General features: G+C 30.2%; 31 protein-coding genes and 1 pseudogene across 48 annotated transcripts; 20 read left to right on the top strand and 12 right to left on the bottom strand.

Moving 5' to 3' along the window:
• Nucleotides 1-22,287: 22,287 nt before the first annotated feature.
• Nucleotides 22,288-24,744, top strand: LOC109609338 (beta-hexosaminidase subunit beta-like). Its single transcript, XM_020025990.2, has 8 exons — nucleotides 22,288-22,479; nucleotides 22,780-23,035; nucleotides 23,143-23,258; nucleotides 23,313-23,518; nucleotides 23,576-23,691; nucleotides 23,744-23,948; nucleotides 24,002-24,421; nucleotides 24,474-24,744. The coding sequence occupies exons 1-8, from the start codon at nucleotides 22,312-22,314 to the stop codon at nucleotides 24,697-24,699; spliced, it is 1,713 nt and encodes a 570-aa protein (XP_019881549.2). The 5' UTR covers nucleotides 22,288-22,311; the 3' UTR covers nucleotides 24,700-24,744.
• Nucleotides 24,745-25,233: 489 nt separating this feature from the next.
• On the bottom strand, nucleotides 25,234-27,325 carry LOC126266448 (homeobox protein MSX-1-like). Its single transcript, XM_049970432.1, has 4 exons — nucleotides 27,133-27,325; nucleotides 26,855-27,021; nucleotides 26,570-26,761; nucleotides 25,234-25,296 (listed from the first exon to the last, which is right to left on the bottom strand). Exons 1-4 carry the CDS (start codon nucleotides 27,323-27,325, stop codon nucleotides 25,234-25,236), a joined length of 615 nt encoding a protein of 204 aa, XP_049826389.1.
• A 3,929-nt stretch (nucleotides 27,326-31,254) lies between these two features.
• Nucleotides 31,255-35,750, bottom strand: LOC126264839 (transient receptor potential cation channel protein painless-like). Its single transcript, XM_049964340.1, has 2 exons — nucleotides 35,565-35,750; nucleotides 31,255-33,780 (listed from the first exon to the last, which is right to left on the bottom strand). The coding sequence occupies exons 1-2, from the start codon at nucleotides 35,677-35,679 to the stop codon at nucleotides 31,283-31,285; spliced, it is 2,613 nt and encodes an 870-aa protein (XP_049820297.1). The 5' UTR covers nucleotides 35,680-35,750; the 3' UTR covers nucleotides 31,255-31,282.
• A 4,556-nt stretch (nucleotides 35,751-40,306) lies between these two features.
• On the top strand, nucleotides 40,307-43,891 carry LOC109609343 (1,5-anhydro-D-fructose reductase). Its single transcript, XM_020025997.2, has 6 exons — nucleotides 40,307-40,455; nucleotides 42,160-42,384; nucleotides 42,744-42,885; nucleotides 42,937-43,411; nucleotides 43,465-43,716; nucleotides 43,771-43,891. Exons 2-6 carry the CDS (start codon nucleotides 42,235-42,237, stop codon nucleotides 43,814-43,816), a joined length of 1,065 nt encoding a protein of 354 aa, XP_019881556.2. The 5' UTR covers nucleotides 40,307-40,455; nucleotides 42,160-42,234; the 3' UTR covers nucleotides 43,817-43,891.
• Nucleotides 43,892-44,532: 641 nt separating this feature from the next.
• Nucleotides 44,533-45,974, top strand: LOC109609344 (1,5-anhydro-D-fructose reductase). The gene is made up of 6 exons (XM_020025998.2): nucleotides 44,533-44,712; nucleotides 44,772-44,913; nucleotides 44,965-45,179; nucleotides 45,239-45,483; nucleotides 45,538-45,786; nucleotides 45,842-45,974. Exons 1-6 carry the CDS (start codon nucleotides 44,584-44,586, stop codon nucleotides 45,870-45,872), a joined length of 1,011 nt encoding a protein of 336 aa, XP_019881557.1. The 5' UTR covers nucleotides 44,533-44,583; the 3' UTR covers nucleotides 45,873-45,974.
• A 2,905-nt stretch (nucleotides 45,975-48,879) lies between these two features.
• On the top strand, nucleotides 48,880-50,999 carry LOC109609345 (1,5-anhydro-D-fructose reductase). The gene is made up of 6 exons (XM_020025999.2): nucleotides 48,880-49,050; nucleotides 49,805-49,946; nucleotides 50,000-50,226; nucleotides 50,285-50,532; nucleotides 50,589-50,840; nucleotides 50,903-50,999. Exons 1-6 carry the CDS (start codon nucleotides 48,919-48,921, stop codon nucleotides 50,940-50,942), a joined length of 1,041 nt encoding a protein of 346 aa, XP_019881558.1. The 5' UTR covers nucleotides 48,880-48,918; the 3' UTR covers nucleotides 50,943-50,999.
• Nucleotides 51,000-51,404: 405 nt separating this feature from the next.
• On the top strand, nucleotides 51,405-52,874 carry LOC109609318 (1,5-anhydro-D-fructose reductase-like). Its single transcript, XM_049961300.1, has 6 exons — nucleotides 51,405-51,592; nucleotides 51,642-51,783; nucleotides 51,837-52,063; nucleotides 52,115-52,359; nucleotides 52,415-52,663; nucleotides 52,716-52,874. The coding sequence occupies exons 1-6, from the start codon at nucleotides 51,455-51,457 to the stop codon at nucleotides 52,756-52,758; spliced, it is 1,044 nt and encodes a 347-aa protein (XP_049817257.1). The 5' UTR covers nucleotides 51,405-51,454; the 3' UTR covers nucleotides 52,759-52,874.
• Nucleotides 52,875-54,694: 1,820 nt separating this feature from the next.
• Nucleotides 54,695-60,271, top strand: LOC109609326 (1,5-anhydro-D-fructose reductase). Of its 2 annotated transcripts, none has more exons than XM_020025978.2 (6): nucleotides 54,695-54,918; nucleotides 56,503-56,644; nucleotides 58,421-58,647; nucleotides 59,575-59,822; nucleotides 59,877-60,128; nucleotides 60,188-60,271. In XM_020025978.2, the coding sequence occupies exons 1-6, from the start codon at nucleotides 54,745-54,747 to the stop codon at nucleotides 60,228-60,230; spliced, it is 1,086 nt and encodes a 361-aa protein (XP_019881537.2). In that variant the 5' UTR covers nucleotides 54,695-54,744; the 3' UTR covers nucleotides 60,231-60,271. The 2 variants fall into 2 exon arrangements, with proteins under 2 accessions (XP_019881537.2, XP_019881538.2); XM_020025979.2 differs by lacking the exon at nucleotides 54,695-54,918 and adding an exon at nucleotides 55,288-55,463.
• A 3,660-nt stretch (nucleotides 60,272-63,931) lies between these two features.
• Nucleotides 63,932-94,799, bottom strand: LOC109609339 (uncharacterized). The gene is made up of 3 exons (XM_020025991.2): nucleotides 94,408-94,799; nucleotides 74,345-74,545; nucleotides 63,932-64,906 (listed from the first exon to the last, which is right to left on the bottom strand). Exons 1-3 carry the CDS (start codon nucleotides 94,442-94,444, stop codon nucleotides 64,338-64,340), a joined length of 807 nt encoding a protein of 268 aa, XP_019881550.2. The 5' UTR covers nucleotides 94,445-94,799; the 3' UTR covers nucleotides 63,932-64,337.
• A 4,964-nt stretch (nucleotides 94,800-99,763) lies between these two features.
• Nucleotides 99,764-102,950, bottom strand: LOC126266569 (uncharacterized). The gene is made up of 2 exons (XM_049970816.1): nucleotides 102,900-102,950; nucleotides 99,764-101,105 (listed from the first exon to the last, which is right to left on the bottom strand). The coding sequence occupies exon 2, from the start codon at nucleotides 101,101-101,103 to the stop codon at nucleotides 99,778-99,780; it is 1,326 nt and encodes a 441-aa protein (XP_049826773.1). The 5' UTR covers nucleotides 101,104-101,105; nucleotides 102,900-102,950; the 3' UTR covers nucleotides 99,764-99,777.
• Nucleotides 102,951-106,565: 3,615 nt separating this feature from the next.
• Nucleotides 106,566-111,996, bottom strand: LOC109609342 (uncharacterized). The gene is made up of 3 exons (XM_049963298.1): nucleotides 111,604-111,996; nucleotides 111,206-111,551; nucleotides 106,566-108,597 (listed from the first exon to the last, which is right to left on the bottom strand). The coding sequence occupies exons 1-3, from the start codon at nucleotides 111,817-111,819 to the stop codon at nucleotides 108,302-108,304; spliced, it is 858 nt and encodes a 285-aa protein (XP_049819255.1). The 5' UTR covers nucleotides 111,820-111,996; the 3' UTR covers nucleotides 106,566-108,301.
• Nucleotides 111,997-112,369: 373 nt separating this feature from the next.
• Nucleotides 112,370-120,102, top strand: LOC109609374 (tafazzin). Its single transcript, XM_049963301.1, has 5 exons — nucleotides 112,370-112,807; nucleotides 112,861-112,989; nucleotides 118,692-118,904; nucleotides 118,966-119,237; nucleotides 119,551-120,102. Exons 1-5 carry the CDS (start codon nucleotides 112,678-112,680, stop codon nucleotides 119,617-119,619), a joined length of 813 nt encoding a protein of 270 aa, XP_049819258.1. The 5' UTR covers nucleotides 112,370-112,677; the 3' UTR covers nucleotides 119,620-120,102.
• Nucleotides 120,103-123,510: 3,408 nt separating this feature from the next.
• LOC109609317 (uncharacterized) lies at nucleotides 123,511-125,349 on the top strand. The gene is made up of 6 exons (XM_020025968.2): nucleotides 123,511-123,589; nucleotides 123,651-123,773; nucleotides 123,831-124,142; nucleotides 124,196-124,318; nucleotides 124,916-125,012; nucleotides 125,073-125,349. The coding sequence occupies exons 2-6, from the start codon at nucleotides 123,667-123,669 to the stop codon at nucleotides 125,103-125,105; spliced, it is 672 nt and encodes a 223-aa protein (XP_019881527.2). The 5' UTR covers nucleotides 123,511-123,589; nucleotides 123,651-123,666; the 3' UTR covers nucleotides 125,106-125,349.
• Nucleotides 125,350-125,698: 349 nt separating this feature from the next.
• Nucleotides 125,699-129,172, top strand: LOC109609351 (E3 ubiquitin-protein ligase trul-1). The gene is made up of 6 exons (XM_020026004.2): nucleotides 125,699-125,814; nucleotides 125,878-126,000; nucleotides 126,058-126,369; nucleotides 126,424-126,546; nucleotides 128,584-128,701; nucleotides 128,756-129,172. Exons 2-6 carry the CDS (start codon nucleotides 125,894-125,896, stop codon nucleotides 128,864-128,866), a joined length of 771 nt encoding a protein of 256 aa, XP_019881563.2. The 5' UTR covers nucleotides 125,699-125,814; nucleotides 125,878-125,893; the 3' UTR covers nucleotides 128,867-129,172.
• Nucleotides 129,173-130,362: 1,190 nt separating this feature from the next.
• Nucleotides 130,363-131,652, top strand: LOC126264631 (uncharacterized). 4 transcript variants are annotated; one of them, XM_049963267.1, is made up of 2 exons: nucleotides 130,363-130,751; nucleotides 130,968-131,652. In XM_049963267.1, the coding sequence occupies exons 1-2, from the start codon at nucleotides 130,421-130,423 to the stop codon at nucleotides 131,507-131,509; spliced, it is 873 nt and encodes a 290-aa protein (XP_049819224.1). In that variant the 5' UTR covers nucleotides 130,363-130,420; the 3' UTR covers nucleotides 131,510-131,652. The 4 variants fall into 4 exon arrangements, with proteins under 4 accessions (XP_049819224.1, XP_049819214.1, XP_049819217.1 ...); XM_049963257.1 differs by having other exon boundaries at nucleotides 130,363-130,895; XM_049963260.1 differs by having other exon boundaries at nucleotides 130,363-131,183; nucleotides 131,328-131,652.
• Nucleotides 131,653-137,823: 6,171 nt separating this feature from the next.
• Nucleotides 137,824-139,814, bottom strand: LOC109609349 (uncharacterized). Its single transcript, XM_020026003.2, has 2 exons — nucleotides 139,612-139,814; nucleotides 137,824-138,555 (listed from the first exon to the last, which is right to left on the bottom strand). Exons 1-2 carry the CDS (start codon nucleotides 139,798-139,800, stop codon nucleotides 138,085-138,087), a joined length of 660 nt encoding a protein of 219 aa, XP_019881562.2. The 5' UTR covers nucleotides 139,801-139,814; the 3' UTR covers nucleotides 137,824-138,084.
• A 3,049-nt stretch (nucleotides 139,815-142,863) lies between these two features.
• On the top strand, nucleotides 142,864-145,047 carry LOC109609346 (uncharacterized protein DDB_G0287625). The gene is made up of 5 exons (XM_020026000.2): nucleotides 142,864-143,706; nucleotides 143,758-143,888; nucleotides 143,947-143,982; nucleotides 144,040-144,172; nucleotides 144,870-145,047. Exons 1-5 carry the CDS (start codon nucleotides 142,887-142,889, stop codon nucleotides 144,935-144,937), a joined length of 1,188 nt encoding a protein of 395 aa, XP_019881559.2. The 5' UTR covers nucleotides 142,864-142,886; the 3' UTR covers nucleotides 144,938-145,047.
• Nucleotides 145,048-158,621: 13,574 nt separating this feature from the next.
• Nucleotides 158,622-395,447, top strand: LOC109609363 (protein prickle). 5 transcript variants are annotated; one of them, XM_049963698.1, is made up of 7 exons: nucleotides 322,510-322,714; nucleotides 334,278-334,735; nucleotides 375,215-375,479; nucleotides 386,081-386,323; nucleotides 393,275-393,478; nucleotides 393,534-393,870; nucleotides 393,927-395,447. In XM_049963698.1, the coding sequence occupies exons 2-7, from the start codon at nucleotides 334,311-334,313 to the stop codon at nucleotides 395,108-395,110; spliced, it is 2,658 nt and encodes an 885-aa protein (XP_049819655.1). In that variant the 5' UTR covers nucleotides 322,510-322,714; nucleotides 334,278-334,310; the 3' UTR covers nucleotides 395,111-395,447. The 5 variants fall into 5 exon arrangements, with proteins under 5 accessions (XP_019881579.2, XP_019881577.2, XP_049819655.1 ...); XM_020026019.2 differs by having other exon boundaries at nucleotides 322,510-322,718; XM_049963703.1 differs by lacking the exon at nucleotides 322,510-322,714 and adding an exon at nucleotides 334,155-334,215.
• Nucleotides 171,264-172,914, top strand: LOC126264709 (uncharacterized). Of its 2 annotated transcripts, none has more exons than XR_007547375.1 (2): nucleotides 171,264-172,136; nucleotides 172,246-172,569. XR_007547375.1 is itself a non-coding variant. In XM_049963742.1 (2 exons), exon 1 carries the CDS (start codon nucleotides 171,377-171,379, stop codon nucleotides 172,040-172,042), a length of 666 nt encoding a protein of 221 aa, XP_049819699.1. In that variant the 5' UTR covers nucleotides 171,264-171,376; the 3' UTR covers nucleotide 172,043; nucleotides 172,600-172,914. The 2 variants fall into 2 exon arrangements, 1 of the variants encoding a protein (XP_049819699.1); XM_049963742.1 differs by lacking the exon at nucleotides 172,246-172,569 and adding an exon at nucleotides 172,600-172,914 and having other exon boundaries at nucleotides 171,264-172,043.
• On the bottom strand, nucleotides 365,500-368,525 carry LOC126264706 (neprilysin-2-like). Its single transcript, XM_049963723.1, has 10 exons — nucleotides 368,474-368,525; nucleotides 368,302-368,420; nucleotides 367,512-367,984; nucleotides 367,306-367,461; nucleotides 366,963-367,183; nucleotides 366,754-366,906; nucleotides 366,454-366,700; nucleotides 366,231-366,396; nucleotides 365,930-366,177; nucleotides 365,500-365,876 (listed from the first exon to the last, which is right to left on the bottom strand). The coding sequence occupies exons 1-10, from the start codon at nucleotides 368,482-368,484 to the stop codon at nucleotides 365,538-365,540; spliced, it is 2,133 nt and encodes a 710-aa protein (XP_049819680.1). The 5' UTR covers nucleotides 368,485-368,525; the 3' UTR covers nucleotides 365,500-365,537.
• On the bottom strand, nucleotides 369,974-371,819 carry LOC126264707 (endothelin-converting enzyme-like 1). The gene is made up of 7 exons (XM_049963729.1): nucleotides 371,657-371,819; nucleotides 371,398-371,603; nucleotides 371,175-371,345; nucleotides 370,883-371,123; nucleotides 370,663-370,831; nucleotides 370,374-370,609; nucleotides 369,974-370,321 (listed from the first exon to the last, which is right to left on the bottom strand). Exons 1-7 carry the CDS (start codon nucleotides 371,693-371,695, stop codon nucleotides 369,998-370,000), a joined length of 1,386 nt encoding a protein of 461 aa, XP_049819686.1. The 5' UTR covers nucleotides 371,696-371,819; the 3' UTR covers nucleotides 369,974-369,997.
• Nucleotides 395,448-396,543: 1,096 nt separating the features above from the next.
• Nucleotides 396,544-398,076, bottom strand: LOC109609316 (WD repeat-containing protein 74). The gene is made up of 5 exons (XM_020025967.2): nucleotides 397,838-398,076; nucleotides 397,358-397,785; nucleotides 397,100-397,302; nucleotides 396,838-397,036; nucleotides 396,544-396,786 (listed from the first exon to the last, which is right to left on the bottom strand). Exons 1-5 carry the CDS (start codon nucleotides 397,896-397,898, stop codon nucleotides 396,559-396,561), a joined length of 1,119 nt encoding a protein of 372 aa, XP_019881526.2. The 5' UTR covers nucleotides 397,899-398,076; the 3' UTR covers nucleotides 396,544-396,558.
• A 151-nt stretch (nucleotides 398,077-398,227) lies between these two features.
• On the top strand, nucleotides 398,228-403,643 carry LOC109609330 (endoplasmic reticulum metallopeptidase 1-like). Of its 2 annotated transcripts, XM_049970609.1 has the most exons (11): nucleotides 398,228-398,652; nucleotides 398,702-399,303; nucleotides 399,354-399,472; nucleotides 399,570-399,869; nucleotides 399,923-400,137; nucleotides 400,266-400,337; nucleotides 401,503-401,680; nucleotides 402,004-402,188; nucleotides 402,246-402,398; nucleotides 402,453-402,774; nucleotides 402,986-403,643. In XM_049970609.1, exons 1-11 carry the CDS (start codon nucleotides 398,446-398,448, stop codon nucleotides 403,321-403,323), a joined length of 2,691 nt encoding a protein of 896 aa, XP_049826566.1. In that variant the 5' UTR covers nucleotides 398,228-398,445; the 3' UTR covers nucleotides 403,324-403,643. The 2 variants fall into 2 exon arrangements, with proteins under 2 accessions (XP_049826566.1, XP_049826567.1); XM_049970610.1 differs by lacking the exon at nucleotides 400,266-400,337.
• A 1,503-nt stretch (nucleotides 403,644-405,146) lies between these two features.
• LOC109609371 (ATP synthase subunit gamma, mitochondrial) lies at nucleotides 405,147-406,945 on the bottom strand. 2 transcript variants are annotated; one of them, XM_049967772.1, is made up of 4 exons: nucleotides 406,807-406,945; nucleotides 406,216-406,522; nucleotides 405,776-406,095; nucleotides 405,147-405,722 (listed from the first exon to the last, which is right to left on the bottom strand). In XM_049967772.1, the coding sequence occupies exons 2-4, from the start codon at nucleotides 406,511-406,513 to the stop codon at nucleotides 405,459-405,461; spliced, it is 882 nt and encodes a 293-aa protein (XP_049823729.1). In that variant the 5' UTR covers nucleotides 406,514-406,522; nucleotides 406,807-406,945; the 3' UTR covers nucleotides 405,147-405,458. The 2 variants fall into 2 exon arrangements, with proteins under 2 accessions (XP_049823729.1, XP_049823739.1); XM_049967782.1 differs by lacking the exon at nucleotides 406,807-406,945 and adding an exon at nucleotides 406,674-406,806.
• A 62-nt stretch (nucleotides 406,946-407,007) lies between these two features.
• LOC109609370 (elongation factor Tu) lies at nucleotides 407,008-409,010 on the top strand. The gene is made up of 5 exons (XM_020026030.2): nucleotides 407,008-407,348; nucleotides 407,410-407,663; nucleotides 407,982-408,356; nucleotides 408,406-408,634; nucleotides 408,750-409,010. Exons 1-5 carry the CDS (start codon nucleotides 407,015-407,017, stop codon nucleotides 408,941-408,943), a joined length of 1,386 nt encoding a protein of 461 aa, XP_019881589.2. The 5' UTR covers nucleotides 407,008-407,014; the 3' UTR covers nucleotides 408,944-409,010.
• A 254-nt stretch (nucleotides 409,011-409,264) lies between these two features.
• Nucleotides 409,265-411,107, top strand: LOC109609315 (uncharacterized; annotated as a pseudogene).
• A 487-nt stretch (nucleotides 411,108-411,594) lies between these two features.
• LOC109609354 (adipocyte plasma membrane-associated protein Hemomucin) lies at nucleotides 411,595-412,343 on the top strand. The gene is made up of 4 exons (XM_020026008.2): nucleotides 411,595-411,712; nucleotides 411,781-411,961; nucleotides 412,012-412,203; nucleotides 412,261-412,343. Exons 1-4 carry the CDS (start codon nucleotides 411,664-411,666, stop codon nucleotides 412,271-412,273), a joined length of 435 nt encoding a protein of 144 aa, XP_019881567.2. The 5' UTR covers nucleotides 411,595-411,663; the 3' UTR covers nucleotides 412,274-412,343.
• Nucleotides 412,344-415,219: 2,876 nt separating this feature from the next.
• Nucleotides 415,220-422,249, top strand: LOC109609364 (vitellogenin receptor). The gene is made up of 21 exons (XM_020026022.2): nucleotides 415,220-415,295; nucleotides 415,351-415,540; nucleotides 415,653-415,783; nucleotides 415,842-416,088; nucleotides 416,146-416,427; nucleotides 416,481-416,782; nucleotides 416,842-417,029; nucleotides 417,085-417,286; nucleotides 417,340-417,652; nucleotides 417,710-417,970; nucleotides 418,022-418,166; nucleotides 418,225-418,421; nucleotides 418,475-418,627; nucleotides 418,733-419,077; nucleotides 419,133-419,361; nucleotides 419,448-419,536; nucleotides 419,876-420,296; nucleotides 420,352-420,660; nucleotides 420,717-421,249; nucleotides 421,307-421,722; nucleotides 421,776-422,249. The coding sequence occupies exons 2-21, from the start codon at nucleotides 415,351-415,353 to the stop codon at nucleotides 422,079-422,081; spliced, it is 5,259 nt and encodes a 1,752-aa protein (XP_019881581.2). The 5' UTR covers nucleotides 415,220-415,295; the 3' UTR covers nucleotides 422,082-422,249.
• Nucleotides 422,250-423,784: 1,535 nt separating this feature from the next.
• Nucleotides 423,785-429,090, bottom strand: LOC109609334 (uncharacterized). 3 transcript variants are annotated; one of them, XM_049962130.1, is made up of 8 exons: nucleotides 428,882-429,090; nucleotides 428,472-428,829; nucleotides 427,464-427,559; nucleotides 426,609-426,854; nucleotides 426,339-426,554; nucleotides 425,944-426,278; nucleotides 424,549-424,809; nucleotides 423,785-424,492 (listed from the first exon to the last, which is right to left on the bottom strand). In XM_049962130.1, the coding sequence occupies exons 2-8, from the start codon at nucleotides 428,808-428,810 to the stop codon at nucleotides 424,354-424,356; spliced, it is 1,632 nt and encodes a 543-aa protein (XP_049818087.1). In that variant the 5' UTR covers nucleotides 428,811-428,829; nucleotides 428,882-429,090; the 3' UTR covers nucleotides 423,785-424,353. The 3 variants fall into 3 exon arrangements, with proteins under 3 accessions (XP_049818087.1, XP_019881544.2, XP_049818086.1); XM_020025985.2 differs by having other exon boundaries at nucleotides 428,472-428,848; nucleotides 428,900-429,090; XM_049962129.1 differs by having other exon boundaries at nucleotides 428,900-429,090.
• A 315-nt stretch (nucleotides 429,091-429,405) lies between these two features.
• Nucleotides 429,406-438,203, top strand: LOC109609367 (sister chromatid cohesion protein PDS5 homolog B). 2 transcript variants are annotated; one of them, XM_049962128.1, is made up of 8 exons: nucleotides 429,406-429,629; nucleotides 430,250-432,337; nucleotides 432,837-433,114; nucleotides 433,174-433,637; nucleotides 433,720-434,107; nucleotides 434,171-434,437; nucleotides 436,318-436,347; nucleotides 436,916-438,203. In XM_049962128.1, the coding sequence occupies exons 2-8, from the start codon at nucleotides 430,258-430,260 to the stop codon at nucleotides 437,024-437,026; spliced, it is 3,618 nt and encodes a 1,205-aa protein (XP_049818085.1). In that variant the 5' UTR covers nucleotides 429,406-429,629; nucleotides 430,250-430,257; the 3' UTR covers nucleotides 437,027-438,203. The 2 variants fall into 2 exon arrangements, with proteins under 2 accessions (XP_049818085.1, XP_019881586.2); XM_020026027.2 differs by lacking the exon at nucleotides 436,318-436,347 and having other exon boundaries at nucleotides 429,407-429,629.
• A 186-nt stretch (nucleotides 438,204-438,389) lies between these two features.
• Nucleotides 438,390-440,121, top strand: LOC126266512 (uncharacterized). 4 transcript variants are annotated; one of them, XR_007548846.1, is made up of 6 exons: nucleotides 438,392-438,452; nucleotides 438,534-438,922; nucleotides 439,285-439,368; nucleotides 439,445-439,476; nucleotides 439,538-439,693; nucleotides 439,830-440,121. XR_007548846.1 is itself a non-coding variant. In XM_049970643.1 (5 exons), the coding sequence occupies exons 1-5, from the start codon at nucleotides 438,435-438,437 to the stop codon at nucleotides 440,021-440,023; spliced, it is 597 nt and encodes a 198-aa protein (XP_049826600.1). In that variant the 5' UTR covers nucleotides 438,390-438,434; the 3' UTR covers nucleotides 440,024-440,121. The 4 variants fall into 4 exon arrangements, 2 of the variants coding, with proteins under 2 accessions (XP_049826600.1, XP_049826599.1); XR_007548845.1 differs by having other exon boundaries at nucleotides 439,163-439,368; XM_049970643.1 differs by lacking the exon at nucleotides 438,534-438,922 and having other exon boundaries at nucleotides 438,390-438,452; nucleotides 439,163-439,368; nucleotides 439,547-439,693.
• A 144-nt stretch (nucleotides 440,122-440,265) lies between these two features.
• Nucleotides 440,266-440,793, bottom strand: LOC109609352 (coiled-coil-helix-coiled-coil-helix domain-containing protein 1). Its single transcript, XM_020026005.2, has one exon. The coding sequence runs from the start codon at nucleotides 440,677-440,679 to the stop codon at nucleotides 440,317-440,319; it is 363 nt and encodes a 120-aa protein (XP_019881564.1). The 5' UTR covers nucleotides 440,680-440,793; the 3' UTR covers nucleotides 440,266-440,316.
• Nucleotides 440,794-452,927: the final 12,134 nt, after the last annotated feature.

Here is a 452,927-nt window from a genome sequence, read left to right as displayed (position 1 = left end):
TACTTCACGTAATTTCATGGATTCTATTCTTCTGCATAGTGATGATAATTTTACGCAAATTTTAACCAATACTGAAATCACATAACTTTACATAAAATATCTATATGTGCGTGTAATTGACAATAGGAACAATAACATTAAACCAAATTAAATTATTTTAAGACAAATGTCACGTATTATTTTATCACTTTCTATTAAAACAAACACGTGAAAAGTATACATCTGTTTGAATAAAATAGAAGTATTTTTTTTGTGTTTGAAGTGTTCACAGAGAGAATTATCGATATTTTCTAGTTAATTACAATTAATTAATTCACTTCTGACCGGAGTCATTAAAATTTCGAGAATTGTTTTCTTTAACAATAATTACCTGAAATATTTAAGTCGAAACAATGAGATAATTAATGATATTCTAGACAAAGGGTATTGAAAAGATATACATATTCAAATTTCACTTTTTCATAGTAGACTATTTTCCCACTTTACAATCAGCGAAAACGAACTATTAGCTCAATAAAGACAATATTTTGGAATCCACTTAAAATGCATTTAAATTTATGAAATACTATCGTTAAATTACGGTCTCCTTTTACGGGCCTTAACCATTAGTCTTTTTATTGGAACTACTGTAATGACTGGATGTTGACGTAGTAGATCAGCCCGTAGAGGCATTCAAAGCAACGAAACGATTATATTATGGGAATTAAGCGATGTGGAACAAACAGCAGCTTAAAATGGCATACACATTTTTATACTATAATTCATAAATAAATTTAGGCTAAAGATTATATATACTGTACCAGTCAAAAGTAAAACAACAAACGTAATTTTAATAAAAACAAAAAGTATGTTATCAAGGAACGATATTTTCGTCAGATAGTGTACCTTATAACTTGATTGATATCACACTTGAATTTGAACATAATACGTTTTTATAAAGTTTTTATTAGTTTTTTTATTTATTTATAACAGTCAAAAATAAAGCAACACCGTTATAAATCATTTAATTTTAGTTTGTCTATAGCAGTTTATGCATATGGTGGTTAATGAAGTTAGTTAAAAATGGCTAAAAGGACGAGCTTTGTCGAATAATCTTAAAAATCTTATTATTTCTAGGTACAGATCAATATTTAAACAAATTTAAATCGAAGTATTGTGTCAAGAACAATTCGAGTCTCTAACACCAGAGAAACTGTAGCAGCCCTACTTAAATGTGGACAACTGAGAAAATCGAACAATACCACGACTGGTACTGACAATCTCAGGATAGTAAGAGCATCCAAAATTTATATTCAAGTAGCCAGCCCGAAGTCCCTATCTAAATCCTATAGAAAATTTATGGTACATGACAAATTTTAAAATGAGGAAAGCTCACTCAGGCAAATTTCAACATTCAGCTAAATTATTTGAAGCTATTAATATAATTTGGAATTGTATTTCTAAACAGAAGATTGACAACCTTCTTTATTCCATAAAAAGAAGTTGTCAAGAAGTAATAAAAAATAACGGATATGCTATTAAATACTAATAAAAAATATTAAAAACCAAGTTATTTTATTTTGTTGCTTTACTTTTGACTTTTTGATTTTTTTATTTGTAATACTACAGTTCTCATCCTTTTTATTTTAAATCAATTATATGTAGCTGATGGAAGGTATAAATATTGTTTGTAATTTCATGTACTAATTTAAATGTACTTGTAAATGAGATATTCCACAAAATCGTCGAAGAGTTGAAGGAATTGTACAGATGTCAAGAAATGATGACCGGACAGATATTGTTAATAGCTTCAAGCTATTATTACACCGACATGGACCAATACACCCCAAGATAAATAATCTAACAGAGAATACAAAGGAGGTGTCAAGTGTGTATAAATTTAATCAAAAATAAAAATTGCTGACTTAAGTTAAATTTATTGATATATAAATATTTGTATAGTTTAAAAATTCAGCCTAAGCTAACTAATGAAAATTCCGTATTCCAGATTCCTCTAACAGCCACGTTGATCGTTTGTCAAATTACAAAATGACGGATGGTTGCGTCACAAACGAAGAAAAAATTTTAAAGATGGACAATTTAATGTAATATGTAAATAAAACTCATTAAATCACCGTAAAAGTGAAGTGAAATAAAACTGTGACTTGACCGCCAGGGATCGAAGGAGCCAAAGTAAACTTGTTTGAGTTAGGCTTGCCATATGACGCCCGGTCACAAAACATCAGCCAGATTTGACGCGCCATCGAAAAAGTTCCGATATTTAATGGCCGAAATCGCTTGTGTCGTTAAAACGAAACGGGAGATATGATCTCGATAAACGATATGTTGGCATTATCCACTATTCACGGAATCGTATGAATACGGGTTCTCGTTTTGCGATCATTGCCGGAATTATGCGTAAAAATCGTCCAAATTACAATTGTGTCGCGTACAACTTAAAGTACAGTTTCCCGGTCCGAAACTTCTTCCATTTACGGAGTCTCGTAGGTTGAATGTAAAAAAAAAATTAAATACACAAAGTTTCAAGTTACTGCACTCGCATATCTCGTAATACATCAATTCAAATTTATGCTGTCAATCCGGAATTTCAAGTGCACTTCTTTATTTAATTAGAGCCGAGGAATCGAATAATTATATTTTATTTTCAATATTATGCTACATCCTTATGAAGACTAATTGAATAAAAAGCATTTCGTATTTAATAAGTCCACGATCTTATGAGTTTTATTAGTAGTTTCTTTTCTAATTAATAAGAATGTTAATGTATATTTAATGTCGCGACTTTCTGTTTATTTTCATTATTTCGATTCAGTGTATAACACACATGTTTGTGTGTGTCACATTTTTAATGTTACTATTAGTTATTAAAATTGTTTTGTAACGCTAAGGAAATGTCTTAAATATTTATGCATGTATAGTTTATCAATTTTGCTTCATAAACTAGCATTGGTTAGATATTACTTCATTAATTCAAACAACATTAATTTATGATGTATGATGTATGATTAATATTTTATGCATAGATAAGTACAGATTAGGACTTTATTTTCATAAAAGATAAAATGAAAAAGAGAAAAATAATATAAAATATGCATATTAAAAAAGAGAGAAATCATTGAATAAATAATTTTGTATTAGGTTGTCTGCAGTTATTTAAATTGTAAGCAAATATCATCAGACATTTTGTTACATACCAAATAAGTATGATAAATCATAATTTATTTTAAAACTCTCGTCAATATATGAAGAATTTTTGAGCATTGTTTTCACATTAATTTTTATCTTTTGCTGATACCACCCACCCATCTAGCTTTGTTTTCATTTTAACAGCTCATATTTCGTGCCCTGTATAAATTATAATTTAAGGCATTCCCAAATGTTTATTATTGTTTATAGTAACATTATATTTGACATTGACTCTGATTGTACTACGTGCTAAATATGGAAATCATCGGTGTCAAGTGTTAGTAAACATTAATGTATTGTTTAATTAATTAAAATATAAATGTAGAACAGTTGACTAGTTCAGGAGACATAACAGGAGGAAGATAGTGAGATAGAAGGTGGAGCATAATCATGTAGGAGTTAGTGTCCTTAAAGATGTTCCTTAGCGTAAATTAGAATAAGTATATTGTTTGTTTCCTATCGTTAGTATTTGTTAATAAAGTATTTAGTGTATATTTGGATTCTGTGATTATCTGAGCAACTCCCTAACCCCCAATAAGTCACAGGTGTGACATTATATTCATAAAATTCGTATCAACAATTTTGAGCACGGTATAAATTATAATTTGTTACATTGACAACACTCGTTGACTTATGAACAATTTTTGAGTATTGTTTTTCATATTAACAGCTTATATGTTTCTCATACCTCGTGCCCTGTATAAATTATAATTTATTATATTAATAAAACTCAACATATGAACAATTTTGAACACTGCTTTCATTTTAACCCATTCCACATTTCCTGTATAAATTATAATTTGTTACATTGATAAAACTCGTCGACTTACGAACAATTTTTGAACATTGTTTTCATTTTAACAAGCTATTATGCTTCTCATACCTCGTGCCCTGTATAAAATATAATTTATTATATTAATAAAACTCTTGTCTTCAATTAAAAAATGACTCAATTTTGTCCAAAATTAAAAAAATCAATTAATTTTTATGCCTTGAAAATTATTGAGTGTATTATATTTATTTATTAGAATAATCATAACACAAAATAAATTTCTTAAATATTTATGTATGAATAGTTCATTAATTTTCCTTCATAAAGCTTCACAATTCTTAGATAATATTTATCATCAACTTAAACAAAAGTTATTGTTATATTATAATTTAAATATGTAATGTATTATCAATTTAATAATTAATGAATAATGCTAGATTAAGTAAGTATTGTACAAATTATGGCTTCAATTTTTCAGTTAGATTTTTTTATTTATGTCTTGGAAATTATCGAGTGAAACAAATTCTTAATTTTCAGGATTCCTGCAACGAATAAAACTAATTGAAAAACAAATTCATATAAACTTTCAACAATTTTTTGCCGCCATATCAAGAAACGGATTCCTTATAATTATTCACTGGATACGTCTCACATTAATTAACAATCCTGACATTAATTAACCGAGTTAATGATTCTTAATCTTAATTAAACGCAGAAATTCGAATGTCAATTTCGCCGCGACCGTGCAACGCAAAATCAAAACAAACCGAATTGGGATATGCAAATTTCACTTTTTTTTAATGGTTAAGGATTTATACCCGCGAGATCGATCATCGGCTAGCCTTTAAAGCTGTCACGTGAAAAATGATCGTCAGCCGACTAAGCCGATGTCAATCATTAGCCAAAATCCAATTTTAATTAACACTTAACGCGAATATAGAATGCGTATCATTACGAACTGAATAAGTCATAACAGTCCGAAAGCATCCGAGCAATTCAGCTAGGCAAAAACCCAACAATACAATGTGCGATAAAAATTTTTACGTCTGGCCATTATAAATTTAATGGTAGACACTTCAAGTGACACGTGCCATAATTTACATTTGAATTAGATGTCTGGAATTGTAATGAGTGTTTGCGCAGAGCGTGTAACTTGCTGTTAACGATCATCTGGACCGTTCGTCAGATAATGAGGAGGTTAATATATCTGCTCGCATATTCCACTGATACCTGAAAATGTGTGTTTCTATTTTTTATGGCGACGGCTTTAGAGCTAGTTACATTCGATTTAATGAGTTAATTCTCTGTTCCGAGATAACTGCATAATCCTATGTAATTTCATACGTTTGTGCTTCGGTTTTTCTTATTCGAGTTTCGATGAAATTTTGCTGTTTATCTGATTCGTGAAAGTAGCTGATCTCTAATTCATTTTCTAAGGTTTGTATTAATATTTATTTAGCAAATGTTTGTAAATGTCACTCAAATTTAATAATGGAAAAGAAAGTAAGCAAACAAGATTCAGCCATTAAATATTCAAAAATAGAATCACTTATTCACCGATAATCTAATATACATGAAGGGTTATTCACCTAAATGACTCAATTCAAAGGCAAAGGATATTTATTTTTTCCTTAAAAATATTGTTTCTTTTTTTTTTAAATTTTACGTGTAATTATAGACATGGAAAGGGTTTAAGAATTTTACTCATTTCCATGGTCTTCCATGTGTGGCCCACATAGAGTGTGGCCCATTTGAAAGCAGAACACTCCCATAAAATTTGTATTTTTTGTTCGATTCTAACACTTTTTTCATTTGTAATTGAAAATTTGTCACGTTTTTTGACCCAAAATACAAATCTAGATAATTTTTTAGACATAAAAATTGAAGAAATCATACTAGAATAGTTTTTATTTATAGCAAATCATAAGTACACCATAGGATAAGCATCTTATGAAATGGGTATATACCCAATTTCAATAAAAATATACATATTCATAATTCTGTGTAAAAATTAAAAATCATCTTATGAATTTGTTTTTTTTTAATACATTAAGCTATGGAATAAACTGAGGCTTTAGGACCGTCAACACCGATCTAATTCTCTTCCAGACCTTCGAGAAGAATTGAATAAGTAGCCATCAATGACCATGATATACAATGTAATTTTTTTGTATAAATGTATAAATTTGATCAAAAATAAATATAGGTGGTTTATGTCTCATTTAAGTCGGCCATGTTATTACTAATTAATTTTCATTTTTTTATTTTATCACAAAAACATACGTTCAATTAAAAAATTGTAAAAGATAAAATAACAAAAAATCAATAATAACGGGATTTTTATATATTTTTTTTTTTTTTTTTCAATATCTTTAACTTTTGAATATTTATTAAACAGGGCATTTGTTATTTCCATTGACATTTTTTACACTTCAAATGCCAATAAATACCATAAAATTTTTATACCATTCGATGCAGGTGTCATAATATTTTCTATAAAAAACAACAAAAAAATAAATTACATAATAAATTAAATCAACTGGAATTTGTGGTTCACGTCATACAAATAGTTCCGTAGATTTATGTGTGCAGCTCTTTAAAAATTCAACACGTACTTTGCATTTAAATATAATAGACGGCGAACGACATAACTTTGAGAACATTTTAAACAAATTTGTGTGAATTTAATTTTTTAAATATCAAACAAAGAAAAGGAAAAGTTTCCGGGCGAAGGGAATTTATTTCCGTATATTGTTAACGATGACTGCTGATGACTTAATTAGCCACAATGATAATTAATTATTTTCGGTCCAAACAGTTTTGTAATCCGATGGTAAACCTAGATACAATCATGGACAGAAGCGGCCGATTGTTTCGTGGTTCTTTTGCATAACACAATAAGATTTATGCGATCAAGTCCGGGCTGTTAATGTAGGTTATGTATTCCATGTATTCCAACAAAAATAGTTGGACGTGCATTATGTCTAGACCGATTTCACAACATGTGCTTGTGAAGATCAATGACAGAAATTGATTAACGTTTAAAGCACCTCTCAATAAAAACTGTTCTTTGAGTCATATGGCTAGCATTCTTGTAGCTTCTAACAGTTCCCACATACTTCCAGTCATTGTCGAAATAAAAATAACTTTAGAATTTAATTATCAATAGCATTTACATCTTTTTATACGGATAAATGTGCAAGTTGTCACTGGAGCGACGACGAATAAACAATCCAATCACATGGTCTCTACATTTGTCTCCCCGACTCGTAGGCACCGTCCGTTTCTCTCACGCTTTTTTCCTAAACTGGTTGATAAATTAACCATGCCTACATAACATTTCAACGAGGAAATCTGACAGAGTACTAAATTGCGACGAGCAAATCGTCCAACTTGAAAAACAATGCCGAGTTAATCTGATGATATTTTCGAAATTTCGATGCCGCTAATTAAAGAACGGGTTCCCCGAAGAATTATTCCGATTTAATTGTGCGTTTTTTAAGTTTTTATAAGCGAGGGATTTTAATTAGGCTCGGGGACCTGATCGGGCACTAAATTCGAGTTTATTTGGCCCAATAAACGTGAAACTTTTACGACTGACAATTTATTGCGTCTGATATTGTTTAATAAGTGAGACTTTGTAGATTACCGATACGACGACATTCGTTGTCCTGTTACTGTTCGATAGTCCGCAGAACCAAGACGACGACGAGAAAAACAAGGAAGAGGATCTCGGGGATGCGTTCGACGATACGGATCGAGTGATGTAACTTAAAGACATAAATCTCGGAAATCATTCACACACAATTCCAAGAGGTACAATTAGTACCTTCTGGTGAGCCATTGATTCGGTTGCCATATGGCGCCTGGAACCTCTACCAACTCCGCGACCTGTATCGGTCACTCACCCTTTCTGTTGTACGATTCGAGAAAAAATTGTGGAATTAATGCATTTTTGAGTAACATGTGTTCGTAGGCTTTCGCTTAATTGAAATTTTGATTGGTAGTACCGTTGTGGACTATGGATTTGCGCACTGCCAATCTGACGGTCGTTAACAGTTAATAAAAAGTGCACGTATAATGTTTGAGGATTGTTTAATTAAAAACGATGTAGACTGGATCTCTCGATGATTATGTACTGGAAATTGGACAACGTCGAGTGCATTTTTTGATGGGTTAATTGTTACAGATCATAATTATTTTTCAGAGAATTTATTTGAATGATAAAATATAACAGGATTGGAAAGATGTAAAACAAACCAGGTGGTTATTATAATACAGTTAACACCATTGTCGTAAATAAAAAAGAGAAACAGTAATATGCAAAAATAATAATGAATATAATCACAATTATTATATGAACAACCTCATAAATATTTTAATGAGAGTTCTTCACTTAATTTGATGTTTGCTAATTGCGCACGTTTCTACTTTTGCGATTAATGACATTTTTTAATTTAATATAAATCTAAAATAATTTATATGTAAGAATATGTTTCAGTTAATTAGAAGAAATGCTTACTACTAAAATTGCTCGAATGAGTAATGGTGAATTGCCCTATTGAAATTTCAAGACTACTTGTAAAATTACAGAAGTTATTTAATTTTTAAAGCCGGCAATATAAAGTTCCTTTCACGTTTATAATCTAAGAATTAATAATTATATTCATAATTCATTATAAAATAATTAAATTGTCAACACTTCATCGGAAGAAATTTTTATATTAAACAGTCAATAAACTAACTCTGTAATGTTTTTTTTTGTAAAATTCCACATAAAATTTACCTATAAAAAACGTCTAAACAGTGTTATTAACATTATAATGAGCTTTTATTGTAAGTTGTTTTCTTTTTTAAGCGGCATAAACTAGACACTATTTCAAATAATTTTATACCATTATGTTTTATGGTGCTTCAGAATAAAAGTGTGCTGAATATTTTAAAATATTTATAATGATTTAAATATATATTAACTCTTCAAAATGGTTACTAATATGCTAACATAATTACTATTATTAGGTACTATTAAGTACTGGAAAATAAATAGAAAGAATATGATAAAGCTTTCAAATAATATACAAATTTAATCAAATAAATCATTAAACAAAAACATAAAACATTTAATGCTCTAGTGTGCAAATTTAGTTCATAAATTCTAAAATCAATTTAAAGCAACAGAAGTGTATTTAGAGAGATTTAGAGAAGATGTTGTAAGTGATAATTTTGGTTTAGTCGGTTTAAAATTGGCAATGAAAGCATTGAAGATGAACAACGTCAAGGTCGTCCTGAAACCTGTACCAACGAAAAAATTAAGCAATATATCCTGCAAAATTCTGGTGCAATATGTTTGGAAATACATGTCATTAAATTGTAGGAGGATAACAAGATTAGACTTTTAATAAATGCCAGTTCTCTCTTTGTACCCAACCAAATAAACATTTATTGACCATATTTTTACATGCGACGAAATATGGGTTGATTTCTGAACAATGGGTTGAAATTGGTGGCTTTTATTACTGACAAAATGACCACGTTCGTGAGAGACAAATAATATCTCATTCCAGCATTTAGTTTGAATTTGTTTACATAATATTGGCAAAAATTTAATTGGTATTGTATTTCTATCACAGTTAATTTATATTTCCAATTACAAAACTTGGATATGTCTAATATTTAAATTTATTTAAGGACACAGAATAAAACTAACATCTGATAAAACCTGTGGTACAAAATGAATAATTCATTTTCGATGAATTTTTGCAAGCAAATTTATTTCATAATAATTTAACAATTTGCTACAATAATAAAAGTATTTATTTTTTAAATAAAATAAACTGATAAATGCCTCATTAATAATTTTACTCTACGTATTACATAAAAGTAATGGAATTCATGCTAATTATCATAATCAATAGATTTTAACAAATTTAATCATCTGATCGCTAACTGTAAATCAGGAGAAGTCATTAAAATTTTAATATCAACCATATGCCCACAACACCGTAAGGTCTACATAAATTTGTAAAAAAATCTCTGCCTATTATCAGGCCTAAATAAATATGCATGAGATGGAATTGCTCGTATTCATTTAAAAACATTGAATTATTTATAAAAAGTATACAGATATAAAATTCTAATTTAATGAAATGTTCTTATACTCCACGCTTAGGACTTTCCATACACTTCAATTATCATTTTCTGCTTTTCATTAACATTAATTTCTCAAGGAATTATAATATTTCGTATAACAAACGCGAATTATTATGTATGCGAGACCATTTTTAATGAACTCGATAAATATAATTAAAAACGTTGGTGCGGTGCAATAATAACAATATCAATATATTTGCCTAGTTTAATTGGTAAAATAAAACATATTAACTGATTTCAACCACGGGTCTTTTATTGGAGTCATCACAAAAATGGGCAATTAGCCCGTTCGTCAAGATCACAGGTTAATTGGGCGTTAAAATAGTGATATACAATTTTAGAGGCGGTTAAATCATTTTGACACCTCGCTGGATAGAGTTCCTTAGAACAACGATAAATCATCATTGACATTATAAACTTGCGATAGATCATTTAACACGGTTGAATATGTTTAAACTGTACATTAAAACTGTCAGTTGGAAAAAAACCAGTCTTAAGAAATATCAAACAAATGCGCTCATCAAGTTTGTACATGATACAGGTTAGATATTACACGTAATTAAAATGTTTACGGTGCAGTAGGTAACTGGATTCACCATTAAATTGAGGTGTAATATTCGACAGGTGGACGACCTTCTGCCGCTGTCGTAAAAAATTAGAGGGGATTTAATTTTTTTCGATGTACGCAACGTGGGTAATTTCAATTTCTACCTTATTGAATAGTTTAATAGCTTTCCAATTTATATTTATAAAATTATTTTTTTTTTTTTCATTTAATTACATAAATTTTATTTACTTTTAGTAATTTGTTTTTAAGAGACTCACGAAGTCGTAAAATGGATTCTAAAATTATTTTCTTTGACTGGCAACCGGAAGTGACATTATCTTTGTTTTTTTTTTTCTTCAAATGGAACCATACACTGCATTTGGTATTTCTTTTTTCACACTGTAAATGTCAATAACTTTCTCATTTCAAATGGAACCACGATAAAAGAATTTTATATTATTGAATATTCTATACATGAAATGAATATTTAAAGATATTACTAAAAATCTGTTGTCGAAAATATGATTTGATTCACAAATTGACTAATCTGATTATTTTTATGCACAACATGTTTAACAATAACTATAATAATAATAACAATAAGAAATTATAATAATTTTAATCACACTTGTGAGAATACACAAAAGTCTAATGAACATTTTTTTCACATTTCACAGGGTGAAAATTTCATGGTCGTTCTATTTTAAAATTTAAATTCAATTCAATTTTTTAAATATAAATTTTGGAATATTATAGTCATTTAAAAAAGACTTTTTTGATAACATCAATGTTTATTTTTTTAATTATCTCAATAACAAATAGAAATGTAATATGGAATAATATTTAGAGGGTTGCATTTAAAAGAACAAAGTTTTAATAGTAACTTTTAGATATTTTAGAAAAATAGATAAGCTCAGATGTATTCAAAATTTAAAATTGATTGATTTCGTTCTCTAATAATCTCTAACGATGGATGAATCACCTAATGATTTCCTTAAATAATCCTAAAAATTGTATTCTGTTTTTAATAAATATATGGAAAGAAAGTAACTTGAAAATTAAAAGTATTTAAGTATAAGTTTTATAAACAAATGTAAATTCAAAATTTTCTTTTTTCTTCTTGAAAATATTAGATAACAATTAAATAATTCCTTTTAATTCTCACAAAATATACAAATATTTACTGCTCTTTTCATAAATAATTATAACGTAATTATTTCTTTTAAATTTTACCAGAAGATAATTATTTCATTTTCGTGAAAATTTAGAAATAGCATACTTATATTTTGTAAATGTATAGGAAAAAGAAATTCACTTGGAAATAAAAATAATTTCACTTATCTGTTCTTTAAATAAAAATTAATTCATTAAACAAAATTTAAGGAAAAAACATAACTATTTTTTATAACTGAATAGAAAGAATAAAATCTACTTAACATAAGAAATATTCACTTATCTGTTTTAAAAATAAATTCATATTTTATTTCTTTTTTTTTAATAGGTAAGAAAACTTTTATCTACAATTACATAAAAGGTAAGTATTTCTTTTAAATAACCTCGAAATTTAAAAAAGCATTTCTGTGTTATATAAGTGAAATTTACTTAAAAATAATAAATGTTTACTTATTTTTTTTTATAAATTAAAATAAATTCATCAGTTTCTTTCTTTTTTGAAAAGGTTTACAAGGAATTTAAAAATAGAAAAAATAAATTCAAAGTAATTATTTAATTGAAATGGGGAGTGGGAGAGTAAAAAGGATATAATTTGTCATACAGAATAAGGGATATTAAAAAAAAGTATTTAATAACAAAATCTACTCTGTACAAATTATAATTGTTCGAAATTGTTATATTTCTTAAGGAATTTAACTGTATTTTTTATATGGATTTAAAAAAAAATGATAATAAATATTGACGCTATAATTTTGTGACAGGAAGTTTAAATTAATATAAAAAAAAAACGTCGAATTGTTTCCGCCTTAGCGGTTCGATTTTTAATAAAATTATTTATCTAGAAGCTGTTAACTGCCGACTTCAAATCAATTTGATCAATTACGTTCAGTTAGTTCGCTCTCCAACAGATGAAATATACCAGTACAGATTGCTGGCCACGATAAAGCGTAAACTTAATTCCAGTTATACGGATAATGATACGTTTAAAGCTCTTAATCATACATGACACACAATTCCGACCAGAATAAATTTATGTAAACAATTTCAATTATGCATTATAAATCGCGGTGGGAGGAGAACGTGCAGATTTTAATTGTGAAATTTGCGATGTCTTGAACACTGAGAGATGCGATCACATTTAAACGTCTAATGCAACAGTTTATTCCAAATTGCCGTACTCGTACCGGGCACGTAATATGTAGTGACAGACGGTTTTTTATCAAATCAAGTTTTAGTTCATGACTACTTTGAATTTTAACAATATATATTTCAGTGCTAATTGTATACATTTGCTCGTTACCAAATTAGACTGTATCATGCAGAGTGACGTGTGTTATTTAAATTTTAAAACGAGTCGTAAAATTCACCGCTGACTTTTGGGGACAAACGGATGTAAATAAAAGAAATCTATTATAATTAGGAAGGAAATCGATACTAACAATAATTATCCAAAAATATCTAAATCCTGTCGAAAAAAATTTCTCTTTTAATGTATCGCCGTTCTCGACCGTACTAACAATGCAATTTTTCTGAGCGTAGTAATTGAACATTTCTCAAAATATTCTGACTATATGCTCTCCTTATTGTGTAACTAATAAAAACGCATTAAATAATTTCCATGGTGCCTTACAGTGTAACCTTGTTAGATTTATGTGGCATAATTACGGTACTTTATACACCATTATTTTGGTAATTTTTTGCTCCAGTTATTTGATATTAAATTAAACAAACGAGTAATTTTCTACCGGTAAATTATAGTTATGACGGTTGAATGTGTGTCATGTGTGCAAAATACTTAAATACGAACACCTCTGTGGAAGTGTCTATGAATCTTCCTTTTTACTGAATTGCTTTTCAATTTTATTGTAACAGTGAGAGAGAGAGAAAATGGAGTGTTTTGTTTAATAGTGATTTAAATAAAAATTAAATAAAAGCGGCAACGGTTAAATTTACAAATGAGTCGACATTCAAATTTGTGCCAAGAATATGAACTACAATTTGATTTTAATATTAAAAATAATGATAAAATATAAACTAATTTTATATTTTAATATATATTATTATATTATATTAATATAATATTAAACAATTTTAATAATTTTAAAAATTAAATTTCTAACTTAATTAAATTTATTAATTAAACCAAATAATTTATAATGTAGATAAAAATACATTTTCTTAAAATCTCAATCATTTTACATTAAATAAAGTATATAACATTTAATTACAAATTATTATTTTATGTTATTCAATTTTCTTATTTAATTTCAAAATATATATTATATACATACTAATAAAATATGAATTTCAGTATATTTTATTATACAGATTCCTGGAATTTAGTTTAGTTTAATAAAATCAAGTAAAAAATTAAATGTAAAATAAAAACTACAACGGTTAAATTTATAAATAAATAGAAATTCAAATTTGTGCCAATAATATGAAACTACAATTTGATTATAATATTAAAAATAATGATAAAATGATATTTTTAAATATATTTTATTGTTATATTAATATAATGTAAAATATTAATTAAAATATATTTAAAAATAAAAACATGCAGCCACGGTTAAATTTACGATTGAATAGAATTTCAAGAATATAAAACGAAAATTTGATTCTCTTATTATTAATTATAATAAAACATAAACAAATAATTTTATTTCTTAATACATTTTATTATTATATTAATATACTATACATTAATTTAAAAAATTTAAGTATCAACAGAATTTTATTAAACAAAGTAATTTGCACTTACTCTTCAATAATTTTTACATTAAAAAAGTACATAAATTATTATTTTATGTTGTTCAATTTTCTTATTTATTATTAACAATATATTATAGACATACTAATATAACATGAGCTTATTAAAATAGATTATGTAAAATTTCAGTGTATTTTTGTAGATTCCTAAAATTTAGATTAGTTAAATAAAGCCAAATAAAAAATATTTTGTTTAAGATTAACATTGTGCATTAAATGTAAATTAGATAATTCCATCACATTTAAGCAAATTTACAAATTTCCTATTACAAAAATAGAAATTTGTGCCAAGACAATTAAAATACACATTTTGGTATTATACTGTTTTATATTATTTTAATTAAATTTATTGGTTACTGACCTAATTAAACACAATAAATCATAGAGTATGCAAACGTAATGCAGTAAATTTTCTTAAATTTGCTATAATATATTTTTATTTATTCAGCTTAATTCTGTTTTAATTTTTGACATTTTTTTATATACTTATATTTATAAATATAAACATTACATATATTATAAAATATTAAAGTAATAATTATATTTTTATGATAATTTTAACTTTTATTTGCATTTTAGAATAGTTAATTATATAGACATTTGGAAGTGAAATATATGTATATTCATAATTTTGTAACATATTAGAATGCTGTACTTATTTTTCTTGTAGATAAGACAAGACAAGAGCAGATTTATTTTTCTAATTATGTGCTTACACGTTACTAAAAATACATAAAAAATTAATAATATCAAAACTAATAATAAAAAAACATAAATTTATCAATTTCCAAAAAAATATATATAAAATATGTCATATAATAAAATATTTTACAATAAAAATTACTATGACAAAATAAATAAATAAATTCATAATTTTTAAAATTATTATTAATACATTGATAAACAAATGATAAAAAAAATCTTTAATTTATATACGAATTAAAAATTATTAATAGTACTCACCCTAAATAATTGGGACACTCCGATAGCACAAACTCACTGAAACAAATATAGTGCGTCACCACTTAAAAAACCATCGTCGCGACGACAAATCACCCGTGCGAAGAAGAACTGTAGGAAAAGAAGAAGAATACAATGGTCAAACCGACACACGACAAATCATCGGTGGAGACATCAGCGAATAGCGAAAGGACCAGATAGAAAAACCGTCGTCCGAGGCGTCCCAGTCACTCGCATCGGAGTTGCGGCTTGGTTGTGGTCGCGTTTTGTCGTCGTGGTCGTGGTCTTGGTCTTGGGCACCGCGTAGAGAGAGATCGTCTCGTTGTTTGTGGAAAAGAAGCACGCGAAGCACTGCGGAAGCAAAGAAAGCTCACCTGACCACGCGCCCGACAAACGTGGTTCTGATAGTACTCCTGTTTAACAGTTTTCTTTTGGGACGCGGCACGTCGATGCGGCCGGATCGCGGTCGACCTGCCCATCCTCCGCCGAAATTTTTCTTTTTTGGTCCACTTTCCAGATTCTGTGGTCATTAATCTTAATTTACTATTTTAAAGTTAAAACCCGCTTGGTGTAACTGAGTGTGTAATTCAAATATTTAGCAATGGTTTTTCACAAAATCTTTAACAACTCTTTGATATTTGAGGACGAATTGAACTGCGATTTGTGATTGAAAGAAAGACTCACTATATGTACAAGTGTTAAAAAAATTAAAACTCAATGAAGCTGAATATATATGTGTTTCACAACAACAACATTATATATTATATATTATATATTATATATTATATATTATATATTATATATTATATATTATATATTATATATTATATATTATATATTATATATTATATATTATATATTATATATTATATATTATATATTATATATTATATATTATATATTATATATTATATATTATATATTATATATTATATATTATATATTATATATTATATATTATATATTATATATTATATATTATATATTATATATTATATATTATATATTATATATTATATATTATATATTATATATTATATATTATATATTATATATTATATATTATATATTATATATTATATATTATATATTATATATTATATATTATATATTATATATTATATATTATATATTATATATTATATATTATATATTATATATTATATATTATATATTATATATTATATATTATATATTATATATTATATATTATATATTATATATTATATATTATATATTATATATTATATATTATATATTATATATTATATATTATATATTATATATTATATATTATATATTATATATTATATATTATATATTATATATTATATATTATATATTATATATTATATATTATATATTATATATTATATATTATATATTATATATTATATATTATATATTATATATTATATATTATATATTATATATTATATATTATATATTATATATTATATATTATATATTATATATTATATATTATATATTATATATTATATATTATATATTATATATTATATATTATATATTATATATTATATATTATATATTATATATTATATATTATATATTATATATTATATATTATATATTATATATTATATATTATATATTATATATTATAAGTTAGCAAAAGCAAATAAATAATCGATTTATATTCACACAGAAGAATACCATAAAGTAAAAAGTGCGCAATTTTTTAAAGAATATAATTAAATTGACCAGTTGCATAGTAGAAACAACAATAACAGAAAAAGCAATAAACATTACATTACAACAGTTACTCATATTTTTAATATATTTTTACAAGCAGCTATAATTATGGCAACTACTGTATATTATTATTTAATCAATTGCAAAATGAGGAAATCTAACTATATGAATTTTATGATTGAACATTTTAATAATTTTATTAATATAATAATTATATTTCCAATTGTATTCGAATGTTTGCGAATTCGCAAACTTCCATCTGAATAAAATTACTAAAGTTGTTAGTGTCGAAAAAGTAGTAAAAACTTCAGCATGGGAATGTCTTCGATTAAAACTATTGTACTTATAAAGAAAGAAATGAAACTGCCCAAATGCCATTATATATTTTCCAATTAAATATATTTTATTGTGAAAATGAGAAAACAATTATTTATGCCTGAATTGGAAAATTATTAAAGATGATATTTATTGGACAGACCATGAGAAAATATTATTTAATAAAAAGAAATTATTATTAAGATATAAATGATTGCAGTACTGTAAATACCTACTTTGTTTATAATTAAAGAAACTGTTTATTTTATATTCAGTTAAATGTATAACACCTGCTTTATTATGAATTTTTTTACGAAGAAACTCATAACGGATCTAGGTAGTATCGTAGCTGTGATTCGAATTTGTTGATATACCCTACATAAAAATTTAATAAATTTTTTACCCCTATTAACTTCAATGATTTCTTAAACTCTGAGTAACTCATGAGAAAACGTAGCTGATGATTGTATAAATATTATTTATTAATTTTTGTATGCCGGAAATAAATATAATTAATAATTAACTATTTCTAATCCCATCATCGAATTATTACCAGACCAAAATTACATATTAACACTTTCACTATCACCCAAATTAATTCTGAACAATAATGGAAAAGTTAAATGTGTTTAATTTTTTACCATCTGTCATTCGTATATAATCTCTATATGTAAATAATAAAATATCCAACCTTATGTCGATATTACTCAATAATAAAAGAAACGATCTCCCGCAAACATTTAGCATTTCTGCTCGTCGAACATGCACAAACCGGATCGTAAAACCGCATGAATTTTTCCGAACAATACCGAGCCTAATCCATTGATAACATCTAACAAATATGTTTTAATAATTAAGGCATATCGTTGGGCCCGTTATGGTGGCACAGCTTTACCGCTAGCCGTTGATCGTAGAAAGAAAGTTTTATTAGCAGAATGATAAATTGCGGAATGCCAAGGCGAATTTTTGCTATTTCCGATAAAAACTAATGCGAAAGAGAACACTTTTCGCTAAAACATACGCACATACCTCTTAGAACAGTTAAATCATTAATTGTAATGGGTTAATGACGGTGATTTAAATCAATGTACCAACATTGTTGCTTTAATTGGATAATCATATTTCTTTCTAATTAATAATTTACTATCAGTTTATTGTAAGCACCACTATATAGAAAATATAATGAATAAGATTTGTAAATGTTATTTAAATAATTTTAGCAATTATACTTAAAATATGTAATAACATCAATATGCAAGATTAAGTTACGTGATAGATCATTCCGATCAATTTGTTATAGTTAATATAATGATGAATGAATCACTGTTCAATATGATATTTTTGTATTCTTACTTTCGGTTGGTATTCACATGTTGCATGTAAATGAGGAGAACGATACTATTAATAATATAATTTATATTTGTAATCTGATGAGTATTTAAAATCTCTAAACATTTTTTATGATATAAATTAACCTAATCAATTAGTCAAGAATTCAGTGGTTGTGTTAAATTTCGAAATGTGTGTGTGTATATAATTAAAAGTTTGGTAATAGAACGAACATATTTAAATTTTTTATTTATGTGACTTTATGATTTATTTTTTGAATTATATAGAACTGTTTATAATTGCAGATGTTCAGAAATCGTCAATCTTCATTAAGTCGGTCGTTGAAATGTTATTTTGAAACCTTTAATTAATTATTATTTCATTTAAAAATTAATTCTAACAAATTTATAAAATTATTATGCAAGTTTATAAAGTTTTAATTCTGACATTGAAGTGAATTACAAAATAATAGAAAAAATAAGTAAAAAAAATCAATTCTATAATAAAGAAGAAACAAACCATAATTAAAATTATTGTCATATGTTACTTAAGATTTCGTAAAAAATATTTTAATATATTTTGAAAATACATATACACGGAATGTCTAAAGATACACCTATGAATTTTGTTTCATACTATTATTTAACAAAAAAAAACGCAATGTAATATCATATATTTGTTTATTTAAAACAAGCTCATGTAAAAAAATAATTAAATTAAAAATATATACATTAATAATCAATTCTTTCGTTACTCATTCATTTTGTCATCAGACACGCGACACCAATAGCACCAACAAACCAAATGTTTTAAATTTCCAGATCCACTCCCACCTCTCGATCGACAAGAAACTGAAATTTGATGAAATTCAAATCGAAATTCTTCGATGAATAAAACTGTCCCCTAATTATTTTCGACCCAGTTGTAAGAACCTTCGTACCATTCCATTCTTGCCCCGCTATTGCCTCTAGCAAGCGGTGGGCATCTTATTGGTTTAGAATGTAGATTGGTTTCATGTAAACTGTTTCTTAAAGCATTCCGACTAACAACTACATTATGAGCTTGCTTTAGCTTCGTTACCAACCCAGGTGTTGTAAGAAAAGGGTGTATTCGAGCAATTAATGTCAAATATCGATCCTGAATTGCCATTGTACAACGTCCACGACCTGGATGGATGGATGCTGTTCAGCCGGACTGCCAGTTTCTCTAAAGCGCTTCTACAATCGACTAATATCATTTTAGGAAACATTAAATCTCTTAGCTACCTCAATTTGCCTTAAGTCGTCTCGATGTTGTATCACTCCTTGATTTATTTCTTCCAAAGTCAATTGACGTTCGTAAAACATAATAATTTAATAAAAAGTTCAGTATAATGAAATAAACCATAAATGTTTTGATACCTTTCATATGTGTATGTATGAATCATCCAAGAATATTTTTTCTTTATAAACCGATGAAGATATGACTACAATTAATAAAATTTGTGGATAATGATCAATTCATGATAAAACAATTATATCGTAAATAAACTAATTCGATTTGAATGACATTAATTTAGTTATGCAATAAACTAAAAATAAAAGAAAAATTGAAATAGGCCTACAAAAATTAATGTGACATTTTCTAATGACATATGATTAATTTCTCATTTGTAATTCTAAAATTTTTTTGAAACATTTTAAAAACTAGGGAGGCTTTATAACAGATATGTTGTAAACATGTAATTATTTCTGTTGGTTTGTTATGTATTGCAGTATACATCTAATCTAATCGTTTTAATTCTAACTCGTCAGAAGACTTTATCTCCTCGATGTATCTGGAAATTAATATAAAAAACATTGTTTTTAATGATTTTACCTGTATTGTCGAGATATGTTTTTCTAAAACTTATTTGATCGAATCGAAATAAACTGTAGATCGCTGCTCAAATATATTAATTACCTAACTAACAGTATATTTCATATTTCATTAACGAGTTAATAATGTGGAATAGATATTTTACGAAATAGAGCTGTTCATATTTCACACATCTGTTCAAATAAAAAATGTGAACCAGATTACTATTACATTATTACATTATGGATCCACTTAAAAAAATCTGCAATAAAATTATAATTAGTATAGCGAAACTTTTTATTAAAATTGATTGTACTGATATCTGAACATACATTTTAAACAAAATACACTTCCCTGTTAATAGATTACAGATATTACAAACTCAACAAATGTTTATAATATAAATGTAGTTTAAGTTTTTTAATCGTTATTTATTACATATAAATGAATTACCATAACGCATAAATTAATATTTTCTTGTAGCTCGCAGTGAGAATTTCTCACGGGTAGTAGGCTCGAAAGAACTGTATTTAATACATATTTAACTGTGACTAAACTACAGTATGGTTGTTCAAAGTTTTTTAGGTTTTAAAAAGAGGGCATAATACCTGTAAAAAATATTCAAGTTTTATGGGAGAATAACTTGACTTAAAGCACAATATATTAATAATTAATACAGTAAAAATACAAATCTGCTTAAAATAAATTGAAGAAAAAATATTACTTTACTTACATACAAGTATATAGTTAAAGATATTACAAGTAATAACATAACGTTGATGGATAGAAGTATAGGCAACTAGATGACACGTTAATGTAAAACTGGTTGTATATAACATGTGGCGTTATTCGAAATATATACATAAATTTTAAAAAATAATTAGGTTTTAGATATAATCTGTTAATCTTTGTTTACTTATAATATTGTGCATCTAATTATCTTAATTTTGAGATTTACTTATTTTTTACTTATCAAGGAATCACATCAATAAACAAAAGATAAACTTATCATGGAAATTTTAGTTCTCTTTTCTTTCTCTTCAATAAGGAATAAAATAAATGGTAAATAAAACCCCTCTTAATAATTATATTTTATTGGTTTGAGATTGTATACTTTTAAAATTGTGAGGCTCCAAATTTTATATGAATCCCAAAAATTACGTTTGTCTTTCTATGTTCCAAAATAATATAGATTACATCATCACAATTACAAAATTTACATTCCCACTACTATTGAACAAAACAATATTGTATTCTACAACATAAAATCACAATTTGTAGACAATAGAATGTTTTATTGAAAGAATTAGTAATTTCCACAATTAAAAAAAGAACATTTTTCGCATTTTATATTACTGTAAAAACACAATGATCAATTGCCTGTCATTTATAGATGAGTTAATAAATTGTCAGATTTTTAAACCTGAACATCTGTAAGGTAAGTGCTCACAATCAGATACGCGAGCCCTCGAAATCGACGCGTATAAATAAACAGCTCTGTACAGTAGGAAATAACAATCAGTCGAAAAGTTGTCGCTGTTATTAAACGTTCATCATGTTCCGCCCAGCTATTTTCTTATCGTTGTTGTTGTGCATAAACTGTTACATAGTCGATCCTGGCCCATTATTTCCACCTACCAAAGGCGAAGTGTGGCCACTGGTCGCGAACAGAACGAAAAACACAAATTATTTTATTGTGCGGCCCTTATTATTTGAGTTTCAGGTAAGAAGAATGTGGGCATGTAACATTCTCATTGGCTCATTGGCATATAGGTTTCGTTAGGGTTGTAGATTCTACAGTAGAAGCTATAGACATATCAGTAGATCTGAAGGTCCAATTATTAAAACAGTGACAACATTTATTAATTTTATTTATGTGGTTTAATTGAGATAAATAATTTCATCGAATTTATACTTTAGCCCACGCTATATTCAATAATCACAAACAATGCGTCATAATAAATATGATATTTTCATTTCATCTTTGTCATCATATTATAAAACGATTTTCATTTAATTTCAGGCTGTAGGTGGCGATTGTACTATACTTCAGCAAGCGTTTTCCAGATACTGGAATATTCTAAATTCAGTGGCACTGAGCCATTTTGGCCCCGTACAAAAACTTGAAAATGACATTTTTAAAAAACGCAAATATTTAAAAAAGCTGAATTACAAACGAAATGATTATAATTTAATAGATTTCTTAGATATTTTAAATGTAAATCTGGTTGGCAAATGTGAAGATAACGATATGCCCTACTATAATATGGATGAGAGTTGTAAGTAAAAAATGGGGTCAAAAACTCAAGTGTATTTACTAATTATCTAATGAATATTGATTATCAATATGCACATAAATACATTAATCGTTTATTGACTCTTTTAGATACGCTAAATCTTGAAAAGGGTACCACTGAACTCAAATCAAATTCTATATGGGGAATTCTTCGTGGTCTTGAAACATTTTCCCAACTGGTGTATGTGGACGACGACACGATTACAGTAATTTATTTTACACTCTCTCCAAGACTATTATTAACCAATTAGTTATTTAAGCTTAAAATTAATGCCACCTACATTGAAGATTATCCCCGATATTCGCACAGAGGCCTGCTTCTGGATACCGCCAGACATTTCATATCGGTGAAACGAATTTACGAAACTTTAGATGCCATGGCTTACAACAAACTAAACGTTTTCCATTGGCATATCACCGACGACCAGAGCTTTCCCTACAAAAGCATCAAGTTTCCAAATATGAGGTGAACATCAGTCCAAAATAAAGAAAAACAATAAATTCAATACTACAAATGTTGCAGTCAACTGGGAGCTTACCATCCAATCTCCAAAGTTTATGAACAAGTAGATATCAAAGGTGTGATCGAGTATGCAAGACTGAGGGGAATTAGGGTCATACCAGAGTTTGATACACCAGGTAATTGTGAAACATTATAAATAATAAATTTGTATTACAATTTATCAAATAGGACACACTCGATCTTGGGGTGAAGCCATTGATAATCTACTGACTGAATGTTACAATGATGGTGTACCTACTGGACAATTCGGCCCCATCGATCCAACAAGAGATGCAACCTATTCATTTCTGAAAGATTTTTTCGAAGAGGTTGTCGAAGTTTTTCCAGATAAATATTTACATTTGGGAGGTGACGAGGTCGAATTTGAATGCTGGTATGTCTTTCTATGAATGCTACTTTTTATATTTATATGTGTCTGATTCTTAGGATGAGTAACGAACGCATTAACGAGTTTATGGAAAAACACAACATTACCAACGATTATGCAGCTCTGGAAAGCTATTACATACAAAAACTGCTGAATATTGTAAAATATTTAAATACAAGTTACGTCGTGTGGGAGGAAGTGTTTAATAACGGCATTCAACTTCCCGATGAAGCAATAGTACATGTATGGATTGAATCCAATTACAAGAAAAAACTACAAGAAGTGACAGAAAATGGCAAGCAAACGATTTTATCAGCTTGCTATTATTTGGATCATCTATCAACAGGCGGAGACTGGTTGGCGTTTTATATACCCGATCCTGCCAATTTCACGGGCACAGACGAACAGAAAAAACTAATCATGGGAGGTGAAGCCGCGATGTGGACGGAAGTAGTTGATGATAACAATATAATTAGCAGGTTTGTCTTTTAGATTTAAATTTTTATGTCGAATTACGAGAATATTTTTTAGAATTTGGCCAAGGGCATCCGCTGTAGCAGAAAGGTTGTGGTCTGTAAACGCACCTAATCTGAACCTGGATGAGAATGGCGACCTTAATATAATTAACCTGTCCATTACAGGGAAATTAACTTCAGCTACAGATGAAGTCGCACGTAGACTTGAAGAACATACATGCAGAATGAATAAAAGAGGCATTGAAGCACAACCTCCTTCAGGTCCGGGAGTCTGTTTATAAAATTGTAGTATATTGTAATATTTTAATATAATTTTACTTACCCTATTTTAGTTTTAATTTTAAATTTTCCATATAAAAATAATTCTCATTAATAGTATTTTAATAAAACAGAATTGTTCGTTGAAAATTTTTAATATTACGATTAAGAATTAGTGAAAATAAATGATTATTTCAGTATTGTCAAATAAGAAAAACTTGAAGGAGGAATCTCCTTGAAAACCAGCAATATACTTATAAACATTTATATAAGTGGAGTGTTATATTTTTATATAACTATACCAGTTTTTAATTCCAAAAAATGTTTCTTTCGTTTGCCTATTAAAAAAAATCAAATCATATTTTTTGTAAATACTCGTTGCTTTGATATAGAATATTGGATATTGAAATAGTGTTGTTGTACATTACGCGAGGTAAATAAAAATTGAGTTAGTTGATGCGTTACATCCACAGTTTCTGGTGAATTACTCTGTATCTTTTGCTTAACTACTGAACTTTTTGTTGGTTGGATCCATCTCTTCAGAAATCCCAGTTTTGTCAGGACTTGGTACTAATGACTTTGTCGAACTTGTAACTGAATAGTTCTTTCTTTCTTTTGCCCTACGAAATTTGAAATCAAATTTTACAATAAATCTTGATAAAGTTCTTTCATCTTTTAAAATCTTGCTTGATATATTAACACTCGAATACTTACTCAAAAGTCAACTAAATTCAAAAAGAGTGATGTACTATACCTACCCTTAGTTCAGTTTTAAATTGTACTTCTAAAAAATTATTTCCATTAAAAATAGTTTTAATAAAACATAATTTTATTTTTAAGATTTTCAATATACTTTTTGCTATAAAAAATTAGTGAAATTTATATAATTATTTTATTCAAATAGTAGAAACGATAACAAAACTTGAAGAATGTATTGGGCCTATTCTTAATTCCAAAAAGTTTTAATTTCAATGTTTATAAAACTAATTTTAATTAAACACCATATTTATATACTTATTTATATATTTACAGATTAAATGTTTATATTATTTACTGCCTATTTTCTAACTCCTCTTTGAAGAAGATTGGAATAATTGGTTGACATAGGTTCAAAACTGTAAAATGCTGGAGATAGACAAAACTGAATTGGTTGGTGTGTTACATCCAAAGCTTTTGGTGATTGTGGTGGTGAATTAATTTCTACCATTGGGTTTTTCTTCTGAAACTTCATTTTTGTCAGTGCTTAGAACTATTCACTCAGTTGAGCTTGTAGCTGAACGTTTCATTCTTTCTCTGATGATAGAATTCTGAAACCAAATTTCTATCTATCTTGATACATTTTTTAAATATTATATAATTATATAATATATTAACATTGTTGCTCACTAATATCAGCTAGATTCAGTTTTTTTAAGTAATTAGTAAGTAAAATTATACTCACTCTTAGTTCAGTTTTAGTTCTCCAGATTTTTAATATATTTATTGCTATTAGAAATTAGTGATAAGTATATAGTTTTTTGGTATTGACAAACAATATAAACAATAACAAAACAAATTGAGACAATATCCTTCAAAACCAGGAATCATTTATATAACCGGAATATTATATAATTATATTTATAATTAATTATAAGGATATATCATAATTCCAAAAAGTTCAATTAAAAATAAAAACAATAACATTAGTTTTAATAAAATACCATAATTACTTATAAAATATATTTATTTACATATTTACAAATTAAATATTTGTTTTATTAACTACCTATGTTCTAACTCGTTGGTATGAAGAATATTGGAATAACTGGTTGACATGGGTACAAAATTGTTAGCCACAAAAGGGTTATTATAAAACACAGGAGATAAACAAAATTGAACTGGTTGATGCGTTACATCCAAAGTTTTTGGCGATTGCGGTGGTGAGTTACTTTCCACCTCTTGCTTAACTATTGGACTTTTCGTTGTTCGATCCATGTCTTCTGAAACTCCACTTTTGCCAGGGCTTGGAACTAACGAGTCGGTCGAGTTTGATGCTGAACGTTCCCTTCTTTCTCTCGCTCTACGATTTTGAAACCAAATTTTCACCTATAATAAAAATATTTGCAATAAATAATCTTGAACCTAATTTTCATGTATTTCGTAAAATCTTGATTAATATGTCAACATCTCTGTACTTACTCGAATGTCAGCTAGATCCAGTTTTTTTGAAAGAGTAATTACTTCCTCACTGCTTAGATACGGGCTTGTCTTAAACTTTTCTTCTAGGATGGATAATTGATGACTTGTAAAGGGTATTCTAGGATGTCTTCCTAATTGTCTCTTTTGAGGACCTTCTCTTTTCTGAACTCCTAAAATAATTCATTTACACTTTAGTCTCGATTACCCAAAATTTAGAAAAATTAGAAGATCAGATCAGTCCGAATTATTAATTAATAAGTATTTAACATAAAACTCACTTGGTATTTTTGGTGGGCAGTATCTGGTGCACTGTAACCACGAATAAGGATCTAACGGATAATTAACACTAGTCCTGGTTTCTTCGCTGCTGATTCTACTATTTCCAGCCCTATTAAGGATGTGATCGATGCTGAAGTCCGAATGGAACTGCTTGGGACTTTCTTCATTTTGGTTATCCATTTGCGATATCATATTATCACCACACTACCAGTCACGAAAACTGACTAAACTGTTTCGAAATTCGTTGGTTTTCAAAATGTAAATGTTTGACGAACAAGTTTGGGCCCTTATTTTATACGACCCCACTCTTTTCAGAACAGATTAGACGGCAGATAGTATCTTTTTGGGCAATTAGGCGTAAAGTAGCAGTCTATTATGTTTGTTTACCATTTAGGAGTATTGGGTTACTTCTGGGCTTGTTGTGGTTCGCCTTTATTAAACAGCCCATCAGATTATTGTTACAAACTGATTAAATTATCATGGAGATATTCAAGGGGGTCAAATTAAAAAAATAAATAATTTTATCGCGAATGATCTACCCTATGCATCGTAGATGTATGTAACTGAAACTTGTTTTTTATCAATTGAGAATTGGTGAGGTATCAAATTTTCAAATAAACATTACAGGGTGGAAATTAAGGATACGTAATATTAGGGATGTAATTATTTACATAAACCAAAAAATGAAAATTAAAAATATATATACAGTGGTTCATTTGAAACGACAAATTATAATAAATCTAAAAAAATATGTTTGTTTATATTTCTATGGAAAAATTAAAAATTATATTCTTCTTATAAATTTATTAAATAAGTATACTATGGAATAAACTATCTCGACATTACTTCATCGCACAGAAAAGGTGTCTTACAATTTTTTCATAACTTTTACCGTTTAGAAGGTATCTGAGGTCAAAGTTTTAAGAATTTAACAAAAATTTTTATTACTTCTAAATTAAAAATTCTTAGATAACTAAACATTATAAAGGGTGCAACATATAACTTTATAGTAAATTAAACGCTCCACAAAAAATCTTTTGTGGCTAACTGATTACACCAACCATTTGATGCATACTGATTTTAATAGTTCCTTAATAAATATTTTAAATTTGGCAATTTTTTTGGTCCATCCATATTTATAGTAAAACACTTAATACTCAAATTGTATTTGCTTCCATCAATCTACCGTTCAATCCAATGTATTTATCAAAATATCTTTTTCATTTGTGGTTACCTTTCTCAATTGTTTTGCGACAATTTTCTTCGGACATCATTAACTTCACACTACATTACTAAATAATCATTAACTACTACGAACTTACGAAAACGATATGATAAAGGCATTTAATTGGATTGGTAGAAGCAAATAAAGTATTGCGAGTATTGGGATTAGCATTATTAGTATACTTATTCAAATTTTATTGAAAAATGAGATAAGTTAAGTTGTCAATTTATTTCCTACCTTACTTGATTAAAAAATAAATTTATAAGATAATTAATTATTTTTCCAGAGAATTATGAATATTTTTTTATGAAATTTGGTATATAACCATTGTTATATAGTATTGTAGATAGTTTTGATAGTCTTAAACCAAATGCAAAGTTTGACAAAACACAGACGAAAAATACAGAATGTATAGGAGTGACACGCTTTCAAATGGGCCACACTATATATAGTCAATATTGGTTGTTTAATTTAATTACACCATAAAATTTAATTTCACATGTAATCGAAACTAAAAATTAACAATTAAAATTTAGAGATTAAAAATTAATTTAGCATTGTGGAAATTTAAGGATTTCAAATTAATTAATTTAATTAATTTATGTGCAGCTAAACAATTAATGAAAATTAAATTTTTATCTTGAATTTAAATTTGCCATAAAATTTCATGTATCTAACTGTAATTTCCATAAGTTTACACTATAAACAATGTAAATAGATTGACAATATAATATTCTCAATTTAACAACAACGTTAATGGAAAATCCAAATAAATTAGGTTCCCAGAAAAAACAATTTTCGGCTTACCACAGAAACAAAGTTTTTTACATGGATTAACCAATTTCCGAGAGGTTTGTTAGAGATTAAAAAGGCAGCATTGTTTGCGCCTTGTAAAACATAAACAGAAGCGCCAGAAGCGCCAGGGGTACGGTGGAAAAGCATTCGTGCGAAAAATCCGAAATTGGCAAATATAACATTACAAGAACCCTTTCTTCGGATTTACACAGAATCACCTGCCTCTGATGATTTAATCGATAACAGGCAGTTTTGCCAACAAATTTTCAACGTCATTAGTTCGAAAGTAACTGGATACTTTCTTGGATTGACGGGTTTAAGAATAAGCATTTGGCGAACCTGTGGTTTCCTATGTCGGATTAAAATTTTTATTTAGATGTTTTTTAATATCTTTATTATAAATATATTTTTTTCGTATCGTCAAAGGTATAGTGAGGGTAAAATGCCTTTTTATTACGCTATATTTATTGCAATGGTTATTTTGTTTTTTATTTTATTCATATTTAAAACATAATTTTGTATATGTATATTTTGTTTATACTAGTTTATCAGTTTCATGATATTTTTTATTAACATTCATCAAGTCGATATTATCGATAAATAGTACGATGTATGTATAAAATATAAATCAGGTTTTTAAGTGTTTTATTTGTAAAACTAATATTTTAATATAGATTTAAATCAATTGTTTATTATAATCGCAATTAAAAACATACATTATCTGATATACATATATCAAATTAATATAACAAAAAAAAATATATACATACATTAAGTGATGTATCACAATAAAAGCACCTTAATTAAATATTTGCAGAAGCTATTAATAGATTAATATAAGAATGTTCCCCTATCCGTATTTAGTGGTGACCGCCCCATCTAAATAATCTCCTCTTCCTGGTAAATCAGATGGTTGAACTCTAATCTTTTCCTTGTATAAGGAAAGGTCGGCGGCACTACAAATTTGCGCAATAATTTCGAGGCACGAGCCTCAACATCGGTTTCCTTTGTACTTTACCCCTGCTCAAAGAAGTGCCGACATCTTTATAAAGGCCGCCTCCTGGGGTGTCGCATTACGTAAGCAGATCATACCGCAATTGTTGCCAACTGTTCATCTAGCCGCAATATTTACGTATAGATTACACTTATTAAGGGATTCCATTGGGATAAGGGATGGTGTATTAATTTTAAATGCTTGTTTTGTTGTTATCAAATGGTCTTTTGGCTGCCGACAGGTATCGCTTACGCAATGAGAAAGCGTTCGGGGATGGTTCTTGTGAGAATATGGCTTGCTGAATGAACTGCTCACTTAAATGGTTTTTAAATAGATCGAATTTCAAACAGTAGTACAGATCTTGTGAATTAACTAATTTTATAAATTCTATTTAATCTGATGAATCAACAAAACGTCGTATGGTTTAATGAGTTTAGAAAAGGTTTTGTGAATGACACATCATTAAAAAAATCTGACCACTAGATTTTGTGACTTGGAGTCTTCAGCAGGTTTGATCTGATTATATTTATCGAGTTCGAGAGCATCTTTTAAAAAATTCCATGCCAATCGCGTCGAAATCATTTATGTATATCATATTATGACACTGCATGTGTTTTGAAGTGGATAATTTGTATTTCCTAGATTAAATAAATTTAAAAATATTTTCAATATGTTTTAATTTAATCAGTAACATTATTGACTCAATTGGTTCATTCTCAATTTATCTATTGTTTAGCACCGAAAAATGTCTCAATGAAGACTTTCTTCTGAAGATTTTGCCGCTATAATAGCTATTTTGGAACATGACAATCCTAGTCAAAAACAAGTAGCCCAAATGTATTTGTCTTATAGTGTGTAGTAAGTCGCAAGTGAAGTCGATTGCAACAAAATGAATTACACATAACATATTATATGGTGGTGGTGGTCAACAATGAATTACGACCAGAAGACGGGTTTTCGTTAGACGAAATCCACTTGGACTTGGACTTGGCATGAACGTGATTAGAAGATATTATTTTGCTAATATAATGTCACTGATATTTTGCTTTTTAAAATAATTCAAATTATCCACTTCAAAATGTGTATTTAATAAATTAAACAAAAATACACATGTGGAAAATTGTTTTATTTTACATCATACTTTCTTTAGAAGTTCGTCCAAACTGTTAATTTTTTTGACCATTTCTTCTAAAATATACATTTTCTTTGATATATCCTCCACTTGGCTCAATCTCTTTGTTATGTCGTCAATTTTCTCTTCCCTCTCTTTTTCTTGTTGTTGTGTCTTCTTTCGGTTTGTCACCATATCATACAAGTTTTGAATCTTGCATCTTATGTCAAGATTTAATTTTAAACCATCAAACTCCTCGAATGAGTAAAGATTATTTATATAGCAGTTCATTTTGTATTTGCCTTTTTTGTTGATAAGTTGATCTTCCTCCTCTAGCACTAAATCTTCTTTGGATACAAATGTGTTTTTGTTATGAAATATAAAGGGGCTATTCACAAAGTGTTTTAGAAAAAGCAATCTTCTAGGTATCTTCAAAAAAGCTCTTTCAGAGTACTGAATGAATTTTATGGTATTATTAATAGCTATCACTTCACTGTTTCGCTCTATTTTACCTATATCTGAAATCGTCACAGCCAGTAAAAAATTCATCAATATCACAGTCATGCAGATTGCAAACAGTATAAATAGTAACTGTTTTATTATACTATCTTCCATGTTAAGTAAGTTATCTTTAGCATTTAATTCACCGGTGAGCATAGCGAGAACTGTAAAAATTGAAAGATCAATATTTTTAAAAGATTCACTGTGGCTGAATAATTGATAAAATCCAAGAGAAAAAGATATTATTGGCCAAATAAAAAAACAGAATAAGAGAAAGAATGTTTTATAGATTTTTTGTAACATGGCAGACCATTTAGAAAAGGAAGGATGGTAACCCAATAGTAACAGAAACGAAAGAGACATTGTGATGTAAGCTATTGAAGATACAATATTAAATTTGGATTTATCAATTGTAAAATAAAGCACATAAAGAATTGTATTAAAAGTTTCTAATACTGAATGGACATTATAATCCCTTCGGTGTCTGTACAGGAACTGGAAATTTAAACCTATCTGTATAATAAAAGATAATATCAACCAATGAGTGTATGGATAAAGTAACAAAATAAAAGTGGCATATATAAAATGCAATACACGAATGCCTACGCAAATATAGAAAAATCTGTTCACCATTCGCCACTTCAGAGTTACTAACATTTGAATCAGCACATGATTAAGTAAATATTGAAGTCGTTTACGAGCACCTAACTTTCTTACTATATCCGTTTCTATATGATCCTTGAATCCCCTTACTGCCCTTTTATTTTTCACAAGAATTCTAAAATCAAACTGCAATTTGTAATCGGGATTTTGTATGTCGTCCGTATAATTATCGAAAATTACACAAGAATCAAAGTATTCCTCCAAATCTTGAGGATTGATAATATTCAAGCAACTTTGACCGAGATTATTTTTATAAGTGAGTGATGCTCCTCGTTTAAGTAAACTCTGAATGGCACGTTTATTGTGAAATCGAATGGCAAAATGCAGTGGTGTGTTGTTATCGCCCGTTCTCAAGTCAACATTCAATCGTTTGTATTCCAGAAGGTTTTTAAAAAACTTTATTTTAATGGCGTTGCCTCGGAACTTAACAAACGACGAGAACATGTTGCTGTCAATCTCCAAATCCTTCCTCTCCAGAATCGAGTTGAAAATTACCCATCTGTTCAAAATGGCTGCCAACAGTAGTGGATGCTTATTGTTCCTTGCTGTTGTGAAGTTGACGTTTACTTTGAAATTTTGTTCCAGCAATATTTTGGCAATTTTCGGTTTGTCGAAGATGATGCAGTATTGTAACAGCGTATTCTCCCCATCGTCGTAGTCCTTCAAGTGCTGAAATTGGGTCAGCAACTCCTTAAACTTGGTCGGCCTCTCCTGGATGGCGTATTCGAACAGTAAGATTTCCGGTGGTTTTTCAGGGACTTGAACGTCAACGACGTCGTTATATCTTTCTTCGCGATAAAGTTTACATTTACTTCGATCCGCACCTTTCAGCAGTAGCATCCGTATGATTTCTTCGCTCGCATGGTTGTCCGAAGCCACTTTCAAGGGGGTTTTGTTGTAGTAGTCCACTTGGTTGATGTTATTTTGAGTAATCAATAATTCCATACACTGCAGGAAGTTTTCGTGTTTGTAGTCCCCGAATCTTAACAAAAACGACAGCGGTGTGCTTCCCTCTTTGGTCTTGTGCAAAATATTCGGATCGTTCGTGTTCTTTAATATCGATTTGACGGCGTCCACGTTACAGGCAGCGCTCGCAAAAAATATACAGTTTGGATACTTCACGGTCGCAATTGAAATGATTTGTTTATAAAGATATTTCTTAACGTCGCGAGGTATTCGTTTTAAATTTAGTATTGTCGGAAGGATCGACTCTGAGTGCGTAAATTTTCTAAAATCTTTGAAGTCAATTAGTGATGGAGTTGAGCGCAGTACTGCTATTAAAGCGTCACCAGTTGTCGTTTTTTCTGAATTCTTGTAGAACCACAAGGACTTTTTTATATCCCGGAATTTTTGTTTATCTGAAAAAAAATAATAATAAGCAAAAGTTGATGATAAACAGTCGATAATATTAATTTATATATGCACACATTGTTACAGTTCCCTCCTAGAAACGTTATCTTTGTAATGTTGACAAAATTAATTAAATTAGACAAGTAAATATTATGACATCGTCGTCTGACACCAAAAGTGTACGGTACAATAAAATAAGGCCTGAACTAAAACACATGTATTATATGAAGTTTGTCAGTAACATAACTAATAATAGCAATATTTCTTATTATTATTCTTGAAAATATACAAAATATGTTAATATTTTAATGATTTTTTTATCATATTTTCCAAAATTGTTGTTGTTGTCTAAAATTAATTATTGGTAAAATAACCAAAAATAGTCGTATTTTATTTGTTCTCAACAAAAAAAATAATTATTATCACTAACTTAATTAATTAAGAATCAATTTAAATTTATTTAAAATTCGTTAATTGTTTAATAAAAAATGTATAATTGATAACTTTCAAAATGGATAATAAAAAAGTAATAAACATTTTCTTTAGAAATTGTCATTTTACTTTAATTAATAATTCAGATTCATTAAATATTTAATAAAAAATAAAAAATTGGATTTATTTATTTTTATTAACCTATATATTGTTTTTTAAGATTATTATATTATTATATATAAAATTAATTATTATTTTCATAAATTTAATAATAATCTATTTATATTTTAATTGTTAATTTATTTAGTAATTAAATTAATTTAAAATTTATATAATGTGACCTTTTATTTTGACTGCTCAATTTTCAAAATTTATGGATGTTAACAAAGTAATAAAAAATATCTTTAGAAACTATTGAAATTGGCACTACAATATGTGTTATTTAATTTATTTTCTATAAAAAATTATAGGTAATACTAATAACGTATTTCGTATTATTGCTCCTAAAAATATATAAAAACTATATCTTAAAACTTAAAAAATGATTTTTTTTAATTTTGATCAGTGATTATAAAAAAATTACTACTGTTTGTCTTTTAAAACTGTTATTATTAGTACAAATAATCAACAATAATCGTTATTTACTAAATAAAAAGTACATAATACAATAAAAATTAAGAAAAACTATATTTGTTTGTCTTTGTTGTTACTTATTCAATTTATTTTTGTATAAAAATTATAGTTAATACTAATCTATTTCTTATCATTATCCTTAAAAATATTATATATTAATACTATAAATTGTTATTATTTGTCGCCTATAAAAATGATAATTATTACATTCTATTTTTAATTTATATTTAATTAATTTAAAATTATATAAAATGCATTACTTCTTTAATAAAAACACATAATAAAATTTATTTGTTTTGATTAATTAATTCAATATTTGTGGATGATAAAAATTAATAAAAAATAACTAATTATTGTTTTTATTTTATTTTGTAATTTGCATTTGCATTTCATTTTCATTCAATATTTTATTAAGTGTCCATTTAAGAGTAAAAATCGATCTCCCAATGAACTTTTCATATTAATAATATGATATAATAAAAATTAATTGAAAGTCAGTCAATTTGAATCTTGCCTGTACCTTAAAAATTGTTATACTTTCTCAATCCTCATGTATATTTTTTTATTATATACTTTATTTTTAGATTTATTTATTTGGAATATAAAAGTTGCATAAAATAAAATAAAATTATATAATTGAAATCAAAATGACAAATTATATGTTTAATAATCCTAAATTCTTTCTTATTTACCTTACCTACAAATTAAAACTATTATTAGTACATACCTAATTCGGTGAAATCATCATGTTTCGCATCCATACTAATAAAAGTAGTACTTTTTAATTTGTATATTTGTTTCATGTTGATTATTTCAATTTTACACGTGTTAAACCATGGCATGAACACATTTCAGGTGACAGGGACGCGACGAAAATCTTTTTAATCTTATCATGTTAGAATTGGTTTTTAAACTGTTCAAATATGTTGTATAAATAACGTTCAAGCAATGAGTAATATGATAGACTGGCCAATATTACCTTGAAACAAATATAACTGTAATAAAAGTTAACAACAAACTTCAAACAATACAGATGCCTAATGCGCAGCCGCTACAAATAAAATAAATATTTAACCGAGACAATTTTAATTCGACATCCAATTTTATCAATGAGTAAAAATAACCAATCAAATGTTGTTTCCTTGTTAAAAGATACACGATGAAACTTAGTCCACATTCCCAATATTTTAATTTACTAATGTCCTTTTAAATACTAAGCTTTTTTATTGTTACATTACATAACTGAATAATCCCGTCGTCCTGTCTAGGAGAGACATCCCAACGCAACAATATGCCAACCACTAAATACATTTTGTCATTTTTTCAATCAGATAACGCCAAGTGCCAAGCTGCGGTTCGTCCCGAGTCTATTGAAACCGACAATTCGACAACTGCCCATAACAATGCACTAATGGCCGAACAATTTTAATCGGACACTTCGATCTGTACCGAAAATTGTCAACCAGTTCATTATTTGCAAACAATTTGTATAACAGAGTGGTTTAAACGGTTCACAATGGTATGATTTTTATCTGCCCTGGGAAATGCCTGCTACTGTACATCCTCTACAATAGTCACTATCATTTTAAAGCGATGAATATAGTTTTGGTAAATTTAGTTTAATAATTACTTACGAATATAAATGTTGTAAATTTGTTTTGCTAATTATAACTACAAATTTTAAACTTTAATTGTTCATTCAAGTAATATCTGATAAACAAAGTACTAATGATACCGTATTTTTCAATTTTTCTTTTGATGATCAAAAAAGCATCAATCTGAAAAATCTTTTCAGTGCCGTTGAAATGACTACTAACCCAAAAATACATTATTAAAAATATACTTTTATTTACTTTAAATGAACACTAACTACACTGTAGAAATTTAAAATATAACAAAGTCTACAGAATTAAGAAATTATTTGATGTAAAAAATTGACAATAAATAAATAATAAACGGAATATTATTAATATTTTTGTTCAATTAAAATAAAAGTAATTATAACAATACCGCACTTCATTAAAAAAAAATGTGTTCCAAATAAATCTAAACAAAAATTGTTTTTAGTACATAGATTTTTTTAAATAAAATACTGGATTGAAGGGATTATTAAAAAAATTACGAAATTTAAATACAAATTAATATTTCATAAAAGTATTTAATACAAATTTTGTCCCGTCACTACAAAAAACATATTTTGCGACGACGAAGGTATTACTTTAAACACACATATTATTCTAATTTTTTTTCGCAAAAAAATGGCACATTTAAATATATTTACGTTTTTTGGCACTATTTAATAAAACTCTTAATAATAAGAATTTATTTTTAGTAGAATTTATATTATTATATTGAATAATTAATTTTCAATGGAAAAAAAGAAACACTGCATTCCAGAGAAGAGCGAAATAATAATTAACATGAAACATCAAAGTTTAAATATTGCTGACTGGTAAAAACTTAATATGTTTCAGAAAAATAGTTTACTATGTCATTATCAAGTATGAAATGTTTAATTGAGAATATTATATAAAAATGTGCTAACAAAGAAACAACTCCTTTTACTGACAGACAAATTGAAAAAATCAGGACTATACTGTCTTACCCTCTTAGTAAAAAATGAATTAATTGAGACATACAATATCAGACTATCTATTAGAACAATCAGACATCGACGGAATGAACAAATCTTATATAGTATATAGCATATATAGCCTAAAACATGTATCAATTATCCTCCAAAATTTTGGCGAGGGGTAGTTTAAAGTAATGAATTAATTTTCAATACAAACTCAAAGTTGGTTAAAGGATAAAACTAACTGTTGAGATTCTCGATTGGTCTGAGTAAAGTCCGGGTCTAAATATACTGTAAAACTAAAAAAAACGTAATACTACTACAAATAGGTACCTATTGAAATAAGACATAATTAAAATTTGAAGTCAATCGGAAAACGTATTGTCAGTTTTTTGTCCCTTTTCTTCGCATTTTTAAGGTATCTCAAACAAGCGTGTACTTAGCCAATTAAGTAAGTTTGATAGAGGAGAATAGTGGACCTGGATAGAGATGTATTTTCGATTCAATAAATAGCGAAGCGTTTTAACAGAAATGTGAGTATTGTAATACGATGTTGGGAGTCATGGAGTGAAGAAGTAGAGCAAGAGGTTTCGGAAGACCCGAAGCTATCACAGAGTCACAAGACCGTCGTCTTAGATTATTGGCCCTAAGGGATAGCATGAGTTCAATGCTGATGATTGCTGATGAATATTTAGCAGATGAAGGTAGGCCAATAGGTATTCGATCTGTTTACCTCCGTCTTTTGGCCTACGGAGTTATCGCCCTTTTTTGGTCTTACTTCTAACATCAAACCATAGGTGCCAACGTGGTGGTGTATGGAACGTCAACAGTAGGCTGAGGAATTGAACTACATTGTGTTTAGTGCTGAATCACCCTTTTGCTTGGACATGTACGATGGTCATGCGTTAGTAAGACGGGGACGTGGAGAAAGAGGCAGCAGGTCACCTTCAGTTCTCATTAGTGGTAATATAACATCCCGCCGACATGTGGATGATTTGGAGTCTTATTTTCATCCCTACATAAGGAGGAATATATTCAAGTTCCTAGAAGTCTCCCATGTGAATTTACTGCCGTGGCCACCCAGATCTTCAGACCTTTCCGAATTGAACATGTGTGTGGTATGATGGGGCAACCCATAAAGAATTTACAGCGCCTCCACGGATTCTTAATGAACTAAGACGTCAAATTCAGTTCGTGTGGGATGATATACCACAAAAAATATCGATGCCACGACGAATCAGTAAGAGTCCTAATCAAAAAGGGGGTCCGACCCTTTATTAGCTTAGCTAGTATGGCTTCTGACAATTTATGCTTTGAGATTTTTGTTTAATTTTTTAATCAATTATTATTCTGTAACATTTTAATATTTTTATGAGAAATGGATAAATTAATTATATCTAAGTGTTGCGTTTTTTTTGCACGCAGTATATAATTGAGTTTTCAATTCAAACTTGCCGAACGACATATAATCTCTATAAAACATCAAAAACCATCAATGTTGATGAGTCGTGAAATTTAATTTCAAACGAGCATTGTCTACATTATACATTTGATTGCATTGCGGTGTGCATTTCCTATTTAATAATAATCCTAATAAATAGTATTGTGTGTCATTTCTCTGTATAAGTACAATTAAAAATTCATATTGCGGAAACCATAGGCAAAAAATTAATTAAAAACATTCATCCCAATATTCCGGCGAGTCGCCATTAATAAGTGAACATCAATAACATTTCGAGAGCGATCCTGGCCGGAAAATCAGCAGGATCCCACAGGTAAAACTAAGTCGTGCCCCGGGTCTGTGGATTTTAATTACAGTGCTCAAGGGATCGTGAATAATGGCTATGAACAGCGTAGCCGTCGACCCGTCAGCCCATCTCGGTGGTCCGCGATCTAAACCCTCTTTTCTCGCTACTGATGTGCCCCCGGTTTTTGTTATTATCCGACGCTACCAACTGCCGCTACCAACACCGGTTTAATATTCATGGGCGTTTATTAAAAGTGAAACTGATACTGTTTTTTCTGGTCCGGGAAGCCGCGGTGCAACGAATTAATCATATCTATTGTGTTCCCTCAACCAGGACGTCAAATCATAGAATATACCACATATAAAGTGGCGAAAGAAGCATCTGACAAGTAATAAATTATTAACATATCAGACGGACAGATGTTTCATCCTACTACGTTTGTTGATGGTTAAACTATGCACTTTGTTGTATTTAATTATGCATAACTTGATACTGTTTTAATATGAAACTGCCCGTAGATAATATATTCATAAATAGATTAATATGGAAATCTGTTTCTGTTTTATAACAGGTAAGCAATAAATGTTCTCAAACTAGCTTTCTGTAACACAATATTGGTATGTCATAAAGGCGGGTTATAAGGAGCCTCACCAATATGTCAAATAATATTATCCTTTTGTATAAATATTGTTCCCTAAATATCCAAAAACAATTATTAACACCAAAGGTTTAATTCAATGTATCTGTAATTAAGATTTATTTGTGATTAAATTATTGGTGAGAAAGTGTTGTAATGGCAAATTATTTCCCTTAAGTGTACAAATATGTCTTAAAAGGAAAAGGTAAAATACGTGATATTAGGATGAAGTATAAAAAATGTATATAAAAAATTGTATCTTCCTTAGCAGAAGAGCTAGAGTCGAAGTTCATCAATATCCAATGGATAATAGTGAAGTAGGCCTTGTTATCTAATGTAAGATTTTTGTGGTGGTACAATTGTCAACATGTTCGTCATCATTGACAGTTATTTAACAGTAATTTTGTACTGACAAATTATAGAGTAAGTTTAAAATGAACTAACTGTCAACAAGACAAATATACATGTATTTAACTATTGCCAGGTGGTGGTATGATACAAATTAATCCACATCTAGTTTATTCATATCGTCAGTTTCTTTGATTTTTGGAAGATCCAGATCCAGAAGATCAAATCATCTACTCTTAGAACAGAGGATGAAATTCTAGTATGGATAGAGTAAAATCCGGAAACGAATGTGTGGAGGAAGTCAACAAAGGTAGGAATTAGTGCCACTCTTGTTTGAACAACTATCCACAAGCAACTGCTTTATTTGTATTTTAGTACAAGCCTTAAATCCACTTGATCATCAAGTACCATTAAATTTTTGAAGCAGGTTTAATTCTTAGTTGTTATTTAACTATATGTATGTTTGGACAACAGAAAATGCTCATGGTGTAACAAAATCAGGTACATTTTTCATTAAACATGGATGTTGATGTAAGCGATGTAATTAGTCTTATTACATATGGTGCTTACCTAAATTTTCTGCAGAACGAATTGGGTGACACTTCTTTGGACCAAAAGCAACTATATGATTCTAGCATAAGTTTTTCGAGACAGGTTTAACTGTTAGTTATTTTCGTTATATGCATGTTTGGACAACAGAAAATACTCATGGAATAACAAAATCTGGACATTAGGTAATTTAAAAACCACGTTCAATTATTCACATTTAGTTATAAGAAGTCTTAGTTGCCTACGCTTTCGTTACCACTCCATCCTTGATATCCTTGATGGTCTAGAAGTGCTCAATGAGCATTTACTTCAGTTTAACATACAACATTTTAAATATACACCTAATTCTCTATTTACATAAATAAAAATTGTACAGAAAGAGAATATTGATAATCGTGTTAAAACAAAGCAATTCTTATAAAAAGATATTTTTTCCTTTTAGCTCGTGTTAAATCAAATTTGTGTAAAAAAAGAATAAGGCTATTATTAGCTATTTTTTATAAAAGGAAATTGTTACATATTAGAGGCATCAATATAACATTGTTTGAGGTTTTTGATGGCACGATAATATATTGGCAAAATATATACAATTATAATAATAATAATAATAATGATTATAATGTTAGAGTTTATCATGCGTAACAAGAAATATAATACATAAATAACTTATACACAAATGAGAAAGAGTTCAGCGTAATCGATCTCCTACTCTTTCAGAAAATGAAAAAAATTACCATTATTAAAACTGATTTTATCTTGTATTAAAATTAAAATATATTTTTCAATATGGGTATTATAATTATAAATAATGTTTTTCCAAAAATCTTCTTATGTTTCCGTTTCTATGCCTTTTTCTTACACTCTTTACAATTAACCGTTTTCTAAACACCTTGAACGGATTACAAATTCGTGAACAGTCCACAAACGAAATGTTGTATAACTTGTCAACTCTAGTTATTATGGTTTAATGCATAATAAACATGAAAGTGATACTTTCGGCAGTCAAAAGGGCACAATATCATTTTGAATTAATACACCGTACATAATCCCACCGTAATCTATGCGCTTATATGTAAATATAAGAACCGACAGACGGTCGGCTAATTCAACAAAAGGGTCAGGCTTTATGTGAAGTACTCTTTATTCGTGCAGTGAATATTAAATGGACGTTTGGGAAAGCGGGAATGGATCTAATAATTATAAAATAATTAATGAGACAAGTCAATTGACCACCTTTAATTTAAATTCACTTTATTAAAATGTTTAATAAAATCATGAGTAAACGCAAATGTTGATGCAGAATTAACATGTCTTACTCTCCTTGAGACATGGAAGACTTCTACGAACGTTTTTCGTTACATACAATTTAATTATCTTCAATTAATTATTTATAATTATAAACATTAAAACATTGATAGTATTAAATTTTAATAAATACATATCTTTATTTATCTGTTTGTTCTAGATCAATACTATTGACCGTTACAAGGTTAAGGCTCAGTCTTCTCTCGATCGTTACAAGCCCATCAAAGATTTAATAATGTTAAAACCTACCAATCTATTTACGAAAACATTATTTCCTGTTTTTTGTATATTGTTAAATAGTTCCTTTATTTGTGCAACTGTTTCAAAATATGTTATTCTTAATGACAATGCAAAAATGCCAAACATTGGTCTCGGAACCTGGCAGGTAAGAATTTATATATAAAAAAACATTCCAATAAATCTGAATCAGAAAAATCGTTTATTTGCTCTTATATATTGAATCGATTACTTAAAAACAATATTATTGAAGTGGTAATAGAGATTTGGGAAATGAAAACCACGAATTAAAAATGTTTTCAATGGACTCGACTCTACTGTCTATGACTTCTATTCTCAATTTTTTGGGAGATTACATCCCTGCTTACGAGAACAAAGTTATTATTACATTACAATTTGTTAAAAGTTGTCCCTTGGCAAGTAAATTTTTTGTGATGCAATTTTTTTCTACAAGACCTTTCCTAAATATTATGTAGTATATCAATAATTCGCAATAATATCTAATAGGCAAACAGTGATTTGTTGGAAAAAGCTTTGGATATAGCCCTCGATGCTGGATACCGACATTTCGACACTGCAACAGTCTATGGCAACGAAAAATCTATTGGAAAAGTGTTAAACAAATGGCTGACCACCGGAAAAGTGAATAGTAAGACCAATACATTTTATTAAATCAAAATATTATCTCCTAACTTTTTAGGAAGTGATCTTTTTATTGTCACAAAGCTCCCTAATATTGGAATGAGGCCCGAACATGTGGAATACTTTCTGAATAAATCATTAACCGACCTACAAATAGACTATGTGGATCTTTATTTAATACACGGACCATTCGGAATGAAATACCTCGAAGGTGAACTGCATTCGTACAAACCTGATGGCAGCATCGATATAGACCCCACAACCGACCACATAGCCATTTGGAAGAAAATGGAGGAACAAGTGGACAAAGGGCGCGCCAGGAGCATAGGACTTTCAAACTTTAACATATCGCAAATCACGAGAATTTTGAACAATTCCAGAATTAAACCGAGCAACCTTCAAATAGAAATTCACGCGTACCATCAACAGAACGAACTTGTTGACTTTTGCAAGAGTCACAATATTTCGGTTACGGCCTATTCGCCATTTGGAAATCCGTCGATCGGAAAGTATTTCCAATCCCTCGGCGTGGAGTAATTGTTTTATAATATTTGTTTGGTATTGTTATTAAGGTGGTAAATTTTAGTGTTGTTTTACCAGACATTTTGGGAAACCCGGTGATTCTGGAAATCGCTCAGAAGCATAACAAAACCGCCGCCCAAGTGGTTTTGAGGCAACACCTACAAAGAGGTCTGATAATAATACCAAAAAGCACAAATGAGAAGAGGATACGCGAAAATATAAACGTTTATGACTTCGAACTAGATGAACAGGATTTATCTAAGCTCGCCAAACTGGATAAAAAAATTAGGATAATAAACTTTAAGCACAGAAAAGGGTAAGAACGCCACGGTCTGAATTTAGAAAAAGATCAACAATATTTTGATTTTAGACTTGAAAATCATCCTGAATACCCGTTTGCCGATGAATTGCTGTAAACGTAGTGGAACATGTATGCAACGAATGTTGTTTATGTAGTTTTAAATAACGATTAATAAACAGATTTATTTTAATCATAGTTTTTTATATATTCCTCGAATTTATTTTATCGCTTGGCAAAGTGTGTTTATACCACTTGTTTCACTGATCGGTAACCTTGAACACAAACTGATAAAAATCAAACACTGAAAGATGTTTGAAGATTTCCGCACCAGAATTAAACATTTTCATAAGAACCAGATGTATTCGCAATCATACATAATATTAATCAAGGACACTGGGGTCAACAACATACTAACGATATGTTATATAATTTACAAACACTAAACCGTGAAACACAACAAACATGATAATAGCAAATTTTAAAGCATCTAGAAAAATTATGTGCACAAGCATATTTAAACAAGTATTTCAGATTTAATTAATTTACTTATTTATAAACTGATTACAGTCAAGTGTATACATAAAGAGTTTTTAATTACACAACAACTTGAGATGTATTATAAATCCATTAACTCCTAGTACAATTTTGCATGTAAATCAGTTTATATAATACAGTACTTCAAAGGTCAGGCGTCAGAAAAAAAGACGTACTTTCTTCATGCAAATAAATCTACTGCATAACCAGTTAGTACACAGAAAAATTCTTAATTTTCTTGAGCAAACACTCGGATGGGTTAGGTCAAGGATACTATAAATACCCCGTATAAGCCACGGCGAAGCAACTTTAAGTCGAGACTACGGAGCGTGCGTTACATTGTTTATCATGTTTTTGAAAATTATTCCTGTTTGTGCGATATTATTATGCATAATTGAAGTCCAAGGAAATGAAGTCACCTATGTCACACTTAATGTTGGTACTAAAATGCCTACTTTGGGTCTAGGAACCGCTCTAGTAAGTCATAAATTGTCAGTTTTTAGTTTTTTTTTTAATTAATATTACTTTCCTATAAGGCTTTTGACAAAGAAGTGGAAAATGCTATAGATGTAGCCCTAGAAGCAGGTTACAGACACATCGACACTGCCACCGTTTATCAAAATGAAGAGGCTATTGGCAGAGCTCTAAACCGATGGATATCTTCCGGCAAAGTTAACAGTATGTTTATAAATTGTTAATTGACCTTCAATTATACGATTTATTTTACAGGAAGTGAATTGTTCATTGTGACGAAATTACCTCCATACGCACTGAGGCCCGAAAATGTGGAGGATTTGCTTAAACAGTCGTTGAAGAAACTGCAACTGGACTATGTAGATCTTTACCTCATCCACCATCCTTTTGGACTGAAGTATCCTACCGGAAATTTCAGCTTCTCCAGCGCCGAGCTGGACCCGACCACCGATCATGTGGCTGTTTGGAAGGTACTTCCTTCTTCCTGTTTAATTTTACGGAAGCTGAACAAAGCGGGTTTTTTTTTCAGAAATTGGAGGAGCAAGTTGACAAAGGACTTACTAAAGCGATTGGAGTTTCTAACTTCAACATTTCACAGATCACCAAAATTTTGGACAATTCGAGAATCAAGCCTAGTAACTTGCAAATCGAATGTCATTTATATTTGCAGCAAAATGAATTGGTTGACTTTTGCAAAAAGAACGACATTGCTGTTACCGCATACTCTCCATTGGGTTCGCCGGGTTTGGACAGGAACCCCGCGTTTGTGAAGATGTAAGTAATTTTAAAAATAAAATACTAGTTTAATTTATGCATACTTAATTGCAGTAAAGTTCCTGAAATTTTGAATAACCCGGTTGTAATTAAAATTGCTGAAAAACACAAGAAGTCTCCAGCTCAAGTTTTGTTAAGATTTACAATACAAAGAGGTCTGATCGCCATTCCTAAGAGTACTAATCCAAAGAGGATAAAGGAAAATATCGACATTTTTGATTTTGCTTTAGATGAAGAGGATGTTAAAGCACTTAGCGAACTCAACAAAGACACAAGAATTATTGATTTCACTCATAACAAAAAGTATGTGTTATATAACTAATATAAGGAAACATTTAATCATTTTTTTATATTTCAGCGTTAAATCACATCCAGAATATCCGTTTTAGGAGGATCATAATTATATCAAAACCATCAATCACAATTTTATACGTAATACAAGTTATCAAAAAAGACATTTTGAGATGAATAAAGAAGTCTACAGATAAAAAGTTTCTTATTTACACTACAAAACCCAACTATATAATTGTTTTTATCAAATATTTTATTGTGAATGAGTTTCTTAAATAATATACAATCTATATATCTATCTATAAATAATCGTTTAACTAATTAGATATTATTGCACAATTGTCAGCCAGATAATTTAATAATTATAATCCACAATATAGATAGTCATATGATTTTTTCATATAAAATTACATAGGACGTTAATGTTTTCTAAATTTCTAGTTTATTGAAATGCTTCCGGTAATCACATTACGTATTCTACTGTCAATGAGACAACAAACAACACCGCCGACTTTAATAAAGCACAAGAAGGTACGAAATGATTATTGGGAAAATTTAAAAAAAGTGGCTGTTATCAGATAAATTAAAAGTAGCTTATTTACAAATATATATGTATATTTACGAATATCCATTAATATTAATAACCATATTTCTGACATATTTCCCTTTGAGATTGACGAAAAATACTTGATAGATATAACTTGAAACTTGATTTTGAGTTATTTCAATTGTAAAGCTTTGCCAGTTGTTTAGTATAGATCAGAGTATCCATTTCATCATGAAAACTATATATTATTTTATGGCAACTTAACATTTTTAATAACTAACAAAAAGATATGATTAAAAATTTCTTATTACTCATTTTGAACATTAAATTGATTTGAAAAATACTATTTTCTGTCGCGGAACCGGGGAGCAAAATACGTACTTTCCACCGAGGTAGTAAGAAAAATAGTATACACTACACGGGAAGAAAGTTTGAGAGCCCTGCCCTGCGCGCCATCTATCTTGCCCTCGGCTACGCCTCGGGCAATATGTCGCGCAGTGCAGGAATCTCAAACTTTCTTCCCTTGTAGTGTAAAATACTATTCTGAATTACTAGGACTAATCAGGCACAAAATGATATACTAATCCAAATGTTTTGAAGATGCTTAAACACATTTTTATACTTCATATACTTTATGGTAATGAAATAATTATTGGGAGCCTTTTAAAAAAGTGGTTGTCATCTGATAAACTAAAAAGTATGTATTTTCAAATATATGGTATATTTGTCCATTTGAATGTTTATTAATTGTTGTTTATTAATTGTTTTGTTGTTTTATCTATAGTATCAAAGTTACTTCTTGGAGGAATGAGACCTATGCACGTAGAATAGATTATCTAAGAAGTCTTAAGAATGGATATCGATTTGATGAGAAAGATCCTTTTCCATTTATGTCAGACGACTCGGTTAATATGGACTTCAGTGGTACAAAATTTTCTTATTAAATGTAATATTTCAGAAATTGGTTGAAGTTGAACATGATAGTCATATAATACTTATATAATATGTCTTAGAAAAGACACTTGTAAATATCAGGATTAGGTTTCTTAGTTTTCAAGTAGTCTACCATCAACAAAATGAACTATATTTTTGTAAGAAATGGGCAACACTGGATTAAAAACTTTTGAAAACAACTTTGATCAAGAGTGAGTGATACATATATCTTCGAGCTTCATAAAGAAGGCATGATGGATCTAAATTGTTTGAAAAAAGATTTCCTAATTTTAAAGTATTTAAAGAGTAAAACTTTCAAAATGTAGTATTAACCTTATTCATATTTTCAGCTTAGAAGTAAAAATCATCCAGAATTCATGAAAACTAGTCATTGTTTTAATAATTAACAAACAAAGATTTGTTAGGCAATTTTAGTTACGCTTCTTAAAAATGTTATGAATGTAAACAATAATTATTTGAAAAAACATATACAAAACTATTTTTATAGTCAACAGTTACTAATGAGTAAGTAGCAATAATGATTCAATTATTTATTAAAAAATAATGAATTAATTACTTATTAAAAAATAAAAATTAAAAAAAGAAACTTATTATTATAATATTTTTTTAGTATAATTATTATATAATATTTATATAATACACACCTCTTAAAATAATAGATAATTATTGGTATATAATAACAATGCATAAATGTAGAAGGACGAAAATATGAAAACCTATTGAATCATAGTGAAACTGAAATACAAATCTTGTCATGTCTTAACCAAACTACGAAATTATAATCAAAAATGATTTTTTTTTGTTTAATTTTATTGCACTTAGTATCTAAGAAGAAACGATGACATAGTAAAAATATTTAGAAAAGAAATAGTAAAATTGTGATAATAATTTGAATATATGTAAAAATATTAAAATATATTGTTCTTGGAAACCTATTATATATTACATTGCTCCGAGTTAGTAATTGAATGAGTGGAATTTGGATTCTACAATGTGGTTGACACAAGGTGTTGTTATTCAATCACATTTAACAAGAAATAAAATGTATATTAAATTATCTCTGGGTATAAATTAGGCACACCTTACATTATGTTTTTCAAATTTAATACTAATAAGTATATTTCGTAAGACAGATATATTATAATGCCCTAATTTATAACAAAAGAGAAATTACAAACGTTGAAGATGATCTGTAATCAACATGTCAACAGATAAGATATTTGTTCTTTTAATAAATATGTCTCGCAATAATTATTAATATAAAAAAAATTAAAATATATATTTCTTTACATGAGTTGCAATAGTTATTATTTTTACAATATGTTTTCATTATAATGAAATTAAACTGAAATGGAATATTTTATGATAAAATGATTAATGGATTCACAGTAAACAGATTAAACTTCTTAAAAAATAATTATACAGTCATAATACATCATTTATACAAATCGAATCTTACTACAGATGAATTATGAACGATCATCGTATTTTTTAGCCAGATAATTACAATAAAAAATCAGTGGTGATGGGCAAGGCCAAGGATACTTGAACTATTAAAATATTCTTATATAAACACCTCCAACTCCAAACAGAACTTTAGTTCAGCTTTGGGCAGTCTATGGTTCGGCATCAGATCCTTAACGATGGAGCTTTTGTATTTTGCAGCACTGTTTGTGTCCGGTTTTGTATGCAAAATCCACGCCACCACACCACCAACCTCGGTTACACTCAACGGAGGTATTCAAATGCCTTCCATTGGCCTCGGAACATTTTTAGTAAGTTATATGACCATTTATATGTAATTTAATTGTAATTAACATTTTGAATTAGTTCAAAAATTGACAGCATTGTTTTCTTATTTAGTACTATTTTTATTGTTCAGGATTTTATTTAATTTATTAAAAACTTTTGTTTTTTCACACATTTATATTAAAAAAAAGTAAAAAAGTAAAAATATATAAAAAATTGTTTTTAATTATCATTATGAAAAAAATTAATATTATAGTCTGCGAATAAAGTTTTTGGATAAGACTATTTATTAATTTCTTCTTTCACTTTCTTAAAAAAGAAAAATAAAAAATATATATGCAATGTGAGTCCCCTAATGTTGTAGGGATACCCTGTGTACTAATTAACACATATATCATACATCCAATATAATTTTTATTCTATTTATGAATTAAGAAAAATAAACATGTAAGATATGAATTTCGTAAAACTTTGTTAAAAAAATATAAATATCATGATGATAAATATAGTTAAATAATAACAACGTTTGTTCATTGTTTTTACAATTCCTACAAGTAATCATCTAGTAATTATTTGAATTGACAATGCCATTATTTCATTTGCTCTGCAGATTTAAATAATCACTGAGGTATTATTAAACATTACATAACATTGTAATCAAACACTATTTTTTTATTTCCCGTGCTATTAAACTTGTAGACACAGTTTGTCGTAATTTGTAGTAATAATCATGAATTTTGAATTACTGTGTATTTGTTAATTTAATAACTTAATCTGCAGTCAAAAGACGATTCCTTAGAAAAAGCTGTGGAAGAAGCCCTCGAAGCAGGCTATCGTCATTTTGATACTGCCACCCTCTACGAAAACGAACACGTCATAGGAAAGGTATTAAAGAAATGGATTTCCGAGGGAAAGGTCAAACGTACGTAAAACACAATTCAAATTTTAATGCAGTTTATACAATATAATTTTAAGGTTCTGATTTATTTATCGTAACAAAATTGCCCATAAACGGCATGAGACCAGACCTCGTGGAAGTGTTCCTCAACAAATCCCTTCATGATCTCCAGCTTGACTACATAGACTTGTATTTGATTCATTCGCCAATAGGCATTAAATACAAGGAAGGAGAAACGGCAACATTAAATACAAACGTTACTGTAGACATTGACCCGACAACTGACCATATAGCCATATGGAAGGTGAAAAAATAATATCAAATTATCTGCTACGTTAGGCATTAATGTCGATTAATTTTAGAAAATGGAGGAGCAGGTGGACAAAGGCAAAGCAAGAACGATCGGATTATCCAATTTTAACATCTCACAGATCACCAGAATTATAAACAATTCAAAGATCAAACCCAGCAATCTGCAGGTAGAATGCAATGCGTATTTCCAACAGGACGAACTTGTTGATTTCTGTAAAAATAATAACATTGTCGTGACCGCCTACTCGCCAATTGGAGCTCCTGGTTTCAAGAAATTCGCCGACGCCGTTGGACTCAAGTTAGTCGTCCGTGATTGCCATCGAAATTTTAATTAATTGAGATTGGATTTTTTAGGGTAAAGACCGTTAACCTCTTGGAAGATCCGGTGGTGGAGAAAATCGCAAAGAAACACAATAAATCACCGGCCCAAGTTTTATTGCGGCAGCACATTCAGAGGGGACTTGTTGCCATACCGAAGAGCACCACACCCAAGAGAATTAGGGAGAACATTGATATTTTCGATTTCACTTTAGACGATGAGGACATGGCCGAACTGAAGAAGTTAAACAAGAACGCTCGTCGCGTGGACTTCAAGGTTTTCAAAGGGTAAATAAATATTTACTTACATTTAGGCGACTAATCTTAAAAGAATATTTTATTTTTTGTAGCATCGAAAATCACCCAGAATATCCATTCAATGATGCTTAAGTGTAAATTATGGAAATGTGATAATTAATTAAATATATTGAAAATTGTGTTTAAACATTTTTGGTGTTTTATTTAAACTCGTACATATTTAACTGCTTATGAGTGGTTTTATTAAAAATAAGTACTGTATTAAAAAATTAATAATTAACAAACAATAATAATTTAAAAAATAAACTAAGACATATTTTGTTTAGTAATTTTTGGTTTTGTAAATCAAATGATTTCATATATACAGTAGTTTACAACAAGCCTAATGTCTTTGTCATTAATGAAGATTTTTATATAATGCGTCAAACTGGTTTATTTTTTATAATTAAATCCATACAATTCCACCTTCCTCGTTAATAAACTATCATATAAATAATAAACCTGAGGCTACATGCAAATGCTTCTAAGACACTGGTAGAAGGTCATTCTGTTTATTTATATTCATGTAAGACAAACTTACTGGTTCAGTTTCTGCTAAGAAACCAGTATAAAGTGACTTTTGCATTAACAATTAATTACACGAGATGCATGTTAATTTAGTTTTTGTTTGTGTCTTTAGTGCACACTTTTTTCTTTATGTACCATCAACTCAAGCTACCATACCAGAGATGTCTCTTAGTGAAAATGTTAAAATTCCAGTTATAGGTTTTGGAACCTGGAATGTATGTATAACGTTTTTTAATTACTATTTATTGTTAATTGTGGTTTTAGGCTAAAGGTGATGAAATAGAAAATGCTGTGGAGGCTGCTTTGAAGGTAGGCTACCGCCACATTGATACGGCTCCAGTTTATCAAAATGAAAAAAACATAGGAAAAGTGTTAAACCGTTGGCTATCATCTGGGAAACTAAATCGTAAATAACAAAACAATTTCCATCGCAATTACTTGACCAAGTTTAAATTTTAGGAAGTGATTTATTTGTCGTAACAAAACTGCCACCTCCTGGCATGCGACCAGAACACGTCGAGGTTTTCCTCAACAAGTCACTAGCGGATCTTCAACTCGACTATGTAGATCTCTACCTGGTACACACACCATTTGGGTTGAAGTACATTGACGGTAACTTACATCCACTCACCAAAGATGGCTCCTTAGATCTGGATTTGAAAACTGACCATGTAGCCATTTGGAAGGTAATTTAATAACATGTAATTTATTTAAATGTCTCATTACCTGTGGTTTAGGCAATGGAAGAAGCCCAGCGAAAAGGTTTGGCTAGATCTATAGGATTGTCCAACTTTAACATAACACAACTTAAAAGGGTTGTTGAGAATGCTAAAATTAAACCCAGTAACTTACAAATTGAGTGTCACGCTTACTTCCAACAAAACGAATTGGTAGATTTCTGCAAGAAACACGATATTGTTGTGACTGCTTACTCACCCTTGGGATCACCCGGTTTAGCCAAAGATCCCGAGTTCGCCAATAAGTAAGGGTAATTAAACGATTAAATCGTGGTTGAAATAATTGGTCTGTGATTTTAGAACTATTCCCAAACTTTTGGAAGACGAAACCGTCGTAAAAATTGCTAAGAAACACGATAAGTCACCTGCCCAAGTACTACTGAGGTTCTTAATACAAAGAGACCTTGTGGTTATTCCTAAAAGTGTAAATCCCAAGAGAATTGCTGAGAATTTTGATATATTTGACTTTAAACTTGACGACCAAGATATGAAAGATTTGAAAGCCTTAAATAAAGATGAAAGAGTACTTGACTTTTCAACATTTAAAGGGTAATTGTTTAATATCATTTACTATATATTTTACTACTGTTTTGTTTTTCAGGTTTACTAAACATCCAGAATATCCATTCATTAAAACGTCTTAAAAATTGTTACATTTATATTTTGTAATTCATTAGATATATTCATATAAGTGTATGTATTTATATGTATTATAAATAAAATTAACCTGAGAATTTAATAAAAAAGAGAAATAAATCAATTTACTTTGTGTTTTATCTGTAGTTCAATTACGAAATAAATTAAATAGAAATCAGAAAATTCTAAATCGTAAAATTTTAAAGAATGATTATTTTTAACATTATTAGTTATATCTATTATTTTATTTCTAAAAATTTAAATTCCATCAAAAGAGTACATTGGTGTTAATTTACATCCACTCACCAAATATGGCTTCTTAGATCTGGATTTGAAAACTGACCATGTAGCCATTTGGATGGTAGTCAATTTAATAATATGTAATTTATTTAAATGTCTGATTAACTGTGGTTTGGACAATTGTAGAAGCCCAACGAAAAGGTTTAGCAAGATCTACAGGATTGTCCAACTGTAACATAACGTAATTTAAAAGAGTTGTTGAGAATGCTAAAATTAAACCCAGTAACTTACAAATTGAGTGTCACGCTTACTTCCAATAAAACGAATTGGTAGAATTCTGCAAGAAACACGATATTGTTGTGACTGTTTATTCTCCCCTGGGATTACCTGGTTTAGACAAAGCCCCCTAGTTCGCCAATAAGTAAGGGTAATTAAACGATTAAATCGTGGTTGTAATAATTGGATTATTCCCAAACTTTTGGAAGACGACATCGTTGTAAAAATTGCTAAGAAACACGATAAGTCACCTGCCCAAGTACTACTGAGGTTCTTAATACAAAGAGACCTTGTGGTTATTCCTAAAAGTGTAAATCCCAAGAGAATTGCTGAGAATTTTGATATATTTGACTTTAAACAAGATATGAAAGATTTGAAAGCCTTAAATAAAGATGAAAGAGTACTTGACTTTTCAACATTTAAAGGATAATTGTTTAATATCGTTTACTATATATTTTACTACTAATTTTTTTCAGGTTTACAGAACATCCAGAATATCCATTTATTAAAACGTCTTAAAAATTATTACATTTATATTTTGTAATTAGATATGTTCATATAAGTGTATGTATTTATATGTATAATAAATAAAATTAACTTGAGAATTTAATAAAAAAGAGAACTAGGTCAATTTACTTTGTGCTTTATCTGTAGTTAAATTATGAAATAAATTAAATAGAAATCAGAAAATTGTAAATTGTAAAATTTTAAATGGTGTTTTTAACGTTATTAGTTATACCTATTGTTTTATTTTTAAAAATTCCATCAAAAGAGGTATAATTTTAAAGGTTTCTGTTAGATTTGAATGAGTAATTGGTTAATTCTTTGACTTTCTAGTATTAAAAGAGTCATTTCATCAATAGATTTTTAATTGAGTAATCGGGATTTCCATTAAATTTAAGTATACCATAAGTTTCCGGTAAATTATGAATAAGTATTAATATAGATATTCTTTTTTAAAAATATTACCTTAGTGCACTAATTCTATCTTCCACAGATATAATTTTTTAGAAATACATTACAATTATTTGAAAATGGAACACATATGTTTAAAACTGAATTTTCTCTTCTATATTTTAACCATTCCTTCAAATGAATTTCAACCATAGCCAAGACCACAGTTCAGTTTATTTATAAAAGAACCAAGTCTACTTGTTCACAATTATTTTTAAAATTACCTTAACTTTCATGGTACGAATCGAATCTGGTTATTGATACGAATCGAACGTAATAATTTTATAATGAAAAACAACAAATGGTAACATTCATGCACCGATGACGATGCTTAAGCCAGACCGCAGTATTTTCCGGGGAACCCAAGGTTAAGTGAGGGAATTGAAGGTCAAGGGTACCAACTCCAGCTTTCTCTTCACTGTTATCTAGACTTTGCCGCTATCGCTGCACCGCAGTGTGTCAACCAACGAACAACCGTCTCATTGTACGTAAACTTATTTACACGATAAATTGCACACCGTGTAATGTTTAAATCGATCACATTATTGTCTAAAGTTGTTTCGTATTGTGCGCATAGTGTTGCAAATCGATCGGTTGTTAATAGTAAACGGTTCGTCAGTGCTAGAGCTACGATGGCAGGATTTTTTAACTTGGATGGAGACGTTAAAATACCCGCAATAGGTTATGGAACCTGGCAGGTAAGTTGTAGATAACGTAGTTTTAGTAATACACAGTAATTTATAGCAGTACTGGTTACAGTTGTTTACAAACAAACGAATTATAGTTTGTGGACAAACATTCCGTTTTTCGAGTGTACAATCTTTCGAAAACTTCGCCAGCATCACTGACCTCCACGGTACGAATGCTGATTATGCTAGTCTGATAATTAAATTGGCAATAATTCTTTGTTTGCTTAATTATTTATTTTTACACGCTTATGAATATTCATCAATAACAAAGAAATTACGTTGCGCAACATTCAAACAAGGTTAAGAATAATGCTTTGATATTTTTCCTCGACTCTTGTATAAATATTAACCCAGAAGTTGTTAATAACTCAGTCCTGTTCTATTGACGAGCACGAAGAACTCGTCCATTAGACAGAATGAATTTGCCTTTAGTTTTGGGCTTGTGTTTGGTTCTTAACGTGTGTTTCAATAAGGCCGATGAACCACCACAGGTTCCCAAGTTTACTTTAAATGGGGACATAAAAATTCCTTCTCTTGGTTACGGTACTTGGCAGGTCTGTATACATTATATCTAATTTTGTATTTTATTAATTATGTTAATTAATATTCGCCTTGGACACATTTTTAGAATTAAGAATTAAGAAATGTATCTACTGTAGTCTATTTTCATTTACAATGGTAATGTGTCAAAATAAATATTTAATAATTTAATTATATTTACTTTTCTAAATTTGTAAGTAATAATATCTTCCACGTATGTTCAAAAAATGTTAAGATATATCGATATCATAATAAAACATTTTTTAGTTTTATTTATATCTATTATTATTATTTATTATATTGTATAATAAGTGTTGTATAATTTTTCATAAATGAAATAAACATTAATTCGACATTTAAACTTTCCTAATAAATATTTAATTTTTCTGTGTAAATAAACTGGAGAAAAAAATCATTCAAACATAAATATTTATTTAAATATTTGACCTACTGTGTAATCACGTATGATGAATGAAATGAATTACATGTACTTATAAATACTGCATTATGAACCTCACAAGGAACAAGTTTCCGTTAGTTTCCGACTATATATTTATCTCTTTGGAAATCAATTTTAGTTATTGAAAATGGCAGTGTAAATATTCCTGCTATTGGATCTGGAACTTGGCAAGTAAGACAAATCACTCAATCATTTATCTTCAAAAGGTCAGTGACTCATGAAATTAAATAAATAAACAAACCGCAGGCCATCAATTCACCTAATCAATTATTCATTGATAATGAAATTATTTTTTTAATGAACTTTAATTAGTAAATTTTAATTATGTTTTGATGTTGGCCCATTGTGGTTATTATTAGAGACAAATACATTTTCCAAGTGCAGAATACTTAATAATTTTAATGTTGCCAATTAAATAATCGAGCCCAAATCGACGTAGTCATCGTGGATAAACTTGAGTAATGTTATTTTCATTTAATGTAAGGGGCAATTGTAGCTATAATTAGGCAATTATCTGTAGCAATTAATAATGATTGAAATTAAAAAGTTCGTCTGCACATTAACGAGGTGAAAACGTAATTTTCGTGTTTCAGGCTAACGACGATGAGCTAGAAAAGGCGGTGGAATTAGCTCTGGAGGCTGGATACAGACACATAGACACAGCGGCAGCTTACGAAAACGAAAAGGTTATCGGAAGAGTGTTAAACCGGTGGATCAGCTCCGGCAAAGTTAACAGTACGTACTGACATTCCTGACTTGAAAATCTTAACGCACAATATAGGTTCATATTATTTTAACGTAGCCAAAACCTTAATTAATATATAAGATATTTCTAAAATAGGTGGTCAAAATTCGAATTCAGTCAACAGTTATAACAATCAAGAAAATCTAAATAATTTTTGTTTACAAATTTTTTTCATGAAGTAAAATTCTATAATTATTTGTTTCTGATACTTTTGAATAATTTTTAAAAATATTAAGCTTTTCATATTCTTTACACAATTTAATTTTGATTATTTCAACAGATTTCAGTTTTAATATTTAAGAAAGTTAAAGCATATCATTTACCATTTCTTTTTATTAATTTAGTAAAATAAATTTCGTTCACATTTCAAAAACTCTCCAAATTTTAGTTTTTTATATGATTGTTCTCTCATTTACTGGAATAGATCCTCTCTTTCACTGTAAAATCTACAGATTCAGGTCTGGGGACCTTGTAAGTCAATTTATGGTAACGTCACAGCCAAACCGATTTGGAAAATTGGAGACCTATTGACGATATTGTCGTCGAAAATGGGAAAGGGCACCTTCATGTATACACCAAAGATCAAGTCTTCTGTCCACTAAGATATCTTTCTCCAGTAAAATTACGAGGAAGAAAAGTATAGCCTACTATTTATTTTAAATGAAATTTGGTAATATGTAATTTTTCTTGGATAACGGAGCCATTGACAAAATTGCAAGCTTAACAGTAGATATCTTTCTAAAAGATCTTGGGCTTGTCGATAATGATAATGTTAAAGATGTAATTCTTTTACAATTCTCCAAACTACCGAATGCGATATATTCGTTTGTAGTGACAAATTAATAGTTGAACTTACGTCAACTAAATGCGAGATATTTTCTTCATTTGCAATTATTCTTGGTCTTCATTTATCTGTATTTTAGTTCCTAATGTGCCTGTTTCACGTAAATGTCACTCAGTGAAAATGTATATGGTTATATATTCTCTTAAGATATTTTTCTACATATTATCTTACAGAAGCACATGTGCTATCATAATATTCGTCCAGAATTAATAATATATCAAGATATACAGAATTGTGTACACTGTTTTAGTGTTATCTACCTGCTTCTTATACATACAATTGCAAACAGCAAATACAAATATAAATACAATGCTAAATATAATCTTATCATACCTACTTAATGTTTCATTGTATGGAATTCACTTTTTTCAAACATTCTCAAAGAACAGGTGTCATAATGAACATTAATCAAGAATACCTTTATTCTTCTAAATTGTGCAATGTTTTGGAAATATGAGAAAAGAACAATATTGAAAAATATAAATTTGACCTTTATTTTCTTCAGAAAAGACTTAATTTAATTAGAATTTCTTCATTATTAGACGTGTTCTACCTGCTCCCAAAATTTGACCATCTATTTTAAAAACATATTGTATATTTAATAAAAATTATCCATAATTAATTTCTAAATAAAAGTTAATTTTTATATAATTATGTTAATCATTAAAATTTTGATGACGATTTCTTAATTTTAAATACGTACTTTCACATTTTAGAAAACTACAAATTATTAATTTAATATCACAATGTCCCTATATTTAAGAAAATATATGTAACTTATGATTAAATAAAATATAGGTCACGATAAATCTTCCTCATCATCATCACAAAGCTGATGTCAGCTGCTATTCATTACTTTTGAAAGAGCTGATTTTCCATTAAACGTGGAACCTTAATAATTAAACCTACGTACTTATTTCAGGAAGCGACTTATTTATCGTGACTAAGCTTCCGCCCCCGGGGATGCGTCCGGAACACGTTGAGCTCTTCTTAAACAAATCCCTGTCGGATCTTCAGCTCGATTACGTCGACCTGTACTTGGTGCACACACCGTTCGCCTTTAAATATGTGGAAGGCAATTTGCATCCTCATACAGCTGACGGTTCTATAGATCTGGACCTGAACACCGATCATGTGGCCATATGGAAGGTAATACCTGGTTTATTGCGTCGTTAAAAATGTATTAGGGCATATCTCGGGTTAAATATGGGCAATAAAGTGCTGAAATTGCTTGCATGTAGACTCACTGTATAGGGTGCGAACAACGTTACTATGGTTGTTATCTCGGAAATACGACGGCGAAACGGAATTTACTTCGTTAGTTTAAGGGAGATAAGTTCCTAACAGATTATGTTTTTTCTAGCATTTATGTTCTTTTATTGGAATAATATTTAGATCTATTATTTGCTTATATTACAGTGCGTTTCAGCCAGAAAAATAGAAAGCTTTCCCTTTTATTTTTTTTACATCACAACTACTTTCATTTTGGTTTAAGTATGTCATAACTTGAAAAACATAAATATACCGCTATCTAAATGAGAAAAAACATATTATCGTGTTCAGCATACACAAATTATCTAATTTAAATTGGACAGGTATCAAATCCTGAAATATTGGTAGACAAAAATAAATAATAAATTCATACTTTTTATGTCTTTTAAATGCTATTTTTTATACATATGTAAGAAAGATAGTGTTTTTTTTATTATATTATTTGTAGGATTACATTGGTTACTTCTAGTAATTAAGTTTCTTAATAATGGTCTCTCAATGTGATTTATCCCTTTAAATTAAATAAATACTAGATCATAAATTGCTCTTCGTTTATATTACTTTAAGATGCATCAATTTGAAATTGAATAAAATTGCAGTTTTAATCATTCCCTAGAATTTATTACATCCAACATCGTAATAACATTCTTGCCAAACTTGTCCGCATTCTGTGACCCAAATACTGAAATATTGATCAACTTTCAGCCTTAGCGTTGTGTTTAAAAACTAGCTTGTGTGACGGAAAAAAAGTAATATCGGCGGGGTTGAAACTATATAATAACTAATCAATTTCGTTGCGTATAGAAAATGGAAGAGCAACAGGACAAAGGTCGTACCAGATCAATTGGCATCTCCAATTTCAACAAAACCCAGATTCAAAGAATCCTGAACAATTCGAGGATTAAACCCAGTAATTTGCAAATCGAGTGTCACGCCTACAACCAGCAAAACGAACTGGTTGATTTTTGCAAGAAGAACAATATCGTTGTCACCGCTTACTCGCCGTTGGGATCGCCTGGTTTGGGCAAGTTCCTGTCACAATTCGGACATGAGTATGTAAACTTAGCTTTGTATCAACTGTATGTGAAATTTCTGTTGATTTTTAGAGCAAATGTACCCGACGTCTTAGGCAATCCGGTTGTTAGCAAGATCGCCAAAAAGCACAACAGGTCCGAAGCTCAGGTTCTGCTGAGACATTTGCACCAGAGAGGAATTGTAGCTATTCCAAAGAGCACAAATCCTAAAAGATTGAAACAGAATATCGACATATTTGATTTCACTTTGGATGACCAAGACATGTCCGAACTGAATGCTTTGGACAAGAAGGCCAGAATTTTAGATTTCACAGCTTTCAAAGGGTAAGCTGGGAATATTTTTATATTTGTACGTTTATAACTTATTTTAATGCGTTTTTCAGAATTAAGAACCATCCGGAGTACCCTTTCGCCGGTGAAAAATGAAAATGTTAACGTGTGAATTACGAATAAATATATTTCTTTTATACTGGTTTTTATTCAGTTCCAGTTTTACTTATAGGGAAGGTCCGTTCGATAGTTACTGGACAGAGAGAAATTGGTGTGATTGAAATTGGTTTTCCATTAAAGCGGAAAATTGAATTATACCTCCCTTGATATTATTACATCTAATCTAATTAATGACCGATGCAAGAATGCAATTGGATATTGTGAATTGAAATAATGAACCAATTATTTTTTTATACCCCCATTGCATCCATTACACCTTCGGTGTTGAACTCGTGTCTTAATTAATTAGTCCAGTAATTTATGCTACTAAATTACATTTTGTCATTTGTTAAGGGTATTTTTTTCTAATTAACGAAATTGAGACTGATAATTAAGAATTAGAAACACGTATAACAGAATTAGTTAATTTAACTCCAAATACAAATACTACTGCTGTTATCCTGATGATTAAAAAGCTCATGTTCATAAATTAAGGACTTGGTTATTTTATCTTTTAGAATTTTTAATTAAAAGTTGTTGTGAAAAAAGAAATATAAAATTTATTTAGTAAAAATATACGAGATTTAAATCAACAATTTTTATTTTTGATCAAATTTCTACCTACATAATATTTAGTATGTCCTTCATGGCCATGGATGACTGCTTAACACCTCTTTCGCGTGCCTCCTATTGCCGTTATTCAATTCTTCTATATATTGACCCATGTCATAGGTCGAAGCTCTGAAAGAGTATTAGGTTGATGGTTCGAAAGTCGCTTTATGCATGCTCGATAGGATTTAGGTCAAGGGGCCTCGGTGGAAGTCTCAACAGCCAACGTTCCGAACTGTTCGAACACAATTCTTGAGAGATGTGGTCAGTCATTATCATCAACAAAGTCGAAGTTCTTGCCGATAGCAGCTTGAAAATTTGGTAGTATACCATTAACAATGTTTATTACGTATATCGGATCAGTCAACGTACCTTGACATATGTACAATTCTGTGCGGCCATTAACATATAATATATATGTGGGTGAGCCAAAAAAATTCACTATTTTTTTGAGTTGCAACACTGAAAAATTGGTTCCCAGATACCTTCAAAAATGAGTTTTTAATTTTAGCAGAAAGGTCCTCCTCAAATCAGGTTTCCATTTTTTCTTCAGTCCTATTTGGCAAAATCCATGTCTCTTCATTACTTGATGGTACAGAAAATTTCTATTTATATTTTCTTTTAGAATTTAACGTTCTACAAAAAAGGTACCATACAACTTTTTCATAACTCTTTTCGTTTAGAAGACATCGGAGATCAATGTTTTAAGAATTTTACAAACATTTCTTTTTTACTTCTAAATTTTGTAACACATAGAAAAGTGAATATTATAAAATGCGCAACATATATCTTTGTAGGAAATTAAACGCTGTACAAAAAAAGTCTGTTGTGGTTAACCGATTACTCTAACAATTTAGAAGATATTCCCATTTGAATTCCAATTTGTATTTTAATAGTTTTTTTAACAAATATTTTAAATTTATCCTTGTATGTCATGAATTTTGAAATTATTAATAAATTTTTTAACAATATTTGCGTTTCATAATTTTTCTTATATAACAATTTAGTATTGTGATTTAATATTTTCAACGGATTTATTTAAAATGTAACTCAATTTTTTTTCCACAAAATTTATAAATGAAAGAATAAATTTATCTGGGGAATTTGAGAATTTAGTTTGAAATATTGCTAGTTCTATATTCATAACTTTTCATACTAACGACATGTGTTTTATTTTTTATTTCTACGTTTCTTCGTATTTCTACAATGCATACGTAGTTTTTGGAGGTCGTGACTTGTATCTTCTTGTATATAACTATAACCAAATAATTGACAGCTGAGTTTTAATATATTTACTTCTTTTCTTTTCTTTTGATATATTGATATGATATTACTTAAATAAAAAACTTTTTCTGAAATAGATGAATTATCCCAAAATTCATGACTTAAATGAATAAATATTTATTAAAAAACTATTAAAATCGATATGCATTGGGATTCGAATGCGAATATCTTCTACATGGTTAGAGTAATCGATTAACCACAACAGACCTTTTTGTACAGCGTTTAACTTTCTACAAAGATATATGTCGTACATTTTATAATATTTATTTATCTACGAGTTATAAATTTTAGAAATATAAAATAATTTTTTGTTAAATTCTTTAATCTCCGATGTCTTCTAAAGGTTAAGAGAGTTATGAAAAAAATTTAACATACTTTTTTTGTAGAGCGTTCAATTTTCAATGTAGAAATTTTTTGTACGAAATATGGATTTTGCTATATGGAACTGAAGAAAAAATGAAAAACTGAAATGAAGGAGATCTTCCTATTAAAATTAAGAACTCATCTTTGGAGAGCATTTTTAAGGATGTCTAGGAACTAATTTTTCAGGGTCAGAAATAGCCCTACCTTTTGCCCACCATATATCCCCATATCATAGTGGAACTGAAATTGATAAAATTCTCGAACTCTTCGACTATGGAACCTCATCTCGCCCAGATGCGAACTCGACAATTATTATTGAGTGGTCCAATTCTACTTTCATTTGTGAAAAGTCTCATTATTTCGTCCAGAGAACATGGAATCTTGATTATTCTAATCATTTATGCTAATACTCATGGGTCAAATATAAGAGTTGTCATGGTCTTCATGAACGAAAACCTTTCATCTAAAATAATTAATTTATGTACACATGTCGACATAATTATTCGAACAAATTTTGACAAATTCTCGTGAAAGCACGGCTGTAATCAATTAACTACATACAGACATCTTTTCGTATCGAATTTCACAAAAATTAATAAAATAATCACTGCCTATACAGTTAAAAAAGCATTTGATCCGTCTGAATCTTAAGGGAGACATCATGCATAATGGAAACTATTAGTAATAATAATTCAGGCGGTTCAAAGACTTTTTGATCCGCATATATAAGTACAATTAAATTTTAATTCATAGTTTAATATCCTTAGCTTAACTTTTGAACATGCAATAAACGATTTATTGCTTACTTACCTGTTCTAGCAAAGAATTTAAACAAACATCAGCCATGTCCAAGTATTCAGTTATGTTGTTCACAATAAGGAAATAATTATTTCCGTACCTAAATTTTACTTTGATGTATATTCTGAAACTATTATGTATTTCTAAATTAGATTTATGTAAATAAAAAGCATTTTATATAAAATTGTTTTATTCACTTATTTAAAGTATCACTTATATTACAAGACAAAATATTCATTGTATATTGGTGTTCGATAATATATTAATGTTATTTAATATAACCATATTATTGTTCTTAATATTCTAATTGACGTAATTAGCATGTTTTTTTTTTTATTTAATTTTAATTTATTAAAATAGGAGATTTATAGAGTCTATGATATGCGATTCAATAGGAGATTTAAGCGTGGTCAAATGACCAGTTTAATAACAAATATAAAAAATTCTACAAAAGAATTCTATAAGACACGTTCGAATGAAGGACGATTTCTTCTAAATAACATATATCTACTAATAGTTTATGAAATATTGTAACAAGATCGTGAATGCATGTAAAATTGTTTCTTTATCCAATGGTAAAAACTACAGATATGCAATTTCATGTAAACTTGGATTAAAAAACAGTTTTACACGTTTCAGTCCAACAGTTTTAAAGCATTATGATTCTTACTGACTTTGCGAAAAAATAGAATTACTATTGCAAAGTAAGAATGATAATTTTAAAACTACACTGAAAATGTTAGGTCACTTGGAGTTCGTACATTGCTATGATAAAATTTAAGGAATCGAAAAACTAATTTTATTTACAATGCATATTGAAAGTGCATTTCAGAAATACAACAATACTTTTTAGTAGCTTGGAATAGTTCTTTACAGTTCAACAGAGATTAAAATTAAATTAGAACATTAGACGGATTGCGTCCAGCAATAGGTCATGTTTTTTTTTTAATTTAGTGAAACCTCACCTATCCCAAATTAAAGCGTTTTTTTGTTATCTTTATGTATAAACAATGAGACTTACACCTTACTAAATAACAAGTTGATAACAGCTTACATAATGCTCTCTTTATTGTATTGATTCTCTCGACTGGATCTGTCCTCCGGACATTCCAGATTCGATGTGGATGGACTGCTCTCGATGTCTATACCCACTCCGCCACCTTCATCCAATTCTTTATTAATATTATTATCATTATTTACATCCGTATCACTAATTTCATCACTGTTGCCAACCAAACCTCGTTCGTTCAAACTACACATCTCGATGCTCTCACAATGGATCTGTCTATTGTAATTCCTGAACATGAGACTCAGCTCACTGTAGGAGGGCGGAAGATCGGACCTGGACTTGTCGCCGAATATGTCCTCGTAGGCAGGCGGCGACAGTCCGAGGGAAATCGGCGACAGACCTTTGCTGGTCGTGTCCGAGTCCAGGATGCTGGGAGTGCTGCCGGTCTGGTGACGTTGGGCGCGGATCAAGTCGGCACTCAATTCGAAGAAATCCAGGCCCGGTTGGTCCGTGTGCAGTTGAGCGAACACGGATCTGTCGACCAACAGCATTCTTCCGTATGGCAGGAGAATTATTGTTGGCGTGGCTGACTCTGCGGCTGGCGTGCCAACTGCAAAAGAAAAGAGGCATGCAAATTTTATTCTTTTGTTTCAGATTTTACAATTATTCGGTAAAAACAATGTAGGTGTATGTGTATAAATCAATGTTTGAGGATATGTGTAATATATATTTTTTTCTAAGTGAAACAATATAATTTGCTTTAAACTATTGTTTATTTATTTCAATTTCCTATACAGGGCGTTTCATAACTTACACGAAATTTTTTAACCAGATATGCACTTCTGAATAAGTCGATTTTTAAAAAAATTCTAAGTCCGACAGAAAACGAGATAAAAATGTTACAGTTTGTAACTAACCTTGTTTTCATACTTTTTTATGCAGTGTTTACTTCTTAATATTTTCAATTATTGTAACCCAAACAATTTTTATCTGGTTTTTTGTTGTTTGAAACCGAAGTAAACCGTACGATATACAAAATATCGATGAATTATGCGAACAGATCACAACGGCTGCCTATAATCTGCGTGTCCGGGAACAGCAGCAAGAAGGAACCTTGGAACTAGTGCAACAAAATTGAATAAGACGGGCCCAAATTTGCTTGCAGGTCAATAGAAAAAACTATGAACAGTTTTTGTAGAGTAAGGTTTGTTACAAACTTTAACATTTTTTTATCTCGTTTTCTATTGTTATTTTATTATTATTATTTAGAAGTGCATATCTCGTTAAAAAATTTCGGATAAATTATGAAACACTCTGTATATTGTCTTAAACTATAAAATAAAAATTGTGTTCTCCAAACAAAATATGATATGACATATATTGATAAATAACTATGATTTATTACCAAATATGCCAGTAAGCTTTCACCTTCAAGCTTTGCACTTTAAAAGTATCACAGGAAACAATAATTCTTGATGGAGTTTAAACAATAAATTTTATTGTGTATAGAAAATAGGGAATCGTATTAGGATAAAAGTAGTTTATCTCCAATTCCAACAAAACTCAGATTGATTGAATTTTAGAAAATTTCAGTTAAATACAGCATAACAAATTTCAAAATTACCAAACAGATTATGAATTTTAGAAAAAACGTACCTAAAATCTCAGAAAATTCAATTGTTAGCAAAATCATCAAAAAATTCAAATTCAATCAAGTTCAAATTCCTTGGAAAAATTGACTTATAAAATAAAATCTATTTAGATATATCCAGTAACCAGATTTCATTGATTTAGTACAGAGTTTATATAATAATTGTTTAAAAATTCGGACAAAAATATTGAATAATATCATTTTTTAGACTAATAACGTGTGGGACTTCCACTCATTGATTTGCTTTACTATTGATCTAATGAGGTGGTCCATCGGTACCTCATTGATCTCACACTTACTTGATGCTGGAAATTCTATAATGTATATGAAGAGAGAGCAGAATTTCGAATACTCCTGTTTATGATGCCTCACACGTGTGCAATCGGTGATAAGTCCGGAGATCTTGTTGGCTATGGCTACATATTTACATCGGAATGTTGGAAACACTCCAATGTAACACTCACAATATGAGGTCGGACTTTGTCCTGTTAAAAAACTAGATTTTGGAGGGTTCTAAAGCAAGGCTGTTTTTTTCCACAATAACCTGAGTGTATTGCTGGATCAAATTTGTATTTAAAGTAATACTCCTAACTATAACATCAATTAGGATACCCAGGCTTCCCAACAAAATATTTTGATTTTCATCTTTTTTACAAAGTCGTATGATACACCCAACTGAGAGCATGGCCTAACAAAATCAGAGGTCATCACTGAAAACGGGCACATTCCATCCAACATCCCAAAGCTGATGTTCTCTACACAACAACAAAATTTGAGGACGACGTTGCAAGGAAGCACAAACTGGGTAAGAAAAAAGTTTGAAGACCAGATTTTGTAGTAAAAACTGCATGATAAGATGCCTTCCTTCTCCTGTAAATCTCTGGTTGGAAATTGCACGGAAATTCCGTAAATCTAAAGTTTTAAGACAGCGGTTTATTACTAGAGGTCTCCCTGAACATTTCGACCATGTTGTCCAACAAAACCAGACAGACTAAGGTTTAACAGAGGCAATAATTTGACATGTATCAAATGATTATTAAAATTTGCACGCCTTCACGGAAATCAATGAAACGTTCTTCCAAACACGTTAAAAGTGAAGCACAAATTGTACAAAAAAGGCATATAAAAACTGATCGACAAGCATACATCAAAATCATGTTTTGTCCTTATAAAGAGAGTACCCAACAAATATTAAAATTGAACCACTGAATATGAACTTCTCTTGGTCTAATCAAGAACAAATCTGAATTTAATGCTCTTAACAGATTTTCAAAGAGTACAATAATAATCTCATTTTTAGTTATTATTTCCGACTGATCAATGTATTTTATAGGATCAGAAACTTGATAGTGTTATTCTTTCTTCCATGAAAAATACGTAGATTTCTTTGTCGAGTAAATTAAGAACATACATTAAATGTTTTTGCTCTTTTCTAGTTCCAGTTCCTAAATGGAACTGTGACTGAAAATGGGCTTTTTTACATAGGAAAACTGAATTAAAATGATAAATTAGACACTGTATCTTTATAAAGCAGCTAGGAGTAAGACCAAAAGAACAAAATTTTACCAGAAGTCTTAAATAAAAGGAAAAGTGATATTAATGTAATAAATACCACAAAACATTACCAATAAATTAAATAACATGTGAAAATGGGTTTTTATTAAATAGAATAACTGAATCAAAATGGTAAATTAGAAACTCTATATTTATGGAGCAGCCAAGAGTAAAACCAAAAGAATAAATGTTTACAAAAAGCCATAAACAAGAGGAAAAATGAAAACTTCAATGAAAATGAAATACTATAACCAACTCCACAAAACATTAACAGTAAATTAAATAACATGTGTAACACTTTTAAAATACTTTTTTAATGTTTTCGTGTATAAATACACCAATTTTAAAAATCAAACATCTTAATTAAGGTTTTAAAATGTTTGTAATGTGAATAATTAAAAGTATATTGAAAAATATATGTAAAATAAAGGTAATATCACAGATATAAACATGTTAGTACCAACCACAAGTGTTAGTTTAAAATAAGTTTAAAACATTCCCCAGCACGAAAATAGATATTTAAATAGTTGCGGTGTAATTAAGTCATGGTTAATTGTTATTTAATTTCAAAACAAATAGTTCTTGCCATGCGTATCAGCAAGAAAAATAAAAATAGAAGTTTATTGAAATTAGTTCCCATGCCAAAACACATTACGAGGCATCAGGACTGTTAACATTTAAAATAACAAAACAGATTAATGATTAGTTTCAAAATAACTGACCCAAAATGCAATGATGTTTTATTAAAAAAAAACTTCCTTCAAAAACAAATCACACAAAGCAAGTCTATCTAGAAAAATTTTGCGTTAAGTTTCAGCGCGAATCATGTCATTCATGCCAAACAAATGTTGTCAACAGCAGTTGATTTTTTATTTTTATTTATATGTACAACAGTGCATTTTTGGTCTGGCTTTTTGGTTTTATTACATCGAACATCAAACTGTATACCTTCTTTGTCTTATCGTTTTCGGATATTACATCAAATCCGTACATACCATATCCCCTTGTATAAACTGAAATACATCAAAACACAATAGTACAAAAATAACTAATTAAGCGACTAATTATAAAACAAAATATAATCTAAATATACGCCACCAACATAAACGTACTTTATTTTAAACCCAGATTCCGAAGAAAATCAACACGGTCTGTTTTAAACACATCGAGTAATTAAAAAAAAGGTTTTAGTACATAGTAAAGCAAAGAAAATAATCACCGATGGCATACACAACGGTTTTCGTTTATTTGTGTTGGAACAAAAGAAACCGCAGACTAATGCGCAATTGTTATTTGACATTGGGTATGTTACAAATTTATGTGTTACCTCACGTGTGATGAACTTCAATGAGAATTCATCACGGGAGAACGAATCCTTGTTTAATCGTTCGAACCGTCCAGAACTTTTGTGCGAGCGTTATATATTTATCTTGCAGGAAAAGCTTCGTTTTATTTTTTTTTTTTTTAAATAATAAGTCGAAATGACGATGTGTTATCTCCGTCGGGGGAATCACTGTGCGAAGTTCTGGCTGAATTAATTAAAATTGTCAAAATAATTCATTCTTGGATAGAAACACATTTATTAGCGTATAAAGTTCGCGATTGTGTCCATGCCAACAAAAACCGAAATTCCCAACATTATTCGGCTAAATTTAACATATTTACTTTAATTTTAGACGAAAAGAAAATTCGCAAAAAATAGTTATGTAAATATAACACGCTTGAAATTAGTAAATATTTACACGATATATATTTCATTAATAAATTAGTTTTTGAGACGTGTCTAATTTTATTAGCTATAAATTTTTGAGGAGCACACCAGATTATTACAAATACCAGATATTTAACGTACCAATATTAATTTTAATTTATCACGTTTAGGTAAATCGCCCGTGTTCTACAATAATATTTATAATATATAATCTACCTGTATAAACACGCCCTCACATAAGTAACTAAAATATATTATATATCAGACAGAAATATTTATGATTGATTTTAGATTACAGTACATAAACAAAAGCGTTTAATATTAACGGTAAATTCAACATGGTAAATATAGGTATAATATAGAAATATTATTTTTTATTCATTAAAAGTTTATGGAGAAAGACAAAATTTTAATTGTTGCTCTAGCAAAATGTTATCTATATTTCCGATATGCTGTCACTTCCGGTTCCAGTTACTTTTTTCCTACTTTACATGCCAACTTTCTTATTTCAAATATAACCACCATTCGATGCAGAATTTTATTCTATACTGATATTCTTGAAGCAAATCACTTTTCTGAGAAGCAAAATTTAACAACAATAATTATATTTAAAATTAATTTAGAAAAATTTAAAAGCACACTTATAACACACAGCTCTTTCTCACATCTTCTTTCATTTTTTTCCATATAAAATGAGAAGGTTTTAAGACATTTAAAACACTTAAAAAATGACGAAAAAAGTAAGAGGAAATTATAAACACCCTCTTCGATGTTTTGGAATTACTATTTCTTGATAGGATATTCGTTTTTAACGTGATAATTATTATAAAACTTAATAAAATTACTATTGTTGTTTTATATAATATTATAAAAACTATTCTTATTATATAAAATGCTCTTTAATAAATGCTCTCCAAAGATGAGCTCTTAATTTTAATAAGAAGGTCCTCCTCATCCCAGTTCTTTATTTTTTCTTCACTCCCTTATGACAAAATCCAAATATTGTTATTATTTGATCGTATAGAAAATTTTTATTTACTTGAACGCTCTGCAAAAAATATATATTACAAGTTTTTCATAACTTTTACCGTTTAGGATATATCTGAGGTCAAAGTTTGAAGAATTTAACAAAAATTTCTTTTTTACTTCTAAATTTTACAACTCGTAGATAAGTAAATATTATGTTAATTAAAAAACTATTAAAATCAATACGCATTGGGATTCGAATGCCTTTTTTGTGGAGCGTTTAATTTCCTACAAAAATATAATATGTTGGACATTTTATAATGTTTACTTATCTACAAGCTGTAAAATTTAGTAAGAAAAAAAGAAATTTTTGTTAAATTCTTCAAATTTTGACCTCCAATACCTTTTAAACGGTGAAAAAAGTGTAAGATACCATAAAAAGATAGTTATGTCCCTGTGGGATGATTAACATAAGCAGGACCATCTTTTTTTTATAAATTGAATTTAGACTTGTCACTTAAATAAAACTACTCTCTTTCCCATTCTTCCATATTCCAGTGAATATAATCCTAAATAAGCCAAAATGGATTTTTACATTTTTAGGACAAACCAGGGTTTTTCGTGTATGTCTGGGGTGAAACGAACCCCCATCAACTAACCATTTACTCACCGTTCTTGAACTAAGTCTCATTTCCTCCAGGTTGACTTTAATTTCAGCTCACGATAAGGATTGTTTTTTGTTTTGATATTCAAATTATCCAGTTATTGATTTTCTTTCAAGTTTTTCGAACTCAGACAAATTTTTTCGTAGCTACCACATGGCCAGTTTCTCTTTTTTGGTAATATGGGAAACGATTGACTTATCTAACAGTAAACTCCCACTCACTTACAATTTCATTTCGATCGATTTAAGTTAAAATCTTTAAAAGAATGAAGTTAGATTGACTAAAGTAGACAAAAATAATAGAAAAAAAACAATTTATTATTAAACATTGCCATTCAATTCAATTAATATATTTTAATAAATTGCATTCATTATGGCTAATTACTCAAAACGTAAATTTGCTGGGACACATTTTCTCAAAATGAAAATGGTACTGAATTTGACATAGAACTCCAAAATGTGGTAATATTTATAGGGTTCCACCATAAAAACATCTACCTGAAGTGAAAACTGAAAATATTTTAGAAAAATAGATAAGTCCTATAAAGGAATATATGAAGTCCGACGATAAAATTTTATATGAAGCATATTGAGATTAAAATTATAAAAAATTTACTTTCAAATTTAAATTTTCTAATAAATTTGTTAACTTTTATTTATTTCATTAAATTATTTTATAAAAATGGTTCCATATACTAGTACTTAAATAAATAGTAAATATTGACATGAAAACATTAAATACTTGTGTAAATAAAAAATAATAATTAAGAATTTGGTTTTTATTATTTTGATTGCATCGTTCCAAACATTCAATTTTCTTACTAAATTACAAACAATGAAGCAAACTATTATTTCAATTTCCGAATAAATTGATTTTGATAAATGATGAAAAATTTATGAGCTGTCTTATTTCTGGAAGTAAATTGTCAATGCTCTTCGATTTTCTATTAAACAAACTGGGTCACATTGTCCATCTGCATAGTTCTCGCACAAAACCGTTATTTAAATATATCACATTGTATTTCTACATAACAATTACATTCAATTAATTTATTCAAATTTAATGAACCATTATTAACATCATTCAATTTAAACGACAAAAACTGGAGGTTTCCTGGAATATTTTAAAAACGAATAAATCGTTCGTTGTCCAGTTCATAACCCCTCCTGTTTTATTTTTTTTGTAATTTGGCATGGACTCGTATAATAAAAGATAAAAGCGTTCGTTGAAAATGAGCAATTCAAATGATGTATGTACTACACCGAACATTTTATATTGGCGTGTAAATTTTTGGGTTTCACGTTAATATAATCGTTACCGTGGATCACAAGGATTCTAGGTATAAATAGAGATGTAATGACCAAATCAATTTCGTTAATTGGAACAATGTAAGTCCAGTGCAAAATATTTTTGGATTTAAATAAGCAGAAACCCGGTAAAAATAAATAAATTATAGTTCAGGCTAAAAATGTTTTGGCATTTTTTTTTTTCTCTCAGTTTTACGTATTTTTATAGGTAATTTATTGTCACGGTTAGTATAATATGTTTTCAGCACGTACGATCATGAAATTATTATTTTGTAATATTTTTAAGTTTGTCTTAACATGCGGTATTCAAGCTTATTTATTTTGATATATATTTTAATATTTTTAACGTAGTAAATATGATTTGCATTTTTTAATCGATTTGTTGTTTAAATTTTTAGCAAAATACTTATTTTTTATGTACATGGTACCACACCTAAGTCCAACTAACATTCGAGTGGATATGAAATTTTGGTTGTTATTGCATGTTATTTGTTTTTGTGAAATGTTCCTTCCGGATTAACCGGAGTAATCTGAACTTTATTTTCCTAAATCGAATCTTAAAAATATATTTGCTTTTTCAATACATTTTCACTGCTGGAGTGAGTAATTGAAATACCAGTATCACCAAAAATTGTGAATTTGAATATGTACATTATTCTTAGTATGCACGTTAACAGAAAAGTTTTCAATCAATTAATAGAATTCTAAAATTTTAAACAAGGTATTTGATATATACTTTTATTTTTTTCTGTACACTATTCTCTATTGAGACAGTCGTGGTCAGAGAAATAGCACAAATTTAAAATCAAAATAGACATTTTATAAGAAAATTTGATTAAAATTTTATCCAATTTAATCAGTATATAAAATATATTTTATTATTTACACAAAATCTTTTCCTAATTTGAAGTGAAAAGTAACCGTGTTTAGGCGTTACGTTGAAACCAACCAAATTTACACTATGGGCGGAAAGTAGAGCAACTTTAAAAATATATAAATTGTATATGCAAATCCAATATAATTGATACCAATTATGAGAATACTGTTTACAAACATACCGGTGAATATTTCTTGTATTAAAAATAATTCTGTTAGCTAAATATTCAGCTGGCAAAAGTAGAGCAACTTTTTACTAAATGTCACTAATCTGTACAAAATACATAATAATTTTTAGTCTTACAGTATACACCAAAGTAAACTGAGTTAATATATTTATTTTTCGAATTAAAATCACGGATTGGCTCCTCTCTTTTGAATAAAAGCTATTATGGTTCGTTTTATATATAAAGAAATATTGAGGAACAACAGGTTACCGCATTCAGATAAAAATATGCCACTAAAACTTTAAATTCAACAAGATAATGACCCGAAGCACACTTCATAATATTTTAAGGGAAAAAATTAAAGTTATGATTTGGACATGTTAATTTCCCGATTTAAACGTCACTGATAACTTATGGGAGATAGTGAATAACAATATAGTAATCAACAATATTTATTCACGGTTCTGCAAGATACCTGGCAAAATATGGATCCAAATTTTATTGACCACCTGTTGCTTTCTGTGAAGAAAGGTGGGAATTGTACAATATATTAATGTATAATTAATTATAATACTAATTATTTGTAGTAATAAAAGTAGTTACTCTACTTTTTGCTAGTCTAAAAGAAATAATCATTAGTAAAATTAAACTTATTTATTTTTATTTTTTAACTATGTAATTGTTAAATTTCTAAAGGGAAGTTAAATTTCGATATACATTTTTTGAACATAATAACCAGGACAAACATTATTTTTAAATTTTAAAAAGCTCTACTTTCTGCCAATACTGTAGGTACAAGTGGCCAGAAATAAAATAATATTCCATACTTATTCCATCACTGTAATAGTATAATTATTTTAAATAAAATATAAAATCTTTTGATGACATTTAATAAGAGATGTGCAATGTCTAATTAAAAATAAATGGTAATCTGTGCATTTCTCTGACCACCTTTGTATATTGATACACACACATATCCATAGGAAAAGTAAAAAAATACTGAGAAATTTTTTTTAAAAATCTCCAAAACAAATCACCACAGAAAATAGATTGAATTTGCAGTAGTCTTTTTAATTTCTAGGTTAAGTGAATTACCTCGCATATGCCAATAAGTTAACAATCTTAAAAGAAGTAGAGAATAATTCTCTTACCATTATCTGTGTCTGGATCATCGATGGTGCATGTACGGAATATATATCGCTTGCAAAGGTTCCTCACGCCTGGCGCGGCAAAACAACAGAACATTATTATTATCATCAAAACTGCCAACATAACAATGAGGGTGGCCATCCCCTGATTCGAGCCCTGATGCTGCTGGGTCGGCGATGGTTTTACCGGCGACGGGTTCATTTCTGAAACAAAACGAAATAAATCGTGACTAACGTTCCAGGAAAATTACTCATGTAACACGAAAGCCCGTAAAATTCAGTTGTCTCACTGCTCGAAATAAATTAATAAAAAATACTATTAGCTGAAAATAATAGACGCATTAACGGGAGTAATAAAACCGAACACAAAACATGTGAATGTGTTTTGACATCTCACACCGTAAAACTCAATTTGTAAACATCGGGCTTTGGAGGCTTTTTAAGCTTAGAAAAATATGCAGGTTTTGCGTTAAGAAATGATGGAATTTTAGTGGAAAAAATAGAATTAATTGATTCGCAGGCTGTTAACATCGAAGCAGTTTTGTCCGATTCGTTTTGAAACTGAATGATGGTCTATAAGAAACCGGATTTTCTTAGATTCGACGTTATTTGATCACAGTCCAATAAATCTGACAATATCTGGTTCACTACACAAAACAAACAATCACGGGATCCAGTGTTTTTCATGAAAAGACAAAGTTTTTAAATACTTTCTTCTTCAGTATTTAAGTTTGGAGAATGATGCTACTTCTTTTATGTTGAACAAGTGTAGATTGTATCTAGACATTATATAGTAAACATCGCAAACTAAAATCAATTAAAGACTATCGAATATACACTCTACGGCTTTTAAAGTAGATAAGTTTTTGATGACTTCCTTCTTCAGTATTTAAGCGTAAATTAAATGAAAAATAATACAACTAGACGTCATGAATAACATTGAAATTCTAAATTTCTATATTACAAATAATTGAATCCTTTGTTACTAAAAGGAACTAAGTGATTCTATGGTGTTTTAAGAAGAAAGGAACCAATTTAAAATTTCTTAACAAAAATTTTGTTTGGTAAAGTATTATTTAGACTCTGTTAATAATAAACCACAACTAAATCTTTAACTCTCAATTTTTTATTTTGGCCAAATGAAATGTTTTCTTCATTCGTCCATTTAATTAACTAATTAAGTATAATAAATAAGCTAATTGTGGTGACCAATAACCATTAACTTCAGTTCCATACGTGGTATAATTATTCACCCTGCGTCTTTTGAAGTAGACTGAAATTTTTGATGACTTCCTTCTTCAGTATACAAGCTTAAAAAATAAATATCACTTTCTTTATGTTCACCAGGTGTATCTTCAAAAAATTGAATCTTTTGTTTCTAAAAGTAATTAAGTGATTTTAGGAAGTTTTAATAAAAAAGTAACCACTTTAAAATTTCTTACTAAATTTTCTTTATAAAAGTATTATTTAAACTCATCTTAACTCTATTTTTTTATTTTACTCAAATGAAATGTTGTCTTCATCCACCCATTTAATTAAATATATAATTATAATAGGTTAATTGTGATGACAGGTGAGATAATTTAACTCTGATATAATTTGTGAATCTTTTGTTTTTCATGTGGTAAGAGTAGAGTGAAGGTATTACCAATCGAAATATCGCAAATTAACTATTAATTTCAATTCCTTACGTGGTATAATTACACACTACGTTTTTTGAAGTATATAATTTGAATTTCTGTACAAATTAGATGTTTTATTATGACCAGTAATATTATTTGAATATTTGCGGCTCTATACGGTCAGTATATTAAATTTGTTATAATTTTCAAAAAAATTCATTTTATTCGGTTCATTCTTAATTTATCTGTTTTTTAGCAATGTAAAATGTCATAAAGAAGACATCGATGTCACAATAAGTCGCGCTTGAAATCGTTATCGCCAAAATGGTAATGTCAATACAATGAGCTACAACCTGAAAACAAAACCGTTTTCTGATTATTATTACTAGACGGTATCGCATAAATCTCCACATCCAGGTTCTGTGCAGACGTCGGAATCACTTAAGTCCTCATAGCACTAGAAAAAGATTACCTATATGAAGCTAGTCATAGAGCCAGAAGATGTTTTTTATTCTAAACAGGAAGGATGGCGTGGAATAAGGATCACCGCTTATAGACAGTCGAGTGGCTTAATTGTTTTTCCACAAGTGACTCTAAGTACACATTCTATCTCTTGGACATAGTATATACGTGGTAAGAGGTTGTGAGCAAGACATGGCTCCAACTGTTGCTTTTGGAGGTTATTCAAATAATTATTATTCCAAAGATTTGGACAAGATTCCAACTGAATAATCTTCAAAGACAAAATTACACTCGAGACCACCAACCTAAAAATGTAAACTAGCTCTTAGAAAAAAATGGAAACAACAATTAATATTAATATTCCTTTTTGTTTCATTAATTTCTTAAGAAATTTGGTGATATTAGTTTTATTACATAGTTTATTATTATTATTATTATTCATAATCACAGTATCCACAGTATTCTGATTTTTAAAATAATTAAAATTAAGTATAGGTATTCATATCACTGTCTTGTTATAGTATGTTGGCCATTACTTTTTCGAATCAAATCATTTCAGTCATGCCAGCTTAAGAAAGATCAATGTAATCCTTAAATATGCAAGAAATGTGTTACAAGGAGCCCACCGAACATGGAATACCCGGATTCGAATTATTCTGAAATACGTTATCTTGTTATTTTGTCGTTTTAAAAAATAAACCATCACATCTCAACATTTTGTTTGTTCCGTTCCTAAATTAAAGTATTTCCGCGACTGTAGATAAGAAAGGGAACAGTCGAAATTGAGTCACGATAAAAACAAAGACGGAATTAAAGGAGCGTAAGATGCGAGGGTTCGCTAGGGGCGGTCGTCGAAAATGGGTCATCGAGGGAAGTGTGTCATCCGCAACTCGGGAAACTCGGCCAAGGATCAATGCCAGAGGGAGAGATCCTCGTAGAAATCCTCGAAAGTGAAATCCGAATGATCATTCCGAGTTCCCGGGTGCCGTCCTTCGCTCGCGACGATTAAAGCACGTGAATTAATACTGAAATTTTAAGTCGGCTCATTTAATGTCTGCGTAATTGTCGTTCTGAAAAATATTTAATTAATTAATTACTCGTGTACCGACCTATGGAATGTAATTAAACCGAAAGCTGTGGCGGCGGCCAAATTAGATTCTGAGCATATTTCTGAAAACAATAGTTAGTTAATGAGACCGTACGTTTGGGCCAAGTCGACTTAACGTTGCGCCAAGATTTTTGGAATACTAATAATGAAAAACTTCAAACTCCATTGACACAGTTCTTGTGTTTCAAGTAGCTATAGGTGGATTATTAACCTAGTTCCACCACACTATTTTAAAATATCAGAGATAAAACAACAGGATATAATGCATTATTCTAAAAATATTTCTAAACTTTTAAGTCGCACATTTGCACATTCAGCTTTGTGGTTTCAAATAATACACATGTTCTTTTTATCTGACAATCTACATTAACTGGGTGATATAATGCAGTTGTCAGTTTAATGTTCTCAGTTTAATGTGTTTTTATTTACTCGGCTAAAAAGCATGTAACAGTTAGGTATCCGTAACTGTCCAATTATCAAAACAATGTAGCTACTATTAATAAACGTTATAAATGTTTTGCATTTTCATAATTTAAACTTTTAATTTACCCTTTTTATTTTGTTTATGTGGGTAAAAAAATCAAATTTATTTGGAATACAAAGGCAAATGGAGGTTAAATTTTGGAAACCTTTTGTAATAACAATTTAAAGCAATTTCTTAAAGAAAATTGAAATTCAAATTCAACGAGAATAAAACGTCGTTGTTACTTTTTGTGTTTTGTTTTGTTTTATTTAATATGCAAATTATTTTTGCATTTATTTAAAAATTTACTCTTATAGCAAAACAACATAGACCTAAAAAAGAATCCTAAAAATAAAATAATAAACATATTTGAATAATTTATTATATGAAAAATTATAATAGACATTTTCAAATTACTTGAAATCACAACAAAAGTTGAAAAAACGATTAAAATATTAGACAACAATTTGTGACACGACTAACTTGAAACATATTTTTATTTTTATAACAACGATTTGAAATAAAACTAATTAAGCTTTTGTTTATGCCAAATTAAAACTTTATAAATTTATACTAGCATTTAAAATCTTTTCTTAGAACTATGTTATGCATTTATAATTAGATTTTACTATTAACTTTTGTTTTAATTATTTGTATTACTAAGTGTGTGCTAAACATAAACTGTTATTTTATCAATTAGAAAATACACATTTAAATAAGTTTTAGTAGTGATTTTACAACTAAATAGACGTATTTATATTTATTATTGTTATATACTATTTATTATATCATTGCATAGTAAGTTAAATTAAATACACTGCGTATCTTCTGAAGTGTATAATTTGAATTTCCTAGATTAAAATGAAAAATATTTTCATTATGTTTCATTTTGACATGTAATATTTATGATATGAATATTTGCAACTCTCAGCGAACAGGATATTAAATTTATATTACTTTTTACATACCGTGTTGGAAAAAAGTATAGAATATTTTTAAAAATTGGATTTTTATCCCTTGGGATTTCTCATAAACAAAGCGTTAACGAATCCATTAGACAAGACATAACTTCCAGGACACTCGGTATTTCAAAATAAGATCTGGTATAGGTAAACGGTATAGGGAGAGGAGAGTTTTTGCATATTTTTCACTTTTCGGTCACTTCCGGTTTCAACAGAAATGGTTCCGTTTCCAAATTTTTATAGATTTTTTAAAGGTCATGACGTTTAAAAGCAAATTACGACTAACTGATTTCTAAACGTTATTGTTACCATTTTAAATAAATACCAAATTCCTACAGTTAAAATGGTGGCGAAAGCATTATGGTTTGGGGATGCTTTTCTCGATTCAAACATGACCCTTTAATGTAAGTGGGGGTTGTTAAATGGATCGTTTTCAATTCAGGGACATACTAGAAAACGCCATGTTTCCATTTGCCGAGGAAGAGATGTCACTTCGTTGGATATTTCAACAAGATAACGATCCCACACACAACTCTAAAATTATTAAAGAGGGGTTTCTAATCAAAAACATAACTGTGCTTGAATGGCTGCCTCGGTCCTCCGGTCCAAATTCTATTGAGCACCTTTTGGAGGTATTAAATCGTCGTATTCGAACAAAAAACGTCAAAAGCAAACAAGAACCTCTTCAAACTATACAAGAGCAGTAGCAACAAATTCCTTACAGAGACAGACGCCACAAAATATTAAAATATTGAATTATTGTTTATTTTTTATTAATATTAATAAAAAAAAAAAGTATTTGCTTAACAAACCTAATTACATGGGAATATAACTAAAACCAATTAAATTTTGAGATAATACATACTTACATAAATAACAAGAAGTCTTAAAATTCTTAAAAAAATTATTTTGACGATTCTCTCTATTTTAACAAAATATGAAAATGCAACTTGCACATTACCTTGAACCAATTTTAAATAACAGGTGATTTGTTTCTAAAATTTATTATCTCGTAAATGTCCTTTGGGTTTAAAAATTTTAAATAATATTTTTACGACCAATAAAATTTTATTTCTATCGGTGCATAACCCAATTTCTAATGTATGAACATGACACTATGTTGTCGATATGAATTGTATTTTGTGTATTTAAGATAATACACAGATTTTTCACGACACCAACTGTCGGTTTAAACTTAAATGTCGCATTTTACATCTATATTACTGTACGTGACGATGAGAACTTACTAAGAATAAATAAATATACCACAAAAACTTTAAGCTTTGTAATAGTGAATAAAATTTAAATTTAATCATCATCTATCGTGAAAAATTGTCAACTCCAACCGAAATGCTAGTGAAAAAAAAAAATATACAAAAACCATTAATATAGCTCAATTAAAACAATTCACGATTATTTACCGTCCCATAAACGTCAATCGGCAACAAAAATGCGCCCGTAAAATTTTAATAGCACAATAAACTCCACCGACTGACAACGATTTTATATATAATCGTGTGTCTCGCTGGGCGTCAATTAACTTTAATACAATATTTAGATTGGAATCCGCACGAACGGAGGCACCGCCATAGGTTATGTCACGGATTCGAGCCTGGTACGTCATATGTGATGCTGCAAATTTAAATATAACCACCGAGAGATCTATGACTGGGCTTATCTTGGATATGAGGTTTGATGTTGTGCCAAACGTATTTATACAAGGAGTTCATATCGAAATTGAATCCTACAGATTGAAATTTGGGATACGCGATGTTTAATTTGAAACTTGATTAATTGATGTAGTAGTAATAACGGACAGAACATGTAATATACGTATGTATTAGAAAATTGATTAGTTTCGATACATAGACAAAATATCTTTCAATGGTAACCAGCTAGAAATCTGTAAAGGACTAAAAGGGCATTTGAAATTTTTGTTTAAATATTTTCTAAAATAGTTTTAATGCTTGGTCACTTATGGTTCTACCGGAACTTTATTTTTTCAAGTGAAATTCTTTTAAATATTATTGACACCAGTCAATGTAAAATTTCATTATCTATTAATGTTTTAGCAATTTCCTGTAGTTAAAATTAATAATTGGGGAGATGTGAAGAGTGTATAATATACAGCATCGGTAAAATTAGAGCGACTATCTTAAGTATTAAATAAAATGTTTAAAAACTAAATTACAAAACATTTATTTATAGCGGCTACTTAGTTTCTTTTAGTTCATTTAAGTCACACACATTTCTTACGTTCACTAGGATAGAAACGAAGTAGGCAAGACAGAAAAACCTCCAGAGCATTAGAACATAAATCAATTAGTTCGAGGACAATTCAGCGTCGGTTAGTGGAGTAAGAGATGCCGGCAAAAAACCCTGTCTTTCAAAAAAAAATCGAAAAGCAAGACTTCTTTTCGTTCTTAGGCATCGGAACTGAACAGCAAATGATTGCCAAAAAGTACTATTTTCGAACGAATCAAAGTTTAATATTTTCGAAAGTGATGGTGGATAGTCTGTTCATCGCTCTCAAAACAGTAGACTTCTTTCAAAATATGTTACAACTATTAAACATGGACTGCTATGGTTTGGGTTTTTTCCACTTACAGTATGGGCCCTATTCACAAAATAGAAAGCAAAGTAGTTTTGTGTGTAGAAGATGTCATGCTACCGTATTGTGAATGGGAAATGCTATTAAAATTTATATTTTAGCATGACAATGTCCCCAAACACACTGTCAAGTTTGTTAAAGAATGGTTTGTTCAACAAAAAATCAATGTCATAAAGTGGCCAGCTCCATCTCCCGATTTTAATTCAATAGAAAACTTGTGGGAGCAAATTGTATCACAAATAAAGAAAAATTGTTTGAACAAAACAAAAATGTTTGGAACAATATAGATGAGGAAATAATTTCCAATCTAATCTCGAATATGCCAAAAGATGTGAGGATATTGTAAACATTAAGGGATTCTGGACGAAATATTGAAAATTGTCGCGAAAAAAAATGTGGTTTTATTTTTTTTATGTCAGCGTTAACATGGCATGTTTCCTCAATAAATAACTTAACTTATATGTGTTTTATTTTTTAATTTAACAAAAAACAGTCTCGTAAGTATATATTGTTTAGTCTATAAACAAAAAAAAGTCTCTCTAATTTTGTCCGATAATGTATTTATTTCTTCACCATTTTTTGTGTCAAGAATTTTTTATTTTAAACGAAAAATCATGAAATTTTCATACCATTCGGCTCAGATTTTTACTGGTATATTATGGAAATCTTATATTTAAAGTGAATGGACAAAAAAATGCTTCGCGTCACTCCATGTGTGAAAACTTTTTTAAAATATTTAAAAAAATGAAGATAGAGAAACGATTTAGTATATTATAACACACAATAAATAATTTACAGTAGTAATAACACATTTAACTCTTTTTCAATAAATTTATGATATAAAAATTGATAAAATGATCACAATTTGTTTAAAGAACCTCAACATTAACTTTACTAATTATAAAATTTTATTTTGGTATACCATTAATAATTTTCAAAGAATTCCTTTGTTAACATGTATTTTAGAATATATGTGTTAAATATTTTTAGAAAAAATCTCAAAAAATTTAAAGATAGGGAGGAAACAATTCGAAATGCCATATTTCTAAAATTTTATGAAGAATTCAAAAATGCAAAAAAATTTAAATGGTTTCATTAAAAAAAAAGTTATTTATGGTTGAATGGAACCTTTGATTTTTTATAAACCTACAATAGATCACTTAAGTGAATCGTCCTGTATATTAAAATAATGTATGTAGATGTATATATATAAACCCAAAATTTTATGTAGAATTCAGAATTTCAATAATATTTAGATGATTCCATTAAAAAGAGGTAATATCACTTATGGTGGAACGGTACTGTTTTTTAAAAACCTAAAAAATGGATCGTCCTATATATTATACTATATTATGTAGATATCTATGGACACAAATTATTTGTTGTTATTATTAAAATTTGACATTGGGAAATAATTAAAAAAATATATTAATATAAGACACTAAATTTTAAACACTAAAAAATATTTTTTAATTAAAATATAATGTAAAAATACATGGTTAATGTTCAAAATCCTAAAATATTTATAAGAAACTATAATTGTATTATAATGAAGTAATTTAATAAAAAATTTATGTTGTTATATCAAATAATTAACAGTAAAAATATACATTTCAATAAACTTATGATATAAAATATAAATATATAAGGTTGTTTGCAACATAATAAATTTTCCAAAAAACTGACTGTTTAATGAACCTCGCAGTAACTTCACCGGGTCATCAAAATAATTAGAAAATTTCCCAGAAACCGGCGAAGAAACTCTAAACATATCCTTTTATTTTGAAAGGTGCCAGAAGTATCATGTGTTTAACGAATATTTTTTCACAATATAAATATTTACTCACTTAATTACACAAATATTTTTCGAGCACACAAACATTGTGAGTTTGTTGAACAGATGAAATTAAAATCTTTATGACGTGCTGATTATTTGGAAAAATAAGCGGTGCGAAGGCAATTAACGAAATTATATTTTCGCGGTTTGAAAAATGCACGGAACAAATCCCGTGTGCGCGGAACACCCGGATGCGGCGACCGTTCCAAAATTTAACGGGCCCATTAATCAAAATTACCAATCAAACAATTAACAACCGTTCAAAGCCAATATCATTAATTAGGTTTTTAATAGTTGGCGCGACAAGTGACGAATTAATCGTGCGTAGAAATATTTGTCGACTATGATTTACAAATAATATATATCGGAATAATTAATGAATGACTTTGAATCGTTAAAAATACCTCATTAATCAGACAGCTGAATCGAAGCCAAGAAACCGAAACCTCTAAAATGTTTTAAATCGCTGACACTGGACAGCTGAGCTCTGCCATGTATTTGTTAAATGTTAAACAGGTAAATATATCGGTGTGTTACAAAAAATAAAATAATAAACTAAATACGACATAAATATTATTCGGTTTCCTAGTAGCAAAAAATATATAAATAACAAATTCAACGCAATGGGTGAACTAGTGGTTTGGTATCAAACGCTGTGAACTGCGATGATCATTTTATAGTCAAGTTTACACCTCCAACCAAATATTTATGTTAAACTAAGAGAAAATTCTGCGTCCAGTCCATAGTCAATTTGCAAGTAAATTACAAGCTTTAATCTATTTTTCTAAAAAATATCGTCGACGTCAGATCTGTTTTTAGTCCCATGTTTATTTTCTATACTAACTGTTTGAATTCGAGTAAACCGATCTTTGTTTACAGAGGGTTGTTCCATTTAGCAGAATTACACAATTATTGAGTTAATTAAAACGTGCTGAAAATGTAACTGAATGATTATTCTACTGTCATAACTGAAAAGTATACAATCTGGATAAGAAATGTGTACGTGAAAGCCTTTCAATATTCGACCGTTTCGTTTATAGAACAGTGTTAACACTATTTAGATTGACATTCAAACTTTGATTGAATTGTATTTTTAGATTTAGATATTTGTTTTATGTTGCAATTATCTACGGTTGTTTAATTTAATGTTAATTTTAAGAAATACATGTATCTAGATACAAGCAGAATAACTTTAACCCGAAAAATTTCAGTCGTATATTATATACTATAGAAACACGTAAAAAATCAATTTAATTTTAAAATAGCAACAACGATCAAAAGATATGAGGGGAATATAATATTTACAATCATATCCTTTACTTTCATTACTTTGATCCGATCGAATTTTCACAAAAATAAAAACTATGACAGGTTAAAATTGTATTTATATGATAATTTTAATGCGGAATTTTGTTGTGAATGAGTCACGACTTCGTTTACTACATTCATTAAATCACATTGAGATTTTGCCAGTGGCATTAAATATGACATTAATTTATGTGATGATTTAGCTTCCTTTTATCAAAAAATATTTACTTACACGGCGTAGTCTTGCAAATGTTAAAATTTTTAAAAAAAATAACGAAACATATTATTTTACATTCTGTAGAATAATTAGCAGAATACATGTGCAAAACATAATCTATTTATATATAAATAAAAATATCACAAAAATATTATAAGGAGACATTCGAAAGTCAAAGATTTTAGAATATTTAAATGCACATAAAAAATAATCACAAAATTAAATGGAATATCGGACAAAATTAATGCGACTCTCTTAAATATTAAATAAAATGAGTAAAACTAAATTATAAAACATTTATTTATGCCAGTTACTTTATTTTTATTAGTTCATGCCCCACATATTTTTCGAGTTCAGTAGGAGAGAAATTATTCCTAAAAACCAAAAAAAAAATTACTTGACAAAATTAAAGCGATTCGAGTATTTTTCAGTCGTATTTAAATCTTTCAAATATGAATATTGTGTTGGCGGATTTGAAAAATAAAATTATACTGGGCTATATTTCAAAAAGATCGCAAAAAGTTATAAGCAAACAAGTTTTTGTATCAAAACAAGTGGTAACAAAAGGTTTCGACTTCATTGAAGTATGGAGAATCGAAAAAGAGGAGGGCGAAAAAGAAAGACCTCCAGAACATTATATCATTGCATAAAAATACTTATTAGTTCGAGGACAACTCAGCGACGGTTAGTAGAGACAGGGCGTCAGGAAAACGTCCAGCAAGAACCTGTCTTTCAAAAAAGAATCGAGAAGAAAGACTTCTTTTAGCTCATAGGCATCGGAACTGGACAGCAAGAGATTAAAAAAAAGTACTATTTTAATCACAGTTTAATATTTTCCGAAGCTTTTGTGTGGAGTGGTTTTTCCACTTACGGTATGGATCCGATTCACAAAATAGAAGGTAAAATGTAAAAAAATTATATTTCAGCACAAACACACTGTCAAATTTATAAAAGACTGGTTTGTTCAAGAAAAAATCTATGTCATAAAGTGGCCAACTCAATCTCCTAATCTCAATCCAATAGAAAACTTGTGGGAGATTGTGGATATGAAGATTATAGCAAATTGCATCACAAATAAAGAAAATTTATTTGAATTTGGAATGTTTGGAACAATATAAACGAGCATATAATTTCCAATCTAATATCGTCTATACCAAATAGATGCGAGGTTTATAGCCAATAAGGGTTACTGGACTAAATATTAAATATTAGGCCATTTACGTTGGATTTACATTTTTTTTTAAATTTTTTTGAAGAGTCGCTCTAATTTTGTCGTGATAAAAACAGTTAATTTTCTGGGTTTATTTTTTTATGTCATCGTTAACGTTAAGCTACTAATATTGTTAAATATTTTAGCTCTTCTATCCATTGTGAATTGTTAAAATAACATTAATTTATTGTTGTTGTTTTGTACTGTATTAAAAAAACTACTGTATCCTTATTCTATAAAATGTATTTTTATGAATTAATCTAGACATAAATAGAGGAACATTAATTTTGAAAATAATTTTTATTGATTAAATTTTTGTTCTTCGATTTACCATTAAATTATATACAATTTTGGCGTATCTCCGTAGCATAGACTTCATCAATTTCCAAATATTCTTAAATTGATGTGGATGAAGAGTTCATTTCAATTTATATAATTTTTATGTTGGATTTGTGTCTGGGAATGTTTTCATGATGAAATATATTTATTATGAATATCATGGAAGCAAATTTTTATTTAATATATCCTCGAATATAAATCAGTCTATATATCCTATGTGCCAGAAACATTGAATCATCTCCATAGCATAATTGTTTTATTGTGGGTATAACCAATTTTTTGTATAGTTTTGTAAGATATCTATGTGTTTATAAGCAGAACCATATTTTCTTTTTATAAATTAAATTGAGGCTCATCACTAAAAAGTAGTCGTCCTCGCTGTTATGTTGTTCAATGAATAAGATCCGGAACAAGTCAAAATTGTATCTTCACATTTTTAGTAGAAAACATGGTTTTTCTTGTAGGTATGGGGTCAAACGAACCCCATCTCCTAACCATCTCCTCACAGTCCTTGACCTAATTTCAGTAAGTCCCATTTCCTCCAGGTTGACTTTAATTTCAGTTGACGATTGGATTGTTTTTTGACACTCGTGTAACATAGATTTCTTTGTCATAGTTTTTTGTACACAGACAAATTTTTTATTAGCTACCACTTTATCAGTTTCTATATTTTTTTAATAATACGAGGAACGATTGATTTATTTAGCCGTGAACTCTTAGGCATCTGTTCTTGTTTTACTTGGTAACGCTGAATTATCATTTTTCTTACAGTTTCACTTCAGCCAATGATTAAATCATTATAAATAAACAAACGATCGCCACTAAATAATTGACTTAAATTCACAGAGAGCAAGCAAAGACCACAAAGTAAAAAACTTGTGTTACTCGTCTTTGAACTTTTGATGAGTATCCACAATAACGCAAGTAAAAACTATGGCAAAATAAAAATTGGATTGCATAACAATGTTAGGTGAAATTTTGTTATGTAAGGATCGTTAAGTCATTTAATAGATTCATTAAATCACAATCAAATTTTGCTAGAGACAAATATGGTACTAACTGATGTGATGGTTTATCTATAATACTATCTTTAAAAAAATGTCTATATATTCTTGGTAACCTTGAAAATGTTAACACACTATAAGCGGGTCGGGTAAAAATACCCGTCTCGAGAACTGTTGATTATTAGCGGGCCGGGTAATTTTTACCTTTTTGAATGTACTTACTTTAAAAGCAGGGTAAGATAATTTTACTCTATTGATTTACATACGGAACTGAAAGAATTATCTCTTATTTTTTGTTATCTTTCAACAACTTAGTTTGGACTGTTTTGCTACCCGCCTATAGTGTGTTAATACAACAGTAAACGAGAGTATTTATATTAAATCTTACTAAATAATTAATTGAATTAACATATTCCATAAATCAACTTAAAAAAGAGGAAATCAAATGAATTGTGAAATGGCATTGATGATAAATTTTTCATAATAATAACAACACAATGAATATACATTTTTATAAAAATCTATTCTTCTCAGTCTTAAAAATGTTAATATAATGAAGAAGCAATTTGGTATTAAATTTCATTAAATGATCAACCAATTATGTATGATGAATGAATGAAAGTAAAATATGATATGTCACCATTTGAAAATACTACTGTTTAAAAACATAAATAAATATATATTAGTTTCCTAATGACATAATTATAATTATGATCATGAAGTGTAATCAATAATAAACAAAACCATACTAACACATAAATTGAATTTCTATTAATATCAATTCTCATAAACATATAATATACAACTACTTCATACCAAAGTACATTTTGCAAGTAGCAAATTTGCCAAAAAGATAATTTATTACTCCATCGCTTCCACACAGCGGTTTATTTATTTGCTTTATACATATATCAAAAGCTACAACCATTGGAATTTATTAATTACCATAAATTAAACGGATAATTAATATATTGTCAATGACAGTGTTCCAATATTATTAATAATAATTTTTAAGAGCACATCACGAGCACTCTTCCTGTAAATTTGTAACAACACATCCATGACTAAAATAGTTGACCTAGAATAATTAATCTATTTCGATGGTACAAAGCATGAACCTATTTTTAAACCGATTTACTATTCGAAAAAATATAAAAAAACGGAGGAAAATTATGCGAGTGTGACATAAAAGATCGATGCACACCCGATCTAGATCGGAAAGATCCCGTTTTTTGTTATTACCGTTTGACACGTGATAGAAAGTTTGATTTAAACCGATCCATTTCCGTTTTTAATAACTTCCAGGGTGGCGAAAAATAAAAAATCACTCACCGCAACATTGTTTCGCAATTTGTGCTGTGTATCTATTTTTACAATCCCATTTTCGTTTACCATTAAACATTTCCCGTTTTCCCTCCTCCGCAGAATTAGTATGCATGGAAGGCGACCGGTCACGCATCTCCTAAATATTTTTATTATTCAAGGTTCGTATTTTGTGTTCGTAAATCTGATGCATGTAAATCGCAATCGATGCGCCGTTTCCGCCGTTAGTTTTTGCTTAGACATGTCGGCGAAACACCATTTTGAATATGTGTTTGTTGGTGTTATGATGGCAGTTTCAGCTAAAGTTTATATATATTTTTTTCTAACATAAATATAAAGGTTACAGCTCCGGGAACGTATCCCATGAATAATTGAATAAAATTGAATGCCCGGAATTGGTAAGCCATATTTGTTCCCGAAGCTCCCCATCCCCTATTCGATTTCATTTTATCCCTACGTGTTTCATATATCAGAATATAAAAGTACTTTTTTACTATCGCAATAAACCTTCATATCGTAAAGTTTTCCTGATATAGCAGAAACGTAATCAATATTAATATCAGTGTATCCCTCGCTTCTACTACAGCATCTTCCAAGGACCGTCAAAGTTTGACGTCAAACGCATCCAGGGGGCTGCTTCATAAATAATTCCTACTTGATACTCGTAACACTAACGTATTACATCCTGTGTTAGATACTGATCGTGCAAACTGAAAAATTTAGATTCCCAGTCCACCAATTGTTATTACACTGATACCACAGGATTAAATAAAATATTTAAGTTATTGTTGATAAGTAAAAACAAAAATTCTATAAACTCAATATTTTTTTACCTTATAACAAAATACAATAAGCAAAAACAACAGTTGGAAATCTTATTATATTATGTATTAGATATTGATAGTATAAACTGAAAATTTTAGATTTCTAGTAACATAATTTGTCAAATCACAGGGTTAAATAAATGATTTAAGATTATGTTGGTAAATAAAAGCAAAAAGTGTATAAATCCATATAAATTGCCTTATAACAAAATACAACACTTGATAATCGTATTACATCATGATAAAATTGAAAATTTTAGATTTCTAGTCTACAAATTGTTTGACAAAGAGCAAGAACAGGACTACTATTAATAATCACTTATTACAATGTAAACTATACTTCACGTACTTTTTCAATTTTAGGTTGATCAAAAGTGAAAGCCATTATACATTGTTCAGTGGATTGTTTACCTAACAATTAATAATCACTTATTATAATGTAAACTATTCAGTACTTTTTTAGTCCTTGGTTAGCATAGTGGAATTGTCAAATCACAGCTTTAAATAAAAGACTTAAGAGTATGTTAGTAAATGAGAACAAAAATTAGATAAACTCAATAAATACATGTTTTAAAAACTAAAGTACAAATTGCAAAATTTACTCCCCCAAATAATTATCCATCAAAAAATAATTGATTATTTTCCACAAACTTCTTTAGTTCTTAGTCATTACTTTGATACCAATCTGGAAAACCATTTAATATTGGAACACAGGTTAAATAAGGGATTCAAGAACACGACAGGTAAGTGAAAGTAAAAATTGGATAAACCCAATATTTTTCTTGCCTTATAACAAACACAAAGAGGAAAAACAACAGTTGGAAATTTGTTTCCTTTCTTTTCGCATAACGTGCCATTCATCATCGTGTCGCCGCATTGTAATACCCATTTCCTTGAACATGCGCCATCGCCTTAAAGAAAATAATAATGCCATCGTGTGACGGATTATAATGTTCCATATGGATTTTAAAATTAAATTCACCCGCTGTTTTACAAGTTTACCCCAGTGATAAATCACAGTCGGGTCAAGGCCGTAAAACACTGCTCAATATTTATAAACGAGCGAACCGTTTAAGTCTCACCGCCTGCTTAAATGTATTCGGTCCTTCGTACCGAACCGGCAGTCAAGTTCGTGTCTTGCAAAACTAGTAAATTATATTAATTTTTTGAAACACAAATTTATTTAGTACTTCAATGGTGATCAACGTCGTTTGCAATTAAACAATTAAATTTTGCAATGTATGTGTAACAATATTACATTATTAACGTTGATTTATGAAATTTGTCGTTCTGTTTAAGCAAAACCATATGGTCCAATACAATAAAAATTTAACACGACAAAACAAATTAGAATCAACCGTAAAACATTTATATTTATAGTTAAAACAGTTTTTTTAACCTGTCAACTGTAGCAACACGACAGATATTTTAAAATTCTATCTGTTTAAAAAGAAAAATAGCTGTTTAGAACAATACCAGTATTAACCTTCAAATAAAAATATTTAATGTTTTGATTTAAATAAACATCGATTTTTTTAGATCGTTATGCACACTAGGCATTTCCGATTTTAAAATACAACAGTTATTGATACGTAATTTAAAAATAACAAAAGACTTAGAAACTGTAAAATATTTCCATTAAAAAGTATTTTAAATTTTAACATTTTTTATTTGAAAGAAATCGATTTAGTTAAACGATTTTTGAATGATTATTTATTTTTACGGATTCTTTCTTTTAATATACTTTTTTATAATTTGATTTAACAATTTTAATAATAAAGACTTTACTGATAATATAAATTAATATAAACTTGTGGTTAATATAATTTTAAATGTTTTATTCAGTTTTAAATGAAAAGTATTTGCATCTAAAATATAAAATACATTTGGAGTTTTTCAAAAATGATCAAAAAATAATAGACAATTATAGGTAGTTTTTGACTATTAATACTTATTTAGAACGATAACAGTAATAACATTCAATAAAAATATTTGGTTGAATTATAAACATTTATTAAAAAATATTTTCAAATTTATTTCAATTAAATAAAAAATAATTGGCATCGATTAATTAATTAGGCAGTTTCTTTGATATTCTATTATATGACATTTTTGAATGCTATAGATTTAATTAAGCAATTTATTGGATTTTATCTATATTTAAGTTGTGTATAAATACTGAAAATTACTCTAAAAACCACTACTTTTTAAAATATATTTTAGTAACAATTTATTGAAAAATATTCTCAAATTTAGTATTTTTTATTTAATTGACGTCGATTAATTAATTAGACAATTTCTTTGATATTATATTATATGACATTTTTGAATGCTACAGATTTGATTAAGCAATTTATTGGATTTTATCTATATTTAAGATGTGTATAAATACTGAAAATTACAAACCTGAATTTTTTAAAATATATTTTAGTAACTATTTTATTAGAATATAAAATTAAGCCTAATAAAATTATAATAGCCCTATTGATATATATACATATAAATAATCACAAAATAGTATAAAGTAATTGATTTTTTGAGGGACAGTCAAAAGGCTTTAGGCAATGATAAGTAATTATCTAAAGATAATATTTTCTAGTACACTTTTGACGAATTTTAAAATATTTTTATAGTCACATTACCTAGTTATTTAAAACAAAATAATAACAGTGAATAAAATTTTTTAAATATATATGCAACAATAACAACAAAATTTTTCCAAATTACAAATGTTATTAATATGAATATTTTGTAAAAAAAGAATTGAACCATTAGAGACATATGTATGTATGTATACTGAAAATAAATTTTCAAACCAGTGTATTTTCCAATATATTTTTTGTCTTTCAATAACAATTATATTAGAAGAAGATTTAAGGCTAATAATATGAAAAAAAAATAATATGAAAAAAATATATGAATATAAAAAAAATATAAAAAATAATCTTGAATAGACAATAATAGGTAATTTGTCTTGGAAGAATATTGTCTATTACATGGTTATTGAATATTAAACATTTTTAAAGTTATATTACATAATAATTTGAAACAACACTAGTAATAACACTGATTAAGTAATTTATTGGATCTTATCTATATTTAGGTTATGTATAAACACTGAAAATTACTCTACATCCTGGGTCTTTTTTCATACATTTTAATAATGATTATATTAGAATATAACTTCTATAGCTCTATTGAGGTTCAAAGTATTTACATATAAATAATCATAAAATAGAATAGAGTAATTGAAGAAAGATAAAATATTTGGTCGTTGAACATCGCAAAAAATATAATCACAATAAATCGTTATTTAAAACAATACAAGTAATAATAATAAAAATACTTTCCATATTACAAATGTTATTGATATGTTATAACGATCTTTTGTGTAATAAAAGAGTATTGAGTAATAAACTTAAATATATTAATTAATAAATTAATTAAATTAATTAATATTTTTTACAATATTTAATCATGATTAATTAATTTAATTTTAGTATTCTTTGTTGAATGTCATCGTTTTGATTAAGAAATTTATAGGATTTTCTCTGGATAAATACTAAAAATTACCCTTTAAATCTATGCCTTAATATAATATAAATAATATAAAGAAAGTGGTGAGGTGTTTGAGGGCTGTTTTTGAATATTAAAACATTGTTAATTGTATAAAGAATATCAGAGGAATTATTAAATAACTTTTTGTTACAATAATACTGATTTTTAATGTATTTAATATTAAATATAGTTATACTACTACTTAAACGCCTCATACAAGTAATAAAAGTAATGAAATTATTAAAATAAAAATATATGCATACATGTAAAAAAATATAAAAATTATCAAATAAGAGACTTCCCTTATGTATGTCCCAAAAGATTTTTAAAAGGGAGAAATTCCAGCACAGGATGATAAGCATGTGTTACAAAAATATTATTAAATCAGATTGAAACATACATTTAAAATTCACAGAATGGTTTATATGGTATATTTTATTGAAAAAAAAAATTGAATAGGAAACATTAATAGAGTAGAAATATAAGAGGTATACATATACATACAAAAAACTGGAGGATAATGGAGAGGTGGAATTTTTGGACAATCGGCGCCGATGTCGATGTATCGGTCAAGCCCTATTATTTATGTTAAAAATAATGTATTTAAATTTTTGAATATATTCCATGGGTATTTAAAGTAATAAGTTATAATTATAATTTTTGATTTAATGAGCATTCATAATTAGAGAAGATAAAGATGATTTGTCCATAATTTATGTTCTATTTATTTATTTTTTTAATATATATTCTAATTAGTAGTAATTGATTGATAGCAATAATAAAATAAAAGAGTAGAATAAAATTGGAATTAAATAGTATGTTGTTGTATAGGTTTCTTTTTTGAACACTATTGAAATTCTTCCTTAAAATTAGTAAGTTCACGTATCTTTTGCCTCATTTGAAACTTATATTTTCAACTTTGTAGCTACAGTGGTTAAATGGAGTTTAACACAAATGCCAGTTAATAAACCGGCATATGTAGGTCAGGGTTAGAACTAGTAGGAAGTTTAACTGAAAGTTTGATGTGCGTTTCAGCACACCGGAATGAACAACGTTGAGTGTACCCAATAAAATGCATTACACCAACCAATTTTAACATACCTGTTGAAGTTAAAACATACACATTGGGTATGTGGATAATATGCAAAAATTTAAAAATAACATTCCGAACAAGAAATGATGAAGCAACGGACAAAAAAAATTATAAATAGTACTTACTATTGGCAAGATTTCTTATTTTTCGTTGCAAATCCATTATTATTTTTAACGTACAATTTCATAGCATCAAATCATCATCTCGTTAAAAAAACGGAACATGGCTTGCGTCCAAACCATCCTAAACCATCGCAACCCGAAACTGCATCGGTTCAAATAGAAGGCCCATTTGTTTATTTACCGCACGATTCGCATCCGAAATTGACTATTAATAATAATAAAATAATAATAACAATAATAAAGACTGATCACTATTTATTTTCGGCAGTAACGGGCACCGGCCACGAAATACGAATTATCGTGTAGCCGTTCCGAGACGAAAAAAATCCTTTTTAATTGATGACCCCTCGAAACGTTCGAGACGTTCGTTTGTTCGGCCGCGCAGCACACCTCAATTCCGACGTCCAATTGTACACTGCAGCCGTGCGGCGCGGCTCGTCTTTTTTTTCCCTCGATATAGCACGCGACGACGTGGTGACGTCACCGATCCCTGCGCCTGTTCGCCGTGCGCCGCGACGCCCGCGGGTTCGCTGCCACCACTCGACGAAAGAAACTTGCCTGAAATCACTCACACCGAGTTTTCCGCGTTTAAAACTTTCGACAACTGGAGATTCTTCGTAAATTCTAACTTGCCGCTCATAAGTGAACTGATTTGCTTATTATTTTTAATTTCAATTACATTTTGTTACCGTTCACGGAATAATTTCTATTCATCTGGACAAAATTTTGTGTTATATACTCCTTGTAAAAAAACCCAGAACGTATTAAGATATTTTTATAAAATTTGGTATTGGCAAAAAGTAGAGCAACTTCAAAAATGTGTATGCAAATCTGATATAATTTATACCAATTATGAACACACTGTATACAAACATATCGGTGAATATTTCTTGTATTAAAAATAATTAGCTACAAAACAAAAAACTAAATATTCGGCTGACAAAAACCAACTTTTTGCTAAATGTCACTAATCTCTACAAAATCGACAATAATTTTTAGTTTTACAGTATAAACCAACGTAAACTGAGTTAATATAATGCCTCTTGTAAAGAAATTATGTTTCAAATTAAATCACGGATTGTATCGTTCTTTCAATTCGGTAAGAGAAAAGTCAATATCGTTCGATTGTAACGTTTTACAACAATTTTCAAAATTCGGCCATGTGGAAGGAAAAAGTAAAGCTGGAAGACCAAGAAAAACCAATAGGTTTCAAGATAAACAAATTTTATCCTACACCAAAAGAAATCCCTTCCTGAGTTCCAGCAAAATAAAAGGTCTACTTGAGACACAACTTGAAATTAATATTTCATCAAGACCAACCAAAAAAACACTACTATCAGTGCAGAACAGACGAGCCAGAGTTGAGTTTACCAGTTCCCTTTTACACTGAACTTTAAATGATTGGAAACGAACGATCTGGAGTGACGAGGCCAAATTTAATCTGGTTTGCAGTGATGGGATTTTATATGTAAGGTAATTCATAAAAAATTAAATCGACAGTTTACCATACTCCCTGTTAAACACGGCGACAGATCGGTAATGGTATGGGGCTGCTTTTCGGGATTTGAAATGGGTATGAATAGAGAGTATCATGGATCGTTTTATGTAGAAAGAATATTGAGGAACAATATAGTACCATATTCAGATAAAAATATGCCACTAAAACTTTATTTTCAACAAGATAATATCTCGAAACAGAATATTTGAATCAGTGGCTTTTAAGGGAAAAAATTAAAGTTATGAACTGGCCATGTCAATTTCCCGATCTAAATTCCATTGAAAACTTATGTGAGATAGTGAACAACAAAATAAGACACAAAGATTATACTAATCACCAATATTTTATTCACGGTTCTGCAAGGGGCCTGGCAAAATATGGATTCAAATATTATTGACCAACTGTTGCTTTCCATGAGAAAAAGGTGTTTGGAAGTTATTCATAATAATGGGAATTTTACAATATATTAATGTATAATTAATTAAAATATTAATTAGAAATTATTTGTAGTAATTAAATTTTAAATAGCATTTGCTCTACTTTTTGCCAGTCTAAAACAAATAATTATCAGAAAAATTAATCTTTTCTTAAATTTATAAATGGAAGGGAACATAATAAAAAGAACAAAAATTAATTGAATTTTAAAAAAGTTGCTCCTCCACTTTCTGCCATTATTGTACTTATTGAAATAAGAAATGAATTTGAAAATTAGAAGACAATCCGAAAACGTATTGTCACTTTTTTATTTTTCTTTTCTTCATTTCCTTAAGGTATCGTACAAAAGCGCACCAGCGTGTATTTAGTTTTTGTCACAATTTGATTTATTCAGTAATTTAAACGTTTGACATGCCTAGAGTACGAGAAAGAAATAATTTTAGCCAATTAAGCGAGTTTGATAGAGATAGAATTCGAGGAATAGCGCGGCATTTGAACAGAAATGTGAGTATTGTGATGTGCTGTTGGCAGTCATGAAGTGAAGAGAGCAGATGAGATAGGCAAGAGGTTCCGGAAGAACCGAAACTGCCACGGATCCACGAGACATTCGTCTTAAATTATTGGCCGAAAGGGACAGGTTGAGTTCAACGCGGCTGTTTGCTGATGAATTTTTTTGCGATGAAGGTAGACCAATTGGTCATATTTCTAGCATCAAATCATACGTGCCAACGTGGTGGTTGGTGCATGGTACGTCAATAGTAGGATGAGGAATTGAATTACATTGTGTTTAGTGATGAATCACGCTTTTGCTTGGGCATGTACGATGGTCATGTTCACAATACTTTAATGGTATTGGATGCTATTGCTTATCTTCTTCTCTATATAAGAAGACATCTCGGACTAATTTTTTAGCAAGATAATACCCTTTCACATGTTGGCAGGAATACATTAAACGTCCTAGAAACCTCCCATGTGAATTTACTGCCTCGTTCACCCATATATCCAGACCTTTCCCCAATCGTGTGTGGCATATGATAGAGCGACGCTTAACGAATTTACATCGCCCTCCATGGACTGAATAAAAATGTCGATAATATTATATTATAGTAATCAAAGAGAGGGTCACCAGTTACCCATTATCATATGAAATTTTATCAAACAAGACAAAAATATATTTTTCTCGTGTAACTTCCACTAAATTACTCTAAAATATGTAAAAAATAGTTTTTAATGATATTGAAAAACACTAGGTGATAAAAGAAAGTTGCACTAAAAGAAAAATCATTTATTTATTTATTATTTTTTTTTTTTTTTTTTTTGATAAACAAAAATCTATCCATAATTATATGATACATAAAATCAATATTTTTTAAGTAGTTTTTTGTAATGGTCATTAAAAAATGATCAACTTGAATTTATTTATTAATGTATTTGTTCATTTTTTGACAGGATTGCAATTATTAAACTAAAAAATAACTATTTCTAAAAAAGTCCACTGCAATCCAAAGGATGGAATGTCCCTGATCACCCTGATCCCTTGTCGTGCTGGAAGGTTCACCTTAAACTCATGTTATCTTCGGCAAATGGAAGCATATGATTTTACAGAATGTCACGAAAAACATCCCCAAACCATAGCGCCTCCACAAGTGGGTCTAGTGTATTTGGGATTACACCTTTCATACATATGAACAATAGTGTATATATACAGGGTATTTCATTTTAATCACTGTTGCAATTCCATAAAAATGATACAACAGTGAGTTTGTGTTTAAAATTTGTCGGATAAGTTGCCAAACACCCTGTATAGGTTAAAAAGAACGGCGTGCTAAAATTGGATTAGGCGGGCCAAAGCTTGCATTCAAATCAATGGAAACAACTTTTATAGATGGATTGAATTATTTTTCTTTAGAAAAATCCTAGAAAGTTTTCTTATAATTGTTTACTGTAAGGTTAGCAGTTAATGAAAATACCATCGTCTCTTTCGACAGGAAATCTATATTTGTAGAATGTGTACAGCTCATACATATTTGCATATTTTATTAAAATACATAAAATATATATTTTTGTTTGCAGGTACGGTCGGCGTCAGATCTGCAGTTACACCTTAAGGGCTATATTCACTTGCAGCGAATGTGTGAGGGGATAGTGGTAAAAACTGTGCGAGTGTTCAATTGTGACATAGTAAATACATGTTTTCAGATGTGTTATTGCAACAGATTCGCATCATTAATTTTTGACAAATTAAGAATATTGCTTGTTCACGTTATGTATTTTGAATCGAATGTTAATGTATACAACTTTTTTATAGTTACAATTCTTATTGTTTAATTCGTATAATAATTGTTGTCCTAATTCTAATATATTTATTTTAAAAGGTATTTTATTCAATTATCCTATAATATGTTGGTAATTAAATATTATACTCTATCATACGAAAGTGTATAATTAAAGTAAACAAATAAATTCAAAAATAAGAATATATTTAACAAAACAAAATATTAGTAATAAATGTCTATTTGAACAGACATTATTGTAAAATAATTCTATAAATAACAACTAAAATGAAACTTAATATATAAATACAAAATTATAAAATATAATTGGTATTGTATAATATTAAAAAGGAGGAATCTTACATTTTAGTGAGGTTGAATATTGGATATACTAAATAAAATGTCCCATTAAGACAACCTATTTTGAATTAAAAAAACTACAATCTGACAAGCCATAGAAGTTTTGAAAATATTTTGAAATAAGTAATGTTGATTTTTCATTATTGGTTTAGTTCTATTTCTTTTATATTTTTTATTTTATATCGTTTATTTTTGTTGATCAAGTCTCATGAAATATATTGTAAATAAATTAATTTAATAAATAATTCAAATCTACTATTGTTTAAAAGTTTAAATACCCACCCAAAAATTCATGTTATAAATATTATGATCCATATTAAAATTATAACTAAAATTGAATTCGATCAAATAATTATGATTATGGTTTCTCACATACAAGTTTCTCAAAAAATGAAAAGCATTCACGTTTCATCAGAAATGTTTCGAGGCATCTTTACCTTTCGACAATGCAAGGTAGATTAATTGTTTTTAATCAGTTATCATAAACACGCGGAGTGAGCGGGGAGTATGTGGAGTGGGGGGGGCAACAATGCACCGCAAGCGATTCTGAATTCGAGGTGGAATTGATAATTTTGGCGAATGCGCAACATATAAAAATATATCGCAAAAGAAATCAAATATGATTAAAATAAATAAGGACTATCAGTATCTTAATAGTATATATCACATTACTTATGTTATTATCATTATGTATATATATATATATATATATATATATATATATATATATATATCATATATATGAAGGAATCATTTACACTGCACAAAAATATTAATAAAAACTAAACTAACCTACTTTGATGTAAACTAAATAAAGAAACGTTTTAAACTATCAGTAAGTTTTTTAATATTGTCCTTGACGAATTTTTCAAATTCATCATCATTATTCTTCTTATCATCTGGTATTTCATTTTCATATAAATATTGGGCCATCAAAATTGGATCCTTTCTATTTGAAGTATCTGACATTACTGTCAAATTATATTTTTTAATATGTTGAATTAATAAGCACAGACTTCTAGTTTTGTAGGAGGTGATGTCATTTTGAAAAATGAATTTTTGAATCTTCCAGAATTGAATTTTATGAGTAATGTTCTTCGAGTGTTCTTCAAAATTTAATTTGTCGTCAACTTTCACTCCAAGGAACTGTGTAAAATCTTTTTTTACAATATTTTCATTTCTCAAATCAAGATGTATATCTTGATTCGTTGAATTGCAGTTGAAAGAATTATGCAGTAAATATTCCATTTCAATTAAGTTACCTAGCTCATTGTCTACAATCCACTTGTGAATGTTTTTTAAATCTTCGTTAACTTTTTTTTCTAGAGTTTTTATATCCGAATCACTGTAAACTAACATAGTATCAGTAATGTATGCAAATTTTTTAGCAACTGTCTTCATGTCACTAACATATAAAGCAAAAAGCATATCTTTTATACACTCTGGGTATGGTATAAGCGTTTCAGTTATTTTTTTAACCCTCTCATCACGCATATCTGTAATATACGTCCAATCATTGAAATATGAAAATATTATTTTAAGCAAACATTTTGGAACTCTATTAAAATTGATAAGTTTTTTGAAAAACAGCTTTGCGTCACATACAACGGGCTCCTTGATTTTAATTTTCAAACTGATTACATACTTTTCTTTTTGTTCATTTTTTACAAACGTAATGTAATCTATTAAACAAATACTCATATTAATCCAAACTGATACATGAGGTTTTCTAAAATATTGTTGATCATCATTAATATATTTCATCAGCTTGTGGGTAATTACATAATTATAAATATAAGTATTAATTTTATATTTATATTGGTGTCTTTCTTTGTTTATTTCCAAAATTTTGATGTATTTTAGTTCCGATGGATATTTACTGTTAGTCAGATTATTATTTATAACTCGAAAAATTTCGTCGAAATATTCCCAATTTAAGTCAGATATTCTTACACCTTCACAACATGTACGATAATTTAACTTCATTTCCTCTATAAGAACCTTAAAATCCTCTTCATTAATGTTGTTAATAATGTTAACTTGTCCTTCGATTATTTTCTCAATTTCATCGCGGTCTTCTAAAGATATTCCAACAACGTTAATCGTTAGCTCATTGTTTGATGTATTAGCCATTTCTAAAAATTAAAAAAACTATAATCAAGATATATAAGTTTGTACGTACATCAATGTATTAATTATTTCAATTTTTATTGTACTGGACAGGAGAACAAATTAAAAATGGCTGTACTATTGAATTTACTGCGAAGAAAATACAAAAATCATTGGAAAATATTATTTTATATGAGTTTTAATTTTTGAATTTTCGGAAATAATCCTATTTCTGATTTTAAACTATATGTTCGAGTCGACAATTCTTTTTCGTTCATAAGATATTAGTTTCTATCGACTCCATGTGAAAAATAAATTAACAAAGATTCTGTTTACACATTCAAAATATCGCAGTTTCTGAGATAACTTACGAAATATTTCTATCATTTTAAAATTAAACTATTTAGATCAAGGGATTTGAAATATTATGGAATAGGAATATAAATAAAGAATAAATAGTTAGAGTTGTAATTTTAAATAAATTATTCAATTAGAATTACACTAATTGAACGAGAGTGGTCTGAAAAGTTTCCGATCTCAACCCCAAAAAGGCGGGATTCGTCAATAAAAGCTAGTGAACGTAGTTGTGCATAGTGAGTCGATGTGAGTGTTTTTGTGAAAATGGAAAAAATTGACTATCGAGCTGTTATTAAATTTTTGTTTTTGAAAGGCAATACGCTTACGCAAATCAAAGATGAGTTGGACTCTATGTATGGGGACTCTACATCATCATTTACCACAGTAAAATTTTGGGCAGCTGAATTTAAACGTAGCCATAATAGCTTGGGATACGATGAACGTTCGGCACGTTGAAAAACTACTGACGATAACATTGCACCAAATAGTGTTGAACGACCGCCGAATTAAAGTGAGAGAAATAGCAGAGGTAATGAAAATGTCCAAAGAACGTGTCTGTCACATATTAAATTGAGATTTAGACATGAGAAAGCCGTCCGCGCATTAGGTGCCGCATTTGCTCACGTTAGACCAAAAACGTGTTCGAATAAACATTTTCAATGCTCTGTTGCAGCAGTTTAGGCGCAATAAATCCAAGTTTTGGCGCCGATTAATTGCTGTATGTAGATGAAACTTGGACACACCATTATACGTCCGAATCAAAAATATAATCGAAACAGTGGACTACAAAGGGGGAACCGGCTCTAAAAAAAAGCAAAAACTGTTTTTTTTTTTCGGCTGGGAAAGTTATGGCGACTGTTTTTTGAGATAGTCATGAAGTATCTTAATTGATTATCTTCAAAAAGGAAAAACCATTACAGGAGTACCTATATTACGCATCATTACTTGATAAGCTGAAGGCAGAAATTGGGGAAAAAACGGCCACATTTCACCGACAACCGCCGTCTCACACCTCAGCGGTTGCCATGGCAAAAATCCACGAATTACGGTTTGAACTGCTTGACCATCCGCCTACTAGCCCCAAGCGACTTCCTTTTGTTCCCTCAAAAAAAAAAACGACACTCGGAAGACAGAGATTTTCGTCAAATGAGGAAGTAATCACCTTTGTGAACAATTATTTTGCAGAGAAAAACGCCGAATACTATTTGGACGGGTTAGGGAGATGGGAGCATCACTGGGAGAAGTGTGTAGTTACAAGGAGACTATGTAGAAAAATAATTAAAAAATTTAAAAAAAATATTATTGTATCATTGTTAGGTCGGAAACTTTTCAGACCACCCTCATATTTAATTTTGATAACTTTCAAATAAACTATTAATAAACAAAATTCTATAAATATTCAAAAATATACAAATTTAAAGCATATTTAACAACTGTTCTAATTAAGTAAGTGTACATATTACCTTAACTTTGACTGTGAAGAGGTAAATATATTAACTAACACATAATGTATGAACTAACTATTCATACAATTGATGCATATATATATATATATATATATATATATGACGTTGAGCAATTTATATCACTTAGATCTACAATTTCATTGAATTTTTATATTGTACAGTTGACAATCATATCATCTTATTGACAAAGTATTTCAGAGAACAATTTATTTGAATGATTTTGTTACTTTGATTAAAAATTTTATTTAGAACAAACAATATACTCATATATACTCAGTGACATTGAAAACTAAGATCCAGTGATTGGATGAATTATTATCTATCATCATTTTTTTTCAAACTAATAATGAGTTGGACTACGATGAATCAGACATTTATAGACTCCCTGATCTAATGAAGTGGTGAATCTCGTCCTGAGGTACCTCATTGTACTAATGCTGAACGTCCAACAAAGTATGTGGAGGACTTGATGTTGAAATCTCTCATCTATACATGTTGATCCGAAAATCTTGCAACAAATTTACATATTAAGGTTGGAAACACTTGGAAATAACTCTCTCAACATGAAGTTTCGCATTATCCTGTTGAATTTAAAGGGTTCTGATATAAAGCTGAAAATGGCATTCCACAATATCATGGATGTATTTTTTAACCTTCTAGTTACCTATAATGAAAATTAACAATTAATGCAATTGTACTCCCAACCATCACTACAGTTATGCGATGTATAATCTTTTCCATAAAAAATTGCGAATTTCAATTTTCTCCTCGCTACATTCTGACACGAGCCCGTCTAACGAGTCCATACCCCTAAGCTGTCGTTCACTATACCACTCTTATCTTTGATACAATAACAAGAAATTGGGAACGGCTGTAAAAAAGTCTAAGCAACTGAATTTTTCAGGGAACACTTAGAGCTAAATTCTAAAGCTGTCTTGACGTTCATTCCTCGCTCATGAATCTTGTGCAAACTCTTCAACATTTTCAGAAAAGACTTCGACTGCAGTTCTTTCATTCGGCAATTTCCGCACACGAAATAACCTTTATCATTGAATCAACGTGTTGTATTTTTTTATATTACTGAGCATATTTCTTGATAACAGAGATTATATTCACTATTGTAAAAAATTCACAATCAAATAATGTACTTGCTCACTTTTTTATCACTTTGTAGTTGAAAATTACAAATAAAAAAATTGATAAGCGCAAACAAAAGTATTACAATAAATTTATTTATCTTTAACTATTAAATACTATCAACTTTAAATAAATTAAAAGACAGATAACAGACATTCGGTAATGGCCCATTGTTCATACTATTAGACCATTGTTCAAACCTTTTTAATTCCAAAGTGAATTATTTATACATTAATAATATGTTACTTCTTTGCTGTGTCAAACAATATCCATGCTAACAACTGGTCAGCTTGTATCACATCTAAAGCCAGTTTATGTTTATTATAGAAGACGTTGATCCGTTTGTTATTTGTTAACAGTTCCATATTTTTTAGGTATACCTGTGTATTCTTTGAAAACAAACTTGGTAATATAGCCCTATATAAACTTTGATTCATTTGTCTTTTAGAGATTCCATCAATATGTCAATATTAAAGTAAAGAAAAACAGTCCGAATCTGAAATTTCAAATAAATCTTCACATACCCAAGCGAACTCTTATTTTATATAACCTTTTATTAACTCTCTTATAACATTTGTATGCGAAATATTCAACATGTATAAGAATTTACTGAAAGATTTTAATTAAAAATTTTAATTAAAAAACTTTTAGGCCTCGTGTTCTATCTCACGTATCCACTATATATTTTAAATATAGTGATGTGAGTGTATATGTATGGTGCGTAAAATACTAGCAGTATTTGTTTGCATTTTTAACTTTAATGTTGCTAGGAGAATCATAACACATCAATCTGACCCGTGAATTTACTGAATTAATGGTAAAAGCAACAGTTCTCGTTCTATCAATATTTTTCTTACTAGAATAGTACATAATCAGTATAAACCACCATCGTTTCTCCTAATGGGTCCCTACTATTAATATGTATGTCATCATTAGTGATGACACCCCCAGCATAGGTCCACCTTGTCGTGGTCCTGGGGCACAGTACCACACCACAAGCCAGTGACAGTGAGAAGCTAACGGATCCAACTGCAATTCCAATCCTTTCCCAGGAAGACCTCCGATCTTCCTCGATTGGTCTTGTTCTTTTCGAACCAGTTGACAGGGGGCTGGTACCTTTGCCTGTCTTGCGTCTTCTGGTTCAGTAAACCCATGTATGCCTCGCATATATATCTAGTCATTCCTACATGAATTTTCATGTGTCTGACATATTTGGTCATAATCTTCGGATCGGTACCCCCCTCTGTTCCAAAAAAAAATAGTGATGACCCCTCAGGATGGATCCACCTTGGCGTGGTCCTGGGACTCAGTACCACTCCACAAACCAGTGAGAGTAGGAAGCTTCCATTCCCAGGAAGATCACCGATCTTCCTCGATTGGTCTTGTTCTTTCTCGAACCCAGTTGACAGAGGGCTGGTATATTTGCCTGCGTTTTCCATACTTTCCTCATATGTCACCCATTTGGTTAGGATTCATTGAAGTCGGTACCATGGAGGGGTGTTTCTAGTCGGTAAAAATCCGAAACTATCTCTGATCCCACCAGGAGATGCCTTAGGTCGTACTTCAATAGCTCCATAATATTAAAAATTATATATAGTCACTTATTAAGAAGTATTTAACTTTTGTAAGAAAGAGTAGCTTGAACCATATGTGAATTTGTATATTTAAAGATACAGACAATGTTATTCGAAAAATAAAAATAGAAAACATAAAGAAGCAATAAATATATTTATTGAAAAAATTCGTATATGATAAATTAAAACAACCAAGTGTCACAATAATAAAAATTAAAAAAAAATGAAACAAGTGGAGAAAAACGCAAAGCACTGCACATTAATAAATATATACTACTCAAAATAAAAAAATAGTCTTGTTTTTTTCTGAAAAAATATTTTAAAGCTATTAAAATAATACATAGAAACTTGTTGTTTTGTACAAAAGTGATTGTGTGTCAGTAAATAATGTAAGCCTTGTTCAAAGAAACGATTGAAAACCCCCGAAAACCGTCAGACGCATGAGCATTGGTGTTCTAAGTTTGTATTTTCATAAGTACGCCTATGACTGAAGGTTTCTTATGGTTTCCATTCGTTCTTCAAGCATACTTTAATATCAAACAGCTGGTTTTACATATTACTTTCTGGTTATATTTGCGCAGTCAGTAACATACTAATAGATTATTAACACAATTAGATTTTGAAATTATATTAAAACAAAAAAGAAGTTTAGCTTGTTAATTTGAGTAGAAGAGAAATATAATATTTAAGATTGACAACAGTTGAAAACATATTTACAATTTTACAGTTATTGTATGTATTCACAAATATAAACATAGTGGGAACAAATATTAAGTTTTATTTTTTATTTATTTAGTGAAATAGTAATGTAAATTAACTAATATCGATGTTTGAATCAGTCAATATATGCATTTTTGTTTGCCTTAAAAATGATAAATGTAGTTTAAACACTCAAAAAAAGCAAGACTAGGAGCAATGTAACGCATAACTTGATTTTTTAAATATTCTCTCCCAGATAATTATTTAATTACCACATTTTAATTAGATCACTAACAACATATATAACCCTTTCTATGAACTGAAAAACCAATTTATGGCGACAAAATAATACTTCAATAAATATTGTTATGATCTAGTCAGTGTTTTTATTCCTAACATCGATGGTCATATATACTTCTTTTTTAATGAACGGTTTATAAAGTTCACAATCAATTTGCAGCTTAAATTTTACATAAATAAATGTTTCGTAAACAAGGTTGTGGCCAATTTAAAAAGACCTTAACTGCGAAAGTTATACGTATCATACTGTGGTATAAAAACTAAGAATCTATTATTAAGAACTTGATTACATTCTCTGCTTTCACCAATCGTCTAACTTGATATTTGTTCCTTACTGATAGTTAGTTAGTTAGTTTAGTTTAACAGAAAGAAAACACAATATTCAACAGTAGTCATTGCAAATAACAAAAATAACAATTATTCAGTATAATTATAATTATTATTTGAAAAAAAAAATAATAAAAAAACATAAGGAAGCAATAAATATATTTATTGATAAAATACGCATAAAATTAAATCAACCAAATATCACATTAAACAAAATTAAAAAAAAAAAAATGAAGTAAATGCTTAAAATCTGAACCATAGTAAATATATACTACTCAAAATAAAAGCAATTTCGTTTTTTTTGAAAACATATTCTAAATCTATTAAAATACTATATATAAAAACATAACTACAAAATTATCCTGCAAAGTGTTTTGTACGAAAGCGAAGTACGCCTGTGACTGACGATTTGAGATGGTTTCCATTCGTTTTCGAACATATCTATTATTGTATTTATGAACAAACAGTTAATTCTGCATATTAGTTTCTGATTCTATTTGCCCAGTCTGTAACATACTAATAGTTTATTAACACAATTTGAAAGTTGTATTAAAATAAAAAAGAAATTTCTGAAGCCTTTTAATTTGAGTAGTAGAGTAATTAGGAAGAGAAATATAATATTTAAGATGGACAACAGTTGAAAACATATTTACAATTTTACATTTATTGTATGTATTCACAAATATAAACATAGTGGGAACAAATATTAAGTTTTATTTTTTTAATTTATTTGTCGAAATAGTCCTGTAAATGAATGAATTTTGAGGTTTAAATTCATAGTATTTGTATTTAACTTAAAAAATGATAAATTTGGTCCTTGCTGTACAGTTTAAATACTCTCCCCTAGATAGTCGATTATTTACTATTTTTAAATAGATCACTAACACGTTTACTCTAAATAACCCTAGTAGACGTAGGAACTTCACAGTTGACCTCGAATTTCGTGTTTAAACTTTAAATATATTAACAATGTTTCGTAAAGGGGGTCGTGGCCAGTTTACAAATAGCTGCCAAAATTATGCGAATAATACTATTGTATAAAAATAAAGAATGTAATACTACTAAGAACATGATTAGATTATCTGCCTTCATTTATCAACTAACTTGATATTCGTTCCTCACTGATATTTAATTATACATAGTTGTAACTTTCTATATAAAACTGAGCACAATTATTTTCATTCATTTTGTTCCTCAAACTCAAAAAATAAACACACAATATTCAACATTCTAACAAACAAAAATAACAATTTCAATTCTCATCAATTTACACATCACACAAAATCATTAGAGGAAACATACAAGTATTAAATTGCGCTACTTTATCGTCATAAAAATAGAATTAGACGGAACAACAACTATTCAGTCAGGTATTGTGTAAATGACGGAAGTACTGCAACACACACTGTCGTTCAGTTTACGTCTCTTGTTAGCGCCAGAGGTCGAACTTACAAAATCATCCTCTGTGTCGGAGATTACAAGCACGTCCGTGTCGTTACTACGTTTGTGTATTGTATCCGGACGTACTACCGCGATTCCGTCCTTGGTGCTAGCTCGAACCGCGTCCATGAAAGATTTCCACAATTTGAGCTTCGTTTGGAATTCCTGTGATGGTTGGATTATATTTTCCATAATTGTTTTTATGGTGGAGGGGTTATCTGAAAATAAGTTTATATAAAATTATTAAAAGCACTTTGAATTTAATAATTTTAATAACTTTTAGCTCTTTTGACAAAATTCTTGTGTAACAGGAAAAAGTGGGTTGTAATTTTCAGAAATTATTCTATATCGTAAATTTAGTAACATGTTGCTGTTAATCAGTTTTTATTTTTAAAATTTCTGCCAATATGAAAATATTGCAAATATTGGTAGGTAGTTCTTGGAAGAAAAAACACCCGAAGAATCTTAGAAGAAAGTCGAAAAGATAGACTCAGATCCACAACCAGAGGTAGATCAATGCCTGAAAGAAAGAGAAACAGACGAAGCACGAACTTTGAGGAGTAAAACGATCGAGAAAGTAATACGAAGGATTATTGTAGACGATTTGTTTTTAGAAACTATAAGAGGGTCCACAACAAAGATAATCAAATAATAAAATAAATGAGAAGTATCACTCTCTGATAAAAAAAAAAACTGGTAACTACAACCAGAGGTTCACAAAGTAATTGACGACAAGTAGACACTTAAACTGAAGTAGAATGTGAAAGGGGAACCCATTCAGAACCAAGCAAGTCGAGAAGCAAGTGGATTTAATCAAAGAAAAAGCGTGGACTACAACGAAACCTCTGGCTCCACAGCACGTTTAAATTCCATCAAAGCGGTGCTTAGCATAACAGCACATGAGAACTCGACCATTCTACAGATCGACATCTAAACAACATTCCCGGACAGTGAAATAAGTGAAACCATTTACATGCAACAATCCAAGTGGTACGAGAGATCAGGAGGGATTATATGGAATGAAGCAATCATCTCAATGTTGAAATCAGCTATTTTCAAGTTTTCAGAAGGAATAAGGCATACAGCTGACCCTGTATCTTCATTAGCTGCAAACCTGATTATAAGTTAAATTTATATTTTTACATTGACGGCAGTTATTAAACTGAGCCAATATTATTAGATCTTTTATAACTGATCTGGTTGGGACCACAGAATACATATCGGAGTCGCCGTATTGGGAAGCAAAGGGGAGTCTTATGAACGAGATCTGACGTCAACCAAAGTGCTATTTAAATAGTAGAGAACCTAGTAATTCATAAAAGAACAAAATACAACGTCAGGGGTTTCCACTACTAAGAAAGTTTATCCTAGGACACAAGATCAGTGGATCAACATCTTTATTAAGTTAATGCCCAGATAATCATTCCAAATGCCTTTAGACAGTCCATTAGAGATATGTGAAAGTGATGTGTCCCAAACTACAAAAAAATCTAAATGAAAATGTTAATATGTAATGTGTATACATTTAAGATTTACAAAGACCTTCAGTGAATAATTTCGTTCTGTGTGTTTGCAACCGTTGTTCTATATGCAGTTAGCAAAATGACATAACCATCTATTTAATAAATGAATGCACATATATCAAAACATTCTAAAATTATAAATAAGAATTATTAGTGCAGAATAAGATTAATATATGGAATTCATCTTAAAGACAGAATCTCAGTCCTATTGGAAATATTTGGATAACAACACATTCAAACTGACAATGGCTAACAAATAAATGAAAAACAAATACATACAAGTTATTATTTCGTCGTTTAAGTGGTTGCTACGATTTTATTAGTTAAAACAAAATTTTATTAATATTTATATATTATAATTGGATGTTTATTTAATTTTTTTTTTAATTGAATTATAATTGAAATTTGATCTTATACTATCGCAAAAATATGTTAAGGGTACAACTAATGTGATTGTCTAAAAAAAGGTAATTTTTGGGATTTTTTTAAAGAAAACCAATGTATCAAATGTTTTAAAATTTGAAGGATACATTTGTGTATAAATCATTAATATACAGTGTAAATGAAAAAAAAAATAATTTTGCATACTGCTGTGATTGCGGCCTTCACCGTTGCTGAATTCAAAAGATATACATATATTATTAAACTAAAAGGTATTTTTTATACCTTTACCCATGATTGTCGAGAAAATCTCGTTTAAAGATAAAATTATTGATTTCATTGTTGTGAATTGATAAATGTCATATTTAGAGCTAATCTGCTATTCCAGGTCCATAATAATTCACCTTCCTCTTCTTCAAAAAGCATTTATTAAGCTGTTAAAACTCTTCTTAAATAAATGGCTTAACTCCATTAATTCCATATATTCACACATGATAGCAATTTTGAAGTTTCAGGAACTTGCTTGGTCACATTGTTTACAAATTTTACACATCACTAAATCGCTAATTATTTAAAAAAATCGAAACAAAATGAATAATGACTTGGATCAATCACAATATTCATAACATTACAGCCCGAACAATAAAACTGGTAGGACCTATAGTAAATATAACTCTCTGTTGAGTGCCTACTCTTTAGAAGGCTGTAACCCAAAAGATACTCAGAGATATTCATTTGAAATGTAAGTACATTATTTTTGAAAGTTTAGACACTAGTACACTCTGTATTATAATACAGGCACTAGGTGTGCTTCTTAAATCATTTCCACAATATTTTAATAAGTACTGACTCATATCTATAAATTACAGCTCCTACATTGTTCAAATACATCTGATATGAAATAACTATTAAAATGACTTACCAAAATTTGTATAGTAAAATTCTATAAAGTCTTTAATAGAATAGTCTTTCAAATTCCATTCTATCCTCCAATATGTTGCAAAATAAATTTTTGAAAACATATCAAGACACTTGATTTTCAAGCCACCCTGTTCATCTTTTGTTAATGTGACTCTGGGTTCCTTCATAAATACAACATCACAGATGAGACGTCTGGCTTCAATATATTTTGCAAATTCTGTTAAAATGGAGAATGTTAGGTTGAGATTCCTGTTACGCTGTAAGAAGTTACGACAGCTAGCCAATTCCTTCTCTATCCACTTATCGTGGATGTTTATATCTAATTTTAAAACTTCATTTGATTTATCCTAAAATTTTTTTTGTGTTAATGATGGTATTAAATAATGTATTTATACTCACATAATTGAAAGTAAGTATTTTCATAGAGAATTGCATGTTGAAAACTGTACAGTCTGCTATATATAGTAAACATAGCTTTTCTCCAAACGAAGTCGATCGATTTTCATTATTATTATATAAATCTATATTTGTTTTTGTAAAAATAACATCAGACAAGTTAACATTTATGTTAAAATCCTGTTTCAACTTATTAACAAATAATGATGTTGAATTCATTGTCAAAAGTAATTATGTTGTGTGCATGTAAAATTTCAATAATCTGATTATTTTTAAACTTGACCAACTGAATATTTTGGACATCTTCGTGTGTTTTCATCAAAGTTAGCTATGGCTCTGCTATCACTATCAATTTGACAGATCGAACACATGTTCAAGCAATTTTGCTTCAAACGGTTGTCAACACATACCGACAACATCCGCTACCACCCAGTTACCGACCACAGTATGAATTGTTACAGTATCATTTTCAGCACTGATTTTAAATAAGCAAATGGATCGTGAAACACTTAATAACTTTTTTATTTTTTTTATCAAAACAACAAAAATATTATTTTTAATTATAAGTCAACCCAATTTATAAAATAATATCACACGGTATGGATCTGAAGTGGAAAATCGAACGGACAATTTTAATTATAAATACAAATTGATAGTCAATCAATAAAGGTGCGTTGAACGAAAATAGCAAAGTTCAATCGATTTGTGTGTGACGTAAGCACGACCGAGGCGGTAGGTAATAAAAACAACCGCGGCTTGTCAGTGAGGAGTATGTAGTGGTCATAATTTTTTAATTTTCAAGCTGACTTGCTACTGTATCGAGTGCTTTCTCTTGAATGAGTGGATCGCGACTTAGTGTACTAGGGCTTTTCCGAAATAGTTATGTAACATGAAGACGTTTCAATGATCGGACGGAGTCATTGAGCAGTGATAGCCCCAATATGCACGTTTTCAGTGATAACTATCCAGATATATTTTAACTAGTTAAACTGAAGTTTAGTTTAAGTGTTAAAGTGAAAATCTCCCAAGTAAACGAAACAAACACCACTGGAGTCATGATTGCAAGAAATCACTGAAATGTCTTTGAATAAGATGGCATATAATATTGATTGGATTATTCCTAACCTTAGAAATCCAACTAAACTATGGAGCATAGCGAGTACCATAACTGTGGCCGCAGTTGGGCTGTTTAGTAAAATAATAATACGTATTAATTGCCAGCATTTTGCGAGGCTCGTCGACTAACAGAGTCTTTTTCAGAGTGGTTGAATAAAACGAAGGTCCACAATGGCAATGTTATTTCCAATTTGTTGGAATCCAGACCAACCAATGTACCACTAATAACAGTCTCTAACCACCATTCATGTTTCGATGATCCAGGAATATGGGGTAAGATTCATGTCCACATGTTAATATTCATTAGTGTTAATAGTCAAAGTTTTCTTCCACAATTTTACAGATATTATTAAATTATCATGCAATTATAGTGTACATTTTGTAAGTAAAATGATAACAAAATTATGTAAACTAATAATTTTTTCACCTACACCTCATTAGTCGTAGGTATAATTTACAAGTTAAACAATATTCTGTATTGTATTTTAATAAATTGCACTCTGTTCAATATGTTGTTAACACATGAATTTATTCAAAGCTAAAAAATGATGTTAAATAAATTACTTCACACTAATTTTGGATACAATCTGCGTTTGTCTATGCAATTTTAAATATATATTTTATAAACCTATTCAGACCAAATAATTCAGGTATTCATTATTTTATGTAATCTCAACTATTAAATTTTATTTGATTAAACGGTATAAAATTTATATTTACTGTAACATTTGATAAACTAAACATATAGATAAAATTTTATATAATTCTGTTAAAAATTCTGTATCGGTATCTATTTGAAATAGTAGATAATTTGAATGACACTGATATAATGTGTCCAATAATAATTATACAAGAATAAAAATGAACTAAAATGTGGGACTGTAAAATTATTCTTGATCGATTGTTTAGAATATTATTATTATTTTATTGTTGTATTGTATTTCTATTAATATTAAATCTTTCATAATTTTTTACTGAAGTTATATCACCTTCATCACGAGAACTAGTTTTTCCAAGATGAAATTTGATAATTCCATTACTTGACTGACAACTCTTAACTATTTTATCTAAATTTTCTTTTGTCTTAACCAATATATTTAATAATATTAAAAATCTATAAACAAAAACTAATAAAAAAAATCCATGACAATGATGGTTCAATAAAACACATTTTAATGCTTATAAATAACTTAAGTAATTTTTAAATACGTCGTATTTATGTTACTAATAAAACTTATCTATATCAGATTATTTCTTAGATAAAACTTTCTGTATTTATATTTAGATACATAAATGTACATGTTTCTGTATTTAAAATGATTGGCCTCTAAAGTGGTCGTTTGATCTGGCTCAGTTTATGGTAGGGTTCTTCGACCGAATAATATTTGCCTTGCCGGATACAATCAATTGTGCATTTCAACTCTTGAAAATTAAAAAACTGTCACGCTTCCAAATCCAGTGATCATTGGTGATAATCATTCGCGAGACCAGTGTACACCATACAACCTTGAACGATAATGTTAGATAATTAATGGGGTCAGTTCGCGTAATTTTTTTATTGCAAATTGTAGTTTCCTTTAAAATGTTGAATTATAAAACCGCGGTGGATTTTCTGATTTAATCATTCCGAACGTCATGGATTTGTGCACACACTATGGTGTACTTTAAAGTACTTAATATTCAGAGATGATAATTGAGAATTAAATGACACGCTGAAGTCACCATTAGACATGGCAATCCGATACGTAATAGTTTGTGTTACTACGAATTGTTTGTAAATAAATTACGTGTTAGAATAGCATTTGCAGTAGGCAACAGGTTAGGCCAAGGTTACAAGGAAGCAATATCTGTGCAATATTTTATTATAACATTGGCCCAGTTTACACGACTAATTTTGTACAAAGTTGTGGATTATTGTTTTCGGGCCGTTTTGATGCCATTTATTTCTGGAGCGTTCTTCACCAACGTAATTGAATTATGTGTACATACCAGACGATACCAATTACCCAATTTGCTAGCTTACAAAATCCATTATAAGATAATTTGTTCAATTGGTCGTGCACTATAATTTGGGCGGAGGTGGCACTTTTATTTTTGATTCGACAAATCATATTTTAATCAGTAATCTATTTTGGTTTTGGTATATGTATATTCTCGCTAAAAAAGTTTTATGGATTATTGTCTTACTCTCAGACTGACAATAGACATAACACATTTTTCAACATAATTTTATCTAATGTGAACTGTTAAAATAAATTAATATTACTGTATTTTAAAAACTAATATTTAATGTATAAAATGTTACAAATATTTTTTGAATTAAACTGGATATAAATATAACAACTTTAATTTTGGAAGGAATTTTATTGACTAAATGTGTCATGTCTCGTGTCTATATTCCTCCAAGCGTCTTGAATTGCTTTAAGTTGTATAATTTTCCTTTAAGTTGTATAATTTTTATGTCGAGCTTATTTATTAACGTGATCTCACATGTTTTCTATTGATATTGAGAATTGATGTTTGGAGACAAAGAAACTAACTTTCATTTGATAATTCTTAAACTAATTTTATAGTTACATTTCTCCCATGTTGACTTTAATTTCAGTTGACGATAAGACGTTTTTTTTTTCACATTCGAATTGTTTATGAATTTTCTTTGATGTTTGTCGAACTGGCTCAGTATTTTTCGCAGCTGCCACTTACCCGGTTTCTCTAAATTATTTAATAATACAGGAAACAATTGACTTATTTAGCAGCAATCTCTACTTATTTCTCTTGGTCTTGGTAACGTTGAATTATAATTTTTCTTACAGCTTATGATACAGTTTCACTATGACCCATTATTAATTAATTATAATAAGCAAAAGACCGCTAGTAAATTGATTGAAATTCACAAAGAACGATCAAATACTATAAAGTAAAAAGTTGTGTAATAAAAAAATATATAAGCAGTTCTTTTAAAAAAATAATATCACTCATTTTTTATATATGTTAATAAGTTGCTATTCTCTTATTTTGATAATAATTTTTTAATAATATGCAATACTTATTTCACGACGAAACATTGATCTTATGACAGTCTCATGTTTTTTTTTTTGTGTCCTTTTCATTATAATCCGTTATTCAGTAATTTTAATAAAACGTAGACTCCCAGTTAGATATACCTACCTGTATTATTTCTGTAACTATATATTATCAAGGCTAAGATTAGCTCTTCCATCATCTTTATTGCAAAACACTTAAATTAAGAAAATCAAAATGATGTACACTGAAATATAAAGCATATTGATGGCAATATTACAGAATAAATAAGTAGGTATTACATTATACTCTGTGGCAATATCACTGCTTTAGTAATATTTAAAAAAGAGAAACAACGTCAATTCAACTATAATCTTATTCTTATATAACATTTCAAAAAGGCTACTTAACTATAACTATTACAATTAGTTGTGTCCCTCCCCTAGTTCATTTTGATGTCTGTGTTTAATTAATTATGTAACTGCCCTATTTACAAATATTGTTGTAAAATAAAATCGTTTTTCGTTTAGAAATAATTAATACCGTACTGCTATACAATGAGCATTTGAAATTGATTTTAGTTTGCCCAATTCGCCGTTTTCCTTGAGTAAATGCGGGAAATGGCATAATCTCAACAATTAGTTTAAATGTTAAATAAAACATTGTCACAAGTGAAAGTTTGTTTCGGGGATTGCTTACGTTCATGCGATGTAATAATTGGAACTTATTTATTGAAGAACCTAATTAATATAATTTTTCTACGTTCCATGAAAATACTATAATAATAAATTAGAATTTGAACTCTATCGATACGTCAACGTCGCTTATTAAACAGTAATCTATTTGAAACCCATAATTATTTCCTGTTGAATAATTTTTTTATGAATACTAGGTCGTGACATTCGTTCGTTACTCATCAAATCTTTTGTTAAAAAAAGTTGAATAGTATTATCTACACTTTTATTTAAAATAGTTTATATTAAATTCATACATTTATCAAATGTAAATTCATTTTTATTAATATGTTAATAAATGTGTGTCATTCCGAAAAAAACAAACTTTGATTAATCCTTAATTAATTTACCTTAAATTAAATTTTCACGAAAAGGTCATAGATGATAGTTAATATATGCTTATCAAGCTGCGTGTCCAGATATTAAATTTATTTTACTTTTAATATATTTAAGTATAAAAATTAGGCATAAAACTAAATAAAATTTCATTCCTCGTCATATTTCCAAACGCATTTTGCGGATTTGAACACATTTTACTGTGTTTATTCTTAATTTATCTGTTGTTGTATAGCACCGAAAAATGCCTTAAAGAAGATTTTCTTCTGAAGATTTTGCCGGAATAATTGCAATTTTGGAACATGAAAATCTGGGTCGACAACAAGTGCTCAAATGTCTCAAAATAGGCAAACTGGTATCAATATTATGGTAGTGATCGACAATGAACTGCGGCCAGAAGACGGGATCATTTTCTGATTATTTCTGCTAGACAAAATCGCATATTATCTACATCCAGGCAGATATTGGTATCACTGTAAGTCTGTCTACCATCAGAAGAAGGTTACAGGAAGCTGGTCTTAGAGCCAGAATACACCCTCTGTTAACCAGGGAGCATCGAGTTGGCTGCAGAACATGGAACGATCACCGTCAAGGTACTGCAACCGAATGGCGTAATTGTTTTTTCACAGATGAGTCTTGGCATTGTATCACTGGGATAGCTGTATTTGGACATAACGTGGTGAGAGGTGTCATAAGCAAATATGACTCAACTGTTGCTTTCGGAGGTGTTCTGTAATAGTGTAGAGACACGCACGGAGTTGCTCATATTAAACAGAGATTAGGAATGCTCGAGGATATCTTAAACTGGTTATTCAACCAATTATTACTCCATTTCCTCAAGAAGTTGGACCAGATTTCGTTTTCGTAGACCACAATATCTGACCTCAACGTGCGAGACTTGTAAATTTGGCGTTTCAAAATCATGACATTACTTGGATGCAATCTAATTGAACACGTATGGGACTGTCTTCAAAGACAGTCATATAGAATAATGGTGAGCTATGGATAAAGAATTTATTCGTTCACTAATGTAGAGTTTTCAAAGAGGGTGGAAACTGTTCGTTGAGTAAGGGAAGACCGACCAAGTACTGATTGGAAAACGGTAGCGGTTAATATTCTGATTTTTTAAATTTTAATCAATTTTGTTTTATTAATTTCCCAAGGAATTTGGTAATTTCAGCTTTATTACTGATTTAAAAATTTTATTGTTGATGCAGTTTTGTTTAATTGAAGCAGGATATTAAATTGTTTATTAAAACTTAAATAACAATATATTTGTTGCTATATAATGCCATAGGTATTCTGATATTTGAATTAATTCAAATTATCGACTTCAAAAGTTAAAAGTCTGTATAACCATGTAGGTGATTGTGAAACACATTTTACAATAATTTTTTACTCTCTGTATTTTCTAAATAAATTATCAGTTAGTTACGTTCCTCATATTCCGTAAAATCAAAATGTTAACATAGGAAAACATGCAAGTAGTATTTTATTATGATTCTTAAACCAAAGTCATGTAAGAAAATACAATTGTTTTTTGAAGATAACCCAATTATTTATTTTTGTTTTAATATACGGTTCTAAGTGAGTACATTTTTAAGGTGTTGAACGGGTTTATAAACGTCTCTGACAAATGACTTTAATTTTGTTTTTCATATAGAGGGTCTCTGTAATATTCTATTTTTTGACTTATTAAATTAATTTTTCATTATTACTTTGATTCGATTTTCCCCATCATCCTCACGTTCATTGATGAATTCATTGATTTGAGACATGTACACATTTGTTATTTTGTCATTTTCAAGCTAAAGCATACGTTGATTTGTCAATTTTTCGTTGCAATGAAGAGACATTGTATAGTTTATGTTCTGTTATTTTCAGGAACATTGAATATAAAGAACCTGTTCAGGCCGAGCAAGATGCGCTGGTCGCTGGCGGCCCACGACATCTGCTTCACCTGTTGGCAACACTCGTACCTGTTCAGTTTAGGGAAATGTATACCTGTGATAAGAGGCGCTGGCGTCTACCAGACCGCTGTCGATTTCTGCATCGAACAGCTTGCCAGGGGTGGTTGGGTACATGTTTTTCCTGAAGGTGAGTACCCACCCAAGAATCATATTTTACACTTCTATTAACATATACAACGATTTTGCAGGTAAGGTGAACATGACGAAAGAGAACATGCGCCTGAAGTGGGGCGTCGGACGTATGATATTTGAGTCTCCGGTAACACCGATCGTGGTACCGATTTGGCACATTGGTATGGATGATGTGTTGCCGAACGAACCGCCCTACGTCCTGCAGCTGCGAAAAAATCTCACATTTAATTACGGCGATCCCATAGACCTGACGAACATGGTCAAAATGTTAAGGGCACGTAACGCCAGCGACGAGGAGGCACGTAAACAGATCACTGACTTCCTACAGGTATAATTTCACTAATGCTTATATCCGATTATCTTATTGCTAATTGAATTGCTCAAACGCTTCTGCTGGAATTTACGGTGTGGAAGAACTCGAAGACATACATTTCATTATTTTGAATAAATAAAGTGTTTTTTGACTATTGAATCGTTTTCTTCATATTAATATTAGTATTATTGAATAGTCCCAATAAGTTTAAATATGAATGTAAACTACAAGTACGATGATACTTGAAACATTCAGTAAAATGAATAATATAATAATACGCTCTGGCTATTTGTACAAAATTGAAGATTGTTTCTATTGTCTTTTTCAGGACCGATTGTTACAGCTGAAAGCGGAAACTGAAGTCCTCCACAAAACCAACTTTAAACCGAAATCATGATACTTTTTCGGAAAAAAATAGGCGTAATTTATTTATTGTTTTTTATTATTTTTTAATTACGACTGCTGACAAGAAAGAATAATAGAATCTTTTATTATTATTAATATTAAGTTTTAAAACTAGCGGTTTTAAATTATATATGCTAGTCATGTAGAATATTGCCATTTCGTGTCTAACTATATTATACACATATATAACGTAAAAGTGAACTTTGAATTAATAAAGTGAGCACTGTATTTTAATATCTGTGTCTTTTCTGTTCGTGAAATGGGCGATATAAGTGCAAAAAATGGAATATTATTTCATTCATAATTAATTTGTCTTCCGCATATTAAAAAAACCAATTAGGTAATGTGTATTTGAGGATTTGAATAGGTTATTATTTGGAATAAATCAAATCAAACTGTATTAAGTTTTTGTTATTATTTGTAATATAGTTTAAATTTGATAATAATAAATACACAATATGCATATAAAATCTAATTACTGTATTTTTTAAATCATACTCATCGGACAGAAAACATAGTGTGAATCGTTTCCTTAATTTTATGTTATTGACGTTAACACATATTTTACTTAACGTGGTCCAAATATAATAAAATGATTAAATTGCTTAAAACTAGAGTTAAACGTCCCTTTAGGAATAGGACATATTGTAGCTTGACGACAAGATATGTCTGTATATTTATTATTTATGTCTTAAGTTGTTGGGTCGTTTCATATGATTTTTCAAGAAATATTTTGAAGGGTTTATTTTACATACGATATAATTTTTAGTGTTTTCTACACAAGTTTTCAAAAATCATAACTACATAATAGATACATGTTGTCAGAAGAAAATTAGGTGACTATACTAACCTGTATAAAATGTGTACTAAATATATAATATAAACATGTAATGGATTTTAAATATACGAATTTCGCAATATATTTAATTTTTAATATTTCTTAAAGTTAAATATATTACATAAATTTGTATATAATAATTCAAAATTGTTTATTCAATACTAAGGCATATTTATACGCTTTTCATTCTCATAATACGTTGTGTGTATCTGGTCGCATTATATAAACTGGAGTGCATATTGTACAATAATTTTCATTCATAATAGCTGATTGCATTACATAATTTGGTTTGTCTAATGTTCGGAACAAGGTGAAATTAATGAAAGAAAAATATTTTACAACTTCAAAATATAAATGTGCAGTACAATCAATATCTGGTAACATCGTGTCACTAGTAATTCAACCCGAGTTGTATTTATTAATATTCTATTGTCGACTCAATACACAGAACTGAGAAATGCATCATCTGGTACATTTAACATGGACCAATATTAATAACAAAGCTTCATAGACGCATCCATATAGAGTTAGCGATAAAATGGGACAAATTAATGTTCTTATACATATGTAGTATAACACGATTCCATATTTCATCACATGGTATTATAGGTCACGAAATAGGTGTAATACTGTTTTTTGAATCTAGTTCAAATTGCAACGAAATCTTATTATCGCCTAACATTTATGCCACTAATTTTGGCTTTACATTATATGCATATGGTTCCTAAAATATCAAATCTTGTTAGATTCAAAAGACATTATAATATATAAATGCATATTATCTGCACTTCAATATTCAATAATTGAAATATAAATATCAGCAATTCCCTCCTTATTATTAAATTCATTCCTTAGGAACAATTTAAATTAGATTTTTTATTATTTCTGATATAAAATTGTTTTGTTTTATATTAAGGAATTGTAATTTGTTATATTTTGCATTTTCTATTTATGTGGTTTATTAGTTATATTTTTCCATATTTCATTCCTATCCTGTTTTCCACAAGTAACGTTAAATACCTCTTTTAATATAAATACGTTGTTATTAACTGATTCATTATAATTTATCAGGTTGTTGTGAATGTTTTCTTAATAAACTATAATGAGTATAATACTGTATTTTTAATATCAATTGTTCACAGATTAACACGGTCTAGGGATATTATAAATAAAGTAGAATAAAATATTAATTTTTCTTAATTTTAACTTTTATCTTGCCAAATTAAACTCCTTTTTTACTGTCAGTCTTCCAGTAAAAATGTATGTAGATATAGAATACAATTTCCAATAAACTAAAAATATTCAAACATCGAAATTATAGCAATAATTAATTATTTTATCTCTTAAGTTATATCACCCCCTCGGACATTACTAACAGCCCTGCGTTTTCTGCTCATACTGAAAATACTGAACCTCGATAGTTGTGATCTTCCTGTGCCGTTTGCAGACGAGCTGTCTGTCCAGGAGCTCTCCAAACTTGTTCTTCGACTCTCAGATTTATCGATAAATAAAACTGTTACCCATCGTTCTCAGGCCCAATTTTCGTGTTCTTGAGCCCAAGTGATTCTTGCATCGCGATTGCCCCGACGCAGTGGTGGAACTCTCAGTGGTCTTCGAACATGTAAATTGGCTTCATGTAAGCTAGTCTTACTGCTTGAACATTTACAGTAAAATTATGAGTTAACTGTAGCTCAGAAACCAACTCGGATGCTGTTGCCATTTTTGTATTTACATTAAGTGTACTCTGATTGGTGACTAACAAGCTCGATACCTCATTTTGAGTTGCACCAGGTTCTAACATTCCAACTTCTCTTAACATTTACTCCTCGGTTTTTCTTCGTTTAAACTAAATAATTTTAGTCAAACTTGAATAAATTACATATAAAATCAATAAAAATAAAACACGTGTTATTGATATTTCATATAGCATTCAATTTATGTATAAAAACAAAAATAATAAACATTTAAAGCTAAAACTTAATAAAGACATAATTTTAAATTATTCTTCCATATTGATATGATACTATTCAACAAAAATGTATTATTTTTACAGTATCATGATACCGAAAACAAAACAACAATTGGTTAAAACAAAATATATAGTAACTAATTTGATACATTCAGTTTTACGTTGCCATATGTTCCTAAGATTAATTGTACTTTACATTGACCATCGAATAGATGAAAACAGTTTTTGTGAATTCCTGCGAGTGAGAATCACATTTACTCACACGAGATTATTGGTACTAGTTCCAGATGACACAGAAAAAGTATGATAATTTTATAAAAGAGAACAACGTCAAGAAAAACAACAAATTAATGTTAAATCCATCCACAGCATAATTTAATTGCAACAGCTACGGAACAAGAACTTAGAAGCAGTACTCCATCTTTATTGATTTCAATTATGAATAGTGAACTACCATAGAGAATCATCCTCAAGGACCAACATTTGAATTGTTTATTAATTTTCGTCATCTACAGCTGGTTATTGTACTATTCTATAATATTCTAATCCCATTAATAAAAAATAATAATAATAATAACATATGAAAAAGTTTTCTTGCAGAACTTTTACATACGTCAATAAGTTGAATATATGTTTATTAATTTTTTAAATATAGATCCTTTTATTTATTTTCATTACATTCAAACCGAAATTAGCTTTAATTAAAGTTGGTTCAGAACTAAAAAAAGGAGGACTTAAAATTTCAAACTAGAAAATTTTGAAGTCTTGTTGTTATTTCATGTTAAAGTTTAAGTTAAAGTTTGATAGGCTCTAGTCGTGTAAGAAACTGGAAAACAGCGTTAGTGAAACGGAACATCAAAATGAAGTTTCAGAATCACTGAAGATAATACAAAAGCAACAGAGACTGACTTGTCCCTTGTACAAAGACTGGAGTTTAAAGACAACTTAAGTTGTGGTGAATGGATTTAATTTACAGCCAACCAGTAATTGCTTTGAACTGACAAGTTCACGTAAATTCTTTTGTCTACCGTGTATAAAGTTGTTAATTTTTGATATTTCTAGTTGTCATAGAAACTTTACATTTTTACTTTATACGCATTTGCATCGTCGAAAAAATTTCTTATGCGATACTGAATTTTGTGACACACGTTTCAAGTGAGTAAACAATATAATATAAATAAATTTTCGGTTTTATATTTTTTGTAATAATTTATAGGTACCGTAAAATCAGAATGAAGTGTGTGATATGCCAAATACAATTTACGAATAACTCGGATGTTTTCGTTACATTGTGCGGTCACATTTTTGACCGCGTCTGCATCATACAGAGTTTAGAAAGGTATACTATGCAACGTACTAAAGTATTTTGTTTATTTAATAATTATTTTTATGATAGATCTCCGGTCTGTCCAGTGTGCGGGGAGGGATGTTCTATTGACTCTATACACAAAGTGTTTGTTACTTTTGACAGAGCTTTTACGACGAATCATTTTCAAGAACAGATTGAGTCTTTGAACCACAAACTCACATCTAAAATTAATCACATTAAGACGTTCAAAGAGGGGAACAGAATTCAGAAAGATAATTGTTTGTACTTGATGAGTGATATTCATGAAAATGAACTACGCAAAAATCGTATTTACACTAGAATTAATCAAATCAGAAATGGAATAAATGATTTAAATGGGATGGTGCCTTCACTAAGAAAGTATATTAATTATAAAATCTTACGGTAGAATATTTCTAAAATCAATGTTTTAGGTCAATTATGATTAAAGAAAGAAGAAAATTATCACTGAGAAATTTATTATCAAACAAGCATAATTCTGTTGATGAGCATAAAAAGTATATAAAAAGTATTAAAGCTCAAATTATTAACGAGAAGTAAGTATTAATTATTAACGAAAAGTGAGTAGTAGTAGACAACAAATCCATACCCGATTTCAATTCAAATTTCATCCAGTCGGTAGCTATGAAATTTTCTGCGAGTGAGAATCACATTTACTCACATGAGATTATTGGTACTAGTTCCAGTTGACACAGAATTTGTCAGTGGTTTAATTTATTTGCATGTATTTTAATTGAATTTTACACACCATTATCACAGTATCATCATCACCTTTTCTTTTGGTGGAGGAGAAATCCATCACGGTCACCTGACACTGGTGTCAGTGTATCGGGTAGTGCTAGACTTTAACCAGCTAATACCCCTCCCTTCATCACTATTCCACCCTGGCACTGCCTCACAGCATTACTTCGGGGTAATGTCATCACCACCTAGTTTTTTCAGCAACACTTAGCTGTAGCCTATTGTGAGATTTAGCGCACCTTTCTTAATAACAATTCTAAAAACCACATATTGAAGATTGAAAATAGTTAAGTTGAGACGATACCGATTGGATGCGGATATAAACATGACTTTTGATCGTTGAAAGTTGAAATATACCAAATTCTGTTATATACATTATTTTTAATTTTCAGTATCAAGTATGATACCCTTGTAAATGAACAACATCAAGAAAAACAACAAATTAAAAATAAACTACAGAAGTATAAAATGAAATTGGAACAAGTTCAGGTAAAAGTATATTTATTACAGGGTTGGTGGAGTAAAAATGTATGTTAAATTCATCCACAGGTTAATTTAACTGAAACAGCCACAGAACAATGACTTAGAAGAAGAATCATCCTCAAGAACTTCTAAATATAACATCTACTGAAATGTTTGTTAAATTTAGTTATCTGCAGCTGGTTATTGTACTATTCTATACCCATTAATGAAAAAATTTCAAAAAAAAACTTTACTTCATCTATATATTAATAACATATGAAAAGGTTCTCTTGCAGAGTTATTACATATGTCAATAATTTGAATGTATGTTTATTAATTTTTTGAATATAGATTTTTTTCTTTAGATTTTTTTATTTATTTTCATTACATCCATATCGAAATTAGCTTTAATTAAAGTTGATACAGAACTCCCTTAAATCAAAAAAAAAAACAAGGAAGATTTAAAATTTCAAACTAGGAAGAAACTGAAAAACAACGTTAGTGAAACTGAACAGTAAAATGAAGTTTTAGAATCACTGAAGATAATACAAAAGCAACAGAGACTGACTTGTCTCTTGAACGACGACTAGAGTTTAAAGACAACTTAAGTTGTGGTGAATAGTTTTAATTTATAGCCAAGCAGTAATTGTTTAGAACTGACAAGTTCACGTAAACTTTTTTTGTCTACCGCGTATAAAGTTGTCAATTTTTGACAGTTTCTAGTTGTCATAGAATCTTTACATTTTTATTTTATACGCATTTGTATTATTACATGTATCGTCGAAAAAATTTCTTATGCGATATTTGAATTTTGTGACACACGTGTCAAGTAAGTAAAGAGTATAATATAAATAAATTTTCGGTTTTATATATTTTTTTTAATAATTTATAGGTACCGTAAAATCACAATGAAGTGTGTAATATGTCAAAGACAATTTACAAACAACTCCGATATTTCCGCTGCATTGTGCGGTCACATTTTTCACCGCGCCTGCATCACGCACAGGTTAAAAATGTATACTATGCAACGTATTAAAGTATATTGTTTGTTTAATAATTCTTTTTACGATAGATCGCAGGTCTGTCCAGTGTGCGGGGAAACATGTTCTATTAACTCTATACACAAAGTGTTTGTTACTTTTGACAAGGTTTTTACGGCGAAACATTTTCAAGAGCAGATCGAGTCTTTGAACAACAACCTCACATCTAAAATTAATCATATTAAGATGTTCGAAGAGAGAAACAAAAAACAACAAGATACTTGTATGAACTTGGTAAATGGAATTTATCAAAATGAACGGCACAGTAAACGTATTTCCGATAGAATTTATCGAATAAAAAATGGAATAAATGTTTTAAATGGGATGGTTCCTTCACTAAGAAGGTATATTAATTATATAGCTTACAGTAGAATATTTCTAATTTAATCATGTTCTAGGTCAATGACAATTAATGAAAGAAGAAAATTATCGCTGACAAATTTATTATCAGACAAGAATAATTCTGTAGCTGTTCATAAAATGTATATAACAAGTATTAAAGCTCGAATTATCAAAAAGAAGTAAGTATGAGGTCGGAATATGTGGTAAACTCATGTTCAAAAGTTGGGTGTATTGAAGAAAGAATTTCTTAACAAATTTAACATAAATGAACTTTTTTGATTTTTAATCAAATTTATACGTACATTGCATTGTCATCCATAGGCATCGATGGCTGCATATCTCTCTTGCATGCCTTTTATGAGTTACTCAATTCTTTTTGGGGTAGATTGGCCTATGTTCGTAGATTATTACTTCGAGAACCGCCGTTTTGGCATATTCCATGCGTGACTCAGAAGATGTCACAATTCCTGAGCAATGCAGTTCTTGTCGATGGCAGCTCAAAAATTTGGTAATATGTAATTTATCTTATTTATAACAAAATCCTACACATACTGAACCCACTTGAAAACTTGACTCTGTCAGGTCAAGATGAGATCTTGCTGGTGGTCGTGGGTCAAATGGAACCGTCGCAATGGTTTTCGTGTGTTAAAAGCTCCATTCGGCCATAACTCGAGCAATAGCGAGCTTCTCTAGCTTTTGCTTGCTGAGTAGACCACATGGGCTCCTACTAGATCTCAGTAGCAAAGATCGGCCTTCATTAGCGGTAACTGTCCTTGGTCTACCACCTCTTGGTTCTTCTAAAGTAAAGCCAGTTTGATAACATTGAGTGCACAACGGTGGTATGTACTAAGTCGATGTTGAGATAGTGATGGGAACATCACAAAGACACGCATAATATACGTAAAAGACTTGAACAGGGTAGAGCAAAGTGCACAACCGTCAATCAAGACTATGGCATCACCCAAAATGCAAGAAGAGACACCATAATATCGGCTAACTTGATACTTCGCCCATTCCACGTGGCCACTGGTAGAAAAGTATCTGTTGGAACCATTTGAAATCGACTTCACTAAGTCGGTTTAGTGTCTATAATAGAAGACTGCTCACTGAACGCAACCGTGTCCAGGTATGGTTTGCATAATGACTCGAGGCGAGTTTGGACGTGGAGGCCAAGAAACTTTTCAATGCATCGCGGATTTGTCCATTAAGTTCACACTTTTAGAGGTGGTTAGATAATCGTTTGAGGCGGCATCGCTGTAGGTCGCCGGATGCCATTGAATATTTGAGACGGCACATGAACAGTGAAATGTATAGAAAAGACATCATCAGAAACATTGTTAACTCGATTTTCGAGGTTCTTAAATAAACTTCCTCTTCCTTTGACATCGATGTTACCCGACCTGAATCCCATCGAACACATGTGGGATGTTGTTCAAAGGGCGTTAGATACTCACGAACCGGCTCCTACCACACTTCTGCAGTCATGGAATGCCTTACTTCAAATCTGGGACAATATTTCTCAAGATACAATTGACAAGCATGCCTTATCATATTCAAGCTGTTGTGGAAGCTAGAGGTGGTCTTACAAGATATTGAACCATTTTTGAAAATCTTTCATTTTGCAATTAAATTTATTTTAATTTTTTGTGACACATTTAAAAGGCGCTGGATACTTTGATAATACACATTTGACAATTTTCTTTCTTTTCACAGAACTTGCAATATCTCTTATTTTTTGCCGACAGATTGTTTGCAATCAATTACAATTAAAGTGGACCCATTTTAATCCAAAAAAGTCCTTTCCCAATTTTTTTTTGGAACAAAATGGGGAAAATCTTATAAAAGATGCACTCCTGACGTAATTCGAAGGCAGTGTCGGATTCACATCGACTAAAAACCCCTCTCCGGGCTAGCCCCCTGTTAACTGGATTCTGAAGAGCAAGACCAATCTGAGGAAGATCCGAGATCTTCCTGGGGAAGGATTGGAGTTACGGGGTTGGATCCGTTAGCTTCCCACTGCCACTGGTTTGTGGAGTGGTACTGAGCCCCAGCGCCACGACTAGGTGAATCTATCCTGGGGGCTTCCCCAATTTTTGAATATGAGTTTATATGGAAAAGATGGAACAAAATGCCAGTGGGGTGTGCCAAATTCATCTCACTTTAATTATACCGCCACCACATTCCACTGGCACATAAAAAAAATTTTAAATTTTCAGGAAAACCTATAGAAATCTTAAAGAACTACAAGCTCAAGAAAAGCGATATCTAAAAAATAAATTAGACGAGTATAAAAAAAGGTTAAAAATGGCTAAGAAAACTACACACGTATACAAGGTAAAAATTTAACAAATTTTAATAATTTCTAAATAGTAAGTCCATTAATTTCAGTCTTTGACTCGTGTACATGATCTTTCATCCAAATATGCTACAAAACAAGGACATAAAAGAAACAATTCATCACTTCAACATGAAATAAGAAAGAAAATAAATAAAAAATAAACCTAAAGAAATATTCATGTAGAAACATTTGCTGAGGTAAACAAAATTACTGTATTAAAATTAAGTACGTAGTGTACATAAAATGTGTTAATTATGGTCTCTTGGAGCTTCTAAAAATGTTGTCCTGTAATATTCGGAGCAATTCGAGGTATATCTCTACGCCAAAGTAACAACTTTATCTAAAATTTAAAATAAAAATTGGAAAACGCTTATGGACTCTTAGAGGCAAATTCACAGTACGTAATTATTTATAATGAATTTTTATATGTATACTAATGATTTTTAAAATATACCTTTTATTCTTTAGATTGTTGTATTTTTTACGCCTTTAATTGTATTTTATATACATAAGAAATGTATGCCGAATATAAGGCAGATCAATATAAATAGAATTGGACTTTGTTTACTACCAACTACCAAACGAATGGGTTTTTTCCCAAATATTTCTCGATTTAGTCATCAACAGTTTTAGATAAGACATACCTATACCTATATCTATTAATTATTAACAGTGATGATGTATTTCTATATATCAATATATCTAGAATTTGAGCAATTCAGTTTTTAAATTCTAAAACTCTTACTTAAAACTCAAATTTTAATTTTAAAAGGATCCCTCAAATTTTAAATGTACCTGTACTTATATCTATTAATTATTAACAGTGATCATTATCTCTATTTCTATATATCTAGTATTTGAACAATTCATTTTTTAAATATAAAACGTGTACTTAACTCAAATTTTAATTTTAAAAGAATCCCACATTTTCATTTAGAATTTACAGGGGCTTATTTTTTATATAAATAATTAAAATAATGTATAAAATTTTATTATATTATATTATTTATTTTATTTTTAAATTTCGTGAGCGTCTCCCAGAGTTATTTAATTAGTATTATATTATAATTATATTAGTAATTTTTAGTAAGGTTCTGAAAATATGATAAACCAATATAGTAGAGAATGAGAAAAAAGTTTTACACATTTAATTATAAATTTTAAGTATTATTATATATTTATTTGAAATATTTTGATATATTATATTTTAAATAGACAATAATCTATTTTTAAATTTCAAAAATTTACAAACACAAATAGAATACTAATAATAAGTTAAACAATTTTTAACATTTTTATTACTTAATATTTATCATATAATGTATGAATTAATTATAACTATATGCATAAATAATTTTTAATTATCAAAGTAATAAACCAGTGTGAATTGGTAACTATAATCATACTTTTTAAAGTCATAATTGAATTTAGCGTTAAAATAACGCGTGTGTATGAAGACGTATAGCTTCTGTCTCTTTGCAGAGAAAGTATTGACGCTTGTTTTTTTAACAATGTTTTATTTAAAAATTATCACCTGTTATGCTGAGGCAAAAACAATGTATTTACCGACCTAATAGCGTCAATACCATTTAGTGTTTATTATCATCTGCTTACTCACAAGTATAAATTTAGTAAGGTCCATTCAATTGATATTAGATTATTGAGAGTATCGTATCAATCAAGTTACTTCTAACAGCGGCAGCATCCGAGTTAAAATGAAGAAAATTTTCATTTTACTCATTGTAGTCGGTGCCATTACCAATTCTCAAAGTCAACCCTTGGAGGAGGAAGATGTGTTGGACATATCCAAGAGGTCCATCATCAAAGACGTGGAATCACCACTAGCAGATACAGAAAAGATAGTCAAGAGGTCAATCTTCAGGGAACCAGGTGTTTCTCTAACCGGCAGGGAAAGAATCGTCAGATCGTTGAAGACAGACAGAAGTTCTTTTCTAACAGGAAATGAGTTCATCAGCAAACGTTCTGTGGATGACATGGATGAAGCCGAGAGCGGAGCAATTTTCCTTCCACGTAACTTCAGAAGAGGCAAACGTTCTGCGGATGATATGGAAGAAGCTGAAAGTGGAGCAATTTTCCTACCAAGAAATTTTAGAAGAGGCAAGCGTTCCGTAGATGATATGGAAGAGGCTGAAAGTGGAGCAATCTTCCTGCCACGTAACTTCAGAAGAGGCAAACGTTCTGCGGATGATATGGAGGAAGCTGAGAGTGGTGCAATATTCCTGCCCCGTAACTTTAGAAGAGGCAAACGTTCCGCGGATGATATGGAGGAAGCTGAAAGTGGTGCAATATTCCTGCCACGTAACTTCAGAAGAGGCAAACGGTCGGCAGATGATATGGAAGAAGCCGAAAGCGGAGCAATCTTCTTGCCACGTAACTTTAGAAGAGGCAAACGTTCTACAGATGATATGGAAGAGGCTGAAAGTGGTGCAATCTTCCTTCCACGTAACTTCAGAAGAGGCAAACGTTCTACGGATGATATGGAGGAAGCTGAAAGTGGTGCAATATTCCTGCCACGTAACTTCAGAAGAGGCAAACGTTCTGTGGATGATATGGAGGAAGCCGAAAGTGGAGCAATTTTTTTACCAAGAAATTTTAGAAGAGGCAAACGTTCAGCCAATTTAGAAGATATGGACACCGCTGAGAGTGGAGCCATCTTTTTACCAAGAAATTTCCATAGGGGAAAAAGATCATTGGATTTAAGTAAGGATGAAGATTCAGGAAGATCTAAACGTGCTACTATTGCTCTTCCCATTTTGGCCTTCAAGAAGAAGACAAAGAAGTAAAATTGTTATAATTAGTGTGTAGAAATTGTTGTTTAAATATTTTATAGTAGTACAAATATCGATTTAATCAAAGTTGAGCTGTGGTGGTATATTTATTATATTGTTTGTATTTTTATATAAATAAATACTCATTGTTATTGTAACATTTTGGTATTTATTTAATTGTTAATATACATAGTAAAAAAGAATAAAATTTGTTTGCATAACATATCACTACTATTTTAAGTATACCCTTATTTGAATAATGATCTATAATAATATTTGTCAAATTTAAATATTGTTCTACTTATAATTAATTAGCTATTAATAATATATATAACAAGGTTCAACTAAACCAACTTAAAATCATTTATTTTTGATAAATCTAATATTATTTGGTTCTTCAAATTTATATTGAATAGAATTTATGTTCTTGAAAAACTATTATTCAAACAAATGAAGAAACATTCACCCACAAATATCACCTTTAGATTTGTGAGTGATTACAAAAATTTAAGTTTACAAGTCTCTCAAAAATATTTTCTGTATTCTTTCCACCTAATGTTTGGCGGAGCTATACGTGGAAGTTTAATATAAATATAAATAATAATCACTTCTTTAAGACATCATTTTTATTTAAAATTACATCATAAACGTATCAATAACTTTAAAAAACTACATTTGCACAACTATGAGAACGAAAACAATTCCAATATTAATCAATAAATTTAGCAAATATAATTTATAGTGTTATTTATCCAGGAATGCGTTGTCTTCTAATGTTATATCGGCTGACTTTGAAATATGGGCGAAAAACAGTTTGTGAGGCTAACAAATCACCGCGAATTTCACTTAATTCACTTTTGTCATCTTCAAAGAACTCTTCGGATCTTTTCTCTCTTTCATTAGTGATACTTTTTTCCACATCACTGTCGTCACTCGGAACAAGGGAAGTTGCCTGCCAGTTATAACCTTGAAATTTTCCCATAGAACTGCAATAACACATCACTAAGCATATGATATAAAATAGTAAATAATTCGACATGGTTTCACCGGTGAAGGGAATATTCGCAAATGGAGGTCGACAATGTCTGCAATTTATATAAAGTTATTTTGTTAATTAATATCTATTAGTCAAAATTAACACTAAGGCATCAATTAAGTTCTTAAAAGGTTTTTGTCTATAGTTATAAATAGTTGAGTAAATAGCTTTGCTCTTGTGTTACTTGTGTATTGTGTCAAAATACGTACCAGAAAAACTATAGCTGAAAAAAGAGTTATTGGGGTTGCTTGAATGTTTAATGTCTTCTTCTGCCTTTTCTAAATTTAATAAGAAACGTTCCACATTCTGCAGTTTCCAAATCATCCTCCTCTTTTTCTTTCGCACTTCTTTTTACCACATTGGACTTTGCTTGGAGAAATATATTTTCAATTACTGAGTTATCATCCTTTGGGTTGTTCTTTCCCACAAGCTGAATATTGGATACTGAACGATCAAATTCTTTACCAGTTTCTTTTGGCCAAAGTGTACTTCGCAATAATCGACTTTTTAATGCGTTTAATTGCGTTTCGCGTCCCAAACGAACAGGTTTTGTCAATTCGTTTCGTGCACCAATTGGTTTATTTACAACATTCAGATCTTGTGTTGGGTTTTCAATGGAAAAACTAAATTCACTAGCCACCAAAACAATTAAAAATACTGACAATTGCTGCAACATATCAACACAGTGAAGTTGCTCTTACAAAGAGAGATAAATAAACACTGAAAACTAAAATTTACTTCTCTTCGCTATTCTTTATACATAGTGACATGGGTACGTAAATTATATTAATTACGTTTAAACAAGGCTTGGGTTACTATTTTTAACTCATGAATTATATTTCGTAAAAATAAAACTTTTAGCACTAAGTCAAGGATAAATCAAACAATGTTTAGGAAGGTATCCTGGATTGAATGTAGCTACTCAAAAATAAAAAGTGGAGGTGTTACTTTTAATATGAATTCTATCTTATATTCCTTATTAAATTATACGTGCACATACACATATACGATTTTTGAATTGAATATTAGATATAAATTTGAACTGTCGGCGTTAATGCATAGAGGCTCTTAAATCAACATTGACGCAACCTTCGAAGACGTCAATTCGATTATATCGAATTAGCAACATTATCGCTTGTTAAATATAAAAGCGGTAAACATTTCAACAACGATCATTGTTCTCGAAGCCTTCTAATCATCTCGACACAATGTCTAAATACATGTACATTATTGGTTTTTGTGTGTTCTTAGTTTGTGAGTGTCGACCACAAAATGGGCAGGATCAGATACAAAAAGTGAATGAGCAAGGGGTGCGAGTCCGGTTGGCAGGAGCTGATGAAAATTACAGTGCCGAGGTGAAGGAAGACGTATTCGGAAAGTTGACCGACTCAAATCAGAAGCAACGCTCTAAAAGAACCATAGACGATGATGAGCTACCGACGGGAGAAATGTTACCGGAGGATATTAGGAATAGGGATTACTTTACCTATGTTTATATTCCGTTTTACAAAGTTCGGCGATATTATATAGAGAAAAAACCTTTAGTGTAATGTTTTATGGTAGATAACCGTTTGTTTTATTTATTTTGTGTTTGTTTATTGTTGTAAGACTGATTAGATTTAGATTTGTTTGTGTATAAATAAAAAAGTTGTAGAAAAATGTTTGGTTTGATTAAAAAACCCTATAAAAATAACACCCTTGAACAAATTGATAAAATGGTGTTAAGAGTTGAAATATACACTTTATTTTTGTAAGTACATTATTTTATTTGTTAAACAATATTTCATATTGTTTCAATTGTGTTGTAGGTAGGTATTTAAAGAAAAATAAACTAGAGAAACAATTCAAAATTAAATTAAAAAAATAGTGCTTATTTATAATAATATGTGACGTAAATCTTTTTAAATATATTCAAATATTCAGAGAAATGCAATCTAAAACGAAGAACAAATAAAACAGATATTTCTAGAACATTCTTAATGCATATTAAATAAATACCAAGAATATAGATGACAAGTTAAACTAAAATTCGATTTTAGACCGTTTGTCACATACTCTCACAGAAATTTTCTTAAACACATTCATAAACATTGCCGACTCGAGAACCTTTCAGTTTCGCTTTTTCGAGTATCATTCTTGAACAAGGATGGTACCCAAATAAGAAACTTAATTTATTGTCGTCTTCTTCAAAATAAATTTATGCTTCATTCATATATCGGTTTCAGTCTCAATTATAGCCGACAAAGTGATTGTCGATAATTAGTACTAATTTGTCACTTATTTCTTCATGCTACTTCCACACAATTCCCTTATCGTAAATGGAGCTATAATGGCGGGAAAAAAATTAATTTAATTTTGATTTCATTAGATTGTGAATTTAATTTGTGAATTAATATTAATTATTAATAATTTGGTAGCATAACCATTTTGTTTAATTAATACGAGTCAAGTTTGGATGTTTGTTTTCGATAGTTATTATGTTGAAACTTCCAAACTTCAGGCAGATTATTTTCTACAGGAGGGCAGCATATGATTTGCCAAATTATCTCATAAACAAAACGATCCATTTTCTCTTCAATTCATACCATTGAATCACCACCGTGTTTCACCGTGTTAGTTATTGGTACTTAAAATCGTGTCTGGTTCCAACTGGCCTGTTTACGTATTGTCTACCATCTAATCGAACTTATACTTGGTACACATCGCTTCATGGTACTAAATTCCACAACGTGGGATTCAGTCTATATGATTTCTGTCTAACTTCTGGAAAAAAGGTAAAAGTCCGGGTCGTTCAAAATTAGTTTCTAAAAGAAATCAAAGATTATTTATAAAAATATGCAAAAATGATCGAAGAAATACGTTACGGCAAATTACAATTGAATGGAATAATGAAACCGGATTAAATTTATCAAGGGAATGTTGTCGCAAGTATATTCATAAATGTAGACTTTATGAGTTTTATGAAATAAAATATAAAATAACAAGTTAGCCACTGTTAAAGTCATAATAAAAGCAAAACAGGCTTACGTTGGCAAAGTCAATGCTGTCTTGGTCTGTAGAAGATTGGTCTAGGGCAATTTATAGCGACGAATCGAAATGAAATTCGACGTTTGTGTTGGTGATTATCGAAAACGAATTATTCGCAAAAACCTTGAGACTTTTCACAAGGATTGCCTAAAACACACGCTTAAGTTTTCCAAAGGAGTTATGATTTGGGGCTGTATAGCTACTACAGGATTAGGATCCTTTGAATTTGTTCATGGCACTGTGAACGCCGCATAATATCAACAAATACTGCAAAATAGTCTGCTGCCAACTATTGAAAAACTGGATGTTGACGAAAATTACATTTTTCAACAAGATGGAGCAGCCTTCATACAGCCAAAATCGCAAAAAATTGTTTGACGTTCAACAGTATTAATGTTCTTTATTGGCATGATCTGAATGTCATTGAAACTGTGTAGTATAAAATGGAATAAACATTAAGAAACAACTCGCAACGGGCATTACCTCAACTTAAGGCCAAAATAGAGGAGATTTGCATGAATTTATCCCAGAAAAGTGCGGATCCCTAGTGGAGTTAATGCCTAAACGAATTCAAGTGACTCTATATTAAACATAAAATATCATACCTTGTCCCAATATTTATTTGCCATGCCATTGATATTTTTGTTCTTTATAAGTTACAGTGCAAAGAGTATTCTATTTTTTGTGTTGTTAATTGTCTTCATTAATTGTTAGTAATCTAAGGCTATAGAATTAAATTAATAAAACATATATTAGTATAAATAAAATGTGAAACTATTTATTTTGTCCCAATATACAGTTGTTGGGGCTCGTATCTTGAAATTCACTGTCAGACAAAAATATTGATGAGTTTCTAAACCTTAGTTCCATTACGATATCTTAAAGGGTATAACGAATTTAAAAATAAAGAGTGTTTAACAAAAATATTCAATTACTTAAAATTGTTCCATACTTTCGATTACTACTGTACATGAACTCCTGTAGCATTGTCTATCTAATCAACCAGTTGCGAAGAGAACGTTGTAGAGTCCCTACTCTACTCTGGCTCCCAAACGCAAATATCGGTCTTCATTTGCAGTAGTTTTCGTTGGTCTACTATTTCTTGGTATTTATGTAGTTAGTTTGATAAAATCGAGTACACAAATGAGAAATAACACTTTGAGCAACATTGACTCAACCTGCGATATCAATCTGATTGAGCCCAGTTATTTTACTACTATATTTATCCGAATAAAATTCGACAAATACCCGTGCAAACACTGCCCGTAATCGAATGCTCCTGTCTTATTCAAGCTTAGGACTTACCAAAATCTATATCCAATTTCATATGTTGACAGTTAATTAAGACTAAAAGGAACAGAAACAAGAAATGGTGAATTCCTCACTTTGTTACACTGAATGTTAACTACCTTTAGTAATAGTTTTAGTGACAAAGACGAATTTAAATTTTGTTATTAATAGAAATTTAAGATGATATTTCTTAACTGTATTTTTTAGTGATATGTCGTCGCCTGGTGTTTTAAATTTCCTTGAATGTTGTTTTATATGTTGTGATAGCTTTAATGTAAACGTTTCCAAAACACGGCCCTTGAAACATAATGTTACGGCAAACAATTATATTTAACAGGAACATTAACACCTTCTGAAAAACAACTTGTATTACATATATATAGCAGATTACAAAAACAAATTCCAATGTTATTATTTGTAGTTCCTGATACCAGTAAACATGCTGTTTAAAAAAGTAAGTATATTAATATTATTTTATAGCTTAAATATTTTTAATCTATTTTACATTTTTTGTCAAATTAATTTGTTGAAATTGTTCTTTTAGATATTTTTATTTCTGGTTTTATTTCTGGGATTTCACTCAAATACTGCATATCCAAAAAATCACATTAGAAGGAGATCATCTGAGGTGTTAGAGGAAAATCTGGAGACTGCGGAAATGAATGTATTCAGGCCTATTTTCCATTATCGTGCCAGACAAGAGAGAGTTTCTAGAAGAAATAGTGGATAATGAAAGTCAGTAATATTGATTTGTCTAGTTAGCATTTGGTACTTTTTTAATAAAATTATTTTAAAAAATACATTTTGTTTTATTTATATTTGTTGCTGAGAAAATTCTCAAGTTTGAACAAACTGAGTAATTTTGCATCGTAAATAGATAAATGAATTGGTTTTCTGAACAAAAATGTTAATAGAGACAAAATTAAAGTTTATAAACTGTCTTTTGGACGCATAAAAATAAAATAAAATAAAAAAGAAATCTTAAAATATTTATTGTGGTTAGAAATTTGTCCTGACTTAAATTAACGCTACATAAATAAAACAGTGCAATTCCAACATTAATATACCCTACTGGCATAGTAAGTTTTACATTACGAGCAGAGAAGTCCGTATTGTATGCCGGAAATACTTCGCAAATTTCTACAGCTCAATTCGCACTTCCCTGCTTGGCACCACCGTGGGTATCGCCTACTAAATGCTAATCTAATTCGTTGTTGATGTCCTCAAAGTCTTCGGTTTACCAGTACCAACTTCTCCAGCCTCCGCCGAGTCCTCTACCGTATCCGTAACCGCCCCATCCGCCGCCCCAGCCTCCGTAACCTCCGTATCCTCCGTATCCGCCGTATCCACCCCAACCTCGCCTCCAACCGCCTCCGTAACCGTAGTAAGGTCTCCTGTAATATCCGCCCCAGTACGTGTTGGCAGTGTCCAAGTCCGATGGTTTCTCGGGATTCACTTCGGGATTAGCTCCGGGAACCAAGTCCTGATTTACGGGCTGGTCCACATCCTTTCGGTCGATGGTGTCCGATTGAAATTTGGGAACGGGCTGGGGCTTCGGTTCCTCGGGCTCCGTTTGAATGGGGTTTGGCAACGGCGGAGATTCTGGCAGAAGGGGCTGTGTTTGGGGCAGGGGTTGGGCTGTCGACGCTTCGTCTTTCGATTCAAGTGTTGCCGCCCTGGCAATCCAGATGGCGCAACTAAATATAAGCTGTAACATTTTTTTTTGTTTTGTTACAATATACTAAGGTGATTTTACTTCATTTTACATATATAATGAGTGTGAATTCAAATAAAGGTCAGACGAATTAAAATTTCCCTGGACTGATTTTTGAATAATTAATTATTTATAATTATAACATCTGGGTTTTTTGATATTATTCTTGGAATATTTATTTCTAGTTAAATTGTACATTTTTTATTAAAATTGTCTAAGAGATTGTGGCTTGTAAATTAATTTAGAAAAAAATCGGGCAAAACCCGGAACACCTCGGTATACTGAAAAATATATGTTTTACAAATAAATTTTATTTTTTTATAAATATTTCATGTGAAATAAATTAGAAATGTGCTGCAATACTATTGATTTTTATATTTAGCACCGATATTTTTAACATTTGTGTCAATTATTGTGTTATTGTAAATATTGTTCAAAAAATATGAAAATATATGATCAATGAACTTATTCAAAAATATTTAAAAATTATGATTATATTGATATCAGTTTATTTAATCTTAATCTGTGTTATTAATTAATGGAATTAATGGAAATTAATTAATATTTTGATACGAAATATCTTCCTAGTTATATTAATTATTTATTTAATTTATTATCAATATAGTTAATCTTCTTCATCAAAATATTTAAAATTATACCGAGTTAAATGAAGAAAAATCTGTATTTTTAACTATCTTAGAAAATACAAATAAAAAATAAATATATTAATTTTAATTAAGAATCTATATATTTAAAGATTCTTAATTAAAGTTAATATTATAATATTTATTTTTTTTTAAGTATAAAAGTATAAATAACTAAAAATATTTCTTTCTCAAAATAAAAAAAAAAATAAAAATAATGTAGGTTTTCTAAATTTCAAAATTTCTTGAACTAATTAATGAAACCAAAAAACTAAACACAAATAATAAATTGAAAAGAAGAAATAACACTGCGCACCAAAACACACAACACCGAATACAAAGAACCCGCACCACTACGAGAACCATAAGAATAAAAATGAAAAAATGGTAGAGATATTTCACTCACCGTTTTGTAGATCATCTTAAACCGATGTCTTCGATTGCGTGTGAGTGAGCTCTCGGTCGCATCGCTTTTATAGATCGTCTCCGAGCCGGGATCCCTTGGAAAAAAAGCCACATGGGGCTGATGACCGTCAGTATTCGCGGTTCTGCCCCTGTCCGTGGTCAAGGCTAGAACCGGTGCACCGAGCAACATCTAACCATTTTGCTTTGCTCCTCGCTTTGCTGCTAGTTACAAATGCTGTTTTTGCATCGTTTTAGTTGTTTGTTTCTTGTTAGTCGTTGCCGATGACATCGGGTAATGATTATCAGAACTGGTTGCTCATAGAGGCAAAGATGTTCATGTGAAAAATGGACAAAAATATTGGTATTTTTACATTTATTTCATTTATTTCATTCCGTGGTTCTTTTAAATGAAACGTATTCGTTATGAAAGATGTCTAACAGGATTTAGTTTATAACTGATGTGATGTTCAGTCTAAATATCTTTTATTTAATTAAAATATCATTTAATAGTTTATATATTTCCACAATTTGCATACAAATATGGTTTTAAATAAATGTTTTAAAATAATGAATATTTTAATTAAGTATGAATTAAAATGATAAGAAAATATTTCAAAACTGGTAAATAATTATCTGAACTGATTGGTCATAGAGGCATGTAAAAAATAGACAAAGATATTGGTGTTTTATTACATTTTTTTCATTTATTTTATTTCGTGATTCTCTTAAATGAAACATATTCATTATGAAAGATATCTAACAGGATTTATTTTGTAAATTATGTGATGTTCAGCCTAATCATTTTTTATTTTATTTAAATCTCATTTAATTACTTTAAAATAAAATAAATACGTCAACAATTTGCAAAAAATATTGTTTCAAATGAATATTTTTATTTAACGAAAATTTCTATTAAATATGAATTAAAATAATAATAAAAATATTACAAAACTGACAAATGTTTATCAGAACTGATTGCTCATAGAAGCAAAGATGTCCATGTGAAAATTAGACATAAATATTGATATTTTTATATTTTATTTTATTCCGTAATGCTTTGAAATGGAAGTCAATTTATTTTATGAAAAATGTTAACAGGATTTTGTATATACATATTATATTAATAATAATAATAATTACTATTATTACTATTTTGACAAATAAAATAAATAAACATAATAAACAATCAGCAAATATAATTAATTTGTATAAAATTGTTGTTTAAATATGAATTAAAATAACACGAAACTAATAAATAATTATCAGAACTGATTCCCCATAGAAAGAAACATGTTTAGACAAAAATTTGTTCCATATTTTGTTTATTTTATAAAAAAAACATTTATTATGGAAAATATTTGGCAAAATTTAGTTAATAAATGTTTTCATGTTTAGTTGTGAAAATGTAAAATTTGTTTATTCTATTTGAATATCATTTAACTACTTTAAAACATATTTTTTATTTGTTTACATCACATTATTCTTAAGGAAACAAGCAACATTTAAATTACATCACATTTTTTATAACTGTGTAATAATTAATTTGCATTAAAAATATTGTTTCAACAAAATATATATATCTAAAATTTCAGAAATTTGAATTAAAATAACAATAATATGGACAAAACAGGAAAAGTTCATAAAAATCAACTTAATTAGCAGATTAATAGAAATAATCAAATTTATTTCTTATTAAATAACAAATTTATAATTCAAATTGCAAAATATGGAACAATTATTGTCAATGCAAAGTACAATTAACATCACATTTTGTGGATTATGATTACAAGGACTCTGAGGATTTGAATATTGAATGTGGATGAAAACAATGTTACATTTCATAAATATTTTCCTCATAAATATAAGGTCAACAAAAGTGTTACTCCGATAATGAGAACTGGACTAAGGATGATAATTATAGATAATTAATGAATTTCATCAGATTATTTTTTAATTAGATTTACAATTTAAATGATTGTCAGATTGAAAAATGTATAATTGTTCTCAGTACTCAATTTTAAGATAATAAATGATTTAAATGTAAATTGTTTCTGTTAAATAGAAGGAAAACAAATTGGATAATGAGAAATTATTTACAAAAATGTATTTGCACAAGCTTGAATCATTGTTTTGGTGATTAGTGTTAAAGTAAACATGCCAAAATATGGATTTTACAATATTGCACAACATCTTATTCATCTATAGATGAATTTCACCGTCGAATATTTGGAGACTTCAATGATGGATGCATCGAAGTTTATAATATGTATTAATATTCCAATTTATTAAGTAAATATATAAATAGGAAATTATTATTTCTATTTAAAGCTATTGATTTATATAAATGTTATTTATGTTAGTTAAACAATAAAAACAATTAATAGTTCAATTCACGTTTAATTAAAACATTAACTTTTAATGCACACTTCTAACAAGTGTGGAAGTGTTTATCTGTGTTTCACCTTGACAATTCCATTGTCGAATTTAACCGTATTTTCCTTAAATTCTTGCTCGACTGATTGTGGACAAATTTTGGTGTACTTCATTACGGCCGTGCTATCAGAAAAACACGATCAAATCCGTCATTGAACTCAGCGATGCGTGTGCAAACAAACAAAAAAAAAATAGCTGATTCTCATGGCTTTACGTGTAATATGCAAATTATTAGTTCAATTAAATTTAATAAGTTGTGATGTACTGAGTAGATTAATTGCGCTTTTTCAATGAATCAGAGGTCGTAATAAACCAAAGTCTGAACAATAAGAAAAATGTCATTCATACGATGAGAATTCGTACACTGGAATTGTCATAGACGGTGATAATTTTAGAATTACAATTTTTACTCATAAATATGTACACGGAGGTGTCGGCAAACAAGCAATAAATTACTGGTGTACTTTCCGTCAACTGACCAATCCACCTTTGGCATAATATTATTGTCCATAAAAGAACAATTTCATGCGTGCTTTGCAATAGCAGTAAAAAATTTACGGTCATTCATATATGCACAAACAAAACATATCTGGGAAATCCCACTCCATGATTTGTTAATTAAATAGTCTGCAATAAATAAAAATATTCGCGTGTTTACCTTAAAAAATTGCGACTCGTCACAAATTGAAAGTACGTCAGTTTGATGGACTGCATAATTGATCAATTGCCCCAAATATCATCTAATGTGACACAACAATTGGCCCTGTTACAATCATTTTTGTCATGTATTGTTGCACACTCTTTATAAGGTCTAATTCCTTAAAACTAGATTTCATTTTCAAAATGAGACAAATTACATTTGTACTGTTGTGCACTTCCATTTTATACTTAAATTTTGGTTCCTGCTATGACAACAGAGCGAACAAGCTTGGGGACGCCTTGAAGAACAGTACGAGCACCAACATATTCAACAGCAACAACAACAACAATGACACAAAGAACATGGACGAGGAAGACAATATTTTAAAGATAGAAGCACGAAAGAAATTGAAGGAATGCGGCGTGGACGTTTCGGATGAAGACGACAGAGGCAATAGGCACAATGAAGATCGTCAAATTAACAAGAACAGGAACAACAGACGAAGAAACAAAAAGTCTCGCAACAAACACAATTACGATAACTTCGGAAATAACGAGAAAGATAACTCCGACAACGACTACGACTTCTCCGGTTATGGCGACTCATCCAGGAACCGCAATAGGAAAAACAGGCTCAGCAACTCGAACAGGGACGAGGACTACAATCCTTATAAGTCCTACAGCAACGAAGATGATAATGAAGACAACAGAAATCGGAACGACAAAAAGAACAACCGTCAGCGTTTCGGACAGAATCGTTACAAGGGTAGACACGATGACGACAATGAATCTTCTGAGGAGGAAAGCGAAGAGGGATCAAGTGAGGAGGGCTCGAGGAACAATCGACATAATGACAAACATGAGCGACGACACGACAGCAGATATGGAAGAAACAGAAGTAACAAACACGAATACAGCAACGACGAGGATTGTGAAGAAAATAGTCGTGGTGGTGGTAGGAAAGGTGGTGACTCCCGTTATGGTGGACGAATGAATGATAGAAATGAAGGCACTGGAAGAAATGGTAGGAAGTGTTAATCAAGGTTAAGGGTTGGCTAAATAGATGTTCTTGCAGACAATCCGTATGGTTACGGCCAAACAAATTACCGCGGAAATGGTTACGACTATGGAACAAGCAATGACAGGTTTGGCATTAGTTACATGAGGCAAAAACGATCAAACAATGATAACAACAATGATCATGAGGTAAAATAAAACAAGAATGTAAGTAAAGTATATTAGTGTTAAATGGGTTATTTTTCAGTGTGTTAGTCAGTGTGTTTTTGGGTACTTGGAAGTTGTAAGTACAAAGTCTAACAACTTGATTATATTTTTGTATGTATTTATTTATTGTTAGTTAGATGATTCAAGATCACCTTCTGAAACAATGGTAATAAAATGGTTGCAAGATAATATACCAAACAATGACTTAAAACGGATTAAAGCACTTAGAGAAGCTCGAAGATGTTTTGCCAGAATTTCTACAACAGGTATGTTTATTTTCCAAATATGAAACACACAAAAATTGAGATCTTGGCCAATTTTTGTTGTATTTACGCATGAAATAACTCTGATTTGTTAATTTGCTGTTGTTTTATGGTACAATATAATCGCGTCGTTAAATGATTTGCAAAATTCTAAATGTAATTAAAATATTTTTAAGTGGAAAGTGACTAACAATTTTCTTGTTAAACTACGTAAATAATACTTATATATTAGCCATTTTCATTATTTTATGACAATATAAATAGTTTCAGTCTAAAAATAAAATTTTATTGTATTTTAAAGGTTTAAAAAATTCTTTTAGTATGAATTTCCTAAACAAACATGTAATATTATATAATTGGTCAAATCCAATCATGTATTTGATTTATATTTTACTAACTATTAATTAGCATCAATTCAATTCAAATAAAAATATTTCATTAAGTACAGACATAACATTAAAAAACAATCTGTTTAATTGTGTTTTCAATATCTGTTCCTCCAAAATTGTTTAATCTTATTGTTTGCGTAAACCATTTTGTATTATTTGCCGTGAGTCATAAAACAACCATTTCACGCTTTATGTGTATTAAAATAAACATGAATAATAAGACGAATCCTACGAAATTAAAATTATATCTTAATAACATGAAATTATAATGAAATTACAATCCCAAATTAATAAACTATTTTGATTTCCAGAAACCGAAGATGGATGCGAGTTTTCTACTGCGCTCTCCAAATGCCTCGAACTAGATTTAGAAAAATAAATACTGTTATTAACGATTTAATGAGCATATAATTTTATTTAATATCCTGAATTTATAATGATTTGTGTATTAATTAAAGGAACAACACACAATAAATCATATGAAATCTATTTAAATTTGCGCATACTTTTATTTAACCAGAATAATTATGTGGATACATAATTGAAATCTGAATAATTTCAATATAGGTAATGTAATATTTATTATTTTCTGTGTTATTGTTTTGTCTCCTATGCAGCTAGGCAATTTAATTTTAGTCTTTAGTGAACTGTACAATTCTGATTTTTAGTTGAAACAATTATACCATAACTATAGTTTTTAAATTATTGTATTTAATCCGAGTCTGTTCAGTCGATTTACCAGTGATCTTTCGGTTATTATAATTATTTAATAATAGGTCCTAGTTAAATTGTACCATGTGTTATAGGAAAAATTATAATTTGGCCTTACCAAAATTGCTAAGAGTTTACAATTAAATAAGTCAGTCGTTTTCTATGTTAATAAAAAATTTAAAGAAACAGAACAAGAATTAGAAAAATTTGAAACAGTCGATAAATGGATAACTGCAATGTTAAAAAACAATCCATTCTTCAACATGGAGGAAATGGGAGTTGCTCAAATTTAGTATAAGGATTGTGAAAAGAAGGTTTGTGGATTGGAGTTTGTTTGGCTAAAGACCTGTAAAGGCCCCTCTGCTGTAGCCCTTCTTCATCGTATAGAAGAACACATGGACCGATTTATATACAGGGATATATTAAACAATTTTTTTCCAGACTTTGAAGAAACAATGCCGTTAAGTAATATGTTTCAACACGATAACAATCCCAAAATATTGTTGGATGTGATAAGAGTTCTCTCCTCATGATATTCATGAAAATGTTTGCTTATCATGAAATAAATTCAGAAATTTCATGTTTGGAATGGTTGGGCCAACTTCACTGAGACAGGGTTCATATATTCGAGTCTATACTTTGGAGATGTGCTGAAAATATAAAGCAAAAAGTATTAATGTTAAATTAATACATAAAGTATTGATGTTAAATTACTAAATTAAACAATTCACATTAAGAAAATTAGTTATGGCTATAATATTTAACATTACTTGACCACTTTCAACAAAGTAAAACCAAAATTGCTCATTCTGATCAACATTCAAATAGTTTGAACTTGTGTAGGACAAGCTTTACACCGTTAATTTATTATTATCCAACATAATGCATATGTCCTTTGATTACCATAAATCACGGCAATGTTAATTTGTGGGTGTTTACATACATACAAGAGTCTGGAATTAATTAAACCGCGTCCCAATTGACTTTAATGCGTGCTCCAATTTTGGATGCATACCACGGGAAAATCCAAAAGTACACACATGCACTTAAAAGATAATTTTATGCGGAGATTATCCATTATTCATGTGACGTGATACGCAAATCAGCCGATATAATTGAGTCTGATGTCTCATCCTGCGAGAACCTTGGGCGTGTATTTCGATTCTACGTTTGTGTGGATGAAAAATTAAAAATTTTCAATTGACGCATTGTTTTCGAGCCGTTTTAATGCTTGAAATTTAAAATATCGTTCTGTCGGTTGGCAGTCGGTTCACTCAACCGTGTTGCGTGAAATCAAAAGTAACAAGCACAACTTGTTGTGTCATCGAATTATTACGAAAACCCAAAAGAATAATATAAAAAGCTTGTCAAATTGAATAATAAAAAAGGAACCAAATAAACGGGAGGACGGTGATTTGCATTAAATATTCCATGCAACGCTAAAGAAGATTCTATAACCTTGATATTGTCGCATTGTTTTATTGCATCCGATTAAACGAAGGCCAACATCTCGATGCATTGCAAGTTTTCGCACTTCAAAAGCCTAAAAGAATATTAAGAAACCCGCATTAAAGCATTAATTAACGTGTACTACGATAACGAACGAGGGAAGCTTGTGATAAGACATGCTTTATTATACAATTTTAATTATCGCCATATCTGGATAGAGTTTTTAAATAAGTATAATTAATTATACATTATACTTTTATTGGGCACTGTTAATTACCAAATTCTAATAACTAAGCCCCAAATTTATATTGATATAAATGTCTCAGCGACAAGACCAATATTCTACGACCACATTTTTAATTACAATAACATTTACAAAGTTAATTCAAAGTTAAACTGGAATTACGGAACTCATTATTAAAATAGTGAAGGGATTTAATGAAGTAATTTAAAATTATAATTGTGAACACAATAAAGCTCTATCATCACGTGTTATCCCAATAGAGATGGACTTCGGGATCTACCATATATAAGATGGGGAAATCAAGAATGTGCGACAGTCGTTTTTCAGTGAAAAATTGTGCCAAGTAAACATGCGAGTTTTGGTAAGAACTAAAATCATATCTATTATTGTACCAGTTTTAACGTACCTTTGAAGAGTGCATCAACTAAATTGTTATGATTTACTTAAACTATAATCATAACGAAATTTGCATGTGGTGACACATGCTTGTCAAATAAACATCCAAGCAAATGTACAAAACATCTAACGCCTTGCACTTGGAATTTTTAGAATTAAAAATATTATTTTATCTTTTCAGTTGGTTGCTGTTTTGGTAGTGGCAGTGGTTGCAGTTTCTGCAATACCAGCTCCGTTTCCTCAACCAATCTCTGAGTCTCTACTGCAGCAGATGCCTCTGCATAGAATAGCCAGAGCGTCAGTATATTTTACAACATTACAGTTTTACAAAATTTACTCAAAATTACTTCTAACTAGTACTAGTAACCATACATAAAATATTTATAACACTACTTGGTCAATGGATTTGGTTAGGAAATATAATAAGTGTAATGTAATATATCAATACTAACTATCGTTTGTTGATTTTAGAAACCCGGAACCAAAGAAGGATGGTGATTTAGAGGGATCTGAAAGTGCCTATATTGCTTATCCATATGTCTATCCGTATTATGCCCATTATTATCCCTATGTTTGGGTTGGAAAGTAATTCGACAACCGGAATTTTCCTTTTATTTTGAATTGTTTATTTGCTGTTTAAAAAAAACTAATAAATATTGCATTGTAGAATTATGTTTATTTACAATTAAAGTGTATTATTATTTTTATAATGTGGGTAAAACTATTATGGTTTTAAGAAAATAATTATTTATTGTAATACAAAATATTTTTGTAGCGTTCCTTCAAACATGAATAAATTAAACTAATTCAATTTCTATCTTCAAAAGTAAGAGATATTAAACTTTTATTAACAATGGGTCCACTTTAATTATACTTGATTTTATATATAAAGGTAGTTGATTAATGTTTATGAACTAAATAACAAAGAAAAAATCATTATACTTATCTTTTATGAGACAATATTTAGTTTATAATTGATTACAGTAGTGTTCACTGGTCAGAAAAATGGAAATTTGTTCATTTCACAGATGAAAAAAGTAGAATTGAGTTGTACAATGATGATCCTTGAGTTCAGGCCTGGTCCAGAAAAGATATTCTAGGATATCGTCGAAGAGTTCAAGAATTTTAGATATTTCAAGAGAATTTCATTGTGGTATGGGAAAAAATTTGTTATAATGGCCATACAGAATTGTACATATACCAAGGCACGGTATGATATACGTAAGAGACATCACTAATGGTGAACTAACAAATTTTCAAGCTGCATCTGACCTAAATCCTATCGACCATGTATGAGATATGCTAAAACGGCAACACTTTTAAAACTTCGAGCTATAATTTGGCCAACATGGGTCAAAAAATCTCAAGAAGAATTGAATAACCCCGCAAATAAGGTGTCAAATAGTCATCGATGCCCGTGGAGGATATATCATATAATGTACTTGTAAATATTTTATGTACAGTGGTGAATTGGATTTTTATCCCCTGGAATTTTTCATATCTGTCGTCCGGTATACTAGTATCGCCGCTCATTGTTTTTTGGTTAGGTCTTTTCATCGGATATGTTTTTTGACTTGAAAAAAGCATGGAATATTATTTTATTTGTAGTAAGTTGTACTTAAATTCCTAACATTTTCGATCAGTTTCAACTGAGTAATCCCTAAATACGTTTAATTTTCACTTCAATTTAGTACTTGAACTTTGTGAAAGTGGCCGAATGCAATATGATTGGCAAAAACATTAAATATTACTGCTGTTTCGAAGATTTTGTATAAATTCCACACTCAAGGTGGTGTTGAAAATCGACGCAAGCCAGGATGACTACGAAAAAGCACTCCCAAGATAGTCAAAATTATAAAACTGCTCTCCCTCAAAGATGGTAACAATACATCAAGAGAAATGACGGAGGAAATTTCGACACAATTTAATCAAGATGTTAGTAACAGTGAGAAACCGCCTTATTGATGCGGGACTATATAGTCGAGCTGCAATTAAAGAAAAACAATCCGTCCTGTATGGCATTTGTAAAAACACATTTGTCATGGACTCAGGAAAAATGGAACACTGTCATTTGGAGTGACGAAAGTAAATTAATTTGGTTTAGGTTGGATGGTATAATATTTGTGACACTGCCAGTGGGGTAACAATACTATTTTAAATACCAAATTCCTACGGTTATACAGGGTGGCAAAGTTGGACCCTTGATTCAAGTGTAGACTAAAAGGGATCGTTTTCAATACAAGGACATACTGTAAAACACCACCAACATTTGCTGAGGAAGGGATGCCACTAAAATTATTAAGGAGTACTTGAATGGTCGTCTCAGTCTCCTGATCAAAATCTTATTGAGATCGTTGTATCTGAAGAAAAGCATTAACAAGAACTTCTTCAAGTCATACAGGAGCAGTTGCAACAAATTCCTGTTGACACATTGCAGAACTGATTCTACGCCTAAAAGATACCAAGCAGTGATAGAAGCCAAAGGTTATGTCACAAAATATTGAGATATTGTTAATTTTTTATGAGAATTAATAAAATATTCCATACTTTTTTCCAGACCAAATTGATTTATTATTAAAATAAAAAGTAAAAATTTTTGTGAATGCCATTAATTATCATTGTGATTATGGACTGACCTTGCAATACATTAAATTTATCCAGATGTGCAACAGCTTTGAGCAAACATTAATGTATGTATAAATTTGAAAAATAGAAATTTTGTTAACCATATATATATTTATAAAATAAATTTAATTTTATTATTTTTTTTTTAATTTTACTTTTAATGAAAAAATTCTAAAATAGCAACAAGTCTCATACTTTTTTCAATATATTTAACTTTCGAACATGAGTTTATTTCTATACCCAATATAGGCAGCCCATAATACATCTAAGAACAACTAGCATATTGCCTATATCTTAGTGTAGATAACTGTCTTACAATTAGGTTATACACCACCTACTTGATCCAAGGTAACTGTAAGAAATTTTGCAATACTGAACTTCTAATTTTGGTTGGTTATTAACGTATTTTCGTTACTACATAGATTAAAAAAAGGTAACACTTTATTTAATATTTTTTACAATTATATATTTGATTCGATAATGAATTTCGAATTATAAATTATAAAACTAACAAGAAATTAACAATGGAATGATAAAATCTATTTTATTTAATATTTCTTGTTCTTTCGGATAAACTTACGGAATTAAAATTTTTACACAACCATTTATAATTCAACTTTAAGATATAAAAGATAATTAAACGTATGAGACTCTTCCAACTTTCCATTTATTTTTATAGTATAATATGATAATGACGATTTTCGAATATATATTCGAATAATAATGTATCATCTTAACAAATAAAAAATTAATATGATTTAAGTAATTGTTATAAAATTAGTTCTTGTTGTATGCCACTATTTATTCATAGGTGGAACACCTGCATTGTTTTACAAATTGAATGAATAAAATTAGTTATATTTATATAAGAAATCTAACATAGAGGAATCGAATCCGCCGCGAAATAAATAACTGGTTGTAAAGCTGTACGAACGGAACCTAAACGACCCTCCACCAGAACCAGACGGACGTGTAAACCTGATAATCTGAAAAAAACGATCGGAACACCCGTGACTCGTTAATTCAGCAATTACTCGGCAAATTTCGGATTCGTTAACGCGCCCTGATTTATAAGCTAGAAAGGCAGATGCCAACACCACTAATAAATATTGCTAATTAGTTGTCAATTATCGATAATTGTGGGTAATTATTCAATATATCTGTCATGACTTGCGTTTCGGGTCAATATAGGCTTACAATAAGCTGGATTATGGTTTTAAGAGGGGCTTGTTTTGTATGGAACACGGGACACTCATTAACGAACCTGTTCGATTTTATTTTGTTGCTGGATTTTTTCATATTTGCGGACGTTCTAAACCTTTGCGGCTGCGGATAAAGCTGGCGACTTTTAAGTCTTTTAAAATTTAATTAACGCATATAACACACAACTCAACACTTCGTAACTAACGTAAACGTTTAATTAATACTAGCATCAGTCATCATAAATAGCAGAAGATTTGCATCTTCATATTAGTTAAAGTAACGATGGAGATTAACATTAGGTACCGAAAAAAATAATTTACTTTTTTGGTTCATGATTAATTTGAATAAATTTTATATTATGTTGTACTGCACATTTTATTTTATATTTTTTTGTTAATAATAATAAAATGTTACGTCAGCAATAAAATACAATGCATAAAATTACATACATTATTAATTTCATTTATCAATAAATATAAATGTAAATAAAATACATTTACTAATGGCCATAATTATAGCAACTTAAAACATATTGAATATTTGAGCTTGACTATTTGAATTGGAGCCAGCGTATTCAATGTTTATTGTTTTTCCTGTTATTGTTGTGTTACGATACAACTGATTAATCTAATTTTATTCTTTGAAAAATTGCGTTCTTTTTTATTTTTCAGTAAAAAAAATTATAGCTACTTTTTACTTTATGGTCTTTCGTTGCTGTCTGTGAATTTAAATCGATTATTTACTAGCGGTCTTTTGCTTATTATAATTATTTTGATCGAAGTAAAACTATAAAAAAATATAATTCAGTGTTATCAAGACTGAGAGAGAGTTTACGACTAAATAAGTCAATCATTTCCCGTTTTATTAAAAAATCGGCCAACTGGTTGCTACTAAAAATTTTGGCTGAGTTCGAAAAACTGGGTACCAACGAAAAAAGGCCTGAACAGGGGTGAAAAAGAATGTCTTCACCACAACAAGACTGATATTTAAGAATCCAAGTCCTGAGACAAAAGTTTGTTACAAGTACTTTACTGCAGCAACAGTTTTCATTGAATTATAATATAAGAATAAGCCAGGACACCATAAGGAAAAGACCGTGCTGTAGTAGGTCCCTTATTGACTGCACTGGATTTTGCTCGAAAGTATTTTTATTGGAGAGAAGCTGAGAGGAGTAGTGTGTTTTTTAGTGATGAGTCTAGGTTTTCTTTAAATAGCGATGATCGTTGTAATAGTGTATATTGACGACCAGGAGAGCGTTACACTCAATGTAATATAACTGAAACCTTTGGTGGAGGATGGGTAATGCTTTGGGGAGGCATTAGTTTGCAGGCACATACGGAATTGGTTGTCATAGAACTATAGAAGTATAAAAGGGAAATCCTAGAATCTCATGTTGTAATTTTGCTTCATTTATTGGCGAAGAGTTTATTTTTATACATGACAATACTCGACTAGCTATTCAGCTAATGAACCGGCCCTCCATATTGTTGTAAATAAACTTAACTTGAAAAATGTTAAAATTAAAGCATTGTATTTTTTCCTTAAAACATAACACTTAATTTATTTTAAAAAGATAATTAAGAAGAATAACATATATATTTCATTTTGGTTCATTTTCAAAAAAATTCCATATTTTTGTGACGCAGTGTATTTTACTTTTTAAAAGTAAAAGCTATAATAATAAGTACTACTATACCTCTGTATAGAAGGGGAGAGCAATTTTAAAGCAATGAATTTATTTTCATATTTTCATTTATTTCTTATAGAGCCAATAAGGTTATGGATGTATTGTTTTGGAACTGAATTCCAAGCTACGGGAATTGTACTATGTAATTCTTCAGAATTTTTAATTTTTTTATATGGGTTGATCAAATTTCCTCGTCCACCAACTCCTAACGGTTCTCAAAGGGGTTAAAATCTAGACTCTGCGCTGGTCATTTAAAAGCTGTCACATTATTGTCTTGGAGTTATTGTTTCACAACTTCTGCCTTATGTTTGGGATCATTATCATGCTAAAAGTGTCACATAATTGGCAATTTTTCATTTGAGTAGGGCAGCATTGTGTTGCTGAGGGTGTCCATATACTAATATCTAACCATTATTCCATTATTTTTATTTAACAAATCCACTTCAGTACCAGAAAAACATCTCCAAACCATTAATTACATTTCCAGCATTGTTACCCTCAGTGTACTTTGGATCGAAACTCTTGTTCTTAGCACACCTCACAGAACGAATACCATCTTAATTATGCAAGTTAAACTTGCTTTCATCAGAAAACAGTAATGTTGGTAATTGTCCAGTTTACATGCTCATGGTCGAACTCATCTGTTTTTTCATAGAAATGGACGGTTTCTTCGCAGGTTTTCGAGCGTGCAAGATGTTTCCCTCACAGGTTTTGGAGCATGCAAGTTGTTTCCCTCAGACGACAACGAAATGTATCTACAGAAATGGAAACGTCTCTTAGATCCCTCTTAATTTCAATTGCGGAGAGTTAATTTTTATATTGACATTGCTGCTTTTTTTCTAGATCCACTTTCTCTAAAGGCATTAATTGCAGATCCTCTCTGTAGTAAGTTTAATGGTTTTGGAAATGAACTTAATTAATTTCATTTGTCTAGAACTGTCAGCTTGTTGGCTGTATACTCAAGTGATCACCATGAATCAGACATATGTAAATTAAAACAACGTATAGTCAGAAGATTACGAATAGACTGATTTAAAGTGAGATACATTTTTATGGTACTAGTTGCATTTAAAAAGCAATGTTCTTTTTTTCTGAAATACAGAGTTAAAAACGTAAATTACTTTTAATTATCATAATTAATCCATTTTGTCAAAGTATTACTTTGTTGATACTCTATAAATTTGTTCTATTAGAATTAATTCTATGTAGGAGCATTGCTTTAATCTTTAATTAGAATTTGCTTTGAAAAACACAATAAATTTGAAGTAACGTTATGTTACCGGACAAACAAAGAAACGCCGCCTTGGATAAAGTCATCGCGGCACTTAAGTTAATTTATTCTATTGGTTGCATGTAAAACATATTAAACAAATAAAAGATCAGACAAAAAGTTGTACTATCCTTTATTTTAGCAGCCATAAACATTAAACATAAACGATCGAAACAACTTAATCGTTTCTTTGGAAAAAGCCGGATTCGGTCTTCCATTAATTTATATTCATATCGCATCCGTGGTTAGAAATTCTCCTTTGCTCCTGCGAAAATCAATAAAGCGAAAATGTTATTGAACTGTTTTGTTCAGATGTTGGTTCATGAAATCGATAAAATAAGGAATAATTATAGACTAAGAAAACTAGAGAAATTATTTCCCTTGCCACTATTCTATATTTCATAAACCTTAGTTGATTGTTAATATTTTTTGCAAATATTTGCAGATTTGATCAGCTATCTCCTATTATTATTTAACTATAACAACTATACAGGTTGTCAAAATAAAAGTTTTTTTTTTCATTGTTATTGAGATTGAGAATTATTTCCTTTGATCGCATCATATATTTTGTGATACTATTTTATTTTTTATTTTTATTCATGGTAATCGGAGTCTTTATTAAGGCTCTGCTTTATATTTTAGGCTTTACCAACTACTACTAAATCACGACATTCTTACTAAATATATAATTGTAACAAAAAGCATATATGTTTATAAAGAGAACTTTATTGGTAACTAAATATTACAACATTGAAAATGATATGAAATTAAGTGAATTCTATAAGTTCAGGAAACTCAGGTTGAAGTTTTGCCAATCTTCGGCTCCTCCTTAGCTGCCCTCCTCGTGGAACATTTGCAATGTTTCGAGGATTTGCAACATTTTGAGCGTTTAAAACGCCTGGTGCATCTGGAATATCAGGAGCATCTAGGACATCAGATGCAGTTTAAATATTTGGGGCATTCGCAACATTTGAAATTTCCTCCTTCTTACCGATTTTAAACTTTCTCCTAATCAACGCTGAAACCAGAATGAAAAATGGTGTCAACATCAGAATAATTAATAAGTACATTTTTCACATGTAGAGTCAGCCATAGATCTGCGGTGATTTGAAAAATATAAATTTACAATATATACATGACAAAAACATCATCCTTTGAATTGTATGTTGTTAATTACGTTAATGTTTTTTTTTTTGTTCTGTATATAATGTGCTACACCAGACACAAGCTGTAGGAGTATCCACTAACATGAAGCTAATCTATATCTATATTTTAGAAGATTAATATGATGCCCACCTATTACTAGAGGCAATCGCGGAACAAGTTTTGGAAGTGATAAAATAATGGTTAGGGGTGGTATCATTATTTGTGGTAGAACTGATCTCGTTTTTGCAAATGGCTTTTTAAGAGCATGGCAGTATTAAACAACATCCTGAAACCAATTGTCCTTCCATTTGCTGATACTATTGATGGAATAATGCTCTTTAACATATCGCACATGTTATGACAAATTGAATGAAGAATGGTTTTACCATGGCCAGCACAATCATCAAACTTAACTTTAATGTAATGTAATAATATATTTAAAGATCTCCTTCCATACCGAATGGACTCACATACCTCAAAATGATATTGACCCTATCATTTTGTCTATGCCCAACAGATGTGTAACGTTTATAAATACTCGGGGTGGACATACTCCTTTTTAAAATTATTTTTGGTTAATTTCAATTACATTTCACGTTATGCTAAAAACTAATTATATGTGCATTAATTTTCATTTGTTTTTTTAATCGACGTAACATACGTATTGATCACAACTAATAAATTCATTATATTTACATAAATTGATGACAAAAATTGTTATATATTTTAAAACACAAATAGACTTAGCGACAAATCAGACCTTTTTTGCAAAGCGTTAAATTCTCTATAAAAATATTTATATCTTATTATTTTAAATTTATTAGTCTCCGAGTAACGAAATTCTAAACAGCTAAAGAAATTTTGGTTGGAATGACGGCTATCTCAGAGTTAATAGAGCTCACATTTTCAGAGAATTTTTTTTATTACTTTGGAACCATTTGAGCTCCTGAGAGCAAAGAAATTCGACATTGAAACACTGGTTCCTAGACACCTTTAAAAAATGGTCTCCAAAGATGAAATCTTAATTTCAACAGTTCCATATGGCAAAATTTGTATTTATATTTCTTTAGAAAATTGAACTCTCTACAAAAAAGGTATGTACAATTTTTTCATACCTCATACCATTTAAGACAGGCCAAAGTTTGAAGCGTTTAATTTCCTCTAAAAATATATATTGCGATTTTATAATATTTATTTATCTGCGAGTTATAAAATTTAGAACTAAAAAATTGTTAAATTCTTCAAACTTTAACCTCAGATATCTTCTAAACGGTAAGAGTAAATGAAAAAATTGTAAGATATCTTTTTTGTAGACCGTTCAATTTTCTACAAAAAATGTAAATAGGCACTTTCTGTAGGACCAAGTAATGGCGAGATATGGACTGAATAAAAATGGAAAACTCAAATGAGGAGGACCTACCTATTAAAATTAGAGTTCACTTTTGGAGAGATTTTTAATGGTGTCTAGAAAGAGTCGATAATTTTTTTGATATATATTAGGGTGCTCCAAAAATCATCATTCACGATGATGAAAAAAAAATCTGGAAAAGTTTGTGCTCTTAATATTAATATTAAGACGTGGCTCATCGTGATTTTATGTTTGTGTTCTAAACAAATTGGCGTATTGCAAAAATTAGTACATATCTAGGAAATTGAATGATCTTTAAAAAAGGTTTCGACTCGTTTAAGTTATTGTTAAAGTACAACTTCAAGTAGTATATTATCACTACAACAAAATTTTTTATATTTGATTTCCAAACAGGGGCTCAAAAAGATAAAATAGTTTATTGGTTAAAAAGTTAATCGTTTCTCATATTATACAAAATTTAAAGAAAGTGGCCATGTGGTAGCTACGAAAAAAATTGTTCGAGTTCGAAAAAATTTAAAGAAAATTGATAACTAGATAATTCGATAATGTCAATAAATAATCCAGTCTTATCGTTGTGGTAAGTAGATGGAAGTTCTTTTGACCCACACCTCCAAAGAATTCCTGGATTCTATTAAAAATGTCCTATTTTGACTTACTTAGGATCACACTCACTGGACTACAGAACAGTGGGAACGGGTGGTTTTTAGTGACGAGTCTAAATTTAATTGATAAAAAATGATTTGCTTAAGTTAAACATCCCACAAGAACAAAACTATGCAAAAAGTTTGTTATACCCACAATGAAACATGGTGCTGGTTCAATTATGCTATGGGAATGCTTCAATTCTTTTGGTATAGGCTCTCTTAAACTGATTTATGTTCAGGGAAATATTAAACAATTTGCTTCCATATATTGAAGAAATAATGTTCTTAATAAAAGTGTTTGAACATGAAAACGATCTCAAACACAAATCCAAAATTGTGACGGATTGGTTAGAAGACTAAAAAAACATCCATGTTTTGTCTTACCCGTTCCACTCTTCAGACATCAACTCTAAAGAAAATATGGGGGATCACGTATATAACCAAATTCGACATAATAATCTTACAAATTTGAAGGAACTCATTACATCAATTCCAGAAGCTTGAAAGAATCTTGTCGTATATTCAGAAAATGGGCCATAATTATAAAACAAAAACGATATTAAACAAAGTGTATAATTAAAGTTATTATATTTATCCAATTCAATTCAGAAAAATATATGTAATATTTTATAGAATAAGAATGTAGTAGTTTTTAAAATACTGTATAAAAAACGATTGTATATTAATTCTATTCTAACAGCCCACATAAAAGAGTTATGACTAAAATATTTAATATTTTAAAAATAAATAATAATGACGAATATATAATTTCTAAAACAAAAAATACAAATGGAAAATTTCGGTTATTTATTTAAAGACGAATACAAATGACAATTTCATATTAATTAATCAAACAATTATCTGTTTCTTTTATTTATTTTAACAAAATTATGAACAGTGCTCTAATATTAATTATTAAATAAACTCAACGTATATGTAAAAAATTTAATCAATAATCTAAATGTATTGGTTAAGGAATTGTCCTTTATAACAATGAATTTTGTAAATTGCACCGCCGTCAAATAAAAGTGGACGAAATGGCCGTGATTAAACTCTCCATAAAAATAACGGGAACAGTCCCGACGTTGCACATACCGACGGTACGGCCGTAAATCACAATCGCGGTGCTCGTCGAAGTGCTGATTAGCGAGCCGGCACTGAAACACTCCTGAAAGCGGACTGAAAGCTCGGCATGCGTCATGCGCACGGCCGACGTCTCCACGTGGTGATCAGCAAAAGCACTCGCACCATCCATCGGCATCCGAAGACGGGAGAGAGTCAGTCAATCCGCCGAGGTGCTTGTAGAAGGTGTGCGGCGATTCATTTACGGACACGACGCGGACGTAAAGGACACGATCGCTGCGAATTTTCTTCTCTTTCACGTTCAATTTGGATCTCGCACAATTGGGACGAGTCGTTTTTATTTTATTTTCATTTTTAATTCGTTTCCACTGGCTTGTTTCAGTTTTGGTTTGTTCTCATAATTATTTTGGTTGTTATATATATTTTTTGTGGGTTGTTTTGTGCGGCTTTTGTGCAGTGGCTCATGTGAATTTGTTTGGTTCTTATTATTTTGTTTTTGTGGTTTTGTGTTTGCAAATTTTTTTTCGCCGTCCTTTCGGTTGGCCGTCAGGGCTGATCAGTGCTGACGGTTGGTGGAGCCGTCCGTCGACCGGATTACGCTGTGGATTAAAGCTCAATTAAAAGGTGAGGAATTTGCAAAGTAATGACTAACTGCAAGTGCGCTAACAGGTGGATTCAGCGTCAATACGGGGATTAATGTCAGGTTTTATAATACTGAAGTTGGCATAATTTGACAGGATTTATCTTATATTTTATATAATTATACAAACAGTAATTAGACAAAAATTACCTACTCATTAACTAACAGTACTAATAATCATTTTTCAGAGAATAGTCCGTATTTCAGTTTAAATAGATTCGTATATTGCACGGACATTCTATAGAAAAACTAATATACATATACACTTAACTTAAAGTTTTCATTTTCTTTCATTCAGGAGCTTGACTAATAATATTTTATAGAATTGACCAAAATTTATGCAATAAAAAGAATTTAATAATATAAAACTAAGATTCATATTATTGAATTTCATGATAAAAATGTTATAAATATGAAAATGTCTATAAAGATCTAAAGGAGAAAAATTTTATTTAACACGCACATATTTTAGAATTTTTGCGTGATTATTTTTTAAATGGATCGTAAATATTAAAAATAGTGTTATTATTGATAAAATTGTTTTATATATGGAAAAGTCTATAATATAAAATTTTTAATTTTAAGAAATTATTTTTGTATCGTAAATTGTCTTAAAAACAATGTAAATGTTTATTTTATAATACAATTTACAACATTAAATTAAAGACTCCAAATTAAGATCCAATAACAATTTGACTTGATTTAAACTTTTTAAATAGTCAGCTTGACAAACTTAAATTATTGCATTTTTATAATAAAATTATTCTGAGGTCTAAATAATAAAGCAAAGAAAATAATTTACAATAAACACATACATAATTTAGAATAATAGAAAATTATTTTTAAAATATATCTTAAATTATCTTTAAAATAACATAAATTTGTATTTTATATCATAAATTGCCCCAGAAAAATTAAAGGATTCTCAAATTGGAGTTGTAAAAGGTGTAATAACAATTTGGCATTATTTTAATGTTTCAAGTGATGTGCTTGCCAAACTCAAATTATTATGTTTTTTAATAAAATTGTTTTAAATATGAAAAAAGCCTCTGTAAAAACTTAAAGAGAAAACTTTAATTTAACTCATACATATTTTAGAATTTATGGAGACTATTTTTTAAATGGATCGTAAATATTAAAAATAATGTTAATTTATAATTTATATCGTAAAATAAATTGAAAATATGTAGATTTTATTATTCTTATAAGTAAGTAAGAACATAGTGCAATAACAATTAATCATTTTGATGTTTGACCTGGTCTGCTTGTGAAACTCATTTTATTGCATTCTTTATTGAAAAAATTGTTTCAAATATGAAAAATGTCTCTAAAAGAATCTAAACGTGAAAAAATAATTAGAACATATAATTTATAATGTTAGGAAATTATTTTTAAAATGTGTCGTAAGTTGTCTTAAAAATAATGTAAATATAATGTATATTTTATAATACTGCTTATTACAACATTAAATTAAAAACATTCCAAATTATGGTTGTAAATTTTCAATAACAATAACAATTTTACACAATCCACGTGACAAACTTAACTTATTTAATATTTTTAATAAAATTATTTACAAATAAAAAGCCTTCAAAAATAAAATAAAGAAAAAAATTTACAAATAACATACACATAATTTAGAATTATAGAAAATTATTTTTTAAATGTATTTCAATTTTATTTTTAAAATAATATTAATTTATATTTTACGATATACTTTACCTCATTAAATTAAAGGTTTGTCACATTCAAATTTTGAATAATGCATCTATAAGAATCTAATGAGAAAAAATTAGGTTAGGTAGAATCTTTGGAAATTATTTTTAAAATATGCTTTAAATTTTCTTAAAATATTAATTTATATTTTATAACATAAATTACCTTATTAAATAAAATGTTTATCAAATGTTCCTCTAACAATCTGAAGAGAAAAAATTAATTAACATACATAATACAGAATTTTTAGAAATCAATTTTTAAAATGGATTGTTAATATTAAAAATAATGTTAATTTATAATTTATATAATAAGCAACTTTATTAAATTAGTCGTGTCGAGTTTTTTTTCTCAATTTGTCCTCATTTCAACGTTTAAATATTGTCGTTAACCAATTAAAATTATAGCAATTTTAAATAAAACTGCTTTAAATATGAAGAATGTCCCCCTAAGAACCTAAAAGGAACCTAAAAGTAAAACGCATCGTAAATTGTATTAAGTTAATTTATGATTTCAGATATAAATTACGTTATTACATTAAAGGCGTGTCGTGTTGTTAATTTTTTATTTCCCTTATTCGCAGTTTAATTAGAAATATAGTGCAAATTGCAATTATGATTGCTGCAATAACAATTTGACATCGTTTTAACGTTTTAAGCGATGTGCTTAATTTACCGTTGGCTCGACTCTTATTTTGCAATACAATAAGTGTTTTTTATTTGCAGGCAACAGATGACATTAACATAGGTGCAGAGCCATAAAAAGTTCCATCATTATAATCCATGCAAATTATAAGAAAAATTCTTCATCAATCAATTCTGTTGTCTTGAATGTATTTTAAACATAATGGCACTTTATGTATGTAACTGTAAATTTGTATTAATGGAGTCAAAGGTGTATTTTCAGTCGAAACATTAAAAATTAAACTAATTACATTTTGTACGTATGTTTTAATTAATACGTAATACCGCATAGCAATATAATAAATTTTATTTGAGCAATCGAAATAATTAAAAAATGAAATAACTTAATTGAAAACTAAATTCAATTAATTATTAAAATACTAAAATTGTAACAGCTCTCATTTGAAACGTAAATTGGTAATCGACAAAAAATAATTAATAAACGAAATTGACTAGGAAAGACTTTCAGTAATTCGCATTCAATCCGGTGCGCAATTAAATCTTAATTAAATCGATTTAAATTGGAACGGACCGCTCAACTGAAATTAGTTTTGATGTGACCAATGCACGAAAAAAATAATAAAATGTGAACATATGCGGACTAATTAAATCCAGCCTTGGCATTAAATTTTATACTTTTAAGAAACGCCAATTAGATGTAATATCAAATCAGTAATAAAATGTTCGATTACAGTCTTGGGAGGTTCTCAAATTAAAAATAAAAAACCAGTTACGGTATTTTATTTTTTTTTATTCAATGGGAAAATATTTAAGTTTGTTAGAGACAATACATGTCAATTCTATATAACAGTTATTCTTTTAATAACAGCAATAATTAAAAGCAATTAAAGAGTTTTAATTGATTAACGGACAAAAGAACACTGGCAATGAGTATTAACCGAAATATACAGTTAGATAATATTAATAATAATAACAAGCAAAGCACAACTTTGATCGATACGACTATCACAGAAATAATCCCCGAGGGTAAAATAAATCCAACACTTCAGCATAAAACGTTGTAAAATCCCGCATTATCATAACCAGGGTTCATATTTAAACAGCTCGAAGCTCTCGAACCATCCATTAGGATTTAGTTAATAAATATGAAATTTTTACATTTACATATTCTCCGACCGACAGAAACTCATTACACTTAAAACAGCGACTGATTTACGCTTCAGCTGAAACGTGGATGCGGCCGAACGCTGAAAATACATCACCGCCGTCGCGACCGATCTCTCCGATTTCAATTGTCTAAGCGTCTAGCACAAAGGAACATTTTAATGGGCTCAATACACCGACGTGCAAAGCAAAACCAAATACTTGCACACAAGAGAATACAGTTTTACGCCTTTAAAGATGTGTTATGAAATGTTATTTTTAGAGTTAGAGAGAGAGAGAGATCATTAAACCACTTCTTTCAGCCGTGCATTGGTGTATTCTATGTTTTATTGGGGCTTATTGGTATTATGGCCGCGCTAAACAGCAGGTGCAGTTGGGAAATCTATTTCGAACTCGATTCGCGGCGCGAATTAATGAGCTAACGTGGATTTGTGTTCTGCTCCTGGACGATTTTATTTGTTTTTCCTTTTTGTCTAATAAAAGGTCGACGTCGCCGTCGTGGGAAAAGATGAATAGGACTTTTGAAAATTAGGACTCAGCTCATCAAGAAGCGTTTGACAACCTTTATTTTTAATTTATTCCAGTGGCGCTTGTGTAGGATTTAAACTAAATATTTTTATAGAAAAATACGGTAAGCCCCTCCTTCATTTCGTAATAAAAATTATTTTTATAACTCTTATTCACTTCTGAGCAAATTTGATCTCTGGTGATCATATCCAGTGATAACCTCATTACTATTTATCGTTAATTAGAAAATACACATCTCTAAGTAAATGCAATCATAATATTTTATAATTTATTTATCTTCTATAATTATCTATTTTGTAAATCAAAACAATTTCTACTTAAATTAAACCCTACACAAAGTAAACGGACAATGTGGCTGGTTACAGAAATAACTCATTTAAAATATATGGTATATATTGGGCCAAAAAAATTGACTATTTTTTTTTTTTTAACTTCCGACACCGAAAAAATGGTTCCGAGGTACCTTTAAAAATGCTCTCCAAAGTTGAGCTCTTAATTTTGATAGGAATAGGTCCTTCTCATCTCAGTTTTCCATTTTTTCTTCAGTCCCATATGGCAAAGTCCATATCTCGCCATTACATGATATTACATTTCTTGTAAGATTGAACACTCTACAAAAAAGGTATATTACAATTTTTTCATAACTCTTACCGTTTAGAAGATATTGGAGGTCAAAAAATTTCACAAAAATTTCTTTTTTATTTCTAAAGTTTATAAATAGATAAATATATATTACAAAATATCTTCCATATATCATTGTTGGAAGTTAAATGTTCTATAAAAAAGTCTCTTAAGTTTTTAACGATGTCAGCCATATTTAGACCTCAATTTTGCAGGTTAATTGTTATTTCCATTTTCTCTGGGAGACAATATTTATTTTTTCCCTAAGTTGTTCAATAAAATAATATAAATCTAGGGATAAATTCTTATTATTAAGAGTATTTATAAATAGTGCCACAACATGTAAATATACCATATTTGAATGTGCTATTTCTTTGGCCAACCAATTCAGACTAATATGTGTGCTTAAAGTAATAACTCCATCGTTTTAAGATATGTGACAGAAAAAAAAAAAAAATAAAAAAAAACGTATAGAATATTGAATTATATTTTTTATACTGACTGGACAAAATTTGAATTAGAAATTGATACAAACATGCTTGTTTCCAGTTTTAAAGACTTCTGTAAAAAGTGTTTCATAACTAAGAAACAGATTTGAATGTAGTATCCAAATAATGCATTTTTCTGAGAATTTTCTGTTAAAGGTATTAAAATGTGAAATAAAGAAATAACACTACGAAAGTAGTGTCGAGTTAAATTATGAAGAGAAATAAACATTTTTCCCATTTTTTATGAATTTTTAGATCAATTAAACATTTAAATTTCACAGAAAAAACAACTAAAAAAGTGGTAATTTAGTCAATAAACATCGATAAAATGCAAACAAGCATAAGTTTTGGCTATGGCAGATAGTGAGACCGATGATGTAATTCTTGGACCATCGACGCCGATGTCGATGTATCGGTCGAGCCCTATTGAAAATTTTAAGGGTACCCTAATTAAATTAAGTATTATTATAGGTATTAATAAAGCCATATATGTGGGCAATCTGGAATTAGCCGATAACACCGTACGGGTAAGATCGGGAAGATACTCTAGGCATTAACATCTAATTGATGGGACAGTTGTAATTAATTATCCGGCGCAGTAAAACAAAAGGTCCGATCCATTATTAATCCGTCAAATATTTGACTTTATAATTAAAAATTAATCTATGGCTCGCTTTTTCGGACACCGTGTACAGTATCAGGACCCAACATCGATAATTTTAAACCAGTTTCCTTCTTGCGGTTGTCATGGTTATAACCATCGTTGTACAAATATTACGATATTGGATGTGGTGTCTTTTTAACGATTTTTACTCCCCTTAAAATTAATCTGAGCTCATTGTCTTAAAGGTTTATTAATTAATTGATTGAATATTTTGACATGCTATAAATTTTGATAATGAACTGGTAGTTTTACTGCTTTTGAATGAAAAAATGCACAATAAAAATTTGCATAATTGTATATTTAATCGTGGTTTAATGACCTCATTAGGTTTTAAAATATCTTTCGATTCTAATCATCTGGTCTAAAAATATAGATATATCTAATTTATTCGTGTCAAAAATATGTGTTAAGAGTGAACGACGGTACCTATTACAACTGATTTTTTCAAAAAATGTATTTGTAGTATACTACTTTTTTATTTAAATGACGAAAGCGATTATAAAGACGACGAATTTATTTATCATTTTACGTAAATTCATCCTTACCTAAAAAATTAACAAAATTCATACGTAGCTAAAATTTTTAATTAGAACCAGTATCGCTTTAGGAGAGAAAAATGTACATTAATAATTTTTAATAATTATTAATCGTGGTTTAATGACCCTATTAATTTTTAAAATATCTTTAGTTTCTAATCACCAAATCTAGATATATGCATATGTCTAATGTTTTTAATATGTATATGGTTAACGGATTTTTTTCAAAAAAGTGTTTGTAGTATATTCATTATTTTATTTTTAAGGAAGTTTAATCAAGATTATAAAGATGACGTATCAGTTTATCATTTTGAACATAATACACCTTTGCTTTGAAAATTAATAAAAAGTTATTTGTAGCACAAATATTTGTATACCACAAGTACTACTTTTGAATAGAAAAAGTTATATAATTGTAATTTTGGGTGTATCTGTGCCTTAAAAATTTACAAAAAAAATATATGAAGCAAAAATTTTTGTACACCTTCTTTGGAAGAAAAAGAAGTACAATAAAAATTGTTCATAAATATTTATTTATTCGTGGTTTAATGATCCCATTAAATAAAATATATTTTGATTCACAAAATCTAAAAAATACGTCTTTTTCAAAAAAATCAATTTTTTACTTAGGGAAAGTTTAATCAAGATTATAAATAAGACACATCTATTTCTTATTGTGAATGTCTCCACCTTTAACTAATAAAAAGTAGGAACAATTCTTGATGTTGCGATGGAAGCTGTGCTAAAGAGTATTAATAGTTAATTGATAGATAGTTGTCCCTTGTCGTCCACCAACAATAAGTACGTCCTTGTCTTATCAAATGTCGGCAATTTAAATCTTGACGTGCCAGTATTGAATCCCGATTGAACATTTAACTTATAAATAACGTCGGTGGACTTTTTTTTTGTCCGGCGGAATTGTCGGACCTTATCTCAACAAGATGCTTATCTGCGTGTAACTCGCGAAAAATAATTATGTTCATTAATTCCCCGCATGCACGTTAATTTGTTTAACTTTGCGAAACGAGCAGATAACGGCCCTAATTGCAAATATTGTCATTAAAATACGATGTACCATTCGCATTGGAGCACCGTGACAGTTGTCGTTTATACTTAAAGGACTGCACAAGATCAGCGCAAAGAGATAAATAGTATAGAATACGGATTAAACTCCATTTTATTTTTGCGTTGAGTTATCGACGATCATGATGGTTTGTGTTATGAATTTATGCGGCTATAGAAATTAATTAGGAAAAATGCACAGCGGGAAGATACCAGATAACCAGTCCGTACAATGCGAACGGACTCGAAAAGGATGCAGTTGAAGGAAGAACAAAATCGACTACCACAACTAGAATTAGACACTGTAAAGACCGTCGCCTTTTTTTCTTTATCGTTCGCGTTCTGATACGCCCGTTATGACTTTTTAATTGAATTCGGAGACGAACAGGGATAAAAGTAATAATAAAAAAAATAAAAAAACGCAGGCGAATTATATATTCGTTAAATTGATGGAATAAAAGGAATATTTAATTAGCGGCTTAATTGGTCGACATTCCACGGGATATTTTTTTTTACCGCATCATAAAAGTCTCGTGATGTCACCGGTACTAATCCGTGAAACGGGTGCTGTATCTGGTGGTCCTTTAACATACATTCTGCATTTTAACAATATGAAATTTAATCAGCAGGTGGATACATAAATTTTATTGGCCTGCCATAAGGATAAAACTAATGGATTTCCGAAAACATAAAAATTGTATTAACATAATGATAAATTATAAACGGCGGAATGTTTAACCTCTTATGTTTTTTAATGTTCGACGATTAAACGAAACAGTATAAAACTAAAAATCTTTTCAGTTACAATTACACATGGGAGCCTTTTAAAACAAACATGCACCTTTATTTCTGCCACGTTTTAATAATTGAAGACCTGGTTGAGTGAATGAAGGCAGTAAGAAACATGTATGATTACATATCAAATATTTATATGAATAGAAGTGGGAATGAAATATTTGTGTATATACATCTGGTGGTCAGAGAAATAGCATACATTATTATTTAATTTTTAGGTTAATTAGGAAGTGCATACCTCTTATTAAATATAACAAAAATATTTAAAATAATTACACTACATGTGATATATATATATATATATATATATATATATATATATATATATATATATATGTTAGCTTACGTCATCACCTTCACCGATGGACCGATGCGACGTGCTCACATCTATTTAGACTAGTTTTGTTTTATAAGCAAATCTGAAGTATTTGTTTACATTTAATATTCGGGGCAGTTCTTAAGAAAGAACCAGGCAGTCAAGCTTTAGATGTCGAGGGTTAAACTACGTTTGTTGTAATAAAGCGTATTATTGTGAATTTAGTGTTTTAATCAAACTAAAAAGACAGATTAACAGTCGCTAATCTATCATCAGAAGTGGGATAAAGGATATCTTCTCGTGAATTATTTCCGGAAGAAAGGACCTAAAAAAAAAAATAAATTTTTTTTTGTGTTTCTTTGTGAACGAACAATGGCAGACAATAGTGAAAAACGCGACCGCGCAGTGAGTCCGAACGTTGTGAACATTACCGAAAGTGTATCGGAGACGGACAATAATATGGCGTTGTTATTTAAAATGCAGCAAGAAAATAACAACAGTTTCCAAAAACAAATCATGGAAATTTTGTCGACAATGGCCAACGCCCAAACTACTCAAGCAACATTGAGGGTGACTGCGCAGACGCAACCTGTTTCCGCTTCAGTATCAGAAGGTGTAAGTGCCGCGGCGGCGCAGTTTCGACTTGCAAGTTTTGACCCAGATGATACACCGTTTACTATGGTTGAGTGGATGGATGATGTTACTAGGATCCAACAGGAGCTGGAAATATCCGATACTCTTATTGTTTTAAAAGCTGGTCATGCTTTACGAGGACGTGCAGCACGCTTTTATCAACATTGGAAACCTATTATTAGAGATTGGGCTTCTTTTCGACGAGATTTTGAAATTGCGTTTCCTGAGTTAGGTACTCCTGCTACTCGTATCAGAAATTGTTTAGCAATTAAGAGTTCAAGTTTTGATTCACTAGTAGAATACGGTAACGCCAAATTAACAGCAATTAGAAGATTTTATTCAGACTTTCCATGGAATGTTGTGTTAAGTCTTGTTGAATACGATATTCAAAACACAGAAGTGAAAAATCGAATCTCCTTGCTAGCTCCTACATGTGATTCTGAACTATTAAAACTGTTGGCTACCTGTGATGCGAATAAATTGAACGCTGGTGTGCGAGAGCGTGAATTGTCACGAAAACGACCGTATAGCTTTCGTGATCAGCGTTCGTTTCAAGGAAACTGCAGAAGATGTCAACGCTATGGACATAAAGCAGTGGATTGCAAAAATGCGGAAAAAATACAGAATATGTCGGAAAAGGTACAGCCGGGTCCTTCTGGAGTACATCAAAGAAATTTTTCGTCTGGCAACAACACCTCAGCAAATAAGAAGTTTTGTAACATCTGTGGAGTGAATGGACATTCAGAAGATACATGCTATAGTAAAAAACAATGACATGAGGCATCAAAACGAGTGCTCCTGGCAAAAAACACTCGTTTTATCCGTTCATTTCCATCAGCTACGGTTACTAACAATTCCATGATCAGTTCAATAGCATACTTAGTAGACACAGGTGCAGATGTCTCAATACTTCACGAAAAAATAGCGAAAGCCTTAGACTTGCAAATTCAACCGGATTGCCAAATACTGTCTGGTGTAGGAAATTGTGTTATGAAGCCTCTGGGTCGCAGTAGTGTTGTGATGTGTACACCAACCATGACATTAGAAATTGATTTTCTAATTGTGCCAGATGGATCAATTCCGGGATGTGATGTTGACGCTTTAATTGGACTTGATGTTTTAAAACGACCAGGTATTAAAATTGAATTTAATGCAAACAGTGTAGACATTGTATATGATCATAGTGATAGGCAACGAATTTGTGCTATATACGCGTTTGAAGAAAATGACTTAAATTTGTCAGGACTGGACGAGTGGGTTATTAAGGAAATAAAAACAATAATCCAAAATGGAATAAGTCAAACACCGGCCGCAGTAACAACAAACAAGTTAAGAATAACATTACGTGATCTACAGCCAGTGGCCTATAAACCCCGTCATTTGTCATATGGCGAAAGATTACAAGTGAAACAAATAATAAAAGAACAAATTGAGAGTGGAATAATACGACAAAGTGAATCTCCTTATGCAAGCCCAATAGTCCTTGTCAAAAAGAAAAACGGAGACACAAGATTATGTGTAGATTATCGTGACGTAAATAAAAAAGTATTACGTAATAATTATCCTCTACCACGGATACAAGATCAGATTGACGCCCTTGCCAAAGCTGTATATTTTTGTACTCTTGATATGAAATCGGGATTTCACCAAGTTGAAATAGAAGAGAATTCAAAACATATAACTGCTTTTGTGACACCAGATGGACTTTACGAGTACAATCGAATGCCGTTTGGTTTTATAAACTCCCCATCGTGTTATCAAAGTGCCATCGATAAAGCCCTTGGACCACTTAAAGACGATATTGCGTTTGTTTACGTTGATGATGTGTTGTGCCCCTCTCGAACCATTCAAGAAGGTCTTAAGAACTTAAGAAAGGTCATTGACGCCCTTTCGAAGGCCGGATTTGTTTTAAACATAAAAAAAATGTAACTTTTTCCAAACATCTGTGGAATATTTGGGTGTTGTGATCGAAAACGGTACGGTAAAACCTAGTTCGCGAAAAGTTGACGCGCTCGCTCAAACATCAGCTCCTAAAGATGTAAAAGGTGTTCGTCAATTATTAGGACTGGCTGGATACTTTAGACGTTTCGTGAAAAACTTTGCAACTTTGACAGCACCGATATCTGCACTGTTACGTAAGGGAAAAACTTTTGAGTGGACAAGTGAATGTGAAAATGTGCGATTGGATTTAGTGAAACGATTGACTTCTTATCCGATTTTGAACATTTTTGATCCGGAACTGACTACCGAACTACATACAGACGCGAGTTCGCTTGGATTGGGTGCCATACTTATGCAAAAAGACTTAAATAATGTGCTTCATCCAGTGGCGTATTACTCTAGGCGTACAACTGATTGTGAATCGCGATATCATTCTTATGATTTGGAAACTCTAGCGATAGTGGAAGCCACTCAGTATTTTCGCACATATCTGTATGGTATAAAGTTTACAATCTATACAGACTGTAATTCAGTAAGGGCTACAGCACTCAAAAAGGAACTACACCCCCGCGTTGCAAGATGGTGGATAAAATTGCAGGACTTTAATTTTGATATAGAATATAGACCAGGACATAAAATGGCACATGTCGACTATTTAAGTCGAAATACAGCATCTCCGACAAAACGAATTTTAGCAGCACGAATTATTGCTAACAAACCAAAGACAATTTGTGAATATCAATCAGAGGATGTGTTTTGTCAGACAATAATAAACAAAACGCATCATGAGACGGGATATATAGTGAAAGACAATTTAGTGTTTTTACAATGTTCAAATGATGGTCGCGAACGTTGTTTTGTACCTGTAGCAGCTCGACTAGAGATAATGAAACTGTATCATGATAACTCGTCTCATATTGGTGCTGATAAAATGTTAATGAAATTACGTGAGGACTTAATATGGCCACGCATGGGTAAAACAGTACGCAAATATGTTGCAAATTGTAGATCGTGTGTGTTGGGTAAATCTTTTACTGGAAAACGGAGTGGATTGTGTCAACAGAAAACGAAACCTTCAAGTAAAATGGATACGTGGCATATTGACCATGCCGGACCTTTGGTCAAATCTAATAAATGCACTCAAATTTTAGTGGTTATAGACGCTTTTACTAAATTTGTGCGATTTTGTCCTATTAGACAAAAAAATGCCGAATGTACTATAAAGGCATTAGATGCATTATTTATGGAATTGGGTCGACCAAAACGAATAATAGCTGATCGGGGAACAGCATTTGTAGCGAGTAAATTTCGAGAATTTCTCAATGATAACTCTGTTGAGCTACACCTAATTGCAACAGGAGTTCCTAGAGGTAATGGACAAGTGGAACGCGTTATGAGAAGTTTGTTTAATGCGATGCGTGCTGTGTTGAATGAAAAAGACGAAAATAAATGGACAAAAGTGCTACCTGATATTGAGGACGATTTTAATGTAACTGTGAACAAATCGACAGGATTCGCGCCGTGGATATTAATGTTTGGTGAAAATCGACGTCTGAGAGCAACTAACGAACTGTTAAATGGTGTGCCAATACAGACAAGTGATGTGGACGCTGAAATACTTAGACAACAAGCTCACAGTCGCGTGTGCGAAGTAACCAGTAGAACAATTACAAACTTTAATAAGAAAAGAGTGCCGGCAATACCATACGCTGTTGGTGATAAAGTTGTTATTGAAAATAGTCAGCTGTCGAATGGAGGAAAATTGAAACCAAAGTATCACGGACCCTTTGAGGTAACGCATTGTTTACCTAATGAGAGGTACGCACTCCGAAGGATTGGCAGCCGAGGTAGAACTACAACAGCAGCGCATGAACAGTTACGAACCTGGCCAGATACAGAAATTCTATAAGGTATGATGGATATAGATTTATTTAATAAGATTGATGTGTGAATGTGTGTAAAGGTCCCTGCTTAGTAGGCTGTTTAAGGTCCCTGTGTATCAGGCTATATGTGAAGGTCCCTGCTTAGTAGGCTATGATTAAGGTCCCTGCTCGGCAGGCTATTTTTAAGGTCCCTGCGTCGCAGGCTATGTTTGAGGTCCCTACTTTGCAGGCTATGTTTAAGGTCCCTACTTTGCAGGCTATGTTTAAAGGTCCCTGCTCGGCAGGCTATTTTTAAGGTCCCTGCTCTGCAGGCTTAGATTGTTGTGTTCTGGGTCTGTGAGACAAGCGGGTAATAGACCTGGTAGTGGTTGAACCGCCTCTGAGCTCCTGGCTAGAATATGGTATCTTTTGATAGCACTTGAGAGACATGGGTGTAACAGACCTGTTGATGGTTGAGCCGCCTCTGTGCTTCTAGTGGTTGTTAACTGTGCCACATAACAGTCTATTTTGTTAAATGAAATAAGGTTTAGACTTAGTTCTTCGAATATATTTTGAGCTTGTACTGCTGTTATAATGTTTACAGATTACCGGTGTCAGGTGAATCTTTGCAAAACTGTGGAAGGGTCGAGGACGCCCCACATGTCAGGAAGGCCGTGTTAGCTTACGTCATCACCTTCACCGATGGACCGATGCGACGTGCTCACATCTATTTAGACTAGTTTTGTTTTATAAGCAAATCTGAAGTATTTGTTTACATTTAATATTCGGGGCAGTTCTTAAGAAAGAACCAGGCAGTCAAGCTTTAGATGTCGAGGGTTAAACTACGTTTGTTGTAATAAAGCGTATTATTGTGAATTTAGTGTTTTAATCAAACTAAAAAGACAGATTAACAGTCGCTAATCTATCATATATATATATATATATATATATATATCATATATATATATACTCTGAAAAATGAAGTGCTCTCCAAAGAGCTCTTAATTTTAATAGGAAGGTCTCCCTCATCTTAGTTTTCCATTTTTTCTTCAGTCCCATTTATATTTACATTTTTTTAGACAATTGAACGCTCTACAAAAAAGGAATCTTAAAATTTTTTCATAACTCTTATCGTTTAGAAGACTGTGTAAATTTATTTTATATAAAAGAAAAATCTGTTTTGTTCCTGTAATGCCTGTAAAACAGATAAATATGATACAACATTCCATTAATTTAATACATTTATTTAACATATGTTTTTATTAAGTTATATTTTTACTGACGAACTGATTATTTTGTAGTTTTTACAGACAAATTTTGAAATACTATAGATCATGACTTGATAATTAACATCTAATTAAATGCAATCAAAACATTTTATACTTTATTTAAAATAATTACACTATATTTCTACAATTATTCATTTTTCCCTAAATCAAAATAATTTTCATTTAAATTTTAATTTAACATAAAAAATAAATGCATAATGTTGGATGTCCATGCCTTTCCATCAATTTTCAATTGGATTTAAATCCTGAATTTGCGATGGCAAATCGAGAACTTCAATAAGCTTATCCTTTAAACGATTTTGACAAACTTTGGACATATATGTCGAATCATTATCGTGCATAAAACTCCATGTAACTCTGAAATGATCGTTGACAAATAATTTTTTGTAATGATCTTATACCATGCCAAGAAAACGAGCTCCAAACCATAATGTTCTTTCCACTCTGCTTCAATGTTTTACCATTTGATTTGATTTGACTTTAATGAACTTGGATTTATCACTCCAAAATACTTTTCACCAAAATTATGGAGGATAATTAATATGTTTTTGTGGACCCTTTAGTCTTGTTCGAATATTTTTTTTGATACCAATGGTTTCTTTACTGAAATACATCCTTTTATCCAGTTAGCATCTGAATGTTCTATTAGACAAACTGATACTATACAACTCAATTAATTCATTTTTTATATGCCTGCAAGAATCATGTAAGAAACAATTTCATCTACTGATTCTTCCAATTTGTCTGTCTATAAAAGGAGTTGTTTTTTGGTTGGGGCGTTTTCTTATTGTATTTTTAATTGAGTATTTTGTTTCATATTTGTTAATGCCATTGTAGACCAAACCATTTTTTAACTGTCAGCAATAGTTAGACCTTGATATTTCATGTTAATTATTATTTCCCTCTTCTCTAAAGTACAATGTTTCCTTATTTCCACTAAAAGTGAGTTATCCAATAAAATAATATAAATCCTACTAAAAAAATTCGTACTATTAAGAGTTTTGTTAAATATTACCACTAAACGTAATTTTATTGGAATGTGCTATTTTTTTGGCCAACCGAATTTGACTCGTTTTAAGATGTGTGGACAAAAAGCAAAGAGACATATACAATATTGAATTATATTTTTTATACTTAATTAGACATATAAAATATTATTTTAATTCACAGAAGAAAATTAAAAAATACAATCGGTAGTAATTTAATAAAGTAAATCAAGTAAAAATAAGCATAGGCACGTCTCGGAGTGTTAAACAGAATGGCAAGTGTAAAGCTAAAAATCTCTCCTGTTACAATTACACATTGGAACTCTTTAAAACAAACATGCACCCGTTTGTGCCACGCTTTAAATGATTGAAGATCAGGTTAAGTGAATGAAAGCAGTAGGTAAAGTGTGTGATTGCATATCAAATATTTACAATGAATAAAAGTGAGAACGATATCCGTTGTGACGTTGACAATTTGATGTTTGCATTGGAATATGTAATTACACCTTAAAAATGTTACTTAGCACTGCTATCTACTTAAATTGTAAATATTAAAGCGTTTTACTCAAACATTTAATGACAATGCTGCATACTATAAGTGTAAGTTACTGTTATTATTTATTTGTATGTATATTTTATTCGTGAAAGAAAAGAAAATTAATATAGTAATAACATTTTATTGCTAACTATATAACTTGTTTTCTAAATTGTTTAACTTATTAAGTGTTGTTTAACTTGCAAGTTTTTCTAAATTGCTTTTTAAACATTTATGATTATTAAAGAATTAATTTTTGCTTGGGGGAGCAAACTACTCTTTAAAGAGTGTGTGTTATGGGAAAATATCGTGTAGGTACCATCAACTGTGACAAGTCTTAAAATTTATGACCGTATTATTCAAATAATGCAAATTTTTTAATTAAAAATAAAATAATTAGTAGATAACTAATTTGTTAAGAACGAGATCAAATAACTTGATAGAATATTTGAATGTTGAGATTGTTTGAGTGTTAATGATACTTAGAAGTGGTTTTAAATTAATTATAATAATTAATCAAATCTTATCATTATTTGAATATGAAATCAGCCAAATTGATCTATTTAATTATGACTTTATTTTAATGTGAGAAATATATTTCTTTGTTTTAACATAAAAAACAAAACAAACATTACAAAATGTTTTTCAAATTCGAAGTTACGCTCTTCGTTAATTAAATGTTGGAAAATAATAATTTACTTATATGGTGGTTGATTTCACTGAATATTCAAATTAGTTTTTTCAGTGTTCTAAAAAACAAGATTTATATTGTCGGATAATTATCAAAATTTGATAATTATACAAAATTGATAATTGTCCAGATAGTTATCAATTTTTTATTATTTTTAAAACTATTATTTCGCTTATTTTGCATAATTATAGAAGGTAACATAATTTAAATTAATCTTTTTTACAAATTCTAATTAGTCTGGTTAGTAAAAAAGAAAGTACAAGACAGTTTATGAAAATGACAAATAAAATAATTCAGATATCAAATAATGAAAGGAAATACAAAGTTTTTTTATATATGAATAACAATCTACTATTATTTAAATTATATTAACTTATTGAAACAATAAAACATAAATTACACAAATTTAACAAAAATATATTTCTATATATTTCATATTATAATTACACAAAAGGTAAATGATCAAATTATACAAATATTAACATATTTAACATTCAAAAGATTTTTGTAAAACAGAGAATACACCGAATGTAAAGTATGTTTTAAAAAAATATAAAATCAGATTTAAATGTACAATAAAAATTCACAAAACACTTTATTAAATTTATAAAAAATTGAGTAATTGTTGGATTTAATAAATAATAAAGGAATAAAGGGGAATTGAAAACATATATAAAGAAGATTTTGAAGGTTTTACAGACAAATTTTGGGGGACTACAAACATTTTTTTGATATCTTGATTACATAATTATGTTATGATATATATATATATATATATATATATATATATATATATATATCATTATTATCATTATATATTGTTATAAAATGTTATTACACAATTGGAGTTGCAAGGGTGCCTTAAGAGAGAGAACAACTTTCAACGTCCGACCAATAAAAATGGTTTTATCTATTGCCCCGCTTTATTCATGCGAAATAATGAAATAGAGTATTGGTGATTTGTACATTTTAGGCATCAAACGCACACGGCGTATTTATTTAGCCGGTACGATTACGGACAACGTAATATGTAAATCTGATAAACCTGAATATCGCCATTGAAGTTAATTTGAGTTTATTCTGTGCCAATTTAGTCCCTGACAAAGCCCATTAATGTAAGGGCAATTTTCTGTTTATTACAAATGCGCTTTATAAATTCAAGCCGGTTCTCTATCGCGTTTCTGCGATTCCCAGTTTACTAGTTTACGACCGTTTATAGAAATCCTCTATTCATTTATTAATTTTATTCTCGGAATTGTATCAATGAAACCGATAAAATTACTAAAAGCAATTATGCGGATTCTTGTCTATAAATGGTCCCTGATCTGAGGAAGGCATATAATCAAATAGTAAAAGCAAATTATCCAGGGGCATCAGCGGTTTTTTTTCTCTTTTTGCTTTATTGAGCCGTGCTCAATCAGGAAATAAGTATTTTAAACTGGTTTGTTTGTTGATGGCACGGAAGATGAACGTGTCTCCGAATAGTGATTAATATTGAAATGTTATAACTCAATTTCCTTTTAATTTTTATAGGATACACCGTTGCTCGTCACACGGGTGTTTCGGATAACATACACGACAACTTATGGTAATACTTTAAGTTGCTGAAAAAAAAAATATGTCTGTAATACATTAGAAAATTATGTACATATTTTAATGATTAAAATAATTTATAATGCTGTATCTGAGGAAAATACTTCGTGTTAATTGACCAGATTTATTAACGATATTAATACGTGTCGTGAGACTGTAATAACTCCACTTTATACCTTTATAGTATGCTGCTTATAATTGACATATATTAGCAGTTATTAATAGGTTATTAAAAAAGAGCTTTCAATATGCTTGGATAATGTGTGTTTAATTTATTATTGTTAATTTAAACGTTACACAGTAATAAATGAAGTGCGCAGGTAACGTTAGATAAAACCTACACAAGAATAAATTATCTTTTTATTTACATAAATAAATAACCAGCCTGTTTAGAGTTTAGATTTTGATTAAATATTTTTCAATATTACTTTTAATGAACAATATATTCCAGAAGTTTATTGTGTTTTTTATGGACATTTTGTAATAATTACCAAGGAAAACAATCATTTTCTATATTTCTAGTAATTTTTTCATAAAAATATTGAATTTTAATTAATTGTGAAGAAGTTATTTACTTAAAATATGGTACAGTCATTTAAGATAGAAACTCTTGTAGCTTTATACTTATAATTAGAATTTAATGATTGCTGGGTTAAAAAATAGACAATAAAAAACTGTATCACCTAGTAGAGCTTTAAAATGGTAATCAAAAATATATAAATAAATAAATAAATTGAATATTAATAAGACGGTGAAAGGCGAAAAAACACATTTTTTACCTCCTGATCAAGGAAATCATGACAAAAAATCTAATACTTTAAGTCAGTATCTGATTAGATAATTTCCATATTTATTTTAGTATTTAATTATTTTAGTTAATTAGAAGACATAATTTCACCAGAAAAATAAAAAAAAACTTAAATTATCTAATATTTTTTATATTTTAAGTGTAAAAAAATGATACAGTAGCTCTCTGGCATATTAAAATAATTTTTGTAGCATGAAATGAATGATGAAATATTTTTAAATGAAATTTTTTAGTGATATCCAACTTATTCAATTCATACATCTAAAATGAAGTAACCGAAAAATGGAATTTATGACGAAACAAAGGAACATCCCCGACACGCCACTGTCCTAATTTCCGATAAAACCCCGTATCGTAAATTAAAGAGACGTCGTTGCTCCCCCGCGTCGGCATCGCAGTTAGCGGACATTGGCGAAATACCGCAAACGATAGCGGATGACCGTAACTCTGGACTAAACATCTACTGGAGGCTAATCGCTGGCCAGGCCCACCTCTGGTCAAATAGATAATTCGGACACCGGACCGTATTTATTGCGGAGATGGGGCACGGCACGATCAGATACCGGGTAATTGCCGGGGGCGGGACGCTCGAGCGTCGCGAAACGACGACTATGCGGTTAATCGGGGATTAAATGCAGAAAATCGTTGGGGGATGATGACAAAACAAAAAAGGGAAAAAAACACTGATATTTAACCCGTAGGTGATGTTAGTTGGAATTAGTTCAAGATTGTTTGGACAGACAAGGAAGTTCAAGTAAAAACGTATCTGGTGTTTTAACGTGAAAAATGGGAAAAATAATTACCTAAAAACCACAACTACAGTGGTTTATTAAGTTAAAAATAAATGTTCATTATGTGTTATCTTAGATCTGTACTTACTTAAGTACATAAGGATATTGTTGACAAATTACTTAAATTTATTCTTGTCATGTACCAAACTATAAGAGTTTTGATTTATTTCATTCTACCGGACTACTAAATGTCTATTGTATCAAAAGTATGGTGTTTTACTATGGAACCACGACATTTGATTTTAGAAGAAATGAATAAAGCAATGGGATAGTTTCAAGATGTTGTAATCAAATTGAGACCTCGCTGAGAGGTTTAATGTTTTCCAAAGTGTCATTAGACGAATTGTGGAGGCGCTTTAGAGAAACTGGTAGTCCCGCCGAACAGTATGTAGGTCGTGGACACTGTTCAACAGGAATTCAGGATTGATATTTGACATTAACTGCTCGAAGACCACCTTTTCTTACACCACCTGAGTTGGTAACGGTGTTACAGCAAGCATATAATACAGTCGTTAGTAGAAATACTGTAAGAAACAGATTGCATGAACACAATCTACATTCTGGACGACCAATAAGTTGCCCATATCTTACTAGAGGCAATCGAGGGTAAGATTGGAATGATTTGAATATTTTCAAGAATTGGGCGACAGTTTCATTCTTCTACGAATCTCGATTGGATTTCATTCAGATCCTCACCAAGAATTTGGGGAAAATCTGGAAATTTAGAACGTCTTACGCACATCCAAGTAGTTTTTAAGTAATACAGGGTACGTACTCAAGTCACCAGACTTAAATCCGATAGAACATGGGATATGCTTTAAAGAAAATTTGGTCTAAATTTTACATAGAATTTGAAAATGTTAATAGTCCATCAATTTTTGGAATATCGGTTCTTAGAGAACAAGGTCGTTCAATTTGGCCAGTAAGTTCATCATGTGACTAATTCAGCTTTTATCGAAGCAAGGAGAGTTATCTTTACATATAAATCTTAGCCTTATAAAAAACTGAAGTCTGTTTGTCTCCATTTCAATACCTGTCATCATTTTTCCTTAAATTTGTGCAAAAATTAGTTGAAAATAATGCATAAACTTGGTGTCATTTAATTTTGATAGAAAGAAGAGAGTTAAGAATTTATAAATACATTTTCTACACTTGTTGAATTTATGTGTATGTGTTAATTTTAATTTTATCTTGATATTTTTTATGATAGTTCTTACATGTTCTAGTAAATTTAATAACCATTTGTAATCTTCAGTTCTTACATGTTGCAAGTAAAAGACTATTGAAAATAGGACAGGTATGTAATTATATATTTTATTTTTACACTGAATATCATATAAGTAAGATAAATTTGACGAACTTTACCTGTAGTCGTTTAATAAACTAAACAAGCGACATAATTTATTATTGATTAGCGCAAAGTGTTCTGGATTGTTGCATAATCCGCGACACTGAACATAAATAATTCACTCGCTCACTTAATTTGAAAGGATTTTAGCATTCAAATTCGAACAGAGAATATAAATTCCTCCTAATGGTATCATAGCATCGGTAAATGATAACCAGGATTACGTCCTAAATACCTCCGTAACGATCGCCCTGTGTTTACGGCTTTGGCATTTTAGATATTTATGTGGAGCCAGCTTTTACAACGTTACTAAAATAACGTATTGTTTTGAGGTGCGGTTTTCGTTCGAAATATTCGAAAATAATATGCGCTTAAAAATTTTTACCTTTTGCAAAACTGGCTGGGGTTATTTCAATTTTCATAAAGTCGCTTGTGTTGTGTGTAATTTAAATAAATAATCATGAACATCATTTTGTGCGGATTTCTCAACAAAATTATGTGCCAGTCATGAATGCCTAGGGAACATCGTGAGATATTTTCTTGCCCACACTAAATGTAAAATTATTAGAGAGGTGCACAACAATGGTTATGAATCGGCTTAAATGAGGTTGAAAAGGTCAAAATATTTATGAAAATTATTAAATATTATAATTAACCGTGGAAGATTAACAGAGTGTACTGACCTGTACAGTTAAATTGATCACAATAATCGATTTTATGTTAATTGATATTTTTAAGCAGTAGGAAAACAGGTTTGTTTAGCCGGTCTCTTTGATTTTATAGAACTGGGAATACGAGAGTGTAATTCATTATGAATATTTTAATAGATAATCAGAAACCTGAAATAAATCTATTAAAATGTGTTTTACATCGAATATCGGAAAATATAACTACTAACTAAATAATGCAGTACAATTTGTATATTTATGCTTGTTCTCTATACAGTGTGAAACAACCAAAACAAGTCAATTTTAGTTTGTAAAATCACTAAAATTAACAGTAATAATTAAAATTATTCAGAAAAAAATAAAATATAATGTGCTTTAGATCTTAATTAATTAGGATTGATTTTGATAATGATTTTACTTTTTTTGTTATTTTGGTAATAAATTAATAACATTTTTGTGTATATACTGAAGAGATTTCTAAAATTTATTCAATTCAGCTGTTCCACTCTGTATATTATTATACATTGACTGTGTCAAATTAGTAAAGTAGCTTGAACTTTATATAGTCTTGAACTGTAATATTATTACATCATATTGTAAAATTATTTAAAGAAAGTATCCTTGAAATTTTGACTCCTTAACTTTGCCATTCAAATGAAAATTAATAATTAAAATTTTAAAATAACAAATGCGATACATAAAAGTTATCAATTAAATTATAACTTTGGAAGAATTTAAATTTGCGGCAAAAAAATTCCGTGTGTGACCTTCTAAATTCTTTTCTACTGGTCAAAATAACTTCTGTCACATATGTTTTATCTTTACATGAAATGGAACATAATTTACAAGCAAATCGATAAAAATTTGATTTGACCTGGTGTAAAAGTTATAATTTAAATTTGCGGCACTTAATTTAAAAAAAAAAACGGCGTGATCTTCCAAATTCTTTGATACTGGTCAAAATAACTTACTGTCACATATATTTTATCTTGGAATGGAATATAATTTAATAATATTTATAAGTTTAGAAATTTATTTGTTTTGTTTTGCCTCTTATTATAGGAATACGTTTACAGCTCAGCTAGTTCTGTATAAAATATTCATAACATCATTTGTTTTTGTTTTAAAATTAATAAAACCTGGAAAATGTACAATTAAAACTTACAGCAGTTTCTATAAATAATTCTGTGTCCGACTTCCCAAATTCTTTCCTACTGGTTTATATATCTTCTGTCACATATATTATATTTTGGAACGAAACATAATTTACAAGAATTCGATAAAAAAATTTGATTAAATTTAAAATATTATAAATTTAATGTATTTTTTATCTCTTTTTACACAGATACTCTCCTCACATTTGAGTTAGTTCTATATAAAATACAATATCAAATTCATTTTTTTTTTATTTTAAAATTTATAATTAGGTTTTTAAAATATAACTGAAATATTTAAACTGATGTAAAAAACGTATCAATTAAAAATTAACCTTAGAAGTTAGTATTTATATTTGAAGTACTTAAACACAAACAAAAACTGTGTGTGTGTTTAAATTCTCTTCTGTTGGTTAATTTAATAAAAATTTTTGATTAAATCTAAAATATTATTATATTTATTTGTTTTTCCTTTAACTCTTCACACAGACACTCTTACAAGTCAGCTATTTCTGTATAAAATGCAACCACACATTCGTTTATTTTTAGTTAAAAATTTATAATTAGGCATTTAAAATAAAAGTGAAAAATATTTCACGGTGTAGAAAATGAAGTAATTAGAATGAATTCTGTAAGTTACTATTTAAATTGACAGTATTTAAAAAAATAATCTGTGTGTCTTTCCAAATTCTTTCCAGCCGGCCAATTCAATAAAAAAATTTGATTAAGTCTAACTTATATTATAAATTTATTTGTTTTTTAAACTTTTTTTACGCAGATACTCTAAGAAAAATACAATCACATATTCGTTTATTTTTATTTTAAAATTTATAATTAGAATTTTAAAACAAAACTGAAATAATTAATGCGATGTACAAAACGTATCAATTAGAATAAACCCTTGAAATAAGTATTTATATCTGAAATTAAAAAAATTCTATATGTGATCTTTTAAATACTTTCCTGCTTGTTAATTTAATAAACAATTTCGATTAAATATAAAATATTATAAATTTATTTGTGTTTTAAAAGTGAAATAATCAACACGATGTAGAAAACTAATTAATTAATCTTTAAAAAAAATGTGTAGATGAATTCTTTCCTACTAGTAAATTCAATAAGAAACTTTGATTAAATGTAAAGTATTATAAATTTATTTGTTTTTTAATCCTTTTTACAAAGACAGTTAGTTCTGTGTAAAATTTAATCACCATTACAAAACTAGTTGTTTTGTTTATATCATTTAGAAAAGGTCATTTATTTTTCTCTATCAACTAAAGAGTAACTAGAGAAACTGCACTCTCATGTAAACCTTAAGTTATTATGTTGAAATATTCTAGAAGAATTTGGAAATACATTCCTGCATTTGGTAAAAAAAACCTATTGCATTAGGACAAAAGAAGTTAGTTAAAATTGCACATGATCAAGGAATAAATACTTTCAGCACGATTGAAGTTCTCTGATCGAAAATAATCATACATTTACCGTGGACCACCTACCGAGATCTACAATTTCAGCCCAGTCTTTAATTACAACCGTCGTTATTTAAAACCTAATTTATTGTAATTTCCCGTGTACCCGTTCATTATCGGTGATGATCGCCAAGTATTCGTTACATAATTCGGCGTTACGGATCATAAAGTGTTTTACGGGAGGTTTCCTAAGCTAGAATTTATTATGAGCCTCTTTTCTTGCGCCGTCCGTGTCTGGATGTAGATGATTTTTCTGTCGGGCCGAAAATTATTCGCTTGGACTTTCACTTCACGACCGTGCACACACAAATCTTCCCGCTTAAGATCAATTATTGTAAAAATAAGATACACAGCTTCAGTTCAATGACACTCGCCGTTTTGTTATAGGTAAAATGCCATTGCCTTTAAACCGTTGAATATAGCAGAGAGGTATGTATGTCTGTCAGTAACCGAACAAAGCCATTATTATAGAAACCATATGTGTTTAGTTGAATATTACTTCTCACCATAACAATAATTACATAAGACAATTACACCGAGAACGAACATAAATTAGTTAGCGCGCCATTGTTTCGATTCGATTCGAAATTATAACATCAGATCTGGGTTGGATGATTGTAACAGAATAGGTCATTAGTTTTTATTATTTGTTATTTATTATTTATCCATCTGGGTACAGAACTTTATTAAATATTTTCCACTGCAAACAATATTGATCATATTACTACTAGATTCTCACAAATTTCTTCATTCTAATTGCAGCTGTCATTGACTACAGTTAATTTATATTTACAGTTATTATATACCTGACAGAACATTGTAAAACAAAGAAGTGGACTCAAGATAAGAAATGTGAAACCGTAAATCAAAATTCAAGTGTGACCAAAAGTGTCTATCCTACAATAATCAAATTTAAATTGATTTTCCCACTTGAGTCAGTCACTACATAAAAGCTTAACAAATCACCCAAATTGGATGATTTAGGCTGTTACAAGTATGTCTCAGACCAAATAGACTAAATATAATCTGTGTCTTGAACTTTTATTGGCCTAAACCGTATATTAATGTCTCTAGTCGTGTTTGAAATAAAGCAATGGTCATTATTATACCAACTTATAACTATTTTATTTATGCAGTATCATAAAACCTACTATATTTATGTAATATATAGTATATATACTATATACTATATATTATTCTATACATTGTTTTAACTCTAATTTTGAAAGGGATTTTTAATAATCAAATATGTGTTTTTTAATTTAACATTAACACTTTGTATAATATCCCTGTTGTATTGTATTTTCCGTATATGATGTTTAACTTAAGCAGAGCCATCATTCTTTATAAATTAAATGTACACCCGTCACTAAAAAGTCACTACTTGTCCTCACTGTTCTGTCCTCCCAAAGAATGAGTTCCCATATAAGTCAAAATTGGACTTTCACTTTATTATTAGAAACTAGGGATTTTTTTGTAGATATGGGGTCAAATGAACCCTCATCCACTAACCATCTACTCACAGTACTTGAACTAATTTCAGCAAGTCTCCAGGTTGCCTTTAAATTCAGTTGATGATAAGATTAAATTTTCTTTTGACATTCGAATTATCCTGTTATCGATTTTCCGACCTTTCACTAAATTTTTTAATAAAGCATGATACGATTGACTTATTGAGCCAAAAACTCTTAACCAATCTCTTCTTGTTTCCGTCGATGTTTGTAAGGCTGGATTATAATTTTTTTAATAGTTGTACTTCGACAAATGATTATATAGAGCAGTGAAAGACCATAATTTAAGTAGTAGACCACATATTTTTAATATATTTTTGCTATAATTATGACCAATACTATGTTTTCGGAAATTGAATTTGGCATATTTCAAGGTAATGCAATTTTTATTTATTGATAAGTGTTAAAAATAAATTTTAATACGATTAACTTTTTTTTTTTCAAATGGAAAACATAATTGAATTTGTCTAAGAAACATGAGAATAAAAGCAAGATTTTTAAAAATATGTTATTTGTTTTATATTAAATTTTCATTTTTCAAGATATAAAAATATTGTTGGTAAATTTTAAGATAATTGTTGTAAAGGAATGCAATTTATTTTGCAAAATACTTCTTCTAGAGACAACAATATTAAATATCTCGAAATTTACAAGGAATGTTGTTATATCAAAATGCTGTTTAAGGCAATCGACGTTTTAAAAAAATTGAACTCTTAGATACTAGACAGATTGAGTTACACTGTATTTTAGAAAGGACATAAATATGACAGCACAGATTTTAATTAATTTAAAATTAAAAATTACAAAATAACTAAATTATATATTCTTATATAATTGTTTTTTTTATATATTTCTTCAGCAATTATTATCTTAAATTTTCAGTTGTAAAGAGTCACTTAATTTAACGACCATGGTATTGTATAGAGTATTAAAAAAATGTCAAAAACTTTAAGGGGGCCTAATATATATAAAACACGATGAAAATCATAATCTAATCTAATCTGTGACAATTGAAATGAGCCTTACGTGATTAATTGTATTAAACAATTTCCGCGTGGAAAATTGAATTGAATATTACATTTAATTTTAAATAGTTTTTCAGCAACGCCCACGACATTCCCCCCATTATTTTTTTACATTCAGATTGATCACTATAATCGACACGTTTAGACGATTTATGTTAATCAATATTTAATACCGATGGACCACGATGTAAAAAACGGCTAGTCATTTATTTAAATGATTTTGATTTCCGAATGTATAATTATGCTTTTAGTTGTGACTCAAGACCCGTAAATAATGTGTAAACTGCTGTGAATGTGTTAATTTTTACCTGAGGTTATTCCACGTCATTTGAATTTGACCGTGGAGACGGGAGAAGTGGATCCATAAAAAAAGTGAATATTATTTCCGAGTCTTCGAGACTTAGGCTGTGCGCACTCAAATTGCCTCATTATTTTGGATTTTTTATCGATGTACTGTTTTTGTACATAAATTACATAATTTTTCTTGTAGAGGTTTAACCGCGAGTCGGTGCGACGAAAGCTGTTGCTTCTTTCGGTGTTAGTGACTTTGTCTTTGTAACTCTTGAGCCTCTAAAAATGGATATAAACGGAAGAATGTTGACTGGGAAACAACAAACTGTACGATTCGCAAAAACCGTTTAATTTAAACAATTGCATTAACCCAGTAATAATATATAACTAAACGGGCATTTTATTATGATTAAAAACACGGAATGCGACAATAAAATCAGCTCCGGTTGATTTTTATTGTGCGTAACATTCGGCCTATCTATAAAATTTACACATAAATAAAATGAGATATCATTTCGATACCGCTAAATTACCATTCGTAATGTTCCATTTTGAATACTGTGCGTTTTGGGAAATACATTGTAAACTGCAATCCACCAAAATAAAAATAAAAAACGCGGAGGTCGCGTTGCCACTCCGATATTAAATTATTTTGTAGTCATATTGGTGGTTTTATGGCGCTTTATCACGCATTTCGCCCATAAAAGTTCCAACAAACTGTAAATAATTATTTGCGGGCGGACGAAAAAATGGTAAGAGAAAAATAGTGAAATGTGACGGTGAGATGTCAGGTCGGAAATCGTATGTGAAATTTATTTGGCCACTTTAATAAAGAAATTTATTATTGCACATTCCTTAATGGTTAGAAAAAGAAAAAGTTTTTTATTTATTATCTGGAAAAACAATTAAAATTGATCGTCTAATTTAAATAAATAAAAGAAATGAAGAAGTAAATACCTGAACCTGGGAAACTTTATCTAATAAAACAAATTCTACGGTTGCAATGCTTCTCACAAAATGTTACTTAACACCTTCATCTACTTGGATCTTCATTTATCTCAGTTAAAAATAAAAACACCATTCAGTGTGATGATGGCGCGGTACGTTTTATCTTATAAATTAATTTGTAGGAGGTAAATGAAGCTCTATATATAATGTTTCCTAATAATTTCTTTCAATGTGTATATTAAACGTTAAGGAGCTTTTATCGTCTAATCTTCCAGAAACAATTTTGAATTAAATTTTGTTATCAATAATTCACTGTGAATATATTATTTTAAATCTTAACAATCTTTTTAATCTAATCTTTCTAGAAATAATTTTAAATGAAATTTTGACGCCAACTCATCCACATTTTTGAGGTGGAAAAGCTAGTACTATCAATTTTGAATGCAATTAATTATGTTGAATTAAATACATAACAATAAGAAAGTGATTCTGTTACAATGTAGTATTTTAAATCTTAACAATATTTTCTTAATCTGCTCTTGTAAAAATAATCTGGAATAAAAATTTAGTACCAACTCTTATACATTACTGGATGGTTTATAAACCTCAATTGTAATTAATTATGTCTAAAAAATGCATATTAAAAGTTTAACACTAAGAAAGATATTTTTTGGTACTAACTTTTGTACATTACTGAGGTGGTTTATAAATCTTAATTACAATTAATTATGTCTTAAAAATACATATTAAAAATCTGACAATAAGAAAGAGAAACTGATTCAATATATTATTTTAAAATGTTAACAATCTTTTTAATCTAATCTTTCTAGAAATAATTTAAATGAACTTTTGACGCCAACTCATCCACATTTTTGAGATGGAAAAACTAGTACTATCAATTTTGAATGCAATTAATTATGTTGAATTGAATACCTAACAATAAGAAAGTGGTTCTGATTCAATATATTATTTTAAATCTTTACAATATTTTCTTAATCTGCTCTTGTAAAAATAATCTAGAATAAAAATTTAGTACCAACTCTTATACATTACTGAGGTGGTTTATAAACCTCAATTGTAATTAATTATGTCTAAAAAATGCGTGTTAAAAGTTTAACAGTAAGAATGATATTCTGTTTTAATACACTATTTTAAATCTTAACGATATTTTTTAATATGATCTTCTGGAAATAATTTGGAATGAAATTTTGGCACTAATTCTTGTACATTACTGAGGTGTTTTATAAATCTTAATTACAATTAATTATGTCTCAAAAATGCATATTAAAAGTCTGACAATAAGAAAGAGATTCTGATTCAACATATTATTTTAAATATTAACATTTTTTAATCTGATATTTTAGAAATAATTTGGAATGAAAATTTGGTACCAACTCTTGAACATTACTGAGGTGGTTTTGAAATCTTAATTACGATTAATTATGTCCCAAAAATTCTGTCTGGCTAAGATATCCTGATTCAATATATTATTTCAAACATTAACATCACTTATTAATCTGATCTTCTAGAAATAATTTAGAATGAAATTTTTGGTACCAACTCTTTAACATTACTGAGGTCGTTTATAAATCTTAATTACTATTAATTATGTCTCAAAAATACATATCAAAAGATTGACAATAAGAAAGAGATTCTGATTCAATATATTATTTTAAATCATAACAACATTTTTTAATATAGTGTTCTAGAAATAATTTGGAATTAAATTTTGGTACCAACTCTTGTACATTACTGAGGTAGTTTGTATATCATTAATTGCAATTAATGATGTCCCCAAAAATGCATATTAAAAACTTGACAATTAGAAAGAGATTCTGATTCAGTATATTATTTTAAATATTAACATTTTTTAATCTGATATTCTAGAAATAATTTGTAATGAAATTTTGTTACCAACTCTTGTACATTATTAAGGTGGTTTATAAATCTTAATTGCTATTAATTATGTCCCAAAAATGCATATTAAAAGTGTAACAGTAGGAAAGAGATTCTGAATCAATATATTACTTAACTTATTTATATTATTGAGGTGGACAAGTACCATCAATCTTTATTTCAAACATGTCCCAAAATTGCGTATTAAATATCACACAATAAAAATGTGATTCCCAAAGTTGCATACGAAAATATCTAATAAGGTGAAAGTGACTTAGATTCCTCTATTCCCTGTGACTGAGTTTAGCACACCTTGTGGTGGTTACGGGCCTCGGTCGGGCACCACTTGCCGCCGTGTGTTGAAATTCTTTGTGGTAGTTCGACCTTAACCCACAAGCACGGCAAGCCTTCCAAGGAGAAAAAGGCGGCGCGGCAGATAACAACGACCAACTTCCCTCCCACCACGCCACAAATTACACGTTGTGCCGACTGGTTGTTTTGATTTGTGCTCTATCGTCCTATCTAACTAATTCCATCTACTGAGTGTTTTCTCGTTCCGTTCCGTGAGCCGGACGCGGTGCTTATTAATTGATGTGAGAATTCGACGATAGTTTTCACGCTACGTTACGGACCAGCTGCCCGTACGTCCTGCGCCGCACCGTTCCATTGCCGCGGATTTTCTGCCATCTAGATACAAGACGCCCGTTCCGTGAAAAAGAAACGGGCGGCATTTTCACGGGCCACGGTTCATTTACCAATTGATTAATATTGGTTTGTTCCGTCCGCTTGTGGGCGTTCGCAGCCATCAAAAGTGACTTACAAGCCAGATGATTTTTCCAAGGAATTTCTTTTGACTTACTGCCATGTATTCTATTAATGGGTATATATTTGAATAATTTTTAGGTTGTTGATTATATAAATTAATAAATACTTGATGACAAGTATAATTTGATAATATATCAATTAGGAGAAAGTCCGGTATGTTGTCCAATCAAGCGGTCCGAATTCAAATCTGGGAATACCAAAAACTTTGCAAATAACTTCATGCATATGCAAGATGTCGCGTTCTTCATTTAAAAATACAAGAAGTAGTATTTTATTAAGGGTAGTTATTAAAACTGTCTCCTTCAGTTTAAATCATATATAACTTACCAATTTAAGTTTTCTTATTAAGAAACTGAATTAAGGATAATGCATCTGTTACACATACAAATAAAATGAATATGTAAAATATAATAACTAAAATTACATCCATTAATATTGGCTGAAGAGGAAGAGACAATACAAATTATGAAATTTAATTTTATATTTATTTCGGAGTTCGACAATATTGCAGGTTTAGAGACGATAAAACATACTTTATGATATATTATTGCCATACTGACAAAACAATGATCATTCTGGAGGTAAAGACTAGAATTGTTAGAAGAGTAATTACAGCTAACAATAAGTAAATATTTTTTAATGGTTTCCCACATTCTAACTGTAAACTTTGACTTGTATCTCTAACATTTTAAAGTAAAAGTTGTTGAATGTGGTTACAATTTTGTACTTCAAAAGTTGTGTTTTGGGTATCTTAATTTCTCAATGATTATTGTTGCCTTGAACAGGTTAAAGAGATTGAAAATGTTAGCAAAACATGGAAAAATGTTTAATTGTATCAAAGTACATATTACTTGCCCTTACCACCCCTTTTCGTGATAACTTGCCTACATTACTGAGATGAACAACCAATAGAAATTAATCTTCATTGTAATTAATTCTGACCGAAAATTGCGTTTTAAAGTTAATAATCAGTTAAACAGCACAATCTACATGGGAAAAATGTCTAGTTAATAATTTAATTGTATCACTTGTTCTTATCGCCCTTCTTTATTTATTGGAATGAAGAAATTTTGGTGGTAACTCATCTACGTTGCTGAGGTAGTACTTTAATCATTTAATCCTTATAATCCTTATGGGGAAGATGTTTTAGTTAATTATCTAATTATAGCAAAATACATTATATCACTTAACCTTATCTCTCCCACATATTTATTTCAATGAAGAAGTTGAAATTAGGTGATAACTCAGTTAAGTTGTAGAGTTGGATAAACAGTATTACAAATCTTAAAAGCAATTAATTATGTCAAAAACTTGCATATTAAAAGTTTAACAATAAGAAAATGAATTTGGTTTCATATATTGTTTTAAATGTTAACAATCATTTAATCTTCACAATCCATATGGGAAAAATGTTCTGGTTAATTATCTAATTATACCAGAATACTTTATATCACCACTCTATTTATTCATTTGAACCAAGAAGTTTTGGTGTTAACAGTTGTGGAGTTGGATGGTTATCCTACACAGTACTACAAATCTTAATTGCAATTAATTATGTCAGAAAATTGCGAATTAAAAGTCTGACAACAAGAAAATGATTCTGGATTCATATATCATGTTAACTGTTAACAATTATTTAATACGCACGATCCATATGTGAAAAATGTTCTGGTTAATTATCTAATTGTACTAAAATACATTATATCACTTAGCCTTACCTCTCCCATTTATTAATTTGAATCAAGAAGTTTTGGTGCTAACTCATCCATGTTAAGTTACTGATGTGGACAACGAGGACTACAAATCTTAACAATAAGAAAATGAATTTGGTTTCATATATTATTTTAAATGTTAACAATCATTTAATCCTCACAATCCATATGGGAAAAATCTTCTGGCTAATTATCTAATTATACCAGAATACTTTATATCACCACTCTATTTATTCATTTGAATCAAGAAGTTTTGGTGTTAACAGTTGTGGAGTTGGATGCTTATCCTACACAGTACTACAAATCTTAATTACAATTAATTATGTCAAAAAATTGTACATTAAAAGTCTAACAATATCATAATATATTAATTAATATATTAATATTAATATTATTAATCAATTCAAATTATACAAATCTTAATTAATAATTAATTATAATTAATAATAATAATTTAATAATTATATAAATCTTAATTGCAATTAATTATTTGTAAAAATTGCATATTAACACACTATAAGCGGGTCGGGTAAAAATACCCGAGAACTGTTGATTGTTAGCAGGCCGGGTAATTTTTACCTTTTTGAATGTACTTACTTTAAAAGCGGGGTGAGATAATTCTACTCTATTGGTCTACATAAGGAACTGAAAGAATTATCTCTTATTTTTTGTTTTCATTCAACAATTTAGTTTGGACTGTTTTGCTACCCGGCTATAGTGTGTTAATAGCCTAACAATTAGAAAATGATTCTGGTTTCATATATTATATTAAATGTTAACAATCATTTAATCTACACAATGCATGTAGGAAAAATGTGGTTAATTATCTAATAGTATCAAAATTCATAACATCATTTACACTTTCCTTTCCTATTTGTTTGTTTGAATAAAGAAGTTTTGGTGGTAATTCATCTAAATTGCTGAGGATGGACAACCAGTATTAAAAATCTCAATAACAATGAATTATGTCAAAAATTGCACGTTCTAACAATAAGAAAGTAATTATGGTTTACTACATTAATTTAAAAGTTAATACTCTTTTAATCAGTAGAATTTATGTTCTGATTGATTGATGTATACAGGTCTTACCACCACCCCTTCAGAAAATTAATAATCTTTGATATTTTCTATTTTTTTTTTTGAATAAATATAATTTTAGATATGTTAGTTACGCCCCTCATTTAATTGTAGTATTCCATATTCCCGCAAAGCGTATTCTAAATTCCAGGCTACTAAATTCATTATTTAATATAACAAATTGCTGTTCATGTGGTCACATATAAATAATTCGGCTTGGTGGGATCGGCATAATAAAAACAGTCTCGCATTTCGGATTTTATTTCCACCAAGCTTTCACACAGATTTCCACAACGCACGCGGTCCGTTGTCACACTCACAATAACAAAAGATTAATTTGTGACATTGTGTGTATTTACAGCACGATTAAAATACCGGCGGTTTTGTGTGCAGACCAATTAATTATCGGCCATTTAATTATAATCTGCAAAGTACGCGTATACGTAGACAGAATAATGTATAATTAAAAATAAATTAAACTATGCCAATAGCACACATTTAGATTCCTGATAAAATTTAATGTAATTACATTTATTCCAAACAGGATCCGGCTGTAATTCTGCGAATCACCGACAATATTTTATTATCGGTGCACGAAAAAAATTAACCGCGTACAGACCAATTGCAGATACTATCGTGATTTATAATAGTTTTTCAGGAATACTACGCAATGAATAAGAGACTTAACTGTTACTAGTCGTATATGGTGTTTTAATTAAGATCGTGCGTTAATGTCCTCGCTGATATTTTTATTAATCAGTCAGAAGAACTGCTTTTTAGCTCTTTCGCCCATAATTATCCCACTAGTCGAAGAAGAATCTGTTACGGCCTAATTGGTAAAATTTACCCGTTTTTCTTGTGGTACCATCACCGATTTGTTCACATCCATTCCTTTAATACGTCCCAGTCGATTCTGAGTTCAGCGCTATTGACACAAGTTCAAATGCAATTTTAACAACTTGCGTTGAATAAATTTCAGACCATCTCGACAGTCCAAACAGGTCTTGGCTAGCGGCGTGGGTATGGACGATTTTCTTCCTCGTTTCTTCTAATTAATTACTTTTATTATTGCCAGGTAGTTATTAGGCACACTCAGTTTTTCATGTCGATTCGCTTTTTCATTTGCCATTTGAAATTGACACGCTTTGAGAATAATTATGCTAATCTGTCTTTCCGCATAAAGTTAGTTTTTTTTTTCTGTTTGCGAACAGATCGCAAGTCCTGATTATCATCGTAATTATATTAATGAATTGCTAATGAATCCCTGAACAACGACCATTTTTAATATTTACATTTCATTCTATGGATCAAAGGAACAGGCTGTTTTATCCATATTTGTCCATCGTCTGATCCAATTGACAATTAATTTGATATTAGTGAAAAAAATTGATATTTTTGATTTTGATATTTTTAGGTTTGCTTTGATAAAATTTAATATAACCACAATACACATAACATATTACCAATCTAAAAATTTAAATTGGTAGCTGTAGCTCACGTGTTTGAATGATTTTTTTTTGTATACAAATACTGAATGTGAAATTCTTTAAAATTTATATTAGGACAGGTACTACTCCAAAAAAATATCTAGTTGGAATTGAATTTTATTTATTATTTTCTTTGTCCTTCTGTTAACGATTTCTTTGATTGTGGTGTCTTCTATGCAACTAGTCGAGACACAGAAAAATCAGAAAGGAAGGTAAAATAAGTCAATAATTTAATTATTAAAAAATTAGAGAAACTGGAGTTTGAGTATCTATAACTGGACAATTCAAATGTTATTGTCAACTAAAATTAAAGCCAACCTGGAGGAAATGGGACTTACTGAAATTAGATCAAGGACTGTGAGAAGATGGTTAGTCCAATTTTGGCTTGACTAGGATCACAGAACGTTTGCTTATGCTATGGGGATGTTTCAATTCTTCTGTCGTAGGTCCCCTTAAACAAATTGATGTACATCAATGTACATTGATATATCAAGTAACAATTTGCTTCCACAAATTGAAGAAGTGATACTGTTAATAAGTATGTTTCAACAAAATTGTAACGGATTGTGCTTAAAGACTAAAACGTCGATCTTTTGTCTTACCCATCCCAATCTCTAGATATCAGCCCTATAGAAAACTTGTGAGATCACGTTTGTAACCAAATTCGACATATAAATTTTACAAATTTAAAAGAGCTATAAATAGATTTTAAAAAGTTTTAAGTTGTTACAGTAATAACCACTGTATTTCAGTAACTATTAAAGTGGATAAACTAATTATTTAACTTAAATATTAACTTTATTTTTTATTTAATTTTCTAGCAATATGACATAATTTCAGTAGTCCTTATCATTGAGATTGGAAGATTCCCTCTACCATTATGGATGGTACATTACAATGCACAATTGACTCCATTGGTCTCACATAACAATTAATAACAAATATTAATATATTTGAAAATATATAAATAAAGTTACTGTAATAACATTATTAAGTTAGTACCTACATGCTTCATCATTTTTTCTCAATAAATTAATATTTTTATATTATCTAAATGCACACTCAATATATATATTTAACTTAATGTTACACTGGAATTTTACTTTGACAAAATTTAAAGTAACAATAACTTACTAATCTGAATATTTATATAGGTAGCTCAGTCTCTCAACGATCTTTTTGTATTCAAATACCTAATGCATTAATGTATGCTCCAAATGGGTTTCAATCAAACACAGTTTACAATGGAAATTACCTAATTGTTTCATCACAGTCGTATAATATCTAGGAGGAATTTTATCTTGATATTGAATAACGTCCAACTTGCTCCGAGTCGTTCCCATAAATCACTCTTGCTAAGCCAAAAGGGGTTTGGTCGGCCTCTTATGATGAGAAAATGCTTATCTCAATCTCGCTCACCGGCTATCTCCGTAAAGAAGCGTAATTGGTCTGTTTTCTGCAACAATAAAACAGTGGCGTGCAACAATTTTTGAAGTCGCCAAAAAAAACCCAAAACAATAAGAAAAAGTCAACATTCCAGTAATATGGAAGGCCAACGCTAATTGCAAGTTTTTGGTTCTTTATGGTTGGCGCATGGCATAGTAGCGTCGAATAAAGCCACTCGCTTGGATTTGTAGTGTTGTGGTCGGAGAATCTCGGACACCTGAATAGTGGACAGGGCAACAGCTTGCAACAGCACATCTGAATGGAACCTGCTCGAGTCAAGTACCTCTTGCCTCTGCCATGATAAATACCTTGAGCTTAAGGCTCCCGTTGCAGAATAACGACCAGATACTGACGCCAGATAACGCACACACACAAACACACACACACACAAGTTCACATACACGTACACGTACAACATACGTGGATACACACTCAAATGCATAATCTAGTTGGGATTGTGTTTGTATTACTATTCTCTTTGTTCTAATTAATTATACGTACGATTTCTTTCAGCTGGACCCCAATAACCGAGAACAAAGAATCGAAGGTTCTGAAATCTGAAAATTTAGAATACAACAATGTTTTGTAGCAATGTGATAGTGTATAAATAGATGTGTATAGCAATAAACATTATATTGGAAAGCATAACTGATTGCAACGTTGTCACACAACTTAATATGTTGAAATATTAATGTATTTTTTAATATCTTAGAAACCACATAAATAAGTTGGATAGTTGTCGTAATGCCATTGTTAATTAAAAATTTAGTACCCACTTCAACCACTTTTTTTTCAATAAATTAGGATTTCTGTAATATCTAAATGTCCATTCATACAATTTTAAATTATTGTAGGGTTATAATAGAATACTTGAGACTCATTTTAAGGGAGATATGTTATGTAGAGGCAAAAAAATCACTTCTTTCCTACAGATAACAGAAACGATATTTAATTCAATGTTATTAATAGATAGGAAACAAAACACTCAATTGGAAATACAATAAGAAAATGTTCTAACTAGAAAACAACTTTTATAGACAAATAAATTGGAAGAATCAGTAAATTAAATTATTTCTTGTCTTCTAGAATAATAAAAAATGAATTAGTTGAGTCATACAATATCAGTGTATCTAGCGGAACAATCATACGTCAATTGAAAGTACAAAACTTTCGTTCACCATTTTCTAAATGAATGTTTGGACCCTACAAAACCTTTGAAACACTATCAACGAAATGTTATAGTTTGGAATTCTTTTCTTGGCATGGTATAGGACCATTGTTGAACTGTTTCATGTACAGAGATATCATAAGAGACGTAAGAAACATTAACGATTATTTACTAGTTACATGGATTTTTATGCATAATAATAATTCGAAGTAAGAGTCCAAATTTGTTAGAAAGCCTGGATCTAAATCCAATTGAAAATTTATGGAATAACATGCAGTTTCTACCAAAAGTCGCTAAATTTAGATGAATTGTGGTTATTAGTAATTATTAGTCGAGGAATTTAATTTCAAACGACCATTAACAATATCTCGTTGAATACTCAACAAAATACAAAAAAAAATTAAGTATAATTTGTTTAATAAATATCTCAACATAACTGAAATTGGCATAAAAATTTATTAACAAAATTAAAATTCTAGAGGATAAATTTTTCGTTTAATAGAATAGTATCAGATGGTAAGAAAAAACGTTCACCGTTCTCCAAATAAAAGTTTGGACTCTACAAAACTTTTGAAACACTATCAACGAAATGTTATGGTTTGAAGTTCTTTTCTTGGCATGGTACAGGACCATTGTTGAACTGTTTCATGTACAGAGATATCATAAGAGAAGTAAGAAACATTAACGATTATTTACTAGTTACATGGATTTTTATGCATAATAATAATTCGAAGTATGCGTCCAAATTTGTTAGAAAGCCCGGATCTAAATCCAATTGAAAATTTATGGAATAACATGCAGTTTCTACCAAAAGTCGTTAAATTTAGATGAATTGTGGTTATTACATTTAATTTGAGAAAACACGATTTTGATTTAAATAGAAAATGAATAACTGTAGAAATTATTTTATATTTAATTAGATGTGCATTTCCATATTAACAAAGTAATGGCTATTACTTTTGCCACCACTATGCTTCCAATATGGAATCAAAAAAATTAGAATTATACCAATGGCATAATCTAGTTAGAATTGATTTGCATTATTATCTTCTTTGTTCTCTTAGTTAACACATGAATAATTAATATTAATATATATTATTACTAAAAATTTAGTAATTATTTAGATGACAAATCATTGTATATTTTAATATTTTGTTAACAGTTTAATTAGATTATTTTATTTTAGACAATATATTGTACTTTTTTACTGAAGATGATAATTAATTATAATTTTCTAATTACTGAATTATAAAATATATTAAAATAATATTTTAATAAAATTTCCTTACCATTATTTTTACCATTTTTTTTTGTTTTTTTATAATGATTTTTTTGTATGTATTGGTTGGTTCTATTAAAAAATGTCACAGCTTAAAAGACGGAAACGAGTTTTTCTAGATTGGATTAGATTGAAAGGACCCACATGTAAATCATTCCATGCTTACCAAATAAAATGAACAGTCGTCAAAAATAATCAAATAAATTACATGTATTTTAACCGTTAATGACAAAGATTTAGTTCACGTGAGAACGTCGCTTCGATCATATCTGCAAGTAATTATTCCGCAATACAAAAGAAATATATAATTAAATAATTTTGTATTTAACAAGTGCATGTAAAAAATACTGCAATGCTCATCGACGATAACATCTTGTTTTCGTTCACGTACTTCACGTAGAACTAAAAATTCTGGCAGAATCCAACGCGGTAACAAATCCAAAAATAGATCACACAACCGAACACACAGCCATTATATTTTACTACCCCATTAGCGTATGCAGACGAAACAAAAAGGTTCCAAAAACGTTTTTATAGTTCGGTTATCCGGAGCTAGTGTGCGTCTTTCATCACGTGTCTACGGACTATTTACCCGAAGAATTTATTAAAACTTCCACGGAGATGGTTAGCAGATTGGGTCGGGCCCTTTTTGATCCAGAGGCGTATTAGCGCAGCCCCGGCCGTAAATATTTACTGGCCAAATTACTATTAGTCTGTCCGATTTAGATTTATAATGCATTAAAGAGAGTGTCCCGTGATATTTATAGTGTGATCTAGTTGAAAGGCGTTCATTATACAATTCGTGCAGAATGTAGCGTATGTCTTCATGTATGTGGGCCGGTTTAACATACAAGGTTATATTTATGGTTGTGTTCCTGGGTATATAGCGAGGATTTACGGCGATTATTAGAGTTCATAAAGTAATTGCTTTTTTGAATAAATTATTTTCCATGTAAGTGATCTAGTGGGGTGGATGGTGCGGCGACATTAATCACATTCAAACGTACGACCATGCCAACGGAATAAATTTATATAAGATGATAATCCTACAAGTGTATGGACGAGAGAAAGAAAAATGTTTATTACGAGTATAGTAATCTTTGTTTATAGCGGTCGCCATTTTTGACACGTCGAATAAATTTCATGGTCGGCCTTCATTTAATAATGTGGACCGCCTCCCCGTTAAACGCCGTAATTATATGGAGTGTGCAAAAAAAGTGATTTGATTTATATAAAAAAAATAAGGTTTTTTCTAATTTAATTTTGCTAAACCGTGTTATTTGCTGATTGGGTGTCATTATAATAATGATGACGCAGAGGTGCATACGCAAATGCTAAGAAAAATCCGGACGCACATTAATAAACCATTAGTGGAGTTATTCAGATTCGATTTAATGCCTGGAATACGAAATGGTGTTTTTTGTTTTTAGTTGGTTCACTCACACTTGAAACGTACTGCAAATACCAAATTACAAAATGTCCGTCGCCTGAATATTTATGAACATTTATATGTGTATCATATGGGTGCGTGACAACTTTTTCCTTTATCATTGACTTTTATTAATAGACTTTGAAGGTAATTTACTGGGGCTTATCTCGTGAAAAAACATGTAAAAATTAATCATTGGAAAATGCAGTCGATTTTCTGCGAAATAAATCACGTGCGCAACTATTTCTGTTATTACGAAGCTATTTATTTACCAGGCTAACTAACTGAAACACCGTTTCGTGTTGAGTTTTTCAGGTTGGTTCATTTGACGAATTAAAATCACAATATTGACAGTGCACAAGGAATGTATAATGACGTAGCGTATTCGCCCGTCCGACGTTCAATCTAAACAATACCGGTAATTTTTAATTAAGATATATTGTTAATTTTCCGGATAGAAATTAATTAACGTGACAAATGAATAGATTAATGATAGAAAGGCTGTCACAAAACTAAAGTTGCCCGGCAGGAAACGTAATTTATACATGAATTTATAATTAATCCTGCCTCGAATCACCATGCAAGATCGTGTTTTGTAAAATTAATTAAGGTACTTAAAAAATATGTGGTTTTAAATAATTTGAACACAGGATTTTATGTGGATAATATTTTGAACGTTTACTTCACTTCTGCAATGTGATTTATGGCCGGCAATATTTTATCTGGATAAGTGTTGTGGTAGCATATTATTCAAATAGAAAATATCTATTCAAAAAATGATGTGAAAGTTGTATTGAATGATTGTAGTTTCATGTCCTGACCTTTTCCATGCATTTCCTATTTGTATATTTTTTCAGTATTGTCATTATTATACATTTTCGTTTAGCGTATTTAAATGTTTAAGATATACAGTAAGGAACATCTAAATAAAAAAAATCTGACACTTTCACAACACAATTTTAGATTCACTTTATTCTCTATTCGAAAATGTAATTTTCTTAATTTATTCCAAACATTAATGTTAAAAAAAATTAAAATTGGCAGCTGTAGGAACTGCCGATAGAAGTAAAAACATGAAATTTCATAATGTTTGCATTAAAATTATCAACATCAATCTGGTTTTCACATCTATTGACACTCCGAGCAACAATTATGTGCATGATTATGTGGTTTTTTATTATTCAAATATATTACGGACTGTACATGACAAAATATGAATACAATTCAACTGAAATAACAATTAATATAAAATCATATTATTTATGGATAGTATTTGTATTTACTTAAATTTCAATGTACTTGATTTTTAACATTATTTTAATGGTTTGCATCATTGTCATCATTAATTTCAACAATACTTAGACTTTTTGTACTTTCAATTATTTCATTTTGTTCTAAAAAACTAAGAAACGAAAATGTTTGATTCAAATTCATCTAAGTATCGCGTAAAAACGGCATCGATTGTCGTTTTATATTTTGTAGTACTGAGTTTTCGATCATTGGACATTCAAATAATAATCAAACAAAAACAACAATGTTTCAACAATTCACAGTATATAAACATTAAATTTTTCCATTCAATTCCACTTATAAGATATACACAGCACTATACGTCAGCTGTATAGCTACAGATATACTGGTATAAGCATGTCGGTGACGCGAACGCACGAGATTTGACCCATCCAAAAAGTGTCTAAGGCGCACACCACACTGCGCGTACGCCAGTCATGAGAATGTCGGTGACGTGAACACATTGGATTTTCCTCTACCAAAAGTGCCCAACGCGGCTAAAAAAGTTTTCACCTCAATAATCATAAACAATATCCAATAAGTAATATTGTTCTTGATAATTTTGTGTCATTAGTTTGTGTTTGTGTTGGACATTTTTGACATTTTAAATGGTGCATGACCAATCTATCAAGTTTTTCGTTGCTGGATGTCATCTCATAATTAAAAATTGACGTCTTTCAGGATATTTTATAAATGATCACAATCAAAAATAATGAATTTATTCCATTTGACTATTCTATATTATATACAGATTAATAGACGTAGAGTCTCGTTAGTTTATTAAAATCTGAATAATGAATCGTTACACATATCTAAGTTATAAATTTTTTGTGTAGTTTTGCCTCTTGTAGAATCTTTAATATGAAGAAGACCATCATTTTTTTTACAAATTAAATTTAGACTGGTCACTAAAAACTACTCCTGCCGACTGTGCTATGGTCTAGTAATTCTAAGCAAGTCAAGACATTATTAGAAGCAACTAGGGTATTTTTTGTAGATCTACTATCAATCGAACTACTATTCACTAACCATCTTCTCATAGTCCTTGAACTAATTTCATCAAGTTCTATTTCTTCCAGGTTGGCTTTAATTTCAGCTGACAATTAGATTGGTTTGTTTTTTCAAGTCTTTCAAGTTTTCTTTCTCATACAATTTTTTTCGTAGCTACCACTCGGCCACTTTACGCATTACTTAAGGAATAAAATTAGATTGATCAGTTACACACTGTGAAAAACTGTAAATATTATACGTACTGCCATCCAATTCAAGTAGTACAGCTCATATTTTTGATATGATTTGATTGATATTAGTTTAAGTTACTATAATTATGGCCACTACTGTAAATCTAAATAAAATTTATATAATATAGTAAATATAGAATATACATTTGTTGTTGTTACTTTTTCAATATTACTTTCTATCAAACTTCTTTGTCATTCTTTAGCGAATATCTTTATATAGTATTGGCCATAATACTTGGAATTTTTGAAAATTTCGTTTTAAAATGTACCTACCTAATGAATATTGAAATTGTTGATACTTTTAGTAGGACACCTAGGAGTTTGGGAAACCATCCTACTATTTTAATATTTTGCTTTAATTATTTTTTTTATATTATTTTAACTAAAATACAGCTGAACTATGCTATTAAATAAAATAAATATTTTATTATTTTTTAACAAATAAAAAACTTATTTTATTGTCATATCATATTAATATTTTGTGTGACACCCTTTGGCTTTTGTAAGTGCTTCACATTTTTTGGGCATGGATTCTATCAATTTACGAATTTACCTCTGTTCTACTGAATACCATCCTCACACAATTTTTCGGCTTTGTTTCCTATATTAGTATCCCTGATTTTGTGTTTAAGAACATCCCACAGATTCTCAATAGAGTTAATTTCGGGACTTTGTGCCGGTCACTTAATTACTTCGATCTTTTTCGTTAAAAACCAATCCTCAACCAATTTTGAGGTGTTTTTTGGATAACGTATTTGAGATATATGCCATATAGGTACAACTATATCTCTAAAACATTACTAAGGATGTCTCTATAAACGAGCCGATCCATTATGCCTTCTATACGGTGAATTGGACCAACGCCAATTACCGATTATCCTCCACGTTTAACAGTTGACAATATATTCTTTATTCAATCGTTCACCTTTCGAATGTCGAACATGAACAATACCGTCACTGTTAAACAGGTTAAACTTACATTCGTCACTCCAAACAATACTTTTCCAGTCGTTCACTGTCCACCCAATGAGCAAGACCAAGAGGTCTGGCTGCGATGTTCTTCTTTCATGGAAGTGGTTTCTTTGCGGGCATACAACGTTTTAATCCAGAATCCAAAAGTCTTACTTATAACTTATAATCCTAGTAGAATTCCCAGATGGTCCAGATTGGTTCATAACAGCGGAAATTTGAGCAGATGATAAGAATGGATCGGCTTCAGCAATACGCACAATTTATTTATCATGACGTTGGGTAGTTTTTCGTGGTCCACCTGAATATTTACCAGGTGCTGTATTTTCAAATTATTTCCAAAATAGTGAAATTTCCAATTACTTAACACCTCTTTTATTAAAATCTAATATTTTTTACACAACACCAAACCAACAAATTTGCCTTTACCCGTTTTAATGAAGTTATTAATATAGCATTTTTAAAAAGATCCAAGTATTTTGTCCAATCAAAAAGTTCAAATTTCATAGAATTAGTAGGTAAAATATTTAATCATTATAGTATACAATATGTCTATTATATTTTAGAATATTAATAATGTTAATTTTACTGTACAAATTTTCAAAATTTAAATAAGAAAGAAATTCCAGATATTATGGCCAATACTATATATTTTATGTAACTGTAATCGCATCAAATTTTTGTAGCCAGTGTACTTTGGACATAATAAACTAACAAAAATTAGTTGGATTAGAATCCAGTAGACTCAAGATACATTTTTTATAACAAACATTTTTGGTTATCTCCAATTGAAAATAAGTATGTAAGTGTGTTAAATCAAATTAAAAACTGAATGCCGGCATTTTGAAAAAATTAAACAATCAGTATATTTCAATTACTTTTTTTCACCATACCATAATTATTAATCTACATTATTAAACAAAATTGGTTAGTGTAGTAACAGCTGTGAAGATGGCGAGGCACAAAATCACCGATAACTATCTTGAAATTTTACTTTTGTTGAACCGTAGTTACAATAATTACAAGCTACTGACTTGCGGAACACGCGGATTGCATCAATAAGAACAAATTAGTTTTTCTTCGCCCAAATAAAAAACCGACTAATTAATATAGGCGCCCTAACATCGACCTTTTGTTCGATCACTTGGAAATTTATGGCTCAAGTTTTTCCGTCCCATTTACAGACTAATTAAACTGTTAATTGACTTGAATGGGATGGCAACGAAATCTGTACAAAACTGTTTTAATAAAATAATAAGTGAACACGATATGAATAAAACAAATCTGACTGACGCACTGGCAATTTTAATTACTCGCAGTCGTAAAGACCAGTGCCCATAACAAAGTGGTACCCGGTTGAATTTCCAATTTAAAACTACAAGTTATGCGTAGACGTGCCACAAAAACCGGCAAATACTCCAGACCGAGCATTTTTCACAATTCTTAGAACCGAGAACCTGTAACAGACGAAATGAACAAAATTCACATGGTTCCTCCTCACTGACATGAACTCGTCAACTCAGCACTGCCGCAGCGTTGCCAACTCTCATTCCTGAAAACGCCATTATAAATAATGCTTTTTTGTCGGCTTAATTGTTTAGTCATAAGTAGCATAAAGCCACTTGTTCCCGCTCTTAATTTCCAAGATAAATGTCATCATTAGAGTAAAAAACGGTACGCTTAAATAGGCGAGTTAACAACGAAAACACGAAAGCTCCAGAACTGCACTTTAAAACGTTGTCGTACTGTTTCGTTAAAGGAGCGTCCACTAAGCTCAGTGAATTGAAGGACTTGTCAGTCATTGTCCAGCCGCATCGGGTCAACCACTTTTCACGACGGTCAAACTGGGTCATGTTCCCAACCCGAAGCCAGTGCATGTGGCATGCCGGCACATTACCAACTCCATTTGATTAACGCACCCCACGGTACGCTCCACCCTTTCGCGACCACCCGATACGGGGGATGATCAAGTGGTTAATGAGATTATTTGATTTAGTGCCGTGCTCCAAAATTGTGAGAGTTTTGAGAAAATTCCTATTTTTCATACTCCTACATCAAATTTACTAATCTAATTATCTTGAAATGTGTGGAGTAAAAAAAATAGATTCATCAAAACTGACATATCTATCTGAAGAACAAAATTTAGACATAGGAAATTCGTCAGTTTTGTTAATATGAATCAAATATCAACAATAAAACCTCAAGTATCTAAATTCAAACTCAGATACTTATATATCGGTAGTATAAAAATTATACAAAAGAAATTCTTTAATTTATTTTAGTCAGTTCAGTTTCTCTACCTTATTTATTACTTTATTTATTATTAAAAAAGTATATAAATAAAAAAAATGCATCTTAATTAAGAGAAACTGAAAGAAAGCTATTTATCTATTATTGAACAAGTTTTATATTCTAGTATTATTATTATTTTATTTTTTATTTCCTTGCTTAATTTCAAGAGTCAACCAATATTTTAATAATCAAATAGTCGTAAAATTTGATTTATTATGTTTATTTAAGTCTGAATTATTGCTTCTTCTCGTTTCGAAAGTAAATAATTTAATGGATTGAGGATATAATTTATTATTTTATTTGTTATCACTATTTTTATAATTTACTTCAACTTATTTATTATTTAATATTTCATTTAATTCAGTTTCTAATTATATTAGTTCATCCTTAAACATCCTTAATTATATTTAATAAAATTATAGAATTATTTTTCAAAAATTACAATTTAATATAAAAAATCTGATCGTTTTTTAAACTTTACTTTAAATGCTAAATTATTACATTTTATAATTATTATTATTATAATTATTTATATATTTGGGATATGATTATTAGTTTTTATTCACTATTTTCTAACAACCACAATTTTCATGAAACTTGGTATATACTATTTAAATGTTTATATTTAAGAAGTGCTACTGTTGTTAATTAAACTTTTCTTACTTTCAGTTGCTGTTTTATAATTGTAAATTTCTTCTAAATAATTTGTATAATATGTATTTTTATTTAGTGTTAATATTTTAAGCTTGTTCTCGTGGTTCTCTATTTTCAGTGGCACCATTATATATTCAGTATGATACACAAAGTGTGAAATTATTGACAAATTGCAATACTTTTATATTTTTCATTATAATGTTAAGTATCGGCGTTTAACAGTATTATTTATAAATAGTTGCACATTCCGTTATCTAAAGAGAATTGCTTACATAAAAGAAATAAATACCTATTACGGAGCAAATTGCTGCCAATAATAAATTCAACGTTTTTGTACTAGAAAATATGATCGTTAACAAAGAATAACAAAAACACATTAAAGTGCTATTTTCCTCGTAACCAACTTTTACAAAACGATAATGTATTATAGACGTGCAAAGACAAATCGACTCAAATTGCCTCTAACACTTTTCTTTACACTTAAATATTAATGGTGATTTAATCGAGAAACGAAATTATGATGTTTCGAAACCATTTTTTCAAGCGCTCGTAACTAATGATGATTATTTTTATGTTTACGTATACACTTAAACAATTCCGGATTTCCCCCGTATTCCTTCGGCCCAATCAAGCTTGTCGTCCGGGCAGGCGTTTCATAACAATAAACTCCATGAATTTATTCCCTTCCGTGTGCGTGTCGCTAAATGCTTGTCGGATTAAAGTTTTTGGGTTAATCCGGTGAAGTTGTGTCGCACACGAACCGTTTTCAAAGTTAAAACCGAGTCCGCTCTGGTAAAAAACACCTGGCCGACCTCCACATTTTAAATCTGTATGGCGATTAGGCAGGCCATACTGTACATGTACGTCCATGTGACGGGACAGATTCACAAAAAATGTCTGTCTGTATAGTTAGTTTAATTGTCACGTCTAAATCCGTGTCTGATGGAATTAGATTGTATTTCGTTGGCAGTCATTTTATTTATAATGATAAGTGGTGGCAATGTACCCAATTAATTAAATTTTGAGTATTTACACGAATATTTCTCAATATTTACAAAAAAAAGAGGAAGATTGTATGAATATTTAGGATTACATAAATAATTAAAAAATATAATTATTGCAATAGAGATATTCATTGTGGAATTTCCGTCACGCATAGCATTATACTCAGTAAATAAAATTTGAAGTATTTACCCGAATATTTTCTAGATATCTCTAAAAAAATGGAATTATGTCAATCGCTAAAATTATATTTTATTATCTAATAAATAACAGAATTCTAAGAATATTGCCATATAGATATGGAATTTTGGTCATAGATGTTAATATATACGATAAATAAAACTTTGAGTACGTATTCGAATAATTTCTCGATATTAAATTAGTAAATCACTAAAAATATTTTTTATTATCTAAATAATAATAGGATATAATATGGAATTTTAATCATAGAGTAGTTTATTCGTTAACTAAAATTTTAATAATAATTATTTCTGGGTGTTTATCAAAAAATGGTGAATAAATCATACATAATTTTCAAAAAAATTATAGAATGCTAAGAATATTGTAATAAGGATATAAATGAAATATGGAATTCTGGTAAGCTATGGCATTATACTCGCTAAATAAAATTTTGAATATTTACCTGAATATATTCTCGATGTATTTTAAAAAATGGAAAAATTTTATATATATCTAGGACTATATAAATCGCTAAAAATATATTTTATTATCTAATAAATAACAGGATCCTAATAATATCGCCATATAGATATGGAATTTTAGTCATGGATGTTAGTATATCCAGTAAATAAAATTTTGCGTATATACCCGAATAATTTCTCGGTATTTGACAAAAATAGTGAATAATCATAGTTAATTTTGAAAAAAATTATAGAATGCAAAAAATATGGCAATAGCGATGTGAAATATAGAATTCTAGGCAGCCATGGCATTATACTCGTTAAATAAAATATTAAATATTTATCCGAATATTTTCTAGATATCTCTAAAAAAATGGAATTATATAAATGGCTAAAACTATATTTTATTATCTAATAAATAACAGAATCCTAACAAAATTGTCATATAGATATGGAATTTTGGTCATAGATGTTAGTATATCCGACAAATAAAACTTACGTACCCGAATAATTTCTCGATATTAAATTAGTATCACTAAAAATATTTTTTATTATCTAAATATTAATAGTATACCAAGAATATATGATATAGATTATGGAATTATAATCATAGAGTAGTTTATTCGGTATATAAAATATTAATAATAATAATTGGGTATTTGTCAAAAAATGGTGATTAAATCATATATAATTTTCAAAAAAATATAGAATGCTAAGAATATTGCAATAAGGATATGAATGAAATATGGAATTCTGGTCAGCTCTGGCGTTACACTCGCTAAATAAAATTTTGAATATTTACTTGAATATTTTAAATTTAGAATATGTAAATTACTAAAATAATAGGATACTAAGAATGTGGCAATATAGATATGGAATATGGAATTTAAGTCAGAGATGGTAATATATCCAGTAATTAGAATAAAAATGGTAAACAATCAAAATTAATCTTAGAAAGAAAAGAAATCATAGGATATTAAGGATATGGCAACAGGGATAAGAATTAAAATAAATGTAAATAAAATTTTGAGTATTTTCCCAAATATTTTCTCCAAAAGAAGGAAAAATGCGAATAATTTCTCGGTATTTATCTTATATTAAAAGAACATAAATAGATTTTATGTATATTTACTGCTACATAGGACAGTGAATAACTGCAATTACTTATTAAACAAATAATGGGATATTAAGAATAGATATGGAATGTGGAAATGTAGCCGGAAATGGTAGTATTCGTTGTAAATAAAATTTTTAGTTTTATCTTAATATTAATGTTTTAGAGAATTTTTCGAATAGTTTCTCGGTATTTTCCCAAAAATTTGAACATTTTTTACAAACAGATATGTTATAAAAAATTTAATAATGTTTACCAGGCATGGGCATACCGCCTTTTAGGATAATAACATTTTTAAAATTTTTTAACTTTAGTTAAACACTAGTTAGTCACCAATTATTTTATATACTCACCTGTCAGGTATTTACTTGACTGTCAACATGGGGAGAAATTTTAAATCATCACCGAACAGAGAGACTCTCGATAGAAAAAATTAATGGTCGTTTTCTATGGGGTTTAAATTTGGGCTTCGTGCAAATGATTTTATGACGTTAATTATTGTGCAGTCCAATCAGTTCTTTATTACCTTTGATGCGTGCTTGGGGCCGTTATTATGTTGAAATGACCATTTTAAGGACAAATGTTTGCATCGCATATCGATTTATTGTGCCCATTAATCCATTAAAATGGACCGGGCGATATTCGCATTGTTTTCGTCGGTTCCCACCCAATTTCGGTTTTGCGCTTCTTACAACAATGCCACACTAAATCCGTACCGTTTATGGTGGGAATACGTTACGCGAAACTTGTACAATTTATACGGATTTCTGTGGAAATTTCAATGTGAAACAATCCTGGACAAAATTAATATAATTCAGGGATTGCAGACGCAAAGGGTCCATTACTGTTAATTATTCCGTTTCTGGTCCGGAAAGGCAACGCGACGAAATTTACAATTGACATTTAAATTACACTTGCAAAGAATGAAACAAAGTCTCGCAGTTGTGTTACACTCTTTAATTAGTTACTGGAACTAGTTACATAGCTTTTCAATTAGGTGTGTAACATTTTGAATATGCACAGGTTTAATTTTTTTATTTAACTGCGAACGGACGCATAAACAATGCATCATAATCAATTTTTGTTTGTGAATTTCATTAAAAAGCTAATTAAAATGCCTCCGATGTGCTGACTAAAACCGTTTTATCTTAATTCACTCTTAATATTTATCCGAGAGCCGGTCCACGAAATGAGCACTTCCATTCCAATTTTTTACCCGTACACAAATTAAAAACGTATTAATCAAAACTTCACACTTTATAATAATGTTTTAATTTACTTAATAATAAAGTTAGAGTCAGTAGTTCCCGCTCGGGATAATTTATGTAAAGCGGCTCGTTTTTGATTACCGGTTCAAATGATGTTCAATCATATTCAACTAAAATAACAGTCCTCAAAATATGATTAAATGATTAATACTAAATTTATGAAAGGACAACGCTCACCATTATTTATCGATCGTTGAAATAATCAAGAATGTTGAGCAATTTTCAAATCAAACCTATTTTGATCACGAAAAGTAGGTACCGAAAAATGATGTGGAATATGGCGTGTTTCCTTTCACTATTAAAAATAAAGCAAAACCAATATAAATTCGACTTCGGACAACCTATTATTACTGTAAACTTTCTCTTTTTTGAACACGTCTCTAAAAAAGACCCGTAATTTAATATGCTCGTGCCAATCAGTTTTAAATTGAGGCTCTCCCAGACATTTTTCTCATCCTCGTTCGCTAATTATATTCCAATGAAATCGATGAGCAGAAAAAACATCGCATTTCGTCTCAAACTTTCGACTCGAAACCCGAAATAAATGATATGGAAATTCATTTGAGGATATTACGCAAACCCACATCAAGATTACAAAGTCATGTCATGTTCGTATTCTCGGGACGAATGGCATTTTTTTCCCTATCTATTCGCCGTTCGAGAAACAGAGCGTTTTTTCGCCTTATTCTGCATTTCGTCATTTATCAATGTCATTGGATGCCTCCGTCACGAATTGGTGCAAAAATCTCGGATACTGCGGATCTGCTCGGTTGAATTAAAGCTATTTCTACACTGTTATTATTGGAGCTTTGTCGTCGTTCAAATGTTCGTAAACTTATCCAATTTACTTTAAAATTATAGGCCCATTCATGGTGGTGTCCATTGAACTGTTCTTAAAGGAGGCCTAATTGGTGGAGTGGGACCGTCATGTACGTGACTTTTGAACTGATGTTATGATTCCTTTGAAAACACAGACATGACCAACAATATTCCGTAATGATCCATCAATATAATCTCAAGTTGGAAACACTTCAAATATTGAAACAGTGTGGAGTGTTTTGTTTTGAGTTCAACATTCAAAATTTAAAATGTTTGATGAGAAATATAAGACTGGGCCTTTCTCTTAATCCACTGTAACAGACAATAAATCAAATTGTTTATTTTTCTTATTAACAATGCCATTATTGCTTCATCTACTTTGTCTCCGCCTAACTATTAATAATATATTTGTTTCTTTTTTGTGATCTTTGACGTCAATTTAATAAAAAATGTTCACTTCTGTCAAAGCAGTGACTACAAATAATTAATAATTCAGTGTGGTGCCAACTAATAGGACCTGAACAAGAAGGGATTGAACATGGTGTGATGTGTGGTAGCTTTAGTTCATGCATCGCTGCAGTTTTACGTTTTACTATTCAGTGCATTGTTTTCGTTTAAGGAAATAGTACGATGTATGGTCTTAGTCCTCCAATGCGTCTCCTTTCACCGCTTGATTTATTTAAAGCGCCGAGGTCCAAGTGCTGCATTTAAGAACGGATAATTTTGACAAATACATTCTCTAAAACTCCGTAACATAAAAAAGGGAAAACAAGATGCAACGGTGATCATTGCATTGGCTGCATTTTAATACAGGAAGTCCATTATGTGTCCATCACTGTCCGATCATACGACGTACGTTTATTTATTCGAGAGGTATTTGTGATGGCGACAAATTTAAACTTGGGTTTTACTCTCGTATCGCCGGTTTTGATGGTTCTGTCGCACACATGATGGACTAATTGCGTGTAAACAAACAGTCGGGGTGTTTTGGGACTAAGTAAACAATCCGTCTCATATAAAATGCCGACTTCCCAAAGATAAATATTTAGCCGTACGGCTTCAGATGAACGGTTTGTTATCTGGAAACATGTAGGACGGAACGAGGATAAGTTGTGTGTGCTACAAATTGTTTCGTAAATCGGTTTAATGGAACCCCGTTATTAATGAATGCTTATTTTGTTTCAGGTATGATTAATTAATTCTTCAACCGGGCGGAAATTTTTTGGAAACACGTGAGTAATATTACCAATCGGGCCCGAAACGAAACTGGCGTGGCAAAAGTGGCGATGGCGGTGGATAATAAATGATCGTTTTGGCCAGTTATTTGGCGCTTTTGTGGGCCGCATTGAAGTTTTGGGTCACGTGTCGGAAAGTTAAAGTATTCTAAACGCGTCTCTTTTATTGCGAGAAATCGATCAAGCTAGGTATGGAGCCGTCAGTTTCACTAACTCCCGCTCGTGATTCGACTTCCAACAAGTTTCCGTGTTAGGAATGGAAGTTGGGTGTCCGAGAATGTTTGCGAAATGTAGTTCAGTTTATTTACAAGGGTAAGGCAATTATTCTTCGGATAATAAATATTTTCTTTATTTAAAACAACAAATACTGGAAACAACGAGGTATGTTTATTAATATAAATACAATTTTTCACAGAAAATTTAATAGTCAAATGGATGGAGGTTGAAAATAAAAATATAGATAAATAAAAGTGTACATATCTATACAAATTTTTTATGACCATAAAATTATTAATAATAACGCAAACATCATTTTTGAAAAAAAAATAAATACTCAAAAGGATGGAGATTAAAAATAATCTCATAAACAGTTTTGATGAACATAAAAATTTTATAACATAAATTTTTAAACATTATTAAAAGAATATTTTAACCATAACTCTTTTATTTAATGTCAACTGTTAAAATATATTAATATTTTTAACAAGGGTTTGCCTTATGGTTCTAGGGTTACAGACCTTGAATTAATTTCAGCAAATCTCATTTTCTCCAGGTTGGCTTTAATTCCAGTTGACGATAAGTTTTTTGACATTCTAATTATCCAGTTATCAATTATCTTTCAAGTTTTTCGAAAAATTTTTTCATAACTACTATTTAAATTCACAAAGAACAATGGAAGAACTTAAAGTAAAAAGTTGTTATAATTTTGTCCACTGAAAGATAAAAAGTGCGCAATTTTTTAAAGAATAAAATTAGACTGACTAGTTGCATAGTAAACACAACAATAACAGAAAAAACAATAAACATCCAATTCTGGCATCCAATTTAAATAGTACAGTAATAATATAAACATCTTTTTTAACAGAGGATTAAAGACCCAAGTGAACAGGAAATAAAAGTAAATATAGGCAAATGAAAGTAAGTCTTCACCTACAAAAACATATTTACAAACAAAAAAATAACATAAATAACATAATTTCTTCTTTGATAAATTCAAATGGACAGAGCAGAGGTTAAGAACAAAGGATGAGATACAGATAAATTGAAGTATTTTTCCCTGATAAACATTTTCCAAAGCCGTAAAAATAATAATATAAACGTTATTTTTAAATTATAAACGCTTATGGATGGGAATTGAAAATTGAGATTAAGATCAGCCTAAATGAAAATAAACGTCTTATCTAAAAACAAACAGGCATTAGTATTTTAATAATTTAGATAAGTAGAAGAAAAAATTTTGTCAAACACAATTATATCATGCTGTGGAACAAAATGTACCTATTTATTTTCCTTTGGAAAAATTTATATATAAGGTATATATTATATATTACTTATGTTTATGTATTTCCTATCGTTTCAATGTAAATAAATACAATAGTAAAAACTTTACCATAAATTAACAGTAGAGATATGTCGACATTTATTTTTCTAAACCTTAATTAGTTGTAAATACTTAAGGGTGATAAATTTTCTTCGGGCGTTTTAATGTTTAAATTTCCATATATTGTCGATTTGCCATATGGATTCAATGCTATCTATCATGATACACTGAATATATGGCTATATGGCTATCTATCTACTTATCTAAATCTTAGATTTCAGAAATGATAGTTCCGAACAGCCAAATCTTAAACAATTTACATGTGTATAAACGTTTATTTTGTATAATTCTGTACATAATTATATGTTTTAAGATTTTACACTTGTTTCCGTAATTTTATGTGTGGGGTGAATGTTAACTATGTTCTATTAACCTTAGATAATATATTTAGAATCTAAATTGCGTTTGAAAACACGAAATTTGAGCAATAAAACCAATCCTGTCTTCTACAATTTTAGAATTCTATTATTTTTTCGTTTCACATTGAAATGAAGTGAGACACAAAGAACTTGTCCGCAAGTAACCGCTTTCAACACAGCACCTGAGTCCGTTCCATTACATTCAGGGTTACTATATTTAGTGAGACATCCAGTCGTTGAAGCATGAAGCTATGGCCAAGAACATTCACCCCGATTGCACCCTTTTCTAAAACAGTAAAATCGGTCTTGACTCAACGACCATCCCGGTAACTCGAACTAATTTATCACAATTTGGGCCACTAGCGTTTAAAAGTACCAATTCCGTTGTTTTTGTGGGTGGGTGTGTTCCACTTGTTTGTCTTCGCCATCGGTGTAAAATAATAATAAAAAATTAGTTATACATGCACATTTGTCAGTTTTAATTTACGAAACACTGTGGGAAATTGATATTCACAACTGTATTGTATAAGAAGCAACAAACTTTGGTTTCAATGTAAACCTTGTGTTGTGTCAGAAAATGTCATAATAAAGTAAAGCCTTCAGTGACTTTTATGGTTGGATTAGGCAATTCTCACCATTATCATTTAATGTTTCCTTGTCTGTTATTGTATTTCTAGATCGTGAACCATTTATTCTGGTTTGTAATAGTTATAAAATGTGGTTCTAGGAAGTGCCATAAAGAAGAGGAAACATGCTTCTTATTTTCTGTACTGTTTCTTTGGAACTCTACAGAAGTAATTACGAAGGGTCGTTTCTTCAAATCAATTAAAGTTTAATTATTCACAGAATCAAAGTTAATGAAACCTATTATATATTCTGAAGAATTTTAATGCAACAATAAATTAGTGAACTGTACCACTCTTTATTGTATGTTTGGGTAGTTATTTTAAGTTTAGATCTGTAATTTATGACTATGTATATAGTTTCCACATTTTTAAATATTACAATAATAGACCTTCAACGAGTTTACAAGAAGAAAGAGCTAATGAAGTAACTCAATAAGACAATTGTTACATTTAAATTTATGTTTGTATCAATGTATTAAATCTGTTCATCAGCAGGTTCTTATATTTTTCTTCATTTTTAGCTTCTACAGTTTAGTAAACTGTAAGAACATTTTAACACACACACACATTCCGTCATCAATTTTCTCCGGAGCATTTAAAATTCTTGTCGGTGATTCGACTTTCAAATTCAGACGATAATGGCATCGGGGAAATAAGTCGGTAATCCGTTCGGGGTGAAAACGATCGTTTATACGAAAAGTTCTATTTATACCGGTATGTAACATAACTACATTGTAAGCTTTATCTTTGCTATGAAAAATGGCTGGATTATCGCTTTGTTTCTTCGCCGACATTCGACGTAGGAGCTCTCATCCAATTGCGGTTGAAAAAAAGTTCCACCTGATCTGCATAATTCAGTGATTTTCGATAAGGCTACTGTTGCTATGTTTGGAGAACGGTCCCCGAATGATACGCGATAATTTTATCGGGCGATACAGTAACAAAAGCCATAAAACGAGGCCTTTTTGTTTTATGTCTTTTAAATTGACGGTAAAACTACAGGCGGCTATGAAAGAGACGTACATATTTTATGTTGGTATCGGTTTACTGTCGTCGGTTGTTATACCCACGGATTTTTAGGCATTACTTATTTATTTCAATTACACCACCACAAACCCACTGTTTAATTGTCGAAATTAAATTGTTACGTAATGCTGGTGATGAAATAGTCATTTCAAGCACGCCATGTTACACATAAAAATGTCAATACCAATACAATGTAAACACTGACAAGTTAATGATGGTCGATTTCAACGAGATAAAATAAAATCCAATGTAACATTGTCTGGATCATGCGCCGAAAATGGTAAAATATTTGTTGTTCCAGGTATCAATCATTGTCAAATTAACACAATAATACAAGAAGCAATCTTAAGACGGGATTAACAAATTGTGTGGATGTGTTCTCCACAATGGAAAAACCGACCGTCATGATGACCAACATGAAAACAACGTCAACATCTTTTGTAACCCCGTCATCGCCTCCACTAATGGCATAATAATTGTTTGATGATTTGTGGCTATAATTAACGCTGCGAGAGGTTCTTTTGTTTAAGCAAACGCGCAAGGTGGTACTTACTTTGTACATGTTCAGAAAATTAATTAATATTTTTTTTTTTCAATTTTATTTCATCGTGAGTCGCGCGACTCACTTTCGGAGACGGTTCCAGTTTGTTTCAATAATGACCAACAACTGAACAAACAGTTGGATTTATTTGCGAGTTAATATTAATAATAACTCCATAAATCACCATCGGCCAGTAATTAAATAGATACAAGTGATTTATTATCCGATCCTCAAGCAGTTCGATAATTTCTAATTATATCCAATTTTGTTATTCAATAGCGGTGACTCCACTGGATTGAATAATTACATCCTCCTGATCGATTGTAGCCTTCGAATGAATTTGGATATCTGCAATTACTGCTAAGCTTTTGTGTACTTTTAGTAATAAATTGGTAATTTGTTGTTGCCATTGTCGGTTTATTCATTACGAGTTAATCTTGCATCAATAAAGGTGAGAATCGACAATGAACGATTAATCAAATTACTCGATTTGTTCAACCTAGGCCGGTTATTATCTATAATTATGTATGGTTGACGATTTTCGGTGGAATGTTGTTTGGTAGCTGAGATGAAGGGTAAAATTGTAAAAACCAAAGTTATTGCGCGTACTCGTTAATTATACAAAAGAGTACTCACGAATGTTGATGGATATAATTAATATCTTAATCATCTGGAGATTATCTTTTTGCTGCATGAATCCAGTTCTCCATGACATCTTGAAAAAAATCGCAAAACAGTGGTTTAACAATTGGAATTTGGTTGCAAATGTACTGTTTTTATGTTGATGAAATGTCAACGTAAGAGTCGCTGGAATGTATCAGACTCGAGTATTGTGAAGCGACATCTCACAGTTAAATGAAGGACGCCAGAACCTACTGAAGAATTACCTAAAATATTTAGTACCAGCATTATTTTCCTCCCATCCTGCAAATTTCGCATTTAGCATGTGCGATCGTTCTTTCATTTAAAAGCAGTCTTCGGAATCGACCCGTGAGACAAAAAAATCGACGAACAAAACATCCCCGTGTTGTATTGGTTCTGGGAAAATGAAGATCCTCGCTTCTTGCAAATTGGTGTTGCTCGGCAAACCAGTATTCGAGAGGACCTTATTCTCCCGCCAACGTGCTCTGTAATCTCAGGTACACATTAAATTATTATTTGTAGTGTAATGTCTTGAGCTGGGCGATCACGTTTGTCTCATCTCAAGGTTGCTGGAGGAAGACAGCGACGAGCGAACAGGTTCTTCGACCTGGTTGCCGTGCCCGCACAGTGGGTCACACCACACTAAAAATCCGGGTTAATCACAAAATTGTTCTTTTCTTTTTCCTATGGACTGAATTAAATGATCATCATTAATTGGACGTCAAAGATGTTGAAACGTCTTCACCGTACACTGAATGATTGTTGTATGTGGGAATGTTTAAAGAGGTAATGATGCTTCTCCGATGTGATTTCCTATAAATACCTGACCATCAAAACGGAGATTTGCACTCATCATTGTCCCGTTTGTGAATTTTAGTGAAAAAAGTAAATACAACGGACCGCAGTCCTGGTTCGAAACCAGGTAAATCTAGCTCAGTCTCACTTCGACGGTAGTAATACATTACTCGTTATCTGTACAGCTAAAAGCTAAACTTCGTTAAGGCATTTTTCTTTCTCGTTTCGATTCCACCACAATCAATTGCCGCACATAGATTGTACGATTTGTGGACCACCTTTTATTTTTGTCTGCGGATCCCAATCAACTAGGTGTGTCTAACTTTATTGTCTCGTTTTTTATCCAACTCGACAAGATGTTTCTTACTAATTGGTAATAAAATCGATACCGTGCAAAAGAAAAGACCTGTGAAGAATTAAATAATGTCTCGTCGGATCAAATGGCTGTGCTACTGGTTTCTAAGTCTTTTAGGGATTTACGGATTCAATTTAAAATTTAAATGGTATGCATGATTAAAATGTAATTAATCATCATTGTATCTCATGAATACTCCCCTTTACAACCGGAGATCAATGCTGCGTGGCTGCCTCATACTTGATTTTGCTGCTGCTGTTCATTTCACACGGCTTTTTGTCGTTAAATCCAGTTTTTCACGTCGTTCCACCATCGAGCCGCATAAAAACTGAATAAATTTTTAGCCGAATGGAGTGGATGATGAAAAAGTGCAGGTTTTATTCAGCACATTCAAGATTTAGGAGAGCGCAACGTTGAAGGCATCATTTTTGTCATTACATACAGTTTATACGCGAAAGTGTGTCTGTAGAAAACTTGTTGAGAACGGAAACTATTCACTCTTGTGACAGTATTACCATTTCAGTCATTAAAGAAAATCTACTGCTTCTGGATTATAATACACATGCTGAGGAAGCTAGAAATGTAAAATATCTTCAATCTTGGAATTTTAATATGCTTTTTTAAACATGTGATTGTTATTTATTATGTTAGATAAATTTTTCAATATAAATTATCTGAATTTGTTTATTTTTTCAAATTGAAATTGGTTTTTTAAAATTATTAAACTTTAGGGAATTTTTTTGGATGCCTTTTATTTCAATTTCTACTAATATCTTTGTTTTTTTCTTAAAGAATTTAGCAATATTCCCACGATTTATAGTGAAAATTAAATTTTTCATCACGTACGTAGGAGCTATTATTTCGTCGTGATTTTATTAGAATTTTTAAATTAAAATTGAAATAATATTGCGTTGCAGACCACAAAATAGTCTTGCGGTTAAAATAAGACAACCGAGTTATTAATCGAGTAATACTACACCAGGCTATGTTATTTTTAGCACCCTTTAACGAAAACGTCAGCTGCAATAAATAATAATTACATTTCGTAATTCTCAAGAAGAATTTACCCTTTCCCAAGCCAATTAATTGATTTATTCACCGATGGAAGCCAATAGAATTTTCGAAATTTCGATAAGATCAAATTATCCCCGTACACAAAAATCGTCCTAGAAACACGAATGGCTAGACTAATGATGTAGATTCCTCGAGGCACTACCGTAACTAAATAAATAAAAGTCTCGTTCGTAATTAGTTCCGATCGGATTGTTGGTGTACAGTTCGTCTACCACCTGCTGGTCAACAAAGAAAAGACCTGCCAAATGTACAAATACCAGCTACCCAACAACGTTGATCTTAGGAGGAGTGTTTCCCTTATAAAGCCACAATGGCAGTACGGTTTAATTTGTGCATGATGGACGTTGAATTGTGCGGAGGATTATATGAATTTGTTCGGAGCTATTGTGTCAAACGGAACTTATTGGGCTTGGGCATCGTGTGGTTATTTTTTTCATTGGGCACAAGTGCATGAATTAATTAAGTCAATGCAGATATGAAGCGACGCCAGAGATTTTTATTGAACAAGTAATTTTAGATAAAATAATATTTCTATGCATGACAAATGGATAATAATAAATAATAGCCGGGTACTTTCTCATAAATTTAGAATTTTCTATTCACTTCGTGTAAATAATTTTTTCAGGTTGAACCGTCCTATCATCAAACAAAATCTTCGCCTTCACGTGTATGCTTATTAAAGCACCATTAGGGGGGCAATACAAAGAAATCGCAAGTACATAATCATACGGCTAAATTAACGATAATGGCGAATTTCGCGAGGAACTTAATCATACAAATTGTTGAAAGGAATGCAAAGTATGAATCCTTTTTCCCATGAAAGATTTATAATCAAATGCTACATGAGAATACTATTAAGCTTGATAATTTATTCAAACACTCAGCAGTACGCCATGTGCATTTTACGTATTATTATCTGAAAAATAACTACTTTTCGATAACTTGTAAGTGCTCGAATGGCACAGACGCCGAATCCTATTTGCGAATTCCGACTCAGCTCTTCAACGTTTAAAAGCAATTTCAAATAAACCCGACACGGGCCCATTAGGTTATTCTGCAGAAAATTGCCGAGCAACTTCCATAATTAAATTAAAATTTACTTACTACATTTTCGCAATAGTAAAAAATAAATATGCGTTCGTTTTAATGGGCCGGGCATTAAATGAGCAATGTATCCGTTGAACGTGCGCCATTTATCAAGCAATTTAATCTTATGTGTCCCTATTTCTCAAAGAGTCGTGATAATTTAAAAAAAAAAGTCTTGGAGACAATGGCGAAGTTAGATGAGCGTATGCGTTTTCATCTAGGCTGTGCGTGCGCTTCTTTTGTGGCCGCTGATGATACATACTGATGGTGTATACGGGCTTCTATTCAGCCAGAAATCCATTGTATTTGCGTAAGGGGTCTTTGTCTCGATGGTCTTGGTAATGTGCGCCAACTTTTCGATTGAAGTGGTGAAACAGGGCGAGGGTCACTTTTGGATACTGTTTTATTTTTCTATAGCCGTGGTTGTTTATTCGGATGTCTTTGTGTCATTGGCATTGTATTTTATGACTTCATAAGTGAAACATCATGAATTATCTGTTTTCTTTTTTCTTTTTTGTACCGTCAATAAAAACATCATCTATCCTTTTTTGTCACAATGTCACAAATTTCTTCTTATTAAAATACTATTAGTTCATGAAAATACTGGGATGACGATAATGTACTTTCAAATGTTATTCCTTCAAATATCTATTGTACGTTTTCTGTAGATTCTACAGAATTACAGCAGGTGCATACATTTTTACTAACATACTCGTATGGAAACAAATCATATCCATGCTGTGATCGAAATTTGTGAACCTTGGGATTGGGAACAGCTTACAAGTTCCATTAAATCAGTTGTTATTAAAATGGGGCTTTTAAATTTCATTTCATTTTGAAGTAATGTATAATTATCCAGTCACCATTTGACAGTAAAAAAACTAAACATTGAAAAAGAATCCTTCTTAATTTCAACTGTAAGATTAGTCAGAAATAGGCAAAATTTGTTTGAAAAATTGCCACTTCAGCGAAAAAGCTAAATGGGTATTTCAAAAAAAAAAACATACATTAATGCGACAATTCAATTTCACGATTTCTATAAAAATATTCCAATATCTCAAAAAGAAGACAATGAATCAAATAATAGCGAATACAATAATTTTTATTCAAATCAAAGTCGTTTAAAATTCAATAATAAGCTATTTATTTTTGTATTGCTTAAAAGACATTTCTATTTGTTTTTTTTTATAAATTAAGATTGTTTAAAATACCTTCTACAAACAAGTTTCCTAATTTGTTTATTTTATGAAATATATTTTTTTTACTTGAGTTTTAAAAAGTGACAAAAAGTCATAAGTCCATAAACAAAGTCTATAAATATTATTTAATAATTTTTTTTACTGTAAATCCACACACAACCCTTATGCAAATCTATAAACTGTTTTGTCAACATTTATGAAAATATTACAAAAATGTACCTAAATTGCAAAAATTTATTTTTTTGGTTTTTTCTTGATAATAACTAAATTGGAGAGTCAATAAATTCGACTATTTTTTTTTTTAAACTTTCGACACTGAAAAATTGATTCGTTGCCCTCCAAAAATAAATTCTTAATTTTAATAGGAAGGTATTCCTCATCTCAGTTTTCCATTTGTTTTAGTCCCATGTGGAAAAATCCATATTGAAAATATTCATAAAAATTTAAATTTATTTTTATAGAATAACAATATCTAAGTTATGTTCTATTTTTTGTTTCGGAATATATTTCTTTCTAATCAATTTTTGAACAATATTTCTTTTTATAATTTTTCTCTTGTCACAATATAGTATCAATATTTAATATTTTTTAAAGGGTTATTTAAAATGTAACTCAATTTTTTTCCATAAAATGTATAATTGAATATTTTTTGTTTGGGGAATTTGAGAATTTAGTTTCAAATATTGGTAGTTTAATATTATAATTTTTTAGAGACGAGAAAATAATCGATTTTTTTGACCCACCTTAATATCCAAATTTGTAAAATTTGTATGTAGAATTTTGTTATAAACGTGACCCCCAATTTTTTCTATAGGGCTGATGTCTGGAGATTGGGATGGGCAAGAGGAAACATCGAGCTTTGGTTTTTTAACCAATTGGTCACAATTTTGGATTTGTGTTTGGGATCATTTTCATATTGAAACACATTTATTATGATCATCATTTCTTCAATATATAGAAGCAAATTGTTGTTTAATATATCCCTGAACATGAATCGTCACAAGGTTTTTATTGTGAGTGTAACAAATATTTTGTACAGTTTTGTTTCTATAGGATGTTTACCATATTTTTTTTAGAAATTAAATTTAGACTCATTACTAAAATCTTATCGTCTCCATTGTTCTGTGATTCAGCAAATGGGATCCAGTCAAAATTGGAGTTTTTCGAACAAATATTTTCGTAACCATCACTTGGCAGTTTCTATAATTTTTTTAATAATACGGGAATCTATTGACTTATTTAACCTTAAAGTCTTATCTACCTCTTCTCATTTCTCTCAGTCTTGGCAACGCTGAATTTTCTTACAGTTTCATTTCGACCAATAATTAAGTAATTATAATATGCAGATGTCATCTAGTAACTAATCGATTTAAATTCACAGAGAACAATAAAAGGCCATAACGTAAAAAGTTGTTGTATATTTGTCTACTGAAAAATAAAAAATTACGCAATATTTTAAAGAATAAACTTAGATTGTCCAGTTGTATAATTGTCAGAACAATAATAGAAAAAACAATAAACTTTACAGACACTGGCATCCAATTCAAGTAATAGAGCTCAAATTTTCGCTATATTTTAATAAGTTGCAACTGTATATGAATCGAATAAGAATAAAACCCCGGAAATGAACATGTTACCATCACCAGTAGACCCCGAAGATTACGTTACGGTGTGGTTGACGGTGGTCAAATTTCATTTCCACCTGTCCAACGCAGCGGGCAAAATGGTGCCCGGCCCGACTTTCGGAAGCCTCTTGTATAGCAGACGCTCAACAAAACGTGGTGCCGCGAGGCTTCCCCCGACGTCACAACAACACCGTCCCGTCATAATCGCCCCGTAGTCGGAACACCGACGCTTAGTCACCACCGACCCCCGTGCGTTTAACCCTCTCCCCGCGCTCCACCCCCCCGCGAGGCCCACCATCCACCCCACAACATGGTCAACCCCTCATTCGCAATGTCTAATCACTTACACAGTGTGTGTACGGAATTTAAGTTTAACCGGCGGTGTTTTTATTTATGCATAGGAAAATTGAAGTTTTCAAGTGGTTTTTGCGGCGACCGGTCGGTGAATGTTTCGCGAACGTGTCGCGGACATTGCGCCGAATCGAATGCGGGTAGTTGCGACCACGTGGGACGAATGGTGTCGTTTTTAAGTGATATTTTCATTATTTCTAGATTGTTATAGTTACGGTTTTTCGTCGTGTGGTGCACTGAATTAAATTGTAGTAGAGCTGACAAAGAAATTGTGTGACACTTCCCTGCTAGTAAATGTGGATGTCAATGTTTATTAATAATTTTGCCCCGTAATAATTTATTTTAGTGATAATGCTGTTGTATAGTAAAACAATCGACAACAATTTCGTGACACGTCAGTGTCTTCCATTGTAATAAATATTAATTATAATGTTCTAATACACGGTATTTTATCAAATGATTAATTAATTATTCTTGCTTATTGCATATCCCTTGATTATGTTTCTTCTGGGTCAGGGATGTCACAATTTAATCTTTCCATTTTTCACAATATTAATTAATATTAGTCAAACTATTGTTTTATTTTCTTTTTAATCTATAAGTATATTTTTAAAATAATCAAAGTTCGTTTAGCAAACTAAAAAACCAAAAACCACAAAAATCGTATTGATTAAATATTAATTTAATATTTTCATTTTTATTATTTATTTGTGATATTTCAATACATCAAAGTTAACTCATTATTGTAGATTTTTGTAATCACACACATAATAAAACGATTTTAATTGACCTCAGTTAACCAGACAATGCGTATGTGTTTTATCATGAAAATTAAAGCCGAATCTGGTTGACCGATTATTATATTCAGCAATAAATTTTATTGATTGTAAAATGAAATACCATCGTGCTGTTAAATATGCGTAATAAATGCCCTTTTGAAATATTATACCATCTAAAATGTTTATTATACTATAAAAGAGATATAAATCTGTGCGCCGTTACTGAACTGTAAAGTTTATGATTTCTTTGTCTGTATCCTTTTGAAAACTTTTCAATTCAGTGTTTTTCACCACTTTACGTCTAAAAAGCGAAATAATCTTGTTCTGTTAGTATAAACTAATAAAGCATAAAACTTTTAAATGTGACTGACAGTGTAAATACAGACTCAAAAATGAATTCATCAGAATCCAGACCCGGTTCGCACCACGAAAAGGACAAAATGACGTCTCCGTTGTGTCTTCCGGACTTACCTTTACCAACTCCACCTCCCATGGCCAACATAATGATGACCTCCAGATTCGACTTGAACACTCGCGGAGGATGTGGCTACAGGAGGATCCTGAGCTCAAGAAGTACTGAATTTCGTTCGCCAATTTTAGGGAGAACACAAGCATTCAAGCAGGTCAATCAGCCCCAGTGCCAAATGAGTGATCGCCCGTTATTGAGGCACTACGAAAGTTTGACGGACGGATTGGGGTTGTCTCCTTTGCCCAGACACAGGAATTTTGAAGATCTGACCAAACGTTTGGAGGATTTTGACGAGTTCAGATCCAGTCGTACCTTACCTCCGAAAAGTAAATACTTGTCCAGAGATTCTGTTCTGTCGCAGGAACTGGAGGAGGTTAATAATCTGAGTCACGAAATCCAGAATAAATTCTCGGAGGTTTATCAACCTGAGTTCTCCCCGGACTATCAAACTGTGTTCTACAATGAACACTACATGTCTGATATCGACGAAAATGAGGAGATCAAACAGTTCTCCTTCGGCTACAAAACTCCGGAGCGGCGTTACTCGGATAATTCCGAAAAACGTTTGCAAATCACCAACGAAGCAAACACAAATTACAACACGTTGCCATCTTTATCGAGCTTAAAGTGTGCACGCAATCAAGCTAACGTGTTCGGTAGTACCAGTTCCATGAAAAGTTCAGACTTTTACGCCACCAGTCCAATGTTCACCAGGAAGGACTTCCACGAACCCTTCCCCAGAATATTGAAGCATCCCCACAGGCCGGTGGTTAAACAAGCAAAAATAAGGTAATGTCACCTACACGTACCTTTCTTGTGGCCAATTTCTTATCGGTAATTGTGTTAAAACAGTTATTAAAGTGTGTCAAGTGGGCACTGGTTTTAAATATACACATTTGCATTTAGATATGTTCCAAATCCCCAGGATGTATGCATAACTGATAAACCTGGCCGAATGCATAATACAAATGCAGATTGTGCTCGAATGTATATTGGAAGCTCAGCGAGTTCTGCGATAGTAAGATACAAATGACAATTTCATTCATGTAATGCCGCGATATCTATTCTTGAAATCCTTTTTCATTTTTATTTATGTTATTGATTCCATTTCCATGTAAATTGGTTGAGGTTTGGCTTTCCATGTGTGCACAAGAAAATAATATTCGTAAACTACAGACCTTGTTACAAATAAGTCAATCCTTTTGAAGATTGAAACGAAATTCGTACAATTTTTCTAGAACGCATTTCGGGATTGGTTTCAATGTAATTAATTCGGATGTAACCGATTCGGCATTATTAAATAAGGATGTAGTCGGTCAATGATTGAATGGTGGGAAAGCAACAACACTGAGGGTGAATTTAGGTAGGGGTTGGGCCTTCGGAGTGGGATTTATGTTTCTCCTTATTAAGAATTTAAGTGTGTGGGGTGTGAATAGGAAATACAGGACAATGCGGTTTATTGCAGGCGATAGGGAAATAATCTTAGCTGATCTAATGGAGTCGTACGTCATGTCTAGGGACCGGTCCTGAGCTGTTTTTAGATCTTGAAGTGGTGGCGAAGTTTTTATCAGCTCATGATAGACATTTTATTGTGTATTGGTGTTTAATGATTATTTACAAATGAAAATTCTTCAGAATGTTTTAGAAGTTTTAATAAAATGTAATCTTTTTGACGACAAAATTTAACAGTTTTTTCTGAATACATTATAATTACAGTGATGGTCAAAAATATGGAATAAATTTTAATTCATTTTTATTTCATTTTCATTTAGATTCATTTTAATTTTTTCTTAATAAATAGAAAAAACTATGTATGTGTAGTTACAAATGTACAAAAAGATTAATTTTCTATTAAAATATATTTAAATAAAAAAATGATGGACATAACTATGGAATAATATTATATACGCGAAATAAATTTAGACATTTTATTTATTTAATATTTGGTAGTTTAAATTTTTTTCACAAAGTACTATTGGACCAGTACTAGATGCCCAAAAACATTCTCATAACTTGATTAATATTATGTTTAACTATTGGTTTTTGGTATTTAAAATCGTGTCTCGTTCCAACTAACTTCCTTAGTATTAAATTCCACATGATATGATTTTTGACGAACTTCATTCAGATTTTACGACTCCCTTTGGATATCTAAGGTTTTTTCACAATTATGCTCCCAAATATCCTCGCACATTTCCTTTAAACTTAAAAAGTAATCTTCTAATAAAACGATTATCTACTTTAGTTGCTTTTTTCTATGTAATTTGTATTTTGTTTATTTTACATACTTGTTTTCTCTTATTACAAAAATCACTCAGTATTTGTTTACACATTCTTAAATGCTATGCTATACATTTATTTCATATAATAAAGTTGTTTTAGAATAATATATTAATAATAAAGGTATGTAACATGACATTAAGGACAGATTAAAAATTATGTGAACTTTATTAAATGTTTCGAAAATATACAATATATTTGAATTAAATGAATATTTGAAATATAAATAAAATCAGTTTGTGGTATTTAAATTTACTTAAACTATGAACTATTTTAATTAAAAAATTCTTTACTGTCTCATTTTTCCTGTATTACACGTCAAGGTCAATTAAATTAAAACTATGAAATTAAAGAACCTTCTAATAAAAGGAGTTACCAATATTAAATCTTTAGCGGAACTAAGGTTTAAAATTAGAATTACTATATTATGATCTTTTGATGTGAATCAAGTTATATTCGGAATTAAAGTTTAATTATAAAAGTTTGTGTAAATGTAACAGAACATTGAAATTTGAAAAGTAATTTAAACTTTTAATAAATAGCTTCGTAATAACTAATCAAAATGTTTTGCTTTAAATAAATATTTCAACTGGAGAAAAGCTATTCATTTACAGTTACAATTTGGAAATCATTTTTAATTGTTATAACAATTTACAGTTAATGACATTGCTACCACGTTATGACCAAAAGAGATATTACTCAACGTTTCCCATTTAATCTTCCATTCACAAGTGTACAGGGGACATTTATAAGACGACAAACGAAACACATTATTTTTATGACATTTCTCTAATCCTATCAATTTAAATCACGTTTCCCATGTGCGCGTATTGCAAAATAAATTGATCCTTACATGACTCACTCTAAACAAAAATCCCTCGGCCCTCCCTGTGCCGAAAAAGACATCCTCAGCCTGGATATTCTCCCGTAAATCTTAATTTAGTGTCGTGTACATATGCAACAAATAAATGCCGATTGTGCTACCCATTGTGTTCTGGCAGGGAGCCCATTCGATGGGCTCGTCGAAACTAATTCTGTTTGGAGGGTGTTCGAGTGTGTCAGCGTTAAAAGGGACATAAATAACAAGGAGAATACGTAACTGAATAATTGGATGATTTTGTTTGGCGAAAAAATTTAAATGCCGACTTATTTCTCCGGGACTTGAACGAGGGGGGACACGAGGCACGTTCATAAATTACATGGTTTTTTGCGTTATGTGATACGATTATTATAAATAATAATAATAATCATAATAAGTTATTGTAATTTATTAAAGTTAACATTGAAACATGAAACAATAAAGGAGTAGTAAATCAACAACTTTTAATTTTTACGCCGGCAGCTTTCAGTTTTAGATTGCCGGTGTTTGATAAGTCGATTTACGTTACAAACGAATTTATTTATATATAAATGCAAAGGAATAAATTAAGTATTTTTATATTATATAAAGCATTTGCTGACATATCGCTTATCCATAAATTAAAGCCACTTGACATTGGTCACATACAATATTTATTTATACATGCTGGACGTCGTTGTTTAAACAACTTCGAGTTAGATTTATGAACTATTTGTCGTTGTTTTAAAGGTCATCGTACACAAGAAACGATAAAGGCATCGGTGGCATGCATGATATTAAAATGTTGTGGCATATCTTCTAATTTAAATGTCAGTTCTCGCCGCTCCACCAACGGTGTAGCCCAAGAATAAATGATATCCGGTCGTAAACGGTGATTTTCTTCAAAACGTTTTTGTGCAACTGCATGAAAAGTGATAAATTCCACGCGTTATGGTTAGAAAATTGCTTAAATCGTGGGAACTGACGAAAGTATTAGCTTGGAACCAGTTTAAACAATTAGGAATGCAACATTTTATGTTTGGACAAAGATCAATGGATATGATGGAGGATTTGAATGCGCGTCCCTTGGGCAAGCGGGCCACTTAGGGATCAATTCAAGGGAACAAAACAATCTATAAAGTCCTTTTTTCGATATCTGTTTCCATCGTTCAACTTTTACGAGGGAAGCATGTAGGAAAATCTCGTCGAACATTTGGCCAGAATTGGCCTACGAATAGTTCAATAATATACGTGGTCTGAATCCGGTACAAGAATTCCGGAAGGGTGACTAAAAAATGTATTTTATATTAATGCGGGGAACGATACAAGGCGAGACCTCGGAAAACTTTTGTTCTCCAACTATTGGCCACATGCATTAGATTAAGTTGTCGTACGTGAGTTAGATGGGAAGCGATGGCATTTCGGGATGATTCAATAAAAACTTTCGTGATTTTACTTTCTGTCTAAGTGATACACAACACATGTGCCCTGAAATATGTTAAATCAACGACGGAACAGATAAAATTGATAAACATGGGATACGTTGTCCGTCATTTAATTAATTCCACATCAGCTGACCAACCGAATGCTGGTCCACAAAAGTTCGATCTTAATCCCGCCTCTCAAAATATGTTAATCGGTCCCGTCTTAAGTTTCATCTAGGAGCAAACGACGAGGAAAAAATTCAATTTGACTTAAATAAATGTCAGTCCGGCAACAAATTAATTCTGGTGTCGCATTAATAACGCCGGGCTTAATTAATTCGTAGGCCGTCTCCTTTCACAACACCGTGGAGAGGGCCCCTGTGAGACGCGTGAAGACAGATTGGGTTCCTTTTGTGGAGGCGCTGCCGTCACCGGTGCCTGACCCTTTGCGGTGCCGTTTCCATTCAACACCGGGACGACGTTGACAAATTAAAAACATGCAGACTATAAACATCGGGTCGTAATAAAAAAGCTCCAACTTTGTCTTTTGCAATTAGAACAAGGGCTTTTATTCGAGAGTCTTTTTTAACTTTCCGATATAGTCTATGGGGGTGATACTTTTTGAATCGGATTGTCAAAAATAAAACATCGTTTTTCACGCTTGTGTGCCAGAAAATTTTGAAAAATGGGATAACTCTTCCAGAAAAATTGTCTTGTTTTATTGAATATGTTAAATACTTCAAAAAAGAAATATTTAATTGATGAGAAAAATATTATGTTGAAGTTAACAGACAGTAATAGCAATATTTTGAAAACGGTTAGAAGTATAAAAATTAAGTTTGGACTGAAATCTGAATATGGCGCATTCCTCTGTATAATAAATTTCTTCTTGCTATTTGTTTCGGATGTCGTGATATTTTCGAATTTAAAATACTGCAAGAAATTCGATTTGTATGTGGTATTTTCCTTACAAAATACTCGACGTATTATAAAAATTCATATATAATAAATATACTGAAGTGTGATATATTCTTATTCTACAATATAAGATCTTTAATTTTGAAAGTGTTTTTTAATGATTAAATCTGTGTTATTTAAATTAAAATTTGAAGTATTCCTTCAAGATTTCTTAAATTGTTGTGATGAGTTAATTTAAATTTAAAAATTGAAAAATTTTTATATCCGAATTGGTAATAGACGTCCTCTCCCATGTTTTCTACAGATTGGGAAGGGCAAGATAAAACATCGATACTTTTGGTCATTGGTCAAATTCTTGTTTAATAATCTCCATCAAGTTTCAATGTAGTATAACAAACTTTTTGTGTAGTTTTGTTTCTGTAAGGTGTTTAACATAAGCAGAACCACCATTTTTTTATAAATTAAGTTTAGACTCGTCACAAAATATGTTCCTAAGCAACTCATAATTGGACTTTTTAGTAGAAACCAATGTTTTTTTTTTGTAGGTTTCGGATCAAATGGCTTTAATTTCATTTGCTGATAAGATTTGTTTGGTTTTTTTTTACATTAGAATTATCCAGTAATCCAGACAATTTTTTTCGTAGCTACCACTTGGCCATTTTCTGTAAATTTTATAATAATGCTGGACCAGATTGAATTATTTAGCCGTAAACTCTTAGCCATCTCTTCTTGATTCTCTAAATGATAATTATTATTTTTGTCGCGATATCTGTTATTTACCAGGATACTTGATAACCTGTTGTTGTAACCAACCCGCCAAACAACGGAAAACTCTAACTTATTTTGTACTTCCTTTAGTTATTGTTAAGTATTGTTTAACAAATTTATATAAATGAGAATATTGTAACATTATTAAGATTTTCAAGGCTTTCATATACTTTCTATTTAATAATTTCAGTTACTAATATCTTAAATAATTTTATAGACTAATATATCTGTAATAATCTATATAAGATGTAGTAAATTTACCTGTGAAACATAGAGTGTATAATTGTAAAAACTTATTTTATTTATGTTTTTAAATACATAATTTCGTATGCAGTAGCAAAAACATGTGTCATACATTTTTAACGTTACTAACATTTTGTCAGTTATCATAGATATATTAGGAAAAATGCTATTTTACATATGATCCATAAACCACAATATTAGATGCCTTGGAATTTATTATAAATATCGTTAACTAAAAATAATTTAATATATTTTTCCAATATTCTAAAGACAAATCCAATTATTGTTTTTATTTGAGATAATTTTAAAGAAAGAAATATTTTTTGAGGAAAGTATAATTAGGATACATCTTATACTACATAAATAAGCTACTGCAGGAAATTCTTATCGTTTGTCAAAAAATAAAAATAAAAAAATTAGCAGTTATAGAGTCTGCCGACAGAAGTGAAAACTTTGAACTTTTAGTATAAAAATTTGAAATTTCATAATCTTTGAATTAAAATTATCAATATCAATCTGCTTTTCACATCTATTGACACTCAGTGCAACAATTATATAGATGTTTATATGTTTTTTTATTATTCAAATATATATGGATAGTATTTGTATTTATTTAAATTTCAATGTACTTGATTTTTAACATTATTTTAATTGTTGCATCATTGTCATCATTAATTTCAACAATACTTTTTGTACTTTTAATTATTTCATTTTGTTCTGAAAAAAATACAATGGGCTTATGGTAACTAAACTAAGAAATGAAAATGTTTAATTCAAATTTATCTAAGTATCGCGTAAAAACGCCATCGATTGTCGTTTTATATTTTGTAGTACTGAGTTTTCGTTCATTGGACATGACCATTCAGATAATAATCAAATAAAAACTCTATTTCAACAATGCACAGTATATAAACATTGAATTTTTCACTAAATCCATTCAATTTCACTTATAAGATATACACAGCACTATACATCAGCTGTATAGCTACAGATATACTGCTATAAGCATGTCGGTGACGCGAACCCATAAGATTTTCCCTTATACAAAAGTGCCCAACGCGGCAAAAGAAGTTTTCACTTCAATGTTCAATGTTTCGAATTATGCCAAATATCAGTTTTCAGAGATTATTAAGAAACGGTTTGATAAATAAATAAAATGCGTATTGACGTTTTATAAACTTCAGTCACTTTCTCTGTCTGGTCTAGTATTATCGTTATTAATAATTATTTGTAAAAATCTTGAAAATCTAATCCTTTAAAATCCGACTACGCACACAGCATTTTCGAAACCAAGTCATACATTTAACCTGATCATCTCCAGCAGTGGAGACAGTTGGAGATGTTGTCTACTCACGTACTGTCATTCTTCTCACGTGGTAATATCGTTATTATACAACCGACGCAGGCGATAAGGGATCGGTACCAGGATACGCCTCTCTTCCTTATTGCCATCGCCATGGACCGCGAATCCATCCCGGACGGGGCCCCCACACACATACACAATACTCCCATGTTAATCCGCACACTGCGAAACGAACAAATGGAACAAAAAAGGACGGTCCACGTGTACACAAGGCACAGATAAATCGCCAATGCATTGAAATGGTGGGCAGACGAGTGTTTTCAGAAATGTGAAATGCATGTCGTGGTTCATAATAGGATCGTTTTACTGTACGATACAAATTTTATCTGGGAACATGCTCGACGAATCGTGTACTGGAAGCCATTTAGTTGAATGATTCCATCGATAAAGTCATGTGTAAAGAGTTCGGTGCATGGCATCAGTATCTGTTGAATTTTCAGTAACGAATATTTAATTGTTTTCAGTTCTATTATTCCCGTTCTTCTGTTGGAGATGAATATGTTTCAGTGCTGACGTACAGTATTGTATAAAACAATAACGATATGAATCGTTAGAATCATTCTGAAGCGCCAAAGTTGTCAATGATCGTTTGACGGGAATTTCAGCACACACGCATGTTCAATATCATTCCCATCCCCTGTTTTCCATTTCTGTTAAACACACCTTCCGCAGAACGAAGATGAAGGCAAAATACAGACGCGCCAGTCATCGGATGCATTCCGCTGCCTCAATAATGGCAGACATTCATCAAAAACGGGTCATTTCGTATGTAAAACACGTTGCAACACCGCCTATTGTCAGCGTTATCCCAGTTGATGAATACAGCCCGTGCGTTACTTGTACAAGAAAAGACAAATCGTCCGACTGCCTTGTACATTTGTGTAATGCAGAAAATTACACAAATTACCTTCTCGTGTAATTATGGGTGCAGCCAGTTTATTGAATTATGCACCGTGGCAGAATGGAGGAGAGACGTCGTGTTAATCACTTTGTGTCAAAGTATACGTAAAACTAAAAACGTGTACAAAAGGAACGGCACAAAAGAAAAGCTACTTTCGAAATGCATTTACCACGCGTCACAATAATTAGTTTGTCATAACTCGACACGTTGGATGGGCGGCTGCTCAATTTTAAGTGGTCCTGCCACGCATTGTCGAGTGAAAGGGTAAAAGGATGGTCATGTGTTCGTAAAAATAAAGTAAAATAAAATGCCGTGATCATTAACCAAAACGACCATTCCGCATTAAAATCTATCTATATGCAAAAGAAGCTCCCCAGAAAACACGCATAAATAGAAAAGTTCGAGTACGAACATTGAATGTTCTCTGAATGTAAAGTTTAATTATCATATAAATATTGAAGGAGCGGGTTCTTGAATTGGACTCTGCAATACACAACGGCGGATAGCCTGAATAAAACATTCGAAGAAAACGGCGCAGAATAATAAGCAGGAATGGGCGCGCGGAGCTTTAATTGAGCCTTGATTATGTTTATAACTTCTTAATTGGATAATTTACGGGCGAAATCTTCTCACGTTAGTCATATAATTTTTGGACAATGCCAACAAAGTTTTCAATATAAACCATCGAAATTCAAACTGGTTGAAATCATTATCATGTTTCATATTTGTAAAAAAGAATTTTTCAATTAAATCCATTTTTATGAATGTTTTTTCAACTTTTTAAATCAGACCTCTAAATTATAATGTAAATCATAAATTTTGCAATATTCATTTTATACTGTAAAAATAAATTTTATTGTGTTTTGGTAAGGGTTAACAGAATAATTTATCAAATTTTACCCTCCTGCTGAATGAAATAAATTAGATTTGATACTGAAATAAAATTAAATCTAAAACATTAGATTTTAAGATGGTTGAAATATTCATAATATCGTATTTATAATTGTCCAATTTTGACTGAATCCATTTTATGATGGGTATATAAAAAAGCCAGACACAAATATTCACTTAAAATAAAAAATACAAATAAAAAGACGCAATTGCAATTTCTATTTTAAACATTAAATTTTACAATTTTCAATTTTTTTATCACTCAAACAAATTTTAATGAAGTTCGAGACGTGTTAGGAGAATATTAATTTGGCTAATTTTGCTTTACTGCTGAATAAAATAAATGAGATATTCTAAAATAAGGAAGGATAATATAAATTTTCTTAAAATTGCATGCAATTATTTTTTTATATTTGAAAAAAAAAATGTTGATTTTGTTGTAATAAATAGTTTTTAATTGAATCAACTTATATTTTTAAGTTAATAAAGTGTAATTTAAAAAGAAATTAAAACTGATTAACGCAATCAATATTAGAAATTTGATAGTGTTGGTCTTAAAAATTTAATTAAACTAATCACAACACAGCCACAGTCGATTCTTTGTGGCTACTGCGGACGATAAAAATGTGAACACAACGTTAACCATAATTTATCCCGTGAAAATCCTTATATTTCAGCATCTTACCATGGCGAACTCTTATTTATTCGACACATAATGAAGTATAAAATTATTTCTTTACGACGCGATTAAGATGAACTGAGTTATGTCGTGTTCCTTGTGTTATTCTTTCTCTAATGCTTGTTTTTTTTTGTATCCAGGTGAGTCGGTATCTGTGTGTGTCCTGAGGTATTTAAATCCACGTAAGTATTATTTACTGAAGTTTAATTAAACATGTGACATTTATAGGACCAGATTAAATTGAACTATGGGAATGCAGTGATGATATTTTAATTACATTCCTCGATTATGAATTTTAACTTTATGCCGCCATAATTTAATTTGATAACTTTCCAACTACACTCACGAGTTCGAAGTTATTTTATTTGATCCCCGTAAATGTGTATAAAATTTCAGAATTGCATTTAGTCATATACTGTGTCGTATTTTCTGGAGTTACTACGAATGTGATCGAAAGGAGCGGAAACCCATTTGGACAAACGGGAGGACTGGAAAATATTATTAAAATCTCTGATACACATGCGGTTGAAATATCATTTTATTATTTACATTTTTCTTCGTTTTATAACCTGAAGGGATTTATTCGTTTATAGACTTTGTCGGCATAAATTTTCAACTGTTGTTTCGGAGGCTTCTCACGACAGTCAATATTCGAAAGTTATTTTGTATTTTTATTCTTCTATATGGTCCTTAAGTGCTGGGGTGTACCATATTGATTCAGCCATTTAAATGTTAATGTCCCACGGGAACATGTGTAAGAATGGTGTTTCTTACTTGTATATGCATGAAATAAAAGTTTCCGATGCAAGTAAATCTATATGGTAATAAGAGATGAAAATAAATTTATTATTATTAAATTGTCAATAAAACTGTTTTAATGGGTTTTAATTCATTTATTTTAAGTAGTAACGTTACTTTTAACTATGTTTTATAATTAATAATGTAATAAAAAGAGCATTCTTAAAAGTTGCCCCAAATTAGTAGATTTTGGATGTTATTAATAACTCCACATAGAAAAAAAATGACTGAAGTGACCGGAGGTCAACTTATTTAAAAAGTTATAGTAGTTATAGTTTTTCAAACCTGTAATGTTGTAGTTTTAATTGCTTTTTAATTATTGGTTAGCTACAACGAATTAGTTCTAGGAAAATACAAAAATGACAAGCACTCTTTTTTTAAATGTTTTTAAAATAATTTAATACATTTTACAGTAATATAAAATATTTGTAACAACTTAGTTTTGTTTTAACTCATTATCTAAATAACTGGAGAATTTAAAACATGCATATATGAGTGTTTAAAATGTTAAATGTAATTAAAGTTTTAATATTTATGAGTAATTTTCTTTTCAATCAACATAAAGAATTTCTGAGACTACGAGTCTAAAAAATCTTAAAATTTTAGTACAATATACAAATAAAAAAATATTAATTAGTATTAGTTGCATACAATGGATTACTTTTTAAAAAGAAATTTAATTAAGTAGCTTACTATATTAAAGTAGGTTGAAATATTCATACATTTTATAATAATTAATTTGTATGCACACCAATTTTATGTAGTCATTAATTTTACTAATTACAGATGAGCTTATTGAAAGTCTTTTGCATCTTTTAATTTGTTTATTTAAAATACAATTAAATTTTTAATATTTCAGTCTGTTCAGACCTCATTTGAACCAACTTTTGATGGTTATTGAAAGAGTGTAATAACTTCTTTATTTATATTTTTTTATATTTATGTACTCTTTTGATAAATGATAACAATTTTTTTCAGGCACTATTTCTTTAACTATAAGCTATTTAGAAATATAACTACTTGAATTTTATAGTTTTATAAATAATTATATAACGTACAGTATGGCATATTTGAAAGCCGGATGCATACATAAAATTTATAATTTTTGTTCGATTTGAACTAACTTTTCAATTATAAAGTATGAAAATATGTACTTATAGAATAAATGCCGCATTTTTTTGCCAAAAACCAAAACCTACAGAGTAGACATGAAAATTGAAGATATTATATTAAGCAACCCTCAAATGAAAACTACATAAAAAATTCAGCACATTTATATTTCTGTAGAAAAATTAAAATTAACATTTTTCTTGGGGAATTATTATTTTAATTAAGTAATCTATAGAATAAACTGTTAAAAATAGAACAAATTATCTTATTTTTCAACAATATTGAAATATTTTACTAATAATATCGTACCAATTATATTATACATATAGTAATACTCTTAAAACTCAAATTTTCATAAGTTCATGGTAGAATTAGTGAAGTTTTAAAATTATAGCATAATATTCCAATTTTCTTTAAAAAAAAAAAACTAATGACTTGATTAAAAAAATAAATTCATAAAAAATATGATTTATAATTTTTCGGTAGAATTATGAATGTGCATATTTTTTATGAAATTATACCCATTACAGGGGATGCTTAACCCAGTGATGTAGATAAATTTTCTATAAAAATTTGCTTTTACTATTTCTTCAATTTTTATTCCCAAAAATACAAATTTTATTTTATTTTATATCAAACTACGTAAAAAGTAAAAAAAAAAACTAAAAAATCTTTTCTGGTATTTTTCAGTAATGGTTAGGGATATCAAATACAAATACAATTAAAACTTTTATTTACACTATACATCAATATAAATATAAAATAGGTATTGCTATAAATTAAATGTAGCTTTATTGCAATTATAAATCTCAGACAAGTTGATTAAAAACAATATCTTTTAAGGTTTTTCATATTTGTCCTTTTAAGGAGTTTAAATCTTGTTTTAAAATATGCAATTATCGATTGTGATCGACTACTTCAGGATCGAATATCACATTTAAGGTGTCAGTATCGTCAAGTAGAGCCACTGGCAAAATAATGCCGGAAAATAACAAGTAAACACCTATTAAAACACAACGTAAATGGGCGTAGTTGATACTATACGGCCTCCTTGATATTTACATTGACCCGCAAAAACGGGAATTGGCGTTTCATTTAAAGCGGTCTTGCAGGTTTTCCGAACCACGCACACATCCCGACGATATATAATATTATATTTTCGTTTAAAATTCAAATTTTTACGCGACCATATATTACGTTCCCGCAAACCGCATGAAATATCTCCTCGGCACCGTCCCGGGCATAAAACACAAGACACTCGCATACCTCATGCGATCGCCGAGGGCATAAAGCACCCATTTCAGATTTTTGTCACCGCCAATTTTACATTTCGCATTCTGTGCTCCCCCTGCGAACGCACACACCGCACTCGACACACGGCGCACAGATGGCACCTGCGTCACATCGGAATATAAAAGGCCTGGCTGCGATTTACGGCCGCCCGGAATACTGCGTGTGTGACAACTTTACGATCTCGAGTGAATTTGCGACATGAGTGGGTTCATTTTGGACCGTTCTGGTTTACGACCTGATAATGCCGGCCGTGGTGCCCAAATAACGGTATGTGCCGGTAATAAGGTACGGCCGATGCAATGTCCCGTTTCGGATTGCTGGATGCTGGGCAAAAATTTCACTGGATATCTGGGACGAGGTTTTTTTTCCGATTGTTGCTGTTGGGATCTTATTAAATTATTAAATTTTGTAATATGAGAATGGTACTCATGGATGTTCTTCGAGAAAAACTACCATCATTTCATTTACCACATTGAACATCTCAGCTATCATTTATTTTCATTTTTTGATATACTAATTACTGACCAAAAATAATACTATTATATGTAACTATTAACAATATCCTACCTCATATTTGCTTATTGTTAGATCCGGCCCCATTTATGGATAATTACGTGCATAATTGTTCTAAAGGAATTTAATTTTATTCAACTTTTAATAATGTTGAATAAGAAACAGAATGTCTAAATGTCTACGAGTCTACAAAATTTTAAAATTTTAGTACAATATACAAATAAAAAAATATTAACTAGTATTAGTTGCATACAATGGATTACTTTTTAAAAAGAAATTTAATTAAGTAGCTTACTATATTAAAATAGGTTGAAATATTCATACATTTTATAATAATTAATTTGTATGCACACCAATTTTATGTAGTCATTAATTTTACTAATTACAGATGAGCTTATTGAAAGTCTTTTGCATCGTTTAATTTGTTTATTAAAAATACAATTAATTTTTAATATTTCAATCTGTTCAGACATTATTTGAACCAACTTTTGATGGTTGCTGAAAGAGCGTAATAACTCTTTTATTTATATAAATTTATATTTTGATAAATGGTAACAATTTTCTGCAGGCACTATTTCTTTAACTCTAAGTTATTTAGAAATATAACTACTTTAATTTTATAGTTTTATAAATAATTATGTAACATACAGTATGGCCCATGTGAAAGCCATACACATAAAATTTATAATTTTCGTCTGATTTAAACAAAGTTTGTTTTCAATTGTAAAGCTTGAAAATATGTACTTATCGAATAAATGCCGAATTTTTTTGTCAAAAACGAAAACCTTTAGACATGAAAATTGGAGAAATTATACTGGCAAATTTTTTATAGTAAATATAAGTTCACCACTGGATTAAGCAAACCCTCATATGGAAACTACATAAAAAATTCAGCACATTTATATTTCTGTAGAAAAATTAATATTAATATTTTTCTTGGGGTATTATTTTTTAATTAAGTAATCTATGGAATAAACTGTTAAAAATAGAACAAATTGTCTTATTTTTCAACAATATTTAAATATTTTACTAATAATAGTGTACCAATTATATTATACTTATAGTAAAACCCTTAAAACTCAAATTTTCATAAGTTCATGGTAGAATTAGTGAATCATCTCCGAAAATTACCTTAAAATAATTGAGAAAGATAATCACGAATTTACGAAAATATAAATTTTTTGATATATTAATTACTAATATATTAATTACTGACCAAAAATAATATTATTAGAGGTAAGTGTTAACAATATACTACCTCATATTTGCTTATTGTTAGATCCGGCCCCATTTATGGATAATTGCGTGCATAATTGTTCTAGAGGAATTTAATTTTATTCAACTTTTAGTAATGTTGAATAAGAAACAGAATGTCGTTGTAAACATGTTAATAAATTTAAACCTACTTAAGATTATTGAGTGAAAATTGTACTATAATAAATGCAATATTATACTTTACATTCTTGAGCCGACATTTCCATTGAATAAATTATTGTAAAAGATAAACTGTATACGCTTACATCTATACTTTATTTATTTTATTGTACATATTTGAATGTATTTTAGAAAAAGAACACGTTCAACACACATTACGTTGTTATTTATTTTTGGGTTTTACTAAAGCACCTGATCTTCCCCACAATTTTTAATGGTATTATGTAAATTTCGATTACTTGCCCACTTTGGCCCTAATTATTTTAACCGTGGTGTTATGCCCACCCTTCTTTATATTACCTCGCGTAAACTTTCAAGTTTTCGGTGAAAGTTTGGACAATAATCCCCTTTCGTAATACATTTCTAATTCCACTTATCAAAAGGCAAATATTGCCCCAACAAAAATTCAAATTACACTCAATATTAGTTTAACCCCTTTCGCACTCTGCCGAGTGCGAACTGTCCGCAGCTCTCGCTTTCGAAACGAGGAAAATGAGCGAAATCGCTCATAGTCACGTCTCGTCTGCATTGAAGTCACGTCCGGACAAATTAAATTTTGCGGCGGCCTACCAGCCAGACGTGATCTGCAACTGCTTCCCCACAAAAGTCGGTTAGTTAGCGCCGAATGTTATAACATTCCGTCCGCACGCACATCTCGAAGTTCGTGCGTCTTCCTTGTCGAAATGTTTAATGCGGGCTGAAAGGTAAATTCGTAATTAAAACGCGATGACTCCACCTTTTTTTTGCGTCTCGACGGGAAACATGGAATATCCTGGAACCTCTCGACTTTTTTCCTGGCGGCCTTAACGCAACCTATCTGTTAATATAAGGTGGAGACAAAAAAAGAAAAATCGTAACTCATTGGTGGTTTGCTTTAATTCTCCGCAATCCTATTATTTCTGATTCAGTTTGCGATTTGCGACTATCGTTCAGCCCATTCTATCGGCCATAATCCTGTCATTGAAGACGATATCCAGTCTCGTAAAGATATGACGCTAAACTTTATATATAGTCGATCGAACGAGGCTGTTTCGCGTTTTTTTTACGACTTTGCAGCTAACCGTTCGCTGTCTTTGGTTAATACGCTTCGTTTCGTGCAAAACTACTGCACAGACAGAGAGTTATTGATTTTTTAACGTAATTCGAGATGTATTTAACAACATACTTGATTGACTTGACACAATTTGATCTATCAATAAGTAAATCATAAAATTAAAATGATATCAAAGATGTTCAATACGGTATCATAAATCAAATGATGTTATTTTTTCTCGAAGAACACCCTTGGGTACCATTCCTACATTGCAGAATTTGCTAAGGTTTCAATCGATGACACAAAATGGAAAATAAACTCTTTCAAATTTAATTTAATTATAAGTCAGTATTTCTTTAAAACTCTTCTTAAAAAATTACCTCTAGACTAGCCAAATAATGGAGGTGCTCGACCGTATCTTATAAATTAATAATCAGATAAGTTACTGAAGAATTATATTAAAAGAAGTGAAACAAATAAATGCAGAAAATGCTGACAGAGAAAATTCAATGTTTCATTCTATTGTAAATTAAAGCTTTGATTATTTATCCTGAAAACATTTTCCAATAAAATCTTAATAATTCATGGTGGTAATTGGGCTCAATTGAAGTTGAAACTTACTATTCAGGAAGGTTTCTTTGCTGTGTCTTTTTCTTGTAATAAATTTTATAGCAGTTTCATTGTAACTACTAGATCTTCTAATTTTACTACACTATAAATATTACCGAAGATATAAAATATAAAATAGAAATGTGGAAATTTGCATTAAGGGGTGGTCACTAAAAAGTGAAAAGCAAGGATGATATTGCTTTCTCAAGAGCAGTGAAGAAATATTGCCATTCTATGTGGAAACCGATCTGTATAGTTGGAGTTACGGTTTAGGGTACTATTGCATAGTACTGCTCAGCAATACATCAAAAAATTGTGAAACTTCATTTGGTGTCTTACATATGGACTCATCCAAATCTAACAGGATAATGTTCGACCTCATTTTGTGAAGATTACTTTAGAGTGTTTCCTATTTTAACATATTTTAGTAAACTTCAAGTAGGGGCGGCACTGAATGAGAAACATTACTATCTCATTAGATCAATGCCAAGACGAATCAATAAGAAGCTAGATCGTCGGGGAGGACAAACTCATTGTTACATTAATTAAAAAAATATAATATTAATCAATATATTCTGTCTTTATCATTTACAGCTCTCTATTGCTGCAAATTGTAAACCAAAAATAAATAAAATCTGACCACTGGCTCTATATGTTCTATTTTCTATATTTGAATCTTTTGAATATTAAAAGAGAAATACTAATATTCAATTTTTCTTTGACATATTACACTTCATTATTCACCAGTTTTGAATAAATGAATGTCCCACCTATAAATTATAAAACGTAAAAGAAAATCCTTCGTTCGTGCGTTAAAGACGTCCAAAGAATCGTTCGGTTTCGCATCCCCCAGCGATTTAATTAAACCATCGCGCCGTCATAGAAAGTCAGCCGCGAACGAATGACGCGCCCCGAGAATCTTGATTCCGCACCGTTCGAAAACAAAAACAGCGTCGCGCCCCGGAGCGTCACCAAACCTCATTTGCCGGCAAACAAATTGCGTTAATTATTCATCGCGTTACGTGCGTTATGTTGCCATTATTGCGTTCGCGAATTGCACCCGTCCCGTCTCCTGTATAAATGACGAGCGCACCCCCGAATCTCACCTATGCCACCACTCGGTGACAGACAGGGGATGCATCGAAGAAGCGAGCCGGGCCACCCCTGTTATGACACACGTGAGTATTGTTGTTGCGGCGCCTCATGGAAATTAATAGCGCTGTGACATAATAAATTGGGAAACGTCCCATAACTCACAACCCAGGAAATTAATATTGTTTTGTATCCTGTCGGCTTTGGCAACACTATTGATACTATTGTCGTTCTAAGATGGGTGTATTAATAATTTTATACAATGGCGGATCAGAAACGTGCTAAAATAGATTTTATTTCCCATATCCACTATAATTAATTATAAAGTAAACGATAGATTTTATGTCGAATTTGGTTATAAACGTGATGCTCCATGTTTTCTATATGGTCGATGGGTGATGGGAAAGACGAAACGTCGTTGCTACCGTTTTTCAATCTCCCACAATTCTGAATTTGTGTTTGGGATCATTTTCATGTTGAAATACAATATTTTTTCAATATATGAATGTAAATGTGATCCAGTCAAAATTGGACTGTCACATTTTTTATATAAATTAAGATTTTTCATGTAGGTCCACGATCTATTAATTTAATATGTTGATTTAGTTATATTTTTTTAATTTTAACTGTTGTACATGTACATTTTTTTCTAAAATATGAACATACATTTGAGATGTAATGAAACCAATTAAAAAATCAGGTACCTAACCCAAAAATTATTAATTCCAAATTAAATTAATTAACTAAAGAAAAATTTATATTATATTTATTTTATTTTTGATGGTTTATGTACTGTATACTAATCATTAAATCTAATAAATTAATTTAGTTCTATTTTTTTAATTTTTAACTGTTGTAAATAACATTTTTTTATGAAATAGAACCGATTAAAAATTCCGAAATCAGAAACAACCTCTTATACAGATATATCTGGATATAAACTCCAAAATTGATAAAACTAAAGAAAAATGGTTAATGTTAATTATATCTATTTTATTTATGGTGTTTTTTTTTAATCCAATGGGTTTAAAAGTGGTGAGCATAAATTTTAATAAATTATTGTATTTTTAAAAATATGTACTGTAAACTAATCATTAAATCTATTAAATTAATAGGAAATTAGTTCTATTTTTTTTTAATTTTTAACTGTTGTAATGAACATTTTTTTATGAAATAGAACCAATTAAAAATTCCAAAATCAGAAAACACCTTGATATAGATATATCTGGGTATAAACCCCAAAATTATTAATTACAAAATTGTTAAAATTGGGTTCCTAAGGAAAAATTGTTAATTATATGTATTTTATTTATGTTTTTTTTAAATCCAATTGGTTTAAAAGTGGTGAGTGTAAATTTTAATAAAATATTGTAATTTTTAAAAATACCATGTACTGTAAACTAATCATTAAATCTATTAAATTAATACGAATTTAGTTCTATTTTTTTAATTTTTACTGATGTAAATGAACATTTTTTTTTAATGAAATGTATATAGATATATATGGGCATAAACCTCAAAATTATTAATTACAAAATTGTTAAAATTGGGTTCCTAAAGAAAAATTGTTAATTATATCTATTTTATTTATGGTGTTTTTTATATTTAATCGGTTTAAAAATATTATGTACTGTAACTCATCATTAAATCAATTAAATTAATATGAATTTTAATAAATTATTAACATTAATAAATAATTGATTTAGCAGTTACATTTATTAACATTCAAAATTTAATATTTAATGTATAATAAATTCTTGAAAAATCATTTTGGAAGAATAAACTTTTCCAATAAACTGGAAGTGGAAGTAAATTGAAATAACATTAATAAAACGTTGTCAATATACATTGGACGTTTGGACAAACACATCGGACATCAACATCTCTTCAAAACGTGACATCTCGATGCGATGTGAACGGGGACCAAGTGGTGCGTGTATGCGTAAATTCTGTTATCTAGCTTGTCCGAATGTCATCGAAATTCCGTCCGTCCATCAATGCGAAATAATGACTGGCCACTGTTCAATTATTTCAAATAATTGCTGCTAAATGTCCAATTAAACTAGCTGCATTTACATGTACCGTTAGCAGGACAGCGGCGATATCTTCGCGCCAGACAATAATGACACCATTCGAAATTTGTTGCAAGACCACAACGAAATCTATTTATTATACAGGGTGTTTGGCCGTGTAGAAAGTGTTAGTTGTCTAATAGGGATGTGTCTGTGGACAATGCCCAGAGGGTAATGTTGTAGTAGACTTTGTTTTCACATTTAAGCTTTTTTAGTGGTTTACATACTTGTTACCATTGATATTAATGGTAACATTGTTAAAACTGACAAACTAGAGATTAAATAAAATTTTTAATAATCACTGCTCACAATTATACATTCACATAGTTGAAAATAAAGCTTATTTATTCATTTTATATTGAGATATTGTCTAAATATTCGAATTCCTGTTGATAAAATCTTGAACTTTCATCAGGGTTCTGTCTCCTCAAGATGGTGTGTTAATTAATATACGAATGCATTACCTAAACTAACGTTATTATTTAATGAGAAACATTGTAAACTGTGAAAAGTTGAGGAAGTTGCCTTTTTCAGTAATTAAACAGTACCGGATTTAACCGGTGCTTTCGTAAACTCGGTAATTGCAACTTTTGCCTATACAACAGATTAACTTACTCAACATAAAATTGTAAAATATCGCAAAACACATTCGCTTGGAAATCGTCAATCTTAATGAAAATATCGTGTTTTGCTTTCGTTTACCATTTGCCTTTGGCGAAGGAATTTCTATTTTAATTCCTGCAACGACCACGCATGCTGAACATTTTTTGCCGTCCTTAATGAATTACATAATAAAAAAACTGCCAATTGCATTAACTGAAGAGAGACTTATGTAAATTTCTCAGTTTTATCATAAAGAAACATAGTATATTTGCATCTTGATAAACAGCTAATTAAAAAATTCCTGCATAAGTGCATTGCTCAACTAGTATTTTAATTAACAAGTTTTACATATTATTATTTTTTAATACTCGTGTCAACTGGAATTAATTTTCGTGCTTCATTATCCGATGTGGCGAATACTTTAAACTGATAGAAATGGAAACTACGATGACGCACACGGCGAATTCAATTGGCACAGACAAAATCGTAGTTTTTCTACGAAACCATTCCGTTTTTCGTGAATCAGATTTCGGCAATTAATGCACTATATTCATGGCCGGTCCGATATAAATCTCGTCGCATAAATTTTACGAACCTATGCGTCTTTTTCTTTTACGTCAAACAGTGTGCATGGAAGAGGAGGCGAGGACTGCGGTTTCGCATTCGAATTTTAACGGTCGGAGTTTTTAATACGCGGACGATGACAATGTTCTGCCTCGAATTATCTCGCGAATGGGAGTTATGGTTTTTACGAGCCTGTAATGCTGTAGTGGTACTTTTTAATTGTTATTTAATTATTGGTTAGTTACGACGGACGAGTTGTGAGAAAAATATACGAAATTACCAAACCCCATTTTCCTGGAATAATTTAATAGTAACTTTTAATATTTTTTTACGGCAACTTAAAATATTTGATATCGAATGAGGTTTTTCTAATAACTTATTATTTAAATGGCTGTATAATTTAAAAAATGTAGTTATTTATGTTTTAAATGTTAAATATAATTGAAGTTTTAATATTCTAGATTTTAATATTTATGAGTAATATACTTTTTAATTAACATAAATAATTTCTCAGGCTGCCCATAAAATTTTAAAATTTTAGTTACATGAGTTATAAAACTAAAAGAATATTAATTGGTATTAGTTTAGTTTTTAAATAGGAATTTAATTAAGTAGCTTATAGTATTTAAGTAGATTGTAAATATAACATGTTTTATAATAGTCCATTTTGTATACACACAAATTTGATACAGTCATTAATTTTATTAATTACAGATAAGCTCATTAAAAATCTTTTACATCTACTAATTTGTTTATTTTTTAATAGAATTAAATCTTTATTATATTAACATAAATTGGTTGATTTGACGGTTAAGAGTATTTTTAAAATATTTAACATAAAGAAAAAGAGTAATATTTTTTTACAGAAGAAGTAAAAACTATCCACAGTCAACTTTTTTATTTCAAATGGAATTCTTTAAAATATCGAAAAAAAAAAAATTCCAAAAATATGTAATTTAATCTTTAGCTAAGACATCACGATATTTTTCGTAAATTTCGAGATAATTACTATTATTGTCTATGAAATATAGATTGTGTAACTGACATTTATTATATTTATATTTTTAAACATCAAATTTTATATTTACTAAAGTTTTGAAAACTTTCAAATTATTATCACAATGAATGCCTTTTCATAAATAAGAATATTAAATTTAAATTTATCATTATATTAAGATATCTAAAGCTAGAATAACTTAATATCATAATTATATGTATATTTTTCTTAAACCTGATATTTTTCCTATATTTTAGAGATAAAATTAAGTATGGTTTGGTTTTGAAAAGTTTATATTATTACGAAATTTTAAGAAGGTATACATTTTTTTAAGGTTCACATCTTACACTAGGTAAAACGTGTCTGAAAGAAATTTTCATTATTTGTTATAAAAAACCTTTTCTTAGATATTTAGAAATATCAACTTCAAAGAGTATACACATTTTTTCTACTGGGACTATATTTTTTTAATTAACATAGAATCTTTACTTTTTTATATATCAAAATACAAATGAATAAAAAATGTTATTTAAATGTTTGACAACAAGCAAAAATTAGTTTTGAAAAAAATTAAAATTAACAATTTGGTTTAATTTTATTTTTAAACTGATTAAAAAAAAATGTATTCCCTTAAAACTAATATTATATAGTTAATTTTTTTTTATTTGTATTAAATAATATAAAATATTTAGTATTTTAGCTTTTAATATTTACAACAAATATATTTTTAAATTAGAACAATATTTCGCGTTTATCCATTAAAAACATATATAATTTAATTTATTTTAAAAAATTATAAGACTCAGAAAATTTACAATCACTTCGGGTAAATAACACAATCAGAGAAATAAGTGAACTAAACATAAACAATTTTTTCTTTATAATTAGGAAAAATTAAAATTAAGAACTTTTTTTAATGTTTTGATTTTTTTTAGACTGATTCAAATTATTTTTTGTATCCCTCCAAAGCTCTTATTATAATTTATTGTAAAATTAAATTTGTTACATTTGAAATAAAATGAAATATTTAATCTCTCAATATTTATAACAAAAATATTTTTAAATTAATTTATCGATTAAAAATATTTAACTTAATTTGTTTTCAAAAAAATATATATTATAGATTATTTAACAGAGAATAACAATCCATAAGAATTTCACAGAATTTACAAATATTTGTGAATAAATAACATAATTAGTGAAATAATTAAAAAAAGCGGATTTTGCTTTTATTTTTAAACTGGCTCAAAAAATATTTTGTATCCTCTCAAAAATATTATTATATTATTGTTAAACTTTATATTTGCAATAAAATTAAATGTTTAGTATTCCAACTTATAATGTTTACAACAAAAAAATTTTTAAATTAATTAGTAGCAGTATTTTATATTATTCAACACAAGAAGGCAATTTATAAGATTTTTTTAATGTTTTGTTTTTTATTTTTAAACTGGTTCAAAAAAGTATGTTGTTGTATCTATTAAAAGTTAAACTTTTAATAGATATGAAAAAATAAAACTGTATAGTAAGATAAAAGTTATATAAGGCTTTATAATTAACCTAATCGCTTGCTACTTTGTAAAGCAATATAATTACTTAAAAGCAGATGAACTCGATAATGTAAAAACTTCGTTATCCGTACATTTTTGGATTAACCAAACATAAAGAACGAAATCCTGCATTCCTCCTTTATCAGTTTATCGTCGAAATTACAGGAATTAAAATTTTATGCCGTTTCAGCCAAAGCATTTTTTCGGTTTTAATTATGAAACGCATCCTGCTTTGGACGTAATAAATCTTTAATGATCTCCCCGTTTATGGTCTAAAATTTAAATAAAATCACGACAGAAATGCTTACAATAATCCATTAGGCAAGCAACATTAACATTTTTTCGCTACCATAAATCAGTGTTTTACAATTAATTCCATAATGCAAATTTTTGTCAAGACGGTCGTATATTAAACAAGAAGTTGAAATTAATAAAATTTATTCTTTCGACCACCTAATATTTATCAATCCTCATTAATATTCATAACGAATATTATCAATAGACCTGTTTTCTTATGGACTAACCGCCATAATTATTCAGATTGAACCGCACAACGTGAATCGCTAAATAGTTTAAAATAAAAACGACGGCATGGTAATGCACCCCGTCAGTACTTCATTTAAAACCGTATTAAAACTAAATTAGAATATAACTAAGCCAAAGCTGGTTATTAAAGTGATGAAACCGAACGAATCGTCTCACACATACGCGTTGCATTTTATTTATACACTTTTGCTTTATTTTGCCCACACGATCTTTATTTATAAATTCCAGCTCGAAGTATGATGTTACGATTCAGGTTTACTTCTTCGGACGTGCACTATTTTAATTGCTACCAATAAGTTAAAAATAAACGGTTACGTTTAATTAAACGTTAAACGACTCGGGACAAGTTTGAACGGATTGACTGTTGTTTATTTGTGTGTTTATGCGTAAAAGGGATGAGGGGGGTGGTTTATCGTCTAGTCAATTTATGATACCCTCTTGGAGCTGGACTAATAAAATCAGGTATTGAAGACCGTTTCGTTTAGGGTTGAGGGTAGGCAGTGAGGAAATTTAATTTGCGAAAAATACTGACAGGCATAATACGAGTTGATGGACTTTTCCAGGAGATTGATGTAGTTCTGAATAATTGAATTATAGGGTATTGGCCGAGTTCTAACTTCCACTGCGTTCGGTTTAAAAACTTGTTTCGTTTCACTCAACTGACAGTTGTCTGACACGTGTTACAGTGTTTTTAGATCATTATCGGAGGCTATGCAAAGAACTGAACATGCGTACGACAAAATCAATTCCATAAATTTAGAAAGTTGAATTAAATACAACGACAAAGATTTATAGATTTTTAAATTCATTCACTGCGTGTCTACAACGAATTTAATCCTACTGGATTAAAAAACTATTCTATGTAAAGGGTTATATAAATTATTTAATAATTTCTCGACATCGCCTGATCATCCAGATTGTGACACACATTCACAGGAATGCTCATTCTTCTTGTATAATTTGCCACAAATGCTCTTTGTTGATGATGTTTTCTTGTCGGATATTTAATTCCAAATACTAATTTTTTAACGAGTCTGGATGTACTTTGGATTGTTATCTTTTTGAAACTTCCAAACTACAGGCAAATTATTTTCCGCAAAGGGTAGTATAGTTTTGCCAAGATAACTAACTAACATCTCCGTACCATGATGTTACTGCCATCGTGCTTAACTGTTGGTTTTTGGTACTGACCTCCATACATATTCCTTATCATCTAATTTCAACAAATTTGACTTGGTTTTATCTCTCCATTGTACTAAGTTCCACATAAAGTATTGGAAAAATTACAGTGACTATCTAAAATATTAAATATTATCAATAATAATACATGTTAAAATGTAGAGTCTACTTTATTTCTCTTAGTTCATTCAATTAAAAGGTTTCGAGTTCATGGAAGTGTGGAGAATCGAAGGCGAGGTGGGTGCAACAAACAAAGACTTCAGAGCATTAGATCGTGGCATAAAAATGATTATTAGAAATAATCCAAGGATATCCACAACTCAAATTTTAAGAGATTTAGGATATAAATCAATTTGTTCGAGGACAATTCAACGTCGGTTAGTGGTGACAGAACTGCCACGAAGACGTCCAGCAAAAAAAACCTGTGTTTCAAAAAATGAATCGGGAATCCAGGCATCTTCTCGCCCACAAAATAGATGGCAAAATGGATCATTTTATGTATTGTAATATATTAGAAGATGTCATGATACCCTATTGTGAATGGGAAATGCCGAAATTTATATTTCAGCATGACAAAGACCCCAAACACATTGCCAAGCTTGTTGAAGAATGTTTTTTTTTCAACAAAAAATCAATGTTTTAAAGTAGCCAGCTCAATCTCCCGATCTTAATCTAATAAAAAAGCTAATTTGCTTGAACAAATCAAAAATGTTTGGAACAATATAGTAGAGGAAATAATTTCCAGTCTAAACTCTTCTATGCTAAAAAGATGTTATAGTCACTAAGGAATACTGCATGAAATATTAAAAATTACGCCATTTATGTTGGATTTTTCTTTTAATTTTTAAAAAGAGTCGCTTCGTCATTATATAAATATTGTAAATTTTGTGTGTGTGTGTGTATGTGCTTTATGATTTCTGGCAAACTTCATTCAGATATTGCGGCATCTTTTGCATATATTAGTTTTTTTCATAGCTATGCACCATGCTTCACATAACCAACGTCTCAGGTTTGCCTTAGAAATATCTGCTCCGAAATCTTGGGATATTTCCAAAATTACAAATTACAAATGGTTTTGTTGTATTGTTTACTGATATCCGTCTGATGCGTTTATCGCCATTTGAATTTGTTTTACTCATCTTTACACACTGAAAACATTGATGTTTAACGAAAATTGGATTCAATTCTTCTAAACTTAAAATGTCTTCAAATATAGGATTCTATTTAAAAACAAGTAAACGTTCCAACTGACATATTTTATCCATAAATGTCTCTGACTCAGTTATATGAATCACCCTGTATAAGCTGGACAATTTTTCGCAATAATGCTTTCATTAAAGTTTCATTAAAATAAAAAACAAAATTAACAGGAGCAATGTTCGTTTATTCCATAAAATGTTCTAAGAAGAGGCAGCAAAACCTGTTAAAATATCACTTATCATCATTCGTGAAGTAAATGCCTAATTATATTTAGATCAAAGCACGGCTCCCCGTGTTTGACGACAACCGAACCCGTTTAAAGACATTAATTAGAAATGCACGAGTACTAAGCATCTTAGGGGCTAAAATATGTGCGCTTACTCTTACTTTGTTTGAAATACCAACTGAAAGGTTATTTCACACAAGGGTTTTTGATATTGGCTTTGCTAATATTGAAGTTGGGGAGGTAAAGAAGCGCCGTTTGATACCGAAACTGTTAATTAAATAGACACATTTCAGTGAATTAATAAGTGGCCAAGGAAAGAAGAGCGTAATTAATCGCAAAATTTTAATAATCCGCTCGCTGGCAATAAAAACTAAAGTTAAATTTAATTTCCAAATGGAAAGTGTATGTTCCATTTGTCTAATTTGATGAGTAGTAAACCAGAGCAAACCGTTATCAAACACATGAAGGTGGAACATAAAGGCGTCCCGTAAATCTTTCAATTTATTAAGTGGACCTAAGTTAAATGCAAATGAAATAGGGCACCATAAACTCAAGGACATAAACTGGAAAATAAAACGAAATCCATCTATCGTAAGGCAATAAATCCCGTCTCAAATTCACAATCGTTAATCAATAGTTGGATTAGTTAAGATTTCTGGTTCGAAGATGCATCATTAATTTAAACAACTGGACTAGTTAAAAACTTTTCTCCTTCAATTATTCTCGTTATTCAGGTGATTTAGATGGCCTAATTTGTTATGTTTTTAAAAATTAAGTTTGCCAATGCTTTGTTTGAACTGAAGAAAAGATTAACATCTGTTTTCACCTCCTCTTCAAAATTAAGTCGTTTACACACATCCAGACTATATGGTGGATACGGAAGAATTTTTCATTTAATATTTTAAAGCTTCTTTCGAGTCTCTAATGCAAATCTAACGTTTTCAGGAAGAAGCACTAAACTAACTGATTAAAGAAGATTATCTTTGTACGTTTTTCATAAATTTTGTTAATTTGTGAGCAGCAAATAATTGCATTGATCGTTTGAGTTCTTGATAGGTAGTCAATACGTCAACTTCACTATACAGTTCACCACACAGTCATCAAAATCATTGTTCGTTCAAGATATTTTTTAAGTACTGTTCAGGTTTTTCAGCTTCACCCCGTTGACCAAATTATCAACCTACTTTTCGTCGCATGTAATAAAATCATTAAAAGGCTCTTTAACATTTCGTGCAAGGGGAAAATTGACAATTGTCAGACACCTAATTTTGTTATTCTCACTGAATTTATGTGGAATCCATTTGTCCAACTTTTTGATGAAATTCGTTGTATGAAACCTCTTTCTAATAATTGATTTGTTACAATTTAATGACTGGCCTATTTCCAAACATGATATATGAGCATTTCACATGAAATATCGCTTAATTTCTTCGTTGGTTCAGGTTTCATGAGGATCTTCAAGTAGTTTATCTTCAATTTTAAACCAATGAAATCAAAATTGTATCACTTACAACTATTTTTTGAAGCCATAGTATAAAAGAAGCTTACAAAAAAACATGTATGGTTTAGTATAAAAATATTAAAATTCCATCAAATTAAATGCAAGTTCAACAGATATTTTTGTTGATATTTTATTTTCTATAAAGGCAATTATGTAATTATATTAAATTTTGCAATAAAAGACTGTAAAAAATTTTACAGTGTTTATTTTCAATTTTATTCAGTGTTCTTCTCGTAAATCACTCTGTATATAAAGTATTTTTGAGCGACTTGATTCGAACTGTCTGCATAGATGAAGACTCAATCATTTATTAACAACAATGTAATTTCCCGTGTGTTTACAAGTTACCTACATAATCGATGCAATACAGACGCAGAAGAATAACTAATGGTCCAATAATAACGTATACTTTACAAGTCTATTAATAAACTTTAATTGCTTTGGAGCATTCATGGCGGAGGATGTTTATCCAACAGTTAATGAGATGATACAGTGTGCGTGATAGAAACGAGAGACGTAAATATTTAGAAGCTAATTAAAGAATTTCATAAATAAAGCTGTGCAGTTGACAGTGGATTTTCGGGGGATTTCTTCGTTAATTTATGCCGTTTTATAAATCAGTTTGTGTGGGGTACATGTTTAATTGCCTTTAAGCACAAGGAACCGTAAGTAAATGTTGGGGATCTGAAAGATTTACACACTTACAGAGTTATTTTGATTAAATATGTTACACCGTTTATAGCTGTAATGCTAAATTGTTAGTTTTGGACTGCAAGATTTAATTCTAAAAAGCACAATGCGGGAGCGCAACAAAAGCAATTTTAAAATACAATTTCAGTCCTCCTTTGTCAACTGGCAACAAGACAAGACCTGAATAAATATTGGAAATCTAGTAGAAAAAAAATATATGTATACACATCTCGACGTATAATAAAAATGGGCCTACCTACACATAAAAAACAGCCATCATAAATCTGACAAACCGTCGAACGCGATAAAACCGCATCGACGCAAACAAAAAAGCAGAAGCGCCCGCAAGTTTTACGTCCATATTGAAAATAAAACAGATAGTCGCAATAACAATAACCAGAATTTCACATGACGGCCGATACATCCTTCCGGATGGCGGATAAATCACGATCGGGCGAGCGGTGGTTGCCTTGGCGACGACGTCGCGACGCCGGGCGCCTTCGATGGCGCCTGACGTCCTCCCGTCGCGAAGTGTTACATGACACATGAATGCAGCTTCCTCCGAGTCTCAGTTCGTGAAACACCGAGATGGCTTAAATGCTGATTAACGACTGACAGGGAGGATGTTGGCTTCGTAGTTTTTATTTTTTTCTTACTTATTTTGGCTTTCGATTTGCTGATGGCGAGCCACCGGAACGGGCCACCCTGAAATAAATGGAAATCGTGCTTAATGTTTATTTTTTTAGTATTTAGTGATAGTGTATTTAGTATTTTCCCGTCATAAAAATTCTCATTACATACAATAATTTTGTCTTTAATTGCCAACCGCTGAAAATATAATTTAAATAGGTAGTGGCTATTAAAAACTAAATACATACGATAAATTTATGAAAGGTCTTCTTAATTGCTATTTATTTTTATAACAAGGCGGATTTATTGACATTAATTTTACTTTCAACATAATTACCTATTACTTATATACGTAAGTTATAAATATTAAATAGAATGGAAATTTTATATTTAGTAAAAGTCAAGTGTTGACTCTTATATATGTAGACCTTTTAGATTGTATTACTTATTGTTTATTTCTTTTTGTTGCAGGTAAGATTTGTTTGTAAGACCTATGTGGTTACTTTGTGGTAAGTTAAAAAATACTGGTGGAACTACTCATAAGTGACAAACTGAAATAATTTTAACAGTCATATATTTGATAGTAAATAAACTTCATTTTTCTTTATATTTTAAACAGATTAATAAAACATTTAGAAATTTGATATAAGAGGCTACTTTCAAGAGCATAATAAGTAACAAAACTGAAATAAATAACTTTAACACTCACATATTTGAAATCCTAGTAAAAAAGCACTTATTTGTAAAAAAAGAAATCACCTTAGTTTGTAAATATCTAAATTTTTAAAATGTTATTTTCAAAATTTCTGATGGTGAAAACAGACGGATGATAACAAATTAAGACGATTCGGCATAAAAAATCAAGAAAATGTTTAGAAATTTTAGAAATTATTAATTTTTCTTCATTTTTTATTGTTTTGGAACGGTTTAAAGAATTTTTTGAAATTTTCTAATCTAAATTATGCTAGTGTTAAATATCTGAACTGTTACACAGAATGTTAAATCTAATAAATATCTTTCAATTTTTTAGCATACATAAAACATTCAAAATTTTATTAACTTACCAGCATCTTTGAAAAGAACGGTTTGAAAGACATAATATAGAGATGCTTTTGTGGACAAAATATATAATTTTTGTTAACATCAAATTTTAATTTAGTTTTGTTTTAAAGAAATATATAATTTACCTTTTTTATTTGTGGGTTTGTTACTCATTAAAACTAATTTTGACTATTTTTTTGGTATTTGCTGCGAAATTACTAAAATAAAAAAGTATTTGCTAAATGAAGACTAAATACAATATCTCAAATTATTAGAATCTATGCATGGATATATCATCTGATACCAAATTTCAACAAGTTTCACTAATCCATTGTAAAAAATAAATAAATTATCAAAAAATGTAATCTTCTCAGGCTCATAAATTGAAAAAAAAAAAACTCATTTGATTGTGTTATTAATAAATAATATCTTAAAATGTGATTTTGATTATACCAGATACTATAATATTAATAACCAATATTTTTGTGAATTATGAACATCCATTTTGAAGAATGGGAAATTTAATGAAAAATTTATCTTTATAGAAATGCCTTGATAAGTTTTCTTGGCCGTATAAAATTTCCTAGTGGACTTCCGATAATACAGAAATCAATTTTTATGATGTGTATAGAGCTCTTTATTGTCTATTTATTAAGTTGTTATTCATTAAAATCAAATTAAATATAAAAGAATTCCGAAGTGGTTCGATCTACACACTGTAGAATAAATTATCCATCATAACATCAATTTAAAGCTTAAAATAATGTCCATTTATATTATAATGTTACACAGTTTAAAAAGTGCTTATTTCAAATTAGTATTTGTAATTGAAAAAAACGCATGTTTTAAAACAGAAACGTTTTTAATTGATTAATTAAATTTGTATCAACAATAACAAAATATAATATAGAAAAAAGTAACTGTCATTTTTATCATTAAAAATATTGTTTGAATAATTTTTTTATAGAAATTCATATATTTTTCATCCTAGATTATTATAATTCATAGATATTCATAGATATTTCAAATTATTTCCATTTTAACCGTAAAGTAATGTCCGATAAATTGAATGGTGGTTGTTTTCCAAAACCATCGAAAATAATTAAACATGTAGACGATCAGAAGAGATTTGTACAGCATAAATAACCCCTGATACTTTTGTTGTTACGTCTTGTTTTCGGATAACATTTGTAATCCGACTGAAACTGTCAGGATGCTTTTAGGGAAGGGCGTCGCTGAAATGTGTCCGTGCATCCTGCACTAAATGACCTGTATGTTACGGCAAACAATGAAAAATTGCCAGTTACGCGAGCACTCCGCTTCCGTGAAATATAATTTCCATCCCCCCACCGGTACACGAAAATTATATTTGGAAAAACTCTTAATTTACAGCGGGGCAACCGAGTCGAATGGATGTCCTCGTAAATGGTTGTTTTGAGTATTGTTAATGGTTTTCAGTGTTTTGTGCCCGCAGCCGGACGGATTTATTGCGATTGTTACACGAAGATTTGTGTAATATGAGCAGTACAGTTTTATTTTGCTTCTTCCAAGTTGTTTTTCAGATTTTATATAACCGTAGAAAATTTCCAACAATACCGGCCAACGGGTTTGAAACAGGTTTGTTGGAGTCAATTCCCGTGGAAGAATCTATAAATTTAAGTATCAGTCAATAGTGGAAGAATAAAAATATTGGTTAAATCGCTGGAAACAATTTGCTGGAAAATTGAAAATTAAGTGAACTCGATAATTATACACTTGTGTCCGGTACTTACTTTCAATTAACGCCTCCTTTATACGCGCAAATTATCGTACCATGGAAAAAAGCCGCCGTATGTACATGTTCGATCTATAAAAGTCCAATTACTGCAAGGAGTGTGCATGATTTATTAGATGGGTTTAATATTTATGAATCGATTATGCTCCATTATAAATTCATGACTCCATTTAAATTTGTCCACAAGATTCAAAAATTGCTTTGAAAAAACATATATTCTCGCTACATTCCGAGAAGTTCCAAATGATCGTGATGTGGTATCGGTACTGTGATAACTACACCTAATCAACATCCTTTACCAATTACCCTTATCATCCTGCAAATCAACTTTTTGTTACGTGGTACCCCATTACTAGTTTTTTATCAGTAAAACAACAATGCTGAGTAAATTCTAGCGTTGAACAATACGATGTACTTATTGTACATTAAATTCAGCGTGGACAGCGTATTTATTACAATAGTCGAGTACCGTACTTGTGCTGAATGAAGGTGCTTGGAAACACAAATCAAATTTGTTGCAGTATCATAACAGTCATGGTTTCCACACAAAAGACCATTGTTCTCTAAGGTACTACACATGGTACTACAAGCGAAATGCGCCCTCAATCTTGTTAGACACAATAAACTTGACTTGTCTTAATAAAACCATAATATCAATTATACCATCGTTCGACGTGTCCAGAAAAATAATCGATACCCTCAAAAAATGGGGCTGCGAAAGGTAAAGAAAGTCGGCGAAGTGAAATTTAGATAACTTAATCAGCAAAGTTCGATGTGTTTGAGGAGAAATCCCGTGTATAAAAGGTCAGGCGGAGACCCTCTCTTATTCTCAAAGCTTCACGGATAATGGGGGCAAACTTTTCAGTAGGAAAAACCTAACCCGCTTTGGCATTTACTCCTGCCTGTTTGGCGATGTTGTTCGCGGAGCGGGCACGTCGAAATTGCACAACGCCACGCTTGGAAATGTCGCAAATCGGCGGACTTTTTCTAAACAATTATTAATCAATCATTGTTGCCCAACACCTGATCGATATTATTGCAAGGATACCATTTGCAATTGTAATGCATTGAAATTAGATTCCGGACGAGAAACTGAGCCTTTCTAACATTAAATTTTATTCATTTTTCCCCATCCCGCGCATCAATTTTAAATTGGAATGGTGCAATTTATCGTCCGTTGTATCAGCTAAACTAAATGGTTTTATTGACTTACAAAAATGCGGATTATAAACATGCAAGAGGTCATATTAATCCGAATCATTGGTTACATTGCAGTTAATCTCTGATAATTGCTCATTGGATTTTAATTGATTTCGTACAAGAATATTTATGGAGGTAATTAAGATGTACAAGCATATTAAATTAATAAATTAGTGGTCATCTGCAATTAAACTACGTGTACATACAATGAGTCCTTTCATGATTTTAAAACTGGCAATTAAACAAATCGTTGTGTTACGAGAATTTTCTATAAATAACAGCTAGTGAACTCATTAAGAATGTGCTGTTATCAGTGCTAGACATAAAATAAGTCATTTCCTTTCCGCTGTTGCTAAGAATAGTGGAAACACTGTTCCTTGATTTATGGAGTTACATACATAGTTGTATATTTTATTTAAACCATTAATTCTATTGCTGTTATAAATTGATAACAGCCAATGTGATCACTTATATACATAGTCTTAGTTTATCTGATATTTGTTTGTTCCAACAATTTAATTGTTTAATAATTAAAAGCTACTTTTATTTGTTTTATTCTTACGTTTTTTTCATTTGGTGATAATAGTCTCCGGAATAAAAAACCGATAAGACATGTTTCTTATGAATTATTTCAGTCTAGTGAGTTAGAATGGTCTATAAAACGGAAACAATACATTCCTGGTTACCTACCAGAAAGTCACCTTTGCGGCCACACCAACAGACTTGTGGGAAATTCATCATTCGAGAATTTTTTAAGCTGAACAAACAAATCCTGTTCAAGGAAAACTAATGTAACATTCTAATCTTTTATGAAAATCATAAAATTGATAATAATCGCAATACAGGATGTCACAAATTGGTTGATTTTGGTTATTACAAGTATTTGAGAAAGAGAAAAACTGATCCAAGTATCCAGAGGTCGATTTTCTTAAAAAATATGAATCTTCTAAAAATGTGTATGGTGGGATTTTATTTCAATTACTAACCATAATTGAATTTGCCTTTAGAATCGATTTTCATGATTTCAAAAATGTCAATTAAATAAGTCGTTGTATTACGAGAGATTTCTGTAAATGACAACTAGTTAACTTATTAAGAATGTGTTATCAGTCCTAAACATAAAATCAATCACTTCATCTCCGTTACTGCGGAGAAGTATGGAAACACTTCCTTGATTTATGGAGTTATATAAATACTGTTCATTTATAATATTTAAACCATTAATTCAATTGGTATTATGAATTGATAAGAAATTATCTTAGTTTTTCTGGAATTTATTTGTTTCAACAATATAATGGTTTTATATTAAAAAAATATATTTTATTTATTTCATTCTTACATTCTTTCGTTTGATGAGAACTTAAAAGTCTCCGAAATTAAGAAATCATGAGACACGTTTCTCATGAATTATTTTAGTCAACGATGTTTAAATGGTCTATAAAAAGGAAATAATACATTCCTGGTTACCTATTAGTAAGTCACCTTTGTGGCCACACTGACACATTTGTAGAGAATTCAACATTCAAGAATTTCTTAAGCTGAACAAACAGATTCTATAAAAAAAAGGAATGTAATATATTTATATTATTTAATAAAAAATAAATCATAAAATTGATAATAATCGCACAGGGTGTCCCAAATTGGTTGATTTTAGTTGTTACAAGTATTTGAGAAAGAGAAAAACTAGCCCAGAGTGTCCAGAGGTCTATTTCGTTTAAAATATTATGTTATATCTCTTTCTACTTCCCAAATATTTACGAAAACTTATATTTGATATATTTTGAAAAACGATTAAAACTTTAGTCACTTTTACGAAATATAAGATAATTATCTAAAAAAAGTTTATCACCTAAAAAATTGAAGAATGTGTAACTTTTTTATTTCAAATGGTTAACGATAATTGAATTTGCCTTTAGAATCTCTTTTCGTACTGACGATTAAATAAATCGTCTTACGAAAGTTTTCTATAAAAGATAAGTGAACTTATTAAAAATGTATGGTTATCAGTGTTAGACATAAGTGACGTAAGTGTTTCCTCTCTGTTGTTACAAAGATTAGTGGAAATACTCTTTCTAGATTTATAGAGTTACATACATACTATATGTTCATATTAAACCATTAATTTCATTGTAGTTTCTAAAATTTAATTGTTTCAACACAATATTTTAATAAAAAATTTTTTTTATTCTTACATTCTTTCACTTGGTGAGGAAATAAAAGTTTCCGAAGTCAAAAATTGACACATGTTTCTAATGAATTATTTCAGTCAATTATGTTTGAATGGTCCATAAAAAGGAAATAATACATTCTTGCTTACCTACCAGTAAGTCACCTTTGTGGTCACTCTGACAGACTTGTTGGAAATTCATCATTCAAGAATTTCTTAAGCTGGACAAACAAATCCTGTTTAAGAAAGACTAATGAAATATATTTATATTTGTTTATAATAATAAAATTGATAATAATTGCATTTCATGGTGTCATAAATTGGTTGATTTTGATGTTATGAATTTTTCAGAAGAAGAAAAGCTAAACTCAAGTAGACTTTTAAATATTGATTGCCTCAAACCACTTCTTTCTTTTTTCAAATATTCATTCACGAAAAACTTTCTACAGACACTTTTTACATAATGTAAGATATTTGCCTTAAAAAATTATATCTCCCAAAAATTTTGAGATAATATATGCAACTTTTTTCATTTCAAATGGTAACCAAATTTGAATTTACCTTTAAAATATTTTTATTTAATTATATTCAGCAAAATTCTGATGTTATTTTTGGAAATTTTCGGAATATTTAGTCCACCCCGTACAGTTAAACAAAAATTAATGACAACTAAAGAGGGGCGTGTCCAGTGAATAAGTGCACTTACATCGATGTTAAAATTGGCTGGCGCATTAATGAAATAACCCCCGTCGAGCTTTTCATTTGGACTTTGGCCGTGATGCCAATAAACAAATTTTATTGAATGCATCCGATGGCTTAATACAAATTATTTGTATTGTGTACAACATGATACCCTCCATTTAACAACCGTGCACAACTATTTACGATTGCGTTGCCAACGATAAATTTCACTTTTGTTTCGGCCACACCGCAGGCAAATCAATAAATAAGCAAAAGTTTGCTGTTTTTTCCTTCTTTTTTTTTTCGTCGCAGTACCAACACGACCGTCGCCTTTTACGTATCTATTACGTTTCAGTGACAAACATCCAGAAAGAACACGTCTGTGTTTGTGCGTTAGCGGTTTCTTGATTTAATGCACGCGGTCCCACGACATCTTTGGTTTGTTTGTCCATTTTTTTTGTGCCAGTCGTCCCGCCGGATCTAATTTAGCTGGCATGCTCGAGCGAGTCCTTGAGACGTTGTGGATTTTTTCCTGCCGCGTTCCTAAGGGAAATAACATGCACCCGTGAACTTGTGCGGTTCCGAATCCTCTCAACAAATCGACCTCTACACCAGGCGTTTAATTTAATGCCTGCCCGATTTCCGGGAAAAGGAACTACATCATTTTCTAGACGCAAATCTGCTTCGACGAAAATCGACTGACCGATGAAACGGGAACGAATTCCTCCCAGGCTTTAACATAATTATATTGCAATTTGTAAGAAAATTACACTCCATTACGAATTTTAGCATAATCAACTATTATTTTTATGCAAACCAAATAGAAAATTTCAATTTTAATTAGACAGTATTATTTATTTGTAAAGAAATGAATAAAAAATCCATTTGGAATTCTAAATTATACAAAAAACTTAAAGCAAAATGAATATGAATGAATATTATGAGCATCCAATTTTGAATATTAAATATGGCAATTTATAAATAAGGAAATCAATAAAGCAACTATTCCTGATTTAATACAAAATTAATAAGTGGTCCCACGGTCTACTTAATAAAATAACATATAAATCTTAATTAATTTATTTTATGAACGCCGCATAAATATTTAATGACATTGATTCTATACCCTAATCTACTTACAAATATTCGTCTTCCAAACAGTCACATGTTCTAAATAATAAGCCACATAAATTCCCACAATAAATTAATATGTGCAATGTGTAATACATTAATTAATTAATTATGTTCTTTTTGTCATGTGATTAAGTTGTAATTACATAGATTTATGTCTAATTGAATGGTTTTACACTAAAATAAGAAATAAATCTACTGAAATGTTATAATTTCTTGGGATTATTAACTGTACAGGATTTACAAATATAAACCTATTCAACGTGTACTGTATGTAAGTGAATATAGTAAATTATTAAAAATTGAAATATTGATAGTCCTAATTCAAAACGATTTTGATTTAATAAATTAATCGAATAGGTTTTTACTATACTGCCAAATGTCAGTTTTCATAGATATTTCAGAAGTAGCCAGGTATTAGATAAAAAAATTGTGATCTGGACACTTAAGTTAGTTTTTCTCTGTCTGGGCTGGAAATTCTCGTAATAACCTAAATATATTGAATTAATGGCCATTTGATTTAATTTAAAATTATTTAATAAAGTACAAAACCTCCTGTTTTATAATTAGGTAAATTTTCTTGTTCATAATCTTGCTACCTTATTAAATTATTAAACCAAGAAGTGAAATCTTATCATAATTAAATTTTTCTGTAAAGTATTCATCAGACTCTCTCTTTTTGTGTGAATTTTGAAATGATCGAAGGTTTAATGAAAAACTGGGTCTCATTCATCCATTCATTCGTCATTGCATTAGGTTGAATGACAAACATCCCTCCATTTCATTCAAGTGGGTTCGCAGATCTTTCTCTCAAAGACAGTGAGACTTAATCGAATAATCATTGCCAACTCGGCAAATATGTTCGGTGGCAGGAGCCTCTAACTTTGTTATCGCGCCCTTGGCTCCGTGCTCCTGCGGTTTCGCCAGATATATTGAGTTAGTTTATAGGTGGTGACTGGGAAACACATCAATGGAAATTTACATTATAAAGGCAGTGGCTTTATTCCCATAAAAGCATTATAAATCATGTGTCGGATGTTTTATTGGATCATTTTGACTAGTGGAGGTGGAAGGTGGCAGTATAACTTTCCGGTCGGGAAAAATTTAAAACGCTTTGGAAATATATTTGTCACGTCGGTAATCGACTAAAGAATTTTAGTTTGAGTGGTGGCATGAGTAGTTGTTGTTGGTTTGTTAGCTCCGATGACGGGCATTAACTTAATTCAACGGAGGTAATTTAATTTGTATGCTTCATGTTACTAGTGCAAAACTTCTTTCTTTAATTACTTGATTGGACCATCTCATCTTGAAATAAATCAATCAATCACATTACTTAATTCAGATGTTTAAACAACAATCTTTCATTATTAAGAAGTTTTCTTAATAAGAAATGTTTGATTATCTGAATGACCACGTAATTGCTACTCAATTGTGAAAAATAACAACCTTCTACGTCTATGTCAAATACTTATAAGGAGTTAGACAATTATGGTTTCTATACGTTCTAATATAGATATGAATGTGTTTCCTTTGAACTCACAATTGGATTAAAATTACAATTTAATACAATTACTCTATATAATTTTCTTTTAACAATAGTACAGTATTATTACTAAACCTAATCCTGGAAGTAAATTAGTAAGTTAAAACAAAACTGCCACATAATTAGAGTAGTCTTTCATTATCTTCGTAGAAGAAAACTTAGTTGGGTTTTAGAGCTTCTTGTGTTGCATCTTATATCGTAACACAATAAAGCTGTTATCTTTTTAATTGAATTAAATCCGTAGGTCTGTGCGATACAACGAACTTTATAAGCCTGCACTTAAATCCGGTATTGTATTCCACCCTTATCCGAAATCACACAAAGCGTAAATCTGGAAACTTAGTAGTGAAACAGTAAGTCCTCAGAAGTCGGCCCAAGGCGTTTAGCGAGGCATTAGAGATATTATGTATTGGTAATTGGGGGTTCGCGAGTGCTTTATAATTAATCCGAATGGTTTAGTGGCAATAATGGGGAATAAACTGGTGATTCTTATGTAATCTGATAGTTAGATACACACCATTAATCGTGATTGATGTGTTGCACCAATAGTGAATGCTAATTTGGAATCGATAATAATGAGTTGGGTTTCACTCTGTTTTACATGCCATTGATGTAACTCTATATTCTAGCATTAAGTTTCTGCTGATATAATTATCATATAACTCTAACCAAGACCAAAATTAAAATTTGCAAACGCTATCAATTATCTCTGAAACTTTTGCGAAGCTTCCTTGTTGATGGTAATGAGGTGCATTTTTACGGTGTGTCGGATGGTTGTTCGAACGTCATACTCTGGTACGAATCAATACGGAAAATGGCCCCCGTAAATTTAACAAAATCTATCAAAGCAGATTGAAATACATCATACCCGAAAGTTACTACGGAATTTTCATATAAATTACTCTGTCCCTACAGTTGAGACAAGCAAAAGAATAATGAAATACGCCTGTCCAATATAGAAGAACGAGCTGCTCCCGCCTATGCTCGTACACTCGTTCGTCAAAAAAAAAAACAATGCAAAACACGAAATAAAATAAAGAAGCCGAAATCCCGTTGAAGGAGGGGATGGGGGAGTGCATTACGTTGAAAAACGACGCGGGAATTCTTCAAGTGGATGGAGAAGCCAGGTCCTGACAGATGCTCAAATATTCATGGGCTCGACTCGCTTTGAAAAAGACGTTCTGCTTAATAAGAGTGCTCCTAGTTGCGTTGACGGTTGTTTACGCTATTAATGGAAATTAAAATAGATTGCTGTTTAAATTAAATTTGAGAAAAGTAACGCAAATTGACGGGAACTTTTAAATAAGATGGATGGAGTCCCGGCCCAACGTCCATTATGGAGTGATGCCGGTAATGAGATTCTGTTTTACCCTTTTCTTTCGGACTGTACGGGGATTTTTTAATTAAGACTAATGTCTTCTGCGTTTTGTAATACGTGTCCGTTGTTTCGAGTAATTAAATCAATGATTTTTATAAACATTCAATTAGCTACGACTAATAAAGTTAATAAAGATTAATTTTAAAATTATTAACCGAACAAATATAGATAAATAATATTATTATATATTAATGACTCAAAAAAAGTGGACATATTTAAAATAAGTTGGTATGAAATGAGGCAGGTAAAATAAAATTATAACATAATTAAACTTTAACTTTTAATGCAAAAATCCGATGAAACCCAAAATTTTAACAACAGATTTAAATTTCAAATTTTTAGATGAGTTGGTATCAAAAGATAGACGCCATGAAAGCTTATTTACTTATTATAAAATCAATATACTTGGGAAACAAAAAATTACAGACAAAATAAAACTATGAAAAGACTATATTTGTTTCATGTTATATTTTATTTTATAATGTAGAGTTTAATTTGTGGTTTTTGGTTGAGTTGGCATCAAAAGGTAGGTACCACAAAAATTTATTTAGTACTATAAAACCATTATACTTCTTAGCAATGTTTATTTTGGGAAGCAAAAAAGTTACAGACAAAATAAGACTATGAAAAGTCCTTAACTAAACAAAGTACATATTTTATTTTATAAAGTAGATTTGAATTTGTGGTTTTTGGATGAGTTGGCATCAAAAGATAGGTACCACGAAAATTTATTTAGTATTATAAAATGATTATACTTCTTGGTAATGTTTATTTTGGGAAGCAAAAAAGTTACAGACAAAATAAGACTATGAAAATTAACTAAAAATTTAGAGACAAAATAAGACTATGAAAAGTCCTTAACTAAACAAAGTACATATTTTATTTTATAAAGTAGAGTCTAATTTGTGGTTTTTGGATGAGTTGGCATCAAGAGATAGGTCCACGAAAATTTATTTAGTACTATAAAACTATTATACTTCTTAGCAATGTTTATTTTGGGAAGTAAAAAAGTTACGGACAAAATAAGACTATGAAAGTCCTTAACTAAACAAAGTACATATTTTATTTTATAAAGTAGACTTTAATTTGTGGTTTTTGGATGAGTTGGCATCAAAAGATAGGTACCACGAAAATTTATTTGGTACTATAAAACCATTATACTTCTTAGCAATGTTTATTTTGGGAAGCAAAAAAGTTACAGACAAAATAAGACTATGAAAAGTCCTTAACTAAACAAAGTACATATTTTATTTTATAAAGCAAGTAGACTCTAATTTATGATTTTTGAATGAATTGACCACGAAAATTTATGTGGTATTATAAAATCATTATACTTCTTAGCAATATTTATTTTAGGAAACAAAAAAATTACAGACATAATAAAACTATGAAAAGTCACTTAATTAAACAAAGTATATATTTTATTTTATAAGTTTATTATGTACAGTATAAGTTTATTGTTTTTGGATGGGTTGCTATTAAAAGATAGGTATCATGAAAATTTATTTAGTACTATAAAATCATTATACTTCTTAGCAATGTTTATTTTATGAAGAAAAAAAACTTATGTAACTTATCCTTAATTAAACAAAATATATATTTTATTTTATAAAGCAATTAGGCTTTTTCTGTCGACTCTATAAAATCAAGATTATTTTCTAAATCAACATCAAGTTTAATAAAATAAACTAATAATTAGTAGTAATAAAATAATAATTAGTAGTCTAGTTGTCCTAATTGTGATAAATAAACCATTTTTTCCTTCAAATGTTAATTAAATGGTAGTATTTAATATTTTTTTTATAAATACTGAAAACAATCTTATTCCATGACCACGTTTTTGCTAATTTTTAGCGTTTTCTCGTAGCGTGTCCGTTAAAAAAAAAACAAACAAAAAAATAATCAGCTCCCAGAATCTGTCAGTGGAGTCGGTCCAATTCAATTTAAAACTCACGGTCCGTCCGGTGATAATGTTCGCATAAACCCGAGTCATCTTGGCACCATACCGGTATCTCCGACACGCGGAAATGTTCGAGCCTCGATGTATCTACTTCGTACAGGTTGCTCGGCCGGTGTATATTGCAGATGGCTCACCACGATTTCGGTGTAGTGGGCTCTTTATAAAGATCGAATAACTGACAAACGGTTAACAGGCATTCGCGATTGTGTAAATCTTGCCCGGGTAACGATTACATTCCGCCAAACAGATTACTCACGACCACCAATGCAAATTGAACGGTCCCGATTTTTTATTTTCTCATGGGCTGCTTCCGTACATTTCAATGAAAATCGGACTTTGGTGTGTCGCCGTTTTATATGTAAATCCCGCGTCTCGAGAACCTGCATTTTAAAGCTTCCTCAAAGCCGACACAAAGAATACCATTAAAATTGGCACGGTATTAATATTAAAACTCTTCGGTACCAAATTGGAACCGACGAAAAAAATGCTGTTGGACATGCAATAAATTTTGAAATTTTATTATACAAAAATGTTTACTACAACGGACGATTAATAAATTATTCAAGATTTTAACATAATGCGGAAAGGTCAAATTTTATATATTTTTAAAACACCGTGAATGTGGGTTTTATTAATTCGTGAATGTTTAAAAAATACCAGACTAGTGTCTTCTTGAAATTAATTAAAACAGGAATATTTTTTTATCACTGAGGGGACCACACATTTGTCTTCGCTTCTGGATAGGTAGGTACTACCATTGCGGAACCCACGCAGTAGAAAACAGTTTTTACGTCCACAAAATCGGACAGTTTTGATCCTGTTCGAAAAGACAAAACTCGTTCATAACTGGCGAAAATTTCGTTGAATATGGACCACACATTCGGGCCCTCCGCCACTGAATTTGGCAAAACAGTACTCGAGAATGCAGCGCGATTACGCCTAACGATTTTAATGAACGCACTCCGTAAAATTGCCAGTTGCAAGTTATTATGGCGTGGAACAAGTTAGTAAATCAGTGACGTCTGTTAATTAGTCGTTCCTTTTGGATTTCGCAGACGTACGTCGTTCCATAAAAATACATCGGCAACGTGAATTATGGGACTGGTGCGTTGATTGAATTCCTTCGCGAACACACCACCTTTTTTTACGCCGGTACCATTCAAACATGAACTAAATTGTCGATGATTTGTTGGCAATGGCTTACGTAGAACTGACACTATTTTTAAACTTGCTCATTTGATTACCCTTGCTTGCCCTAAAGTAAGTTTATTTTTCTCATTTAGAAAAAGACGATCTTTTACTTTTGTTTTGTTTTGATAATATCCTTCATTAGTCTTTCTAGAACTTTTTATATCACTATATGCTGTAGTTTGTGTTTAGTTGTGTGTATAACTCACAAAATTGTGTATACAAAATCAAGAAATGAACTATTTTTATTAATCTCAGTTTTTGAAGCCTTCTATGTGTAAGAATGGGTAAAAACATATATTTAGACTTGTAAAAACGAATCGTACATTTTCATAATGATGGATTGAATCAACACCAGAATTTAACAATTAGTTATGGTACTGTAATTTTTAGAAAATTTCACATACATAGCAATGTCAAAACGCGTATAATGATGGGGTGTTCTGAAAAAACAAATCTAAATGTCGATAAATGCATCAGACAGTTATCGGTAAACAATCCAACAAAATCATCAAGGTAACTTCGGATCAGGAAATATCCAAAGATTTCGGTGCAGATATTTCTAACTGTGAGAAAAATCTTATATATCGAAACGAAAATATAAAATCCAAATGTAGTTAGCCAGAAATCATATGAACTGAACCCTACGCATGTAAAATTTGCTACTATGGAGCGATGAAAGTAAGTATAAGTTGTTTGGATCAGATGGTAAGTAATATGTAAGGAAACCAGTCGGAACGACACACAATTTTAAATACCAAAAACCAACAGTTAAATATGGTGGTGAAAACATCATGGTATGATGATACATCTGGTACTAGACCCATAGAACCGGTTAAAGACATAATGAATCGATTTGTCTATAAAGATATCTTGGCAAATCATATGCAAGTGTGGAAAATCAAGGTTGTAAAAAATTGGTTTTTGGGTCAGAAGGTGAATGTTCGTCCATGTCCCTCACAGAGTCCGGACTTCAATCCAATTGACCATCTATGGTAAAAATGGGTAAACATTTCTTTGGAAGTGTGTTGCAATCTTGTCGATATCTACAAATTATTAAATAAAATAGTAATGTTATCAAATTTTAAATAAATGAACTATTTCCAAATTTATTTTGTGTATATGATTATTCCATACTTACGTCCAGGTTCAGTTTTTTATTTAAATGTATTTTAATGGAAAATTAATTTTTTTACGAACTATAATTCACATTTATAACTACGCATACAAAAATATACAAATAAATCTAATAAAATGAAAAATACATTTAAATTTATTCTAAAAACTACGAATTGAATAAAAAAAGTTAATTGAGTATTTTAGAATATTCTATAGCACAATTTACAGTCATTTTTTAAGAAGTTTTTACAGTAGATGTTGTTAATTTAGTTGCTGTTAATGGTAAATTGGTAGTTGATAATAAATTGAGAGTTGTACAGTTGTTACTTTTTCAAACTAATCGTTTCAATCACCACTAAGATAGAAATAAGAGTTTCCAGCTAACAAGTTTATAGTTGTTTATGTTATATTCCACAGTTTGCATATTTCATTAGTACAGAATAACACTCTCTAAACTAATTTGTACATTCTATATTGCCGTTGAATCTTATTAATATTCCAGTTCAATTTTGCTTATCATTCAGTATTAATGGGTTGAGACGGCACCGTGATTATATAGGAAGCATCAGTTTATTCCCAATTATTACATCTAAACCATTCCGATTAATAATTAAAGAGTCGAGAACCCCAATTACCAATACATATTACCTCTAATGTCTTGTTAAACGCCTTGGGTTGCTTTCGCAGGGACTTAGTGTTTATTAAGTTCGAGATCCGCGTATTCTGCATTAATTTCGGTTAACGACCATCACACACAATGCCAGATTTAAGTCCGGCTTTAGAAGTTTCCACCGAACACGCATACTTGCCGAAAACCGGGAGAAGAGCAATTTAATTAAATTAAAAACACAACGGGGTTTGTACTGTTTGGGGAATGAGGCAGTTAATGCCGTTATAACAAGTACGAAAGATACACATTAGCCCATTATTAATATTCACTTAGTTAGGGCCCGTGGTAATTATGAAATATGCAGTGTTTTATTTAAAAGATAAAGGGCAACAAAACAAAACGAAACTAAACAGTGTGGATAACATTGTAACGGAATAATTGTTCATTACGAAATTCCCATAAATGTGATTAACTGATAGTAACCTAATTAAATTGATATCGATTAATTTTTAATCCCTCCATGTACAGATTAAAATCCAATACATTATGGCAGTTTATAACGAGGTAAACGTGTTTCACTTAATTATAATAATTTGCGAAATTTATTACGTGTACTCCCATTTGGGACCGATACAGATAATATTAATAACATACGTGCGATCCAATGGAACGACTGGAACACATAGGTTTTTTGTCCTGCCACGTAATTTTCTTCTCGTCCCGATTGTGATCTGCGATGCATACATACATCCGAGCATTAATATATATTTTAAATTACTTATTTGTTATGTATTCGACTCGAACGGGATCGTAAAATTTTATGACGGTCTAGTTTTACATCGAAAAGAAGTCTACATGTGTGTTTAATTCGAGCCAATTTGTTCGTGCAAAAATTTGGAATAGATAAAGGAGCGATTGGGTTACAATTATAGTGGATTAACCGCAACAGGCTTATAACACATAATTTACAAAGATTAATGCTCAGGAAACTTCTTTCTTCAAAAAAAAAAATGTTATTTTCGTTTATAAATTATTGTTATCAAATGGGTTTCAACCCTCTGCTTATTTTAAAATTGACACGAAAAAAGCTTAAATCACATATAGACTCTAATATTATTATTATATACACATTTACACATTATATTTCTAATATTAAAATTTTAATGTAAGTCGAACTTCGATAACTCGAATTTTTTATAACTCGAAAATTATGTAATTTTTACTTGATAACTTCGATTACTCGAATATCTTGATAACTAAATATAAAACCTTCGATAAATCAAATTTCTCCTGTCTCAGATAAACTCTTCGTAGTTTTTCCTTTCCGATGATAAGTTTCTAAGGAATTTTTATTTATAAATTTGAAAATTAGATTTATCTAGAACCTACGATCCTTATTACATAAAATTAATAATGCACCTTTTTTACACGAATTGTTTTCTTTTAACAAAATTTTCAATATTCTATGAATTTTACACGAATTGCATATTAAATATATTTAATGAATTAAAATGTGTAAGCACGAAATGAATTTTTAAGTGTTTGTTGTTACACCTAGTTCCCTTTTTGCACGAATTTTTTACACGATTTTTATGGAAATGAGGTGTATTATTTTTTGTTTATTGCATTGTATTTCTTAATTTCAGTATTGTACTAGAAAACTGTTGCAAGGCAATAAATAAATCATGGAACAAAATTGCAGACTTTTGAGGGATATAACTTTTATTGATTTTTTAATCGTTCTTATTTGTTCCTCTTAAAATTGTTGTTATAATAATATATTACGTTATCTATCCACTATTTTATTTATAGTAAAATTTGTAGTATGTTATAATGAGTTTACTGCCTTTTCGTTCATCCATTAGAAAAATCTACTACCAAGAAATATTATTTTAGATTATCAGAGAATTTTGAATGTCAGACGTAGCTGCATCTCAGATTACACTATGTAATATGAAGCCTCATTTTAGATAAAAGAAATGATATACGTGCAAGATATGCATTGTAAATATTTCATCAATTTCGAATAATAAATAGCGTTTGAAAAAACTATAAATCCAATGTGCATTGAAACCTAGATAGCAAATTTATTCGCGAAAAGTATAAAGTTTCCTGCTCCAACGGCTAACAATCTAATCAATTACAATTACCGGCATTTTTAATTGCACCTATCCGTCTACATAAAGGCCGGATTTAAATGGAGTCACCGTAAATAACATTTAATAACGCCAATAAATTGGCTAAAGCCATTTCGCCGGTAATTATATCTGTTGCCTTTCTGATAAAAACTGCTGGATTCGCATAAATACTGAATGACACGAAATCATATACATGTAGAGCAAAGCATTTACATGCGAGCATATCGAGTATCTGCCAACATGTTTCCAATAAATTCAGTGCGGAAAACGTTTCGAAACCATCGTCAAGTGGCAATCCAATGGTGACCTAATTGAAAGAAATGAAACTGCGATTAAATAATCAGGTAGAAAAATTTATTTTTAGAACGTACCGGGTGGCCGAATAATGGGGATCGTTGGCCATATCTCAGAGATCAATCAATAAATCACAAAAGTATATTACTAATGAAAGAGGTTCTGAACAAAACGTGAAAAATACTTTTTTAATTAGACCAATGCAGTTGTTGACGGTGCACAGTCAACATCATTGAAAATTATTTAATGGCAATGTCGTTAGAATTTTACACTGACACATTAGAAAGTAAACTGTAAATGAACTGTCATCGTTGACAAGTATGTTGACAGTTGTACGTTCACCTCAAAGAATGTCTCATTTGAAAACAAAGCCTACTTTATCATTCCCCACTGGTCATTGTCCAAGGATGCATTCCTATTGGTCATGTTTAACGGCTATTGAAGCTATAATTTTTTTATTAACACTTTATATATTTGCTTCTGCATTAGGAATGTGCCCCTTCAATGCAATAAACAGCATACTCAACATACGAAATGTGCGGTAAACATCACTGAACTAAGTTAATTCACAGATTATATTTGATTCTATGTGATTTGTACATTCTAGGAAGAACGAACCTAAATATATAAAATATTTTATAATTATATCTTAAAAGGGACAATAATTAATTATAATGTAAATGTTTATAATAAAAATAAAACATTTAATTATTATTATTATTAATTAATTCCATGTCGAGTAGATGAAATTTCATTTTACATTGAAACAGTCATCCGACAAAGTATTCTTTAATTGTGGATCTGTATACTATTTTCTTATCCTACCACCACCATAATAAAATGTTGGCGTTTGTTACATGCTTTAAAGTTTACGAGACTGTTCAAATTTTAGTGAAAGAGTCACAGCGTAATTTGGGTAAGTAGCATTTTCCCAAGAATTTTTTTTGCCAATATCCATTATGAAAATGGCTAGGCTTTCACATTCTTTATTTTTTAACGGCTCACTAGAGCGCCACTCGCAACATTCTAAATTCCAGCACAAAAGCTAACGCATATTTAAACATTTTATAGGCCATAAAGAAAATTGCCGGCCTGGTTAATTTAATATTATCGAGGATTTGCTGGAATAAAAATGGGATATGAAAAATGTGCCAGCTCAGTTGCGATATAGTGGTTCTGTCCAATAAACCATGAGTGAAACGTCGATTGAATTTCTTTTGAACACGCCATCAGGTAATCTATACCTGATGTATTTGCTACTCGTACGATTACAGTGAATGTCTGGGGTCGTTTGATGTTCTGTTTCTTATCCAATTTTTATTTTTCATTCCTCGGGAATTTAATTTTTATTCCGAGAGCATTCGCGGTAATTTATGAACGTGGACGTGCACTAAATATAGTAAATGTCTTTCAGCCAATAAATGGATTCTTAATAATAATAATCGTAATATTTATAGCAAATTAATAGTTCATTAATATTATAAATTTATCATAATAATCTCAATTTATGTCTAAAATAATTATAAAACATTCAGGACATTTCCTTCTTTTAAAGAATTTTATTTTGTTTTATCAGAAAATGTTAAATAATTAAGCAATACGTATTTTAGTAAAAAATTTACACTATACGATATTAAAGTATCTCTTTAAATAAGTTCTTAATTTTTATTTTCAAAATTAATTCAGCATATGTATATCTGTATAAATGAGGATTGCAAAAAGGGAAAAGGTTGTGATTTTTAATTTACAATAAGAAGAATTGACTAACTAAACATTATAAATACATTATTATTTAATAGTCATCGAAAAACATTTTCAGTTATAACATAATATTTATCTATGATAATATAATATGATCAATAATATAACACAAAAATTTAAAATTATAATTTCTTCAAAAAATCTCGTCTTAATTTTTAATAACCTTAGATTCTTCCTTTCTTCAGTCAATTGAATATAAATCATTTTTTAAAAAAAACTTCCAAAATGAATTGTAATTGTCTAAATAATTTACAACATATTAAATATTTAAAAAAATACGTATTTTATTATAGCAACTTTTTAGTTTGTGGCCATTCCCCTATTATTTAAAAATTTAGAAAAACTGGTCAAATGGTAGCTGTCTATCATCAACTAAAATTAAAGCAAACCTGTGAGAAATTAGGGACTATAAGAAGATGGTTAATGGATGGAGGTTTGTTTGACCCCAAATCTGTAGGAAAAATCCTGGTTTCTATTTAAAATATGGAACAGTAAAACGGTTCAATTATGTTCTAGGAATGCTTCAATTCTGGTCTAGTTTTTAGTGATAAGCCTAAATTTAATTTATAAAAAAATAATGGTTCTACTTATGTTAAACATTCTACAGGGTTAAAATTACACAAAAAAATTGTTATATCGACAGTGAAACATGTAGACGGTTCATTTATGCTCTGGGCATGCATCTTTATGCTGATATTTGACTGATATTAAACATATATTCTTCCATATATTGAATAAATAATACTCTTAATAGATGTGATCCCAAACACAAACCCAAAATTGTGACGGATTGATTACACCAATATGTTTTGCTTTGCCCGTCTCAATCTTCAAATATCAACTCTATAGAAAACATGGGGCATCACGTTTATAACCAAATTCAACATAAAAATTTTACAACTTTTAATAAACTCATCACAACAATTCCAAAAGCTTGATGGAATATAAACTTATTGTATATTTGCAAAATCATTGAGTCTATGCCACGGAGATGGACTTAAATTATAAAAAAAGATGTTTCACAAAGTGTCATGTCAAATAAATAAAATAATGATTAAAACACCCTTTCAAAATTAAAGTTGCTATATTTTTGTCCAGCTGAATTCAACAAATATAGAATAAGAATGTAGTAGTTTTTATAATACTAAAACAACAATAGTAAAGTAATATTATCTTAACAATTCATATTAAATAAAAGAGTTATGGTCAAAATATTTTAAAAAGTTGCTATAATAATGACCACCACTGTAGAAAGATTCAGTGAATTAATGAAACAGATCGACGTCTATGGTTTCTCGGAGTCTGAATATTTCCACTGGACGACGGTGAACAAGTGAATTAACACAATTATAATGTTTTTAATGAGGACAGACGTGTCCGCGGTTTTACCTTAGCTTTTCGCCAATTTTCACACACATTTTAATTAAGTCGATTATGTGATGATGTGTCGTATGGTGTCTATGACTGATTCATGTGAATTGATCACCCGAGAATATTTATTAGCTTAGTTCGGGAATTATTTTCAATTTGAGACATATCGATATTATCATTATTAATAATATTATACTTTAAAACACTTATCTTTGTCCTTTGAGACGCTTTAAATGTAACTACAATAAACAGTAGTTGCATATGTTAAACAGATATTTTTATAGTTGGCTATGAATTTTTAATAGTGACAACCTAACAAAATTATATCCAATTTGATGATAAAATATTTTAAACTAATAAACACCAGTGTTTTGTAGTTAAATGTGTTTAAAAATATATTTGTTATAAGCGTACTTCAAAGTAGATGCAAGTAAATCAAATAGGTCAAACGCGCATGCATCGTTTCCAGGAATCACTAGAACCGGTATTGTGCATTTCTATTGGTTGACGGCAAAACGAAAGAAATTGATGCAGTTTTAACGGTTTTTGATAAGACGCGTCCGCGATTTTTACACAGTTTATCTACAATTTTAACAATTTTTTAGTATGTTGACTTGGTGTGTGTAAACGTAGAATTACGTTTCCTTTGATGTATTTGTGTTTTAGGTATGTTCTATTGAAACTGTTTAGGCATTAATTTTATTTACATACATTGAGATTATTACTGTTGTACTAATTTAGCACAATAACAATAACATACATGATACTAATAAGCAACTTACCTTATTATCCTTTGAATCGATGATCCAAATTTAGTTCCACTAAATAAAATAAAAATTTAAAACTACATACTCGTATAGTAGGCTACGGATTTGCCATGGCGGCAACTGAGAAAGCCAAAATTGAAATTTAATTTAATAATAATACATTTAAACAATTATTTCAAATAAATTTTGGCTAATTAATCTAGTTAAGTGTATTATTTTGATATTTAAAAATGTAGTTTTTAGTGTGAAGCGAACTTGAAATAGATGCAAATAAATAAAATAATAGGTCAAATGTGTGTCGTCTCCAGGAACTACAGTAATCCGTATTCGGCATTTTGATCGGTCGAGACATCGGTTACCAATCTCATTTTTAAAGGAAAGAAATGTAGAGAACAGACGCGTCCGCTGGTTTTTCAGTTTTTCCTCAATTTTTACGAATTATATTAATGTTCATTGTGTTAAGACGTTTCATATTTTATGTTTCCTCTGATTGATTGTGTGATATTTTGGGTATGTTTTACTGAGTCGATTCATTAGGTTAGTTTAGCAATTACTTGTAATAGATGGCCATGATTTTGCAATGGCGGCAACTCGGAGGGACAAAATTGAAATATAATTTAATAATAAAATATTTATAATTAATATTTTAAATTAATTTGGACTAATTAATATATTTTAATGTATTATTTTTATATTTAAAAGTATATTTTCCATAAACTTATATAAAAATAAATAAAATAGACGAAACATGTGTCGTTTTCAGGAACTATAACTATAGAAATTCTAATTGGTCAGGGCGTCTGTTACCATCCGCATTTTTAATGAAATATTGAAGGGAACGGGCGCGTCCCCAGGTTTCTTCGGTTTTTCATCATTTTTCACGGATTTTTTTAATGTGTTCGTTGCGTAAACATATCACATGGTATTCTACGTTTATTTGACCAGTTTATATGAATTTGTTGGTATGTTTTATTGATTATTTATAATAATATTAGTTAGTATAGGAATTAATTTCTACAATAGTATAGTTGGCTATGAATTTGCAATGGCAGTAAGTGAGAAAAAATTGAAGTTTAATTTAATAATAAAATATTTAAACAATTTTAAATTAATTTTGTCTGATATAATTATTATTTTTGAAAATATATACATTAGTGGTCATTATTATGGTAACTTCAACTGGACATAAATATAGCAACTTTAATTTGAAAGCTTCTTGAATTGTTGGGATAAATTCATTTAAATTTTTAAAATTTTTATGTCGAATTTGACTATAAACGTGATCCCTCTTAATTTCTATAGGACTGATTTCTGAAGATTAGGATGGGCAAGACAAACATTGATGTTTTAGTCTTTTACCCAATTCTGGATTTGTGTTTGAGATCATTTTTATGTTGAAACACATTTATTAAGAGCAATATTTCTTCAATATATGGAAGCAATGGTTGTTTAATATGTTCCTGTACATCAGTCAAAGGAGGCCTATGCCTGAAGAACTGAAGAATCCCCTTAGCATAATTGAACCATCCACATGTTTCAGTGTCGGTATAATTGTAATTTTTTCCCTGTAGAACGTTTAACATTAGCAGAACCATCATTTTTTTATAAATTAAATTTAGACTTGTCACTAAAAACTACTTGTTCCCATTGTTTAGTGATTCTGTGAATACGATAATAAGTAAGTTAAAATTGGTCTTTTACATTTCAAAATCCTTGAAATAAAATCACATTCCATTCAGATTGGCTTTCATTTCAGATAACGATAAAATTCGATTGTTTTTTGATATTTGAATTATCCACTTATCGAAGTTTTTCGAACTTTCGAATTTTTTCATGGTTACCACTTGTCTGTCCAGTTTCCCTAAATTTATTAATAATTTAGGAAACTATTGATTTATTTAGTCGTAAACTCTTAGCATCTCGTTTCTCTCGGTCTTGGTAATGCTGAATTATAATTTTTCTTGCAACTACACTTTGACCAATGAGTAGGTAATTATAATAAGCAAAAAAGCGCTAGGAAATAATCGATTTAAATTCACAGAGAACAATGAAAGACCATAAAGTAATAATTTGCTATAGTTTTGTCTATTGAAAATTAAAGTATGCAATTTTTTAAAGAATAAAATTAGATTGACCAACAATAAACATTATAGGTACGGTCATCCAATTCAAGTTGTAACAGTTAATCTATTTTCACCTCGAAAATTGATGATAGAATACAAAAATACTTTTATTTATATTAATTTTAATTTGTAATAAAATAAAAAGCACTATTTTATATATTGTAAATACATTATTATTTAAAAACTAAAAAAAAAATACATTAAATGTTTAAATTTTAACAGACAATTTACATTTTTGTTTTTAACTTATACTGAGTTTTATTACGAAAATCTTTGTTATAAGTTTCTGCTGTTAGTACCCATTAAAATCGTGACAATAAAATCCGGAGCAGATAACAAAAATCCACTTATAAAATAACGGAATTTGCGTGGCAACTTTATTAAAATATCTCCGGATCGAAGGACAATAATGTTATTCATATCAGGCCCTGATACTATTAAATTTTCCAAAAAGCAATTCCGCCCAAAGTTTAAAGCATTTGTTTAGAGCGCCGTCGGGCACGGCAAATAATCATTTATAGCCTAGGTGGGATTTTGTCGGGGTCCGGGATAAGCGGTTAAAACGCACCCCCGAGATACGTCCCGATTGCGTCGTACGGACCAGGAGCCCCCCGCTGGCGCGTTTTGCGTGGCGCGCCACTGTTCGAACTGTTCAAACCGAGGGCGAGACTTTCCCCGTGTGTAATTAGATCACGCGGATAAGGACCATTTCGCGAGCACCTTGACAGGCGAACGGGTGTTAATTCGACGCAGCAGGAATTTGTCAAGTCGCGATTTACCGGGATGAAATTAAAATGTGTGTCAACAGAGATATACGGCTAATGAGATGGAACGGAGCGGACGGTTTCAGTTTTGTGCTGTTCAAGCGGTTCAGGTGGAACTGTTTGGATACGGCTCATGGATGGATGTTCATCAGTGATAAAAAATATGCTAAGTGGAATATTTTGAAATATATTCAGGAAAAATTGTTATTTAATTTAAAAATCACGTGTGAATATATACACCTCGAGGTACAATAGAATATATTTTATAATTTTTTCATGACCATTGTTTCCATATCTGCATTTGTTCGGGTTTATAGGTCTAAGTTCAGAGGTCTGATTTATGACATACGTGTAATATTTATTAATGAAATCTATATTTTCAAAAATGTTTGTGTAATTATTTTACTACATTTGTTTTAAATTGTCCAAAATGTTTTTTATAATATTAATTATAATAATTCGTCGGTTTTTAATGACCTAAATATCAGTTTTAAAAATTCATTTTAAATGTCAATTTGCAATTTCATTTATCAATTAAAATTGTATTTTTAAAATATATCAGTTGCAAAAACAGCTGATTGGATTTTTTAAATATTTTATGGGTTAGGTTATTTTTTTAAATTTTACTGATTCTATAAAAAAAATTGTGTAATTATTTTACTGTATTTATTTTAAATTGTCCAAAAAGTTTTCCTATCATATTCATTTTAATAATTCGAATGTTGGTTTTTAATAACTTACAATTCAATTTTAAAGTAATATAAAATAAGTAATCTATTAAATTTTTCTTCATTTTAAATATCCATTTGCAATTTCATTTATCAGTTAAAATTATATTTTTAAAATATATTAATATAATTTGAAAGGACAGTTGATTTATTTTTTAAAATATTTTAGGTTCGGTTATTTTTTATAATTTTTCTGGTTTTATTTAATATATTTGTGTAATTATTTTGTTATCCAAATGTTTTCCTGTAATACAATTTGGACGTCGATTTTTAATGATCTAAAATCAATTTTAAAATAATATAAAATAAGTAATTTTTTGAATTTAGAAAATAATATTTTTTGATAAATTTAAATGTCAATTTACTGTTTCATTTGTCAGCTAAAATTGTATTTTTAAATATTTTATATAATTTGAAAGAACAGTTTACTGAATATTTTATATATTTTTTAGGTTAGTTTATTTGTTATAATTGTTTATTTATTGTATTGTTGTCCTAAAGTTTTCTTATAATATTAATTTTAATAATTCGAATGTCAATTTTTAATTACCTAAAAATCAATAATAATAATAATAATATAAAATATAAATATTTATCGTTTTATAATAATTTCATAAGTAATTTATTAAATTTTATGAAAAATTTATGATTTTTGATTATTTTAAAATTCTGTTTACAATTTAAAAGTGAATTTTTAAAATAGATTAGTTATATATATAGTTTACTGAATTTTGTAAATATTTTATAGGTTTGGTTATTTTCTATAATTTTAGTGAATATAATATAAATTAATGTATCCAAGAAAATATAAATAAATTATCTTAAAAATAATCTCAATTATTATTATTAGTGAGATTTAAAATTTTTAAAATAAATGTTTTCAAATACAATAATAAATATTAAAGGTTATAGTTTCATTTTTGGTACAATATTTTAAACTTATTCTGAATAATTTATTTTCGATTAAAATTAATTAAACAACGATAACCTATGTGTTTTCTCTTTTTATTCAATAATTGTAAATAAAAATTATTATGTGATAATAATTATTATTTACATTTTCACAATTATTTTAAAACTCAGCATTAATATAAATTTTCTTTTAGTGTAATGCAATATACTATTTTTGTAAATCACATTAACCATTTATTGAATTTTATGAATATTTTAAAGATTATTATTGATTATTTTACTGATTTTAAACATTAACATAAATTAGAAAAAGGTGAAAAGTAATTATATAAAAAAATATAATAAATAATAGTATAAAATACTTAATAAAAGGACTCAAAATTTTTAAAAATATTAAAAAAATGAAATAGTTAAAAATTGGGTGTAATGCAATATAATATTTTTATAAAACACATTAAACAGTCAATAAAGAATTTATTATTCGGATTAAAATTTTACCAAAATTTGTTGAAACTAAAAAATATTTTTTTAAGTACTCCATATTCATTAATTATTATAACAATTATAGTAATAATCTGCATTTTTACAATTATTGATTTCAAAATTCACAACTGCAATAAATGAATAAAAATTAAATTTCCAGAATTAATTTTTATAATTAATCAATATAAATAAAATCAATCATAAATTATTTAAAATAATTAACATGTTACAATTTATGTAAAAATGTGCCTAATTTAACGTAATATTTTTGATAATATTCAACCTCAATTAACAACTGACATTAACAATAAATTCGAACCATTTAAAAACTGTTTTTTGTTAATATAACTTAATTTTATAAAATATTACTAAAACAACTCCCGTAAAAGTAATATATTGTGTATAATATTTTTAACGTTGATTTGTTAATTTTAACATCATTCGAAAAGTCCATTTTAAAACAGTGATATAAATTATTTGACGTTTTATTTTCAATGTACACAATAGCTTTTGAACTGAATATCCGATGCTGATATAAATATTCCGCTGAAAATATATACCCGTACTCGTAATTCGAAAACATAATCGTACAATTCAAACAATAAACATGAAATATTGGACAAATAAAACAACGCAGTGTTTATTAATTGTGATATTTGTAAATTAAAACAAGTTTATAGGAATTTTATTCGAAATAAAATTTCATAATTCGCAGCCGTTCATTGTAATAAAATAAACCCATGAATTAATTCTGTATATTCCACTAGATTTTACATAATACCCGTGCACTTGCATCAAAATACATACGCAAATAAGTTAAAATCTCAAACGCAATGTATATTCTAACCGCAGACAAGACTATTTCTCTTCACTTTGCAATATTGCATTCAACATAAATTCAACCGGCTAAGTATGTATTTTTCAAGATTACCGAGTTTGTTTCTTTAATCTAGATAATGGCCATAAATTAGTGTCTGGAAGCGTAGCCGTAATCCTTATTTATTTTAATAGGGCTCGCATTGATTACGGCGATCATGTGAATATGTGCTGGCAATTTAATAAAGCAGCGTAACTCCTTTTTTTATTTAAAACCCTACCCAAAAATACATTTGCTGCTCACACTTTAAAGAAAATCGATGGACGGTCGATTAAACCGATATACGTGGCGGAGCCACGAAAACCCACCCAAGAAAAGACGCATTTCTCGAAACGCCAGTGATGAATGGCTTCCTCTGTTTTAAAATTATTTGACCGCTACTGTGGCGGCCGCTCTCTCGGCAGCCGCATATTTCAATAAGCCCGATAGGCCGGACTGATAAGAGTGCGAACTGTATAATTATAACAAATAGTTGATAAATACGGTGCTGCGGGAAACGAATGGCCCGCGGTTGTTCTGTCGCGTCCTCCATTCTTCTTTAAACGCGTCGCGATTAATCAAAATGATGTTGCCGACTGAAAATCCGAACTGACACATTAATTAATTACGTCTGAGACACGGAAAAAATGCGTTTTCGCTGTTATTACGTGCCATTTGGTGCGATAGTGCATTGCATATGTAATGCCGAATGCGAAAACGTTGACGTCCGAAGAGATATACAACCAGGAAACGTCTGGTCATTATATAACTTCATTAGGATTCATACAGGAGTTTGTATTGATAATTCTCCTTACGAATAATACTCGATTTATGGTGTTTGCCGCCGATTACAACGTATGAAATGCAACTGAACGACATCGATAAATTTCACGTATGCCATGCGAAAAGGCAGTATATTTTGAATATTCCTCTGATAGATGACTCGCGGTAGGTGGGTTGTGATTTAGAGAATAGGCGAAAGAGATCAATAACTGAATAATGGCTGGCCATTTCCAACAATCTAATCCATTACGTCCAAGTTGACCAGACGCTGCTGCTCGTAAATATATTCATTCATAGAATGATGGTTTTAATGTGAGAAAAAAATTGTTTAAAACCACCCACGCTTAATGACGATTAATTTCTTCGATTTATAGAGTGACGTCGTCACTTTGATTTTCTTTTGCGGAAGCCTCATCATTTTAGACATGGACCACCACACAGGAACTTAAAATAATAATATATTGAACAGATTAATTGACATTAATAATGAATAGATTATTTATTTATTTAATCTAGAAGACAAAGATACTTAATTGTATTTTTTCTAAAAAATTTGCATAATTGATTCCAAAATTTATAAAAATAACTATTGCAATTTGCAATATTGCAATTTGTAATTAATTTTTACAACATTAAGAACATTTATGTAGAATGCTACAGTTTGAAACGACTATTGGAAGAAATGTGCTAATTAAGTGCTAAATTCTGTACTCAATTAAAAAAATTGTACATGAAGTGAGAAAGAAGTTAACTACGACTAAAATTTGATTCAGAATTAAGTGCTAAACATGTGTCCAAATAAACATATCGACCACTATTTTTTTAGCAATTTATTTGAATTTTAAATAGGTTACTAGCCAATAATAAAGAATTTATTTAGTTTTTCTTTGAAGAAATTTTTATACTTGTTTTCAAGTTTTAATGTTTATAAATATGCAGATAATCAGTATGTGCTAATTATGTGCTAAACTATGTACCCAATAAAAATGGTTCTTAGATTTTATCAGTTTTAATATGAAGTGAGAAATTAGATCCAGAATTATGTGCTAATTATGTCCTTAATATATCAGCCACTATTTTTCTCAGTAATTCATTTGTATTTTAAGTAGATTACTTGCCTACAGTCAATAAAGAAATTATTTATTTTCATAGTACAAACATATGTAGGTACATTTTAAATCAGTCACATATCAAAGGGAAATTTGAATATAAATATATTTTCTTAAAAGATGTGTCCATTAATAGGAATATTAAAAATGAAACATTACACGATTTAAAAAATGTTCGTGATTTAATCTTAAAATATATTCCCCCTTAGGACAATCATTCAAAATTTAGTATGTGTTAAGTATGTGCTAAATTATGTACCCAATAAAAAATTGTTCTTAATTTTGTCAGTCTTAATATAAAGTGAACTCTGGCCTAAATACGTAATCTATTACAACGAATTCGAAAAAAGATTTTTTTAGAATTATTATATATTTTAAAAAAATAGAAAATTGGCTATATATTGTAACTAAACAAATAATATCCTGCATCCTTTAACATTTAACAAACAAAAAAGAAATTTATTATTTATGGGCCCAAAAACCACAACAAAATTGTATTCAAATAAAGTGTATACAAATTCAACAAATATTAGTAAATTTTTAAAATACAAATAAAATTTAAGCATATTTTTTTCCAAAAGGTACATAATTAACACACAATTGACAATGGACTTTTTTATACCTTTTCTGAAATATTACAACCATTAAATTCTGCCTATATTGAAAAGTCATAAAAATTTGTAATGGGCTACTTGATTTTGATATAAAATTAATAAATTGCCTACGGTTAATGTAAGTGTCTATAATAATTGATTTATGTATTGTAATTTGCTTAAGCTAATTTTCCGGATATTCCACAACTGTACATATGGCAATGCACCGTTAGAATAATTAATAAATTGTGTAATGAGCACCGGGCCTATATAAGATTTTCCACGGTCTTGTTCAATATTGATTGCATGCACTAATTGAACATTTTTGTCCGGCATAAACTAGATTTCATCTTGAAGTTGTTCCGCCTCATTTATGCGGCCCGATAATAATTTATATGTGTGCGCAATTTCTTTGTGTGCCTCTTCTTCCTTTCCTTGAAAAATCATATGCATCCTGCTGTTTCTTATCTGCATGTTATAAATATGCACATTGTGTTCGAAATTTATGGCTCCTAATCCGGGGCGTGTCCGGGGCCGTGCTAATTTTTTTTTTATACCCGACTTATCAGACTATGCTGAGCTGGATTAATGGTCTGTCACCTAATTCTAATTTCCCCAGGGCGGCCAATGTTTATAAGGAACTAATGACAGTGCGACGGAGAGCGTGCAATCTTCCTCGCAAGATCTGATATATCCTTAAAGTCCTTGCACAGGATGCACGACACGACGCAGGGGGCAATCTTTAATCTCCACGCCCGGTATCTGATTGATGTCAGATGGTGAGACGGCCATGGTGGCGGGAAAACGGGAGATACGTGTGTCTAATGGAACACACTGCCAAACTTACAGATCCCCGTCGTAAACTTGTGCCATTATCTAAAATTAATTAACTGCCAGTGTTTTAGACAACGTGTTATATTAAACCTGTTTCTTAAATGTGTGTTATGTTTCATTATTTTCACAATGTATTACATTCGTGCGAAGGATTAACAAATTTAAATTTATTATGTAATATTATTCTTATAAATTTAAATCAAATAATCAATAAGATAAATTTTTCATATTAAATGATACATTTAAGTATTAAATAAATAAAAAAATAGAAAATAAATAATTTTATTTATTTTAATTAAGAAAATTTTCTAACAATACTCAAGTTGGGTGCTTTTGGTATTATAGCTACGAGTGTTTTCAGACTAGATAGAAAACAACGGACTTAAAGTGTTAAACTTTTTCTTTTTTTTTTGAGAAACATTGAAAAGTTTCTTCTGATGAGTACATGAAATAAAATGTCTCTTTAAAATTTCAATATAAAATGTGAAACTTTTCTCAAAAGCTTTAGACACAATTACTAATTTTTAAACAAATTATTAATGGTCAAAATACGTTAACAATATATTCATAAATAGTATTCTCCATAGGTAAAAATTTTCTAAATGTACTATTTTACATCAAAAATATCTCTTTAAAACTTTAAGTTATAGAAAAAAGTTTCCGTAATACTTTTTAATTGGTAAAATATTAAATTATCTTTAGATGTGATATTTCTGTCACTAAAATTACAAAAATTTTAGATAAGGTTATTATTTTTCATACAAATTATCAACAGTTAAAATACGTTAATTATTTTGGATAAAAATAGATATCATAAACAATAAATAATATAATAAAATAATAATAATATTATATCATTTTTAGCTTTAACATATTTTCCTATGTAAATTCTATTTTCCATTTGTAAAATCTTTATTCTTTAATATTATTAACTTTAACTTTATTCTTTAATCTTATTAACAAATAACTCAAATGAAAAATATATATATTAGAGGTAACAAATCCAGGAAAAAGATCATAATATGAATTTTATGAATTTATTTCTTCTGATCTTCTGGTATAAGTACCATAAAATGAAATTTCAAAAATATCTCAAAGTATCTGATATTACTTATTAGTTCTCTCAAACAGTTTAATTCTTATTGCAAAAAAGATTTACAAATTCAATTTCTTTCTTTTTTCTTTTGCTACTTCTGTTTTAAAGATATTTTAACAAGCACTGCTTCTTCCATGATATATGGATAAAATGAAATAAATTCAGTAGAAGAATATGATTTTTAAAAACGTCACAGATTTATTAATATTTTGGCATTACAACTGTCGAATTTATGCTCAATTCATAAAAATATTTTATCTCTTATATAAAATAAAATTTGATGAAATTAATTAATTGTGTTTGTTTAATTACAGGTATTTGATTTAAATGATTCATGCCAACCAAGTAGTAAGTACTTACGTAGTTTACATTTTATAAATTTTATCTCATTTAAGTCTCAAAATATTTAATTTATATTTGTATGTATTTTAAGATATAGATAAAAAAACAATTTATTAAAACCTGCGCATTCACCATTTTTACTACAGTCTCTATTTTGTTTACACGACAAATTTCGTAAAGAAACACAATATAAACACTTTATTTCGTTTATTTAAATAAAAAAGGCAGTAAATTTCTCTCAGCTCGAAACACTATGTGCAGATCTAATAGAAAACGGTGATATACGTTCATTTTTCTGGAGGAGACTCGTGATTTATATTTTGCAAAAGTTGTATATTTTGTGGAAATTGTTAATTAAGTTCAAAGTTCCCACTTACATCCGACATTGCGGCATATATCATGGTCGGACATCGGCAATAAGCATTCGAGGCGAAATTTACGATCTTCATATCCTCCCTCTGTCCTGGATTTTATCATTTTCACAATCATAAAGTGTAATGTTGCCTAAATCTACAAAAGTGGAAGTTTACTCTGTCGCCGTAATATATATCTGCGACAGACCAACTGTGAAATTAAATGTTAAAAGTTTTTCGGGGCTTTTTAAATGGGGCCCCATACTTTTCGTTCTATATTTAAATATGAAAATGGGATGAAGATTTCCTTCTCGCGTCGCCTGCGCGCGAATTAAGAATTATTAAAGTTTGAAATTTATGCCGCCGCATTATTATTTGCGAACGTTAAAGTTTAATTGGAATCTCACACTCGCCAAATATTTATCGCGTCCGGTAAAATTCATCTTTGATACGGTTATTAGCACGGCATGTACTGCACGCAGCAAGGAAATGCGCACAGCTGTTGCAAATGATCATTATCCCAGTTTTAGTATTGCATACAAAACCCTTTGGCAATTAGAAATTCCAAATGATACAGGCAAATTGTGTTTTAATATCCACTAATTTTCAATTATCGTAATGCATTTTTTTTGCGCCGTCTCCGACTGAGAACTGTACAAAGTGTAAAATTGACCCGAGTTTTTTACACCCGACATAACATGGTTTTCTAGTGTATATAATCCCAGGATATTGGATATTTTACTGCCCATTACCTTAATGACTCGCATTTCTTCCAACTAGCGAACAATCAACCTAAAATTCAACACGCCCATAAAACCTTAAGTAAATTGACACATTCCCGGGATTAAATTTAATTTATGCGAACCGATACAAACGCACGGCGACGCAGGGGTTAATCTTTAATCTCTGCCTCTTTTGATTTGATTAATGGGGGATAAGGAGCGGAGTGACGCGGGGTCGTTTGGGGGGAGGTTTGAACTGGTGGCGAGGGCACGACTGCGCCCCCGTCGTGGCTCAGGTGGCGCTTCTTAACAGAAAATATGACGACAATGGCCCTGTGTCGTCGCACACGCTGTCCCGGACACGTGCTCCATCATATTCCGGTTTCATAAAAACGTCACGAAGTTCACTATCTGGCCCCGAGACGGATTCTCGAAGTGGCTTTTTTCATAAATCTTGTTTTATAGATTGTTTCAGTCGGGACGGAGAGGTGCGACACGGTTGCTAGTTGTGACAATGTGTTCTGACAATTTTTTACGACATACGGGGGTTGTTGAATGAATTATTAAACGTATTAAAGGAAAAAAACACCAATAAATATTTTATTTAAATATTAACAAGAGGAATCATATAAATATATACGCACAAAAGAATACACCAAATAATTACAATTTGAAAAAATTTAGTTATTTCACAATTATTATAGTAGCCTTGAAATTTTTTAAAGAAATTATTAATGGACAAGATATGTTAACAATATTTTCAAAAATAGTATTCTCCATAGGTAAAAATTTTCTAAATGTACTATTTTACATCAAAAATATCTATTTAAAACTTTAAGTTGTCGAAAAAATCTTTAGATGTGATATTTCTGTTAAAGACATGATATTTCTGGAGTAATAACCGATAATTTATTTTCTTTAAAAACAGTTTTTGCTTTCACTAAAATTACAAAAATTTTAGATAAGGTTATTATTTTTCATACAAATTATCAACATTTAAAATACGTTAATTACTTTACATATATATATATATATATATATATATATATATATATATATATATATATATATATATATATATCATAAACAATAAATACTATAATAAAAAATATAATACTAATAATAATAAAATAATAATAATAATAATAATAATAATAATATTATATCATTTATACCTTTAACATATTTTCCTATGTAAACACTATTTTCCATTTGTAAAATCTTTATTATTAATAAATAACTCAAAAGAAAAACATCAAAATATTAGAGGTAATAAGGAAAAATATCAAAATATGAATTTTATGAATATATTTCTTCTGATCTTATAAAAGGAAAAAACAACACCAATAAATAATTTATTTAAATATTAACAAGAGGAATCATATAAATATATACTCACAAATAAATACACCAAACAATTACAATTTGAAAAATTTTAGATATTTCACAATTATTACAGTAGCCTTAAATTATTATAGTAGCCTTGAAAATTTTGTTTTTATTTATTTATATTTTTTGTAAAATTCACTTTGGTATAATAATATTAAATTAACAGTTCTTATAATTTTTAAACATATATAATATATAATATATATATATATATATATATATATATATATATATATATATATATATATAATAATAATAATTTGTAATTCTTTTTTTGACACAATTAAATATAATATTAATAGTTAAACAACATATATTGTGGAGAAATTATTATTATTATCATAGAATTATTGTAGTCTAACCATACATTTTTTTATTATTTTTTACATAATTATAATTATATATTAAATAAAATTAAATTGAAAATTTTAGTTAATAAGTAAAATATGAATTATCAAAAATTTATTTTGAAAACTTTGATTTTATTTTTTTTATTTTATAATAATATTTTTTAGTTCACTGTGGTATAAATACGCATCATAGGTTTTTAATAATTTAAAGTTTTCCACTATGTGTAATATAATAAGAAATATTTTTAAAATTAAAATATCTATATTATGTTAATTGAAAATTTCAGTTAATAATTAAAATTTTCAATTTTTTAAAAGTCACTTTGAAAACTTTGTTTTTATTTTTTTATACTGTTAGATAATGAAATATATTTTTAAACTGTGAGTTAATTGAAAATGTTAATTAATAACTAATATAGTAATTTTAATTCAATTGATATTATATGTTTTTACAAACGATAATAAATATTTAAACATTTTCATTTAATTTACATAAATTTAGTTTCTTATATAATTGTTTTTATTTATTTTGTTAGTGTTGTGTTTTTGATTAAATTTTGTTATATTTACCATTTAAATTTCAAAATATAAAATTTAATAGACATGTATTCTAATAGATTACTATTTAAACGGGAAATTACAAATATGAATTTTAACTGACATACAAAAATTAGATTATCACCAGTTATAATTACGATAGTTAATTGTAAATAAGTTATGAAATAGTAAACACTGACGAATTTCAGGATATGACGGTAATTAGTAACAGCCACCCCTCGAATATTAATTACAGCCAATCTATAAAATTAAAAGGCCCGTACAAAATGGCACAAGGGATATATTTCATGTCAACAAGAAAATCCCCGGCCGATACGCGCTTAAAACAAAAACCCAGTTCAGTGATAAAATTTACATACAGACGTTAATTAATATTTAGTTAATGCTGGAAAATTGGCAATTAGTGCGGATCTCTGTAAAAAAGAGACCGTTTCGGATATTATCATTAGCATACATCCATTATCGTCGCTTTAACGGTGCCGTTGTATCTCTATTTCGGAGCGCGATCCTCTCCCGAACACCTTGTTTCGTTAAACCCTTATTGCCCTCTGTTGTGTTTATCGCCAGCATTTTCACCTATTATTATCGTCGAATATTGTTATACAGTCCGATCGGGGCCTTTTCATATGCTAATTTCCCATTTCGACTCGCAACTTTGGGTTTTCTTTGCATCAGTATGCAAATTTTCATGAGCTACATAACCTTATCTTAACACGTTCATTTGAGACAAGATTTATCGACTCCGACAACTTAAATAATTGTTAGTTAATATTTGTTCGTTTGGTAAACGTCTGTACAGGAATTCATGAATTTATGGAGATGTTACATTACAATACGTAGACTGGTAAATGATTTTAATGATGTTTACACTGCACAATGTATAGATAATTTCATAGTAAATTGGCATGAAACCGTAAAATCATAAGCCATCCCTGGCAAATTAAATTCAATTAAACACTTTGATTAGTTTTAGTTTCCAACTGCGACGATAAAATGTTAACATGCCTGCGCAAAATCCACATCGACGAATGCACGTTTAAATTCGACAGAAGCTAAACGTAATTTTGCACATTAAATTAAATCAGTAACTCAACATACAATGTCGTTGAGAATTTATTATAAAAATACACATGTATATTTGCACTGATAAGGTTCTTTGAGAGTTGAGACTACTTTAAAAGCTTTCGTTGGTCCAATTTTATTTTATAAAACGGCATCACTGTGCGGCCTTAAATAATGTGATTCAATTTGTCGTCAGCGGAAATTTACTTTTTTATGGCTGTCGTTTAAGTGATCGCGTTATTTTCGCTAAATGCATATACTGCGCCATAAGCTGTGCCAGATAAAACGTATTGTAATTTCGCGCTTATGACAATGTGGCGTATCTTTGGCGAAAATATTACGACCGTCATAAAACTGGATGCTGCTCTCGATTAATTTAACGATCCGCTTTTTTAAATATATGATCTAGTAGATAATGATGATAACCTAGGTAGAAAACCCTCTATAAAATCTTATGGGTTTTCTATATTATGAAGCAGGTTGAAAATTATTTAGTTCTTACAATTTTGTTATATTCTTCTCCGTCAATGCTATCCAAATAAACACGAAAACAAGTTGTTTTAAAAAATGTAATTTCTTTTAATGGTTGTATACAACGGATTTAATGAAAGTGAAAGGTTTTAAACTTGTGTCGTCATAATGAATTGTTGCCCAAACATTTCATTTTCAAAAATATGCTTATATAAACATACTCTAGTTTAAACAATCAACAGACATTACAAACATTAGTGATCATTACTACAGATTTTTTTGTAATTTAGGAGCATCATTTCTTGATTATAAGGAAGCAAATTGTCGTTTAATATATTCCTGTACGTAAACCGGTCTAAAGGGAGTTGCACCAGAAGAATTGATGCATTCCATAGCAAAATTGAACCCCCACACCATGTTTTTCTGTGGATATAAAAAATTTGTTGTGTAGTGTTGTATGACAGTCACCATATGCAGAAAAAATTTTTTTAAATTAAATTTGAAATATGGGTTTTTCTTGTAGATTTGGGGTCAACTGTACTTGAAATCATCTCACAAGTTCCACATTACCCCTAGATTATCTTTAACGATAAGATTTGATTGTTTTTCAAAATATCCAGTTATCGATTTTCTTTCAAGTTTTTCATACCGAGGCATTTTTTATAGCTGCCAATTGGCCAGTTTCTCTAAATTTTTTTAATAATATGGGAAACGATTGACTTATTTAAGTCTCTTCTTGTTTCTCTTGATCTTGGTAACGCTGAATTATAATTTTTGTTACAGTTTCACTTACACCAATGACATCTATATATATTAAATTCCAATGAAATTGGTTGGTGATAGAATAAGAATGGATCAAAAGTTTTTTCTCGAATGTCTTGATAATTCGAATAAAATATTGGGCACAGAATTACTTTTAAAGAGTGGTCATATTAGTTTCACTAAAGACTGTTACAAAGTATGGTAAATGGATTAAAGAAAACTCTTTAACTCCTCAAGATAATTGTTGTTATTGATAATGTTTATTTATTTTAAAACAAAATTTGCAATAAAACAAATTAGGTGATGATTCAGTTAATTTTTCCTAAATTCCAATATTTAATATTAATATTTTATTTCAATATAGTACATAATGATTTCGACACAAAATATGATAAATGAAATATTTCGTTGTGTCAATATTTGTTCCCTTATTTTACTATATAATACAAATATTTGTACTTAATATGTTAATGTACTTTTTTATTAAAACTAAAATGAAACATTTATTTTTTATTAGCACCAAATTTAGTCATTAAAAAATATTACTTATCTGTTTGACGTTTGTTATTTTAATATTTGGACTACTAATATTTATCAAAAATTAATATATTTGGAAAGTACGTGTTAACATTTATGATTATCTACATAATTTTAAGAAGTGAATAAGTAAAAAGAAGAAACAAGTAGATAAAACACAAACCTTCCACTGTTTACAGGAGTAAAAAACCGATTTGGTGCAAATGGTGATATTCAACGTTTTCGGGTTTTATTCCCGTTTTCTCCTTTTTATTATTCTGTCGCGTGGTTTTATGAAGCTGAAACATAAAATTTTCAATAATCTTTATTTACATCCATAAATTTTTATTCCTTCAAATTCTCCTAATGAGAATCTGAATAATAAAGATGATTCAGCAGTGACACGAAATGAAAAGTAAACCGGCTGTGATATTACTTCCAGCTTTACTGTTCGCAATTCTTTATCACACAGTGACACTGCACTTTAACAACGAATATTTAATTACACTCTCAATTCCTGTGTGTTTTTTACACGCAGTTATTAAAGTTGTAAATTTTTACGATTGGCAAATGGAAATGATGAAATTAAAAAAAAGCTGCATCGTCTTCGTAATTTTATTTTACACGAGTAAACATAAATTTAAAGATTTGTCTTCATCCTATTGTGCATCCATCCTCTTATTCTTTTGGATTTTGAGGGTGTAGGGGGAATTCCTTGACGCGCGTTTATTTTTTCAAGTCAGACCTTCTAACAAACATAATCTCCAGATGTCGGTTAAATGAGTTCCAATTATTCTTCCAACGTTCTCCGCTCTAGAAAAGGTGCCTCACGGCTAAAACGTTTCTTTATCTTATTATCTGTAACGCGGGCAAAACAAAGGGAACATGTATTCCTCGAAAATAACACGGCGACGTGTCAAAAGTTATTACTCAGGTAAACAATCAACAACTCAGAGTACCAAGTGTAAGTGTATAAACTGAATTATTATAATATAATAAGAGCAAGGCACTAGGAAGGAATATTGTATTAAACAAGGTCTTACAATTAGATTAAACGAGTTTAGCAAGATGATCAAGTTCAGAAAAGTCCGTAAGAACCGTTAGTTGAATTTGAAATGCTGGTAGTACCGGATTGTAGGCAACCGGTACTACATTTGGTACCACTTGGTGAGATTGGTTGCCTATCTTTTACCTCCATTACTTATATTTATGTCGGTCTACATCTTATGCTATTGCTTTTATAGTACTGTTTCGGACTGGTCCCTTTAATTATTAACATACTATTAAATTGAATTATAACAACATTATATATTGTATATAACAATTTTTTAGAACTTATTGTCAGTAAGAAATCTTATTTATTATTATAAAATAAATTTTATTATATATTAATGTGTAATAATTTCTTTTATTTTAAGTAAAATGTCCAAATACATTTGTCATAGAATGCTTTGTTACTGACGCTAAAATATACTTATAATAATAATAAAAAGTATAGTTTTTTAAAATTAATAATAATGGACCTTCGCGATGATCCTAACACACATTGTTCATTTGATCTAAAGAGTTGGTCACTTTCAACCTGAGGTATTATGGAATAGTCGAATATCAAAGTCTCTTGTCAATGATGTCCCACACGTGTGTAATTGGTGGTATGTCCAGAGCTCTTACTGGCTATGAGAACAAATTTACATAGGAATGTTGGAAATATTCTGAAGGAAGCCTCGCAGTGTGGTAAGGTCGCAAATGAGGTTTCACAATTTCTTGTGTAGGCGGTTAAATTACCTCTAAGGAAAGTTACCTTCTTATATCCAACCATGCATGGCCAAACAAAATCTGGACTCTTCACTGAAGACGAACTCATTCCATTCCACATCCCAAAACTGTCGTTTAAGTAAGTCCAATCTTGTGAAAGAAAGCATAAATTGGGGACGGTCAGAAAAATTTTCAAAAGACTAAATACTATGGTAAACACTTTGCATGGCAACCAGTCCTTCTTCCGTAAACTACTGATTGGCAATTGCACGAGTGGTCACAAAGCAATCTCGTAGCTAAAGTTCTAAGGCGGTTGTCTTGATGATCTTTTGACGCTCGACGTCTTCCTGAACCTCTCGCACGTCATTCACGACCTTCTTCAGACCACGTTCTCTAACAATTTCAAACAATGATATGACTCCGGTTCATCGAATTGGCAATTTCTGTTTATTTAAAAAAACTGAAAACTCACAAATGACTAAAATTTGCATTTAAGACGAAAAAAGAATACTTTAAACACAATAAAAGTTAAATAAAACAAACAATAAACTGTTGGACCAACAAACTTCAAAATCTAATAATTTTTTCATGTGGACGTGTGTATGTACCAAATTTAAAGGACATGAAGAAGTTATTTAATGTGAACTTTTAGATAATATTTATATACTATTGTTGCTTTATACAATATTATAAAAAAATATATTCTTATTTTATAAGAATATACTTCAAAGAATTGTGCTAGACATAAATATGGAAACTTTAATGTTGAAAGAGATTTTTAATGATTAAATCTGTGTTATTTATTTTAACATTAACACTTTGTATAATATTCTTTTTGTTTTCTAATTTTGGTCTATCTCCGTGGCACTTGACCATTTTCCGAATATACGATATGTCTATATTCAATCTTCTTGAAATGCTATGATAAGCTCATTTAAATTTGTGACATTTTTATGTCGAATTTGGTTATAAATGTGATTCCCCATGTTTTATATAGGGTTTATGTTTGGATATTGGGGCAAAACGAAAACATCGATGATTTAGACGAATTGTTTAATATATCCCTGTTCATAAAACAGTTTAAGAGACTTACGCCAGAAGAGTTGAAGTACCCACATAATGTTTAATATTAGCAGGACCATCATTTTTTTTATAAATTAAATTTTGACCTGTCACTAAAAAGTACTCATTTTGTGTTCAAATTTCCTTCAGATTAGCTTTAATTTCAGTTGAGGATAAGATTTAATTATTTTTTTGAATATCCAATTATATATATATTCAAATTTTTCGAATTCAAAGAATTTTTTCGGAGCTAGTACTTCCCCAGTATTTCCTAGTAATTTTTTTAATACTACTACTACTACTAATAGTACGGAAAACCATTGACTTATTTATCCGTAAACTCTTAGCCATCTCTTCTTGTTTCTCTCGGTCTTAGAAACGCTGAATTATAATTTTTCTTACAGATTCACTTCGACCAATGATTTAAATATTAATGGGCAAACTATCTTTAGTAAATAATGGATTAAATTCATAAAGAGAAATGAAAGACTACACAGAACACAATTTTCTAAAGAATAAAATTAGATTGACTAGAGGCATAGAACAACAATAACAATAAAAACAATAAACATTACGGGTACTGGCATCAATTCCAACAGTAAATGTCATATTTTTGTTATATTTAAGTTACTATAATTATACTATGTATAATATTTTTGTAGCGCAGAATATAACAATATAATTATTTTTATAATTATTATTCTTTTATGTTTTTAAATTAAACTTTAGATAGTATCATTATAAAATTATTGTCGATTCATTATGCAAAAGTTATAACGAAATAAATTTGTTCTAGTTAAGTTTAGTTAAATTGTTATATATGGTAAATCGTCTTTAAATATATTAATATATATGATATCTGGTATCTTGAAATTTATTAAAAAATAAATCACTGAACAACAGACCTTGCAAATACTCTCACATACAATGGCCACACGCAGAACAAAATTTTTGATTGGCCGTGCACAATTTCGCCAGCTTAGCTTGACTTTGGTGCAACATTTTCTTGGTAGTGCCGCCAATAATTGCAAAACAATTCGAATTGGTGGACTGTTACAGTCTGAGGGTGAAACGTAACGAAATTCGAATCGGACACCTGCAAGCGGCCCGTAATTGCCTTTATCCCATCGTTGTAAGTCCAACAGCTTCCACAGAGATAACCACTCTGAATAATTGAGAATGTATGTTGCAATTTTATGTTTATTATGCTCGGTAGTAACATTACGGGATTAAGAAGTTTCGTCGATTATTGTCGGCGATTGTGATTGATGGTTAATTTCGCCAATTGTAATTTCGAAACGGACGAAAATAAATAAATAAAAAAAAACAAAACACAACAAGAAAAATATCTGAATATCAGAAATAAAAATAAAAGAAAGGAATAAAATCTCTGCGACCCGGATACATATCAATTGGTGGAATCGGGGACCCCGAATTCGTTTATATTGGCGCTCTTATCAACGCAACGGCAAAATAAATTTGGTACGGGCACGGCAAAGACGCCGCTCGACGGCGAACACTAAAACAAAAAGGCGAATAAAGTGAATGATCTAAATTTAAAATATCGCGATCTGCATTTTCAGCGTTTCCTCCAGGATTTTCGTTAGTGTAAAAACGTGTTCGGAGAAAAGTCAGCAAGATAGATTGCGACTGTAACGACCCCGGGCTTATCCCCGGGCCATGTAAATTTGGGCAATCATTCCTCGGAATACGCGGATAGATGAGATTTTCACATTTTCTCCGAAAAGATAATGTATGCACTTTACGATTTAAAGTTTTCCAACGTTAAACGTACAATGAAATGATAGAATTGTATGATGGCGCCGATAACTGGGGGGCTCGTGTTGGAAAAACTCCATTAGGGAAAATGAGTTCGCTTTAAGCGTATGGTCGCTTATGTAAATTAAGTGGGTTCGGATGAAGCTAATTTAGTCTCCTTAAAAAAAATGGAAATTGGCAGAGTTCATAGAAAATGTTACTGCTGAAAACTGAATTGCCGTTTTACCGTAATATGTTATTTTGGTTTTTTTCGTTGAGTAATTTAAGTTTTAAATTCCACAACGGAGGTTAATAAAAATAAGATTTTGAGTATGATAATAGATGTAAAGGCAAGGGAGTATTACAACTAAAAATTAACAATTTAATTTGTAAAAAGTAATTTTAATTGTCCATCTTAAAGTTAATTGCTCAATCAATGCATGCTTTGTCAGTGTACAATGAACAATAGTGGTAATTTATTCAAATAAAAAACTTTAAAAAATTGCAATTTAAAGAATATAATAATGTTTTCGATAATCATTCTTGCTACTCTGTGGGAAATGTATTATGCATTATGGTATTAATTAAAATAATCACCGACTAATTCGATGTAGATTACAATACACGTCCAAAAGATATTATTATTATATTGCTTGGTATCATTCCATAGACATGGTACATTTATTTATGTATAATAAGCACAGGAATGTCCTGTAAAGTTTTGTGTATATCATTAAGATAAAAAAATAACAAAGGTTTAATACAAAATAATATAATTATAATTTCTATAAGTATTGCACTAAATATGTATGTATTATTATTAATAAATATCTTATTTAGATACGTCATAAGTAAATGTTCTTCAATTGTGAATAAATAAAATTTATTTAATAATGTCACTTAATTTATTAATTAAATTACATTTTTTTATGTTAGTGTTAGTGGTGTGTCCATTTTTTTTTAATTTTGGCTGATGTAAATAATTATTATACTTAATTTGGCTAAATTATTTATCATTTTTTAATTGATTTTGACAATTACATGTGTTTTCAGCCTAGATAGAAAATTAAATGTCTTTTTTTAACCTTAATTAGTACAAAAAAATCTCAAATATAAAACTACCATAAAGGAAAAACTTTTTTACTTAAAACTTCTTCAATTTCTTTTTTTTTAATTTTAGCCTATTTTCACTAAATCAAAATTCATCTTCTATGTAATAATTAAATTACAGATTTTTTTATTTCAATAATTATAATTTAAATGTGAAGTAGAAAAAATTAAAGATAACTTAAGAAATTTCTAATAAAACTATATCTATTAATAAATCAGTGTCAGTGTTAAGTGTAATTTGCATTTTATTATTATTATTTTTTGTATTTAAATATATTCTTTCTTATCAAAAAAATATTATTAAACAACATATTAACAAAAAAAAAATAAAAAAGGGAGCATTTTTCTGTAAATTCATATTGAAATAATAACACAAATAAGAAATATATAAAATAAAAATTAAATTACTAAATTAAATAATATGCATATTCGTGTATTATTATTATTAAATATTTTATTTAAATATATCGTATGTAAATTTTATAATTAAATTACATTTTTTTTGTTATATTAGTGTTAGTGGTGTGTTCATTTTTTTTTTAATTTTGACCGATGTAAATAATTATTATACTTAATTTGGTTAAATTATTTTAATTATTATTTACCATTTTTTGGTTGATTTTGACAGTTGCATGTGTTTTCTGTCTAGGTAGAAAATTAAATGTCCATTCTTTTTTTAACCTTAATTGGTACAATCAAATCTCAAATACAAAACTAAACTAAAACTTTTTTACTCAAAACTTCTCCAATTTCTTTTTTTTTTAATTCTAGCCCAGCTTCACTAAATAAAAATTTAAATATTTTGAGTATATATTATAAAATAATTTATTTCATCTTCTATATAATAATTAAATTACAGATTTTTTTTTATTTCAACAATTATAATTTAAATGTCAAGTAGAAAAAATTAAAAGCGATGTAATTATTTTACTTAATTTAGCTAAATTATTATTTTTTAATTAGGCATTATTTACCATTTTTGAATGATTTCAACTTAAATGTTCATTCTTTTTTTAACGTTGATTGGTAAAAACAAAACTTAGATATAAAACTAATAACGGCAAAAACATTTTTACTTAAGTTTCTCCAAAAACAATATATTTCTTTCAAATTTTGAGACAATATACGTAACTTTTTTGTTCCAAATAGTAACTATAATTGTATTTACCTTTAAAAATATATAATTCTTGACATAACAATTTATCTAAGCTAAAGTATAATGGTATTTCTGGTGATATTCGAGATAACTGTGTTGTCGAGTAGGAAAGACGATGTGTATGTTTTTACACAAACAAAACACACATCACTACATACTTTGTTTTTATGTGGAACCAAATATAAAAACTTACGGTACTAGCGTTTGGTAAAAAAGAGAAAGAAACATGCCTAATCCAATCGTTTCCGCCAAAACCGTAAAATTGAAAACAACTTTCATTATCTCGCGCTTTCGCCCGTTTTAAAATTCCGCTCACACGTCCGGCGTCGTCGCGTCCCCCCTGTACAACGAAAGGGAGTTTTAAAAATTTCTTAATCGAACTTCACCCGAATCCAATCGCGATCTTCATCTTTATTCCGCAGCAGCCGTCTCCGACATCTGTAATCTCGACCGCCTCCATCATCAGAGCTACCACCACGTGACGGGAATTTTCATGGGGCCGATGGCTGCGTGTGTCTTAGAACGGGCTATTCGTGTTAGCTCTGGTCAATGCGGAATAGAAACAAACAACAAGAATGCGTGAAATTGGTGCGAAAAATGCAAATGCACATTTAGAGTTTTTGTTCACGATTATATTACTAATTGGTTATTAGTATGTGCGTATGACGTTCTTATCGATCTTCGGATGAATATAAAATAAAATTAAGTCCACTGAACACATTCTAGAGATGTCAGACTGGCATGTATTCCGTTGCACATTAATTAGTTGAAATAAATCAATTTCCTGCAAGCAACTCCTGCCTTTTTACTCACGAAATAAGTTATACCTCGGATCGTTAACTAATTTTATTATTTAATTAATTAGTTTGATTTGAAATGAGCCATAACAGCGCATTTCACTTAATAGATATACGAGACTGAGATTTATGTGCCGTCGTTGATTTTTTAAAAAGACCATCAATTCCAACCGATTAAGGTAAGCACACAAATGTTAATATGCAACTCATTCTTGTCTCATTTAAATTTACTTTGTACGAATCGAATAAATTGTTTGTGACGCTCATAATTTTCCATTTTGTGCTTAGATTATTTTTTAAGAAGCTGCAAAACTGTGTTAACACCGGCAATTAAATCTATTAACATTCTCGAAGTGAAAACAATCCGTTTTCAAGTGGATGCAATAATGAGTTGGTATGTAGGATAACTCTAAAAAATATTTATTGCTAATCGACTGACATAAATTCTTGTTTGGTTGAAAAATGTTGCAACCCGTTTTAATTTTATTGGCAATTAAACTAAGGACTGCCCCGTAATTTATTATAAGGTTTAATTATGAGTTACAGTAAACATTCTTCTTTTCGCAATAGAATCTTTGTCGTTGTTACTGAAACAGACTAAAATAATTGATAAAGTTTAACCAAATTTATGGGATGACAGGTGCTGTATAGTGAACAATTTAATTAATAGTAAAGTTTTGATTTATTGGCTGCTAAAATATGGTCCCTTGACGCGAATTAATGGCCATTCATTTAAACTTGTTAGATGTCGCGGTGCAATTTAAATCTGTTTATTTCATTGCCCCTGAAATTATACCGGCTTTTTTTATTCCGAGATTTATTTGAAATAGCCAAAGTTATACTAACTTTATATAAGGCAGTTTAAAACTTTCATAAATTATCGATAGCAGTCTCACTTGTGAATCCAAATGTTTATCAACTTTTAAAGTGGAATGATATTTAATGTGGTGCCTTTTAACATAGTTTGTGTGATTGTACTAGTTGTTTTTTCATTGGATAGATTATATATGATTTCATATTTTAATGAAGCGGGTTCGAGTGTTGATATTGTTGGAATTCCTAATGAGTATTATAATTATTCCAAGTCAAGTTAAAAGGTTTATTATAGCTTTGCCAATTATCAGTTTCGTCGTTTATTTATCCTCCTGTGATGATTAACCCGTAAAGAAATTTTAACTAATTATTATAATTGCTTCTGACAACAACATTAGGAATCTAGTTATCAAGTATTTAATAAACATGTTACTTTTATGATTATCTCAAGGAAATTTTATTGTATTTTATTGTTTTATATTTCTTTTTAATAAGTTATTTATTATGACTTATGTATCTAAGTACACATATATATTTTAAAGTTTTATATTAATTTTGTTTTCATTATATCGTTCAATATTTATTTATATTAAAATTAGATTTTTTGTATAAATAAATATTATTTTATTTATAAATTTTATTTAATTTATTACATTTTTATTATCTTAATGTAACTGGTTTCTCAAAGAACATTTCAGTTCATTTTTTATATCGTAAATTATTATTATTAATAGTTTTTTTTTACTTTTTTAGTAATTATTTTACAATATTTTACTGACTTAATGAATAAATTGCCACAATTTTATTTTATAGCATTATTTTTAAATTATTATTACCTTTACTCTCTTTGATAAATTACTAAACTTTAACTAATTATTATAATTGCTTCTAAAAACAACATTATTGTTATACATGTTACTTTTAAGGAGTTTTATTTTAGGAAACTTTATGGATTTTTATTCTTTAAACAACATATTTTTTCTAAATCTTACATTCCTTTTTAATTGTTTGTTCAATTTTATATTTTAAAATTTATTTTTATTAAAATGGGATTTTTTGTATAAATAAATTTTATTTTATTTTTAAATTTCATTTATTTCAGTTTACTTTTTATATTATAAATTATTATTAACAGTTTTATTTTACTTTTTTGTTTGACAATTATTTTACAGTAGCTTTAGTCGCTTAATTAAATATTTTCATATTTATTTTTAATAAAATGGGATTTTTTATATTATTATTTAACAGTTTAACTAATTATCTTTGGTAATTATTTTACAATATTTTACTTACTTTTTTAATGAATAATAATTTAAATTTTATTTTATTGCATTATTTTAAAATTAATGTTACCTTCTGTGAGGCTTTATTTATTATTTGATATTATCTTATTTTTTATAAATTAATTAATTTTATTTACTTTTTATGTAGTTAATCTACAGTTATGTGTTTATTTATTGCTAAATTTTAAACAAAATTTTAATATCTTCTATGAATATTTATGAATTAATTACTCTTTATTTTTTATCTTTTATTAGTTTATTTATAAATATACATTTTTAATTATGTACATTTTTATATTATAACAATAAATATTATTACATTGTTGGATTTTCTAAATTATATATGCAATTACTACCTTATCGGTATTAATCATAAATTCCATAATTTTCAATATTTTATATTTTATATTCACTTATTTTTTAAGTATTATATATATATATATATATATATATATATATATATAGTGTTTTTTTCTATTTAACTGTTTTTTTTTTTCATATTAGTATTCAAATGATATTATGTTCTATGTCTTCTTTATGCATTCTTTATTTCTAAACAAGCATTTTTTATTCACTTACTAAACATATATTCCAAAAACTTTATTTTTTTTAATTTTGATTTTAATAGCGTGTTTTGGTATTTTTTACAATTTTATATGTTAATTTTTCAATTATTTACAGGCAAATACCTTAATACTACTTTACTATGTCTCTTTGTTTAATTTTTTAAACTATTTTAGACTTATTTTATGTATACTATCTAATCAGGATTAATCATAAATTCACTCTTTCTTAATAAGTATTTTATATATATATTTTTTATAATGTTTTTTATATATTATATTATTTTGTCTGTTAACTTTACGAGTTTTTCTACTTATTATCAAATGAATGAATGAATTTAGGTAAAATACGTAAAAGCCCTTTCAGTATATCCCTTCATTCACTGTCTACTTTATTTTTGTAATTGTTTTAGTTTTATTTGTGTTTATTATAGTTAGTTTTGTTAGAACATTTACATAATAAATCCGATATAATTTACTGCCAAATTCCAAACAAAATTGCCTAATATCCCGATACTACCCTTGCCTTTAATAAAGGTTTCATTTTACGATTTTGTTCCATTTTCTGCTTGCTGAAAACAATCCTTCAAACGACCCTGTAACCAACATAGTATTACAGTACTGAATCGTTTTGCTTTCGATATATGAGGTAGTAAATTAAATTCGCTCATTCGGCCAAGATTCACTTAGCGTCCTTTCGATAAACGGTCCACGATTTGTGGAGGTCGTAAAAACGTAAGCTCGTAAAATCGTCCCTCCCTGAACCTGTGGGGGATGATACATTACGAGTGAAAGTATGTGGCTATGGGGGGTTGGCAACCTGTTATCTTGCCCGTGGACCGACATTACATGTAGTGTAAATAAAATACGAACGAGAGAACGACGTGAATTATGGTATCGACACTTATTCGTGAAAACCATATAAATAATTTGATGTTTTTGAATTTCGTAAGGATTTATCAAATGTTGAGGAACATGAGAAGTGAAACAGTACGAGGTTGCGAAAAAAACTGCATTCAACATAATAATATTTAGCTTAAAATGGCAATGGTATGTGGAATAAAAGGCAGAAAATGTAACGGCTTGATTTTATATTCTATACCTGTATATTCTTAAATCATTGAGTTTATTGTAATTGCTTGTTCCTGTTCATAATATAATTGATTTATGATATGGCGGAGCAGATTCAGATCTACAAGGTCGATTTTGCAAAGGCCAAAGTGACGCTAATTGTAAAAATTAATAAATTAAATAAATCTCATTTTACCTTTTGCGCAATAAAATTTTGTGCAAATACAAAGAAAATCTGTACGACGTCGTTTTGAGGAAAAAGTCAACCAATTTGTTAATCATCGTATTAAACAAAAATAAACAAGTCCACTTTCTTTTACCAGAACATGTTCATCAAGTAACGTTAGTTCAGCAATTATAAATAAGTAGACGACTTTTAATGACATAATTATTCACAATTATCTCCGTTCGGATTATTGATTCTCATATACGGTTGAATTCATTATATTAATTAGTTTTCACCGGCGACCGTTACAAGAAAGAGTTATTACTATTTGTTTATCTTGCTCTCCCGGAGAGTCGCTTAAATTGCTCTATTAATATCCCAGTTATTTTAACTTAAACCGATATAACCGAAAACAAAAATAAACATTGCGTAAGTTCTCCAACATTTTATCCCCATATTAAAATATCTCGAATAAATTCAGAGTCTAAAACATTACAATAAACATCAACACGTACATATAAACGACTACTTAAAAGCGTCGCTGACAAAAATCGTCCGGGACAAAACAATGATTGAGTGAGGCCGTTACAAAGGCGGTATGCTGTTAATTTTAATTAGTGAGCTATTTTGTGGGTATTCATTACTAACCCCTTTGGTTTCGATTTGAATAAAAGGAACATTTCAAGACCATAACCGCTCCTAATTACAATTGAAACCGTAAGAGAGAAGCAACTAATGGTTTTACCACACACGTTTCAAGAACAAGCAGTCGACAACGTTCTTGTTTGGAAGAGATATTGGTCGGATATCGGCGCTCTATTTTCACTCAATTTGTAGGGCAATTTAGCTAAATGCATTTCTGTCTGGATCTGTTGATTAACACACACACACTCACATATAAAACTATGTACCTAATCTAGAAATTTTGATTATAAAACTATTTTCGTTGGAATTTGTATTAATGATTTTCAAGGAATAAAGCTTTATACATAAATTAATTAAAATAAATATTGTATATTTGAATAAATTTAATAGTTATTATTTTTTTTTGTTTGTTTTATTGTTATACTGTATGATTTTAAATTGATTAAATAATTTATTAATTTTATAAAATTTAATTGCTAAATACTAATAAATAAAAACCTACGATGACAAAGCTATTTTCATTTAATTAATTTAGTTTTATTTTAAATCTATTACTCATTTTAGAAAGTAAACCGTAATTTAAACTTAATTAATAATTAATTAATTCTATTTAGTTTTATTGTAAAATTCATTCTCTTTAATAATTCCAACGTAACTATTCCATAAAGTTATCAACAGGTTTAAAATTTTAAATCGTATATGATATTTTAAAATTATTTATGGAACCCAATAAATACTATTAAGTTTTGAAATTTTTAACAAACTGATTTAATTTTCATAAAATTATTAAGTGCAAGTTATATTAGTTTATTGAGCACAGTGTTTTTTTTACTTAAATTAATCAGTTGTAAATAAATAAATGTGGTAATAAAATTATAAATATTATTATTGTGTAATACCAGTGTTCTAAAAATTACTAATTGTTATTTGTTACAGGTATGTCATTCAATCTTTTATAAATAGTAAGTAAGTTATATTGTTAACTAATTATATAACCAAAAAAATAGTTTATGGACATGTGCTTAGATTTAAAAATAATTTGTTATTTTTGTGGCTCATTTTGTTCATTTTGGTTTTCCATAATGAGCGCCACACTAATAAAGTACTCGTGAATACCACGTATACATATTACACTCATAAAAAATAATTCACATGCCGTTTTACGACCGCGGCGTTATACAATTCTAATTAGTAATAGTATATCAGACAGGATGAGGGTGGAATTTTATTAGTCGCGAGTCGAGTGTATGTTGCAAATGAAGCCATAAACATTCGATGTAAAAAATAATTTTATTGCATCTCGTTCCTTTTTCATAAAAGTAAACCGAAACATAAAATTAAAGGCCATCAAATATGTTATGACATGAATATAGTTTACTGCTTCGAGCATTTAAATAAAGGAATTTGGAATATGTGCACGAAAAAAACAAACCGTCACGCGAGCTTGCTTGTGTTTTGTTTGTGTGGGGGTATTTTTAGTCGCACGAAAAAAAAATAGCACGCGTTTGGGGAGTCCACGAGGAGAAAAATAATGATAATAAAGGTCCTGGTGTGGTTTTGTAACGGGCCAGTTAAAACAATTATTAAAACTCTACGGCAACATTTTGACGACGTGTCGGAACGTTTAAATTCATAATGGCGAAGGCCTATTACTTTATATTCCCCAAGTTGGCTCAACAAAAATCAAGGACGATTTTCATAAAACCGTCGTTACGGCCCTTATAACCGTCACCTAAAACGTGAGCGTCGCGCATAAACAACGACCCCGAGAAAGGAGGGTTTACACTTTAAGGACCAGTAACTTTTAGTGCCGCAAGGATGGCACGACTGGTGACTCTCGCCTTCATTAGACTTTGATGGAAGTTGCCTGGAACTATTAAATAGTTCAACCTCGTCCACATGTGTGTCGACTGGAGTTTAAATTTTATTGCGCTTTATGAATTATTAGGATTGTTATTGTGGGTAATTGAATCAGATTAGGACGCTTAATTAGAATTTCGACTGCGAAACTTCGTAACGTTCGGTCGAATTGGATTTTCCACATAACTTGGATTAAATAGAACGCTTTGGTTATTTTAATTAACGGTATAACTTGGTATTATTAATAAAAAAGACCTTATTATTAGTACAATCGATAATTGAAAGTTTACTGGTTATTAATATTATCGAATATATAAGTTCTCGGAGTATTTCAAATGTTTATTAAGGTAAAAAACTTAAAAGTTATAACACAGTTCCATTGTGAAAACAAAATAGGTAAATTGACATAAAATTTAGACGTTATTAAGGATTTTTCTTCTAGAGTAATTATATTATTTTCATAAATAATACCTGCAGTGTATAGATTTACATAGTTTTGAAAATATATTTGAAGTGAATAATGATTATTTTGAAAATATTAAAATGTTATATCTCCTGAATATTCAAAATTTGGATTGTTTAATTAAAGTCTGTATTAATTCATTCAAATATGACCAAATATGCAGTATTTAATATATGATTTTTGTTGTATTTTTATATTATAATTTTATATTAATAGAAAAATTATTTTTTAAAAAACAATATGAGTAAGTAAATAAATTGCCCACCCTTTAAAATAAGTATATTAAATTTCATAAAAAAATATTGCATATTTATAAAACCGTGACAGAATTATAAATTATATATTTGTAACAAATTTATTTCTTTTAAGCAATTAAATAATAAAATAAAATGTCAAAGATATTTCAAAATGTTAGACAGTGACTAAACTGATTGTTAAAACTAATGCCTTAAATTGATATTTAACATTTTCATATATATATACACATTATTTCCATAATTTAATTAGTTGAATTTATCATAAAACATAATTACATTAGACAACTGTGGTTTTTAATTCTGTAACAGACTTAAAACAATTTAAATTTAGTATATAGTCTTCCACCCTAAAACTTTTCATACATAACGCTGGTTATTAGGGCAGACTGTTTTATTGTCAAGAGGTGCAAGGATAATATTTTAAGTAATTAACAATTAATTTAAATTTAAGTTTATTTTAATCATAAGAGAAAAGGAAAAAGTCACACATCGTTCATAAATCTGTAATTACTCACCACAGTAGTAAAATAGCATTGGATAGAAAATTAAAATATATTTATAATTAGGTATCATAAGACGAACCTTTCCATTAAAAAAAAAATAGTTGATAGTGACCAGATGGTACTGGGCAATTTGGTATGTCAATATTTTAGTAAAATATATTTGAATTGATAATATTTTACACATATTATATATTATTTCATTCAAAAGTCAATGAAGCCCTCAACTGTTATTGTATGGGAATTTCAAGGGCTAAATTCAATTGAAATATTATCAAAGCCCTGATTTTTCTAAACCTAAAACTCTAAAAAACGATATAAAAATATATAATATACATGAAAACCATTTTTATGACATCCATAGTTTTTTATTATCCACTTTTGAGGTATTATTTTTAAATGTGCTCCATCGTATATTCAAAAATATATTTTATGGATTAAACATTCTTTAATAACTTTACTACTTTAACTGATGAGTTCGACGTTTATTTTTATTAAATAATAACAGCAATATATAAAATTTCATTGTCTCATTAAGACGCCTTTTACCAATCATTTTAGTAAATTTCTAAGAAAAATTACATAGCAGTATATGCAATTACAATAAATTTATTAAACTCCAAGTGGAAGACATTTAATATCAGAGAGCACGTATTTCTCTATTTTTTCCTGCAGCAGCGGAACATGATTACATTCTCCATACTATTTGTTAACATGTAATTAAACAAAATTTGATTTTTTTGGATAATAATTCACTGTAAACAAGTCCGGCTTGTATTGTACTTAAAAAGGGGTCGGAACGTAATGAAATCATTTCTTTTTCCATTTGGTTTCCACAAGTTCGGTTTTTATAGTATCATGACTACTACTTTAATTAAAATTATTCCGCAGCATGTGTTCATTTTAATGAATTTTTAAGTACTTGTTTTGATACGTATTTTGATGTAACCTTTAACCTATTCTGTGTATTCATATTAGACTTCTGACAATCAGAATCGTGATGGTAAAATAAAAAAACTAAAGTACCTGCCACATTAAATTGTAAAGGTTGTGTGTCACATTCCAGATATTATATTTCATGATATGTATTGCTTAATAGATAGAAAAACGCCCTGACAATTGGAATGTTAATCGTTTCATGTTTGATGTTTTATGATTTTTAAAAATGAATGGTCGCCCTGGTCTAATGTTACACCTTCGGTTCCGCATATTAATCAATTTATTATGTTATTGTACGCATTAATATCAATAAAAATCTCGTGATTGCCAAGGCAATTTATTTTTTAATGCGGCTGATTATCATCACATTAGCATCGGACACATCGTATACAAAGGGAAAAAAGTCATTTTTTAATCTAGCATGATACACTTAAACCATCTAATTACCATATATATTTGTTTTAAACCTATTAAATGCACTTTCATTTTTAAAATTTGATTGACGGATTCCATTCTTCTGCCAGTCGATTTTACAGTAAATTTCACACATTAGCCACACAATATTACAATCATAAATTATTCATAGCCGTCTCCATTTTAACGGCTTGCTCCATTGTCACTCATCAACAACGCGTCCCGTCGATACTGAAATTAGAACAACTTACTGTAGATGTAAATTTGCCCACATACCTATCCACACTTTTTTCAAAACGACTACGAGAGAGAATTCCGATTAGAACGGTGACTGGTTGGTAGTGTTCGTTCCCTGCAATTTTCGCAATTGCACCTTGGAGATATTGTTTAACTGTTGTTTTGCGTGATTCTTGATTGAATTTCCAAAAAACCACCGCTGGTAAAACAGGTAGTAGAACTTATATGGCAACAGCTCTTGCACAGTGAAGCGCTGAAAATTTATTAAGATTTATTTGTACCTAGAAGTGATGAGCTGAAATAGTTTGCCTTTTTTGGATTTGTTGTTCTACGATTTTTCATCGCGATGCGCTAGTACTTTAAATGCGCGTTATTAATGGTTACAAATTGTTATGATGCGTTAATAAAGAATAACTCGTAAATGTAACAATGCCTGTTTACTAGCTCATACTGCATACTTTTTACCTTTTTATCACTCCATTAACTGATTCGAAACGGTCAATATTGGAACATTGACACGTGCTTTATCTAACTAGTTTCATTCTCAAGATAAGTAAAAGATTTACTATCATTCTAAAATTACAGGTTTAATTTAATTTTTTAATAAAAATATAAATTATTTATGTCATTTAATTTATTAAAATAAATATTACATATTACAATTACATTGCGCCGCAAAATTATGGAATACTTTTAAAAATTAACAAAAATGAAATGAGTATAAGATTTTCTCACATTATTATTTTTTAAAATAAATTAAGGATACAGCTTTATGGAAAATCTATGAATATTTATTGAAAAAGAAAAAAAATGCAATGCTATTTGAGAAATAATTAAATATAACAATATTTTAACATGTTTCAAGTTAAATTTATTGGGATTTCCTCCCAAATTTCTATAACATTTTTCTTCAGTTGGTTTAAAGTGTTTGGTGGTGGTCAAAGTGCTCTTATTTGTCTTCCCATTGGGTCCGATAGATGTTTAAGCAGATTTAAGTCTACACTTTTAGCTAGCCAGTTCATCAGCGGAATATTTACAAGCTAGTCTCTGACAATTTTCGCAGTGTGAGGTCGAGTATTGTCAAGTATAAAAATAAACTCTTCACCAATAAATTGATGAGCGTAACGTTCTTCTGATCCTCTATATACTCTTCTACGACGATCACCGCTATTTAAAGATTTAAAGAAATCCTAGACTCATCACTAAACAATACATGACTCCACTCAGCTCTCTCCCCAATGAAGATACTCTCAAGCGAAATTCAGTCGATGTGTCGCAGTCAATAAGGGTCCTGTTCCAGCACGATAGGGGGTTGTATTGTCTTCCTTTAGTCTTCTCCTCATGAGGTTTGGGCTTATTCTTAGATAATAAGTCAATGAAAACTGTTTTTGCAGTACTGGTTACAAACCTTTGTCTATGCGGTTGGATTCTTAAAAATCGGTTTTGTTGTGGTGAAATTATTCTTTTTCGCCCCTGTTCAGGTCTTCTTTCATTAGTACTCGTTTCATAAAATCGTTTCGAAATCGCCGATTTTGTCATATTTATATATTTTATATATCATTTTGACTTTTTCCTCCTTCGTAAAGAATAGCGGTGACCGCATAATTTTCTTTCGAAATATTGCGATGAAAATGAACCACAAAGCAAATACTGTTACAAGTGCAAAACTAATTGTTTTAAAATTACAAGAAATGTGGATGTTTAGTTTTTTCCTGTTTAACGGACAAAAACAAATATTTTGGCGAAAATTTTATTATATCGTGTCAAAGCTAATCATTTAATTTTAAAATTAAGTAAATATTCCATTATAATCAAAATCCAAAAACATACTCAGTTACACAAAAACGTTTATGATTAACATTAAATTGTACTAAGGAAATAAATAAAAAACCAGATTTACCACTTACATACTTCATTAAACAAATTATCGCTAAGGAAATAAATAAATAACTAGATTTACTATTTATACACTTTTTTAATACATCTTTCCTTCATTATACAGATTATTATGATCAACTGTCACAGAAGAAAATCATCAAATATATTTTAATGTTTACCAATTCTTCTTCTTTTAACATTTGAGTAAGTTCTAATATGTTAGCAGATGTACTATTATTGTTTAATTTAATAGTGAGATAAATGCACTTATATTATCAGGTATGCGTTAAGAATCATAAATTTAACATAGAATTTCCAACTTTTGCAAAAATTGATAGATTCAATAAACAGATAATTATATAAATATTTATTAAATTCATCAATTTTTGTAGACGCTCTTTTAAACCAAAAAAGTTACGATATATCTGACAGTAAGACAATTTTATGTAGATTTCCTAAACAAAACGATGAAACTTACGATTTTGTTTTTCTTGTTAAAAAAAAAACAGTAACAAATTGTAGCACAAACTCATTTACAAGGAAACGTTTATGATAAGCAATAAATTGCCTAATTTTTTTTTAATATATTAGTCAGGAAATAAATAAGTTACCTTGTAGAATTAAAAAATCTTGTTTTATATTTTTTAACACATCTGCTTCGTTAAACAAGTCATTAAATCAACTAAAGATACTCATCAAATATATTTTAACATTTATTAATTTTTCTTGTTTAATCATTCGAATATATTCATTCATGTTACCACATGGTTATTTGTTTGAATCGGAAGATAAATTCAATTTGTGTTTGCTTGTTTAAATTAAAATTCGACTAGTTTGGTGGCACCAAATTCAGAGTTTAAATATCATTATTGGAAATTTAACGTTGACAAAAATTAACTTATTTAAAAAATAGAAAAAACCAACAGATGTTGAGGGATATATTATAATTTTGGTAATGTTTTAATTTTATAACTAAAGCACAATATTCGGAATTTCCGAAAAGCTCTGGAGCTCTGGAGGTGCACTGTAGCAACGTGAGGAAGGCGCACTAAATTTCTAAATAAACAGCAAATATTGACTCCGTTCCGAAGCTCATCCAAACACGTAAAACAAATATGGTTCCCCAGAGGCATAATCAGGTCCTTGCCGGTAATTGTCTTCGTGTTGACGTCTAACTAACTATAAGTTAACAAACTAGTTAAACATATGAACTCTCCCTGGGATTTATGCGATGTCCTTGTTGTTACATGGTAAAGGATCCATTCTTGGAATTTTAAGAGTAATTATTATGATTGCAGTCTCTGTTCCGTCACGGGAGACTTGTTTTCTGCGGTGACAATTTTCTAGACGAAGAAATGAGAACATTTGAGTGATATAATACATAATACAATATAAAGTTACATGTTTAGAGCTTTAGTATGTATTTAGTATTTATATCAATTGTGTTCCATTATTTTGATGTACGTAAAATTTTATTTTGTTATTAGTTTATATCTTCTATTATTAAACTATTGACATTGTTAATACACCTTAATTAATTCGTGACAGTTTTCTTCATATGGGCTAATATAAAATGTATATAATAATAAAAAAAATAAAATACAGTACGAATACCTGTTCAGAACACTGACTTGAAGAAAGAACAGACATAAATGAAATTTTGACACACATTAAATCACCCATTATTGCAAAGATGTTGTAAGAGACGTTTCCTGTGTAACCAGTCAGATTACAATGCCCTTACATTATTCTTCTTATTTCTCTACGGTCAACACAAAAGTCAAAATTACGTTGATTATTTTCGAACAAAAGAATTTTTTCCAATTAATTTTCCATTAGATTTCACTTAACATTTATTTAGAGGCGATTCGATGCATGGCACGATGTCTAAACGTTCATTTTTTTGCCACGATGATTACAGGTTTACATTTATCGTGACCATACTATAAATATAATTAAAAAGTATTAATATGCTTATTGCTACTGATTTCGCTTTTGTGATAGGTAATTGAATTTCACCTCACTATTTGCACACCAATCGACAAGTATCTACCATGCAATTTCATTTGCAAGCAAAGTACCAGTTCATTATTTTAAGTCTTTAACAACTTTGTATTCTGTATATTACCTACTAGAAAGGAAAAAAAACTTAAATGGTGTGGGTGACTCCACATCGTTTGTTTATAATATTGAGGCTTAATTAAATATGCCATTAAATAAGTGCGTTACTTTTTTTAGTGAGTCTCGGTAGTTTGTTTTAATATTTTTGCAGAGAGATTTAGAATAGTAACTAACACATATTTTTAACAACATTATCATAAAATACAATGGCGGTCAAACGCATGGAATCAATTTTCATTTCATTAGATTTAATTGTATATTTTCTCTTATTGAATGGAAACAATTATATATAACATAAATATAGTTAGGAAAGTGATGTTTTTTTGTCGGATTCCATATGATTCCATAAACGATCAATTGAATATAAGACTTTGAGATGATCATGGGAGAACATTCATCTTCTGATCCAAAAACCAAGCCTGGACGAGTTTAGGGTCGTTATCTTGTTGAACTTCCATATGGTTTCCTATGATTTGCAAACATATCTTTATGGGCAAAATGATGCATTCTATCTTCAATCTGTATTATGGGACCAGTATCAGATGATGTTTCTGTTGGCTTTTGGTATTCATAATTTATGAAAGTGTACCTTGCGAAATCTGGTGTTGTTTCAGTCGCTATGAAAATCTACAATACGTTTTTTCAAGTCTTCTGATGTCATTTCTTGTAAACTTAAAAAATATTTTTTTTGTCCAACGTCTAAAATGTAAATGCAAATTATATTGAAATACATTACCTGACTAAAATATTGACCACCTTCTAAACATCAGTTATATACCGATATCTTAAAACAGTATAATGATTTTCAATAAACAGAGATTAATAAAAATAATCAATCTCTTATAATTATTCCATACTTTTGACCACCACTATATTTATCACTTTACATTCTCGATTTAAATCCACTGATAAAAACATGAATGAATTATTTTAGTTTTAAAAATGTAGATAAATTTTATAATTCACTTTTATTAGTTATTAAATCACACGGTTAAGATTCGCAGGATGAGTAGTCGATGAAACCGAAGAAAATCAATGTCATTTTGCAGGCATCAATTTCTGCTCCAGTTTGTGGCCGTTACCGTTAGAATGAAGAAGAAGAAAATCGCCCAACACTGTTGTTATTGTGCATTTCTCGGTAGCAATCACAGGTTCTTATCATAAATTATCAAACGCGGAGTTTCATGTTGTTCCACATCTATCCGGCATTGCTCAGGCCATAATTCATAATTCTGCCTCGCAGTTTCCGTGCGTGTACGCTGTAATAAAACACGATTTTCAATTTTTTGCCCCGTCCGACTGTTATTAGTACCAATCGCATACCTCTAAGCACAATATTTAGATTCGCATTCAGAAGAAATCCAGTCCGTTTCGTAGGATTCCGCCTAACAGACAAATACTGAGGACGACGCGTAATAATAATTAGTCCGAGCGCTTAAAAAGTTTAATTATCGAATAAAAGAAAGGACGGTTGTTAATTTGCAAACTTGACTCCGTGCTTTACTTGGCGTTTAATAAGGGTTGCACTAAAAATGCTCGGAAACTCGCGGGATTCCTGATGTTAATTTAATTAATGCAATTAAGAAGACTTTGTTTTTTTATGAATCGGCACTAACACATTCCTCTAATTACACACTTCTAGCTACACATATTTTGCGGTGGTTCGGTGGAAATCTTAAGGCATAAAAATTTTTTCGGTGCCTGTTATAAAACTGAAATGGACGTCTGAGAATGTTTTTCGAAAGAAAAAACGGCAGAAAAATTACCAATTAGTAACGGCGTTTAAGCTGCCTGAGAACTTAACATTTATATCGTGAAGGTGAATTATTTATGTGAAAAATTTAAGAAGACATTTTTTTTATTATGGGTGACATATTGCTGTCAGTGTGTGGCCATACCGTTGCAATTCATGGGAATAACAACAAAATACCAATAAATCGATGTATTTGTTTCGGTCTGGGGATTTCGGCTCGTTTTCTTCTTTTATACCGCCAGATTAAAACGTGGCCGTCAACTAGGCATTTATTACCGTGACCTGATTGATAAAATGCCTCTGTGACTTGCTGCTTTCCTTGTAAATACAGATAAAACTCGGATGTCTCTCATTTTTTTGTGCGACTACATTTCATTCAAGACGTCTGTCAGAACCATACGGTCTTTGATCAAATTGACTAGGATTTTTTACTATAAAAATGATAACCTTAAATTAAATTATGTTTTAGTAATGTAGTTTATTACGAACTGATCAAGGGCTAGCATTTTCTCATTATTGTTAATCATAGTCCTTTTAATTTAAAGAATAGTCATTAAATATTTAATCTGAGATTTAATGATTTCTGCGTACTGCAGGATACGTTAAGATTAATGCTGATGAATTTTTAAGATACAGTGTATAACATAAATTGCAATCATTCCAAGCAGATAAAAATTAAAGTAAGAAATTATTATGTCTTTAAGAGCATATATAAATAAAGTTGACCATGAAATATAAGTAATTAAGTGGAAGAATGATAAATAACTTTGCAGGATAAACGCTGTTTCTAGATTGTCTGCAAAAATGAGAACTACATTTATTAACCCGGCAATTATAAAAATCATTTTCACTAACTTATTAAACGATAACGATTTCTTAATAATAAAACGAAAATTAAATTACAAAGCCATATTCGTTTTAGCCATTGGTAATAATGAAATTGGCGCAAGATAGTAAAGTCACTTGCTTAATCAGGCAAACAATTTTGCAAATAAAAAAAGCGTTATTAATCAAGATTACCATAAATTAAATGGACACATGGCAAAATTAACGATACCGTCCAGCACTTTGATGTGGATTAATGTGTGGTTGCGAAGCCCATGCGGAGCGGGAATGAAGTTGGTCCTTTTCCAGACGTTTTATAATTAGCCAAGACAAACTAAGAGACAGCAGGACTGGAACCGCCACGTGAATTACTTCGTACACTGTGAAAGACAGGTCGAATGCGAATCGAATTGCTCAACCTCGGAAATTAGACGGAACCATTATAGAGCGGAACGCGACGGAGATTGTACAGTTAATTCCTGTTAAAACAAAAAAGCCAAGCAATTTATAAATAACTTTATATAAACTGAATTTTTTAAACTATATTAGAATTTAACAGGTTACTTAAGAATTTGGTTTATATTTAAAATATAAAAAGGTTATAAAAAGCTCAAATAACATTGAGAATTTTTCTGTTAAAAAAGTACCAGGTTAATATGAATAATATTAACAAGAATCCAACTGAATAATTTTATTAAAAGTCTGGCATATTTTTAATTGCCAAATTTAGAAAAAAAAAAGATTTTTAAATAAAATTTAATAATAAAATAAAAATAGGATAGTAGAATTTTTAGATAATTTAACAATAATAAATAAAATAACTGTACCCATAATTTAATGATTAATTTCATTTTGAATTTTTTTAACAAATATATAGTTTGACATAGCTCAGAAAGCACAAAAATGATGAAGGTGGTATAAAATCGCATAAATTTTGAGAAATAAAGTTAAATTCATCTGAAAAAATTAATAGTTAATTAAGTTAACAGTCAGATTAAATACACTTAAAAACATAAAATATTTAAATAAATTAATCAAATATCAATAAACTAAGAATTTTATATTTATAAGACTGAGATTATTATTAAATGTCTCTATTTTGTTTTAAAAATTTTGATTTTATTAATTTATTGGAATTTTAATAATTTTTAATTAAAATTATTGAATTGATGGTCAAAGTTTTTACTTTCAAAATTTCCTTTTAATTATTAAAATCAGTTTCGAGTAGTAGAGAGTAATATTTTTTTTACAATCTGTATTAAAAATAATAATACATACAGGTGTATTATACTTATATTTTTTCTAATATTTAAAAGAACTTTTTTATTATTAATAATAATAAACAATATTAAATATTCAATAAAACTACTGAAAATATTAAAAAACTGATTCTAGGAAATAACTTAATTAACGAATATAGGAAAAATTAAAAGAAATGTAAAACACTAAAATTATAAAATATATAATTTGAAACAATTTGGAAACCCCACATTGATGAAGATGGCACAAAAAGTATAAACCCTGAACTGATCAAAAACTCAAAAAAATATTAATTATAAATACACAGATTAAATATTCTAAAATCTCTAAAATTTATATAATTTTATTAAAAACTGCACAATTTAGATATTGAAACAAGTTTTTCAAATATCAATAAACTAAGAATCTGATAATATTATTAAATTGAAGAATATTTTTTCAAATTTTGGATTTTTTTTGTAAAAATTTTGGTTTTATTGATTTTTGATTTATTTTAAAAATGTTGTGATTTTTATAATTTTTAATAAAAATTTTTAACGAAAATAGGAAAAATCAAAAGAATTAAAATTATAAATTGTATAATATGAAACCCCACATTGATGAAGATGACATAAAATCGTACAAACTCTGAAAAATAAATTAATTATAAATACTAATAGTAATCAATAGGAATTTAATTGAACAATTTAGATAATTAAATAATTTAACTAAATATCAATAAACTATGAATATGATATTTAAGATTAGAAGATTAATTTTTCAAATTTTGGATCTATTTTTTGTTGTTTTAAAAATTTTGATTGATTTTTGGTTTATTATAAAATATTTGTAACTTTAATATTTTTTTATATTAAAATTAATGTTTTATTTAGATCAAAATTTATCATTTTCTTTTAATAAATTTTTAATTAATTAATAATTTTAATTTAAATAAAAATATGTATGTATATGAAAATATTTTCTATGGTTTTGTAAAATTGGTTGTAAGAAATAACTTCTAAAACTTGTTTTAAATACCTATATCAAATTTTTACTCCTAGAGTAAAACATTGAAATTACAACAACGAAATCGTATTTTACGACTGATAAATGTCTTACAAAGCCGACAATATAAATAAAAATATATTATGAATCAAAGCTAGTTCAAAAATAAGCAAATGAAAATATATATAATACAAAAGAATTGAAAAACCTAATTGATAATAATAAAATTAAACCCATTCAATGAGCCTTACAATTTTTTTTATAATTGTCATTAAGTTATGAAATCATCCTTGAGCAAAAAAACAACAACACAATGATGAATTGTTCTCTTTGTTATTAAGCCAATGGTTCCTCACGCACCATTTCTTGGGTCTACAACTAGAATATTTTGATCGCGTTCTATTACCGTTTTTAATAAATTATGTATAAAGGTCAGAGTAAATTACGCTAGAGAATCGAGACAGTCGAAAATGTTTTGGGGATATGGTTGAGGTGTAATTATGGGAGGTAAGAAATTTAAATCAGACGCAGTTAATGATTTCTCTCGGGGCAAATTACAGGTTTACGAAACAAACAGCAACAGTAGCTTGAAACGAAACCGGGAATGGCCGACGATGCATTCGAAAAATCAATTATTAAAACGCGATGTTTCGAAAGGAAATTGTCCGAGTTCATTATTTTTGGAAAAAATCCAGATTACAATCCTCGGGTAAATACAGGATAATCCTGCATAATGGTGAAATATTAACTGCGGAATGTAATGATACAAGTTAATTAATGGATACAATAACCGAAAGGGAGTTTATCTAAAGGAGTGATCTGCGCCATCTAAATGTTTGAAGAAATGACTTCCTGTAATATGTTTTAAAACCATCTAATGATTTACTTTCAGACTATCAAATCATTACTCTGGAATCCACGCAGCTTCCAATCATTTAATAAATTAAAGCTTTACATTCGCCCACTTTCTTTGTCGTTCCATTGTGATAAAATGATGAAAGGTTCAAAGAAAATATCTCCAGTAAGAGAATTTTTCATGGTAACTAATGTCACTTTCATGAAATTCCACGTACGTTCTTAAAACTGCATTACAGGACTATAGACACTTTGTTTTGCATTTTAATCTTTTACAATGTCGTTTTATGCGCGTCATGTTTATTGATAAGTGCTACGCGTACTTTATTGTTTTAGATTTGCTGCGGCAGATTAAATTTTATTGTGGCCTTTTTGTGTTTTACTGCCACAAATACGAAACGAGTTCTAATTAAATATCATATTTTCTAGAACAATTTACATAAAGAAACTTAAGCTTTGCTTTTTAATATATATATATATATATATATATATATATATATATATATATATATATATATATATATATATATATATATTTGTTCATTCATCGCACAAGGTCACGATCTCTGTGCAAAGACGTTTTTTCCTTGGCTGTAGACAAAGATTCAATTTAAATTTTAATTTAATTGAGAGTTTAATCGGTTTCCTCACGCCACATCGTAAATAATTTGTTTATGGAAAAGCAATTATCATTCTAGAGCGAATTCTTTCGATTAACATCTTAATGCGGGAAGTGTAATGAGATTTTTAAAAATAGAGGTATACCTTAAACAGATTGGTTATTTTATTCACTTGTTAGTTATATATAAGGCAATTGTGTATCAAACTGTTTTACACTATTAATGACAAAGGTAAAAGTATGTTTTGACACATAACTCTTCAATCATCTTTGTCAATTAGTTTATATGTACTTAAATGTAAAATATTAACTTAACTCTTTAAAAATAATAGCTGTGGATTATTTAAATGCAGGTTTCTTTGTTCTTGTTCTTTAACCTACTCTTCTTGCAGAATTCTCTCTTTTGGTCAATAACTCTTTAAATCTCTTCCTCAATTTGAGTACTTTATTGTTGATTAAATTGTTTTTCACAAATAATGATGAAGAGAAAAATAAATGATAATGTTAACTAGTCAAATCTATTCAAAAAATATTGTTAGCTCTAGATTACTTAAATAAATATACGTTTATTTGTTTTTTCTTATTTAAAATGGTCTTTTAGTTAAACCTTTAATCATTTTCTTCAATTGGTTTATATATAATTAATTGCGGAGAAGCAACAAAGGGAAAGTAAATGAAAATATTTTCATTAAGCTGTCACTCAATTCTTAAAAAAATATATTACTTAACTATAGATTACTTAAATGTATATTTCCTTGTTTTTTTATAAACTGCTCTTTGTTATATCTCATTTTTTTGGCCAATAATACTTTAATTCAATGAAAGTAAAAGCACTTTGTTCTGAATCAATTTATTTCAGTAATAATAACATAAGGAAAAATCAATGAAAATATTACCAATGAACTATAATTCAACTCTACAGATGACTTAAATGTACGTTCTTCTAGTTGCACCTCCTCTTTTGACCTATAACACTTTAATTATCTTCTTGCATTGGTTTATAGGAACATAATTGTGGATGAAGCTTTTCACTAATGATAAAAAAAGTTAATGAAAATTTTATCATTAAGTTATTACTTAACTCATTAAAAAATACGCTTAGCTGCAGATTACTTAAATGCACGCTTCCTCTTGTTTTTTCTTCTTTAAACTGCTCTTCTTGTTGCACTTTTGCCCAATAACATTTTAATTATATTCTTCAACTGATTTATAGATACATAATTGTGAACAAACTATTTTTCAATAATTAATGAAAATGTTATAATTAAGCCGTTATTTAACACTGTAAAAATATCACTGGCAGTAGATTACTTAAATGCATGTTTATTCGTTTTGCTGTTTGCAAGCGGCTTTTCTTGTTGCACCTCCTCTTTTGGCAAATAACACTTTAATTATCTTCTTCAATTGGTTTATGGGTAGTTACGTCATATTTTGTTATTTACTCATAATCATTTATATTAAATTCAATGACAGATTCATTATTTTCTGCAAAACCTCCATTCTTTTCATCACTTTATTTCATATCCTTGTTTGTATACATATTAGTCCTATATCAAGGTTTTCCACCGTTTTTCCTTTAATTGAGCTTCACTGGACTAAGGCGATCTTTTTCATATTTAATTTGTTTTTATGTTCTCGTTTACTTTTAAACCTTGATTCTCTTTGTATGACAACGATTTTAGTAAAATTTTCGTAGTCGAGTTCAGTTACAAAATTTTCTAAAAGATTGGCTTGATTGTGGGGTTCTTTTGGCTCTCTTTCGGGCCCCCTCCACGAAGACCCGGTGATGACGTTCTTAAGCACAAAACATTGGTAAACTTGGGAAAAATATGAAATAATGGTACAAGAAGTGGTTGGTAAAGGAGTAAATGAGAAGAAATACCCGGGGTGGCAGTGGAGACTTCAACGTCGGATCAAGAGACGAACGAGCTCACCCGATCACCAACGAAACCTACGACTGACAGCGGCCCACAATCCGCAGTCCTTACCGGCATTCGTTCCTCGCACGGTGCTGCTTGTCCGTTTAGTCGACTACTACTTCGCGCAGTACCTCTTTTTGCGCGACGTGCAACCGAAAATTCGCCCCGGGTGTGAGACAAGTGCGCAAACGGCACGACAGGTGGAAGAAAAACGTGGTGGAATTTTAAACGCGGCGTGTCGATTATCGGTGGATGGTTTTTTTTTATTGTGCGTACAAGTGTGAATCATATCGACCAGGACGTGTGTACGGTTTTTATCATTTGGTTCAGTATTGTTGGTACATGCACGTTCAAATGTTCACCATAATCAAGGGGATGATATTTGCTTAAATAAAACAGACAACACATTATGACTTCAGCTGAGGAATATTGGCTATTTTACATCTAAACAACTAAATCATTAAATTTAAACGAGGTTATTTAATTGATTTATTTATATTTAACCTGTCAAAGATGCACATTATAACGTAAAACACCTGTTAAACTGAAGATGAATTTAAAATGCTAATAACCTTATAGATTCCTCTGTTTATAGTGAAAAAATATGGTGGGAGAAGCTGTGTAAAGTTAAAAAGGAATTTTTGGTTACACCTTTCACTGGAACTGGAGTTATTTTAATTTGGGGGATACCAGAATTTTATGGTCAAAACGTAATTTGAATCAAATATTATTTATTGTCGTCGACATTTTAATTAACTTCATCTATATGCCAATTTAATCATTAATGTGCAAATAAATGTATACATAAACAGTCCTCGAAATCAAAATTTGGTTCCATTAGACTGGAAGCTTTGCATCATTTCTGATCCTTGCATCTATTGTTTTTTCTCAATCCACATTTGATTTGTGCTTTACATTTGGACGTGAATGTTACACAAGAAAATATTGATCGACTCCTTTACGAATGACATTTTTTTTATCTCCAACTTGTGGATTAGTTACGACGACATCGATATTAGACTGGAAACCGAGTCTGGATATCACATTGCATATTTTAATCATAAAAATGAACATAATACCGCTAATAATCTCTGACCTGATTCAATATTAACGTATCTGAGTCACGACAATCTCTCTCTCTACATACAATAAATGTTTCATAATTGTATAAGCCTAAGAAAGTTTTTGCGTAGGCAAACTCACTTGTTTTTAATACACATTTTTTGGCCGAACCGTGTAACCTAAAGAAATTATTGGATTTTCTAATGGCTGCAATAAAATTTTATATTCATATGGAGACGTAAATTCCTTCATTTTAGCATTTAATTTCATGCATTTTAAGTTGTTGTAATGAAGGTATTTTATTTTTGAGTGTGCTTCCTACAATGCAAATTTTAAGTTTTATGATTTAGAACTAACGCAAATCGTCTTTTTGTCACACATCGGTTGGTCTTCGGAAAACCGACCGTTTTAAGTGAATGTATAAAATTAATTGTTTAACTGATAATATTTCGTTAAATTAATGGCCAGTTATCAATAATTCATGGTAAATACATACACGTAATTAGAAACTTAAATGTGCCAGAGGTGTCGTCACTGTTAAAGATTTCATGATTTCGAATGATGTAAAAAACTATTCAATATTTAAGTTTAAACTTTTAATGTGGCAGAATTAGAAGCTGATTTTAACAACAAATACACAGAGTGCTTTTATTCTTCTATAAATATACACGCATTTAATTTGTTTACTCATAAAATTACTTTATAATATGCAACAAATAAATGATGCATCATTTGCACAGAGCGGTTCCATGGCATCTCTGAGCACCTCATACCACATACTTTTGTAATATTTTTTGCGTTGTTTATCAACGTACAACATCGTGTAACGACACCTGATAGATGTAGATTGTATCTGCGCGAAGATTTAAGGACCATTCACCGAGAAACTTTGCATTAGCGTCGCCGTCTGTAATTTTAAATGAAATAAACGTTTGATAAATTAATGTCGAACAGGCCTGCGGACTTAATGTGGGGAAGCGTGAAGCTGACATAGATGTTCGACAAAAGATTAACGCCCAAATATGAGACGGGTAAACACGAGTTTTATCTTACAATTAGTACCGCTTCTATATATTTACGCCAACGTTAATTTTTACCTACGCAAGCCTGAAAAACAGGTAATTATTACACAAAACGAGACACATTCTGACGTACAAAGTGGCTAAACAAAACCGAAATGAAAGTTTCACCATCAATTATCGAAGCTTGTCGGGCCGCAACTTTATTGCGAACCAAAATTTTATGATACCACCAATCAGGAATTCAATCAGCATTACGCAGTAGGAGTTTCATTAGTACGCCAGAACTATAAATGGAACTTTACATAAACATAAACGAGAACTCGCTGTCATTACAACGCTACACGACCCAAAGCCTCTTTTCTCTCAAATCTCGACTTTTTGCTGTTCCGAGTTGTATTCATGAAATGTTGCGGTTATATATAATTTTTTTTTCGCCTGAATTAGACCCGCATTTGTGTCAGGTTTATGAGTGGCATAAGAAAATTTCTTGTTTATTTACTCGACAACAGTTACATATTCATTGCAAATATTCTAAATACAGTTAATTAAGGAAATTATTACGCCGGTAGGTAATTTACACTCCCAGTTCGTAAAAAAAATAACAAGCACGATCAGATAAATTGGACAAAAGGGCAATCGATAATTTAAAAGAACTTACGTATTGATGGCACCGGTTTTGTTGTACCCTTTTGTGTTCGATACCTAATGGTTACCGCAAAACGGTGGTTCCGTTTCGAGTGGATGATTTCTATTGTTATCCGGACACCCTTCTCGTGAGACCTTCCACGCTCGAGGTTGGTCTTCTGTGTAGTCTCGGGCCATTACGGTACTTGTGTTTTAGCCCTGGTAGATGCGCTGGCGTTTCCTGTACCTAATTGGAGCTCGCAGGTAAAATAGTCCGAGATGCCCCACTTAACGACTTAAAAATGCCATTATACCATAATTTACAGTTTAATAATTGTAGTTTAAGGTACATTCTTAGATAAGTTGTGGCTCCAATGAAATTGATAGGCAGGCTTCTGGATTGAACTTCATCCAGACCCTTTGAAGGATCAAACATGGGTTTCCACTCAAATATCTTCAACGTTTGTAAACTATCACGATGCCTTGTCAAAATTAAAGTCCGGTAAAACGACTGATGACAAGCTGGTATCATTCTTGAAAGGTGACGGGACAAATTTTCGAGTAGGACGTCGACGGTATCGCGGAAAAAAAAATTAATGGCAAGCGCTCGGATAAATTGTAATAAATAAATATTAGCATAAATGAATTCAGCGTGTACAAGGTTGATTGGCAGGTTGTAACACATATAAATTGAGCCGACCGATTTCTTTGTCGATACGCCAACTTGCATTATGTACTTTGGCTGTTTGTACCCGAAGGAAATCGAAATCGCTGCAAGAACCCAACTAATTTTTATTTTGTACGCCGTTCGTTCTCTATGTTTCATCTCTTTTTCTATGTACTATTGTGAACTCGCAACGGGACCATGACTCTACAATATGTATTTACATGAGTACCGGCGTCCAATAAAAATAATAATAATAAAAAATGGAAACAGAAATTTATGCCGATTCACAAAATGGTCGGCGCGTTTGATGTTGGCTTTGTTGGTCGGTTGGCAGGTGTGGCAATTGTAAAATCGGTGCGACAAAAAATTGGGGGTATCGTTTAATCCCATTTACACAGTTGAAACGAAACGAAAAATTTACTGGTGACTGGAATCTTTTTCTTTTTTTTGTGCTTGGGTTTAATCGGTTTGTGGTTGATTTCCTACAAGTTAATTTGGATTTGGTAATAAAAAAAGGATTTGAAACAGTTTATTCACAAATCAGTGATTCCAAAAATGAAAATACCTGTTTTAGGAATGTATATTTGAGCATCTTGCTGGTTTTATATATAATAAACAAACTTCGAAAAACATTTACTAGTTTAAAAGTAGATGTTTATAATATAAATGATCGAAACAAGAAAAATCAATTAACATCTGAAATAAGTGGCAATATAACCTTTTATAGAAACGGTTTTAATTAGCCAGTTTTAAAAAATGTTTAGGCATCAATCTCGACTGAATTATTAAAACAATTCTAATTTAAAAAATAAATGTATCATGTATGTTTAATTTTTTTGAGTAACGTAAAGATTTTTATATGCTTTATGTGTAATAGGATCATTTTTGGTGTAAATATAATAAAATATTACAAATAGATTTTCATTAACTCAGTTTAAATCTCAGTAACATTTATATTTAAATCAGGAACAACAATTCGTTCTCTATGGAGCTACTAAATTTCGATAAACTGGAATGTAGCCAATTGAATTATTTGAAACTGACAATAATTGATTGTTTATAAAACATAAATGTACAGTGTTTGCCAACCCTGTAAATTCACAGTGATAAATCATTGTCTCAGTATCAAACGATTATTCTAACGGTATCCATGAAAATTAATTTAAAATTTACAATAAGCCACTGTGGTAATTTAATCAAAATTATTTAAAGGAACAACATAAGAATAGAACTGCATATAAATACTGAGTACCGTTAACGAACTCTGAGCGGTAATTGATTATTGAATTATATTAGTTCAGTGTCTTAAAAGTAACGACTGGTGGGTGCCTTTGCGGAAACTCAATAAATTAATTTTTTCCAACATAAATTGGAATTTCAAAACAGTACATTTCTATTGTTAATTTTTTAGAGCTGTACAGTGGTCAGTTGATCGGTTAAATGATTGAAGAAATTGTAGAGACAAATATTTCGAACAAATTGACTATGACTCCATTTATTAGAAGTATCTTAAACTTAATATTAGGCATCTATGTATACTTCCCGTGTTAATTCACTTTCTATTTGTTTCTATTTGGTGGTCCATGGTTTATTTTACATGGGATTTTAGGGTCATTAGTGTATTTGGTTTTAGTCAGAGTAACCATGAAGAAGGTAGAATGTAAATATTTTCTTTGAAATAGAGTTCACAACTTTAATATTTAAATTAGTTCATATAAATCTTTTTGAATCAATAGTATGTCCTTGGTCACCGGTCACATGTCGGTCAACTGACCTTAAAAATTTTAACCAGTCAAAGCCACAATTCTTTACTAATTAACTAATATTTCGAAACTAAAAAAAACTATATTCATGAAATAATTGCAGCTGAAAAAATATGCTGTCAAAGATTCTGTTGTTTTAACAATGTTAATTACAATTTAAAAATATTTAACTGAAAATTGTGGTACACAATATTAAAAAAGGCTCAAACTTTGAATTTCACTTAAAAAATTGTCATAAAAATATTGAAAAATCAAAATACATATTACTAAAATAATGAATTTCTAGTAAAATGTATACAGTGGTGGTCATTATTATAGGAACTTCTTAAACTATTAAATATTTTAGCCATAACTCTTTTATTTAATGTGAACTCTTAAAATAATTAATACTAATTTACTAATGTTGTTTTATATTATATTATAAAAAATATTATATATTCTATAAAATGCTATAAATATTTGTCTGAAAGTTTTCTGTTGAATTACTGTGTGAAGATGTGAACGGGCAAGACAAAATATTGATGTTTTGATCTATTAACCAATCCTTCATAATTTTGGATTTCTATATAGGCTCATTTCCATGTTGAAACTTATGTATTAAGAGCATCATTTTTTCAATATATGGAATCAAATTGTTGTTTAATATATACATAAATCAGTTTAAGAAAAATTGAAGCATCCCCTTAGCATAAGTGCTTTTTTTAAAAAATGCGGAAATCGATTGACTTTTTTAGCCGAAAACTCTTAGTCATCTCTTCTTGTTTCTCTTACAATTTCTCTTCAACCAATCACTAATTATAGCTACTGTATATTTTTGTAAATAAATAAATTATATGGAATATATATATAAAAATGTTTCAAAACCATATTTTAACTGTTGGTATTAATTGGGTATTCAAAACATGAAACACGTATGCACTGTACCTATTATGAAATAGTTGCTACTGAAAATGTGAATACATATTAACGGTAATGTAGGTTGTAACAGCAATGTAACCAAACGAATATTAACTATAGTTTACCGCGCGTTCGTTTAGTATTCACCGATATTGTTAAACGTAACGACTATGTGTGACTCGTTTCCATTAACAATTCATATCAAGAACACTGTTAAACAGCTAATCAACTCAACTCGAGTTTGATACGCGTCCAATAAAATTCCATATTGGCACCGTACCGTTGAGCAGATCGCTCAAACTTAATTTGCAACGTTCCAACCGTACGTTTTTCTGCGCCACTCCATTTTTACTGTAACACAAAAACCGCGAATAGCGCGCTCCTTAGCTGGCAGCCATCCAAATCAATCAAAGTGTAACCCTTAACAACCGGTTACTCTCGCTGGAATAGCACCGGAGCAAATGCTATTTGTTTTTCGTCTAGTTAAGGAGCCGACGGCTCTTAGTTAATTAAACATTTAAGGCCTTCAGCAGCGAAAATGAAAATGCCACGGGATGAACGTGTGATGTGGCAACGTTAATCTGACTGAGTTTACAACGAAAACGTGTTTGACGATGGCCATTCTTTTAAACGGGCAGGATCTCGGGCTGTTTACGGTGTGTGTGTGTGTGTGTGTGTGAGTGTCGAGGTGGTCGGTGAACGAGATGACAAATCGTCCGGTGATTAACGCCTAGAAAAATTACACGGACTGCTCTCGAATTAAAATCGTGCGAATGGGTTTTACTAAACTTTTTCTTGGCATTCTCCTTTTAAAATTAGTTTTGCATTTAAATATGTGACTACCCGTATGTGTGTAAATTTAATGTGGTTGCACCTGGGATAAAAGAAAAATATTCGTTGTTACTAACAGTTATTGTATTATATTTAATAATAATTATCCGTAATCAGCTACATATATTTAAAATTACAGAAAGGAGAAAAATATACATTGCTTAAATTTTTAAAATCTATGATATATCAGATCTTACTTACTGAGTGTCTTCGAATTAATGTCTTCTTCACCCAAAACTATTACAAAAAAAATATATTTTGTTCAAACCACTCTCAATATTTTTTCATTACTGAGAATGGGTTAAAAACTCTAGTGTCGAAGTTAGATCTGTATATTAAAGTACGAATTCTGCTTTTACACATTTTTAATATAATTGTAAAAATATTTATTTAATTTTCTATTTTGTTATTATTATTTTGGTCATATTTGAATTTATTTCATCTCACACCAAACATATTGCTACCAGCTTTGAACCTCTTCTGATAGTTCTTCATTACTTACGTGAAGTGGAGAGAAAAAATTATTCCAGTTTCGAAATAATTTTTTATCTACCTGAAAATATTATAGCAATAAGTTAAATATTATTATTATTCAGGACTGGTTAAAAACTATGTCTATGTCGGAAGGTAGATGTATATACTTTTGAATAAATATAGAAGACAAAATTTTACATGTATACTTATTTGACCAATTATTTTGCCTTATATCATGTAATTAAAAATCAATTAAAAAACAATAATTACAAATACAATCACTGACAGTTTAGTCCATTCACTTCAACACAATTTTAATGTATTCAGAAATCATCTTAAAGTTTAAATGCTTCTTTTGTTTTATTTTTTATCAATTAATAAGAAATGTAAATGTATATTCTTACATTGAAACATTTTTAATCAACTTTGGGTAAGGAAAAAACCATAAAGAATTCCATAAAGACTAAAAATAATAATCATAATGAAAATTAATTGGAAATAACAATGGGAATAATAAAATTACTCAATTTCATTTCACTCTACAAAAATAATTTGATAATTATAAAATTTGTATATGAACAATAAATTTTACTTTACATTTTAATAACATATTTAATTTCTAGTAAAATATTTAAATTTAACTAAAATAAATTATTCTAAATGCGTATCATGTTACAAATAACGATTTTGAACAGAAAGAAGGAAATTTATGTAATTTATTCGGTTTTCTTGACAGATTCTGGAAGTCTATATAAAAATTATTCGTGAAATTAATATAAATTTCACGATTTAAGTGGACATAACAGCACAAACCGAAGTTGTTTTCTATCGCAGTATATTATATATGGTAAATAATTCCATCACCGGCAATAACCATAAATCGGCAAAGACCAAGATAGTTTTCCGTTTCCTAACAATTCAAGGAGACAATTTCTAAACGCTTTACAGTGATCCATACGAGATTTATTCAGTTCATACTTTCAATCCGCGTAATTTCTTTTACCTTTTGTTAATTTACTGTTTTAATTAGACGGATCCGGTAAAAAGTAACTTTGCATTTTAAATTGCAGCACGTCGGTCTTGATTTTTTTTATGTAAAATACAAGTTCAATAATTTGAATATTAGATCAAAGAAGAAACACGTAATTAAAACCCATGGGCAAGTTGTTTTATCCCAGTTTTTGCCACAACGAAAAACGTAAACGTGAACAAACGGCCAAGTCGGTTGCATTTTTTCATCTGCTTCACGATCAAATGATGGACATTCCACGTTTTGGTTTTTTCTCGATTTGATTGTTTATGAAGAAATATAAACTGTTATTTTAATTTTACGATGACAGTCCATAAATTACATCGGCCGTGGGTGTTATTAACTTGTCTACATTTTTATGACCCATTTCAAACTCATTTGAATAAGTTTGACTCTTCTTAAGATCCGATTAGTGTTTATCAGCATACTATTAATTTATACGCCACATTTACATATTAAATAGTAAAAATACGTTTGTTTCGACTTTTCACCATTTTTCTTCTGACGTGGATTCTGTGTTTTGGCATAAATGTATTCTAATTTACGACCGTCCTGATTTAAAAGGCAACACTCATTTGTGATCGGCCGCATTAATTAATGATAATTTATGTAGATGCAGAGAATTTTATAAAAACACTAAAAGCAATCAATGAGTTTTGCGTAACATATTCTCTACAACCTCGCAACATAAATTTGAACATTATCGCGCCTGTTGATCTTCTAAATTGAACATTTTTGCTACCATTCACACTGTTATAGAGGCAAAAGTTCATCGTCCTGCACCAGATTGTAATCTTCGCCGATAATTAATATTGTTCTAAACTTTGAAATATGTTGATTGCATTTAGATACCTACGAATGAATGATATCTAATTATTTTCAGTTTTTATCTTTGGATCCTTGCTGGGGGCTGTACAAAAATTATTTTAGAGCACAGCTCAGACGACACTCACTTTATTAATTTTCTTCTAGCATCCAGTAAACTAATTGTTTGATTTATTGGAATCAATTTTTTAATTGTGTCTCAAACGAAATAAGTAACGAAACGGACATGATAAACAGTTTTCATTAAAATTACCATTTTAATTAGTACCAGTAGCCGCGGGGTCAACACCTTTGTCCATATTCCTGCGCCGGCAATTAGCAAAAACATTAGATACGACTACAACAGGTAGGCATAAATCCGAGACATTGTCGGACTGAAAATTTATTAAAACAATAATGGCGAATATTCGCCGCAAATCATCGACATAAGTACATTCCTGAGGCGTACTTTCGACTGGTACATATGTTGTAAATAAAACTCGTTTTGCCGTGCATATACATAAAATCAATATCTCGGATATTTAGTATTATTGCATTGGAAATTCTGTATACGATATCGATACAAACTGATCTAGTGCGACTGAGAAGTTATCCCCGAGCAATGAGTCCCTCACACACAAACAACCGACTATGCCACTGAAACCGTACCTCAGTCGGAGTCCAATACTTATCAATTCGAATTTGGGTTAGTTGTGGAAATATTATTTAGCAAATATCAGTGATAAATGCGATGCCTTGCGTGGCAATGAACAAATGGCAGTTAAACGCTTAATAGTTGATTAAAATTCTAATGAAGTGCCGGGAGCTGACCACGTAGGTGTTGGCTATTTGTAAATGGAAATATGACATTAATAAAATATGTCCAGAAACAAAAGAAACTTATGTATATTGCTGCTGCGTATATTTTTCGTAACCGTAATAGGTTTATAACTTGGCTATAAATCACATTCATTATAAGCTAATAAATAGTCTATTGAGTACTAACGAATTTTTAATTAGAACAAGAGTAATGATACACTTTATGGGTGAAAGAGAGGAAATGGTGCTACAGTTCCTAAAAAATAATTGCTGTTTGTAGATGTTTAGTACAACATAATAGATCTTTAATTGTAGCCCCATTACAACTCGAAGCAAAACAGGATTATTAGTCACTAATGTAAGACGAGCTTTTAATTAAAAGACGATTAAATGTGAAAAAAGTTTCGGTGTAATTGGAGCACCAGGATCAAGATACCAAATGATAATGTGCCTCGGAATGGTGCAACATTTTCGTTTCCACGAAAAACTGCCACAAAAAAAGCGCAAAGGCCATATTTTAAATAACATAATTAAATTTATACAACATCCTCATATCTATTAAAACTTTTTAATCGTCTTGCTTGATCTTATATGTCAGATATCAAGCTTAGTCGGAATAAATCAAAAATAATGATGTTTTCTATTAAAATACTTGTATAATAATTAGAGGCAACTCGTGCACGGAAAATAATACATAGAAAACTACATAATTGTATAAACTATCAGCGTCAAGAGAAGCCAACAAAAGTGTAGAATATTCATTTTCAGAAAATCAATTTCCAAGTTAATAGGAACTGCACTTTAAAATATCTTCTTAATAACTAAATAATGCTATTTATAACCAGATAAAATTACTCTTTTATTTTTATAATAAACTGAATAAGAGCACTCCACTTCAGGGTATTATTTTTCAGAAAATCAATTTCAATTTTGTACTACAGGTTATTCCACTCTACTGATTAAAATATATTCTATTTTTGTCAAACTAGTATAATCATATCAGATCACTAACAACTATTAAACTATAATTTTACATGTACTTATCCATCAAAATTATCTTTAAAAAGTAACCGTAATTTATAAGCAGCGCCAAAGATAAGATGAAAAATGTGTAATTGCGCCAATCTAAATGAAAATATCCACAGCAAATTATATTTATTTTTAATACTTCACGAGATTGCCGTGATTTATATTATTCCTGCTGCGCAAATTTTATACAGTTAACGCTTTTGAATAAATACATGCGTATAATTTGCTTGCCCCTAATGAAATTCATTAAAAAATATATTGCGGCAGCGGAACACGTTTTTATTCCGCCGCGAACTATTAAAAAATCCATAAATTTAAATAGCGTCCCTCCATAGCAATGTACTGCTACCCCATTCGTTTTCCAGGCACTTACTTGAACATAAAATATTTTATCAATGCCGCGCACGCAATCATAAATGCGTAACAAAGGCTTTCGCGGCAGTGAAATAAATAATTTCGAAAATTATTTACCAGTCCTATAAATTAGCACAAAGTGCCATTCTTTTGTGTTACATGCAAATCGACTGTCGTTATACAACTGATACGCCATTTGACAACCATCAGGAGCGTTTTATTTGATGGAAAATTAATGCGGAAATTTTAATTCGGCCATTAAATCATTCGTGTGGCTTTTGTGCACCGGACCCCGTTGACTGACGCTCTTTAAACTCTTTTAAACGTTTTTGCATATTCATTGAACGAGAGGTACAAATTGAAATGTAACGAATTCAACTGGATCAACGTGCAATTTTCATCGTTCGATTTGCAAGGAGTCGATTGGTATTTTCGCAGGGAAAACGTTGAAAATGGTTTTTATTATAAAATCCCCAATTTCCAAACAGGATGCTTCGTCTGCAGCGTCAGTAATTTTGGTAATGAAGAGCCACACAATGTCCAATACCAGCACCGCATTGAAACACGAGAACGCTGCACAGTCGGCCAATGTGCTGATGTGCAAGCAATGGTGGAAGGTATGCTGGATGTACGGCGACCAGGAAAAGTACTACAGACAACTATACGGTAAACGTGGAGGGTCGAAGAATCTGCGCGACAACAAAAAGTTTTATAATGGCATTACTTCGATACAGAACCAGGATAGTAACACCAGTGTTAGTGCGCAAAATTCTAGTTTGCATCAGAGTGTTGGTAGTGGTGAAAGCCAGGGTAATTTTTATGAAAACACCCTGAGGAATGATCAGGTGTCGCCTGTGAATAACAGTTTTGTGTTCGAGGAGATTCGCATGCCGTCACCCAGTTCACCAGGATTAAGTTCGTTGGATCTGACACGAGGAATTGATGAGTAAGTTCTGAAACTACCAGTCAAAATGTAACAGTGTGGATGCTAGTAAGTTCAACTCTCTTGATAGTTGTTAACAAGAGACGTTACTAGAAGCAGGCAACTGCCATAAATTGTTAATAAAGACCCCATTAACTACCGTGTTAAAAATCTAAAGCAATGGATCAAAAGAAATGTGACAAATAGTTTTAGCTATAAATGTGTCAGGACTAATAAACGTATAAATTTCAAACCAATAAAACAGTTAAAGCAATGCTCGTCTCATAACAAGAAGGTCATAAAAAATAGTATATATTCTGCTATAAACAACTCCATAATAATTTCCTTTGATTCATGTGAGAATATTAACACACATATTCATTGTAAATTACATTCAACATTTGCCTTTCTACACACTAAATTGGTAGTTATTTTAAATGTTGTTTTTTAAAGCATAATTCAATTTTTAGATGTGCAGACTAATAAAATTGTTTATCACCGTATAAAGCTAAAACCAATCTATTTTCTCCTCTAAATTAGCAACAAACGTTCGTATAATTTAGTTTAATAGTATATTTCAAATTGTTTGGTTAGACAGCAAAAGTTTGAACTAAACCATAAACGTAAATATTTGCTGTCAAATAAAACAAAACTAACGCCTCTCTAAATTAATCGTAAAACCGTTTTTATACAGGTTAAGTGGCTCATTATAAATTTTTAGAGAACATGTATATTATTGCATTTTCAGTTTTCACCTAAAATGTTGGAACATTTTCTTCATTTAGTTTTAATGTTTAATTTTTTATAAAAAAAACTGTAACACATGAAAAAATTGAATTGAATTGAAATGTTAATTTTTGATATACACATCAACAAAAACGTATACAGTCAGGGACTACTAACAATATTCCGACTAACTTATTTCAAATAGAACTATCATAAAATCTTTACACCATTTGATGTAGAATTTTATTTTCAACTATATTACAGCATAGCCTATAGCTAAATTGAATATTTACAAAGATGTAATGTGTTTGCCTTTTTATATTTTAAATGCCAATAATGTTCTTATTTCAAATAGATAAAACAAAATGTTTACGCCATACGACATAAATTTTGTGTTAATAAAAAATAGTTTACGTTTATAGTCTTTCTCATTGTAATGGTAAATGGAAAAATCACAGAGCTTTTAAATTTATTACTTTGTATGTAGCTCTGCAAAAACAAATCATGTATAATCAGAAATTTTATGATTATACTAATTTATGTTAAATTGTTCACTTAATTATTAATAAACTATTTTCCCACAATAGTGGGGTTTATTATAGTTATTTTATATTTATAAAAACAGAAAATTAATACTAATATTTTAATAACATAGAGATGTATAAAGTGAATCTTTCTAAATATTTTTAAAATAAATTGAAAACCATCTACAGTAAAATGTGATGATTTAATAATTTATAATATTACTAATACTCTATAATTGTCAGTAATAGAGATTTTAGTTAGCAGATTCTATATGTGAAAATTTAAAAAAAAAAAACAAGTATGTCTTAAACAAATGTAAATATGAATGTCCCGAATTTTAAGTAGTATTCAAAAATGGAATAGGTTTCTATTTGTAAAAACAAAATATTTTGGAAAAGTAAATAACGTCATGATGTAGCCGCAAACAAAATTTCAGGATGATTTATCTTTTAGTTTTCTGTAAGTCTAAAAAGAATCAATTATGTGAATCATTCTGTGTATTTACTTATTAGGACATACGGAATTGATTGCTTGACAGCAAATGGTCTCATTAATTGCTATTTTGTGTCATTATACTTGCTAATTTTTTCCATTTTTTCCAGGTAAGTTACACCCAAATTACCATAGACGTAAGTAAGTGGATATAATAGATAATTTTGTGAATATCGTTGTTTATTTATAACATAAAGAATAATGTTCCCGCCCAAATGTAATTCTCTGAAGTTTCTCTCTAGCGGGACGCACAATAAATTCACTTTAAAGTTTTCTGACGTCGAAGTAATGCGCTGTTTCCGGGAAAATCTGAGCGGAATGTAATGTATAAAATTGTCGCGTAAACAGAATACAAATAGAAAGGGGGAACGGGGTTTCAGCGACACAAACGTCTTTTTAGGTGGATATCGATAGAACGAGGCCATTTTCAGCTGAAACGGCCCCAACAGATTGAATCTATTTACCGTAAACACCTGCGATGTTTCGAGCTTTGATTTGTGCGACGATAAACGCTAAAATAAGGGATAAACACTCGGATTTCCACATAAATTTCTTTTCCGTCTAGAAAACAGAAATTGTTAAAACTGTCACATCGCACAAAATCTATTAAAATAATGCGCGCCGATCGAATAAATAACTGGAAAACTATTTTAAATGGTGGCACGTGTACTGAAAAAATACCATTAAACGCGAAGAATGCAAGCAGTAAATCAGTTTCGCTTTTACAATTTAAACTTGACTGGTGTGTTATTAAACGCAACTACTGATTCGATCCAGAAGTGAATCGTCGTGATAAATGTCCGTTTCTTTTCGCCCCAAACCTCTCGTGCCACTTTTAATTAAAAGCACCGATTATGGATTGTCTTGTACGGTCATTAATAATTTATTGCGCCGTCTTAAACTTAAATATTGTTCTTTGGATAAGTAACACGTAATATTGGTTTTGTAATGTTAGGCAAGGTTTATGAGAAAATGCATTTTTCATTATCCAGGAAGTGCATATTGATCGTTCTAATTAAGTTTCATTGTTTAACAAGATATTTTATGCGACTTTCTAACAACGCACCCATACTTATTCAACGTCCATTGTGTTTTAAACGTACAGCCTTAGGAAGAACGATGAATAGTTAACAAATGTGTTTATTACCACCATTTTTCACCTCGCGTCATAACAAATTATTGCTTTGCAAATTGATGCCAATCTAACTCTGCAATTCGAATTTGATTCTCTTCGATGGAACTGCTGCATTTCTCGAGGAAGCACTGTGAAAATATCAATTAGGTTCTGGTTTTGAATCCGCGCTGAACTGTAATAATGTGTTTCCCGGCGTTTTATTGTTAAACAGCATGAAATTTCGTTCTCGTTGTAAAACAAATCGCCGTAACTAGCCATAAACCATTACAATTATTTCGTATTATCTCACGTCTTAAGAATTATCGCGCGGAAGCAACGATTATTATTTATTTTCATTTATTATTTTTTTTTTATTTTTTCGCAGCCTGCGATTTCAATGAAACATCTGTCATGTAAAACAAAGCAAAAACTGGCAAACAAGATTTTTCAACACAATATCTTTATTTTACAAGGCGTGCAACGTGTTTCGTGGCCGTCTTTGAAAAAATTCCATTAATCATATTGTCTTATTAAAAGTATAAAAACAAAGTGGTTGTCGATATTGAATTTCTTAAATGAAGCTTTATGTGCACCACGATTAATCATTTTCGTACGGTTTTAACTAGCGTAGGTCTTGGGCATGTACCGGGATGAATTATTTCTGGCGAGCATAAAGGGGAGCACACCTTGGATTTCTTAACGCATTCGTAGGCTATAAATCACATCGAACTGTATAATTTATGTTAATAAAAAAATTATTATACATTTATAGAATCTTTCACATTGTAATGGTAAATGTAGATATCATAGAGCTTTTAAATTTATTATTTTCTAGAGGGGTTTGCAAAGTCAGAAAGTCAGAAATTTTATAATTATAATAATTTATCGTAAATTTATTTACTAATAAACTGTTTTCCCACAATAATAGGGTTTATTGTAGTTATTTTATATTTATAAAATTCTTATGTCTAAAATTTACTTTACGGCTATATGAAATTCTGAATATGATTTTTCTAATCTTAAATTATTAATAAACAAGTTTTTTTGATTTATTTTCTACATTTTGGCCTTAGTTCAATTAAAAACATTACAATACATATAAAAAATAAAAGGCATGTCTCAAATTCATTAATTTTGGCTGTTACGAGGATTTCCATACCTGACAGAGAGTTAACTTAAGATCTTTAACAATTTATTATTTTTTTAATTGTATTCTTTAAATTATAGTCATTTTTATTTTTTTACTTTAATTTGTTTTATTATTATACGCCTTCTAACATAAAATTTAAACTGCCTGAGAAGAAAATGTTCTAATAAAAAAATATTAATACTCATATTATTTTTGCTCATGTAATAAGACGTACTGAATGCAAATAAAATCACATGAAATAGTTAAATAGTATTTTTAATATCTAATATTTTTTATGTATAACACGTTTTCCTTACATTTAAATATTTAAAACTTATTCTTGTATTTTTTATATTAATTTAGATAGAAGTACAGCAGTTCCATGTTTCATAAATAATAACAAAGAATTGACTTTTTACAATACGTCTCATAATTGATGTGTTAATTTCACTGGAGATCACGAGCCAAAACAAGTCTGTTAACCCAGTTATAAGTTTTTAAAAATACATATGTTCGTTAATCTGCACCATACATGTGGTGCAGTGACTCATTCCATTATCTTTTGTCAGTTGTAAAGAACAGCTTGATGAAACAACATTCATAATTGACATTGAGAACTGATAATAATTTTAATGTGAATAATAATAAAATGAATAAGCCTTTCAATATGGTTTCAATGTATGGTGGTGTATCAGAATGTTACAGAAGCTTCTCCGTGATACATAAGCCTAAATAGATTTATTGTTCTTGTGTAACAAGTTCCAGATGCTGCAGAATTAAGAAAACATCGAGGAGGGTATGCAGACCTATGTGAAACTGCACACATTTTATGGTTTGGAAATTGCTGAATATATTTCACATCAACCGAATATTTACCATAGTGAAATGTCAAATGGTACAATGAGAATATTCAGTAGTAGTCATAATTATAGCAATTTATTTAAATAAATTAAGTGGTCAGTACCTCTAATGTTCTCTAATGTGGTCAATCTTATTTTATTTTTAAAAAATTACGTACTTTTTTATTTTTCAATGGACAAAATTATAACTTTTTACTTTCTAGCCTTTCATTGCTATCTGTGAATTTAAATTGGCAATTTACTGGAGGTGTTCTGTTTATTATAATTATTCAACCGTTGGTGAAAATGTAAGAAAATTTAAAATACCGAGAAAAATAAGCAGAGATGACAGCAGAGTGTTTAGGGCTAAATAAGTTTCCCGTATTATTATAATTTTTGAGAAACTGGCCAGTGGCAACTAAGTTAAACAAGCTACTACAGGAACATAACTACACAAAATAAGAGACTTATCGTATATTTGGAAATTGGCAGGACTAAAATATTTTAAAAAATTGGTATAAATAATGCTAGTATTGTATTCAAAAAATACGGCAATTTTGAAAATTTGATCTAGACCTAGACTGATCATTCAAAACAATTTGAAAATTATATTTTATCGTTGCAAACATATACTCAATATAAGAGGCGTCCAGTTAATTAAATATACGACACTGCCCTGCCATTAAGATCCGAATGAAACGCATAATTTTCATGAAATAATCGCTCGCATTCAATTTTCCGCAGATCGGCGCAAATTTAGATGGTAATTCCGTCGTATTCTGGAATTCGACGTGCTGAAAGTTAAAGGCATGATTTGTCTGTTCCACGATTTATTTTATTCGATTGCACGACGAAGCGGTCTCTCAGACCAGTCGCGGTGGAAATTAAATCTTAAACGGCGATGTTTCACACCGCGGACCCGCTGACCCCGTCGTGTTTATTCAAATAGGAAGTCCACCGCAACTCCTAAATTCTGAATTCTTCGCTCTGGCACTGGAATGACGGCGACGCGATACCACAGGCGCTAGCTATTCGGGACATTTAAATTATGCTTTTTTATTTCGTAATGAGGACGTTTTTTTATTTCTTACTACTGTCATTGTGTGATGCTGGTTTTGTTGACGCTAATATGGCGGTGACATTTCAACGATATTCTTTTACTGGCCGTTGAAATTGTTGCCGTTTATGGATCAATAAAAAGTATTTTTATCTTTTTTAGCTATCTATCTCCTGTTTCTTTCCACGAATATTTTTATTGGCTTAAATGATAATTATACTGACAAAACAGGATGTAAATTAACTTCTAGATGATGCGTGAACATTACCTTCATGAGAAAATGTCTCTTGCATCTAATAAACCTTTTATATACCGTTTTAAAGCGGTTTCATTGAAGATTTTAGATAAGAACGAGTTTTTTATATCACCATACGTAATAAATTGGTCTACTGCTGCTTAATTTATTTAATGTGTTATGTGCATTTTTTGTTAATTTAGTCACTGCCACATGGAAAAGGAAGTGATTTCGATTTTCTGTATTTAGCATTTATTGTGAGGCCCTCAGCGAAATATGTTTATTAAGCCGAGTCTATTAACTTTTATTATTGTAAGTTTTCGTCCAATCATCGTCTATGTATAAAATTAATTTAATACCATTATAAAAAGCATTTTACGAATGGTAAAAAGAACCTTTGCCGGCACAATGGCACATTGTACCATCAAAAGAAGTGCAAACAATATTAATGATGTATTATTTTATGTAATTGCCGTTGACGGTGCAATTTTTTATGGCTCCATTGATTAGAGGCTAATTTAATTTCTAACTGAACACATAAAAATCCAAACGCAATTATCCACCCGGCAGATTGCGAGGTATTAAATGTTACTTTTTGTCGTGGTGGTGGTTCGTACCCCTCAGAAAAAAATCCCAATACATTCGTTTATCTATTTATGTACGGGCAATAAATTAAAATTCGGTCGACCACGCACCGTCGCGACTGCGCCTGCGAAAGTTATTTTGCACGGTGGAAATAAATTAAATTCAGTTAACATGCTCGCCTAAATGCAATAAATCATCTAAATAAAACTATGTTTACACGGTTTGTACTTTCAATGGCTGCACGGCGAAAAAGTGCCTTTTGAATTATCATCGTCGTAGAGCTGGCATATAAAATACCGAGGCCGGATCGTTCAGAGAGAGAAAAGAGAACTATTATACAGCAGACCCGTTGAATGGGTCTTTTGAAAATTTCGAATGTGCCGGGCATACATACAAATCCTATACAAATAGTTTAAAAAAACTACACAATATTTTTGGTCGTTAATATTTCTTTCTACTCGTATTATTATTCATAGCCAAATTGTGAAGAGAAAACATTTTAGAAACCACCAGAATCGTCAACCAAAATTGTTCTAAAAATATCAAAATTATCCCCATATTATAAGGTCACCCATCAATTCAAATGTGAACGAGAACCTAAAATATATTTTTTTGATAATAACACTATAGTTGTATTTTTAAAAGTTTAAACTAGGTGAATCAGAAGTAAATGCATAAATTTTAGGGGGTGATTCTTTATTATTATAAAATAATGCAATTTCCAATTTGTGAATTTCAATTAATTACTAAAAAAATTATTTTTGTTCTGTTAAAATAAGTATGTCATTTGTTACAGTGATAATTAAGCATAAATAAATAAATAAATGATCTCAGATAACATTTATATTTTGCAATTTATGAGCCTTTGATTACAAACTGCACACCTTATACCACCCTACCCTATGTTTCTTGCAAATGTAACATTTCCTATCGAAAATTATTATTTTTTATAAATATATTACATTCATTGAAAGGTAATAAATCAAAGAAGTTTTTTAAACAATTTACAGCCAAAGTTTATAGTAAAATTAAAAAAAAAAAAACATAATGAACTTAAGAACTCTTACAAATTCTCGAATAAAATTTCCGTAAGGCTTTTTTGGAAAAACAATTACTACGTAGCATGTATCAATGTATACTAACATGACTACTAAAAAAAGAATTTCGAAAAATATTGAAAAACAATCCGTGATTATTGATTAAAATCACCAAAAATTAAATATCTCCAAAACTAATAATTTTTGGATAAGGCAATGAGGCTCAAAAGACTCTAACTAACCTGTAAAATTATAACTACGCAACTGCTACCCGACTTTAGACAACAATGTTAAACTGAATGTAGAATAAAACTATATTTTAAATGAGATACCATTCATTCCATTTAAAAAATAGTTAATAGTACCTACATGGTACAGGGCATTTTGACATATGTTAATTTTATAGTAAAATTTAGTTAGATTGATAACGTTTTGTGATTTTCATTCATGGTTGATATTTTATTCCATTCAAGTCGTCATCATCATTTGTTCACATCTTAAGCAGGAAAGAAGATAAATATTAATATGTCACATCAACTTCTTTGGTTTTATATGCTTTATTTACTTATACTGAGTGGCCCACAAGTTCTATTTAGGCAATATCTAAGAAACGATTAGAAGAACGAAAATTAAATTTGGAGGACAAGGGGATTCACCTAACTGATTCATTGAAGGATTATAGAGAACTAAAAGAGATATCAATCTAATATTATAGCTGCGACTGTAGTATCCGCGTCAAATGAATGAATACTGAAATAATGTACTTATTGGAATTTAATGTAGGAAAGAATTAAACGGAAATACCTGCTTAATATTTAAAATACTATTAATGATTCCTGATAATATACTCTTTTGATAACGAATGTACCAAGGATGAAGATACAATTAATATATATTAATATATTAATATTACTTTTGAAAATGTTAAATATCTCAAAACCAAATGAAAATAGGAGAACTATTCAAAATGTAATAGGCTGAAAATTTTATATAGAATTCAAATATTCAATAATATCTATAGAATAAATTAAAACTAAATATTTGAACTAAATGTCACTTCCTGTAGAACCGGTAGTAACATAGTGCCTTGAAAATATTTTTAATAAACGTTATATCGATAATTTTATATTAACCTCTTTTCTTTTTATAAATTTATAAAGAATTATTATTAATATTTTTTTCTTATCAAACATGATTTTTCCATTCCATGCATAAAATGCATTAATATATAGCGTGTTCCATTTAAAATACTAAGTCATCAAATATAGATAATGTAAAAAAATCATTATACGAACCGTTCAATCATATATCTAAACAGAAAATCGTGGATCTCCCTGTATGTCATTTTTTGCTTTCCTTTAGCCAAACTAGAATTTTTATAATCTTCAATATTCAACGTGTTACTATCATCTTATTTTAAAAAATACAATAAAGAGATTTTCATTAAAAATTCACGTTTATTAAGACTATTTTTACCAATAATATTTTTTTATATACCTATTTCCTTCATAGTTTCTGAAGATGGTCAACGACCCTCACTCATTGATCCCATACAATATATTTCACTTTATTTAAATTTAAGCTTCCTTTTTGTCTTCGCATCCTTCTTCACTAAATTACCGTATATGTGCCTTAATAACGCCGGAATTTCCCAAAAGTGCCCATTAAAATTCAATATAAAATGATAAAACGAAAATGTCATCGTGGAGCGTGATCGCCATACGAACTAAGTAACGAGGTACAAAAATAAAAAACGTAACTGACTTTTTAAAATAAAATTGTAATTGAGTGGGTACACTATGAATTCCATGGGAGTCCATTATAATTTCGTTCGCTCGTTTCATGCCCAATACAATTTACATTCAATACACGTGGTGAATTCCTTGCGTTTGAACATCGCTGTCCTCGAGATTTAAAGAATGTCCGTGCTTTAAATATCGTGTACCTACCGCTTTAAAACAATCTAAGCGTGGAAAATATACGATGTGATAAACGATTATGTACCCGTGATGGATTTTTTCCCATCTTGTTTGGTCGTGTCATTCGCCGTTAGTTTTGGTTGATATGCAGAACAAGCATAATTAGTGTTAACCATATGGCTCAATTAATCAAAACTTTTTTTAAAATATTCACCAGTTTCCAAAACTGATTATGCCGATATTCTTATTCAGATTAATTCCCAATGAGGAATGTATTAAATATACATTACGGATTCCACAAGATTTGACAAACAAGATTTTTTTTATTTATGACTCATGAATCAAATATTAACCTGTGGTTAACTGTTAGCAACTCATTTATAATGAATTTCGCGCCACGATAATCTGTTCAATTGTAAATGGAATTTATTAGAGACACATTAGGACAAAATGAATGTGTCCAAAGAAAAAAATATTTTTTGTGGGCATTGGTATTTTCCGTTGCGCCTAAACCACAAAGTCATTTGAATTTCTATATTCAATAGGAGCATATCTAGAATTTTTATGTATTCAACATCATTTAAATACAAGCGTCTTAATGGTGAATTGGAGATATAACAAATATTGCTATGGACTTATGGATTAACAAAAATTTTGAATACAATTTGCTGACACAACCACTTTTATTTTTACTTATAATGGGGGCATTGTCAAAATTACTGAAACAGTTTCTCTATAAATATAAAATATATCTTTCTAATAAACCAAACTTTAATTTAAAAAATGAAGTAAACATTTTTTAGAAGTCAATATGTGGTCAAAATATTTAATCGATCACATTTTACTTCAGCCTTTTTCTCATTTGTTTATAAACATTTTTAAAATGTCTGTAATTAATAAATAATGCTTTGTTGGTTTGAATATGACCAATAAAAATTGAAAATTGAATGTCCATTACATTAATAGGAAATATTTACCTCCAAAATGTTATTACACCAATTATTCAACCCAGAAGAATTGGAAGAAAATTTCAGAAATGACCAAAATAAGTTAGAAGTAGCAAATGTGCAAAGATTGAATTGGCCAGCGAACTCGTCAGATATAAATCCGATCGAGCACATATGGGATATGCTAGGTCAGGCAATTTTAAGGATACTAAATCCACCGACAACTCCTCAGGAGCTAATTGTAGCAATTCAGGACGAATGTGCAACATTTCGCAAGAAAACATCAATAATTTAGTTCTTTCAATGCCGCAGTGGATTAATTCAATGCTTCAGAACCAAGGAAGACATACAGAGTATTAGAGTATCCAAGTTTCAATAAGCTACATTTTTTGTTCTAATTTCTTATTATTTTTCTTTCTAACAAACAAACAAATATGCTAAAAACATTTGTAATTAAGCAACAAATTATGTACAATTAATTATAAAGTGTTATTTTCTTTTATTCTCAAAAATATTAGAGGGTCCAAGAGTCTTTACAATGTGTGTATTTATGACCAAGAAATGTATTTTCTATGTAAAAATTAATAAATACAACATATTAAATTCTCGTCAGAATATAAATCATTGATCACTCTTTGTAAGTATGATACGTAATATTAAATTCATCATTAGTATTTGTCTTAAAATCTTTTGTGTTTATCCTGTCATAAAAATTATGACTAATTTTGACGACTAGCGGTAAATATAATTGTGATTGATGTTAAACTTTATCGATTCTTTTTGTTCTAGATAGAATTATGAAATCTTATAAATATTTTGTTCATGAATCATCGTATGCTTGTATCTAATTATCCAAATAGTTCCACAAGGATATTTTTTATAGTTTTGTTTTTAGTAATTTATTAAAATAATTGTTTGATCCAATCTATAACTTATTCTTGATTACATATCATTTAAATTTTATCTTTTCTATGTCTTTATCATGTATCATCCATTTTTTCTGAAAAAAAGGTCATAAAAGAGCTTCATAAAGTAAGTTTCTTGACATTTTTAATATTCATCTGAATATCCATTGTAATATCGGAACCAAAATACCTCCACGTCTAGGATCGTAATCGATTGAAAGCAGTTTTCTGTGTCACTCGCATTGTAATTTAGCTACGATTTCAATATACCGTCGGTTTAGAGGAATAAAAGATTAGACGATAATTTCATGCTTTCAAATAATTTATAATAATTCCCCCGGCTTATTGTTTTGTATGGCCGCAAGATAAACGCTCGGAATGTATATAAACTAGTTTGTACGATTTCTTTATGCGCCATGAAATCACAAAGCAAGAACATCTGATTTTTACCATGGACCCGTAACTTTCCCCTACAATTTCTTAACGTGTTCATGATATATCACTTCGTTCTATTTCTCCAAGTATAATCAGTTTGTTCATTTTCTCTAAACCCAAAGCCGTTTTGCAACACATGAGTATTGTACAGATGTGTAAAAAGTACACGTTTTGGGTCAATCGTAATTAAGTCGGCTCCTACACCAGTATTTGCGCTAAAGATGTAACTGTCACCAGACAGATGTTCAGATTGATAACTTTAAAATGCGCATATTGCACAGCTGGTACCATATAAAAAATAATAGATGTGCAGTTGACACTGCAACATCCATCTCTATAAATAAATAAACTATCGAACGAAACTACATACGTTACGCACTTTGAAGGATGTAGATGGAAATTATGTTTAAGATGACATAAATTGAATTTCGTAAATATTTTTTTGTCACAACTTTCTTTTATGGAAAAGTTAGCTTGTTTACTTTGAAAATTTGTTGTTCGACAACAGCTTGTATCAGCAGTACGGTACATCATGAATATAATGACCATTTTACAATATTAATTAGTAACTTAAAATGTAGATAGTTGATGTCCACTGTGGAAACTACTTGTACCTATTAAAAGTTAAAATAATTTTGGACAAAGAAATATATTCTTCGTAACTGTGCGTAGATTTCTAATAATGACGGTTAATAGCTTCGTTGCAACAGAACAAATGCCAAGTCCTCCTATTGTGAATCTTCTTGGATTCCCTTTTGTTTTGTTTTACACTACATTGAACTTTTGACACTATTGGTAATAACCAGCTATAAAGATGGAAGTTACTTTTTGCTACGTGCCTTTGTTGAAATACGACAGTACATTGATTTGAGGTGTACCTGATTATTTCGCATTGTTTTATCGTGAATCATAAATCATAACTCGTTCAGTTTAAATAATTATCATTAGTTTTCAATTTTCAACTTTTTAATTACAATAATCATACAGATGTTGTGTTAGGTAACCCAGATAAAACAATCGCGGCAAATAGAAAACGAATGAAAAAACAGTTGCAATTATGCGTACTAATTAAACAAACATATGTCGTATTGACACGGTTCGAGTCTGATTGATTAATTGCGCTTGAGTTAATAAATTACAAAGGAGTAAATAATACATATATAGATGGATACCTGCCTATGGGAAAATTCAGTGTTTGTTTTGTATTTGAAAATAATAATTGTAGTTACAACAATAGAATGTTAACGTGAATTCTTTACAGTGTTTTTCTTTTATTGGTATTTTATTTTGTTAATGTTTTATTATCTTATGGATCTTCAAATTGAATGTCCCAAATTGGTATTTCCAGATCAGATAGAGAAAAACTGACTGATTCCAATAACGACCAAAAGATGTAAAAATGTAGCTTGTAACACGTTTTAAAAAAACGCTCGTAACAACCAAAATCCACCAATTTGGAATACTCAGCACAAAAAATTATTTTACATTTGGCGTTTATTCTCTATACAGTTGTTTTAGCAACAAACATTTAAAAAATGCTAATTACTAAATTATTTTTATTTTACTCCTTGAATGGACAACAAAACAAGCAAATCAACGACAGCATTCATTTGTCCCCACAAGAGTTCCACTTCATATTACTCGAAAAGTTCAATCATATTCAACCATAATTAATCTTTTTTTCTTTTCCTTCGTTTTATTCTCGTCTCCTACGCCTCTGCATAGAGTCAGTGGGACACAGGGGAGAAGAAAAGGACGCCATCCAGTGGGCAATGACGAGTAGAATTCACGGTCGATTTGATTCCTCTTTGTCTTAGCTGATGACGACTGTCATTTATATAATGGCCATTTTCGTTCTAGGGTGGGGAAGAGGCTCCTTTAAACAGCTCTGTGCTTTCACAGCTTGACGGCTTCGAAGTACTGCGTTGCAGCAGATTGAATCAACCGGCTGGACATACAAAACTAGCCCGATATGATAGTAAATCGCGGTTGCCTGTGCGAGGTGGATCGGATTTTATCACCCAAGGTTAATTCCCGACTTGTTTGAACGAGGCGGATTTTGTTATAATTTAAATGTAATTTATCACACCTAAAACGTTACCACAATATAGTGCAGTTGGTTGCTGCATGTGACTGAAGAGGGGTTTTTAGAGCTGTTTAAAGAGTTAAATTGTTCCTTAAAGTAAAATAATTGCAGAGCTGTGTTTAACTACTTTGTAAATTATTAACAAGTCTAAGGTTGTAGTAAATTACTCAACAAATATCACCCAGTTAATGACTCTAGTAATAACATATTTCGCTTCTATTAACATACCTCACACGACCTATAGTTCCTTAAAAACGTAACTAATTACTGTGTTATTGTGATGTTGTTAGATACAAATTATTTGCAACACTTAAAATATTTTAATTTTGTAATTGTGTTGTACAACAAACATTAAACAGTATGGAATAAATTTAAGGTTATTTGTTGCCATACTAACTTCTATAGCATGTCTTGGTACTGACCCAAAGATTTTTGCACCTGTCACGATACCTCTAAGGTATTCCAGCTGGCTTCACCAGATATTAGCCTTTGTGCACAGGATTGGACGAAAACCGATCCATCATTACGAAATAGACAAAAACACACATTCTCTCTCAATTAAGTCATTAGGTCTAATGGTTTTCCTTAACAATGAAATCTTAGAAAATTGCCAGAAAACCCACAAATCTCCAGAAACGGTTCCGGGACAAAAACAGCAGTTGGAAAGTTAATTGTTTTTAAAAGTGCCTCCCGGAAACGTGAGCCCTTGTAATTCCAAACGCCCTTAAACAACCGGCCCCCCTCAGACCAGTTATTTTGCGGTTAGCTTCGTCTGAAACCAATAATATAAATGGCCGGCTTTCTTTTGTGCGGTCATTCCCAACTCTAATTGCTTCCTTTAATTCTCAACCGAAGTATTTGTCGCAATTTTTTTTTTTTGTTGTACACCCTGAGAAACACGATTTAAAGTTTGTAACGGAGGGTATCCAAATGCAATCTGTGACGCTGCGAATGATATGAAATGTTTTGATGTTTATTGTGCAAATAGAAATGAACCAGAGAACTGTATACAGTTTCTGAAATTCCAAACAGAAATCCAATCAAAAGCTAATATGTATTCTATCAGTTCCTCGCCTTCCGTTGTTAATGAATGCGTGACGAAGAAAAAACACTCAAAATTTATTCATTACCATGCACTCGAGAGAGATCTCGTACATGACAGTTACAATGAGATAAAGGCACATTCTAACCATAGGCGTGACTCGCCGCTTTTACTCTATGGACATTAAAACGTGCAAGATTTGCACTCACTGTATCTAAAATTAATAATGCGCGATAGTTTAATTGCACTTTAACACCCATTCCCTTAATAACAATCATTAACATGTATCTTTGCAAGAAAAAAAAAAAGAAAAAATGTATATATGTTACAAGAGCACGTGCAAACATTAGTACTTTTATTTAGCGAAAGTGAATGAACATGGCCTGTTCACCGGCAACCAGTTTTCGACCATTTTAGGAATTGATAAAATATTTCATGCCGAAGACCGCGAGATAAAATAGTACGTATATTACATCCTTTCGGTCAATCGCGTCATTGATGTCCCATAAAAATGTTTTATCGTTTTCCGATTTTTTAAAACGGATATTATTTTAATTTAATTTAGATTACGTCATCGTAAGAAAATCTTAATGTTTTAATGGTTTATTTTATTACCTTTTTTATATTTTATAGTGTATTTGTGTTAAATTACTGTTAACATTAATGTTTTTGTCAATGTTTTATGTAGTAACAAATTTTTATGTTTAATGGAATAAATTCAATCGTAGCCATCGTTGCAGTGACTGCCTTCAGAACTACAAGTTTCCATTAAAAACCGCGATAGGAGTACCGTTAGGTTTTGTCTTATATTTATCTGGTCAGATCAAACACTGTTAAAAATCAACTAAGAAGACCATAACTAAGCGTCCTGGATTTTCACCTCATTACGTCCTTCCGACGTGCACCAGTGGCAAGCCCATACCTTGGTTGTTTTTATTTATTTTTTTTTTTTTTTGACCAGAATAAAGTCCGATGAAAGAGTCTAATCGGAGTTTAATTGTTTCGAAAAAATCGAACACGAAGAATGAATACAGTCACGGAATATGTCTTACTTCTTTTGCTTGGGAGTTAATGACCATATCGGTAAAAGTCTACCTGTAACCAGTCGGTTATTAAATTTGACCTACCTAATCATCGCCTGGACTGTGTGGTCGGAACCATAATTCTTAATCAATTCTATTCAGTTGTTTTGTTAATATCTATAAAAATCTAATTGTTTATTTTATAATCTATTTAGCCTTGGCAACCATAACTGGCTCAAGTGTGACTAATACAGCACAATAATTGATTATCGAGTTGCAAGACTAACTATAATTTATATTATACTTCAATATTACAAAGTTAAATTAATCGCATTTTGTCAATTGAAGTCATAAGCGAACAAAGGAGAATGTTGTCATATTTTGCCATATTTGCCATAAAGGTTTTCCTGTATTTAGAATAGAAGAATTAATTTTTACTAATAGACCCTACATTAGTTGGAGCTGATCAAGGAAAGTATCCAACAAGATTCAAATTCAGTAAAATCTCGGTAATGCGATACAGATAGGTCTGGACATAAATATTGTACATACAGTGTCATTTGAGTCCTTAGAGGCTAATTTTATGATTTTATGATGAAATAAATAAATAAGTTATTGAATTTTAGATTCTTCAACATAGTAGTAAAAGAAATGTTCTGATCAAGTAAACTATGGCACAAAATGTTAATGTCCATATATTACAGAGTAACATAACGCACTTGTCACTTATTAATTCTAATAAAAAATAGTGATACACTAATTTCGCTAAGGGCATCTCTTAGTTAACTTTTTAAAAGGTCACTAAATTCAATGGAAATGCCTTAACCGATGTTTATCATCCTCGAATTTTTGGGTAACAAAAAAAAATTATAGTATTAATGTAGAGATTTTTATTGTTTATTTTTTGGGACTCAAACGAAAAAGTAACAGGGATATTTTCCTTTTAAATGCAGCGAATATTCCTCTGGATTACTGAATGTGCTGTATTCAACAATATCAAAATTTTACTCTAGCCAGTTCGACTACTCCTTCACCTAAGCAAATAATTCATCCACGTGTGCTAATTATTTCCTAAACCTGTATACATTGTATAGTTGTATAGTATAAGATTAGAAAGTTATTTAAATAAAAGTATTGACTTGATTTAAGGTGTGAACACGTCTTTTGAATCTCATTCCCAAAGAATAATGCCTTCGTAAACTGTCGTGCTCCCATTTCTCCCGCAGCACCGCACCATTGTGGCTCAAAGTATGAAAGTCGGTGAGACGTTCATAAAATCATTCAAAGATTTTCACGCCCGACTATATTTAATTGTCTTTAGTGCCCGGAGGTTTTTCTAATATTGTGAGTAGGCAGTGTGTACTAAATGGGTTTCCGAGAGAACAGTTAAAAACAGATCGTCATGCCGATTAATTTGATTCAATCAGCATGAAATCGTTCCATTAGGATTTGAAATCGTCAGTTGCCGATCTTTTTTTAATAAGACTGTGATGAACTTTCAATTACGTTACAAAATGCTTCTATCTTGACCGTAAATGGGCACGGTACCAACTTCGCCTTATTTAATTTCCAGTGAGACGTTTGCAATCACCAAATGTCAATTTGTTAATTATGTATCCTATCTTGTTGGCCGAAAACAAATTCATTTATTTAGCAAATAGAACAATCCTGAAAAATGTTTATTCGCACTTCCACGGAAGGATTATAAGAAAGGATTTATAACAAATGATCATTTGTTATCGGTAGTAATTATGGACAAGTTTAATTTGTTACAATAACAATTTGTAATGATTTATATTATCTCCTATAATCGCTGTAAAATATTTTTAAACATTGCGTGGAAACAATGCAAGTATGTTAATTTTCGTCGGAAAGGATGTTACTGAGTCTTTTTATATTTCTACCTTATATTACACAGAACTAAATTTATAATTGTAATTCCCAAACTGTACGTTGTAAGAAACTCATCCCACCTCACATCCTTTGCACGTAATATAAAATGTTTGAAATTTAATAAAGCAATTAAGCGCATGAACACTTGCAATGCTTAATAATATGTATTGAATAATTGTAGTTTTATGGTTTGTTTGAATTCCAGGTCAGGAATCAGTAAAACAAAATGTTTTTTTAATTTGTTTTTAATAATTTAAGTAAGAAAGAGTTCTATGGACACATATGTATATGTCATTGTTTTAAAATAGACGATCAGTGCAGTTAAATATAATTAGTAATAGGTGAAGAAATCCATCATCACAACTAAAATGTTATGATATATAGTTACAAAAAATAAATGCGTCCAGATATTTTTAATATATAAGTTAAAAATATTGACAAAGATATTGACCGACTGATAAAATCGTTAGTTTCTACCTAATCTTACATGGAATTGTCACTTTAACTAACCATTATTTAAAGCAATATCAAAAATGATTACGAATTTTAGAAGATCAGTATCACTTAAAAAGTCTATCTCACCATTTGATCCTTGATGCGGCCCTGCATCCGGTGTATCGTCGTCTGGTATCTGAATTGCTCAGTACAGTGTCTAATTTACTTGAGTTGATTACGGCGGCAGATTAAAAATGTACCTCCAACCACTCATTAGATATGCATATGCACATACCCTGGATATAATAAATTAACATATTTGAATGTGGGCCCCAGGCAACAACATCTACCATTACACTAAATCCGAGAACAAAAATTGTCAATGTTCTTGATGAGTTACATGTCTTGTTGAAGAGACCGAAATTAGCCTAAAAACGACGACGACCTCGGTTAGGGGGTAATATATTGGTACCTGTCAATATGTTGACGAGTAAAAAGGGTTAAAAAGAGGATTTTCAGAGGCTGCAGAACGAGTTGTGGTTGTGGAAGGCGGCTCCTACAATTAAAACTCTGATTAAGCTGATGGCTTTGACGTTACATGATTTCGTGATACGCATAACACACATAATGATGTAAATGATAAACGGCCATTCCGTGACCAAAAGAAAACAAACCTATTATCTGTATTACTTCACTTTCTGTAACTCATCTTTGTTGTAAGAACATTTTTTCCATGGGGATTCATCCATGCTAACATCGATTTAGATATTGAAACATAAAATATTACTTGTAGGAAGAGGTACTTACCGTACAATAAAAGAATCTGGTAAATAGCCGACGGCATTATGTTTCTCGGACTTCTAAGTAATGGAGTCTATCAACCATATGAACAAGCTACTTTTGAATAACTTTTTGATATTCCCTTGAAACTGGTTAATCTCTGCTACTAATCACAGCTTCCTGTGAGATGACGGTAATTTATTATCCTTCTTAATACTTTCACGGACTGATAAAAGAGAAGTGTAACTAATGTTACCATTAATTTTTGTGCGTTAAGCTTATAAAGTAAATGAACAGATATGTGCTTTTAAATTGATGACAGTGTCGACCACTTTGTTCAAAAATTGAATGTCAGTTTTCTTGACGGTGTCTTAATTGGGGATTAAACTCACGCATTGCCGACTTAATTAAAAAAAAATGGAATTTTTTGAATTTTTTATTTTCATTTCTTTTATATCTTAATAATATCTAATTCAGTTGTTCAATTGTGCTGACTGGTACAGGAGTCGTTTAAAAACTATTAAATACAATCCATCCACCAATTACCTAAGTCAAAGAATTATAAAGATAAAACAGCAAAAGTATATTTTGATCTGTATAATTCAGGAGCGACCAGGAAAAAGCTACTTTATACTATTTAATAATATGTAAATTAACTCAATTATAATTATCTGAATAAATTAGTAGGCATCTAAATTATATTTAAAATTAAAATCTTATAGATTGTGACATTCCTTAATTTCCTTAATGTTATTCTTATTTAGGTGCCTAACATTCCTGGTCTCTTCGTATCTCCTTTTCTTATTTGACACTTTATTTTAATTTTTATGAGGCATATTTCCTGTTATCGTATTTATTTATGTATATACAATTTTGCTATTCTATAAATTTGGAGATTATATATATTTCTTTCAATTTAGTCATTGGAATTCTCATAAGACACATTGATCTTCAAACTGAACATTATTGAAAGTTGGAAATAATCAGTAAATGATAGATTAAATAGGAAACATATTATTTAAATGAATATAAATTTATTGGAAATCAACTACTAACTGAATGCGTTATCTCCTATCAATAACGATTATTTTTAAATAAAAATTGAGAAAACGAATTTTTTTCTTCTAATTGTTCAACAATTTATATAAATTAACACATCACGTTATATTAAAAAAATATTGTACATTGAAGGCAGTTTTTGCATAATGTGAAATGTTTTGTAAAGTGTGAAATTGCTTCATATTTACCACAAAAACGACATCACCAGAAACCAAAGTGTGACAATACTTTTAAAAAAATTATATTGTCGTAAACAATGAAGAAAGAAGAAAACTAACATTAAAATCTTTTATCCTACAAAATGGCACTAATTTCTTCAACATTGTTCCACTTAGTTTCGTCACTTTTGTGTTCCAGTTGCACCTTGGAGAAGGACCTTATGTGGGCGTCTCCTTATCATCGATGCGTCTAAAATGATCATCGTTGCTACTGACGCCAGTGACATGTTCTTTTGTAAACACCCATTACAAATGACCATAAAAAAACAATATTTCATAATCATGGTGCAGATCAAATCTTCTAAGAATTGGACATTTTAAAATACAATAATATAAATAAAGTGTTTAGTGACTAATTTGATAAAAACATACATTTTGCTGTTCGCCAGCAAAAAATAAGTTGTGATACCTATCAAAGGAAGTCCCGACAAAGTTCTATGTTCTATTTTTTCCGTTTCAACTTGGCATCAGATGCAGCACGTTACGTCTTCAAGTGCTAATTAGGTGTAAAATAAAAAGCCATTTTCTATAAAAGGTGAACGGCCATTATTGGCTTTTACATTAAGATCATTATGTGTTCTTGCATATACCCGAAGAACGGACATGATTCTCACTACACAAGGCTGATAATTTTAATTGTGTTTGCGATTTTATCTATTGAAAACTAATTGCGCATCTGGGAGGGAAGTGAACTAGCTACATTTAAACGAAGTAACAAGATCTATGCTTATATTCTAATTTTCTTGAGAACATCAAACTGCATTTTATTCGAAATAAAGTGCCTGCGCCAGGTTGTGGTCCACAACACCTTCGAACAGCGATCAATCCCAGATGTCCACATCTATAAATAGTTTTACAACCCATTAATTTCTCAATCACCATTCAGGCAAGATGACAAAACTGAAAGTAAATTCGTGGTATGCATTGTTCTCTGAATACGAATTATTGCCGAAGATAAACCTGTTAGGCTCATGGAAAAAACGCAAAGACTCTTGGGGAGCCGATTGAAAGGATAATAAATGATGGTGTAAACATTTGATAATACCTTCGGGTTCGTGACAAGCGCAGTTTTACACCCATCAATACGAATGGAACTGCCACAAGACGAATGTCTGCACCGAGTTAATTATTTGTCGCTGGAAGACAGTGATGTACTATTGTCCGTCGTGTTTATAATTTTCTAATGAGCACGGTAATTATTGATTTAAAGGGAAACGCCGTTTCATTTGTGCCCGTACATACAAGATGATCGGACCTTTTAATTTAGCAAACTTGATCGGGATTGTAACAGATTTTCCAAATGATTACTCATTGTTTTTGGTCTTATTGCATGCGTTATCGCCAAACAATTTACTTAAACCAGTTTATCTTGTTTCAGGTATGTTACGTCTTCATATTAATTAACCAAGGCTGATCGTAAGTAAATTGAATGTTTGAACAGGAGGGGGAATGCAATTTTAGTTGCCTGTTTGTATTCCATAAATCCAGATCCATTATTGAATGAAAAGTATAACTAATTAGATGCAATGTTGTTCTGTTCTATTTTTTAATTAAAAGTTTTCTGAAATCAATAAGTATTTGCTTCGGCATACATGTGACGCAACTAATATGTAGATAAAGCTAAATATTAACGTGTCAAGCAGACCCACAAACCCTGTGCACTCACACACATAAATACCAATCAAGTTCTTCTGAGCATTCATTAAGACATTAACAAATTTCTTCCTCCATAACACGAATTCTTCACGTAAATAATCACTCCCGATTAAGATATGAATCATTGGATTTGTCTGTTCGGATATCTACCAAACGTGGAATTACTGTCGACATTCATTTGGCTTTGTCACTGTCGATGGAACGTTTTTTGTGATGACACTGGCTTGACAATTAGAATGATAAATCTGCATCCAAACATAACAATTTGATAAATCCTTTCTTGCTTGGCATTACAAATTTGAAAGTGATGGATTATCGGACTGTACTTGTGAATCGATATGATTTCGAACATGGAATGGTGTAATATTTTAATCTTGACGAGATAATGGAGTCAATTCTCTAAATATGTAGGATTCCTTTCGAAGAACGAGGATGCGCGTATAACAGGATAAAATTCTGTAGACGTTATTTTTCCATTACTTCACACCTTTACGACGCTTCATCTAGTTAAGTTTTTCTTTGATTTGTTCTAAGAACAGAATGGATGGTACATATACTGTTCGAGTATTTAGAAAATAACCAAATCGGAGATTGAATGCACACTGATTGTGATTCCAATAAGATTTGACAGTAATCGTTTCTGATTAGGAGGAAAGTATACCACATGAGGTCGTTAACCAGTTTAGATGATAATTAATTAAGATTAATAGTCGTACCTAAATATGTGTTTCTAATGATTAAGAATAATTTGGGAATTTTAATTAATGGAGAACCTCGTCGTCGCACCGGGCCCGATTTATAATTTTATTAATTTATTAGCATTCACCGATATAAAAAAAATAATTCCCAAATCTAACACTGATTGGATTCATGTACCAACTTAATTAACTTAATGATTTCTGCCAATAGTGAACACATTAATTGGTTTCAGGAACATGAAAAATACGTAACTCGTACACAAAAATATTAATTGAACTTCACTAATTAATAATGTGAGGTCATAATAGATAATTATATTAATAAATTAGTTCGTAAGGAAGGGAATATTCTCAGGTTACACTCCAACTCGTTTCTTTTCTCACATTAACCATAAACTTAACCATTAATGTTAAACTGAAGTCTATCGCCACAATAAAAAATGTGCGTTCAATGCTCTAATAAGATTCGAAAAATACAAGTAAATACATAATAAAATTAACATAAATGGAATCCGCACCATAAATTATTTCCAGCCAGGAGGCGAGGCTTCTTCACATTTATTATGTAAATTTAATTAACGATGTTGACACAAAAGTGAAGATCCGAAAAAATATTTAAACAATAAATTCCGATGCGAATGAACAAACACAGGACCACGGTACTGTATGATTAGGCAATGTAAATATGAGTGCTGCCAGTCAAAAACAACATGCCGTTTTAATTATTTTCGAGCTCTTACAATTAGTTCTTTAGACAAATGTAAATTATATTTTCACATTCAAAGAATTAAAGTGGCTCTTTAAAATCGCAATAACAAAGTTTATAGACCGATGTACTGGTTCTTAGCTTGCGTGTATCAATTACAGGCCAATTAAAAATATATGCACCGCGCAAAATGTACTTTTTAGGGTTCATAAACCTTAAAACGCCACTAAATCATAATGGACTTTATGCCTTAAAACTCTCCGCCGGTAATAACCGCTTGCTTGGCCATTGCAGTAGCTCCAGGCCTCCTCCGGCATAAGGCGGAATGATTCCCATGGGCGAAATAATTAGAAGATATCATAATTCTTCGCTTATCTTAATTATATCATCCTATGTCAAGTAAATTATTATAAAATTTATTTACAACGACGAACGCACTCGCTTATTTTTACGAGTTACGCTTTGTTTATACATTCAAATTGGATTTTTATCGTGTTATCATTCATGATTTGTATTATGTGTAGATTTATGGTGCACTTAAATTAGCAATTAAATATTAATGGAAAAAAGAATGGATTTGATTTTTCTATGTCACATTTATTTAATTAAGAAAATGGTGAAAGGTATGTGAATAATGTAACAATGTAAATTGTAGCTGGTAATTCCTTAATTAAATAAGTTCTTCATGCTCTTTCAACAGCATTTTACTCAAATTATACGGTTACATAAGCTAATTGCACTAAAATAGTTATATGCCTTTTTTTCTTAGAAGACCATAATAAATGTTATTTTAATTGACCATGATGGATACAGGCCTTTATTTGAACAACATAACGCATGAGGAAAATAATTAAAATATGTAGATGCCATTAATTTTATTTTTATTAGAGAACGCGACCGAGAACTGGACATAAACATACTTTCCACATGACTATGCATTACAATCTAAATATTTTTATCTGCCGACATTTTTTTATTGTTTTTTGATAAACATTTCATTTCAACATCAAGAGATTGTTAACGTTAAATATCTGATTTAATGATTCGCTTAAATACCGTATGATATATTTTTAGAACTCAAGTATCTATTGGACACAGGAAAACCATCTGTTAAACGTTAAACAGAAATTGTTGTTTAAACGCCTGAACGAAAGTAAATAGTAATTAGCATATTTTTACACACATCTCAAATTTTATCCCTCAATTTATTAAAGAAAGTCGTTAAGTCACTCACCATTAGTGGATTTTAACTTACGATTTTTGTGTTCCATTGTTTATTTAACATAAATTTAAAAAATACTTTGGTACAGTGATGTTTAAGTATTTTTGAATGTTTGTTAAATATTCTGATAAAATTCAGTGGTGTGCATATACCAACAAATACACTGAGTCCGGAAGGACAACTTTTGAATAAAATCGAATAAAAACTTGTCGTAAAGTTACCATGTGTCAAATTAGCCAGTGGATTACTATTAAGATTTTTTTAATGGAAAAGGTGGTACCATATTTGTAATGTATTTCTATTCTCTAGTCAGGGCATGAGTAATTACACATTTACAGGTAATGGGTAAAAAAACTATTCATTGTTAATTACTAAAAATTATATATTTCCACAAAGAGATAGGTATTACAGCAAAAGAGACTTTTAGTGTCTCGTTTACTTCTGAATTGTTGGTTATGCTTGTAATAGTTATCAGGGGACTTATGAACTTTCTGATTTCATTCCTTTGATTGCAACGACATAATGTTATGCATCAGTTTTTATAGTTAGTATCTCAAAAATTGAAGTTATAAATAGGGATACTTTCTGTAGCAGGAGTTTTATGCTTGCCACTGGGTTTTTAAATATTAGAAATACCCAAATTATAATTTAAACTTTCTTACATTTCTTATAATGAAATAAATAATAGAGGGCACAAAATATAACCAACAATCCCATCCATTTTAACGATTAAATGTACTTATTCTCTTAAGTAAAAAAAAATTGTTTTGAGTAAACATCCTTATCTTAATAAGCATGTGTATAAGATTTCCAAAAGCCATTAGTAGCCATTATACAAAAATCTATCACCAATTCTCGAGGTGAAAAAATCGATTTGCCTTATCTTCACTTAGTACTGAAGTTTATTAATAAAAATATGTCAAAACTATATACAGGAGTTTTTTGGGTGAAAAATTCAAATATGTTAATATATTTGATGTGGGTGTACCACATATAACGTGTAGACAAATCATTTGCAAAGTTTTTTGCCATTCACTGCATGATTCTGAAGTGGCAACATTTATTCGTCTACGTCTTACGTTTAAAACAGGTATACTTCGTTAATGTTGCTAGAAACAACCGTTAGACAGAAAATGCAATTACAGGACACACAATAAAATAAAAATGAAAAAATGTAATTTTTATTAATTATGAAAAACCCTTTAAGCAAGTGTTCAAAGTAACCACCGAGATTAATACAACGAAGAAAATTAAACTATTCTCTTCAAATCATTTTCACATCTTGCTTTAAAATGTTAACTGAAACTTGAATACGTCTCCATGATTTCTCGTCGTTATTTCAGAATTTTAGTGTACCCATAAAAATAATGAAAATAAATTATTTACTTTGTCGTCCTGCATCTTCGTAATTGTCAACTTTTGTACTAAGATAGATAAGGTTAATCGAGCTATTTGCACCTCGAGAATTCCGTACAGACTTTTCGAGGCTCTTTATATAAATATCACAGGAACCATTTAATAATAGAACACAAGTGCAATTAGTTTACAACTTTTAAACTTTCTTAATACCACTCTAGAGAGACCCATTCATCATGGTGTTACTTGTAAAATGAAATTTTAGAATTCCAACGTAAACACCAACGTAAAATAAACACTGTTGTTCGAGACATAATTTTTAAATGTTGCAGTACCACAGTTTATTGCCGATCGGTAATTCGTGTTATAACTTCGCCTTATTCGCACAGAGAAAAACCTACTTGATTTATTGACGTATTACCATCACATCACGCTGAATTTAACACCATGGTTGACAGTAAAATATTACTGGTCGACATTTATGGCAACAGTGAGTATTTTCTCCTATTTAATTAGTCATGTGTTTGCACTCTTTATATTCGTTTGTTTAATTGCCGTTTCTCGGGAGTTCTTCTCCCCTGTCTATCGACACAACAGACAACACACAGCATCGGCACGTTTGAAAGAGACAGATGCTGGTGACCGGAATAAATTGCCATTGTGCCAGTCTTTACAAACTCCGAATCGGAACACAATAAGAGAATATCATAAACAAAATTGGATTGTGCGGTTTCAGATATCACGAAGGCGTCAATCCATTACGCTGCGTATTGTGTCGGAGTGAAAGTAGATCATGTACCTTTTTTTTCGTAATGGCTGTTCAATAAGACAAAATCGATGAGTCACAGCGTCTGTTGAGGAAGTGGTACTGTGCATTTCTGGTTTAATACCATTCAACGTTTTCGGATTAGAATTTTGTAGTTTCACGCACGACGACAGCTTTTTAACTCATTTGGATTTGGTGATTGTTCCATTTTTATGGCACTGCGCATAATGTGAAAATAAAGGCGGGTCCTTTGGTCCATTAACTCTATTTCCGGGATTTCTTCTTTGATACAGCAAACTAAGAATCTTTTAACCTTTCATCGAAATGACATTCTTTCTCGAATGCGATTTATAATTTAACACGCATACATTATGTAACCAATGACTCTCACTTCTTATAGTTTTTAACTGTATATTTATTGCTGACATGGCGGAATTTAATATTTTCTTCATACTTTTTACAATATAGCAATTTATCGATAATAACAGACTGGAATCCTAAAACCTTTCTCCATTCACAATTGTTTATGTAGTGCAATTTTGCGTTTTAAAAAATCGAGACGGTACAATAGAAAAATTTTCTCAGACTTAATCGTCGAAATAATATACTATAACAACATTTCAATATAATTATGGAAGCGTTTCAGCAATCAGAATAATGCCTAGGTATTCACAATACCATTCTTGGAACGGTACCCCGACTAATTAAAATAATTGTTTCATTCTGCGGAAAATGCGAATTTAAACTGATATAATTTAATAATAGAATAATTAACTGGGGTTGAATTAAATGCAGATTGCATTATAATTTCGTTTCATCTACATAAGAGGCTAGTTTTGTAGGAATTCTCACATGAAGCTCAGCTTTAATTGCTGCATGCCTTCAACATCCATAAAAATCCACATAAATAACAAACATAACTTACATGTGTATATATGATAAATATGTCAATTTATGAAGAATTTATCCGCAATTATGTTATGGCATCTATAAAACCGTTTTAAGTATGTAAGAAGAGAGTGGAACGGATTGGCGCCAAAACCGTCCATTTTGATTTATGTAACCCTTAATGAAACCGCACCAAACAAAAATAAAATCGAATTTAAGACCGTACATTTCAAAATGGACCAATCAGTTATCTATACATATATTCTGGAGTCATCATTATTCATTTTAATTACACAGTCATTGTACAATGTAACTCGTTATCTGGCAAGTCGACGCCATATGAAAACGCATTCGGCACGATTTATCTAACTTTAACGAACTTACTTTAGTTAAATTAATGTCGATTCGTTTCAATCGGTTTTTTATTTAATCAATTGCTGAAAATTATGCTTCATCGTTTAATCGAGCATTAGGCGTTTTTGTTGTTTCTTAGACTAGAAACGAGAGTTTGTCGTTCAGTAATAAAAAAACTTTGAAACGGCCATAACATAAAGCCTCACTCACTCACTTGGAGTTTCAAGAGTGCGAGTATATTTGTGCTAACAATAAAAGTGCCATTGAAACTAGTTTTATGCTGTTGGTCTTTTGCAGCGCACGGTGGACTGCTTTGGAAACGAAAAGATCTTCCTAATGTACTTAACATTCAAACACAACTAGTAAAAGACCTAACGTATAAGTTGTAGCATTTTTATTTGAGATATTTCTTTCGGAGGCCGTAACTCTTTGATTTTAATGACCCTCGAAAAAGTTTCGTGTTAATTTATTAATTCTACACAAAAATACAGCAGGAAGTGAAGATTTAACAGGTTTTCGAATATATTTAATTAAAAAAAAAATGTATTTTCAACCAAATATTGACCTTACTGTGCGTGGTTGTCGATAAATATCGGGTCGTAAGTCACGCTGTGTGTGTCCAATCATAACCTCCACGGGTTCCCCACGTACTCACCGATTTAAGATTGCATCCAATGATCAGATTCAACAAAATTCCAATCCGTACTAATGCTTTCAATCTGATTTATCCATCGGACTCGATTGAACTATGTCTCAAAATAAAATGTATGTTGATGGTAGTTTTGATTTAACATTTCAATGTGATAATTTCACATAATTAAAAACCGTAATCAAATGTTCATATTAATGAAGTTGGAAATGATCACCTGCTATTGGACGATGGAACATCTACATTTCTGGTACACCGATAAAAAACCTCACGCATGTTTGAGAGATTGTTATGCTAATGAGTGAGAACGAACGCCTCATTATGTGAAACATACACCTGTCACAGTTTATGGCCGCCTATTCCGCACACATAAAACAAAGCCTGAAAAATGCGATTTAGAAAAAATAGCCAATGGGGTTCTGGAATTAGAAAATAGTATATATGCCGTGCTCAGATATATAATTATTGAATCGAAAAGAAGAAAATTATGATCTTATGTCATCATCTATGACACCACCAAAATAATCTTATGTATCATGAGAAGCTTCGTTTAGTACTGTTTATTGTATAAATTCATATTTTTATTTGGACTTCATAATTAAGGCATTTTTACTAGCTTTAAACGATACAAATCACAACAATAATTGATGATGGAAGTTGAAACCACCAAAGAAATAAATATAATAGGAATAACTGAGTTTACTACTGTTTATCATACATATTTTTATTTGTATTTCAAAATTAAAGTATTTTTTAGTTTTTAATATTTGATTTAGCTAAATATAAACCACACCAATCACAATGTTTCCTTTTGGAAGGAAAGGAAGGAATATTTTATAATACCATAATAAGTAACATAACACATGCTCAAAATGAACTCATTCCCATGAGGAAGAATTTTTTTGTAAAAAGAAATTTTTGACGGGTTTGATAATCAATTTATAAACCACATACATCAGATGCAAATACTACAGTTTTTCTATAATCACGAATGAAAAAGAAGGGACATAATTATAACACTCATTCTCACAGGAAAATGCACCTTATATAGTAATTTCTTAATATATTTAAACGTACATTCCAATTACTATACATTTATTAACTGTACTTAAATGATCTCTTTTATAGACGTACGCCGTTTTCAAATAATTATATGGCACGATAGGAATAACAGTACGAACTGATAGTGAGCAACTTGTCACCCAAGGTATGAACGAACGCTCTGATTGAAGCCAAGGAGTTTCTAATCTCGTGTTAAATTAACGGAGACCATTCCGGGCTGGAATATGCCTCTAAGTGGTAATATACATCTCAGGAATGTTACGTCAATTATGCGTGTTATAGTAAAATTATTTCCTTTTATTAATTGCAAACTGCAACATTTTCTGTATCATTGTCACTCATCATCTCTTATGGATCCATTTAAAATGTAACCAAATATGACTGTATAATTGCTGGCAACCTCCAGACAAGTGTACGTATCATAATCTATTAATGGCACGTTAACTGTATTTTAAACACTCAAATTAACAACATAATTACTGTTATCACATTTAAGACAAAAGGCCTAATTGGTCTGAAAATATAAAGACGTGGGAACAGAATATCAATTGTGTGCGATGGAATAATAATGTAATTAGACATTATAAGCAATTTAAATTTAATACATTAACATATTCAGACCAAATACAGAAATAGTTAATCAAAGTTGCATATTGTTGTTTTTCTACTGAACATGAGTTAAATAGTTGTTAATAATTCATTCAAAGGCACAGTTTAGTGGTATTCCAACCGCACGTCCTTATAGAGTAAACCATATGGCAATTTTCGAATTGTCATATCGAAAATTATTTATTATTCAGTTCAAAACCACGATATACAGATAACTGTAGCGGCATAAACAGTTTCTCTTTAATAAAAGGCCGTCGCCATTTTAATAGTAATTTATATTTGCGGTTGAGACCGCATGGATATTTTGTTCTAGCGGGATTTCTAGAAATAAACAGATGCAAGTATTAATAAATTTGAAGGTTATATTACTATTTATTAAATTAAGTCAATACTGAACATTTTTTACTTGGATTCATGCGAGATCCAGTCGGGCAGTTAAAGTCGTCAGCGAAGTATGGCGAATTCATCAAAGTACCCAACACTCTCAGTCTGGAATTCATGTGACGCACTTTCTTTGTGGAAACGTCTTTGTGGCTCTTGCTTTCACATAAATAAGTACTGGACATTATCCAGAAGAGTTGGTTTTGGTTAAATTTGATTCCGGGTAGGTTATTTTCAATACCATTCTTCAGTACATAGTCTCGATACGCTCTGTAGGATACTGTGATACCTGTTATATCAGCAATATTTTCATCCACCAAATCGTTAGACGTTACAGTCTAAAACAAGATAAAACGCAAATTTTCAAATGTATGACTACAGTTAAATTTACCTTATGAAGGCCTTCAGTTACATTCAGGTATTTATCGTATTCTTCTATAACACATTGAACTTTTTCATGGAACTTGGTCATGGAACTGTTGGTCATCCAGGTGTTATTAACGGGGTAAGAATGATCTCCCGTCAAAGTAAAACTGTGTGTAAATTCGTGACCAATGATTGATCCTAAGGCGCCATAATTCATGTAGTTTGGTCTCTCACCGTCATAAATGAAACCTCTAATTATTGGCAACGGAAGTACTAAAAATAGCAGTGATTCAATTAAAATCATCGTTGATTTGGCCGCCCCTTACTTAATGTGTCGATACCAAAAATGAAATAAGCATTCACATCAATAACGGGGTAACGCAATCGATATTCCAAATCCACAGTTTCATTTATGTAGGAGAAGGTTTTATAAAGGTCATTGCGGCGAAGTTCTGTGACCATGTTAATTATATTTTTGTCCATGAATCTAATCTGTAATAGATATTTATCAATATAATAAGGCAATGCACATACGGAAAGTAGCCATACTCGATCAATCTCCAAGGATCTTTCATAATCTGCAGCTTTGTAAACGAAATTAGTCCAGCCTATTGATTGCGAGAGGCTTTCCAGTCTTTCTTGCATCATTTTTTTGGTTTCATCGTCCATCCAGTCATTGTATTTAAAAGCTACAGAAAACTGGTCGCGAATATTTTGTATCATTTCGTTTATATCAGTAACATCACTTTTTTTAGTATACCTTCTTAGAAATCCTCCTTCAGCTACATATGGAAAGCTACAAATAAATAAAGTTTATATTGGGCCTATTATATGTTTGTTTATACTCACAATTGTCGGGAAATTATAAAGCACTCTTCTGTTCTATTTTTAATTTCTTCTCCAACATCTTCACTTACATGTCGTATTTTATTTCTTATACTTTCCTTCAAAAACTGCATGTTATCAATCAAGATATACCAACAAATATAATTAGCATGTATTCTGAAACCAACATTTATTTATACATGTAACATGAGGATTTTAATTATAAGTATTACCTTTTGTTTGTCCTTAGAAGCAAAAAATACAAATCTCTTAAGTAATCCTCACCTTTTATTGTTACTTCATCGTCGCTTTTGAATTGCATGATTCCATCTGTTAAATTATTAAGGAACTCTTTCCACGGTTTGTAAATATATTTTTGGTTCAACTTGTTGATTGGTTGAACTTTAGTGTCACTATCATCATTTTTTGTATGGTTCCAAGCTTTGGACACAATCTAAAATATTCAAATAATTTTACTTTTGTCAAAGTGAAGAAATTCCTATGCCATATACTACATCTTATAGGTATCCCCATATTGACAAAGTATTAAGTACTAAGCTACAAAAGAAAAATTACCGCATTAAACTCCTTTATAAAATTGACAGTGTTTCTTATTTCTACAATTGCTCCCTTATGTAACCCACCCAGGTCCATCCCAACTTGTTCCATCATTTCTATCAAAGCCTCCGGATATTCTACATTGATCAAACTACCTAGGTAAGGTGGCGTTATCTGAAAAGAACCAATATCATACAAACATAAATCTAAAATTAATAACCCACCAAAAGTTTATTTCTGTCGGTCTCATCGACTAAAGTTTTTATACTGAGAAAAAAATCGTATTGGAGACCAATTTTAGCCGCCTTAACCATTGCACTCATCCAGTCGAATCTACCCTCGTCGAAAGAAGTACTGTTTAACAATGGCCAGCCTCCAAGTTCATCGAGCTTCTTCAGCAACGTCTGACTGTTATCTTTTTCAATGGCACTTTCGTTTATACAACTCTGATAAAATTTTCTCTGCAAGTTAACCCCTCTAGAATAACTAGGATGATCGAAACCCATTATTACATCTTTGAGCTGCCCTCTGGCTAAATCGGTCAGAGTAGTTAACGAAGATCTCTGTTGGTTGTTTCTGATGAAGGTGCCACATGCAAAATTGTAGAAGTCATCGCAAGGATCCACAGAAACATCGACCATGTCTAATATGTGATTGGCAGCTTTTATGCATTCTGGTTTGGTGCAGACCAAAGCGTCTGTAAAAATGTTCGATTTCCGATATAATCACTTGTACTTAATTATACTACCTTGATCTTAACTTTAATGCGGACGTAGACATATTAATAATCCGGAATATTAAGTAAACTTTGAATTATCGGCTAATAAATGGAGATTTACGCATTTAAGCACAGTAAATATGTATTAATTAAGGCAGTTAATGTCAAAGTAAATTTATCGGTCGAATGTGTATTTCATTCCAGAAGTAATTATACATTTATGGACCTATATTGTTTCAGTCCGTTATTCTAACACAAACAAATCAATTTAACTAAATCACATATATCAAACTCACCTGATCGTACGGAGAACAAACTAACTAATAATACAAGAACTAAAATTAATAAAACACACACCACAAAAAACAAGAACTTTTCCAAACTGGTACGATCCACCCATTTTCTTTTAAATACACTAAAACAACGATACAGTTAGATTTATTTCTGAGGACAGTCCGTAACACTTACTTGTGATCCATGCTCTTAAATTTGTAACGATCTTCTACAATCTAATACAAACGCTGGATTAGCACTGACCGACTAATGACACATAACTTTAATTAAAACAATTAATCGTCTAGTAACTTTTATCTAGCGAGTGCGGTTTTTTAAATTGGGCGTAATAAATGCTATATATTCTTTCAACAAACAATATTACAATGAATATTGCAAATTGTCTGACACAACGTCTGTAGGTGTTTAATTAATGAGAGCAGTTTTATTTAAAAAAATTAAATTAGAGGGTCTGCTAATAATAGTTGTTTTTCTTTACATATTCAGTTATTTAATTGCCAATCAATTAGCTGTGCCATATTAAATTGTTACCCACAGAGTAACAACATACGGGCAGTAATTTCTGGCAAATATTATTGACCTACTAATCTGAAACATGTTAAATTTGCTTGCCGAACATTCTGAGCAGCAATTATAGACCACCTAACCTGAAACCTCAACAATTTTTTAATACGATTTAAATGACACCTTATTGAAAATTTTATTAAAATTTTGAGTACTGTTAATGGTTAAACTTAAACTGGGAAATTCTAGATTTGTTTATTGATGGAATTAAAGAATTAATTAAAGGGCAAGATTTAGATAATTTAAGAAAAATTTATAAATTGTAGTTAATCAATTGGAAGAATCATAGTGTTAAGGTTTCATTTCACGTATTAAATATTATAAATATATGTATGTAAACTGTGTCAATTTCATTAGTCATTAAAAATTGATTTATTCAGTTTTGCAAATATTATTTCTGTCCAATTAAATTTACAACAATTACGACCGCGATTTTCTTAAAGATAAGATTTCATTAACATTCACATGCAAATAACTTTTTATTACATGAGTAAGTGGCGAATAAGAACAATTACAAATAAGACAAGATATAATTATTTAGTTAAACGCAATTACTACAGCAAGACATAACTAATCAGTACATTAATCAAGTTAACATTGCACTGCGATTTCAAAATCGTGTATATGCATGCTTATTATTAGAGATGGACGAACTGTGGTTAAATAACTGATCTAAAAATTGCAGATAACTGTTACTAAATGTAATTTAAACTAGAAGTAAGAGAAAAAGTACAAAACTCTTAAGTAATCTTCACATTTTATTGTTACAACAAGTATCATATTACTAAATATGGATCAGGAGATAAGATTAAATAACCAATATCCAAAAATTATAGGTGATATAAGTCATATCTCAATTAAATCTTTATGAAAATAAATGAAATGATGTTTGTCACATTCCATAATAGTGTCTCAACGACAGACATTGAGCCTAAAATTTGGTGTTTGTTAAAGCCATAAAACTGTGATCACGTCACCTTTAAACGTCTCTTACATTACAAAATGACACTAATACTATAATTGAAAAATCACGGTATTGCTCATCTCTACTTATTATAGAAGTTATTTGGTTAATTAATAATTGACCTTTAGAAAAATAAAAGAAATAACTATAAAAAATAATACTTTATTAAATTACAACACAACACATTTATTGTTAGGATTCATGATTGCGTTGTCTTGGCAGTAAAATATGTTTGAGAAAAGTTTATTATTTCTATAAGCTCCGAATATCCTATCCCTTGGATGCAAGTGTCTCGTATCGTCGTATTGTCTGCTCTTGCGACACATTAACGTCGCATATTTTGTGAAAAAAATCTGATTTGGATCATCGTATTTTAAACCTGGAAGTGAAGTTTCCACTCCATATTTATTGACCCATTCCTGATACGCATCAAACGCCAATTGAACTCCGGCGTAATCAGCAAAGTTTTCATCCAATGTTGATTTACAATTGATCTGAAATCGATTAATGAGGTACGTGTGTTTGACAGTTATATAGAATAAAAACCTGTTCATTTCCGGCACTACAATTCTTAAGTAAACACTCCACAGTCTTGAAGAAACTCTTTTTGGTTTGTCCTGACCACCAGTTGGTCGTTTTGTTGCCTTCTCTGTACGTGGAACCTTCAATTCCAAATCCGTGAGCCATTTCGTGGGCTAAAATATTGCCTAGGGCGCCATAATTTAAATAAGTTTGACGGTTCGAAGAATAAAATTCCCCTTGTAATATTCCGGATGGAACCACTACAAAAAATTACAAATAATGTTGCTCTTAATAATATACTGTAACAATATACCCATTGTATTACTATCCATAATAAATTCTGCATTTTGGGTTGGTATAATTGAGTAGAACTTGATTTTTTCTTTTGTGATTTTCGGTCTCTCCAAGTCAAACGAATGATCTATTGACCTTCTAAATAGTTCTCTCTCCATTTCAATAACATTGTTGGAGTAATATTTTACCTAAAACAAACCAGTCATTAATAATTAAACAAAATTTTCATATATTTGTACCTTGTGTAAACCCAAGATTCTGTTAAATTCAATTTCGTTGTACACTTCTTTTGGAGCTCCGATAATGTAACGAATTTTCCCCAATTTAATTAATGCCTTTTCTTTTGTTTCCTCATCCATCCACTCGCACTTTAAGATTGCTTTTCTAGTGGCGCAACAAATGTTCTCCAGCATTTCTTTCACATCGGGTAGTTTATGTTCATTATTGCGTGCAAATTGTGCTTCGGACACGTACTGAAAACTATGTTAAACTAATATTGATAACATTTAATTAGTTTGGAAGGAGTATTACAATCTTAAGGTTTTTTCGAAGCAGAAATTGTCTCTATTTTCCTTGAAATCATTAGCTCTATCATATCCTGGCAACAGTATCCTATATTTGTTAATCCTTTCTCTTAGAAATGTAGGTAGATGGGGTGCATAGCTTTCGATAATTTTCCAAAAGATATAATTCGCCTGCGTTCTAAAAAACTCTATGATGTAATAAGAATAAAACATTGTAAATCTGGAAATACCGCTTATTAGTTTTTTGAAGAAGCGTTCCTAATTTCGGTAAGTAATTTCCCACAGCAAAAAGAACTCTATCGTGATTGGAAAGAGTACTTTGTGACACATTAGTTAAAAACATTAACCAATAAATTTTAGGCCACGGTGTTTTAATATTGTCAATAGTGAAGATGCTTTGATGATTGGTACCCGAACTTTGAACTTCATCAACGATCTACAATCAACTTGTGAAGAAATTGTTGACTTATCGTTACTTACGTTAGTTACCTGCGCCAATTCTTTTTCAAACATTATTAGTGACTTCATATCGGAAGAGGCTTGATCTTTTTTCGCTCCCAAAGCCACACACACATCAATCAATATCTCTAAATATTCTGGTATGTGATTGGCATGAATGTTGTTGACTGTGGGTAAATCGATCTAAAATGGACTGTTTGATAATGAGATTTATAAATTAAATATGAGTTTACTCTAATCATATCTCTTTTATGTGGATCGGTGTATTCCATCTCTCCACTTATGTCTAGGAACCACTGATAATAATCTCCTTTTTTCCTAGTTTTTATCATCATTTCGAACACGTCGAAGTTGTTTTCATTCCACTTTTCTTCTAACACAGGCCAACCACCAAGTTCTCTAATTATTCGTAAAATCACAGTTTGACTTTCTCTTTCAATAGCATCAACATCTCTACACGACTGATAGAATTGTTTTTGTAGAATCACTGATGTTGAATCGTTAGGGTATATTGGACCCTTTATGAGATCCTCTAGTTGCTTATTGACTTTCATCATTTCTAAGTTTACGGTACTGATAAAATTGACACTCCTTTTCTTTTTGACTGATCCACATGCATATTCATAGAAGTCATTGCAAGGATCATTAGACTCGTTGATGAAGTTGTACAAATCTTTAGATAGCTTCTTACATTTTTCTGTGTCACACACTCTTTGTTCTAAAAATAGTGTTTAATTACAAACATAAACAATTTTAATAGCTTCTCACCTCGAATTATTAGGAGACAAAGCAGAACAATTAATATTATAAACACCGGCACAAATATAATTAAAGGTACGTGCCTCACACGTTTTATCCTTTCCACCGGTACATAATACTCAATCACATCCATAACCTTAGAAGTAGCCGAACCACACTTGACGGGAATTACTTAAAACTAAAATTGTACACCGGGTTTTGACTTAATTAAGTGCAGTACGGCGCTGTGATGTCATCCTCACCAACACACGTCTTAATTTTTACACTTTGACCCATGCCTCCACCGTTTATACAATTATGTAGTTACCAACTTCATTTTTGTCGATTCAGAACATGCATATTATATTTTATATTCAATGATAACGATGCCCAAGTTTTAATTAGACAAATTGTGAGCGCCCCGAACAGCAATATCAAAGAGCAAAGTCGGATACGTGGCTTGGAAAGTTCTCAGACGTTCCCATTCATCACGTTGCTTAACTTTTGTTTCAAAAGGTACGAGACAGAAACTTAGACAAGCTGAAAACAGATACGCCAGTTCCTGCCTTCATTACAAATAAGCCGGCTGAAACCCGAACGGTTTCTCTCCATGCTTTCATTGCGTCATGTGCATTAACTAAAATGCATCTCAATTTCTGAGACGCATTCAACCTCGACTCCTGAGGCTACGGCTGTAAATATGGGTTCGATGTTTGCGTAGTTTGTGGGGGTAATAAAGGCTACGGGGATTTATAGATTCGGTGTGATTCAATCGCGAAGCGATTGCAGTTCAGTAGGGATTAAATCAGAAATTGAACAGAAGTGAATCTACGAAATTTATTTGCACTCGGAGCACATAACAAATATATGGGACTTTCAAATGGTCTTTATATTCTCGTCGTATTTCCACCGTACTTTTGAGTTTATTCGTTTGCGTAAAATTTATTGTTAGTTAGCGTATATTATTATGCAAGTATGCACATTGAGCGGACAAAAACTAGTCTTTAAATTTTAAGATGCATTTATGTATAAAAATTACACTGTGTTGTTTGTTTATTTTAAAACATCTAAACATTAAAGTTTATTGCCATTTTATATAATAAACGATGGTATGAGGATGACAAACTGGTGTTTCCTTGCATAAATTATTGGCACCATTTAGCTAAGTTATTTTTTAAGCAACAATACATTTATTATTAGTTGTCAAGATATGTATATCTGGTCGCCAAATAGTGGAGGTCGTCAGCTATCAGAAAATTAATTTTTTCTTTCCAATAATTAATACTCTCCCTTTCGTTTCCTCAACCACAAAAACATTTGATTATTTTGAGAGAATTATTAAAATCTTAAAGTTTTTTCGAAGCAGAAATTCTCTTTATTTTCCTTGAAATCATTAGTTCTATCTTGGCAACAGTATTCTATATTTGTGGGTCCTTTTCTAAGATATGTAGGTAGATGATATGCATAGCTTTCGACAATTTTTCAAAATATATAATTTAGTCTGCGTTCTATAAAACTTTTTTTTGAAATAGGTTTTTTAACAAAGCGTTCCTAATTTCCCACAACAAGAAATACTCTATTGTGATTGGAAAAACTACTTTGTGATACATTAGTTAAAAACATTATCCAATAAATCTTGGCCAAGGTGTTTTTATATTGTCAATAGTGAATATGCTTTGATGGTTAGTATCTGAACTTTGAACTTCATCAACGATCTAGAAATTTGTAGATGAAATCATGAATTAATAAATATTAAGATGTATTTATGTATAAATTATATTATATTTTAAATCATCTAAACATTAAAGGTTATTGCCATTTTATATAATAAACGATGGTATGTAGATGATAAAATGATATTTGTATACTCAAAATATTGGCTGTATTTAACAATGTTATTCTTTAAACAATAATACATTTATTATTAGTCAAGATATGTATCGGGTGCCAAATAATGGAGGTCATCAGTGATCGGAAAATTATTTTTTTTTCCAATTTACGAACTGGAGGCGCAATCAAAACAATTGATATATTTACTTGTTCTCTCACTACATTTTTATAAAAATGTTTTTATTATATCAATTAAAATATGATATAGTGTTAAAGAAGATAAAAGTCCATTTTGATTCAAAGAATGATAAATTAATATTTACTTTGCTCTCTTTGCTATATTCTATATTAGTTTCTAGTTTTTAAAATCCAACACAAAAGATTAAAACAAAAAAAAGTTCATCAACTTCAGTTGATATATATTTAATACGTGACTACCACTTTATTTCAAGAGATACAGTACAATAGAAAAATATTCTTAGTATAAATAATCAATCTTAAATGCCCCTTTAATTGATAAATTTCATAAAAAGCATATATTTTTAAATATATATATATATATATATATATATATATATATAAAGCAGTCATTTTACAAAATTTTTCTCAAGGTTCCTTTAATAATAATAATAATAATAATATATTTATTTATTTTCGAAAATGAAATACGTGACAAATCAGATTAATAATAAATCTATACAACATAATTGGATTTTTAAGAATATTAAATATGTTTAGTCTGCCATTAAAACTTTATTAAAACCGTTTAAAGTTAACAACATGCAGACGACAAATTACTGTTAGGTTTTGTATAAATTACCACAAAGCGGATGAACACCATTAACTACGTTTTTGTCAAAAAAAAATCTTAGCCATTATGGACTCCAATCAATTCATTGCATATCCACCCGGCACGTATAAAAAATTATCAAAAAATATGTCGTACAATAAAAGTCCCATAAAAATGGTGGCATGTGACCGGAGGATTATTAATTAATTTTCATGGTTTGTTCTTTTCAGGCCCGTATGTCGGAACTTCTCGTGGCCTGACAGCGGGATGTCCAACAACGACGGGATCATCAACGGCCCCCTGTCCCCACCGGCTCTGCCCTCGCCAGGAGGTAAATTACCCTCGCTGGACCCCTCCGACAGATTCCTGGGCAAAGGTTCCCCGTTTTCACCGTCGCAGAACGGGGATCCGCAACGACACTCGCAAAGCGACGACGACTCGGGATGCGCCCTGGAAGAGTACACTTGGGTACCACCGGGACTGAGACCCGATCAGGTAGGTTATGCGGCAATCGAAGCTGGCGAAAGAGAAACAACATGATTTGCTTGGGGAAGTTGTGTTAACATTAAACGCGGCAAGTAATAATTTCGCTCTTAATCAAATTGAATCGTGACCATGACGTTGTACGTTCGTTCATTCAGCTATTGGTTATTCAGAGATTGTCTGACAACCAACTGCCCACCAGATTGCCGCTAATTTACGTTGTGAATCATCGCTCAACGCCGCACCAAATTAGCAACCGTATGAACTATATACATAGTAAGCGTTTGTAAAATTGCAAAATTGGTAAATACGAATATTTTAAATTAATCACGGGCAGTGGCTTTAAAACAGGAAGGATAATTAAAATTATATATGCAACCACACATTTAACAAGGTTAATTAAATCTAATTATCGTCTTGGAGTTGACAGTGTTGTAAATGTCGTTTCGAGAAAACCGCAAAAATATTGACTGACAGGAGTAAATTATATTTGCTCTTTTATAGCACCTTTCTGATTAATAGTATGTTAGCGGTGTATAATTTTATGGCTTGACTTATAAATCTTTTTTGAAAATTTTGCCTTTACTGTTAATAGTGATCTTATTTTAATAGTTGGTCTATTAGTTATGTACTTCTTTTTATACTTTTTATAGTTTAAGGCATCAGCAAACATTTGCTCTTAGCACTTCCTCATTTTGACATCATTCTATATTTTTATTTATTTAAAATAATTATCAAATGCTAATTTTAATTTTGTGTAAAATTTTAAGAGATTGATTTTATATATTTTTGTTGATAAAATTAATTTTTATGATTTCTTCATAGTGAGTTCAATTTATTTTTAATAAATTGAAATAATTTGGGATTTCCAAGGCACATTTGTAGCATTTCCCTAATAAATATTAGTTATGTTGACTATTTGTAATTTTATGACTAAATTAAGTTTTAACATTTTTTAACTTACAGTTCCTTGTTCCGTTTGCTGTTTTTTATTTAAATGCATATAAAGATCCTCTTGTTTTGTAACTTAGAGAAAACTAACAAATTATTTTCAATTACTTTTAACAGTCTCTTAAGAATCATTTTTCTTTCTGATAGCTTATATGAGAAATTTTTTTAGGTTAGTCTCTCTGATTAATACTATGTTAATTTGTTTGTATTTCTTTTTCATTTTCTTAGATTTTTCATATTGTTTTTAAGTATTAAATTATATATAGGTACTGTATGACCCGTTTAAAAATATTTTGTACCTTTTTTCCAATTGTAAAGCATGAAAATATGTACTTATAGACGAAATGTCACGTTTTTTGGCTCAAAACCAAAACCTTCTTAAATCATGCCTCTTGCTCATGGTTTACTTGAGAAAGTTTAAAGATATTCACGTTAATCAATTTTATATTATATATATTTTTGACTTCTAATTAATCAGAGGAAAAAAATTTGATATTTAGGAATAAATTATAGTCATATATATTATTAATATTACACAACAAATTTGTAACTAAGAATTTTATTTATTTTTCTTTTTTTTTAATTATGCATTTTTTGTTATTAACGATGTTTTTATTTAATAATGGTTTAATTTGTTCATTTTTTTAATAGTTTTGTAACAGGAAGGATTTTCTTTTGATCCTGTCTGAACCTTATACTGTTTTATGTTTAAAATCCAAATAATATGTCTTTTTATTAAATGAATAGAGTTTAAAATTTTGGCTTATAATTAATCAATAAGAATAATCTGCGATTTCCTAAAATACCAAATCACCCAGCCTTGAAATATTTAATTGTGATTGACGTATTGATAAAAAGTCAGAAGTGATTAATCAAAAGAAAATTATACCCAATTTGACCTTTGATTAGGTATTTTTCTGTTATATAAATATAATCAATAAATTTCATTAATAAAAGTGTAATAATCACCTGTAATACAGTTGTTGCATATTAATTAAAAACACTAATCGTCCAGTTTACAAGTTTTATGAAGACTACAGTTTACTGCATATAAATACATGGATTATTTACAGTATAATGAAAACCGCTTCCTATAACCAGGATATAATAATTAGATTAATGGTTAGCAGCCATTACAGCCGTGTATATATTTTATTAGTTTATGAATCACAATTATATACATAATTGCAAGCGTATATGGACATGTTTACGAATTAACTCCGCAAACGTAATAAAATTAACATCTGCAATAACGTGGCATGTTTTAAAGTCGCATAAAAACGATCACGAATATTAACAATAACTCACAATTAGAATACTTGTGTCGACCATGGGAAATTGTATGGGAAGTGCGCCTCTGCGTCCGCGAACGAATGTGCCGTTTACACCCTTGGCGGGTGATAATCGTCCGTTCCGCGGTCCTCCAAACGCAATATCGTCTATCGCGTGCCTCGAGTGGCATATCAAGTTTTAAAAGCCACTTCGCAACTCGATCCACCAAAGCCCAAGAAAAAACCAGATCCGGTAACCACCATGAAGACTAGATAAAATAGCCAAAGTATTCGTGCATCGTATGTAACTTATCGGCAACTTCTTTTTTTTGTGCCGTCCGTGTTTAATATTACATTGGTCGCCGTTGCACCTGTAATTGATCGGTGATCGGCCATTTTTAGCATTACGTCCGCGTATGGAGCAAGTTTTACGGCAATCGATGAAATTAATTTACATTTTAATTAATGGCGATTTATAAAGTTGTAATAAAATGTTAATAGTTGTGAGGGAATACGCACAACGATAGACTTTCAGATAGTGCACAAAGGATAGAATTCCACAGGTATTTCGTCTTCGCGACTATAAAACCTCATGGAAGGGACATGCTGAACACGAGATAAGTTCACAGAAAACTTGTCGCATTAATTGGCAAACCGATCTGGAAACTCACTTTCATCAGACGTGAACAAATGGAGAATGTTACGTCCATTTTTGTCGAGTTTTCAATGTCTATTTGTTAATTTATTGATCGAAAAATTTATGCACAACCGTTGTCCCATTAATAAATTAACAATACCCCTAATAAAACATAATACGTACTCGTGGACTCGTGAGTCGCGGCTTCGGACACGGAATCCACTCTGCACAACGGCAACGGCAGAAGCTCCAGAGTTTATTTGTGATTGTGACCGCTACGTGGCCTGCGCCGCTATTTAATGTAAATTTTATATTATAACAATTATTTGAACGTAATAAGAAAATAACAGCGATGTAAATGGGAATCGTGAGTTGAACTGGGATATGAAGAACTGCGGAACGGAATAAGTTCGCCTTCTGCCCGAGGCACGATGCCGGGTGCCGGTGATTCTATCTGTGTTTACTTGAAGTCAGATTTTTAATGGAGAAAAATTAATATATTACATTCAATTTTTGATGTATTATACAGTTTTTTGAATAATTTGAGTGAATATTTAAATTTATTGCTGTGTTGAAAGTTATTGCCGGTCGTTAATTAAAAGGAAACTGTTAAACTATTTATGGCTATCAAATATTCATACAATGATGTTTTTGACGACAAACATTTATGGTCAGTTCTGTTTATCTTGAGTTCCCACGATTAAAAAAACATCAATCTGGCATTTTTCAGTCATATCAGATTGAAAGTTATATTCCTCATTTTTCAAAATTTTCTTTTTATATATAATGTTTGATTTATATACTCGATTACCGAAAAATTGAAATAAAATGATATTCAAAAATGTAATTTTTGTAAATTAATAATTCTTTTTATATATAATGTTTGATTTAGATATTCAAAAGTTTCGATTACCGAAAAATTGAAATAAAATGATATTCAAAAATGTAATTTTTGTAAATTAATAATTTACATAGTATTGGAAGTGAAAGTGAAAATATTGGTTGTTTATTTTATAATAAAAATGTGTTATTTTAACATAATATTTATTTTAGTTTGTTGCCGTTCCTGTACCTGAATTTACGCATGTGATTCAGATTTAGTAGGTATGTTTATTGTGCTTTTAAACTTTTTTTCTCATTCTATTAATTCCACAATATTTAAAAATTCAGAGTTATAATTTTTAATCGAGTGATTCAGATGTATCATCTCATCTTTCGTTTTATTGAGTTCTTAAACTTAAATTCGTTTTTTTATAGTAATATTTTCCCATTTATTTATATTTATACATTTTTATATACCAGATTTGAATTTAAAATTTTCAAAGTTATAAATTTTAAACGTATGATTCAGATTTAATACCATATCTTATTTTATACTTTTTACAAGATTTCTTCTTTTTCTAATACAAAATTTAATAGTCTATTCTATCTAGGATAGAAGTCGTACACATTGTTTTAGAAATGCAGTTTCTTAAGCAGTAATAGATAGAGTCATATAAATACAGTTTACAGTGTCCCAAATTGGTTGATTTTAAGTATTATCAATAGTTTTGAGTTAAGTGACCAAATTTCAACTATTTCAAAACGTTAATTGTCAAAAGCTATTTTGATGTCTCTGATGAGACAAGCAAACTGGTATTTGCCAGATTTCGAAAGTGTAATAATTTTATTACTTACTTACTACTTACTTTGACAAAGAATAAACACTTTTACAAACACTTTATACGTAATATAAGATGTTAAATGGTTTTTCTTAAAATTTCAAAATAATATATGCAATTTTTTATTTTAAATGAAAACAATAATTAAGAATCACCTTTTAAAATGTTGGAAAAAGTTAAACTGTTCAAAAAGGCATAATTACTTATAACATCATCTTTGGTAGCTTTAAAAGAGTCACCTAAGTATTATTATTTATTATTTATATTTATACATTTTTATATTCCAGATTTGAATTTAAAATTTTCAAAGTATAGTCAAATTTAGTATCACCTCTTAGTTTTATGGTAAAATTTGTTCAATTTTTAAATATCTTTTTTTTATATTTTAAATTTTAACTTTTCAACTTTTTAAAAATTGTTTCAAAGTTATAAATTTTAAACGTATGATTCAGATTTAATATCACATTTTATTTTATATTTTTAAGATTTCTTCTTTTTCGAATACTTGAATTTTTTATATTTTATGCTCATATTATTTGAAATGTTTCAAAGATATAATAAACCTTTTTCCTAATTTGTTACTTTGTAATAAAACTGTCTCAATTTTTAAATACGTGAATTTATATTTTCTAACACAAACCTTCAGGTTTTTAAAGTTTTTCAAAGTCCTATATAGTTTGGTTTTGTTTTAACACATTCTCTTAATTTGCAGCCTAATAGTAAGATTTACTCACTGGATTTTTTATATTTTAAATTTCAATTTTAAGTTAATTTGCAATATTCGTGATACATAACTTAAAACTAAGCTTTATGGATAAAGCTTAGGTAGTATTTATACATAATTAACACTTTTATATATTATTTATTTTAGTAATAAGTTTTAAATACACAAATATTTTGAAAGGACATTTAAACTGTGATGAACTACGCATGCTATTCAATTTTCTACGTAAAATCAGTTTGCGGAGTTGTCTTACAACTCCGTTAAACACATCACAGCGTATTAACTCAAACATTTACACGACGAAAACGATCCCTCCGCTACATTCGTAGGCACTTTTTACGTTTTACGACTCGCATGAGTCCCCTAATTTTCGTTCCAAACGGCCCAACTGTCAGTTCGGCACTGTGTAGCACCTGTTGGTCAATACAGTCGGTCGGATCGCGTTTCAGCGTTGGTATGCGGGAAAATCGTGTCGGTGAGTTGAGCTGGTCGGCTGGAAAATACCTGTTGCATGCTGCACCGCGTTTTCACACCTGACGTGGAACGACGTCAATGAAATTTAAAATATAGTGACGGCGTGGCGTTTCGATTTAGCGTACGGCCCGACTATTTTGTGGGAGAATTTTTCCATAAATAATTAAATAAACAGTGATATTGGCATGTTCTTTCTGGAGAAGTACCATTTCGCAGCATCGATGTATGAATAACTCTTTAACGGAGGCAACGAGAGTTAAGAGGCTAATAGGTACATAAAACACATGGTGGGAAATTCCTTGTGCCGCAGTGTTCGTGTAATTTGTGTATATAATATGTTCTTTTAGCACATGTTAGTCGTCACCGAACGATGAATCATGTTTATATAATAAAATCTTAATCCGGCAGTGCGAAACTCACGGCACATAATTTTTCGAGCTTTCATCGTGGCGCGACGATAAATTTTCACCGAGCCATTGAAACTACTTGCAGCAGTCGCTTTCAACGGGGACAGATTAAATTTATAATAACTTTATTTGGTAGTTTGGCCACAATAACTCATTTGTACAATGGCGAAACACGTACGGCCACAAAGGCATTTTAAATGAACATGCTTTATGGTGAAGGACACTTTTAAAGCAATAATTGTAAATTATGGGCACTCTGCGTTTGCGTTGCTCATGTGGATGCGGCCGTTTTCAACGTGGAATTCCGGCTCAAGTGCATTTCGTTGCGAATTCATTGTCGGATTAATGGTTTTTCGTGTCTGTTCAACGACCGCTACAATGTTTACACAAACAACAGTAAATTCATTCATTAAAAGTTCCACGTGGAAACTAATGCAAATTTGCAATATGTCGATGATTTGGTCGCGTTCCCTCGTTCCCGAAGTTGAATTGGGTCCTCCCCTTCGTCGACTTCTCGCCGTTAACGGTTGTAGCTACAAAATGTATGGTAATTTTGCATGATGTCCAATCTATGTAGGTCTAATTTGAATAAGCGCACCGTATGAGCCAGCAATCTAACTTTGGAGTTTCTGTAGTCGACAACAATGCTCAACAGACCACAATGTCTTCGTTAGGGACCTATCTAAGTATATGTACGTTTATCACTATGCTTTATAATAATTGAAAACTTTCATGCAAAATTTAATAGTCTATTCTATCTGAGATGGAAGTCATACACATTGTTTTAGAAATGCATATTTCCTTAATCAGTAATAGATAGAGTCAAATAAATGAAGTATACTGTGTCCCAAATTGAATGATTTTATGTATTATCAGTAGTCTAGAGTTAAGTGTCCAAACTTCAGTTGTTTTAAAACGTTAATTGCCAAAAGCTATTTTGATGTCTCTGAATGAAAACTGATTTCGAAAGAGTGTAATAATTTTATTACTTACTTTGTCATAGAATAAACACTTTCTACAAACGCGTTATACGTAATATAAGATGTTAAATGTATTTTCTTAAAATTTCAAGATAATATATGCAATTTTTTTTTCAAATGAAAACATATGAAAACAATTAAGAAACACCTTTTAAAATGTTGGAAAAAGTCAAACTTTTCAAAAAGTCATAATTACTTATAATATCATCTTTGTTAGCTTTAAAAGAGTATTATTATGTTTCACACACAACCCATTTTACATATCTCGAAATTTAGCATGGCTAGAAATAATTTAATATATCACAAATTGTACATTTTGCTTGATTTTTTACAACATTTTAAAAGCAAACTTAATTATGGTTTAAGGAGGTATATTTTCTAAGTAAAATGTTTTTACAATTTTTGAAATCTGCCAAATATGAGTTTACTTAAATATTTCAGAAACGGTTAAAAATATCAAAGTGCGTCAACCAACCTTTAAAAATCTGGACTCTTAAGTTCACTATCAGATCTGAAAATACTAACAACTGATAAAACGAATCATATATTGATTGAAATATCAACTGATTAGAATATGGCCCAACAAATTTTAATGATAATAATAAGGTCTTCATTAAATTTATAATCTTTCAAAATTATAGCAACAACATAAAATAAAATATAAAAGACTTTATAATAGGTAGTAATAAGGCATATTTGTGAGAACTAATGCCGCACTATCTGATATTGGATATTTCATAATTTACTTACTCTTACTCAGAAGGAAGTTTTGATTAAATTTATTCATTAAAATTTAAATCAAAATTATAAATAAATAAGATATGGTTTTCATCTTATATGAGTCTAAACTAACATTGACACATTAAGTTTACTTTTTTATAATATTGATAATAAATTTACAGTCATTAACATTTAAACTTGAGTTACCATGTATATTATATATTTTCAAAAACATCGCAAGAACTTACGTAAATGTAAAACATTTTAATATATTGTCTTCTAAAATGATTTACAACTGTACCTTGTTTCTTAGTTTAGTATATATAAAAATTAACTTAAATCTAACAGTATATTCATTAATTTATTTTTTTGTTTGTTCCAATTGAAGTTGCCTTGATTTCGAACACCAACAACAAACTGTAATAATTGTAGATACGACAATACTACATTGTACTGCGTTTAATCACAGACAAAATCAACGTCCCATGTTTTCCATTCAACTATATTTTACAATAGCAAAATTCTTAAACCGTTGTATTTTAACAAAAACACTTTGAGCTACAATGTTGTAAAGTCACTTTATTTTATATACCTGCGGTTTTGAATCTATAGACTGTGTCTAATGTAAAATGTTTATATTTTATATTTATAGAAGACTCGTGCATAAAAAGAAATACTTTAGCATGATTTAATTTACAAAATATTAATTATATTAATTGTCGGTTAAATGAATCTAAAATTCACCTGCCCAGTCTGCCGGTTTCGTGTTCGCAAGTGGTCCAAGACAATACTCGTAAATCCCCACCGAAAATATTAACGATAGTATCCGTAAGATCCATATGGCAATAACTGGCCATAAACTGGCGGGGTCCTTTAATATGCGGCTAATCCGACCTGTGGTATTCCATTTTAATTCGATTTCATTACCCCAGACCTCCTGCAAACATTGTCCGAACACAAATGGTACTAAAGCAGCCGAATATAACTGCCCTCCGGTGACCATAACCATAAAGGCGCGAATGCTTTTATTCTATTATCCCGTTTAATACCTCACTCCCCGAATATATATAAAAATATTGACATTTATATTCCGCCGAGGCTGCGGTCCGGTCCGGGGTATTATTGTAAGATGGTTCTCTTACTGCGGAAGCTCATTGTTGCAGGTCAGAAATTGATGAAATTCTGTGAATCATGAGGGGTTTTATTAAAAGATTGGTGGTGGACATGATTGTCACGTATGGATGATATCAAATAAATTTAACATTGAATCAAAATTAATGTCCGTTTCATTCCATTCTTTTATTTACACTGTGTGGTCCATTTTATATTGAAACATCTATTCATCTTAAATATTCAATATTTAATGAATGTAAGAAAATATCACTTTGTAAGTTTTCTCATTTAATAGTCTTCAGACGAAGTGACAAGTATCTTTTATCTAAGAAAACTGACATTTAGCAGATTTCAAAAGAGTGTAATAACATTTTTATTTAATCTTTTTTAACAAAACACTTTATACAGGTACTTTTTTACTTATATGGTTAACTCATATATATCTATATATATCTCATTAAACTTCAATATAAAATATGATTTTTTTTATTTCAAATTAAAACATTAAATAAATTTATCTTTAAAATGTTTTTAAAAACCAAGCCAAAAACACATAAACAACAGTATTAAATATCTCGAAATTTACCAAATGTATCACAATGTCACAAATTACTTATTTTTATTTTTTTTTCTGAGCCACACTCATGTTTTTTCTATAATTTTTAAGGAAAAACTTTAAGAATAAAAATTTTATAAATTAAAACTAATATTTTCTACACAAATGAGCGTAAATCAATCAAAATCAATTAATCAAAAATATGTTTGCGCATCCACCATAATTCCGACAACATTAATGCCTTAATGTTTTACTGAATCTAAATAGTTTCTAATAATATCCAGCCGATTTCTAATAAACTAAATGAAAAAAAAAAATGAAGGACGACTCGTGCAGAGCCATATCGACAATACTCGATTGTTTTTCAGTTAATTCAAATGGTGACTTGGCACATTTCAGTTACCAGCTTTTCTGCGGGATGCTTTTGAATTCGAAAAAATTCAACAACATTAATATTATAATTCTTGTTACATTGTTATAGTAAGTCAGCGCGTGAAGAGCTGCAAACTTTCATTATGATATTTACGATGTTGTTTAATCCAAAGGAGACCCGGTAAAAACGATTGATGTTACTAGCCCTTAGCAGATTAAATAAAAGGCCAACCCTGTTTGTGGACACGGCATACAATCTTAACGCCGACAAAAAGTCATGACTGTGGTACTTTAGAAAGTCGTATACCGTCCAAACACACATTTAAACGGTTACTTTTCGAGGCAAGCATGAACTAAATCTGCTCCAGTCACCCATAAATATCGCGCGGACAAGATAAGAGGCAGTACGTATTAGAGTACAAGCTGGTGCATGTAACTGAGAACGGAACGGTCATACGTCATTGGCATCGTGACGCAATTAATCACGGCAATTAATCAATGGGTTTTCGCTAATCAGTGTCCGAGGGCACTTAATTATGAAGCTGATCCGGGTGTTCTGGCCGTACACGCCCAGCACACGAACTAGGACCACCGTGCAAGTGTCAATCTCGACGTATATAACCGTATCTCTTCGCCCGGTTAGCACTTGCCAATGCCTCAAATGAAGCAATAATCTTCGGCCATTCACGAAATGTGCACGTCCCCAACATAAAAACCACTTAAATTAATTGACCCCTTTTGTTCCAGGTGCACCTATACTTCAGCGCGCTGCCGGAAGACAAAGTTCCTTATGTAAATTCCGTGGGAGAGCGGTACAGAGTGCGACAACTCCTGCAACAACTTCCTCCGCACGACAACGAAGTGCGGTACTGCCACGCGCTCAGCGATGAGGAACGCAAGGAGCTACGTCTTTTCTCGGCCCAGAGGAAACGGGAAGCTCTGGGTCGCGGTGCGGTCCGACAACTCCCCGGAAATATGCAATGCGAGACGGTTAGTTCATTCAGACTTGTTTATTTTTTTAAGATTGTCATTTAGATATTAATATATAGGTAACTTTATATTTAAGGAATATTAACACAAAAAATGTACAATAAATGTAATTTCTAGTCATGATTCATGTCAATAAAATTGGTAATTTCTATATGATCCAACCAAGGTCTACTGTACCTGACAGATTGAATGAATGATAGCACAAAAGTAAAATAATAAAAAACTATGCATGTAATAAAAATTATTTTCTTTCTATATAGCAGATTACATATGATATTTTTGTCAACAAGAGACATTTTTATTTTTTATAAAAATAAGAGCATAGCATAGCATCCTTCAAAATGAGTACATTTTATATTTCTTAAGAAAAATAATGTCTCTACAATAGTGGCCATTAATAACTTAATTTAATTTAGCATTGTTGTTTTATACAGTATTATAAAAACCTACTATATTCTTATTCTACAAAATGTTACATATATTCTACTGAATTTAGCTAGGCATATGTATCGCGTCAGTTGAATCTGGAACAATCTTTATTTAAAGCCGGCCCAGTCATATGTTCACTGAAATTTAAAAAGGAGGGGTGAGTCCCTGGGTGCATTATCTGAAAAGAGATTTTTAATGATTAAGTCTGTGTTATTTAATTTAACATTAACACCAAAGTTGTTGTATAATATTGACCGTGGTATGGATTCGATTATTTTCTGACCAATCTGATATGACCAATCTATATTCTTTCAAGCTTCTTGAATTGCTGTAATGATTTCATTTAAATTTGTAAAATTTTTATATCGAATTTGGTGATGTCCTATGTTTCCTACAGAGTTGATATCTGCAGATTGGTATGGTTAAGATAAAACGTCTTTAACCAATCCATCACAATTTTGAATTTGTGTTTGAAATCATTGTCATTGTTATTAAGAGCATCATTTCTTCTATATATGAAAGCTTGTTTAAAATACGGTTGTACATAAATCAGTCTAAAAGGGCCTTCACCAGAAGAATTGAAGTATCCCCATAGCATTATTGAACCGGCGCTATGCTTCTCTGCACCATCATTTTTTTATAAATTAAATTTAAATTAGACATTTTTAGTAAATATAGTTTTTCTTGTAAGTCCCCTAACCACTTTCTCACAATCCTCAAATTAATTTCATCAGGTCCCATTTTCTCCAGGTTAGTTTTATTTTCAGTTGACGATAATTTTAAATTGTTTTTTGACATTATACAATTATTTTCTCACAGAACTCTTTAGAACTCTGACAAATTTTCTTACAGGAAACAATTTACTTATTTAACCATAAAGTTTTAGTCATCGCTTCTTGTTTCTCTTCGTCTTGGTATATTATAATTAAATTATAATTTTTCTTACAGTTTTCCGTCGACCAATGACTAAATAATTATAATAAGTAAAAGACCTATAGCAAATAATCTAGTAAAAAGTTGCTATAATTTTGTCAATTGTGAAACCTAGTAAAAAATACACAATTTTTTAAGAATAAAATCAGTTGCGTAGGAAAACAAAAACAGAATATTACTGGTAATCAATTTAAGTAACACAGCTCATATTTTCATATATTTTAATAAGTTGCAATAAAATATAAAATATTTTTGTTACATTTCCTAATTAATATTAAATGTGTACTATTTCTGTGTATATAAAATAATATTCCCAAAGTGCTTTTTAAATTTTATGGCCATTTTAACACTAATATATCAAAACATACATCTAATAAAGTATTTGTTGTTACAAAACATAATGGTGTTTGTTTTATTTATATTGCATGACGTAAGACTATAAAAAGTCAATTTTTCTATAAAAACTTAATAAATCTATATAATTTTTTTGTTCCTTATTTTAATTTAAATTTTAATGTAGATTTGCAATACTACATAGTTTAAGTTGATTTTCATAAATAAATATAATTATGGAGCAACACAGCAAGAAAGTTACGTTATAGTTAAGTGTTGTCGTGTTCATAACTTTTAACTTACATCTTAAATTTTATTCTATTTGCTGAAACTGTTACATACATATTTAATGTAAAAACTTTCCTTAAAGAACTGTTGATGACTTCCGTATAAGCGCCGTTAATGCAATAAAATACTTGTTACCCTTCGCGTTCATAAATCATAAACAGCTCTAGAAGTTTTCCCCGAAAATCTCACATAAAACTTCCAGCAACCCACGCCTTTTTTTCTTTGATAAAGTTATTGACAGTTTCTCCCTTTTATTGCGAGCGTTCACCGACCGTTGAATTCTTATTATGACTTCCTTAAAAATCTGTCAGTTGAATCTGGAACAATCTTTATTTAAAGCCGGCCCAGTCATATGTTCACTGAAATTTGAAAAGGAGGGGTGAGTCCCTGGGTGCATTATCTGAAACTTAAGCGTCCCGTAAGGGTCCATAACTGAAATTGTACCCTGGGAAATATGACAGGCCCGCAGCAAAACGTTTATGACAATGAACTCTTTTTATGTTTATTGCATTTTTTTACGACGATAAATTTACAAAATGTAAGAAAAAAATATGTACATCCATTTCATTGAATATTTTCCGTCTGTTCCACAAGAGAACGCAAAAGTTTCGTGGCGGTTTCCCTACCGTTTTCAGATCCAATAAGTCAAGCTCCGGGTCGTTTATTCTTTTAATTAAGGCGAGTGGTAAAGAAATTAAGTCCGGCTATATAACCGCGGATTACTTTTTACAGAAATATGCACTCCAAACCAACTGAAAGTAATAAATTTCGGTATCCCTTGCCTCCGCCGAACCAAACTGAAACAATACCGCCTGGAATTGTATTAATTCCGCGGCCGAATAAAGAACGGAGTTAAGAGAAGATTTTCATTAAAGAAATAATTAGAAAACGAAAGTGTTCATCAAGAAAACCAACCCCAATTTAATTGTTAATTCCTGATTGCCGGGGACTCATCAAACTCTAAGCGCTCACTGATGCAGCTAATAAGAACCGGTTTCATTTGCCCGAGCCCGGATAATGTCATCATGAAAAATCCTGGAAATTTTCCCGATAAAGCTTTTGTGGTTCGTTGTGGGTTTATGATTAAAATTGAACTTTTTCTATGGGAATTACGTGAGTTTGACCTGCTTCTAAAATTATAAAAACTATTTTAACTTTTTTATTTAAAATCCTAATAAATCTTATGTATGGGTAACATAATGATTTACATATTGATATATATAGTTTTATTTTATTTATTTATTTGAAAAATAGTTAAAACTTACTACTCGTTCTAGATTCAACGACATCTTGGAAGCGTTTATTTGAAATTAAATTCCACCACACTTTAATCAGTAACCACATATATATAAATTTGACGGTTTTAGTTGTTTTAAGACAAGACTTCATCTCGTATTACTATTTTTCAATTGGATTTAGATGAGGACTTTGCGCTGGCCAATTGATAACATCGACATGATTATTTGTCTTTTCGAATTGAAGAACTTTAAATTCATACATTTACATAACTGGTAAAGTATTGTTGGTAAATTACGTCTTATACTATGTCAAGAAAAGGAATGTCCAAGCTTTTCTCTACTCTTTGTCAAAATTCTGGAGGATAATTAATATATTTTTACACAAACTTTAGTCTGGTTTGACAAAATAATAAATTTAAGATTATTGTCTATGAAACATAGCGGACATAAATATTTGATATATCTTACCACATTTAGGTTTTTGAAGATAAAATTTTATAGCCACTAAAATCGTTTTTACTTTTACTACATGGTTAAGTTATGTTAATAATATATTTAATTATAGTTCAAATATCATATTTAGTTGTATCATGGTCATATACGAATAATACTATTTTTCAAATATCTTATAGGATACAATTTTACCATTATCAAATATCTCGAAGTTTATGAAATATCTTTATATTTTAGCTAAAGATAATTTAATATATCACTTAGTATTCTCATGCATTTTTGGAAATCTTGATTTTATTCCATCATTTTAAAGGCAAATTTAATTACAGTTTTGTATTTAAAATAAAAAAGTTGAACATATTATCTGTAAATTTTAAGGATATATCTTCTTATCTTATCTTCTTATTATACGTAATGAAAAATCTGCCATGTGTTGGTTTTCATGGATATTTGAATAATTTCGAATAAATGCAGTTTGAACCAACTAAAGTTTAAAAAGAAATGACCTCTGGACCCTTGAGTCGGTTATTCTTTGGTCTGAGAATACTTGTTAATATCCAAAATTGACCAATTAATAGAAAACAGTCTTTAAAGATAATTACAAAATGTGTGAAGTTACGTAAAAAATAATTGTGAAAGAAATATGAAGAGAAGGTATGAAATAATACATTATATATTTATTAAATATTTTATAGTGTAAATTATTCATCCACAACAATTAATAACAAATTACTAATAGCCTTTCTGGCTATAATTACATTAATAAAAGACTATAAGGGACAAGCAAGCCCCTTGTAATTTTGAAAAATTGCCTATTATTATGTCAATGCATTATGGAAAAAATCGTACACTAAATGGCAAATACGCGAATAAATCAGAACTTAATTAAAAACTGTGTATCATTTTTCACGTACTTTGAGCAAGAATGTCGTCGCCTTCAGGTGATCACTTTTATTTTCTGTCATAATTATAGTGTAACTTAAATGAATAATTTAACTTCTTCGAACATATGCAGGCGTGGGCTTTTAAAATACTTGTTTTGTTCTTATCGCGGCAACTTGCATAGAAAATACTTCGCGTTATTTACGTTTTAATTGCAAAAACACATATTTTATACACGATGCAGATTCTGAATTGATAAAGCACTTCTTCAAAAACCGACTCGCTGCCTCATGATATTTTCGGTTCGTTCGGCTCGAAACAATTAAACACCAATAAACAACTCGGTCTGGAACGAGTTTAATTAACAAATCGTGCGCTTAAATTGATATCCCGCGTTAAAAACAATATGTCCGAGGCAGGGAGCCGGAGAATAGTGAAACCGTCTCCCCACACACGATAATTCATGTCGCCAATAAATCTGTCTGCTCCAAATGGTGCCTTGAACGTTACGAATCACGACCCTTCAGAGGGTGTGCGTCAAAGAAGGATATCGTTTCACCTACATTTTATATTCTCGATCGTAAATTCATAGAAATATTAGATTCTTCGACTTCATCTAAAATATATTCTCCAGTTTCTTCGGTACCTTCCACCTATATCAATGATATACATCCGCATATCGAACAAAAGAGGGAACATTCTTGATTAATATGTTTATGAACGGTCAGAATGAAATTTAATATTGTTTCCTCCCGGGACCCATTTTAGCAATTCAGCGGAATTCAGTTTAATTAGTATTTTCCTGCCCTTCGATCCTGTGAGAATACTCAACAAATTCTTTTTCGACGATGAATAGCCCGCACTTTCGCTGTTTCTTTCCCTTCATTTTTATTGCAAACAGAAAAGTAATTATAAAAATGCAAATTCTGCACTCTTTAATTTGAACGCTAATGCTCCCGTTTTTATTTTCTTAGTCTAATTATATTCTAGTGGCGCTTTTCACGAATTTTAATTAAAATTATGGCGTGTGTCTATCGGGAGCAATCAACAGGAAAACTTTAGAAATTAAACAATATTTAGATTAAAAATTTTAATTTCTGTTCCTAACATCTCCCCAGAAGGAAATGTAGACTTCCTTTTATCACATGCTGAAACTTGAAAATATCTTAGATTCTTATTAATTTAATTCTCGTGTAAAATGTAAAAATAAGACAAAAGAGTGGATATTATAAAATAAACATTAAATAAAGGATAATTAGAGGTTCTCGACTAGATCAACTTAATTCCCTTCCACGCCAAATGAAGAGAATTGTAATTACAATTTCCGTCGATGCGCCCAATAAACAAAGGCTCCATCCGAAAATTTAATCGTCAAACTTTTCATTTAATGAAACTCCGCCAGCCCGTGCGATTTCTTTAACCGCTCCTCAGTAATCCGGGGTCGAGGCTCACCGTCAAAAGGGGGATTTCTCTCTGGATTTCTTAAGTGGCTCTAAATGACAATTCGTCGGACTCCTTCAGAGTGGCGAACTTTTACGGAATTAATGAGCCAAAAATAAAACGGTCTCCCCGGGCGCATCCACTCTCATTATAACTGCTGCATTACTTCCCGAAGTGTGTCGTAAAGATTTTAATGCCGGTTGCGCCTCTTAACGAAGTATCGTCCGCTATTAGTTCGACAAACAGACAAAAATTGGCCCTAATCGTGTCTCTCCCAGTTTTGCGCAGTTAAAATAAAGTGCGCCAGATTAAAATTTTATGAGCAGTCTTAAAATTCACTACCGGATTCCATTTCGTATTGATTTTGAACGGAAACAGATTTTTCGTTCCGCAGTAATTGAGTGTATCGTCACTGTTTAGATAAGGACGTAATATGCAAATAACATTGGGTCGTTATAGTTGTACAAATTACTTTAATTAATAGCCTGTTCGAGGACCATCTGCCCTGCAATTCCTCTAACGAGACGTCTCCTGCCCTTTCATGCCCAACGCACGATGATTGAGTTGTTTTTCCACGCCGTGAATTCATCTTAACCGGTAAATTGTCTGTTGAGGTCCGCAAATAATGAGTCGGTCAAGAAGTTTGACGTAGAGTAGAAGCCTTGTTTAATAGTTTGCAATTAGGAGCGTTTATCCCTTTGTTCCGGTCCACTGAAGTTTATAGTTCATTTAGGAAGGCCCGGATTAATTCTCAGTCAAATGATGTTGGTCGAAAATAGTTTTTCGGAGTGAATGACTTCTGTAAGACAAGCAATGAATAACTTAAAACCGCATATATGCACTAGTTTATTAATAAATTTAACCAATAAATAAAAAAAGTTTACTTAATTTAATATAATACGTCTATGATTTAATTATTGATATCCAACCTTAAACCATATATTTTGGATTTCAGTGTGAAGAGACTATGTCTTCGGGAGATATATGCGTGTTCGCATCGAGAGCTGGACCGAACACTTGCTGGCACCCCGCTTGTTTCACCTGCTGCATATGCAGAGAACTGCTAGTGGACCTGATCTACTTCTACAAAGAGGGCAGACTTTACTGCGGTAGACACCACGCAGAAACAATCAAACCCCGTTGTTCAGCCTGTGATGAGGTCAGTATAAAAACCTCAAACCATAGCCGCCATATTTATACATATATTTTTTCAGATTATTCTTGCCGATGAATGTACCGAAGCAGAAGGAAGAGCCTGGCACATGAAGCACTTCGCTTGTTCCGAATGTGAAAGACAACTGGGCGGTCAAAGATACATAATGAGGGATGGCAGACCATATTGTCTTCACTGTTTCGATGCCATGTTTGCCGAATATTGCGATTCCTGTGGCGAACCAATTGGCGTTGATCAAGGACAGATGAGTCATGAAGGACAACACTGGCATGCCACTGAATCCTGTTTCTGTTGCCATACTTGTCATACGTCTTTATTAGGACGGCCATTTTTGCCAAGGAGAGGTGCAATTTACTGCTCCATTGCTTGCAGTAAAGGTAACCGTTGTTTAACCCTATCCATTGACTGGAGCTAACTATTTTTATTTTTCTAGGTGAACCCCCAACACCCAGCGACAGCTCTGGTCCCAATACACGACTTCCAAGACAATCCAGAAATCGCCCCAGGAACATTTCTCCTAACGGCAGTAGTAGCCCGCCGGGTTCTCCTCATTTAAGAAGACATCCTCCGGCAGGGTCGCCCACTATGTCATCTCCATCATCTCCACCCGCAAATCAAGGACAAGGCCAACCGTCGTTGCGAAACACTGGTACCAGATCGCCTTACAGTTCACCAAAGGCGGGACGTAAAACTTCTCAAAGGTCGCCCAAACCTAACACGTCTTTAGCAAGCACTCCGACTCCTTCCGACAATGGAGTGGGTTTCCATAATGATTCTCACATACCCGAAGATGCCACCCTTAAAATGTCATCTACACCTAGTGGCAGAGGTTTGGATAGAGTACTTCTAGAACGCAACTTGGAAAGACTTTTAACTGAAAGAACTCAACCTCATAACGCAGACTTGGAAAAACTGTTGCACGCCAGGGACAGAAGCCGAGAACCTCTACACCTCGCTGATCTCAGTCTGGACGACTGGCAGACAAAGACTTCGTGTGAAGATGCCGACAACGATAAGAGCTCCAAAAGTTCCGAAAACAAGTCCGACAATAACTCCTCGGAAAAAGACAATAACAACGCATCTATGCTCCAACCACCACACGCTTCGTCCATGCCCGAACTGGCTGCACCTGGCTCTAGTGAAAGCACTGGAAATTGCACAACGCCCGGTTCACCGAATAAACGAGGTAGAGGCCTGTTGAGCGTGCGCTTTCAAGGTGACAACGAAGCCTTTGAGGCAGATGAAGCTGATAACGCCAGTGTTGAAGCTTCGCGTAGGTTCCCAAGAAGTCGAAGTTACGCAGGTCGTTCACGCCATGTTGACACTCTCGAAAGAAAAAACAGGCCAAGGAAAACCACATCAGATTCACAAATGGCGGGATCTAGCAGACATCACGACGATGATGGTGCCAGCTATTGCTCTACATGTTCATCTAGTTCTTCAAGCGATGATCTGGATTATCAGTTGCCACCGCGGAGAGCTTACGGTGGAGTCAGAATATCCTACGTTCCTAATGATGCTTTGGCCATGGCCCGACGCAGGCAAGCAACTAATCAGAAATCTCCAAGTAAAAGGTTGCCTCTGGATGACAAAGACAAGAATTGCATCATATCTTGATTATTTATTATACGTAGACGTATCCAAGATGCCTTCCATTTTATATTATATCGCATTGCCAAAAAGTAATTGTAACGCAATATATTCAGGGTATATAGTTATTATATTATACTTTTTAATATGTAAAATGTCAAGAAATGGAAATTTTGTTTTTCGACTTTGGATGTGTTATTTATACAAAACAAGTAATGTGTATAAGTAAATTGCCTTTTATTGTAATGTAAGAAAACTATTAGGCTTGCATATTTATATTTATCTTATGTTCTATACAGTATATCATTGTGTTCTATAAAGATAGCTTTTTGTACAAACTTGTACCTTGTAAACAATTTTAATTTTTCATATATAAGTTAAAATAACATTGTAGATTGTAGGTATGTAATATATATTTATTAAGATAATATAATTACTGTTTTTAAATTTGTAAATTGTAAATAGTTTTCGTTTTTAATAAATGTAACAAAATTAAGAACCCTTGTTTATTATTTCATATTTTGAAAATGATAATAAGAAATCGAGCTACTGGGATATAGCTATAGATTAGCTTAGATTGCTGTAGGAAGACAGTGAATTTGTTCAAATATTAACACACTATAAGCGGGTCGGGTAAAAATACCCGTCTCGAGAACTGTTGATAGTTAGCTAGTCGGGTAATTTTTACCTTTTTGAATGTACTTACTTTAAAAGCGGGGTGAGATAATTTTACTCTATTGGTTTACATACGGAACTGAAAGAATTATCTCTTATTTTTTGTTATAATTCAACAACTTAGTTTGGATCATTTTGCTACCCGCCTATAGTGTGTTACGTGAAGATAAGCAGTGCTTTAATATAAGCATATTTTGCACTGTTTTCTCAAAAACTGCAGAGAACCGAAATATTTTATTTTCCCTACTAGACTGTGAGTTTAAAGTTTAAAAATGTCACCAAATGTAAAATTAATAAATTGAAATTGATTAAAATAAACATATAAAACATAATATTAACCGCCACATTTTTCCAGCCAGCACTTAGTCGGTCTCATAAACAATTTCTACCCTCCTTGCCATACCCAAAATCATTGAATGAATAAATTCTTGATCCTAGATCACCATTCTACTCTAAGAACATTAGCAAGCTCCTCCAAATTTTGAAGATGATGTTTTCATGAGTAAATTTGTGTTTGAAGACAATCCAATATGTGTTCAATTCAATTACAGTCTGATAAAAGTGGAGGCCACTGCATTCGAGTAACGTCATAATTTATAGATCTCGTGGGATGAGGTCAGGCTTTGTTGTCTACAAAAACGAAATCAGATCCGGAAACTCTCCTTTGAGGCATTAGCTCTGTAGAGTTAAACAAGTTAGTCGTTGTCGAACTGTAATATACTGATAAGATACATCAGTTTAACAATATATGAGACAATGAACAAAATAAAAAAATTGTGTTTTATAAAATATTTGTTTATTTACGGTTTTACAACTTTTTTCTTTTTCTTCTTTTTTGAAACATCTGATGACTCAATTAATTTCCTTTTTTCCTTCTTAGGTTCTTCATCAGTTACTGTGTCCATGTTATTAAACATAGCATCAAATTCTTCATCACCAACTTTCTCTTTATCAGTATCTTTATCATCAGGTTCATTCTTTACTATAGGCTTCATCAAAATTTTCGTTAAATTTTGTTTCAAATACACCTAAATCAGGAATCAGTGATTGAGTTGAATTTAAAAAGTAGGATTACTTACTTTTTCAATTAATTGTTTCGTTTCTAAGTTATGTATTCTCAAATGCCTATCCAAACTGCTAGAAACAACAATTGGCTCTATAGGGTCACACTGTATACCTGTAACTCCACCAGAGAATGACATAAATGTTTTCATAGTTTTACCAGCCTTCATATCCAAAAGCATCATGTAACCTTTGGTGGTTCCCACTAAACATTGTCTATGAGATAAGTTAAAATTATATTAATATAACATAAAATACACCACAATATATATAAATTACCTTTCTCTATGAGCAGTAGATATGCAAGTAAAGCTAGCTTTCTGTTCAAAGAATTTTACCACTGGCCTTCTTTGTGCTCTGTCATCATACATTAATACATGTCCTTCCTTTGTAGCACAAGCACTTAAATATTCACTTTCAGAGAAAAAGCAAATGCCCCTAACTGATGTCGGTATAGCCAAATTTAATTCGTCATGTCCCATCTACAAAACCAAATTGTAAGGATTAAAGTAAATCATAATTATTACAAACATATACCGATTTAGCTTTAAAGATTTGTTGTTTTGTTTCAATATTCCACAATTTAAAATCATTAAATTCCCCTCCTAAACCAACAACACCTTCCCTGTTTGAATTTTGAACGAGTGTTTCCATTGTACTTTTTTCATCTAAATTTATTGAAAAGAAATCATTTTTCTTTCCATTCCATAAATTTATGACACCATCATGTTTTCCTATAATTATTGTTTTATTTACAACGCCCAAACCACAAACTCTACCATCTCCTTCTGTATTAGATATAGTTTTTGTGTATTTATTTGTTAAGGAATTGTAAAGGCGAGTCTCTCCACTCTCATATCCACAAATTAACTCTTCATCAGCTCTGCCAAAGGACAGAGACGTTATCTCAGATGGTTCTTCTGTCTTCGCATACACGAGTTTTTCTTTGGGATCACCTTTAGTCACTAAAATATTAAAGAGATATTAATTTTATGGACATTTATTTACAGTTCTTACCTATAATAGCTCCCCGAGAAGTTCCAACGTAAAAATTATATTTATTTTCTTCTGAAATCATTTTATATTATACATCAACAGTAACTGAATATCTTTATTCAAAAAGAATCGGGATTTGTTTAACACGTTTATCAATACAACATTTAAATCTGAGGTTATGTGTGTCAAAAGCTAGGTTAGAACAACAATAAACCAACATAAAAACTTGGAACTAAATTTCTTATCTTTGAAGTTAATATTTAATGATAATGTTTATTTTTTCAAAAAAAGAAATACATGTTATTTATAAATCAATATATAATTTAGTACTGCCGATTTTTATTAAAAACTATATAAATCTAAATAAAAAGTAAAATTGTGGATAAATCGAAATACACTAAAACGAAATGTTAAAAAAAAATAAGTAATTAATCTTCAGCAAAAGCCGGTTTTAATCCTAAAGTTAACAATGCTTAATATCCGATATTCTGATACTAATTTAAGTTAATTGTGGGCTGTAATCTCAATTTATCAGTTCATGTATATGCTAATTAGAAAAACACTTGGCCCATTATTATTAATTTATAAATCAGATTGTAACAGAGTCAAAGAATACATGGTTTAGAAAGATGCGGCGACGGTTTGAGGAGGAATTCGAAGTGGATGAAAATAATTTAGATGTAGATGTGACCACTGATCATCCTAGGTACAGAAAACGTTCACACGGTTTTCCTATATATGTAAGCCTAGTAATATTGCTGGTCTTACTTGGAATGTTTGGATTAGCTAATTGGATAGACAATCATTTGCCAAAGCCTCTTACACTTGCAGATGAGGTAAGGTGAATTTGTATGTATTATTGTGATTATATAATATTTTTTTTAGGCAAGTTATCCAGACAGTTTTATATCTGAAAGAGCACAACATGATTTAAAATTATTGACAAGCCTGGGATCCAAAGTTGTTGGAAGTCATGAAAATGAAGTGCTGGCAGTTGATTTTCTAAAAAGGGAGCTCACATTTATTATCAACCAGAAACACAAGAACCAACAAATAGAAATTGATCAACAGGTTGTTACTGGAGCCTATTTTATGAGCTGGAATAATATTGGAAGGATAAATAAATATGGGAATGTTCAAAATATTGTAGTTAAATTATACTCCCACAATTCATCAGCATTATCCATCTTGGTAAACTCCCATTTTGATTCAGTTCCAACCAGCCCAGGTGCTAGTGATGATGGTATCAGTGTTGTTGCTATGCTGGAGATACTTAGAAAGATGTCTAGATCACCAGATCGTCCCTTACACAATGTTATATTCCTTTTTAATGGTGCTGAAGAAACCCCACTGCAAGCCTCACATGGATTCATTACACAACACAAATGGGCAAAAGAATGTAAAGTTTTGGTTAATTTGGAGGCATGTGGTGTTGGTGGTAGAATGATACTGTTCCAGTCTGGACCAAAGAGACCTTGGCTCCTGAAGTATGTAATTAATTTTTTATTGTTGATGGAATTAATTTGACCATTTTAAGGTATTATAAGAAAGTGCCACATCCCTTTGGTCAAGTTGCTGGTGAAGAACTGTTTCAGAGTGGTATCATACCTTCAGATACAGATTTCAGAATATTTAGAGACTTTGGTAATATGATTGGTAAGTTTTTTTATTCACCAATTTGGACAATTTTTATTATTTTTTATTTAGAATGAACCTTTAATTAAATATTATACTAAATGATTGACTATTATAGGGTTAGATATGGCGTTTTTTAAAAATGGGTACAAGTATCATACAAAATATGACACTTTTGAAGCAATTCCCCTTGGATCTTATCAACATATGGGCGATAATGCTTTGTCACTTGTAAAAGATTTGGCAAATGCTCCAGAGATGCTAAATGACAATGAAGAGATAAACGAAATTATATACTTTGATATTTTTGGATTATTCATGATAACATACACAAAAACAACAGCTGTCATTGTTAATATATTAGTTATTATTCTTTCCATGAGTATTTATGTTGTCAGTATTATAGACTTCAAACTAAGTAATTCGAATTTGTTATTAAACGAATATATTATACTAAAAAGTTATTTTTAGGTCACAAACAAGTATTATTGCTTGCCCCAATTGCATTAGGTTCAATCACTGTTAGCTGGCTTCTGTCATGGGCATTTACACTATTTCTTGGGTATATATTGGATCAACTTAATTACTCAATGAGTTGGTATTCCAATCCATGGATAATTTTTGGCTTATATGTGACACCTACTATATTTTTCTGTAGTTTAGTACCATTTACTGTTAATTTTGAGGTACGTTTTTTAAATTTATATATTATCAGATATTTCTTTATGAATATAACTAGCTTCTGAAAATTTGCGTATGGAAGAACCTTATTTATTACATAATAATGTTTAATTTTAATTCACATCCTTTTCAGAGATATTATTTATTAAATCAGTTACAAACATTATATATACCTCATTGCTGCATAGATGTTTTTTGCAAAGAAGTACGTAAAGAGTTTGTGTAACAAGTAGTTAAGCTTTCCCTTGAACTAATATAAAATTCCCATTTACACATTTTCCAAGCTATTCTTGATCAGTGTGTGCTTATGAGTTTATATACATTGACCCAAGAAATTAACGCACCACTTGTTATTTTTAAAATAAAAAAATTAGATAGTATATAGCAAATTGTTTATTAATTTTGAACTATCGTCATAAAAAGCTTTTAAAGTTTAATTGTTTTGTTAAAAGTGTTTGATGTTGGATATGCCAATTCTGGTAAATTAGTAAAGCAGAATAAACTGTTATCATTTTGTTACAACCAAATTATCATTTGCCACTGCGAATCGCCAATCTAGAAACACGAGATTAGTGTGCACAGTTTGTTTTGTTAGTGTTGGAATGACTGTAGGGTAGCTGAAAGTTTCGATGTGTCTCAATTTCCCGAATATTACGACGGTACCAGTGATGACCACACCAAAAGACCAGAACAGTCTTCTGGTGTGGTTCGTGGTGATTATACCGATATTTAACTTCGGCACAAAATCATTTTTTAAGGTTTTCAATTTTAAGACAGCCAGCGTTACACTTTGGACTTTTTGGATGTATATATCGTGTCATATGCTCTTTATACTTATTAGCCCAATTTTCTTACTAACGAATAATCGTCGATCACAAAGTTTTTATGTGGTCCAATATTATCTTGCTTCTGCTGGAATTGATGCCATGGCCTGGCCATTCCGCAAACCTGACCCTAACCCCATCGAATATATCTGGGACATGTTTGGGAGATGATTAAGGGCCATCCAAACTGTCTGTCTCAAGTACTTGGAGAAAGTAGAGCACTTTCGAGTTTTAGAATCAAGTTATTTTTGTATTCTCTTTAGGATAATTAGAAGTCAAACACATTTTTATGTAAAAATACGAATAGTTTATTAAGGTGCATAATTTCTTGGTGCGGTGTACATGTTTAACCAATAAATATACTTGTAGTTATTGTCAAAATATCGATCCATGAAATTCACAAAACTTTACTCTCTTATTCATTCTATTTATTCAAATGCATGCATGAGACATTTCTATGGGGTACATGGAGGTTGCGTTACTTTAATTTTTTTTGGCTTTTTTAAAGAAAATTAGATGCATTAATTAATTTATTTATTTTTTCAGAGTTTGGTTGTTAACGTGTCAAGCCAGCATCAAGCTCATATGACAAGAATAATGTGGACGATTGTTTTATTAGCTGGAACGTTAACCGGTATTAGATCTGTATATGCACTACTTATTCCAGTCCTATTTAATAGTGTGGCATTTGCTGTTATCCATTTAACAAGGATTCAGCATTCAGGTAATTTTGCGTGGAAACCGGTATGGTACATACGCAATGTGACACACTTAAGATGAAGATATGTAAACGAATTCCTGGAGGATGAAGGTTTGAGATCACTGAGAAAAGGATTAAATATTCGAAAAAATCACAAATTTTGACCTGAATTTCTATATTCGAAGTTAATTGAGTTGAATAACTGTTTTCAATATTTCAAAGACATCGCAAAACATAAAGAGGTACCTCAAATAATTAGCGCTTTTCATGTTAAGTCATGTCACTGTATATAAATGTTAATTGGCTAGTTTTATTTTAAAGAATTATAATTAGTTTTTCTGTTGCAGCTATAAAATGGATAATGGTCTATTTAAGTTCCTTGGTTATTCCGACATTGATTTTAATGTATCAAATCTCAATAACAATGTCTCTGTTTGTTCCTATTACTGGTCGTTTCGGCTCAAATAAAAATCCGGATATGGCGATTGGAATACTGGCGACTACATTCACAATCACCATCATATCTCCATACGTCAGTAATAATCAGTAATGGTCAATAAATTGAGTGATTACTCATAACTGTTGGTAGGTGGCCATCGCAAGTCTACTACGCGACATGAAGTATTATTGTGCAATATTAGTGGGAGTATTTTTGGCGTCGCTAATTGTAGTTTTTACCGCCTTTGGAGTACCCTACAATGGTGAAAGTTCGAATGCCACTCCTCAAAGATTCTGGATAACTGTGAGTGGTAAAGCAATTAAGTTCAAATAAGCGAATAAAACCTTATTCTCATAGCATACCGCACGTACATTCTACAATCAAGACGGAACTGTGAACAAGACTGACTCAGGTATTTTTTTCCTAAATATGGATAGAAACTCACCAAGAAGTGTTCAAAAGTACTTAAAGGATTACGAAAAAATTAGGTCCGTCAAAGATGACTGTGAACGTTATATTATTTGTGGAGTGCCTCTTTCTCACGTACGAATGATGGAAATTATGGAATATAGCAATTGGCTTCCTGCCGTCGAACCAATAATACACGAGAAAATATCATTCACTTCTTTCAAAGAAGAACTTAACAACACCACCATGAAATACTCTGTTTCAATAACAGGTATATGGGTATATATATACAATACGAAAAGAGTTTGATCCATCTCAATCCTGAAGGAAACATCATCTACGATAGAGCAATAAGTCTGCCGCTGTGGGGCAAACTTCTATTGTCTCTGTCGTACACGATGTCTCTCTCTAAATTCTGACGGGTCAAACGTTTTTCTTATTGCATATTACATAATAATACATAATTTATATCTTTTTTACAGGACCCGATCGCCTAGGAGTTTATATCGTTCCTTATGAAAATAATGAGATAATAGAAATTAAAGTAAACACTCCGAATGTATTCGACTATGAAATTAAAAAAGATATGTATTTTATTCAGCAAACATATGGTAAAAGTACTGAAGAACTTCGTATCGAATTTCATGTGAAAACGCCAGAAAATTGGAACCAACCTACTGTTGATCTCGTAGTTATTTCACATAATGTGCATGACAGGTTGATGATAAAGACACCATACTATGAAGATTTTATTAATCAGTTCCCTGATTGGGCTGATGTCACTGCCTGGTTGGGTACTTACTCTTCATACATTTTGTGAATTAATTGATGAATAAAATAAATTGTCTAACTGTATATATATATACATCTATTTTTTCTTTCAGTTTGGTGTTTAGAAATATGAACAAATATATTATTGCCTTTGCTATGTACTATTAAAAGTAAATCGATTCAAAATTATATATAAATACATAATTTTTAAATGTGTGCTATTTCTGTAATCAGTCATATTGCTCATTTATTTTGTTCCAGCTTTAATTTAAATGGAAATTATTTTGATTAAAATATAAAATATTGTGATTGCATTTAATTACAGGTGTGCATTTGCTAATAAACAGTAAATAGTAACGTGTTATTTTTCTGACCACCACTGTAAGTGAAAAAAATATAACTCATTGCCCTTATAGTATCGATGTTCTACGTTCATTATACGAATAAATTGAAAAAAAAAGATTGTTTATTTGTTGTATCTATGATGTATCCACAAACATTTCTATATTGTCAATTGAACAAGTTGTGTCAATTGAAACATGAGTCAAGTGGCTGGTAAAAAAAACTATTTTACTGCAAAAATATTCAATGAGAATAGCGATGTTGCTGAGTTCTTATTAAAAGGGACTGCTCCTATGGGAAAGCTTATGAAGAAGTACCGCGAAGTGATGGGAGAACCTAATGAAAATCTAAGCTTTTGGTACAGAGGACGACGTCTATTGGAAAACCAAACTCCTAATGACATAAAAGCAGTGTCTCCATGTAAAATAAGGGTATTGCATCATCGAGATTATTCCACAGAAGACTAATTGGTCAGTTATTTTATATAGTTCTTTTCAGAACCTTTTGAAATAGAATAGAAATTAATAAAACTATTAAATGTTTTTTTGTTATTTTATTTTCAGCTACAGGGACAGTTAAAAAGTATATAACAGTAAATCAGATATTAAAAAAACGGAATTAAATATTGCAGAGACTTTGAGCTTACAAATTTCATCATGTATTATACATGATCAAATTTACATTTCATATGTTTCATCTTACACCTAATAAAAGGATTAGCCTTAAAGACTAAATACATACAAAAGAAAAAATTAACAACTGTCCCAAATGAATAAACTGCACAGATCATGTATTATGAGGTGCAAACAATTTTAGGGGGCGGAAGCACCAGAGATAATTTCAATTAATTCTCTAGTGATGACAAGCTGTCTGGTCCTGTTGAATGTAAGAGTGAGTTTATTGACCATCTCTGGTGTTCTTACAGGCATTATCCATAGACGTCATGCAAGAAGATTGTTCGCTGCCAGCGCCTTCCTTCAGCGCGTAGAACAACACCATCATCCAACGAATTATAAATAGACAATTTTGAAACAGCTTAAGCATGAATAATTTAATAAACAAAAAATGTCTACCGTGACACAAGCCAAACTGGAGACAGACAGTGTCTGTGTGCTGTACCGCACGACGGACTTGAACCGATTGTAAACTGTCTTTCCAGTACTAAACTTAGTTGGACTAAGGATGGTGTCGGCGAGCTCTGAAGCATCAATGAAAGTTAGTGGCAAACGACCCACTTCTTTGGAGGCAAGGATGCTATTTTTGACATAGGTATGAGGCAAGATTACATGCGCCTTGTACCCAACACATACAACCTTCACATTTTGGTCGTCTTGATGTGTATCTATTAAGGTTTATAAATGTAATGTAAAAAAGGGATACACATGCTTATGTGTAAATGTATCTTCATTTATATATATACATACTAATATATTAAATTGTTTTTTTTTTTTTTTCATTTTTATGTATGTTAAAGAATGTCTTCTTTCCAGAACATTTTAAAATAGATAATCAATCAATAAAACAATTAAATGTTTGTTTGTTATTTTATTTTCAGCCACAGGGATAGTTTAAAAGTATATAACAGTAAATCGGATATTAAAACAGAATTTGATGTTGCAGAGACTTTGGGCTTACAGTTTTCATCATCCAGTTTCACTCTTACATACGTACTGTGTTACTATTCGTGGCCATATTACATGATCAACTTTACATTTTGAATGTTTTACCTTACACCCTAATAAAAAATTAGCCTTAAGGACTAAATACATACAAAGGAAAAAATCAACAGCAATCCCAAATGAACAAACTTCACAGATCATGTAATATAACGTGCAAACAGTTTTAGAGGGCGGAAGCACCAGAGATAATTTCAATCAATTCTCTAGTGATGACAGCCTGTCTGGTTCTGTTGAATGTAAGAGTGAGTTTGTCAATCATCTCGCCGGCGTTCTTACTGGCGTTATCCATAGCCGTCATACGAGAAGATTGTTCGCTGCAAGCGCCTTCCTTCATGGCGTAGAACAACAATGAAGCCAGAGAGAACTCCAAGTAACTCTGAACGACTTCATCGTCCAACGAATCGTAAATGGACAGTTTCGGAGCAGCCTAAATACAAAAAAATTAATAAACTGCGGATCAATATTAACAAAAATATTTACCGTGACACAGGCCAAGCTGAAGACGGGCAGTGTCTGTGTGCTGTACGACACGACGGACTTGAAGCGATTGTAAACAATCTCTCCAGTGCTGAACTTGTAGTCGGACTTCAGGATAGCGTCGGCGAGCTTTGAAGCATCGATGAAAGTTGGTGGCAAACGACCGATTTCATTGGCGGCAAAGATGATGTTCTTGCCATAGATACGGGACAAGATTGCACGGGACTTGTCGCCAACACATACAACCTTCACATTTTGGTCATCTTGCTGAAGAGCGTTACGAATATGACGGGACACGCTTGTGTGTACGGCACCGCATAATCCTATAAAATTTTTGTTATTGATAAATAATCCTCTAATTAAAATTATAATTTAATATAACAGTTTAGTATATAATTTTGTTTAATTCAACAAAAAGCAAAACTTTAAATATTAAAATTTACCTCTGTCAGATGTCATAGCAATAAGCAATTTCTGGGGTTTCTCTTCGAGGGCTTGGACTTCTGCCTTTTCATAGAATTGCTTAGCACCATCACCAATGGGTCTGACCTGTTTTAGTTCACGTTCAGCTCTTGAGTATTTGGCAGCTGACACCATCTTCATTGATTGAGTAATCTTTTGGATGTTCTTGACAGACTTCAACCGAATGGAGATGGCTTTGAGGGTGGCCATGCCACACTGCTGTTGTAATTGGACATTCTGAGTGACGATGGGTGTCACTTTGCCGAACCGACCCAACATTTTGACTGCCTAAAATATAAGTGAATTTAACATACCTCAACAACAGTAACAGGATCTAAGTGGTGCTGTTATTGCAAATTGCACTGATTAAGTTGCAATTGCAACAAATACAAGATGTATAATATGGATTATGTAAGCACTGTAAATAATGATCAGACACCTTTTCAACACGTATTCAATATATTAATTTGAAAATACACAATTGACGTTTGGGTGGGCGAAGTGATCGTATTTTTATGGAATATTTTAAAGTTAAATTGATAAGACTTGAAAAGTTATGTCACTGTACTAACCTTGCCTGATCACTTGGTCGACTCAAAAGTACAGAGTGCTAAAAAAATTCGTGGTGCTGAAATCGGGAACTAACAAGGTTCACTCACAAAAATAAACCTTATTGACCTAACGTCTAAGGTTCATGCGATGTATCTGTCAAAATCACAGGATAGATGGCGACGAATTTCTCTGCTAATATCAAATTAGACTAGAAAATATCATACTAAAATGTTAACCGGTATCAGATTATTAGTTTCTCCAATAAAAAAATTAACAAGACCGACAAACCAAAATATTGGAACTGTTAACAGTGTTTGTGCACGGTGTTTTAAAAATCCGGATAACCTCAAAATCGTAGCTTCCTTAATTGCGGGAGATTCAAATAGATGTTACTCGACAACCAGCAAAGAAAAAAAACACGTAAATGTCGGAACTATAGGTCATGTGGATCATGGCAAGACAACACTAACTGCCGCAATAACCAAAGTATTACAGAAAGATGGCCTGGCCCAATTTATATCATACGATCAAATAGACAGAGCACCTGAAGAAAAAGCCAGAGGTACTTGAGGTATTTTCACTGTAATACGTTAAATCCGTTAATACAACATATGTCTTTGTAGGAATTACAATCAATGCTGCGCATGTCGACTACAGTACGGAAAAGAGACATTATGCTCATACTGATTGTCCAGGCCATGCCGATTATATAAAGAACATGATATCTGGAGCTTCCCAAATGGATGGGGCTATTCTAGTAGTTGCTGCAACTGATGGACAAATGCCACAAACCAGAGAACATTTACTGCTAGCCAAACAAGTGGGAATAACCAAAGTTATTGTGTATGTTAATAAAGCAGATCTAGTGGATAATGAAGTAAGTATACAGAGTACATATAGAATTAATAAAAATAATATAACTGTATTATCATGATACTAGTTGTTTTTAAGACACAAGAAAGAATTAATAACACTTAACTCCAATATTAACAATATATTTAAATAAATTTAATACTTTATTTAATAATTAATTTAAATTGTTTGAATTGAATAAGACAGTTTGCTTGATTTTGGATCTATGTATATTTTTTTACTGAACATACATGTATGTTTAGTGTAATAATTTTTTAAATGTTAATTTAAAATGAACCAAAAATATCACCCTATCTTTGCTACACCCAATGTCGTTAATTAGGTTTTAGAACTTGTGGAACTAGAGATACGTGAATTGATGGAAGATTTTGGTTTCGATGGGACGAATTCGCCGGTAATTTTTGGTTCAGCCCTAGACGCCCTAAATGGGAAAGACACAGAGTATGGCATACCGTCGATAAAAAAATTGTTACATGCGGTAGATAACTATATTCCAGATCCAGAAAGAGATGTTACATCTCCCTTCATGATTCCAATAGACAATGCATTTTCTGTGCCTGGTAGAGGTACAGTTGTTGTTGGTACACTGTCTCGGGGTACAGTTAATAAAAATTCCGAAGCTGAGCTCGTTGGTTTTGATAAACAATTAAAAACAGTGGTTACCGATATCCAAGTTTTCAAAAAAAGCGTTCCAAAAGTACGTATATATTAATATATTAAACTATATAAAATTGTATATTGTTTAGGCGGTTGCAGGGGAAAATATTGGGGCACTGTTGAGAAGTATAAAACTTAAGGATGTGCAGAGAGGGATGCTTTTGTGTGCAGTGGGAAGCGAAAATATTAGTAATAGGTTTAAGGCGAGCATTTATTTTCTAACCAAAGGAGAAGGAGGTAGATCGAAACCTGTTACTGGAAAATACTGCCAACAACTTTTTAGCAGGACATGGAATGTGCCATGTAGAATTGATTTGGGTTGGTTTTTTTCTAAAACTCCTTGCACCACATGAGAGTTTTATATTCTTATCGGTGCTCTATGAAAACTTCTCAATAAACTCTTGTTTAATGACTAATATTATTTTAATTTTAGATGATGGTGCTGAGATGATAATGCCTGGAGATCATGGTAAAGTATCCGTAACGTTGATGTGGAAGATGGTGATGATTATGGGACAACAGTTCACTATTAGAGAGAATAACGTGACTGTGGCAACTGGAATTATTACAGAAACACTGCCAGCAATTAATATTAACACCAGTCTTGGAAAACTTGTTATACATTGATATAAATTCATTTTTATAAATGTATATTTGTTATTCATAAATTTTGAATAAAATCATTACATTTTAATTTTGCATTCTTCTCTATTATATCACATAAATCCTATGCAATATTTTGTCCAGGTTATATTATTAAACTTTATATATTAAATATATTTTTAAAAATATGTATAAATATATGTTTCAAATTTAAAACCCTGCAAATGGCGGAAAAACAAATGCAAATTGAGTATTGTAGTATTGTCTGGAATCCCATTTAAACTTGCCATCAAATTAGCCCTATTCAATGACGATACCTTAAATACTTGAGTTTTCGTAAGGACAATGTATACCCTGCTCGTAACACCGATCACAATCTACTGCTGCAAGAACGTTCTATGAACTCACTGCTAGTAAGAAGAGAAAAAACGTCAGCAATGTTTCTTGTCAATATATTACATGGCAAAATTGATTGTTCTCATATACTAGCCAACATTGGATTTCACGTGCCAAGACCTAATTCAAGAAGCGGCGTTTCTCTCATCATACCAAGACGTAGAAACAGTGTTCTACTAAAAAACCCAGTTGCGCTAACAAATATTGCGATGATATTTTTAAGATATTTATATTTATTTGTTGTTGTATTTATTTAAAATGAATTCTGATAATAAATAACATTTATTATATATTTATTTATTTAAAATACTGAACAATATACCCGCAACTTACTACAAAACCTTCAAATAAATTTCAAACTTTCATTCATACAGATGTTACTTCTCAACCAGCAAAGAAAAAACACATAAATGTTGGAACTTTATCCCATGTGGACCACAGCAAGACAACAACTGCCGCAGTAACTAAATTATTGCAGAAAGATGGTCTGATGCTTTTTATATCATACAATCAAATAGACGCAGCACCTGAAGAAAACGCTGGAGGTACTTGAGGTTTTTCACTGTAATACGTTAAATACGTTAATACAACATTTGTCGTTACAAGAATTAGAATAAATGCGGCGCATGTCGACTACACTATGGAAAAGAGGCATTATGGTCATACTGATTGTCTAGATCATGTCGATTACATAAAGAATATGATATCTGGAGCCCTCAGATAGATGGGGCTATTCTAGTAGTTACCACAACTGATGGACAAATGCCACAAACCAGAGAACACTTACTGCTAGCCAAACAAATAGGAATAACTAAAGTTATTGTGTATGTTAACAAAACTGATCTAGTGGATAATGAGGTAAGTAAACTAAGTATATAGAATTAATAAAAATTATATAATTGTATTATTACAAAACTAAGTTGTTCTTAAAACACAGGAGAGAATTAATAAAACTTAACTTCAGTATTAACAATCTTCTTTTAACACTTTGCAGAGTGTCAATGAATTTGAATTATGGATTATGAAAGTAATTTTTTTTTTATTTTTACTATAGATGGAGTATTGATATACCTAATAAATCCCCTGGACAAAAACTTCCTGTTCCTTTCTTTTAAAATATATAAAATATATTTATTTTTAAACAAATTAAATGCATTATTTAATAATTAATTTAAACTGAATTGAATAAGACAGTCACAAAATATGAATCTAATAAAATTTCCAATTTACATCTACGTTTAGTGTAATAATTTTTTAAATGTTAATTTAAAATAAACTAAAAATATCACTTTATTTTTGCTACACTCAATGTCATTAATTAGGTTTTAGAATTTGTGGAATTGGAGATACGAGAATTGATGGAAGATTTTGGTTTTGATGGGGTGAATTCGCCGCTAATAAAAAAATTGTTACATGCGGTGGATAATTATATTCTAGATCCAGAAAGAGACGTTAGATCTTCTTTCATGATTCCAATAGACAATGCATTTTCTGACCCTGATAGAAGTACAGTTGTTGTTGGTACACTGTCCCGAGGTACATTTAATAAAAATTCCGAAGCTGAACTGGTTGGTTCTAAAAGTACGTATACATTAATATATTAAACTATATAAAATTGTACATTAAGGTGCTGTTGAGAACTATAAAAATTAGGATGTGTAGAGAGGGATGCTTTTGTGTGCAATGGGAAGCGAAAATATTAGTAATAACTTTAAGGCGTTATCTTCTAACAAAAGGGAAAGGTGGTAAATCGAAACTAGGTATCGGAAAATACTGCCAACATAAATTATAAATAAAATTATTACATTTAAATTTTGCGTGCTTCACTGTTATATCACACATAAATCCTATATAATATTTGGTCATGGCCAATCTCATATCAGATATGTTTTGAAATATGTACAAATATAGTTTAAAATTTAAAAACTTCCAAATTACGGAAAAACGTATTATAAGGGAGCCTTAAAATACATAACAATATACCACAATTTGAGGCGAAAAGTCCAAATAAATTTCGAAATTTTTAGTTATTTAAAATTTTCTCAGAATTGTGACCTTAATTCAATCCCATTATCAACAATTTCGCAAATATGAAAGTGACTTGAATTCTGTGTATTCAAGTCTAGAAACAGAAATATTTTATCTTTAAACAATCGGCGAATTGTTTTTTACTTTGTTAATCTTTATTTATATATAATTTTAAAAACAAATAAAAAATATAATGTTATATTATAAAAAAATAAGCCTACATTAATTCAATTGTAACTTTATTTTGACGATAATGTATCTTAATAAAGACAGGATTCAGTTAAGAAATACCATTTGTACTGTACTTCTACGAGAAAAACATGAGTAAAATAGTAACTCTAGTATTGCTGTCTAGTTTAATAGGTGCTGGTAAGTAGTCCAGATTGAATAATTTAAAATATAATAATATATTATTTTATTTTAACAATTATTTGCAGTTTATTTGGCAGCACCTAGTTGTAACAAGGAGGTAAAGCTCCCCTTTCCCGAAAACTGTTATCAGTACTATCACTGTGTATATGTAATGTATTGGTGGCAAGCAGTCATCGAAACATGTCCTAGTGGTACTGGATTTTCCAACGTAACTTCTTCATGTAGTGCAACTGTGAACACCACAACGTAATTTTTCAATTTTTAATTATTCTCGCGATTTACGTTGCTGATTATAGGTGCGCTGATTCGTTAGTAACGACGACTACTACTACTACTACTACTGCTGAAACAACGACAACCACTACGGCAATCCCTACAACAACAACGACAACTACTACGCCAGAGCCTACAACAACGCCGACTTCTACACCAAAACCTACAACACCAACAATAGTAGCTACCACAACACCTGATGCACTATTTTGTGGGTAAGTTTGTGTAAAGTTTTAGGTAGTAATTAATAATAATATACTTTATTGTTTCAGTTGTGCTTCATAACATTTTAATTTATTTTTTGCAATATAAATTTGTAAATAAAGTGATTATATTAAAATCAATATTTTATTTCTTCAATGAATTTACAATGTACAATTTTTAAGAAATTTTTATATATACAAAAACAACATTTAAAAAATCAAATTTTTTTCAACTGAGTATAAAACACCCTGTGCCCACGTTTTGTCTATATGGGACAGTTCATTTTATTTAAATGTCCATATGTACAGAACAAATTCAACAATTTTGAACTAAGGTATTGACTTATTAAACAACAAATGATTTATAAATGATGAGAGAAATTTTAAATGGGCCATAGTGTCCTCGAACGTGTTTCTGAAATCATTATATTTTAATACAGAAAGCCTTTGTAAGCCACATGAATTCGTGTGTAGCAACGAAAGATGTATTCAATTTTTTTAATATCCATGTCTTAATTTATAGTTGGCCACCAAATTTTCATTGCTAAAAAAAGCATTATCTTTATAGATGTTTACCTGTGCAAGGAACCTAGATATTTTAAATGCCTCAATAACCGATGCATCAGTACATCATTTGTATGCGATGGCGAAAATGATTGCGAGGATTTTTCAGATGAAAGACTGCGCTTATTTCAAGGTAAGTACTGAAAATAAGGCTGATGTCAATTAACGAGTAATATACTCTTCATTTCCAGTTAACATACGAGAGTAATCAGACCTGCGCGACGAACGTATTTGCGATGGCAATGATGATTGCATTGATAACAGTGATGAAAAAACTGTGATATGTATCAATGAACTATCGTAAATCGTCATTTACTATTACATTTAAATCTTGCGTGCTTCACTGTTATATCACACATAAATCCTATATAATATTTGGTCATGGACAAACTCATATCAGATATTAAATATATGTTTTGAAATATGTACAAATATTTGTTTAAAATTTAAAAACTTCCATATTACGGAAAAATGTATGTAGAAGGGAGCTTTAAAATGCACAACAATATACCACAATTTGATGCGAAAAGTTATTTTAGTTATTTAAAATCTTCTCAGAATCCTGTCCTTACCTTGATTCAATTCCAATATCAACAATTTTGAAAAATGACTTATATTCTGTGTATTCAATTATAGAAACAGAAATATTTTATCTTTAAACAATTGGCGAATTGATTTTTACTTTGTTAATCTTTATTTATATATAATTTTAAAAACAAACAATATAAAGTTACATTATAAAAAAGAAGTCTGCATTAATTCAATTATAACTTTATTTTGACGATAAAGTGTCTTAATGAAGACATGATTCACTTAAGAAATACCATTTGTACTGTATTTCTACGAGAAAAACATGAGTAAATTAATAACTATAGTATTATTTTCTAGTTTAACAGGTGCTAGTAAGTAGTTTATATTGAATAATATAAAATATAATAATATATTAATTTATTTTAACAATTATTTCCAGTTTATTTGGCTGCACCTAATTGCAATAAAGAAGTAAAGCTCCCCTTTCCGGATAAATGTTACCAGTACTATCACTGTGTATATGTAATTAATGTATTGGTGGGAAGCAGTTATCGAAACATGTCCTAGTGGTATAGGATTCTCGAATGTAACTCTGACGAATAAGGTGGATGAGGGAAGCAAGTGGGGCCTTAAATCGATGCTATTGTGTGTGCCGGCGCATTGTCTCTCAAAAACATGTCTTCATGTCAGGTCATTTCGGAGCGATTTCGGACTTCAATTGCTCCAATAATGCCCAGTAATACTCGCTGTTGATGGTTTTTCCTTTTTCGAGGTAGTCCACGAAGAGTATGCCATGACAATCTCACCGGAGGGTCTGCCGCTATGGACTTCATCGGCAGTGGAGAGTTTTCGGCTACCATGAAACTCTCGAAGCCAATATTTCAGAGAGCGAAAATCATGATGCCAAACACGTAACCGAAAATCAGTTGTCAAAACAAAACTAACTAACAAACTGTATCGCGCTGAAATTTGACATGTCAACCTAAATATGAAGGCATCATAATTAATTTTCGGCCAACCTGTTATGCCAGAGCAACTTCTATACCAAAGCCTACAACAACGCCTTCTTCTACACCAATACCTACAACAGTCCTTAACACATCACCAGCTTCAAGTAGTAAAGCGCCTGACATAAATTTGTGGGCAACTTTGTGTAAAGTTTTAAGTAGTAATTAATATTATTATTATTATTTACTTTATTGTTTCAGATGTTATTTACTTTATTGTTTCAGATGGTCTTCATAAGATTGTAATTTATTTTTTACTACATTATAAATATGTAAATAAATTGATTATATTAAAATTAATATTTTATTTATTTCGCACTTCATTTATCACAAAATATCCCATCGCAAAGAACTTGAAGCAAGTTGTAGGAATAAAGTATGATGGTCACCACATTTACTAGACCGATATTTTCTCTGAACATGATAATAGCGTTAGAAGTGTTAAGGATGGGTCTAAGAGAGAAGTAAGAAAATTATTTTTGCAATTGCTGTACTAAAAATTATTAATAATTAATTTCAGTTGCTTATCACTGCCGGACTGGGTCTTCCAGAAGTTCTGCCACAGATTGGGTCACAGGGAATACCTATTTTAAAGATGCAGAGAAAAAACACATTGGGATATCGTAAAACCTCGAGCGATTCAATATTTTATTTATTTACCCATACAGTATCAAATTGTTCGCACTTCATTTATCACAAAATATATATAAATAAATTTAAGTATGGATAATATTGACTCATTAGTATTATCCATTTATTATCATAGTGAGCTTTAATATTCTATTCAGTTTACATTCTTGTCTTCAAAGAATTTAATTTTGTTTAGTGCTGTATGTACAATTTTTAATAAATTTTTTATGCAAACAAAAACATCATTTAAAAAAATCAAATTGATTTCAACTGAATGTAAAACACCCAGTTCCCACGTTTTGCCTATGTGGGACGGTTCATTTTATTTAAATGTCCATATGTACAGAACAAATTCAACTATTTTAAATTAAGGTAATGACTTATTATTAAACAACAAATGATTTATTAATGATTAGAGAAATTTCAGATGTATATACCAATCATTTTATTTGGGGCCATAGTGTCCTCGAACGCGTTCCTGGAATCATTATTTTTTAGAACAGAAAGCCTTTGTAAGCCACATGAATTCGTGTGTAACAATGGAAAATGTATCCCAGAGTCGAAACGATGCGACAGCAGTAACGACTGTCTCGACTTTTCGGATGAGGAAGACTGTGGTAAGCATTTTTTATGTATCTTTTTCATGTTCAATTTTTTTAATATTCGTGTGTTAATTTATAGTTGACCACTGTTAAAATTTTCATTGCTAAAAAAGCATTATCTTTATAGATGTTTACCTATGCAAGGAACCTAGATATTTTAAATGCCTCAATAACCGATGCATCAGCAAATCGTTTGTATGCGATGGCGAAAATGATTGCGAGGATTTTTCAGATGAAAAAGACTGCGCTAATTTCAAGGTAAGTACTGAAAATAACGTTGATGGCAATTAACAAGTAACATACTCTTCCTTTCCAGCTAACATACGAGAGTAATCAGACCTGCGCGAAGGGTGAATGGCAATGTAAAGATAAATTATGTATAGCCGAAGAATGGGTATGCAATGGCGAAGACGATTGTCTCGATGGTTCCGATGAGACGATAGGTTGTAGCTTACACATCGACTGTGATGGTTTTAAATGTAACAATGGTCATTGCATCCCCAACGAATGGGTTTGCGACGGCAATGATGATTGCATTGATAACAGTGATGAAAAAGACTGTGGTATGTATCAACGAACTATCATTAGCCACAAAATCGTAAAATTTGACGTTGTTTTAGATTTGCATGTGGATTTAAAGCAATGCACTTTGGATCACGACAAGTTCTTGTGCTCAGATAAAAAGAAATGTATAGACACGCGTTTAGTGTGCGACGGTAAGGCGGATTGTTCAGACAGATCGGACGAAAGCAATAACTGTGCGAAAGGTCCGAATTGCACCACTCTCCATTGCGAGCACAAATGCGTCCTTCTTCCAACTGGTCCGAAGTGCATTTGTCCCAAAGGCTACAATACCGTTGATGAAAAGCACTGTGAGGATATTAACGAGTGCGAAATATATGGTTTGTTTGAAAAATTATTAATAGAAATTAACATTCTCATAATGTTTTTAAAGGTATTTGCGATCAGAAGTGTCGGAACACAGACGGGTCTTACGAGTGCTATTGTGATGATAGGTACACACTGGACAGTGATAAAAAAACGTGCATTGCCAATGGAGGCGAGGCAATGATGGTTTTCAGTTCCAAAACTGAAATAAGAGCAATAACTCTGAAGACCGAAATTTACTTTCCCATCGCAAAGAACTTGAAGCAAGTTGTAGGAGTAAAGTATGACGGTCATCATATTTACTGGACCGATATTTTCTCTGAACATGAAAGTATCGTTAGAAGTATTGAGGATGGGTCTGAGAGAGAAGTAAGAAAATTATTTTTGTAATCGCTGTACTGAAAATTAACTATCTTAATTAATTCCAGTTGCTTATCACTGCCGGGCTGGGCCTTCCAGAAGATCTGGCAATAGATTGGGTCACAGGAAATATCTATTTCACAGATGCAGAGAAAAAACACATTGGTGTATGCTCCAATGACGGATCACATTGTACGGTTTTAGTTAATTCAGATATCGAAAAACCCCGAGCGATTTGCCTTAACATAGCCGAAGGGTACGACAAACACTTGTTTATCACAAACAAACGTCTGTAATATAAATTATTTTAGTGAAATGTATTGGACCGACTGGGGTCATACTGCCAAAATCGCTGTATCAAGTATGGACGGTTCAAAAGACAGGCCATTCGTTACGAATAATATTCACTGGCCTAACGGAATAACTTTGGATGAACCAAACGGAAGAATCTATTGGACAGATGCAAAGATTTTAACTTTAGAAAGCATCAGACTTGATGGAACAGATAGAAGGGTAAATAACATGTGTTTACTACAAAACTAAAGTAACTTCCATTTTTTATCCAGGTAATTCTTAAAGATGTCATTAAACACCCCTACGCGATTGCCGTGTTCGAAGACCGGATCTTCTGGTCCGACTGGGCAACACACTCAATCCAATACTGCAACAAATTCACCGGTAAAAACCATACGACTCTGGTAAAAGAAAACAGAGAGTTTATTTACGGATTGAGCATCTACCACAGCGCAATGAGATCTAGAATGGACAATCCTTGTTCCATGTCTTTCTGCTCGGATATTTGTCTTCTCTCAGGCAAAGGGTACAAATGTGCTTGTGGACAAAATAGACAACTGAGCAGCGACAAACACTCTTGTAAACGTAAGCATGTAACTTATAATGTGTCACAGCACAAAATATGACAATAATTGATTGTAGCTACAAAACGAACGCAGATGCTCATTTTGGGTGCACGCGACGTTTTGGTTTCAATTGAACATCAAACGTTAGGGAAGCATGATATTTCTGAGCTGATATCGGATGTTAAAAATGTTGGAGCTCTTGCGTACAATTCAATTACTAACACCTTGTACGTTAGCGATTTGTCAATTAAAAAAATTGTTGCTATCAACTTGGTGGATCGAGAAAAGACAGTCATGTCCATCGATGGTTTAGGCAAAATTACTTGTATGGATTTTGGTAAGTGTTTATGCTGTACCTGTTGGAGTCTTCCTAATATTTCAATTTCAGATAATTTGGGCAACAACTTATACATCTGCGACGAAGAAAGAGGAGCCGTTGAAGTAATCAATTTATCTACCATGACATCAACTGTTATTCTACATGACCTCAATGGAGAAATTCCTGAATCTATAGCCCTTGTTCCAGAAGAAGGGTATATTTATTAAGCTAATATTTACTTATCAAATAACTGTTTTACATTTTTTTTCCAGTGTGATGTTCATTTCCTTCAAAAGAAGTCAATACCGAACATCTCACATAGATCGATTACTGATGGATGGAACTGGTAGAACTCACGCCATCGATTCAGGTCTCATCGGTCCTGTAAGGCTTACATTCGACTATGGTTACTATAGAGTGTTCTGGACCGACGCAGGCACAGGAAAAATTGAGAGCACCAGTGTAGATGGTAAAATATTCGAGAAATGTGTTTATTTAAAATTAGACATATTATTTTTACAGGGGACGACAGACATGGCTTCAGATCTTTATCTTCTTCTCCAATTAGTATTGCAACAACAGATGTGGACATCTTCTGGGTGAATCAGTTTTCTAGAAGAGTTTATTGGGCTGCCCGAAATGCTACAACAACGGCAAACAAAAAGATCACTCTAGGTAAGGGATTTTAATTTGAAATTTATGGTACTCTAACTGCTGTTTACTTAATAAATTTGAGTCGAAGGAAGGAATATATTTAATCAAGAAAAAACTGATTTTCAGATATTCCTGATGATGTTGAATATTTGCACATCATCTCTGCCAGTCCTAAGACAGTAGGAACAAGCAGTTGCCGTTTAAATAATGGCAATTGTTCCCACATTTGTTTGCTCTCCCACAAATCATATACTTGTGCCTGCCCTGTTGGAATGTCACTTGGCACCGATCATAAAACTTGCATAACAAGAGCCCATTGTGACTCTAAGGAATTTATGTGCCATCAATCTAACAAGTGCATATTGAACAGTCTTGTTTGCAATGGTCACAACGATTGTCCGCTTGGCGAAGATGAAATTGATTGTTTGAAACCCCACCACTGTACTCTGGGACAGTTTCAGTGTAATAACGGTAAGTAGCACAATTGATTACGATATCTGATTGATAAAACTATATTTTTCTTCAGGACAATGCATTAGCGAACATCTCAGGTGCGATTCTCAGTACGATTGCACCGATAGGTCAGACGAAAACAATTGTACAGGCATCGTTCAAAAATGTCCACCAGACCAATTTTCTTGCGACAACGGTAATTGCATTGCAAACAGATTCATATGCGATGGTGTTCAGGATTGTTTAGATGCAAGCGATGAACGAAGCTGTCCTTCTGCCAGTTGCGAAGCTAATCAGTTCAGGTGTGTGAATTTTGTTAGGATAATAAAGCATTTTTTATTTATATAGAAACAACAAAACATCAATTTAATTTATGGTATTTTGCCAGATGTAACTCTGGATCTTGCATACCAAAATCTTGGGAATGTGATCACGAATTCGACTGTGTAGACTTTTCCGACGAACATTCTGGATGTGGTAAGAAACTTTATTTATCTACTAAGTCCCTTCTCAAATCTCTCAGTAATCACTGCTCAATAATTACCCAGTTCGTTATAAAAAATAACAATTATCACAAATGTATTTTGATTATTTTACTAAAAATAAATGTTAACTATTATTATTATTATTATTGTTAGTTACATACACAAAACGTAAAGTACATTTGAATGTGATATTTTTTGACCAACCATTGGTTGATAATTTAGCCACTTTCACCCAAATAAAACAAATGAATGTAATAAGTTTCTATATTTTTACTGCAAACTAAGTACAAATAAGATCTTATTAAAAATTGTTTGTTTTTTTTCCATATAGCATCACTCACTTGCGCCCCTCACATGTTCACTTGTACGAACGGCAAATGCATAGACAGCAAACTAGTCTGCGACAACTCAGACAACTGCGGCGACAATTCGGACGAAGAACTCTGCCTCCAACCGGAACTAGCCTGCGGTTTGGATGGGTTCGCGTGCGCCTCGAACACCTCAATATGTTTGCCGAATGCCGCCCGCTGCAACGGTACATCGGAGTGTCCACAACACGAGGACGAGAAGAATTGCAGCAATTGCAACGTCGATGAGTTCAGTTGCAAGAACGGAAAGTGCATATCCGTACAATGGACCTGCGACAAGATTGACGATTGTGGCGACAATTCAGACGAGGCCCCGGAAATGTGTAAGGATCATCCAGAATTTGCCAGTCACGCGATACATGTGCATTGCGACAACGGATTCAGGTGAGGACCGGACGGTTTACATTTTAATTTCGTTGTACACATTTCGGTGTTTTAGATGCAAATCTGGAGATTGTATTGATCCGAAATTAGTGTGCAATGGAAAACATGATTGTTACGACGGCTCAGACGAAAATGGGCTTTGCTCGAAGTCCTGTACAGGCAACTTGAATCCGTGTTCCCAGGAATGCGTAAAAACACCGCAAGGTCCCACCTGCAAGTGCAGGGATGGTTTTCAACTAATGGGAGATTCACGCACATGCAGTGATATCAATGAGTGTAATCTAGATCCTCCAGTTTGTAGTCAATTGTGCCATAACAACGACGGAGATTACAACTGCGATTGTTTCGATGGATTCATCCTCAGGTTTGTAAACGAATACTCATTTTGGTCTCATTTATAACTTGATATGTTGCTTTTAGGCCTGATAAAAAATCGTGTAAGGCAATTGGAAGTCCAATGTCTATGGTATACGCATCTTATAACCAACTAAGAATGTTGAGTCAACAATCGAACAGTCTCAACATAATCTACGCAGATGAAACCCCGAAAATTACAGGATTGGATCTTACTGTAGATCAGTATGTTTACTTCAGCATCGAAACCGCAGGTACTATTCACCGCATCAACACGGTCACTAAAAAACGAGAATACATGGAACATATCGGACAGCCTCAGAAACTGGCTGTAGATTGGGCTACAAACAATGTGTATTATGTCAATGCCGAATCTGAATCTAGGGCAATTAGCGTTTGCAATTTCGACAAGAAAATGTGTAACACACTCATTAACACAGACGTGCACAGACAAGTGTCTGCAATAGCTGTGGATTCTCTCAACAAGTACCTGTTTTATTCTATAACTAGTTGGTGGATTTTCAACTCACCCAGCTTCATTATTTATAAGACCAATTTGGATGGCACAGGAAAACAGGAATTGGTACCGAGTACACCAGGTAAGGCTGTCCTTAATTATTTACCCATTTATTTAACTTATTTCATGATTTGCTTAGGATTCATTACTGGTTTGACCTACGACTTGAACAAGAAGGTCTTGTACTACGTAGATCAGCGGAACAACCAAATACGCAGCATCAATTATGACGGCACGAAGAACACGGCAGTCTTCTCAAATCTCACTCACCCAGTTTCGATCAAGTTCTTCGAAAATCATATTTACTACTCCAGTCAAGGAGGATTCATGAGTAAATGCCAGTTATTTGAGAAACGAACTTGCGACACCCACAAATTGCAGAGTCAATCTATTGATTTGTTCGCCTTAAATCAGAAGTCCCTACAACCAAACGTGGAAGATGCGTGTCGTAACAATACATGCACCTACTTATGTGTACCGGGCGTAGCACGTTACAAATGCGTGTGCAGCGATGGTACTTTCGTTTCACCGATGGAAAAATGTCTGAACAAAGAGGTAAGATTGTGCACAGATAAAATTATTTTATACTCATCTATTTTTACGTGTAGGTGGATTCATCTTATCACAAAGTACATGCGGTGCAAATGCAAGACAATGGTAAAAGCAAAAGTCACGCGGGAGCGATTGTGACAGCGGTGCTGGTACCGTTGTGTTTGATTGCTTTCGGATTCTGTATTTATGTCCTTGTTAAAAGAAGAAATATGGACAATTTTAATATCAGTATAAGATTTCATAATCCGGGTTACGGACAGGGGGACGATTGGGACAAAGCCATTTTGAAACCTGGTCAACATGAGTATGTAAACCCACAATGTCCGGCGACAGGAATGAAAGACCTGGATAACGAAATTTAAAATTAACTTTCATATATACAAAGTTTGTTTGTAAATGATGTGCTGTCTTTAAATGTTTTATGTAAAACCATATTTTAATTGAACTTTTTTATTTAGATTTATATATTTTATTTATTAAATTATTGAAGTATGAATATCTGCGGTATTTAATATATGTTTTAATTATTATTTAGACGTTTCTTTTTAAGTCCTTTTAATTATTGAAGTATCGTCAGATTATTAGTTATTATTGTACCAACAAAATGTTAAATATTTTAGCCATATTTCCTCTGATAAGGGATGGACTTCTCATTAATCTTCTAAAATGTAAAAGTATGTAAAATGTAATAACAATAATTAGTTGTATGTAATCTGTTTCTTGCAGTTGGCGTACTGCATTAGGTGCTTACTGAAACTCCGTTACTAAGGTTGTCTAAAGCACCTCTACACTGGCACTTCGTGAAACATTAAACCTCTCATCCATTTCAATTTGCCTTAATTAATTATAATTAACGAAAAAAGCAATATCCCGTGAGACATGTTTAGAAATAGACCAGCCATTAAACTATGAAGAATCGACCATTAGGAAAGCGTTATGCAATAAACTTCATCAATAAAATTCAACATCTGTTGGTCTAGAAATTTGAAAAAAACGATTTTTTTATGTAATCAAAGCTCATTTAAAAATATGTCCTCAAGAGGATTTTTCAAAATTCAAATTATTTTCGGACATTTGGCCATTTTAGTGTCGTGGTGTCCTAACCGTCTCGGCTTGAATGAATCGAACAAAAGACAATAGGGATAGTCTCCGTATATCTGCGATCATGTTGAGTATTTTGTGTTATAATTTTTCATAGTAAAATGGATCGAAGTCAAGTGATGAAGAAATGATTATCGAAAATAGTTACGGCTAGTGTTTTGGAGTTTTTCAGCGATTTCTTCTTTAGTTATGTTGTACTACATGCAAGAAAGAAATTAAATTTTCTCGAACTGCTCATCGTGGACTAGACTTCAAATTTGTATTACAATGCAGTTGCGAAAGTATACGATATATAACATCATCTCCATTCGTCAATAAATTTTTTGAAGTAGAGGAATGATATTTGTTATGCGGATTTTGGGAGTTGGAAGATAAGGAATAAATATCTTCTGCAGTATGATGGATATTTGTCAAGGAATATCAATCAGTACATACTACAATTGTCTTGAAAACGTGCATCCGGCGGCATATCAGTTTATTATTTCCAAAACTGTTATTGTAAAATAATGGATAGTAAGAATATTATTTGTCTTTTCCTTTTTGCATTTAAAATTCATACCTCTAGACCAGAATACACCCTTAAATGAAAATAATGCATCATGAATGTAACTGACTACTCACTTGTTGACTAATGTAATGAAAAACTTACTTAAACTAGCTCTTTAGTTCCTAGAAAATTAGAAAATGCGTTCTGTTTCTTCATGAGAACGTAAAACCACATGTCGTATTAGAGGACTAAAGGAACCTTTAAAATGATAAATCTTCTATATCGTCTACAATATAGTCCCGATATTTATTCACGGAACTATTTGTTTAATTAGGAGGTCATGTGCCATAAACTTGCTTGGCAATATATTATTGTTGAATAAAGTTTAAATTAAAAAAAAATAAATTCATAAGTAAATTACTTATTTTGATATTTAGTACTTAAATAATACTTAACAAGAAAAATAAACAAAAGCTCTTAGGATAAAACAGTTCTTTAATAGTCATATATTTATATATGTATAGCCTAATATAATAGTACGTACATTTTTGGCATTTTATTATTAAGTCAATCTAAGTAAACAGTTACTTATGGTTTTCTAGTACAATAATTGTATACATAATTGATTAAAAAATATTATTTTGAAACTATGTACAATACAGCAAACTTCAAACAAAGGTGCATAGTGAAGAACAGAGTATAACAGGACAAGTTAGATACTTCAACAATTCTTAAAATTACTGAAACATGTACCTCCCAGTTTATAGAATAATAAAACAAGTCAAATAAAACAAAACAACAAAAATAAGATCATCAAATTACAAAATATAACTAAACCAATTTGATTCAAAAACGGGCACATTATTAACTAAAATATCTATGATTCCTAATTATATATACATAATACAATTGAAATTATCACATATCACTATTTTCCGAACTATATTCTACGAAAAACATAGTTCAGGCCGATTAAAACTACTCTTGATAAGAATCTCACTCAAGATTATTCGTTTCGCCGAAAAATTAATCGGACACGATCGGCATTAAAGATTCGTTTGAGAAGACGGAGATTCTCCGGCATCTACATTCACATTGCCGCTAATTGTTGTTACGTGATTGCCGATATTCAGGGCAGCAACTTTCGCCCGCTGATACGCGCTCAACGTGTTCTGTCCCAAAAACCTAAAAATCACATTAAATTAAGCAATCACTTAAGCATTCATTAAAACATTACTAACTTGATGCAAATGTAAATCATGAGTAGTGCAACACTTGCACTGAGCATACGTATGTAGTTGTTGTCGTAGAGTTGGATGATAATCCAAGCAACAGCAACGACCATACAGAGGCAGGTGACAATGAAGGCGGTGCTGCCCCAATGTTGGTAAGTGAATCCCCTGTCCCATTCAACTTTGGTGGTACTGCAAATGTCGTACTCGTAATTGCAGACCTTGCACCGCAATGGGCCAGAAGTGGATGACGAGCTCTCCATTAGCCACCTAACGAAGGAGTAAAAAATGCATTTATACTTTTCTACAAAATAAGCACATAATAATTTAATTTATTTTTGTACATTAGTATAGAAGTATTAAGTAATTACTGCTGGAAAACAATGAGCAGGAAAATATCTTAATTATAAAACCTAATGAGAACCCTAATGCAAGAGATATCACATACTATCAACAGAATTTACATCAATTTAACATTATGAAATAAGTTGATTACATTGAATTGAATATATGTATTTTCGGTTGATTTATACAAAATGTAGATACGATTAGACCAAAGGTGTATAGTATATATCTGAACAAATGATTTTTGAAATTTAAATTTAAGGATTGTATTAACTTCATTATTAGACGGTTTTGAAAATGTCAAGTGTTATGGCCATATAATTCTATTTAATGTTTTTATCGTTATTATCAGTTTACTACTATTGATTCATAATCCATTCTAAAAATTAATATTTCTTATTCTACAAAATGTTAAATATATTTTTGTGAGTTGAACTAGTCATAAATATAGCAACATTAATTTTAAAAGGAATTTTTTTGATTAAATAAATGAGTAACATTTCATTTAATATTAATTCTTTGAATGATATATTGTTTTATAATTTCAGCACATATACGAAGTATAAATTCGGCCATTCTCTAAATATATAACATGCATATTTTAGACTCCAATTCGTTCCCACGTTTACACACATTTAAATTGTTGCCCTGTTTCTCTTTTGATTTATTTAAATGTAAATGTTTACTTATTTCTCTCGAACTAGGCTGAATTATAATTTTTCTTACAACACATGATACAGTTTGACTTCAACCCATTATTAATAATAATATATTATTAATTATAATAAGCAAAAAGCTGATGGTAAATAATCGACTTAATAAACACGGCTCATTGAAATTCATTTTGGATCAAAGAAGAAAAAAAAACGTACGCAGTTCATTAAAGAATAAAATTAAATTTCATCGTTTCACAGTGGACATAACAGTAACAGAAAAAACAAGAAATATAAACTGGAATCTAATTCAAGTAATATAGCTCATGTTTTAATAAATTTTGATAAGTTGCTATAATTCTGGTCACTACTGTTTCAGAAACATATTGTATATATGTATATATACCTTCGTAAACAATCGTGATGGACGCTGGAGACGTCTCCGGTACAGGCACATGGTTGTATCAGCTGGTCCGTTTTGTCAGAATCGTAGCATATCCAGCATTCCCGCTTGTCCAAAACAACCTCTTCTTCGTTTTCGACCGACTGCTTGTTGACGTCGGCCAGAGCGGCGTCCGCGCCCATTTGATGGTCTAGTTTCGTCAGAAGCTTCCTCGGATTGAGAATCCATAATTCAGAGGGCTGCATGCAATTCCAAAGTACGGCCGGGAACCATACGGCAACACCGATCTCCGCCACCCGGAAGATCACGTCGTGCAAATTTCGTGAGTTTATCGGAACCTAAACAAAAAACGAACCAGTTAACGGTCGGCCGAATTTGTTTGCTAACATTTTATATACCTTGGTCTTCCAAAACTCAGACAACGTCTCTGAAAACAGGAATCCAACGACCGTGATCAGCATCAACGCCTGACTGATAAGTCCTATTCGGGACTGATGTAACTGCGATAAGTTTATCTGAGGTCGCAACTCGTTGCTATTGTCGTTCTGAAGCGGTTCAGCTTCGTGCGAATTTCTGGTAAGTTGGAACGGTTGCGTTACGAAACGACCTCTTACCTACACAAGAAAACAACTTGAGCACACCAATGGTTAAGGTTAACGTGTTCTTACCTTAAAGTAAACCTCTACGCCATAGATCAAGAAGAATATAACAACGATGAACATTAAAACAGCGTAACATCCGTTGAACAGATGTTTGAATAAACTTGGATCATCGGCCGGTGGTTTCGCCAATGAATTGGTAATAAATTCAGCTAACAATAAGCTATAACTTATAACGTTGAATGTGAGAAATCCCAAAAAACTTTTTGATAAGAACTGAGGTTTCTCCCAATAGATCCTCTCTAAATGAAAAACCTGCAAATGAAATTATCAGACGTTAAAAAATCATAATTGCAATGCGTACTTACGAATAACGCAATATTAAAAAATTATAAAATGTGCATGGTATCACATAACAAGTTTATCAGTAACTAACTTTAGATACGTTGACAACAGATACTGGCCACCTAAGTGTAATTTTTATATTTATTTGTTACGATTTCAACCTGCTTTGTTTACATATTAAATCAATAACAATTAAATAATCCAAAAATAGTTTAAGTGATACATTAAACCATCTACAGACTTATCAATGATAAAACCTTGGATGTGTTTAATTTTCGCAAGTTGATACTGTTGAAGATTAGTGTTTTAAATAATCAAGTCAATGAATAAATTATTATAATAACAGGGAATAAATAATTTATTGTGAATAAATTATAAACTGAGGAAAACAAATTTTCACATTACTCACATTACAAATCAGTTTAATAGCAATATGTGCATTGAATAACAAATGTGAGTAACAGTTTTATTGAAAAGATAATTTTTTCTCGAAATAACACACTTATAAAAGATAAAAATGTTTACTAGAACATGTGTTTAAAATTATTAATAAACATTATGATAACACAGGGTACTTACCTCTGCCCAAAAGCAAACTATCAAAGAAGCACTGGACATCAACAGTGGATAGTATGATGACAATAAACCAGCTGACCATCCATATTTAAAAGAATCCTGTAAAAAGATCAATGTATCTACCCATAAACAATTCTAACGATTTTCTAATAAGAGTTTTAAAACTTTACAAAGGGAACTATGTAGATATAAAAATGTAATATCAGAGCAACTTTTCTTATATTGTTAAAAATATTAATGTGACTATAAAACTGTTGTGTGCTCCCATGGAAATATATTACTATAAATAGCGTAGATACTATACGATAACAAAATATTTGTTGCTGTAACAAAACAATTCAATGTGTGGCAGGAACATTGAATTTTTGAATTGAAATAAAATATTCATAACTGTATAGGACATATTTTCAAAGGTAGTCCAACAAGAGTCTATCAAGTTTAACTGTGAAACATATACATTTATATTTATACTTTAATAATCATTATTGTATTTGAATTGAAAGCTATTACAAAATTCTACAAACTTAGAATTAATTAAATCATAATTGGAAATTGGGCATTAGATAGAAACAGTACAAAGTTTAAGATACTTAAATTACATAAATTATAATTAATTTCTAAACTTAATGGACAAACATGTGAAATGTCACATATTATGATATGAAATTTTGATATATACCACATTTAGTTTAGATGAATAATATGTAATAATATTTTAATGTCTTAAATTAAATTATACTAGTTTATGATAATTTGAATTATTTCCTTCCAAAAATTATTATTAGTGGCTTAATGATATATTTATATATTTATTTGGTTTTTGTTCATGTTTATGTAAAATATTTAGCAAAATATGTATTCATTTTGACAAAACAAATTTAATTAAAAACAAGGAAAATTTGTTACGACTTTTAAAGTAATTCACAAGATAATGTTGATTGTTTGATAAGATAAATTAACATTAAGCAAATTAACCACATTTAAAAGTATCTTAAACAACAAACAACTTACCGGAGAAATAAAATATGCACCCCGAATAACACTGGCCAAAAACGAGGCGAAATAAATGAACTTCTGATTGGTTATCTTGCATGCCCGCAGAAATGTGGGAGCCTTGAGTCTCTGGTACTCGCATATGATGCACATGACCAGCTGCACAGCACACACGAATCCGATGAAGAGGAACACACCGCCGATGCCCGCGTGATAGGGCAGATTGGGGCCATCGCACAGCTCGCCCGTGAAACGTATCTCGCACATACACGTACCATTGTGACATTCACCCCTTCCTGAGCAATCCCTTGTGCAAGAAGAGCCAAGTCCGGACATTAGAAGCAAATGACGTATCATTCCTGGTGATTCAGAAGACCTGCAGCATCCAAATTAGACTTTGTTGTTATGATAAATAAACAAAGAACGACCTCAAGAAATGGTTGTACCTGACGTTGGTGCGAATGTTGCTGGCTGACAGGCGGTTGATTTAGTTTCGATCGAACGCTTGGACATGGAACGCACACCGCATTATTTAAAATCGCGTGGCGGACACCACATAAATTGGATAATCCAGAGATAACAGCAAAAAATTTTCTAATTGACTTTCACAGATGTAACTCGAAGTTGGCCACGTTTCCCCTAACAGTCTTACCATATGGTGTCAGTGTTGCCAACGACGTGTGCGATTTGAAATATTTACTCTCGAAACTGTTTCGTTTATTGCTTTTATTTGCCGATTAGCGATGCCAAGTAAATTATTAACCCGTGTATTATTTAAAATTGGGGATGTATTTGCCTGTTTTCAGTAAATTGGTGCATCTTTTATGGGATGTTTAATGGATCTGTGCACAGATAGGTTTCCCGTTCTGAGCTCGTGGGGGATTTTAAAGAAGTTAAAAGTTACTGAATATGGGGGGTATTGTGCTGTCATTTTTCAGACAGCTATCTTCACCACAATAGATGCAGTTTCTCTTGCTTCTGTTATGTTGTGCGCGTCCCTGTTTTGGCGGAAAACGCTTTAATCTCGTTGATAAACTGAATTTATCGGTGTGATTGGGCTAATATAATTATGCACTGACTGTGGATTTCTTCTAATGCCTTCACTAGGATTTTATTTGAAGCATACATAGACTGTTATATTCAACTGACTTCATCGGTAGCGTATTTGATGCTCAGGTAAATATCGTTGTTTATAACAAAATATTGACAACCTAAGCTTACTTGTGATATTGTTGATCGTTATGTGCGGTAAAATGTATGGGTATGAATCGTAGTGTGCTGTTTACAATGTTTTGTTTGACACTTCAATGTTGAGGCAGGTTGCTATAAGGAAAGTGTGGTAATCATTGTTATCAAATATACGTAAAATAGCACATTTGGCTCTTGTAGATCTTCCATAATTTGATCAAATGATGATTATAATTATCAGATTTTATCGCAGAGGTATGAAAACGTCTATGTATTCACTGAATTTGTACACTGAATTTCATTATTTAGGGCTCATTGGTAAATGTTGTTACTCTTTATTGAATGTTAAGATCATCAAAGTAATACTATGCTTTACACACTAGTTTCATTAGTCAAAAAAGTTATATGTATATGTGACTACTTATATACCAAATATTAAGTAAGTATGCTTATTACATTCAAAATTAAGTGCCCAAAATATACATAATAAACACTATAGTAGATGGGAGACACATTTAAAATTTCAATCTACTTGTATCAGTGACAGTTAACATATAAATCAACATTGAAACGAAAAGTACTTTATTTAAATTATATTTCAATTTCAGAATCAAAAATGGCTGAGATAGTGTATCCAGCAGGATGCAGACCCATAAGCGAGGACTTGGGCCCAGACGAGCTGATCCGCCGTCTGAAGACGTTGGCCCATACATTGCAGGCCATGGGTCAAGACGATGGAGCATACAGACAGTACATACCACTCTCCCTGCACCTGGCTCAGGAACAGTTCCTGTCGCATCCGTCGCGTGACGTTCAGTTGCTGATCGCCTGTTGCATTGCAGACGTTCTCAGAGTATACGCTCCTGAGGCTCCATACAAGGATCCCGAACAGGTAAAGACTATCTTTTTGTTTTTGATTACGCAGCTGTCGGGACTGAAGGACCCCAAAGATGCTGCGTTCAAAAGATACTTTTACTTGTTGGAGAATTTGGCTTACGTGAAGTCCTTCAATATGTGCTTCGAATTGCAAGATTGTCAAGAGATATTCTGCAATCTGTTTCAATTGATGTTTAAAATTGTTAACGATGAGCACTCCGGACGTGTTAAAAGTTTTATGCTTGACGTATTGTGTCCACTTATTACCGAGAGTGATATGGTGGGCAATGATTTACTTGACATAATATTAATGAATATTGTGGAGCCATGCAAGTCGCAGAAGAAAAACGCCTATTTCCTGGCTAAAGAGCTAATTGTTAAAACTTCAGAAACTTTGGAGCCATACATACAAGCCTTCTTTAATCACGTGCTTATTTTGGGCAAGGAAGATAAAAATTTACAAATCTGTGGCAAAGTATATGACCTTATTTACGAGCTGAATCATATTTGTCCACAAATTTTATTAGCAGTACTGCCACAGTTAGAATGTAAACTAAAAAGTCCACTCGAAGATGAAAGATTGGCTGCTGTGGCGCTGTTGGCTAAAATGTTTAGCGAAAAGGATTCAGAACTTGCTAAACGCCACAGTTCGCTTTGGAGAGCATTCTTAGGCCGGTTCAATGACATTTCTGTGGCCATCCGTACCAAATGCGTCCAGTATTCCATGCACTTCCTGCTAAACCATCCAGATCTAAGAAAGGATATTACTGAGACCCTCAAATTGAGACAGCACGACTCCGAGGAAAACGTCAGATATCAAGTGGTGACGGCCATTGTAACCACCGCAAGGAACGATTTCCAAGTGGTCTCCGATTCTGAGGACTTGCTCGAGTTCGTCAAGGAAAGAACCTTGGACAAGAAGTTTAAAATAAGGAAGGAAGCCATGTCAGGCCTTGCGCTTATTTATAGAAAACATTTAAGCGATCCAGACGTTCCAAACGCTACGAAAAAAGCGGTCACTTGGATCAAAGACAAAATCTTGCATGGATACTACATGGCTGGCATGGAAGACAGGCTGTTAGTAGAGAGATTGCTGAACACTTGCTTGGTACCGTACCAGCTTCCTCCGGCCGAACGAATGAAGAAATTGTATCACCTGTTGGGCACCGTGGACGAACACGCAACCAGAGCTTTCATGGAACTGCAAAAGAATCAATTGTGCGTCAGAAAACTTGTACTCGAGTGGTTGGAATTGCACAGAAGGAACGTCAACACGGATCTAACTAAAGAATTGAACATGAAAGTTTTGGCTTTGTCTAAATGCCTGCCGGAACCGGTAAAGGCTCACGAGTTTTTGTCCAATTTTAGTGCACACATGAAACGAGACTCCGCCCTCCTTGAGGCATTCGAAACCGTAGCCAGACCGTCGGTGAGTTGTAAAGAATGCTCCGAAGCAACAGCCGCCGTTTTAAAGAAACTTGGGGCCCCTGTGATGACGAATTTGTATTACAACACAGTCAAAATGTTATTGGAAAGAATAAGCTCGGTTATGATAGATCATTCTGCGATACGACTATTAGTCGGATATGTTGACGACTGCCTGAGAGGTGGAAACACCATCGAAGAAGTAGGACTACATCCAGCGACGGCAGGAGACAGAGGACTCAAATTGTTGATCATGCTGAGTGTCGTCTTCCCCTGTCATTTTATCTACCAGGACGTTTTGGAACAATTGATGACCTTACTGAGTTTGGAAGACGAAACTGTGGCACCAATGGTCCTTGCCGTATTCACGTTCCTTGGAAAATATAAGTGTCTGTGTAAGTACTATTATTTGATTAAAATGTCACTTCTTCACACATTTCTGATTTTTTAATATCATGTGTTGTCTATTAATAAACAAAATTATATTTATCAACTATCAAATTTTACAACTAATATTCAACGATTTGATATTAATAAAATAGAAATGTTTATGATCACATTACTTCCAGTATGTTTATAATTCTTATCCTCTTTATAGTTGTGAAACTCTGTTTTTACTGATATGATAATTGATTTCTGGTTATTATAAACATTATTATCGAATCGATTTTACTTTTCCTACACCGGAGTGTGTTCCTTGGATTTTCTTAAATGGGAATCTAAAATAGTAACAGTAACTTAAAACTTTTAGGGGAGAATAAATATTTGTTTGAATTCTAATAGTAAATTAAATCAATTAAAATGTTCTATCTTATTTGTAGCACTCTTTAGTTCACAAAGAAGTTCCGTTTAATTGAACACATCGAAGAATTTTTATTTTAAATTGATTTACAGACGAAGCATTCCCAGAAATAATGGATTCCTTGGCGCCGATATGCAAGGAATTTAGCCAAACTGGCACCCCGAAGCAAGCCAAAGGAGCTATCCATTGTATATATAAAAATATGCCAGATCTGCACGACAGTCTTTTCCCCAGCATTCTGGAAGCGGTGAAAAACAATTTGTGTCCCGAGTCGCCGCATTACAGAACGGCGATCGTAACACTCGGACACATTGCTTTCAATGTTCCAGAAAAGTACAAAGTCCAGATTAAAAACATAGTGTCCAGAAAGGTAAGTTCTTTGTCTTAAGTGCAGCTTTAGTAACTAACGTAACATGACGTGTGTCCCAGATCGTCAAGGAGCTGTTGGTGAAGGAATCCTCCAAGGAGACCGAATACGAAATGGGTGACGATCCTTGGTGCACGGAGGACGAACTTCCGGAGGAGACCAGATGCAAAGTGGAGGGTCTGAAGGCAATGGCCCGATGGCTTTTGGGTCTCAAACAAGACGCCGCCTCCGCACAGAAAACGTTCCGGATGCTGAACGCTTTCATATTGCATAAGGGTGATTTGTTGCAGTCCGGCAGACTATCGCCCGCCGAAATGTCATGGCTTAGATTGGCAGCTGGCTGCGCCATGTTGAAGGTGTGCGAGCAAAAAGGCGTCGGCGACCAGTACACCGCCGAACAGTTTTACAATCTGTCCCAGCTGATGGTTGACGAGGTAAAGCAAGTACGCGAGACGTTCGCCGCGAAACTGCACAAAGGCTTGAGCAAAGGTTTACCGAACAAGTGTTTGCCGTTGGACTTCATGGGGTAAGTCAAATTTGTTGTCATACAAATCACTTCTGATTACAATTGTGTTACTTATACTACATAACAAACCTGTACCCTGTAGATATTACGCTCTTTCCGGCCGAGAACCTGAAAATCGTCTAAAGACCACGATTCGTAACTACATGACGGCAGACATTAACAAACGTCGGGATTACGTTAAGACGCTAACCATGGGCTCAGGACATATTGATAAAGCGCTTGGTCAGTTGCCCCACATTTTACCAGACTACATGCTGGTGTTCGCGATTCCAATTTTGGCCCACGATCCTCAACTTAAACGCTGGGATGACGTGGAAGAGTTAAAGAAAGCCAAGCAATGTCTGTGGTTCATACTGGAACCGTTGGTCACCAAAACGGAATCGTTCAGTTACGGATTTTACAAGAATTTGATAGAAAAGATGAAGAATCACAAGGATGCTGTCAGACCCGATGATGACTCCATGAATTATGTAAGTTTGTTGAACTTAAATATAGGAATGGAGGTCTAAAAACAAACATATGGTGATTTACAGAAACTTTGGGCATTGTGCGACTTGTCTTCTGGACTGCTATTGACTAGAACGACGAACTACGACTTAAAGGACTTCCCGACGGAAACCCGCGTACCGACAATGTACTTTTTACCACAAGCCGACTTTTTAAATAACAAGGTATTCTTGCCTCCGGAATTGCAGTACCAGCCTAACAAAAAGACGAGCATCACTTTGTCAATGTTGCACCATGAAAGACAAAAGAGGCCCAAACCCAAGAAACCTGAAGCGATTGGAATGGATGTGCAGGTAAAAATTATTTGAAATAACAAAGTCATCAAACTAACCAATGTTTATTTCCACGTAAAAACATATGGAGGGGTTGCTCACTTTAACATTAAATTTAATTTCTTATATCTTTAGACAACTCTTGATTGAGTCACGATGCATTAATAATGGTTATCATGACCGACCAGCGTTAACAGTCTTATATAAAGTGACACACAACTAACAAATTCTCTCTGGCTGTGTGTCATTCTTTTAACGCGTTCAATATCAGTACAGTTTCTTAATGAGTTTAACTCAGAAATACTCAACACATATTATCGATATATGTTTAAATTTAATATTTATAAAATATCTGTTTTATGCTAATTAACTTCCAATGGCATTATTATTTGAAAGTAACTGCGGACAAATGTCTTCAATAGTTGCTTCCTTATAGGCATAAAAGTGAAGGGAGAAGTGTAGATTATAAACCGGTATTAAATATTATCTTAAAAATAGTGGTTTTAACAGGTCGGCAACAGATAACACACATAAAACCCTAATTGCTTGAAAATATGCCTTATTACAAGCAGTCGTGGCAAACAATTATTCAATTAGTGCCATTGAATGTTACTTCACGTAAAATTAAAAATATTATATCGATTGTGATAATTGTCTAATTTGAATTTCACATTAAAATGAGATCAGTGTAGTTACGTTTTGTAGTTCTTGCTGAAGCACTAGTGTGCTTTGTTTTTGAAAGTTTTTATGACTTTCAAGTGAACAACGCCTCAGGTATATTCTATAAAAGAATCATTAATTTCAACACGTGATTAATTTAAATCCACTTAGTGCACGGTGGGATAGAACCCTATGTTTATGGTCAAAATTATTCGGTCTTGGCTGACCTATGATCACATGTATTTTTTAATTGTACCTTATGTCTCAATAAAGTAAACTATTGAAACATTTTTTATTGCTTTAAACAAGTCTGGATTTAGTAGACCTAATTATACATAATCATTACTCTAATATTAATAGGATAATACATTTAAAAATTAATTTATTTATGTATAAAACTGCTACAGTCAGAGAAATATCACACATTAATATTTAATATTAATTAGAAAATGTACATCTCTAAATACAAACAACATTTTATATTTTATTTAGAATTATTTCTACTTAAATGTCAAACGACCGTTTGATAAATTAAATTTTCCACGATTCTTCAGTTAATTGTCACAATTCATCTAGATTTAATGGATTTTGGATTTGTTTTAATCATTCAGGTCTTCAGTTGGATTTAGATTCGAACATTACACAGGCCAATCGACATGATTTTTAACTACTTTTGAACTATTTTGCCACACAACGTAATATATTTGAATGTGCTATTTCTTTGACCAAGAAAAAAGCCATAGAGAATATTAAAATGTCTTATATACTTATGTGACAAAGTTTGAATTAAATCCTTTTATGAAATATTTTAAACAAAATGTTAAATTCTAAATCTTAGGTTGTTTCTCTATCGACAAAAATAATTTTATTTATCTATGATAAATATATAGATCATAACATACGAAGTATGACTATTTAAAAGTTTGAGATTTGTTTGTCATATTACATTGCAATAAATTAACAATTGTTAAGTTATGTTATGATTAATTAATTATTATGAACACTTTAAGTAGGTTGAAATTATATAAAATTTTTTGGGCAGCCTATTTTCAGACCATACTGTCGCACCCTTTATGAAAATTTTAAATTTATTCAAAACAATGTATAATTTTATTTAGTATTTTCTACATCTTTTGTGTTTTTTTGTGTTTTTTGGCCAAAGCTATCCCACTGTGCTGTATAGAGCTTTTAAACCTCTATCCTCTTTAGGTAATTCTGTAACACTTCTGTTTTGTATGTAGCAAACATTTGTTGGTGGAATTGACGCGCAGGTATGTTAAATGTGTAGATAATATCGATGTTTTTTCTGTTCCTTTATTATATTCTTTTTATGATGTCCTTGGAGTGATGAAATTTTTATTTTCAATGCTCCTCTTTATGCATCGAGATACAACGAATGAAATAATCGATACACCAGTCATTAAATTTCTGAGAATTGAAGAAAAGTTTCGTGACATTATCTATAAATTAGTTTTTACTTTTATACGACATGCTCCACATTATGAATTGAAGCGTGTACTATAGACGTTTATATTTTTTTTGTATAAAACAATGTGTTGAAGCATTTATTTTTAGTTGATAAGCATCGTTTCAACCCACAGTGTGCGTCGTATATTTTGAATAGTTACATCTATTCTCAACGTTACTGATTAATTTAAGGGTAAAGCCTAGGGGCATTTGCAGCTTTTTTGTCAGACAATGAATCAGATATACGCACATTAATTTCTTTGATTAAATAGTTACTTTAAAAAAGTTGCCAGTGCGGGGAGCCTCTTAACATCATGCCAATTAAACAAAATAAACCATATACGGTGCTCACGTCGCCTAATTTGTTTTCAGCCTTCCGAGGCCTCCGATACCAAAATACAGCTACCAGGTCTAGAAGACGACATAGACGATCCCCCGTCAAAACGGATCTGCAATCGAATCGAATTGGAAGTGAGCAAATAAGGATGGAGATTCATAATGTACATACAGATGTCAAATACGTAGTGAGTGCGATCTCGAGTGACGGCTTTACGGGAGACGGACCACTGTGCTTTGTTTACTCATAGTCTAACCTTCATTTTACGGATTTGTTTTTGTGTTACAAATTTTTTGAAGGACTTAGCGATTAAGTTGTTTCTGTCACTCTATCAATTATTAAATGTAAATATATAATGCACTATTGACTTACTTTAAGCAGTTTTAATTTTCTTTATTGTTGTAAATTAAATTTTACCAACATTATGTTAATTTGAAGAAAATTTCACACATTTTTACCTAATGATGTCCTTTTCCAAATCTGTAACAGAATTAGGCCCGTATTATTAAATGTTAGTGAATTATTAATCACTCTCTTTTTGATTTTTACATGTACATTAAGCTAGTAATAAACTAGATAATACAACCATCCTTGTAATTTTGTGTGCTTTTTTATACACTCGCGATGTAGGTAAATGATCGCAAACATTTCTACAGCATCCTGATTAGATACGTAAGTAAGTGATAGTGAACAGTTATTTTTTTATCAAGGGATGAGGTATTTTAAATGCTGGTTGGGACTGTTACATCGTATAGTGTTTATTCATTTTAACGAGGATGTTATCCATTTTGCTGAAGCCTCATTTAGTCAACATATTATTCAAATAACTAAAATGATTGGGATATTGGTGAACCTTAATTTGTCTTCTATTGTAGATAGCTTTGGAATATACCAAAGGATGAAATTCTGTGTTCTTTATTAATGATAGTCTGAGTAGAATTCATATTAAGGTTTATAAATTTAAAGCAGATGTAAATTTTATTGTAGATACTATACAGACTATTTTTTTAATTTCCAAATAACCATCCTGTCTACAAAGGAAATATACAAAATCTCTGCAATAAATCCTAATCAATTTAAATTATAATAAATTGTCTAAGTTTGATTCAGTTACTTTATTGAAATCGTTATGCATATAATAACGACTCCCGTAATAAGTATGTAGTATCGGGAGATAATCGGTAAAAAATATGCACTATGCTAAATACTACCTTTATTTCTTTGATCTGACAGTTGGTTATTTAGTTTTTGGTATACTTTTCTACTCAAGTAAAATATACTAAATTGTATTATTACTTTTAAAATAAACCATTGTCTACAGTATGTTGTTTTTATTACTTAAGAACGTGCTTATTTTATCAAATTGAAAAGCATAATTATTGTATTTCCACAAATTAATAAACGTATTTTCAATGTTAAAAATCAGAATTTAATTTGCTATTGTTCTAGATATTATTTTCTCTAATTATAAACGGTTAAAAAAATATATTAAATTAGCATCGCGTTTCCATTAGTAATCAGTGTGAACCTCTATTACAGCTAGTGACTTTCAAAATGAGAACAATCTTTGTGGTAAGTATAAAATCAAATTAAAGCAAAATGTGCAGAATATAAATTACCTTACATCCATTTAATAATCATATTTGTTTTAAGGTGTTAAGAAAATAGCTCAAAATTAAACAAACTCGTACTACGTCTGATGTGGTTGGCCTAAGAAATAGCACAGTCAATTATATTTACGTGTTGTGACGCTATTTAACTAATACTCTTAATAGAAGACTTTTTTGAAAAAACACACTCAATTGAAAATACAATGAGAAAATGATGACAAGATTTAATTTACGTAGAAATTATTTTTTTAGTAGGTACAAAATAATGGGAGAAAGAATGTAGTGTAATTATATCAAATAAAATGTAAAATATTTTTATTGCATTTAATAAAAGGGATGCGTTTCCTAATTAACATAGTAATATTTCTCTGGCCACCACGGCGTATATAAATTAACAAAGAATATTCCCTTATTTGCTTAATTAATTTATAGGTAAGTGAAGATTCACACAATATATCTATAGTTATTCATATTCGATTTGAGCTATTAGAGAACAATACTTAGAATGTATTTTAAATTAGCGGATAACTTCATATACCATTATAAAATTTCTTATTTCACGTACTTAATAATGCAACCACATCATGTGACATGAGATTCACGTGCATTTAAGTCTTCTCATGTTAATAATAATTTGTATAAATAAATAATTTTGATTTTTTTTTCATTCAGATTTTGGTTTTACTACAAGCGAATATTGGATTATCGTTCAAGATAATCACAAATAATTCGCGATTGGATTGTACTAAAACCAGAGTAATTTGCATTGATGATAGTTCCTTTACTACTTGCAGTGTCTTCATGAATTCAATTATATTAAGCAGCGAAATTATTAATTGTCCCCCTGAACACATCTGTAGGGAATCAAGTAACGATCCGTAAGAAATTGTGTTTTTATTTTTATATTCTTTATGAAAATATAAATCAATAAAACTAATACATATATTTTTGTAGATGTATTCGAACAGAAGTTATTTCTACTAAAGGTAAATAATTGATTTATTGTTGTTGTATAATATTTGTGAACATTTTTTATTATTATTACAGAACCTACAGAAAGTTCTAAATCAGTAAGATCCTTTAATACTGAAATAACTATAAAAGATTCGAGTCAACCAAGAAGTTTTGCAATTGAAATAACGCAAACAGATATGACAACTGAAACTGCTTATTCTAGTGACTCTCCAGACACTAAAAATTCTGGTAAGAATATGTGAACACTATTCTTCTACAAAGTTTTATAATACAATCAAATGCTACCCAAAAATGTAACCATATAATGTTATAGTTCTTACTGATATTGATCCTGTTTAAAATTGAATATCCCAATCACTTTCAGAAACACCAAAGGACAAACCACAATGCTATCAGGAGGGAAACTTGCCAGGAAAGACATGTAACACATATTATAAATGTGTTTTCAAGATTACACTATTTTTCTTTGGACAATGGTCCGCAGAAGAAGAAAAATGTGATGATAATCAGCATTTTGATAAGTCTTTGTCAAAATGTGTTGAAGGAGCTTGTAAATAAATATTAAGGCTTTTTACGATAAATAAATTGTTTGAAAACATTTAAAAACTGTATACTTATATAAAAAACATACTGCTACATCTTAAAGTTCATTTAAAGATGACCAGTAAAATATTGAGGACATTTAATAAATCATAAAAATTGTTAATTGTTTAATATCAAACTATAAACAAAAATAACTTAATTATTTCTGGATATTAAGCATTTCACACACCTTAGCACTGCATAGTAATAAAACCATATTTGATAAACATAATTTATTCAACAGACTAACAAATATACATAAGAGTGATCTATTTTAAATTTGGATATTTCTTTAACAGTATATTTACTTGTTTATGAGACAAATTCTTCTCACCAGGCGTCAAAATACCCTTGGATTCTTTCTCTTCTCTAACCTTTTTCGCTTCCAAATTTGTCACATAACACTTTTTGAATGCTTGAATTTCCTTCGGACACAATTGTTCTGAGAAGTCATTTTTCTTTAAACAAGCCAACATAACTGACATCTCTTGTATACAACATACTTCCGAGCCTCTTCCCCCTTTTCCGGATATAGTTGCCTTAAGTTTTAATGGCATTATTTGTTCAAAAGGAACAGGTTCCTGAGGCACAGGTCTTGCCACAGATTTTAATAGATGTGCTGTATATCTCATTTTTGTTATTCAAATTTCACTTCTCTGTCTAAAAATGTTAATAATATTGTTGATACTCTTTAATAATTTTAGGTTATCTAACTAACAAGTTGTAGGTTATGAGTTCTAACCTAACTTACAATTAGAACGTTTGATTGAGATAAAAAGATTTTTAATTCGTATAAATGGATACTTTAATTTTATCACATATTTAGCAAATTACAATATACATTTTTTGTAATTTAGTTTAACTATAGGTTGATCTTGTTAAACACAGTTAAAGAATTAATTAAATTCTGTATAATAAACCACAAAATAAAAACAAATGTTTTATAATCACAGTTTTAAACATATCATTTCTAAGAAATAATATATTATATCCAAGGTATGTATTCAAAGTGATTTTTTATTAATTACATTTATATTTACAGTTGTTGCGCCTGATTCACAAAAGGTAAAATGTTAATTAAACATACAATTATTTAACTATTAAATTTTTATTTAAATTTAATTTAATAAACACACGTAAAAATTGTACTCTTTATTGTAAAATTAAATAGGAGAAATAGAAATTATTTTCTATTTCTGCTTGTTTCTGCATTTCGTACTTCATCGGATAGGACAAAATCCAAAATTGTGTTATCGCAAAACTACAATTCTGGAAATCCCATGACAAGCCTTAAACAGCAGCTTGTCGCTGCATTTACCGCGATAATTATCTAAGTTTTGATTAAAATTTTTAAAAATATTACACTTATAATTATTTATAATTTAGATCTTTTTGTGTTATAAAAGATAAGAATAGCAATCGTTGTTTAGTAAATGTAGCCCTATACTAAATTACGATTTAGTAAAATCTAATTACAGAACAACTGAAATATAAGAAAATACTAATCTTGATTGCTTAAAGCTAAATTATTATAGTCTAAATTACGAATGGCGAATTATGCTAAATATCATTTAATATACATAACGATTTATGATAAAGCAAATAGCATAAAATTTGTATACAAATTTAGCTTTATGGTGATTAATAATAATGATGAGTACCTGAAAACAACAAATTAATTAATATTTTGTTTTTGTCAACGTGAATGTTGATCACTACTAAAACGAAAAAAAGAGAATTTATTAGTCAATAATGCGAAGAACAAAAGGGAAGATTGTTGATCAATAATATTAATAACATATTGATAAAATTGTTAAAATATGTGACAGGAAACAAGGAATAAATATGATGATTAGATTACCTAAAACAAAAACAAAATAGTAAATAATTCCTGAAGATCACCAAATGTACGACTTCTTGGTCAATAATATGATGAACAAAAATAGAATTTGTTGGTCAATAATATGACGAAAAAAGAAGTTTTTAGATAATATATATAGTAAATAAGTAGTATCAAACTTAACGGTTTGTTTATTCTTTTTCACAATATGTCACAAAAATGAAAAAGGAATAAATATGGTGGTTGAAAATAAAACAAACTTTTTTGCTTATTTGCTTATTTAAGGTGAAAATAATTATCATAATTATAAAACAAATGTTTAATTGTATTCTACCATATATAGAAAGAATAAATGTAAAATTAATCCTTATTAAAGATGGAAGAGAATATCTAGTGAATGAAAGTACCTAAAAGGCATACAAAATCCTGAAAATATTAATACACATTTACAAGAAAATTCCTTCGATATATAATAAATTTAATCAGCCCGAAAACAAAATTAAATGGAGCAAACAATAATTTGTTTTATATAAATAAAATGATCGAGATATGCGATCAAAAACCATCAAGTGCTGATTCAATGAAAAAAGTACCCGAGATATACGTACCGTATACGCGAATACGTAAATATGTACATATTTACGTATTCGCGGTGGTGTACGAGTTCCGCAAGGAACGAACACGAGAAGAACTGGAGGCCCTGGCGCAGAAACGACGCGTCCAACACAAAATTAATTGTCTTCTTCTTTTCCGGGTAAATCTCTTACAACTTTAGATAAGACTAGTTTTGTTTCAGTGTTATGAAGATGTTTGTACACTGATGGTTGAAGACGTCTGCATATTAACATTTGTCAATCTAAGGAAATAATTTTCTGGAGATGATCTGTTTGCTACAATTGTGACTGATCATAACGTCATTTCGTTTTTGTTAACTCACTCACCATACTGTAATTTGTCTGGTTGAGGTTGAGGTTTTATTGTTTTTATTTTTACGTTTTTATTCACAAATAATTCACGTATACAGGGTGTTTAAAAATGTATGGTTAAATTTATATTTTGAACAAAATATGTTAAGTTTTGAAAAAGTTAAGCATATTATCAAAAGTATCTTATCATACCAACTTGATTTTGTGTTGTATTATAATTAAAATCATTTCAAAACGAATGTAATAATCAAAATTATTTAAGAGTAAATTTTTCTTCTAAATTGTGCAAAGAATTTGAAATTTTTGAAATTATGTTTATGGAGCTGTATTTCTTTAATTCAATTTTATATATATTTTCTTCATAATTGAAAGTGTTTTGCCTCTCCCCAATTTTTATCACCTATTTTTAAAAACACTTTGTATATACAGTAGTAGGTTTAAAGTGTGGAGCCAGATGAAAGGGAGGATGGTGCCAGTCAACCACAGAATAATTATATCAAATGAGCTGATCGCAAAAAGTTAAGCATAGTGCCTATTTTAGAACTATATGATTATTTATTAAAAATTAAAATTGTAATAAATAAATATCAATAAGAAATGAAACCACAAGCAACTTAAAATTTATTTTACAAAATAAATGAAAAATTTTGTTCCCACATACAAAACGAAAAATCCATCCATCATCCAAATGATTTTGGTTCAAAGCATTCTGCCTTCTCCCAAATTTTTATCACCAAAAACACTCTGTATACACAATGGTAGGTTTAAAGTGTGGAGCCAGATGAAAGGGAGGGTGTTGAGCCAACGTTCTGCCAACAACGACAGAGTAATTATATCAAATGAACTGATTGCAAAAAGTTAATCATATGTCCTTATTTTAGAACTAAATAATTATTTATTAAAAATTAAAATTGTAATAGATAAATATCAAAAAGAAATTAAACCAAAAGCAACTTAAAATTTATTTTATAAAATAAATAAAAAATTTTATTCTCATATATAAAATGAAAAATATACCATTTTTGTTAATATCGATAAATTAGTAATAAAGTCCAATTTTGACTTGCTTATGATCACATTCACTGGACCACAGAGCAGGGGGGGAGTAGTTTTTAGTGTCGAGTCTAAATTTAATTTATAAAAAATGATGATCTGTTTAAATTAAATATCCTACAGGGACAAAACTACACATAAAATTTGTCATACCCACAGTGATGGCGGTTCAATTACGCCCTGGAGAAACTTGAATTCTTCGGTCTGTGCTCCCTTAGACTGTATAAAATATCAAGTTAGTTGAAGACATTATTTATTTGACATGTTTAGTGTATTTAAGTTAGGATTAGAGCTACTTGACTGAATATGGAACAATTTTAAGGGCTTATTCATACGAAATTTACTTGCTTCGAAGATTGAAATTGTTAGTAGTGCCATTTAAGCAAAAAATGAATTTATGTAATTTCTGGACTGTGTAGTTCCACAGTTCACATTATGAGTTTAATGATTATAATTAATTTTACATGTTGATGAAGTACAGTAAAAATAACGTAGTTTTAATGATAAATTTTAAATTAAAAATGATAATTTATGAAGACATATAATTATTTTTAACAATACGAGAATTTAAAAATTTCTTTTTTCTCCAATTATTTAATAGACATTTATTATAATAAGTTAAATAATTTAAAGTTAATTAGAAATTTACCACTGATAATTACATATAAATATATCAATAAACAAAAATTATAGTAAATAAATTAATTTTTGCTTTTTACTATCGACTATTCCAATTATTCCAAATTTTCTTAAAATCATATTTTTATAGTTACTGGAGTCTTTTTCCAGAATAAACAGAGTAATGAAAATACATATAAAAAGATAGTAGTAAACTCAAATATTCGTTTAATTAATAATAGTTAAGTTACCGAGGCACTTTCATCTTAAATAGACCTATAAACAAATTTTTACTATAAAATGGAAGTGACAGTAACAAAAAAGTATTTGTATTAAATATTTAACATATCATAAATTTTACTATATTAAATTATTCATTTAATTTATTTCATTTATTTTTGTTATGATAATGGTAACATAATTTAAAATTATTAATAATTTCATTATAATAATTTAATTTTTAAAATACTTTATACATTTATTAAATTAAATTTCACAATGTTAATTTTTCATAATGTGTGTGTATTAAATAATTGGGGAAAGCAGAAATTTTTAAATTCTCGTATAGTTAAAAATAATTATATGTTTTTAGGCATTATTATAATATTATTAATTATTAAAAAACTCGGATTCAAATATGTTTAATTTAAAATTTATCAGTTAGAACCACGTGATTTTTACTACATTTCATCAACATGAAAAATTAATTATAATTATTAATTATTACAATGTTTAAACGATTATTATAAAACAATCTGTATGATTTGTTAATAAATAAATCAGAAATTTGAGTGGAAAAATTGCATCTCAGTTGGACTCGCGATGTGCTTGTAATTACATAAACCCGTATGTTGACCAATCGCAAGCATGAGGTGACACTCCCACCACCCCTGCAGAGTGACAAACCATAAACCACTGAATTTCAGTCTATTATCGACTCGCGTATCGATCGGATGGGTGGTAGTGCGCGCTCTCGCCTCCCATTAAATCAGTGGTGCGGTTCGGTTGTTTTGTGCAGTGACTCTTATGGTTAATCGTGTTGTGTTTAATGCCCTAATGGATATTCTACATACAGATTTCGGAAGTAGGTTTACTTTCATTAAAAACCAATTGTTTACGTAATCCTTAAATCATCAAAGTCTATACTATTTTAATTTTAAACATTTATACTTAATTTTTAAAATTAAGTAAACTTATTGTTGAAATATTTTATTCACTCTTTTTATTTATTTATTTAAATTTTATTTTAAAATAAGTCTAAATTATTTTAATTTTTTGCATGTTTTCTTAATTTTTATATTATTTTATTTAAACTTATTGTTGAAATATTTTATTCACTGTTTTTTTTTTTGTTTATTTAATTCTTATATTAAAATAAGTCTAAATTTTTTTATTTTTCTTATTTTCTTTACTTTAGTAAATTACTGTATTTAAACTTAATTTTGAAATATTTAATTCACTGTTTTTGTTTATTTGTTAAAATTTTATTTTAAAATAAGTCTAATATATTTTAATTTTCGTGTTTACTTAATTTGTAAATTATTTTATTTAAACATATTGCGGAAATATTTTATTCAATGTTTTTGTTCATTTATTTAAATCTTATTTTAAAAGAAGTCAAAATTATTTTAATTTTCTACACTTTTCATGTTAAACCTAAATTTTAAATCAGAAAATAATATTTTATATACATTATGTTTTTATCCAAAATATTTTTTATTTATTTCTTAATTATGTTAATTATAATAATAATAAAAGAAAATTTTAACGTTTAAGTAAACCTACTTTAAATATTTATACTTATTATAATTATTTAAATAACTCAACAATAAATGAAAAATCAATTAAGAAAATAATTCAACATTAATTTAATTATTTAAATTATTTAATATTTTCATGTTTCTCCTCAAATTAAAATAATCGAGTTTATATTGAATAATATAGACTTTAATTAGCTCAAATTCATATAAAAATTTCAGTTTAATATTTAAATATATATTTTTGAATTTAGTTTGAACTATTAAAAAAATTTTTTATAATAATTAAAATAAATGAGCGTATATATTTCATTATAATTTCATAACACTATTTAATACTTTACATACTTTAATAAATTTATTAAATTTCTTTTTATTTTATTGTTTTACACTTTTAAGTTTTGTTTGATGAATATTTTTTGTTCATTTTAAATAGTTTATTAATTGTTTTTATTAATTTATTTAGATTTTATTTTATATTTTTAACCCTACATTTTTAATGAGTTAAATAAAATTTGATGTACATTTTGTTTTTATTCAAATTATTTTTATTTGTTTCTTAATTGTTGTTGTTAAATATACTTACAGCAACCCTTCTTTAAATATGAATTTACTTTCTTTCGAAACTATTATTATTTTATTATATTTTTTAATTCTGTATTATATATTTTAATTCATTCAAATTTAATAATTCATATTTTTAATTTTAAATTAAATTAATTAAAATATTTTATTTTATTTTGATATATATATATATATATATATATATATATATATATATATATATATATATATATATATATATATATATATATATACTGACGGCACAAGCGATCAGTGATGCGCAAGTCGAGGAGTCCGAAATGGTCATAAAATAAATAAATAAATAATGTTTTCTGTAGTTTTAGTGTTACAAATTTTATCTGAACTTGAGGGAGACTGCTCTGAACGGCACGAACATCGAATACAGAAAGGAGAACGGCATGCTCACGATGAAATTGCGACGCGAGTACACGACGGCCAGCATTTGGAGTTTGGGGAAGGTGACCTGCACAGGGGTCATCAGTGAGCTGATGGCCAACGTGGCGTCGCGCCGTTTCGGCCGTACCCTTCAAAAACTCGGATTCAGTTCGGAGTTTAACAACTCTCAACATCAATTCAACTCGTCAACGTTTTGGCCACGTTTTCCATGCCTTTTGCAATCAAAATCAATTCGTTCTCTCCTTTTTTGTATTTTGTAGTTAAGTTTTATTCTCATTTTATGTTGTTCATGTATTTGTTTATGGATCATATTGTCGTAGGATTTGGTAACAACTGGAATGACAATCATCTTGTATTGATTTTATGATATTTTATTTGCTGGTCTTTAAATGACAGGATTAATATAGATTTAAAAAAATTACAATTTAGTTAATGCTCAAGATAATAATTAGAATTTTTTGCTTTTGCCAGTTTTTTAGTGAGTCATTTAAATTTGGGGATTCGTCTGTCAGCCAGTATCTAAGCTTACTACAACAAAGTGATAATATATAATTAATTATTTTCAAGACTTTTTAAAACAATTACAAATAAAAACCTACTTTCAATTAAATATACAACTAATTCGATTAGTCTTGGTGAAACGTCAATTGGGACAGTTTTTTCCTGGTCACGAATTTCTGGTTGTAATTGATTTAAATTCTGGCGATGCATATAATGTTGGTCGCATGTTTAATTGTGTTATCTGAAAATAGAGCGTGGTTGGTTCGTTTATGATAGGCACACCCCCGTAACTTTCTTATTTGTGACTCGGCTTTGATGAGTTGTAGGTCAAAAATAAAGTCAAATGTTAAGGCAAGGGTATTTACAGATAAAACGTTTATAAACTTAATAAAAATATCTTATCAATCATCATCAAATTAGTTCTCACAAACAATTATATTATTAGTATCAACAAGACCACAAATTCAATTTTGTCTGTGATGTTAATTTACTATTGATACCACTCGGTTGAACACTTTAAAACATATTTTAACAACGATTTTATCACATATTTTTGACACTTTTTTCCATAGTTTAGTTGAATTAGAAAGATGTAATTTTCAATTTAAACAAACATATGTTTTCCATTGAATTCAATAATCTTCAAAATTGGTACATACCAATTTTCATAAAGTAATATTAGATATTATTTGAACCAGAGTTGAAAACCTCATCATTCTTCTAAATTTATTTTTTTCTGTGTAACCAATACATGGAATAAAGTAACAAAAGTACCTAAGAATATTAATTAGTGATATAACATATCAGTTTTCCTCACAAACAGTATAATTTTTAGAACCAACAAGTTTTCAAATAGAATTTTGTCTGATAAGTTAATTTACTAATGATACCATTCAGTTCTGCGCTTTTGATCGTATTTTAATAGAAACAATCTCAGATATTTTTGACACTTTATTCTATAGTTCAGTGAATTAGAATGATGTTATTTCCAATTTAAACAAAAACAAGTTTTTTATTGAATTCAACAATCTTGAAAATTGGTATACACAATTTTCATAAAGTAATATTTGATATTATTTGAATCAGAGTTGAAAATCTTATTATTCTTCTAAATTTATTTTTTCTGTGTAACCAATGTATGGAATAAGGTATCAAAATTAACTGAGAATATCAATTAGTTCACAAACAGCTTAATTTCAAGAACCAACAAGACCACAAATCCAATTTTATCTGATATGTTAATTTACTATTAATACCACTCATTTATATACTCTTAAAGAGTGTTTTAATAGGAACATTCTCAGATATTTTTGACACTTTATGCTATAGTTTAGTTGAATTGGAAGGATGTAATTTTCAATTTAAACAAACACAAGCTTTCCATTGAATTCAACAATCTTCAAAATTGGTACATACCAATTTTCATAAAGAAATTGGAAATTATTTGAACCGGAGTTGAAAATCTCATTATTCTTCTAAATATATTTTTTCTTTGTAACCAATGCATGGAATAAGGTAATAAAATTTCCTGAGAATATAAATCAGTGATATAACATATCAGTTTTCTTCACAAACAGCTTAATTTTTAGAATTAACTAGACCACAAATCCAATTGTATCTGACATGTTAATTTACGATTAATACCACTCAATTATACACTCTTAAAGAGATTTTAACAGGAACATTCTCAGATATTTGTGACACTTTATTCTATAGTTTAGTTGAATTAGAAGGATGTTATTTTCAATTTAAACAAACACAAGTTTTCTATTGAATTCAACAACCTTCAAAATTGGTACATACCAATTTACATAAAGAAATATTTGATATTATTTGAACCAGAGTTGAAAACCTCATTATTCTTCTAAATTTACCTTTTCTGTGTAACCAATATATGGAATAAGGTAACAAAAATTTGCCTAAGAATATCAATGAGAGATTTAGATATGTTAATTTATAATTAATACCACTCAATTATACACTCTTAAAGAGATTTTAACAGGGATATTCTCACATATTTATGACACTTTTTTCCATTATTTAAGTGAATTAGAAGGATGTAATTTTCAATTTAAACAAATACAAGTTTTCCATTGAATTAAACAACCTTCAAAATTGGTACATACCAATTTTCATAAAGAAATTTGAAATTATTTGAATCAGAGTTGAAAATCTCATTATTTTTCTAAATTTATTTTTTTTGTGTAACCATTGCATGGAATAAGGTAACAAAATTACCTGATAATATTAATCAGTGATGTAACATATCAATTTTCTTCACAAACAGCTTAATTTTTAGAACTAACAATACCACAAATCCAATTATATCTGATATGTTAATTTACGATTAATACCACTCAATTATACACTCTTAAGAGATTTTAACAGGAACATTCTCAGATAATTTTGACACTTTATACTATAGTTTATTTGAATTAGAAGGATGTAATTTTCAATTTAAAGAAACACGAGTTTTCCATTGAATTCAACATCCTTCAAAATTGGTATATACCAATTTTCATAAAAAAATATTTGATATTATTTGAACCAGAGTTGAAAACCTCATTATTGTTCTAAATTTATTTTTTCTGTGTAACCAATACATGGAATAAGGTAACAAAATTACCTGAGAATATCAGTTAGTGATTTAACATATGAGTTTTCCTCACAAACAGTATAATTTTTAGAACCAACAAGACCACAGATCCAATTTTGTCTGATATGTTCATTTACTAATGATACCAATCTGTTATACACATTTAAAGAGATTTTAATAGGGATATTCTCAGATATTTATGACAATTTTTTCCATAGTTTAGTTGAATTAGAAGCATGTAATTTTCAATTTAAAGCGACACAAGTTTTCCATTGAATTAAACAACCTTCAAAATTGGTACATACCAATTTTCATAAAGTAATATTTGATATTATTTGAATCAGAGTTGAAAATCTCATTATTCTTCTAAATTTATTTTTTCTGTGTAACCAATGCATGGAATAAGGTATCAAAATTAACTGAGAATATCAATTAGTGATTTAACATATCAGTTTTCTTAACTAATAGCTTAATTTTTAGAATTAACAAGACCACAAATCCAATTGTATCTGATATGTTAATTTACGATTAATACCACTCAATTATACACTCTTAAAGAGATTTTATTCTATAGTTTTGTTGAATTAGAAGGATGTAATTTTCAATTTAAAGAAACACAAGTTTTCCATTGAAGTCAACAACCTTCAAAATTGGTACATACCAATTTTCATAAAGAAATTTGATATTATTTGAACTAGAGTTGAAAACCTCATTATTCTTCTAAATTTATTTTTTCTGTGTAACCAATACATGGAATAAGGTAACAAAATTACCTGAGAATATCAGTTAGTGATTTAACATATGAGTTTTCCTCACAAACAGTATAATTTTTAGAACCAACAAGACCACAGATCCAATTTTGTCTGATATGTTCATTTACTAATGATACCAATCTGTTATACACATTTAAAGAGATTTTAATAGGGATATTCTCAGATATTTATGACAATTTTTTCCATAGTTTAGTTGAATTAGAAGCATGTAATTTTCAATTTAAAGCGACACAAGTTTTCCATTGAATTAAACAACCTTCAAAATTGGTACATACCAATTTTCATAAAGTAATATTTGATATTATTTGAATCAGAGTTGAAAATCTCATTATTCTTCTAAATTTATTTTTTCTGTGTAATCAATGCATGGAATAAGGTATCAAAATTAACTGAGAATATCAATTAGTGATTTAACATATCAGTTTTCTTAACTAATAGCTTAATTTTTAGAATTAACAAGACCACAAATCCAATTGTATCTGATATGTTAATTTACGATTAATACCACTCAATTATACACTCTTAAAGAGATTTTATTCTATAGTTTTGTTGAATTAGAAGGATGTAATTTTCAATTTAAAGAAACACAAGTTTTCCATTGAAGTCAACAACCTTCAAAATTGGTACATACCAATTTTCATAAAGAAATTTGATATTATTTGAACTAGAGTTGAAAACCTCATTATTCTTCTAAATTTATTTTTTCTGTGTAACCAATACATGGAATAAGGTAACAAAATTACCTGGGAATATCAGTTAGTGATTTAACACTTTTGATGATATTTTAACAGGAACATTCTCAGATATTTTTGACACTTTATTCTATAGTTTAGTTGAATTAGAAGGATGTTATTTACATTTTAAACAAAAGCAAGTTTTTCATTGACTTCAACAACCTTCAAAATTGGTACATACCAATTTTCATAAAGAAATTTGATATTATTTGAAGCAGGGTTGAAAACCTCATTATTGTTCTAAATTTATTTTTTCTGTGTAACCAATACATGGAATAAGGTAACAAAATTACCTGAGAATATCAGTTAGTGATTTAACATATGAGTTTTCCTCACAAACAGTATAATTTTTAGAACCAACAAGGTCACAGATCCAATTTTGTCTGATATGTTCATTTACTAATGATACCAATCTGTTATACACATTTAAAGAGATTTTAATAGGGATATTCTCAGATATTTATGACAATTTTTTCCATAGTTTAGTTGAATTAGAAGCATGTAATTTTCAATTTAAAGCGACACAAGTTTTCCATTGAATTAAACAACCTTCAAAATTGGTACATACCAATTTTCATAAAGTAATATTTGATATTATTTGAATCAGAGTTGAAAATCTCATTATTCTTCTAAATTTATTTTTTCTGTGTAACCAATGCATGGAATAAGGTATCAAAATTAACTGAGAATATCAATTAGTGATTTAACATATCAGTTTTCTTAACTAATAGCTTAATTTTTAGAATTAACAAGACCACAAATCCAATTGTATCTGATATGTTAATTTACGATTAATACCACTCAATTATGCACTCTTAAAGAGATTTTATTCTATAGTTTTGTTGAATTAGAAGGATGTAATTTTCAATTTAAAGAAACACAAGTTTTCCATTGAAGTCAACAACCTTCAAAATTGGTACATACCAATTTTCATAAAGAAATATTTGATATTATTTGAACTAGAGTTGAAAACCTCATTATTCTTCTAAAATTATTTTTTCTGTGTAACCAATACATGGAATAAGGTAACAAAATTACCTGGGAATATCAGTTAGTGATTTAACACTTTTGATGATATTTTAACAGGAACATTCTCAGATA

Source organism: Aethina tumida, chromosome 1 (genome assembly GCF_024364675.1).
Source record: "Aethina tumida isolate Nest 87 chromosome 1, icAetTumi1.1, whole genome shotgun sequence".
NCBI lineage: Eukaryota > Metazoa > Arthropoda > Insecta > Coleoptera > Nitidulidae > Aethina > Aethina tumida.
Note: the sequence above shows the minus strand (reverse complement) of the source record. Positions and strands in the feature narration are given on the sequence as shown.

Coding starts and splice junctions, on each gene's coding strand:
- LOC109609334 (XM_049962130.1), bottom strand. CDS start 428,810: ATGATACGTCATTTGCTTCTAATGTCCGGACTTGGCTCTTCTTGCACA. Junction 426,855..427,463: donor TAGTTTGCTTTTGGGCAGAG/GTAAGTACCCTG, acceptor TTTCATTTGCAG/GTTTTTCATTTAGAGAGGAT. Junction 424,810..425,943: donor CATCACGATTGTTTACGAAG/GTATATATACAT, acceptor CTCCTTCGTTAG/GTGGCTAATGGAGAGCTCGT.
- LOC109609363 (XM_049963698.1), top strand. CDS start 334,311: ATGAAGAGCCACACAATGTCCAATACCAGCACCGCATTGAAACACGAG. Junction 334,736..375,214: donor CTGACACGAGGAATTGATGA/GTAAGTTCTGAA, acceptor TGTTCTTTTCAG/GCCCGTATGTCGGAACTTCT. Junction 393,479..393,533: donor GTTGTTCAGCCTGTGATGAG/GTCAGTATAAAA, acceptor ATATTTTTTCAG/ATTATTCTTGCCGATGAATG.
- LOC109609371 (XM_049967772.1), bottom strand. CDS start 406,513: ATGTTGGGTCGGTTCGGCAAAGTGACACCCATCGTCACTCAGAATGTC. Junction 406,096..406,215: donor TGCTATGACATCTGACAGAG/GTAAATTTTAAT, acceptor AAAATTTTATAG/GATTATGCGGTGCCGTACAC. Junction 405,723..405,775: donor TCAGCTTGGCCTGTGTCACG/GTAAATATTTTT, acceptor TTTTGTATTTAG/GCTGCTCCGAAACTGTCCAT.
- LOC126266569 (XM_049970816.1), bottom strand. CDS start 101,103: ATGGCTAATACATCAAACAATGAGCTAACGATTAACGTTGTTGGAATA.
- LOC126264706 (XM_049963723.1), bottom strand. Junction 367,462..367,511: donor CCGACAGAAATAAACTTTTG/GTGGGTTATTAA, acceptor GGTTCTTTTCAG/ATAACGCCACCTTACCTAGG. Junction 367,184..367,305: donor TTATAAAGGAGTTTAATGCG/GTAATTTTTCTT, acceptor TGAATATTTTAG/ATTGTGTCCAAAGCTTGGAA.
- LOC109609318 (XM_049961300.1), top strand. CDS start 51,455: ATGCATGTTAATTTAGTTTTTGTTTGTGTCTTTAGTGCACACTTTTTT. Junction 52,064..52,114: donor ACCATGTAGCCATTTGGAAG/GTAATTTAATAA, acceptor CCTGTGGTTTAG/GCAATGGAAGAAGCCCAGCG. Junction 52,360..52,414: donor GATCCCGAGTTCGCCAATAA/GTAAGGGTAATT, acceptor CTGTGATTTTAG/AACTATTCCCAAACTTTTGG.
- LOC126264631 (XM_049963257.1), top strand. CDS start 130,421: ATGAAGAAAATTTTCATTTTACTCATTGTAGTCGGTGCCATTACCAAT. Junction 130,896..130,967: donor GCCACGTAACTTCAGAAGAG/GCAAACGTTCTG, acceptor ACTTTAGAAGAG/GCAAACGTTCCGCGGATGAT.
- LOC109609367 (XM_049962128.1), top strand. CDS start 430,258: ATGGCTGAGATAGTGTATCCAGCAGGATGCAGACCCATAAGCGAGGAC. Junction 433,115..433,173: donor AAAACATAGTGTCCAGAAAG/GTAAGTTCTTTG, acceptor CGTGTGTCCCAG/ATCGTCAAGGAGCTGTTGGT. Junction 433,638..433,719: donor TTGCCGTTGGACTTCATGGG/GTAAGTCAAATT, acceptor TGTACCCTGTAG/ATATTACGCTCTTTCCGGCC.
- LOC109609339 (XM_020025991.2), bottom strand. CDS start 94,444: ATGGATTTGCAACGAAAAATAAGAAATCTTGCCAATA. Junction 74,546..94,407: donor AATAAGAAATCTTGCCAATA/GTAAGTACTATT, acceptor GTTTTGTTTCAG/AAATGAACCCGTCGCCGGTA. Junction 64,907..74,344: donor TGATCCAGACACAGATAATG/GTAAGAGAATTA, acceptor TTTCTTTTGCAG/TTGGCACGCCAGCCGCAGAG.
- LOC126264707 (XM_049963729.1), bottom strand. CDS start 371,695: ATGAAGTCACTAATAATGTTTGAAAAAGAATTGGCGCAG. Junction 370,832..370,882: donor GAATCTTGGGTTTACACAAG/GTACAAATATAT, acceptor GGTTTGTTTTAG/GTAAAATATTACTCCAACAA. Junction 370,610..370,662: donor TATGGATAGTAATACAATGG/GTATATTGTTAC, acceptor AATTTTTTGTAG/TGGTTCCATCCGGAATATTA.
- LOC109609343 (XM_020025997.2), top strand. CDS start 42,235: ATGTTAAAACCTACCAATCTATTTACGAAAACATTATTTCCTGTTTTT. Junction 42,886..42,936: donor GACCACCGGAAAAGTGAATA/GTAAGACCAATA, acceptor CTAACTTTTTAG/GAAGTGATCTTTTTATTGTC. Junction 43,412..43,464: donor TTCCAATCCCTCGGCGTGGA/GTAATTGTTTTA, acceptor GGTAAATTTTAG/TGTTGTTTTACCAGACATTT.
- LOC126266512 (XM_049970642.1), top strand. Junction 439,369..439,444: donor AGGGAATCAAGTAACGATCC/GTAAGAAATTGT, acceptor ATATTTTTGTAG/ATGTATTCGAACAGAAGTTA. Junction 439,477..439,537: donor AGAAGTTATTTCTACTAAAG/GTAAATAATTGA, acceptor TTATTATTACAG/AACCTACAGAAAGTTCTAAA.
- LOC109609364 (XM_020026022.2), top strand. CDS start 415,351: ATGTATATACCAATCATTTTATTTGGGGCCATAGTGTCCTCGAACGCG. Junction 415,784..415,841: donor AAGACTGCGCTAATTTCAAG/GTAAGTACTGAA, acceptor CTTCCTTTCCAG/CTAACATACGAGAGTAATCA. Junction 417,030..417,084: donor TGCCTTAACATAGCCGAAGG/GTACGACAAACA, acceptor AAATTATTTTAG/TGAAATGTATTGGACCGACT.
- LOC126264709 (XM_049963742.1), top strand. CDS start 171,377: ATGGAATTGGGTCGACCAAAACGAATAATAGCTGATCGGGGAACAGCA.
- LOC109609345 (XM_020025999.2), top strand. CDS start 48,919: ATGGAGCTTTTGTATTTTGCAGCACTGTTTGTGTCCGGTTTTGTATGC. Junction 49,947..49,999: donor TTCCGAGGGAAAGGTCAAAC/GTACGTAAAACA, acceptor TATAATTTTAAG/GTTCTGATTTATTTATCGTA. Junction 50,533..50,588: donor GCCGACGCCGTTGGACTCAA/GTTAGTCGTCCG, acceptor TGGATTTTTTAG/GGTAAAGACCGTTAACCTCT.
- LOC109609351 (XM_020026004.2), top strand. CDS start 125,894: ATGAAGTGTGTAATATGTCAAAGACAATTTACAAACAACTCCGATATT. Junction 126,001..126,057: donor ATCACGCACAGGTTAAAAAT/GTATACTATGCA, acceptor TTTTTACGATAG/ATCGCAGGTCTGTCCAGTGT. Junction 126,370..126,423: donor ATGGTTCCTTCACTAAGAAG/GTATATTAATTA, acceptor ATCATGTTCTAG/GTCAATGACAATTAATGAAA.
- LOC109609354 (XM_020026008.2), top strand. CDS start 411,664: ATGAGTAAAATAGTAACTCTAGTATTGCTGTCTAGTTTAATAGGTGCT. Junction 411,713..411,780: donor GTCTAGTTTAATAGGTGCTG/GTAAGTAGTCCA, acceptor AATTATTTGCAG/TTTATTTGGCAGCACCTAGT. Junction 411,962..412,011: donor GCAACTGTGAACACCACAAC/GTAATTTTTCAA, acceptor TGCTGATTATAG/GTGCGCTGATTCGTTAGTAA.
- LOC109609344 (XM_020025998.2), top strand. CDS start 44,584: ATGTTTTTGAAAATTATTCCTGTTTGTGCGATATTATTATGCATAATT. Junction 45,484..45,537: donor AACCCCGCGTTTGTGAAGAT/GTAAGTAATTTT, acceptor ACTTAATTGCAG/TAAAGTTCCTGAAATTTTGA. Junction 45,787..45,841: donor GATTTCACTCATAACAAAAA/GTATGTGTTATA, acceptor TTTATATTTCAG/CGTTAAATCACATCCAGAAT.
- LOC109609374 (XM_049963301.1), top strand. CDS start 112,678: ATGTCTTTGAATAAGATGGCATATAATATTGATTGGATTATTCCTAAC. Junction 112,808..112,860: donor GTTTAGTAAAATAATAATAC/GTATTAATTGCC, acceptor AGTCTTTTTCAG/AGTGGTTGAATAAAACGAAG. Junction 119,238..119,550: donor AGATCACTGACTTCCTACAG/GTATAATTTCAC, acceptor TGTCTTTTTCAG/GACCGATTGTTACAGCTGAA.
- LOC109609330 (XM_049970609.1), top strand. CDS start 398,446: ATGCGGCGACGGTTTGAGGAGGAATTCGAAGTGGATGAAAATAATTTA. Junction 399,304..399,353: donor AAGAGACCTTGGCTCCTGAA/GTATGTAATTAA, acceptor GACCATTTTAAG/GTATTATAAGAAAGTGCCAC. Junction 400,338..401,502: donor TAGATGTTTTTTGCAAAGAA/GTACGTAAAGAG, acceptor TTATTTTTTCAG/AGTTTGGTTGTTAACGTGTC.
- LOC126264839 (XM_049964340.1), bottom strand. CDS start 35,679: ATGCCATGGTTTAACACGTGTAAAATTGAAATAATCAACATGAAACAA. Junction 33,781..35,564: donor TGATGATTTCACCGAATTAG/GTATGTACTAAT, acceptor ATTTTTTTTCAG/ATAAACAAAAATTCCGGGAT.
- LOC109609346 (XM_020026000.2), top strand. CDS start 142,887: ATGAGACAAATTACATTTGTACTGTTGTGCACTTCCATTTTATACTTA. Junction 143,889..143,946: donor ATAACAACAATGATCATGAG/GTAAAATAAAAC, acceptor GTTATTTTTCAG/TGTGTTAGTCAGTGTGTTTT. Junction 144,173..144,869: donor TGCCAGAATTTCTACAACAG/GTATGTTTATTT, acceptor TTTGATTTCCAG/AAACCGAAGATGGATGCGAG.
- LOC109609370 (XM_020026030.2), top strand. CDS start 407,015: ATGTTAACCGGTATCAGATTATTAGTTTCTCCAATAAAAAAATTAACA. Junction 407,349..407,409: donor ACCTGAAGAAAAAGCCAGAG/GTACTTGAGGTA, acceptor ATGTCTTTGTAG/GAATTACAATCAATGCTGCG. Junction 408,357..408,405: donor TCAAAAAAAGCGTTCCAAAA/GTACGTATATAT, acceptor TATATTGTTTAG/GCGGTTGCAGGGGAAAATAT.
- LOC109609352 (XM_020026005.2), bottom strand. CDS start 440,679: ATGAGATATACAGCACATCTATTAAAATCTGTGGCAAGACCTGTGCCT.
- LOC109609317 (XM_020025968.2), top strand. CDS start 123,667: ATGAAGTGTGTGATATGCCAAATACAATTTACGAATAACTCGGATGTT. Junction 124,143..124,195: donor ATGGTGCCTTCACTAAGAAA/GTATATTAATTA, acceptor TCAATGTTTTAG/GTCAATTATGATTAAAGAAA. Junction 125,013..125,072: donor TGAAATTGGAACAAGTTCAG/GTAAAAGTATAT, acceptor ATTCATCCACAG/GTTAATTTAACTGAAACAGC.
- LOC126266448 (XM_049970432.1), bottom strand. CDS start 27,325: ATGATATCGCAAATGGATAACCAAAATGAAGAAAGTCCCAAGCAGTTC. Junction 27,022..27,132: donor CTGCCCACCAAAAATACCAA/GTGAGTTTTATG, acceptor TTATTTTAGGAG/TTCAGAAAAGAGAAGGTCCT. Junction 26,762..26,854: donor TGGATCTAGCTGACATTCGA/GTAAGTACAGAG, acceptor TTTTTATTATAG/GTGAAAATTTGGTTTCAAAA.
- LOC109609349 (XM_020026003.2), bottom strand. CDS start 139,800: ATGTTGCTCGGTGCACCGGTTCTAGCCTTGACCACGGACAGGGGCAGA. Junction 138,556..139,611: donor TTAAGATGATCTACAAAACG/GTGAGTGAAATA, acceptor AAAATGTTACAG/CTTATATTTAGTTGCGCCAT.
- LOC109609316 (XM_020025967.2), bottom strand. CDS start 397,898: ATGATTTCAGAAGAAAATAAATATAATTTTTACGTTGGAACTTCTCGG. Junction 397,037..397,099: donor TCTACTGCTCATAGAGAAAG/GTAATTTATATA, acceptor CTTATCTCATAG/ACAATGTTTAGTGGGAACCA. Junction 396,787..396,837: donor CGAAACAATTAATTGAAAAA/GTAAGTAATCCT, acceptor TTCCTGATTTAG/GTGTATTTGAAACAAAATTT.
- LOC109609326 (XM_020025978.2), top strand. CDS start 54,745: ATGTTTAAATCGATCACATTATTGTCTAAAGTTGTTTCGTATTGTGCG. Junction 58,648..59,574: donor ATCATGTGGCCATATGGAAG/GTAATACCTGGT, acceptor CGTTGCGTATAG/AAAATGGAAGAGCAACAGGA. Junction 59,823..59,876: donor CTGTCACAATTCGGACATGA/GTATGTAAACTT, acceptor GTTGATTTTTAG/AGCAAATGTACCCGACGTCT.
- LOC109609342 (XM_049963298.1), bottom strand. CDS start 111,819: ATGAATTCAACATCATTATTTGTTAATAAGTTGAAACAGGATTTTAAC. Junction 111,552..111,603: donor AAATACTTACTTTCAATTAT/GTGAGTATAAAT, acceptor AAAAAATTTTAG/GATAAATCAAATGAAGTTTT. Junction 108,598..111,205: donor ATTTTACTATACAAATTTTG/GTAAGTCATTTT, acceptor ACTTATTTTCAG/ATAACCCCTCCACCATAAAA.
- LOC109609338 (XM_020025990.2), top strand. CDS start 22,312: ATGTTCCGCCCAGCTATTTTCTTATCGTTGTTGTTGTGCATAAACTGT. Junction 23,519..23,575: donor ATCAAGTTTCCAAATATGAG/GTGAACATCAGT, acceptor CAAATGTTGCAG/TCAACTGGGAGCTTACCATC. Junction 23,692..23,743: donor ACCAGAGTTTGATACACCAG/GTAATTGTGAAA, acceptor TTTATCAAATAG/GACACACTCGATCTTGGGGT.